Raw genomic sequence first — 528427 nt, forward strand, 5'->3', positions numbered from 1 at the left:
CCTTTAAAACAAAACCACATAATTAGCTAAGCAAAACACAGTGTTGTAACTGTTACTGCGCACGGTCTAATGAAAATTAAAAACAAAACTATTACTCTATGACACAGAGCAATGCTTCTCAAAGTTTAAAGCTATTTGCTTATTCATATTATTATATTTCAACACATTTAAAAAAATCTATTAGCTTTATTTGCGCCAAGAACTAATTTACTGTACCAGAAATTTGACTTAGTAGCTATGATGAAATTAATGAGATGGCATGTTCCAGTCTGAGACCGATTGTTCTTACATATGGTAAGAACAATTACATTAGCTGCTGATAGAACCTCAAAGATGGTGACAGAAATGCATTGCTTTCCTAAATGACCTTGTTTTCCATAAACATAAATTCTACCCTTCTATGTACAACAAGTTGATGAAACATAATGGAAATGAATAAATTGCCCTTCATTTGGGGGCAATTTATATGCTTTATGTTGCTGATACAGAAAGCTTTGTTTATCACCAAAACCCATTTCTCATCACTTTCAGTGCATTTATTTAAACTTCTGCCATTCCAAGCTTCAGGACTACGCTGACCTTTAAGGGTAGAGTGGGAGAAGGGCGTGTGCTTCTCTTACACATGAAGAAGGAAGAGAGAATGGTAACTCCGGTTCCCTATCTCCATTGTCAGACTAAAATAACATCAGGAAACCAACTAAAGCAGTGGTCGGCAAACTCCTTAGTCAACAGAGCCAAATATCAACAGTACAACGATTGAAAATTCTTTTGAGAGCTGAAAACCGACTTCTGCGCATGGGCCACGAAGTTTCAATTGCACTGTACCTGCACGCCCGCACGTGGTATTTTGTGGAAGAGCCACACTCAAGGGGCCAAAGAGCCGCGTGTGGCTTGCAAGCCGCAGTTTGCCGACCACTGAACTAAAGCCTTGCCTATGTATGCATCCTTTGATGCTGAAGTTTGTAAGCAACGTCCCCAGTGAAGACCCACGTGCCCTTTTAATGTAGCACCCAGTGGCTCAGAGACAGCTATTTTAGTCGTGTTTATTATTCCTAAACCATGTGATGATTAATTTTTAATTGAAGTGCCATTGTGTGTTACAGCAGCTGTGAGAAAAGTGTTGTATTTAGAGTGTGTGAAGGACTTGATATTTAAGTTAATGAATTTATCTTAATACCTTCATGCCTTTGAATAAAGTTGGGTTTATAGCAGATGAGGTAATACACAAAAACCTACACCTGATATTTATATTAGGTGTTATGATGACATAGCTATTTTAATGCTAAACAACTGTATTAAGACCACAGACAAGAAGCATCTGCAAAGAAAGCTGAGAGCCCGCATTTAAGCCCCAGGGATGGTAATAACCAGATCCCAGTGTCCTCTCCTGAGCAGGCGGTGTGTCATTTTGACAAGGCTGCAAGTTTGTCAGAAATAATTTATGAAAGCAAACACTTTGGAGTTAAGAGGACAAAGCTCATTGTGCTGAAAACATGTGACAAACACAGGAGTTTTCTTTCTCATTCAGAATTTTATTTATTCAATAACAGATACATTATCATATTTGATTTCTTGTTAGTACCATTTGTGACAAGCAGCATGTCAGCATCTTGACGTGTTTTATAAATTTGAGAAGCATTTAAATAATGAAAAATAACAAGGGCACTTCTCTTTTTTCTGGTAGTGAGTCACAGGAGAACTGCTATTGGCAACAATCCTGTCCTAGCCTTCTGTCCTTCACATGTACAGATACATATATATATTTTTTATAATATATATATATTTCATATATATATATTTATAAAATATATATATATATCTCATATATATATATTATACATATATATATATATTTCAGAGAGGAAGGAAGAGGGAGAGAGAGATAGAAACATCAATGATGAGAGAGAATAATTAATCAGCTGTCTCCTGCACGCCCCGCACTGGGGATAAAGCCTGCAACCTGGGCATGTGCCCTGACCAGGAATCGAACCATGACCTCCTGGTTCATAGGTCCATGCTCCACCATTGAGCCACACCAGCGGGGCTATAGAGTTCTTTATACAAAATATCTTTGGTGTGTATGAACCTAAATTGAGTGTATTATAAAGATTCTCTGGATAACACAGAAAAGCAGTTTAAATGAGTTTGAGAAATGTTCTAATTTATAATGTTAAATAACTTGTTGATTGTAGGAACAAAATGCAGTGCAGTAGGCTTGGTGTATTATAGTTAAAGTATTTAAGTCTTCTGAAACAAATAGAAGGACATCCATGACTCAGAAATTCTAATTCTTTATATCCACTTAGAGAATAACTTGTTTAAATGAGAGCATTTAAACATATTTCCTTATAGGACTGTTTATAAGAGGTAAATATGAGAATCCCTTACATACTCATTCATATAATGGAAATTAAAATGTTAAAAGGACTTTATGCAAAAATTATTATTGAGTGATATAAACAAATTAGAAAGATTTTCACAGTATGATATATAATTCTGTAAACATACTGGAATATATACCTACACTAATAAAAGAGAAACATGCAAAATGACCATCATTCCACTACACCCACCAGCCAATCAGGAGGGAATATGCAACTTAGAAGGACAAAGATGGTGGCTGCCCAGCTGTTCCAGGAGTGGAGTGGCAGGGCGGGGCAGGACCCCTGCCACAGCGAAGACGAAGACTGCAGACTCCAGAGTCTGCAGCAAAGACGAAGATGGCAGACTCCAGCCTGAGTCTGCAGTGAAGACGAAGGGGGCAGACTCTGGCCGGAGCCTGCAGCAAAGGCGTCAGACTCTGTCCAGAGCAAAGGCCTGCGTCCCGGGTGCCGGAGGAAAACCAGTGCTGGAAGCCAAGGGAAGGAAGGCCTATTGCACGAATCTCTTTGTGCAATGGGCCTCTAGTATATATATATATCTTATACATATTATTGCTGTCTTTACACTAATGGGACATACATGAAACTACTAAAGTCAGTTCCTTATGAGAAGGTCTTGTTCAAATGACATGAGTCATATCTAAATGGGTCCATGAGACATCTCATAGTAATAAGGAATTTGAATCTGGAACCAGATTACTTACATTTAAATCACAGCTCTGCAATTTACCAGACATATCACCTTTCTGTAGTTCACTTTCATCATCTTTAAGATGGGAGTAAAAACACTATCCTTTTTAGAAAGACGTTTAGACAATTATGTCAGTTGCCATATTGTACTGAACATAAGATGTCATCTGACATGCACTATTATGATACACCATCAACCTCAAAGATGTCAAAATTTATGTAAAGCATGTATAAGGAGCCGTTAACATATATTGCTTATTCTATTCTGAAATCTGTATTTATTGCTGTCATAATTAATAAAATATCAATGCACAAAATAAAGAAAAGGGAGCTGGACTCGACTGAGTCCACCTGTGACTTCAAAAAATAGATTTATTTTGGGAAACGATGAAATAGGCTCTAACCACCTCCCTTAGATATCTCCACCAGCAGGGACTCGGCTCTAAAACTCAGTGGCTCAGTGGATAGAGCATCGGCCTGCGGACTGAAAGGTCCCAGGTTCGATTCCAGTCAAGGGCATGTGCCTTGGTTGTGGGTACATCCCCAGTATGAGGTGTGCAGGAGGCAGCTGATCAATGTTTCTCTCTCATTGATGTTTCTAACTCTCTACCCCTCTCCCTTCCTCTCTGTAAAAAATCAATAATAAAAAATAAATAAATAAATAAATAAAAATAAATAAAACTCAGGCAGCAGCGCTGGCAGAGTTAATTTCCATAGGTTCATCCATTGCAAATCCCAATTCCAACAGCATGGCATCGCAGTTCATGCATTCCACTGCAGGTCCCTTAAGAAAATCACCTTTATGAACCGAGTACTAAAAATAGCTTAGAATCCAGAGCAAACAAGAAGGATTACATAGCACAGCTGTGTTTTCCTTGAACCATTTCAGAGGCTCTTCAGAACCAATTATCACTAGTCGTCTATCCTGTCTTATGGTTCCAGGGAAGGGTCAGGTTAAATTAATTAACTGTAAATGACTACCGACGGCTATGTGACACCCCTGTCATCTTTCTAATCGAACACCTTTCTGGGGATGCACGTGCTACCTGGGATCAGGCGTGGAGAATGGGTCATACATGGAGGGCATTTGCTCTTGAATTGATTTCCTCCGTGGATCAACCTTCCAGGCCACTGTACTTTTGAGACTCCACTCCAGGCTGCAATAGTTATTTGGGTACGGCATTTGCTGGGTTGATTCTCAGCTTCACGGAGAGTCAGAACCCAGTATTTATGATAAAGCTTGTTCCTAAGCAAACAGAGCATCCAGATGACCTTGCTCAGGGAATCTGAGTGGTTTGGAGTCCCACATAAAAAGTCTTGTCTTCTTGCTATACAGGTCACTTCGGGTAGCAGAACAAAGCTGATCTGATGGTACTTAAAACCCTCCAGGAGTCCACCGTCATGGTGTTTTACTGCAAATGGATCATAGAAATTAAACTGAGCTTTAATTGTGTTAACAGTTGCTCTTAATCCTTCCTGGGAGTGGGGAAAGGGTAAAAAAGAAATGACTCTGGTTAATGGGCAAAGGCATAATGTAAACAATGATTCTCTGGAAGATTAGTGATCCTAAAGAAAGCAATTACCGAAAGAAAGAACATTTAGACAGAAGCTAATGCTTAGTAGCTTGCAGCAGGGTGAAGCTGTGCAGAATTTTATGTCCACATTAGATAGAATCTTTTCAAAGCTTTTGTACGACAAAACAGGAAAATTGAATTTCCAATGATTCCAAATGATGCGCAAAATTACATGAAATATGAGAATAGTTATTTTCTACTATGAACTCACTGTAGAAAACCTGTATTGTTCATTATATACATCCAACCCAGAGCCCAAAGCCTGGGACATAGTAGCTGCTCAGTAAATGTAAGAAACGGTGTTAGTTGATTGAAAAGATAAATGAATGGGTGAGAAAGTAAGTCCTTAGAGTAATTCTTAGTATAAAGAATAAATATATGTTTTTATCTTTCATTTTTTAAGACAAATGTTTGATTAATTTGTATGATTAGATAAAACCTATTTAGGCATCCAGTGTCTAATGATTTGAGGTAAGTGACTGTCTATCCCATTTAGATTAGGCAGGTGGGGGGCTCTCTCTGTGTGGTTCCCCTAGTATATAATTAACAGGACAGAGAGGAAGATCACTAGATTTGGATTAAAAAATTCTACTACTAGCAAGATAGGTGTTTTTGGTACATCACATCTGTCCCTCAGTTTTGTTTTGGGTTTTTTGTTTTACATTTGTAAGATGAAAACAATATTTATTCTTGATATTTCAACATAAATGGAATGCTTATATTGTGAAAATGTTTTTGAAAGACTATAAAGCAATACTCTCAAACTGTCTATGATGAGGGACCAGCTTTTTCTTCTCGATTTTTAAATTTCTAATCCATTAAAAATTGATACTTTTATTTATTTTTAAAGAGTTCTTCACTTTAAAAAAACTATTTTACTGATTTTTAGAAAGAGAGGAAGGGAGAGGGAGAAGGAAGAGAGAAATAGAAACATCTATCTGTTGTGCTGTGAGAGCAGACCCCTACTGGAGATCAGGCTTGCAACCGAGTCATGTGCCCTGACCAGGAATAGAACCAGCGGCCTCTTGGTTCATGGGTTGCCACTCCATCACTGAGCCACACCAGCCAGACTTAACATATATGAGGTTCTGCTGGTAAAACACAGCATATGGTTTTACAGCAAACTTTTTTTACACGTCGAAAGAGTACACTCTAAAATGATGATTAAAAAATAAAATGGTAAAAACTATAGCATAGTCAACACATAAACTAGTAACATTGTTATTTATTACCACTATCAAGTATTATGTACTGTATGTAGTTGTTTGTGCTATGCTTGTATAGGACTGGCAGGTTTGTTTTTCCAGTTTGACCTCAAACACATGGGTAATGAGCTGTGCCACAATGTTACGATGGCTAGGATGTCACTATGTCATAGGAATTTTAATCTTACTGGACCACCATCATCTATGCAGTCCATCATCCACAGAAATGTTATGTAGTGCATGACTGTATACTTATTTTTTATGTTTTTTAGTTCTAGTATATGTTTATTCTGTCTTAGAGTTTTTATTTCTCTCATTACATTATTCATCTGTTCTTATATGCTGTCTACTCTCTCAATTATAACCCTGAACATGAGTCATAATTACTTAAATTTCTTATCTGATCATTGTAAAATGTATGTCCTGTCTGAATCTGGTTCTGACAATTGCTTTGTCTCTTTAGATATTTTATCCTGTAATATACTTTGTAATTTGTGTGAAAGCTAGACATTATGTTTCTGGTTGTAGGACGTGAGGAATTAATAAGCTTTTAGTGTGAGATTTTATATTTATTTGGCTAAGAAGCTGGGCTTTATTTAATATCTGTTCTAGTTATACGCTTCAGAGACTTCATTTCCTATAGTTGCCTTTTTTCCCCTTCTCTGTATATCTTTGGTTTTCCCTAAGAACTCCTACTTAAATAGAGTGTGTCTATTGCAGCTTATTCCATTGTAGCCCACTGTTATCCTGAAGCTCTGTTGATATATTGATATGATATGGAAAAGGGGAAACATTCTTTAATCTTCTGATTAAATCTCATATTTTTTATTGGTCTGAGTACCTTGATTGTGACCTTCAGAAAATTTCTTAGCCCTTTTTTTTCCCTTTGTTATTACACGGAACAGGAGGGCAGAATGGCCTAGAGTTGTCTTATTGTCCTTTTTGCAAGCCAGGTAAGGCTTTGATATAGTAATCTGAATGGTATTCCTTTTGCATGGAAAATGCCCTCGTCATATTTCAAAATTGTTACTTTTTACCTCCATCTGCCCAACGCAAGAGTAGATTATTCTCCAATATTTATTCTTGAGAATCTGATGGGATTCTTGGAAGTAAAACCCATGAGAATGTGGGGTCTCCCTCCTAAAATTCAGTCCTCAAGACTAATTTTCTAACTAGTTTACACTCAGCCAGCAGCAATGCATCAAGTGACCATTTAAATATTCCTATTAGTTTCTCACTTCAAGGGCTTCTCCTTCAGGTAAACTGACCTTAGGTATGATTTTCTGTGTTCACCTGTCTCTCCAGATTTGGAGGTGGGGTGGGGGTGGTTTGCCCTGTTACCTCAACTCTGAGATTGATTAAGAGAAGTCATTGAATATCAGTTTGCTCAGTTTTTTTTCTCTTTGTGAGGTTGGAAGTGGTGACTCATAGCATTTCACTAGGAGCAGAAGTCAATCTTTTAAGTTCTCTCTATATCTAAGTAAATAGTAATTCTTGATGTACAGCTTTTGGGTATAATTACCCATCATTAATAATGGTTAAACACCCATATCTCTTTTTGAATTTTCTCAATATTGTATCTTGAACAAGTCATTATAAACATTTTAGAAAAGGAGATTCGAGTCAGTTTATTAATGTTGCCTGCCATTTTGCTATTCCATCTTATGACAATAACAAGAATTTCATCAGTTTTAGAGAGTTCATTTGAAATAGTCTGAAATTAAATACAGGCTTTATTATGTGAATGAAATTCATTTGGATAGCCTTGCGACTCTTCAAAAAAAAAGATACTATATGTCTCCAATGCCATATACAGTCAACCTCCTGATAGACACCCTCTACTTCTGTTACTCGGCGAGTGTTCTATGGAACAGCAATAGCAGCATCACCTGTGGATTGTTAGAAATGCAGGCTAAGGGTCCTATGTCAGACCTGAATCACAGTCTCCAGGGGTGTGGTCCAAGGGTTTGTTCTTTTCAATGTTCCAAGTAATTCTGATGCACACTCAGTTTGATACCAGGAACAGTACATTTGAACAAGAGGTTCATGTGGCAGATGGTGCCCTACAAAATCAGATGCCCCAGAAAAAGGTATTAGTGATTGTAAATGTGAACCCCAAATTGAAAGTGACAAAGTCAGAAATCAAATTAAACAATAGAGCTTCTTTTAGCATGAATCATACATATGTACATGCTGTAGGTTTGTTTAGACACACTAGCAGTAAGAATTTTTTTGATGGTAAATTTATTTAGTTATTAGATATAAATGCATCCATATCTCTTTTTTAAATATACTTTTATTGATTTCAGAGGGGAAGGGAGGGGGAGCGAGAGATAGAAACATCAATGATGAGAGAAAATCATTGATAGGCGGCCTCCTACATGCCCCACATTGGGGATTGAGCCCACAACCCAGGGATGTGCCCTGACCGGGAATTGAACCATGACCTCCTGGTTCATAGGTCAACACTCAACCACTGAACCACATCAGTGGGGCAATGTATCCATATTGTGAATCCAGTTTTAGTGTTACCATGATGAAACCACAGCTAGGGCTTGCCCTTTACTTCAGGGGTCACATCTAAGTAAAAAGTCAAGTCAGAGAGGAATTGCTCAGTCTCAGTACAACCTGCCTGTCATGCATGGACGATTTAATTTATAGCTGATGAAAAAGAGGCCACAATGTCCAGTGATGCTTGCTGAAATTTGGGATCTTAGTCAAGAAGAATATAAACTTTCTGTGTGGGAAGAATTATTACCAATATATTTAGCTATCTGCCACTAAAATTTTCTTTAAATTTGCAGCTGCAATATATTTAGTAGGTATTTTTGGATAGACTGTTCAAGTTTAGAACTGGGAATATGAGTTCTGTATATTTGGGAGACTTTTATAAAATTCCTCAAGAGAATATAAAAGCATAGTATCCTTTTTTATCTTATCATCTTTACTTATAGGCCTTCTTTTACTAATTTTGATCTTATTAGTTTTCATCTAATCTAAAGAAAAATTTGCCCTAATGTTAAGTTGCTCTTCTCTCTTTAAGAGATCTACAACTGCTTTATTGAACTGCTTTTAATACTGCTCTGGGAAGAAATCTATTTACATAATATCTTATATTGCCTCTGGGCATAATTTTTTTTGTCTTTTGGGGCTAGAATCTAATGTGCACTCAAGTAGCTGACATTAACAAATTACTATAATGCATAAACTATTTTTCTTCTTATATAGTGTTAAGAGCTAAGAATACTATGCTTTTTTTTTTTCACTATGAGTACATCTTGAACTACATCATTTAGAACATGTAATACTTTGTAAGCCTGCCTTTGGCTTGTCAATTATTCATTATTGATCCCTCAGAATATAGTTTAATGGTGCTTATTCAATTTAATGGATTTTGCTGTCCTTCAACCTGACAGTATCAGGGTTGCTCTCTGAATGTAATATATATTTCCACTTCAGGAGGGCCACCTTTATGGGAGGTGAGGGTGCCACATGTTGAAGAGGGATTTGACTTGAAGGTTTGTGATAGTTTCTACTTTCCCAGGAATTTTCCTGAGCATTATAGTTAAAACAATAGCTATAATAATAAAAAACATACCTTGATGACTATGTGTTAGGATAAAATGTGTGCATGCCCTCTCTAAAGAGGGTTTCCAGGCTCATCTGAATGTTATACTGTTTGACACTGTACCTCTGCCCTGTCAACATGTACCAACCCATTGGCACTGGAATGATTGTCTTTAAGTGAAACCATAAAGTAATCTCTTTCTGTTGGCTAATCTATGTGCTAATGAGTTTGTATAATGTTGTTTCTGGGTCCCTCCTAGCATTGTTATGCAGCACACTACTTTTGTAGGAGGGAAAAAAGGCTCTTTAAATGTAAAATAATAATAATAGGTTCCAACTAAAATAGAGATCAAACGAATCCCATCTTTTCCATAATTTTTTTTGCCAGCTGATGCTGCATTTTAATATTTCTTATTTTAGGCAACCTATAGAATATGAGAGAGCCTAAAATTTTACTTCTGGAAATAGGTTCTTATTCAGGAAGGCACAGTTTTCTTTAAACATCCATGTAACAGATGGTTAACATGTCCATAATGAAATAAGAATGCAGTTAAAGAAAGTATTACTGTAATTGAGAATTCTATGTTCTGTTCAGGTAAAAGCGTACTCTCTTATACTAACTAACCTATTTAGATGCTGAGAACATAGTCTTTACTTCCCATCTGATTTACATGTGTGAAATAATGTGCTTTTTCTCACCACAATACTGTCAAATGTGCATTTGGGATTAATGGCAGTATATTAAGAATTCACTTAAAGGGTAAAAAAATAGGGTTGCCAAGCAATCCCTGAAAATGGCAACATGTTTCATTTACAAGAAATGCTAATAAGAAAAGTAAAGAGGAAGGGGGTGGAGAATGAGAAATAAGTATACCGTTAATACAGTGAAATAACAAAAATATACTGAAAGCCTTTACTTTGAAATATATTTGTATTGATTTCAGAGAGGAAGGGAGAGGGAGAGAAAGAGATGGAAACATCAATGATGAGAGAGAATCATTGATCAGCTGCCTCCTGCCAGCCCCACACTGGGGATTGAACCTGCAACCCAGGCATGTACCCTGACCAGCAAATCAAACTGTTTGTTACCTCCTGGTTCATAGGTTGACACCCAAACACTGAGCCATGCCAGCTGGGCTGAAAGACTTCTTTTTTTTAATGTGGATAAAAAATTAGTGTGTGCACTAAGGGATCCTCATTGTTACTGTTCCATTACTAGTAGTGGCTTATTTGTACTCTATTGAATCCTACGTGCTTTAGAGCAGATATATGCCAAATTGGCTTTTGTCCCTGTAATAATTACTTAAGTCTTTACCATCCTTCATCTATTCGGTTACCACAAAAGTCCCCATACATCATACAATTATATCTAAGATATTTATATCACCTGTACTCATTTTGACATTGCTTTATATCATCTATATATAAAAAAGCCTAATATGCAAAGTGTCCCTTTGGGAGTTCTATCGCTCGCTATAACATGCACTGACCACCAGGGGGTGGCACAGAACGAAGAAGGCCCCAGCCAGCAGCCGCTAGGGACCCCACCGTGCAAGAATATTGTGCACTGGGCATCTAGTACAATATAAAGACTTGAAAGTCTTTAATCCTAGTGATTGCTGGGTGATAGTTTTATCAGTCTGACCCAAAATTCTTTTTTATTGCAAACCACATTATCACATAATAAATTATGACACTGTTTCTTGTGTAGACATGGAACTTTTTAGCCCTATACATTGGTCTTCAGTAGGCTATGCATCTTTATAAGCTAATTACATTTTGCAGTGGTCTTTTTTTGTTTTTATTTTCTTGACTATCTATGTTATATAGTTTATAGCAGTGATGGCGAACCTATGACACGCGTGTCAGCACTGACACGCGTAGCCATTTCTGATGACATGCGGCCGCTGAGGCGGCCGCATGCCGAGGATAAAACATTTGCGAAATAATGTTTTTTCCTCAAAGTGACACACTACCCGAGTTATGCTCAGTTTTTTGGCAAAGTTTGACACACCAAGCTCAAAAGGTTGCCCATCACTGGTTTATAGAATACTTTTTAAACTAACCACTTGGAATTTCTATCAGTTGTTTGAGAAATGTATTTATGTGCTTCCTATTTAATCATATCTTTAAACTAAGAAACAAGAAACCTAATGTTTTTCTTCTTTTGTTTTCTGCCAGTAGCCTAGGAAAATTTCTGGGAAAGTAGACATTTAGTAGGTAAGCCTTAAATAGATTCAATTCTTGTGAAAAGTGATCCTTGGCTTCCCTGAACTCCTAACTACTTATCCTATACCCCTCTTAAGTCAACTTGTATTACAGTGATTGATGTACATTGCATCTCTCTACTCAGCCTCGAAGTTCCCTAGAATGAATCATGCTGTATTCTGTATTCCACTATAATACCCAGTGTTGACCTTGAACATAATGGGCACTTAATTACTGTTAGGTGAATTAATAAACATATGTGGCAGATCAGCTTCTTATAGCTGTATTGAACAATAATATGCATACATCTACATAATGAACATTGAATTACATTCAATGTTTAACTACTGTGTAATAACCCCTTTCTGTGTAGTAGTTGGAACCATGAATTGCACCATCATGTCCCAACTTACAAGTACATTATAATAGTGGGCCTAATAGCAGTTTGAGAACTTTTGTTTCTGAACAGATGACCAAGAAGAAAAATGGAGGCAGACATTCCTTATTATGGATAATTCATGTCAATAAATTCCTTCTTATGGTTCCAATAAAATGATAACCAGGAGGTGAATTTTGAAGCAAGTGTTTGTAGTAGAAATGAGACCCTTGCTTGGAGTGGCTATACCCTCACTTTCTGCTACTATATCCTCATCTATAAAAGTATAGGATGATCATGAACAGGGATCTACAAATTATGTCCCATGGGTGAAATCTTTCCCACTGCCTATTTTATAAGCAGTTATTAATACACAGCCATACACATTTAGGCTACATAGATTGCCTATGAATGCTTTCACTACAGCATTAGTGTTGGAAAGTTGTGTCATAGATTACATGGCCCAAAAGCTTAAAATACTCTCTGGCTCTACAGAAAATTTTTGACAATTGCTACCATGAGAATAAAATGAAATAATGCATGCCAATTCATAACACAGAGTCTAGCCAATGGAAAATCTTCAAGAATCATCATATATATTGCACATATGTATGTATTATTAGAAGTTTAGAAAATATTTATTACTTCATATTGCAGGCCAGTTTTGTGCTAGATTAAGTTTATTATTTAAGGCTATATGTCCAATATAATGGCCACTAGCCACATGTGACTATTAAAGTTAAAATTAATTAAAGTTACACAAAATTTAAAGCTCAATTTCTTCGGTACACTAGCTACATTTTAAATGTTCAGAAGTCACATGTGGCTAGTGGCTACTGTATTAAACAGAACAAATATAGAAAATTTCCATCTTCTCAGAAAGTTCTACTGGACAGCTCAGATCTAAGGTCTCAAAATTGATTAAAAAGTCTGTTGGTTTGTGTTGTTGTTTTTTCTAGTAAACTATATTTCCTCTTGGCATTAAGTGAGAGATTGAAAGACATTAAAATACACTGATACAATAGCATGTCTTATTTCAAAATAGGCATTGAAATATATGTAGTTAGTAGAAAAATTATACATACCTAACAATTAGACACTTAAGTGTAGTAATAGAGTGAATATAAATATGTGATCAAGATGCAGTTTGACAGAGAAAAGAGAGAGTGATGTTTCATGATTACTGTCGTCCTCATAGGAAGTGAGCAGTAGAGGACACTGGATTACAGACTCCTAATGCAGTGTTTCTCAGGCAAGCAGATTGGTTCTCGACTCTGGGTGCACACTGGAATCATGTCGAGATTTAGTGAGACCCAATTCCCACCCCCGGAGATGCTGACTTCATTGGCATGGGGTACAGCCTGGGTCTCATGAATTTAAAAGGTTTCTCAGTGGATACTGATGGATAGGCAGCAAAGTTTGAAAATACCTGGCGTCACCTTACGCCTAAAGATGGGATGGCAAGGTATTGGTTTATATTAAAATACTCAGATGATTCTAATAATTGATATAAACAATATGATGATAAAAGCACGCTAACAAATCCTGAATATCTTTGCTATATTGGGGGAAAATAAGTGTGAAAAGAGAATGAGCTACTGTGTATGCCAAATAAAAATAAGATATTCTAGAGCAGTGGCCCTCAAGGGGTGGGTGCCAGGACTGGCAGTGTCAGCTTCAGCTGGGGCACTTGTTAAAAATGCAAGTTCAAGGCCTACTGAACCAGAAACTCTTTTAAGAAGCCCTCCTTCCACTTGACCAAGTTTGAGAACTAATGTCATGAATACATAGTGACACGCTCATGAAATGTGGGCAGCAATTTTTTTTTAAAATTCTAGATTTATAAAATCAAAATGAACCTATTTCTCTATTTTGTTACTGTTTTAAACATGTATCCTATGTAATAAAAGCCTAATATGCTAAGTGTCTGGTTGTCCAGTTGTCCATTCAACCAATCAAAGTGTAATATGCTAATGATATGCTAAGGATTCTCAACCGCTTGCTATGATGTGCACTGACCACCAGGGGCAGACACTCTGACTGGTAGGTTAGCTTGCTGCTGGGGTCCGGCCCATGGGGACTGAGAAAGATGGGCTGGACATGCCCTGGAGCCCTTCCATGGTCCCTCCCTGGCTGGCCAGCCTCCCATGACCCCCCTGGCCCTACCATGCACCAGTGGGGTCCCTTAGCCTTGCCTGTGCTCTTTCACAAGCCAGGACCCCTCAGGGGATGTCAGAGAGCCAGTTTCAGCCTTATCCTGCAGGCCATGCCGAGGGACCCCACTGGTGCATGAACTCAAGCACCAGGCCTCTAGTATATTTATATATATGCATACTGATGATATAGATCAGTGGTTCTCAATCTTTCTAATGCCGTGACCCTTTAATACAGTTCCTCATGTTGTGGTGACCCCCAACCATAAAATTATTTTCGTTGCTACTTCATAACTGTAATTTTGCTACTGTTATGAATTGTAATGTAAATATCTGTGTTTTCCGATGGTCTTGAGCGACCCACAGGTTGAGAACCACTAGCAGGGTCACCTAAGACCATCGGAAAACACAGATAATTACATTACAATTCATTAACAGTAGCAAAATTATAGTTATGAAGTAGCAACGAAAATAATTTTGTGGTTGGGGGTCACCACAACATGAGGAACTGTATAAAGGGTCGCAGCATTAGAAAGGTTGAGAACCACTGATATAGACCAATGTGTATTGAAGTATGCCAGCATATAATTCTAAGTGATGATATCATTTAGTCTTATTTTTCAAACCAGTGTTTAGTTACTTAAAGCCCCATGATGTAAATTCTGTGAGCATCCTTTGCACTGTCACAGCTTCTGGTAACCCAAACAAGATAAATTATAGCTCTAAGCTGCAAATAAAATATTTATGTTTGCACTTAAAATCTCCTGTTTGTATTGAAGTGGTGAAGGGTACACATTTGAATAGAGTGACTAGATCAATTATGCAGTACTGTGCTTGAATTTTAGGTACCTTGGTTTTGAACAAGGTACACTTAATGTGAAAGACATTCAGTCTAAGTGAAAGCTCAGGTTCTTCCACAGAAAAAGTTCCTCAAGCTGCAAGACCTTGTAATTTAACACATTACCCAGCAGTGTTCACATTTCTACCAACCTTAGCAAGTTCTCAGTAAAGACATTCTGAAAGATTTTTAAAAATTCTTTATTGTTTAAACTATTACATATGTCCCCTTTTTCCCCCATTGACCTCTCCCCGGCTGCCCCTACGCCCCAGCACATGCCCTCACCCCCCAACTGTATGTGTCCATGGGTTATGCCTATATGCATACATACAAGTCCTTTGGTTGATCTCTCAACTCCCCTTCCCTGTCTTCCCTCTGAGGTTGGACAATCCTCACTTCTATGTCTCTGGATCTATTTTTACACATCAGTTTATGTTGTTCATTATATTCCACAAATGAGTGAGATCATGTGATATTTATCTTTTTCTGGCAGGCTTATTTCGCTTAGCATAATGCTCCCCAGATCCATCCATGCTGTTCCAAATGGTAAGAGTTCCTTCTTTTTTATAGCAGCATAATATTCCATTGTGTAGATATACCACAGTTTTCTAATCCACTCATCTGCTGATGGGCACTTAGGCTGTTTCCAAATCTTAGCTATTGTAAATTGTGCTGCTATGAGCATAGGGGTGCATATATATCCTTTGTGATTGGTGTTTCTGATTTCTTGGGATATATTCCTGGAAGTGGGATTACTGGGTCAAATGGGAGTTCCATTTTTAGTTTTTTGATGAAACTCCATACTGTCTTCCACAGTGGCTATACCAGTCTGCATTCCCACCAGCACTGCACAAGGGTTCATTTTTCTCTATATCCTCGCCAGCACTTGTCATTTGTTGATTTGTTGATGATAGCAATTCTGACAGGTGTGAGATGGTACCTCATTGTCATTTTGATTTGCATCTCATGGATGATTAGTGACTTTGAGCATGTTTTCATATGTCTCTTGGCCTTCTGTATGTCCTCTTTTGAAAAGTGCCTATTTAGGTCCTTTGCTCATTTTTTTTATTGGATTGTTTATCTACCTTTTGTTAAGTTATATGAGTTCCCTGTAAAATTTGGAGATTAAGCCCTTGTCAGATATAACATTGGCAAATATGTTCTCTGTGCCGAGCTAGCACAGCCAAGGATTCGGTGAGCCTGAGGGAGGGGGGTGAAGGATTAAAGAAGACAGACAGAAAGAATATAGCTGGGGCTCGGTGGATCTCCTGTGCCTGGATGAGGCCACAGAGAAAGATCCAGCCAGCAAGCCGAGGCTTTATTTTATAGTGAGATCAAAACAAGGTAGTGGTCAACATAGTTACAATGTTCTTGTGAGTTTCACTTATTTTGGCAGCACTTGCTGCATCTCCCACAGCCCATTAGCTACCTAGGAAGGATCCAGGGAGTGGTCATAAGGTCAAGCTTAATTATGCTAAGAGGGCTCTGCCCTCTAAGCTGGGACTTATTTATGGCTCTGCCACAGGTCAATCCGAGGCTTAACCCTATAGCCGCTCCCTACAGTTCCCCCATGCAGTGGGCTTTCTTGTTTTGTTGATGGTTTCTTTTGCTGCGCAGAAACTTTTTATTTTGATGTAGTCCCATTTGTTTATTTTCTCCTTAGTTTCCATTGTCCTAGGAGCTATTTCAGTATAGATATTGCTACAGCATATGTCTGATATTTTGTTGCTCATAGATTCTTAAAGATTTTTATTGTTTCCCATCTTATGTTTAAGTCCTTTATCAATTTTGAGTTTATTTTTGTGTATGGAGTAATTTGGTGGTCTAGTTTCATTTTTTTTTGCATATATCTGTCCAATTTTCCCAACACCATTTATTGAAGAGACTATCTTAACTCCATTGCATGCTCTTGCCTCCTTTGTCAAATATTTTTAAAATTTATTTGGCAATATTCAGGAAGGCATATTAAGATATTGTCAAAGAAGATTTGCAGATTCTGCTTTAATGAACTGAAAACAATGTTGGTTTTATCATACTCTATATCCTTGGACATGTTTAAAATGCCTTAATAATGTACAGCCATGCATCACTTAATGATGGGTATATGTTCTGCGAAATGCATGACGCGGAGATTTCATCGTTGTGTGAACATCACGGAGTGCACCTATACAAAGATGGATGGTATAGCCTACTATACACCTGGGCTATATGGTAAAGTCTACTGCTTCTAAGCTACAAACCTTCACAGCATGTTACTATACTGAATATTGTAGGCAATGATAACATGATATTAAGTATTAGTGTATCTAAACATAGAAAAGGTACAACAAAATACAATATAAAAATAGTACACCTGCATAGGGCACTTAACATGAATGGAGCTTGCAGGGCTGGAAGTTGGTCTTGGTAAGTCAGTGACTGAGCTGTGAGTAAATGTGAAGGCCTCGCACTGACTGTACACTACTGTAGACTTTATGAACACTGTATACTTAGTCTACACTAAATTTATACCACAGCATGAAATAAAATCAAGTACAGGAAAAATGATATAATCAGGAGAGACAGAAACCTTGAGATGCATCACATAGCAGGCATAATAGGCAATTATTTTTTAATAAGTGAAAAGAGTACATTCTAAAGTATTGATAGAAAGTATAGTGTAGTAAACACACATACCAGTAATATAGTCATGTATTATCACTACCAAGTATTCTGTACTGTACATAACCGCATGCACTATACTTTCCTATGATTGGCAGTGCAGTAGGTTTGCTTACACTAGTGTCACCAAAACCACATGACTAATGTGTTGCACTAGGACATAGTGTTATTTATGCGGTCACTAGGCCATAGGAATTTTTCAGCTTCATTTTAATCTTAGGAGCCCACCATCTCGTATGTGGTCCTTCGCTGGCTAACATGTTATGTGGCACATGACTGTATTCTTTAAGAAAAGTAAATGGCCTTGTTAAATTGCTTAACAAGGGTTTTTGTTCCTTCCATAGGGAATGCAAAAGCAAATTCAGTCAGACCTATGTTTGATAAACCCCAAATTCTCCATTAACATGGCATGAGTTTTTGAGGTTGCACTGTGTATTGATTCCATCTATTTATAAGTTTGGCAGATTCATGGTATTTCTTAAGGGCTCTGGTAACCCACAGTGTGTAGCAAATGCTCTAATTACTTGCACTGCCATCATAGGCTACTAGTTTAGAATGACTTACATAAAACAACTGTATTACACCAATGAAACTAGATATGGCAAGTGGTGGGCTCCCTCTAAAACACACACACACACACACACACACACACACACACACACACACACACACACGTCTTCTCTCCTCTCCTCCACCTCCCTCAGAGTATTTGCTGTAAAAGAAAAGAAAGGCTTCATGCTGAAGGTAGGGTGACTCCTCTGGGCCTTCATAATCACACGAACAATGTTTGACTATTTGGTCAGTAGCCCTATTAACTCTTAATGCTTCATTTCACACATCACTTGTATTTACTTGACCTACATTTCTGAGTTATTGGCATAATAAAGAATGCTATTTTATGAGGACATTTTTTGGCTCAGAATACTAAGCTTCTTAGCAAGAAGAGACAAGGACTAAGGACTAGAATTAAACAAGTTGATGAAAGGGGATAAATAATGGAATGGAAAGCATTATTGTTATTAAGACTATCTATAAAGTCTTAAAAATAATAATAAACCTAAATAGTACTTTAAAAAATGCGTAATAGTATTGTATTATTTTATTATAGTATCTATTACACTGTCATTTAATGAGAAATCATGATGTATCAAAGACTGTGCTAAACATTTATTAGCCTGTTTGATCTTCAAAAATATAGATTTTTATCAATAATTTAGAAATAGGGAAACAGGCTTATAAAGCTTAGGCCACGTCTCTAATCACTCAGCTAGAATTAAAGCAAAGACTCAGAGAGGCAAGGCAAACATCCCAAATGATAGTTGATGTAATTGATGCTCAGAGAATTTGTAAGTTCTCTAAGACTTCATCCAATACATTTCCTTCTTATCATAGATGGGGTTGATATGAAAAGAATGCTTACCGGGCTAACTAATGAGACTTCATGTTAAGGATTAAATATCTTGTAGCTTTAAGTGATCTGTGTTATTGAACTTGGATTTTTAGAATGGTAACAACAGAAGTAGTTGTGAATTAAACTATGAAATGAACTCGTGTGTGTGTGTGTGTGTGTGTGTGTGTGTGTGTGTGTGCATGCGCACAGGCAAATTATAGACACAACAGATGTGTTGTGAGGCATAATCCTTACCTGGATTTTCTTTATTAATTTTGAGGATGCAATTTCTTTCCAGTAGATGCATGGTCCAAGAACCAACAGCATGTGCATAACCTGGAAGTTTGTTAAAAATGTAGACTTTTTCCCAGACATAGTGAATCAGACTCTGCATTTTGAAAAACATCCCCAGGTGATTCATATGCACATTGATGTTTGAGAAACACTGTTAACTCACTATGTTCATATTCAATAGATGTCTGGATCTGGTGGCCACTTCCTTATGTCTGCACAGATACATTAATTGCTCTTTGTTTCTCTGCTGGCAACATGAGTCCAGTCTTTAAAATTCGGCTTTTCTGCATTAATTATACTGACATATATTGACTCTCTTTCTTTGCAAGTCTTTGTCCTTTTCTGAGTTAAATCCTTGTTGGACAACTCTCTTACAATATTCAGTAGATCCTTTATAGCTTCTTATCTTAGCACCCACTATTAATTATCCCCCAAACTCTTGATTTGAGTGCTGTTTGGTTAAATACTGATGTGCTCTGGGAAACACAGGTTTATTTTATTTTATTATTTTATTTTATTTTATTTTTTGTTAATCCTCATTTGAGGATATTTTTTCCATTGATTTTTAGAGAGAATGGAAGGGAAGGGGAGCGACACAGAGAGAGAAACATTGATGGGAGAGAGACATATTGATTGGTTGCCTCCTACACATGCCCAGACCAAGGTTCGAGCCTGCAACCAAGGTATGTGCCCTTGACTGGAATCGAACCTGGGGCCCTTAAGTCTACGGGATGATGCTCTATCCACTGAGCCAAACTGGCTAAGGCAGAAACATAGGTTTAAAGCCTATGATTTAATGACTATTCTGTGTATTAATAGTGAACACTACTTTTATTTCCAATAGTCAAGAAGGTTGCTCAAAGAATGAAGACAAATGTTTAATATGAGCATTTTGACATTTATTAATTTATTCATCCATCCATGCACTCAAAATATAATGAGTACCTACAATAACCTAGGAAAGAGAAGATACATTACAAATTATAATCAAATACTGACATTTATTTTAAAAAAGAATGCCAACATTTTTGAGCATTTAGTTTGACGAAATTGAAATTAATGGGGTAAATGATGAAATACAGAAAGAAAATAAATTAAACTATCAGTAAAGAGTTTTATTTTAAAAATGATACTTCTGTACCAATATCAGTAAGTTGTTTTGCTTAGATAGGAGCTCTAAAATATGATTTTCCAACATGATTTTATGCTACCGGCCTCTGGGATTTTGAAAACAGGGGACTCTATGAATATTTATATGTATATTTTCAAATATGTATACTCCTTTGCAAGCATATTATTTGCATATATTTTCACATATTTGTATACAAATTGAGGTAAAGTCAGGGAAGGAAGGGAAAGTGAGTTTTTTTAGATTAAACTAAGTAGAGGGATATAGGATGACCTAGTCTACCTTCATTAGGCTCCAGAAATCCTGGAAACAACCAAGACCAGGTGTAATTGAACTAATAGTTCAGTGTGTCTTCGTTCATTAGAGCTGTTGGCATGGCACTCTGAGATCTGCAGTGGCAGATACAACAGGGCCCATGCCAAGAGGGTAAGGACCTTTATACGGAGGCATAACTGCTTGCCTAGACAGCTTTATCTGGGCTGCGGAATGATGGCCTGCAAGATTCTTTGTTTCCTTCTACTTTAATTACCTCTCTTTAGCATAAGTCTTTATGCTTGAATCCCATACACACAGCATAATGAGGATTGAAGAGAAATCCTCACTCAGTGTGCCACGTGATGTGGTCATGGTGGCAGTTATGGTCTCCTTCTCAAAGTATTGGCGTATCTTTGATCAGGAATGATAAAGGAAAAGATTTTGTTTGTGTCTGTTGCTTATTTTCCATTCTTATGAACGTAGTGCGATATAAAAATCTCAAATTCATCTACATTTCATGGTGATTCTTATCACTGGGATCATGTCTTCAGAATCAAAGCTGTCAAACGGATTGCATTTATCTTAGGCTTTTAACATGAACTTGCTAAGTAGTAAAGTTGTCCTGCCTCTACTACACAGAACTAAGTCATCAATAATGCTTCCATGGTAGTTCTATTCCTATTCTTAATGACTTGGATGCAGAACTATGAGATAAAACGTTCGACAGCATTTTAACACTTAAAAAAAAAGGACTTGCTATCAATATAAAAAAAGTGTTGACATTTCCTAATATAAATGAAGTGCTTGGATACTTGTCCTAGCATTTACCTGCTTTTCTGTGTATATTTGAAATACTTTGTAATTTAAAAAATATAAACTATACTTATAAAATAGTGAAGGGATTATTTAGGTCAGATGACCAGATTGATTGATGGTCTAGCTTTAGGGTTGGTTTTATATAATTGTGCAACGCTGTCTTCAAGGCATGGTATGGCTTTTCTGACTTAAGAGTAACCTCTTTTTCATATAACTCCTAGAATTTTTATTCCTGCCTCACTGGCCATAATTATGTGTTCAATGTACCAAGGGAATAATATGTGCTACTTGGCATAGAGGAGGTTACCTCAACCAGCCACTGTGGCAAGAGGATGGGATTAACTTGATTGGTTTTAGACAAAGTGCATTCTATCCACAGATTCACACATTTAATCAAATGTGAGAAGGAAAGGCTCCTGGGGAGACAACCACGGTATTCACTATATTCTCCTATTATTTTGATGCCAATGCCATATCCACACGTGACTATTGGAAGGATTCTTCCACCATATGCCATCGGGCTTTCCCAACGAGAGTTTGCAAAACCAGGCTGCTTGGTCAAAGATTTTACCGTCAAGTTGTTTCCACTCTATTATACACTGGTCAACTTCTTCCCATACTCATTCTAATTAGTTGCATTTATCTACATTTTCACTCTGCACACAGAGTTTACCTGCTTTCAAGGTCATGTTAGAAATGGCATCGAGTACAGCACATTAAGTGACATGACTGAAGGCAATTAGATAAATGCATTTTCATGAGCAGCAAATGGTGCCCCTAAATGAAAATTCTCACTTACTTCTGAACACAGAAAAATTGTCATTATTCTGAACTTTTCAGTTTATGATGACAGACTGTATTGATATAGTTGAAACACCTGTGCTGTGGCATGTTAAAAAAATAAAATAGAGAGCTTATTTGAAAGCAGTTTGTTTCCTTGGGTTTGCCAGATGCACCAAAGATAGAGAGGTTCTCTCTAGAACAGACTCGTGAGTTTGCCAACCTCACTGGTTTGGCTACATGGATTAAAATATGTCAGTTTGACCTTGTACTGAAAGTTTAAACTCTGCTCTTTGCCTGGTCCATGCTGCATATCAAGCATGCAAGGTATGTAGGTATCTTAATCAACCCTTTGCCATAAATCAGCCATAAAAATAAGCACTGGCAGATGTGCCTAGAGACGGAAAGAAATCAGGGCAACTAAATGAGAATCAGGCAGTGAATCTAAAGGGACATCATTGCGTTCTGCCCCTTTCATTTGGTTTGACAGGAATCTCGACTAGAGACTCTGAGTGGAATGGCTACAGACATATGTTCAAATTTCCTTAGCCCAGTCCTCCCCAGAGCAGCAGAAAGCCACTGCCATAGAACCGCCTAGGGTACCCTGATTCTGCGGCCAAAGTTAAGAGAAAATGTTTGTGGGCCTGGCTTTGAAAACTATTAAGATTTTATTCAGCCTGACGATGGAAATGTTAAACCTAATACAGAAGGGATGCTTGATCTGTTCTCAGGAGCCCTTAGGTGAGGGCAGTGAAAATGTCTCCCTTCTTAATTAATGTTGATGTGGGGAAATCTGTACTTGTCCAGCTGATGAAGGAGGCTAGGAATCTCTAAGGGAATAATCAGCTTACAAGCACAGGCAATATTGTATCCTTTTACATATTTAACTTGCCTCGTAAAAATATTAATCACTCTGTAAAAGTATATATTTTACATCCGGGGTTGTTTTACTACAGCCTGCAGGCCAAATCGGTTTGACCACCTGTCCTTGTAAATACAGTTTAACTGGAAAACAGTCCCGTTGGTTTATATTTATCTGTTTTTGCACTGCAATGGCAGAGTTGAGTATTTAAATGGGGATCAGGTCACCACTAAAATAGTTAGTATCAGGTCCTTTACAGAAAACGTGTGCCAGACCTTGTTCAATAGTCCTCTTTCAGAAATAGTGTACCTTTATTTTTTTAAGAATGTAATTGTCCCTGTGCCATGTAAACATTCATCTTAATTTCATAATTATGTTTTTACTCAATAGAGAGCCTCTTTATTAGTAAAGTTTCTGAGCCCCCCCAAACTAGGTTCCAAGTTTTGTGTTTTGGTTTTTCTTTCCTTCTTTGCGTTTTGGTACTTTTTCAAGTCCAACTCTGTCTGAAATGATTTCCCCATTTCAGCAGGATGCGGAGCGTGACATCCTCGTGTCCCAGGGAAGTGCAGCATACATAATGCATGAATCTCAGGGAAGATCTGAGCCGTTGGATACACAATTATGCGTTGGGCTTAAAATGGAAAGTGCCACATTTGGAAGCAACATGAAGTTTCCCAAAATATTTGTTTGCAGTTCTAATTTCAATAATTAACCTATGGATTAAAGCACTTTTTCTTATCTTTCCATTCCAGCAGTGAGGTCAGCACCTCTAGCTCCAGAGGAGAAAAAAACAAACAAAACGCCCTGCCCTAACCAGTTTGGCTCAGTGGATAGAGCGTCGGCCTGCGGACTGAAAGGTCCCAGGTCCAATTCCGGTCAAGGGCATGTCAACCTTGGTTGCGGGCACATCCCCAGTAGGGGGTGTGCAGGAGGCAGCTGATGAATGTTTCTCTCTCATCGATGTTTCTAACTCTCTATCCCTCTCCCCTCCTCTCTTTAAAAAAAAATCAATAAAAAATATTACAAAGCAAAAACAAAATAAAACAAACAAACAAAAAAATGCCCTTAGCGCTTCCCCAGTCAAAGGCAGCAGTATTGCTGTGCCAGGGGCAGGCCCTTTGCAAGGGGACAACCAGATGGATGCCCTGCACCTTGACTGGGCCTGAGACAGGCTGTTTTGTCTCTTTTTTGCTTGATGCCCTATTTCGTGGACCCCTGATGAGAGCAAAAGGAAGGAAAGCAGAATCTCTTTTGTATCTCCATGACCATGAAAACGGGCCCCTGTATTTTCCCCTTTATTGTTTTCTGTCTTTTTCGATGTCTTTGTTCTCCAAACCTAACTACCTGAGAGGAAAGATAAATCCACACATGCATAGCCCTCCACTCATCCCCTTCTGGGCTTTCCATGGGCTGTTTTTGCCCCGAGCTTTCTTCCTGACGCAGAAGTAAACCTGCAGACGGAGTACAAAGTGCAGTCTGCTCAGGGGGGTTCTTTGAGCTTCAGGGATCCCTCAGAGCAGAAAGGCTCGGTAGCTGCCTTGTGGTTTTCATCTCTTTACCTGTGTTTTCTAACTATTTACAGAAATAATAAATTGTGGTTCTGGGTGGCATTGCTGCTTAAAAGAATCCCTTCCTCAAACCTCAGATACAAAAGTTTTGTTTTATATTTTCTTCCCCATTGTATGTAGGGGCAGATGCCTGTGGTGTCTGCTATTCTGGCTTCCTGATGTCAAATCAGTTCCTAGATCTCTTGGCAAAGCTGCGCTCTCCAAAAGTGGGGTACATAATTAAGGAAAAGAGGAGCCGGGTGGCCTTCGCAGATTGGCCCCGGTATCTGATCAGTTGTCACTGTGAAGGGTTTCTGCCTTGCCTGCATGCCCGGTGAATTGCAGAGAGCTGCGCCCATGGCAGGAAGATGAATTAAGGATACAAGCCATGAATGCCACCTAGTTAAACAGAAGAGTTCATGGTAGAACGTACACAGAACCATGAAGTTTAGACACATGTGTACGTATCTACTCACTCATATGAACATTTTAATTTGACCAAATGGTCTACTGTGCAAATAACCCATCCTCCATGGCTCCTGTTAGAAACCCCTTACATTAACCCCTCTCAGAATTGCATGTTGAGTTTCATTTTGATTTCATGCCCTTGACATTTTTCAAGGTCTCTGAGATAAACAGTCATTTGGATTGAATTTCTAAGTTTTCTTTGAAACCATATTTTAAGCACGTTGCCGTGCATTTGTTCTGTGGCTGTATATTAAGTACACATTGGCTATTTGGTCTCTGATTGCACCTCAGATCCATTCTCATCGTTGTCTCCCAGACCCCGGCCCTAAATTGCTGGGCTCCATTGACCTTGGCCTTCCATTGGCTTTGGCCAGTGGAGAGCATCAGCAGGAGATTCCAGGTTAGGAGACAACAGAGGTCTATCGCTATTTTAGGCTGTGGGGCTGGGGCCATTCTCTTCCCCTCTTGGACTGCTACTCCTATCAGGCAACCCCACACACAGCTTCAGTCAGTGCCAGGATTGCTTTAGCTTCCTCACTTCCTCATGGGGCCTCAGGATTATCCTCCATTTGCTAATTTTTGAGTGCTCAAATCCCTTATGATTTCTTTACACACCTCCCTATGTACTTTCTTTTTTAAAAATATATTTTTATTTATTTCAGAGAGAAAGGGAGAGGGGAAGAGAGATAGAAACATCAATGATGAGAGAGAATCATTGACTGGCTGCCTCCTGCATGCCCTACACTGGGGATCGAGCCCACAACCTGGGCATGTGTACTGACTGTGAATGGAACTGTGACCTCCTGGTTCATAGGTCCATGGGTGCTCAACAACTGAGTCACACCCACGAGACCTCCCTATGTACTTTGTACAAAAAAAAGAAAAAGAAAAGAAAAGGAAAAAAGAAAGAAAGAAACCCAGAAAAGAAAAAGAACTTTTAAAACATGAGAAGAATTCTATTTTTCCTTGGATGTAAATAATTCAACTTACTATATGCTAGGCACTGCTCTAAACCAAGGGAGTATAATGTGAACAAGACATCCAAAATACCTACCCTCGTGTCATTATACTCTAATAGGGGAAGCCAACAATTAAAACCATAGAAGTAAATAACTCAATATGTTCTATCTTGATTGTACTATGAAGTGGTATAAAAATATCAAATGGATAGGAAAAACTAGTAAGGGCTAAAATTAGATTGCAGTTTGTTACTTAGAGCCAAGGAGGTAGATGAGACTGGGGATGAAGAATGAATGTGGAGAAGTAGAGGGTCCATAGAAATAATTCTGGACACTCCAATGTCTAAACTTCAGCTATTAAAGCACACCCACTAAAAAGGCTGTGAAGAAATAATCAGGGAGTGAGGAAGAAAACTAGGAAAGTTGGGTGTCAACCTATGCTATAAAATACCTCATGTGAGTAATTCCTCTTGGAGATTATAGCAAGAAAACGACTCTCCTCTTAGAAAATAAGCATTTTATAATTTATATTCTTCTACTTACACTCAACTAGTAGAATTCATAGAGCCTGATTACATACATACAATACACACTGTATATGTGTATATATAAACATATGTATATACACACATATACCACATACTATACTCACATAGAATATTCCATGTATATTGTGTGATGATAGGTGATAGATTTCCTCCAGTCCTGTGTTTGGTGGTATATTTATTAGCTCCCTTATTTTAACACCTTTCAAAAGGTGCAAATAAACTTGATTAGCATCACACTATATTAAAGTTATTGCCATAAAGCATCATTATGAACATTCAAACATGATCTAATCAGCTCATAGCACTTAAAGCATATTTACATTCAATAGAGGTTTACATAAGCGATTAAAACAAGTTTTTATTCTGTATCTCTTAGCAGAAAAGGTTAAGAAAAATCTTGGGATTGACTGAATGGTGATTCTATAAGTCGAAGGGCTCCAGGTCTATATTAGCCTACATGTCATCTGGACAATGTTTTCTGATATGTGTGGGAAGAAAGAAAATGAGAAACTGCTTGCAAGTCTAACTTCCTGTGGAAATAGGAAGGAAATTAAATCCAGACTCACAGGATTAAAACATTAGAAAGAGATTGGTCATTGTGGCTCAGCAGTTGAGGTTCAACCTATGAGTTAGGAAGTCATGGTTCAATTTTGGTCAGAGCAATGACGATGTTGCAGGCTCAATCCCCAGTAGGGGCTGTGCAGGAGGCAGCCAATCAATGATACTCCTTTCTCATGGATGTTTCTATCTCTCTATCCCTCACCCTTCCTCTCTCTCTAAAAATCAATAAAAACATATTTAAAAAACAAAACACTAGAAAGACAAGGAAGGCCTTATTTCCACAGAGGGGAGATATTATGGAGTCTATTCTACCTTATCTTTATGAATAAATGCAACTCTGAGAATTCCGTGGAAAGTGCACATCTGTCACACACCACTCTGAGATTAATTCTGGTTGTCCAGGCACAATCTTGACTTAAGATGGCAGTTTGGGATGCCAAAGAGTGCAATTTTTATCACCCAAATTTTTTTTTAAGGGAAAACAAACATTATTTTGAGACAGTATGTAAATCCTAGATTGCTAGCAAATTCTTAAGAGAAAATAACACTATGCTAAATTACTCTGAAGGATGAGTGTGGGAATGGATTGAGGAGTGGTAATGTAGTTTTGATAACAACATTGCCTGTGTATTAAAATACCTAGTAGCCAGAAAGGCTCGGCGAGAACTCTGGTGGAATGTGGGCACATGGTAAAAATCATGATGATTCCAACAGTTGCTTTCTAGAGGGTTTCCCTCTGAAACAAAATAGATATTGCCGTCTCCATGCCACTCCCCTACCCCCCCTTTTTTTTTTCCTGTCCTCTGTATCTCACTTGATTGACAGGGAGTAAATTGCGTAGGAGTTGCTTGAAGAATGATTTTATGAGAATACTAGAGGCCCGGTACACGAAATTCATGCATAGGTAGGGTCCCTAGAACTGGCTGAAGATCAGAGTTGATCTGTGGGTCAACCAGCAGGGGGATCAGGGGATCCCCCTGGCACCTGCCTTGGCCAGCCTGGTGCCGTCAGCTCACCGGCCCTGCCCCTGCCGCCACTGCCGATCGCCTCCCTCTGAGGGGTGACCGGTGGAGTGATCAGGGGGTCCCCGCTGGCACCTGCCTTGGCTAGCCTTGGGCCTGTGGGCTGGGGGAAGCTACTGCATTGAGCATCTCTCTCTGGTGGTCAGTGCGCATCATAGCGACCAGTCATTCCACCGGTCATTCCACAGTTTGGTCGATTTGCATATTAGGCTTTTATTATATAGGATATGGTAAGTAGAGTTTAACATTTTAGAAAGTAGGCTTGAGGACAATATTGGCAGCAAACCTAAAACTCCCTAATTCTGCCCAGCTTTACCCTCAGTTCTTGCCATGGTCTTCAGGGGCGGATGTGCTACAGAGGCAGTGTTCTCTGTTGGCTTAGCTCAGGCATGTGGAGAGGCAGACAAGCAAATAAGGCTGTCAAGGACGGGAAATGATAAATGTGTTTGCCAGCTAATCAAGTATTCTGGCACAGAGTAGGTACTTAGTTTTGTTGAATAAATTTATAGATCTGATTAACAAGTGATTACAGTTTTCAGTTTACTGTTCAACTCTGTTATATTCCTTAATTTGCCATATCACTCTCTTTCCCAGTAACATTAATTAGCTTACTCTGTTATTAATCGGTTAATCCAATTAGTGGGTCAGTTAGTTAATCTATCAATCAACAAATACTCCTTCACTGCCAATTAAATGCTCAGAGATATTCTTTTTTTTTTTTTTTTTTTTTTAATTTCTTTATTGATTAAGGTGTCACATATTTGTCCTCATCCCCCCATTCCCATCCCACACCCCTCCCCTTGGATGCCCCAACCCTCTGTTGAACTTAAGCATTGGTTAGGCTCATATGCATGCACACAAGACCTTTGGTTGATCTCTCCCCCCTCCCCCCACCCTCCCCTATCCTCCCTCTGAGGCCCGATAGTCCGATCGATGCCTCCTTGTTTCTGGTTCTGTTCTTGTTCATCAGTCTATGTTGTTCATCATTTCCCCTAGATGAGCGAAATCATGTGTCACTATAGATATACTTATAAGAATTGAATGTGCGACGAGCAATAATAGTTATGCTGACAGGCAAATGAATCAGTCTGTAGTGAGTTTCTTTCTGGACCAACAGTTCTTTTGAGACCCAATATCAATGTCCACCGGTTCCCTATGAGTACATGTCGGCACTGACCCCTCAGCTCTGGATGGTGGACAAATGGTGGTAATGCAGGTCCGACTCCCTCTGGTTTGGTCTCGGCTGGACCCAGGGGCACTGCTTCACCCGGATCCAGGGGCCCACGGCCTCACCTGGACCCGGGGCCAGGCTCACCCGGATCCAGGGGCCCGCGGCCTCGCCCGGTCCCGGGGCCCAGGGCTCACCCGGATCCAGGGGCCCGCGGCCTCGCCCGGACCCGGGGCCCAGGGCTCACCTCAGAGATATTCTTGGGATACAAATGGAAAAGCCATTGTCATGATTCAAGAGATTCTTGGTAAGTTAAGAAGTCCAAGAAGTAAATAAAACATCCCACCAAAAAAAAAAAAAAGATGCTGGTACAGGTATAGTGAAAGGTCAGAAGAGCAGGGTCAGGTACAAAGTTTCAGGACCCAGTGCAAAGTGAAAGTGCATATGCTTTTGTTGAAAAGTCCAGAATGTCAGGGTGACTATAGCAGAGCGTTAACCAAGGGGCAGCCCTTCCTGAGCTACTGAACTGCTGCTGAGGTTGCCTCCCCATGAAGCTAGTAACCCTGCAAAGGAGGATCAGCTTATTCTCTCTCTCTCTCTCTCTCTAGACTATTTCTGGAAGGGTTTTTGAAGTAAATGGCATATAAGCCCTGATTTGAGAGAGAACTTGGAGTTCGATTGGCAAGGTTGGATGAGGATGTAAATAAGCAAAGAGGTGAACCTGTTAAAATTTCTTTTCAATTCCAAAAAGGCAAATGTTGTGGCCAGGAAATAATAATTGGTTCAAAAGTTGATTGAAGAAAGAGAATGGAGTGGCCAGACTTGAGAAAAGTAGTTAAGGAGCAGGTCATGACTGGCCTTGTGGCCATGCTAAGGAACATGGTATCACAGGTGTATCTTCCTTCTGTTTATTTTATTGATGTTTAATTTACACAAATGTAAAAATCTTAAATGTGCATCCCCGTGACTTTATATTATATCTAATCTTTCCACCACCACCTAAATAAATGTATATAATAATTTATCACTCTAGAATGTTCCCTTGTGTTCCTTTCTACTACATAGCCCAATCCCCTATAATCACTGGATTACTGTCACTACAGAAATTGTTTTGCCTTTCTTAAGCTTCCTATAAATGGAGTAATCCAGTTTATACTCTTCCTTTTGTTTGGTACTTTTTCATTTATTTACTTGTTTAATCCTCACCCGAGGATAAGTTTGTTTGTATTGATTTTTGAGAGAGAGGAAGGGAGAGAGGGAGAGAGAAAAGGAGAGAGAGAGAGAGAGAGAGAGAGAGAGAGAGAGAGAGAGAGAGAGAGAGAGAGAAACATAAATCAGTTGCCTCCCCTATATCCCTGACCAGGGATCAAACCTATAACTTATGTATGTGCCTTTACCTGGGATCAAACCACAACCTTTTGTTGTACTGGACAATGCTCAAACCAACTGGGCTGTACATTTTTTAATGAATGACATCACAGCCATATTTTAGTTAATTCTTATAGTAATACTGTGAGGAAATTATTTTTGGTCTTTTTTTGCAAATGAGGGGATTAATGCTCATAATTATGAAATAGCATATCACATCTTATGGTTAACAAATAATAAAAATCAAGGCTCAGAATCGATTCTTTCAACTCTAAGCTAAATGTCCTTTCTATTTTTCCCCTCATAAATGTCTCTTTGGGCATTTATAATCTGATAAAATGACACTGCAGAACATAAAATAAACAGGAATGCAAATTTTGAAATATTAAATTCTAAAAATTTTACCATTTTCATTACTAATTATAATGACCTTTATCATCATCATGCTATAAATATGAGAGTGGATTGATTTACCAAACATATTATTTCTGAGCTAATAAAGACAGCCACCTTTTTTTCTTCAAAACAACTGTTTTTAAATTCACCAAACAGAAAAATAAATAGTTGGGGGGAAAAAGTCAGTTCTATTTTTCTAGACATTTTACTCTCCTGTCACTGAAAATACCTGCAGGAATTTCTTACCAAGAATAAGAAAAAAGTTATGCCCTTACATGTCAGTGAGAATATGTAACTTCAATAACACCTCATTTTAACATATGTATTTTTAACTTCATTTTTATTGTTGATACTATTACAGATATTCTCATTTTCCCTCCCTTTGCTCACCTCCACCCAGTCCCCGCCCCCTTTCCCTCTGGGCTTCACCACACTGCTGTCTGTGTCTATGGGTTATTCATATACTAGTATGCTCTTTGGCTAATCCCTTCACCTTCTTTCATCCAGTCCCCCCTTCATCTCCCCTCTGACATCTCAGAGGGTATCTTTTTGTTGTTGTTTTAGTTTTATCACAAACACTTTCAATTTATTTACAAATTTCATTTTTGCAATGTATGTGGAACTTTAACTGACATTTACCACTGGGTAAGGAATTGTTAGAAATAGATAAAAATGAATTCATGTGTAGAGGGAACAAGTAGAATAAATTAAAACTGAATTCAGGTCTCCCACAATATTTGTGAACATGGATATTTAACTTACTGTTTTCATGCGATAATCCTGTTGTATTTCATGATGATCTTATCAGGGGCTTGAGTAGGATCATTGTCTCTTTGGATATAATTTCCTTCATGTCCCACTGTATTTCAATATCCTAACCCCTGCTCTGTTCCCTTCTCCATTAAGGTTCAATTATTTCTTACTGACCTTTAACCCTTGAAATAGTTCTTCATAATTTCTCATCTTGTCCACCATTTTATTCATAGTCAATTCTTAGTAATTACAGTGTCATCTTGTCCTAAATACCACTGCAGAAATAATGGAATCTACTGCTCAGCTTAGGGTAGTAATTACTGTCTAATCATTCTTTTTTAGAATTAGAACATTTGTCCAAAATTCTTTGGAGAAAATAATCCCCTTTATAATCAACCATTTAGTGTCATGTTCATTTTGTTTCTGACTTTGATGCCTTGAAAGTAAAAGCAATGTAGAAATCAATAGACGCAGGTCCATGGGTGACAGTTTTCAAACAAATGCTGTCTATTACAGTCACTTAGGGAAGCTCTTTTATGAATAAGACCTAGGAACACTGTTGGAAGTATCCTCAGGGAAACTGCTATGCAATTAATTGAACTTGTTGAAATTTCTACCTTCTCCAACTTGTCTCACACTCAAAGATTGTTTAGAGATGTACAGCCAAACAAGAGACATACCATGCATGCTTCCTGTAGCTTTAGGAAAAAGTAGTCATTAAAAAATAGAGCAATTTTCTAATTGTTCAACAATATCAAAATGTTTTCTGAAAATGAATGCTTATTAAAAACTACTTGGTATTAATTCATTGACTCATTCACCTATTTGAAAAGTATGTGTTGAGAGCCTGCCTGGCACAGTACTAGGTAATAGAGAGAAACAACAACAAAAGGCAAAAAGGTTTTAAGTTTGCTGTCAGGAAACATTGTTAGAAGAGGGAAATGAGCAATTACAGACAGTGATGAATGTTGGGAAGGTGAAACAGCCATAAGACAACAAGTGCCTACAGAGCTTCTGTAGTTGGAGTAACCAAGAATAAAGGTTGAAGTAGGTGTGAACTTCACATGTCCGAGAAACAGAAGAATGTCAGTATCTGGAACCCAGAAATGGGGAAGGAAGAAGTACAAAATGAGAAAGAAGAGACTGGTTGCAGAGTTGAGGAACTCACATGTGATTCTAATTGCAGTGAACAACCTAGAGAGAAGGGGTTTGAATGAATAGGAATGAAGCATAATTTTTTTAAATCTGATTTTCATTGCCAAAAAGATCAGGCTGCTGCTGTCAAGAGAGTGGTCTGCAGGAGGCAAGAGGCAAAACTGGAGATCTGTTAGAGCAGGGGTCTCTAGACCAGGAAGATGACCCTTCAGGGTAGTCACTCTAAAGGGTACTCTGTGACATGAATTTTTATAGGAATCAATTTACAACTCCTCACCTTTCACATGTACTCTTTTGAAAAATTGGTCTTCCTGACTTGGCCAGTGTGGCTAAGTTGGTCGAGCATCATCCCGTGCACCAAAAGGTCCATGGTCTGATTCCTAGTCAGGCCACATACCTGGGTTGTGTGCTTCATTTCTAGTAGGAGGTGTGCAGGAGGCAGCCGGTCAATGTTTCTCTCACTTCAGTGTTTCTCTCACTCCCTCCCTTCCTCCTTCCCTCTCTCCCTCCCATCCTCTCTCTTTCTTAAATCAATAAAAACATATTTTAAATAATAATAAAACAAAATTGGTCTCCCTGAAAATATTTTATGCATGTTCTATTTTCTGACCTCCTGTTTCATAATTTACAAAGAAATGTTTACCTCTTACCCATCTAGAATCTACCATGGTGTTTATTATCCTGGTAAAACCCTCTGGGAGACCAAACAAAGAGACGATTAGAAATACTGGTTTTGGTAATGGGAAACTGAATGGCTCTAGTTATGAGATAACATATCATTTTTTAAATCAGTTAATTTCCTATTCTTCACTTTAATACACTTTTTGAATATATATTTTGGTACATCACAATGTTGATTACTGGCATATAGAGAGAGCCGATAATACATTAATATTGCCATGATATAACTTCCATTGTCCACCTACCTATGTAAGTGAATATAATGCTTAGTGCTTACGTCTGTAAACATACAAAAAAAAAAAAAAAGAACTGATGCTGAAGTCTATATTATTAGTAATACTAGAAGCTTGGGCACAAAATTCATGCACTGGGGGAGGGGAATCCTTAGCCCAGCCTGCGCCCTCTCACAGTCCCAGGAGCCCTGCTATCTATCGCCCCCACAGAGGGAGGCCTCACCCACCTGCCCGTCAGTGACCTGGGCCTCCCTCTTTGGGGCGATCGCAGAGCCCCCCTCCCCCCTGATTGATCGCCCACTGGCCAGTAGCCTGGGCCACTCTCTGCGGGGCAATCATAGGGTGATGGCAGGGCCCCAGACCAATCGCATCACACCTGCCTTGGCTAGCCTGGCACCATTGTGTGTCATAGCGTGGTTGTCCGGACAGTCATTCTGCTGTTTGGCCATTTGGTTGATTTGCATATTATGCTTTTATTATTATAGATTGTGTAAAATGAATCTTATGTTTTTTTAATCACCTATTATTCATAATAATCACAAGAGTTTTAACACATGGAGTCTTATGATCACAGGAGTTTTTCTTTGTTATTTGTTGCTTTTTGTACTGCTTAGTATTCCTTTAAGAGTATATGCCACAATATTTTTAACTACTAGCTGTTTAAGGACACTTAAAACATTTCTAGTTTTTAGTATTTCAAGTAAAGGTTTTGTGAACATTCATGTAGTGATATATTTTCATTTCTCCATAAATACTTAGGAGTAGAATTGCTGAGTCATATGTTAAGTATATATTTAACTTTACAAGAAGCTGCCAAAATGAAGTGGTTGTACATTTTACACTTTCATCAGTACAGTGTTATATTCTGGTTGATCCACATCCTAATTAATACTTGTTATGCTTGAAAGTATTAATTTTAGCCATTCTAGAAGAGGGGTGCTCGTATCTCATTGCAGTTTTAATTTGTGTTTCCATGAGTAACTAGAGAATAAAGGCTGAAGTAGGTGAGTCTTTGTATGTGGTCATTTGTATACCTTCTCTTGTGAAGTCCATGTTAAAATCATTTGCCATTTTAAAAAATGGGTCATTTTTCTTTTTATCATTGAGTTGTAAGTTTCTTTATAAAGTTCCTTTATTATGTCCTTTTTATATATGCATTAGAACTAGTTCATTCCCCTCTGTGACTTGTTTTTTATTTCCTTAAGGAGAAATTTTGAAGACCAGATTATTTAAGCAAATAAAACCCAACTTATAATCTTTTTCTTTTATGGTTAATGGCTTTTGTGAACTAAGAAATATTTGCCTACCCCAAGAACATAAAGACTTCTTCCATGTTTTCTTCTAAAAATTGTGTGATTTTTCTTTTATGTGTAGGTCCTTGGTACATTTGAGTTTCATTTTCTATATGGTATAAGGTGAGCATCAAGGTACATTTTTTTCCATATCTTTTCCCATTAGGTAACATTGGCATATTGAAATTTAATTCACTATTCATGTGCAGGTCTATTTCTGGGCTCTCTATTTGGTCCCATTGAGTTATATGTCTTCTTTAAAGTCAAATATCATATATTCTTTATTAATGTAAATTTATAGTATATGTAAGGTCTTCAACTTTGTTCTTATTTTTCAAAAGTTTTCTTGTTAACATATGTTTTTTGCATTTCACATAACTTTTACAATTAGCTCATCACTTTCTCTAGGGAAACATGCATATATTTTGAATGAGGTGGCTTTGAATGTGCAGGTCACTTTGAGGAGAATTTCCATTTTAACAAAAGCGAGTCTTCTCATACATGAAAATGGTATATCTCGCTATTTTTTTTGTTGTTGTTTTCCGGATCAATATTTTGTTCTTTTCAGTATATAGGTATTGCAAATCATTTGTAAAATTGTCCCTGTATGTTTTAAGATTCTCAATGCCTGCAAACGATGTTTTCAAAATAAAATTGTTGACCATATACAGAAACATAATTACTTTTTATATTCTCTTATACCCTATAATATTACTAAACTGCCTGGTATTTTTTTTAGCTTTCTGTAAATTTATTAGATTTTTTTGACACAAGATGTGTCATATACAGATAAATATGGTTTTACTTCTTCCTTTCCAATTTGCGTCATTTTATTTTATCTATTTTATTTTATTGCTTTCTTCTTGCCTTTTACTGTCTGGGACTTGCAGTATAATGTTGAACAGAAGTTGTGTTTTAACCACTGATTTTAAATTTTGAGACTTATTTTATGACCCAGAATATTGTCAATCTTTGAGAATATTTCTGTTGAAATGCGCATATACTCTACACTTGTGAAGAGAGTCCTACAAATGTCATTAAGTAACTAGAGTTGTTTTAGTTTTATATATAATGTTTATCATCATTAATATTCATCTTTATTTCTGGTAATATTATTTGTCAGAAATACTTTGATATTAATATAGTCACTCCAACTGTTTTATGTTCTTCAGTATTTACACTTAAAGTGCATTTCTTGAAGACATTATAAAGTTGTTCCTTGCTTTTAAAAACTCTATTCTTATAGTATCTACACTTTTGTTTAGTATCCATAATAATAAAAGCGTAATATGCTAATTAGACCACAAGTCCTTCTGAACCAAGCCAGGGCTGCAAGGGAAGCCCGGGTCCCAGGTGCCAGAGGAAAGCTGGTGCCAGCAGGCGGGGAAGGAAGGCCTACTCCTGCACAGATTCCATGCATCGGGCCTCTAGTATTTAAAGAATTTGCATTTAATGTAATAATAGATGTACCTGGGTTTAAGTCTACTACTTTGCTCTTGGTATTTTATTTGTCTCATCTATTGTTTGATATTTTTTCCTATTTTTTATGTTTGTACTTTAATGATTGAGTATTTAGTAATATTTTACTTTATCTTTTTTGTTTGATTTTAGTATATGGAAGGCAAAGGACTTTTGTATGTTATATTCTGCCACTTTACTGAATTCTTTTATTACTTCTAACAGTATTTGGGGGTGAGGGGAACAGTCTTTAGGGTTTTCTATATACAAGGGCCTCTCACTTGCAAAAGGAAAACAGTTTTATTTCTTCCTTTCTGATTTGGATGCTTTTAATTTATTTTTCTTGCCCAATTGCTCTGGTTAGGACTTTTCAGTACTATTGAAGTGGCAACAGTGGGCATCCTTGCAATATTCCTGAGAATAGAACAATAGAAGAAAGGCTTTCAAGTTTTCATTTTAAGTACAGTAGTAGCTGTAGGCTTTTTACATATGGTCTTTATTATATTGAAGTAATTTTCCCCTATTTTTAGTTTGTTGAGAGTTTTTCATAAAAGGATGTTAAATTTTATTAAACAATTTTCTGCAACTGTTGAAATGATCATGTGATTTTTCATATCTCTATATTTTTTTCTATTCTAATATTTATTTTCTACCATATGCTTCATAAATCCCACTTCTGTGTATTTATCCAGAAGCATGGAAATCAGGGTCTTAAGAGATGTTAGCTCTGTCATATTCACTGAAGCACTGTTCAGACTAACCACCAGGAGAAACAATGTACATGCCCATCGACAGATGAATAGATCAAGAAAAGGTGGTACATACATGCACTAGAATATTATTCAGCTTTTATAAAAGGAAATCCTGCCATATGTGACAGCATGGATGAACCTTGAAGATATTATGTTAAGTGATTTCACAGAATAAAATATACTGCAAAACTCCACTTTTATGAAATATCAAAAAGAGTCAGACTCATAGAAACAGAGAATACAGTAATGGTTGCTAGGGGCTTGGAGGAGGGAAAATGGGAGCTGCTAATTACTCCCATTTCAGATAGGATGAATAAGAGATCTGCTGCACAGCATTGTGCTCACAGTTTGCAATACTGTATTATACACAAAAATATGTTGAGGATGCATCTTATGTTAAGTGTTCTTATCAAAGTGAAAGTTAAATAAGGAGAAGGAAAATAATCATTGGCTGCAAAAGCCATGGGTGAAAGAGGAGACTGACAGCAAAGGAACAAGATGAATTTTTTTGCAGGTGACAGAAATGTCCTATATTGTCACAGTATTGGTACTTATAAGACTACTAGTAACCCTGCACACGAATCTGTGCACCAGTAGCTATCTGTGGGGTCTGGCTGCTCCACGCCCGCTGCACAGAGGCTCTTTGCAGCCCAGAGGCCCATCCGCGGCCGGGTGTGGAATGCTTGCCTTGTCCCTGGGGTAATGACACAAGCATCCCCCCCCCCCCAGGCCACTCTGTGCCCACTGTCCAGAGGCCCTCCGCGGCCAGGGTGGAAGCTTGCCTCGTTGCCGCGGTGATAAAGCAAGCATTCCACCAGGCTGCTCACGCTGCCCGCTCTCAGTGGCTGTCCCCCTGGGACTGGGGGACTCCAACGGGGCTGAGAGGACTGGATGCCACCATCTTGTGGCTATGGGCACCACCGTCTTTGTGATGGAGTGATGGTCAATTTGCATATTACCCTTTTATTAGATAGGCTGCATTTATCAAAACTAATGACATCATACAATTAATATTAGTGAATTTCATTGTATGTAAATCATACTTCTGTGAAATTGACATGTAGGTTCCCAGATTAGGGAGAAATAAAAAGTATTATTCAATAAACCATGTTAATTATGTAATTGTTTTTTCTAGTAATCTAAAACATGTTAAGAGCTTAAGAAAGATTCTAAGCAGCGTGAAACAGTTGGATTATTTTGCGATGATCTCTTTCTAAAGCATAGAAATTCAATCTTCTACTTAACTTATGCAGCCTTATCAATGGATATATTTTTGAAATTTTGATAAGTCATCGACTCCTTCTTATTCTATTCTTAATACCCTTGAAACAAGGAAACCTCAGCAGCAACTGTTTTGAACACAGATGGTAGGATGCTTTCAAACAACTAAAAACGTATTTTGCTTAGACAAGCTTTTTATTCATTCAGGGTCTCTTGGAAATTGGTCATAAAAACATAAATTCTTCCGTAGTCCTTACTAGTGAGGAATAGCTTTAGTAGCTGGATTTCCAGAGGTAAATTCTCTTGGCAGCTGATGTGAAGTTAGAATTTAGAATTTGCCTCAACTGAAAAGTTGAGGTTGGAGCCCAGCCGCAGAAAGGAATCTGAATGGGGCATGAGAACATCTGGGTTCTTGCTTTTGCTTGACCTTTAACTAGAATGATCTTTGTTAAGTCATACATCCATAGGGTTGTGAAAATCAAGAACAGCAATCATAGACCACTCCTACTCCTTGATGGAAGCCAGGACAGTCACTGTGTCATTCTGCAAGTGTCCTCCGGCCCCAAGGGTCTGTGGCTTTGGGCTGTGATTTGTGTGAGGTTTAAGCTTCTGTAAGTGTACCACTCAGCCACTCCTTTGAACCTCTCCCATCCTCACTCCCCAAGCTTGAGGTATGTTTTGGAGATGTGGGTAATGCCTAGGAGCCAGACCCAGGGACCCAGAGAAATCAGAGCCACTTTCATTCTCTTAGATCTCCCCACATCACAAGGGAGGCTTCTAACCTTTCAGCAACATGCCATAGTCTTCTCAATAAATTCCTGTGTTTTTTTTTATCAGATGCTAGAGGAAAAGGCTGCTTCACCTCTTAGCCATAGCAAAAGCCCTAAAACAACACTGCTTGAATTTAAAGACAACGAAAAATAAATCAAGAGATGATAGATGTCAATAATTTCCCCACTATACTAGTTTATGGGAAAGTGCTTTTTCAATCTGTAAAACTCTACCACAATATTAAATACTTTTGAATTCTTTGGTTACCTGTTCCAGCATTGAGTAGAGATGTAAGGATAATAATGTGAAAGGCTATGGTATATATTGATCAGATTTGAGTACCTAATGAACCCACAATTGAGAATCACCTCTCAGATACTTTTTTCAAATCCTCCACTCTACCAACTCCGTTTCCCAGTTGTGCAATTGTAACTAGAAGCCCTTCCATGACAAAGACTAATGTGCGGTTCTTTTCTAAGCTCCCGCAGCCCGGGTTGGTACAACCTACATGTTCCTTCTGACTTTGGAGCAGAAGTGTCTCTGTGTGTAACCAGCAGGCTTCCCAGCAATCAGAACTGCAGTATACTTTTCAGCTTTAGGTACTGTATACATTGTGCGAAATTACTTCTTGGCCATTATCAATAAGATTCATTTATATTCACTCTAGGGGCCTCATTTTTGTGTAAATTTCCAAACAATTTCATATATTCAGGTATATTTTCTTAACCTGACATTGATGTAGAAATTGAAGCCAGCTCTCTCCTTGAAAAGCCAAAGATGTTGATTTTTAGGAGCTCTCATTAACCACAAAAATCCCATCTCGGATAATCAAGTCTTTTAAGCCCTCTCAGTGAACATCCTGATATTATAATACGGCAAATGTGGCTGAGGTTATTCAGGTGTTTTTTCAGAGGTGCATTTATACACCAGAAAGCACTTAGGGGACTGCAGAAATATTTCCTTCCTGGGAGAGAGTAGAACGCTGAAAGGTTTGCAGGATTAATGAAAACTGGCATGGTCTGCTCAGTTCATCTTTCTAAAATTTAACACTGAACAAATTTCTTTTTGCTTAGAAAGATCTCCATATCAGTTCTGAAATAGATTTTCTAACTGAAAAGGAATGTAATACAGAAGGAAAAAGAGCTGGACAAAGGGCAGGAGAATATATAATAGCTTTAGTTGTAAGAGCTACTGTGTACTTCTATGCGTGAATTCATGCCACAGCCAAAATCATTATCATTATTATACTCCATTACAGTAGAAGGCACATCTGTGCAGAAAAAATGTTACCACCAGGCAAATTTAAATCGCCACACTTTTTTTCCCCTTTCTTTTTAATCCCAGGAAGCTCTATTCTGTTACGGACTGCAAATTTGCAGCACAGATATTCAACCTGTGATCTGGAATTCATCAGCATGAGCTGGAGAGTAATGACTAAGAATAATGCCCACCCTGTGAAGTGATTCTCAGCAAGAAAGTTGCAAAGTAACATGAAGAGCGGTGTGTCAGAGATTAGCAAGGGCTGTTTCTTTGTTGTTGTTTTGCCTCTGTTCATGGTTTAGGAGTACATCAACACATGTCTTAAAGTGTCAGAAGTACCATAGAACTGCAATAAGTGAAACCAACCTCTATCAAATTCTAAAATCCATCGGGATCTCTTCAATTATCTCAGCGTTGCTGCCGCGGCGCTGTGCACGGATGTTTATCTGTTTGTGAGGCTGAACAAACAGCGCTGTAAAATTACAGTAAAAGTGATCTCTTTTGCCTTTCAAAGGCAACTGAAAGTACCAGCTCCAAGTGGAACGTGACAACTTTCTGATAGGGCAATATGGCTGATTGTGACAAACTCCTCATAGGTCTCAATAGTTCAGATTTTAAGCATCTGTAACTGAAATGAATCCTATAAGGGATGTCATGATGCTGACATTTGAATGTTCACCATGCAAAATGTCACGCCTTGTCTTGGTGTGGTGAATTATCATTTTAACTTTTGTAAGTAGGGCAGACTTTAATACCTCTGCTTGACACATGGGGAGACTGAGCTTCAGACAACTTCAGCATACAGGTTGCTAATCAAAAACGCCAGAAAAACATCATCCATAATGACCAGTCATCTAATTAGCTAGAATAAAGCAACTAACTATCTGGTCCCAACGCAGGGTGAATTCTCTTTAGCAAAAAGGACTCTTGTATAACTATAGTTGACCCTTGAATAATGCTGGGAGCTACAGGCACTGACCACCTGCACAGGTGAAGCTCCAGCCATAATTTAAGTTGGCCCCTAGCATATGCAGATACCCAATCACTAGTTGATGAACAACCAAGATTTGGACTGACTAGGTCAACTGCACTATAATCAATTGAAAAAAAAATCCACATGTAAGTGGGCCCATGCAATTCAAACCTACATTGTTCAGGGGTCAACTATACATGCTGAGGAGTGAAACAAAACTACAACAAAAATAATAACAAAGCCCTCCTCTTTTGACCTTCATTTCTTCATCTGTAAGACAGGAATAATAAATCTTAACTTGCCCTCTATTATCTATCTCTTGTGGTTCTTTAGAGATTAAAATTAAATAAAATAGTGAAAATGCTATAAGATGTGTGTGCCCCCAAATCCTGGTGTCTTGCTTCCTGTCCTGCCAAGTATCATCTTTCTAAATTCCAGCACACTTCCCAGAACAAGGATCTATTCTCCCCCTGTAATACCTTACTTTCTATCTCATATTATGTTTATTTATGAATGTATCTTATCTTCCTACTGGAGTTCCTTCTTGCACAGTCCATGTGTGTTTCAAATGTGTTCCCCAGCCTGGCTGGCGTGGCTCAGTGGTTGAGCATCCGCCCAGGAACTGTGGGAGGTCACAGTTCAGTTCCCTGTCAGGGTACATGCTGGGTTGCTGGCTCAATCCTCAGTGTGGGGTCATGCAGGAGGCAGCCAATCAATGATTCTCTCTCATCATTGATATTTCTATCTCTCTCTCCTTCTCCCTGTCCCTTCCTCTCTGAAATTAATAAAAATATATTAAAAAATATTTGTTCCCAAGTAGAAAACATGATGCTATGAATGGAGCTGATGTGCTTAGAGTGAAAATTGAATGGATGCTCTATTCCCATCTTGGAGGGACCAGTCCTCCTATTTCCACCTGGGACTCTTGGAATTGTTCCTGTCTGTCATAGTTCATATCGAATAACTCTTTCATTAAGAATTCAACATCTGTTGGGATATTTTTTCCTTTTTAACATTGGCAATGCCTTGATTACTCCTCTTTATCATATTCTGACTTTCATGAACACCCAATCCTACATAATAAAATGGTAATATGTAAATTACCATCACTCCGCTACGCCCACGATTGGACCAGCAGGAGGCGCAGGGGGCGGGACTCAGGGTGGCCGGGGTAGCTGATTGGGCCAGCAGGACGCTGAGCTCGCGGCGCCACTGGCGCCGCGAGCTCAGCGTCTGTGCCATGGCTGCCGGAGGCTTTCGGAAGGCCTGGGGCACGGGCGGACAGCCGGCCGGGTCCCCCGCGATCAAAGGCCAAAGCGGGGGACCCGGCCGGCTGTCTGCTCCGGCGCAAGGCCTTTCGAAAGCCTCCGCAGCGCCGGAGGCTTTCGGAAGGCCTGGGGCACCCGCGGACAGCCAGCCAGCTGGTGCACCAAGTGCATGATTGAATCATGCACTGGGCCTCTAGTTATTAGATAATGCCTTCATTTTTCCTGCAGTGCCTAGTGCAGCATTCTGTATATTTTAATGGCTCAATGAATTGTAGTGGAATTAACAAATAAATGTTGTCAATTGTTATCAACCTTGAATCTGGGTCTACCTCTTCTTTGCTTGGGCCACAGAGCATAAGAAATGTAAATGGCTTTGTATCCCTAGAGCCCACTTTCCTAAAATAGACAACAGGATTGCATTTCTCTTGGGCTCAAACATAGCCTTGGGGATAACCCAGATGGCCAGAATAACTCCTAGGCCACTAACACCACATTGGCTATGTTTTGATGATACCCATTTTAAGGTTCCCTCCCCCTGTCCGCCGGCAAAGAGCGAAGAGATAGAAGAGCTAAGATAAATCTTCTAGATCTTCCACCAGCTGGTCCTAAAACCTCTTCCCCGCACCTAAGAGCTCAGTGTCCTTACACCATCTTCAGAGTCTGCACGCAGGAGTGGTCCTGTTCAGCTTGTGCTGAAATAGGGCTAATCTCATTCTCTAGCAATTATGCAGGAACTACTCTGTAGGATAAACCACAGTTCTAAAAAAAGCTAACCCAGCTTCTAAAGAAACTGTTCTTAAAAGCTTTTACTCTAAACTATTTCAAACAGGGACCAAGCATTCTTCAGAAAATAAAATATAGTGCAATTTGAAAGAAAACAGATTTTCAGAAGTGTGCCCCAACAATGTCTGGCAGGATACCATGTATTTGACATTAATGGGGGAGACCAGAATGTTCTTGTTTTGAATTCTGTCTTTAGAAATAGCCTTATCAAAATAATCCCCCCACATCAGCTTAACTGCTCTCTGACAGCAGATGAAATGTGGAGGAAACCAGGGCTGAAAAGTACTGTATTTCTGCACCATTTTTGGCATTTGAAAGGTGACGGATTGACTGTGAAGCTGCATCAAGCAAGAAAAGGCTCATTCCATTTACAAAGTTGTGTAACTGTTCAACAACCCTTTGGATATGAATTAACATTCTCAGACCAGTACAGAAGCAACCAGGCCTAATTACAGCATCACTATGAGGAAACATCACCATGAGTCATCTACATGACTCCCAAGAACCTCCAGTCAGCCAAGTTGAGTTTGAAGTCATCTTTCATGTCTACCAATCACTGCCTAGCCTAGTGGTCAGCAAACTGCGGCTCGCAAGCCACATGTGGCTCTTTGGCCCCTTGAGTGTGGCTCTTCCACAAAAATACCACGGCCTGGGTGAGTCTATTTTGAAGAAGTGGCGTTAGAAGAAGTTTAAGTTTAAAAAATTTGGCTCTCAAAAGAAATTTCAATCGTTGTACTGTTGATATATGGCTCTGTTGACTAATGAGTTTGCCGACCACTGGCCTAGCCTTTCAAAACTGGATCAAATTAAATTCATTACTGGAAATAAGTGTGTGTTGGGGTGGGGGGAGAGAAATCCATATAAGCAATAGAAATCAAATTAAAAAAAAGAAGAAATGAAATCTTAAACAAATCAGCTTTTAGGATAAAATTTACTTGCCTTCCTACCTCCCCATTTTCACAACCATGCAAATTGAGAGGTATTACAAATTATATTCCTATTGTTTCAGAGAGGGGCTGTTATGTCAGCCTGGGCCTGGGAGCAGAGTGGTGTCAAGTCTCAGCTGACCTACACTGGGGAGAAAATATTATAGATTTAACTATCCTATATAATAAAAGGATAATATGTAAATCGACCAAGTGGCGGAACAACCAGTCACTATGACACGCACTGACCACAAGAGGACATACGCTCAATGCAGGAGCTGCCCCCTGGTGGTCATTGTGCTTCCACAGGGTGAGTGCTGGTCAACCAGAAGCACTGAGCTGGGCTCACGGCTGGCAAGCACAGCAGGGGTGGTGGGAGCCTCTCTTGCCTCTGCAGCAGTGCTAAGGATGTCAGTTGGACATCCCGCAAGGGCTCCCAGACTGTGAGAGGGCACAGGCCAGGCTGAGGGACCCCCCCGAGTGCACAAATTTTGTGTACCGGCCTCTAGTATTTATATGAAAAACATAGTTTTGCTATCTGAAGGATAAAGCAACCTCAAAATGATATATTTTTTTCAGTTGAACAGGAGATCTAAATTTTAGAAATGGCAAAAGAGCTGTTATTATTGTGCTCAGAAAATTAGCAAAATTTAATAAGATTTGTAATCTACACTTCTAGGTAAGAAGATAGATTGACACAGTAGTCTGTAATTTTTTTTAAAAAAATGAAATATTCTTTGATTCAACAGTGTGGAATTTGATTTTAGGAGAAATAAAAACACCTATACATACAATTATGTATAAAATAATGTTTATGGCAACATCATAGTAGCAAAACCCTGGTAATAATCTGAATGTCCACCAGTAGAGGAATAGTTGAATAAAAAAAGTGAATCTAGTTTTGGGGTTACTATGCAACTATTAAAAACAATAAGTTAGTTGTGTTACACTGATCTGGAGACATGCTCATGATATGCTGTTTAGTGAAAAACACAAGCTGCAGAGTAATATGAATAGCTATTCTTTAATATGCTTGCTCAGCCTATGCTTATTATTGCGTTCATGTTCTTTTTGTCATTATTGTTAGCAAATTCCATCTCCTCTAAAAAGCATGTTTTCTCTCAGCTTATCTCTGAAATTAATCAGGATGTGTCTTACAATCAGTGGCACCTCATAACTATAGTTGCTGAATGTTACATAAATCAGGATGCAACTTATAATAGGTGACATTTTAGATTTAAAGAAGCAGGTTATTATAAAACCATTGACAAGATTCTGGATGGAGCTGACTGGAGCATTAAGTCATGATGGCTGGGGTCAGTTTGTGGTCCTGCAGCAGTGCCACACCTTGCTGCATCTCCCCTCCCCATCACTTCAACTGTTGAAACTCAGAGCTCCAGGAGTTTCCTTGAGACATTTGAAAATGTGTTTTCTAATATCATAAAGAGCTAGTGTGATGTGTAGACAAACAGGTCTTAAATCTGAACTAAAAGCTCTCTAATGAGCCACCTTATTGTTGATTCATGCTTAAGCTCATATGGCAACAACTGGGAGCTCTTCCTTATCCACCATTCTGACTGTGACCATGATCAAAGCATTCTCATTACCTTTGTCTCAATATTCTCTACCATACATTTGGGCTTTCTTTCACCCAAACCCTTCAACTACCTATACTGAAGACTCTCCCAGACATATCTGAGGTTCTCACTTGCATTTTGCTCACGTTCATCCTCTGTGTCATCTCCAAGGGCATTTTCTTGAATTTTTTACATTACCAAAATGACAGGAGGCAACACAAATCAATCTTATGACAGCACCCTAGTCCTACAAACAGTGTTTATCTGGGTTGTTCTGAAAGTTTATCATCCATCTTTGTAACCATGCCATTAAGGTTGTTACTCTTCATTTGCAGTTATGAAAATCTAAATGCTTAGAAATAAAAGGGATAATATCGGCCTATAGGTCCTAAAAACCCTGAAATAAGTGTTATACGATAGGTTATTTGGTGGCTTCAAGTTCTCTGTTGAATCTAGGCTGTTATTATGACTTGATTTGAACAATGGAATGTGAAAGCAATGATGCCATTTGAATTCTGGAGCCTCTTAAAGAGGCTTTGCAGATTCCACCTATGTTCCCTTGGAGGGCTGCCCTGAGCTCACCATTCCATTAAGAAGCCCAGGATGGAAAGCTAGAGGCCTACCTACTCCACTTGTCCCTGATGAGTCCTGGTCTCTATCTGCCCACCTGCCGAACACAGCTACATGAGTGAGCCTGGGTGAGACCAGCAGAAGAACCCCACAGCCAACCCACCGTATTGTTAGACATCATAAATTGTTGTGGTTTGAAGACATTATTTGGAGTGGTTTTTATACACTAAAAAGTGACTTAAATAAGCCCAAGGCTTTCAGTAGTTAGAAAGCATTTCTCTGAATTAGAGACTAAAAGAAGAAAGCCTGTAGAAAGACATATAACAATGAAACATGAAAAAAACATTTTCAGGTAATTTTTTTAACTTTTGTTTATGTCACTTCAATGTTTGTGACATGTGAAGACATCTCTATATTTTATAGAGCTCTAAAGATAAACAGTTTGAATTTTTTACAACATTTCATAAAATCATCACAAAGTACTCTTTCAAACAAGTCACATGTTTTTACTTAATGAGATCTCATGCTGCAACAAATGGAAGTGAGATGATCAGCTCAAGGAGTGGGAAGATGAAGATGCCTAGAATAAGCTGGGTGATCCTTCCTGCTTTTCATTATTCTCAGCTATTTAAGACGTGGTAGATATAGAGCAGGGTCGGAAAACTATGGCCAAGTTGCCAAATCTGCCTACTATATGCTCTTGTATGTCTATGAGTTAAGAAGAGTTTTTACATTTTTTAAATGTTTGAAAGAGAGAATCAAAAGAATAATAATACTTCATGGGATGTGGAAATTATTTGAAACTAGAGGCCTGGTGCACGGATTCGTGCACCAGTGGGGTCCCTCGGTGGGACCTGCAGGGATCGGGCTGAAACTGGCAGTCCAGCACTGTGCCGCTCCTGCTCATCCCGGCCCTGCTGTACCTGACGCTGCCACTCGGTAGGCTTGCTGCTGCTCTGCTGCAGTCTCTGAGCCCAGCGTCAGGCGCCCATCGGTTAACTGAGTGGTGCTCCCACTGTGGGAGTGCACTGACCATCAGGGGGCAGCTCCTGCATTGAGCATCTGTCCCCTAGTGGTCAGTGCACGTCATAGCGACCGGTCAACCGGTCATTTGGTCAGCTGGTTGGTTAGACTTTTATATATATAGACTAGAGGCCCTGTGCCCTCTCATAGTCCCTCAGCCCAGCCTGTGCCCTCTCATAGTCCGGGCCTCCTTGCTTCTTACTGCTCACCTCCTTGCTGCTCCTTACCACTGAGCTTGCTGCTCCTTAGTGCTGCTGTGGAGGCAGGAGAGGCTTCTGCCACCACCACTGCACTCACCAGCTGTGAGCCTGGCTTCTGGCTAAGTGGCACTCCCCCTGTGGGAGTGCACTGACTACCGGGGGACAGCTCCTGTGTTGAGCATCTGCCCTCTGGCGGTCAGTGCGCATCATAGCAACCGGTCGTTCTGGTCATTCCACCGTAATGGTCTCTTAGGCTTTTATCATATCGATTATCTATAAGTAAAGTTTTGTGAGAACACAACAATGTTCCTTCCTTCACATAATCATCTATGGCTACTTTTTCACTCCAACGACAGAATCGAATAGTTATAATAGGATATATATGCAAAACCTAAAGTGTTTACTATCTAGCTGTTTATAGAAAATTATTATCAATTTTTGGTCTAAATGCAGACTTGAGCATTTTCTTTTTAGCTTTTTTTTAATGTGTTATATAGCATGGTAGTGTCTGTGACCTGAAAACAAACACACCTGGCTGACTTTCTCCACCCCATCCCCACCCCCACCCGATCCTTACACCTTGTTGAACAAATACAGGGAAGTGTAAATGTGTTTAAGTCCTAAATTTGGTTCAGGGAAGAGTTGAGGGAGAGAGAACAAGAGAGCTGTAGATCACCAATTAAGTGTTTGATGATAATAATTGAACAAGTGACTCTAAAAATTGCACATTTTTCTCTTGGTAGCTCTTCAGAATAACATTTTTGTTCATAAATCAAAGCTTTTTTTTTTTTTAAGAGCTGGGATACAAACCACTACTGGCATGAGCCCTAAAATATAACTTTTTTTTCTGTCTGCTTCTATCATCAGCCGTTAAAAGTTCTGCAAAAGATCTTCTTGTGACAGTGTCATTGACAATAGATAAGTAAATATATAAGTAAAAGAGCTAAGTGCAATTTTCTTACCTGTTTGTACTTCAGATTCCCAGGTATCTGCAGAAACTGCGCCCTTTCTATCATCAATTAAAAAGGTGCTTCTAAAAAACTCATGGGTTTTTCAAAAATAATAGTCAGAATCCATTAATATATTTTGCTTATAAAATAGTTGAGGGATTGTGGAATATAATCTCAGAAAAAATAATTATTAAGCCTATGAGAGTTTTTTTATTTTTTTTCTGGAAATGACACACTATTATTTATGAATGAAGGAAGGGAAAACAAGTCTTTTTTCTCTGTAACAAATTAATTTCAAGATAATTTCTGGTTTACTAAGAACCTCTCTAAATAATATAGAAAACCTTCCCTATTTTAGGCTTCAAGCCTCTTTCCACATATATTTTTAGTTTTTCCTTACTATACTACATACTGATATTTATTACTTGTGTCTTGAACATATGTATTTGGTTTAGGTATTTTAAAAAATAGTATCACATTGATCCACCTTCCAAAGCATATTGTCTGTCACATTCCTGAGAAGGCTAAATGTATTTCAGGTGGAACATCATCCTATTAGAGTTTTGGCGGAAACATGTGCTATTACAATGACCTTCTGGAGGGAAAACTTGTTCTAAGTAAGTTCACAATGGAAGGATCGTGAGCCGTTTGCTATATGGTCACACAGAATCTATTTAATACAAAGAACTGCTTTTTTCCCTTGAACCTATAAAAAAAAAGTACAAACTCTAAATATTCTCACTAATTTTATCTTTCTTTTCTAGCTGTTGAGAAGCCCTTGTTTTCTGGTCAGATCTCACATATGACACTACCTTCATTATATTTGCATTTCAATAATAACTAAATTGCAGTGATTAAGTGTTTAGTTAGGGCCATGATTACATGCCAGTGAATAAGTGGATTTATTATTTAGGGCCAGAACTGTGCCTAACAGTGCCAGGCCAGTCTAACCCCTCAGGACATGTGCAAGTTACAAAAACTATAATACAAAATTGCCTTTTGGAAAATGAAACTTTTTAATGGTTTGTTTAACTGAGAATACAAAGATAGGGCTGGGAATGCAAAGATAGGGTAAAGCTTGATGTTGGCTGATTCAAAAGATCAGTGATAGAATCATCAACCATCTCTCCATTCTGCAGTCCAAAGTGCCACCTCACCTTCATCCTAAAATGCCATAGGATGGTTGTAGTGACATTCTTCCTTATTGGTATTGTGTAGAATAAGGAGAAGCCTTCTAGACTCTTCCCCAGATAAGCAAAAAGAAACGTTCTAAGAAGTCCTCAATAAAAGGATCCTCTGGGTCTCATTGGTCAAATCGAAGCATATGTCAGTTCCTAAGCCAGTCCTTTGTCAAGAGGGTGGAGTTTGGGAGCTTAGACTTGGAGCTCAAGAGGAAGAGATGAGGTCAACTCTGGATCGCATGGGCTGTGTGACTATTTGAACATAACTAGGGTACTTCAGAAAAGAAAGACACAGAGATTGATAAGTAACCAAACAGCAGTATTCACTTCAGCCAACTCTGGTTTTAAAATACAATGAGACTTCGATGTTATAGAGCAACCGAATCATGCTTTCCTTTGTCTTTGTTGTTGTTTTGACTGCCAAATAGATAAAAGGTTTTGTGTGTATTTACTTCATTATCACCACAAAAGTAATTCTAAAATGACATTCATATTTTCAATTGAGCAACTCCTCTAAAATAACTTTATCCTCTCTAATAAAATGGTAATATGCAAATTAACCATCACTCTGCTACATAAGCCACACCCACCATCCAAGCCACACCCGCCAGCCAATCAGGGCGAGTATGCAAATTAACCCCATCCAAGGTTTCCCAGGTAACAGAGCAAGCCAAGCTTTCCATAGCCGTTGCAGGCCTAAGCCTCCACTCAAGCTACAAAGTTTCAATTATAGAAGGTAAACAAATTCAAACAAATGGCGGTAGAATGGAGCTTGAGAGAGCAGGCCAGGGTTGCCGGCGGCAACAGGGGAAGCAAAGCTTTCCGCACACCCTGGCCGGGCTCACCCGCTTAAGGATACAAAGTTTCAATTGTAGAAGGTGAATTAACTGCCACAGAAATGGCTGCTGCCCCGAGGGAGCAGCAGGCTTGGCTCCGCTCCAGGCTACAAAGTTTCAATTGTAGAAGGAAAATAAATTCCAGATACCTGGACCTCTGCTTGGGTTGCCAGGGGGCGTGGCTGGCCTGCAAACCACCACAGGCCCCTCACTCAGGCCACCCCACGCCCCAAGGGAACCCCACCCTGATCCGGGACACCCTTCAGGGCAAACCAGCTGGCCCCCACCCGTGCACCAGGCCTCTATCCTATCTAATAAAAGAGTAATATACAGATTGATCATCCCTGCAACACACAATATAGCTGCCCCCATGTGGTCAAAGATCCTGCCCCCATGTGGACACAAGATGGCCACTACAAGATGGCCAACAGGAGAGGGCAGTTGGGAGGCACCCGGCCTGCAAGGGAGGGCAGTTGTGAGGGACCAGGCCTGCAAGGGAGGGCAGTTGAGAGGGACCACTTGCAAGGGAGGGCAGTTGGAGGTGATCAACCCTGCAGGAGAGGGCAGTTAGGGGTGACTAGGCTGGCAGAGGAGGGAAGTTGGGGGCAAACAGGCTGGCAGGGGAGCAGTTAAGCATCAACCAGGCTGGCAGCGGAGTGGTTAGGGGGTGATCAGGCTGGCAGGCAGAAGCGGTTAGGGGCAATCAGGAAGGCAGGCAGGCAAGCAGTTGGGAGCCAGCAGTCCTGGATTGTGAGAGGGATGTCTGACTGCCCGTTTAGGCCCGATCCTGGTGGGTGTCCCAGATTGGAGAGGGTACAGGCTGGGCTGAGGGACAACCCCCCGCCATGCACGAATTTCGTGCACCGGGCTTCTAGTTTCTTATATAAATATTTAAATGACTACTGGCTAGCATATTGAAATGCCTACAATTTTTGTCTGCTTCCTATGGTCCAGTTTGTCACTCAAACATGTACCACTTTTTAAGCCAATGATAAAATAGGAGGTGGATAGTATTTTCTTATTTTACAGATTAGTCAACTAAGATGCAGAAAGCTTAAGTGATTTGCCTAAAGCCATCCGTTTACCAGTATTAGGTTGCAGAGCTCAGAGTTCCTAAATCTTTTGGTTTCTAAGTTCTTACTTTTTAATACTTTTTTGTTTCCCAGAGTTGCAACAAACTACTGCAAACTGAGTGGCTTAAATCAACAAAAATGTATTCTCCCACACTTCTGGAGACCAGAAACCCAAAGTCAAGGTGTCTACAGGGCCACACTCTCTCTGCAAGCTCTAGGGAGAATGTATTCCTTGCCTGTTCCAGCGTCTGGTGGTTGTTGGCATTCCTCAGCTTGTGGCCACGTTGCTCTCTGCTCCGTCTTCCTGTCACCTTCTCCACTGTGTATAGTGTTGAACTTATCCACTTTTATCTCTTACAAGGATAGATGTGATTGCATTCACAGCCCTCCTGGATAAGCTAGGATAAACTCCTCTCAAGAGCCTTAATTTAATCACATATTTTGCCATATAAATTAATATTCATTCTTTTGCCATGTACAATAATAATGACAGGTTCCAGAGCCTAGGATATGTACTTATTTTGGGAACCACCTTTCTGCCCATTAAACATACCAGCCTAGAAACCTGATTAATAGAATCCTCAATGATACAGGATTCCTGTCAACATCTCTGCTGTGTTCCTAGTTTCCAACACAACATGATGTCTTATAGAGTACTTATGTGCTCAATACATATTTATTAAATGGATAAAGGAACACTTAGGATATGGGAGTGGAAAGTATCCTGATAGTGGTAGGATGCTTCCTACTATTGAAAAAAAAAAAGTTGTGGGTTAAAAACATAGCTGAGGAAGTGAGAAGACTTTATTTATATAAGATATTCAGATGTTCTCATAAAAATGTTTTGACCACGCGGACTTAACAGAAGTCAGAGAAATATCTGAATATCCATTGCATGACTCTTTTCCCTGTTATGGGAAGGAAACAGAAGAAGATACAAAAGGGATCAGAGAAAACTCGTTGAATCTGATCATCTTTAAGTTGGAAAGGACTGGAAATGTTGTCTAGTCGAATTTCAGACCCAGTGACAAATGATCACATTTATGAAAGACTAATAGCTTCCACTTAAATACCCCAATTCTAAGGATCAAACCACCTGATCCTTGAACCCATTTTGTTATTGGGCTGATCCAGGAGGATGAAGGTGAATAACACAAAACTCCAAAGCTATGTGGCCAGTTACAAAAGGCAATGTATGAGCAGCTATAAGTTCTAGGTTTTAGGAGAGTCTCAGAGCAAAGGGAGAGCAACTTCCCATATTGTAAAGTTCTGTAATCATGAGAGCTTACTTGCTTTTCTGATCTATGAGAGTTCAAGGCAATCTATTCACTTGAAGGTAATTCCTACTCAGAAGTCTGGACCCAGCACCAGCGATTTTGAAATTATTTGTTGAAAACAATGTTTATTATTTATTATAAAACCCTGACAGAATGTGAATGAGTCTGACATATAATATGCTAAAAGGCAGGCAACATTAGAGAGATGAGTTGATTTACTGGAAGATTTGTTACATTAAGGAAAAATTCTATAATTATTTTTCATGTTTTTATTGAATAATTTTTAAATGAAAGTAGATGTGAAGAAAAAAGAATCAAATAAGACATGTGGTTTATTAACACATTCAGTATTGTCAAATTTAATAAAAAGAAAAAAATTTCAAAAATATGGGCTTGAAGGAGAAGATAAGACAGAAATAAGCTAAAGATAAATTATTTAATAACACTGGCTAAAAAATACTTTGGGTTGATTTTTAATGCTTTTATAAGTAAATCTGGAAATATGATATCCATGCAAATTAAAGGGATAGTGCATGTTAATGTCAAAATGTTTATATGCTAAAAGCACACTACCCCATTTCTCACAGCATGTTTAAGCATAAACATGTGCATGTAAGCTTCTTTTTTAAAGATTTAAAAATATATATTTATATTTATTGATTTCAGAGAGAAAGGGAGAGGGAGAGATAGAAACATCGATGAGAAAGAATCATTGATTGGCTGCTTCCTACACACTCCCTACTGGGGATTGAGCCTGCACCCAAGGCATGTGCCCTGACAGGGAATCGAACTGTGACCTCCTGGTTTGTAGGTCAATGTTCAACCACTGGGACCTCCCAGCTGGACTTAACATTTTTAATAGATTTTTTTAGAGAGAGAAAAACATCAATGTGAAAGAGGAACATCTCAATCCTACCGGGGATTGAGCCTGAAACCAGGCATGTGCTCTGATTGGGAATCAAACCAACAATCTTTCCGTGCATGGGACGAAGCCCAACCAACTGAGCCATATATGGGCTAGGAATAAGGTTCTTTTAATATTTTCAAACTGTACGTTATTTTGGTATGAGCACACAGTTACGCAATATTAAATATATTTCTAAGATAGCATGGTTGAAATTCTGTGAGGTGAAACCCACCATAAAAATACAGATTGGATCAGATCAGTGGTCTGATTCCAGTGTTGGATTTGTGGCTATAAAGGAGTCGCGTAGGTACTATTCACATCCCACAGGGAAGAAAGCAGTCTTCCTTCCCAATAGTTAGAATAAGAGACTCCCAGCTGTCTTTGTTCTGTGTTCACGGACAAAATAGGGTAAATTTGAACCAGATGGAAGCTTTGCAAATATTTATTAAATAAATTAGTAGCCCAGTGGGATGGATGACCTCTGAATTGAGTGTAGAAGGGTCTGGGTTTAAGTTCAAACACTATCACAAACTTGAGGTTTTCTTATTTCAGCCCAGGGCTCATCCATCGAGAATTAATTTGCCAATGAATCAAATAACTATAAAGGGCTACAGGAATATATCTTTAAATTAAAGATATAATACTTTTGAGGACATATTCTATCTCTGCCATGTGAATTTGTATAGATTTTCTATTTTCTCGTAGCATCCTGTGAAGTTCCATTCCCTTCCTCCCACTGCCCACAAGTGAGGGTAACCCTGCGAGCATCCTGGAACAGTTAAACTTTGGAGGAAATGATAGAACCTAAGAGAAAGGGCATTCCAGGTAGCAGAGGAGAGGGAATTTTTAAACAAAATATTTTTACAGTTACTGTGCCTCTGAAAACAACCTCAAGTGTGGATTTATTTTGAAAAGAAATGCCAAGAAAACATTTCTTTTCTTGCTTAGGTTCAGTCACCAATCTCACTATGTCCATAAATTCTGAAATCCTGCAATTTGACTCATTTTTGTTTTATAAAACTTTACTCTGCACACCCAAATACGAGTTCTTTAACAAAAGTTTCTACATACTAGCTTTTAAAACCAAGTTATGACATGACATCCTCCACATGAATTTGGGTGAATAAATTAGACCGATCGCATGAATATTTTCCTCCAGACACATTCCAGGATTTCTGTCTGTCCCAGGGCAGTGTCAAATATGGACATGCTCATTATTTCCCCCAGAAGTACAAGGTTTCTTTGTACACTGCAAGCAAAATTTTCCAGACACAAACATTTGCTAAGGTTAAGAAATCACAAACATGGAACACCTACTTAAAAATGTCAGGCATATTCCGCATTCCTGCTAATAAGATACTTTCAGCAAGATGTTGGCCAGAGTTTACCTCATTCTGGAAAGTGGCAGGGAAGTGAAGAAGTAAAGCAAACAAACACCGAATGGGAATGGCTAAGCAAATACAGTTTTGGCTACAGAATCAATTTGACACTAAATAACCATCAGTACAAATTATATGTAGAGGCTTTCCCCAACGTAGCCAAAACGGTGCCAACTAAGATGATTACAAGTAGCTTTATATAGAAGGAATATAAGTGTAGAGCCTGGGATGCCCTAGAGATGGTGACAGCTACCTCAACACTGCTAAAATAACAGATCAATCTAATCCATTCAGCCAAACAGCTGGTCAACTCAGTTAAACAAATATTAGTCAAATCAACTGCCAGATCAAATTAACTGGAAAACGATCCCAAAATACTCCTGCCTGTTATGTATGTACATTTTAGAGATGGTATCAGTGTGATGGAAATAAAGATTGCATGTTTGCTCAAGTAATTAGAGGCTTACAAGCAAATCTTTCTGAAGTTATTCTAAAATATATTTCCATCCTTTCTCAGCACCTCCCCCATGAAAACCCTGATCTGTGAAAAGTATCATATCCTACCTGGTCTATTGCAACTGCTCCTCCCAGCCTGATTCGCTGCCACCAGCTTGATCCCCTGTAGTCCACACTTCTGATCAACAGCCAAAGTGATCTTCTCAAAGGATAAACTATATCATGCCTTCTCATTCATTAAAATTCTCCTTTTAATTTGGATAAAAGTCAAGCTTTTCCCCATGATTTACAGAGACCTACCTGGTCAGGGAACAACCTTAATCTCTGACTGTGTCTCCTTTCACTGTCACTCTAAGCTACTACCATGCCCTTTTTCTGCCCTGAAACACCCAAGTTTGTTCCTTTGCACTTGCTGTTTCTTCCATCTGGAAAATTCTTTTCATCCTTCTCGTCATTTAGATCTCAAGTCTCATATCTCAGTGGCTTTCTATGACCAACCACTTCAGATAAAAGAGCCACTCCCCCATATCCAATTGTTTACTGACCTATTATCCCTTCAAAGTCTTTTCCTAGCATGCATTCATTCCTGAAATTATGTGTTTTATTGATTTGGTTACGTGTTTACTGTCTATCTCTAGAAAGTCAGCTTCATGAGAGCAGATACTTCTAGTGGACAGAATACTGTCCAACCCATATAGATGCTGGCATTCTGATCCTCAAAAATGGGAAATATGTTCCCTTACAAGGCAAATGGAGCTTTGACGATATGCTTACGTAAGGACTTGAGATGGTAAGATTTTTCTGGATAATCCAGATGGGCTGATAATCACAAGGGCCCTTATAAGAGGGATGTAAGAGGGTCAACATCAGTAAAAGGAGATGTAAGGTGAGAACCAGAGGTTGGAGTAATGTGCTAGGAAGATGAGAAAGAAACAATGAGCTGAAGTATTCAGGCGACCTCTAGAAGCTGGGAAAGGTAAGGGAATGATATTCTAGAGTCTCTAAAAGGAACCCATCTTGACAACACCTTGAATTAGGTCCAGTGAGTGTACTTTCAGACTTCTGACTTCCATAGCTGTGAGACAGTACATTTGTATTGTTGTAAGCCACTAAATGTGTGCTCATTTGTTAGGGCAGCAACAGGAAACTGATACTGATGTTTGCTTTGCTCCCTGCTGGATCCATCCTGTCCATGCCTGCCTGACAGTAAAAAGTCAATAAATATTTGTTAAACAAACATATGGTAAACCACTTGCCAAAGTTTCCTTATGGGAAGACATGAATGCCGAAGTGATTTAGACTGTAGATGATTAAGATTATGGGATTAGGACTATTTATTTTAAAAAGCCATTTAAAAAAAGCCATAAAATTCCCCCCATCCTCTTTTGCGGTTTCTCTAGTAGGTAGTACAATCTAGTAAAATGTATGTTGATTGTATCATTCAGAAGATGTTTAAAACATGACCCCTGCCAACCTCAAGCTTTCCGGAAAGCTGCCATTGAACACCTATCTGACTGTTTCTTTGGAATTGATGTTCAGAGGTAGCATATATGTGACCATCAGACCACAAAACTTCTCAATAAAGATGAACATATTGGTTTGAAGGGATTATTCTATGTATGGCATGTGGCTCTGGTTTTTAAAAATTATAGTCAACCTTTGTATGCATAGATTTGTCCCTTTGTAAAATACATAGTGTTTATTTATGGTTTATATCTGATTAGTTATTGACATGATATTCCCATTGGCTTGGTTGAAAGTATAGGTTAGGAAAGCAAAAAAAAAGTAATCAGAAGAAAATACATAAACTGTAAGTCAAGTTTTTCTTAATATTCAATACTACTGACTCATAATGGCACTTATCCAGGTAAATAAAATGAAGATTAATTGCTCTCAATATGTTCAGCCCTTGACCAATATTTTTTGAATACAGAGAGAAACATATGCTACAAATTCAGCATGTTCCTTTCTGCACTATACAGTATATGTACCAGTGAAAGGCAGACTTCAAAGGGATCAGAAATTGCATGTGAATGAAGAGCCAAATGTCACACACATTTGGAAGACTTCTTTCCTAGAGTTGTAACTCCTGGGAGAATTACTATTTTTGTAATTTGTCATTTTTCAGCATTCCAGTAATAGTTGTAATGCTTCAAAATTGAGGCATTCCAGTATATTAATATAAGGAGACTGTCGGTATGATTTCTGATCTCCTTCCTATATGAAATCTGGATGAAATATAAACTACTTAGTATGTGAATTTAGTCCAAGTGATTTTACTGGTCTAGTGTAGCATGTGGCATCTTGAGACAGGAGTAAACTTAAACTAGTCACCTATTATAAGGGTGCTGCTTGCCCACAAGTGCCAGCTGATCTCTTAGAAACTATTTGAAGGAGTCCTTATAAGTCAGACTCTGAAGCCTGTAAGAGGCTTATAATGATCCAATATACATATATGTGTATGTATATATGTATACATGTATGAGTTCATGCAAAGTTTGCCTAACAGCTGATTGACAGATACATTTTAGTGTAAAACAAACAATATTCAGAGAAGTTGTGGTATTAATTTCACATCTTTTCACAAGGGACTGCCAATCCCTCTCTGAGGCGTGGCTTAAAAGTGTGGATGGTGGTGACAGATGCTAACAAGAATTGAGTACTTACTGTGAGTCAATGTTCAAAGGGCGTTACATATACTACCTAATTTCATCCTCACAATAACTCTGTGAGAAGAGTATTATTTGAACCCTCACTTCAGAGAGGTGGGAACAGAGGCACTGAGAGCTTGAACTGATAAAAGCTGTACATTTGAGCAGGTGGCAGAGCCAAGCTCTCGGCGCAGGCACTTTGACCTTGACGCTCCTACTGGTCACTGTTTCCTTCAGGTACATGCAGTGGAGGACCTGAGGCCACCTCCACCCTTGTCCTGCAGGCGAGTTTTCTGTCAGTTTCCTGATTCTTAATAATCCTCCCACCTCATCTCTGTTCCTACTAATTGCAGGGACCCTTCTAGCTTTCTTTCTGCAGTTGTTTCATGATCGACAGTCTTCATTACACCATGAAACTTCCATCTATTTGTAAAATTCTGGAACTTAAGGAGTGTATCTCCCATCCCCATTATAGCTCATGTTCAGCAAAATAGTGGTTGTGTCTGACCCAAACCTTGCTCATTGTTCTGTCCAACTGAACAGTGACGGAAGTTACCTAGATCACCCACACTTTCTGAAGAAAGAAATAACTTCCAAGGGAACTGCTGAACCGCTCTCCTACCTACCAACCACTGTGCAGATGCCAATAATTACATGGCTCTCTGTGCATTTAATGAAATACTAGGGGCCTGATGCATGAATTTCATGCAAGAGTAGGCCTTCCTTTCCCTGACTGCCGGCACTGGCTTCCCTCTGGCACCCGGGACCCAGGCTTCCCTCCATCACCCGGGACCCAGGCTTCCTTCCATCACCCACGGGCTTCCCTCTGGCCCCAGGCAGGCACCAGGGACCCGGCATCATCCAGAAGGACATCTGGAAGAATTCTGGTCTATTTAGCATATTACACTTTTATTAATATAGATTTCTTCTGACTAGTGCTGCCTAGTCAGAATGGTAGTGAGGGTGTAAAGCTCCCAGCACTGAACAGGCCACCCTGCTGGACACATAAGTAATATAGTGCCTAGCCCAATCTTCGGGGACCTCAATCAGCTCGGGGATTGCTGTAGACACTTTTGGTTTCCTTCCCACCAGGCATTCTCCTCTCCCAGGTTCTTATTGGCAGAGTCAGCCATCCATGATAGACACTATAAAAGCCTGATATGTATTTTCCCAGCTTCATTTCCTCCCAGCAGTGATCACGTGTCCCACTTCTGCTCAAAGAAACAGGAGAGAAATTCTGCTGGAGAGTTTTGTTACTGGCAAACAATGGCAAATGTTTAGCCAGTTCTAGTTCCCTATTTTATTTCTTGAAACTAAAAGCAGTTTGACTGACATGAGGAGAGGCATCACAAACACTGTAAGTAATTTGAGAAGAATACAAAATAGTGTGTACTCAAGTGGCAAAATTGTTCTGGCAATAAATGCAGCAGGTGAGAAAGGCAGTGAGTTATACATGATTCTGCCGCAACGTCATGAAATTCATGCAGTTTTACTTGGGTCTCACGTTCCTTTTGTCATCCCCCTTAGGAGTGCGGGTCATTGTAGAACAGTCTGTAGGGGGGGAAATTGTGTTATTTTTCTTGTTTGCATTGATGTATGTATTTATTAAATATTGGTAGGGAAAAGTAGATGTAAATATTAGAAGAAAAAATTTTGGGGTGTGAATAACCTGTGTGGTGCTAATACTTACAAACTTTGAAAGATCTCAAGTAGTCAATGGGATCAATAGTTAAACAATATGGGAGTCTCTTTTACTTTCAATAATCTGAATATATTAACTTCCTAAAAAGCACTTATACATAAATAACATTGTTAATGAAAGCAACTTCTTTTTGAAATGTCACATTATCATATTTTTATGGTTACAATCAGCCTTATGGTACAGAAGGAGCAAGCAGGCATTTCTCCACCTTTTTCTTATATGGTAAAAACAGTCATCAAGTCTTTTTAGAACAATTTATGTCTTTCCCTTAAATTTTCTAAATTATTTTATGATATTAAACTATTCTAATATTTTTCACTTATTAGAACTCACACATTGACGTCACCACCACGTGGAATCATTTGTTTCTACTTAGTTTTACCAAAATTATGTATGAAGTTCTTAAAAAAACATCTTGGCTATATATATATAACTGCACTAGAGGACTGGTGCATGAAATTCGTGCACAGGTGTGGGCATTGTGTGTGTCCATCGTGGGCAGGGTGTGTGTCCCTCAGCCCAGCCTGCACCCTCTCCAATCTGGAACCCCTCAATGGATGTCCAACTGCCGACCGGGATCAGGCCTAAACAAGCAGTCGGACATCCCTCTCACAATCCAGGACTGCTGGCTCCCAACTGCTTGCCTGCCTGCCTTCCTTATTACACCTAACCGCTTCTACCTGCCAGCCTGATCACCCCCTAACCACTCTCCTGCCAGCCTGATTGATGCCTAACTGCTCCCCTGCCGGCCCGATTGCCCCTAACTGCCCTCCCCTGATGGCCTGGTCACCCCTAACTGCCCTCCCCTGCCGGCCTGGTCCCCTCCAACTGCCCTCCCCTGCAGGCCTGATTGCCCCTAACTGCCCTCCCTTGCAGGGCTGGTCCCTCCCAACTGCCCTCCCCTGCTAGCCTGATCGCCCACAACTGCCCTCCCCTGCTGGCCATCTTGTGTCTACATGGGGGAGGCCATCTTGTATATTGGAGTGATGGTCAATTTGTATATTACCTCTTTATTACATAGGATAACTATAACTATAAATAGTTATATGGAGGTAATAGGAAACTATACAGTTATAAAGGTATATATTCAAGTATATATATAAATAATCATGATATGTAAGATATATAAGATCAATTGAGGCATATATAGAGACATGTATACAAATGTATGTATATGTGTATACACGTACATGTCTGTGTATGATATTTTGGCTTAAAGAAGAAAAGTTTGTTTTTTATTGATTTTTGTATAACAATAATTTTTCTAATTATTCATATCCTTTGATTGTTGTACTCATGTATAAGGGCAAATATGTGCCCCAAAAGTTGTTTTTGTAAAGGCACCATTGCTATATAGTTAGTCTTTTAAATAAAACTTCTCAGAGGCATAGATATTTTGTTGTGAATATAAAGTTAATTTAAACAGTGTGAGGGGCGAGCCTTCCCGGTTTTGCTCAGAGGCCTCCAGGCCTCGGGTGGTGCACTGTACTGTGATATAATGAATTCTGAAAGAAGTCCTGTTTTAATTAGTCACCTTTTGTCATCTCCTTTCAGTTTCAGGTTTGCACAGATGGCCATGCTGTGTTTGGGGAACTGACAGAAATGCACCATTTTGCATTACTAAAATGCACAGTCTATACCCAAAATGCTTTTCTTCCCAATTGCATTTTGTTTTCATGCATCATTAAGTAGTGTAATAATTCAATGATTTCTCAATAAAGCGACAACTTCACCTCAGGTTTGATGTACAGCTCTGTGCAATCCATTAACATAAATTGACTCTCAGTAAACCTAAGCAACAAAGCCCTTGGGAGTTACGGAGGCAGAATTATTATTTTTCCTGTTGCAACCTTATCTGACAATGTGGCACAATCGGCTTCCATCAGATGTAGGTATTATGTGTTCCATTTACATTTACTGGTGTGTTCTTTGGAAAACATACCCTCTGTGGTTAAGGGGTTTTCTGCTCTGATATTGCTATTGAATTTTGTTTCACTGGTTGAGTTTTCTGGTTCACTTCTGTGATATTGCTATTGACTGAGCAAAATTATCTCCTTGGGCCAGAAAATTCATCTGAACATAGCAACGCTTGACTTCATCCCCAGAGAGAGCCTGAATGTCTGATGAAAAGAGAAGTGAATTAAAGTAAAATGTGTTTATGTACTATGTATGCATAGTCTTGTGTTTTGGGGGGGCTTACAAGGAGGCACATAGTGTTGAATATAATGAAAATAAGTCCAGTAAATCAATGTTTAGAATACAAATAGGAATTGCCAACACCCAGAAAGTTATCACAGTGAAGATTTGGCTACTATGCTGTAAGGCTTAAGTTGCCTAAATTAGTATGTTACTAATTTGTATAACATCAGGTTTGGTATGAATAAAAAATGTGATGTTGACATTTCTACCTACTTTCTAATTATGCAGTCTTCGAAGATTTTCATGCAGCATATCCTGTATGCAATATAAGCATGACAATATGTAGCTTGAAAAGTAGAGAATTACAATTTTTTTGAAGTCACTTGTGTTTACCCTTTTTTATGGCAACTCCCTTTCCTTGCTCCCTTCCCAGGTGGCTGCTATCCTGAATTTTGAGTGATCCATTTTCCTTCTTTTGTCTGTAGCTTTATGATACATGTACATATCTCAACACTATTTTATGCAGTTTTGCCTGCTTGCCTTTGATCTTTCCGTAAGTGTAAGATTCCACATGCATTCTTTTGTCACTCAGTGTTTTCACGCAGTGTTATGTTTTTGAGGTGAATCTGTTCTGATGCCTGTCCAAGTTCCTTCCCTTTCCTGCTCATTTGCAATCTGTAGGTACACCACAATTCATTAAGCTATTTTACTAGAGCTATACACTTGGCTTGCTTCCAGAGTTCGCTCTGATAATAATGCCCAATGTCAACTCTCTTGTACAGGTCATCCTTTGTAACTTTTCAAAAGATTGGATACCTAGGAATAGAATCATTGGGTTATAGGACACATGTATCTTTAACTTTTCTACATAATGACAAAGTGTTTTGCAAAATGGCTGTACAAACTTATGTTCCCACCAGCAAAGGATGAGGGTACCTGTCCATTCACCAACACTTATGTTCAGTCAACATTTTAATTTTGGACAACCTGGTGAGTGTGCAATGGCATCGCCTTGTGATTTTAATTTATATTTTTCTGATTACCTGTGCAGTTGAGCATCTTTTCACCAGCATGATGATGATGACTTTTATTTTCTTCTAGAAGCACATTCTAATCTTCTGCAGAATTTTCCATTGCATTATCAGCATTCTTATCTTATTTCTGATTTTAAATAAAATGATGTTTGATGCAGAATTTTTTAAAATTCTAAGTATCCTTTAATGGTTAAAAGAGTTCCTATCAACTTATAATAATGTTAGAGGGTTTTTTTTTTGTTTGTTTTATCATGAAAATCTTTTTTAAAAATTACCTAATGCTTAATAAATTTTCAATATTAGGATGATCGTATGCATTTTTTACTTGAGCTGACCTTGCACTATTGAGATAAAACCAATTTATTTATGATAGTTTACATTTTAAGTATGCTATTGAATTTGACTTGTTCATTTCTTGTTGAAGATTTTCCAACTAAATTTATAAGTGAGATTATCCTGTAATATAATCGCTTTCTACTATTCTTGTTTCATAAAGTTATTTAGAAATTTTTTTTCTGTAAGATTTTATGTAAGCCCTGACTGGTTTGGCTCAGTGGATAGAGCGTCGGCCTCTGGATTCAGGGGTCCCGTGTTCAATTCCGGTCAAGGGCTTGTACCTTGGTTGTGGACACATACCCAGTAGGGAGTGTGCAGGAGGCAGCTGATCGATGTATCTCTCTCATTGATGTTTCTAACTCTCTATCCTTCTCCCTTTCTCTCTGTAAAAAATCAATAAAAAAAAATATATATATTTTAAAAAAAGATTTTATGTAAGAATAGCATTTATAAAGATTGGAATTATATTTATTGAAGTTTGATAAAACATCTTAGAGAAACCATCTGTGCCTATTGAAATATTTTAAATTATTGATTCAATTTAGTTCATTCTTATTAGTTTATTAAGGTTTTTAATGTTTTTTGATTCATTCCTAATACTGTTCATTTTTACTATGCTTACAAAGGATATATATTCTATAATTTTGAAATGAAGTTTTATAAATATGTTCATTAGATAAAGCATATTAAATATGTTTATTCACATATTCTATTTCCTAATGGTTTTATATGATTAATCTATTATTACTAAAAGGGGTATTTATATAACACTAGAGGCATGGTGCATGCAATTTGTGAATGGGGGGTGTATCCCGCAGCCCAGCCTGCACCCTCTCCAATCTGGGACCCCTCAAGGGATGTCTGACTGCCCCTTTAGGCCAAATCTGGGTGGGATCGGGCCTAAAGGGGCAGTCGGACATCCCTCTTACAATCCAGGACTGCTGGCTCCCAACCGCTCACTGGCCAGCCTGCCTAATTGCCCCTAACCACTTCTTCCTGCCAGCCTGATTACACCCTAACCAATCCCCTGCCAGCCTGATTGACGCCTAACTGCTCCCCTGCTAGCCCGATTGCCCCTAACTGCCCTTCCCTGCCAGCCTGCTCACCCCTAACTGTTCTCCCCTGCAGGCCTGGTTGCCCCCAACTGTCCTCCCCTGCAGGCCTGGTCCCCTCCAACTGCCCTCCCCTGCAGGCCTGGTCCACCCAACTGCCCGCCTCTCCCGGCCTGGACCCCCCAACTGCCCTCCCTTGCAGGCTTGGTCCCCCCAAACTGCCCTCCCCTGCTGGCCTCAACTGCCCTCTCTTGCTGGCCATCTTGTGGCAGCCATCTTGTGTCCACATGGGGGTGGCCATCTTGTGTGTTGGAGTGAAAGTCAATTTGTGTATCACCTCTTTATTATATAGGATATCCCAGTGGTCGGCAAACTGCAGCTCGTGAGTCACATGCGGCTCTTTGACTCCTTGAGTTTTTAGCAAGGCCAGCTTAGGAGTACCCTAATTAAGTTAATAACAATGTACCTACCTATATAGTTTAAGTTTAAAAAATTTGGCTCTCAAAAGAAATTTCAATCATTGTACTGTTGATATTTGGCTCTGTTGACTAATGAGTTTGCCGACCACTGGGATAGCTCCATATTATGATGATTTATTATTTTTTTCTTATAGTTTCAAAATTTGCTTTCTAATTTTGAAATAATGTTATTTTATATTACATATAGACTTTGTGTGTATCTTAGGTTTGAGTTTTTGTTAAACAGCAAATGAAAAGTTTGCCTGACAATTTTTGTCTTTTAATTCCACAGTTTAGTCTATTAGCATTTATTGTGATCATTGATATATTTTCATTCATTTCTAGCATCTTATTTTGTGCTTTTAATTTATTCTGATTCATTTATGTTTTATTTTCTTTTTGCCTTTTCTCTTATTCTTTTTAAAAAATTTATAGCTATTTTTTTAGTGGCTACTCAAAAACATTTAATAGCAAATTCATTATAACAAGTATAAATTTAAATATCTTTTTCATTCCAGAGAAATATAAACTCCTAGAACTTGTTAATGTCAATTACCTCCAAATAGCTTATGGGCAATTCTCTATCATAACATTAGTTCTATTTCATTTTATTTTCAATTTGAAACATTAAATTGATTTGTTATTGCTTAATATAATAATAGTTTAGATTCATCCCAATGTTCTCAATCTTCTTCCTTCCTTTTGGGATTTTTTGAACCTGAAATTACTTTCTTCTATTAATATAGAAAAATTAAAAATACATACAGGAAAGAAGGGAATTGCATAATGAATGCTCATCACGGAGCTCCCACAATTATCAACTTAGAGCCTGATAGAGGCCATATATCTCATTTCAGTTTTACCTTTCTCCCATTTCCTCTCTATGTTCCATGCACAGATGAATTATTTCATGTGAATCCTAGTTATATTTTAATCTAAAAAAATGTCAAAATGTGACTATAAGAGATAACAAGTCTTTGTTTAAAAATTAACACATGATCATGAACACACCAAAATATGTTGGAAATGTTACTTAAAGACTACAATCTCAGTGATTAAAGCTATTACTCTTTACATTGCCTTCAAACTTCATTATGGTGTAAGCTAAGAAATAGAATTTATATTAAATAAAGAAAATAAGTTTCTACTGGTATTTTCAATTCAAATTTAGCATTTCAGGCCATTTTTATTAACTTTGGTTTTTGTTTTGCATTTGTATCTATGTTCTATCTCCTTTCTGCTACATGGAAAATGAGGTCACCCAATATCTCAACGTAATTATTTATTTTCTACTAATATATATAGTGATATGATTATCATTTATGTTATCTTTATAATTTATTTTATCCTTTAAATATATTCACCAGGAATGTATATTCAAAATCATTTGTTTAAATTCACTCAAAACAGTTCTTACCTGTGTATGTAAGTCTCCAAATAGATATACAGCTAGTTTCATTTGCTCCATTTTGTTTAATAATTATGTAAAACATTTATATAAATCAAGACCAAATTTAAAACAAGGTGTATTCAAAGAATCCAGCTTCAATCTCTTTTTTCTCTACCTTGTTCAATTCTTTCCCCATAGGTAACCAGCTTCTTTAGTTTTGCTTCATATTTTTATTTTTTAATATAAATATACTAGAGGCCCAATGCACGAAATTCATGCAAGGGGCTTGGCCCTCGCAGCCCTGGCCAGCCTTCGCAGGCCCTCGCAGGCCCTCGCAGCCCCTTGCAGCCCCAGCCAGCCCTCACAGCCCCTCGCATCCCTGGCTTTGTCCAGAAGGTTATCCAGAAGGACGTCTGGAAGGTCGTTCGGATGTTCGGTCTAATTAGCATGTTAGCTCTTTATTATGTAGGATGTGTGTATGTATATATGCATACACACATATACACTGAGTACCCAGGTTATTATGATCTCTGAACGCATAATAATCTGGCCACTCAGTGTATATCCTAGATAATAAAAGGCTAATTTGCAAATTGTCCCCTCAACCAGGAGTTCGACCAGCAAGCAGACCTGCCAACTGCCCAGGTCCCCTTCCCCTGGCCAGGGTGGCTGGACCCCACCCATGCACGAATTCATGCACCCGGCCTCCAATATGTGTGTGTGTGTGTGTGTGTGTGTGTGTGTATATATATATATATATATATATATATATATATATATATATATATATACTAGTAGCCCGTTTGCACGAAAATTCGTGCAATAGACCTTCATTCACCTGGCTGCCTGCACCAGTTTTCTGCCGGCACCAGGGACCCAGGCCTTGGCTGTGGCCACCGCCTTCTGCCTTTTTCAGGGTTGGGGCTTGGCCCCGGGCGTGGCCTTGGGCTCCGCGGCACCCAACATCCTTGCTAAGGATCACAGGAGCCGACCCCCAGTGGTTTCCTGTGATCCATGCAGGCTGCCCACTGGTGCCCAAGGCCCAGAAAGCCTCCGCCCCAGGCTTTCGGGCCTTGGGCTCGCCGCACCCAGTGTCCCTGCTACCAATCACAGGAGCCGACCCCCAGTGGTTTCCTGCGATCGGTGCAGGCTCCCCGCTGGTGCCCAAGGCCCAGAAAGCCTCGGCCCCTGGGACCCCCAGGAGCGGCGGGAGGGGCGGGATGGGCACGGCCAAGCCCCCCCAGGTGGCCGATCGACCCCCGGAACCCCCGGGAGGGGTGGGAGGGGCCCGGCCACGCCCCCCGGGGTGCCGATCGCCCCAGGCACCCCCGGGAGCGGAGGCATGGGCCTGGCCACGCCCCCCGGGGGTGCCAATGGGTCCGTCCACGCCCCCCCGGGGTGCCGATTGCCCCAGGCACCCCCGGGAGCGGCGGCATGGGTCCGGCCACGCCCCCCCGGGGTGCCGATGGCCCCAGGCACCCCCGGGAGCGGCGGCATGGGTCCGGCCACGCCCCCCGGGCTGCCAATGGGCCCGTCCACGCCCCCCCGGGGTGCCGATTGCCCCAGGCACCCCGGGGAGCAGCGCATGGGCCCGGCCACTGGGCACCGCCATCTTGATCTTCTCAACGGCGGATATGCCACCCGGAGTCCCGCCCCCAGCCTCCTGCCGGCCCAATCGTGGGCATAGCGGAGGTGCGGTCAATTTGCATGTTTTTCTATTATAAGGTAAGATATATTCAGAGATCATAATAATCTGGCCACTCAGTGTATAGCTTTATTAAAATAAATGGTAGCATCTTTTTTGTTATAAAGGGTAAATACTTTTTCCACATCAATTGATTCAATCATGTAGTTTCTGTCTTTAGATTATTTAGATTAATTGACTAATTAGATTGGCTTACTATTAAATATTATACCTGCCTTGCATTTTTAGAATACACCCCATCATGGTGTATTTTTCTTTTAAATACTGCTGAATTTGATTTGCTAATATTTTGTTGATGATTTTTTTGTCAATGTTCATTGGGGATATTGATCTCTAATTGTTTTTGGTACTATCTTTGTCTAGTTTTGTTATCACAGTAATGATGGTCTCATTAAATGAAGTGAGAAATGAATGATCCTTTCTCTTCTATTTTCTGGAAAAGATTGTGTAAAATGTTATTTTTTCCTGAAATGTTTGGGAGAATTCTCCAGCGAAACCATCTGTGCCTAGATATTTTGTTTCAAAGGGTGTTTTTTTTTATTATTATGAATTTAATTTCCTTTCTAGTTATAGCTGTATTCAGGTTATCTATTGTTTTTTTGTTTTTTTTAGTTTTTAGTTTTTATTCCCTCTGTGTTTGTTCTTCCCTGCCTTCTTATGCATTTTTCAGTATTCAATTTTAATTTATCTTTAGTGTTTTTGAGTACATATCTTTGCATAGTGATGTTAGTGGTTACCCTAGGGGTTTATGCATTCCTCAGTTATCACAATTTATGGTCATGTTTCAATATTTTATGACTTTCAGGGAAATGTAAAAATCTACTCTTTACATATTGCATCCACCCCCACCTAAATATTATCTGTATATGCATTGAAAAACACATTAAACAATGTTATGTTTTGCTTTCAATCACCAAACATAAATTTAAAAACTCAAGAGAATAAGAAGAGCATATTATATTCAGCCAGATATTTACCATCTCTGTTGCTCTTTATTTTTTCCTGAAAGTTTCCTGAATTTCTTTTTTTTCCTTTTGCTGAGACTTTTAATTTTCTTATGAATGTCTGTGATTACTTGCTGAACCATTCTATGGTAGGTGCTGTAAAGTCTTTGTAGATAATTCCAATATATGCATCATCTTGTCATTTGGCATCTTTTCATTACCTTTTTCCATTCCGTTAAGATTTTTTTAGTTCTAGTTATGATGAGCACTCTTACATTGTATTCTGGACATTTTATATTATGAGACTTTGGTTCCTATTTAAATCTTCTGTTATTGCATTCAGACCACCCCTTGAACTTTAGAATTCATGTCGTGGCTGTCTTTTTTAGGCTGTGGATCAACTGTTAATTTAGTTTTCAAAGTCTTTGGAGGACTATTTATTCTGGTCTGTCCCACTCTGTGCTACCCAGAGGCCCACCTGACACCTGGACAGTGTTCCACCCCCTACTCAGCTCTCAAGGCTTTCGCTGTGGTGATTCTGGTTGGTTTCACGCACAGGCTGCTCCAGGGTGTCCCCTGGGGCCTCATGCACTGATTTGAAGCATTGCATTATCCAACTCGTTCCTTTCCATAACCCTCCCTCCCACTCTCTGGTTGGGAGAGTGAGGTGATTTGCCCCCCTTGCTGTTCTTAGCTCCGGGCAGGAGTGGAATAGTTGACAGTGCTCCACCCAACATCTGCAAGGCCACCGCCCTGGCAAAGGAGAGGTGGTATGATGCTAACATCAGGGCAGAGCAGGGACACTCAGTTAACAGAGTTTTTCTCAGGCTCTGCAACTGCCATGCCCAGAGGTGAGGATGAGGGATGGCACCTCTGTTGGAATTCACTTAGCGTAGAGCAGGGATGGCCAAGGATAAGTTGTCACAGTCTCTGAGGCCATAGCGCTGAGCAGGGTGTTGGGAATCACAGCTTCTTGCGTTTGCCTAGAGTGGGGCAGGTATATGCAAAGTTTTATCTCCCAGGTCCTTTTGTAAGGAGAATGTGATTTTTTTTTAAGTTTGCCTACATTATTTATTTAGTTAAATCCTTCAAGCATCTTCACGTTTGCTTTTTAATATAGCTGAAAGAATTCCACTTCATTTGTTTATACTGTGTAACTTTTGTCTTACATACAAGCACAATGAGTTGATGAGCATTTTGTCCTTTTAAGCTAAAGAACTAAGCTCCTTAGTAAACTGAAGAGAAATTAATTACTAGAGAAGTACTTACTCTCAGGGGTTCTAGTACTTCAATATGCTTTACATATTTTTAAAGATTAATACTAATGATTACATATGTATATGTCACATTTTATGTAGAATACATATATATTAATCAAGTCACATTAAAATCAATTTATTAAAATATACATTCACTGCTTTATCTTTGGCCATCGGTATATCCAAGTGTTCATAAATATATTTTTGCATGTATCATAAATATTACATAAAATATATACTATAAGGTATTTAAATATATTATGCATTTTCACATTGTCATAATGTGTTCACTTTTTCTTTTTTTACTTCTAAAACTCTTGATTTTCTGTAAATATTTTGTCTCACACATGAAAATTATAGCATGAATTGTTTATTTTGGAAAGAAAACTTGTATGTTGTTGCAAAATCTACTTCAGAAAATGCATATTGAAATTGATGACTGACAATATCTCTCATCTTCCTGTGGAATCCAATATCTGATAAAACTTTTGCATCTGAAGCAGATGGACAATCTTACATTTTCTTATAAGTCAAGGGAAGACACAGGACTATGTGCTTGGCATGCAAGAGCCATCCCAAATGACTTTTGAGGCAATGAGAATATCAGGTTGAGTTATGGAACAGACAATTTGGAAAGAGCAGATTTAAAAATCAATTTAAAGAGTTTATATATTATATGTAAGAAATTACTTTCTATTTCTTATCAGCACGATGCAGCTCCTGTCTGTGGATACTGTAGGAAGTTTCTGACAGCATTTAGAGACATTTTGAGTCAAAGTGATCTGCTTTCTGGTTTTCTCAACTTAGTACCTTAGCAAAGTCAAGATGACCCTATTAATGTCTTTAATCCCTATGGGCACATTTTTCAAAACTTTCTTCCCATCGTTGCCTTCTACCCATAATTTCAGACTCAAGCCAATGTCCATGGGTAAGATTATACCAGTTAGAAAGATTCAGGAAATTAGGGGAACTTTTTAGTATTCTTACTATTTGAGACAACTGTAATGAAGAGAAGAAAATATCATTATCCTTGAGCTACCTTTTCCTTCTAAAAAAATGATAATATTGCTAATACATTCAGAAGAGATTCTCAACATTTTCCAAGACTTCCTTCAGGAAAAGTTACTAAGTGGACTATGTTCAGCTTGAGGTGAAAGAAGGCTAATAAACGATCAGCAATCCATGATATAACCAGGTCCTCAAGATTATTCTGACTTTTTGCTTCACCGTTATTAGGGTGAAGCAAAAGGTTAATTTATCTCCAGATATCAACTCTACAGTCTACGCAAAACAACAACAAAAATGTAAAGGTTAGTGAAAAAGGGAAGAACTAACTAGATCTTTTCTGTTGTAAAGGGCTTCACTAAATACCCCAAGCAGAACTTCTGCTTATATTTAATTGATTGTCACATGGGTAGTGCTAACTCCAAGGTAGTCTGGAAATAGTGAAACTCAATTTAATTAGGGTTCTATATTAGTAAAGGGAGCTAGAAGATTAAAGAAAAGAGTGTTAGTCAAAATATGTGTCACTGTGTTCAACATTAGATATTTGAATTTAGGACTTCAGGAGATTTGTAGCTACTTTTCATTATTACCAATATATGTTTGTGTATGAGTGTACATATAAGAAAAAGTAAGAAACACACATATGCAACAACACATATACGCAATGACAATAAAATGGAAAATATTAGCAGTATTATTATGCATAGACATTTTTGATTGGCAAATTATTTTTTACTCTTTTCTCCCTAATCCTGCTTTTGGCTTTTTTATCTCTACACATCTCACTACAGTATCAAGGAACAATGATAAAAATAAAATCCATACTAAGCTATTTTGTTTTCAAACACATTTGGCCATATGTAATGTTAGGCCTAATACAAAATTAACATTTGAGTTATTGGCACAATGCAAGTGTCCAGGAAATAATTTTTTTCTGTAAGTTTAGTTTATATCTGAAAAATAATGCAAATTCTGAATTTAGGGTAAGCGACTATGCAACTTTAACATTATAATGTTTATTAAGATTTTGTCTACCTCAGAGAGCAAATTTGTCTCCACATATTATCAAGGGGAAATGGGTTGACTTTCAAGTCATTGTCATGATATTTGACTTAGTTTATACTCTTACTGTATATTAATAAAATAACCATGAAAAATTTATTGGGGCCTTATTTTCAGAAATTACATATGAGAATTGAGTAAAGAAAGAGCTTTTGTAAAAACTGTGACAGCACCTCAGAGACTTAACTCAAATTTTCCTCAGAAGTGGGGACTTCTCAAAAACCAAGGTATTTAAAGATGCCATTCAAAAACGGAGGTTGGTATACTGAAAAACTTAATAAATAATATAAACTCTTGTTTTGTTAAAAATAGAAAAGAAGAAACTGAAAGACTATAGGAAACATTTTCCCCATGATTTCATTTCACTAACTTAATTATTAAATAAATTAATAATTAACTAAACTTAATTATTTAAATAAGTTTTAAATATAATGTATTATTGTCATGGTAAGAATTAATACCTAACACCTCCTAATGAGAATTAGAATATATTCTCTATTTTATTTCTTAACTCAATACCATATTTTATGCAATGAAAATATTATCTACAAGAAACTCCAAAGGCAGGCAATATTATTTTTGTAATCTGTGTCCTCTGGGTATAAATGTTCCAGGAATAACTGTTCCAGGTATAAACCATACTTATAAGACTTTGTTCTAAACAGAAATGCAAAATATCCCAATAATTTTATATTATTTACATGTTGAAATAATGCTTTAGCTATATTGTTATATAAAATATGCTATTAAAATTTGTTTAAACTATTTCTTTACTTTTTAAAATGTGGCTTCTAGGAAATTGAAAATTATGCATGTGAAAGCCATTATATTTTTATTGGACAGTGCTATTCTAAATCTCTTTCTTCTGTTTTCCCACAATAGTGTGGACTATGAAGTGGACTAGAGTGACAGCAGAGAAATAGGAGGGAGGTTGTCCTTGACTTCAGAAAAACCACACATGGACATTAAAATGTCCATTCTACATATAAATTAATGGTTTTCGAACTTGGCTCTCACTGTAAGAATTACTGTGGATGCATGGTGAACATACAGATGCTAAGGTTTCTATCCTTGAGATTCTTCTTCAGGTTCAGGGAGGCTTCCAGGGTTTGCATTTTTAACAAGAGCCTTGGTAAGCTTTCTGACTTGGACAGTTGGAAAACCACTAATAGAGGGGGAAGGACGGAAGGCAAGCCCCACTTGAGTACTAGACAAATAGGCGTGCTTTGCTGTTTGGCTGACTTTCATATCAATTGTTCAAGACAAATGAGAACAAGGATATAGGCAAGACTGTTCATTCAAATGTTGTCAGCTTATAGACATCATATTTGTATGGTTTCCAAAACATTTTGAAAGTGACCTCTTCCAGATTCCCAGCTGTGGTATATGGGAGGTAAGTAGAAGTGACATGTAGCAGGAATTTTAGCCAAATAGTAATTATCCAAGGAGACATGTTTCATCTTCTATGAGATCCCATACTCCAAGCAACTGTCCATTCTTTCCCTGGGTCTGCATTATGGCCATTTCACTGCTCATTAGCATCTCCACTTAATGGATGGGCGAGGAAAAAGTTGAATCCAGTCTTGCCATCTTTAGGTACTACTATACTCCTGGTATCTCTGAGGGAAGTTGTTAAGGGGGAGGAATTCAGAATGTCTGAAGTGGTATGGTCAAAGATTGCACAGCTTATTCAATTTATAAATGAAAAAACTGGTCTCCCGGGGAAGGTCATAGGGTCAGAATGGTCTTTGGTTTTTTCTCCCAATCACAAGTAGGCTGTTTGACTTGAATTGGATTGAGTGGACAATATTCATTTATGGATTTGTTACCTATGACCAGGAATCATTGAGAGTCAATAGTATTAATTTTCAGAGCCTGGTTTTTATTTTAGTCCACACAGTGAAAACTGCCAGTGACCTGTTTCCATACCTAAACACTCACATTACACCAAAATTTATGATAAACTCGCACATATCACTTATACAGGTATGCAGGTTCTCTCTCTCTCTCTCTCTCTCTCAAACACACATCATGCACCCCTAATTTGAATTAATCTAATTTAGGTATAGTCACCAAATTTTTCAATGCCACTCAACAAACAACCTTCTCTTATGCTATCTGCACCTGTTACTATTTCCCCACATCATTTCCCCGCAAATGAGAGGAGATGGTCTAAGGAGCAAAAGGCTGTGATTATAGTCTCTTCTCTGAACAGCTTAAAAATAGAAACCCTTTAGTGACATGAGCTGCCCTCACGATCATCAGATCAGTCTTTCCCATTCTACCTCCAAGGGTCGACAGGAGTTAAAATGTTGCTCCTGCCCAAGGTGGCACTTGCTTTGGCTACATGTTTATGCCTTAAATAAATAAATAAATAAATAAATAAATAAATAAATAGCAAACAAACAAAAAATACATAAGTAAATAAATGGCAAGAAAACCTAGTAGTTACAGAGTCTCTTAATGTCCAATGTTTTAGTCATTGGACTTGTTTTACATAAAGGATTCTAAACTGCATCTTACCTGAAGTTTGAGTTTTAGCACTGTCTTCCCAGCATCTCAAATAATGAGAGACAATGTCTTATTTTCAAACCACTTGCCTATCTGGTTTTTTTTTTTGCAATTTGATTTTATGCTAGCACATAACTGACTAAAGATTTGAAGATGAACACTGCCATATCTCTATATATAAAAGCCCAGCACCTGAACGGTAGAACAACCAGAATGAATGGTCGCTATGATAAGCACTGTGGCATCCAACCACCTGATCAGGTCCCCGATTGTCTCCTCCCAACCACTTGCGGCTCCTACCCCCTCCAGCTGGCCCCGCCCCTAATTGGCCCCACCCCCCATCAGGGGCAGGGCTGGCTGGCCAACTGCCTGCAGCCCCTCCCCTTGGCCGGCTGCCCCCCCACCCCCCAGCTGTCTCCTGATAGGCCTTGATCGCTGGTCAGGCTGAGGGGCCCCACCCATGCATGAATTTGTGCACCAGGCCTCTAGTATTGTTATAAAAGTAAGCTAAAGCACCATGCCTAGGAGTAAGAAAAAGAACACAGGTGTAACATTAGTGACTCCCTGGCCTATGTGGCTCAGGTTGTTGGTGTTGCCCTGTGCACTGAAAGGTTTCCTGTTTGATTCCTGATCATTTTTAAAAAATAAAATAAAACAAAGAAAGAAAATATTAGTGACTATAGGCAGTTGTGGATCTAGACTTTAGCCAGCGTTTTCCAATAGAAATTTCTGTGATGACGAAAATGTTCTTTATTTTTGCTCTCCAGTATGGTAGCCAGGAGCTGCATGTGGCTATTCAAACTGAGGAATTTGTAGTTGTTGTTTTAATTTGAATTTATTTAAATCTAAATGGCCACCTATAACTAGCTACCATAGTGGATGGCATGAAGTGGCTTAAATGAAGTAAATTATGAAGAATCTGAAGACAGGGCAGTCTAAAATGAATTGAACAGCTTTGAAGAAGAAGGAGGGATTCACACTCTTGACTTCTGATTGAACACGTACACTTTTCACGCACTAGGGGGCTCCCCTTGGGGCAAAGCATGACAAATGGACAAGAAATATCACTACCTCAACTTTTATTTTTTTAAGTCCTCACCTAAGGATGTTTTAGTTTGTTGTGTTGTTGTTTTTTAATTGATTTTTTAGAGAGGTGGAAAAGAGAGATAGAGATAGAGATAGATAGATAGATAGATAGAGAGAGAGAGAGAGAGAGAGAGAGAGAGAGAGAGAGAGAGAAACATCGATGTGAGAGAAACATTGACCTGCAGCTTCCCCTACACCCCCTGATTTGGATTGAACTCACAACCTCACAACCAGGCATGTGCCCTGACTGGGAATCAAACACACAACTATTCTGGTGCACAGGAAGGTGCTCCAACCACTGAGCAATCCAGCCAGGGCACTACCTCTATTTTTGAATCCTCTCTTATTCATAGTCATTCTGCATTCCCTGGAGAAATTGAATTACTTTATTTTTCATCTGATTGACTTCTTAAAACCTTACTCCCCACTAGTAACTGCTATCACCAAATGCCAGTTCATTTTCATTATGGCAGTTACATTTCATCTTGTAAAAAAAAACAAATTAAAAATTCATAGAGGACAATATTTGTGAACAATAGGCATGTAGCATAAAAAATACTATTCTGTTTACTGAAACAACCTCATCAGACACATCTTAATGTAGTCATAATTGCACCCAAATGTTTCATTGCGGGCAAAAATGAACAGTAGATTAAATTTGCCCTGTGACAGGGCATATTCTCAACTAAAATAATCTACACCTTTATAAAACCCCATAAATTTGTTTTCTGATGGGTCAAAATACTTCTAGCAAAAATTTCTTCATTGTCTAAACATGACAGGAAACGCTATAGAACTTGACAGTATTCCTGTTGAGGTTGGGAAATACTGAATTTCTTATTCTCAAATGGCAGTGCCACAGATGCTGAGTGCAATTCCAAAATGAGTTATGATTAATTATCCCACGGGGCCTGTTAAGTCATTTCCCCATCCACCAGTTTGCTCTCAAGACTCTTGGGATAAATGACTCCGTGCAAACTGTCTCATATGGAGATATTAAAAAACTACTTGAATTTGTTCAGTATCAGGAAGCCTGAAAAATGGTGAAGCCTGACAAAAATGCTTTTGTTTCTTGCTGTGCTATCTCGGGAAGTTGCATTTTATTTGAATTATGACAGCGATGGTACATGTATCTTTTATTTACTAGAACTTAGCATGGGCATTTTCTCCATTTTTTTTTTCACATCTATTCTGTAACGTTTTAAAGAAAAATGTTCTGTTATTGTAAAATTAAACTGAATTTTTGAACATTTGGAAAGGGTACTTTATTATGGAATGTTTAGGCTTTATGCTGAGCTCTGAAACCATAATTGATTCGCAACGTTTTTGAAACATCTTACTTTTAAATAGCAGTGACTCTATCTATAGTTACACAGAAAATAAATGCTGTGACTAGACAAATTTACTTTTAAAAATCTGCTAAAAAATGAAAATCTAGGAAGAAAATGAAATGTTAAAGGAAATGGTTATTGTGGACACTCCTGGTCCATCCAGATCCTGGCCGATCAGTGGTACCATTTAAGCACCCATTCCTCCCTCCTTCACACTTGGTACTTTACTTCTAAGGTGCCATCTATACCTCTACCTCTCTCCTGAGGACTGTCTTCAAGTTCCTGGAGCTGTTTTGCTCATCTGTACAGAGAATTTGAGTGCCTAAAGAGTTTTTATCTCACAGGGTGGTCCCTAAGCAATGACCTATAGCTTGCCTTGAAAGGAGACAAACTCTGACATAATTAAACTCCAAAGCTCCCAGCAGGATCAAGATTGCCTAAATCCCCACCCTTCCCTCTCTCTTGTCCCTTTTCTGTAGTTCTCCCCTGCCTCCTCCTTTCTCCTGGGAGCACTTGCCAATCAATCACTTGCACACAAAATCCTTGAAAACTTATCTTTGCTTCGGTCAGGTGGCTTACAAAGCATTTCATAAACATTATGTTATTAATCTGCCCCATGGGCAGGTGAGCACTTTTATCCTTAAATTAGAGGTGAGGAAATGAAGTGGCTCAGATTAAATCACTCTCCCAGGTTTAACACAGATGTTGAGATGGTAGTGTTCTATTGAGTATGACCCTGCCTCCAGAGTAGGTTCCTCCTCCTCCTCTGATGCAGTTGTCCCTATGACCTGATTGATTGTTACCCATGCAACATATTTTGGTTTATAAAATATGTTGCACCTACCATATTTTATAAACCAAAATGGATCCTCTCTGAAAATTAAGTTCATATTCTGCATGATAAAGTGCTGGTTCAATTGTTATATATAACTTATTTGAACTGTCTTGTTACATAAATATTGTTTTGACTCTGTGGTTTAGAAGAGGCTGAGAATCTTCTGCTTTAGGGGTCTTGAGCAAAACAAACAAATAAACAACAACCCCCCCCCCACCACAAAAGTTATTTTGGAAAAAGTAATGGAAAATCCTTTCCAAAGGAGTGAGCCCATTTCCCTATGGAAGCAGTAATTGGATTTATCAAAGAAATGACTCCATCTCTATAACCTACACTAAAAGCCTTTCTTATTCTTTACTCTGTTTGGAAACAATGTTTAATATATGCTACCCTCGTCATAACTCTGAACTCTGGGACAATATTGGAATTGCAATCTATATTAGCTAGCATATATCATTTTCATGAGAAATTACTAAGGAGGGGAGAATACTTACTAATTCAATCTATAAGGCCAGTATTAACCTGATACCAAAACCAGATAAAGACTGAAAGAAAACTATAACCCAAAAGTATTTTTAATCTTGATGGAAAAATCTTCAAGTAAAGAATAGCAAGCCAAAGCAAGCCAAATCTAACAGCCTATTAAGAGTATTGTACCCTTGGATCAAGTGGGACTCATACCAGGAATGCAAGGGTAATTCAACATGTGAAATCAATCAATGTAATACATGACGTTAATAGAATGAATGTGAATAAAAATGCATCGTCATTTCAACTGATGCAGAAAGATCATTTGACAAAATCCAATACTTGTCCATGATTAAACACAAAAACAAAACCTTCAAACTAGGAATAGATGCCAACTTTCTTAATGTGGAAAATTAGCTAATAGTATGCTCAATAGTGAAAAAAAAGTTTTCCCTCTATGATCACATATATGATAAGGATGTTATTACTAGAAATTCTAGACAGCAATTAGGCAAGAAAAAAAATAAAAGGTTTACAAGCTGAAAATGAAGAAGTAAAACTATCTCTACTTGCAGATGACATGACCTTATATAGAGAAATCCTAAAGAATCTAAAAAAAAACACCCAACTATTAGAGTTAATAAGCAAATTCAGCAAAGTTGCAGGATACAAGATCAATTATAAAAGTTGCAGGATACAAGATCAACAATAAAAATAACATATTTCTATGAAATAATAATAATGAACAATTTTAAAAAATGAAGAAAAAACAGTTTGATTTGCAATACTATAAAATATGTAGAAGTAAATTTAACTGAGGAGGTGCTTGACTTATATAGTGAAAACTATTAAACCTTAAAAAGCATCTAAATAAATGGAGAGACAGTCCATTTTCATGGATTGGAAGATTTAATATTCTTAAGATGAAAATACTACAGAAAGTAACCTCGAGATTTATTGTAAAATCTCTATCAAACTCTTAGTGGACATTTTTGCATAAATGGACAAGTTGATCCTAAAATTCATATGGAATTACAAGGCACCTCAAATAGCCAAGACAATCTGGAAAAATAAAAATAAAACTGGAATACTCACAATTTCCAATTTCAAAACTTACTACAAAACTACAATAATCAAGTCACTATGATACACGGAAGAGAAAGACAAGTATCACATGATCTCATTTATATGTTAAATCTAATGAACAAAATAAACTGACAAACAAAATAAATCCAGAGACACTGAAGCATGTAACAGGCTGACCAATCTCGGAGGAAAGGGAGGAAGAGGGCAGCTGGAAGAGATTAATCAAATAATTTACATGCATATATGAATAACCCATGGACAGACAATAGTGTGGTGAAGGCCTGGGGGGTGGAGGAGGCAGGAGCAGGGCCAATGTGGGGGGAGGGGACATCTGTAATACTTTCATCAATAAAGATAATTAAAAAAAAAAAAAAGAATAGAGCCCTTACTGGTTTGACTCAGTGGATAGAGCGTCAGCCTGCAGACTGAAGGGTCTCAGGTTCGATTCTGGTCAAGGGCATGTACCTTGGTTGCCGCTGATCGGTGTTTCTCATCAATGTTTCTAACTCTCTATCCCTCTCCCTTCCTCTCTGTAAAAAGTTAATAAAATATATTTAAAAAATAAAAAGAGAATAGACATATAGATAAGTGGATTAGAATAGAGAGTTTAGAGATAAACCCGTAAGTCACTGACTAGTTCATTTTCATCAAAGGAACTGTACTATTTTATAAGAAAATAACAGTCTCTTCAACAAATATTTCTGGGACAACTGATAAAGGTCTAGCATACAAAATATATAAAGAACTCTTATAGATCAATAACATAAAGAAAACCCACTTAAGAAATGGAAAATGGAATTGTTTCTTAGTAATTTTTCTAAAGATATAAAAGTGGCCAAAAAGCACATGAAGAGATGTTAATATTGCTAATCATCAGTGAAATGTATATCAAAATACAATGAGACATCCCTTTACACTCACTGAAATGGCTATAATTAAAAACAAAAAACAACAATCTGGAATAAGTGTTGGTGAGGATGTAAAGTAACTGGAATACTCACATATTGCTGATAGGAATGTAAAATGGTGCAGCCTCTGTGAAAAATAGTTCACCATTTCCTATATGATCCAGAAATTCCACTCCTAGGTATATACCCAAAAGAATTGATAACAGATGTTCAAAAACTTGTATAGAGATGTTTATGGCAGCACTATTCTCAATCACCAAAAGATGGAAACAATCCAAATGTCCAGCAACTGTTACAAGCCAGACACAAAAGATCACATACTTTATTATTCCATTTATATAAAAATATCCTGAATAAGTCAATCCACAAAGATAGAAAGCAGATTAGTGGTGGCCAGAGGCCAGGCGGAGAGGGTAATGGGGAGTGACTACTTAATGGGTATGAGGTTCCCCTAGGGATGATGAAAATATTTTCGAAGTAGATAGAGATGATAGTTGCACAACATTGCGACTGTAAATTCCACTGAATTGTACACTGTAAAATAGTTAATTTTATGTTTTGCAAATTTTGCCTCAGCTTAAAAAATAATGTATCACACAGAAATCAAAGGCCTAGCTGGTTTGGCTCAATGGATAGGGCGTCAGCTGGGTTCCATTCCAGTCAAGGGCACATGCCTGGGTTGCGGGCTTGATCCCCAGTAGGGGGCGTGCAGGAGGCAGCCGATCAATGATTCTCTCTCATCATTGATGTTTCTATCTCTCCCTCCCTCTCCCTTCCTCTCTGAAAAAAAAAAAAAAAATAGCCTCCAAGGTCCCAGCCCCTTATGTGCATGCCTTGTGTGATCTCCTTCCCTTGAGTGGTAGCAGAACCTGCGAATACAATGAATGAGATGCACACCCATGGGTAGGTTACATTAGGTGGCAAAGTTGAGTTTTACAGATGTAACTGAAGTCCCTGATTAATTGATTGGAGTCGATCAAAAAAGAGATGATCCTGGGTGGGCCTGACCTAATTAGTTGACCCATTCAACAAGTCAAGTTACTGTAGCAGCTTGCCCCCTGCTAGCTTTGAAGAAGTACTGGTAAGCTGCCATGTTGTAAGAGGAGGGGTCATGCATCAAGGACCCAAGGAGGGCCTCTAGGTGCTGAACGTGGCCCCTCATCTAGAGGCAGCAAGAAAATGGGGGCCTCAGCTGGACAGACCTAAGGTTATGAGTCCTGTTGGAAGCAGATCCAGAGCCTCCGAGGAGATAAGCAGGCCGAGGCATTGTCTCCATGGCAGCCTAGTGTGGCCATAATCAGAGGAAACAGCTCACCTGTGCCCGGAGTCCTACCCATGTAACTATGAGATAATGAATTTGCCTCGTTTTAAGCTGCTTATTGTGTGGTAATTTGTCAGCCAGCAATAGAAAACTAAGATGGATAGAGAGATTTCACTGCAGTGAAGTTCTCTAATACACTCTGACTCTGAGAGCTCCAACGAGCTAGGGAAATCTACTAGAACTTGATTAAAAAATAAAAGCTAAACAAAACAGCTGGTGACAGTATGTCCATCCGGATGCCCAGTGGGAGAAGAAGCTGAGTGCTATCCGGGCTTTGCAACGATGCTCGTGCTGCAAATCTACTTCTGCTTGAGAAGGTGACCATACATTCCTAGATCTTTTAAATACTTAAATACTTGTGTTCATAGCTAACTACCAGCTTTTGCTTTACTGGTTTTAAATATTTATATCCCTTTGTTTTGGTTTCAAAGAATATTGTATGTTTGCCATTGAAAATGGAGCATGTCTGCCCAGCCAGTGTGGCTCCGTGGTTGCGCATAGACCTATGAACCAGGAGGTTACAGTTCGATTCCCGGTCAGGACACATGCCTGGGTTGTGGGCTCTAACCCCAGTGTGGGGCATACAGGAGGCAGCCAATCAATGATTCTCTCTCATCATTGAGGTTTCTATCTCGCTCTCCCTCCCCCATCCTCTCTGAAATGAATAAATACCTATATTATTTTTTTAAAAGAAAAGAAAATGGATCATGTTTTTTTTCTTATGGCATGCTGTTTAATAGTCACCTACTCACCATATTTGAGTGCCTGTAATTGTGGAAAATGGTGGATGAAGAAAAGGTTCGTTTTGTTTTTATTGGTTTGCCAGCTAACCAGAGCCAGAATTTCTTCCCACAGATGCTCTGAGTGCTAGGTACCTGTGGACATCTTCTCCCCTGCTTCATTTTCCCCATGCTCGGAGACATCCCGCCCTTACTCTTCCATGGAAAGAACACCATTATTTGAGCTTATCCTTTCTGTTTTCGTAGCTCAAGGAAAGGACTGTTTCTCCCCATTGCAGTTCGTTTTCGCCCCAGGTGACATGGAGAGCACATTGTGTCCCTCGCTGTCAATTATTTTCGGGCCCAGCTTTCCTTGTGCTCCCGCTCCACCAAAGTGGAACAGAAGCTAATGGCTTGCGCTCCGCCCTCAGCCAAGTGTCTGGCAGTGGCCACTAATAAAACCATCTGTTACCGGGGTGAGTCCACAGCCTGCCACTGCTGTCATTTGGGAAGGCACAGACTTCCCAGACTCCTTCGTTATTAGCGGGCCAATGGGGCCCCTGAGGTCTACAGCAACTGTGTGCATAATTACATGAAAGCCTCCAATGGCTTTTCCATTCACACTGGGTGATCTCGGGGCAGGCTAATACTGTTGTTGGATAATTAAACCTGAAGGGTGAGCTGAGGACAACCAGGGCTGGAGCACTCACATTTAAGCGTTATTTTTCTTAACTTTGTCATTGTGTGTGTGTGTGTGTGTGTGTGTGTGTGTGTGTGTGTGTGTCTTTTAATAAATTTATCCAGGTGACCGTGGTTAATAAATATAAAGGTTTCAAGTGTGCAGTGCATCATCTGTATGTTGCATGGTGTGCCCACCACCCAAAGTCAAATCTCCTTCCATCTCCATATATTTGACCCCCTTTATCCTTTACTACTTCCCTACCCCCCCTTCCCTCTGGTAACCAACACACTGTTGTCTGTATCTGTGAGTTTTTGTTTGTTTGTTCATTTGTTGTTTGCAGTTTTATATCCCATATAGTGAAATCATTTGGCTCTTAACTTTATGGCTTATTTCGCTTAGAATGATATTCTCAAGATCCATCCGTGTTGTTGTAAATGGCAGTATTTCATCTCCTCTTATGGCTGAGTAGTATTCCATTGCATTTAGGGTGTGCCAAAAATGTATACACACATTTTGAATAATTATAAAGGCAGTGTTTATTAATGCATTTCATTTTCAAAATCGAACTATCAGCTGTTAAAATGTGTATATATTTGAGGAGGGAGGGGAATACCCTGTATATATAATACACCTGTTGTAACTGAGGATCCTAAGTGAATCACTTTATATAATAGCTCAGCACACAGTAGGTACTGACAGCAAGTATGGACTAACAAACTGAGCCTGAATACAAAAGGAGGAGGGAGAAATGAAAGCAGTTTGTCAAAACTTCATAATCATTATTTCATTAACTGTTATAATAACGTTTTGTGATATGTGACAATAATTTGTAGTCTTCAGATGAAGCTCAGAGAAGTTAATGGCATACATGACGTCACATAGTAGTGGTGAATAGCAGAATGGGGGTTCAAACCCAGGCTTCTTTTATTCCAAACTCTGCCCTTTCTATTATACCCCCAGAGTGAGCAGCAACAGCAGCTTCAAGGTTATCATTTTTTAAACTTTATCTTTATTTTTGAAAGTATTACAGATATCCCCTTTTTTCCCCATTGACACTCTACCCTGTTCCTATGCTAGCACCTATTGGCTTATTTTCTATCCCCATCCACCATGCTCAGGGTTCTAAGAGATGAAAGATAAGAGCAACTGTACCTCTAGATATGGGTTCTCCTCTGAACCCCTATTGTTCCTTCAATGTGGTGGTCTGAAGTAGACAATCTAGAACCTGCCTTTCTTTAAACTTGAGGCAAAACCTGCCAATCTACTCTTTGTTTCTACCCTCTGAGAGGCACTCTGGCACCTATAGTTCTCAAGAGGACAGTTGCCCCAGAACCCAGGTACCATTGAGAATGTCCCGTGATCTTACTAGATCAGAAGTTCCTAATTTATAAGCCCCATGCACTTTCCCTCTCAGTTTAAACTCTCCTTCCTTTAAAACTTTTTATTTCGTCTCCCTTCCTTCTCATCCCTACTACTGCCTTCCTAAGCTGGCAAGTTACACCTCAATGCAAAGAATGGAAAGGTGGAAATAGGGTGTCTTCCTCTATTGATACGGGATTTTTGGACTGGAAACATGCGGTGTTCCTCTGGGCAGGATGGTTCCCAGGCTCTTGTCTGGTGGAGTTGAAGAATGAAACCATGGATGAAAGGTGGTATAGCAAAGGTGGAGATTTATTGAGAAACAAGCACAGACTCCCCTCCCACGTGGGGAGGGGGAAAGAGTCCCATAGAACAGACTCCCAGGTGGGGAGGGAGAAAGAGTCCCTTTGAGTTCCTTCCCCACCTCTCCTCCCTCCCCACCCCCCCACCCCCGCCTTTATAAAGGCTGCAGTTTTTTGTGCCTTGATATCCCCTCTGATTGGTCACTATTCCCCTTTGATTTGGTCATAATAGTAACTCCTGAGCTCAAAGGTCAAAACCTCACAAGGGACATGTGAGGCCCTCCTCCCTCATTGTTCCCCTATTCCCTCTGGGCTTTCTTTCTCCTTCTTTATTTTGTAAATATAGACCTTTTGCTACCTCCAGTTCTTATGGAAATGTAACTGCTGCCTCTCCCAACTCCCTTGTCTTATGGACAGGTAACCCTTTGCAGCTCTGCAGCCTGCGCTTTATCCATGGACCCCCTTAATGTTAAAAATCCCTTAAACCTGCCTATTTCACCCCCAAAATTCCTATTTCACTATCATCCAAAGAGAGAAACCTCATTTCCCAGATATACTCCCTCAATTCGTTTTCTTCCTTATACTGTCAGTAGCAGGTTTGTTTTGTTCTTTTAAGTCTCCCCAGTCATTCTTTGTTCCTCTCTCCACATGCCCCTGATCCTATTATATTTTTCTAAAACTTCTCATTTAGAGGCAGAAGTGAAACGTGGTAGGGAGTGTAACCAAGAAAGCCTACGTAATTATCATTACTAATTTTACTCTATCAATGAGATAATACCGGGAAACATACGGGCTTCTTCCCATATGACAGTTTTGCAGATAAAAAGGAGTTATAGAAATCTACAACTTGCCCTGACAATGACTCCATGACCTCACAGTAACAGAGAGCAGCTCTTTGTGGATTCCAGCGACCTGGTCGAGCTGTTGGAGAGCATCCCGCCGCGTGTTGTGTTTCTGTGACGATGTGTCTTCGTTTCCCTAGGCCCCGAGCACCAGGAGCACAGACTTGTTTGGGAAATATTTCTAAAATCTAACATCCGTTTGCTTTCATCTCTTTGCATCTTGACTTTGCAAAGCCCCAGTTGCCTTTTCTGAAGGAGGTCAGCCTCACGTCTTGGTTGGTACGTAGAAAGATCTTTCCATGGTCATGTTCCTCAAGCTTGAACATCACACAGATCTCCCGGTGAGCTCGTTAAAATGCGGATTCTGGTTCGCTTAGTCTGAAGAGAGGCCTGGGAATCTGCATGTCTGACCAGCTTCTAGGCGATGCTGATGCTGCTGGTCTGAGGATCACGCTTCGAATTCAACGTACCTGTGGTCCTTTGTTCCCTCCTGTGAAATGGGTTGTCAGATTTCTCGCCACTCACATGGGAAGAGTTATGTGGTTTATTAAATTTTCCCTTACTCTTTATACCTCATTTGATTCTTATCACAGCCCATGGAGTAGGCAGGATATCAATTATTTCCACTAATTAATAAATGAGCATAAAAGCATGGAGTGCTTCAGTGGCCTGTTATTTCTAGTTAGTAGCAGAGACAAGGCATGAAATTGTTCTTTTGGTTCCTCACCTGACATTCTTTATGATGCATTCGATCCTATATAGTAGCATTGGCCTCTATGGTGAGGATATTGTACAAATTATTTCGTTTAGAAGCTATGGTGGCTCTTTGTTGTTAAGTCTTGTACTAATGTGAACCAACCCCCACCGAGAAAATTGGATGTAAAATGTTGTTTAAATTATGCAAGCACATTTTCCTGGGGCCCATAGCTTTTATCAGAGTCTCAAAAACATCAGTGACCAACCAAAACATTTGACTACTGGTCAGAGATGAAAATGTCCACAGCAAGGAGAATTGAGAACAATATTTTAAGATGATGAAAACAATCATTTGGCCCAGTGGTTCTCAACCTTTCTAATGCCGCGACCCTTTAATACAGCTCCTCATGTTGTGGTGACCCCAACCATAAAATTATTTTCGTTGCTACTTCATAACTATAACTTTGCTACTGTTATGAATCCTAATGTAAATATCTGTGTTTTCCGATGCTCTTAGGCGACCCTGCTAGCAGTTCTCAACCTGTGGGATATTGGTATTGCTTAATTGAAGGGGGTGGAGAGTGTCTATCCCTGAGGAGTGAGCAGGATGTGAAGTGGCTAAGAGAGCATGTATCTTTGTCTATGTGTGCCCATCTCTTGCATTCCAACCTAGACTTCTGTATCAGGTCCCAACTACACCTAGGGGTCAAGAAAGTCTTTTGGCCATTGAGAGAGCTTCTAAACTAGGGATTGTCTGACTCTGTAAAGAGCCAGCTAGTGAATATTTTCGACTTTGCATGCCAGATGATGGCTGGTTAAGTATGTTATCAATGTAGCCTGAAAGCAGCCATAGACAGTAAGCAAATAGGTGTGGCTGTGTTCTTATAAAATGTGATCCACAGCAACAGTGGCTGGCCAGATTTCACCTGAGGGCTGAAATATGTCAATCTCTTCTCCAAACAAACTTAGAGACAGAGAGTGGTTGCCATGGCTTTATAAATTTCTGGATTCTTTCAATGGAGGGTGCAAAGTGCTCTCCAGAGAAAATACGTCTTTATCATTGAACTAGTGGCCCTGTGCATGAATCCGTGCACGAGTAGCTTGCTGCCGCTTGCCTCAGCTGGCCGCCCCACCCACCGCTGTGCATGGCTCTCTGCCGCTCATAGCTCACTGCCCCACCCTCCTGTAGCTTTCTGCCCGCTGCCCCGCACTCCTGTGGCTCTTCAAAGCTCATAGTTTGCTGCCCCGTCCTCCTGCTGATCGGTCGTTAAGTGACCGCATCCCAGCTAATTTGCATATTACCCTATTATAAGTATAGATAGTAAAGTCAGGAGGGTCATCAGAGTTTATTTGCCCCATCATTTTATTTTACAGATATGAGACTTTAAGGCTCAGAGAAGCTAATTGCTCAAAACAATACAATTTTTAAAAAATCTTTATAGTTGAAAATATTACATATGTCCCCTTTTTTCTCCCATTGACCCCTTTATAGTTTGCCCCACTCCCCACCCCAGGCCTTCACCACCCTATTGTCTGTGTCCATGGGTTATGCATACATGCATATAAGAACTTCGGTTGATCTCTTCCCACCCACCCACAGCCACCCCCGCCTTTAAGCCTTTGAGCCCCCATCTTTTGATTGTAAAATGTTTTTTTTTGCAAAAAAGGAGAAAGAGAATATGAAAATGATTAAAGTCAGTCCCAATATGTAGACTGAGAGTTGTTAAGCTTTCTAAACTTTGCTTTAGCTATCATTCAGATACATAATGTTAGAAATCATTAAATAATGAAAACCATTAGAGTTGCTAATGTTTTGTAAAATATCCCCTGGGGGACCATAAGCACTAGCTGAGTTCCATATTTTTGTTGCCAAAGCAGGATGGGAAATTGAAGGGGCCAGATTTCTTTGGGGAAGAGAGTTTCTCCTAAAGCTTTGAGTGAAAACCCTAAATGTAAAGGCGCAATTATCTGTAGTGAAGACAATTCTGCAATACCTTTGGCATCTATCATTGTTTTTCCTGGGTAAATATTTGTCGTTCTCCTTTGTCTGCCTCACACTGTGCTGCACACCTCATGTCTGTTTCTTAGTTTGATCCACTGAAGGTATGTTTATTGTTAAAAATGGACCTACAGCTTATCCAAACAACTTACTGAGGTAAAGCAATTGCTCTATCTAGTCTTGTTGCAGAAAAGAGATTTAAAACACACACACACACACACACACACACACACACACACACACACACACACAAAACACTATTGTGTTCCTTTTACATACCCAAAGAAAGAACAGAAAAGATGCAATAAAGTTGACAAATTCTGCGTTGACCTTTATAAAGCCATTTACTTTCCATGAAAAGTACTTGTGATTTCTTGAGCTATATAACCTCTGATAAATTGAGAATGAAGTTGCTTGTTATTCTGAATTGGTGTTATGCCTGCTTGATGTTGTGAATATCTTCATATTGGCTTATAGTGCTTTTGTGTGTCTTTTGTTTTCCTTTGCCCTTGTTTAACATATCTGGCAACTTAGGGAGCAAAAGGGAAAAAAATGAATAGCCCTAAAGGAAAAGTTAAAAAATTACCCCCCCTTGACTATGCAAGCTATCAAAATTTCACCTTCTATAATATACAATATTTATAAAGAAGAAGAAGAATTTCAATAATGGGGGAACTCCTTAAGAAAATCTGAGCAGATGCCTAATACACATATTGGAAAGAAAAAAACTCAAGAATTAAAAAGCCCCAGTCTGCCGAGGTTTAAATAGCAACTTGTGCTTCTACAGCAACAATTTTCCTTGAGAAAATCTACCATATGCTTTGTATGAAGTCCATCTGCAAATATAATACCCAGATGCTCACTCTCTCCTTCCAGAAAAGCTACATTCTGCCTGCACATCTTCTGTGCCCCAGAGAACTGATAAAGGGATGCCATTTTCTCTTCTATTTTTTTTTCTTTTCAATCATATTTTTTTATTTTAAAAGTAATAAAAAATAACTATAGAAATTTTGTAAACTTCAAGAACTAGAATGAAGAAATAGCAATCACTCTAAATCATGTAACCAACAGATAACTCTGTGTTAGTTTTATATAAATATCACAATTTATTTTCTTCTTTGTAATTTTTAAAAATTATCTCCTGAGGACATGCTGTTATTGATTTTAGAGAGAGGAAGAGAGAGAAAAACATCGATTCAAGAGTGAAACATCTATTGGCTGCCACCTGCACTCACCCGAACCAAGATTGAACTCACAACCTGAACACGTGCCCTGACTGGAATCAAACCCATGACTTTTTGGTGTACCAGATGATGCTCCAACCAACTGAGCCATACTGGCCAGGGTCCTTTTCTCTTTTGCATAACTTGATTGTTTCATTTTTTTTTCAAAACCATCTATTTTAATGGCAGCATAAATATCAGCATTTTATCTTTATGATTCACTTTTTTATTGAAAATAAACCACATGTGCATAAGGTTAAAAAATCAGAGTATTAAATATTTTACAATGACATATGAATCTTTCCCCTGAGATTTCTTCCCAAGAGGCCAACACTGTTAGCACTGTAAGTGTCCTCCCAAAATTAGTCTGTGTATCCACAAACATAATTGTGTGTGTGTATGTATTGTGTGTACAAAAGTAATCACAGAATACATGCTGTTCTTTATGTTTAATCCTTTCATTTCATAACTAGAGGCCTGGTGCATGAAATTTGTGCATGGGGGGGGGGAGGGGGGTCCCTCAGCCTGGCCTGCACCCTCTCGTAATCCTCCGTGCCTGATCACCCCTATCCACTCGCCTGCTTGCCTCATGGCCCCTAACTGCTCACCTGCCTGCCTGATCACCCCTAACTGCCTCTGCCTGCCTGCCTCATCGCCTCTAACCATCTCTGCCTTGGCCCCTGCCACTGTGGCTTCATCTGGAAGAACGTCCAGAAGGTCGTTGGGCTGTCCAGTCTAATTAGCATATTACACTTTTATTGTTATAGATTGCTGGATATCTTTTCATATAGATCTATCTCAGCCTGGTAGTAGCTTCAAAATGTTTTATTTTAAGGTCTGACTATACTTAATCAATTTCCTGTTGAAGAGCTTGGAGTCACTTTACGGTACCCTTTTGCCATACTCTGACAACACTGACAAATTGAAGCCAAGAAGCCATATACATGAAGGTCATAGAATATTCATTAATTATATCCATACATTTGTCACAGTCCATGTAATTTAATTTACTATTGTATTTTATTCTTTTGTTTTTAAATAAGCAAGTAAATTCAGAAACTTTTACAGTCAGGTGAATGAGGCTGTTTTCTGACCTTGTAAATTAGTGATGTCTTCCTTTATTTTTCTGGAAAATGCATTTGCAGAAATCCAGTAAGAAGACATGTATTAACCTTTTGACCTTCTATTAACTTATGTATTTAACAAATGAACATATGCACGTAGGCTAAAAGTCAAATTGTGCTTTAAAATCTAGATCAACACCAACACCAACATTCTACCCCGACTGTCCCCACTTCGAAGTCCTACTTACCAGGTCTTACCACTTTCCATTCTCTGCATACTTCTTCCGGGTTTTATTTTATTTTTCTTATTTTACTAATAACTGGACTTTCTTGCTTTTGTTTGATTTATAATTTTAGACATTGTCTGGAATTCCAGTGTGTGTGGCTCACACACCCTCCCATCCTCCAAATATTATTATATTATGGTTTTAATTAAATCAGGATTTTGTATTTTATTTATTATGCCTGTGGACATACTGTTCATAGTGAAGCCAAGTAATGAACTATAATTACTTCTACTTAATTATATAATTTTTGTTTTGTTATTCTAGAACACCGTTCTCATTTTTTCACTTGCTTAGCACTATTGGGATATTTTCCCCCACACTTTTCAAGAGCATATGGTCTAGTCTGTCAGATTCTCTATCTGATTTATTATTTTTTAATTTCTTCTTCCTGATATCCTCTGACTTCTGGCCCTAATCTAGACCAAGCCTCCTTTGTGGCTGGTTTATCACACATCCCATCAACCATCACCTTGGAAATTGCCAGACTTGTAGCAGTTGTTGGATCCCATGATTCCTGTTCCCTGGATTCCGTGCCTCCTCTAGCATGATTATGGCCTCTCTATAGTGAAATCGCCTCCTACAGTGGATAGAAAAAGGAGAGAAGAGCTTATTCTTTGGAAATTTTATTGTCTCAAAAATGTGCTTTAGTGAGAATTCTTTTTAAATTTTACTTGGGCCTTAACAATCTAGGAACATGTCCTTCTATTTGTTATTTATTTTTTGTAATTTGCTATTCTTAATTTTATTTCTGCATCTCTTGTTAGGTAGATAGTAAATTGTGTAGATCGGTTCTCTAATTTTATCATTTCCCTCTTACTTCCCATCCAATTGTCTTTTTATTCCTATTCTTTGGAAGAATCCTTTACCTTTTAATGCTTCTCTTGAATATTTGATTACTCCTATCATAATTTTAATTTCTTCTTATCTGATTGCTCCTTTTTTGTGATACAATATTAACTCCTACTTCTCAAAGGTTATTAGGTTATTACCCACTGTTCTTTTAAAAAAATAAAAATGAAACCCTTCTGCTCTTAGCATTGATTGACTCTCTTTTTTTGAGTTTTATGCTCAATTATCTTGGTCTCTGGTTTTCATGATGGAGGCTTTCTTTCCTCAAATATGTGGTGATCTTTCTGTTCATGGGTATTTAAGAATGAGGTATTAGAAAGTTGACAGCACAACCTGTGGGGCTGGTTACTTTCACTATAGGGTGATTGGATAGAAGGCTGCTTTTTTTCTTGTCAGTTTCCAAAATGTTGGCATCTGAATGGCATTTCCTTGGGATCTTTCTGTTTCTCGTGAAAAGCAGCTTCTAGTATACCTTGCAGGGCAGGGTGTGTGTGGTCGGGGTGTGCTGGACACTGGTGTCTGCAGGATTAGCAGGAGCAGAGGGCTTGGGGTGCATGTTCCCATTTAGTTTTCAGACTTTCACTAAACACTTCTGTTACTATTTTACGAATAATAACTTCTCACTCCCTCCCTTCTCTGTGCATCATGCCTCTACTTGGTGTGTCTTTGAAGTCCCCTTTTTTTCTGCAAAAGTTAGAGGAGGAGCGCCCTCTGGTTATACTGATGCCTTTGGAGGAGATACCTCACCCTCCACTTCTGGAAGTTTCACAAGCTGATCTCTCATTAGTAACTCCTCTGCATATTTAGTTTCAGCTTCCACTACTTTGCTTGGTCACATTTTTCTTTCATTCTCTATCTTCCAAAAATGAGTTAACTTTCCTTATATATTATTGTTTGTATCATGTCTTTGTGGATTAATACTGTTCTCATTTTGTTGCTGTCATTTCAGTGTGGTTTCAGGCAAGAATAAAGATAAACACATGTTCAATCCGCTATGTTGTATCTTGTAAAATTCTCTTTTTCTTTTATTCTCCTTATAGCTTAATTCCTAAAATAACACAATGATCTACTTTGCATGGGCTTAGGAAAATATATTTGCAGATTGAGCTTGGGAATTTGTGTCTGGTTTAAAAGATATGATTCATTTACACACACACACACACACATACACACACCCTGTTCATTACATTTTTTAGCATATGTCCACAGACATGGCAAAGCTTAATGCTAAAAGAATTGCTCAGATGCAACTTGGTTTTATGAATTGCCAAACAGAAATGTACAAATGACCTGATTATTCTGTCACCATGGATGCTGTGCTGTTTCAGATCATAGTCTTTGCACAATGGGAGGTATTTGAAAGCTGTTTTTCTCGCCGATGGCCTAGCAGAGATTGAGTCAGAGATAATGTACTTCGGAAGCCAGGATACTTGGTTTCGGGGCACTGGGAATGAGAGCAAAATTTCTGATTAAAGCCTTTTGAATAATTCTTGCCAGAGGCGCTATATCCCATTTGCAGTGAATTTGTATATGTTTAAAACCTGAAATATGCCAAAGCAAACAATGAAGATTATAAAAAACCGTCTTCCCTAGCATAGTGCCATACTCTTAAGCAGTTCTTTGCTTTTTTGGCCTGAGACTAACAAAACCATGTCTGGTCAGGCCATTAACTAGCACAGCGTGCTCAGGGCACAGCGTCCCGGCCTTGCGCGGTCCAGTCAGCAGGGCCACACGTAGCATTTGGAGAAGCTTGTCAATTTCTGTGGGAGGAATCCTGGAAAAGGAGAGTTAGAGAAAGCTCACTGTGGGTCTCAGTCTTATCATTTATGTTTGTGATGTTGAGCAGATTGTAAACCTTTGCAAATCTCTTTGTTAGAATAATAAAGCCATCAGTATCACACAAGGATTTTATGAAGGTGAAATAAAGGTAAATAAAGTTATGGGTAAACAAATCCTAGCCCTTGCCAGGTAGCTTAGTTGGTTGGAGCTCCGTCCTGTACACCAAAAGGTTGCAGGTTAGATTCCTGGTTAGGGCACATAACGAGGTTTTGTGTTTGATCCCTGGTTGGGGCGTGCACGGGAGGCAACCACTCGATGTTTCTCTCTCTCTCTCTCTCTAAATATCAATTAAAAACATATCCTCCTGTGAGTATTAAAAGAACAAAATCCTAAAATACCAGCATTTGGGATAAATAGAATGCTCAGTGTTTCTTGCATTTTCCCTTCCCTTTCTCACATCAAGGGTAGGACCTCTATGGAAAGGAAGTATTATTTAGTATGATTTATGATGGTCACATTGAGGGCAGTTAGTCAAATAGGTTAATGTGTGCTTCCATAGGCCATGACTACACTGAAAAGAAACGTGTTCTTGTCTTAAGATTTCTAGCAAAGTGCCATAGAATATGGAGTAGGGACTTACTAGGTAGTTGTCTAATTGAATGTGTTATTATGTTGTGATAACCCTGGATAGACAGGGAGAGACAGTGTAGCAGAGGTTAAATGTGGGGCTCAGGTGTGACCTGGACCAGGGTTCACATGCCAGCTGCCCTCTTAAGCAGGTGATTTAGGGAAAGTTATTAAAGCGCTCTAACACTCAGTTTTCACAACTCGCCTCTCCTAGCTCCGTGGGGAGGACCAGATGTGTTGTCCTGAGTGAGGGCCATCGGACCGAGCTCACATGGACAGCTCTCTCAGGGACAGACCAGAGTGGGCGAGTAAGGCACTTGCTTCAGCCACAGAATTTAAGGGATCGCCAAAACCACCATAAAGAAGACAATTAATATGTCAACACAATATTTGGTAATGCAACAATGTCCATGACAAAATATGAAAGTTTTAAATAAAAGTCACAATCAGTAACAGTGCTGTGTGTGTGGAGCCATATTGGAGTCTAAAGCAGAAAGAGAAATCAGTGAGACTGATTCTGCCTTTATTTAAAACTAGAGGCCTAATGCACAAAATTCATGCAAGAGTAGGCCTTCCTTCCCCCGGCTGCTGGCACTGGCTTCCCTCTGGCACCCAGGACCTGGGCTTCCCTTCAGCACCCGGGACCTGGCTTTCCTCACAGCCCTGGCTTCTTCTGGAAGGATGTCTGGTCTAATTAGCATATTACGCTTTTATTACTTGCCGGAAACAAATCAGTTTCACTAAAAGAGAGATGTTGACAGGAAGCCAGGAAGGCTGGTCAACAACCTTAATTGCTCTAACCACTCACCCTTTAGTTGTTTACATTGTTAGCTGAAACAGCCTCTACCTTTGTTTGTCCCATGTAAGTTTCTGTTATTTCCTGCCTAAGGGCTACATGTAAGTTTCTGTTATTTCCTGCCTAAGGGATACATGTAAATTTCTGTTATTTTGCCTAAGATGTTTTTCCCCAAAACCTCAATAAAAGGGATGGTAGAGCCAGAGCAGTTGTCAGTTCTCCCACTAGAGGTGGACTACCGCCTGGCCCCCCATTTCGCCAAATTGAATTTCTTCAAGTCTCCATTCATTTGTGTGCGGCCCTTCTCCAGAACTTGAACCCTGAACCGGAACCCTGGACCACGCTGGACGTGGAAAGGGATTCCTACAATTACTATAGATGTTTAAATTTCCTTTATTATGTTGGGGTTGTTTTTGTTTTGTTTTATTTTTGTTTTGCACTACTTTAGATCTGTTTTAGAAAATATGTATTAAAATACTTTTTATATTGATTACTGAAATGTTCAGTGCCCTCTTAAATTTTGCTCCCAACGTGGATACTCACTTCCCCACTCTAGTTCATTCCCTGATTCTATATCTATGTGAGTGTGAACATTTACTTAGTACTGAAAAGTAGACTTAAAACTTCTTTATATATATACATATATATGTGTATACTACTATATACTACTGTGTATATATATTTGTGTTGTTTTTTATTGATTTCAGAGAGAGGAAGGGAAAGGAGAGAGAGAGATTGAAACCTCGATGATGAGAGATAATCATCGATCAGCTGCCTCCTGCACACCCGGGCATGTTCCCTGATCGGGAATCAAACCATGACCTCCTGGTTCATAGGTTGATGCTCAACAATTGAGCCACACAGGCTGGGCTAGACTGAAACTACTTGATAACCACTTTTAACCCCTGGAGCACAGAGGTGCCATTAGCCTTAGTAACCCCGAGTGCCAATAAAATGTGATTATGCTGCTATCTTGAAAGGTAACACCAAAAGATATAACTTTAGGGGAGTAAATAAATAGCTCACACTGAGAGCTGGGTAGTAAGTGACATTTCCATTTTTAAAAAGACCCATCCAATGGCTGAGTATAGTTTCCTTTTAAATATATAGATTCTTCTTCTTTATAGACTGAGTTTATTTTAGTTTTATTAATTTCTTTTTTTATGGTTTAAAGTATTACATGTCTCCTTTGTCCCGCATTTCCCCCTCCCCACCCTCCCCTGCCTTCCCTCTGAGGTTTGACAGTCCGTTCAGTGCTTCTCTGTCTCTGGATCCATTTTTGTTCATCAGTTTATGTTGTTCATCATATTCCACAAATGAGTGAGATCATGTGATATTTATCTTTCTCTGACTGGCTTATTTCACTTAGCATAATGCTCTCCAGGCCCATCCATGCTGTTGCAAATGGTAAAAGTTCCTTCTTTTTTTATAGCCGCATAGTATTCCACTATGTAGATGTACCACAGTTTTTTAATCCACTCATCTGCTGATGGGCACTTAGGCTGTTTCCAAATCTTAGCTATTGTAAATTGTGCTGCTATGAACATAGGGGTGCATAAATCTTTCTGATTGGTGTTTCTGGTTTCTTGGGATATATTCCTAGAAGTGGAATTACTGGTTCAAATGGAAGTTCCATTTTTAATTTTTTGAAGAAACTCCATACTGTTTTCCATAGTGGCTGCACCAGTCTGCATTCCCACCAGCAGTGCACGAGGGTTCCATTTTCTCCGAATCACCAGCACTTGTCATTTGTTGATGATAGCCATTTTGACAGGTGTGAGATGGTACCTCATTGTCGTTTTGATTTGCATCCCTCGGATGATTAGTGACTTTGAGCATGTTTTCATGTGCATCTTGGCCTTCTGTATGTCTTCCTTCAAAAAGTGTCTTTTTAGGTCCTTTGCCTATTTTTTTATTGGATTGATTATCTTCCTTTTGTTAAGTTGTATGAGTTCCCTGTAAATTTTGGAGATTAAACCCTTATGGGAGATAACATTGGCAAATATGTTCTCCCATGCAGTGGGCTTTCTTGTTGTTTTGTTGGTAGTTTCTTTTGCTGTGGAGAAGCTTTTTATTTTGATGTAGGCTGAACTTTAAAGTTTTATTATTGGCAGAATTTGCTCCCAGTGACTCAGTCCTAGTACCCATAGTACAGTAAATGGCAAACTTCTTACAGGAGATGGAGAAGCTCATATATGAGAGAACCTGACTGCTGCTGAATTAGTCTGGCAATGCTGATAATGCCATACTGAGTTCTGTGAGATAGGATAGATAAAAGAGAAAAAGAAAAAAAAAAGTTGGTGTCACACTTTTTGGAAGACTCGTCGCCTTCATGCTGTAATTTTAGTCTTGTCATGGGAAGTGCATCCATCAATACATGTTAGGAAAAGCTTAACTTTCCCCAAGTATAGTGTAAGCTTTTGAATGTTTCCTTAGTCAAATAAATATTCCCACATTTGTGCAGGAAAAGATCAGCTGGCTAGTTATTTAATTGTTTTTGTGAAGAACATCTTTTAGCTCGTGCTTTTGCATGTCTCTCTGGTGCTCCTCTTCAATTCAGAAAGGCTGGGTAAGGGTCCTGACACAGGGAATGAATGGACAAATTTTTAGTTCATAATGAAATGAGAGAGAGGGATTCTCCAAGGGCTACACTGTTAGAGCATCTGAGATGTTTGCAGATGGTATTTTAGGCTCATGCTCTATATGGACAGTCTATCCACAATTAGGCCTCTCTGGAAATGTTTTTGCTAAAGGGTAGCGGGTAATAATATCTAATTGTCTTCCTAAGAGAAGGTACTATTACCCCTCTCCTTGGAAGATTTTCAGGGATGGTGTATTCTCGGGCTCTTCTCTTTCCACTGGTCTGATGGAATGTTTGAGGCTCTGGGAGAGTTTAAATTCAAATGGAATTTAATGGAAGCTCTGATCAGAGTAAACCCTTTCCCCATAAAACTTTGAATTAATGGCTGTTCATTGCCTATCTAGGTCACCCATATGTCAGGTTGTTTCAGATATCTCTCTTTTACAACACCAGAAAATCACAATACATTAGGGTTCCTAAATATAATCTATGAAAGGACTATCTTGAAGTATTGATCCGAAGATCAGGAAGAATAGTGATCAGTTACTGATCGCATGAAGGTCATGCAAAACAGCAGGACTATGAGTAGGAATTGCAGTTGAGGCATGAATATTTTAGTGACCCTGCTTTTCCAAGTCTGAATGCAATTATAACTGCATAACAAATTTTCAAGAAGGTAAGCCTAATTATGCAGGATATGAAATGACCAGGTTCAATTAAGTTCCTGTTCCACTTTTCCTCTTAGCCTCTGTTCATATACATCATAACCCACATATTCATTATTTTAGTGCCTTTATCCTTCCCACCTAAACAGTAATGATAGGGAACTAATATTTATCAAATACCGATTACATAAGATAAGTAATAGGCCATGTTTTTTAAATGTGTTATCTAATTTAATTCTCCAAATAATCCTAAAAACAATAGTTATATTAATCATATATATTATGATGCATGTTTTTACATATAAGAAATAATCTCAGAGATGTTTAGCAACCTGCTCAGAGTCACACAGATAGCAAATCTGGAGAGGCTTTAAGATAAAGACAAGTTGGAAAAGGAGACATAAATTGATGATCTTCCCATAATATGAAAAATGAAAATGATCAGAGTCTAGATGAAAAGACCCTGAATTAGAGGCTTATTTGTCTTGAGTCAATGGATGACCTTGAACAAACCTGTTAATCTCTCGGAGCCTTAGGTTCCTCACTTAAAAAGGATGTATCTAAATTCTCGGATCCCTAAATTCCCTCTAGGTTACTGATCATGTCTCTCAGTTCCAAGCTTGGAAAGTTTATGTTGATGTTGCGTAAAGACGCAAGTGATCCTATTCTGCCCTCCACCTGGCAGGCACCACTGACTGCTGCCCAGGATACTGAATACCACCAACAGGCCTATATGCACAGCTCTTCCAGGAGAGCTGTTGACCTCCATGAAAAGCAGGGCAGCATCTTCTCCGAATGAATTATGCTAATGGTGCATTTGATGGTGAGAGAGTATCAGTTTTTTATCCAAGTCATAAAATGACTGCTTTATCATCCCAAAGCAGCAGAGAATGTAGGGTACATGGTGAGGATGAGTCTTCCCTCTGGTGGAGAGGAGAGAATGTCAGAAAAGTGAGGAGCTGATTTTATTGAGGGAGGCAATTTTCATCAGTTTGAGGAGTGATGAAAGTTGCTGGTTGTTCCATCCCCACTTAGCTTTTTCAGCTTTCTGTTGATTGCTAAAGCATTTTTCTTGGTCATGTGACATTGCCGGGGATGCCAAGTATTTGATTCATCTTGACCTGTGGGCTAGAGGTCTACTTATAAGAACTTTTCTCCGTCAGTATGGTAGAGGGATGAACCTCTAAAATCCATGCTGCTTAGATATTTACAACCTTTGATATTATGACTTTAGGAATCATAATAGTAACAAGACTTTAGTGTTTGTTCCAGGTGTCTGGCTCATCTCGTTAACACAGCAAGGAATCCTTAGTCATTCTCTGGCCTGAATTTATATGAGGTATTATTAGAGCTGAGAGTCATGAAACACTTGTCCCAAATGACTTGTAAAGGAGCCAATATTCAAAAAAAGGTTTTCTTTACAGAATTATTTGTTTTCTCAAAATATTGCATATCATATGGACACTCAAGACCTGACACTCCTTGGCAGAGCCTTCGATATATTTAATATGTGTTATACATGGTTGGCTTTCAGATGAGGTCTAGAGGGAGATGAAATAAATTAGGAATTTCTGGCATATTTTATGCAATGCCTCATTTTTAGATCTAGGGAGGCTTCCCATCTTACATAGGCAAGAGACCATTAGATTTCTACTTCCCATTCCTCCTGACAGTACTTTATCTGAAAATGCTGATATTTTAGTTTTTTTTATCTTGCTAAAGTCCATTTGTTTCCCTCTTCTCTCTTTATTTTTTAAAGAAAATGATAGCTACCCTATTCCTGAACTTCATATTTATCTGTACCCTTTACTATTCTGAAATATTAATATAGCTGACCTTACCTCCCTCTTCTGAGTTTTCTCTCTGTTATAATCTCCTAGCATCTCCATACAACTTGGGGAATTCTAGTAAATTCATTTCCTCAAAATTGCTCAGGTATAATGGGTCTAAAACAGGTTGCTTCAAATACTCATGTATTAAGTAATTGCTATGATAACTTTGGAACTACACAGCCAGTTGTCGTGATGGACGTCACAGGAAGTCCATGGTCTTGTTATTGTTAATCTATGAATATTGTTATTAGTCACCTGATGGAGATGGTTACAGAAAATGTTTTTTAAAGGTGAAAATTGGAAAAAAAAAAAAGGGGTGTATTTTAGGACAATATAGTAGCTCCCTGAAGGCCACGTGGATTACTCTAGGATGTAGTTAGAAGCGCTAATTCTGTACCTGTGGATGTTCTAAAGGTACTCTGTGGCACTTTCATGTGTGTACTACTATTGGCCCTCAACATACCTTAAGTATTTAAAGAGAAAGATGAAGTGAATACTCAATAAATTAATTCTTAATATAAAGAAAGGGAACATATTCATATTTTTCAGTAACTAAATCATAACAATCCTATCTAATAAAAGGGTAATATTCAAATTAACCATCACTCTGTCACAAAGATGGTGGCGCCCATAGCCACAAGATGGTGGTGCCCAGTCCTCTTAGTCCCGCCAGAGTCCCCCAGTCCACGGGGGGCGGCCACTGAGAGCGGGCAGCATGAGTGGCCTGGCAGAATGCTTGCTTCATCACCGCAACGACGAGGCAAGCATTCCACTCTGTCCTCAGAGGGCCTGTGGGCAGTGGGCACGGAGTGGCCAGGCCCTGCAGAGAGCTGCTAGTGCATGGATTCGTGCACAAGGCTACCAGTATATAATATAAAATTCATAAATGGAGAATATTAAGACAAGAATACACAGGCTGAGAAGTAGAAACAAAAGTAGGTGAGGAAGAGAGGGAAATGTCAGAGAAAAACTCAGTCAACTTTGACATGGCTCCCTTGATAGAAGTTGCAATGATTTTATGCCCTTCATCTCATATTCACTTTGGCCGTTAGCACTCTGTTAAGCTGTTACTTCCCTGTGAAATGTGTGAAACTTGTCTCACAGGATTGTTAGGAAGATTAAAATAGTTAATGGTAGTATTTAGAGCAGTGCCTGACACATGGTAAGTGCTACGTGTTTGTTGTTATTATTGTTGCTGTTGGCTCCCCAGCAGCATTTATTTCCTGCATAGATGCTTGTGTGCTCCTGGGTGTATGTGTACTATTCACTGATATACTAGTTAGGTCCCAAAAGTCACTTTCACATAGCCCAAGAGATAAGCGCATCGTTCTTTATGCTGAGTAAAAAATTATTTTGAATAATTGAGTTAGTAGATCCTTGTACTTTTCAACAGGCTATAGAGTTTTCTAAATAAGGCCATGCTCAGAAACCAATATAAACATGTCTAGGGAGCTGAGACCTTGATTTCTAAATGGGCATGTGCATCACACTCTCCTTACTCTTTTGTTATAGATCTTTTTTACTGTACCATATTGAATGAACTTACACATGTAAAGTAGGTACAATGTAGAAGATAGTGTTAATTCCCAACCCCTTTCCTTTTCTCCAAGATAGAAATTAAATCAGAAAAATAATCGTTGTTTCTAATGTTCAAAAATTGCTATTGTATAAACTCAACATGCTAAATTCTCTAATTACCATCAATATTCAATTACCTTTTTATTATATTTATGATATAACTAGAGGCCCAGTACACGAAATTCATGCACTTGAGGGGGGGGGCGTCCCTTAGCCTGGCTTGCACCCTTTGGCAGTCCCAGAGCCCTTGGGGGATGTCCGACTGCCAGCTTAGGCCCGCTCCCCTCAGAGGTGGGAGAGGCTCCTGCCACTGCCACTGCACTCGCCTGCAATGAGCCCAGGACTGACCACCAGAGGGCAGCTCCAACATTGAGCATCTGCCCTCTGGTGGTCAGTGCGTGTCATGGCTACTGATTGTTCAGCCATTCGGTTGATTTGCATATTAGCCTTTTATTATATAGGATAAACTAAATATTATGCTTTGGTCATATAATTTCTAGAAATGAAACAATAATCCTTTCTTTTTTAAAATATATTTTATTGATTCTAGAGAGGAAGAGAAAGGGAGAAGAGAGAGATAGAAACATCAATGATGAAAGAGAATCATTGATCAGTTGCCTCCTGCACATCCCTTGACCAGGAATTGAACCGTGACCTCTTGGTTCATAGGTCAACACTCAACCACTGAGCCATGCTGGCCGGGCAACAAAAATCCTTTCTAAATTTTTTCTTTCCTCACCTTTATAAAAAGCAGGAAAAAAGTACATTTCTTCATGTGAGCTATTCAGACATGTTCCTGAATGCAAACCTTTGTACCATTTTGGGGCTCGTGATCATGAAGATAGAAATCAATTTGACTTGAATAATCTGCTTACTTGTGTGTCGCAGAGCATGGAGTATTTGTCATGTTTCTATCCTGAAACACCCAATGATGCTTAAGGACACTGATGCCCGTGGCTTTTACACTGATGCTGACAAAGTCCTGTGTGAGGTGGCACTCCCTAGGCAGCTGTCTGTGCTCCAGCCAGGAGTGGGGTTGATTTCTTTTCTGCTCCAGGCTAAAAGTGGAATGCTCTGTCCATGTCAGCCACCAGATCACCGCTTCCTGAGTGTTGCTAAAAGAGTATCTCCTTGTCCAACCTGGTTTTCTGTGGGAAGTTTTAGTTCTGTCTAACAAACCAGGGTAGGTTTGTTGTTCTTAGGACAGCAGGGATATTAATAGGACCTGGTCCACATATAGTAATGTTCCAGACTACATGCCAGATGGTGATTTTTCTTTATTAAAATAGTCTTTTAAAAATATTTTTATTAATTTTTTAGAGAGAGAGAGAGAAAGGGAGAGGGAGAGAAAAAGAGAAAAACATGTGAGAGCAACACATTGATCAGACGCCTCCTTCATGCACCCACCCCGCTACCCCCACTGTCCTGGGCTAAAATGGTATTTTAATCACAATATTTTTCCTTCCGTTTTCTGACTGTTTATAAAACACTTAGTCACAGGTGGCTTATTGATTTTGGTAAAACTAAGTCTTAATTGATTTTGGTAAAACAATATGACTACTGAAGAATTTGGATTTTTTTAAAATGTATTTTTGCCCTCACCAGTGCGGTTCAGTTGGTTGATTTTTGACCCCTGTACCAAAACATAGCTGGTTTAATTCCTAGTCAGGGCACATGCCCTGGTAGTGGGTTCAATGCCCAGTAGGAGGTGTACAGTAGGCATTTAATCAGTGTGATATTTTCCTCTCTCATCAACGTTTCTCTTTCTCTTTTTCCTCCTCTCTTCCTCTCTCTTTAAAATAAATTTACTTTTAATGCTATTAAAAATTAACATGTTCCTCATTTCTATCATGAGAAATCAGAAATGATATAAAGCTATGGGAGGTGATTTTTCTGCCTCCTTTGGGACAGGTGTACATACATGTTTTTCTGTGATTGTAGATTTTATTTTTCATGAGCCATGCCCTGAAATCAGAATTGTTTCTCTGTATCTTTCAAGAGCTGCCTGGTTGACTAGGGAGAGTTTCATTGTTTAGATTATCCCTGCAAGATGAATAGGAAATGGAAAGGCTTGCTTTATTTCCGAACTCAACCATCACCACCTTTCGTTCAGGCTCTTGGCATCTCTGTGGGTAGGAAAAGAGTGAAGTAGCTGGGAGGAGCTTTGAAGAGAGATGGCGAGGTGCACTGAGGAGGGGGAATAAAAGGGTATTTGTTGTGAGATGTTGCTTTAAAAGACAATAAATAGATATGCTTCCAGTGGAAGGCACAAGTCTGGAGCTATACACAAGAACCTGAGAAAATGGAACATCCCCATTCCTGCATGAGGGGCACTGACTGGCTTTCTTGCTCACTGAGGATTTTTTAATTTTTGCATTGAGTGTGTAAGTTGAAAGTTGTAAAACTTCTAGGATACTGTGTCATTTTGTTATCTCTATTTAACAAACTATCCCAGAACTCATTGACTTAAAACAGCCGTCACCTATGGTCTTCCTTCTTGGACTCTCTCACTGCATATCGTGCATGTCGCCTGGGGTCCAACGGATCCACACTTGGCTCAGCTTCATGGGTTTGCTTCAGGCTATGATTTCTGGGCAGCTCTGCTTCTCAGCACAGGTTTTAAGCCTTCAGGGTTGTCTCTGTTCCTCATTCTCCTTGGACCAGCAAGCTTGCTCAGGGAGGTTCTTCTCATAGTGATACTGGAGGCCTAAGAGAGCTGGGCTCAGCCCAGCCGATGTGGCTCAGTGGTTGAGCATCGACCTAAGAACGAGAAGGTCATGGTTGGATTCCTGGTCAGGGCACATGCTCGGATTTTGGGCTCCATCCCGAGAGTGGGGTGAGTAGGGGGCAACCAATCGATCATTCTCTCTCATCATTGATGTTTCTATCTCTCTCTCCCTCTCTGAAATAAATGAAAATATATTTAAATAATATATATATGCTACACTCATTCTATTAATCAAAATCAAAAGTGATCACAAAACCAAGTCCCAAATAAGGCAGGGGTTGAAATATATGCCCACTAGAGGGAGGAACTAGAAGGTTACATGGCAAAAGGCGCATAGTTATGGGGAGGGGTGAAAATTGGGGGCCAGGGGTACAATCTACAGTATGAGCCACTTCACAAATGTCGTAATGATCTCAAGTGTAAATTCCTGTTAGTGTTTCCAATTTGAGCATTTTGAAAGCCTTTCTTCCCTTTGCACTCAAAATACTCTATTCAGAACTTGATTACTGCTTTCCAGTGTCTATGGTGCTGGAATAACTTGTGAAAGTGATGCTTGTCCATCTCCTCTTGCCATCCTGCCCCAGCAGGGTAAAGAGACAGGCATTTTGGGAAGGATGTAGAATAGAGGAAAGTAAGTTATGCAAAAATTTTTAAATATTTACCTTTTACAAAAAGTAAATTCAGGCCAATGTGATGAAAATGAGTTCCTGACAAAGATCAAAAAGGGGGTTGGAGTCAGAGTGGGTTTTTCAAAATGCAAATATTTTAAACAAAATAGGACATTGCCATTGCATACAGAAGCTATTCCCTCAAAGCCTGCTGGGGACATTTTCTAGTTTGCGTAATGTAATTAAATTCAAGCCTGATGAATTCAAATTTATCCCAAAGACACTATTGGCAACATGATCCCATGTGGTGAGAAGGCTGAGGAAGCAGCATGTTTGGGGGCCAAGGGAGAATTAGAAAATCATATCTAAAGCTCACAGCACATGTTTGCGAGGATTCCTGTGCAGCGCAGGTCAGCAGTGATGGGAAGGAGACTGGGAGCCCTTCTGAATCTAATCTTCACTCTGAAATCCAGCTGCATCCATGGACAGAAGGGAACGCCATCAGTCTCTGCCCAAAGGGGTAGCAAAAGTGCCTTTCTCCTGGGGTCCTAAAAGCTGTAAAGGGAACATGTTCCTTTTCCTTTATGTAATTATGATTTGTGAACATCACTTGCATAGACTAGCTTTATTTTCTCTGTTACGCTAATTGCTGATGCTCCATTTAGAAATTATATTTCCAGAAGCTCAAATAAAGTTTATTATTTTACTTCTAAATTACATCAAATTCGTTGGGTAACGTTAAACATCAATAAAAAAAATGAACAAGGGAGATGAAGAGAAATTCACAGAAACACAAAAATGTTTCTTCTATAAAAAGAAAAAATTAACCTATTGCCTGACCAGCATGGCTCACTGGTTGAATGTCAACTTATGAACCAGGAGGTCATGGTTTGATTCCTGGTCAAGGCACATGCTTGGGTTGTGGGCTCAATCCCCAGTGGGGAGCATGCAGGAGGCAGCCAATCAATTATTCTCTCTCATCATTGATGTTTTTCTCTCTCCCTCTCCCTCTCTCTCTGAAATCAATAAAAATATTTAAAAAACAATATTAACCTATCAGTAAAAGAAACATACATGCAAATAACAATGAAATGCCAGTCATTGGTTATCAAATGGGATACACACACACACACACACACACACACACAGTACACATATTCGTTTTCTTAAAAGTAATATTAATGCTGGTGATGGAGTGAAAACAGACACTCACACAGAGTGCTGATGTGATTGTAAATTGGTACAATTGGTTTGAGAGCACTTGTGAACATTGTACCAAGGTTCTTTGCAGCAATTTTGTCCTTAAACCCAGTAATTACATTTTTAGGACTTTATCCAAGGAAGCAATGGGTAATAAGCACATAAACTAATGGAAGAGAATGTCCATTGCCATTCCATTTATAACAATGAAGACTTGGAAACCATCTAAGTGTCCAAAAATAGAACATGTTTTAATGCATATGGTATACTCAGAGGATACTGATTAACACTTAAGGTTATATTTGACAGAATTTTAGTGGCATGGGGAAGATGATAGTATCGATGCCATTGTAATAGCCTGGTTATTATTTAACAGCAAAGGAAGAAAGGGAAAACTAGATGTAGGCATGGCATTGACACAGCTTTGCCAAAATCTGCATTTAACACTTTCTAAGTCTGTTCCCCACTGATCAGTGGGGGAAGGGACTCGACAAAGACAGTTTAAGCGCATGCCCAGTAAGGTGTAAGTACATGAAAAGGTGCTTACTTGTCTGCCAGTTATACCTGGGAACAAATTAGGTGCCCGGATGGGTGTGGCCACTGCAAGTGCAAGAAACCTGAATATTTAAACTTTTAAAGAAAGAAGTGAGCTCTCTTCTCTTTCTCATGCACTGGATCCCGACTCTCCTTTGGCAGGGGGATGGGCTCCCTTAGCCCACAGCATGCATGACCATGTTGGACTCCACTCAATAGACCAAAGGACTTGAATCTGACCTGAATGCTGAACCACAGTGGCTGCAGCATGGCATGGGAGCTCTGACACGGGCCCTGTTTCTGGCTCTGCTGGAGCCGCAGCTGCACCTTTTCCAGGGCTGGCTTAAGGGGCAGGGGTTTTGGAAGCCCAGAAATGTAACTTCACGCAAATAAGGCCTTTTTCCATATCCCATCCATTCTGATAATTCTTAATTCAGAGGCACCCAGGAACCTTGCTCCCTCAAATGACAGGGGAGTTTAATTCTCAGATAACAGTATAATATTAAAATTTTAGAACACAAATAAATATTGTGAAATATTTAATGTGTAAGCAGTATATGTCATCATGAATATATAGTTTACTGTCTGAAAGGAAATATATTAAAATATTTCTGTTTGGGGTTATGGGTTCTTATTTTTATTCCTTATATTCGTTCTGAATTTTCCCAATTCTTTAACAGGAATGTTTCATAATGTTATATCTAGTGAAAAGCATTATATTTAAAAATGAGCTCTATTTTTGGCTTAGATAATTTAAAATGTAGACTAGAGTCATATTCTTCTATTATTAAGAAAATAATTATTTTCCTGTTATTGAAAACTATAAGCATTTCAATATAAAATTTTAATTTCTGGAGATACAAAACAGCAAACATATATGGAGGAAGAAAAGATAAAGAAATAACCCAAACATTCATGAAAATTATAGAACATTTAAATTTGGGAATTAGCATAGAGGGTTTCCATATGCTGAAGGAAATAGCCAGAGAGAGTTTAACTTCAGATAGGTACAATTAGGTTCATTAAGGGTTGGATAATAGAGCCATAAAAGCAGTTTCCATTGCCCTTTTTCCTGCCTCCCCCGGACCCTTATATTTTTAGTAAGGAGAAGCTATTCTTTATTTACCCTTCAGATGACCTTGGGAAGGAGCAAGTAGTATAGGTGTGGACAATAAAAGCTCTAAGCTGATTGAAGGAGCAGATGCCAATTCTTCTGCTAATACTATGTAACCCTGTATGAAGGAGTTAATAAAAAAAGGAAACACATGTGAAACAAAAGCAAAATATATGCAAAAGGCAGCCATCATCCAGAGGAATTTATTCAGTTTTCCATGAATATTTTACGCGTTTGACTATATCCTACTTCTTAAATCACCCCTTATGCGATGGAGTTGGATTGCACCCCTTTGCAAGAGTCCGTTGTGCACATCTCTTCCAAAGCTATGCTGGTTGCGTTTATAACATGAAATTGGTATGTTGGTGGGAGTATTTAAACCATGGAAATTGGCTAGCACTACAAACCAGGGCTTTGTTTCCCCGGAGAACCAGTTGTCAAGCATTTACCAACATCAGCATACCACTGGCCTGGATCTGCCTGCTCAGTTTCAGACCCTTTGTTCAACTGCCCTGTCATTTCCATTTCCTTGTTTCCAAGGTACCACAACGTTCTTATCCAAATCTAACTTCCCGGACACACACACACACACACACACACACACACACACACACACACACGGCATTTTTGACGTCCCCCAAATTCCCATTATCGACGACAGGCACTGAATTGGAAAAGTCAAAACCCTCAGTGACTCTTTCTTAATTTTTTATATATTTTATTGATTTTTTACAGAGAGGAAGGGAGAGGGATAGAACGTTAGAAACATCGATGAGAGAGAGGCATCGATTAGCTGCCTCCTGGGGATGTGCCCGCAACCAAGGTACATGCCCTTGACTGGAATCGAACCTGGGACCTTTCAGTCCGCAGGCCGACGCTCTATCCACTGAGCCAAACTGGTGAGGGCCCTCAGTGGTTCTTAATCATATTCACTCCTTCATCAAACCCCTGTACCACCCATCATTACCTAACCAGTTAGTCAATGAAATCTCTTCAATATTTACTAGCAAATCAATCCATCCCTATATCTACCATAATATCCTCACTGGAGATTGTTTTCTGTTTAACTAGTCTCTGAGCTTTGTGATACCATGGGATTAAGACTCTTCTCTTTATTTTCCCCCTTTCTGTTTCCATCAGTGAACCATGGCCTTTCTTTTTAAAGGGTTTCCTTTATTTGACCCCTATTTTTAACAGAGAAACCCATGTTAGGGAGGAGATTTGTAGTAAAGCTTGAAGATGTCACACACGAAAGCACAAATTAGGAAATGTCTTTGGAATATTGTTATAACTATTTAATATGTATAGAAATTAATATGTCATCAACATGATGGGTAATAATGATGATAGCAGCTATTTATAAAACTTATATGAATCAGCTGTTCAAAACCACAGAACAATGTAGGGATTATTGTCCTTGTTTTACAGATGATGAGATGGAATCTCAAAAGGTTAAGTAACTTTCATAGGGTCACACAGCTTCTAGGCATCAATGCTTGGATTCAATCCTGGGTCAGTATTACTTTAAACCTACACTCTTTCTGCTATAACATTTTGCCTGTCTGCCAACCCAAGGGGCCCATTGTTTCTGATGTAAAAAAATTCATTCAAACCTGCTAAATATTTAAAGTTCATTTTGGTTTTTTAAAATTTTCTGATCATATCTTGTGTCTAATTCCAACTTTCAACTATTTTGTTTACCCAATCCAGTTATTTTGAGTATATCTGTGTGTTTTTAACATTTATTTTTTCCATTTCTCTCATTTGAAAAAATGTGATTTACCTTTAATAAAAAACATAGTTTTGAAGTTGTAAGTTTGACTAGTTTGACAAATGTACCCTCTGTAACCACTATCTTAATTGAGATATATAGAATTTCTTCAGTGGAACACTGTAAGACCAGGTTTGGGAGTAAAGCGGTTTCATAGGACTTTTGTGGTTAAATAATAATAAATAGATGCTTCAAATTTGTCAATATCTGTCAAACACTGTGCAGATAAGTGGGATGTTAAATTCTAATGGCATAATATCAAAGATATAAGATAGGCATTTTGCTGAGTGCCACCCCATGGCCTAGATCAGTGGTCGGCAAACTGCGGCTCACGAGCCATATGCCACTCGTGAGCCGCTGTTTGCTGCTCTGTTGACTAATGAGTTTGCCAACCACTATCATATAGTACCCTTTACCTCATTGCATACAATATGTCACAATTGCCTAATCCTCACAGCTTTCAACTACACGGTAACATTTAGTCTAGCAGTGGTCGGCAAACTCATTAGTCAACAGAACTGCAAACCGCGGCTCACGAGCGGCATATGGCTCGCGAGCCGCAGTTTGCCGACCACTGGCCTAGATAAACGTTGTGTTTCTATCTCCCTTTGGTCTGGTATTATGTTCCTAAGAACAACCAATCAACAAACTTATATTTGTATTCTTCAGATTAAGAGATATAAGGGAGGGAAGAAAGTCTTCAGGAATAGTGGCATATGTCATTGAATATAAAACTTTCCTATCTTAAAAAAATAAATGGTTATGTTTGGTATAAACAAAGCAAAACAACAAATTCTCATGGCAAAATTCCATCCTAAAATATTTCTTTGCCATCTCTTTGAGAGATTGGTCAGAGAAAATATACGTATTATCAGCCATATGGTCAATGCTGACTCTTATTTCTCATTCATTCATTCATTCATTCACTCTTCATACAGACATTTATTTGCTCATCTAGCAAACATCTATTGAGAGCTCACTATGTACCAGACACTATTGTGGATGTCAAAAGCACAGATAGAGCAAGATAAATCTATATATATAAAAGCCCAGCAGCCGGAAGACTGAATGACCAGAATGGCCGGTGGCTATGACGTGCACTGTGGCAGCCAATCAGCCTGATCTAGGCCCCAAAAGGCCCCCCAACCCAGCCGGCCTGGCCCCCAACATCACGATTGGGGGCGGGGCCAGCTGGCTAACTGCCCGCAGCCCCTCCCTCCTGCTGGCCTGGCCCAATGGGCCCCTATTGGGGCTGGCTGGCTGGACTCTACCCATGCACGAATTTGTGCACTGGGCCTCTAGTATAGATATAAATACTCTGCTCTCAGAGAATGCACAGTCCAGTGAAGGAAAAGGACACTCAAACCAAGGTGTCCCACATGCTGAAAGCTTCAGGAGAATTGTGTTTAGATTGAAATTGATGGAGAAAAAAGCAAGGCCTTATTGCTTCCTTGAGAAAAGAGTAGTCAAGGAAGACTTTCTTTAGTTTCATTCCTTAAGGTAACCTTGCCTAGCATTGGCACACCTGTTAATTGTACCTTGATTCTGATTCTTTAAATAAAAATAAAGAGAAAAGACAAGCTAGAAAGAAAAGAAAATGTAATATTTTAGTTTAAGAATACATTCTTATCCTATATAATAAAAGCCTAATATGCTAAGTGTCCAGTTGGCTGTTCAACCAATCAAAGCATAATATGCTAATGATATGCTAAGGCCGCTCAACTGCTCGCTATGATGTGCACTGACCACAAGGGCGCAGACAGTTGACCAGTCGACCAGTCGCTATGATGTGCACTGACCACCAGGGGCAGACGCTCTAACTGGCAGGTTAGCTTGCTGCTGGGGTTTGGCCGATCAGGACTGAGAGAGATGGGCTGGACATGCCCTGGAGCCCTCCTACAGTTTCTCCCCAGGTGGCCAATCTTCTGCGTCTCTCCCCAGCCCTGATCATGCACCAGTGGGGTCTCTCAGCCTGGCCTGCACCTTCTCACATTCCAGGACCCCTCGGGGGATGTCGGAGAGCTGGTTTCAGCTCGATCCTGCAGGCCAGGCCAAGGGACCTCACTGGTGCACGAGTTTGTGCACCGGGCCTCTAGTTAATTATAAGCTTCCTTTTTTGTATATTTAATCATTGTATATCACTCCTGTTTAAATGCTCTATTCTGGTTATGAAATGGGTCATAACTCTGACTTCAAGGAGATCCTTCATCTTTGCCCATATTAGAATGCAAGCATAGGTCACATGGCATGAATGACCTTGAGATTCTTTCATTTCCATATTCCACTAAGATTTCTCCCTGTAAGTGAGAGACAAGTACACATTTGTGAAATCCTCTCAGGCTTAGAATGTAATTATGTAAATAATGAAAACAAATTATAATAATGTAGAAATATAAGTAGTCTTAATTGTTGGTTAGAATTGGGTATGTGATGGGTATTTATAATATTTTAAACCTACAATATTTATTTTTGTGCTTTAACCTCATATTATAAAGAGTCCACTCCTTTAATTACCAAAATGCTCCAAAACAAAGATAATATTTGTCTGTTATACAAATATCTATAAGTATATACTCTCATCACAGTATATAATCCTCTTTCTTTCTTCTCTATCTCCCCGTATCCCATACTCCACCCAACTCTTTCCATTCACCATCCATTCATCCATTTAACAAGTATGCATTGGGTACTCACCGTTTATTATATACTAGACCCTGGAGATACAGTGGTGAGTCCACCATGGCATCTGTCTTCAAGAATCTTAAAGTCTTGTGAAGAAACAGGTGACTGTCAAGGCACCTATAACAAATGTATTATCACTCAGAAGAGTGTGCTGAGGAAGCACATAGGAGGTTTATCAGCAGTCATGAAATGTTCTGGAAGAAATGGCACCTAAGTTTGGAGGTGAAGAAATGTGTAAATTTGTCAGATACAAGAAGGAGTTGAGCTAAAAAGAGGAATATATTTTGTAGACTAATAACACAAACTTAAAAAAGCATATATAAGCTTCAGCCTTGTTTAAAGATGGCTGTCTCATGCTTAGCATTCCTCTAAGAACTGTGATTTCTTTAAGGCTCTCAACTGATAATCTTGCTACCAAATTCTATTTCAGTTTAGTCTTAGGTAGATATGGCTGGAGTGCACCTGTGTGAGGGGTGGTGGGGGTTGTACACACTTTCTTTAGCTACTTCTCATGAGCAAAATGAAAAGACTGGAGTGAAAAAGATCTTATGTTTGATAGCTACATTATATATGGTCATTGAGCCCACAACTTGAATCAAGTATTGGATTAGGCAAGATTTATATTAATAGAACCTCATTGGGCTATTTTCTTTACTCATAGCCACAAATCCTCTCAAGTACAAAGGTTCAACTGTAAACACTTTTTCTAGTAAATACAATATTAACTATGTGCTCTTGACTTCAAGGATCTCCATTTCTTTATCCTGCCTTCTAACTCGTTATATCCTTTCATTCCACTTTACTCCATTTAATATACCTTCTTTTAAATTTCATCTATCCTAACTTATTCTTGTCCTTACTACTTATTTCTCTGTTATCTTCCATTCAATAACTGGTTTCATAATGGTTTCATAAAGATTTCTGTGTTCTCCTACAAGATCTCCCCTGGCATTTTCATCTGATAGCATATCTGTTATGAACTAGCAGAAATTGAGATAAAGGAGAGAATCAGTGAAACCATGTTACTTAGCGCCAATGGTATGCCACACTCCTACTCTTCACTCAAACACAAACGCATCTCTTAAAAGCATGCTGACTGAGTCTAAATACATGGACCAAAGTCATGGTTTGATGTTCTAACACTTCAATAAGCATCCCCCCCCTCACCAATAACAAATAGAAAATCATCTAGTTGACATAGGTCAATGCTGTTCATCAATCTATTAATAAAAGAGGTTTGAATATTTGGAAAATAATACATAAAACAATGAATACAGGCTACATATCAACACTAAGAGTAAACAATGTTTACTTTTATTGTTTACATGTAGAAAATATTAGTGAAAAATAGGGGTCATAAGAGAATAAGTCTTTGACATGGAGAGCTAGAAATGACGATGTTTCCTTATAGAGCCCATTATTTATTCTGTAACTACACTTAGTTCACTTCCTGAATGCCTGGATACCTCCCATCCTCCCAGCATGACATTTCCTTTTGCCCTTGAGTCCCATCTTTCCCTGCTTCACATTGCTGCCACCTAGTGTTCTCTGGTTTAGAAGTAGTCAAAAGGCTAGTATGCTACACTTGACCATGACTCCTCCTAGTGTCAGTCTACCAAACCTCTTCCAATTAACTAAGTGTATAAAGAAAGATACTATTGAAGGAAGAGAGACTTACTGTACTTGCCTCAAGGGGAAAAATGAGATGATTGGAAAGGTGCATGTGAAAAGAAACTATTGAATATCCAAAGCCCACCAATAAAAATTTGCCTCTCTCACCCCGGCTGGGTGGTCCAGTTGGTTGGAGCATCGTTCTGTATTCTCCTGCAAGATCTCCCCTGGATCCAAATCAGTTGTGGGTTCAATTCCTGGTCAGGACACATACATACCTATAAGATCTCCCCTGGCACCAAAAGGGTTGTGGGTTCAACTCCTGGTCAGGACACATACATACCTGAATTGTGGGTTCTATCCCCGGTTGGTTGGGATGGGTATAGGAGGCAGCACGTCGATATTCATCTCTCACATCTAGGTCAGTCTCTCTCTCTCTCTCTCTCTCTCTCTCTCTCTCTCTCTCTCTCTCTCTCTCTCAGAAAAAACATATCCTCCTCAGTTAAGGATTAAATAAATAAGTGCCCCTCTCTTCATCCGGCACCCAGTGTATACACTCTTTCTTTGTCTTTACCATTTCCCCTCTATTCTACTTTCCTGGGCTTCACCATCACCGTTTTTGTACATGAATCCATATGACTTGAGTTTATATGACCTCCTAGGTCCATGGCCTTTCATTAATTGACAAGTTCCTTATCCATCTCTAAGTTTATGTTTTTGAGAACAAACATGATTGTTTCAGTTCATCTTTTCAAGCTAGGTCATGTAAGTCATAGGTCTCAGAAAATCCTATTCAGAGGCCACCCTAATCAAATCAGTCATGTCGAGGGGTGAGTAGGGCCTGCATATTTCATATGGACAAGAATTTTTCCAGAGAGGAGGATGGCTTGGCAGCCACCCTGAAACATGTCAAAGTTTCCTATATTTCCCTTCGAGATTGATGCATTTATGTTTCTAAAGAAGTAAGAGTGAAATCTCACATTCTCACATTATATACTGTGTGAATGCTATACATAAGCACAACCTTTTGGAAATGCCTGCTTTTACTTTTTTGAAATAAATGCAATAGCCAACTTTTTATGTGACAATATTACTGAGATTAGAAAGGCATTTATTTTTGAAGCCTTAGAGAAGAAACAAGGCATTTTTGACCACTGAAAATATCTAGTTCTTTATTTCCTTGAGGCAACTAAAAGTAAGGGCAGTCTAAGAATACTCTTCAGTGCTTGAGGATCTTCAAAAACAGGGCCACGCATAGTGTGACAGAAATTATTTAAGAAATTTGGAGGCAGGAAAAAAGTGAAAATTTGAAAAAAAGGGCTTGGGAGCTAAAAATGTAAAATTATACCACAGCTTGTATATAAATCTACAAACTTATGGTATATGACTAAGTGGTGTAATTTTCCCTATTTTCTTCTGTGATACACACACACACAGTATATATAGATAGATACATGGACACATAGATAGATACATATATCTATACATATATATATAACATTCTATATCTATATATCTCTATCTCTATCTCTATCTCTATCTCTATCTCTGTCTCTGTCTCTGTCTCTGTCTCTGTATCTGTATCTATATCTGTATCTGTATCTATATCTGTCTATATCTGTACTTCAGTGCCAATATGTGTGTGGCACAGAATCCAATCTAGCCAGCATACTGAGTCCATCATTTTAAGGCTAATCTGGGTCATTGTCAAACAATTAACTGTTCAATTTTCATTTGTATATTCAATGCTCAGCTCCCATGACAACTGGAAAAGCTGATTTATCCAGAAACTGGTTGAATTGGTGATTCTCAACTAGACAAGAACAGCTATGTGAGACATTTTTGTCCTTGCCTGCTGTGTTTCTTTTAATGGCATAGAGACCAAAAACCTGAGCCAGGAAAACTGGCTTATACCAGAGATTTACAGCATCACTGCATATGCTTATCTTAAAAGTCACATGGTCACATGAGAGCTTTTTTTCCACAGAATAGTTAGTAGTTAACTCTTTTAGTACCTTTTGAATCTATAACCATGCAGTCCCCAATTAAGCTCTTTGTGGTTTTATCTATCCCGTTGGAGGTTCATGATTGCCTCCCAGCTACCGGTCCTTCCTCATTCTATACTACTTTCCCTGCCTTTCCTAATTGAACATCTCTTAGCTCTTCCCACATACTCCTTTTCCTTCTGGGCCTTTGCCCATGCTGTTGACTATTCCTGGGATACTCTTCGCTATGTTTATCTGTTTAATTTCAAATTATACTCATCTTTCAACTTAGATGCCACATTCTCAAAAGTCTTCTCTAACTTCCCTGACTGCCCACATTTTTCTTACTTTCTGCATCTCAGCAGACTCTTGGAGCCATTGATTCACCTTTCATTACAATCCTCCATTCTCTGAAAAATTGTAAGTTCCATAAAACCAAGGACTATATCTATTTTGATCATTCCTGTATCCCTAGCCTAAAGAAGTGTGTTTGACAAATGGGTGCTCAGTGAATATTTGTTAAATCAGTAAAAAATGAAAACAATTAAATGACTTCCAGAGTAAGCTTTGATATGAAAATAGGTGAAAAGCCACTTGTTTTTAGTCCATGGTCTGTTGTTGGTGACATGTAGTTAGAGATTAAGAGGAACTTACTATTGATAGTTTATTTAGGGTGGACTCTTCATAAATATCTCTACATCATAGATATTTCCAAAGCAAAATTTGTTTATTCACTCCAGAAAGAATGGTTTTGTTGGGTAACTAAAGTAATGTAATTTAAAAAGATATATTTTATATATTGTAGGAACTAAAGAACATGATCAGTTACTCAATTTCAAAGGATTTCCCAAGACATTTTATTATTTATTTATTTTTTACCTTTTAATTTAAAAAAAGTTAAAATTTTTATTGAGGTTATTGTGGAGACATTGGTTAATAAAATATATAGGTTTCAGGTGTACAATTCTATAGTACATTATCTGTATACTAGAGGCCCGGTGCACGAAATTCGTGCACGGAGGGGGGTTGTCCCTCAGCCCAGCCTGTACCCTCTCCAACCTGGGACCCCTCGAGGGATGTCTGACTGCCCGTTTAGGCCCGATCGTGGTGGGATCGGGCCTAAACGGGCAGTTGGACATCCCTCTCACAATCCAGGACTGCTGGCTCCCAACTGCTTGCCTGCCTGCCTTCCTGATTGACCCTAACCGCTTCTGCCTGCCAGCCTGATCACCCCCTAACCACTCCGCTGCCAGCCTGGTTGATGCTTAACTGCTTCCCTGCCAGCCTGTTTGCCCCCAACTTCCCTCCTCTGCCAGCCTGGTCACCCCTAACTGCCCTCTCCTGCAGGGTTGATCACCTCCAACTGCCCTCCCTTGCAGGCCTGGTCCTTCTCAACTGCCCTCCCTTGCAGGCCGGGTGCCTCCCAACTGCCCTCTCCTGCTGGCCATCTTGTGGTGGCCATCTTGTGTCCATATGCAGGATCTTTGACCACATGGGGGCAGCTATATTGTGTGTTGCAGTGATGATCAATCTGCATAGTACTCTTTTATTAGATAGGATAAAGGCCTGGTACAGGGGTGGGGGCCAGCTGGTTTGCCCTGAAGGGCGTCCCAGATCAGGTGGGGGTTCCCTTGGGGTGTGGGGCAGCCTGAGCAAGGGGCCTGTGGTGGTTTGCAGGCGGGCCACGCCCCCTGGCAACGCAAGCGGAGGCCCTGGTATCTGGAATTTATTTTCCTTCTACAATTGAAACTTTGTAGCCTGGAGCGGAGCCAAGCCTGGGGCTCCCTCCGGGGCGGCAGCCATTTGTGTTGGGGTTATAATTGAAACTTTGTTGCCTTAAGTGGGTGGGCCCGGCCAGGGTGTGCAGAAAGCTTTGCTTCCCCTGTTGCCGGCGGCAACCCTGGCCTGCTCTCTCAAGCTCCATTCTGCCACCATTTGTTTGAATTTGTTTACCTTCTATAATTGAAACTTTGTAGCTTGAGTGGAGGCTTAGGCCTGGCAAGGGCAGGTGGAAAGCTTGGCTTCCTGTGTTACCTAGGAAACCTTGTTCTCTGTGGCTGTAGCCATCTTGGTTTGGGTTAATTTGCATACTTGCTCTGATTGGATGGTGGGCGTGGCTTGTGGGCATGGCTTTGTGCGTGTGTTGGATGTATGGTCAATTTGCATATTTGTCTATTATTAGTTAGATTATAGTGTGTGTTCAACACCCCAAGTCGAGTCTCCTTCCATCACCATTTATTCCCCCTTTCCCTCTGATAATCACCATACTGTTGTCTGTGTCTATAAGGTGTTGTTTTTTTCTCTGCTTAATAGGATTTCCCAAGACATGTTATACTTGAAAAGTATGGAAGTTCTTCAAAGGTAATGTGTTTCTTCACACTCAAACTAATTAGGGTCTTTTTCTCCCTTCGATTTTTCTTTTCTTGAAGGTGAAAACTTTCCACTACATAGAAACCCTTGTGAGACTTTTATTGTCTTTTCAAAGTAATGACACCTTCTAGAAAAGATAAAATGCTGAGTGATTACCTTCGTTGAAGAGAAAGAGGAGAGCATAATGATTGAATATCTCCTGGCAGACCTGACAGCTATGAGCCATCACTATTACTTGGATAGAGTACATGGACCAGGGCATTTATTTAGATTCTGGGCTTTTCTTTCTTTACATTAATTCCAAAATCAACAAGTCTCTGGAGAATAGATGGGCTTTTTTCCTAAGTTACCCAGCAATTTCAAGGGCTTCTGGCAGAAAAAAAAAAAAAAAACGCACTCGCCCTCTTCTTTGGGAAATTAGTCTTGCTTGTCTGTAAATACTTGGAACCTACATTTATAGCACCAAGCACCAAGCATTTATTGAGTCCTTACTCAATGACAATGTCACTGGATAGGTTCTCCAAGAAACAAACTCAGTTGAAGGTTAGCATGTAAGGTATTTACTAGGGAGTGCTCTGGGTCAGCACTGTGGAAGGGAGAAGAGGAATTAAAGTGGGGAGAGGAAGCAGTTGACCTGTGCTGCAGGTCCAAATACAGCATTGGATATTCTAGAACTTGAGTGGTCCAACTTTTTTTTCTTTCTCCCACTTTGATCATTTGATATGGTCCACCACAAAGGCCAGAAACCTTGGCCAGGCAGCTTCCAGCAGCTGAGACAATAACTAAAGGTCCTGGCAGCTGAAAGCTATCTGTCTACACCACTCCTAGAAGCTGAGCAACAAGTGTGTCATTTTAGGGAGATCTGAGCAGTGCATTATGGGCAGGTATTGTTTGTGTAATTCTGATCCTCATCTCAAACCATGGCCAATAAAAATATATGAGACATTAATTTTGCCTAATGAAATTTTACATTAAAAACAGGGAACTATACCTAATAGGGCACAAGTTATAAAGAAGTCTTGAGACGTAAGAAAAGTAGTCACTAATTATGACTGTGGCAATCAAGAAGAGCCTCCTAGAGGAGGTACCATGTGAGTGGAGGATCAAGAGAGAAATATGTGTTGGTAGACACATGGTAGAAGATAATGTAAATGTATTTTCTCTTCCTTATGATTTTCTTAATAACATTTTGTTTTCTCTAGATTACTTTATTATAAGAATATTAGAGGCCTGATGCACGAAATTCATGCAAGTGGCTCGGTCCTTGCAGCCCCAGCTGCCTCAGCCGGCCCTCAAAGCCCCGGCTTTGTCCAGAAGGTTGTCAGGACTGTTGTTCTGCTGTTTGGTCTAATTAGCATATTAGCTCTTTATTATATAGGATAGTATATAATACATATACAAAAGATGTGTTAATTGACTATTTGTGTTATTGGTAAGGCTGCCAGTCAACAGTAGGCTATTAGTAGTTAAGTTTTAGGGGAGTCAAAAATTATACATGGGCCCTAACTGGTTTGGCTCAGTGGATAGAGCGTTGGCCTGCAGACTCAGGGGTCCCAGGCTCGATTCCAATCAAGGGCATGTACCTTGGTTGCGGGCACATCCTCAGGAGGGGCAGGAGGCAGCTGATCAATGTTTCTCTCTCATCGATGTTTCAAACTCTCTATCCCTCTTCCTTCCTCTCTGTAAGAAAATCAATGAAATATATTTTTAAAAAATTATACATGGATTTTTATCTATGTGGGGGGGGGAGGGGGAGAGTAGTGTCCCTAACTCCACTGTTGTTCAAATATCAACTGTCTTTAAAATGTGATAACATTTTATAAAATCTTTTCAATTTTAAATACCTAAAACTATGGTCAGCATTGGAAAATAATGCAAAAGGGAATGCATATAAATAAATTTGTAGTATCAGCCTTCTTTGAGTCACATTTAAAACAAAATTTTCAGGCTGATACTATCATTGAATTATCACTTGCTTTGTTCTGTCAGTTAAATCCAACTTTTACCTAATCTATTTCTCCAGTGGTCAGTGAAAAGTTCTAGGTTTCTTATGAATTAAATTCTATATTTAGTCAGTCTAGTTCCTGATAGCATCACTATTCAGAACATATAAAGAAAAATATGACCTTTTACTTCAAATACATAATCTGCGTATAGGTTTTAAAATACTTTCTCAATTGAGGACAGAGTAGATATTTATGTTTTCTATGATGTTATCATCTTAAATATGAAATGTAAGGGTTAGCTCCATATTAGAGTAGCAGTAATAGTGTCTATCTGCATAAAAGCTCCCTACCACAAAGGTGAGTCTTTGTTTACCCTTTGAAAATGCTTTCCCAAGAGGCTCTGGGTAGCATTTCCAATACGGAGAAGGCCAGTTGATCAGATAGCAGCAAAACTAATGAAAAGCATCATGGAAGTGACAGGAAGATTAATTAAGTTCCTCCAGTTATATTCACGTGTGGCTGTGCAGAGTTCCTTTGGGTACTGCTGCAGTTAAATGGTATTCATGGTGACAAATACTGTAGATTTCCAGAACTGACACTTTTGAGTCAAGGGTAAAAATCACATTCGGTCATTTTATCCACCAAAAGGATCAGAGAGATGAGCCGTTAGGATTATTAATATGTTTGAGCAAAGCCAAGATTGGAATTGAAATATAATTAGAAGAATGTTGAAACTGTAATATTTTGTTTTTCATTTACTCATTTCTTTTATGTGTTTTAGACATTTTGACAGAGGAAGCCAAACAAATTTCTATCTACCACATTTGACTGGAGGCACAGCATTATGCACACTTGGAAACACTTTCAATTACTTTGTGGATTCTTGCAATATTGGGGCAGAGATGCATTGTCTCTCTGCTCACTCTATATGTTATTATCACAGTATATATAAAAATGGAATGTCCATGACCTAAAGCATCCAAATGTACTAGAGCTGTACTCAATTTATCTTGAAGGCTCTTTTTTTTTTTTAAAGCAAAAGAAGAAATTCAATATGTTTCTATTTTCTTCTTCCATTTTGTTTGCAAGCACATCTGTAGTGAGGCTGGGTGGGGACAGGGCTGATTTTCAAGTTGCTGCCCAGAAACCATAAATGAATTTTATTTTAAGAAAAATTGGAAACCTCTGGAGTGTATGAGATCTTTCAACCTGCTATACAAGATGTATTAACTCATGTTATTGTGTCACTGAATATCTTCAGAGCCATATTATTACATCTCTGTCTTTGGAAGCACTTAGAGGCTCATTTATGTATTCATTCAGCAAACACTTCCTCTATTAGCTGTCAAATAAAATTCAAATCCTTCAACCTGGTATATGAGATCACATCCCCTATGGCTTCTGTGTTTTCCTTTCCAACTTTACTTTGCATGACAGTCTTTTATGAAAATTGCTCTTAAATACTCTCATTTGTTCTTGATCTCCCAGACACGTCATTCACACCCCACCTTTGTTTTATGTTGTTTGGCAAGTTTTTCTGCAGTTTATCAATCTGGGCAAGTGTTAAAAGACCAAGCTTAAGTTCCAATTCTTTTCTGTAGTTTTTCCAGGTTTGCCTAAAGCCATCATAATTTTATTTTATTTTTTTTTACCAAGACTTTATATACATTTCCTAGATTATTCATTTGTTATTTACTTTATATTGCCTTTGTTTTTACTTATATTTTTGGATATGTGCCTCATCTTCTTAAATATGATACAAGTGCTCTGAGGAGCAGAGTGAGAGATTAGACATTAGAGTTCATTACCTTGTTATCTAGCATCACCTTTTCTTCTCTTCCCTTTCCCTCCCTCTCCTTCCCTCCCTCCTCCAACTCTTCCCCCTTTATTTTTATTTTTTTGTCAGTGATGATAACAGTTATAACAACTTGACTTCCTATGAATGAGGCACCAAAGTAGGTGGTCTGGGGCTAGGAGCAATAGGCCAGAGTTGACCTTATAAATCACTAGTAATATAGAAACAACTTCCTGAATGGCTTTGGGGGGAAAGAAAAGAAAGGGGAAAATGGCAGAGAGATAATCTGAAAGGCTTCGGGCAGGAAGCTTGTGATGCTTCGGGTTATAAGGAAATCAGGGCAAATGCATTAATGAATGCCACCTGTAAGAGAAGGTAGAGGTTTGATTAGCTTCCCCTAATCTTTCTGTTCTTGACTAAAATTTCTGTCTTGACTCTGGTACTTGGCTCCCTGAGCTGCTCCACCCACAAAATTTCTGATCTCTCTTTCTGGCCTAATGGTTGGTTCCTGGCTGGCCTTTCCTCAGAGCTTTGGGATTTCTCTCCGTACCCTAAGATTACTCTTGATGTCGCCTCCTTGTCTGTGTAATTCTGATTCTTGTCTCCAACCACAGCAGAGGTTGCTGCTTCCTAAATCACAGGCCATGTCTGATGTTAATGACTTACTCTAGTCACTAGCCCAATGAGCCATGTCCTTGGTCCTTGACATGCATTTCTGCTCTGTTCTGGAATATGTTAAAAAATTCAAGGAATTAACACTTATATAATTTTTTCATGACTCCAAAGGGCCTTCATTCTACTTGGGGGATATTGATAACTGAACAGGTCATTGAAATACAATCTGATAAATATTGTAATAGAGTTATACAAAGAGTATTTGGCAGCTCATTAAGGGAACATATGAGTCATACATAACCCCAGGGAGAACTTAATAGAAAACAAACTATCTGCGTAGTTTGGTGTGGTAAAAATAACTGTTTAGACAAATGAAGGGGAATAGTAAAAGGTATTTCAGACAGAATATAACTATATTCTCAGTAGGATCAGAATGGAGAATCATCTAGTGGTGGAAGACTTTTGAGCTATTTATTCAATCAACAGATATTTATTGCACACCTCCTATTGTTTAGACACTGTTTGAGACACTAGATATAGCATGAACATGGCAGATATGCCCCTGCCCTCATGCATATTCTATTGGGGGAAAAGAAGCAATAAACTGTAACTCATGAGCTGTAACTATGACCAAGGCCTAGGTCATAGCCAGATATAAGGTAAGAATTCTAATTGGACTCTCAATGCCAGTTATTAAATATTTTAAAAGAATGCCTATTAACTAATTATAGAATTGGTTGGATCACATATAGAAAGGATTTACTGGATGTCTCTGAAGTCATGGAAATTTAGATAAATATAATTTTGGAATACTATACTATTCATAAGATTTTATTTTTATCAAAATATTGGCATATCTTTCTTTTGGAAAATTAATTTTTCAGACTAAGGTCCCTAAGCATTCATTTCAATGGAAACTTCAAGTGAGAATCTGAAAATAAAAGTGATTTATGTGTTTATAGCAGTGTTTACACAATCTAAAAAAATTCTGATCAAAGCACTACACAGATCAATTGAATTAGGCATTTGTTCTCATATAAGACAAATGACTTATTTCTCCATTTTCAAAGTGTTTTTACAGTAGATTGTGGTATATCAGACAGAGGCAAACTCAGGCTTAAAATAAATAGCACTTCATCAAATGTCATTCACATGTCAACAGATATTTACTCAACAAGTTATTATTCTTTCAACAAATATTCAATCACCAAATACCCACATATTTGGCATTTTGCTTATAATGTCCTCAAGCTCAGTGTTAACCCTCTTGTTTCTCCATTTCCATCTATACTCCCTGAAAGTTATCGAACCTCATGGATTTAATTACCACCTACAAATTGATGACTTCAACATTTAAATATAAAGCCCGCAATTCTTCCTTGAACTTCAGATCCATAAAGTCAAAGTGCTGTAGAACATTCCCACTTGAATATGTGATAGGTATTTCAAACTAAGTATCTCCACATTGACTACCTCTTAACCCCCAACCAGGCATGTTCTTCTACTTTTCACTCCATATCAGTTAGTGACAATTCCATCCTTTCAACTGCTCAGTTCCCAATCTTAAATAATACATTACTCTTTTTTTTTTTTTGGTCTCTTCTAGTGCCTATCCAACCCATTAGGATATCCTATTGACCCATTTTAACCTACGTATAAACCCGAACCACCTTTTACCAATTCTACTGCTCCTATCTTCGTCCAAGCCACCAACTTTTTTCTAGGTTATTACAAAGGCTACCTAAATGGTCACCTTTCCTCTGTCCTTTTTCTCTTTAGTCCATTCTCCACACATCTATTAAAACATGAAAAGTCATGTTACTTCAAAGGCATCCTACACAAGTCAGAATAAAAGTCAAAGTCCTTACACGATGGCCTACAAAGTCCTACCGAATTAGGCTCCATGTGACCCATTTTACTTCAACTCGTCTATACTCTTCAGATCTACTCTGCTGTAGCACACTGGCCATGTTGCTCTTCCTGGTATCCCTCAGGTATTGCCCTTTGCACTTTCTGCAATGCTCTTTATCCAGCACCTACAACAGTGGATGGTACAAAGTGGGCATTCAAAAATATTCAATTTATTCAATAAATATTGAATGAATCAATAGGTTAATAATGGGTTCATTCATTAAGTACCAATTTGTATTAGGTCATGAAGATAAAAGAGCATCCTCTTTCACTTGGGAAACAAACAAGTACAGGGAAATTCCTACTATGTCAAAGTGCTAGAATAAGAAATGATGTTGTGTGCTATATGAAAAATAGGTGCTATGTGCTACATAAAAAAAAAGAGGATGAGGAGAAGGGGGCAGAAGACGAAGAGGAGGAGAAAGAGGAGAAGGAGAAGGAGGAGGAGGAGGAGGAGGAGGAGGAGGAGGAGGAGGAGGAGGAGGAGGAAGAGAAGGAGGAGGGGAAGAAGGAGAAGGAGAAGGAGGAGGAGGAGGAGGAGGAGGAGGAGGAGGAGGAGGAGGAGGAGGAGAAGAAGAAGAAGAAGAAGAAGAAGAAGAAGAAGAAGAAGAAGAAGAAGAAGAAGAAGAAGAAGAAGAAGAAGAAGAAGAAGAAGAAGGAGAAGAAGAATCTTATTCAGCCCTGAGGTTAGGAAAATGTACTCAAATAAATAATGCTTGAACAGAAAACCAAAGTTGAATAGGAACTGTCCAGGTAAAGAGAACAGGGAAGATAGAGTACAGTCTTTAAGGGAACTGGAATCATGCAATAGAATTGGAGTGAAGAGTGGTAAGGCTAAAGAATTCACAACTGGAGGAGTAATTAGAGACCTGATTATGAAAGGCCTTCTATATCCTGGTGAAATAGAGAGACACGTATGAGTGGAGTGAGGGAGTGACTTGATCATCTCTGCTTTAAAAAAGATAATGGATCTAATATGGAAAATGGATTAGACTTGAGCAAGCCTGGAATTGGGAACATTGGATAACATTTTTTTGCTGCAATATACGTAAGAGATGAGAGTCAACTAAATTGAGGCTCAGGGGAGGCAATGTAAGACAACTGGGCTGTGTTGACTCAATTTAAATTACTACGGCATATAGCTATGAGAACTTGAAAGGACAAGCAAGTTCAAAATCTGTGGCCCGCAGTCCCACCTGACATCTGTATTGCATGGAATTTAAGAACAGCTGCTGCTAAGCATGGACACATTCAATTTGTGTAAATACTTTGCATAAGACACCATCAACCTCAAAGAATTGACCGCAGGCACACAGCAAAGTATGATGTTTTGCACACAATCTGGTGGTACTCAGTATGTTCATTTATTCTTTCACAAATATTTATTCAGTAGCAACAAGTGCCAGATACTTTTGTTAAAAACTATGGATACAGCAGTGAACAGTTAACAAAAATGTCTGCCCTCATGGAGATTACTAGTATATTCCGGGGAAGAGAGACCAAAATCAATAGATGTGTACAGTAGTGTGTCAGATGGTGGTAACTTCTGTGGAGAATCCTAAGGGAAGGAGGGGTGGGGGGCGGGGGTAGGAAATGCCAGGAGAGGAGCCAGGCAGTATGACACTGTGAAAAGACAGAGCAGGACAAACCTTTGAGCAGGAACTGAGATAGATGAGGGAATCCAAGAAGGCAGCTATCTGTATATTTAAGCAGAGAAGAAAGTCTCATGTTACCATATTTTTTTCTTAAATATGTTTGGAATATTCTATTACCAGATACTCTCTGCCTGTATATTCGTGAGTGAGTGTGTGTGTGTGTATTTCCCCTAGAGCATGCAGTGACATAATTTGGGGAAGAAATTTACCTGAGTGATTATAAATGAGAAATTTATAATTTATTTCTTAGAATTTTTACTTTATATTTATTAAAGTTTTAACCCCAAATATGTAACTGGTTTTAGGGCATTCTTCCTTTTATTTTTATTTATTTTATTTTTTTTCCTGTGGCCTTTTTTTGCATTCTCCCTTTTAATAGTGAAAAATAATAGTTCTATCTGGCAAGCAATGACCTGATTCCTCTACAGAATCCCCCAGCATCTAAAACCTTCTTAGAGATGGATAAAGGCCAGAGGTGTGGACTACGTCCTTCCTTGAAGCTGCTGGGCCCTGACCCTGAGTTGACATATGGGAGCATCTGTCAGGCACAGCTGGCATGTCCAGAACACCTAGCTGTGTCATCATTTGGATGCTGTTTTGTTCTAAAAAGAAAATAGTTGTATTTTTTATTTTTAAAATATAATGCATACAAATAAATTTTAGTGACATAATAGAGTGTAAAACAAAAATAAAAAATAATTTTTTTTCCATCCAGAGATAACTAGTTTCCTTATCTGAGGCCTTGGCATTCCAAATAACCCTTAATTGGAGGGGGACGGGCATACACTTTCAAATACAGAGGCTCACCTTCCTTTTTTTGTTTGAACAGAAGTCCATTGTTCAGGTAAAACCCTCAGTTGTCTCTTGGATGCCCTACACTTTCAGAGGCTACATGCTGCTCTTTCAGACATAATCCTCTATAGAGTAGGTACAGGTTGGAATATTCTAGTACCAGATACTCTCTGCCTGAATATTCGTGAGTGTGTGTGTGTGTGTGTGTGTGTATTTCCCCTGGAGCATGCAGTGACATAATTTGGGGACGAAATTTACTTGAGTGATTATAAATGAGAAATTTATAATTTATTTCTTTGAGTAAAGAAAACTGTAACATAAATTCAATATACAAATATTAAGACAACAGTTCTTTACTGACCACATCATTGAGAACGTTGCTAGCACCTCAGAGCCTCACATTGCTCATTTGTGACATTGATCATATCCACATTTCTGTATCTCAGTTTGTCAGTAAGAAAGATGACGTAAGTGAATTTACCTTGTAAGTGCAAATGCAAGAGAGTTATTAATTATTAAGACAGTCCTTTAGGGTCTCAAATCTCCTGTTTTCAACTCCACTCTTAATGCTTGCATCTCCTAACTACAGGAACTCAAACAGACCAAAAATTCTAACATTACACTGCAGTGCCCCCTAGCCCATGTAGGAGGTCAAGGCAGCTGATGACTTTCATGAGTAAGCTCCACCACAGATGGTTTTTCTGCCTGAGGGAAGGGCCAGTAATTGGGCTTTTGGAGGATTTCCATCTGTCCAAAAGGAAAAGCACGTATGTGCTTTCTTCAATATTTTCCTATAACATTATTTTTTATTTTATAGGAGGAGTAAAAATGTAAATATTCTTTACTATTTAAATTTTATTCCATCAAATGGCTTTTCATAAGAATCTTCTAGATTTATTTTTATTGTTATTTTTTAATCTCCTCCCAAGGATATTTTTTCCATTGAATTTTTAGAGAGAGTGGGAAGGGAGTGGGGGGGGGGGGAGAAGAGGAAGAGAGAGAGAGAGAGAGAGAGAGAGAGAGAGAGAGAGAGAGAGAGAGAGAGAGAAGGAGAAGGGGTGGAGGGGAAAAAGGGGGATAGAGAGAAAGAGAGAGAAACATTGATGTGAGATAGACACATTGATTGATCGGGCTCCCACAAGCTGGGGATCAACCTGCAACCCTTCAGTGTACAGGAGGAGGCTCTAACCATTAGGCCCTCAGGCCAGGACAAAGAGTCTTATTTCTAAAAGAACCACTAGATTTATCCTAAGACTCATTGTGATATTTCTGATTTATATGTGATTACCTATTCTCATTCACCAAACTCTTTATAATTCATTGTGAGAGAGGGTATTTGTCATAGTGTTCCTTTCACAGAGAGGAAACAGGGGGTTGGTTAAGCTTTTTTGCAAGATTGTACAGCAAGCTGTTATTATGAGCTTCAGCCCCCTAGTCCCAAACTTGTGCATGAAATCTACCAACAGATACTAATTGTGCAAGGAAAGACCCTTCACTATTTCAACATCAAAAAGTAGAAATATTTGCTAACATGACTTACAAACACCCATATTAAAAATGTATCTACTGCTTCCTTTCATAAAGTTCTTTATCTTCAGCTCTTCATTTCATAAATTATATAGACATTTTGAAGTTTCAATGGTCCCCTAGGTAAGTTGGGTTGCATAGTGAGGAGTCCGTAGGAAACTGAACTTGCTCTGTGAGTTTATTTTCCATGCTGAGAATTTAAGCATTAATCAGCAAGCGTTCAGGGATTTCTTTCTAACATCCTTTTCTGTGTAAGATAAGAACTTCAATTCATTAGACCATTGGAGGAGCCAGAGGCTTTGCTATAAGCTTTGCCTTTCTTGACTGTTCCTTGCAAATGTAGTGGGAGTGCGTGCGCGCGGTGTCTATATTGTACTGGCGATTAGACTGCGATTTTGACACAGTCTGGTTGCCTTTCAGACTCAACTTCTCTCCGGTTTAGGGGTCAAAGGTCATCCCAGCCTCAGTGTCCTTTCTACTACTTACTAAGGGAAGCAGCAAATGTGATCTTGTGAAACTGGGAGGAGACCTTTTTATTTTTATTTTTTTGGTATCACTTTATTTTCCTTTACATTTCTCTATTAACCTAGCTCAGAAAAAAATTACGCAGGAAATAAAAATAAATCTTCACCCACTACTCGCTGCTTTCTATGATCTGATCACTCCTAAGTGAAAAACCTCTATTCCCCTAGCCAGGGCCCCTGGAGTCTTTTACTCCACTTTGGCATTAACATCACCAAACAAGAAACCCTCAAGCCCCAGGCAAAGAGAACGCCCTCCCCAAAGACAGCAATGCCTTTTTAACTTGGTGGGGAAGGCTCAGCTTGGGCGAGGAGGATGGTGACAGTCTCGGGAGGGGAGGGATAGAAGGGTGTCTAATTACACGCTCACGGTAGACCTCCCCTTCGCCACGGCCCCTCCCGCACACCGGTGAATATCCCCCGCGTGCTCCTCCGTGGACCCAGAGACCCTTCTCTCTTTAAGAGAGCCCCCCGCGCCCCCTCTCCCCGCCCCCCTCCGGGTCTCGGGGCTCGTCCAAAGCTTCCCGAGAGCCATGGCGGGTCCAGGCCGGCAATCGGAGCCCCTCGCGGAGCCGCGGCGCACCGGGGGTGGGGTGCGGCGGGGTGGGGGCGGGGGGGTCCGTGTGTAGTACTCGCAGCCCTGATGTCACAGGCGCGGCAAGGACATCGCAAGGAGGAGTCGGATTACAGTCAGGATGGGCAGTGCAGCAGGCAGCCCCGGCGCACGCTCCAGCCGCAGGGGATCGTAGCCTGGGAGCCTGGGAAAGGGGCCGGCCGCCTGCGAGGCGCTCAGCCCGCCGCCCGGGACGCACGCTGGGCGGGCGCTCGCCGCTCGCGGCTCCGGGGACGTCTCCGCCGACTGGAGCATGCAAGGGCTCTGCTCCGGGAGTCAGCCCTGGGTGCGAGCGGATGCTGAAGACGCCGCGGTGGGGTTCCAGCTGTCCGATTAATGAGACACATAATGTATTTTGGTGAGTGCTGACTTGTGAGGATGGAATTCTGGGGGCGACCAGCGCTTCATCGGTGCAGATAAGCCCCCCCTTTTAAAAAAAATTTAAAAAAAATCTTGAAACCGCAAGAAGCTGTTACATTAAAGCTGCCTCCCATGGGCACCCGGAGGACCAGGCTGGTGGTGCAGCCTTCCAAGCTTCCTTTGTGCTGTAGTTGGGGCTCTTAGTCCTGGATGAGTTTAAGTTGGAAAAGCAGAGAGACAGGCGTGGGGGGTGGATAAACTTTGCCTGCATGTGCCCGCATGAAGTTGGCTTTTTCAGTAGCTAGGTGAAGACGGAGAAATGGGGCGCCGTGTGGGAAGTCAGGGGCTAACTCACCGGGATGTAAAAGTTCCTAGGCTACGGATGCTGCGGACGCTTAGTCAGTGTCAGTGTTTCCCGAACCAGTTCGGCGTTTCCTTAATTCTGAGGCAGAAAGGGAAAACATTCCTGGGTGTGCGGCGCTCGAGCAGCTGAGAGCACTCCATCCCATCCCCGTTTTCCGTTTAGCTAGAGCAGCCCAGTACAACATGCATTTTATTTGAAACCTGTAGACGCCTCGGAGCGGTTCAAGACGTGTGCAGTGTAGTGGGGTGCCGCGGGGGAAGCCTCCCCGAGGTTGTCAGTGGAGCCGCCCGGATTTCCAGAAAACATGTTGAGGCTCACAGCTGGGCAGATCAGTGGAGCGCTGTGAGCAGGCGGGGAGCTGTACCATAGCACTGTAACGACTTGCTGCCAGGGAAGGAGGCAAAACCCCTTCGCTGCCTAAGAAGCCACGGATTAGAACTGAAATCTCCTCTCCTCCTCCCTGAAGTTATGCTTTCCCTCTGTGAGTTCCATCCGGTGTCATCATCTAAGGGCATCTATCTGATATTCAAAGGTTTGTGAGAGCCACTGGGGAGGGGTTGAGGAAGGATTGAAAGAGGCAAATGCTCTGTGTGATTTCTCAGTTAGCTTGAAGTATGTATGAAGTCCACAGTCATTTTTCAGATTAAAGAAATACTTTGATAAATGCATGTGGGGCCAGTACTAGGGTCTCGGGTATTTATTTCTGTGTGTACTATGTGCTTTTTTTTTTCTTTCTCTCTCTCTCTCTCGCCTTAGAAACATTTGTGAAAGTGTGGAAGGGACACACAAGTTGCGAAAGCTGAATGCCTTTAGTTGTCTTGACAGCAGTTTTGATGCCCCTATCATTTGTGTCATATTAGAAAAGAGGTATTAAAATAACTAAAATTGATTGGAAAGAAACAATCCCGATTTCATAGCAAATATAAGCAGAATCCAGAGCTGAACCTGGTACCACCCTTTTTCAGGGGTTAATGATGGAGGTAGTAAGCTTGTGTATTGGCAATGAATAAAATAGCAGGTAGTTACTGTTGATCATGAGTATATTTTTGATACATGGAAAAGTTTGTAAAGATAATATGTCTTTTGGACAAAAGAACATTTTGGCATCTGCATGATATTTGAGGGGTGGGAAGTAGGTTGTAATTTTACTTAAAGTTTTCAGCCTCTTGCAACAATTCATTGTGTGAGTGCCATGAGGACTTAGCATTAACTAGAGTACTGGCCGAGTCTAAAAGTGCCGGTCAGAGGCCCTCCATGCTGTACTTGGATTATCTTGTGGCTATTGGTGAAATGTTCCCCGGGCTAGCTCATGTTATTCACTGTACGCTAGCCCAGCCGTCTTGTGAAGCAGGGTGATTCACAGGGCAATTAGTTTCACTGTGCAATGCAAGTTTTTAATAGTACCCATTGAAATGCGATGTCCTACTTCGAATGAAATGATACTCTTTTAAAGGCAAGGCTAAAGTTGCCCTGTGTGTCATGAGCGTGGTTCAGTCTTACCATAATTCCGGCATGAGATATGTTTTTCTATTCCCGGAAGAAATCGTGTGGATTCAGGAATGCCGTTGCTTTCAGGTTATGCTCTGCAGCCCCTTGTTCAAGCTGATCCGAGATCAGAACTCTGAGAGCCCACCTGTCTCTACTGAAAGGCGGGGTACAAGAGCGAGGACAAGAGGCATTAAGCAATGCGACCCAGGCATGTGAAGATTCTATAGCATTCAGATGTTTGCACATCCCTACGACTGTGCTGATATGTACATGTGTGTGTGTGTGTGTGTGTGTGTGTGTGTGTGTGTGTGCATGTGTACAGTTATGTGTGTGCCCAACATTTTAGCCATTTCAGGTCATTTTTCAGAACCATGCTTTTACTTTGCCTATTGCTGTCCCTTCATTTTTGAAGTGCAAATGATTTATCAAGTCAGGGCGAACAGGGACAAAGGGGAAGCCAGAATGCATTCTTGAGCTTTTCTGGTGATTTGTGGGGATGGGGTAGAGGTGTCAGAATTCTTTTATCTGTGTCCTGAGCAGGGAGTGATGAAGATCATGACGATGCTGTAACATGGGGTGAATTGATTTTCAGGCGGGATATTTACTTCCCTTATAAATAATGTAGTTTGTCAGTGTTGCACAACCCCCACCCCCGATATAACTGTAGAATGATTGCCTGAGCAGACTCAGCTTCTCTGCCTCTCTCGTGCCTCCTCACCCTCAGGGACTGGACAGTTGAGCTCTGTCCTTGGTCAGTTGGAGTCAGTTGTTTGTATGCAAGTTGGTAGAATATTTCCAGTTCTGGAGAACAGCTCATGTTTGGAGTGTGCTGTCTCAGACTTACATGACTAATGGACTCTTTTAATGGCTTAAGCCTCACTCTTATCTCCGACTGAGATTGCAGTGCAGTGTTTTCAATAATTGTTCATTCGCACTTACTGCGCAGTGATTTAAGAGTTTGCTGTTCAGTCACCCTGGATACCTTTGTTACTTATTCTATCGATCTTGCTTGCATTCATTACTTAGAGTTAAAAGTCGGGTTCACATGGGAGACAGAAGCAAGGAAAATCCCAGTCAGCAACCTGATTGGGACTTACTGTAAATGCAAGGGAGAATAATAAATGCTTATGAAGTTACCCTCTCCACCCCCATAAATATTTTACCTAGTTAAAAATTACATGTGCCAAGGATGAATAGCCATTAAAAATGTATCCAGAAGTAAAAGCAAGGCAGTTGGGAGACTTTATCCCAGATTAAGGAAGAGTAGCCGTGGGTGGTTGTCAGTACAACAGACCAGAGCCACCGGATTACAGCTTGGTTAAAAGGAGTGTGGAGGTATGAAGGGCAGGCTCCTTGCTTGAGTGCACCCCGGTTATGTATCTCAGAGTCTGGCAGAAGGTGTACCTGTCTCCAGCTCTAAGCGCCCTATGTCTGAGTCATCTCCCCCTTTCCATCTGGCCCAACACATTTCTCCGCTGTTGGTGCTGTGAGTCGTCACCACTGGTCATATCCACCTCACACATTGCCCATGGTTGGCCAGAGGGGTGCCATGTCGAAACCCTCTGCCATCAGGAGAGAAAATGGGAGGCTGATGGCACGGAGGAAACTCTGTGTGGCTGGAAACCAGGATGCTATCAGACCCCAAGTGAACCACATGGAGAAACGGTACAAGAAAAGATACTCCTTCAACACATGCAGGGAACTGGGAGACAAACGTTAGCGCTCACCCTAAATGCTACTATTAATGGCATAATAAGTAAACCTGGAGAAAAGGGCGAGCAACATTTAGAAAGTGTGACTGAGCTCTTCAAGTTCAGCTTGGTGTTAATTGTGGGTCAGCTGCCTGCCTGAAAATGCCCAAGACAAATAGGAAAAATACTCAGTGGTGTGCCTGTCATAACAAGAAATGCGTAACTGGGGAAGCTTTGAATACAACAGCTAGAACAGATTTAGTAGGAAAATTCTGGACCAGAAACCTATTCCCCTGCCTATAATAAACACGGTTGTACATTGTCATAGAAGGACTTCTGTTTGTCCCTGGGATGTTTAGAACATTCTTAACTCAGCATTTACACTTTTGGTTTTGGCTGGCCCATCAAGTTTCACCTCTGAAACAGTGTGTTGGAAAAACAGTCAAGTGGCAAGGTTATGGGGAAGGAAATGAGCAGAAACCAGCAGGCAGCAGAAAAAAAAAAAATCCTCTTTTTTTGGTGTTTTCAGTGGAAACATTTAACTTGTCCTAATTAGTTTGTGCTAAGTGACCTGTTATGGAGAATTAGGCCCACTGGAGTCTTCTAAACACTCCTGAGGTGTTCCTGTCTTCCCAAGGTTCCCGGGCACAGAATCCTTCAGGAAGAAATCTCTTAGTTCAGGTTCCCCCCTTTTAAAGTTTGAAGTCATTACCATTATGTTTTATGAATGTAGAAAATATGCAATAAATTACTACACAACTGGGGTGGAGAATGTGACAGGTGAATACTGTTGGAAAGGATTATATGCAGGAACCTGAAATCTACAAGAATTAAAAAAATAATAAAGATTTTCCCCTCATGACTGTTCTCTATTAAATTCATGTGAAGTTCTTATTTTAAGGAACCAAATTCTGTATTTGATCAGTATGCCGGTAATATGGATTCCCTATTCATTTATACCCTTAAGTTTTGAGCTAAAATTTACCTTCTTGTTTTTTTAAAGAACCTTCTTAGTTGCTGTAATTATATGGAAATGAGATGGGTTTATTTAAGGGATAAGTTCCAAAATTCATGAGATAATGACAACTTGCAAAGTTACCCTTTTGTGGGTGGTATAATTGTTCCCAAAAAACAAATGAAAAATTTAAATTAGTGGTTTCTGACTTCCATTCCAGAAGATGTGGTCACAGCTGCTTTTGACTGAAACCTCCCTTGATAAGCCAAGATAGATGTGTTGGCTTATGTGTGTGTGTGTGTTTAACAGTGGATTGTTGAATAGCGCCATGTTATATAAGTACTCAAATATTATTCCTCATTCCCATCTTTTGTGTATTCCTAAATCTGTTCATATCATTTGAAAGATAAAACATAAAGTATTGATTTAATGAGATGGAAATTAAACTATTTTTTTTTTAGCAGAGCTGGCTTTTAAGTATAACAACCATTACATACATTAGAGGTTTTTAAAGTCAAGTCATAAGGATAATTTTCAAGGCTTTCCCTGCTTAACAAAGAGTGATGCTGGTATGCGAAGGAACCTATTTCTAGTTGACCTTAAGACAAAATAAGATGTTTCCATTTGTATTACACTATGAAAAACATGTCAAAAAAAACAAGGAAGGTCATAGTCGCTGCCCTCTCTCTCTCTCTCTCTTTAAAGCAACCATTACATCTCATTTCCCACAAAGATTAGTTTTGCAACAGAATTTCACACATGATTGGTGGCATTAAGAGAAAATACAGCATAAGAAGTGGCTAGAAATATCAGAGCTTAAAGTGGTTGAGATCACGCTTGAACCAAATTGCTAGGGTTGAAAATAGGAAGACGCTTTGCTCTGTCACAGCGTTCAAGTCGTTATGAAGCAGCTGCAAGTCGGCCTTCGTTGAATGTGAACTCCAGGTTTGCACAGCCTTGAAAATTGAGGATATTGCCATGAAACTCTTTCGATCCCCAAACCTGAAATGCATATGATCCTCCATCAGAGCACTGAGTGGAATGCATCGAACCCCTTCTCCTTATCAACCTTTTAGTGTTCTCTTTTCTCCCCCCACTTGCGGTATCACATTGCTGAAAGTGGGGAGGAAAGAGAAAAGTAACCTGGCCAAGGTCAGGAGGAAAGGCAGCAGCAGTGTCAGGATTCGTGCTGTCTGCCCCAAAGCATCATTGTGCCTGGTGGGAGATAGGCGTTGGTCAGCCAAGTTCTGTAATGTCTGTATCCTCAGCTCCTGGCTCAGCTCAGTGCCAGGCACATAGGCACTTAGAAAGAGGTGTTGAATGTGCAAAATCGGAAGGGTGTTTGGAGATCAGACAGCCGGGGAGTCCACTTCCTCAGCAGATCCTTTAAGGCTGATGTTCCCTGTGAAAGCCGGTGTGTGTGTGCATTGACTAGAGAAACCCTCCTCTTACTGGAGTAACATTCGCTGCCCTTTTTTACATCTGTAAAAGTAAGGACTAGACCTTAGAAATCAGATCTTACCATAAATGTAAGGAATTGCACCATCTTTTTCCTGCTTTTGTTTACTTCCTACTTCTTTCTTCTTAGGGCTCTGGCATATAAAAAGAGAGCCAAATCTTTTAGAATATTAAGACCACTGTACAAAAATGTCTGAAGAATACCTAAAATCTTACATAATAAAAAGGTAATATTTAAATTACCATCACTCTGCTACGCCCACAATTGGGCCAGTGGGTGACACAGGGGCGGGACTCGGGGTGGCTGGGGTGGTGATTGGGCCGGCAGGACGCTGAGCTGTCTGCGCAGAAGGGGCCTCTGGGGCAGCGAGCCGACGTTTTGGAGGTTTGGAGGGGGGTGGGGTGGGGGGGGGTGGGCAGGCGGCGCGGCTCCGCGGGGAGGGGTCTGGCGGCAGTTGGGCCGCAGGAGCAGCCTTCCTGGGCAGGAGGCAAAGGCAAGACCCCGGCTGCAGGAGGACCACGCCCCCGCCCCGCCTCGCCCTAGGGGCCCAGGGACTTCGGAGCTGCCGACCAGCAGACAGACAGCTTACACGTGCATGATTAAATCATGCACTGGGCTTCTAGTCATCATATAAAATGGTAGATTATATCTTGTATCAATTCCCCTTAATTTCATTTACTTCCCCTTAGTTCACAACTTAAGTTTTCAGTTTCACCTGGTTTCCGTGAATTTGTCCCAGATGTTGGCATAGCCAGGAGACTGGAAGAGGCAGGGAAACCTCCTGTGTATCAGTAGCCAAAAATGCCCAGAGGGCCACCCGTTTCAAAGACTGCCATTTGTGAAGGCCAAAGAAAATGGACATGACTTTGACACTATTTGCAAGGCTTTTTGTAAAATTGTTCTTCACCCTTAACCTTTTTCCCATTCATGCCTGTTGCTGATGAGGGAATGTGCTGGTGGCACATTGCTCTGAGGATAAAAACGCAATAATAAATGTAAACGTGCTTTGATAAACATGATCGCTTACACTTTTATAGCCATTTGTATTTATCAAAAAGGCATCAACATTCTGCGCTTTTTTTTAATGCTCAAAATGACCCATTGCAGGAGGTAGACGAAATATAATTATCACTATTTTTAGGAGAGGAATCTGAGCCAGGGATGACTGAAAGAACTGTCTCAAGGTCACAAGGCTAGTGCGTGTGAAAGCCAAGACTGATTCAGTACTTCTGGGGCTTCCTTCAGTGTCTCCACTCCTTGTAGCAGAACACAGGGGGATATCTTATGAATGGAAGATGATCTGTAATCATAATGCCAGAAAAAAAAATATATTCCAGCTAATAGGTAAAGAAATCCCAGACAAATGAGTAGGAACTCAAATATATCTGTGTCTGACTTTGTGGAATTCTCATTGATCAGAGGTCTGAACATATGTCATACTTCTATTTATTCTACCTTGATTTTTAAATCAAATAGTTAATTATAATCAGAAAATAACCCCCACACTAATTAGAAGGCACGAAGCTGCCTCAGGCAGGACTCAGGCTTTCTCCACTGCCTCAGTTTTTCCAAGGCAATGCCAGATATTGAGGCTTGTACTAATTATATGTTATGCATTCCTGCTGGCTTCACTATTTAATTCAATGCTTGTAAAAAAGAAATAAGTCATTTGTGCTCCAAACTCTGATATCTACAGTGACACCATCACCAGTGTTTTTTTCAAGATGGAGTCCCAGCCTGGTCTTTATTCCACGACTGATAAAGAGGGAAAAATGGCCTCCGTTAGAATTTTAGCTGTTCCACTTACCGGCTTTGTATCTTTGGGCAAGCCACCACACTTTTTTGATATCCAGACTTTTTTTTTGTAAAAGGAGAATAATGATAATATGTTTCCCACAGTTCTATTTTGAGGACTAAAATATACAAGGCATATAAAAGTGCCAAGCCCCAGGAAGTACATGTTAAGCCGTCAGTAAAATTTGATTCTTTTCTTGCTTTTTCACTCCCTAGCCAACCAAATATACAAATGTATAAAAATTGAAAAAAAGTGATTATTTCTGTTGGGGCAACCAGAAAACAGGAACCATACCAACTAACTCACGAAGAAGGACTTTAATGCAGATAATTTGCTATATGGGTGATGGAAGCGCTGAGAAGCCACACGAGAGACAATGAGGCAACCGAGATTAGCAGTAGCAAGAAGCTGGGAGCTGTAAGATAGATGAGATGTCATCCTGGAGGCCAGGCCCAGGGCCTTGTGGGAGGAGTTGGAACCATGGCAAGCCTAAGACATTGAAGGATGGAGGGATTCAGCTTTATGCACGCAGGGAGGCAGAGAAATATCCGGGCTTTTCCCTTTCACCCACCCTCCAATGAACTGCTTCTGTCCCCTCATTGGCGGAACCAAGCCAATGGCCAACTGACAAGGCAGCCTGGGCAGTGCATCCTGTAGGAATCGCCCCCTAGGCCATCTAGAGGAAGTTCAAGAAACAGATCTCAGGGCAAACTGACCAATGACCTGGAAGGAGATCTTACCCCGGGTTTAAGTAGCGCTTTAAATGAGTCAGTGTCTCCGTATAAACATCGCAGTTGATTGGAGAGAGGTTCTCTGGGGGGGGGGGGGATACAGGTAAGAGGAAAAGGAGTAGAGCTGAAGAGCTTTCAGCAATGCCTCGCCAGTCCTCCCAGTTCAAGTGCCTACTCTGTCACTTTCTGGTAGCGTGACATTGGGCAAGTGAGTGGCTCTCTCTGTGTGTCAACTATGCCCTCTGGACAATGGGTTTAAGAGTCTGTCTGACAGTGAGGGTCATGAGAAGTTGAAGGCAAGCTTCATAATCTGCAAAGCACCACATGAAAGGACCTTGTTAGGAGGATGTGAAAAACCAAGTGAATTAGAAGAGTGGATTTTGACAAAAATAACAACCATTTGGAGATAATATGTTCAGCTATGCAGCTTAGCATTCCAGCAGAGATTTCTAGTGCCCCGGGGAAGGGAGGGAGCATTTGATCACTTCCTCCAAAAGCCCCTTGCACTAGGGGGTTAGATGTACCTTTGAGGCCACTTCTAATCTGTTCTTTGTCGCTTTTCTATACTAAAGAAAAGGAAATTGCAGACGCAGAGGCTGTGGAGAGCAAGTGAGCTGGGCAGGAAACCCTCCACAAAGTCTCCGTGGTCCATATTCCTCCCTCTGCAGCGCTCTAATGGGGATCGACACCTTGAAAGCTGCAGGAGTTTATTAATAGTTGTTTGGAAGAAGAGAGGGATTTGGTATCGATTTTTCGCTATCCTTCCTTGTGTTGCTGGACTTCTAAACAGTTCTCCCCTTCCTGTATGGAATGATTAGCATCCCTCTTAAAGCCCGCTCCTGAAGCCCAGCGACACTGCATAACTTATGGTGCCCTGGTTTTGAGGCAAGGTTGCATTCACTCCTGGGCAGCATCACCCTTCCCTTGCACCATATGGAAGGCACTGCTTACCACCAGGTGTTTTAATTAGCTGCCCCAAGGAACGGCAGGCTATAACTGAGAGGGCTGTGCGGATCCTTAAGAGTTACATCTTAAGGCAACTTTATCAGTGAACAGTTGCATTAGAAGGCAGATTCTTGTGTGTGTGTGTGTGTGTGTGTGTGTGTGTGTGTGTGTGTGTGTGTCGGGGGGGGGGTGGTTCCCTTTAAATTTGTTGTGTAAAATCCTAAACACAAACCTTCTGGTAAATTACTTCTTTTTTTGGCACCATTGCCTGTTTTTTTCTTAACTTTAACATGCGTAATCACTAAGACAATTAGAGTGAGAAGCCCAAAGGCATGGAATTTACTGATCTCTTGGATTTTTCAGAAAATTTCTCACCTCCCGTTGGTGAAGAGCAGTCCTGGCAACCTCGGAGATGGGTAATTTAAGCGTTTTACAAAGTGCATCCTGTGCCCTAGGAGTTCCCAGCTTGCCCCCAGGTCACCCAGGCAGCAGGACCAGGTGCCAACCGGGGCACTGTGAATTGAAAGCCTGTGTTCTTTCCTCCCCAACACACTGTTTCCCCTTAGGGCAATCGGTCCATGACATTAAGTCCGGGCCTGATTACAAACTGCTTATGCTGCCCCACTCTGGAGTGGAAGTTCTAGCCATGGGCTCCCCTTCTCTGTACTTGGGACCCTGTATAGGGCTGGCACCAAAAGGAGCTTTATGCTACTCCAGTGGATTGAGGATCACCGTGGTATAGTTCTGGAAAAGATTTTTAGAACCTTTCTCAAAATTTAATGTTGGTACAAGTCACCCGAGGATCATGTTACAATGCAGCTCTTGAGTCCGTAGGTCTCCAGTGTGGCCTGGGATTCTGCCTTTCCAACACGCTCCCAGGTGACCTTAGTGCTGCTTGCTGACCGCACTTCAAGGAGTAAGGCTTTAGAGATTGCTTAGCTGAGGTCTGTGCACCGCTTTCTGCAGATATGGGAAATCAGGTCTAAGTGTCTAAACTAAATTGCTCTATTTATAATCTGCAACATACTGAATGGTCTCTGGTTAGAGTTCCACTTGGAGTGACAAACCATCCATTTTGCCTGATACTGAGGGGTTTCCAGGACATGGGACTTTCGGTGCGAAATGAAGGAAGCCTCATGCAGCCTGGGATGAATTGGTCACACTAGTTCCAATAGATCAAGTTTGAGTCCTAGATTCAACACTGAAGACGACCAAGTTCCCCATGGAGAACTTGGGCAAGTAACTTGATTTCTTTGAGCCTTGGTTTCCCTAGCTGTGGACAGGAACCATAAATGCAACTTCCTATGATAATTGCAAGGATTGAGTTAGAAGGCGAATACTAAGTATTCCACACGCTGTCACAATGGTGATTCACACTAAATGTTGGCAGTGGCTATTGCCATGAATTCAGAGACCTGACTCCGCATTCTTCTCCATGACTGAAAAGAAGAAATACCCCAAAGATCAAGTATAAGTGCTCATGGATCATCTTTATGGCACCATCACTGTACAGAGAGAACAGCTTATAAATCACCTCCTGCCCTGAGATATGATGGGTGAACCGGGGTGAAGTCCTTCTTGGTTCACTATACAGTCTGCCTACCCTGAATATCAATACTAATGGTTTTTGTGTGCTGTTTAGGGAAAGAAAGACCTGGCTAAAACTTAGCCACCTTGGGACATTTTGAATTGGCCCCTCGTGTTCCTGTCAGCCTTGTTTATCCATTAGCATTTCTCTGAGCTCTGTAACAACTTATGAGGGCAGCTGAAGCTAATGACTGTGCCTTCCATCTCCCGACCTGTCATCGTGTTAACAATCGATATCCTTAAAACAACGTGCACACGCAGACAAGGTAGCACTATCCTGAAGCCTCCACTAAATGTCTATGGGAGGGAAACTAGAAAGACTTTTAAACTCACACACTTCCTAGCACAGAGCCTGGCACATGGACACTGGAATCGTAAGTGTTTATTGAGTGGAATGCCAAGCCGTGGGCATCTCTCCTTGACGAACTTCCAATAGAGAGACCTGAGGTTCCACTTCCTCCTGCTCAATTGGCTGGTGTTGAGTGAATGGCCCTGGCTTTGCCAGGCCTTACCTAGCAGAGCCAATTCACTCACCTCCTGTCAAATGCCGTCCGCTCATCAGAGCACTTAGTCTGCCAAATATGTGACTTTTATGTGCAAAGCAAAGCGTTCCTTTTGTGTTTTTATTATGACCGGTAAGTAGGGCTGCTAGGAGCAGGAAATTATGCCACAGTGGGGGTTCCTGGGCCTGAACGGCTGCTGACTAGCATTTTTGACAAGGAAACAAATGAACAATGAAGTAGAAGCAGAAGCTACTTTTGCTCTCCTTGAGCATAAAACACAATTGCAGAGAGGGCCCGACACAATTGCACTTTCCTGAATGATGTCCATTTTAGAGGCAAAATTGGGAGACTTCTGTCTCTCTTCCCATCTTCTTGGCTATTGTCTTGGCCTGTGCCATCATTAAGCATAATGAAGCCAAAGTCTCCATTTCACAGACAGGAAAATGGAGGCCCAGTGATTTAGTAAGGGCATATATCTGGCTAGTACCAATACTCAAACTAAAAATTAAAACCAAGTCTTGATGGAGTGGTGTAAATTTGGATGAATTGCCCGCTGAGCCTCAGCTTCCAAATCAATAAATTAAGATAAGGGGAACTCACCCTATGTCACAAGGCTTGAGCAATGAGACTACAGTAAGCAGCCGAGCTGGGTCAGACCCAAGATGTGTGACCTTGAGTAAAGGTTCTGAAAGCCAAAGCTCAGGAGGCTATTCTCACTGTTCAAGTAGAGCAGTGGGGTGTTGGAGCAGGCAACACATGCAAAAGGAAAACAACACACAAGCCAAACTCCTCTCCACTTGCATGCCAAGCAATCACCTGGTGGTGGGACCTGAGACTGAGATCAGGGAAAGATTCCAGTTCCCATCCAGAAAAGCACAAGCGCAGGAGATGCAAAATCTTACTCATGGAACATGCAGCACCAACACCAGTGCCAGAGACGCTCCCAAATCCTAACTTACAAGTAATGCTGATCACAGTGACAGCTGGCTTCCCTGTGCTGGGCCATGTGCCTGATACCGGGACCTGTTCTTCCACATGGATTTCCTTTCTCACTGAGTTCTTTCTGGGCACAATGTGCCATGTGCCCCATGTGGGGTGATCTTTTCTTACCTGATAATGATCAGACTTCTTTTAGGTCCATGGGAGAGACCATGAAATCTTTCTATACCCTCAATAGAATACTTTCTATTTTTCAAAAAGATAATGTATGTTCAGATTTAAACATCGAATATTCTACATGGGTAAACGGTGAAAACGAAACCTCCTACTTGTAACCTAGTGCAGATTGTTACATTTGAGAGACTAAATTCTATGGAAAGCTAGGGAAGCGGGTGAGGGAAATGGTTGAAGATGGACAAGAGGCACAGACTTGCAGTTATAAAATAAACTAGTAGCCCTGCGCACAAATCTGTGCGCCAGTAGCTCTCTGAGGGGCCTGGACGCTCCACGCCTGCTGCCCAGAGGCTCTCCGAGGCCCAGAGGCCCATCCGCAGCCGGGCACGGAATGCTTGCCTCGTCACTGCAGCGACAAAGCAAGCATTCCACCAGGCCGCTAACACTGCCCACTCTCAACAGCGGCCCCTCCCACCCCCCACCCCCCACCCCCCGGGACTGGGGGACTTCGATGGGGCTGAGAGGACTGGGCGCCGCTATTTTGTGATTATGGTTGCCGCTGTTTTTTGTGATGGAGTGATGGTTAATTTGCATATTGCCCTTTTATTAGATAGGATAAGTCATAGAAATATGATGTGCACATGATGACTATAGTTAATAATGACGTATTGGATATTTGAGAGTTGCTAAGAGAGGAGGTCTTAAAAGCTCTCCTCACAAGAAAAAAAAATTGAAACTATGTATGATGATGGATATAAGCTAACTTACTGTGGTGATCATTTCTCATTATATACATATATCAATTATTATACTGTATACCTAAAACTTATACAATATTATATATCAACTAGAGGCCTGGTGCACAGATTCGTGCACAGGTCGGGTCTCTTGGCCTGGCCAGTGATCGGGGCCAATCGGGGCCATCTCTCCCAGTCAGAGGAGAGGGACCTCCCAAGGTTGGCTGGCTGGCGGGGGGAGGGACCGTGGGAGGTTGGCTGTGGGAGCGCACTGACCACCAGGGGGCAGCTCCTGCATTGAGTGTCTGCCCCCTGGTGGTCAGTGTGTCATAGAAAGAGGTTGACTGGTTGTTCGGTCGACCGGTCATAACAGTCGCTTAGGCTTTTATATATATAGATTATATCTCAATAAAGTTAGAAAAAATGATTTATAAGGAAGGGTATATGTATACCCCCCCCTTTCTTAGCACATCATATACCCTGCTTTGAATAGTGCTTTATTTAGCATATATTGGTGTTTATCATTCTTTTTTCTTTATAGCTATATAGTATTCTAATGCCAGTACATATTTTTGATTTATTTTACTGGCCCCTTTAAAAGAAAAATAAGTTCTTTCTATTATTTTACTAATAAAAAACAATGAATATCATTGTGCATACGTAATTCTTTGCGCACATGGACACACATATCCAAAGTATAAATTCTTAGACATGGAATTTATGGGGCAAAGGGTATTTAATTCTCATGGGTATTTCCAAAGTGCCCCATGGAAATTTTTTATTGATAAATTTCTGTCATTAAAATAGTGCCTTTCAAACTGGTGACAATTTATGTGAAAACTTCTTGGCAGACTTCTCAGAGACTTCTCTGGCTTCTCAGAGTGGAACAAAGTGCAGAGTGAAGCGGCTGCTTGCTTTTTTGTCTTTGCTCTCCCCTCCCCACTCTGTTTCTCTGTTTCACTTTTATTGTGCTCATTCCATGTGGATATTAGTTTCAATATTCAGAAAAAAAGGCAATGGTGCTGTAGAATTGAAAGAATTCCTATGCTTTAGAATGGGGATAAATACAACAGAAAGAATGCATCTTGTAAATGACATCATACCCTCCTGCCTCAAAACTAGAATGTTGATCCTTGAAAGATCTCTAAATCGGTTAGATCTAAAGCCAAATATGGTTGGCAGTTTCATTTTCTTTTGCAGCCAGTGGGCATTAAAAGGTAAAAGCACATTTGCATAATTACATATTTCAGTGTTTCTTCCTTCTATCCCTAACCCCATGACCTTCAGTTACTTTTTCAGAACACATTAGGCTTAAGAATAAGCTGCAATGTCTATAGCATGTCTCTGTGGTAAAAATGCCACATTTATTAAAGAAAAAAATCCCCAAGTCATAATAATGGTCACCATTTACTGAGCTCTTTATAGACATCAACTCATTTTTTCCCCTAAAGGGATGAGATTATTTAATGAACTAGATGTGATTCTCTATACTTTACAAAAGAGGAAAGATGTGACCAAAGGTTAAGTTTCTTGCCCAAACTTGAACATGGTAGGCAAAGGATTCAAACCCAAGACCTTCTGATTGGACATCTTTGTGGGCCAAAATGTTGACACCATCTTTTGGTGTTTTCTGTCTAGCACACCAACTACTCTTGGGCCACATCTGTGAATTTTTGGTAGTAGGGGGCATTTATATAAGGCGGAAATTCTCACTTTCATGGTCCTTGCTATTGAAGAGTCTGAAGGGCAATCACAGCAATTCCTGCTAAGGTATAAATAGTACAAAGAGCCCTACCCTACAGCAGTGGGCTGAGGAGGGAGGGCGACCAGTCATCTGTTCTCTCTTCTGTTGAAGAGATGGTCTCCCATGCTAACTGCTACCTCTTTGAACCATCTTAGCAGGCTCTAGTGCTTACAAAGCAGCAGAATTTAGGTGAAGGAAATCAGCAAATCGCTGTACTTTATAACATGCTAGTTAGGAATGCTGTGTAGAACTCACTGTCTAGTGTCCTAATTTACATCCCTTCTGTTCCTGAGCCATTGAAAGTTCTCCCCACCCTATTGAACATATACACTTTGTGTAATACACAGTAAAACTTTTTATACCTAGATGGTAGCTTGGGATCTCTTCTTACATCTGACATCCTTATATTTCCAGGTGAGAAAAAGGAAGATAATAGTTTAATTATTTAACCCCAATAAAGAGTCAATATGAGAGTGGAGGAACTAGGCTGCCTAGAATTCAGGTTTTTTGAATCCTTCCCAGTACCATTTGCCCTCCTTGGGATGCAAGAGGGATATTCATTGGCTCAGTCTTTCTTCCAACAAATCTAAGAGATAAGTATTATTCTTCCCATTTTATAGGTGAGAAAACTGGCATTATGTTACTTCCCCAAGGTTATACTGAGAGTGTGGGCGCCAGGGATTGGATTCAGGTTCCTACGCTGTCTATCCCACCTCTTTGCCTCCTGGATTCAAGGTTATGGGCTGCCATTGTGTGCTTTAGGGTTACTAGTAAAAGTGGGTGGATCCCTGTACTTTCCAGGGTCTAAATGAATTCAAAGATTTCTCCCAGCTCTAAAAATCTCTAATCCTACAATAGCTGTGGGGATAAAAGAGTGGAAATCATTGGAGCAATAAATCACTGCAGCCAACTTGAGTCCCAAAAGCATGATCCAGTCTCCCTCATACCATTCCTCACTGTCAGTAGTGTGCATCATTTATCTCTCACGTGAACTGCTATAATTGTTTCTAATGAATTTCCTGATTTTATTCTCTCATGCTTCCAACTCAGCCAGCACTTTGCCATCCCAAGGCATAGCTACAGACATGATAAGTACCTGCCAACACACACACACACACACACACACACACACACACACACACACACACAAACCTCTCTAGGGGTCCTTATTTTCCAATACAGAGCTTCCAAAACTCCTTTTTCAGGTGGTCAGTACCGTCCAGGTTTGGCTTCCGTTCACCTTGCAGTTTTATTTTTTACAAAATTCCCCTTATTTCACCCTAAGTTCTGCAACACCACTCCCTGTTTCTTAACCCTTCTGAAATGTTGTCTCACATTGTCCTTCTAACCTGATATGTAGCTTGTTTAGACCTCTGTGTCTCCAAAAAACTAAGCATTCATTACTTTTCACTCTTATTTTTTGTCTGACCTTTCAATGTTTTATGTAAAAACACAATCTTATGAATTCTTCAAGAAAGTCCACTGCAAAAGCCCCCTCTTTAAAAGGAAGACCATCTAATTCTTTACAAAAGAAATGAACACCTGTTATCTGAATTGCCCTGCATGGTCTTGTCAAAACCTGTCTCAGAAAACAAACAAACCTGGAGTCTTTAAAAAGTCTCTTGTTTGCATTTCCCCCTCTTGATTTACTGAATCAGTATCTCCAAGGATGGAGCCCCGGAATTAGTATTTTCAACACCCCCCAACTCCAAATTTAATATCTCAAGATTCTCATCTAGCTCTCCATAAATAAACCTATAAATGTAATGCTATCACACTTAAGGAACTAACGGTGAACTTGACAGAATTATGCTACAATATATCTGAAAGAAGAAGCATAAGCAAACTCTCCAGAAAATTATGATGAGGGAGTGTTCTGACAGGAGAGACTTACCCTAAATTAGATCATAAAACCATAATAATTAAATAATTTTGTCCTGAATGATAGGTAATAAAAAGAAGATTAGAATATCTAGCAGTAAACGTTAATATTTATGTATGTGGGGATCTAGTCTATGATAAAAATGACATGTCAGTTCATTGTTGGAACCAGGAAATATTAAATGATTTAGGTACAGCTGGATAAACAATTAGACAAATAAATACAGCGTATTTCTATTTCACTTCTTACACCAAAATAAATTCTAGATTGAACACAGATTCAAACATAAAAAATGACACCATTAATTTATAGGAGGAAGCCGGGTGAATAAATTTATACTCTTACCATGGAAAAGGCCTTTGTAATCAGGATACAAACCCCAAACTAGAAAGGGGACACGTAATAAATCAAACTGCATAAACTTAGTAACTTGTGTTAGGGAAAAATTAATTAAAAAAGTAAGTTAAAAAAGAAAAAATGTATCTGAAATTTGAAAAATAGTATTTAAACAGCAATGTCAGAGAAATGGCTAATTTCTTTAATTAAGAAAGAGCTCATAAGAATCAGTAAGAAAAGACAAACTGCTCAAAAGAAAAAAAATGAAGACTATGAGCAAATATTACAAATAAAGACATATTTTGCCAGTGAAAATATAAAACTACACTAATTTCACTCACAATTAACACAATATAAATGAAATAATGGAATTATATGTATATATAATTCCTTCATTTAGCAGATTGATATTTAAAAGTTGGACAAAATTTTGAGTTGGGCATTCATATACAGTCGTGTGTGAGAGGATAAATTTTTGCAAACTCTACACAGGTGATTTGATAATATTCATATATGCATATGTTATAGCAAGTACTTTTTACCCTAGAAAGCTTGTTACATACTGTATACTCCCCAAATGGTCATGCGTATGTAAGGATGTTAAATGCAGGGTTGCTTTTTAAAGCGTAAACTAGAAACAACAAACGTGGAACATCAGTAGGAGACACATTAAATAAAATTATGGTACATTCAACATGTTTGAATAGTGTGCGCCATGAAAAAATAAGCATGTCTTTATGTTGTGATGAGGGGAAAAAAATAGAATGCAGCAGCAGTAAAAGCAAGGCTCAGAAGGGTAAAGAGGCATCCCAAAAGAAATCCCCTTGGGAATAAACATTTAAGAAGGGTTTTTTGATTGCTATCCTGATATGTCCATTTCCAAAAAGAAACATAAGAAATAGTTAGCCGTTATTAGAGTTGGGCGGGACTTGTGCTTTTTAGGTCATTCTGTGCAGAAGGGATGGATGCTCCCCTAGGCCAGGTCCATGTCTGTTTCGCTCAGTGCTCGGTGCCCAGCATGGCAGAGTGCCTGGCACATCACAGGTGCTCAGTCACTGTAAGTGGAATCTGGCACTGGAATATGAGTCACTTTTTTGGTTCTCTTGTTTATATTACTCTGCATTAACACAGATAAGAAATAGATTAGTGAAAAGCGATTATGCATTGTAAGTAATAGCTTCCCAGGTGGTTCTGACGCTCAGCCAGAATTGGAGAGCACTGTTGGTGAACCATCTTTTTGTCTTTGGGGAAGTGCCTTGTTCAGAAAGCAGGACATATGTCTGTAGCCAGGGATCACTGATGTCTGTTTTTAGGTCGCAGGCATTTCTTGCCCAGGACTGACACATGGTTTAGGTCCCCTGTGTTGTTGTCGGGTTGCCTGGCTTTCGTCCCACTTCTTGTGACAATCAGCTGAGTGACCCTGGGCATATCCCCTGTCATTTGACATCTGTGTCTCAGTTTCCTCACAGGGTTTTTCTTGAGTGAGATAATGCAATTGTCTTAGTGTGAGATGGTAGCAATTTGTTATCTAGCACGAAGTGATCTAGTCATCAGTGATTACTGAATGAATGGAGAATGGATCCACGAATGAATGAAGCCCATGCATGTAACGGGAGGCCCGAGGCAGCCACTCTTCTTCATCTCAGAGCCCTGGAGGGATTTTTAATAGAAAAATCATCTGGTGGTTTATACCAAAGTGGATACACAGGCAGTCCCCTTCCATCTACAAGGGGATCCTTGTCTCCAGGTCTTGTTCCTTAGCCACGTCACTGACTGTTGCAGGTCTATTTCCTAGGAGGTATTCTGAGTGGTGTCATCTCTTGGGTTATTAAAGCATTTCCTCTTTATTGCCTGGGTTGTTGCTGTATTTTTAAGCCTTCCTTGTTTTCATTTTGTGCCAGATTTCCCACTTAGTCTGTTGACAGCCCAATCGAGGCCAAAGCACTGGCAGAGCCAAAGTCCTTATCTTTAAAATACGTGGTGGGGAGAGAGGAGTCCATCCCACCAGAGTCCCTCAGAGTTAACAAGATTGCCAAGGTCCTTGAGTCACACCATCTTCCTCTGCTTGTGGAATTAACAGTTTTATCTTCACACACAGCAGAGTGGAAGATAATCTTTTTTCACTGCTGGTTATAAAATAAGCATTGCCTCTTCCTAACACGTCTTTACTAAAAAGCTTGAATGAAGACCTTATAGCCAATGTCTAGCAAACCAGTCTTTAAATAAATATGCCTTAATGAGCAATTCATTTTTAGATGCTTTTAAATTCTCAGTGTTTATAAATTTTTATACCTACAGGTGTTACAGACTTGAATACTGATAACTTTATTTTTTTTTTGCCACCAGTGAGACCAGAATGGTTGGAGAAGTACCTCCTGTTCACCCTTACTGAATTATTAGTGGAGAGAGCAGCTCAGTGTGGAATGAAACAGAGTTTCTATTTCTACACTCAGAACAGAGACAGTATAGAGCAGTAGTTGGGAGCATAGGCAGTGAAGGCGTCCAGCCATTTTATTAGTAGCTTCCTCACATATATGCTGAGTGCTGCCATGTCCCAGGCACTGTTCTAGACACTAGAGGTACATCAGTGAACAAAACAAGGATCCTCGCTCTTGAAGAACTTACATTTTCATGGGAAGAGGCAGATATTAAACCACAAACATGATTGATAAATCAATGTTAGAATATAAGAGGCACTATGGATGGGAAATACAGTTCAGGAGCGATATGGCAAACCCCTGGAGGGATGGGTAGCTGGCTGGAGGGGGCCTCCTCATGAAGGTCAGCCAAGATTTGAATGAGTCAAATCCTTCCTCTGCCACTAACCAGCTGAGTAAGTCAGGCAGAACTTCTGACCACAGTTTCCTCACCTGTGAAGTGGGGAAAATATGTAACCTGTGTTATGGTGGGAATTAAATGGGCAAACCTCGGTAATGCACCTGACCTACAGTAGCTCCTGGGAAAGCTGTATGGTTTTTTGTTTCTTGTTTTATTTCACATCCTTGTGGTTTTAACTTTTGTTTTAAAAGGGCAAATCATTTTTAAATAAATATATTTTTAAGTGGACATGTGTCATAAGGTGGTGTCACACAGGTCTTGAGCTTCTATGACCTGGGAAAAGCTTGGCTTTGTTTTTTTTTTTGTTCTATTTATTTATTTTTGTTTTGTTTTTCTGTAAACTGATACTAGGAAAGAAAATGCCACCATACTGGTTGGGTGGAAATCTGAGCTTTTCTTCCTTTTACTGTTTATATTGGGGAAACCACCTGGGTCCTAACCTGAACAGGCTGGATGTGAGGCATCCCGACCAGAAGACAACACCTTACTGGGCAGGCAGAAGGGTGAGCCAGGACTGTACCGTCTTAGGAAACCAACCAAGGAAGCCAGGTTAGAGACCTACTGTCCAAAGGGTGTGCAAGCTCACAAAGGTTTGTGGGTGGCAGAGGAAGAGAGGGGAATCTGGTGAGTGAGACCAATGACACTGTAGATTTGGAGGCAGTTAGCATCACTTGCAGGATTTAGGACCTTTGTTCAGTTTAGCAGTCTTTGAAATGGGTTTGAAACCCGGGGAAAAAGGATCTAATCTCTTTGGTATGGGCGCTGGCAAGGGAATTTAGGTCCCATCAGGGGACAGGGGGCAAAAGGAGTTTGAAGTATGAGGCATGGAACCCTAACGGGCCCCAGGAGGTGGGGGTGGGATGAGGAAAATCAAAGCTGCATCTCACAGGTCACCGTGGCTTCCTTAGCCAGGAGCAAGTCAGAATTCTCAGTGCCTCCCGCTGGAGGGACCCAGGCTCCTGAAAATTCCGGGTCCGGCCCCTCGGGCAGCCTTGGGCCTGCCGAATGGGTACCAGGGCTTTTCCTAATGCAGAGAAACAGAAAAGGCCAGGCAAACAGAGAAGGCTTAAGCACCAGACAGCGGAAAGCATTGTTTTGCAAAGGTAAAGGGGAGAGGGAGAAAGAGGAAGAGGGCTGCATACACATATCATACAAAATATCAGTTGTACACACACTATGGTGTCTAAGGAAAGGTTTTATCCAGAGCCACTTGCTGGTTTGTGCAGTCACAGGGGAGGGAACGACTATTATTGTACCTCATGTCTGCAACAAACAGCGACTTATATTACTTGTCCCCTTTGGGGACCAGGCGCCACCCCTGCTGTCCTATTTGTTTGCAGATATCTCTGGAACACGGGACACTATTATAGTTCAGGCATGAAATGCCAGGCTGAGCTTTGGATGCTAGGCTGATCTTTGTAAAATGCAGTTGACAGGCTTTGTGTATTTATAAACACATCTTTTCCATAGAGTGTAACATTGCACTTGCATCACTTAAAATAGTCTGAATTAATATTATTATTATTGCCAAGGAATTGAAGGATCAAAAGCATTTCACATAAATTAGGTACTCCCAAAAATAGGATGTTCTTGTCCTTATTTTTGTTGTAAAACCTCAAAGAAACTCAACGTACAAGGAAATTATTTCTTCATATCTAATGAGAGGGATTTTTCTGTATCTATGGAGTCTTTTTTTAGGATACATCAACTTTTGGTACTCTCTTCTCTGGGTTATTTCTTTTTATAACCATGGGAAGGATGTTTTAGCCTGTCCAGAGGATTTCACTTGCCCTTTTTTTTTTTTAATTCTCAATGCAATGAAATATGCAGTCTTGTTCAGATCTCACCCATCGTGCTTCAGCTCTCTGCCTGAAGGTGGAAATCTTAAATTCTTTTATTGATCCTGGGTGTTGGATCAGGCAGAGGAAGGACCAACACCTGCTGAGATCTTGTAGGGGACTTCTAGGCAACCATTCCAGCAATGGAGAAGGAGAAGTGGACACTACCCTTTCCAGGAGTATAGATCATACGTAGTATTGTATTTACGTTTGAACTCACCTTATTAGAGACAATTCCACTACAATTTCCTCATGATAATGAGCGATATCTTAAAAAATAAGAGAAGGACTTCTCAGCAAAGCATGTCATTCAGCATATGGGCCTACGCTGTTCATGCCCCCTCCATGGTGAGGTTCATCTTACAGGAAGAAGGTACAAATAATTGCGTGGTTGCCATCTGGGATTGTTTGCTTCACCATCTGGAAGTCTTCCTGAGGCTCTCCTCTTCCTTCCTCACCAACTGCCCCCATAGAGCAGGTCTTCACATTAGATATCATGGGGCAAACATACTGTTAATATTTGTGATCGGAAACATGTTGCTTTTATAGTAGCTTTACAGCATGAAAGGGACCTTGATGATTTCTTCAGCTTGGTGTTCTCAAACTATAGTGCACAGCAGAGTCAGCCAGAGGACTTGTGAAATGCAGATCGCTGGGCTCCGTTCCCACAGCGTCTGATTCAGGAGGTCTGAGGCAGGACCTGAGCATTTGCATGTCTCAGGAGTTCCCAGGTGATGCTGACGCTGCTGGTCTAAGGGAAACACTTTAAGAACCACTATTCTAGGCCAGTGGTTCTCAACCTTGCCTGCACATGTGAATCTTCTGGGGGGAGTTTTAAAAAAACCCCACAATGCCCAGGCCACACCCCTGACTACTTTTAATTAGGCTCTCTAGGAGTGAAAAGGAGACAGTATTTACTTTGAGATCTCCAGATGCTCCTCCGTGCAGAAAAATTGGAAAACCACTATTCTAGGTCCATCTTTCTCCTTATTTTTCAATGAACAAATGCAACCAAGAGAAGTGAAAGCATTCAGGGTCGTACAGCTAGTTAGAGACATAGTTCTTCTGATATCTGCACCAGGGCACTTTCACTGCAAAACAGTTCTTTACCAGCATGCTGATATTTAAAATGTAGCAGCAATTGCATATCGTGACCTCTGCATGAGAGTCACCTGTGATCTTGTTAAAAATGTGGATTCTGTCTCAGAAGGTCTGAGAGTCTGCCTTTCTAATAAGCCCCTAGGTTTGATCCATGCAGCTGCTCACAGAACACACTTTCAGTGGTGAGGTTGAAATGTACCTTTACCTGGGCCTTATCAGTTTTTAAATGCAAATACAATAGACACTATGCCCTCAAATACAAGATCATAGTGACTACAAGGAAAATTGTCATGTTTAGGCAAATATGTTAGACCAATTTTTAGCCATTAAAAATTTTAGAAGCTTTTGAATAACTTTTTTTATTCCTTTAATCTTTGGGGAAAGAAATTTTAATAATTTTAATCTTGTTAACTTTCTGCTGAAAATAGAGTTTGAAAGTAAGAAGAAAGTAAAAATTGAGTGATTTGGAGACAACTACACTCCACAATACTAATTGTCTTTAAAATTTATTCAATTCAGTTTTTCCATTCTGTCTGAATATTCCTAAATCATGCTGGAAAGTAAACACTTTAATTGTCTTAGATTTTCTTTCCTGATTTCCTATTTAGGAGACGGTTTTATAGCATCCTGATTATGACTTTTGGCCTCTGGAATCAGAATATCTGGGCTCAAGTCCAGGCTTTGCCACTAACAAGCTGCTTCATTATGAGCACACTACTTAATCTTGATGAGGTTCAGTTTTTTCATCTATAAAGTGGAGATAGTAAAGGAACCTTCCTTGTAGGGTTGAGAGGACTTAATAAACCACTACATGGAAAGTTCCTAGCAAGTATTCAGGCACTAGTAAGCACTTCAATACTGGCTTTCATTGTTATCCTACCTCATTGGCTGGTGGCTACAGCTGAATGACTGCTGTGGACACCAGTGCTTCCCAGGACTTCATCCTCTGACCTGTCTGCCAGGAATGGCCCTGGAACGCTTTCTCAGGAGACCAAACCAGAACCATTTTTCACATAGTGGAGTAGCCTGAGTAGGAGTCCCCAGAAGGATTGATCAGGAGCAATCTGGGTGAGCATTCCAGAAAAAGCCCCAGTGAGTTGGCCTGGAGGGCCCAGACTGCCTATTTCTGTAGGTTCATGTGCTGGGGACAACTGATGTAAGCAAACCTGTTCACCTTTTAGCTCAGTGGTTCCCAAAGTGTGGTCCCAGCAACATTAGCACCTGAATCTCTTGAGAACATATTAGAAATGCAAAAATCTCCGCCTTCACCTGAGACAGACTGAATTTGAAACTACAGGGTGGGACTCAATAGTCTGTATCTTAAGGAGTCCTCTAGATGACTCTGGTGCAGGTGAACATTTGTAAAGCACTGCTATAGGCATAGGCGACCCTAATGGACTTTAACCAGAGGACCGATATGATGGGGCTTTATATTTTGGAACGATTACTTTGGTACAACAATGGAGCATAGGTCCAATTTCTGGATCAGGACTGCAGATAGACCTAGGCAGTTATCACAAAGCCTTTGAAAATCTTATGTGGCTCCAAATATTATCTGTAAGTTTGAAAATTCCAGAGGGGCTCAAGAACATTCTTTTGTCCATATCCATTCTACCCTTCCTTGAATGTATTAGGTGGTGTTATGATTTACATGGGTGAATCCATTTAAAAGCATAATTTTATTAAAATATTTTCATCATGTATTTTCTCAGTCAACTGATAGCTGGAGGTAAAACATTTATTCATTCAATATTTAGTAAGGGTTTCTATGTGCCAGAAACTTTTCTTGGAATTGAAGACAGAACAATGAACAAAAAGTAACAAAATTTCTTACCCTGATGGAACTTATATATTCTACTAGGGGTATTGAGATATACCAAGATAAATAAGTAAAACATTCTCTATGCTATCTAGGAACACAATTTTATATAGGAAAATAAAGGAAGGGTAAAGAGAAATATTGGGAATTCAGGGTAGATTTCAATGAAAAGGTGAATTTTGTGTAATATATTTCAGAAGCTCAGAAATCAAGCTTGGCATATATATGGGCAAAAATTGTCCCATGTACAGGGAACAGCGTATGTAGAAGGCTTGAGGGAGAACTGTCCCTGATGTGCTAGAGGAATGACATGGAAGCCAATGTGGCTGGAGTAGTGGGAGAGGGATTCAGAGTTGCAGAAGATGAACTTTAAGGTTAAGGGTGCTAGTGATGAATATTGCATAGGGAGATAATAGAGTATATAAGGACCTTAGGATATTATAAAACCTTTGACTTTACTCTGATTAAGATGGAAAAATATTGATAGTTTCAGTGGGGAGGACAAAAATGATCTGACATATATTAACCAGTATCATTCTGGCTGCTGTGTTGGGAATAGCTTGAGCATGGACAAAGGTGGGAGCAAGGAAACCCATTAGGAAGCTATCAAACTATTTCAGTGGCAACATGACAGTGTCAAGTTGACCAACCTTGGAGCCTCTAACAGAGAGAGTCAACAGAGAAAATTAAATTAAGATGGTTTCTCTATTTCTATGGTTAGAAGCTAAGGGCAAATCTGCACATCCTATATAATAAAAGCCTAATATGCTAAGTGTCCAGTCAACTGGTCAGCCGTTCAACCAATCAAAGAGTAATATGCTAATGATATGCTAAAGCCGCTCAACCGCTCGTTATGATGTGCACTGACCACCAGGGGGCAGACACTCCCTGGTAGGTTAGCTTGCTGCTGGAGTCCGGTCGATTGGGACTGAGCGAGATGGACTGGACACGCTCTGGAGCCCTCCTGTGGTCCCTCCCTGGCTGACCAACCTCCCGTGTCACTCCCCCACCCCCCTGCTCATGCACGGGTGGGGTCCCTCGGCCTGGCCTACACCCTCTCACAATCCAAGACTCCTCGGGGGATGTCGGAGAGCCGGTTTTGGCCCAATCCTGCAGGCTGGGCCGAGGGACCCCACTGGTGCACAAATTCGTGCACCGGGTCTCTAGTAGAATAATAATCCCTTTGCAAAGGCCCCAAAGACTCCACTAGGTCAGAATAAGCCAAGCCCCATTCTAGAGAAAAAATGGCCCCTTTTCTAGACCTTTGCTTGTCAAGTGGCAGCTCCCAAACCCTGGGTGCTCCTGCAAACCCTTTTCTGTGATTTTCCCTTCAGGGTCATCACTGAGTACACTGCTTCTCCTTTATTCCCCTCATGTGGTGCTGTTTCTCTTTCACTCTTCTTGTAGGGAATTACAAGAAAATTATTTTTGCATTGAAAAGTGATCCTTATACAGTTGACCCTTGAATAACATGGTAGTTAAGGGTACAGACCCTCATAGAGTCCAAAATTCCTGTATAATTTTGACTCCCCATAACCTAACTACATCACAGCCCTTCCTATTCATGGATTCAACCAGCTTGGTAACCACAAATAGTATTTTCCATTCAGGCTGGGAATCCATGGCTAGGAATCTGCAGTTGTGAAACTGCAATTGCGAATGTGAAAATACTGTTTTTCATTTGGTTGATTCCGAGGATGTGAAACCTGCAAATAGGAAGGACTGACTGTATTTATTAAAAAAAAAAAGTGCATATAAGTGGACTGCACAGTTCAAACCGCTATTGTTCAGGAGTCAACTGTACTTAAAAAAAAAACAAAAACCTAGCACCATTGGTAAGTTGAAAAGAGAGAGTGTACATGTATGTGTATTTGTGTGTGATGTGTTGAGACTGAAAGATTGAGAGCCATGTTGGAGTCCATTGCAATATTTCAGGAGATAAATAGAGAATGAATTAATTCACTGCCAGTAAAGACTGAAAGGATATGATATAATAATTTACTCTTGATTGAGTAGAAAAAACTATTTGCTCAGAGTTGGTAAAGGCAGCCAATAGGTCTTAGGTATTTACCCAACAGTAAAATCCAGGAATTCAAGAGCTTGCATATTTTCAAACCTGAATAATCTCGTTCTGAACTATTCTCATTTCTTTCAGCACGTGATTTTCACATGGGATACCAGTGTGTACAGAGTGAAATGTCTCAACATCACAGGTTTTAGTTAATAGAAATTTTCAAGGGTATACAAATTATTGAGAAATGTGTTTCTTACATCTCTACTTTTCTATTATTTAAATTATTATTTCATGATGGTTTAAACCGAGCAAGTATGAAGATGTTACAGGTTTTAGAAACATTCTGGGTTGAAAAATATGGCGATGAGAGTGACAGTTCACATAAAGAAGTAAGACAAGATGAGACCACGAGCACTACTAGCGCAGGTGGCTGAGCTGTTCACTGGAGAATAAGGATGGAGGCCACTTGGCTTTAAGGGGCAGAGATCCTGGGTCATAACGTAGGCATCACATTTCTGCAGAGTTGCCTCGGAAGCAGACACGTCCAAGGGCAGAGGGGAGGATTGAGGACCTCTGTAGTGGTTAACAGGAGGGAAAGATATTTTAGGTCCGAGAGAACACTGTGAATAGAGTTGCAGGATGTGAAAATACATGGCAAGTTCGGGGAGTCATTACTTGTCCATGGCCATAGAGCAGGGGTGGGGAACCTTTTTTCTGCCAATGGCCATTTGGATATTTATAACATCATTCAGTTAATATAATTCACTTAATATAAATTTATGTTGCTATGAAAAAAAGCTTCTAGATTTATTAAATTTCAAGTCCCACCTGCAGTTGCCTTGGCAGGGCCAGACCAAATGATTTCATGGATCTTATACGGCCTGCTGGCTGGACATTCCCTACTCCTGCCATAGAGGATCCTACCATAGGATCTTGGTGATAGGTGGTGACAGAAGAGACCAGAAATGCTAATGGGGCCTTTAGAAAATGCCTCAAATGCTCCATCAAATAAATGGTTAGATTATTATCATAGTAGGTTATAGGGAATGTGGAAGATTTTAATTAGCAAAATGACATTCATGTCATTGTATGTGTTTTTTTCTTCTTTATTCTCACCTGAATACATGCTTAGAGAGAGGAAGGGAGATATATAAAGAGACACATTGATCTGTTGCCTTCCCTATATGTCCCGACCGGGGATGGAACCTGCAACTCAGGTATGTGCCCTGACCTGAAATTGAATTGGCAACTCTTCAGTGCACAGTAGAATGCTCAATCAACTGAGCCACCCTGGCCAGGCTGTCATTGTATGTTTTTAAGACAGTAGTTACTTGGTCTATATCTCCATGCTCAGTGATAAGGGAAAGGTAGAACGGGTTTTCCAGGTGGAGTTCCAGCCCTGTGCTATGCTCTGTATCCTCGAGTCTCTGAATTCTCTCACCTTCTCTGGGAGGAGATAAGGATTGGCCTTGGATGTTGTTGTTCATTTTCCTTTCAATATCTTTGGAAATGCATATGTCGATAAAGCCAAATTTAAAACATAATGTACTTGGCTGTGCTTTAAAATTTGAAAAGGCAGTATGAATGCATGTATTGTAGGAAATATTCTGTCTATTTTCTTTTTATGATAGCTACAGACGGCATGCCAATGACATACAGGCTGTGGGGTTGTCAGAACCCGATTACTTATAACAGACTTGTCCCATAATTACTGTTGTAAAAAAGAAAGTGCTGAAATGAGATAGAGGTGAATCTTTCCTGAGTATCTTAACCATTTCTCCCAGCTTAACAAACTTAATAATAGAATATCAGAAATTCTGAACTCATTCTAGGGGATGCAGACACGAGCACACTTTGCCATGCACGGTGCTTGCTTAGTTCTAAAAGCAAAGACAATGCCAGGGAGCATGTAGGAATGTGAATCTGACCACCTGAGATGAGATACTAGAGGAGTCCAATACAGGATAGGGCAAACGCAGGTTTACAGTTGTTCCTATGAAAAGTAATGTAATAGTCAATACATAATAAAAGAATAAACTCTATGTTTTGCATACTCACAACTGTAAACCTAGATTTGTCCCACTTTGTATATTTTATTCTTAGAAAACCTTTGGAGGGATGGGAAAGATAGGCCCAGAGAGGTTTAAATTGCCCGAGGACAAGGGTCAGATAGCTATGGTAGAGGAGGGGATATGGGAAAATCAGGGAGGCATTAGATTAGCAAAAATAATTTGAGCATTTTGACTGAATTTTAGAGAGAACTACTTAACATCGGGGCTGTGAGAGAATTAACCAGCCTCGTTCCTATAGTGATGAGGTCCTCCACCCTGCAGGTGTTCAAGGACAGGCTAGACAACTCCTTGGAGGAAATATTACAGAGGAGATACTCAAGTTTCCCTGGCTCCCATACCTTATGTCACTTCCAACACTGAGATTCTGCAGAGTTAGCACCGATGTCTTCTTTTCTCCGGCTGTATGTAACTTAACGCATCCTGTCACAACATGCCAGAGTGTAGGTAGAAATGACGGAGGCACAAAATTGGGAAAATGAGAACTGTGAAATACTGATTTAAAAATTCAGCGAAAGTTAGGCACTGCCCACTAATAGGCATATGGAGTTGAAGGATCTAATCATTAGGTACTGCAGGTTTGGGATAATGATTAGGAGATAGAAGTCAGAGCACCTCATAGGACCTCAGAGCAAGTCATGCAGCTGGACCTTGTGAAGACAGAATGGGTTTCAGGAATCAGCCAGGTCATCTTGATGTCCCCTCAGCAGCAGGTCACGGGGCCTCATTCTAGCCCTTGTCCTGTGACTTGACGCAGCTACTGCATCTCTCACAATGCCTTCGCTCTCCACTACCCAATTTCCTCTCTTTTCCAGTTTAAAATCTCCAAAGCAGTTCGGAGAGCCCAAGCGAAAGCCTGCAGCGGAAAAATTTCAAAAGGTTGCCCTGGCATTGACTGCCACGTGGGGTCAGTGGCCAGGAAGAGCCGAGGCCAAATCATGAGATAGAGAACATGTTCCCCCTTCCTTCATCTTTTCTTACTGAAGGATACATTTCTAAGACAGAATTTTCTCCTTGCAGTCAGTCCTATGTCTGACATGTTATCACCTGTATCACCCTACACCTGTTTCACCAGGACAATGGGTCTGGCAGACCCAACTGATTTTTAAAAAGTATGTTCTATTTTTGTCAAGGCGTAACTTATCCCTTAGGCTATAGATCTGCAAGTGGTGACTGGTGCATATAGTCTCATAACTACCATCGCAATAAAGACTTAGAACTGTTCCATTTTTTCTCCCCAAATTTCTCCATGCTGTCTAATAGTAAATGCCTACTTCTAGCTCCAGATTCTGGAAGCACTTACCGATTTCTGTCTCTGTAGTCTTGTCTTTTCCAGAATATCATGTAAATAAAATCACAGAATATGTAGTCTTTAGGGTCAGGCTCCTTTCACTCATCCCAAAGCCTTTAAGATTTATTATTGTTTTGTGTATTAATAATTTGTTCTGATTTATTTGATTTTAAGTATTTACTATTTTACATATAGTATTCTATCTTTTGAGTGGCCAGATTATTATGATCTCTAAACGCATAATAATTTAGCCACTCAGTGTGTGTATGTGTGTGTGTGTGTGTGTGTGTGTGTGTGTGTGTGTGTGTATTAGAGGCCCGGTGCATGAATTCGTGCATGGGTGGGGTCCAGCCAGCCTGGCCAGGGGGAGGGAACATGGGTGTTTGGCCAGCCTGGACGAACTCCTGATCGAGGGGACAATTTGCATATTAGCCTTTTATTATATAGGATATACACTGAGTGGTCAGATTATTATGGGTTCAGAGATCATAATAATCTGGCCACTCAGTGTAGTTTGTCAATCCTTTCACTTGTTGAAGGACAGTTTCCTTGTTTTCAGTTTTTGGTGATTACAAAGAACTCTACTGTATACATTCAGAAGTGGTGAGAAAATACTGAGGAGTGGTTAAGCTGAGTCAACAGTCTGATACCCATCAACACTAATGTGAAATGTGCACTGTGTCACTGGCATGCATTGTATTTGTAGTCTATTCACTTTTTCTTTATTTTAAGAAATATGAAAGGGAGTATTGGATCTACAAGAGTTTTAATCACAACATGAATCCCAGTCTACCCATGTGGTCTCAAAGTATGCATTCTTCTACCACAGAAGCTTGAGGAGCAAACCCTGCCTTCGAGGAAAAGTGGCTTTATGATATTTGAGTCCTGGGAAGGACATCATGATCAATATATAACTCTGTGTCTACGTGTGCGCCTTTGTAACACACTCCAGATAGTTTAAATATTGGCTCAATGAAACAGGTTGGTGGTAAAAAGGAGAGCCAGTGGAAGCTTTTGCCACACATCCCTTGAAACTGTTAGACAATTAAATGTTATCTCTTTGTAATAGTGATGAAATATAAATAGTAGGATAGAAAGGACTCAAACTATACTTTAATAAAATAATTTTAACAATGCAAAAAAACAATGTGAAAACAAAACAAAGGAAGGCATAAAAGCATCTTTTTAATTCTAAGTAATCTAAATCATTAATATTGAACTCATTTCTGTACTCTTGGACTTGGAACAAACAATATTTAAAGAAAATTGGTAAAATATGAAGGTAGTTTAAATGTGCGTGGGAGGGAGACGGCTATGCAATAGGCCGGAACTTTAGGAATCCCAAATTCCATGAGGAGGTGATAGTGGTTAAGAATTGTGGTGCTGACCCAGAGTAACCTCAGTTTAAATCCTAGTTTTTCACTTATGAGCTGTGCCTTCTTGGGAGAGTCACTTTATCTTATCCCAGAGGACGTAGCAGCTTCCTCCTGAGGTGGTTGCAAGCATGACATGAACTTGCAAATGTCTTAGCTCAGTGCCTAGGGCATAGTAAGTGTTCCTTAGTTATTGCTGCTAATGCCAGGTGACTTTTTAATTTTATTTTTACTCACAATCGCCAGCTATGACCTAAGATTAGGACTTACCTTGTCATAGAGTTGAGGAGCTAAGAGGAAGTCCAGGTATAATTTCCAGCTGCTCCTTTCACAGATGCAGAAACGGAGTCAACAAGGGCTCTTGCTACTTTCCAAGGCCCCTCCTGCCTTTAGGTCCAGAGCCAGCACTAAAGCCCAGCTGTCTCTTCCCAGCCCAGAGCTCCTCCACTTCCCCAGGAAATAAATGACTTGAGGTCACTAAGCGCAGACTCACACAGATAATCCTGCTCACTCACTCCTCATCTGTTAACATTTTAAAAGAGCTGATGTGTTATCTTTTACAATTTGTATTTTTTTTCCAATCTCTGAGGGCTGATTAGGGGCTGGATACTACTCATTGGAAACAGTAACCAAGACAGTTAAAGAGACCAGTACATTCTCAAACGACCTCACCTTCAGAAAAAATGTATAGTGCTACTCAGATCAACCGCGCTGTTCCAGGGGAGCCTGTGTCAGATTTTGCCCCTATTAGCATGCACTTGTCTCATCTACAACCCTTTTTCTCCCTGGAGCATTTAGGAGTTTAAATGTTTTCTATATATAGAGGTCTTTCCTTTTCAAGGTTCTATCAAAAAAGCCCTTGCATTGTCTAAAGGAGAGACTATGATGATGGTTGAGTCTTAACGTTGATCTGCATGGACAATGGCTTCATATTTTAAGCCCCCTTGTAATGATGCTTACATTTCAGAGATAAACGGTAGTTACTGCACTGTGAAATATAAATGAAAGCTTGAGTTTCTACTGTACCAAAGGACTGTAAACAGTCCTACACCTGTGCACAATTTATAGCAAATCAAGCATTCAGAATTTCATTTCATGTTGAATATCTTAAGTGTCTTTAATAAAGATGATGTGATTTGTAAGTCACATAATGAAGCCAATCTAAATAGGAGGTATTTAAAAACAATAGTAGTTATTTAAACTAAGCATCTCTCTCCCCCAGCAGTGCGATTCAGATCATCAGCTCACTCAATTTTCCTTTAAATAATAACAAATAACTCTTGGCAAAGTAACACCCAGTTGAGTTTGAATTACATCTGGGTTTTATTAAAGGTAAGCTACTGAAAGCCTTTGAACTTAAACTTCATCAAGATTTGAAAATTGTCTCTGTGGATATGTCTACATGTACAGAGGAATGTGAGCTAAGGCAGCCACTTGAAGGAGGAAGAAAAATAAACTGTCAACTCTAGAAAACTGATTTTATCTCTGGGATAAAAATCTATCTATCTATCTATGTATCTATCTATCATCTATCTATCTATCTATCTATCTATCTATCTATCTTGCTAGCTATCATCATTTCTATATCATCAGCTATCTATCTATCTGAATAGCCTGTCCCCAGAAATGGATTATTAGGGGATGTGGCACTCTGTTTCCCTGACTGCTGCCTTCATGGTACATACAAAGCAATACGTTTCTGGGTGTTGGTCTTAATTATAATTGAATTTTTAACACCTAAAAAGATGACAAACTGGAATAAACCTTCCTAGTTCATGGTCACTTCTGATCATAAGATTACTAGTATAAAGCTAATGTAGACATGAATTTGAACACATGTCCCTGGAGCTCCAATTTCTGCCTCGATTCAAGAGGTCAGCTATAGCTTCGTAAAAGTCAAAAAATCTCCATTTTATCAGGTCATAAATATGCTATGACTAATGCACAATTAATCCCCAGCCTCATTGTCATTTCCACTTTTTTGAAGAGATGCACTAGTATGTTTTTCCTTCGACTCCAGTGTAAGAAGTTAGAGATGAGCTATCAAATGTCTATTTTTTTTCAATTATAGTTTACGTTCAATATTATTCTGTATTAGTTTCAGATATACAGTACAGTGGGTAGAAAATCAGGTACTTTACAGAGTGGCCCCCCTGATGTATTTCAGGTACCCACCTGGCCCCATACATAGTTATTATGAAAAGGATGAATTGTATATTATATGAAAAATATTTTAATAAAACAATTAGGAAAATATTTTTTAGCACTGATAAAATTCTCAAGAGGAGCTTTGCGATAAGTCAATGTGTAGTCATGCAATGCTTTGTGGCCTGTTTGAAGTCTATTCTATTTTGGTCCTGAGGAAAAGTAAGATTATTTTTTAGTTATTGTTAGCTCTGTGCCCAATGAGTAATTATTTTAAGGACAAGTCATTATAGGGATGTGAGTTAGACCCTCAGAGAGGCAAAGCAGTGCATCAGATGTTCCGCTGTGTACCGAGATGGTAAATTTCCACTTCCCACCCCCACATCCACCATCATTAGTCAGGTTATGCTTTCTCCCTGCTGACTGAGCTCATCTGGGCACATGTCCCAGGCTGAGGCTTTGGCAACCAGGGCTTGATGTGGCAGTGGCAGGAATCGAGCCATTGAGTGCTTCTGGGGCAGGAAGCAGAGGACAGTGGAGAGAGTCAAACCCAAACCTGTGAATAGAACAGCAAGGTTTGCACCTGATGCAAAGCGTCTGAACCACAGGAGAGGCATGGGAGCAAGTGGATGTTGGGGGTGATAGGAAGAGGTGGTGGAACACAAAGTGGGTTCTATTTCCAGCTCTGCCATGACATGGCCTCAGGCAAGTGTCTGATTCAACTACTTGAGTGTGACTCCACAAGGTTAGCTTTAGAATAAAGGAATGGAGATAAAAGCAAGTGAGTGCAAAGGGTTAATTTCCTTAGCGGTGGAAGGAAGAGATTAGCAAAATGAGTTTTGAGGAACCTTTCTTACTTTCATATTCTGTGGCCTTCCATGCTCATTGAGCATGAATGGAAGGTCATGGGATCCTTGGGATCATTGAATTCACTTTTGATTAAGTTTCAAATTAAGTTCTAATTAGTAGTTTTGTTTCATACCCTTTGGGTTATATGGGTTAATTTAGCCAACTCATCAGCCTAGTGGTCAAGCTCATGGACCAACATGAAAAAGATCTACAGTGGTGTCTTCACAAAGGAGGATGTATGTCCTCATTTTTGTTGTTGTTGTTGTTGTTGTTTTTGCAGGAGTATAAGGAGTATACACAGCATAAGCTACATTTATAAGGTTGGAATAACTGCTTTCTCACTGAAATAGTTTATTTTATGAACACTTACCATGGGAAGTCAGGGATCCAGAAAGAAAAAACATGGCACACTAAAACTGTGTAAACTCCTAGTAAAGGGGTCATTTTCAAAGGTCCAGTAGGATTTAAGGAAACCAACAGGATTGTAGAGAACCCTGGATAAGAAGTAAGGTGACCTTTGAATGGTGTGGGGAGGGCTGCTTCATAGGATGTTTGGTTGAGGGATGCAGATAATCAATGGAGACCCATCAGAGAATTCAACCCCCAAACTTATCCTCATCCTACCTTTAGGTCACAGCAAAGACTGGAGAAAGCTGGAGAGTACACATGGATGAGCAAAGAGCACATGTCCAGAACAGTTACTGAAACTATTTTCTTCTTTAAATATAAAGGAAATTCATTTCAGTATAAAGTCATATTGGCATCTGCAACACAGATGAATCCAAACTCTTTTGGACATATACCCTGTACATTTCAATTATGAAATTGACATATGCATAGCATTTGAGTATTCAAATGTGATTTTTCTTGGATTATATAATTTATACAACTTTCTAAAACTTCACAACAATTCTCTACAGAAGGCAGGACAGACATTCTTATTTATTTTTCCACTCCATTTCACATGGCAGTGAGTGAGGCTCAGAAAGGCTGAATGTGTTACTGAATGCCACAAGGTCACAAAACTTGTCAGAGCCAAGAGCACGGAGGTCTGCAGGTCTTCTATCGCATGATGGTTAGTCCTGGGTGTTCCTTCTCAGAAAAAGAAAATTCCAACCTAGTTTTTAAATTAATCATATGGTATAAATGCAGACCTATAATGATTGTCTAAGGTTTTGAGCCAGAATAATCATTAGAGCTAAAGTTTACCCTTTAACTAGGACACTTTTAAGTTGTGTAGGATACATTTTATTTCATTGATTTTGACTATCCCCTACTGGACCTTTAAAAATGATCCCTTTACTAGGAGTTTACACAGTTTTAATGTGCCATGTATTTCTTGCTAGAAATGCTTCTACCCCAGAAACCTACATGGCTTACTTCCTAACTTTTTTCTTGTCACTGCCCAAGTGTCATGCTATTAAGAGAGGTCTTCCCTAACCACTCTGTGCTCCAATCCCCACCACACCTGGCCCCTAGTAGAAACAGAAATGTAACATGGACCGATAAAGGCAATTCACATGCGTAATTTAATTACCCATGTAAACTCCTAGTAAAGGGGTCATTTTCAAAGGTCCAGTAGGGTAATTTAATTACCCATGTGAATTGCCTTTATCGGTCCTTGTTATATTTTTGCTAGTTACATTTTCAAAAGCAAAATGAAACAAGTAAAACTGAATCTAAATAATGCATTTTATTTAACTTAATATACCCCAAATATTATCATTTGAAATTGTAATTAATGTAAAAGGTTTTTGAGGTATTTTTTTTAATACTTAAGTCTTTAATATATGGCCCTGGCACTTAGTGCATATTTGATGAATACACTGTATTTATACTCAGAGCACACCATTTTGACCAACCGTGTTTTAAGTGCTCAGTAGCCACATGGGATTAGTGGTACCATAGTGGACAGTGCAGCTCTATGCCCTTTGCCCCGGTTTATTTTTTTTATTTTATTGAGGCTCAACAAGGCCAATGTATTGCTCAGAACAGATCATAAAAATTATTACTATCAGAGCTCAGCTTACCACTTTGGTACAAGTATTTATTGATTTATTGTGATTATAAACTTTTTGAGGGCAGTACAATTATTTGCTATTATATCTGCATCATGTGGAATAGTATCTTGCTGAAAGTAAGCACTCAATCTTTTGTTGGATGAATAGTGATCTTATGGAAAAGTTCAGCTTTGATCCCAGCACCTCCTATTGCAAGAGGAGGAAGCAGTGACATAGGAAGACAACCACCTCTCCTCAGGCCACACAACTAGTTAGCGGGGTTCCACCCAGGCAACCTGCTCTTTGAGAGCAAGTATGTGCTTAACCAATTCAAGCTGTTCTGCTGAACTAAGAAAATACACAAACACATGGATGAGAATGACAAACTCACTTTCTAATGGGTTCCTCATAATTTTCCCGTTTTAAGTAATATTAAAACAGAGAAATATTAATGAGACACAAACTGATAAAGTGATAACATCAGGTCGTTTATAGCCGGCCAGAGAGGACTGGCTTCGTGGCAATGCCCCGCTTCCTTCAGGTCCCAGTAATTGCAGGCTTTACTGATTTATGGGGAGGTTGGCTCATGAGCAGATTCCCCCCCACAATCAAGCATTGTTTGGTAGAAACTAAGTTCTCCTTATTTTGTTGGATAATTCACTGGAAATGCATTATATGGGCTTGATAGACAATGATCAATTGCTTAAAGGGCTGCTATTTGATGGATGTGGTAGGTTATGTGGACACACAGTTATGCTGATTAGATCAGAAAGCCTATTATTCATTGATCATGTGGTTTAAGAGAAACGTGTAAATTCTCTGGATGGTGGCTGAATGTACTATCTTGGTTTTAGTCATGGGCCGGCTTCTACATGACTGTGTATAATGGGCATATGCTGTCACAACACAATGACTGTTATCATAACAACCAATATTTGTCGCGTGTTTTATTTATGCCACGTTTGTAAGGGGCCAGAGGTGACCTCAGGAAGGTTTAGGCAGTCTCCATTCCAGAGAAAGTAACTGAGCATGGGACAATGAAGTAAATTCCTCAAGGTCACACACCTGCTGAGTGTCAGAGCTCTGATGTGAATGATCCAATTCTGAAGATCACGTTCAACCTTCCCACCCCCAACATCACCCTCTCACATTTAAAGCATTCTAACTCACCAGGCCTTTGCATACTCTGTGAAAACACTTCAAAGGAAATACACTCTGATGGCCTTGCAGCTGATAAAATGGGTTCCATCCAATTCTGACAATCAGTGACTGTAGGAAATTGGGCAAAATGACTTACCCACTGAGAGCCTCACTTCTCTAATTTGTAGAATGGGGCTGTAATACTACCGGCACTATTATATTGAGAAGGGCCATATAAAGTTGTTTAGCACAGGGTCTGGCGTTGAGGAAACACAATAACAAAAGCTATCTCTGTAACTGGACTTCAGGAGACTAAAATGCTGTTCTTATTTAAACTACATTTTTTCCCTCTCTTTATTGATTAAGGTATTACATATATGTCCTTATCCCCCCATTTCCTCCACCCCCCACTCATGCCCTCACCCCCCTGGTGTCTGTGTCCATTCGTTAGGCTTATATGCATGCATACAAGTCCTTTGGTTGATCTCCCCCACTTACCCCCACCCTCCCCTACCTCTTTTCCCCCTAACAAGAGAATAGCAATTAGAATGAAAAAGGGGAGTGGGAGGCATTTTAAAGGAATAAAATGAAATATCTCCATGGACTCTATATGTGTATAAATATTATTAATAGCATGTGCAGTTTGACTGCTAGGATAGAATTATTAGGAGGGTTGTAAGATCTCATGCTCCTGGGCATGGCTCTATGACTTGCTGAGGTCAAGACTGTATTATTTGATGGTTTTGTAGTGCATGGTGAGGAATATTGATGCATTTTGTACTTTTCATTGAAGCATCCGGTATTATTTGAGAAGAGGCCTTGTGTTAGCTGGCTGGGCTATTGGTCAGTTCTACTTAAACTATAATACGTACTGTGTCCTGCAGTGATCTTAAAACCACACGTGACTGCAACCTTTGAACTAAAAAGTGCTGCATGGGGCAGTATCTTGCTGATGATACACATTCTGCAAACCAGACCGTCTCCCCTAGGTATTACCTTCCACTATGGATTGGCTTCACTTTTGCTCAGCTCTTGAAAATTACCTGTCTCCAGAGGCATTCCAAGATTAATTTAAAAGAGAAAAGAAAGGTAATTTCTGACGGCTACTTTAGACGAGAAAAATAACTCCATTATACTGCTTTTCTTTTGATGTCCTTTTGAATGCCTGACTCTTGGCTTTTTGCATTGTACTTTTGTATGAAAGGTGGTATGATGATAATAATTGTGATGATGATGATGATGATGATGATGATGATGGTGGTGGCGGCGAAGATGACGTCCATTTATGCATAACTCCTATGTTTCAGCAACTTTGTATACCCCATATCTAATCTCTGAGATAATGCTCTCCTATTACAGAGAAGTTAAGTGATGTATTAAATCACAAAAGCAATCTTGTGGTAGAGCTAGGATCCAAGCCCAGGTTGGCCTCACTTCAAAAGCCAAGCTTATCCTTCCTTTTCCCTTCCTCCTTTTTTCCTCTTCTTCCCTTTCTCATTTTCTTTCCCTTTCCTTCAATCCCCTTTCTTTTCCTTTTAAATTTTTTCTCTCTTTCTTTTTCTTAATTGGGCTCAGTGAATTTAAATAACTGGCTTGACCCTCCACAGTGAATGAGTTGGATATTAATTGAAATTACAAAATTGATTAATTGAAATCCATCACAAGAAGTTTTCTTAGTTATCTCATTCATTATCATATGTTCAAATACCTAGGATTCCATCTTTTGATATACACAAATGAGTATTCAGCTTACTGTCCAGAAGATTAGTTCACCGTAGTTCAGATTTCTTTTTTCCCCCATATTGTCTTCCTCTGCCAAGTATGGGATCTTCCAAGACCCAAGATTCCTCCCGGAATGCCCACATGTGGCTGTAGAACCAGTTAGTGTTTTGGAAGGGCTGAGAGAAAGCAGATTCAGGCCCGTGGAGAAGTTGGTGCCTCCTAATCTCCTTCCACTTTGTTTAGGATGCTCCTGAATCTGTTTTCAAGGTGCAAGTTTTTCCCCATGAGCCTTTATGATATCAGAAGGCATGCCTTAAAAGACTCTACTGAAAGATTTCTTTAAGTTTTACAGTGTCAATAATTTTAAGGAAATGACCTGAAGGTTGGAAGATGAGGATAAGGAGGTTGTGGCATAAGCATGAAATTTCTGCTATGTTGATCCATTTACCATCCAATCAAGGCTTTACTTATTGTTCAAACTTTGGTGTGGTGAGCACTGAGTCAGCAGATTCAGATTCCCTAAGGACCACTAGGCAGGCTATATTGAGTTATACTACATAGCCCAGATGGTTTAATGATTTACTGCCCCTTCAAGTCATTTTTGTTATATTGATGTATATTTTTATTCTATATTAAAATTATGTTTATTTAGTGAAGAGAAGAAAAAATAGATCATCCTACTAAAACTAAATATTTCATATGAATAAAAAGTGTGTACAAATTTTATGTCTAGGCTAAAGGGTTGTTTACATGTACTTCATATATTTGATATTTTTAATTTTCAGTTTTTCCATCACTCAGAAATGTTTATTGGATCACACTTCTTAAGACAGTTGTCAAGTCTCATTCAAATATGTTTAAAAGTCTTCAATCTTCCTTACTGGCAAATGTTTTCCACTTAAAAAACAACAACACTCCCTTTATTTTTCATCTTCTTTTTTTATTTTGACCCAGCCAACATTTCAGAAGACACATTAGGAGTTCTACATTTAGATTTTCAAAATAATGAAAATGATTTCCTTGTTCCCAATAAGCAGCACTGTGTCACTCACTATTCAACCTTAGAATTTCAGCTGAAGTCTAGCAAGCATTTTCAGGCAACTGTGAGCTCATTGATCTCAGACTTAGTAGCAGGATCTGTCATATTAGAGTTGGATGGGGCTTCTGCTACCCCATGCATTGGAGATAAGTGGGTGAAAATGAGAAGGAAGGCAGCTAAATTCTCTCTTTTTCTCTCTCTCATGGACTACTCCAAGGTACAGTTTCTCAGAATAGTCTGTCTGGAGGTATCACATGTGGCTCAGCAGAATTGGCTGTGTCTCATCACAGATTGTGGGCAAGCAGTAGCCAATGTGGTGATACATTACCTTGTGTTGTTTGCTGTTTTTCCCTGCCTCTCATCCCTTTTTCTCACTCCTACTGCCCTGTCTGTCCCTGCACTTCCCAAATAAAGCATGAACACTTAAGTCTTGTCTTTGGCTCAGTTACCTAAGGAACCAGGTTTGACACCATTCAAGGGCACTATCTACTTTGGCAAGAGCAGAAGCACTTATATTTCACTGGATCTGTAAAGAGTCATATTTAGAAACCAATATAAAGTGCTGTAACATTCCCAATGTAATCCAAGGATATTTTAGGGCAGTGACTCTCAAGGCCACCAAGTCAGTAGCTTCAGCATCACCTGGGAAGTTTTGAGAAATGTAAATTCTCAATTGGTGGGGCTCAGAAATCTGTTTTTGTTGTTGTTTTGTTGTTGTTGTTTTAAAGTTTTCCAGGTGATAGTTAAACAATTTTGAGAATCACTGCTTTAGAGCTCCTTATAGATTGATGCCTCCGGTAGCTACTTGATGGCCTCCCCTATAATCTAACATTAACTAGAAGTCAGCAAGTTCTCAAAGATTGCCATCTATGAACTAAATGCACATGAAATCTCAACCTAAGTTTGTCTAATTACTAATATATAGGTGACTCTACATTGAATGTAGAGCCTCGCTTTTCAAGTCTACCTTTCCAGAGTGCTAAAAACACCCTATCAATATGCAAATCACTTGGTGAGCATGGGAAAAAAAGGAGGTTGATCATTTTGAGTGACAGTTCATTGAGACATTGTAAGTTTAATAGGGCTTATGTTACCCCACAACAGAGCACACCTCTCCAGTGATTAAATTCTAGTTGCTCATAAATTTGGTGGTGTTCTCCTCTGGACAGTATTAGATAAAAAAAGGCAACATTCTCTCTCCCCTCTACTTTTATAGTATTCTGTTGGAACACAGTCAGCTGGGCATTACTAATCTGAGATGTTTGTTGTTCAATCTTTAAATGTGATAGTAACTTTGTGCTTCAAGAAGGTAGAGCAGGCCAGATGATTTAAAATATTTGGACATCATAAAATTCTCTGGAGGTTGAAATTGCCCAGCCTCAGCCACAGGAGTATATAAGATTTGTAGCTTTCAGTTCCATTTCATTTTTCTTAGCTTATTTGTTTAACCAGACTTTAACTCACTGGCTAAGGACTATTTCTCTATACATATTGAAGCATGTTTTTGACAACACAAGTGCTTTATAATAATATCATAGTATTCACAAACTGTTTTCAGATACTCTGGTGGGCTCTTAATGATTTTCTAAACATATGGTACAGTACAAAGCTGTTGTGTGGGAACTGAGAAATTTTTCTCTGTCGTTTTTAACATTATTTAGCTTGGTACTTAGTTTTTATGTTGTATTTCTGGAGTTATTAATTTAATATTAGAATATTAATTGAATATCAGAATTTCATTAGATTATAATAGGACAGAGTTTATGAATTTTAAAAACAGTTTATAAATATACAAATACACATATTATGGGAACATTAGTAAAGATACTTAAAGTAGCTGAGACAGAAAAAATGCAGTGAATATCTAGCTGTGATAAAGACTTATTTTGCAACTTTTGTTATAAAAGGATGGTTAATGGATAATGTCACTATGTGTTTCATGGTATGTTTTACTGTCTCCCCCCAATTTATTGATTGCCTTATTTTGTTTTTAAATAACTTATTTAGGATTATAAAATTATTATATATCAGTTTTACTTATAATGGCAAAAATCAGACATATCTTAAATGCCCAAAGATGGGCACTGGTTACATAAGTTATGCTATATCTTTAAAATAAAGTACTTTTCATAATTTAAAATGATGTTTTAGAAGTATATTTACTAAGATATGCAATTATGCTCAATTGGACAAAGGCAGTAGCAAATGATTCTCTTATGGTAAACTAATACGTTTTTCCCCCTCAACTATTTTATAAAGGAACAAAGTAGTAGAGATGCCAAAAATAACAGAGGTGACTTCTAGAAGTGAGATTATAGTGAATTTTTTCCTGTTATTTGCCTATTTCTATTTTATAACATAACCATAAAGCTTCATTAGTCCATTTAGCTATTTCTCAAATGGAGCAAGTCAAAATTGTACATGATCATCATTGATAAACCATTGATTTTCCTTTTTGTGTTTATTCTCTGTGAATTAAGAAGTGCCTTTTGCTTTATTTAAAGAAAGAAGGCATATCATGGGTCATGGGAAATAGTTTTGTTAGCTATTGCTGCATAATACCAGCTCCCAAATTAACTGGCTTACAACAATAATAGTATATTATGTCTCATGATATTCTGGTTTTGGGCACTTCTCTGCTTGTTTTGCCTAGTTTATTCAGATAGGTGCATTTATTTAGAAGGTCTTCTGGGCATAAGATCCAAGATGACTTTAACTCACTTTTCTGGAAGTTGGTACTGGCTGTTGACTGTGGACCCTGGTTCTGGTTCTGGCCTCTCATGGTCTAGCAGGAAGCTCGACCTGCTTCCTTATCTAATGTGCTCCAGGCAGCATTACCAGAGAGCCAGGGCAGGAGTTCAAGGCCTCTTGAGGCCCAGGCTCTAGATTGCACACAGCATCGCTTCTGCCATGTTCTGTTGGGAAAACAGGTGATGAGTCCAATGATAACTCATGGGACAAGAAAGTAGGCTTCTCTTCATGATAGGAGGATTGGCAAAGTATTAGTGGCCACATTTAATTTCCTAGAAGGGATGGCCAAACTGTTAAAAGCAGAATCTCATAGTTATCAATAAAAGGTGTTTTGTAGCTCTTACATCTTGAAACTATAAGTAATGCCCTATTAAAATATTACTGAAAAAGAATAGAATGTTTATTAAATATCAAGTCAGTATTTATGTTATTTTATATGACATCTCATTTAACCAACAGAATAACACTAGATACTTTTTTTTTTAAATTTACAGATAAGAGAAATTAGGTTAAGAAATATTAACCATGTGGCCTAGTACCTGGCTAGTGAATGGTGGAGACAGGATTTACAATCAAAATCTGACTCCAAAACCTGATTTATTTCCTTCTGTGCCCACACTGTCAACTACAATAGCCACCAGCCACACGTGGCTATTGCAGACTTAAAAATGGTGGCTAGGGTCAGCTGAAGTGTGCTGTGTCAAGTACACTCTGGTTTCTGAAGACCTAATACAGAAAAAGGTGTGTAAAGTGGGGGTTTTTTAGCCTGCTTATATGTAGAAATTCTCTTTTATGTATATTGAGTTAAATACAACATAGTATTCAATTAACTTTACCACTTTTTTCTTTACCAAAAATAATTACAGCAACCTTAAAATCCAAACACAATAATTATTTGGTGTTATTTTTATGAAGAGAACAAGAATAAAACTACAAATAACTGATACACACGTCTCCTCACTATTACAATATTTACAACTAGCAGATGGTTTGCCATTTTTTAAAATTTACTCTCTTAATTTTCATTGTGTTTCTCTATCTTTTTTTCTATATTATTTATCTTGAACTTTTCTTATGTGGGTCACATGAAAGGCTATAATGTTTCAATCTGGCTTTGTCCCTTATCTATGTGGGAACCCAAGATGGACATCTGTGACAGCCCGGGATGCCTGCCTGCCCGTTCTCACCGTTGCTCTCTTTGTGCTTTATTGGTTGACCCACTGTTCCTACTCTGATTGTCTCAGTTGAGGAATTATTGCCCAGGAAATTCACCTGTCTTGATGTCAACTCTTGGCTTATTTCTTTACTGGTCCCTTAGCCAAAACCTCAGGGTAGCTGATCATTTGTATCTCCAGCACTTCATTTTCTAAATTAAGAGAGGCAGATGTGTTGTTCCATAAAAGAATGGTTTTCCAGAAATCTCATGTCATCAGTAATTCAGCCATGCCAATTGTACTAACTCCATCAAGCTCTAATGGATTTGTACGTTGTCTTCTTATGCACAGTGCTATTTAGAGCCCCTGCAATCTGGCTGGAGCCTTTGGTACAAACACCTCTCAGGTGAAGCAGCTCTTTGAAGCCAATACCTCCTCTCCTTGGAGCAAAATTGTGTGTGCCAGTTTGTCTGCTTGGTTTGTCAAGTTCATCACACACAAGGTTAGAGAGACTCATGTGGAAAAATGGAAGCAAGATACAGAGATTTGAAAATCAGATGCTTAACAGTCTGCCACTTCTGCCGTCTTTCAGGAACTGTGAGGCTGTGCCATATTGTTTGTTTCTCTCTGCTAAGCTTCAGTATTTTGAAAGTGTGCTTATATTTCAAGGGTAGGTTGAATTCCTGTCATCACAGCACATAATATTTTCAAAGAGATTGTAGCCAAAAAAAATATTTAAGGGCACTCCTTGGCATTTCTTGAACATTAAAAAAAAAAAGCATTTTTTTACATCAACAAGATCTATTCAATATCTCTTGCTAAGACAAAGTAGGAAGATATTGTGTTAAAAAATAAAGTTTAACACCTGTATGGACCAGGATTTTGTAGCATTTCTTGCAGCATGCAAATTAGAAAAGTGTATTGCTGATATAATACCCAATGGATTCCTTATGAAGCTCACAGACCCCATCGGTTTCCTTGCTAACTGGCAGTGTACCTGTTCTAAAGCATTAGCTTAAAAATTAGAATTTTGTAAATTGCCATGCAAGTTTGCTGAACTAGCAGAATACATCTGTGTCATTTATTTTCTTAAGCTGCACTCCCACTTCATTTAAAAGGAAGACATCCCTTTGAACAAAATTAATTGTTAATTTTTTTTCCCCAAGTAGGCTCTTGAAAAAGTGTGACATTCTTAAGTAGCTAATATGTTCAGAATAAAAATGGGAAATTCTTTGGAAATCTGTTTGCAGCCTAGCTTTGCTCTGATTAATAACCCTTGCAAATGTGTGCTTATTATACCATAAACATGACCTTTATAAGAACATTAGAAAAATCAAACTATGGATATGCCATGTCAGAAACTTTTTAAATGTCAGAAACGTAATGCTTTTAAATTAATGTGATTTTATAATACTTACCTGCTGAGGGTATTTTTGAACTTTTTTATGATTTGAGGGCTTATTAAACATCCTTAAAGGGGTCTGTCACTGAAAGAGTCAGAGTTGGCTTGAATTAGATAATGGAGATATAAAGCTACTTGGAAAGAAAGAACAGGTAACTGTATTTTAGGTTTAGTATCATTAAGTTTGCCAAACATATAAGCTACTTATTACCTCAATTATTTGAGCCCCGGACCAGAAGAGTGGTTGGAGGATGTTGTAATTCAAAGGGAGATGTTTCTAAATACAGTACTTGGGGGATTATTCATGCAATGAGGGCAATGGGTAGAGCAGAGCATGCGTGGAAGTTGTTGGAGTTAGTAATAGCAGTTGGCGGTGGATATATAACCATTTCCACTAGGGAGGCTTGGGTCTAAGGTGGAACACACACCACACACAGTGTTGGATTTCTATGACTGCGTGATATGTTTACCAGAAACTGGGTGGCTTAAAACAACACTCATGTATTAGTTCAGAGTTCTGCTGGTCTAAACTCCAGCCCTCATGTGTCTGTGTTTTCTGGTCAGGGCATCATAAGGCTGAAATCAAGATATTGGTTGGACTGAGTTCTGATCTGGAGACTCTGGGGGAAATCTGTTTCTGAACTTATTCTTGTTGGCAGAATTCAGTAGTCCCTGTGGTTGGAGGACTGAGGTCTATCTTTCATTGCTATTGTCATCCTGGGGTTACTCTTAATCTCTTAAACACACGTCCTCCATCTTCAAACCAGCAACAGTACATTGAATCCTTGGGTGTCTTTGTGACCAGCAGGAAAATGTTTACTTTTAAAGGTACATGTGACTAACTCAGACCTATTCTGATAATCTCCTAATTTTGAGTTCATGTCATGTGGCATGAACTAATCACAGGAGTAATATCTATAAATATCCACAGTCCTGGGATTATGCAGTGTACACACCGAGAGACAGGAACTTGTAGGGGCTATCTTAGAATGCTGCTCAACACACACAGATGCACCCCCTCACCTGGACCTTGGGCTTATCATTTCCATTCTCTGGCCTCAGGGTCCTCAATTATAGTCTGTGGACAAACAGCATTAGCATTACCTGGCAGTTAGTAACAAGTGCAAATTAGCAGACCTTACTCAAACTCAATCAACACTTTAGATGAGGGTTAGCAAACGGAGGCTGGTGTTAGAGAGCCGAATCTGGCATGATGACTGTTTGGGTCAATAAAATGTTATTGGAACTCAGTCATGCCCATTTGTTTACATATTGTCTATGGTTGCTTTCATACTATAGTGATGGAATTGTAGTATAGACCCTATGACTCATGTAGCCTAAAATATTTTTATTTGGCACTTCATAAAAATAAAAGTTTGCTACTTCTGCTCAGGAAGTAGATTCCTTGATTGCTTAAGTCCCATCCGGTTCTAACTTGTTCGGATTTTGCACATCATCCTGTATGAGTCCTCCAGAATTGCATATGATATACAGAGGCTTATTCTTCTGAAAAGGATGAACCCTTGACAGTCCCGAAAGTGTATTTTCTCCAGACATGTTTGCAACTACAGTAACTTTTTGTATCCCTCTTCTGCACTTTCAGTGCTCTGTCTGCTTTTTTTGTCTTCAGTGGAAATGGAGAACATCTGTTCACCATCCTTTCTACATTATTTTTCAAATAGTTGAAGGCAATTAAGTCACGCTGGGTCTCTTCTCTTCTGGCAAACACTGCCAATACAGTACCGTTAGCTTTCCCCCATTTTCCCTTCTTCTAGTTGCATACCCTTTAATTATATATTCTTCTCTGCTTTGGATATTTTATAGGCTGTGTGCATATTTCATAAGTTATTAGACTTTAACATACTTAGCCAATTTTTCTGCCTTCTGCAAGGCAAGGGAGGGATTAGAGGTGGGGGTAAGAAATCAATAATAAGACTTGTATGCATGCTTATAAGCATAACCAGTGGACACAGACAACAGGGGGATGAGGGCATGTGCCTGAGGGGTGGGGGGTTGGCCAGGGGGAGGTCAATGGGGGAAAAAGGAGACATATGTAATACTATATGTAATACTTTAAACAATAAAATAAAACTTAAAAGAATAAAACAAACAAACAAACCCTCCAATAGTCCAGGTTTCAGCTCTTCATTTTGTTGAGTTCTATGTAATTATATATCTTCTGAACTTACCTTTGCTTGAAGCTCACTAAATGTAACCTGCATCCCTTACTTGACATCCTTTTTTTCCAAAATGAGTCCAACAATAAACTTAATGTGGTTAATTCTTACTTTCTGAGGCTGGAGTCAATTATGTCAAATATTTGTCATAGTGAAGGTTTATACTGGCATATGTTTTTGTTAATTGGCCAACCCATTGGTTCAACATACTCTAGGTGCCCAACTCTAATTTTACAATCCTTTTCTCATTTTTGTCCATGTTTTCAATACTTGGCAAATCAATCAATCAATCAATCAATCAATGAAATCATTGAAGTCTCTGTTTTTTGTTCTTTTCCTTTCATCATGTTAAATTTGGTCCTTAGTCTTGATGTTTTATTTGTGACACTAAAAATATACATGATTGTTGTTTTAATTTTTTTTGGTATTCTTTTATTATTCTTAATCTAGAGTCTTCCAGAAAACATGAGTGTGTGTGTGTGGGGGTGTACTAGTATATGTGTGTGTGTCCCAAATACATGCAGAGCGATTGTTTTGTTCTCTTTGGTTTCCCTTCTACCCACTTTATCTGTGATGTACATTTGTGCTCTTGGTATTACAGATTTCTTTGAAGGACAGCCAGCTTTCCTAAGCTTGCCCCTTGAGGTACACCCTGCCATTTCCTTTAGTAGATTAAAGCCTGCTTATTTGAAATATCTCATTACTGAAATAATCACTTTTAATTTAGCAATTGTACAGCTTTTACCTTTTTCAGAAACAGAATGAATAACATAATTTGCTCTATGTCAATCAAATGTGCATCCCAATCCGCAGTGCCAAAAAATGTAGGTTTTTACTCCTACAATATATTCACATAGGGTTTCTGAGTGTATGACTTATTTAACATAAAAACGTTTCCTACAAAGATTTACCTGAGCACATTCTTTTGTTTTGAGAGAAGGACTTCAGATATTCTGTAGCAGTATTACACTCTGAAATGTGATGGGAGAGTATGAGTTCTTTGCAAACAGTTCTACTATGCTCATTTCTGTAATTGGAATTTATCAATCAGTTGAGACCCAACCCAAACTAGTCAAATGGAAATGTAGCCAAGAGCAATTCAAACTGCAACACAAAATTAAAAACAAAACTTCTAAAAAAAAAATCCCAAATGTCTACCTGGTTTTGTGGCAGTAGCCACCTAAGAAAGACTGTGTATACAGCAGTCTTGGGGGGAAGAGGGAATCTAAAATTATGAGCTTGTATATAAGGGTAGAGATGAATGGCTATTTCTTTGTAGAGCTGTGTAGCACTCATGATTTGGCTAGGATAGTACATTGAAAAAAAAAAAAAAAGAGCCAAATGAAATTTTGGGTGGACTAATTGAATTTTCCAACTACAGGCAAGACTGCCATAAAAATTATTATCAAGATTTCCTCAGTGCCAGTATGTCATTTAAACTTAGCCTGGAATAGTTGGTGAAAATGTAGCAAATGGACAAGAGAGCCACTCATAAAATTGAGTGGCCTTGATTCTAGTCCATGTGAATACTACAGCATGTCACATTCTGGTAAAAATAAAAGCCAGCCATCATATCTGATACTGGTAGTCAAACATCACATATGGCTCTTTGCTAAAGAAGTGGATTTCAAACTATTTTGCTTTTGTTAACATATGCTAATATTAGCAAATTGCATTTGTTTTACTCGGTTTTTCAGGAAAGGATTCCATTTTATTAAATAGGAGAAAACTATTATCCCAAAGGGGAAGCTGAAGAGAATAGAAGTGGGGAAAATTGTTTTGCTTATTCCCTGCTGTTGCTTTTGCCTTATCTTTATTTAAAGGTGTTAGGATCATATTTACTATTCTTGGCATTTATCAGTGCATTCAAGAAAGTGGGAAACCAATAAATATTTGATATATGTTTGTGAGAAAGAATGAATGAACCAAGACATAAATCTGAGAGGAAAGAGAAGTGAGGGGCAGTAAGAGAGATGACAGAGCAGGTTGCTGAGAACAAAGCTTAAAAAGGGGTGAATATGAATTAGTATGTGTTCATTTTTCCACTGACCAAAAATAATATTAGTAATACATCCATCCCAGATTCCCAGTCAGCTATCATGTTTGAACAGTGTAGTAGGCACTGAGGTAGTCTCTACCCTATATACTTTGTTATGCCCTCGATTGACTACTTCCCAGTTTAAGAAATGGAAATATTCTGTGGATTACGATGAGAGCTTTTGCTTGGGAATGTCCACAGAAGATATCTTTTGGGGCATTTGCCATACTGTTTAGAGGAGGTCATTTCAGTTACAGCTCTGTCTAGGTCAAGTGAGTCATCTGCATAACCATCTGATCTGGATATATGATCACTTCCCCGAATTATTGTTTTCCCAACCTCCCTTCCATTCTCCCTCGGTTCCTTTCTTACTTCTCTCCTTCCTTTTCATTTATCACTCTATTTTTAGTACTGTTTCCCATGCCTACATGGGACAAAAATGTTCATACATATTTTGGAAACAGGTATCAATGAATATTTCATGTTCTTACTAGGACCTAACCAAATAGTATTAATGAAATTAAGTATAGTTTGCCTTTCCATTTATTCTCTTTAGATATGCTTTCAAATAAACACTGTTTTATTTATTCAGTCACTTATTAATTCACTCACTCAAGAACACTTAAATGCCTATAATTTCAAAGCACTTTTTTAGATATCATGGAAAAAATATTAAGGTAATACAGACATGGGCACTGTTTTTTAAAAACTCTTAAACCAAATGTCTAGGCCCGTGATCGGCAAACTGCGGCTCGCGAGCCACATGCGGCTCTTTGGCCCCTTGCGTGTGGCTCTTCCACAAAATACCATGGCTTGGGCGAGTCTATTTTGAAGAAGTGGCATTAGAAGAAGTTTAAGTTTAAAAAATTTGGCTCTCAAAAGAAATTTCAATCGTTGTACTGTTGATATTTGGCTCTGTTGACTAATGAGTTTGTCGACCACTGGTCTAGGCTATTAAGCAAAAAAGTAAGACTCATAAGAGATGTAATGTTTAATGATTTAAACAATAGCATTAATACAATCAAATTTAATAAGATAATATGTCAATTTAATTTTTATAATTGTAATAAAATAATAATGAATAAAAAGGCAATAATTATAGTTACTATAATTTAATATTTACTCTTTTAAATATATCTTCATGGAATCCTTAAAGAATTCCTGTGATTTAGGTATTGTTTTTCTTAACTTAGAGAAGAAACTAAATAGCTGCCAAGTTCCTGAGGACATGAAAACGTTGAAATTTGGATTCAGGTTTCTGATGACAAAGCTTGTTCTCAAAACCACTTAAAATAGTCTGTGGACATTTACAAAAGAGAAAATTGATTATCATGCCAATGGATAGCTGGAGGCTGGGGCAGGAAGAAGTAGTTTTTTAGGTAAACCATGAAAGGCAGGGATGAGTTAAATGACTCCATTTTTTTTTAAATCTTAAAAAGTATTTTTATTGCCCTAGCTGGTTTGGCTCAGTGGATAGAGCATCAGACTGCAGACTGAAGGGTCCTGGGCTTGATTCTGGTCAAGGGCACATGCCTGGGTTGTGGGCTCGATCCTTAGTAGGGGGCATGTAGGAGGCAGCCAATCAATGATTCTTTGTCATCATTGATGTTTCTATCTCTCTCTCCCTCTTCCTTCCTCTCTGAAATCAATAAAAATATATTTAAACAAAGAAAAATATTTTTCTGATCTTAGTTATGTGAGGAGGCCACCAAATAGTATGAAGAAGAGGTCATAATGACATAGAAAACATTGGAGACAGATAGCTAGCACTTGCAAGGCATAATGACTTTTGAAAATGATATGCAGGACAGATCAGAATCATTCAGGAAAATGTGGGGCCAATTTCAGAAGAGACATTTCTTACAGAATTTCTCTCCTCTCTCAGCAGGCATTCCTGTTCAAAGCAATTTTGCTCATTCTGTTTTATTCTTCCTCTGGGATTAATGTTCTTCAAAAGCACAAAATAATCTTTGCAATTTAAGGCATACAGGCCCATGAATTTGAAAGGACTGACTCCAGGTCCTGGGGCCTTTGATTAGAGCCCCTTCTCAAGTGTCTTTTTGGGGTCAGTAGTTCTTTTGTTTTCCACAGAATTTTGTGGGTTTACATTGATCAGGTCAATCCACAGACTTCTACTATCTTAAGACAGATCAATAAGGAAGAATAACAGTGAGAGAGCTCTACATTCTCAGGACATTCAATCACATCTGAGTCAGGAGAGGTCTCAGAAAGTATGTTTACTGTGTCAACACCCACTTTTATCCAAAGCCAGGCAATGGAAGTCTCCTACTTATTGAGGAGCAAATGTAAACCTCCAGTTACCCTATAGCCTGGGCAAGCTTTGTCAGAAAAGTCAAATGCTCTTCTTAGTCCTCTCTCCAGATGCTAACCGAAAGAATGCTCAGCACTTTTCCAAATGGCTTAGTATAACAAAACCATGAGGATCAGTTCACTGTTCATCTTCCACTGGGTAAAAAGGAATTCTGTATATCTTTTAACCTGATTGATGAGCAAGCATGTAGCGTTCAGGATGCCCTAATGTTGCCATGTTTAAGACAATTTGGAGTATTTATGTTGGGGATAGCAAACCCTGATCAACTGGATTAGATACTTGTATGTTGAATTAGAAAGATTTTGAGGCCAACTAGAAAGAGGTTTGATTGGTAGCAAATGCCGTGAGTACTAGAAAGGAAAGCAGTCATATGGATTTCTGTCCTTGCCTCGTAGGGACAATGGATAGAGCATGATTTTTATAAAGACCAAGAGTATTGAAATCAGTCAAATATGTTCGCATCCTTACTTTGAATTCGCTTCCATACACTACTGATTCTCATGCATCTTATTTATTCAAACTAATTTTTTAAATTAAAAACTAAAATTTTTACTTATTAAAAACTTATTTTTAAGAACGAATGGAACTGTTGTGAAAATTAAAGTCATATATATATAATGAAGTTATAATTATTATTTTAGTGGTTATCATTTTTTAAGAAATTGGGACTGCTTTGAGTAATTCAGTCTATATGGTTCACCACATGCCAGCATAGTACAATTTTATTACTGGAATATTTTACTCTCATTGCTAAATTAAAATTTTCTCTTAGAAATTTATTTAGGCCTGTGCTATTCTGAATACCCAAATTTTAAGCAGAAATAAAAGGATGACTTTCTTGTAAACTTGGGTTAAAGGAAAATATAAGACAATTTCTCCGTGTGCCTACATCAGCCAGTCAATGGGAATTAGTAATACAAGTCAAGATACCTATGTGCCTCAGGGCAAGGCAAAAACTGTGTATTTTAGGCTGCAATTCACAAGGAGGTGAGAATTTTATTATGGCAACAAGAAAAACCTGTCTTCTCTTATTACCATGATCTCTGATCTTGAACTTTTGGTCAGTGCCTGGTATTCTCTGAGCTCAGGGCCTCTAGATTTAACCTTTAATGTTCATCACCTCTACCAACATGGCTTCCAGGAATGACAGTGCCCCCTGATTATCTGCTTCCCTTTCATTCTAGGTTAGCTTTAATCCTGTGTTTAGCTGTACTGCTTTATGATGTCTTTTATTTTATCACAATATAGATGTCCCTTTTCATTGTGGGTTGCATCTTGGTGATGACTCCATAACCTTGGTGTAATGACTTTCTCCTCCCTGAGGCTATAAGCGATTTCTGTTTTCTGGATTTGTAAATCCAATACCCACTGCCTCCTGACTATTTGAATGTGAAAACTTAGGTTCTTCCCTCAGAGGGAATTTCTGCTTCCATCAATTCCTCTTTTCAATTGGTGGGGAACCACAGTTTGGTAGATATTTGAGAGGCACAAGAATGATATAATATAGTCAAAGAATATGGGCTTCGGGATCAGACATCTTTGGTTTCTAATTCTTCTTGGCTCTACCATTTAACAAGGTGGTTTATCTTCAGTGAAATGATTTCACCCTGCCTCCATTTCTTCACCTGTGAAATGAGAACAAGGATAGCTTCATTGTTTACATAAATAATGTATGTGAGGCCATCTACCAAAGCTCCTGGAATAGAGTCAGTGCTCAGAAAGACAGTACTCCTTATAAAAATGAAATACGGTTATGAGTATCTTCTTGCTTGCAATCACTTACAAGCATTTTATTTCTCTTCCATTTAAAGCCAGTCATTTCCAGGAGACTGCAATTACTACAATTCCATTAGTAACTGCTTTTATATCTTTTCCAAGGACCAAATGTTTCAGAATTAAAAGAAAATAATAAAGTTAGGTTTGTTTTAAGCCAAAGCTGCCAGAAGAAACAATCACATTCAGGCTGAGACTAAACAGAGCACATGTCAGCTCCACAGGGAATGTTCTCGGGGAAACTGAAATCAGAATTTCTTTTTGCTATAAGAGAATTTGTGAGAATGTTCAACAGAATGGAACCCAGAACTAACAGTCCCTAAACCTTGGAAGCTAATGGATGCTTCAAATAGAATGTGCTAAATATAGGCCCCCTCAAGACAGCAACAATTCGATCTTCACGGTTCTTAACACATTGTATTTAATTTGATGATGTTGATAGTGACATAGTCCCGTCTTCCATGGTTCTTTCTAAATGTCACCCAGTGCTAACTCAAGTGGCATTTTCTAGGAATTTTGTGTCATGGCTACGAAAGAAAATTCAGTTGAAATATGGAAAAAAATTACAGTGAAACATTGAATGAAAACATTCACAATCAAGCAAATGCTCTAGGAGGTATTGCCATTAAATTCAATAAAATTAATTATGTTCTTCTGGATTATGTAGACAGAGTGAATGGTAGAGTTAAACCAAAATTAGGTTAATTCAAGTACAATAAAAATCTGATACTTGTAGATGAACATATATGTTCAGATACATATTAATCTATTTGGCTGCTATAACAGAGTATCATAGGCTAGGTGGCTTAAAATCATTGGCACTTATTTCTCACAGTTTTAGAGATTTGGAAGGTCAAGGTGTCAGCAAATATGATGTCCCATGAGACCTCACTTCTTGCTTCATAGATGGCCACCTCACATGATGGAAGGGGCGAGGGGTCTCTCTAGAGTCTCTTTAATAAGGGTTCTACTAGTCCCATTATTGAGGGTTCTGTCCTCATGACCTAAGTCATTCCCAAAGGCTTCACTTCCCAAATGCTATAACATTGGGGGTTAGGTTTCTCCATATTAATTTTGGGGGGACACATATATTGAGTCAATAGTATTATGGTATCTGATAGATACAATCCTATATAATAAAGACTATAATATGCAAATTGACCATCACTCCAACACATAAAATGGCCACCCCCATGTGGTCAAAGATGGCCACCACAAGATGGCCAGCAGGGGACAGCAGTTGGGAGGGACCAGGCCTGAAAGGGAGGGCAGTTAGGGGTGACCAGGTCAGCAGGGGAGGGCAGTTGGGGACGGACCAGTCTGGCAAGAGAGGGAAGTTAGGGATGACTGGGCCAGCAGGGGAGGGCGGTTGGGGGGCGACCAGGCCTGCAGGGAAGGGCAGTTAGGGGTAATCAGGCAGGCAGGCAGGTGAACGGTTGGGAGCCACTAGTCCTGGATTGTGAGAGGGATCCCAGATTGGAGAGGGTGCAGGCTGGGTTCAGGGACACCCCCCCCCCCCTCGTGCACGAACTTCATGCACCGGGCCTCTAGTATATGTATAATCTACTATAAATAGTATTCTATGCACCAATGGAAGCAAGAAAGGGGTGAAATTGCTTGATTAGACTGGTGCCTTACAAAGAGTGCCTCTTAGTATACATTGGTTTGATTTGCTTTGGGAAAGATTAATTGAAGCTTTATGTTTATAGAATTATTTTTATCTACCACCTGTTAGTGACAAATGACAATCCCTGAATAAAATTTAGATATAAGAGCTTACTAGGTGTACTGGTTAATAATGCAGATTTTTTTTCAATAGATGGAGTTACACATATGTTGATATATATGCAATTTGATATGTATGCTATTTTGTTGTACTGACAACAAGCTCCAAAACTTCATATGTCAAATTTTCTGAAGGTGTTAACATCATAGATATTTTTACGCTTAAAAATGTCGAATTTCTTGCCAAAAAAGAGCACTTGCAGGAAGTTTTAATTCATTATTTATTTTGAAGAAAAGTGCTGCTGAAAGTTATCATATACTTCGGAAAGCTTATGGTGAACGTGCTCCATCTCAAGACACTTGTGAACGCTGGTTTAAATGCTTTAAAAGTGATAATTTTTATGTGAAAGGCAAAGAATGTCCAGGTCAACTGAAAAAGTTTGAAGACCAACGATTATAACATATGAAGTTTTGAAGTTTGTAGTCAATACAACAAAATAACATACACATTAAAATGCATATATATCAACATATGTGTAACTCCATCTATTGAAAAAAATCCCCATTATTAACCGGTAAACCTAGTAAACTGTGGAAACAGAATATTTGGTGATGAATCCTGGCTTTGCGACTTACTAACTATATAGCCTTGAACAATTATCTTAACGTCACCATTGCACTATTTCCTTTTTCATAAGACTATGAAAGGACAAAGGAGATATACTACATAAAGTACCCAGCACAGCACCTAGTATACAGGAGCTGAAATGTTATTGCTTTTATTTCTGTAGAGGAAAAGGGAGTACTTATAAAGATGCAATCAATTTACACCTAAAATAAATCCAAGTTTAAGTAACTAATGTAGAAAAAAATGTTAATACAATTATAATATAAAAAGATTAGAGCTTTTTATGTTTGGACTATTTGTGTGTGTGGTTTTTTTTAAGAAAAAAATCAACAATGGAAGCTTAATTGAACTAAAAACCTATGATAAATTGTTTCTCACCTTTTATCAATGTACTCCAATGAACACTGACTGTTTAGTACCCATTTCTTTTCTAGTTCTTCAAGTTGCTGGCTTCTGAAATGGATAAAAAAATGTTAATTTGGGCACAATAGAAGAGAGGGTACAATATTCTCAGAAGGCTGTGATTCACTTTAATTCAGTCATTTGTTCGCTGATCAACTAGTCATTCATTCATCCATCCATTTCTAAAAAACCCCCACACAAATCACTAGGTAGGTACAAGGGCATTCTAATACATTGACGTCAAGGAGGAATACAATAGATAAACATATTCCTCAAGACACCGCATCCTTATGTGAATGCTGTAGGTCCAGCAATGTATGTTTAGACAGAAGCCTGTGCAGGGCAGACAGAGGAGGGCACCGAGAGAGTGATCCTTCCGCAGTGACATCTAGGAGATACTCACAGGGGATGTCATATTTGAGCTGCATTATGAACCAATAGTAGAAGATTGGTTATTTGCCACATTTTGATGTATGTTTAGAGAATATGTAGGCAGGGATGTACTGAGATAAATACAAATTACAATGCTTAATATAATGTCATGGGTTCACATTTTCCAGGCTTACTTGCTAGTTGAATCTTACCATTCCAAAAGTGAGTTATATTAGGTATTCTGGTTTGAATCAGTCTCTTTCCGTGCCTTTAAAAAATATCTGTGGTGTTGTACTCTACTTTTCCTTCCCAATCATAATTTTCAAAATAATTTTCTCTACTAGTCTCCATTCTGAATCCCTGATCCACCCCGATGCTTCTCAAAAATGGCTCTTCTTTGATGTTGTCAACTGAAATGACTGCACTTAGGTGACTCATAAAAGTCACCAAAAATCTCTAAGACATTAAATCTAACATATGTTGCTGTCTTATTTGATCCCTCTGCAGGCAGCCTTAGACAGTATTGACCACACCTTCCTTTTCTAAACAGTCTGTCCCTTTTTTCTCTGGGTGATCACATTCCTCCACCCTCCACCCTTTTTTTGCTCTTTGCCTGTTCTCAATCTTCTTCACTAGCTAAAGGTCCTTAACACTTAGGTTCTGGTCTCTTTGTTCTACACTTTCTCAAGGAAGTCTTTTTCTTGTCCTTGATTTTACTGGTTACCTGATGACTTTCCTCCAATGTTTACTCTGAATGTATTCCCACTTATTCAATAGGCACATTTCCACTTATAGCTTAAATTTTTTATCTTGAAGACTTAGCTTGCCTTCTTCTCTTAGAACTGCTCTACTTCTGGTGTTCTTGATCTCAACCAATAGCCTCACTATCTACACAATAAGGAAAATTAAGTGAGATAAATGAAGGTGTTCTTTAATTTGTGTGAGTCTTGCTTAAGTCATCTTGATGTACTAGGAAAACCACACTCAACTACTTAAGCTCAGGAAATGTTTCATGAATACCTTAGATCACATTTAGTACCTACACAGATTAGCAAGTGCTTAGAGATGAAGCAAAAAAAATAACACAGGCACTATGTGGAAGAAAGCATGGGAAAGGAAGATGGGTATCAGGCTATGGAGGAACCTCATGCCCAGCTCTACTGGCATAGAGAAGATCTTACAGGCAAATCCCAGTCAAAAGGCAGAGGTCATGTAAGAACAAGAATATGTAACAAGACTTCAGGATCTTTTTTTATCTTTAATGAGTGAGATGACGAAAGCCTAGATATTATGGCAAAATTACCCTGAGAGGCAGACACAGCTAGGCAGGTTTAACTGCCTGTATTAGCCGGAATTAAACACTTGGCTATTAGTTGAGTCTCGGTTGTGATACACTTTGGTGAAATGAAAGCTTTGGTATAGCAACTCTCAAGGAGTATCAGCTATTAATAAACACCCATTGACTCCACGACTGCCCCTTTTTACATCCTTCATTTGAAGATGTGGTATCATTGCTTTCGAAAACACTCGTTATTCATTAATATTGACTTCAGCATTAATAATTTTTAAAATTAGGTCGCCCTTTGCGTATCATTATCATTGATCACACACGAAGATTTGTAGGTTAGCCATTGTTTTCTCTAGGAAGGGATGACTAATCCTTTCTGCCTTGAGCCCAGCAGTGTCTGTCAGTGTCCAGTGTTGGCTCTGGGAAAGTCCCCCTCCTCAATTCCAAAAGGAAAACACCCCAGGAGATAGCAAGACTTCCTCTCCTGCCTGCAATGCACTCCGAAACAGACAGTATCAGGCACTTTATCTGCAAATTACGCATCACGTGAGAATTGGTTTTTCACCTGCGCTGTTGTGGCCAATGGCAGCTTCTACAATGAAGAACATGTTTTTTATAATTGTAGTAGCTTTTTCACATGGTAGCTTCCAGCCACATGTGGCTATTGAGCACATGAAATGTGACTAGTGTGACTGAGAAATTGCATTTTAAATTTTACTTAATTTAAAATAGATACATATGGCTAATGACTATCATATTGGGCAGCTTAGCACTAGAGCACCTTTTTTATTTGTTATAATTGATTTTGTGATTTATTAAATAATTAAACCTTGGGAAATTCCCCTTGAGGGAAATTTTACATTTTTGCATTCACTGATGCTGACTTGAGAGGATGTTTCCAGGCGAAATCTTTCGATTTCCTATGAAGAGGTACTTGTCCTGATTTATGCATTATTCAACAGAGAGGCTGAAGTACAGAGGGGTATTTTGGGTTAAATGACTAAAACTCCTTACTCTGGCATTCCTTCATGGAATCTTCCCCAGTGTCTCCCAGGCACCAGAAATTGTCTCAAAACTTGGTTACATAAGTGAGAGACTCCACTTTTCTTCAAGTGAAGACTTGACTCAGGATATTAACAACTAGATAACAGCAGTATTTTGATTTGGGTCATGGCCTTCAATGACAGTGACGGAGAAAACAATATTGGCTAGTCTAACTTTCTTAGCTGCCTTTAGAAATGAGTTTTGGGGTGACTTACTGGAATATGTAAATACCACAACTTAAAATGAATAAATAATAATTTGGACAATGGAAAACGTAGGTCATGACAAGTGTTTTCTTTCATGGGTGAAGATCAAGTCACTGACGGTTGATTCGGGCAAATGGTTTTGAATCAGTGTTTCCAGAATGGTGCTCCCGTTGCCCTGACTCATACTTCCATTCTTACCTCATTCCGCTCTGTGGTCAAGAGCAGGGCGTATGAGACAGCAGTCACCATCCTGTGTGGCTTCATGATGGCAGCTTGCCCCTGGTGATCAGACCTTCCTTTAACATTGGTATGGATCTGCCATGGGCAAGTCACTTTAAGCCAATGGGGACCTTCTTCCTGAGGTAGAAAGTGCTGGATCAACTTTCCAAAACCTATTTGGTGGATCAACACTCTTAAAAAGAGAGGAAACTTAACAACAACAAGGAAACTTGTGACCAAGTCACACAAAATTCAAATTTTATCTCAAAATAAGTTTCTGGTTTTATCAATCAGTAGGGAACAATATTTTCAACAAAGATAGGAACTGAATGGGAGTTTGGATCAATAAGGTTTAAAGAAACATGGTAAAGATATAGTTTTCCTAGTCAAGGAATGAAAAAATGACAACACACTGCCCATTGTAATTCCCAACCAACAATCTTGAGTATTTGAGAGGCAGCCACACAAAGGAATACTACAAACACACATTTGCTTTTCTGATTTGTCAAGTACATGTTAAAGAATGTAAAGTCAAGGGCTTTTGAGACATGTTTGATATGATATGCGTGTCTTTCTGGATTCTTTCTCAAATATAAGACAGTGCCAGCATGTTCCCATGGTAGATAAATATTGGTGATAAATACTGAATATTCTTTTGTCATCTCTTGTACAAGGAATGTGTCTCTTCTTTCTTTGAACCCTATTAAAAACTTCTCACAAGATTTATGATTTTAACACATTACTTTCTGGATGCAAGAAAGCTCTCTCGCCTAATATGACAAAACTGACTTCGTAGAGCAGTGGTTCTCAACCTTTCTAATGCCACGACCCTTTAATACAGTTCCTCATGTTGTGGTGACCCCCAACCATAAAATTATTTTCGTTGCTACTTCACAACTGTAATTTTGGTACTGTTATGAATCGTAATGTAAATATCTGTGTTTTCCGATGGTCTTAGGCGACCCACAGGTTGAGAACTGCTGCTGTAGAGCCTAAGACCACTGGAAAACACAGATATTTACATTACGATTCATAACAGTAGCAAAATTACAGTTGTGAAGTAGCAACAAAAATAATTTTATGGTTGGGCCTCACCACAACATGAGGAACTGTATTAAAGGGTCACGGCGTTAGAAAGGTTGAGAACCACTGTCATAGAGTGTCCTTTTTGTTGTTATACTGTTTATTTGTTCTTGTTGTTTTAATTTAAAAGCTATTTTCCTCAGTGCATTGAAAATTGTTAAGTTCGCTCGGTTCCCAGTGAATGCCATTTGGTACCTATATATTTTACTTCCTAGAGCCTTGGTTTTGAGTTTGTAAATTGGGTATTTAAATAGATACCTGGCAGAGTTATCGTACATTTAAATGAATGAAAGGGATATCAGTCCTAGTGCATGCAGGTTAATGAATAGATTCATAAAATTTAGCTGTTGTCTGTACAATCACTCCTACCCAGCCTGCTGACCAATTTTACTAACTATAGCACTGTATGGCCAGTGCTTTGTGCTAAATCAAGTTTTGCTTTCATGCCCTGAATCCATCATTATTTCTTTTCCCTTTTTGTAGCATCAGATCTAAATTTCTTACTTCCACTATCACATAGACCCTGGAACTGCTAGTGTGCCTCTCCCTCCCACAATGGACATGGCAAATTCTAACAAATAGTTGGGAGTGGATGTAAGCAGTTTTACTGTGTATGAAATTAGTTGCTTTGCAAGTAACTACTTAGGACTTGTTGGTATATAAATGCTTTCAATGTTTTTGTCAGGTGTGAATATTCTATGTTGTTCTGTAACTTAATAATAGCTCACTCTCTCATATATATATATATATATATATATATATATATATATATATATATATATATATAAAAATTAAACTAGAGGATTCATACACTGGTGGGGTCCCTTGGCCTGGCCTGCACCCTCTCGCAATCCAGGACCCCTCGAGCGATGTTGGACTGCCGGTTTCTGCCCAATCCACGCAGGCCAGGCCAAGGGACCCCACAGGTGCACAAATCTGTACACCAGGCCTCTAGTATGCTATAAGATCTTTGGTTAATCTCTTCCCGCCCTCCCCTCTCTCCCCTTCACTCTGAGATTCATCAGTCTGTTCCATGTTTCCATGCCTGTGCGTTGAGCATCTGCCCCCAGTGGTCAGTGCCTGTCATAGCTACTGGTCAAACGGTTGAACGGTCAAATGGTCGCTTAGGCTTTTATATATATAGATTGATGGTGAAAAGAAGAAGATACTATAGAAATTATCTCTCCCATCAGGAAGTCAGGGATTTCTGCTGCTTTCTGTAAATGTGGATTACACACACACACACACACACACACACACACACACACACAGATATGAGTCACAGTTCTGAAGCACACACTGGCATGAATACTTAACAGCGGCACCTCTGATTATTTTGAACTTTGGTTTTGTCATTTTTGAAAATGAAAGATTAAGTAGCAGGGTAAGCTCTCAGACAGAAAGTCTGTGGCTGCGTGACTGTTTGATGAACTCCACAGAACCACGTGCAGAAATTCAAGGTTAAAAGTGTTGTACTATGGAAAGAACATTATTCCACTCTCAAGGAGTACTGTATTTCAAAATAGTGATTTGCAAAGTAGCTTCTTCTTGTAAAGAGTCTCCTTCTGCAGGATTCAAAACAAAGTGAAGAATTTGAAGTTTCTATAAAAATTATCTTAATGATCTGCTTTCCAAGAGCCCAGATGTGAGTGCGGACGAACCTACACACCTCCTTTGGAATTTATTAGGTTCATTAAAAATATATGCCTAAGTTAGTGAGAACCAATTGGCTAGACACTGTGCTAGGCACTTTATATATATTATCTCTTATTCCATAAGCTTTAGCTGACAACCACTGATTTAGAAATCCTACTTATATGTATAAATTGATAAATGTTTCTAAGTTTACAATTTAATGTATCAAAAATCCAAACTTCTAAAGTCAATGTGTCTTACTTCCTCATTCTCTATGAACTATTTTAATAAATAGGTTACTCTAGTATATTTAAAAATTTGTACTTTTATGTATACTCAGCTACTTTGTAATATTTAATGTTAGTTCTATAATTTAATTCTAAGTTCTAAAGATAAACTTATGGTATCTATCTTCATTATTTAATACCTCATTCAGTACCTCATAACCACTCTGTACTCAGTGAATGTTTTTAATTTGTTGACTTGAATGACATATAAGAAATTTGTTACAAAGAAATATTAATTGCTCTGAAATCAGAATAATTTGTTAAAATTTAACTTGTTAAAACTGCATAAGTCAAAACTGCATAGGTATGCAATATGTAGTATTAAATATAGGCAGAATTTCATATATAAAGGGGGTGCATTTATATCTTTTTCAGCACCCCCCCATGGAGTCTTCAAAATGCTTTGCTCAAATTAAGAATATCAATATTCCAGAAGTGCAACATTCTAATGTATGAAGCAACACTGTTTGTAAATAGTAACCACAAAACAATTCTTTAACCTGTGGAAATGTCTATAAATTTTGTATGTATTTTGACATTTACTACTTTTAAGATAATTCTATAAAAAGGAAAATAGTAATAAGCATGTACTCATGTCTTAAATGCAATATTTTTATTAAGAAATGAAGGAATGGGACAGCTATTTCCTCAAGGAACATATTTTAATCTGCTTTACAGACGAAACATGTTATACTTGCTGGTTTTGATTCTGCACTATTTGCACATAATATTCTTACTGCTGAGCATGTACAGATTGGTACAAGTAAACTATTTCAGGACTTACCTAAATTGCAAAGGCAGAAATGTTAGTCACAGGTAATATTTAAGAGGTAGCCTCAATTCTGTGCTTCAATATCAGCACTGTAGTTTTCAAGTGATTCAACGTTTCCCTTAGACCCATAAATTGTTCTGCCCCGCTGTCACTGGTCATGTTCTTCGGGAAATGGTCTTGGGCTTTATTGGGAGTGCTCTTGGGAACACTATCAGGAGTGAGGGATGTAGGACTGAGCAGAGGGAGAAGTTGAGCTGAGATGCAATCTCAACAGAGACCCCTGTCTCTTCTATATGCTATGAGGAGCATTAAAGCTGAAATACAGTTTCAGAGTTGCTCAGCCTTGAGGCAAGAGGAGAAACCAATAAACCCACGCATTAATAAGTCATTGCATGGGGCTACCAAACCCTCCACTTGGCAGGCAGTTTGACCTTGGATGAGGCAGCTCCTCTTGGCCTAGGGCAATTTGTGAAGAGTATCTCAGGTGTGAGTCCTGGCTCCCAGCACTCCCAGCAGCAGGAGAATGAGTCCTCAGCCCTGAGGGGGTCTGTGGGAAACACACTACACTTGTATTTGCAGAGCAAGAGGCCAAAGAATATGTAGTCACATGTCTTCTGCTTTCCAATGATCTTTTAGGTCTCTCTCTTCAAATAGGTGGGAAGAGATGAACTCATAGTTTTTGTAGCTCCCCAAAGTTGGATGACTGTTCTTTGATTCCCCCCGCCCCACCGCACCCCAGGAAGAAAACACCAGTTGTAATATTGAGAAAGTGTGTGTGTGTGTGTGTGTGTGTGTGTAAATGAAATATATATATCTTGGAGGAAGAGAGAAAGTGGGACTCCACTTAGCAATCATATCAACATACATTTATTATTTGGGCTAAGCATTGTGCTGGATGAAAAAGTAAACTTGAGTTTTCTCTTAATCTCTTTGAACCAGAGAGCACTTTGTAAATGAAATAATTACAGAATATGTTCCTGCTGAATTGCATTCTTGTTTCTGTGGAAGCAACATAAATAGCTAAAGAGTTTTCTCTTCATGATACTATGTTAGCCTGAGATTTTAGGATCACATAAGATAATAAATACTTTTGCACAGCATTAGACCTGACTCAAATAAAAATTATTTTAAATGATTTATTAAAGCTCACCATTATTTGTGGACATGTTAAACCATACCACTGATTTCAACCAAAACTTATTTTTACTTGGAAGTTTTCTAAAGAGGCACCAGTCAAAATTTTATTTTGGTTCTTTTTAAAAAATATATATTTTTATTGTTTCAGAGAGGAAAGGAGAAGGAGATAGAAACATCAATGATGAGAAAGAATCATTGATCGGCTGCCTCCTGCACCCCTCACACTGGGGATTGAGCCCACAACCCAGGCATGTGCACTGATCCGGAATTGAACCGGTTCATAGGTCGGTGCTCAACCACTGAGCAACACCAGCCAGGCTATTTTGATTCTTGAACTTTTCATCAAAAGAGAAATTTTGAGCAACACTCAACTCATGACAGGTCTGTCACCAAAGTTTTATGGATGCCCTCTCTAAGAAAGTCTATACACCCACACTTAATGTACTACCAGGTGGACAATAAAAGAAGTTTATGATGTGGTCTGATAAATGTAGACTTGTCATATTTTGCTTTTTTCTCTGTTTGCTTTAATATCTGTCCTCTGTTTTCTGACTTGTACTACGTTTTATTTTAATTGGTTTGCTGATTCAAACGTGCTATTGTTGTCCTTGCTGTTGCTGAGAAACATTTCAAAAGGGAAGTTAAAGGAGTGAGGGAAATACTGTTTTTGTTAATTTGGTTCCTGCTGATTTTATACCTGGAAGCAGGAGAGCTGAGGATGTTTCGGTATGGTTAATTAAATCTTGTGCTGCTGGCTTCTGTTATGGGTATTAAGTCATCCCCCTTGTTAGCAGAGCCTCTGGTCCAGTAGGGTTGGATTCACCATTGGGGGATCATTTTTAAAATGTTCATCTCGAGTTCAGGTAACTGATGGGGACCGGGTGATGGTTGTGTGCGTGCAGCTGGCAGAGTTGATTGTGAGATTTGTCAAGGTGAATCGTAAGGAGTCTCACTCTACTCTGTTTTACAAACAAGATGACAGACAGGGGAGGAAGTGGCACGGGCATGAACCTCTCCTCTCTTTTCTGTCTCAGAATTCTCTGCTGTGGGAAAGGAAAAGAAATCCCACTGCATTTTGTTTCCCTAATGCCTCTTGGATTCTCACCAGCAGGTTTTTACAGTCTGCTGCTTGCCTCTCAGATTAGAAGAACGCTGGCATATTTTAAGTTTCCTAGGATTCAGCAGCCTTTAATTAACAGAAAATTGATGTTTTGGAATGTTACCAAAATATGGAGATGGAACGCTGAGGTGGGCTTCATCCTTCCAGCCTTTGAGTGCAGTGGAGTTATATAACGGTGCGGGGGGAGGGAGAGGGCTTGTGCAAAAGTGTGTGCTCTGTTGCAAACAGCTGGTTGCCTGCCTACTGTACGCAAAGAGGGTGTTTTGTTGGCATAATATTCCACTGCCTGCTCATTGGTGAACTTGTAAAGTCCACCTACTCATGACTGGGAAGAAAGCAGGTAGTCATTGACTTCTTAAACCTATGGGATTGCTGGATAGCTCAGGGATTGCTCTACTGGTAGCTGGATCCACTGCTTTTCATCTCCCAGTTGCCTCCCGGGCAGCGAGGTACCGCTGCCTGTACTTGCGGTTAAGTTTCTTTTCCGTGCCAGGTTCATGTCGCCTTGCTGCCAGAGTTTTGGATGTGATGGAAAAGAGCAGTTTTGTAAAATAACCACTGAGACTGGATACCTATTCTGAGCACAAGTTAGTTTGCAAAGAGGGATGGTGGAGCCATGGAGGGGTTTTCCTTTCGAATCCAGGGATTTGGGTGGCAGATTGGTCCTGATCCAATCCAAAGCTCTAGGCAGGAAAAGAAGGATAGATGGGGACATCTGACATGTTTGAAATGTCAACCGTTACTTACATAAGCAGATAGTTCTAATCCAAGGAGGAAAAAAAAAGCAGCTCAACCAGCTTTCTCTGCCTAATGGCCGATCTGCTCATTGGCCAGTTCCCAACTGAGGTCCGTACACTTTGTGTCTTGGTTTTTCCAATGACCCACAAAGCTGGCCTTTTGGTCTCAAAAGAGACCTATGTGTGTTTGTGTTTTTTGTTGTTGTTTTTTTTTGTGTGTGTGTGTAGTTTTTGTTTGTTTTGAATGTGCTGGACGTCCCTGATTGCTCCCTTTGCTCTCCTCTCTGCAGGTGGTACATGCCAGAGCCCTGCTCTCCCAGCCCTGGTCCGTCCACCAGCCCCACCTTTGCAACCGTCGCTGGATATTAAACCCTTCCTTCCTTTTCCTCTTGACACTGCAGCAGCAGTCAACCTCTTCCCCAATTTCAATGCGGTAAGTCCCACTGTCCAGTTTGCATATGCCAGAGTGGTAGGTACCGGAAAACCTTAAAGGCCAGGGGTGAGTCGGTCACTACCTCTGTTTTGCTCTGTTTTTGTATTCCATGAATGTCTGAAAGCCATGGGGTGAGTTGCCTGCCAGGTTATGTAAGGTCCCTGAAGCCAGACGCCTTCAAGGAAAAATGAAAAGAGATTCAATGGATTGGGTTCATCATGGGTTCATGTCTTCCTGTTAGTGTCTTTTTGGGTAACACTAATAATTTCATTATTTTGTTGGAATATATCTAAATCAAAATTGAATGAATTTGTTGGAGAACATTAGAATTCAAGTAGATGTCTAAAAATCTAAACATGTTTCTCCTGTATGGACTCTCTATTTTAATTTTTTAATCTGTTACTCCTTACCCAATTTAATGAAGAGGACCCTGACATATTCCATGTATAGAGCACTGTTTGCCTCCTTAATTTAAAACAACTCAGGGTTCTGGTAGCAAGGGTTTTCTTTTTCTATTTTTCCTGCTCAGCCACAGTTGTTGAAGTTGTCTTTCTTAAATTACCGTGTTTTGGGAAAGCTTTGTCAACAGCCTTCTCAACACAAGTTCAATTACTTCTGCCTCTATTTTTGCTCTAAAGGATGTCTTTTTAAGTTGGCAGATTCCTCATTCTCATCATCATCGTTCTTTTGTGTGAGCAATGACCATATTCTTAGGATGGAAATAGAAATGAGAGTTGAAAAGGTTAGAATCCAGTAAGTGACTTTTTTCCTAGCAGCATCTGATTCAGCTTTCAGCAGTTGTTATAATGCAGGTCTGAGCGTATCAATGACAGGACATGTCAACACAAGCAAAGCAGAGGATTAAGATGGGAGGTCACTGAATGCCCAGTGATCTGAATAATACACATTTCTTGTTGCAATTTTTTTGCATCCATGATGCACTTTTAAAAATCTACCCCAAATTAGATCATTCTCCTTCAGCAGACAGTACTGGGTCCAATATGTTTTAATAGAAGTTCATCATGGGTACTTCGGACACGCCAGTGAAATGGTACCCTTATGGGCTAGTCCTTACTTAAAGGCAAGGGAGAATCACAATGATTGCTTTGCTTTTTGGGGGGTGAGGAATTTTCCCATGGGAATCTTATTTTGAAATTGATGGAGCTTAAATAGAGTGGCATGAAGAAATCACATTTCCAAACTAAGGGTTTCTAATCTTAGGTGTTGAAAGTAGAGGACAAATTACATCCAATTCTCTGATTCTTAAATGACCACACTGAAGTCTCCTGGGTTGCCCTGTTCTGAGCATCTTGTCTGCTCTTCTGTTAAGTGGCTTCCCAGCAGTCTCCCTTCCCAGACCCCCCAGGAAGATCCATCAAGGTGCTTTGCCTGGCCTCTGAGACCTCTTGGCATCCTGTCACTCAGGTCCCGTGTCGGCTTTGGAGCAGTTGAAGTAAAATTTCTGGAAGGCTGTAAAATATTGAGTTTTAAACTTTAGATTTGCCGTTTGAGAAACATTGAAAGCAAAATGATTAATTTGACTGGATATTATTTGTCATAAAACAAAGATGAGTGATATGCTAAGTTATATGACAATGAGCAAATCTCTTTATTTTCTTTGCCACTGTGACCTTCTTCCTCTTTGAAATAAAGGGGGATGTGAGGAACTCTCCTTTTGGGGGTTATACCATTCAAATATTTGAGCTTTTGTGGGCAAAGGCAGCATTTTGTGGTGATCAAGCTGGATTTTGTAGCTTGACTGACTGGGTTCAAATCCCAGAGCTGCTGCTTACCATCATTATGACTTTGGGTAAGTCACATAACTCCCATGAATCTCAATACCTTCATCTGCAAAGTGGGGGCCGATATTTAACCTACCTTATAGGTATGTGATAATGCTTATGTGGGTTAAGTCTTTTCACCAGGGCTCAGCATATAACAAACACTATTGAGTGATAGGTACCATAGCCTTTAAACCCTTCTCATTTTGAATGTGGAAGTTCATTGACTAACTGATTGCAAAGGTGTAACTTGATTCCTTTTTTTCCCCCTTCTATGACGGATTTTGACTTGTGTTAGCATTTGTTCCATTTAAATCAAGAGACTCTCTGTTGCTACACCTATTGATCATTTCCTTCCAGTGCTAGTCAGGGTGCATCCAGCCATGGGTTAAGCCACTTCTTGCTTCCAGCTGGGGGGAATGGTTGCAAATCCATAATTAGGTGGCTTCAGACTCAGTATTAGGGCATAGAGCATGTTTCTAAGTAGCACCCTTAGGTCTTGTGTGAATTTGAATCTACAAATTCAGGGTGTATGCAACAATTTTTTTTTTAATTTCTGTGAGTTGATTTTATTTCCATCAGACTGGAGAGGAATGCAATTTAATTCTGTTTCGGGGTGTGCAGATTCAAGTAGCTATAGATTATTCATATAGCTTTTGGTAGGAGACTTCCTCTGGTCATCATCCACCTAGGCATTCATGTGATAGTCAATACAGGGCTAGTCCCCAGCTTTCACTTTTGGGCACAAAACTTTGTGAGACTTTCAGTGGTCTCTCCTGCCTCGATCAGCCATACTGCTTAACTCCTTTGCCAAGAAAATGATGACACACTCTGCCACCCAACACCCTTCCCCCATCTGACCTTTGTGAAACAATGTCTTTGACAATCAGAGACTGTCTGTCTATTCTGTTCCTCCTCTGAGGATGTAAGTATGGAATCATCTGTGCATTTGTGGTACGGTGAATCAGGATAGTGAAGGACATTTAAAAATATATGTACATGTAAAATAAAATACGCAAAACCATAAGTGAGTATCTCTGATTATCATCCATCCACAAGTATATAAGCCATTGGGTTTGGATGTGAGTCAGAAAGAACAACGAAACATCTGTAAAAACAAGCACAGTTCAGGGGAAAGAAAAACAGATGTGGGATCTGAGCTCGGATGTGGATATAAAAAGAGGACATTTGCTAAAACCATTAGGACCCCTTAGTCTCCCTAAAGTCAACTTTTAAGGAATAGCAACAGAAGTGTTCTCTTGACCCAGGGATTTTGTATCGGTGGATGTTCCAGTAGCTTTCAGACAAGAGACAGTTTTTCTTGAATTCTTTACGTACCCCTACCCTGGTCCTAAATTTCTTAAGTCATGGGAGTGTCAGTGCTTAGGACTGATCCCAGTGGTCCCTTCTGAGTCTGCATTTCTTGAAAGGAATCAATCCTATAAGTAAATAGACAATGTTTAGGAAACAAATGTTAAGAAATGGTGTGAACTTACTCCATTCAGTAACTTCTATTTTCTAAGCACCTACTATGTGGGAGGAATAGTGATAACAAAAATTATGTTATGACCTCTGCCACAAAATAATTCCATTTAGAAAGGAAAAGTTGGACAAATAAATATAAATTTGGAAATATGGGTGCTTTTATAGAGAAATATGTCTATAGGATAGGATGGCAGCTTAGGGCAGTAGTGGAAGGCTGTGTGGTTGGAAGGTACAGCTTTTGGAATATGTTCTTGGGGATGGTTGCAGGGCTGTGTTTCCTGTTGGCACAAAGATTAAATGAATAAACTGCCCTAATGCACCTGCATGTGTCTAATACCCAGTAAATATTGAGTCCTCCCTTCCAGGAGAGGCACAAGGATGAGTAAGGAGATTGCACACAGAGTTAGAAAGGAGGACAAATCTAGGAGAATGGCTATTGTGCTTTCAGTTAGCTTTGGCTAAGATTCTGTAGCATGAAAAATGTAAATTAGCAGTCCTAGCCGGTTTTGCTCAGTGGATATAGTGTCGGCCTGCACACTGAAGGGTCCCAGGTACGATTCTGGTCAAGGGCACATGCCTGGGTTGCAGGCTCGATCCCCAGTGTGGGGCATGCAAGAGGCCGCCGATCAATGATTCTCTCTCATCACTGATATTTCTATCTCTCTCTCCCTCTCCCTTCCTCTCTGAAATCAATAAAAATATACTTAAAAATAAATAAATAAATAACTGAACTTTAAAAAATGGTAAATTAGCATAGAATTCTGACTCTGTGCTGCTTCTCTACATAATAAGATTTCATTATGGGAGAGAGAGAGAGCAAAGAGGGAGGGAGGGAAAGAGGAAAGGGAAAAGAGAAAGACTGAGAGAGAAGAGATCATCAAATCCTAGAATGTGACTCTACTCTAGTTCTTTGTATTTCTCAAAAACACAAATTTTAAGTATGGTGTTAGTTTGAGTGCAAAAATTTTATCAGCTGCGGGGGCAGGAAAGTAAAGTTTATGTGAGCAATGCTAGTGCTTCTCGTACTCTGGGGTGCGTATGAATCACCAGGGAAATTATGTTGCAGTGCAGATTCCGATTAGGTAGTTCATAGGTGGAGCCTGAAATTTTGAGCATATGTGGGTGGAAGAAGAGGAAGCCAGGAGAATGATTCAATACATTGGACTCCATCAAAAGTATCTGTTATAAGGCTAGCACTTAGAAATATAATAGAGGATATGAGGAAGAGAGGTCATTAATCTCTTACTTCACCATTCACTCATTGGGCATTTATTAATCACCGACTACATGCCTGACACTATAGTAGATGATGGAAATACAAAGTGAACAAGGAGAAAGAGAAGGAGGAAGAAGAGAAGAAGAAAGAGGAGAAGTAGGACAATGGGAAGGAGCAGGGGGAAGAGGTGGTGGCGGGGAGCAATGATTCTTGTATCTATGGAATTGACATAGTTGATTATTCACTCCTTAAAACACTCTGCTGTCTGCCACTAGTAAAACATTTAGATGTCCAAACACTACATTAAATAATAAATGATTCAAGCAAGAACTCTGTCTATATCATTTTCTTCATTTATTAGAAAACAGGATGCAGTAGGAAAATCATTCCATAAATAACTCTGCAATTAAATGTTTAAATAAAATCTTATAACTTAAGTGCTACCTGAGTTTAAGAGAAGGATAAGTATCTTGGAGGCGATCAAAGGAATCTGTATGGTAAAGATTAAGATTTGATTTGGGAGCTGATATCATATTTATTTGTTAAGGTAACCACAGTAGAGAGCCTGAAATGTCTCAAAGACTCAACATACATTTATTGAATGAATGAGGGGAGGATAGTTAGATCCATGGATAGATAAATAGATAGCCACATAAATAGATAGATAGGAAAAATGCATGACATCATTAATAGAAGAGAAATAGCCATAATAGTTATATCATAACAAACATAATTGATGGAAATATCTTAATAAAAATTCTAAATAATCACTGCTTTTTTACATTAGATTATTTACATCAAACCAAAATTATTAATTTAAGCTATTAGTAGAAAACATAAGCAAGCATAGCATCAAGTCATCCCCTTAATTTGTATCCATAATTTTATGTTGGCTCATGTGTATAGCTTCTCTGGTCATATTAAAAAACAGCGATGTAAAAGTCCTAGTGGTTGCCTATAGAATGTACTCTAAAATCCATTCTTTATAATATTCTTCAGCAGCTATTTCATGTGAATCCAGAAGGTCTGTCACCATAAAATATTGGTGAGGCACTTTAGGACTCTAAAATGACATTTTTAAATATGCTTAATCTATAGAGATTATTCTACAACTGTAGCTTAAATATATATTTACAATAGTATAGATAAATGACAAAAATACAGAACCCCAAATAGAATATTTTAAATTTATGATTTTTTTATCCTTCAACATGTATTCTTCAGGATCTCCATTTTCTCTATATTTAAAATGGAAATACCACCATATTTATAATCACACTTTGTCTCCCTTTCTTTCAAAAATTGTTTTTAGCCCAGCTGGTGTGGCTTGAGTGGTTGAGTGTCAACCCATGAACCTAGAGGTTACCAGTTTGAACTCTGGTTAGGGCACATGCCCTGGTTGTGGCTTGATCCCCACTATGGGGCATGCAGGATGCAACTGATGGATGTTTCTCTCTCATCGATGTTACTATCTCTCTCCCTCTCTCTCCCTCTCTCTCTAAAATCAATTAAAAAGATGTTCTTGACATTGGTCTCCTCTGTGGCTCTGGATTTTGATACCTGCTCCAGGTATGGACATTCCTCTCAACCTCAGCCAACGATAGTTATAGAAACAGTGGTTTAAGCATTTGTTTGGTTCAAACAGATATTAATTAATTAAATTCAGTCTATATTTCGCTCACTGCTCTCAGTTTTTACAACTGCTGCTGCCACTAAAATAGGTAGGCAGCCAGGTTGAAATTATGGACGGAAAAATACCAACTGCTAGAGGGTGTGGATATTTTTCAGGTGAAAAATGCTGCAGTAAATTTGGCATTGATCGCTAAGTTCTGTGTCCTTTGAAGACAGATGTCACAGATTGCTAGCTCGTTCTGTGCACTGAGTGTATCATATTTGTAGAGCAAAAGCTTCTTCAGAAACATCTGTTTGTGAACTCTTCTCTCATTCTATGTTTTCATATTGAAACAAATATATCAGTGCTTTGGCCCCCAAACACAAAATGACTTCAATATAGAATATCAGGGCTTGAAAATGTAAAGCTAAACAAATGCACAATTACATGAATATTTTTCTGTTTTAATACTTGTTTACCCTAAACAGGTAGTACATTTTCCTATGATTCAAATGTAAAGAGAACAAATAATTTTCCCTTACTGCTCTTCCCCTGCCACTCAGTTCTCCTCTTTTAAGTGACAATCAAAGTGGTAAATTGCTTTTGTATCTGTCCTTCCAGACATGTTTTGATATATAAATTTCTTCTCACTAAAGAGTAAGGCATCCTGCACATTATATATTTATTTTCCTTTATCAGTCAATCTCATCATAATGCCTTGAGGCTTTGCTCTTCAGAAGAATACATTTGACCTGTTTCCTAGTCTGACTTGCTTACTAGCTGTGATTCTAGGCAAATAAGGGGCCTTGAATAAGAGAACAGCTAAATTCATAGCTTGTTTTGTGATCCAGCAGTTTTTCTTTCTTTTTTTTTTTTTTTTTTTGAAGATCCCTGCTCACACTTAGATGTAAACATATTAGAAACAGAAGGAGCTTTTTAGGCTTAAATTGTGTCTACTCCCACACACTTATTTTACTGATAAGCCTAGAACGATTGAGAGATTTCCAGGTTCATGGCTAGTACATTCAAAACTAAGAGAAAAATTATTCCTGACTTCTATTTCTCATGAGAATGCTAATCACTGAACCATAATGTTAGGGTTCAATTGTGTCTCTCCAAAATAAATAACCCACAGTGCCTTAGAATGTGGCCTTATTTATCAATAGGGTCATTGAAGATGTAACTATTTAAGATGAGATCATTGAGTGAGTCCTAACCGCTATGAATGGTAGACTTCTATAAAGGGGAAATAGCCACATGAGACACACATAGAGGGGAGGTGATGTGGGGAGACACAGGAAGAACATCATCTATAAGCCAAGGAGAGAGGTCTGGAATACATCCTTCCTCATAGCCTTCAAAAAGACCCTATCCTGCTGACACTTTGATTTTGGACTTCCAGCCTCCAGAACTCAGAGAAAATAAATTTCTGTTGTTTAAGCCACCCAGTTTGTAGCACTATGTTATGGCTGCCTTAACAAGGCAGGATTCTTAGAGCCATCTGATCTACCTACCTACATTTGCCAGACTCTACAATGTTTTTGACAACTTGCAACCCAGCTTTCTACTTATCTTCAGTGATGGTAAATAAGCCAACTCTGGGGGAAGAAAGACCTTACACCTTACGTTGCCTACACTATAAGGAAGTTCCTTATTTGGAGTCACTTCAGGCTCCCTGAAATCATAATAAACAAAGAAAGAAGACAATATACAACATACTGCTTTTTTAATTAAAAATATTGATCACAAATTATGAGATAAGGGTTATTTATTAAGGAAGGCACTTTTACACTCACTATTTTTAAAATCTAATTTTGTAAGAGCCTTGCATCTTGTAGGTATTACCTGAATTGCATGGATATGGAAACCTTCCTTAAGGTGAGACATAAAATAATTTGTCCCAAATCACAAAAATAGTGAATCACTGAATCATGGCTAGATTTTGAATCAGTGATCCAGGTCCAATGCAATTTCATCCAAACACAGGTAGCTAATCTCCTGCCTGTAAACAGTTGTAATTTCTTTAACCAGCTGTTATAGCCTTGGCACACTGTACTAGCTAATTAGTTAAATAATTTCTTAGAAGACCTAATTCCAAGAAAATAAGCTCTTTCTTGAATAATATTCTAGCTGCAATTGCACAGTTATGAAAAAGAACATCTAGAGCATCTGTAGATTGTGTAACTTTCAGAAATTTTCATATTATTATCGGCAATCATTATGAAGGAGAATAAATAATTTTAAGTGGTAGTAAATGAAAAAGTCCATTCCTATCACAGTAATAGTTAAGCCTGTTTAAGACTCAAGGTACATTTTGCACACATGAGATTATAAACACACACACACACACACACACACACACACACACACACACACCACTAAACTTAGAATCTTAGATTCTAAAAGGTTTGAGTTCTATGTTTAATACCTTATCTATGGCAAAATCATGAGTCCACATTTCCTTATTTGTGAAACTAAGAATAGTCATATTGACCACATAAGAATGCCTAAAGGTGCTTAAAGATTGAAAGTACTACAGCAACAGTAGGTATTAAGGAGGTCTATTGAATCAGTGTGTCTGGGATCAGTACCCAAATGAGCCTGTTTTCGCAACCTTCCCAAGGTGATATCTTTGCCTCTTAAATGTTGAAACTCACTGCATTCCCCCTGTGGCCAATAGTGGTGGGAAAAATCTATTTTCACAGCTAAGTACAGATGAAAGAATAACCTTCTCAGACTATTTTTTGGAGGAAAGTTGTCTTTTCCACACTCCCCCCTCAATACAAATGCAAAGAACGATGTTAATGCTATTTCTCATTACTCTTCGTCAAAGGAATGAGAACTTTTTGCCAGAGAGACTATTTTGTTTCATGGCTCAGTGCTTCTCAAAGTGTGGTTCATAAAGCTGTACTCATCCAAGAACCGGTTACAGAGCTGCAGTGAGATAAAGGCAGGCATTGTGAGGGAACAGTATTTAGACATTTTTATAGCCATTTAAGAGAACAATTTTACATCTCTTGAAGCAAATAAAGAATCGTGGCTTAGCCGGTTGGTGTAGCTCAGTGGGTTGAGTGTCAACCCATGAAAGAAGAGGTCACTGGTTTGATTCCCAGTCAGGGCATATGCCCAGGTTTCGGGCTCAATCCCTAGTGGGTGACATGCAGGAAGCAGCCTATCAACGATTCTCTCTCATTATTGATGCTTATCTCTCCTCCCATCTCCTTTCCTCTCTGAAATTAATAAAAATATAATTTAAAAAAAAAGAATTGTGTAGCTGAAACTGGTTTGGCTCAGTGGATAGAGCGTCGGCCTGCGGACTGAAAGGTCCCAGGTTCGATTCCAGTCAAGGGCATGTACCTTGGTTGCAGGCACATCCCCAGTGGAGGGTGTGCAGGAGGCAGCTGATCAATGTTTCTCTCTCATCGATGTTTCTAACTCTCTATCCCTCTCCCTTCCTCTCTGTAAAAAATCAATAAAATATATTAAAAAAAAAGAATTGTGGCTTATATTTTGTATGTCTTTTTTAATTCAAAATTTCCTGGTAATCCAGCTTTATTATATTTTAAAAAGTATCAATCCATGATTGATGGGGTAGGGCTGGTCCTTTAGCAAAGAGAGATGAAAAGCACTCTGCTGTTAGTGGTAAGGATTTCAGAGTTCCATCTATACTCAGAAGGTGAAGGAGACTTTGAAGCAGTTATTCAGGTAATTCGCATAATGTATGGTTGAGAAAGTCACAAATGCAATTCAGATTACTTTAGCTCTATCCAATTTCCCTTATCCTGGTGAGGTGTGGCAATGGCAAATGGCTCTCTCTGAAACTCCTAAGTCAAGACAGTAGTTGAATCCAAATAAGATAATTTATGTTTTGCCTCTCTCTGAAGCATAACCCCTTATGCCACATTTTTTGTTGAGCTTGGACACAGAATAAAGTGGTAAACTTAACAGTTAATTCTTGAGCTTCTTTTCTTGAACATTTTAAAGTGGAATTGACTTCAAGGATCTTGCTGATGATTTTTCAGAAACTAAACAAACAAACAAAAAGTAACTTTAAGTGAATATATGTGGGGAGAAGAAATGTTACCATGTTGATTTCTAATCCAAATTATTATTTTTTAAGTAGAAACTAGAGTAAATAATAGTCCAGTAGCACAATAGGTTGGGGACATTTTTTAAGGATTTTATTCAGGGAAATAACACAGAAAAAGAATCAATTTTAGTAAAACATCCCGGGTTCTTTAGAACACTTATGCATACTTCCTGTTTTAGTGCTTATTTGACTTTTGTTACCTACTACATTGAAATGTAACCGACTCTGTTTTCCTAAGAGATTGTAATAGGAAATAGAAACAAGAGAGGTAACCAGCACTTTTTTGCTCTTTCTACATATATAGAATATATACACTGAGATAAATGGTTCTTAGGTATGATGGACTATGGGGAACACTGCCCCCGCTTTTGTCCAGTAACCCTGGTTGTTGTTGTTATTTTTTTCAGTTACAGTTGACATTCAATATATTAGTTTCAGGTGTACCTGCTTATTTTTTAAGTAAAAAAAGTTCAGAAAATATTTGCCCTGGCCAGTGTGGCTCCTTTGGTTGGGCATTGTCCCATCTACTGAAGGGTTGCCAGTTCTATTCCTGGTCAAGGGCAATTACCTGGGTGTCCGGCCCTCACATCCATGTTTCACTCTCTCTCTCCCTCTCTTTTCCTCTCTCTCCAAAAATCAATAAAAATATTTTTTTAAATGTTCAGAAAATACTAATATGACTTTCAGAATCAACTTAATTAGCTCTTAAACTATCTGTAATGTCTAATTGACATACTCTAGTTTTGAAATCCTGGATCAGAATGAGGCAGAGAAATAAAGTAGAATGATTTCGAGCTTAGAGTTTATTTTTAATTCGACTTACCTCAAATCATAGTCAAAAGTTTAGAATTTTTAAGTAGAAAATACACACACACACACACACACACACACACACACACACACACACACGTTTATGCATGTATCTATGTCTCCTACTAAGGATCATGGTTTAAAATACTGAACCCACTTATGTATTCACACTCTTGCATATTTGTGTCAAGAGGCTTAATTCAAAGACGATTATTACAGCAATGATATATTAGCAGAAAAAGAAAAAATATACAACAACCAATATGATTATCAATGGGAAAATAGACATATAAATTGAGATCTATTTATGAAATGTACTTTAAGAGGCATTTGAAATGAAATAATTAGTTTTTTTTCATGGACATATCATAAAACCATAATATTGATGGGGAGGAAACAGTTTCAGATGTGTACAGAATTTTAGAATGTGTGTGTATTTTGAAATTACATGGCGATGAGAGAAAGAGAAAGGTTGAAAGAGAGAGAGGGACTGAAATTGTTTTATAGCAGGGGTGGGGAACCTTTCTTCTGCCAAGGGCAATTTGGATGTGTGTAACATCATTCACTTAATAAAAATTCACTTCATATGAATTTATATTGCTGTGAAAAAAGCTGCCTAGATTTATTGAATTTCGAGTCCCGCCTGCGATTGCCTTGGTAGGGCCAGACCAAATGATTCCTTGGGCCTTATATGGCCCAGGGACCAGACGTTTCCCACCCCTGGTTTACAGTAGATAACAACATGGATTGGAAGAACACACATCAAGTCCTTAGTTGCAGTGGTTCTGAGGAGTGAGTGAGAGTCAATAGGGTGGGGGAGGGGAACAGAGGAGATATCAATACTTCTATAATGTACAAATTTTGTTACTTTAAAAAAAGAAATAACTGCAACAGAAGTAAAGAGTTAATATTTAGTGTTTTAATCTAGGTGATCAGTACATTCTTATTTATAATTGCCTATGTACTTTATGTATTTAAAAAGTTTCCAATTTTGAAGTTGCAAATGTCTTCAGCAAAATATTTAATTGCAACATGTACTACCTATAATATGTTATTAGTTAAGGGCCTGGCTGATGTTAATAGTTAGATGTGCCAGCTTCAGGTACTGGTTTGTATTTTCTGATCAATATGCCCTCAACCCTGAGATTTCTGTGACACACATGATTTGGTTTGCTCTAGGAGCACTGTTTTAGATTAATATCCAGGTAGAAAGGTTAATGTATTGATTCTTGTAACCTACTATTTAGTTGAGATTGCAAAATCAATCAGAAAAAGTGTGGAGTAAGCTTGGCAACTTACTTCTAAAATCCAATTCAAATTTACTTATTAAGAACATTATCATTTAAACACTTGCACATTCAGGAGGACAAACCAAGTCAAAGAGATTAGCAAGATGTCTGGGTTTTATTATTAATATCAATTGTAATGGAATTTGATTGCTCTGGTACCCTAGCTTACATCAAGTTTCATAGAACAGTAAGGATGGTGTTTTAGATCTTGGTCAATGAGTAACACCTTTCAAACACCACCTTTGAATCATTTCTCAAGAGCAGACAACTTTATTTACACTTCTTTAAAAAGATTTGGTCCAGCCAGCAAATTTAAAATGTCAAGTCGATACTTAATTTTTTGTTGAACAGTCTGTATTTTTAAAGCATTAATGTAGTTTTTAAATAACTACTGGGTTTGAGTATTAGGAAGTTGTCATTTTGGAAGCAAGGATCATTGAGCCCACTATACCATATCTACCATACATCTTCTGAATGAGGTTAAACAGCCCAATTTATTTTTTTCTATTTTTTTAATTGATTAAGGTATTACATGTGTACATATCTTCCCATTGCCCGCCACTCCACTCCCATACATGCCCTCACCCCCCAGTGTTTTGTGTCCATTGGTTATGCTTATATGCATGCATAAAGTCCTTCGGTTGATCTCTTATCTCCCCCACCTCTCCCTAACCTTCCCCCTGTAATTTGACAGTCTGTTTGATGCTTTACTGCCTCTGTATCTATCTTTTTGTTCATCAGGTTATAATGTTCTTTATTATCTATAAATGAGTGAGATCATGTAGTATTTTTCTTTCATTGACTGGCTTATTTCACTTAGCATAATGCTCTCCAGTTCCATCCATGCTGTTGCAAAAACACCCCAATTTAAATTTAAAGTTGGTTGACTAGACTTGTCTATACATTCAACTTGCTATATAAATACTATTTGATAAATAGTTTTAGTAATAACTTGTAGGTACCTTTCCCCATCATCAAAAGAAAAAAGGTCAGTCTGCTATGCCTACTAATTCAAACAAAACCATGGAATCATTTTTTTTTAAAAACAATAGAATTTAGTGATCATAGATATACTGTGTGATACATCTGATAAATACATTCAGTTTTAACTGAATGAACATAATGAAAATAACATTATTTAAAGTCAGAACATAAATGGGATAATATTTTATAGGCCTTAGCCCCAGAATTTTTCCTCACTTTTTTTTTCTTTAAAATTTTTAAATTGTAAGAGCCTGAAAAACATATTTCTGGCAAAAAATAAAAATGTGAAAGCTAACATACTCCTTGAAAAGGAAAACAACCCACTTCAGCAAACTTCCAGTCAGATGGAAATTAAGTGTTGTGTGATGACTTTCAAAGTCCAATGCATTCTTCCCAGAAACTGCAAGCCCACAATGAGGAGGACAAACCCAATGCCTTGTGTTTACAATAGCTGATTTCCAAAGGCATTGAAAGGTTTTGGGAGTCAATGAGAGGAGAACATGCAGAACTGGAGAGCCCATGTTCCTCTCAGAATTCTTTTGAAAGTGTGATACATTGTGTATGTGTTATCCTCAATAGCATATCTTTTGCAGATGCCTGCAAGCTGTTTGGGGAATTTTTTAAAAAGTCATGTTTTAAAGATTTCATGGCCAATAAAGCAGCATAAGTGAATGAAGCCACTTCTTTCTCACCTGAGAATCGGGCTGCCTATTTTCAACTGGTTAAGAAGGTCCTTACAGTAGTGGCTGGGAGAGGACATTAGCTTTCCCCTTAACCTAAGTAAACCTTTAAGAACATCCTGAAGAAAAAGATTCACCCTGGGAGCAAAGGAAAATGTTCCAAGTTGACTTTTGGCTCCTGAAATCATTCCAGGGATTTGAAGTTGACAAAATCTAAAATTTGTTTACATTTAATATACAATTTCATAGGGTTTTGGAAATGTTGATTACATATGTAATTCCTTCTCATATTCTGCTTTTATTGTGGTCATCTTTCCCACACTTTTAGATTTTGAAATACTAGCACCCAGGATGCTTCCCTTATCACGTCTTCCAATCTTCTTGTCAACTTCAGTGTTTGACTATAAATATGGTAATTAGCTCTGTGATTACTATCTGATTCCATATTGAGTACATTGGCCTGCTTCTGTTGAGCTGTTTTCTTTCTTTCTATGAATATATAGGCTGGTTGATAGACATTATTTTTTTTTCTCTTTTTAAAAAAATATATTTTATTGATTTCAGAGAGGAAGGAAGAGAGAGAGAGAGAGAGAGAGAGAGAGAGAGAGACATCAATGATAAGAGAGGATCATTGATTGATTGCCTCCTGTACTCCCCCCAGCCTCCATTGGGGATTGAGCCCACTACCCGGGCATGTGCCCTGACCATGAATTGAACTGTAACCTCAAGGTTCATAGGTCAATGCTCAACTGCTGAGCCACATCAGCTGGGTGGTAGCCATTATGTTTAACTGGTATTGGCATCTTGTATTTTTGAGTAGGTGACATGGAAGAATAAATGGCTCTAGATTTCTTTCCTGTCCTCAGGGTATCTGCATTATTTTCTTCTTTTTCTTATTTTTTAAAGAATTACTTAAACAAAAATCTTATGGACATGAAGTGCTCTCAAAAAGATACCAGTTATAATAAAAATCTATATTTTCTCTATACCTTTTTTTAAATTGTCATTTTATGGATCATTGATGTTTAAAAGGACCCAACCTAAGGAATTCTGCTATTAAAATCATTAAAGTATGTTTCATAATTGTGAGCTTTGCTCTCATAAATTTTGGCTCTCGATAATGTGAATATTAAGTAGAAGTTAACTGGGAAATAAAAGAAGCATTTAGAAATATATGAATGTATTTATCAGCTTGATTGCTAGCAGATATTATTGAACCACAAATTATATGAACTCATAGAAAATGAGTATAAACTGAAAATTTTGGTAATAGCTAGTCTTATTTAATTAAACTAATAGGTATTTAAGATAGGGTTTCATTGTTAATTTATACTTTAAATGAGAAAATATTGACATTATTGCCATCAAAATGGGAGTTACTTGTTGGACTTAACTTATTTTATGGGACCCTTTAAGAGCATGATAACTTTCTACTTCTCTTCAATCTCTTCTTATTCATTAATTAATTTGATAAATACTCTGTTACTGTCAAAGTTCTAGTCCCAGGAGACACAGCAGTGACCAAGTCCCTGTCCTTTCCTGCAAGGAACTTACAATCTTGATCCAGGAAATCTGAATAAATTTTATTTTAATTTATGAATAAATAAGCATTTATTTACTATATGACTAATAAAGCTCCGCACCATACCAGGCACTCTCAGAGTTGCAAATAACAGACAGTTCATGTTGTGGAATATTGTAGAGTAAATAAAGAATAAAACGTATAATTTAACCGAGGAAGCATTCACAAGAAACCAACACATTTTAAATAATTCAGATAGTAAATACCATGCTACTAATTTGACAGATTGATTATTTTTAATGAATTGGCTCTTATTTGGACGTAGTTAAAGAATTGTAAAACATAAATCTATCCTCTCCCATGATTTTTTAGCTCACTTGTGTTTCTGATAAAAGAACTATATCCAGTTTTGCATTTGATATAAATTAATTACATATTTTTTGAGCTATTTAAACATTCAATAAAAGGGACTGGAGCCTTAAATACTTTCTGGCGCTGAAGAGTTTCTTGGCTGAGATTTCTCCTTGTATAAATGGAAACTCTCGTGAACTGAGTTTCTTTCATTATATCCTTAGAAAGGACATTCCATGTTGCTTTTGCTAAGATAGCTTTTTAATGTGGTTGGACAACCCTTCCTGGGCAAGTTTGGCAAATCTCCATGATGTCAGCCCACTAAGTAGTTTCTGGGGGCATGAACCCATGACCACTCCCCTCATAATCATGCAAGAGTACAGCATGTCCATGTTGTCATAAACCGCAGACAAAATACCCTCTGGTGACATCTTCTGGAACATTCTTCATATTTGCCTTTTAGCCTTGTCTCACCCACAGATAAGTAGGATATGTACACATATTTTTAAGTTATAAAGAAATATATAATTTAGCATATGGTATTATTATTTCTATTATTGTTATAGTATAGAGCAGTGCTCCCAAGCATCTCTATGCAATTAAATCATAGCATGCACTTATAACAAAGCCACAGGTAAAGCTGGTGTTGCCTGTCCAGGGACCACACATTGAGGAACAAGACTGCAGAGCTTCAGATGATGAGTTTTGTAATCAGGGTCTAAGGTTTATAGTCTAGATTCACGACTTGCTACCTATATAATGTTGGGGAAGTTACTTGGTCTACCTAGAGCTCAGTTTTTTCCATCTGCAAAATGGAAGTAACACTACAAACTGACTCAGGGGTTATTTGTGGATTAAGTGTGATATCACATATATCTCATTTCCAGGAACACACCTAATCTCAAGAATATAGTATGGGCTTTGGGTTGTGCGAATGTCAATGATTATTGTATCTTTGTTATTTCTTGGTAGACCTGCTATGGGCTATTTTATTCCAGTAATCATAAGAGGTGTGTAAAAATTGCAGATTTTAATTGTCAGTTGCTTCCTTCTACATTTGTTATTGATGTTCATAGAAAACTGAACCTACAAACAAGATTATGATTTCCTGCTCTTTCTTCCCACCTTGATTTGTGTAAAAAAGCAATTTGCACAGCAGATCTGCAAGAAATAACTGCCTACAGGTCCCAGTAACTCTAGACGGCCCAAGTCTCTAGAATCTCACAGTCCTTCAGCATGCAGAATATCCTCATAAAGGAGATTAAATGAAGAGCTCTTCAGATGTGTCAAGTCTTAATGAGAAAAATCACTTTAAAATGAATTTTAATAAACCATCTTAAGTAACATTTTAATCAGTTGAAGTTTACACTGTGTTTCTTAATAGCATTTATATGAAAAAGATCAATGATTATTTTGTTCTGGTAAACCTATAAAAGTGGTAATGGATAGCAATATTATAGCATATAAAATCTACAGTTCAATGTAGATAGTTGTTAACCTGTCTTTTAAAGGTACATGTCAAGTGAAAAATTATGTACTTTCCTTTAGAGTATAACTTTATTTATTTATTTATATATATTTTAACAGATTTAAAAATATATATATTTTATTGATTTTTCACAGAGAGGGATAGAGAGCTAGAAACATCGATGAGAGAGAGACATCGACCAGCTGCCTCCTGCACACCCCCCACCGGGGGATGTGCCTGCAACCAATGTACATGCCCTTGACTGGAATCGAACCTGGGACCTTCCAGTCCGCAGACCGACGCTCTATCCACTGAGCCAAACCGGTTTCGGCTTTAACAGATTTTTAATTGATTTTTTTAGAGAGGGCGGGGGAGAGAGAGAGAGAGAGAGAGAAGAGAAGAGAGAAATACTGATGTGAGAGCAAACATCAATCAGCTGCCTCCTGCAAGCACCTGACTAGGAATCGAGCCCAAAACCCTGGCATGTGCCCTGATTAGGAATTGAACCATCTCCTTCCCAACAACTGCTCATTTTATCAGCCACTCTAACAACCTTGGCTGCCATCAGATTTGGACAACTGGTCACTGACTGTGAATGTGAGAGCACAGCTGTCACCAGTTCTGGAGCTGCCACTGGCAGCAAGAACCTGGTACAGCCTACTGTTGGGAATTCACAAAACTTTCTCAGGGACGATTGTATCAGAGATGCGCTGAGTCAGTGCATGGGATGACATCCAACCAATTGAACTACACCTGCCGGGGCAATAGTAATGTATTTTAAGAAATTATTTTACTAAATAGATGGGAATACAAAGGAAGAAGCAAATTTTACCACCACAAGTAATTCCGTGGTTAAAAGAAACAGACTTACAGATAATGAATATGGAACAAACTCATTATTTTAGGAATTGAGCTGTGTTAATGGCTATTATTGAACTAGCTGTATTACCTGATATTCTACAGAACTTAAGTCACTCTTGAAAAATGAGCATGATTGTATTTGTAGTGGTAAGTAAATGGGAGGATAAAGGGAAAGAGAGAGGGAAGGAAGCAAGGAAGGATTGATTCATCATTGTCATTCTAGAATATTCTGCCAAAGAAATGTAAGTCTGGACATAATCTATAGCAAGACAGTAAGGAAACTCTCATATTGAGTTTTTGTGTTGTTTCTATTACATGTTATTTAGGCAATCTCTTTCAAAGAGTAGTACTTAGAAAATGACTATAATTTACTTAACAGCCATATCAGAATTTAGATAACAATTATTCTGGACATTTGAGTTATCTATAAATATAGTATAGAAGAAATTAGATCTGTCTATACCTGCTGTTTTCTTTGAGTATTCTGTTTTGCTTAGAAATGAGAAACTACTTATGTCACTAAGAAATTGATTACCAATAAAAAGATCACTGGTAGCATAGTATGAATGACAGATTACAGAATCACTGTGGACTGGCTCTCAATTCGGTCTTGCCTTGATTTCAGATGAAGTGGGGTTGAACAGTGCTACCATTAAGGCAACAACCAGTATTGCTTATTGCTTTCCATTTGTGACCCAGTGTGCTGAATCTGTTGGTTCTTAATGTTGGTTTAAAATATCCCCAGATAACATTGTGGAAGGAGAGTAAATGGAATGGCCTTCCCTCTGATGGTAAAAAAGGAGAAGATTGGTTTGTATCTTCCTCTGAGGTAGGTGGAGACTGTAGAGTTGTCGAAACTCAGCTTTTCTCTAGGTTTGACATGCTTCCAAAATTCACTATTAGCCATTTTCTCATAGCAGTGATTATCACACAGTAGACCCTCATTTCATATTGGCTGAATGAATTAGTCTCAGCTACCACTGAAAATAGTCTGTGGCTGATATGTCTTCTTTCAAATGTGTAGCTTACCTTTGAAGATAAAGATCTGGGTTCAAATCCAGGCATTGCCACTTAGCAGGTTTGGCTCTTGGTCCATGTACTTTCCCTGCCTGAGTGACTAAATTCCTCATCTATAACATAAGGATAATAATGTGTAACACCTTAGCACTCAATACCTCTAATCTGAAAACTTTATATGGTACTAAGTAAGTCCCGGATAAGTAGGTGCTCGGTAAATGCCACTTTCCTCCTTTATTTTCTTAAACATAACCAAATGCGCAATTGCGTTTACTTTCACGGCATATGCCCCTCTTTCTCAATGTTCAGAAAGAAAATCTATTTTCAAAAACTTCCTTGAATTTTCTCTTCCCAATAAAAGTAATTTCCCCCTGCCTGTGTGGCTCAGTGGTTGAGCATCGACCCATGAGCCAGGTCACAGTTTGATTCCTGGTCAGGGCACGTGCCCAGGTTGCAGGCTCAATCCCCAGTAGGGGGTGTGCAGGAGGTAGAGCCGATGGATGATTCTCACTCATCATTAATGTTGCTGTCTCTCTCTCCCTCTCCATTCCTCTCTCTGGAATCAGTAAAAATGTATTTTTTTTAAAGTAATTTGGCCCTGTGGGCTTTGGCAGCCTCTCTCCTTTAGGCCTTCTCTCAGTCTCTCTACACTAGGCTCATTGAGCTTTGCAAGGTGCTCCTTTAAACTCACTCCTTGGTGTGGGCTGCTCTTTTAGGTAGGAGACAAATTTGAGATCTGACTGTATTGAATTATAAATCACATGCAAAAACGAAAATCTTTCCTGGTGAGACATTTGCTAAGTTTTATTAATTTACAGAGTTTCTCTGTATCTAACACTGAGCATGGACGTAGAAAAGCTAAATTTAATGCAAGACCCAGCAGCTGTAACTTGGTAATGAGGGAGAAAAACAAAACCAAACACCTGCTAGTTCTAATGAAGTCACTTTACCGTTGTTCAGTTGCCCTTTTTTCTATATATTCTTCCTCCATGCAGGGTCTGTTGGCATTAAACTTGGCTGAGAGTGAGGGTTGGGGGCCACCTGGGGAGTAGGTGGGGAATTACAAGGAACTTCATCTTTTCCAGAAACTGTTAGGTCACACACACTTCTATAGCGGTTGTACCAACACCTAATTTAATAGCTTTTTTTTTTTTTCCCCTCAAACTCTCAGCCTAGCTTTAAATACCCAATTTGGCCTGCCACTGGATTCTGAGGTTTATTATTTATTTCTAAGCTCTGCTCTCACCCTCAAAACGGAGGCTGTATGTCAGGAATAATGCCCCTGAGATGTATTTGTCTATGTATACTTTCTTCCTCTGTCAGTTCCAACTGTAGCTAAGATTCCCACTATTAGGAAGGTTAGAGACAAAAGGGTTAGTAGGTGAGTTATACCAGAGTCTGCAAATGTGGAGGTGGCAGGATTCTCAACTGACTTCCTACTTCCTCTGCGTCTTCATTCACACCCCAAGCCCAGCTGCTAGCATGTTCTCACCAGCTTGCACCATCTCCTTCTCAACAACTGCTCATTTTATCAGCCACTCTATCAACCTTGGCTGCCATCGGATTTGGACAACTGGTCACTGACTGTGAATGTGAGAGCACAGCTGTCACCAGTTCTGGAGCTGCCAGTCGGGGCAAGAACCTGGTACAGCCTACCGTCGGGAATTCACAAAACTTTCTCAGGGAGCGTTGTCTCAGAGACACGCCGAGTTTTCTGACTTAGAAGACTTCAAGGTCTCTTGGCTCTCATCGGCTGCTTATCCTCCAAGGTAGTTTTGTCGTTTTTAGACACTGAGGTTTCGCTTCTTCTCAGATGCACACTTTTATTTTGTGTGTTTATAACAAGATGTGTTTAGAGAGTAATAAGTAGAAAAAAAAACTACCATTTTAGAAGAGCTATCTATAAACTAGGCCTATAACTTAGGCACTGCACTGGGCATTTCGTGTCGGGGTGATGATGAGAACATTATTTTATCTTTTAAAAGGTGCTGTGATCCCTTTCACATAATAGCTTGTCTGTTTCATTTCAGGGGAGTGCGATTTACATGTGATGAGATATCAAATTTAACCCATAAGGCTCTGTGTGCAGGAAATGTTCCTTCCCCCCCCCGCTCCAAAACTGAACATGGTATCTATGTTGAACTTCTAATTCATTCTGTGTTCAGTAAGAATACTATGTTAGTTCATTCAGAGTCTTTCTCCTTACTTTCCTGGATTATATTTATATCCTGGATGCTTTTACAATGTCAGGGAGCAGGAGGCGCCTGGTCCTTTGTCCTTTACTGTCTGTGTTGGCAAGACCTGGCATGCACTTTGGTCTATTCCACATTATTCTTGGCTGTCGAACCACATATATTGCTACTGTATCTCTTTGTTCCAAGCCAGCATTATGCAATGGAACTTTTTGTGGTGTTGGAGATGTTCTCTATCTGTTCTGTCTAATTGGGTAGCCACTAGGCAACATGTGGCTCTCGAGCACTTGAGATGTGGCTAATGCAGCTGAGTACCTGAACATTTACATTTAATTTATTGATACTTAAAGAGCCACACGTGGCTAGTGGCTACTGTTTTGGACAGCACACCTCTAAATCACAGGGTCTCTGCAGGTCCCTTCTCTCCCGCCATTTCTACACACCGTGAAGGATCTTAGGCTAAATTCAGTCATTTCTCCATGATACTAGATCCTTGGGAAATTGAAGGGACTCTCTAAGGCCAAAACAGTTTCAGTGCTACTCAGATGTGTAAGAGAAGTCATTCTATTCAACCAGACATCACTGGAGCATTCTGGAATTCTGTGAGATTGACCTTCTCGTTTGTTTAGATCTCCTCTACATCCTCCCGCCCCCCCACCCCCCCCCCCCCCACCCCGCTCTGTCCCTGACACAGACATACATTTTGCTCTGAATTATGGTTGGCACAAGGAATCTCTGGGATCTTGCTGTGTTACTGGCCCTATGCAGGTGGGGGATGAAGCTGAAACAGATTTCTTTTTCTCTACTTTCTAAAAAAAAAAAACAAAACAAAAAACACACTTAATATAGTACTCAGTTCGACTCTTATTATTTACCAACTGCCTCTAAGTTTTTTTTCTTCTCCCACTGTGCTGCCTTCCCCACCCCAGAGAATGGTGTTATCTTTTGAAGTCAGAATAATAGCTCTTAATGAGCATGCCTTTCTCTCAATCTGTCTTTTTATGGTGGAAACTCTATACACTGTGGCCTTTAGAGCTTATGCTTTTAAACTCAAAAGCCCAACTCTTAGAGTTCAAAAACATCGGCTTTTGAAAATCAAATGCTTTTTCTCTGCTTTGTCTTCTTTTGCTGTGTTAAAATATATGTAATATAAAATGTACCATTTTAACCATTTCTAAGAGTATACGGTTCAGTGGCATTAAGTATAGTCACATTGTTGTGTAGCCATCACAACCACCCACCTCCATAACTTTTTCATTTTGCAGATCTGAAACTGTTCCCATTAAATAGCAACTTCCAATTCCTCCCTCCCCCAGCCCCTGGCAACCACCATTCTACTTGCTATCTCTATGAGTTTGAATACGCTAGGTGTCCTTCTGTATATGACTTTATCACTTAGGAATTTTTCAGGGTTCATCTTTGGTGTAACTTGTGTCAGAAATTCCTGTGAAAGGCCAAATAATATTTCATTGTATGTATATACCACATTTTGTTCATCTATTCACCCTTCGATGGATATTTGGGTTACTTTAATCTTTGGGGGATTGTGAATACTGCTGCTATGAGCATAGGTGTACAAATATCTGTTCAAGTCCCTGCTTTCAAATTTTTTGAGTATTACCCAGGAGTCCATGCTTTCTCTTAACTAGTGAATACTGCTAACTAAATGGGGTTAGAGTAAAAATATCTCAAAGTGCTTCGTGACTTATAGGGAGAATTTAAAGATATGGCTTCAGAGGAGATCTGATTTGTTCTGCATAGTGAAGTGAGAAAAATTTTATATTGTCTAGTTGTAGAAAGTGGGAATAGAGACAATGGAGGAATGTAAGGATTTCACAAGAGAGAGGAGTCTGGGACATGGCATGAGGAATAGGCAATAGAGGGATGTAATACATGAATTTCCCAGTGATGATGATGATGATGATGATGATGATAAAACATTTTTTTCTCTCTTCATCCACCCCCCCTTTCTTTCCCCTCATCTTTCTCCTTCTCTCCTCCACCTTCTATTCCAGCTTGTTGGGTACTATGTTTCCTTCTTCATGCTAAAATTTATTCTAGATATCCCTTAATTGTATATAATACTCCACTAAACACAAAAGCTCTAGGAAAATTAAAGGTGAGCAGTAATCTCCAGTGTAGACAAAAGCAGAACTATGGGAAAGATGGTCACTGCAGGAGTGATTGAGGAAGCAGTTACAGCAAGGGCACTTATAGAAAACTGTAACTCCACTTGCAACTTTTAGAAATATTGCTGAGAATTGGGGGCATTCTACCACATTAAGATGGACATAAAGACACTCTTGCTTATGAATGAGTAGACTGAAAGATTCAGTTACTTGGGTCATCCAGATTTGAACATCTTGATGATAGTTAGAACAATTATGTATATTTAAATTATCCTTGTTTTATAAAAATACATGAGGCATACATTAATACTTTTTTAACCTATGTTTCGAAAGCTAGAAATTGTAGACCCATTCTTCAGACAACATTTTTCTGATTTGCTATTCAGGAAGGTATCCTTAGAACAGTGGTCGGCAAACTCATTAGTCAACAGAGCCAAATATCAACAATACAACAATTGACATTTCTTTTGAGAGCCAAATTTTTTAAACTTAAACTTCTTCTAACACCACTTCTTCAAAATAGACTCACCCAGGCCATGGTATTTTGTGGAAGAGCCACACTCAAGGGGCCAAAGAGCCGCATGTGGCTCGTGAGCCGCAGTTTGCCGACCACAGCCTTAGAGTAACTGAAGCACAGACATCAACTATGACTTCCACCTCTACATGTGTATTTATAGCAAAAGTATTTTCAGGTTAATGTGTGATTACCTTTTTTTTTCTGTGTAGACACACATGCCAGTATCCTTTAGTACATTAAGACTCTAGAATTCTATAAATATTGTTATACATGGTGCATTTAAGGGCCAGAGTAATTAGTTGATTTACCTGTGCTTAGTCATCAGGCCAAAATAGGAGCCAATAGAAGCTGAGTCAGTAAACTATGGGCCACCTATTTTTGTAAATGAAGTTTTATTGGAACACAGCCACATTCATTGGTTTACATATCATCTATGACTGCTTTCATGTTACCTCAGCAGAGTTGAGTAGTTGAGACAAAGACCTTCTGTATGGGCCACAAAGCCTAAAATATTTACTATCTGGCTCTTTACAGAAAAAGTTTGTCAACCTGTGGTCTAGACTCAGGCACATTCCAATTTTCTTTGCATGTTAATAGCATATATCAGGTATTACTTCACATAGTTCTCAGCTCTCTATATAGCCAATTTACAGACCACTGAATATAGCTGACACTGGTATAAAACACTCTCAGGAATGACATTTAGTGTGTTGGAGTGACTTTGACCCCATGGTAAAAAAAAAAAAACACAAAAAACACAGAGTGTCAGCTTATAATGGCCTTTGCCACAGAGAAGCTCTAACTTCCTGTAAGGTCTCTTCTCAGAGTTGGTAAAAAAGCAGTGAAATCTTTTAATTCTTAGAGTTATCATACCACCCCTTTTCCAGATTTCCTTGGAAGCAAAACTGTAGGTTCTTACATGTGCCATTGCACATACCAAAGAACACATTCGCAAAAAATTCTGGGCCATTATTATAAGCATTTAGTTGGTAGCTCCCAATTATGGAGGCACTTTCACCTTCATTAGCCATTGTAGTTCTTAGTATCTAGAAAAATATATATATATTTGGAAAATAGTAAGCATATGAGTTTCAGGAATGATGAACTTGAGATGGTCCATCGTTTGGGTATAGACACTAAGAGCATGCTTTGTGTAGACTGGGACACTTTCACACCTTCCCCCCTCCCCCATACACACACACACTGCCATCGCTCAGTTTTCAATCAGAAAAGCCAGAGAGGCAAAACTTTGATGATAAACTACCATGGTAATCTCAACAACTGTGTGCATGTGTGTATTTCAACTGGAAGGCCCACACTTTCCACCACATTAACTACAGCAAAATGTGTGCGTTAGAGACATTGGGAGGACCACTATAAGATCTGTAAAACTACCACCGTATAGAGAGGATCTCAAACTTCTTTCTTTCTCTAAGATTTGGAAAAATAAAATAAGTTAAAACTAAATAAAGGGGAGAAGAACTCTAATTTGAAAAGCCAAGATAATTTTGAGTTAATAATTTAAATGTTTAATTACATAAACTGTTGGGAAAGATAAGTAATAGAGAAAGATCATTAGAAAGCTTTAAAGTGTATTTGGACTATACATTACATATAGTAAAACTGTGTCTGAGATGTTTGCTCACAGTTTTTATTTTCTGAACTGTAATAGTGTGGTGAAGAAATTAATTTTAAGGAGACTCATATGATGAACAGTTTTTAAAATTAAAAAAATGTATAGCTAATACAAATAATCACACTTTATCTAAATGTTTTAAAGTAGGGAAGGTCTGTAAATAAATTATTCTCATGTAAAACTGTATATTTAGGAGTTTACTGAAATGAGAATATCATCTACTAGCAGTGTTGAGATAGCAAAATATTAATATTCATAGAAGTATGAGGCAATTTATTTATAATATGAAATACTGGATGCAAGCCAAGTGCTTACCAATGAGGAAATATTTAAGTTACATTAGATCTCTAAAATGGAATTTTATATTGCCATAAAAAGTAATGGTTTGAAAGAATATTTATTGACATAGAGAAAGACTCATAATATTTTCATTTATGAAGCAGAATATAAAACTTTTTTAGTAGTTTTCTAATTTTGTAAAGAAATTAAGTAGCATATCTATTTATTTAATGTATTTAGTAAATCATTCAGTGAACATCTATTGGATACCTCCTATCTGTCATATTCTGTGATAACTCTGGGGATCATACTGCTTGCATTTTAGTGAATAAAAGGGTAATATGCAAATCGACTGAACAGCGGAATGACTGGTCGCTATGACACGCACTACCCACCAGAGGGCAGACGCTCAACGCAGGAGCTACCCACAGCCCGCAGACCCTGATTGCGCAATTGGGGCCTGCAGGCCAACCTCTCGGTCCCATCCCCTGGCCAGCAGGCTCTGATCACCCAATGGGAAATGGGGAACGAGGGTGAGTGGTGGCGGATGTGGGCAGCGCCAGGCCAAGGCCCCTGCCCTGCTGGTAGCTACACACAGGGGCTACTGGTGTCAGGGGCCTGCGAGCAGGCAGAACGGCCAAGCTCTTGGTCCCTTCCCTTGGCCAGCAGGCTCTGATCTCCTGATGGCAAACAGGGAACTGGAGGTGGGTGGTGGGGCGGGGAGTGGGGCCAGCTGCTGGCAGCTGGGGAAGATGGCTCTGATCACAGGCAGGCCTAGGGACTGTACTTTTGCACGAATTTCATGCGCTGGGCCTCTACTTAGTTAATAAACAACATGATACATAACATATGTCAGATGGTGCTAAGAACTCTAGAAAAAAAGCAGAGGAGATGTAGGGAATGTGGAAGTGGTGGATTTATATTTCTAGGTAATTGAATAATTTGAGTATGAAAATGTTCTAAGTAACAATTATTTCAATTGTTCTTAAGTTAAAAAATTGTAATAGGTTGCTATCCATGTCCTGAAATTCTGACACATCAAAGAGAGATAGTTTGATTAGATGGGGATATGAGGTTAACTCTTTTTGAGGTTGGAGTGTGTAAGAGCTTGCACGTATGTGTGTGTTTATCTTTATCAGTAGTGGAGATTTTGGATTTGTGGAAATAATCACATTTTATTTCTCCTTTTAATAAAGAAACAATTTCCCCTGAGGATCACCCATTAAAGTCATATAAAATCTAGAATCTAGATTTTGTGGAGAGAGATATTAGGGAAGAAAAGCAGACAAATTGGAAGAGGAAACTAGATCTATTGGAGATAATGCATTCCATAAACTTCACGTTGAAGGTTACTTAGCAAATATGGACTGGTGTTAGTCTACTCAGAGTCACTACCGAAGTTTATGCATTGTTCAAGAGTGTAGACTCTGGAGCAAGTCTGCCTAAACTGGAATCCCATCCCAGCCACCTATTAGCTATGTAGTTGGGACTAAGTCACTTATTTCATTGTGCACCAATTCCCTCATCTATAGAGAAGGGATACTAACGAAACATAACTTGCAGAATTCTTGCAGTGATTAAATGAGTTGATACATATTAAGTGCTTGGAACAGAGCCAGGAATATGATGGGCATTCAATACATTTTAGTTATGAGATATCATCTAATAGTTTGCAAATAATGACATTTCTAAATCCATTTGATTTTACAAGTACAGGGACCTAGTCTAGCTTGATCATCGTTGTTTTTAGGCAATCACAATACCTCATACAAGGTAGATGCTTGATCAATATTTATTAAATAGGTGAATTAAAGAAATCATTGTATTTATAGGCATGTAAATAGTGGCTATGATAGTGTTCTGTACCTATGTGTAGAGGCTTATAGGTTTCTATTTGCATACGGATCAGCTTTGACTTTTAGAGAAGTGCCTCTTGATACCAAAATTAGACCTAAAGAGCAAAAGCATGGTTTGCTCCCATTGAAATTATAAACCAGTTGACACAAGTTACCCTGATGCATATGAATAAATTCATTTTCATGCCTCACATTATAAATTATACTTCATCTAAGTGACAGTTTTCTTCCCTCTATAAAATGAAATCTATAAGAAAAATATTGCAATCCAAAAAAAAGAGTAAGCCTTAAATTATAGAACATCGTGAAGGAAAATACCAGGATTAAAAACATTGATTGATTTATATGTAATTTGATTAGCTGGATATTTATGTACTTAAGAAGCTATCACAACAACATAATAGGCATGCAGTTTACCTAAAATGTTATGTAATTGGAAGATCTAGAAAGATGTGACTTAGCCTTTATGTCCTTCTTAACTAAATATATCATATATTCGCCATTTTATTGACTGGAAAATGAGAATTAAATTTTGATAAATACCTCTTAAATTTAATACTAAAAGTATAGTACTTCTTTAAATACAGAGATGTGTATCATACAATGCTATTTAGAGCTGGAAAATCATGGATTTTTTTATGGCTGATTTTTTGTTTTATATCATTGCAAAAAAGAAAAGCCATCTTTTCCTTTTTTATTTTCTTTGTTTAACCACCAATACTACTATTTTAAATCATTAACCAAGACAATTTTTAAGTATATGACCATTATGTTTATCAATATGTTATAAACAATGAAATATATATATTGTGGAGAGGTTAGGGTTGAAAGGAATATGCAATTTTATGAACTGTTTTTACTTCATTATAATTTTTCTGTTTACTAGAGTCATAAGTGCACAATGCTAAAAGCACCATCTTTTATAATCTTAATGGGTTTATTTATTATCTAAATAATAAGATACAATTTGAAGTTTTCTCAATGAAGTCAGGATACCCAGAACTAATATTCAGAATGGCCTGAAAATAATAATTTGGTGCAATAGCTGAATATAGATAAATATATATTAAAGTTTTTCCCCCATTTTCCCTCTTTACCTTTTGTTTCTTGTTTTATTGTTAGTTTGTTGTACTTTTCCTACATTTGCATACTACTCCAATTTGAAGATCCATCATTTTGACAGACACACTCATGTTACTTTGTATAATTCAAGTGTTATAACCAGCTCTTATCCAAGGTAATGAATAATCTCAATAGTAGAGTAAAATAAAGGTAAAATAATCGAGTAAAAAATGCTATACTTCTAATGATTTAACTTTAATTTAACTCTCACATAAGAGACCAAAATGAGTGAGTTTATTTTTTCCAGCTTTGAATACCAACTTATGATAACTATAAAATTATTTTCCTATTCACTCTCAGAAATATACTGATTTTTTTTATTTCTGTGTTCAAATTTCATCCAATTTTTTGAAAGTTCCACTCTAATGATATTACAGATTCTCCCATAATAAATATATTGAAGTAAACATATAAGAATAACTTTCCTATAAATTGATTCATCAAATAAATAAATCAAATAGGTATAATACAATTCTCCCATTATTGAGATTATATTTTACTAGATACATGAAAAAGTGTTTTTTTAGGACTCCAAATTGCTTGATGACAGTGTAACTTGATTCCAGCTTTCACAAAGAAGGATAGTTTTTATTTTGTTTCCCCAAATTTTGTCACATCCAACCCAACAGTGATAATGTATGTTTCCCTACAAATTAGGGAGAAGCAACAGTCCATGTCAACTGAATCTTGAAATAGATTTGTAATGTCTCTTCTCTGGTTTCTTTCATTAAAGAATACACTCCATGGTCTAATTCATATCACACATTATTGTTCAATCTCCCAGAGCAAAACACTATTATATTGCCTTTTCCCCTCTTAAGTACATTCTTTTGGAAATTAACTTAATGTATTTCATGCAAAATTGTTTTGAATTGACAAAAATCAGCATAAGAAGTAAGTAAAAGTTTAATTTATTTCCCAAGGGTTTAAACTAATGGTATAAACTCACTAAATGAACAAATTAAAAAAAAGTAGTCTCCAATTGGTCACTTTTAATTGAAATGTATTAGCTTCCATTACCTCCCCAGCATGCTTTGCCTCCTTCCCAGTATTGTTTTCCTACATAATACTTGCCAACATTTGACTTTAATTTACATATTTATTTGTTTAATATTTACCTCCCCACCAACAGATATAAGCTCTCTGAGGGTAGGAATGTTATAATTTCCCCCAATTTAAAATTGTATTATGTTTTATTGAGGCATAATTAACATTTTACATTATATTAGTTTCATATGTACAACATAATGACCCAATATTTGCATATATTGCAAAATGATCACCACAGCATACCTAGTTAATTTTTTAATTCTCTCTCCTACCATTGGATTATAATCTCTGTGACAGTGAGGATTTTGTTTTTGTTTTTGTTCCCCACCATGTCCCTGTACCCAGTATAGTGCCTGACACATATTTGGTTCCAAAAAATTGGTTAAATGAGGGAAATCTGTATTAGACATTCATAGACATATACATACTGTCAATACACTTATATACATTTGGGTTTTACATAAGACCCCAGTAAACAAGGATCCATCTCTGGGAATCTGAAGCCTTAAAGGAAAGGCTTGTATTTCTACTAAACTGATGAGAACAAACATCCTTGGCCCCAGTGCTTACCAGGAATACCTGCTGATTTTATACCCACATTTTGGTATTAGGAAGCTTTTCCTTCCTATCTCAAATCTTGACTTAGTTTTAAAAAGGAAGCCACAAATACAAAGATTTTGCCAGCTCAAAATGCCTTTTGATGCCTGTCTAAAACTGAAGCAACTGAGGCTGTTAGATTGCCCAAGGCAACATGGATATTTTGAAAAACTATGTACAAATACATTTTTTAAAAATAAGGACACACTCCTGGCCACAAAAAGAGAAGAAAAACTTACTCATGGTGATCTCCTTGGTATTAAAAGAGGTGTTTTCTCCAAAGAAATGGCTTTTTAAAAAGCTTTCTTTGCTTGGTTCTAGATATATCAACACCTTATATATAATAGTGCTAGAATTGGGAGAGAGGGAGATAAGAGATGGGTCTGCCGTTGTAATAATAGGGAATACAGGAAATTCTAGAGATGTGACTGCAAATGCAAATACTGACTGTCATAGGATAGTCTATGGCTTATCTGCCTTAGGTGAGTAGGGTTAATGTGGCATAGTCTTTGAGGGGGCAAATGAGGAGCCAGGGTGCTATTGCTGTCCAACCTGCCACTGAAGTCCAGCGTGGGAAAGGAAATGGTCACCAGAAAATTGCTCTTCAGTGTTTCCATGTGAGTGTTTAATGTCACATTGACATACCTCACTCTCCCCGCAAACCAAAACACAAACTCACACATGGGAAGTTTGTAAGTTATTGGTACAAACCATTAAATATAAATGTACATATTATGAATATCCTTTAAAATATCGCTTTGCATGAGTCGGAGGGCTGTTCTCTGCTATCTATCTATGAAGCTCAATAGACTATTTGGAATCTTTTACCTTTTCCTCATCACCTACTAATTATGTAGACTTGGAAAATTACTTCATGTCTTCAGTTCTCTCTTACTTCATCGTTCAAGTGGAGAAACCGATAGTACCTCCATCATAGGATGTGTTAGAGGAATAGAACTCTACACCTCTCCACAGTGATTAACACATAATATGTGCTCAATAGATATTAGTGACAGAGATTGTTATGATCATGATTATTAAGAGGAACTTGAGCTCATATTTCTGATGATAACAATGATAACAAAATCATCATAACGTCCAAACTCAAAGTTTGTTTAACCATGTCTTCCTATTTTATAGATGAGCAAAATGAGGTTTTAACAAGTGGAGTGACTTGCCTGTATGTACCAAGTGTGTTAGTGACACTGGACTATGGCTGGTGTGTTTTGGAAATTCAATTCAACTCGAAAGTAAAGGTTGTGGATTTGGAAAGTTTTGATTTTGAACATTGGATCCTGCATTTACTAGCTAAATAATTATGAGAAAATTTCTTATATTTTGTAATCTCCCCTTTTCCTGTCAAATGGTGATGATGATAAAAACCTACTTCATAGCATGATTGGATGGATGCAGTGAGGATGTTTATGTAGAGGGACACTTTCTCCATGGGTCCTCCCAGAGAATATTTCATCACATCCTTGTAGCAAATATTGTGATGCGTTTCCTCTCTTTCATTTGGCAGAGACCCATGAAATGATGTCAGAATACAATTCCATCAAAGCAAATTCTAGGGTAAGCCAGCACAGTGTGTTCCAGTTTTGAATCTTTCTGTTGAATCCATGACTAGGCTTTGAAAAGCTAGATGAGTTTGTATTATGTATTGCATCTTAGCTCTTCCTCTCTGCTAAATACTGGAAACAAGTTGCCTATGGTGCTTATAATAGTAGCTCACATTAAAGACTGCCCATCTTTTGGTGGAATTTGAGGCCACTTCACCTAGAAGGTTGGGGGGGGGGATAGAAATAAGAAATTCCACATGGGCAGTCATTGGCAGCAGTTTCCATTACCAGGTCAAGTGGTCATTTTCCATGTGTTTAATCCTTCCATTTTCAAAGGGAGCCTGGAATATGGAACATGTATATGTTCTTATCTTCTGAGCCTTCTTACCTGGTAAGAGAAGAATAGACCTGGCAAAAAGCAGTTGAAATTCAGAAGTAGATTTTCATAGGGTCTTGTATGGGGAAGAACGCCACCTGAATGAGCTTCTTATTCCATGCCAACTCAAGGCTGACCTGGCCAGAAGAGGCCCAAGGAAGAACCTTGCCTGCATTCTGGTTCTCCTTCCCAGAACGGATGGCTTTGACATACCACTACTTTTAGAAAATCTTTAGGAAAAGAAAAAGTACAGGTCCCCAATATGGTAGAGTCACTCTCCCCAGATTGAGTAGGAACAAATCACAAGACAAGGAGACTATAGTCTAATCTCTGCGTTTTAGCTAACACTGACCGTCTCTTAATTATATGGTATAGTACTGGATGGGTGACTTAAAAAAATTACTAGTCCTTCCCTTGCTAAATAATACCCAGGCAAAATATGAGTGGAAAGGTACATGGAGTTATAAAATCATGGAGTTAGAAAGGATGTTATAGATCATACTAGAGGCCTGATGCATGAAGATTAGTGCAAGAATGGGCCTTCCTTCCCCTGGCTGCCGGCACCACCTTTGCTCTGGCCAGAGCTGCCTTTCCACCTTCCCACACTGCCCAGTGGCCCGGAGCAGCTGGGGGCACTCAGCGCCTGCGTATGCAAATTAACCCACCATCTTTGTTGGGTTAATTTGCATACTCACTCCTGATGACTGGTGGGCATCGCAGAGGTACAGTCAATTTGCATCTTACTCTTTTATTAGTGTAGATTTGAGGAGATATAGGGATATATTGTTTTAATAGAGTCTCTTGCACATAGTAAGTGCTGTGAAGTTTAGCTATTATTTTTATCATTATTGTTACTACCTACAACTACTTGCACTTCAGATTCCATGTCTCCTTTCCATATTTCCTGTGGGAAAACTAGGAATGGTTCCAGAGAATCTGTATAATGAAGAAGGTCCAAAGTTACGCCAATGCTGGCAGCCAGTCACTAAGTGAAGGAATAGAATTCAGCAGCTACTTACAGACTCACTTGCCTTTCTTAGAAAATAGTACATAGGAACTTGGAGAAGTTAAACAACTTCCTTTCCTCTTCTTATTTTATTGACTTCTTTCCTTTATTTAGGTTGTTCATAAAAACTACCTTACATCCTTTCTCTCCAAGAGTACCCTTTAGGAAATGAATAAAAATGACTTGCCTAAGGTGACATAGTCAGTTGGTGGCAGCTTTGGGAATAAATCCTCTTTTTTCCCCCCACTGCCAGTTACTATTTTCTCTATTGAACCCCAAAGCCTTCCTTAGTTAATGTCACTTCCCCCTTACAGCAAAGCTGTAACTGGTGAGCAATTAAACTGGATCCCATCTGACAATGAAATGCCACCTAAAGCCCATGGTGTCAGAGTGAAGACTTTTTGCAACAGCCTGTTATTCATCTCCAGCTTCAGGTTCCCTAAATTCATTGCCACCTCACATGCTTCTCAAACTTTCAAGCACTCAACAAGCCTTTGTCCACAGTGTTAGGGCAGAATGGGGAAAGCGCTACTGGGTGGCAAGAGTGGCGTCTTTCAGATCATTGCTCAATTTTATCTTGAAAATTGCAGACAAAAGGATTATTAATATACCCACTCCTTGTTTTAGAATATATTTGCAAAGAAAACACTTGACATTTTTGGTCCATTCCGCTTGTCTGTACAACAAAATTTAAAATAAACTCTTTAGATCAGATTATAGTTGTGGCACACATCAAAATCTATTAAGATTGTTATACAATTCAAAGGCAGTCAGTTTCCACAGAAGCAACTGGGTCCATTCTTTAATAGAACATCTCCTTCTGCTCCTGAACAATAGATGCTTCATGGGTAATGCTTACTCCAATAGCACACATTTCTTAAATTTTAAGAATAGTTATTCTAAATGCATCTATAAACACATCACTTGCGTTTTACATGAGCAAAATGAAAGTTGCATGTTGAGTGGATTGTAGAAGTCAAGCCTTATTATAGTGAATAGCACATGATAGAGAATGCCTCTAATCACATGTTTTGATGTATTGTTTCATGGGAAAACCATGGGCTGCACATTGCCTCAGGCAGTGGTGGGTGTGTGTTTTGTGTTTTTTTTGTATTTATATTTTTATCTACTTCTATTCTTTTGTTTGTTATTTATACAGCTTAGAAGACCAAATAAACAAAGGAGGCATGTAGAATTTCAGTAATTGAGATGGGGATGGATGGTGAGAAAAAGACACTTGATCTACCCACCGGATTTTCACAGCATCTTGTAGTCTTGTAAACTCTCAGCTTCCCTCATAGTTTAGTTTCCTTACTAGTTGTTCCATAGCACAGTGGTTCCTAGACTTGGCCTTCACAAATCAGTAATAATTCTCTCCTTCTCCTCCTCTTCCCCTCTCTTCCTCTCTCTTAGTCACACACACTACTTAATTTTGCCAACAAAAGGCATTAAAACAAATAGCATAGCCTATTAATATAATTTCTTTTAAAAAAAGACATTTTGGCCTGGCTGGTTTGGCCTGTGGACTGAGGGGTCCCAGGTTCCATTCAGGTTGGGGTTGCAGGCTCGATCCGCAGTGGGGTGCGTGCAGGAGGCGGCCAATTGGTGATTCTCTCTGATCATTGATCTTTCTATCTCTCTCTCTCTCCCTTCCTCTCTGAAATCAATTAAAAAAAAAAAGACATTTTAACACCAAAAGAGATAACCTCTAAAAGGAAACAAAAGATAATCTTGTAATTGTAGTCATTTAGTTTTATTAAAAAAAGAAAGGAAATGTCCCTTAACTGTCCTAATTTTTAAATTGTATTTTATTACAAAGCACTGTAAAACTCCTCATTGATAGTCACCAAATCCCTAATTGACATTTGCATTTTCCCCCTAAGCCCCTGAATACCCATATCCTTTCAATGTGCCTGTCAGGGCCAATCCATGTGCAGTGAACCATGTAAGTAGCCCACCAGCCTTGGCCGCTGCCAACTGAGATCTATTTGGATCACGGCCCATTCACAAATTCTAAGGCACTTGTCTACGTTTCTTGCTCCCAGGTTCTCCATTCTTCCTCCAAATATTTGCCTTAGATTTTCTTCTATTGGCACCCATCTTGGACTCACTTTCCAGGTTCCATCTTGACACTTCCCTTTACATCCATGCACCTCAACCAAAGGTGAGAGGTACTTCCACTACCTACCTAGCCTTCCCTTCAGGGGAAGGAGCCCTGGCCAGGGCCAAGGTCGCCCAGGTGGTGGTAGTGATAAGCCTTCTCTGTACTTTATCCTGCCTTAGCCACTGAGAGTCTGACTCGAATCAGATAGGAACATCCCATTAGAATGGAAAGAGAATGCCACAGATCAGAACCAAATCTGACCTCCAGAGATGACATAAATAAGTCATTTTATTACTTAAGCTCAAAGACCATCACTTTGTATGTCAGTGTTATATGTGTACATTGTATGAGCTTTTTGTAAAAATTGAGACGTGTCTGGCATAGATTCTGGCACAGGTGGCTCTTAGACCATATTAATTCCTTTTCTACTTCCTCACCTTATCTCATTTTCTCACAAATGGACACATATGAAGGGCATTTGAGTGGGTTTGTTCTCGTTGGCTGTGTCTTTGCAATATTTTGGACCAGTGAGAATAAACTTCAGAAGACTCACAGCATTGGACATAGAGCAGGAGCTCTGAGCTAGGTAGACCTTTGGTTCAGTCCTAGGTATGTGACCTTGGTAATGTGTTTATCCCTTCTTCAATTCCCAAGTTTCCTCATCTGTGAAATGAGAATTGTATGACTTTTTTTCATAGGAAAGCTCTGAGAAATAAAGGGAGATAAAATGTGGAAAATGCCCGACCAATAGTATGATTTAAATGAAATGGAAACTTTAAGAAATCTGGAAGGAAAGAGGCCTTGAATGACAACCTTGGATTGTCCATTAGGGCTTTTTGTGATGATGGAAGGGTTTTATTTCTGTTCCATATGTTAGTCACCTACCACATGTAACTACTGAACACAGGAAATGTGGCTAGTGAGATCTGGGAACTGAATTTTTACATTTAACTAATTTAAATTTAAGTAGTCACATTTAACGATGTCCATAGTATTGGACTGCACAGGAATAGAAGCTATATGACTTTGTGTCTCAGTCATTCAGTCCTCAAAATGGACAAGAATGAGTTCTTAATACTTGGCTATTTTCCAAGGACTAAATTTGGGACCTTGTGAAGATTCTTTCTCTCATAGTAGTCAAATAACATTGTTGCATTGAATTGTTCAAATTTAGTGAGTATATCTGTGTTTTTATAGCAAACAGTGAAGAAAGAGAAAAAATGTTAAGTCTCCATGTTCAGGAGAACTAGATTCAGGAAAAAAAAAATCCTTTATTTTTATTTTTACTTTTTATTGTCCCTGAATTTCTGAAAGCTTTACCCCATGGCTGGTTTAGAAAATTTCTATTTGAGTATGCCCTACAAAGTTCTCAGGTAGTCCTTTCTGGTTTTTCTTCATTTGGATTATCTTATACTAGAGGCCTGGTGCATGGATTCGTGCACTTGTGGGGTCCCTCAGCCTAGCCTGCACCCTCTCGCAATCCAGGACCCCTTGGGGGATGTTGGACTGCTGGTTTCGGCCTGATCCCTGCAGGCCAGGCCAAGGGACCCCACCGGTGCATGAATCCATGCACCGGGCTTCTAGTATGCATATAAGATCTTTGGTTAATCTCTTCCCACCCTTCTCCTTTCCTCCCTTTCCCTTTCCTCTCCCCCCTTCCCTCTAAGATTCATCAGTCTGTTCCATGTTTCCATGCTTGTGTGTTGAGCGTCTACCCCCTGGTGGTCAGTGCACGTCATAGCTACCGGTCAAACGGTCAAATGGTCACCTAGGCTTTTATATATATAGATTCTGACTGTCAATAGGAAGAGCCAAAACATGTAAAATGCCTTATGAATCTTGGGAAGACTTAGAAAGTCCCTGGAATTATTAGGAAATGTTTCCTTTGCTTCTTATTTATGCAGCTAATTAGATTAGATCTTTACTACTTTGACTATTGGGGTCTGCCATTAAAATATTTCAAGTATTTTCTAAAAATCAATTCTGTTCTATCTTGTTGCATTATAATTTTTAGCTTATTGATCCTTAAAATTGGGTTAAAGAAAGTATGTAAGGGATAGACAAGAGACAGATGATGAAAGTATTTTGAGTGAGTAGACTATTACAAAGTCCAATTTTTATGGGATCTTAATTCTTCCTCTAAAAGCCTCATGTTTGGGGGTGGGAATGGGGTGGGTTTGGCAAGTCACTATAAGGAGAAGAATATTGTTACCTCTGGTCTTTAATAGATTGAAACTTGGCTTCATCTCAGAAGTAGGAAACAGTCTGGAGACCGCAGTGTGACTGCAGTTGAAATAAGATGCTCTTTCCTCACTGCCCTGGATTCAGGTTGCAGCGGGGCTCATGGTTTTCCTGGAATATTCAGCACTAAACCTGCATGATGCTTGACTTGGAAATTCAGAGGCTGGAGGGAGAGAGGTGAGGAGTGAACGCTTTTCTTCCTGAATTCTATCTATGTAGGTGCTCAAGGTTTCCCGGTAATGTTACTGAGCCAGCATTTTCCCAGCTGCCTGGATTCCATCATCCAGTTCTTTCCAGTAGTCATTATAAAGCCTCAGAGTATGATTGTTTTACAGATGCCTGTGTTTTTCTTTAAATAAATTAAATCTTTTCCAACTTCGGTAATGTATCTTTATCATTTATATGTCAGTTTGACTGGAAATAGCATTGTTATTTTTATTGCAGTACTTTTTGAAAGGAAAAAAAATTACTTCCTTTAATACCAGTTTTGTATTTTGGACTAATTTTGTAGATCACCCAGAAAGCAGATGTATGACAGGTAACCCTCCATGTAGGGGAAAGCAGGGCTTTATTTTATGGTTTGTGGCCAACCTGTGAAGCCCCAAAGGCAGACCAAACTGTAATTTCCAAAATTGTGTTTTGATGTTAAGAAAAGGCACTTTTATGAATAGAGGCATCTCTTTAAGTAGTGCTGTTCGTTTTCATTGAGTTAATAATGTCAATTGGTTGCATGTGAAGTGGGACTAAGAAGCAGAACCGAATACTTATAACATTTTCTTTTTATTATTTGTATTATTATTGTTTTTAATTCTCACCCAAGGATCTGCTTTTCATTGCAGTTTTAGAGAAGAAGGGGTGAGGAGAGAGAGAGAAGCATCCATCGATGTGAGAGAGAAACATCAGTAGGTTGCCTCCTTTACGTACCCCCACCAAGGATCAAACCTGCAACTTGGGAATGTGCACTGGCTGAAAATCCAAACCTGGTTCCTTCAGTACATAGGACCTTTACTCTAACTGAGCCACACCGGCTGGGCATTTTTCTTTACTGTATATTGTTCTATCTTGACTAGATACATGGTTCAATTCATTTATGTCTCTGAAAAAAACAAACAAATAAGCCACCATAAAATAGCTTTGGGCCATTTCCTCCATTTTCGTAATAGTTCCTGATGCTTTTAACCTATTTCAGCTTTTCACTTCAAACCCATTGACATGCGTAATTCAGTACTAATTTTTGTCAAAGTTTTATTGCTTTACTTTTACAAGAAAAATAATCTTCAGCTCAGATAATCATCACTAACTGAACAAATGAGGAAACTGAGTCACAATCCTGCAACTCACACAGCTAATGAAGACCAGCACTCTCATGTGAATGGCGGCAGTATTAAAGCCGAGCCGCTATTCTCAAACACTAGTTATACTGCTTCTAACTAGAAAAAATTGTCGTTCTTCTGGTTGGGAACATTATTTTATCATTGTTTCATTTCAGTGACAAGTTGAGAAAGAAAGGCTAATAATCATTTTCTTTTTCATTTGGGGGCAAGATTTTTAAATTATTTCCCTTTACCATTATATTTGGCCTGGAGCATCCACATAAATCATTTTGAAAGAACAAATGAATTATTTTAAAGACTTGAGTCTTAGTTAAAATGAGCCTGCCTATAGAAGCATGATAGCCATCATCAAGTAAAGTGAGGGTTAGGCAAACTACAATATCTAATTTACATGAAAAAGCAAAATAATAATCATGTCCAAGAGAACTTAAAAATAAGACCGTTTGAGCTATATAGATGGATTGAATTTAACACAGAAAATGAATTTTGACTGTATAACTGTATAGATTTATATACATATAAAGTTATAGATATAAAGATGTAGATATGTATAGATCTTCTTTTTGGAAAAAAATAAAGCAGAATGCCTCAGAGAATTGCCCCTAGCATCTGCAGAGTCTGAGCAAATATTGTTTGGTGGGGCTCCTGTCTATAGAACAAGTTGATTATGAAATCCTACATAATAAAATGGTAATATGTAAATTACCATCACTCCCCTACGCCCACGATTGGGCCAGCAGGAGGCGCAGGGGGCGGGACTCAGGGTGGCCGGGGTAGCTGATTGGGCCAGAAGGACGCTGAGCTCGCGGCGCCAGAGGCACCGCGAGCTGAGCGTCTGTACCATGGCTGCCGGAGGCTTTCGGAAGGCCTGGGGCGCCGGACAGGTCCCCCGCGATCAAAGGCCAAAGCGGGGGACCTGGCCGCCTGTCTGCTCCGGCGCAAGGCCTTTCGAAAGCCTCCGCAGCGCCGGAGGCAGCCGGACAGGTCCCCCGCGATCAAAGGCCAAAGTGGGGGACCTGGCCGCCTGTCTGCTCCGGCGCAAGGCCTTTCGAAAGCCTCCGCAGCGCCGGAGGCAGCCGGACAGGTCCCCCGCGATCAAAGGCCAAAGCGGGGGACCTGGCCGCCTGTCTGCTCCGGCGCAAGGCCTTTCGAAAGCCTCCGCAGCGCCGGAGGCAGCCGGACAGGTCCCCCGCGATCAAAGGCCAAAGCGGGGGACCTGGCCGCCTGTCTGCTCCGGCGCAAGGCCTTTCGAAAGCCTCCGCAGCGCCGGAGGCAGCCGGACAGGTCCCCCGCGATCAAAGGCCAAAGCGGGGGACCTGGCCGCCTGTCTGCTCCGGCGCAAGGCCTTTCGAAAGCCTCCGCAGCGCCGGAGGCTTTCGGAAGGCCTGGGGCGCCGGCGGACAGCCGGACAGGTCCCCCGCGATCAAAGGCCAAAGCGGGGGACCTGGCCGCCTGTCTGCTCCGGCGCAAGGCCTTTCGAAAGCCTCCGCAGCGCCGGAGGCAGCCGGACAGGTCCCCCGCGATCAAAGGCCAAAGTGGGGGACCTGGCCGCCTGTCTGCTCCGGCGCAAGGCCTTTCGAAAGCCTCCGCAGCGCCGGAGGCAGCCGGACAGGTCCCCCGCGATCAAAGGCCAAAGCGGGGGACCTGGCCGCCTGTCTGCTCCGGCGCAAGGCCTTTCGAAAGCCTCCGCAGCGCCGGAGGCTTTCGGAAGGCCTGGGGCACCGGCGGACAGCCCGCTGGTGCACCAGGTGCATGATTAAATCATGCACTGGGCCTCTAGTGGATAATAAAATTTATGGGCCCTTATAAGGTAAAGAGATCTACTGAAGAAAAATTAGAATAATGGGTAGAGAAGAGCTACTTATCTATTTCCTTATCATCTAGTCAGTGCACATGATTTTTTGTAGGGTCCACACACCTTCTCTTCCTGTCCTTTTTTGCCCAATACACCATTCCTAGTTGATTTTATATCTTTCACTGTAAGAAGGAGGGAGCACCATTGTAGTCAAATGCCAGGGCTCTTCAGAGCTGGTTTGTACTAAAGCAGAATAGATCTTGCTTCCACTTTTTCCTAACACCTTCCATTTAAGGGCTGTTGCATTGTTATTCATGAGCTGCCTCAGCCATCAGCTCCAGGTGAAGACTGACAACCAGTGACCCCACTCAGCGGTTGTTATTATGCTTCCCCCTTGATGAAGACAGGAGCTGCAAGTCTTGCAGAGTATATAAGAAAGTGTGAAGGAGAATTCTTTTTTGCTGGTGTTAAATTTACTGTTTGAACTTTCTAGCATCCATGTAGACTATCTCCCACTGTGTTCTGACCAATTGAGGCAGGAATAATTGCTTTTGTAGGATGTGCTCCCTTTCAATGGGGACCACACCCCTGCCACCAAAACAATACCACTGGCCTGCAGAGACAGGAGAGCAGTTCCATTCTGGCAAAAAAAAAAAAAAGATCCACACTCATGAGACTTGGCCTAAGAGAACAGGGACAGCATGAGGTGGGACATCGGTGGGAGATAAGAAAGGACATTGACCAGAAGGATTTGTTGGATTGAGGAGAAACAGCCTGGAAAGCCACTTAGGAAGACAGTGGAGCTGGTGGTGAGGGTGGGTAGCTGTCTTGAGTGTCAAGCATGGGGCTACACAGGGCCAAGGTCAGTGTCTACCCTATCAATGCTATGGACCTGGATGATCAGAACAGGAGGGGCAAGAACCATGCAGGGCCCATGTGTGTGACTCAAGCTGGGTCCATGTCAGCAGTTGGTAGAGCAGAGCCCCAAACATGCTTTCTGTTTGATGGATGTGAGTGATTGCCCCAGATCAGGTATCAGCAGCTTGGATAGCCTGACCTGTATATAGGTGCCCAGGTCACCCTCCTGGAACTATGTTTGGCCACAAGTGTCATAACGACCTCAAAGGCACAAGTCACCGAGATCTGTGGCCACCTGGTTCCTACTGAGGGCACCCCAGGGGATGACCCTGACAGCTCCTACAGATCCAGGCTCCCATATAGAAAGGCACATTTTTGAGAAAAGCCCCCAAAGTGCAGGATGGGGGCAGGCTGGCTCACTTCTCAAGTCTAAGGCCCCTATGAATGCCTGGGTCCCAGCCCTGGAGATTCTGATGGACTGGGCCTGCACTAAAGCTATATCCATCTCTTGATAGCTATGTAGGTGAACTAAATTTAACACAGAAAATTAATTTACATTTATGAACACTTTTCATAAGCTCACATGAAATTTTCAACATATTAATACCTCCTTAGGAAGAACAAAGTTCTTTGGATTTATCCCCTTTCAATGGATGAAAAAATCTAACTCAGTGTTTTGCTTCTAAAGTAAGTGACAAAGATACAATTTCAACCTTGACCTTTCCATTCAAAATTCAGGACTCAATTTATTCCCCCACATGACTTCTCAAAACATTTGCCTTTCCTCTGCTTTGTGAGGCTCGGCATGAATCTAGCTGGAAGAATCAAGACCTGCACATCTGGAAAGTTTACAAGCAAATGATCTCTTCAGACGAAGTGTTAACTGTTTGGTGTCAAGGCAAATGGGAGATATTGAAAATCTGAGGGTAAATTGGTCTTGACCTTATTTTCTTTTTAAAGCATTATTTTGGAATGCCTTCCTGCTCTGTCACTTGTTTTCTATTAAAATAGATTCATCCTTGATCTATGATAAGGCCTAAGGGAGATTTTATTGCATCAGAGTCTCAATTTGTGAGTAATAAAAAATGAGTGGAAACTCTTTGTGTCTCCTATAAAAGAAACTGCATCTTTTTATTAGCAAATTGAGTCTCCTCTGAACTGTAAAGCGATGGAGCACATGTTTCTGGCCAGGGAAATAAAAGCAAAACAAGGATATAAGAGAATTAAAGTTCAGAAAAGTAATATATTTCCCCTTGTGAGCTAAGGACCAAACACACACACACACACACACACACACACACACACACACACAGCTCACGGGTGGGAAAGAAGAGACACTCAAATTAGTACAGGGACAGAAAACAATTTAAAACTGATAATCAAACTGGCAGCTTTTTCTTGATGAGAGCAGCAAATGTGCTCGAGTATCTCCAAAGATAACAGGCTGCATTCATTTGTCCTCGGTAACTAATTTAACACACACACACACACACACACACACACACACACACACAGAGTTTATTATTTTTTAAACTGATTGATGACATGAGGAATTGGCAATTTCCAGTTGGCCATCCCTACCAGCCCCTGCTTTGGCCTGTCTTTAAGAATCTCCTTAAGCTTTTACCCTAGCTGATACTAAGGTATGCTTTATTTTTTCCCCACCACAAACTATTCTTTACAGGCGAATGTTAATTACTAACTGATAGATATAAAGATTGCCAGCGACAGCCCATTAATTCCATTTACTTTAATAGGACTTAGAACTTAGCTTGCAGTACAGCTGTATTCAGACTGGATTATAAATGTAATTTTTTGCATCATTAACTTCCCTGATTAATCTTAGACAGCAAATGCATAATTATCAAGGGAAAAGCCACCCAGTATTTGCAGTAAGCAGTCCAGCTTTCCAAGTTGTGCTTTTGCAGCCTTCTTATTAGCATCATGGTACGCAGTGCAGGTTTTTATAAGGAAATGATTGCTTTCCATTGCTTAATGCTTAACCCACACTAGGTATTTAATGCTTCAGAAGATAATTAATGTGCATATGGTTGTGTGTGTGTGTGTGTGTGTGTGTGTGTGTGTGTGTGTGTGTGCTGCAAACATAGGCACACACAGCCTTGCTCACCTACTCTGTTTGATTTATGATGAGTTCACCTACAAGGATTTGCATAACAATAACAGTTAGTTTGCATATGTAGCTTTCTAGTTTTGGACTTAGAGCCTCTTGCCAGTTCTGCCTCTTGAGGCCTTTGTGGAAAACTGCCTTCCACTACTGTGACATTTCAGGGGTGAAATGTACCAGCAAGCATTGTGTTACAGTCACCCGTGTTCCCGTTGGGTGTAGGACTCAAGATTCAGCATATTGGGTAAAACCAAAACACAGAATCAAGTAGGCAGAGAGCATTCAAATGAAAAAAGTAAGTGGGCTGACATTAAAATACCTTTGCTTGCAATTCTGTGCTACCTGAGGACGAAAGGAGAGACCTAGGTGCTCAAAAAAAAATGCGCCAGCATAAGGTTAGCCTGAATCCAAGCTTGTACTCATTGACTGCTTCGAATGAGACTAATTATTGGCTTGTTAGTATAAAATGGCACTTCATTAGCACTAAGCTTCCTGCTAAGGAAGCTAGAAAAAGGTCTCATCCCAATTGTGTGTCTATTCACCAAAATAGAGTCACTAAGTAGGGACTGAGGAGATGGGGGTTGTGGGGAGAGAAGGTGAAGGTTTTTAAATTTTGCAAAAAAAAGGAAACTCTTCTGTAATGAGTTATGTTTTGAACCCAAGAGTTGGGAGACCCAGTGCCTAGGTCTTCGGACCTCAATTTAAAATGCAGAATATTCAGAGATCTCTGACTACATTTGTTTTCAAACATAAACATGCTGTATTTCTGATGTACAGATCTCGGTGACTTGTGCCTTTGAGGTCGTCATGACACTTGTGGCCAAACATAGTTCCAGGAGGGCGACCTGGGCACCTTATATACAGGTCAGGCCATCCAAGCTGCTGATACCTGATCTGGGGCAACCACTCACATCCATCAAACAGAAAGCATGTTTGGGGCTGTATTTCATGCTGTATCCATTGCTTGCTAAAATAACTTCCCCTTACACTGAAATACGTGCAGATGTTTTGCTAACAGACTCACCTTGGGTACTTAAAATGATAATTCTGATGAGCTTGCAGTCAAGTGACATACATTTGCATTGCATTTGTTAATATCATGCATTAAAGAGAGTATCTGTTTGGTACCCAGGACAGTGCAGTCTCCAGACACAAGTAGTCAACACCCCCCTCATTCTTTCTCAGGTACAATGTGGGAAGATTCTAGGGATTACTGTTACTAGAATTCCAGTCTTCTCTTTATCTGATGGAGTTCTCAGAAGTACCTTATCAGTTAGATCTAGGAGATAGTAGGGTCTTACCCATCATTCCTTCAGTGGGTCTGGGTTGAGAACACTAACACTGCTTTAAGTTCGGCAACCCTTACCACCATTCTCCAGATAGAGACTTGTTCTCTTCAAGGAATTTTTAATGGAATAGAGTCTAACTTTTATAACATCACTAGAGGCCTGGTGCACGAAATTCATGCACTGGGGGGGGGGGGGGCGGGGGCAGGGAAGGGTGTCCCTCAGCCCAGCCTGCACCCTCTCCAATCTGGGACCCCTCGGGGGATGTCCAACTGTGGGATCAGGCCTAAACCGGCAGTCAAACATCCCTCTCACAATCCAGGACTGCTGGCTCCCAACCGCTTGCCTGTCTGCCAGCCTGATCACCCCCTAACCACTCCCCTGCCAGCCTGATTGATGCCTAACTGCTCCCCTGCTGGCCTGATTGCCACCAACTACCCTCCCCTGCAGGCCTGGTCCCCCCCAACTGCCCTCCACTGCCAGCCTGGTTGCCCCCAACTGCCCTCCCCTGCAGGCCTGGTCCCCCGTAACTGCCCTCCCCTGCTGGCCTGATTGCCCACAACTACCCTCCCCTGCCAGCCATCTTGTGGTGGCCATATTTGACCACATGGGGGCAGCCATCTTTGACCACATGGGGGTGGCCATCTTGTGCGAGGGTGTGAGGGACAATTTGCATATTACCTCTTTATTATATAGGATTAGTGTTAAGCAAAATAATGTGATAGTCAGATTTGGGTTTTATCACTGTTGTTTGGGCTAGATAATGGAGTATAAATTTAGAAAAGAAAAACTATAGGCATTCCTTGTTGAACCTAAATATGTATGTACTTATACATAGATACATACTAGTATATGCTCACACACACATAAATGTTGAAGCCAGAAGATGGTGAGTTTAAATTTCAAGTCTTCTTGACTCTATTGCTTTATATTAAGTAGACGTCTATTCTTTTCCTAATGGAATTTTTCCTTATTTAAGATTATCAATCCTTGCTAGTGTTTTCCAATTTATACCAAAAGGGCCTACAGTATACAAATTTCTATGAGATGATTTGATATTTAAAGGAATATATTCCTTGCTCACTTACTGTGCAGTCACCGGTTATAAATATATTTCCGATTCCACTCTTTGATTTACCCAATTCATTCTGAATAAGGTACTATAATAGTTTGATGGGGCTGCTGTAACATATTACCACACCATGGGAGTCTTAAAACAACAGAAATGCATTTTCTTACAGTTCTGGAAGTTAGCAATCCATAACCAGGTATAGGCAGGGTTGGTTTCTTTTGAAGGCTCCAGAAAAGAATCTTCTGTTGCCTCTTTCTAGCTCCTGCTGGCTCCCAGAAATCCTTACATTCTTGCATCTGCATCACTCCCATCTCTGCCTCTATCTTCACATCTTTCCTTCTCTGTGTGTTCATGTGTGAATCCCTCTCTCTCCCTCTAACTATTATGAACATTAATATGACCTGTTTTTCTATTTATTTTATGGTTAAAAAAAAAAGCTAGATTTACAGGATAGAGAACATTGTGGTTTGTAGTACTATTTTCTTTTCTGTAGAGGTCATTTTAGGAATGAAAGTGTGTTTTGTAAGGTTATTTTAGGAATGAAAATATGTTTTGCTATGACTGTTTATGTAACATTCAGGGTCCACCTGGATAATCCAGTGAAATCTATCTTAAGATCCTTAACATAATCACATAGCAAAGGCCCTTTTTCCCAAATAAGGTAACATTTACTCTCTTGCTATATAAAGAAACATTCACAGGTTCCAGGGATTAGGACAGGGACATATCTTTTGGGAGGCCACTGTTCATGGGAGGAAGGAACTCATTGTACCAGGAATCTAGGCATCCATTCACAACGATGGATGCACCATTTGTTAATCCAGAATTAAAATCCCACAAATGGAGGATTAGAAGGGAGTGTAATGATTTGTGAGTCACAGAAAGCTTATTGGTAACCTTCCTGGCTACACATGACTTCTTAAGAGGGCAAGAGAGAGAGAGAAGGCCAGCTGTGGTTCCTGTCTGGTCCAGGTTCTTTCCCTTCTGTCATGTTACTTGTCGCAAAACTCTTCCCGAGGACACTAGATCTGAGTGCTTTGTAGACGAGGTTGATGTACTATATCAGAGTGGATCAGTGCTAGAAAAGACCTTGCAGTAGGATGGGGCGGCTAAGCGCATTTACTCCTGACTTGAATCTGCTTCATATTCACTTGCTGTTTTGATGTTGGGCAAGATTCTTTACTTCATCATGACTTGGGTTTCTACATGTGTAGAGCAAAGGTTATAGCAATACTCTTCTCTTGCCCGGGCAGCATGGCTCAGTGGTTGAGCATCAACCTGTGAACCAGGAGGTCACAGTTTGATTCTTGGTCAGGGTACATGGCTGGGTTGCAGGCTTGATCCCAGTGTGGGGCGTGTAGGAGGCAGCCGATTGATGATTCTCTGATCATTGATGTTTCTATCTCTCTTGCCCTCTCCCTTCCTCTCTGAAATCAATAAAATGTATACAGTACCTTTCTCTTAGGGTGTTTCTGAGGACATAGTGAACTAATACAGTATATGTAAAGCATAAGGTGTACCAGGGCCACAATAATACTCTATAACATTAGCTGTCATTAGCATTTCATCCAAATACCCCGCTTTCTGGATGTGCACAGGAGGTCCTTAGAGTTGTGACTTGTTCGAGATCACACAGCTATTTAATAAGCCATCTCTCTGGAATCCAGCACCCATATTACATCCCTGGTTCTTTCCGGAAAACTTTCATGAAGGACTTAGCTGATTGTTCTGAGCACATGGGATCTCAACTGTATTAAATAGAAAATTGGTATCCTTAGTGGCTAGAGAAGCCAGAATTTTCTATTACTCAACACATTAAGGCTTGTAAATGTAGAAATGATTATTGATGGCACAGGTTTCAAGGACAGAGAGGAGATTGCTGAAATTCAGGCTCTTGCAAAGAAGGAAAATATCAGGTTTGTACTTTTAAAATATGTGGTAGGGGCAAAATCAGTGTGCTCTAGTGATGTAGTCAGATGTGATATCTTCTGACTTTCTTGAAGCCTTTCAAAAAATAATCAGCAAAGATGAAGTAATAATTTGGGTATTGGCTGCAATAAAGAACTCTATTACAGATTCATAAGTGATGGCAATGTACACATTCTATTTACAACAAATTGAAATTCCAGTTTCAAAGTGACCCGTGTTGGTAATTTCTGTCTTATTTATCAAAGGCATACAAATGTCATAAAAAGTATTTTCATGTGCATTTAAATCCCAGATACTGTAGTTAATGAGTGAGCCTCTCACACACACACACACACACACACACACTGAAGTTGTTCAGAATTGTTTGGAGACATTTTAATAAGCTAAGTGTAACAAGCAATAAAAAATGAGCTGGAGAACATGAGTTGCTTTGTAATTTTTTAAATGGCATAAGTAGTTTGACTTAAAGGATTGGGAAACATTTGTGATTTGCAAAACTAAAAGCACCCTGTATTGTAGGAGTCATTTTAGGAATGAAAGTGTGTTTCGCTACAACTAGTTATAGAAGGTCCCCAGGCCTCCTTCAGAAACTCGCCTGCGAGGAAATTGATTTTCTGATGGAAGGTGCTGAAGGGTATCTCCAGCATCAGCAGAGAAACAACTAATTTAGCACCATCAGTGAGTCAGATGTCTGTCTATTCCCAACAGTAAACAAGAATTAAGCCATCCCTTACCCTGTTTCTATTACCCGGATTTCCTTATAAGGAAATGGCATGGATTGTGGCCACCCCAGGTTCTCAAATTACCTGCTACTATGTGCCCCACCCTTCAAGTGACCTTGATTTGCATCACATTGTGCACGTTGTATGTTATATGATGACTATTAGATTTTCTTTTCTTTTTTTGTCTTAATTTTATTCAATTATTTTTTAAATATTTACAGAGAGGGAGGTCTTTTTTTTTTTTTTTTACAATAAATACATAACCATTTTTCTCTTATTTTTTTTGTTTTTCCTTTTCTTTAATGGAGTCATATCACATATACAATACAGTATACTACCTTAAGTGCTCTATCAGTTTTTACATATACAAACATTTACTTTAACTACAACCCAGATACAATTATAGAGCATTTTTAGCAACCCACAGGTTACATGAGGCCTGTTCCCATGCCATCATCCAAAGGTAATTAATATTTATTTTTTAATCTTAATGTAGAGGGACAGTGCATTGTTGCCCCATGTGGGCTATTATGAGTAAAGTTCCTTTAAATATCTTTCTATAGGGGTTGTTGTCATGGGGAGGGAAGCCTTAAGGTGGTTTTATTTTGTAAATTCTAATAGATTTCAGCTTATTTAAATAGAGCAAACTTGATGCCTGATTACGAATTTTCTTTTCCTGTTTTCCATGCATTAATTCTATTCCTTAATTTTTCTATTCATTCATTCTGATTAGACTTCCAGAAATTGGTCTGCTCTCATCCTAGGTAAATAAAATTGTTCAGATTCCTAAAGCCACACTTAGACTAGCTTTTATGCATTTTCCTCTTTTCCTCTGAATAATGAGGTCTTTAAAAAATGAGCAGTTTTGTGTGTTTTAATCATTCTCCCAACACACACACACACTCACACACACACACACACTCACACACACACACGAACAGACACACATAGATACACTTTCCCCCCCCCCCCCCCCCCACTTCTGTAGAGTTATTCCCTCCAGAGACAAGATAGAGGAGGCTTTATAAAATGGGTTGGCTACCTGAATCCCTGACCATAGAACGGGTTTTAAATGAAAAATGAAAGATACAACAAAAGCACAACTGCAACAACAACACAACTCTCGTTCTGTGAAACTGAAAAAAACATGGGTCAAGGACATGGTTAGAGGGCAAGATCAAGAATGTTAGGGGAGGAGAGCAAGACATAAATAAATATGTTAACATTGTATTTGTTGAGTTCTTGCTGTGTGAGACTCGGTGCTTCATTTTCCCAAAGAATTTGCAGATTTGAACCCAGTTTGCTATTGGAGATGGCCTACCTATCACTGTGTGAGCTTTTGTTGGGAGATGGTTCCGCAGGGGTCCTAAGTTTTCAAGCTTCCCTTGTGAGTACAGCCCTATTTTCTGAGTTCTAGCTAAAGGAAGGGGGCTGGAAGTGATTATCCTATATTTCAGGCCTGGCTGAAAAAAAAGTCACACTCTGCCATTTTCGTTCATATTCCTTTCTACCTCTGTGTAACTGGAATCAAGAGGATCCCCAGGATAGCTATTATGGACTGAATTGTGTATCACCCTCCCCCCCAAATTTGCATGTTGAAGCCTGATATTATAAGGAAGAGGGCATAGTATGTTTTCTAGATTGCTTTTATTAAAAGCCACATGCTTTTAAAGGAAACATGAAAATTTTAGAGGAAAGCCTGGCCTATGTTGCTCAGTGGTTGAGCTTCATGGTTTGATTTCCGGTGAGGGCCCATGCCCGGGTTGTGGACTCCATCCCCAGTAGGGGTTGTGCAGGAGGCAGCAGTATCTCTCATCACTGATGTTTCTATTTCTCTCTCCCTCATTTTTCCTCTCTGAAATCAATAAAAATATATTTTAAAAAAGATTTAGGGGAAAATATGTCTCTGTAAATAGAATGCCTGTACCTCTTTGTAGCTTATAAAATCATATTATTTTTTTTCTGAAATTGTCCATTTGTGGGTATGTAATGATTAGAAACCAGAGTTATTTAATTTAGTTCTTTCTTGAAAATATTTTACATTTATTATTAAATTTGAGAGGCTTCAGAGTTGTTGTCTGAAGTAGTGTGTTAAGTACTCTGGTGAAAGTAGATGTTGAATGAGGATGTTTGTTTTTGACCATGATTCAAAGCTAATGGGTGTAAGATCGGATTTGTTTACCCATGTATGTGATCATTTCTTGCATTTATAGTGCTTTATTTTTATAGCCATATTAATTAATTTGATTCCAATAATGTAAAAAAAAAAGATAAGGCGAGGGAATTGCCACATTTTTTACAGAGGAAAACCTGAGGCTTGGACTATAGAATCTAACCCAGTTGACTTGGACACGTGGCTAGTTAAAAGTACAGCCAGATATAAGACAGATGTCTTTTGAGTTCCAAGTGAATGGTTTCTCTTTCAAAATGCTGTGACATGAATCTGACTTCTCATTGCTTTTTTATATCTGTGACTGATGGAAGAGCTTAATTACTCCTTGGTGATTTGACAAGTGAATAAATGAAGGAATTCCACCATGATTTGCTACATATCAAGTACTCATATTTAAATATATACTTCTCCCTTTTGTCTAACTTGAAGAACTCTTGGATTTAAGTTCTACATTGAAAAAGTTACATGACCTCCCTGATTCTTAGTTTCTTAATATGAATGTAGGGTTAATAATGACTATTTCCTTATGCTTCCTTAAAGTTTAATTGAAATAACATCTATGAACTGCCTAGAACAATGGTAACTTTTAGTAGATACTCACTAGAAGTGAATTTACTTTATTTTCCTGCCCGTTGTTACCAAAGACATCTCTCTAAGTCTAGCCTTTTTAGAAGTTTTGTGGGGTCTGGCAAGCAAAAATATATGGGTTCTACTGTACAAACCCACCTATCTTTCTAGTCAAGGTTCTCAAGCCTCATGTCTGGGTGGTGGTGAAGCATCATGCCATCTTCAGATACTTTTATCTTCATCTCCCTCTGCCTTATATGACTGAGTTTGCTGTCATTGTTGCAGAAGGCAATGGATGATTTATTGGCCTTTGACTATGTGGGTACATAGAATTATAGCAACTCATAGTAAATACAGTACCTAATTATTTGAGGGAAATAAATTTAGAGCAATGTAGTTTATCTTTATTCTATATCATGTAGATATAGGGTGATATTTTTTAACACAACATTCTTTTACTTACATTGTGTATTTACATACAGTATGGCATTTGGGCATCACATAAAGCCAGACATTTTTATTTATTATTCTTGCTTTATAGAAAAACATTAAGTGAATATCAGACAGGATAAGACTTTTGTCTCAGCCCACACAGCTAGTGAACATCAGGTCTGGGACTGGAATTGAACTTGCCATATGTAGTTTGTTTTCCTTTTTCCCATAAAGAGTAGCATAGTAGAAACAGACTGCCTGGATTTGAGGCATAGCTATGCATTGTAGCTTCTCTGTAAAATGGGAAATAATATATACCTGCGCGGCAGACAGACCCTAGGGTGGCTCCCATCAGCCCCTCCTTTACAACCCTTGTGTAATTCCTCCTCTTACGTGTGGGAAGGACCTTTGATGTACTTCTAACCTATAGAATATGGCAAAGGTGACAGGAAAAAAAACATGATTATATGTACATGATTTTGTTACATATGATTGAGATACCAATCTTGCAAGGAGATTCTCTCTCTTGCTGGCTTTGAAGAAGCAGATTGCCATGTTGTGAGTTGCTTATAGAGAGATTTCCCATGACAAGAAACTTGGGGCAGCCTGAGGTTTACAGCCAGCAAGAAAATGAGTCCAAGTTCAACAGCAGACCGGGAGCTGAATGCAGCCAACAGCCAAGCGAGTGAAGAAGCAGATCCTTCCCAACTAAGCCCCAGATGGGATTGCATCCCAGGCTGGCCCCTTGATTACAGTCGTGAGAAGACCCAACTTAGCTGTAACTCCTGAGGAACAGAAACTGTTAGATAATAAACACATGTTGTTTTTTAGCCACTAAATTTGTAGTTAGATTGTCATACATTCGTAGATAATTAATTCACCCTAATAGAAAAAAAATGTGGGATTAAATCTGGTAATAGATGTAAAGTGCTTATATCTCTGGTAGGCACATTATCATAACTCAATAAAAGTTAGTATCATCATTATGCTTAACTCTTTAATCCAGTAATGTAATGAGAGTTTTAGAGTCAGATCCTGATAGATCTGTATTCTTGTACAGTTGGCTCTATGATGCCTGCCCTTTGTTATAATACAATCTCTTACCAGCTTACTATGAGGCCTTTATATAGACATATTCCTGCATTTATGCATATTTAATAATATATATATATATATATATATATATATATATATATATATATATATGACTACTGTCTAAATTGTCCCTATAGTTCTGAGGTATTTTGTAATGAAACAAGTCTCAACAATATTTAAAGAAAATAATCCTGGAGTAGTAGATTGGTTTTTTAAAAAACGGGGAATTTTATTACTCTGTGTAATTGGGAATGGTAAGAGTAAAGCTAGGGACAGATGGAAAGGGGATTCAAATGCCATCAGGCCTCTCTTTTCATCTTTCTCTGCATGCCATCCCTGTTTCTCTCTGCATGTGGGTTTCATTTGTCTTTGTGTAGCTTTGGAAATGGCTGCAAGCCAATCTTGTTTATACATTAACAGTTCAAAGACTATCATAGTGTCAAGAACATGTCCTTTCTTAGTTTCGTATTGAAAAGAATCCCAAAGATGAATATTATGGACTCCCTTTAGGTTCTGCACTGACACTTCAGACCAAGGAGTATGACCACTATGGGGCAAGGTATTCTAAGATGCTAAGAATAGTTCATGAGTAGAATTATCCCCAGAATAAGAATGGGAAGATATAGTTACTATACAAAACAGTGTTGTCTAGAATTTTTCTGAAGTGCCCTGAATTTAAATATTTTCTACTGTAAAACCTGGTTTGGATAGCATTCTCTATAAATGAGCCATTTGGCTTACTAATAAATGATTATGAAGCATAAATTGACTCTACACTTCTGAGCACTTTTCTGTTCCTTATTTTAATTAGTAATTCTGGAATGAAAGGCCCAGAGATTGAAATATGGAAACAATTAATGGTAATTCTATCTATAGCTGACCCTAATTATTTAGCTCAATTGGCTGAGCTGTGTGTTAATGAGCCTGATGTGGTGGGTAAATCCCTATGTGGACAAGTAAGTTTTGTTCATTCTGGAATATGAACTTTTCTCTAACTCTAACCTTCTTCTTCTGAAAGTACCTACTTTGGCATCTAGGACAGAGCAAGCAAAATTATTTAGCACAATTCTATATAGCACAGCTGGGTCAACAACTCCAGGGTAACTCCTCACAAAAGTGGATGGCAGTCAGTCCCATTTATGAATGATGGCACAATTATTTTCATATTAGGTACCTGATTATACCCCAAGGTTGTCTGACATCATTGACAAAAGGTTTAAAACAGATTTTTCTCCATGTATCGGCAAAGTCTCATCATCCCAACCCTATTCTTATGGGAATGAATTAAACTTATTTGAAATGTAAACAAGGATAAAGGAGGAACTATAAACGTTAATACTAATGGCTTAGTAGACCTTGATCTTATTTCACAGATGAATTTGAAACTACTCTCATTTGTAGATGGCTCTTTGACACTTCTACATGAACCCCAAAATGAAGCTTTAGCTAGATAGCAAGACAGGGAAAAGTAGCTGCGGGGATCATCGGAGTAAGAAGAACAAAAAGCCACAACTAACATTGTTTTGAGCTGTTCTTTGGGTCAGTTACCGTGGCAGCTGCTTTCCACATATCACTGTATTCTCATGACAGCCTTTTCAGGTAAATTCTTTTATTTTCCATAGTCTACAACAGAGAAACCAGCAGCATAGTGGGTAAAAATAACTTGTTTCATGTTATACTGATGCAAATGCTTGAAGCTAGGTAATCTGAATCCAAGGCCCACACTTTTAACCACTGTTGGTAGTTCTGCATTTTTAGTTACCCGGTATTCCATTAATGCTTAGGGTTTAATAACCAGCAACACTCAGAATTCATGTTCTTAATCACATGCTTAGAAGGCATCCATAATTCTCAGACAAAAAGTGTATTTCTGCATTATGAGTCACTTGGTTGTAAGTAGCACACAACTCTTTAAACTTGTTTATGTACATTAAAAGAAAGGGTAAATTACTAAAAGAATAAAGGAACATCTCATAGAACTCAAAGGCAGGACCCAACAATGAGGCCTCTTATAGAGACAAGACCAGGAAGCCATCAGGGACCTGGGTTACTTCCTCCCTTTCTCCAGGTGAAACTAAGTGCTCTCTCATCTATAGATGTTTCTCTTTGGAGATATGCATTTGTGTTCTGTCTTTAGAACTAGTTTCCTCTAGTCCCGTGGTTGGCAAACTGCGGCTCACGGGCCACATGCGGCTCTTTGGCCCCTTGAGTGTGGCTCTTCCACAAAAATACCACAGCCTGGGCGAGTCTATTTTGAAGAAGTGGCGTTAGAAGAAGTTTAAGTTTAAAAAATTTGGCTCTCAAAAGAAATTTCAATCATTGTACTGTTGATATTTGGCTCTGTTGACTAATGAGTTTGCCGACTACTGTTCTAGTCCAACATGACAACAATAATAAATATCACCTTCAGTCATTGGAGTAGACCAGTGGTCGGCAAACTGCGGCTCGCGAGCCACATGCGGCTCTTTGGCCCCTTGAGTTTTTAGCAGAGGCCAGCTTAGGAGTACCCTAATTAAGTTAATAACAATGTACCTACCTATATAGTTTAAGTTTAAAAAATTTGGCTCTCAAAAGAAATTTTAATTGTTGTAATGTTGATATTTGGCTCTGTTGACTAATGAGTTTGCCAATCACTGGAGTAGACTATTAACTCATGAATGCAAAATTTTCCCAACTAAACAATAGATGTTCATTATTTTTTATTGTAACTTAAACTGCTTGAATTTATATTAGTTTTAGAAACTACATTTGTGTATGTATGTCAGCATATACTTGTGTGTGTATGTTAGTATATACTTCTATATGTGTTTGTATGTGTGTTGTGTGTGTGTATATTTAAAAAGCCATCTATTATTGTGAAAACGATCAAGTTTAAGAATAATTTGGGGGAAAACAAAACACAGCTAGGAAAGTTCATTTTGATTAATGTAAATAAAATATCCGCTCTGTAATTCATCAGCATTGAGGAATTGTTTTAATTAAAGACTGTATTCCTTAACTTTGCCTAATGATACATGATTTGCTGTAAGTATGCGAGAGAGGCAGAGAGAACAGCTTACCCTACCACTCCCCAAACAAGAAGCACATATAAGAACTTCATCCATTTGCCGCAGAATTGATCAGGAGAAAATAGTTTTGACCCTTCGGTAACATCTCTTTTTGAAAGCTAGCAGCTTTCTGTCTCCATCGTGGAGGTTAAATCCTAATTATCTCCACAGAGAGAGATGGTAGGACTGCTCTGAAGATGGGGTGGAAAGGTCTGACAGTGGAATTTATTTAATAGAAGCCACAGTCACTGTCTTGCAGCAGCTTCCTATAATCAGAACCTTTTGTTTTCCAGTTCAGGTCCCTCTGTGAGGGAGACTGCACGATGGAGCACAAATCATCTGTTCTGGGAGTCAGCAGACCTGGCCCTTCTTCGCTTTGCTCTTTACTAGCTCAGCCCGGGAGCCAATTGAATTCTGCAGGCCCCCATTTCTCCTTCTATTTCAAATGCATTCTCAAGTCACCTATGGATCTAAACTGCATTATTGATGTTCCTTTTTATACATAAAATGTATGGTATTTCATTATACTCTGTGGACCAGTCAGGGTATGGATAGGGGGAAAATCTACTTAAAAGGCTTAATAGAAAAGAATGAAAAGGACACTGCTCAGAAATGAGGGCAGTGTTAAAGGAGTTCACACATTATATCAAGGTACCCTGAGGTGGCATCATGACCACCCCAGGGCTGAAGGGACCTGGGGAGGAAATGATGCTGCTCCAGTCCAGGAGAGCTGAGCTGCTGTGCTGGAGGGGCTGCTGGGCTTAAGCTGTGCCCTTAAAGAGAAGCAGTTACTGCGGATTTGGGGTGGGGGACGGCCGGGGAATGTGTATGTGTGGATATGTAGATGGCTCTGGGATAGATGTGCTCTGACCTCTCTCACCTTCATCCTTCAGTTCTCCTGTTGGTGAGATGGAAGGGATCCAGGTGATGGAGTCCACAGAGTGAGCCCCTCAGGGAACAGAGACAAGAGAACGCAGGGACTGGATGGAGGTGGCGAAAAGAGAATAACCAGTCCAGTCTGCACATTCTAAAGTTGGATCCTGTACATAGTACACAAGAATCATTTCATCCAGTGTTGGATCGTGTTGAGTAGAGCAGGCTGTTATTATGAAATGTTTATGTTCAAATATTTTAATGACATTATTCAAGATCAGAGTAAAAATCTTTCAATTTCTTCATCTATGACTTTGCAATTAATGGTAATACCTAACTCATCAGATGATAGTAACAATGAATGGAGACAAAAATAACAATTCATCATCACATTAACCCTGTGGGTGCTTGATATTACTACATCCATCTTACAGATGAAGAAACTGAGGCAGGGAGAGGTTATAAATGCAATAAGAGTTGGTTAGACAACAACGTTGAAAGACATCTGAAGAGGGAATGATTTCTTTAGTGTGACCAAGAAAAGCTTTATTGACTAGGTTGTATATTGCCATTCTACTCTCTCCTCTCTTTGGCCCATTACCTGAGATCAACACCCTAATCCCTACCCTGGCCACAGATGTGAGCCATTTGCATATAGAAAATTCAGTTCTAGACATGCTACCTTACTCTTCTCACCTCAATTTAAGCCCAGTAACACCCTAATTCTGTTTTCTCCACTCTGTTCCCAGGCTGCTGTACCTAATTGGAGGTATTTATCCAATCTATATTGGATCCAATGCAGATCGTCCTCTTTGTATATGAGCTTTCAGTGGGGCTCAGATATCCGTAACTAGTTTTCCCTTCTAACTCTCTCCCTCTGTCCCTGGAAATTAACTGTCCCCACCTCCCCACACCACTCACCTCCAATGATCTCACTTCTAAATTCTACTTAGAGCAGACTCTAATAAAAAGGGCATGGCTTTTGTTTTTTCTACTGATAAGTGTTAGAACTAAATTTAATTTTCATTTAAGTTTTTCATGGGTTTTACCCATGGCTAGCATGTGTGGGCCATGACATATTACCCTCTAGCATCCTTTCTATCCTCCTAACCTGAGTCCTCTTTGTCCACAAACATTTCATTATCCTTTCTCTCCAAACAAATAGCTAAATAAATAAACTTTCTTTAACTTTTAAGAGAATTTTCTTAACTTGTTTCTATCTCTCTTCTTCTCTTTGTATATTTCTTTAGAGAGCTTCCTACACCAAGTGACCCCATTTCCTTACCCACCTACTCACTGCTCAAATGCTTACAACCTAGTTTCTTTCCACCTTACTCTGCTAATTACTTTCTCTAAGTTTGTTAATCACCAGAATCACTTAATTCTCAGACCTTACCTTATTTCACCCCCTGGGGTTTCACATTGCAAACCACCTACTCCTTCCCTTGTCCTTGGATTCTAGAACATAAAGTGTTCTTACTTTTCTCTTGTTCTGCGCTGTCTTCTTTGCTGAGTACTCCTCTTCCATTCCTAAAACAAGATATCCCTCTTAGCACAGCGCTGCTAAGCTCATCTTCATAAGTAATTCAAATTCCTAAACTCTAATCATGTCACTTCTCAGCATAAAATTAAAACAAACCCTCTGTGCCTCTCTCTCCCCCCAAAAAAACAACACACACCAAACAAACAAAAAACTTTCAGGACTTTGTTAATCCAAATCCGTTGAATGTAACCTCTCATTTATGGCAGTCAATTTCATTTGCCTTCAACTCCAGGCTACATTCTGAACATCTCCCCTCTAACTCTACACACATAATAGATATTCTCTGTTATAAACATAGACCCCTATTTTTAAGACCTTTCCCTAGAATGTTATTGTCTGTTCTGATATTGTCTGTAACAGTCAGGCTAAGTTTGGCCATAGTAACAAACAACTTCAAATCGCATTGGTTTTACATAGTGAAACTTTATTTTTAATTTTGGATGATTCATGTGACAACAGTAGGACAGCTGTTCTTTTTAAACTTACTCAGCAATCTTGTCCCTGAGGGCCAGCCTTCTGCCTTATTCACAGGGAACACCCTTCCTTGTGGACAGGAACCTTCTTGGTGCCATCCAGAGCCTGGACCACAGGAAGGTGGGGCGTTTGCGTCCCCTTGTAACCCTCCTCCACATTCACGTGGCCCCACCTGCTTATCAACTCAACATGAGTCCTTGTCTATGATTGAATCAAGTTGTACAAGGGCTCTCACTGCCTAACCCAGGAGACGAGATATGCCACTTACTTCCACTCACATTTCATTGGCTGGAGCAAATCATATGGCCCTGTGCTGGGAAATGTAGTCCACTCTATACCCAGAATCCTTCCACACTCTCTGCTTATTGAAACACTATCTGCCTTCTAAAATATAAAATATCATTTACCAGTATAAAATATCATTTACCCCATTTAATATTTCCCCAATATTCACTCCACTTTCCCATTAACTTCTTAGAGACAATGGATCACTACTTGTACTCTTTCAACTATGCCTTCATCATTTTAATGCATAGGAAGACATATATGCATAGATATTTTTAAACAGATTGAATCATATTGGACATATTTTTCTGTACCTTTCTGTTTTCACTTTTTCTGTTTGAGGGTGTGTTTTATATATATATATTAGCTCATAGAGAAATAGCTCATTCTTTTATACACATAAAATATTATCACTATAGATATAACACAATTTATGTTTTCAGCATCCTATGAATGGACACTTACTTGTACCATTTTAGCCTCTTATAAAAACTCCTACAGCCATCTATAATAATAAAAGCATAATATGCAAATCGACCGAACGGCTGAACAGCCAAATGACTGTCCGGATGACCTTCCGGATGACCTTCTGGACGAAGCTGGGGCTGGGAGGGCCGAGGCAGCTAGGGCTGCGAAGGCCTACTCTTGCACCAATTTCATGCATCGGGACTCTAGTCATTAATGTAAAAAGAATTGAAGACATATTTTCATAAGTGAAATTGTTGAGGGAACATGTACTTCTCACTTGGAAGGACATTGTCAAATCATCTCCTCCCAAAATAAAAGTAAACAAAACCCTGGCACTGATCTGCACCCTGCCAATATTGTATACAGGTGTTTTTTCACGCCCTCTTATTAACTTTAGATATTATCTATCTCTTAATAATCTAATTAAGTGGTATGCTTCTGTAAGAGAGGCTATTTATTATCCACCATTTTTTCTCTTTTCTTGCTTGGTATGTAGAAAGTGTTCAGTGTTTTATTTCATATTAAGTTCTTTGTACTTTTTGAAATTGAACATGATTGTCTTTAAGCCGGAACCTGAATGATAGTAGGCTTGAGGTAGCTACAGATAAAGGCAGGAAGTTCCTGGTATCAACTGCAGCATCAGAGAAGGCAGTAGGGGGGAGTAGGCTAGCTCTGTCAAAACAGTAAACAGATCTTTTTATCTGGAGCTGTGAGAGTAGTGGAAGGTATGTAATGGAATATAAGGTTATAATCATTTTTGTGACTCTTTTTTTTTTTGAGTGTTTTTACTTCATTTAAGTTTGTGAAATACATGATCATATAAAATTAAAACATTATAGAACTATATGAAGCCAATCATGAAAGTTATCTCATAATTCCACTCCCTTAAAATGCCACTGATAGCAATTGTGGTATTCTCTGTTACTTGTAGATTATTAACAAATTATTTTCCAAAAAAAATGCTTGCATAACCTTTATAAAAATTGTTTTTCAATTATGTTTTCTTTTCTTCTCCCTATCACACTTACCCCCCGAATCCCCTTATCCCACATACTCCCACCCCTGTAATGAGCACAGTGTTGTCCGTGCCCATGAATTATTGCTCTATTTCTTTCTCAATATTTTTTTCAATTATTAGTGACATATTCAGCCAGTCATGGCTCTTAAATTTGGGCTAACAGATTCTGTTTTCATACTTATTTATTTATTTATTTATTTTTAAAATTTACAAATTGTTAGCATTAAATTTAGTTTAGTGCTTTAAAAGAGCAATGAGCAAGGGGGAAAAGACCTAAGTTCTGCTTCTTGTTTTTCTACCTGGGCTGGCATTTGCTTCCCTAGCACTGCATTTCCTCATCATAAAATGAAGAGTTCCATTTACTTATTCATTTTCCCCATCAATATTTGTACACCTGCCAAGGTGTGCTAGACAGTTTTTTAGTTGTTATGGGTACAACGATGGATAAGATAGCCTGGTTCCTAATTCTCTCTGAACATAAAGCATCATGGAGAAGAGGGCCCAAATGAAGAGATCATGACATTACTGTGAGGAGTGCTCCAAATGGACACATCAAAGAGTGGGTGCCTGCCATTGCTAGAGCGCCTCACCCACCACACTATGAGCTGATCTGTTCTTCCTGGAGGAAGGGTCATCTCAGGGGTCAACGGTGTCTTCCAGATCGTTAATGCAATACAGTGACCTGGCTTGGGAAGGAGCAGAGCATCTTGGGATGCTTGTGAGCCAAAGTGATATGATCATTCTTTTATAAAATAATGTCACATTTTACAAATAAGTGGCATTAGATTTTGCTTTCCTTAACTGACCGCACACTTAGTACCCGTATAAAAATGAAGCACTTACTCTAATCCAGTCTTATAAGTACTAGTAAATGTTGCATTTTATGAGACTCATTTGCAAAGGAGGCCAGATGCTTTTCTTAAACTCCCCAGTGCCTCATCCCCAGGGGTTTTCTCTGTCTGGGGGGAACAGCCTCCAGTGGTCTACGTTCCTTTTCACGCTTGAGGTTTCCTTGTAACACTTTGTGCTAATCAGTTGGAAGTATTCATGCTAATGAAATTGCACAAATGGCCTCATTAGCTGGAATTTTTATCTTTCTTGCGGTTTTGAATGTTTTACTTCATTCATGCAAATGAGTCAGCAGTAAGAATTCAGATCTATCTTGGCCTGTGGTTTATCTTCTGCTTTCTAAAGTAAAAAATCTTTTGGTTTCACCCTAAGGAACTGAAATCAAATATGCATTTTGTAAATAACTTGGTCATCCATCCAGTGGAATATATGGATTCAATTTGTTTTGTAAAATGGTTTGTGGGTTTTCAAATAGTAATTATTATGTTAATTTTATCAATACATTTAATCAATATTCCCTGGAATTTACTACAACTTCTATGCACATTTTCTCAGGATTTCTTTTTTTAACTCACATTAGTCAAATGTGGAATCTCTAGGATTAATCTTTAATTTTCATACTTTTTAATCTATTGTGCATATCTTTGGGTTTTTTTATTTTTAATTATGATGATATTCCCTCAAGTTTATCTTTAAAATTTTCCACTACTTTTAGCATGTATACTTACATATTCAGAATTTCTGTGGGCTTTTTTGCATTTGAATATTTATTTTTAATAGCATCTTCTCATTTTATTCGTGAATACATTCTGCTATCTTCCATGGGAAACATTTGTTTCTGTTCCTTGCACTGCTTCTGTTTCCTGTGCATTTTGTATGTGTGTGTGTGTGTGTGTGTGTGTGTTGTTTTTGTCTTTCTTTTTAGTCTCTGTCTTTCCTGTTGGAAGGTGTTCTCAAATGCCTCATGATCTACAGCTTTAAATTTATTTTCAAGAGTAAATTACGCCGAAACTGGTTTGGCTCAGTGGATAGAGCGTTGGTCTGCGGACTGAAAGGTCCCGGGTTCGATTCCAGTCAAGGGCATGTACATTGGTTGCGGGCACATCCCCGGTAGGGGGTGTGCAGGAGGCAGCTGGTCGATGTTTCTCTCTCATCGATGTTTCTAGCTCTCTATCCCTCTCCCTTCCTCTCTGTAAAAAAAAAATCAATAAAATATATTTTAAAAAAAGAGTAATCACAAAAAAGCTAATTTGATGCCCTGTGTGATGGTGGTAGGATCAGCAATACAGAAATAGATATATGACTGATAGCTATTTTTTATTGGAAGAGCCTAATATTAAGGATGGTAGGTCTTATTCTGGGGCTTTCAAATGTTATTGAGAAGCATCATTTAATCTCTCTGGTGGCTGTAACACAGATTGCTTATTTCTTCAGTGCTGTCCAATAGAAGAACTGTCTGTGCTATGATGCTGGGCGTGTCCTATACAGGTGCTGTCTAGGATAATAACCACTAGCCACATGTAGCTATTGAGCCCTTAGAAGGTGTCTAGTGCAATTGAGAAGTAGGTTTTAATTTAATTTCAGTAGCCAGATCTGACTAGTGGCTACCACAGTTCTAAGCATTGAGAGGAAAACGGTGCCTGGAAAATTTCACCATTTATTCTACTGACCTTTCTCACATTTAGTCAATTAATCCATCCCAAATGACTACTGTGTTTGATATCTTCTGGTTTTTAACATTTCCAAATTATATATCTTTTGCTTCTCAAATGATGTATCAAGAGTAAACATGAAATAGGAAATGGAGGTGGGAACTGCAGGTCTAACCACTCCTGATAGAGTGCCCACTATTTTTATAACCCTTGAGTTGCAAATTCCTGATCCCCACTATGAGTCTGAGGGGTAACTCAAATTGATTTTTTATTGTTGTTAGTTTCTCTCTCTCTTGAAGTCTTTAGACCTCACCTTTCTTCACTTCGTTTTATATTTGTGGAACAAGGACATGTTTCTTGCTATCATCTCACATAGAGATTTTGATTCTGGTACTTGTGTTCATTGATTTTTTTCAGATGATGAAGGAGAAAGGGACAGATGGGGGAAATTTATTTATCCCCCATCTAATGATAGAATTGCTTCACCTTCCATTTGAATTTGTTTTGATTCCATGGAATAATGCTTTGTTATTTGACTTTCTTCAAATAATTAATTTAGAAATTGTGCTAACCACCTTAGAAAATCATATTTCTTGAGACTTTGCTTGGGATGATGGTTACATGATGCAGTGTGCAGATGATATTTTGTTGAGTTGTACACTTGAAAACTGTATGATTTTGTGAACCAACATCACCCCAATACATTCAATAAAAAATACAAAAAGAAATAATATCATTATCATTTAGTAATGTGTTGCATAGAAATTCATAGTATTAGCCCAGATTTGTCTAAAATAGTAATTCATATTTGGTTAGAAAATTTTATTTGATTACCATGTTTTCATTTTTTCTTTAAAAAAATACAATAAATGATTGATATAACTTTATATTTTATAAGTAAATATAATTTAGTTTATTATGAAGTTGATAATGAAATATTTACATTAAAAATAAAAGAAAGCATATTAGAAGCAATAATATTATTTATTGAAAAATATTTTTATTGACTTCAGAGAGTGGAAGGGAGGGGAGAGAGAGATAGAAACATCAATGATGAGAGAGAATCATTCATCAGTTGCCTCCTGCATGCCCTACACTGGGTATAAAGCCTGCAACTTAGGCATTTGCCCTGACCTGGAATTGAACCACGACCTCCTGATTCATAGGTCCACACTCAATCACTGAGCCACTCTGGCTGGGCTAGATCTAATAATTTCTCCTTTTAAAATTGGTATCTTATATATGATTGATTTTATATCAATTTATTTTATATAACTGATGCTAATCAATATATAGATTATATCATCTTGAAGAAAAATAAATATCAGGTTAGAAGGCCTTATTTGTAGATTTTATAAAAGAAAAAAGGGATTGGGGATATAGCAAAATAGAAATGCTCTACTGATAGAGACAAAAGAATTCTCAGACTACAATTTTATTTCAACAAAAGTCCTTTTTGGTCAACCTTAAATATTGTTTGTCATTCCCTGAGATTTTACATAAATAACATCTTTGAGCATCATTTTCCTCATCTGTAAAACAAGAAAAACAACACCAAATTTCAAATTTATACAATAGCTCAGCATTAGAGTCAGCAAAAAGTGTAGCTTGTGGCAGATTCTCAATAAATAGTAGCTATTCTAGTTCACCTAGAGGAATCATCTCTTACATAAACCATGGTACAAGTGCTTGGCAGCTGAGAAAAAACTTTGACATTTAAAAGTATAAAATTCAAATACTTCATGTTTAATGTTTTTATCTTTTGATACCACACAACTCACCCATTCAATAAGTACGTGTTCAGTATCTTGTATTTGCAAGCACTGTACTTATCTCTTAAAATCCTTTCCAGAATCCTACTCAACTTTCTCCTCTTCACATATGCAGTAACAATATTTCAACCAAATCTATAAAACAGCTTGCCATTTGTTGCAAGTGGTCTGTCCATCTGTCTGTCTGTAAACAATAGAGCCAGTCTGCAGTGGGAACCAGCATTTACTTTTCAGTGACCTTCTGTAGAAAAGTTTATATGTGACCCCAGATTCACATTAAAAATAGTTGAAGTATATTTAGAAAGCACTACCTTTTTTTGAGTGGAATTCTCTTCGACTAATTTTATAAAGACAACATTGAAAATAGTTTTAAACATGGCGGATAGGATCAAGGACACCTTGTTCCATTGAGGTCAATCTAAGTAGATAATCCCCATTTAAGATTTTTATGAACATGAGAAAACATTGTGAATTTGTCTGGAATCATTAAAGAATTTGAATAAATAATATAGTTTTAAAATTGAACAGAACTCTATTTGCCTGCGAGGCTGGGGGAAACTTGGGTGACCCTGAGAGTCTTATACTAAAAATTTGCATTCACTTTTCAATTCCCCTCAAATTTATTTACTTTACCTAAGTCACAGTACCTAATTTATGTTTTAAACTAAAGCACATAAATTCGTGTAGTCATAATTCACTAAAAACATAAATTGATGCTTGAGTGTTTTTTTTCTTTCTTTCAAGATTCGAGTCAACAGAAATTATTTGAGACTATAGTCTCTTGTCTGCTGGGCAGAAATCCCACTTGGAGTTTTGGACGATGACTTTGCTCCACTGCCATTCAATCCAGCTATAGTCTTTGGTCCAATTATATTGTTTATTCACATATAAATGATCCAATTGGGAATATGTTATGTAGTGCTTGCCAGCTCTTTTTCCTAAATTTCCTCCTCACTGACCAAGCTTTAAATGCTTCTATGTTTACTCAAAATCTTATTGTGGATTTCTCTCCCATTAAGCTAAAAACTATGTGTATATGGTTCTCTACTGTGCCTATTCTTACCCTTGTGAAACACTATTTTAAATCTAGGAATCTTTGAAAATAATTTAGAAATAAGATGTGTGCATATCATTTTATTCATATAAATATTATGCTAATATATCTGTATTGATGTTAAGTTTTAAAAATATGAAAGAAAATGAGCACTTATTCCCAAGACTACCATTGTAAGACTCGCATGGTTATCTTCCATCATAATTCATGCAGGCCTTTGTGAATTATTATAAATGTATTTGCTAATAGTGTTCTATAAAGTAGTAGTGTTTTGAATCAGCGAATTCCATTGAATTCTTCCTGTTTGCAAGGTCCTTCATCTTTCCTGTTCACCTTTTGTTTTCCATCCTTCATTAAATGTTGCCTGGACCATTTTCAGACAGACCTTAGGTTTCCTTGTCTTCTCCTTTCTTCCCTATTCAGCCATCTCTTCACATGTATATTGGGATAAACTTTCTAAAGTCTGTCCATGATGCTATTTGCCACCCATTAAAAAACACATCCCAGGTCATTGGTAAGCTCATCTTAACACACCTTCCTAGGCTTATCACTTACTTCTACTCAGTATTCTAGATACATCACAAACTTTCAGTTGGCTGAAAAAAAGCTTTGTTACTGCCACGCCTTTTCCATGCCACGCATTTTCCTCTATAGTTGCCAGGTCTGAGTTGCCTCTCACCATTCCTTCCATTTTTATGATCCTACCTACCAATTCTAAGCTTTAAAGCTATTCTTCACTGAACTCTTTTTTTCTTTACCCTGTCAGAAATCACTCTCATTTTATCTCTTTCTTCCTTCTAAACTCCTATGTCATTTCATTTGCATGTGGTCTATTTACCGTGTACATTCTGTTTGTAAGTTTTATGAGAGTGTAGGTAACGTCTCATTTTTCTTTAGATCCTTTTTTTGCATAACACAGTCTAGTTCACATAAGCTGAATACAGCTGTAGGAATTTTGCTTATTCCACTTAGTAAATATTAAATGCAGCGTGAATTGCAAGACTTCTTGAGTCACATGATAGTACCACTTGAACGTAATCTGAGTGTTCCCACTAGAAAAGAAAATGAAGCCACTAATTAATTAGGCTATAAATTACAACGAGTTGATTAAACCTGGAACTGAACCATAGCTTCATTATTAAAGCAAATCCTATTTAATTAAAATGCCTTCTTTTTAGGTCAGTCCTCAATATATATATATTTCTAATATACAAATACACCAACTGTTATTTATAATATCATCCAAATCAAGTTGGCTGGCATAGCTGATAACCAGAAAAGCACAAAGAAAATAACGACTTTAGAAATAAAACTTGCAACTTCTTAGAGTACATTTGTAGGGGGCTATCTATTCTTAGGCTGAATTAGTTCATTTTAGGTCTGGAAATGGGAGGGGAGAGTGTGTCATAAAGTCATACTCCTTTTTTTCCCTTCATCATTAATCCTCTCTGTATCTCTTACAAAGACAAAGAAAAGATGAGGTCAGCAAGGACTCAACTTCTCAGAAGCATGGAGGGAAATTAAAGCTATGTGCAGAAGCGCCTCTGTGTATGTTGTAGACTATTTGAGGATGAGACAAGGAATCCTTGAAGAATAGTAAGTTTCCACTCTTACAAGACTCCCCAACTCTGTACACTGAATGGTGTGGTTTGTGACTTTCTATTCTTTGCTTTGTAATTCATTTGTCTTCTTTATTGTGTTAAAAAATGACTGAAGTGTTTGGCATTAAGTGACTCTCAAACTCTATTCTTCTTCCCTTCTTAACCTTTTGCACTCGGATGTCAAGTGTGACTCGACATGGTTAGCATTAGAATAAAGGAATCGAGAAAAAAGCAAGCGAGTGCAAAGGGTTAAGATTGTTAAAGCTGAAATTTAGAATCAAATGGCTGGTTAGTATGACCCGGAAAATAAAAAAAAATGCCTGTGCATTGTTAAATTGCATTGATACCTGTGCCTCTGGGTTTCTGGTGTTAGAGACTCCTCTACAATTAGATAGTGTGCATGTTTTTGGTGGAAAATTGTGAAAGAAGGAATGGAAGCTGATGTTAGATGTATACTGATACTCATGAGAGATCACTCTAAGACTTTCATGCTTATCCTCTTTTCTTGATCTAGAAGGTTTATGTCTAAAGACAGTTTTGATTTGCTTCACTAAGAGAGCTTTATCCTTATTTCTGCTGCTCAAACCTCACCTCAGTTGTGAAAACAGGATTCCACTGAGAACAATACGTCCCTTTATTGCACATAGAGTCCAGGATAGAGGAGAAAACTAATGAAGTTGGAAAGTGAGGATTAGTTCATTTTGATTTCTAAAAGTGGTCTGGTATTCAATATTGCTCATGTAGTAGGTACCCAATTTCCCTGCGTTATATATTGGGTTCCTCTCTCCAAGCTAGGCTAAAGTGAAGACTTGCACATGAATAATAGGGCTTGTGGAACAAGCAAAGACCTGAACAAAGGTTGAGAAGTCTCATTGCTAAGAGGGTCTGCAAATACCGAGGGCTACAGGCTCTTATAGGCCTAGAACAGTAAAGAACCCCCCATACGGAGATGCTGTATTTTTGTCCCTGGGAGAAATACTGGGTGGGGCCCAAGTACATGGCTGTCTGTTGGAATTCACAGTAAGACCCCTGGTGTATCTGAGCAGTGTTAAGTGTACTTTCCAGGGTTCTTTCTTTTGGTCTAATTCTAATAAGACAAATGTATCTTTTTAATCTGGGCTAGAGAGTGTCACAACTACTTAACTATTTAGCGCTGTTTATAAAAGGCTAGGACATTTAATTAACTATTGGTTTTACCTGTGGTAGCGAATGAACAATTTAATTTTCTACTTTATTGATTGACTATATACAGGATACATGGGTGTTTTATGATTATGGTTCAATATATAATTGTGAAGGGGAATTGTATCCTAGGTCATGGGTTTACTTTGCATCTTTTTACTGTGGGTCAGGGCTAGATTATCTAAATTATACATGAACATAGGATTAAACAGATCAAAACATTTAAAAATATTTTTTCTCCAATTATAATAAACTTGATGGTCTTTTTAGCTTTGCTGAATTCTTTTATTTTGAAACCTTTGCCAGGTATCTTTATTTTCTTGTTAAATGTGTTGGGATGACAATGGTTGATAAAAGTATATAGGTTTCACGTGTACAATTCCATGATACATATTTGACCACCCAAAGTCAGATCTTCTGCAAGGCAAGATGGGGGGAATCCTCCCATGTAGGATGGGCTTATGTTTCTATCCAATTCTTACTCATGTCAGAGCGATCACTAAGCTTAAAACGTGCAGTTACTCTGTCATCGCTACTGAAAGGGCCTGTTGTGGTGGATACTGCCTATTATGCACGCAGATCTCCTCGGCCTCCTGACTGGAGCTGTGTGCCCCTCCTGGCTTTGGCATGCTGCTTCTCCCAATGCTCTGCACCTAGCTCTTCACCATACAGCCATCGGGCTCCTAAAGCCACATTTCCAGTCCAGGCAGAGAACCAGAAATCTCAGGAAGTTGAAGACGCCTTTGGAGGTGCTCAGAGATGATTGACAAATATGGGAATACGCAAGCTGGACTCCCTTATCTCAGGTCAGGATAAACTGTGGCCTAGTCTACAACCTAGACACCCCTGTAGAATCAGGCTGACGTCATCCTCCACAGGCAGAGCTAGAAATCAGACCCGTAATTATCTTCTTCCCTCTCTCAGTGTTTCTTCCCCTGCATAGTTACGTTGGCCCTAGAAGGACCTGCCTAAGAGATCCACCTTTTCATTTTATTTAGATCAATGAATGGCTTTATGCTCTAGAATGCTTTTCCCTTGTGGATGTTTTATAGTGTGATTGACAGATTCTAACTGCTTTCTACTTAGAAGAAAATGGAATAGGTTTTATTCTTGAAAGGCACCTGTTGTTGGGATTTGAAATCTTAAAATAGAAGTTGCCATTCCTTTCACATCTAAAGGATCTGATTCGAGAACAGGAGTTTGAGCAAACCAAAGCTTTACTGCAGATACATTTTCTTTTAAGTTTTTTTCTTCTCACAGAGCAGAAAATTATATGTAATGCAATAACTGTGTTTTTTTTGCCATGAAGACAAAATTATGAAAGAGGGAAAACTTTATGAGAAAATATAAATAGATGAAACAGCGAGAAGAGGGAAATATAAGACACAATCTATTGCCACCTATTGCAGTCATTAACTTCTTTTACTGTTTGTTTATAATTTAAAAAATAGTATCTCATTACAAGGACGCTAAATCATATTAGGTAAATAAGTCATTAGATTGGAATACTGGGAATGGTCTTATTTAAGAGATGGGCAGAGAAACAGATCTTGTAAAAGAAGCAGCAAGAGTGTGGAAACCAAGCAGGAAATCTACATGAGGGTTTTATTTGTCTCAGGTAAATCATGAAAACTACTAATAATCATAAGTGATCATTATGAGAATTTCTTACATGCCAGAAAATATGCTAATTAAGTCATCTGCAAATATAATCTCACTTGATCTCCCACAATATATCCCTCACTTGATCTCCCAACATATATCCCTATGTTGTATGTTACATACAAATATTAAGTATTTATCTTAATCATAAATACTCAGGCATAAAGAGGTTAATTAACTTGTCAAATACTCACCACTAGTAAGAGTTAAGAGTTGATACTTGAAGGAGTATCAGGCTTGAGAAGCTGGTAACAAGTAAATAGTAATAATCAAAACGTCTAAGAATTCAAGTGTTTCGTTGATCTATGATGGGGATATTATTTTATTTTTTCTCTTTAATCCTCACCTGAGGATATGTTTAGTTATTTTAGAGAAAGAGGCAGAGAGAAAGAGAGAGAGAAAGAGAGAGAGAGAGAGAGAATGAAACAGTGATGGGAGAGAGAAATATCAATCGGTTGCCTTCGGTATCCACCTGACCAGAGATCAAACTGGCAACCTAGATACAGTAGGTCCTCGGGTTACGTCGGAGATCTGTTCCTATGGCGCGACTACTAATAATCGCTGTAAGTTGGAACCCACCTACATAAGCACCTACGTCCCTCACATGGAGCCCCTACACAGCAGCAATGAAGTGAAACAATAAAAGAAATTAAAAGAAAGATAACCATTCCTGACCTTTACTCATGGTAAATAAATAAGAAAAAACATAAAGCACATATGTACATTTGTTGAAATGACGGAACTTTTAAAATAAATAAATAAATGGGAGATGGCGACTTAACCACAAAACGACATATGTCGAGTCTGACATAACTCAAAGACTGCCTGTCTATGTGCCAACTGGTAATCTGCAATCATTTTGGTATAGGGGAGGATGCTCCAACCAACTGAGCCACTGGCTGGGGCTATGATGGGCATTTTAAATAAAAATAAATATGATGGAAGTATAGTGGAACCGTGAGGCATGAAAACCATTGGCATGTGAACTTTCTAGACTAGATATTAGGGAAAGAATTTTAAGTAGAAAGAACCAGTGTTTTGAAGAAAGTTAAAAACAGGATACAGGGACAAAAAAATGGAGTAGAACTTGAAGAAGGTTGTGGACAGAGTGAAGGATGCATTTAAGATTTCAGAGGAAGGGAAGTTCTTGGTAAATAAAGGTTTTGGGTGTGACCCTAACAATAGGTTAATGCATACTAAATTAATTGCATGTGTGTGTTTTCTCTATATGAGGACTGCATAGTAAACATTTATGAGTACCTCGTAAGTTAATTTATGTTTATATTGGACTTAATGTTGTTGTCTTTAAAACTAAACATTGCTTATCATAATAGTTAATCATGTGATCAACTCATTAAAGTCTGGGTAAATAATGATTTGGGGGATCTATTCAATTTCTTTCATTACCTTTTATTTCCATAACCATTCAATGATTCCCCTTCCCAACTTCCCCCAAGAGGGATTCAAGTAATATGGGAATGAATAGATTATTTCCTTTAGATTAGGTAAAAGTGAATACTGTAAAATAGTTTTGTTTATTAAGGAATCAAAGGGTCACTTGTGAAAAAAGAGAAATTTATAGTGTGGAATTTCAGTTTAATGCAATTTAATTTAAAGAAGATGTGAAGGAACTCCAAAACATACTTATTTTTCTGAGTGTTTTTTTAAGTTGCCATGGCTAACATGTGATTTTAAGATGTTGTATACATATTTAAAATTTTATTTTCTAAAAAGTATAATGGAGTTGAGATTCTTTTGGATTTTTTTCTCCTTAATTAGTTGGAGACTGATAACTATTATAGATTCCTGGGGTGGGGGGTGGTCTCTGGCAGACCACTGCAGCTACATCCCTTTTACTCCCTATTCCTCACCATCAAATGAAGAAAAGGAAATTATAAAGCATAATATAACGTTAAGTCATGAACTTCCTATCCAGCTTCAGAAATTGAACATTATCTTTCACTTTTAAAGTAATTTGCTTTTGTCTTCCTGCTGATTGTATCCTCTTGCCTGCCGATCAGAGGTAACCAGTATCCAAAATGTTTTATTTATCATTCCCATGTTTTTCTTTATTGTTTTAGCTCCTAATAATATAACCTTAAAAAAGGATTATTGCCCAAATGGCATGGCTCTGTGCTTGATTGTCAGCCTATGAACCAGGAGGTCGCAGTTCGATACCTGGTCAAGGCACATGCCCAGGTTATGGGCTCCATCCCTAGTTGGGGTCATGCAGGAGGCAGTCAATCAATGAGTCTCTCATTATCTCTCATCATTGATGTTTCTATCCCTCCCTTACTGTCTGAAATCAATACTAATTAAAAAAAAATTTTAAAGGATCATTTAATTCTGCTTGTTTTGGAGCATCATAGGTATATTATTACTAGTGGCCCAGTGCATGAAATCCATGCATGGGGGGTGTCCCTCAGCCTAGCCTGCACCCTCTCCAATCTGGGACCCCTCAGGGGATTTCCAACTGCCAGTTTAGGCCCAGGATCGGGCCTAAACCGGCAGTCAGACATGCCTCTCACAATCCGGGACCGCTGGCTCTTAACCACTTGCCTGCCTGCCGGCCTGATTGACGCCTAACTGCTCCCCTGCCGGCCTGATTGCCCCCAACTGCCCTCCCCTGCCTGCTTGATCACCCACAGCTGCCCTCTCCTGCCACAACCCACCTCCTCTACTGAGATCCACCTCCTCCACACTCTGCGGAGCTGTGGGACCCCCAGGCCTCACTGCGTGGAGTGGCCACCGGGCCCCGCCTCTGCTGTGTGTGTGTGGCCATCTTGTGATGACGTCACGCACGAGGGCCACCTGGGCTTTTATTAGTATAGATATATATCCTCTGTCACTTATTTTTCTACTTAAGACCATGTATCTGGGTTTCACCCATATTGACATATTTAGTGTAATTTGTTTCTTATTCTGCTTCATGGCTAATTCATTGTATGAACAGACCACAGGGTATAGATCTATTCTACTACAAGTGGTTATCTGGATCCAGGTTTTGGCTGTTACAAGTACTGATGCTATTAATATTTTTGCATATGCCTATTTGTGCACAACAGCATGAGTTTGTCTAGTCTATTGCCTAGGAATGGGATTGCTGGGCCTTACAAGATCAGGAACTCGATTTTAGTAGATATTACCAAAAAGTGGTACCAGTTTTTACTCCCACCTGGGTGTGTAAGAGTTCATTTTCTCCTACATCTTCACCAGTGGTTGGTGCTATTGTAGATTTTTACAATTTTATGTCAATTTGTTGGATGAAAATAGAATCCTGAAATTATGTTGTGTTTTCAAATTTTTCCCTGGTTACTAACAATGTTGATCAATTTTTCATATGTTTTCTGGCTAGTTATTTTTCTTATTCTGTGAAATGTCCATTTTTTAGTGAGTTATGATTTTTCTGACTGAATTATTAAAGTTCTTTATGTATTAATAATATTAATCCTTTGTAAGATTGGTGACTTGTCTTTTCACCCTCTTTACAGCGTCTTTTTGTTTTTAATCCTCAACCAAAGACATGTTTGTTTGTTTTTTGTTTATTTGTTTTGTTTTTTGTTAATTCTTGCCCAATGATTCCCCCCCCCCCTCATTACTTTTCAGAGAGAGTGGAAAGGAGGAAGGGATGGAGGGGGAGAGAGAGACAGATAGAGAAGCATCATTGATGTGATAGAGACTCATCAATTTGTTCCCTCCTGATTGCACCCTGATCAGGGCCAGGGATCAAACCAGCAACCTAGCTATGTGCCCAGACCAGGTATCAAACCCTTTGGGTGCACAGAATGACGCTCCAACGGACTGAGCCACACCAGCCAGGGCTTTATAGTGACTTTTGATGTACAAATATTCTTAGTTTCTCAGTTGTTTGAGCCTTTGTTTGTCTTAAATTTTTTTTTCCTACCTTAAGGCCATTAAATTATTCCACTTGTCTTCTAAAAGATAAAGTTTTGCCTCTCACATTTAAGTCTATAATCTGCTGGGAATTAGTTTTGTGTACAGTATGAGGTAAAAATCTAATTTCATTTTTTTGTCACAAGGGTAAACATATGTTCCCCCTCGTGCATTGATTTGTCATTTCTGTCTCCACCACATGACAATGACATATTTGCCTCAGGTATGCTCCCACTTCAGGGTCATCACACTTGCTTTGCCCTCTACCTGAAGTGCTCTTCCCAGGTGGCTACATGCTCCCTTCCTCACCTCCTTCAGGCTTTTCTCTAAAGCCACTTTTCAGCGAGGCCACATTTATTTATATTTAAAATTCAACACTTGCCCAAACTTACTCAATTTATTTTCCCTGCTTTCTTTTTCTCCCATCACTCTTGTGACTATTGGAATTTGTATCTGATTGTCTTATTGTGTATGTCCCCCACTATAATAACTTACGTGCAATGAAGAAAAAGGGTTTTTTGTGTGTTTTACTTGCCATTTGAACTCCAGCACCTAGAAGATTCCCACACATAATGAGCACTCAGTAGTACATTCTGAATAACTGGAAGAATGAGCATATTTCATTTTGAAAATGGATCTATTCATAAGCTTCAGGACTGTTTTTCATTGGTCAATTTCACTGATTTTCAACTATTTTCATCTCATGGCCTACATAAAATAATTACTAAAGTTCTGTAGCACACCAAAAATATATTTTTGGCTGATTTGACAAAAAAAAATAGGTGTAATTTTGATTCATTAAACACAGTATGGCTATTGTATTTGCGGTTGTCATTTTTTTTAATTTGGCAATCGAAGGGAAAAGAGACCAGTGACCCTAACGAAATAATCAGGTATTGCATGTTTTAACAATACTTGCAGCACACTCTTCTGTGGAAATTGCTGTTCTATTTCCTTTTCCCTGGGTGAGTACCATTGTCTTAATCCATAGCTTTACAATAAGATTTGACATCTGATCGAATATGGCCTCTTCATGTTCTCATTCTTTAAGGGTAATTTGTTTATTCTTGATAACTTCGTATCCCTTGTCAATTTTAGAATTATCCTATTAAGTCCTTTGAAAAAACCTCATGGATATTTGATTCCTATTGCATTGACTCTTTAGCTCAATTTGGGGGGGGGGGGACATAAACTTTTAAAAAAATTATTTTGAAGCTTTCTACCATAATAGGATATATCTCTCATTTATTTAGTTCTTTAATGTTGTTCTAAATATTTAAAAAATTATCTCTAAAAGGTTCTGCACTGTGATACATTATTATTCTTGCAGACAGGGTTAAATTATTCATATATTTTTTCAATTAAATCAGGACATCCTTTAACAAAATATTGACACTATACATTCTAAAAATTAAATCATAATATCATGGATTTTTAAAGAAAGGTCATATTTTGAGAGAAGCTAGTAATTATAAGTCACTAGAAGATTTCCATTTAGCTAGGAGATGAGAATCTAAAAAGAAGAACCTAATTAGAACTATTGAGAAGGCTTACGGAGAAAACCACTTTACTCTTAACTTTCATCTTTTCTCCCACTATGAAGCCTTATATGATCTATCTCCAACACAACTCATTAGTTTCTCACTTGTGTTTCTAACTATCTCCCTGTTTTACAGTAATTATACTAATACTAGAGGCCCGATGCACGAAATTCATGCAAGAGTAGGCCTTTCTTCCTCTGGCTGCTGGCACCAGCTTTCCTTCAGGCGTCGGCAGGCATCCGGGACCCGGGCTTCCCTAGCAGCCCAACTTCGTCGGAAGGTCATCCGGAAGGACATCCAGTCTAATTAGCATATTATGCTTTTATTATTATAGATTGTCTTGTGCTGTAATTATCTCTACACACATCTGTCTTCCCCACTGGACTGCACACTTATTGAGATCAGGGACTTTATCTTGTCATTGTATCACCAGGCTCGGTCACAGTGCCTACCAGGTAGAATGTGGGCACTCTAAGTTTTTAGGCATTAAAATTGGGCATCCAAAGGAGATACTAGAATCTGCTCTCAATAGAGTCTTCAAAAATCGCCCAGAAATTGGCTTGTATGGTAATCCCTATTCTCTCCTATTTCTCCTCCAACTCTCCTCTTCAGCTCCTTTGTTGTATCTTTTCCCTGTGACATCCCCAGAAACATCAGTGCCCCCCACCCAGGAATCTCTTTGTAGTCCCGTCTCATCTCATTTTACTCAAAAGTATATTCTACCCTTCATTTACACTAAGAATTATACAATTTGAAACTTCAACAGTGAACACACTTTTAAACTCTAGAGACTTATCTCTAATTTCCTATATATCTACTCGATTTCTCATATAAAGACAGCCATTAGCACATACAATTTAATATGTTCCTAATAATGAATTCATTAATCCCTCTACCCATGTATACACCTACAAACATATCTTTCTGAAATTTGCCATTCCTCCTTTACATATGTGATGGTTAATGTTGTCACTATGCATTCAATTACCCGAATGAGAAGAATCCATCTTTCTTGGGCCTTATTTCAAAAGGTAATGCTGCCCGACCAGCATGGCTCAGTGGTTGAACATCAACCTATGAACCAGGAGGTCACTGTTCGATTCCCGGTCAGGGCACATGACCAGGTTGCAGGCTCCGTCCCTGGTGGGGGGTGTGCAGGAGGCAGCCAATCAATGATTCTCTCACATCATTAATATTTCTATCTCTGTGTCTCTCTCCCTTCCTCTCTGAAACAAATAAAAATGTATATTTTTAAAAAGGTAATGCTGTCTTAAAAGCTTGTCCCCTAAAAATCTCCTCAGTCTCCTCCTCAACCTCCCAGTTGCTGCTGGCTGAATTATGACCTGCGCTTTTCAGGTGGGCTGCTGCTAACGCCTCCTGATTTGTCTTCCTGACTCCAGATTGATTTTCTCTCTTCAGTTTCTTGTTTAGATTATTCTTCTAAAAATACAACTGTTGTTATATATACTTTTGAGCTGAATGTTTTCTTATACCTTAACATTGCTCAAAGAACAGAAGTCCAAATTCATTGACAGAGCACACATGTTATGCATACGCCCCAATTGACCTGGCCATGTTTATATTTTTCCATTTATACTGTTCTCCATTCATACCTCAATTTTAAATGTTTACTGAAAATGTCACATTTTTTTTACTCCGTTGCATAGGATGTTCTGTTATAATTGCCATTTCCCCCTTTTAAAAATCTAAATAATTCCCATTCATGCAACCCAGATATGGTCATTTATTTGATGGCTTCCAGAACATCCCCAGACTGAGTAACTACTTCCTTCCCTCTGCTTCCATGGCACTGTGCTCATATCTTTATTCCAAGACTTGCAAATTTGAACTAAAATGTATATGTTTTTCTAACTGTAATTATTCTAAGTTCCTTTCTGGAGTTCAGAACCACGTGTTTTGCATTATTGTATCTGCCTCAGCAGTTCGAATGCATCCTTCCTCAGACAAAAGTCCATAGAGTTTCAGAAACATTTCTGTCTACCACACAGGGCATCCTTCCCTCTCAACACTGATCAAATGTTATCCTTCTTGCAAGCCTGCATGAGTGGTCTACGTGTTCAAGTTCTTCTTTAAAACCCCAACAAACTGATCAACACTCTCAATTTGTCTTTAATCATTGTTTTCATTTTGTAAAATCATCTTAATTAATCTCTCAGCAATCAATACAGAATATTTTTTCACTAGAAGCCCGGTGCACGAAATTCGTGCACGGGTAGGGTCCCCAGGCCTGGCTGGTGATCAGTGCCGATATCTGAGGTGACTGGCAGGGTGAATGGGAGGCCCCTGCTGGCACCCACCTTGACCAGTATAGTGCTGCCTGGTCACTGGCCCTGCCCCCTGCCGTCGCTGCTGATCGCCTCCCTCTGCGAGGTGACTTGTGGGGCGATCGGGGGCCCCACTGGCACCTACCTTGGCTGGCCTGGAGCCTGTGGGCTGGGGGCAGCTCCTGCATTGAGCATCTGCCCCGTGGTGGTCAGTGTGCATCATAGTGACCGGTCATTCCACTGGTGGTTTGGCCGTTCAATCGATTTGCATATTAGGCTTTTATTATATAGGATGATTGCATATTTCAGGTATGATCTTTAGCACAGGTAAAACAGCACAAGATTTATTATTTCTCCCACTTCTGTGGCCCTCAATATCTGAAGGATGGTATCTGAAAACCATAGTACCATTATGGATTCTGAACATGCCTGGCTCTGTTTCAGGTGCTTCCCGGGTATTACTTCATTTACTTCTCCCAGTACTCTTTTCCCAAGGTCAAAAAAATTGTAAGTGACCATTCCCAGATGTAAATCCAAGACCATACACCACAGGATTTGTATGCTAGGATACCTTATTTTCTTAGAATCAATTTTATCTCTCCATTTTCCAATTCTCAGCTGTCCCCTTTGCCATGTTTTTGAACCCTGCATTTTTTTTATTCCCGTGTGGATTTATATGATAAAGTGGAAATGGTTAGAGGAACTCTTGCCAATCTATGTCCTGCAGCACATGTCTTTTCCCGTTTAATATTTTGGAATTGTTTGAAATTTAGCTTAGCTAGCCTGACACTTAATCTGTGATGTGTTTTTCTTAAGTTAGCATTGACATCCCAGAGGTACTCAGGCAGCCAGATTATTTTGCCAGGTAATTAGCAGAAGTCTTTACTAACTACATTTTCTTCATTGTGATTGCCTTTTTTTGTGTTTGCTTTCCTTAGCCAAGGACTTTTTACAAAATGCAAATTACTATCCAGAAAGACCTAGGGAATTGCTTTGGAAATTTCATTTAAAACACAAAGTAAACTTAGCAACAGAGGAAGGAGGAAACTGTAGCTTTCAGCTGCCATGTATTATTTTCATGATGGAAAGAAATGCATATTCTAAAAAGTGGAGGGAATCAACTTTCACTAAAAGTTCCCAGAAGATTTCAGAAGAAGCAACATGATCCTAACTCATGTCCTTGATGTTAAAATGTTGTTTAGAATGGTGATTATTTAAATGGAGTAGTTTTTCTGATCAAATATGAGCAACAATAGCCTTTACCTGAAAACTGTAATTTATGGATGTCAGCTATCAGGCATTTTGGACCACTGCACATTTTTAATAGGCGTGCTTTTTCTTCAGATTTTTTATTTAAAATCATTTAGAAATAAACCTGTAGCTTTCTTTCAAAATGGGACAAAGATCATACAAATATAATAATAAAACTAAAGACATATAAAAAGGAGACATAGATGCAGAAGAACAAAGGTGTTTTGAGTAGCCAACAGGCAAGTGGATACCAAATGGATGGCCAGAAAAGTTCACAGAAAAAGAAAGTGAAGAAAAGTACAAAGTCAGAGCCCTGTAGAAGGTCTGGAATTAGGGTCTGCAGATGTAATGGTGAGTGAGTAAAATAGATCACATGACAAGTTGGGCTGAAAACAAGGGGATCTATGGAAAAAAGCAAGTTTTATTTTAAGATAACATATTATTTATAGAAAAAGACAAAAAAGAAACATCAGAAAATCATGATATACTGTATATGTCAGACTAGGACAGAATTTCAAGCAATGGATGGATAAGAAAGTAGAAGCTCCCTTGCTCAAAGCTATGAATAAGTTTCTTTTAATTGGCCTAACTTTGTAGCCATGAAGTCATAGAAAAAGAAATGGAATTCTACCACATTAGCAGACCAAAATTTTGACAAAATTAATAGCTATGTATAGTGCCCATTGAGTCCTGGAAATATCAGAAGAACACTTTGTAAAGTGTATGTTTGACTAAACACTATGTTGTACACCTGAAACTAATAAAAATAATATTGAATGTAAACTGTAATTAAAATTTGTAAAATATATTTTAATGATTTCAGAGAGGAAGGGAGAGGGAGAGAGAGATAGAAACATCAATGATGAGAGAGAATCATTGATTGGCTGCCTCCTGCAGGACCCCCACTGGGGACTGAGCCTCAACCCAGGCATGTGCCCTGACTAGGAATGGAATGGTGACCTCCTGGTTGACACTCAACCACAGAGCCACTACATCCAAGCTGTAATTAAATTTTTTAATAAAAATGTTTTTAAGTAAGTGTTTAAAATACAACCAAAATGTAATTGTGCCATGGCTAAGAGGTTCTTAGGTTTTGGGTTACCTCTGTGGGTTCAGGGGCTTTGAACTTTAGGATTTCTTGGAGTCCTTCATCCTTCCTTGATCTCCACAGTTGAAAACATCTTGCTGACCACTTGTCCTTCATTATATCAGATCCAAGCGTCTAACTGCAGTTCAACTTTACATTAGTTTCTTTAAGATCTTTAAAAAGGCCAGGAAGTGAAAAACATGCACAGTAGGAAAAAAATATATAGGCAGAAGTGAAACAGTGATTTAGCAGCACTTTAGGGATTAAAAACAGCCTCTGCTGTAATAAAAATAAGTCAGTTGTTGGAAACACTTTATAATAGTCCTTGTTTATTTCAAGTTGTTCTGGTTTACTTTTCTTCATAGTTCACTCTTTAAAAAAAATGTATACATGTTCCTGCCTATGGTTTACCAATTCCAAACATTCCCAAATTCAAATCCAGATTTTATGTTGCGTTCAGAAGTTTATTGAGCTGCTACCCATATCGGAAGGTCAGTGTGATATATAGGAAGAACACGGGATTTTCATAAACCTGGATCTCAATCTTGGGGCTGCCTGGTAAGAAATAGGTTGCCATGGCAAATTACTACTCCTGGTATTTCTCAGTTTCCATTTCTGTAAAACGAGGATAATATCACATCCTTTATAGGATTCTTTGTCAAGAAAGTATTTATTGGTGGAAAAGAAGACATTTGGTTTCCTGGGAACATCTGATGAAAACATTTTAATAACAGGAAGTTGATTCCAATACCAAGGTTTTAACCAGTACTTCTTAGCCTTTCCCATTGAGCCATTTATCTATCTATCTATCTATCTATCTATCTATCTATCTATCTATCTATGTTTTATTGAATTTAGTGAGGTGACACTGGTTAACAAAATTTCACAGGTTTCGGGTGCACAGTTCTACAACACATCATCTGTACACTGCATTGTGTGTTCACTAATACAAGTTTCTATCCATCACCATTTATCTCCCTATACCTTCCTCTACCTCTCCCACACACCCCCCTTGCAGTCACCACACTATTGTCTGCCTGTATAAATTCTTTCCTTCTTTTTCTCTTTTGCTCAATCCTTCCATCCCCAGTCCAGCCCCTTCCCCTCCCCAACAACTGTCAGCATGCTATCTGTGACTCTGTCTCTGTTTCCCATGGAGCCTTTTAACCATTGAATGGATTTGCCTTTTGTTGGGGCTCTGCCCTGTACCTTTCACAAGCTCCCTGGGTGATTCCCACTGTATAGCCAGGGTTGAGAATAATGGCCTTAACTATGTGGCAAGCATTTTAAGAGACAGATTATTATTTTGTACTTTAAAACATGCAGTTCATTTTGCATATTTACATCAAGGTTCCAAAACACAATCAGCTTCAGATGACAATGCAATTTGATGACAATGCAATTTTTCTATGAAATTGAACAAAGTGTCATCAGCCAAGAATTTTGTCTTGGGCCAGCCACATTTTTCTCCTTACAATGATTGACAGTTGGCGGGAGAGGCTGCTTTTGCATATCTAATTGCTTTCTTCAACAATAAAATGTTCTTGAGCATTTTCTGTGCTCATACACTTGTTTTACAAAGACAAACAAAACTTGTTGTCTGGACTGGGAGGAAGGGTATTCAGCCTTAACTATTGGAAGACTAGAAGGGATTCTCTTGGGGGAAAAATAGCATTTTGAAGGATAGATAGGAATTATACATGTAATATATAAGTAATAAATATTGAAAAAATAAAAGAGTCTTACAAAAGATAAGGAGACAATAAACCTTGCTGAATTATGCAAGGGATTGCCAGCAGATCTGTATTATAAGAGGAAAGCATCAGAGGTAAGGAGGAATGGAAATAAATCCAGAGATGTGGGCTGGCCAAGTTCATGGAAGGCAGTGTTTGCCAACACAAAATAGTCCTTGTGGCTTGAATTCCACATCACTGGCTAAGAGAAAGGGTATAGGGAGTGGGGGCAAGTGCATGTGTAAATTAGTGAATGAATACTTCAATGCCAGGAGAAGTAGAATATTTTAAGAAATTATTAAGTCTAGCACAAACACAGAAATTGAATTATGCCAAATTCCAAGCAGTGGGAGATTTTATGTAGGGAGTTGGTGGATAAATCTGCTATATAAATTGGTACATAAATGATATATGTATGCATGTGTATGTATGCATGTGTGTGTACATATATGCCTATTTGCATTTTTAAATAAAACATAAAAAGCAAAGATATCCTTATGTGCTTAATTCGTATTCATGCATTATCTTGGAATTTTCACTCTAGAAGAGACCAGATGGGTTACCTACAGAGACGGAAGTTGTATAAAAAGAGCCATTTCACCTATCATTATACTTTCTCAAAGCCCTTAATTGTGGTTCAAACAAAGAAACAAACAAGCAAAGGAGTGAAAGAAAATACAATGCAAAATATGTAGATTTACGTCTTTTCTAATTTAACCAAATAAGTAAATTAGAATAATCACTCACATAGCTCATTCCAATGTGCCATTGTCTAACTTTTCTATAGACTTTATAACTGTGACTTTGTGACATTTCAAAAGTACCGTACCTCATCTAAATTATTTGCAGGCTCACTAGTAATGATCTACACTCCTTTTTTCAATTCCATTGTCCTCATCTCCATGTACATTTCAATTCCCTGAACTTGTTTCTTCTTCCCAGACCCTTGGGGATCACAAAGCTCTTTGAGGCTAAAATTGAACATGTTAAGGAAAAGGTGGGGAAAGAATAGTCTCAGTGCTATGTGGGCTGTTCAGACTTTCCCTTTAGTTTTAGCCACTAAAACAAGTAAACTTATTTTAATTTGTATTTTTTTCTCTAAGCAAGAAATCCTAGAATTGCTGCCTAAGTGATATTTCCCAGTGGTTTCTAGGTTTTTATATTGTCCATTCCATTTATTATGGCTTGAATTGTGTCCCCCCCAAAAAATGGTTTGTTATAGTCCTAACCTCTAATACAGTAGAATGAGACCTTATTTGGAAATAGGCTCTTTACAGAGGTTGTCGAGTTAAAATGAATTCAGGAGAGCGGTCCATAATCCAATATGAGTGGTGTCCTTACAAAAATCAGAAATCTGGACAAGGAGACCAGCACACTTAGGAAGAATGCAACATAAAGATGGAAGATTGGGGTGGTGTGTTATCTATAAGCCAAGGATTGCCAACCATTTGCTGGTAAAACAGCAGAAGCCAGGGATGAGCAAGGATCATTCTCCTTAGAGTTGTCAGAGCATTGGGTTGCCAACAACTTGATTTCCAACTTCTCACCTCCCAAACAGTGAGGTAATGAATTTCTGTTGTTCTAACCCACCAAGTTTGAAATACTTTTTTACAGCAGCCCTAGGAAACTAATACAGGCTTAAAATATTAAAAGGGAAATGTTAAAAGGCCAATTAACATAGCCCTTTCACATTTTAATTGTTTCAATCTATTAACCCATCTAATAGCAACATGATTTTAAAAAGGAAAGGAGTTTAACAACAGAAAAGTGGAAAGGACAGTGAGTGATTTTAGAATAAGAGAAAATCCTTCATTTACCGTCAATGATTTATACACACAAATATTTTGTCCTTACCGTTCTTTTCATCCCACATTTCAGTGACCTGCTCAGGAACCAGATGTTTTTGTGGACTTCTGTTACAGCTGCTAATGGCATGGATTTTTGGAATTTATCCTTCTCCTCAGTCAATGCCATGCTCTCCATGTAAATGGAATCCCAGTTCTGGAGTTGTTGGGTTTAATTAGCGTACACCTTATTCAGAGAAGGGCCTGAAGAGAATTGAGAAACCTGTCTTCTTACACAGGCAGGTACCACACGCATTCATTGTCTTTGAAAGAGATTTTGCTGTTTAAGTCCCCAGAAACAAAATTCTGATCAAAACATTTGAGTCAAGTTGAGTCCCAGTAATGCTAATAAAAAGGTGTCTTAAGTGTCCATCCAAATTACATATTGGCATCTTCTCCACATGATGATATATATTAGTATGATCAGGGAACATTCATTCTTTTTAAGGAAACATATTACAGTATTATATTTTTGGCTATTGTTTCAGAAAAAGGAAGCTCATCAATAGAATGAATTCACCTCCTATCCTTTTATTCTGAACTTTATATTCACCTGGGGGTATAGATTTTCTCACTTATAAAGTGAGAAATTTCAATAAAATTTAAATATACAGTATATTTAGTGCTCACTGGATCAGGGGAAGGAATGAGAACCACTAGGGATATGAGCCAAGGTGAAACATAGTCCCTACCCACTGAAAATAATCACAAATAGATGATTTCTAAAAGTGTGTGTTTAGGGCAGGGGGGCAAAGGGGGCATAAGGATTAAATTTCCATGACTGAGAAATTGTGTTGGTGACAATTCTATCTATTCACACAAAAACTTGGAGTGTAGGTATCTGTGGGCAATCCCCGACAGGGCCTCAATACCTTGGTTACATGCACTTTCCTTGAATGCATAAATCATTCTAAGAAAATGCTGTCTTAAGATTCCCTCAAGCTTATCCATCCTTCACTTTGAACTTTCTGTGTTTCACTTGATTATCCACCTCATAGAACATTAGGGGAAATAGCCATGGCAGAAAGCTACCAGCAATGAAATGTCTCTTACACGTGGACACGTCCTGACTACTTGGTGAGCATTCAAATGCCTTTGCATATTTAAGCTCAAGCACTGGTTTTATGAACAAGATAGACTTCTCTTTAACTGATCAGGGGAACAGTGTGTCTGTTAGCCTTTGAGGGTGGGGGTAAAGGGGAGAGATCAACCAAAGGACTTGTATGTATGCTTATAAGCATAATCAATGGACACAGACAGCAGGAGGGTGAGGGCATGAGTTGGGGGACTGGGGTGGTGGGGGCAAAGAGGGTATAATGGCCCATATTGAATACCTTAATCAATAAAGGGGGGAAAAAAGAAGATACCTGGTGGAAAATGTTCTGATGTTGGCATATAAAGGGTAAGGAGAGTCCATCAACCATTTGCTTAGATGACCATAGATAATATGAAAATACTGCTTGGAGGCTTGCAGTTATAGATTTTACTCCCAGTCTCTATATTCTTTGTCCCATATTGGATCCTGGAGTCATTTCCTACTTGCCTTTGGTTCTAATAAGCTCTCTTCACCTCCTAGGCCTAAAGATTCCTTGTAGACCAGATTTTCCCACTGCTATTGTTAATACCACTCAGACACTATTAGGTTTTGATTTGGGGCTTTGATTTATTTAGCCGCTCAGCAAACATCTGTTAAGTCTTTGATATGTCTGAGCCATTATGCTAATTGCTGGGTAGAAAAAAAACAATGGGACCCAGGCCTGCCTCACACATCTAAGCACTCACCTGAAATTAGTTATTGTTTTCTGCCTCTGAAAAGGAATGGTGATGTTTACTATTATTGTTATGAAATAATAATAGCAGGCACACTTGCAGTTTTTAGTGCTCTCTATGTCAGACACAGTGCTGGGATCTTTGTACATTGTATATATTTCACTATTCACCACAACCCAACAGTGATTATCACTCCACTTTAGAGAGGCATAGAAACATGAAAATAAAACAGCTAGCAAAGAAAAGAAGACAGATTTTAGAGTAGATCTTAACCATTTGCTACTCTAATAAGAGAAGGGTCAGTCTTAGTGTCATATGTTATAGTGGCAAGAACCTAGAACTAGGAAGTGGTGAGTTGGTTTCTTGCCCATTTTTTTTTAGTAGAATAATTCATCTCTTTGGGCTTTCGTGGCCTTGTCAATAGAATGAGAGGGAAAATATGATCACTGGGATTTTTTTCCCAGCTGTAAGATGCTATGGTTCTTAGAAAAAAGTTACACCCAAAAAGATGATGTGTGCAGTGCAATTTAACATTGTGACAAGCTCAGTATGTAGTGACAGAGAAATGGCTCAGTAAATGGTGGTACAATCATTTTGTGAAGCAGTATGCTACCATTTAATTGGTAAATATAAACCTGAAGTTAAATAAAATATACTTCCAATACACTGTTAAATGGAAGAAAAGGAAAATATTCTGTTTTATGCTTAGAGCTATGTAAAATTATGCATTCAGAAGTATAAGTATACACAACTGTTGTATAATAAAGAATTTGACACTCTTCATTCTCAGTTTCTGGGAGGTAACCTCTGAAATCTTGGAGTTTCCTGAGAGATAAGAGTGTCTTTGTTGGATCATGGATCATGATCATGTCTTGGATTATGCCTGAGTTTATGCTAACGAATGCCTCAGGATGGGGGCCAGTCACTAGTGATTAGAGGGTAGGGCTTAGAGTAGAAAATGTCCTTATGACCTCCAGGGATGGGAAAGGAGCTGAAGATTGAGGTCAGTCATGTGGCCAATTAATCAATCAATCATGCCTATGTCATAAAACCCCTAATAGAAACTCTGGACAGCAAGGCTTGGGTGAACTTCTTGGTTGGGAAGATGTCGGGACTGTAATACATCCTGGTAAGATGTCTTGATTCTGTGGGGAAAGGATATGGAAGCTTCACATTCTGGATTTTTCCAGACCTCACCCTATTGGTCTCTTCATTTGTCTGGTTCTGATTTGTAGCCTTTATAATAAAACTGTAATTGTGCTTGGGTTCTGTTAGTCATTCTAGCAAGTTACTGAACCTTTAGGAGTCATGAAAACCCTCAAATTGGCAGTTTGTCTGAAGTACAGGTGACTTGGAGAATCTGAACTTGTGGCTAGATTCTAAAGTGAGGACAGTCTTGTTGGAGACTGTGGACGTGACCTGTGGAGACTGCACTAACTCCAGGTAGTTAATGCCAGAATTTCATTGCAGCATTATAACAACCATTTTGCAAAACTCTGTGATAGTATCTATTAAAGCATACCCTACCTAGACATTTAATTTAGTTATATACCTCAGAGAAATGACTGCTATGTCCAACAAAACCCATACTCAGAAATAGTTATAGTAATTTTACTCATAATAGATTCAAACGGAAAACCCAGATCTCCATCAACTGTAGAGTTGGCAAATAGTCCTGGTATGATCATGCAATAGAATACTATAGAGCACTGACAATGGACAAAAATACTCACAAACACAATGCTGAATGAAAGAAGCCATACACCCAAGAATGCATACTGTGCAAATTACATTTTATGATGTACAAAAGCAGAAAAAAAAATCCCTTTTGATATTCTTACAATGGTAGTGATCATTGGAGGGTATTGACTGGGCAAGAGCAGGACCAGGGAATATCTAGATTACAGAACATATCCTATATCTTTTTTGGGATGGTGATAACATGAGACTATGCACATGTTAAAATGCAACTAAGGATACACTTAAGTTGTGTATACTTTTTTGTATGTAAGTTACAAATCCATATAAAAAATTAAAAATGACAAAAATTCAAAATTTTTCAAATGGATAAATTTGCTGCAGGAATGAGATTATTTGGAGCGGGCCTAAGCTGTCAGTCGGACATCCTTAGTGCTGCAGCGGAGGCTGGAGAGGCTCCCGCTACCACCACTGCACTCACCAGCCCTGAGCCCGGTTTTTGGCTGAGCAGCGCTCCTCCTGTGGGAGAACACTGACCACCAGGGGGCAGCTCCTGCGTTGAGCATCTGCCCCCCTGCTAATCAGTGCTCATCATAGCTACAGGTCTTTCCACAATTCGGTCGATTTGCATATTAGCCTTTTATTATATAGGATGTTTCATTAGTGTTTTCTAATGTGTGCATGTAAATCATATAAACACAAATTTTCCTAATTAATAGTTGAAGTACTAAATCTACCAGGGTCTCTACTGAGTGCCACTTAATACTAACGGGTCACAAATATCACAGCACTTACTAGTATGATTTTAAGCAAGGGGCAATGAGAGCTCCTCAGTAAGTTTCTAAGATAGAAATGATGCTTATAAGCATTTAAAAAAAAAAACACACCAAAAAACTTTAAGTGCCCTCAAGTATAACCTTTAGAGTTGTTACTTGCCACTGTTACGTAGAAATGCCAGCTGGAAGAGATAACCTTTATATTTCTGGATTTCTAAACTTCTTGCCATTTAAGTTTTTATTATTGGAATTTAAAACTGAAAACCACAATAATAATAGGAACCTAAAGAGAGGAGTTCTTTTAGAGCGGGAAATGTGAACTCAGGGTTAAGCCAGGTCCTCTCTGATAATAAAGCAGACATCTTAGAGAAGGGAACCTTGAGCTGTGGCTGCTCTACCTGAGGCTGTGCCTTGCACACTTATTTACAAATCAATTTAGCAGAATGCCCAGAAGGGAGGGGAAGGAAAAGCAGGGCCTAGATAAAAATGCAAAGATCCTTAAGCCTGAAATCTAGAATAACATATTCATTTGGCTTTAAATAAGGCCATAGGCTGAGTTTGAAATTGATTTTTTGTCTGGGGTTTGGGTAAACATATTAATAGGTACAGAATCATTCTTTGCTTTTGTTTGTTTGTTTGCTTTGGGAGATTAGGTATTGTATTTAGAGAACTTAGCTTTCAAAATCTCCCACTTTAGAAATTACTTAAATATGGATTAAAATATCATGTATATTTCTGTCAGTTTTTAATTCAGTGCAGCATGGAACAGGTGAAATGTATCAAAGCTTTTATGGATCTGATTTCTATGTATTACATTTTTAGTTTAGTGCCTTTACTTTTCTACTGAAAAGTAAAGGCACTAAACTAATATAAGGCTGTACATTTTATTCTTATTTTTATAATGATTTCATTTTTCAGATTATCTATATTCTAAACTGCATGCATAGAACCAGTGATGCTAAATTTAAAAACAAAGAAAACAATGAGCGCTCTAGTTATATTACTTGAATTATTTACTTAAAACATTTTTTATTGTGAGGCATCTCAGATAACTTAATATTTTATTGTGCACTGTGAATGTTCAGGTTGTTATACGTAGGTTTCCTACAACTTATTTTGACACTCTCCCTTTATTCTTGTCTACAATTAGTATTGGCATATCTAGAGACTGGTTTTGTAGAAAAACTAATGATAATGTGCATACGCATAGTAAGGTATGATTGTTTTGACAGATGACTCCTATTTTGTTCATGGGGGGACCAACATATATGACTTTGTTTTTGAACAAAATATTTGATCATAATGATAAATAATGGTATGTTTAAACAAAATGATCAAAGTGGCTGTGTGTGTGTCCCTGAGTTGATAGTAGACATTATTTTTAGTTACATACCATATAGATTCATTTAATTAACTATTTAACAACAGAACTTATTATTTATATTTTGCCCCTTCAAAAATTTTAGTTGTAAATGGTTTTACATATATTTATAGAGAGGTGAATATGATATGATTTATGTTAATTAATGAAAGCATTAAACTTAACATTTTGTTGCACGAGATTCCTAAAATGATAAAAGATAAATACTTGTATTGGTGTAACTCTAGTTTGTGAATTTATCTTTAAAATATAACTTAGTTAGAAGCCTTTTTTTCCAGTACATTGGGAAATGAAATTGTCTCCGAAGAAGAATACAGGACTTTGCATTGTGAAATTTGCTTTTATAGTCACAGTGATCAGATCATCATTCAATTCAAACAAAAGAATTAAACCTGGAGAATATGCCACATTTGCATGGTGTCTAGTTCCAAAATGCCTCCCACACAAACTTGGAATGAATGTAGTCACTGCTTCCGCAGTGCTACTGAAAGATCAAAATAATATGCTGCTCGCCAATATATGATAAAAACTCTGTATTACATTTCAGAGAGCATATTTAATGTAAATGTGTAGTTCATTTTTATTTCATAGTATTATTATAAGTGGACTTCAGCATTCCCAAGTGGGTTATAGGCATAATTCACCTTATTCCCTGGTAGAAATGGGCCTCATTTATGTACAGAAAATGATGAGGTAACTACCTCTAAGTCAGTGACCTCTTTCTGCATTTTATTTTCTTTACCTGTTGGCTAAAAAGGGAAATTAGCCCCCAGTGGTCTCCATATTTGTTGTCATGGCAGCATTGTGATGGCATGTTTAAGGTAATATAGAGGGATCTTGAAAAGTAGAATGAAGACTATTGAAACAGCCTAGAGTCACACATCTGTGTGGCTGTTGGCTTTCTCAGGCTCTGCCCACTATCAATTTAGGGTCTGAAAAAATAGGGGTGATATGGGTTGACAGAGGTTTGGAAGCTTAGTTGGATGATGTGTGTGTGTGTGTGTGTGTGTGTGTGTGTGTGTGTGTGTGAATGGGGGGGTTGGGAGGAAGAAATCCTGTACCATTTCCTATTGGCTTTCAAACTACTATTTGACAATAGGTTCAATTTGTGGAAAAGAGACTATAACTTTGAATTAATTTTAATGTTTGTATTAAATTGATGAACTGAATTTAGGAATGAGCTTTAGATATGTATTGAGACTTGAAAAGATTGTGGAATTCACCGGAAACAATTCAAATGTTCATCAGCTGACAAATGGATAAGCACATTGTGGTATTTCCATATAAAGAAATACCACTCAGCAATAACAAGGAATAAGCTACTGATACATACAGCAACATGGTTGATTCTTGAAAGCATTATCCTTAATGAAAGATGCCAGACACAAAAGACGACTTATTGTACAATTCCCTTTATATGAACTTTGAGAAAAGGCAAAAATATAGTGACAGAAAGCAAAACAGTGGTTTCAAAGACTTGGGTGAGAGAAAGGGATTGACCACAGAGGAGCAGAAGGGAACCTTTCCAGGTAATGAAATTCCCTATGTGATAATTAGTATTACTGTACGTATTGGTAAAATCTCAGCCAATTCTACAAGTTAGCATTGGTGAATGTTATTGTATGTAAATTATATCTAAATAAAACTGGTTAAAAAGAAAATATGTTTGAAGTCACTAGTTAAGGGGTGGGAGAAGATGCTAGAATTTGTTCATACTGGAAGTGACCAGAAAAATCACATAGCTGAGTCTCATCCAGAATCTGGGCAAGGATTCACATCAGATAAAAACATTTAAAGTGACTGTGGAAGATAAATACGGTTACACCCATGGCTTTTTGTTTTGTTTTGTTTTTATCATTGTAACTATCTACACTAATAAAAGAGAAAGATGCAAATTGGCCATACCTCCGAGACACCCACCAGCCAATCAGGAGTGTGTATGCAAATTAACCCAACAAAGATGGTGGGTTATTTGCATACGCAGATGCAGAGTGAAGACTGAAGGTTCTGGCCAGAGTGAAGGCCTGGTTCCTGGGTTCCGGAGGAAAACCAGTGCCGGAAGCCAGGGGAAGGAAGGCCTATTGCACGAATCTTCGTGCAACAGGCCTCTAGTTTAATATATAAACTACCTTGCCTAGGACTTAGTATATAGAAGGCACTGAATAAATGCTGAGTGCTATTATTTCTATTGTTGCTATTTAGAAAAGTACAGTAAGAGTACCTAGATAACCTAATAGGAGTTGTAAATATAGACAGGAACTTCCTCCTACCTACCAGTGAGGAGAGCTGATGAGTCAACTGGTTCTGATGATTTGAAATACACAAGAGGAGGTGGGATTTGTCAATGACTTGTTTAGGGTAGTTAACAAACTGCAGTGTATCACAGGTGACTATTAGAGCATTATTTCACAGGCCCATTCTTCTTTTTTTTTTTTTAGCGGAGGGTCAGCTTTAATGGTCACTCTATGGATATCAGACATTGTTAGAGCCCGGCTACTCTCGCCCTTCCTCAGCCTCCGGCACAGCCAGGTGTCCTCAGACTCAGGCTCTGCAAAGGGGGACCTGCCCCCAGCGCCAGCTGTATATACAAGAGTGCCGCCCATGGCTCAAGCCAGGTGCCAGCCCGCCCACCAGCACTTGGCTCTTGGGCCTGGGGGTGGGGTCCAGGTCCCCAGTGCGGTGGTGGGTCTCACCCACGGGGACCCAGCCCTGGCTGGACACAGGCCCATTCTTAATTTTGATGTGTGTCTGTCAAGTCATGTCTGAAATATTTCAACCCATTGGGATCACTCTCATAAGAACTTTGTATCTGATGATAGTTAAGAGTTCCATCCCTGGCCGGTCTGGTTCAGTTGGCTGGAGTGTTATACTGTACATCGTCGGTTTGAGGTCACGGGTTCAATTCCCAGTCAAGGCACATACCTAGATTGTGGGTTTGGTCCACATCTGGGGTGGGTACTGTGGGCAACAGATCAATATTTCTCTATCCCTTCCCCTCTCTAAAAATAAATAAGCATATTTATTTTTTTTAAATGCCATTTTTAAAAAAGAGTTCCAAAGTTTACAAGCATTCACCAGAAGTCATGGCTACATATGTGACATTTTAATCATTTTGAAATTTTTTTTTTCCACATGAAATATGGATGGTATGCCAACAATGACTAAAGGAGTGTGAGGCTCATGTTAACCTTATCTCACATGAGCTGCAATGGAGAATCTGTAATAGCCAACATTTATGGACTTCTAAATGTGCCCAGCACTGACTGTGCTAAGTTAATTTCATGAATTATCACTTTTAAACCTCATAACAACCTTAATAAACACAGATTAGCAAAGAAGTTGTACATATATTAAGAAGCAGATCAGAAATTTTACCTGACTCTAACAGTTGAGAACAGTTGAGAACCACTAACGTGGACTGTAGGACAGAGCTTGATGAGGAGACATTATATTTTATTAAAGCTGGATTATTGATATTATGTATTTGGTATCACTTGTCCTGTCCTGGGAAATGGGGTGGAGAGAGATAACTGGTATGTGGCCAAACTCTTTGAACCTCAAATAATAAATCCATAGGATATCAGTATTTATTAGGGAATCAATAAATTGTTATTGAATGCATTGATAGTTCTATACATTTGAATTCTTAGAAAGCAGGAATTGTATACTATATTCTTAAAGTAGAAAAGATACAAAACATAGCATAAGGTTAATGTTGGATAATGGTGCATCATTTATTTTTAGAGCTGATCCTCTGACCAAGTCTATTTTGAAGTCCATTTAGGCCAAGGGTGCAGACACAATTCTGTGTAAGATTGGTGGCATTTATAATAACTTGAGTTTTGATAAACCTTTAATTATATTTTAGGATTATCAAACTGAGACAATTGTTGATCCTAAATGAGAAAAACAGTTAGTATGCATACTCTAATGGATGCATTTATTATTCCCTTATCATAGTGAGCTTTGAGTTTATTGTTTTCTATTTTTCGACAAAGTAGAAATGCCATTTCTTAAAAAAAAAATGCTTTTTATAATGTGAGCAGTAGATTGAAGCTGTACAGATTGGCTCTTTAATGAAGTAGGCAACATTCCAATGGAACTGACAAGCTTTATTTCTATTTGTTGTATTTTTTTTCTCATTACAGATGGACCCGATTCAGAAAGCTGTAATAAATCATACATTCGGGGTTCCTCTTCCTCATCGAAGAAAGCAAATCATATCATGCAACATTTGCCAGTTGAGATTTAATTCTGATGTAAGTTTATCATTTAGTGTGCAGTAAAAAAAAAATGTATTATGCTGTTCTGATCTTGCAGAAGAGATTTCTTAAACATTTTTCTCCAATAATAGAGCATGCCAAAATTCAGAGATAACATTTTAACTCCCTATATGCTTTAATTTTGGAGTTTATTATATTATGTTTGGTTGTTTACTTGGGAAAAAACTCACATATATAATCTTATATACTTCCTGTTTAATGATATTGATTTAGTCTCTTGAGAATGCTAAGTGTAGGTTATCAGCTTTCCTTTTGGGGAATAGTCAAATACAGAACCAGTGAGGTTTTCAATAAATTACACCTCTGAAGAGGTTTTCAATAAATTACACCTCTGAAATAAGATAGGTACCAAATTATATTTCAAGGTCAAGATTTTGGCTTTGTAAATTCTATTTGCCTGCCTTGGTGGTACCCAGTTCCAGATCAGTCTTGTGTCCTTAATTATTTTTGTGCTAGAGCCCTCAATTGACTGTCCTAGAAGTATTATCATCTTAACAGGGATTCTAAAGCCCTCAAAGTCCCTAATATATAAAACTGAAGTGGAGGACATGGGAGATGTTAGACAATTGTAGACTGACCAGTGCTTTGCAAATTATTCACAGAGTTATTCACACCGTTTCTAAGGATCAGGGAAGACTCTTGGTTCATCACCATGAAGTTAATTTCAGCTCGTGGCCAATGTGAGAAATAATTGCTCCTCACAACCTGCTTTGGTGTGGAGTTGGTTCTGAGAAATATAGAAAAGAGCAGGAATGTTGGTTTGGAAGGAATAGGATTTGACCACTTTGTGGGTACTCTAAGCAAATAGAGAACCTCATCCTATCAAAATGGCCCCTCCAAGGTGTCAGCATCTTGCCCCGCAGTTGATATGCATTGTGGACATGGACAACAGATCTGGGTTCTGAAGAATGTTTGGCCATCTAGTATTTAATCTCCTGGGCTACCAGGTCCCTTGGGTACTCTGTGGTGAGGATAGGAGATAATCAGGCATAGGAAATAAGATGGGACATAACTATAGTGGCTTTTTTCTTCTTTGAAAACATTTCATTTTGTATAAAGATCACTACTATCCTATGAACTCATACATACTAGTACAGTACAATCATCAGGTAATTTTATAACATTCCATCTGTTGCTTAAAAAAAGAGAAGGTAGGTTACTTGGGCAGCACCTGAAAGGTATTTGCTGCTACAAAAAAATACACTGAACATACTGCATTTGACTTGGAGGGATGGTTTTTGTTTTGTTTTGTTGTTTGTTTTTTTAATACTGAGCACTTTGGTTTGAATTTTGAGAAATTTACTATAGTTTAATTTGTTAATAGTATTTTCAAGGGACCAATATTACATAGTAATTTCTTCCAGCTATTGTAAAAAAAGGAAAAGGAGGAGTCTGACATATAAATAAGAGTTCTGAACTCAATGCTGTTGACCCTTGAATAACACAAGTTTGAACAATGTGGATCCACTTTACATGGATTTTTAAAATAAATATGTACATTACTGTATATACATTTTTCTCTGACTTATGATTTTATTTTTTATTGTTTAAAGTATTACAAATAGTAGTACATATGTCATGATTTTCTTATTTACATCTTTCTCTAGCTTACTTTATTATAAGGATACAGTATGTAATACATACAACATGTAAAATATGTATCAATCGACTGTCTATGTTATCAGTAAGGCTTCTGGTCATCAGTAGGCTATTAGTAGTTTTAGGGAAGTCAAAGTTATACACAAATTTCAACCCTGCAGGGAATTGGCTCCCCTAACCTCCGTGTTGTTCAAGGGTCAACTGTAATTGCAATTTTGATCAGTTTTTAAATAAATATTGATTTTTTTTTATTGATTTCAGAGAGGAAGGGTGAGGGAGAGAGAGATAGAAACATCAATGATGAAAGAGGCTCATTCATCAGCTGCCTCCTGCATGCCCCGCACTGGGGATCGAGCCCGCAACCTGGGCATGTGCCCTGACCTGGAATCCAATTGTGAACTCCTGTTTTATAGGTTGTTGCTCAACCATTGAGCCATGCCGGCCAGGCAGTTTTGATCATTTGTAAACACTCAGTGAACAATCATGTAGTTTTGTAATGATGATTTTAAGCAGCTTCTTATTGGTTCCCTTTCTTCTTAAATCATGCTGATATTTTACTCATCTGTTGAGGGCTACTTAAAAATACCCCCCTGCCAACACTTTCACTGTCAATATTTTCCTCTGTATTAGGAAGACCATGTGCCACATCCGGGCTAGCTCCTTTGGTTGATGATCCCCATTGGTGGATCACTCACCACTTTAAGACAGTTATTTCTTTTCTTTCTTTTTTATTGTTTCTTATTCAGTAGATATTAATCAAAGTCATGTTTAAAGACTTTAGAAATGTTCTCAGGTATGCTTTAGACCAGTGGTCGGCAAACCGCGGCTCGCGAGCCACATGCGGCTCTTTGGCCCCTTGAGTGTGGCTCTTCCACAAAATACCTCGGCCTGGGCGAGTCTATTTTGAAGAAGTGGCGTTAGAAGAAGTTTAAGTTTAAAAAATTTGGCTCTCAAAAAAAAATTTCAATCGTTGTACTGTTGATATTTGGCTCTATTGACTTATGAGTTTGCCGACCACTGCTTTAGACAATATATATATATATTTTTTCATATATGATTATTAACATAATGCAATACAAAGAACATTAACATACTTCTTTTCTAATATTTTATTTATTTCCTTTGTAAGAAAGAGTAGCAATTTATCTTGCTAATGAAGTTTCAAGGTGATAGAGGAATCAATATGTATTTATTAGGGACAATTGCTTCTCCTTCTCAATCTGGATCATAATTAAGCAAGTGCAGGCATGACCATTCACTACATGATTACTGTATTAATCTTCTATTGTTTATGTAAACAAGTTGCCACAAACCTAGTAGTTTAAAAAAGAACCCACACAGATGTATTATTGTATAGGTCTGGAGGTGAGAAGTCAGAAATGGGTCTCACTGAGCTAACGTCAAGGTGTAGGCAGGGATATATTCCTTCTGGAGACTGTAGAGGAGAAATCAGTTCCTTGCCTTTCTTTTCTAGTTTCTGGAGGCTGCCCTGTGTCCTTGGCTCATGACTCCCTTCAATCTTCAAAGCCAGCATGACGGACCGAGTCTTTTCTCTATTTCTCTTCTGCTTCCCTGTGCCATGATTAGGGACCGTTGTCATCACAGTAGGCCCACCTGTTTAATCTAGGGTCATTTTTCTATTTTAAACTCAACTGATTAGCAACCAAATGTCGTCTGCTAACTTAACCCCCTTTGCCATGTAATATATTCATCATTTCCAGGGATTAATGTCATTAATAAATACCATTGTTCTGCCTTGCACAGATAGTCATTCAGATGTCTGATTTAGGTTTGAGTTGAATTTCATAACCCCCAGAATTCATCAGATAATCATTCAGTCCAATTTTGTGAGTCTATATAAACTGAAGGAATATGAATTCACTGCCCTCACATTTTTCCTTATCTTGTACTTGAATGTAAATTCACTATGCAGTACTAATTTTTAAAACTGAAGTTTTTTAAAAATTGGAAGACCCAATATAATTGAGTTTATAAATGACATAGCAACATTTTAACTGTGATTTATAAGCAAAACATAATTCCCGCAAAATTGAAATACAGGAGTAGAAACCCCTTCAAAGACTTTAAAAATATCTCTGTAGCATTATTATTTCAATAAAGGGAACGAATGTGCTGGAACTATTAGTTTTATTTACTTATTGACCAGTCATAGCCATAACTATTCATTTTATATAATATTTAAAACTGAACACCAAGATCAATTGGATTGATTATCTGTTCATTCACATACAAGAAAATAATCTCTAAGTAAAGGGAAAATACATATATATCATACAAATATATATATATATACACACACACACACACACACACAGATATATATATATATATATATATATATATATATATATATATATATCTCATATTATATCATTTTAATATCAAGAAAAGGCATTATAATCCCAATACAACCACCTCTTTGCTCTTTTCTGGTAAATCTGGAATTTATCTTCCTGTTTCCATTCTTAAATCTGGAATCTTTTTGGAAAAGCAACATTGCAATTCCCTTGTGTGCTTGGTTGAATCCTCTATCATGTAGGAAAGTATTTTTGCCTTATGAACCTTTTTACATTTCAAAGCTTTTTCCCCTCCCGGTGAAAATAATAGTTTGTCGTTCTTTTCATCTCTGCATCATGAAAATTCAATTTCCTTTTCCTCTAAGCTTTTATTTATTTTTTAACCCTTTATATTATAAACTTTGTAGTTTGGTGTTATGCTGTACCTGTTTCCTGTGTAGTTCATTTTCCATTTTTGGCCTTGCAGATATCTTTTTAAAATTCTCCATTATTTTGTATGTACTTTGAATCAGAGTGCCTTCTCCTGGTGTAGGTTGTTTTTGAAAGAAAAAAAACAAACACTATTCTCAAGATTTATATGAAACACACATGGAGTTATGCAAAAAGCTGCCAATTAAAGGCTGAAAGGTTCTAATTTGCCCAGTTATGTTATCAGCATTCTAAAATAAGCATAAATTAGCATTGGCCTAGGCAAGTTATTAAGTATGCCTTTGAAAGACAACTTTTAGCAGGGCCGGCGTGGATGTAGGATTAAGTGAGGTAGAGAATGATTACTCAATGACTGTTTATAGAATGGAAAATAAGATCTCAGACCCTAAACCAAGGAATCATAACATAGTAGCATCTAAGAGTCACTATGGTTAACCTCCTAACAATAGCATTTCATAATATGTTAGAGACAGAGGAAAACTTCTGCCAATTTCACGTGTGGAAACTGAAGTGTGGAGGGTGGGGGAGGTTTACACAAGGCCTCACAGGGTCATTGTCCACTTCTCGGATGTCGCTGCCTCATCTGGTCCAAGTAGGCCAGCAGTCCATCCTGAAGTTCCAGCGGATCCTACAGCGATGGCATGAATGGAGATCTGTGTGTTTCCTGCCCAGTCAGGCTATCTCAGAGAGAGGGCATGAGGCCTCTTTCTCTGTGGAACTGACAGGATGCAGGCAGAGCTATTGTGGAAAGTCATTCACAGCCCACGCTGGGCCTCATCAAAGGACACAGGAGTGTTCTCCAATGGCTTCAGTCATATTCAGTCACACCCACAGTTAAGTCCTAAGCACCATGAAAATTTAAATATAAACTCAAATTACTGAACTATAATACAGTAGCCACATGTCCTTTAGGAGTCAGGACTGTCAAGCATTGATTAGTTCAGGGGACTGTGATAAACCAGGACAGCAATCTCATTAGGGGATCCCATTGCTTAGAGGCTTCCGACCCCTCCAAAGGGGATCCCTGGGATCAGCATCCATAGAATTGCTTCATTTCCAATGGTGTTATAACATAGACATCATTGCTCCTGTTCTGCATTTTAGAACCCAGAAATGTAGTGAAACTAAGCAATATATCTGACTGTAATTCACATCTCTGTCATAACTTCCATAACCAAATGTGGCAAGATAAGGATGAATATGAAGAATATTTTTTCCTACCAACTGACCAAATTAGATAATTAAAGTTTCTTAACTTCATGTCTTAAGACACATCCTTTACATGTTTAAATCAACATATATTTGGGGGTGGGGTTCTGATATATAAAGGAAATACTACTTAGATGGAGAGAAAAACAAAAACTAATGGTGATTGTATTGGAATGGGAGAACTCTTCTTTTACTTCTTTCTGCATTTTTTTAAATTTTCTTAATTCCCTTTATTATAAGCATGCTTAAATTTTATGAAGGGATTATTGCATCTTCTATCCTATTTATGTTTTTTAAACTGCATGTTTTGTACCAAATTATACATTCCATTTTCAAGGCCTCCATTGCAATTTTCTATTTCCTCATGTGTGTCTAGCAGTATCTACAGTCTCCAAACATGCGCAGGAGAGTTCATAGATATTATCATTGTCCAGATTTCAGCATTTTATTATATATCCGAGGAGAAAGGTTAATAAAAATCTATGCATGGGAGATAGGCATTTAACCCCAAACCTAAAGTAGCACATAGGGAAGCCAAGTGGGATGGTAGGAAAATCATTGGATCAGGAATTACACTACTTGTGGTCTAGATCTGTCATCTCTTGATTGACTGTGTGTCCTTGAGCCTTCATTGAACTTACCAGGTTCCACAATCATTCGTTCACTCGGCATTCAAAAGCACCAAAGAACAAGCAGGATGGTTATTGGCTGAAGTGTTTGTCTGGAAATATAACCACTGTCAGGTTATAAGAAACTTTGAAATGGAATGGCACAGACTCTGGAATTTGGCATTGGGGACTCATGTAACTAAATGCTAGTACAGTGTTAACTTTTCCCAAAGCCAACATCTCTTCTGATCATGAATCCATTTACAGCAAAATAACCGAGTCCATGTGCTGGGGCCCCAGGATTCTCTCTGGTCTTACCATGTTCCCCTATCCCAGAGGAGCTGATCTTCTGGATGGCGGAATGAATGGCCCATGGAAGGCAGAGGTATGGCACCAGCTGGGAGACACTTCCTGCTGATGTTGGAGTTCTGTCCTATAGGATGCCGTGTGTGCTCCAAGCCAGGGATGGTGCTGCCATGGGTCCAAGGCACCAAGTGAGGCTTCTCTGGCTGCTACACCTAAGGACCCCTCTCCTGGTGTTTGCTTCCCTTCTCCTTGACTTTGAACTAATTCCTCTTTAGCTTCAAGCAGCAAGAGTGACTTCTGTTACCTTCAATTGAGCCCAACTGGTGTGCTTACTGATCAGGATCTCAGGGAGTTGCCTAAGCTTCCGCTTAAAAAACAAACAAACAAACAAAAAACACAAAAAAACTCTTGGATGAATCTTAAGTTTGCAAAGTTTGAAATTCACTGAGAAACATTATTTGTAGTAGCTACAAGGTAGGATACTTCGGGTGAATAACTTTGAAGGACACTTCGCCCAGGCTATGGGGAAGGTGAACACCCCACCCCACGATAGAGAGCACCTCTCTAGTGACGGGAATTTGACTGTGGAATGCGGAGGGACTGGGTGAATGATGGTTCTAGATGAAATTACCTGGATTTAAATTCAGCCTCACTAGCTATATGGCCATGGGCAAGTTCCTTTAACTCCCTGTGCCTCGGTTTCCCATCTGTAACAGGGGGAGAAGAATAGTGTCTACCTTATATACTTGTTGAAGATTGAATGGATTAACACCCATAAAGGGCTTAGAAGAGCTATCTGGCGCATAGTGCATTAGACACACAGTAAGTGTGAGCTATTCATAATGCTTTATCTTTCATACTATGAAAACCTCTCTCTCTCTCTCTCTCTCTCTCTCACACACACACACACACACACACACACAATCTCATTTGCACTCTTTCAAAATAACTTTCATAAGGCAACCAAGGCCCAGAGAGGTTAAGTGACTTCCCCAAGGTCACACAGCAAGTTACAATCCAAAGCATGTCTGTAATGTGGACTAAGGACTCAAACCTGATTTTTCCTATATTCTGAGCATAGGAACTAGGTCACACCTGGCCCCAAGGAAGTCACACACAGCTCTGCACCCTGTGGGCCTTGAGGAGGAAGTGATTCATCCATGCCCCCTGGTCCTAGAAATGGTGTGTGTGTGTGTGTGTGTGTGTGTGTGTGAACAGTGTGACTGTATTTTTTGCCCCTCAATTTCTTTCCAATGTTCTTCCCTGAAATGGCTCTAAAACTCCAGGTCCCCATGGAAACGTCAGGAAAGACTGGCTATTGACTCTAAGTGAATTCTGCTAAGACTGCTCCCTTGATAACAAACGGATGTTAAAAGCCTGGCCCCAACAGACTCCTGCTGTAGCTCATGGCCAAAGCCACATTCTCCCAGGACGGAGAGGGTGAAAGAGATAGTTCAGTCTCTAGTGCTGGGCTGTGGTCAGCGTGGGCGAAAGGGATAAATGTAACCTGAGTCCCAACTGTCACCATCAGGAACAGGACAAGGTGTTTTCCAGATATGTTTATGACAGGGTGATTTAAAAAATAAAATAAAATAAAATAAAATAAAATAAAATAAAATAAAATAAAAAAATAAAAAATAGCCATTCCTTCCATGTTGTAAGGATTAAAAGACACAGCATAGCCGAAACCGGTTTGGCTCAGTGGATAGAGCATCGGTCTGCGGACTGAAAGGTCCCAGGTTCGATTCCGGTCAAGGGCATGTACCTTGGTTGCAGGCACATCCCCGGTAGGGGGTGTGCAGGAGGCAGCTGGTCGATGTTTCTCTCTCATCGATGTTTCCAGCTCTCTATCCCTCTCCCTTCCTCTCTGTAAATATATATATATATATATATATATATATATATATATATATATATATATATATATAGGCAATTGGAGTATAAACTGTATAGTGAATGAAATGGAGAAGTCATTTTTTATTTTATGGGATAAACAATGCAGTTAAAATTGGTGTGTGTTTTGTTTTTCCCTGAATGTTAAATTACTTCTTAAGAAATACAAACGTTTGAAGACTCTTTTCTATTTTTTAAGTATTTCAAGGAGTCTATTCAAGTTAAAGTGTCTGTATTTAGTGTTTTTGTTGTTGTTGTTTTTGTTGTTGATTTGAGGTTCTCATTCCTGGTAAATCTTTACCTTTTACCTCTTAATAGCTGCAGGGGCAGCCTGTCCCCAGCAAGCTGCATGTATTAAAAACTCTCAACCTCTTTAAGTCTGTGGCTGCTGCTGCTAAGTCTCAAAGGATCTGAGGGACCCAGTTATAAATGAAATCTTCGGGCAGCTTTGAACCATCTCTTTTCATAAGAGACTGTCCTCTGTGAGTCTCCAGGACTGACAGAGCTATTTAGAGCTTTGCCCTGTGCACCATGGTTTTCCCACCCGGGGCTTTTCTTCTTCAAAAGCAGGTCTATGACAGGGCCATTCGGCTTCTGGGACCCGATGAGGTTCAGTTGGGCCATAAGGTCACCCTATGAGGTACTAGCTCTGGAGTATGTGGTGATGGACTGCAGGCTGTGGCTGAGTTTGAAACAAATGGCTAGGATGTCTCTTTGGATTATACTCTGAGTGTGCATTGGGCACCATTTCATCTTTGAGCGTCACTAGCTTTTACTTCTTTAAATGGAACCTACATCACTGTCGGAAATCTCAGCAAGCAAAACTTGAACAGGAAGACCAAGCAAGAGATATTGGGTATGGCTGCTAGGTATTTCAGGAGAAAATAAGCCATTCAGGAGCACAAAGTTCTATTTAAGCACTGTACTTCTTTGGCAGGCTCTTAAAAATAAAACTTCAATGTTGGGACATTTTAGGACTCTTTGCATCTAGCTTTGATATTCCAGAATTTCATCTGTGGATGGAATGAAGAGTAAGACACTGAGAAAAGAGAAATGTTTATAAAAGAGTCCATATTTCTCTGGGCTTCTTTTCTTTTTTTAATTATGTTTTTATTGATTTCAGTGAGAGGAAGGGAGAGAGAGAAACATCAATGATGAGAATCATTGATCAGCTGCTTCCTGCACACCCACTACCGGGGATCAAGCCCACAACCCAGGCCTGTGCCCTGAACAGGAATCAAACTTTGATCTCTGATTCATGGGTCTATGGTCAACTACTGAGCCACACTCACTGGGCTCAGCTTCTTTTCTTTGTAAACAAAGAAAAACAGAATAATAAAATTCACCTTTCTATTGAATTCTCTTAGACGTGGAAAATTTGACCCTGAAAAACTAGAAAGAGAAATTTGGTTTTAGATAAGTAAATCTATAATAATAAAAGCGTAATATGCTAATTAGACCAGATGTCCTTCTGGACGACCTTCTGGACAAAGCCAGGGCTGCAAGGGAAACCCGGGTCCCAGGTGCCTGCTGGCGGCCAGAGGTAAGCCCGGGTCCTAGTGCCAGAGGGAAGCCAGTGCTGGCATCTGGGGGAAGGAAGACCTACTCTTGCACAAATTTCATGCATTGGCCTCTAGTCTATATATATATATATAAAAGCCTAAACGACTGTTCAGTTGCTATGATGTGCACTGACCACCAGTGGGCTGTCACTTAATGCAGGAGCTGCCCCCTGGTGGTCAGTGTACTCCCACAGCGGGAGTGCCGCTCAGCTGACTGACAGGTGCCAGACACCTGGCTCATGGCTGGCGAGCCTCTCTCACAGACACTCCCCCTGCACACCCCTCCGCCATCTGGATCAGGACCTGCATCGGGACTGACTGGGTGCAAGCCTGTGGCCGCTTCTTGGTCATGGACACACCGGTATCATCCTAGGATGGGCGCATGGAGACCGCAGCGGAGCAGCAGTGAGCCTACCAAGTGGTGGCGGCAGGCACAGCAGGGCCGTGATGAGCGGGAGTGACATGGCGCCTGGCCTGGGCTCAGGCTCCTCCCCAGCCTCCTGCCACTTCCTGCACTACTACATCCCTCAAGGGGATGTTGGACTGCAGGTTTCAGCCCAATCCCCACAGGCCACGCCGAGAGACCCCACCAGTGCACGAATCCGTGTACCAGGCCTCTAGTGTGTACATAACCTCCAGTAATCAAAGAGATATTTATATTTCTATGGAGTACTGTGAGCACCTCAGAGAACTGTTGTGTATTAGGACTAAGAGATGTCTAGGAAACCATTCTGTCCATTTTAAATACTAGATAGATGGAAAAATCAAAAGCCAGAATATTTAGTTGACTTTTTCAAGGTCTTTAAGCTGTTGAAACAGCTGGTAGGACTGGAAACCGGGCTCTTAAGTCCCAGCATAGCACTTCTATTTATCATCTAAAGTGACATACCCTCAGGGAAATTGATTTTGAGATTTGCATTGGCATCAGATGACAGTTTTCACTTAAGACAATTGATCACTTAAGTTCTATTCACAATACAAAAGTTAATCAAGGTTAGTACCAGTTTTACACTCCTAGCTAGATTGCCAGTAGTACAGATAGCTAAAATAGTGAAACACATTTCAGAACTGAGAACCACTTAAAGAGCAATAATATTTTAGTGTGTATTGAAGGGGGCATAAGAGAATCTGTTTCATCAAATGCTACCTCTTAACTGTGATGAATTTGTGGAGAGAGTTAAGCATGGGCAAAACATGAAAGGAAAGAATGTGATGGGGTGGGTACTGCTTGTTGAAGCAAGAGAGATGTTTCCAATTAAATGAATTAAATGTCATCCACATGTCCCCAAAAAATGAGGCAAGAAGCTTATGAATGTTGGGAAAGCTCTGCAAGACTTAGATGTCACTCAATAAATGTTGAGTAAGTAAATGCATGAAGTGCTCAGGACCAGAAACACTGTTCATGTAATAAGAAAAATTAAGGTGGAAACAGGAATCTCTGAGTTGGCATAAGTTTCAGTGGGGCCATTTAGAATAATAGCTACATTTTGATAAAAATGGAACTTGAGGTTGCCTTTCCCCCAGTGCCTGATTCCTCTGCAATGCAGTGGACATCCTAAGCAACTGGTTCCCTAAACCCTAAAAAGGAAAATGCACGTGAATGAAAAGGGAAATGAATAAGTGGAATTAGATTTTACTGCAGCCTGGAAACTGATTCTTACAATTTTGAAAGCTTGCCATGTAGCAACCTCTGAATTTTTAGTCATTAAAAACAAAATCACTATGGTCAAAAATCCCCTATTTTAACTTTATGATTATACCCTGAAGATTTTAGAGCATACCACTGTTTGACTAATGAAGTATTTATTAGCCATGGAATAAAATCCTTGATGTAATCTAGTCGCCCAGAAATGGCTTGATACACATAACTAATATAAATGCCATCAATTGTTTAATATCTCTTTTCACAGCTATCCTATCTAATAAAGAGGGAATATGCTAATTGACCATCATGCCCTCACAAAGATGGCAGCACCCACAGCCAATAAGGAGGGAATATGCTAATTGACTGTCACTCCCTCAAAGATGGTGGCACTCACAGCCACAAGATGACAGCACCCAGTCCCCTCAGCTCTGCACGCCTGCCTCTGGAGTCCCCAGTCCCTCAGCCCCCCAGGCTCCTAGGGCCAGCCTGAGGCACATGCAAGCCTCGGATGGCAGCTGCCCAGCTGCCCAGGGCCGGCCCAAGGCACAGGCAAGCCTCGAATGGCAGCAGCACAGCCACCCAGGGCCGCCCGAGGCTCAGGTAACCAGGGCCTGCCAAAGCTTGCTGCCGGCAGTGGCAGCAGCAGAGGTGTGATGGGGCATCACCTTCCCCTGATTGCCAGGTCACCTCCTGCCCCTGAGAGCTCCCGGACTGTGAGAGGGGGCCGGCCAGTCTGAGAGACACCCCCCCCCCCTCCAGTGCATGAGTTTTCATGCACCGGGCCCCGTGTGTGTGTGTGTGTGTGTGTGTGTGTGTGTGTATTTCTTAAAGTGTGGCTAAGCACCAACAATACAATGTCTACAAGTATTGTTAGAAACTGGATTAGTGATCACCAATACTTGGAAGCTTCAAAAATAAAATTTGTTCTTTCCTTTTTATTCATTGTAGTCACTGTCTATCAGACCCCTTGTCATTTTGTTCTGTTTCATTATAGTTTATTTCAGCATTTCATAAATCATCAGTTTCACTACAGTCCTGGGAATTAGGATACAATAGAGGGATTTGGTCTTAGGCAGAGGAGCAAAACAAATTGAGAAAAAGGTAATTCATATCAGTGGCTGTTATTGAGTCATTTTGGCTTTGTGACCCTTTGTATCCTGCCCTTCTTAACAGTTGTTATTTGATACTAGGGGCCCGGTGCACAAAATTTGTGCACTGGAGGGGGGTCCCTCAGCCCAGCCTGCCCCCTCTCACAGACTGGGAGCCCTCACAGACTGCGGGAGGCAACTGGGTTGATCAGGGGAAGGTGCCAACCCCATCACCCCGCTGCTGCAGCCACTGCCAGCCACCGCAACCGCCAAGGTATTTTGATCAACACGGTCTCCAGTCCCTTCACCATGAAAAAATGACAACTTTCTTTAGGCATTTTCAAGATGTGTCCTTCATAGGATATGACATTTCTTTCTTTTTTTTTTTTTTATTCTCACCCAAGGATATGTTTCCATTAATTTTTAGAGAGTGTGGAAGAGAGAGGGAAAGGCAGAGAGAAACATCAATGTGAGAGGGACACTTTGATTGGTTGCCTCCTGCATGAGCCCTGACCTGGGCCCCAGCCAGTGAGGAGCCTGCAACCTAGGTACATTCCCTTGATCAGAATTGAACCCGGACCCTGCGGTCGGCAGGCCAAGGCATTATCCACTGAGCCGTTAAACCTGCTAGGGCAGGATATGACATTTCTTAGCCCTCCAGCAGCGGACCTTTGTTTTTTCTTCCAGGAGTGGTAGAAAAACCCCAGATCACCTTTTTTGATTCTTATTACCCAAGTTACCAAGAACATTATCAGTGGCATACAGGTAGCTTAGCCAATGAGTGGTCAGAAAAGGTGTTTCCTCTGCAGCTCATGCACAGAGGCAGGACTGCTGACAAGCCAAGGCTGGCACACACCCCTGCCATCTCCCAGCCTGCTCAAGCCTCTGCGGCTTGGGCAGGGCCCTCCCCTCACCCCCAAACTTAGCTCTGCTCAAGCCTCTACCGTGGCTTGGGCAGGACCCCCAGGCTCCGCTCAGGCCCTGCTCAAGACTCTGCTGTGCTTGGGTAGGCCCCCCCCCCCCCAGCTCTGCTCAGGCCCTGCTCAAGCCTCTGCCATGGCTTGGGCAGGGCCCCCCGACTCTGATCAAGCCTCTGCCGCAGCTTGAGCAGGGGCCCCCACTCTGCTCAGGCCCTGCTGAAGTGTCCACCATGGCTTGGGCAGGGCCCCCGGGCTCCACTCAGGGCCGGCTCAAGCCTCTGCCGCCCCGTCCCTGGCCGATCTGTGCCAAGGCCTGTAGGCTAGGAGTGGCCTGATGTGTTCTGGGACCCTGGCAGCTCAGGGCCTACGCACAGGCCTACAGGCTCGGAGAGGCCTGGATCCAGAGGGTTGTTCCCAGGACCCAGGCCGCTGGGTGCCTGTGTATGCAAATTAACCCACCATCTTTGTCATGTTAATTTGCATACTCACTCCCGTTTGGCTGGTGGGCGTAGCAGAGGTATGGTCAATTTGCATCTTTCTCTTTTATTGGTGTAGATTGTCTCTTCTACTAAGTCATATATTCTCTATATTAATTAACTGGAGAATAGTTAATTAATGAAATACATTTACTTTGCTCAAGTGTCCATATGGTCAAAAATTTCTATATAGATGAAATAAACCTAACCATTCATTTGACCTCCTTTACCTTCAAAGTTTCTTATGATGACTGGATTAGGAGTGGCTATTTGGTTTCATCATGAGTTTAAGGAGAATGAATTTGTAGTGTGCATGCTGTAAATCACGTACTACATATGTATTACATTGCTGGACCTTCTTTTATGATGTTAGAACCAGAACTTGAAAAGATGGATGTATTCCTTCATATTCTATGATTCTCTGCATAATCTAGCTACTGCTTTAGAACACTGTACTTATACCCAAGATTCTGGCCCAGATTCACCTTTCTCAAGCCTGCCAAACCTCATTTTAAATGTAGAATACTGCCTCTGGGATCTGTTGGCTCAGTCCAAATCTATGCTTTGATGTAAATTGAATCTGATAGTGGTAAAGGTTGCAGTCATTTGGGGAACTCATTCTTTGTAAGGAAGGAGGGACTTGAGGAGGTGCAAATGGAGGCATAATATGGCATGAAAGTTTAATTTTCTGTGTCCATGCATGATTTTTCAGTGGTACATTGAGAAGTAGAGAGATAACTTTTAAGAATCACACATGTACTTGAGCATTATGTGGTTTTCCTTTTGCTAGGCCTAAATGAGCTTTGAAATCCCTTCCACAGGAAACCTGTGGAAATTGATATATGGCAAATTTATTCTTATCAGGTTTATTGGAATATTAGGTCTGCCTGTACAACTTTGAACCTTTTCTTAGATTCCTTTATAAATAAGGTTTCAGGAGGTAGTCTCTGAACAGGTTTTATCCATTTCCCAGACAGAGCTTATTTTCTCTGCATCAGTGAACTTGTCATGATAATCAACTTTTTTGTCCCAACCATCAATCACTCTTGATTACAGTTGGGGAGAAGTTCTGTTCTGTTGATCAGCTCATCAGTGCACATAATATTACACCTGGAGGCCAGTACAAATCATCCCTCCATGGGAAAAGTATTTTCCTTCAAGGCTTTTTGTGGATGGATTTATCATTTACATTTGGGTCTCATTGAGTTGTCACGTCTATCTTTGACTCTGTCTGTTCTTGCATAGAAAAGATTCTCCGGAAAAAGTCTGATTGATAATTTGTACTATGTTATTAGTATCATCCTTTTGCCTTCTTAATAAAAAAGAATAGCTTATGATCTGTTGTTTCCCTATTTTCATATGAATTTTTCCTCACTCTTACTGTTGTTATTGTATGATATTAAAATCATGTGAATTATAATTCAATGAATATTCAGTACTTCTGTAAAAAACAGTTTAGCATATGTTTTACTAGAATGTTTGCAAGTCTAATTTTGTTGATTTTTAATGGTTTCCTAAGTTAGGCTTTTTGTTTATGTTTTAACTTGGGCTAGGGAATATTTATCTTTAATTTTCATCTTATTTTAAGTAACACTAACTAGCTATATTCATGGTTTAAAAAGACATTGAGGAGTAAATGTTTTAGAATCAGTTGCTCAAAGTCAGCATTGCTCTTAGCTGTGTCTGTAATATATGTTATATGCAGTAAAAGTATTTTTTCCCTCTCTAAGCTAACTCATATTTCTTAAAATGGTAGCATTTTTAGAGCAGAACTAGAGTAATGATAGAACATTATTATGGTAAAATATTTATTGATTTCATAAAGTATTTAGAATAAATACCTGATTAAATAAACATTTAATATGTCCTTTGTATAAGCCACAAAGACACTCTTTTTCTTGTATTTTGTGGTATTTTTAATACTTTATAAAATACAGAACAATAATTTAGAGGTGTATAAAGCACAATTTTAACATTTAGAGTGCAAAGTATAAAGAAAACTGAGTAGAATATGAAATTATAAGATAACATGGATTTGATTACAAATCATGCCTTTCTATTAAAAGAATTAATTAGAAAAATTTAATATTTCTTCTATGAATGGACTTACCATACGAAGTCCATTCATTTTATCAAAGGCATGATAAAATAGTTCTATTTTATTGATATTTTTAGAGAGGGTGGAAGGACAATGCAAGAGAGACACATCAATTTGTTGTCTCCCATATGCACACAGACTGGGGATCAAACCCACAACCTAGCTAGGTATGTTCCTTGACCAGGAATTGAACTTGGCAACCTTTGGTGCATGGAACAATACTCTAACCAACTGAGCCATACCAGCCAGGGCTATATATTTCTATTTTTGAGTGAAGTAGGACAATAAAGAAAAGTTTCTGTTTTCATTTGATACCAATATTTAGATATTATTAGTTCTTGCTTTAACTGCTGAAACAAAACAAGGGTAAATGGCATCAATTGATGAGAAAGTGGCCCATGGAAAAACATTAACCATGCAACACTGAGTGAGTGAGATTTGGTTTTGAAAAGTTGAGCAAGGAGCTCAAACTAGTTCACTGATACATAGATAGTCTTGGATCTTCACCTGAGAGGAGCTGATCAGTTTTGTCAAGGGGCACTTTGCCATTATGTGGATTTAATAATTAATGTGAATATTCTACTGCACCTACTCTTGTCTCTTTTTATTAGCAGTCAGCAGACTGAAATTTGTCATGAAGAGTAGTCAAAATAGTTCATCTCTTCTTATCCAGAGAAGTTAGTCAAATGGTTTGCCGCAAGGAACTTGTTTTCTTAGCCTGCCATATGATTTTTATACTTTTAAACAGTAGCCACAGTGTATGACCTAATGCCTAATTTTGAAAATCAGACTTAGAAACCATGTTTGTATATTCATAAAACACTCAGATTGGTTGAAAATTCATTACACTTTATTAACGAGCAGTATGAAATGACAGATCTCTATTTTAAATGAATTATTCAGGAGAGTTTCCTCTCTCCATTTTCTTTCACTGTGGAGATGTTTAGTTATGTTGTAATTATATTAACACCTTACATGCTGGCAGAAAATTTGATGTAGATTTTGAGAAGTGACTAATTTGTCATGGAATCAGGTTATTAAAATGTTGACCATGCCATCTCCTCTAACTTGAAACATGTTGCCAATGTTTTAAATGAAAAAAACAAACAAACAAACAAAACACACACACACACACACACACACACACACACACAAAACTAAAATTAGAAACTCAGTGGAAATGAAGAGTCTTGGAAAGAGTGGGAGTTGACATCGTCCTGTCTCATGAAGAGATGTCTTCTCAATAAAAGGCTTCTTGGATGTGAGGACGATCTGGCTGCGACATCTGTCACCCCATTGATCGCCAGGGTTGATTCGGCTGATCTGGCTGGCTAGGCGGGTGTCCCCCTCCTCCCTCACCGATCCATGTGCGTGCCTCCCGAAGCTGCGCGCTCGGTCGAAGAGGACGACCTTCCCCCCAGAGGAGAGGACCGGTCTTCGGTCAAGGGTATACGAGTAGCTGCGCTCCCCTGCTAGAACCTCCAAACAAGCTCTCAATAAAAGGCTTCTTGATTTTAGTTCACAGAAGAATGGCTTCAGTATCTGGAGGTGGAAGAAAGGAATATGTTACCTGGATATACATATGACATCTATAGTTATACCTCCAGCTGAAATCACTTCCTCAACTTCATACTTGAGTAGCAACTACTCACTCAGTATCTTCACTTGTTTAGCTAATAGATACCTCAAACCTAAAATGTTCAAAACTTAAGGCCAAACCTACTCTACAGACAGCATTTCTCTGATAATAGCAACTCATCTTTCTATTTCATCGCGTAAAAATATTAGAATCATCCTTTCTTCCCATATCATACCCTATATCCAATACTACACGAATCATGTTAGTTATACCCCCAAAATATATCCAGTGTCTGCCCACTTTTCACTGTCTTCATGCTACTCCACTGGTCCAAGCCACCATCATCTCTCATCTGGATTTTTGCTCTCTCTTCTTCTACTTCTTTCACTTATCATTTAAAAACTGGGATTTGAGATCAGGTTGCTGGCTTTGATCGACAGGTGAAATCCTTAGAATGGCTACACAACCCTAAGAAATGTGGCCTCCAGTGCCTTTCTGACCTCATCTCCTACCACCACCACCACCACCACCACCACCACCACCACCACCACCACCACTCTCTCTCCTCTGTAGCCACATTGGCCTCCTTGGCCAGGCTCAGAATAAGGTGGTGAAGTGAGGCAATGGAGTTCAAAATTTAGATTTGCTAAAAAAATCAGTATGCAGGACAAGTAATAAATGCAATAAAAAGATAATATTGGCAAACTTTGACCCACAGGCTGGCTGCCTATTTTTGTATATAATGTTTTATTGGAATCAGGTGAGTGAGTCAGGGTTGTACAAGTGCAGGGTCAGATCCTGTCTTATTTTAAAATTTTGATATTTTATTCACCATGAATTTTGTTTATTGCTTTGACTAATTTTTTTAAAGTCCTGAATTAAAATAGCATTTATCTCGAATACTGAGTTTCTTAGTATCTCCTTAAATTTTTCTCTCAAGGCAAGTACTTCCCTCATCTCAACTAGTTCCAGGCCTGCCCTCACTATACCTTGAATGAACCAGGCTCATTCCTATCTCTGGGTCTTTGCTCTGACTCTCCTCTCCAACTGGAATCCTCTTCTCTCATATTTGTACATGATTTGTTTCTTGAGCTTTACTCAGATGTGACCACCTCGTGTTGCTTCCTACAAATATTATATTTAGGATTTTAATCTCTATCATTTCCACCCTTCTTACCTGATCATTTTTCTCCTAAGAAAGAATTATTTTCTAATATACTATATAACTTACTTATTTATTATCCACTGCCAATTAGTATATAAGCTCTATCAGGTCAAAGACTTTGGCCTAATGGTTCACTGTTTTATCCAAGTAATTGGAACAGTGTTTCATATATAGTGCTTAATATTGATGCACTTATTGAGTGCATATATTAATGACTAAATGAATATATATATGTGTGTGTGTGTGTGTATATATATGTATATATATATATATATATATATATATATATATATATATATAGTATATCCAAGCTTTATTTTACCTGAACATTATAATATTTTAGCTCTCCCCCAATTTGTCTTCCTTCTCTTTCCTACTCAAACCATAAAAGCCCCATGCCCCATGACGTGAAAAGGAGACATTCTTAGAAGAGATTGAAGAAACAGTCTTTGCCCCATTTGAGTCTTCCTCCCATGAGCTCACTTCATTTTCTACATCATAGTATTTGGTGGGATAGGGGCAGGGAAATGCAGGACCACATACAGGCATGATTAGTGGCACCATTTCAGTTTTTCCTTCATGCATGTTGGCTCATGTGGAACGTGAACACATGTGAAAGTGACTAGTTAGAGGCATATCATGGATTACGAGAGTTTCTAGTTTAATAATCAAAGTTCGCTATAAGTGTGTCTCTGTTGTATAAAAAGTCAAGCTGAAAGAAAAAAATGAAAGTGGATATATCTTTCCTTTTCTAATTTTCCCTTTATTCTTATTCAAATACTTTGAATTGTTTGAAGCTCCACAGTAATTATTCTCCATGCCTAACAAAATAGAACAGATACAGGCGTACTTTTTTTTTCTATTGCATTAACTCTGACAGTTGCCAAGTGATGAGATCTTCATACATATTGCACAAGACCAGGTTTCTTTAATAACTTAATGCAATAATAAGAAACTTCCTAATAACCAGAACTGAGTATTTTCTAAGATTTTGTTCAACTGAAGAGACGAGGATCAAAGCTGTGGAATGATGCAGAGAACTCTTCATCTATTAGGTATTCTAGAAGGTCACTGTTAGTAGTTAAATGAATAAAAAGAAAAAAAGACTATCAACTTTAACTGATAATTCATTCCTACAGAAACAGGATTTTTTTAGAAGCTGGATCAATGATAGGTGCTAACATTTCCACATTCTTGACATCACAAAGAATTCTAGGCAAATTGTTACATCCAAGTTGCCTTGTCCTTTAGGTGATTTAGCCTGAAGTAGTGGAGTCCTAGGTACTAAAAAGACATTGTTTGAAATTAGTCTACACATCCGTCTTCTGATCTCAATTTCCTTATGTGGAAAAGAGAGTTGAGGCTGATTTTAAATACCTGGACCCTCTTTCCATGGGACTCCAATCTCCCCTAAGGGGGCAGTTGCTCAAAAGTAAACAAATGGCACCTAAATATTTCTTCTTCCATAATATTAGAGGGCATCGGGGGTGTCTTTCATAAACTATGGCTTCAAAGGCCATCCATCACTGGAACAGTTTTCCCATAGATTAAAGACTAGATTTGCATTCTAAATTAGTTCTTCCAGCAGCTGCCGTTAGGTAACTTGGCTGTCAGTTAAGAGTTTGCATTTGATCATCTGCCAGTAAAAATCATAAAATTCAACTTGGCAACAGAATTTGGAGAAAGCAGTCTTTGCAGCCCAGCTGTGCTTATCTGAGGTGAGCATGCAAAAGCACCGCTCCAGCTCCCTCCTTCTCTGGTCAGGATGTGAGTGATTACCTGCTGAGTAAGTGGAGTTTGGTTCTCATTTCTTTGGGTATAGGAGGGTGGGGGAGGGGAGATTATATTTAGCCTAGTATAGTAAACATCTTAGAGTGTGGATGGAGCAAGCTGTTCGAATCTTTGGATGATCCCTTAATAAATCACCAAGACCACTGTTTCGGGTTCGCACCTAATCCACAGTGCAGGTTCACATGAGAAAGGAGTTCTTGTCCAGATTACTATTTGTTCCAGGTCATGATACAGAAAGACTTACATCAGGCTAATCCTGTCTCGACACTTATTAGTGGTGTGATATTGAGCAAGTTTTTCACCTGTGAATCTCAGATGTGACTTGTACAGTGAAGATGATGATACTACCATATAAAATGTCTGTGAGGATTAAAGGGAGTATTATAGCAAAACAGTAGGTTCATAGGTACTAGACTTAATTTTCGTTCCTTTTTGTATTCAATATTGGCACACAAATGCTAGTTTTTTCATGCTTGGTATCTTTCCAGAATCACCATTTACGTGTCTGTGTTAAGGATTGCTAGATGTGCAATGCTTCTATCTTTCTTTATCAATTAGATAATTGAGTGTTATTTTGGCACTTGCTAATATATTCCATTATTTTGGTCATTTCTTTCAGTAAATCTTTGGACATACATAATCATTCAGTTATTTTTTAAAATATAGACAAGTAATATAAGTTAATTCTGGGAACAATTTATACCTTGACCCCATAACTGACAGGTTGATTCTGGGTTTTCCCTCTCTCTAACTAAAACCACAACAACTTGTATAATATTAAATGCAGTTTTGACCTAACATTTTTAGAAAATAGTATCCAGTGAATTGCTGGTCAGATATCAGTCAGACCATTGGCATTCAGAGTCATATAGATGCATAATAAATGCACAGCTATGGTTATAAATAAATTTATGTACCATTGACAGATTCATGAAAGTTTTGTGTCTATAAGATTAGTAGAGAATGACAGGCGTTCAGATGCTTAGTGCACCAAACTGTTTCTCAAAGAGAACTGGCCTTTAGTCTCAAATATGAGACAGTTCAAAAAACAGGTATTTTCCAACTGATAAGCCATCGCGTAGTACTTGTGGTTTCCTAAGAGGGGGAAAAGTTTCTAGTGTCAGCAATTCATGCGACAGGCATGATGAAGTGACTTCCTGTGCTCCCTGTGAGTGGTGAAGTGCTTATTTGCCAGTCCATTGGGAAGATTTAGAGCTGCAGCCTCCTGGGCGAGGGCCACTGGAGGTTTGGTAGTACATCAGTAATGTCAGGGACCTGTGATGGCGTGTGGCCTTGTTTGTCACTGTAGCTTTATGCATAACTTACCAATTTACAGCAGTGATTATATCCATCTTCATGGAATACAGGCTCAGGCTCTGAGTCCCAAGATCTTTAACCCTGGCTTTTCTGGGTCTCTGTGAGGCCGTTGTACAACCTCTTCAAAATCAGAGGTTAGTGATATTGTGGAGTGGCAGATAATGAATTGTATAGGTTGTTTGTCTCTGTGAAATGCTTTGATTTACTGCCTTAAGTGTGTTTTTGAATACACAGTATGTAGAGGAGATTCTGGCCATCATAGGCATTCAACAAGCGTTGAATGAACTCAATATATGCTGAAATAAATGCATGCTGAAATGATTATATGCTGGTGAAAGATAAACAGAAATGTGAAGAAGAAAATGACCCTGGAAGTTGCTGAATATGTTTCTACTAGGAATATTTGTTCAGAATATTATACTATCAACAACAGACAGATATAATCTTTGTACAAACGTTTCCTGCATTTGTTTCAGATATGGGTGTAAATCATTTTATTTTACAAGTAATTTTCATTAGGCTTTCAAAATTCACATGGGAGCTATAGCCATAGGAAAGCCAAAAATGTTCCATTTTTTAAAATATCTTAAAATCCAATGATCAGAAATCCATACATAGTTAAATATGATGTTGAGCAGATTGAAATTTTTGCCACATGTGCTATTTATTACTCTGTTCTGCTTTCCACACACATCTTTTCATGCATCCCCTACTCTACTGCTGACATAGTAGATGAGCATATGAAATTGCTGGTTTTATAGGTCAAAAATGGTCAAATGCTGGCAATTTATTTTTAAATACTTTTGTTATTGATTTCAGAGAAGAAGGGAGAGGAAGAGAGAGAGAAACATCAATGAGGAAAGAGAATCATTGATTGGCTGCCTTCTGCACTCCCCCTATTAGGGATTGAGCCTGCAACCTGGGCATATGCCCTGACCAGGAATTGAACCCTTACCTCTGGTTCATAGGTTGATGTTCAACCACTAGGACACACTGGCCAGGCAAATGCTGGCAATTTAATATGATTTATACATAGGTGCATAGAAGTACATTTTGGTTAATCTAACAGCAAGCACATAGGAGAAATACCCTTCATCTCCCAAGGCAAATTGCTCTTCTTGGCTCTTTTAAAAAAATTATATATATATATATATATATATATATATATACATATATATATATATATGTATATATATATATATATATATATATATATATATATATATATATACACACACACACACACATGTCTTGAAATTGTCTAAAAGCTTCATAACCGGCACCAAGATGTTTGTTTGTGTCATAATAATAACAGTGTTCTGAGAAATAATAGATATATAATGAATTGATAACTTAATGTTGTTAAATTCACTCTCCTATAATCCTTATGGATGCCAAGTTCACCAAGGACAGAGTTTGAGTACATGGTATGGATTTTATCAACATTTGATGCGAGGATGATTGAACAAACAATCAAGCATTGTTACTTCTACTTTGCCAATGAGAAGCTCGAACTTTAAAAGGCTATATAAATCCCCCTTACCGGCAGGTGGGTGGAGCTAGGATTATAACCACATCTTCTGACCACGAAGTCCATGCATTTCATTAAATATAGTGCTTCCCGGTAGCCACTGCAACAAGGAAGATACATCTTTTGACAGTCTGAACTGTGATTTTGTTTTCTATTTTCTTGAGAGATTTTAGGAAAATGGGACACAGATCCGGATTATAGAGAAAATGAGAGGGTGAGAGTTGAAACTGTGATGGAAATCAAGTTGGCATTTAATTAACAAATAAAAACAAACAAAAAAGTTATTTGTGGTCCCACCAACCTCTAAAAAAATAAATCTCAAACACATCTTTTCAGGTAACTTTCACAGGAATTCGAATATTCCAGGAAGAAAGGGAATGTTTCTGAAACACAGCATCTCTTGCTTCCTGTTTCTTTAACATGTACTGCGATCGTGGCATGTAACATTTTAACTGAAAGGTACCTCGAGAACATCACTTTTCCCCATCCCTTCCCCTGGGTCTTAAGGGTCCCAGATAAAGTGCTCAGTAACCATCTGGAGAGGGAGCCACTAGGATCTGTGGAAAGGAAGACCAAGAAATTGAGGATGAAAAACTTTTCTCACCTCCTCCCCCTCCTAATTTACAGCAGAGCAGCTCCTCTTTATTCTGTATTTACATACAGATAAGAATGCTTTCACTGCAAGAATTTTCAAGAACATAGCTATGCCCATATTAGGTTAGGAAGAAGGAAATCATATGTTAGATGACTATGCATGTTCACAAATGTATCTATCCTATTTAATCTTCCATCAATCCACGAAGTCATCCATTAGTCCCTTTGGTTGGGAATTGAGGATTTCTTCCTTCCTGAGCCTCTCTCCATTTCCTCTTTTACTGTCCTTTGGGTCTGTGAACCCCTAGCAAGTTGCTCTCCTTGCACTTTCCCCAGAGCTGTCAGTCATCCCCTTCCCCTTTGTGTTCTTGTAGATGTCATTGTAGTAGAGGTGGGCAACTTTAGATCTTGCCTCCTCTGGGCTCTGGAGGGGTGCACTTAGACTTTCCAAGTTCCTTAGAATGTAATACCCATAAAACAATACCCCCCCACCCCCCACCCCCGCCAAACACTAAGGGTCCGTTTTAGCATAACTCTTATAGGTTATTCTGAAAACTTTCTTGACATTGTTCTTCTATCTTACTAAGACTGCTATTATTTTCTTTCCCTCCTTCGTGTAACTTAGATCTGATTGGGCACAGTTACCGAGGCTCCTGAAAGGGGATGAGTCTGATAGCTGAATGGAGAAAATGCTATTTCTTCCACAAGAGGCTTCTAATGTGATAAAGAGCAAGTAATTCATAGACCAGGATGGACACCCCAGAACTTCTCACTCAAATGTAGTCTTTGTTCAAGGCACTGAAATTTTGCTTCTCTAATTTGACCATCACAAAGTAAAAAAACAGCTTTTTTTCTATAATAATTTTGCAAATGAAAAAACTGAGGTTCAGAGAATAGTAAATTGTTTAAGGTCATACAGTCAATGATTGGAAAGTCAAAATTTAAACAGAGGACCATTAAATTCCATCTTAGTTTCATTCCATTTTATTTACAATAAGCCTTACACCTTAGCTCATAGACCTGGTGCCATGATCTTCTGGGTTGTATTAAGATTTGTACAAAGAGCCGAAACCGATTTGGCTCAGTGGATAGAGTGTCGGCCTGCGGACTGAAAGGTCCCAGGTTTGATTCCCATCAAGGGCATGTACCTTGGTTGCGGGCACATCCCCAGTAGGGGGTGTGCAAGAGGCAGCTGATTGATGTTTCTCTATCATCGATGTTTCTAACTCTCTATCCCTCTCTCTTCCTCTCTGTAAAAAATCAATAAAATATATTTTAAAAAAGATTTGTACAAAGATTTATTCACTTTCTGCACTTACACACCTATTTGCAAGGCAATGTTTCTTATCTTCTTCACTTGAAGATAGTGAAAAATGAATGAAAAAAAATGAATGAATGTTTACAAAAGGGACTTGAGATCTATAGATGTAAGATTGAAAAAAGAATCACAATATTACCTCTGTGTCTACTGAAAAGATTTTTTTTAAAGGCATAAGTAAATTATGTTATTTTTAAGCTTTCTAAGTGTGTGATGAGAAAGGACAGCTAGGAAAAATGAAGAAACATAAAGAGCTGTAGGTTCCAAGCGTTCCTAGAATAAAAGTAGTTCTTATTTTTGAAGTGCACGATGTTAAAAATCATGGGGAGTTTCATCAATCATTTGTAGGTCTCTTTAGGAAGGAGCAGGGTCTTTTGATTATTCTGTCAAAGTCAAATAGGATCTCAGAAACCAAAATCCTAGCATGTTGTAAGTAGACATTACTGGTTTTGATGAGAGACTGAAAAAGCCCTTCAGTCCTGGTCCCACCTTTGATTTCCAGTAGAGTTAACATTTGGGGAAACTATGCATGCCAACCATATTGATTTATTAAGAATTGACAAGGAGTCTGGCCATTGTGGCTTAGTGGTTGATATGAACCAAGAGGTCAAGGTTTGATTCCCAGTCAGGGCACATGCCTGGGTTGTGAGCTTAATGCCCAGTAGGGGTAATGGAGGAGGCAGCCGATCAGTGACTCTCATCATTGATGTTTTTCTCCCTCTCCCTCTCACTTCCTCTCTGAAAAAAATATTATATAAGAATTGACAAGAAATTATATAGAACAGGTGGTTTGGGTCTACCCAGATCTATGATTCAGACTCTTCCCAGATATTTCTTTACTCCAGGCAATACAAAGAAATACCCAAAGAGGCCCAAAGGAAGATACGTTGTGTTCTTGCTTCTCTTAAAATCGTGGAACATGGAGCTTTTCAGAGCACTTTGGTGCTTCATTTAGGCAAAGATTAGCTAAAAAATAATGTGGACTTAATTGTACCTATCTGCTCACACACCCTCTCTTTTTTCCCCTGGCTTGGAACTTTATATTTATCTAGATTTAAGGCATCGTAATATGGTCGATGCATTCATTAAGTTATGTAACCCTGGCTGTCCTGTAAACCAATCAAAAGGTGTATCATGACTCTAATAATATATATTTAAATTTTGCTTATATAATAGCCAAAATATGTGTCCTCCATTCATTGGCAGATCTCCTCCAAGTGGTGATTCAGGAATCCAGGCCTTCCCATCTTGTGGTCTTAACATCTTTAATGTGTAGCTTCCAAGTGGCTATGCTTACCAAATCAAACAGGTAGAGGGAAAAGAGCCAGGAAAACTATGCATGGGAAGTTTTAGTTAACCAAGGTGGACATGGTGAAGATCACTTCCTCTTACCCTCATTGTCTGTAATTCAGTCACATAACACTTACGTATAAGAGTAGTATAGTCCGGCTGTGTACCAAGGGGGAAAAAATAAGTTTCTTCTGTGAGTTCCTGATATTGTATCCCAGAAACTAGCTAGATTATTACAAAAGGTATTGTTTTCTTTATGTGGTAAAAGATAGAGGGTCATAAAAGAAGGTGGGGAAGCTGCTCTATGAGAAATATACTTCTCTTAATGTTTTCTCTCTCTCCTGGATCTTTTTTTTTTAATTTTGCTAAATATCTACATTGAAGACAGAAATGTTTGAAGAAGTATTCATGTTATTATGGGAGGATCATGAACTTTGGAGACAGGAAGACCTGGTTTCAAGTTTTTCCACTGTGGACCTTAAGCTAGTCTCTTAAACATTATGAACCTCAGTTTCCTCATCGTGAAATGGATATAAGAAAATCTTATTTTGAGAGAAACTATGAACTTTATATAAAATCCATTTTAAGTATGTATAGGAAAAAACATAACATATATAGGGTTTGGTAAAATTTGTGGTTTCAGGCATCTACTAGGGGTCTTGATACATAGCTTCTATGGATAAGGGGAGGGAGGCTACTGTATTATCATTATTAGGGCAACTCTAAGTTCTTTTTTCCTCATCTAAAAAATATATGGAAAGATGTGTATTACTAGTAGTTATGTTAACAATAAGCTGCTGTAACAAATAGACCTCGAATTTAGATGACATGGATGTCTATTTCTCTTATACATAATATTTTCTGCAGTTAGCATTTCTGATTTTAGCAAGTCATGCATTGCAGACATTGAGGGCATTGGAGGCAGAGAGTAGCCAATTCAAAATATTAATCGATGGAGGAAAGCCTAAAGTTAATATTTCTATGGATAATTAAAATGAAGTATTTACCTAAAAATTTACTTTCAAAGTAACTAATACATTCACTCAGTAACCTGCTTATAAACTTTTGTAACAGTGCTCTATTTTAGGAATGGGAAACATTTCACTGGAGGTGAAATGATTTATGTTGAGTATATGAATAAAGTTGGGAGACTAGTTGGGAGCTATGCCTTCCCATTTCTAGCTTGTTACTTACTGTAACAAGCTACATCACCTCTCTGTCATGAGGATGTGATCCAAAAAAAATCTCAATCAAACAAATAAATGTTGTATATATGTTAATAAGTAAATGAAGTATTTCATGTGACAGTAAAAAGTGTGATTTTACTTTTTGTATAATAATATATAATTATCGTTCAACAAATAGATATTGAACACCTACTATGCCCCTAGTGACAATAAAATCCCTGAAGGTCTGCAAGGATTAGTACTGGATGATTTGTTTATAGGTTATTTTACATGATTCCTTCTCTTTATTTAAACTTTCTATTTGATGCACTTTCTGAAAAGAGTGAAAATATTTTAAGATAACTCACTCATTTATTAAAAATAGTATCTCATTTTTCTGCTTTTATGAATGATAGAATCAAAATGCAGGTTTCTTTCCAGAATTCCATCTATAATATGGAAATGCATATTAGTAGAATTAAGTAAGGCAACAATGTTCAGTTCAAAATGACAGTGTCAGATGGAGGCCACCTGAATTGGCAACTCCATGTCCAAGCATTCAGATCTTTCATTTATGCCTACCTTTCCAAAGATCCATTGTTCCAATTCATTGATTAAGTATTAAATTATCATGTCCTGTATTACCATCACCAACAACATACATGTTGTAAAATCCAACGGACATTCTATGCTTTACTTTTACCTGATGTGGCAGCAGCAGTGAATAGTGAAGACCATTCCCTTCCACAAGCTATTATTTCGCTTGGCTTTCATGATACCAGATTCTTCAGGTTTTTATCTTATTTCCCATGTTCTATGTCTTCTTTCCTAGCGCCATTTCCTGCCATGCCAATCTGTTGGAATGCCCCACAGCATAAGTGTGTGTTGAACATTTCTATATTTAAATGAACAGATAAACACACAAGCAAATCTAATTTTTAACCTAAATGTGTGGCACTGATGGTGGGAGTTTCAGGAAATGGGAGCAGAATGACCAGAGGAAGCTGTGGAATCTTTGGAAAGATTGTTTGTAGGACTCGCCCTGCAAACGTGAAAGCACAGCTTTGAACAACCTCAAGGGTCTGTGAACAACCTCAAGGGTCTCCACAATTCCTTGTTGAAAACTAAATGTTGAAATCATTTTGCAAACTTTGTGCTTGATTTTTCTCTTCATTTCCATGAAGCTTGAATCACTGAATCATTCTTGAAGTTCTCTTGTTATCTTAATACATTAACTTAGCTCATTACAGCTGAGTATGTAGTGCAAAATAGCATCTGTTTACACTGTAATAATATAAAAAAATTACTTACCAGTAACAGAATAAAGAGCAATTTGCAAAAGCTAATCATATTTGTGCACTTGTCTGCAAAAAGTAAATTGTTAATATATGCCCAAGGGGGCAATCTCTTGCTGGTTTAAGCGGTGGAAGCAGTGATATTAACAAGCATAGCTTGGACAACTCCTGTACTTAAGATTGAATTCAAAATATTTTAACTTGTCATGAAAATATAGATGTTCATTAATTTCGTTAACTTACTTTGACCCTGGTAAATTCAAGCAATGTAGGGATTCAGATAATATCATGGAAAATCCTATGGTTAGAAACTTAATATTTACTAAGTCAAAGTTTTAATAATTCTTAGAGAAAACTTTCTTTAACTATTTTTTAGTGTTAATTGCAAAAACTATTGGGGAAACATTTCAAATGAAGCCCCTCTTTTGACACCATCCCCCAAAGCATTGACATTAAAAGTCTGTTTAAAATTTGAAAATTAACATTTGAAAATATGGAAAAATAAATGGATTGGAATCAGTAATCTCACTGAGTTGCAGCTTTTTACTTCTTCAGATAGGGAAGCCAGGGGATGCTTACATTTTATAGTCACTGAAACTTTTAAATTTTACACTTACAATTAAAAAAAATATATGTTGTTACTTATTGATTTTAAAGAGAGAGAAAGGGAGAGGGAGAAACATTGATTGGCTGCCTTCTGCACATTGAGCCTGCAACCCAGGCATGTGCCCTGACTGGGAATGGAACCAGTGACCTTTTGGTGCATGGGAGGACACTCTCAACCAACTGAGCCACATCAGCCAGGGATACACTTACAACATTTTTAAAAGATATTATTTACAAAATAAACCCTTTCTTCTTTGGTCATAATAGAGACAGGTGCCATTAGGTTTTTCTCCCCTCCTATATTTATCAAGAGGAGAGAAAGAAATCTATGTGACCTTAATCTTTAAATTCCCCTTTTTCTGGATGACAGGGTATAACCTATTCAACTAAGACAATCTTACGTCAGACATGTTAATAATATTCATTAAGCACAGTTCTCTTTTATATTTAGTCAGCCCTCGATTACTACTCTCATCCTGCTTTGTTGCTTTTGACCTACCCTATAATAAGTTTCCCGTAAATGGCTGATTCCATCCACTACAATTTTAGCTGAGAGAACAACCCCCTGCTAGGTTTGGAGGCCACCTCATTGTAGCCTCCAACGAAAAGAGTTTACCAATCCTGATGTCACTGCTCTGATGATAAAACCTTTATCCTTGTGAATTCAGCCTCCAGAGACCAAATGCTAAGATATGATAGTCTATGTCAGAAGAAATGGATCCTTTCTTTCCAGTTAACTTACTTTGGTGTGAGGATGAAAAGGGAATGATTCATTCTGTGGCTGAAACTTGGAGATTTTCAAGCACTTTAAGAAAATACTTTTTTTAAGGCTAAACTATGAAGTATACTTTAGCTCAATGAAGAATTGAAAAATATGTTGTCTCCTACACTGTCAGTGGGAGTCTTAGTTCATTCACTCAAATGTTGCAGCTGATTAAGAATTGTGTTTCAGTGGTAAAACAAGAAAAAAAATATTTTATTTGCCTTTCAAATGGCATTTCCCAGTAGCTTGGGTTTCCATCTGTTGCTGATAACTCCCCAATTTAGCTACAGCCTAGACTTCATCTCTAAGCTCCATATCAAATAATTAATGACAGAACCCATGTTTCTTTGATGTTTTAAAGAGTCCTTGAACTCAACATACCCTAACCCAACTCATGTTCTTCTACCCATACATATGGACCTCTTTGAATATCAAAAATTCTAGGAGACAGAACCTCCAATCATGCGTTTGGAAGAAGCAGAAATCTGTGAGGCATCTTTGAGGACACCCCTCAAAATTCACCATCAATTCTTGACATTTTTAATTCACCTATTAATCAAATGTGTGTACTATCCTCTCTCTGCTTTCTCTGTCGTCATCAGATTCTTAGCTGTGGACATCTCTTCTTTGGACCATTACGATAATAATCCAACCCTTTGCTCCATCCCCATTTTACCCCTCTCCTCCCATCTAGCCTTGTTGTCCCTGCCAGAGTGAGCTCATTAAGATGCAAACATAGTTATGTGTCTGTATTTCCTAAAAACCTCTGAGGAGCCTTCCATTTGAACAGATATTAAAGAACATAACCCTTATCCGAGGCTACAAGGCTCTCTGCTGGAACTGACTTGTGCCCAGTGATACTTCCTGGTGTCTAAAGGCTTCACATTTCAAGATAGAAACAAGCATCACATAGTTTCCCACACTTTATTTGGCACTTCACCATTAATTTATTGGAGCTTGTATTAAAATAACTTAAATGGGTGAACCCTCAGATAGAATGGTGCTAATAATGGTATCTACAGCATGGGCCCAAGATAGAGAAAAACTAGTAATGTGAAGTTTAACCCCTTTGCAATGGGGCTTGCAAATAGTTTTTTGCATTTTTCAAACCTTTTTCACTTTGCTTATAGTGGTTTTTTTTAATAGAACAAACTTGTAAATTTAGTTTAATTTATCAGTCTGACTTGTTCTCTCTCCCATAACTGCAATAGCATCTGGCCACAGGTCAGTCAGTACTTGGTGAATGAATGAAGAGAACAAGGATTGAAATAAAGGTGGATTCTGCCTGTTAGTCTAAGTTACTAAGGTTATTTGTGATCTCTTACTCCCAGTGCACCCAAAGTGCTTCAGAAAAGTGTTCTGGTGCTTAACACTGACAAAACATCTGGCTCAAATATAAACCATTATTTGTGGACCCAAAGACTCTACTAACAATTGCATATTTTAGAGGTGATCTTTGGGACAAGTTGACTAAGGCAACAATTGTAACAATTCTCATATGTATGAATTAGAAATTAGAAATGCTACAAACCTATAGAAAGAAGTTATTTCCTGACTTATGGAGAAATAAGGAATTTAATAATTTTCCCCTAATGTAAGGTGTTCTTCTTCAGCAAATACAAGATATATATATATAGTATTACATGGATTTGTAGGGAGGAAAATAGGCTAATGATGTCAGAATTAATTTTCCTATATTGTTTTAGGACATAAATATTCCATTGTGAGAGTTAAATGGTGTAAACAGAGAAATAGCACTCGAATACTGCACATTTCTATCTGTGTATTTAAAAGAATTCTGTGTTAAATAAATCTGAAGTGCAGAGTCATCACTGGAATTACTCATTGCATTTCCTGGATTTAAAAAAATCTTATTAATTATTCATCAGAATTTTTTAAAAAGTGAAACAATCTCCATATTATTCCTTTGCAAAGAGAGCTCCCTATAAATAGCACAATTTGCAGTTGGTGGTACATTTCTCCTGGAGAAAAAAAAAATAATAGTTTGTGTTTGTGCCAGATGCTTTTCCAGCATTAAGTGCCATAAAAATTCCCTGAAGTGTGTTCAACAGATAAGGCAAAGTGCCAGAGAATGGCAGGGAATTAAGTTGAACCCTGTTCACATGTAAAATTCTTTGAGACGCCATATGCATATTTCCATGTTGAAGTAAGAATGTGAAGCTAATTCAAGTGCATTTCATAGGCACTTGTTTAAAGATCTAGATTAGGACTTAGGGACACAATGACAAGGAACATTAAGTCTTTCCCTGTCTGTTGATAGATTCACTTTTTTTTTTTAGAAGAAACAGACATTTAACCCTTCTTATGGCAGTGACATCAGTGGTACCCAACACTGCATACCCCACACTACATGGAGTAGGTGACATGTGATAATAGACATCTGTCAGCAAAATAAGGTGTTATGCAGAGAGAACTAGTCATACAAAGGCTAAAAAAAATGATTTCTTCCCGGGGTATCTTTCTTAAGAGAATAAAAGGGATATACATCCATCCTTTATCTGCACTACAAGCAGATTCCCTTGCTAGAGAATGACATTGTGACTGTGACTGAGAGGTGGGGACTTGAGGTAGGTAGACTGCCTGGAGGAGGAAGTGGGGGTTACTTAGAGGAAGCATGCACTTCATGCCAGGAAATAAGACATTTTTCTCTGCTGCTGATACCAATACCTATGACAGCTTGACCCTCGGACATAATTAAATTCAACATTTCTAATTACCTCCAAACTTTTAAATGGTACATGACAATCACACACAGAGAAAAGTATTAAGCTATGGGCATTGTGCAAGGATGGATATTGAACACTGATTAAGTAGTTAGAAAATGTGTTGTTGTTTCTAATACATCTCGGTTTCATACAAGACATTTTTGTGATTATATCACTAGAGTTAAAACCCACGTGAGGTCCCAGGCTTACAAAAAGCCCCCCAAAATATTAAGCCTACTTAGCCAGATCCAAATATTCCTTTTAGCTCATTTGGACCATGCACACCGGCTTCAAGAGCCCACTGCCAGCCTGTGTCTCCCAGTCAGGGGCCCAACATTAGAGGTCAGTGAGGTAGCTGTTTTGATTCTAAATATACTGAAAAAGATGGTTTCACAACAGGAACCAGGCAAAACCTCTCAAATGAGCTTTCTTCACTCAAATGAGTACTCCCTACTTTATCATTCACATTAGATTCTTGAACACATTAAATGCTTAATGTTTAAAAATCGTGAATGTTTGTAGATGAGGTGAAGAGCTTTGAAAAGTTGAGTCCATCTAGATTATTTTTTTCCAACCACATAAGCACTTAGTAACAGGATATTTTCTTTGCTTATAAAATAAAAGTTAGAGTTACCTAATGTATCTGAGAAATTATGACATGCCTCTCCTTTGTTTATTTAGATTTTTTTTTTAGTTTCAGTGAGTAGTGGTAGTGTATAAAAATTACTTTACTCTTGGTGCTATTATCTTCTTTATTCTATTTTTTTTCCTATTCCTATGACTGTTATTGTTCATTTCTCTACTGAAGAGTGCAGAAGACAGGGACACATTACATTTAAAACAAGGCATCCATCACTTGAGCTCAGAGAGAACACTCATAATTGAATCATGTTTTTTACTTTGGGACTCAATGCCAGTGAATTTTCATTTTTATTCATAATGTAGCCATCTACTTCTGCATTAACTACACAATCACAAGTTAAAATAAATTAATAAATACTCTTTATGGGACATTTAATTAAGGAATAAAAATACCTATATTACATCATTTCCCCTATTATGTAAGAGAATTTGAAAGGAACATGTATTCACAGCAGTAAGGAAAATGTAAACAGTGGGCTCTTCTATCTGTAAATTTCTCCTTCAAATCGTTTAAGTGGAGTAACAGAAAAAGCACTCTTCTTGGCTTACTGGAGTGGTTTTTATTTGCCTGCTGGCGAGAAGTTTTCCTCAATAAAAAAGTCCCACATACATAATGAAAAAACCAGGATATGACTAACACTACAGTAGTTTAATGCAAATGAAAAATAGTGAATTAGATACTTGTTATAGTAATGCTATAAAAATTGTGATACAGGGCTTAGCTTTGCTTATATTCTCATAGAGTTGGGGATTCGCCCAGCACCACAGAATGGATTATGGCAAAGCATTCAGTAGAGAGGTAAAAAAAAAAAAAGGGGTCCAAGGGTCATGATGCAATAATAATTAGCTTGGAGAGAAAAAATAAAAATTCAAAAGAGAAAGTCACAAGGACTTGGAAAGCACTTATATGGGATTTGAGGATTGTATGGAGATTTTCAAGGTTGATTTGCTATTTTGCTTTAATCCGTCTTGGGTAGACATTTTCCAATTACATATGTATCTGAGTTATTTTTTACTTCTTTGTATGACTTGTTCTTAAGGAAAGAAACTTTTGATAATTTTTCTGGGTAATGCATATTGCTGACATTTAGACACATGCAGATGTTCCATCTTCAAATAATTATGCATTAATCTTAAAAAACAACAACTAGACTTTGGCTACTTATAGAAGAAGGGGTCATCTTTGTAAAAAGTCCACTAATATTAAGATGAGTGGCTCTGAAACTTTCGTTTGCATCAGAATCACCAGAAGAGCTTGTAAAACACAGATTGCTGAGCCCCATCTCCATAGTTTCTGATTCAGTAGGACTGGGATGGAGGTTGAGAATTTGTATCTCTAACAAGCTCCCGGCTTCTATTGCTGCTACTGCTCTGGAGACCACCCTTTGAGAACTAATGCTTCATAGGAATGTTCAATTAAGCTGAGTTGAGAAAAAGGGGATTAAGATGGAATCAGGACTTGGAAATCTTCTATTGGTATATACAAATGTGATATTCAAAATATTTCACTAGCCACTGACCAAACAGAATGCATATTGGTCTTAATCCATATGGCTAAGCCTTGTGCCCACTGCCTCCACATTAGACTTGAGTGAGTGTATGCCACCTAAGAATGACATACTGATTAATCAAAATTGTAAACTTTTTTTAAAAATAGTTCTTCAAATATAAATCTAAAGTAAGTGTTTTAGAGTTTAGGATACTATATCATGTTTTATCATTTCATTTTTGTCTTCATCTCCAAATAATAATCTCAGCTAAAATATTCAAAATCAGATAATTATAAAAAAGAATCCCTCTGACTCATGTGTTATCTCTGCCCTCTCCAAAGAACATGGCAACTTCCTTAATAACTACTGTTCATTTTTCTCATATTTTATTTCAATAAATTTAATATGTGGTAAAATTACGATATCAACTAACAAAGATCACGTTTTCCTTTTGGAATGATGTGTTCATGAAAATTAATTGGTTTTGGTAATCAGATACATATACTTACAATATACTTCCTAGTATAAAAAAAAACATATTAAGACACCTTTATATAAAAGAGATGTTGAGTAACAAACAGTATACCAGGTAGTGGTGCTAAAGGAATAAAATGATACATGAACATTAAATATCCTGTGAGTTTCACAGTAATAGTGTTTTAAAAAGAATCCTCTTACTTAGATAAGTAAAATAATGTGTGTGTGTGTGTGTGTTTCAGAAGGATGATACTTCTCCCAAATGTTAGCCACTCAACAGTTATTTTTATCTGCTTTGGAACTTCCACTGTTTTTAAACTGGAAGACATTTTGAAATTCTGAAGATACACTTTGATGACTGAACAGTCTGACTGGCTACTGATGCCTAGGGTGTGGTGATGACATTTAAAGTGGCATCATTCTTTTCTTCAGGAATGTGTGTGCATATCTTTAATGTCAGCTTGTTAGATTTGCTGGTATCATGTGCTATTTCAAAGTCGGTAATAGTGATTTTTATTACACAGTACCCCAATATTCCACTTGTTATTTAAAAGTAGGTTGTCAAAGTCCAATTTTTATTGTTCTGCTCACTTCTGTGTGTACTCTGATCATCTGATTCTGTTTTTAGTTTTCAAATACAAAACTCGGAAATGTGCCATAATGAAGTAGTACACGTCTTTAACCTTGGAATTATTCCTGTGAAGAAGTAATTGTTTGCTTGTGTCTGACGGTTCCCAGGTTTCTGGGAAAGACTTGACTCAGAAACTGGCTAATAAATAACAGGAAACAACCTTGGAGGGAATGTGGTGTGCTCCGTTACATCCAACGTCTCTCTGCCCAGATGAGGCCCACAGAGACATCTCTGGCCAACTGCTGCTTTAAAAAAATCTCCCAGCAGGATACTTACTTAGGTTACAGTCACAGAAAGATTAGATATGGCTGCATAATCTATCCAGTCCAGCAAAGTGGCAGAAAGGGGAGTAGTAAGAGTAAGAAGAGCTGGCTGAGTTGGTTTTTGTTTTGTTTCTTAGTTTTTTTGTGGTTTATGTTTTTATACAAGGAATACACTTTTATACAATACACCTGTATTCAGTTGGACCAAGAGTTATGGGGTTACTATACATAGAAAAAGTAATACTAACGTGACCTAAAAGTAGTCCAATAAATTCTACAAACAATAAATAAGGATGGATGACAAAGAAAATTTATAATACCCAGAAGGGTTATCTGTCTGCATTCGGTTTCCAACTGGTATGTCCATTTCCACCTCAAGACACACACCTGCACCATCACAATTACATTGATCTCCTCTAGTGCTATCTGCCTTCTGTACACCTTCATTCCCCGAAATTCTACACATCATGGGTTCTCCATAGCACTTTGGACCTTCATATCACTGGATTTTTTTTTCCCCAAATTTGAGGGAGGCTTAGTTGTCTTTCTTTGAATCAGATAATTTTTAATTAAGATGATTATTATCAGGGTGCTTTGGGACTGTTGTTCAATTAACAAATGAGTGTGCATTTTTTATTTTTTTGTTTTCTTTTGCTTTTTAATATATCCGGTGTCTCAATTGGGACACACCAACTATTAGTCATTTTGTTATCCCCTTCTTCCACAACTTCCTGAGCCATTTCACTGGTGGGAATCATTGGCTTAGTTGTATCTGTATGGAGAGTATTTGGGGGGTATAAGTATTCTTTTTTCTTGCTGGGTTCTTTTCGAGTGTTTCTTAATTTCCAAAATAGTGACACTCTCCTGGTCCTATGGTATTCTAAAACAAAGTGTTATTTGCTTGGAAATACCACTGAAAATGCAGATTTACTAGAAGCCTTAAAATGTCTATTTTAGAGATATACGTGTAGCTATTAATGTTAATTTAAACACTATCTTTAATAGGTATTGTATCTAAAACATTCACTACTATACCAGGGGTAGGAATGCTGACAGAGAGAAGAGAGGAACTTTGCTTTAAGGAAAAGTATGTAGCCAGTTGCCTAGAGAAGATGACGCACTATATTGTGGATTTAATTGAGTATAGCATATTGTCCTCAAAAGATATGTCTAAAGGACTTGATTTATTAATAAGAAAAACTAGGCAGAAAATAAAAAGGGACATACCGCTCTGTCCATCAAAGTTGCATTCTCCATGTAGAATCAAACCAGTCCAATCTATTGCTGGTTCGTCAATTAACTATAGCCAGTCTTAACTTCATATTTTGACTCACACTATGTCTTTTGATGTTACGTGTTGTTGGGAAACTTGTAACTGATGCATGAGTGTCCTTTCTGTTCAAACTGTTTCTAATATATAATTTCCTTGTCCAGTGTTCTTTCAATAAGGGTACCTAATCCTTTGAGGATACTTGTCAGAATGATGCAAATGAAGGTGTAGATTAATTGTTTATCATTTATAAAGATATATACTGCAACACCCTACCTACCACAGTTGCTGTGATGAAGAGGACAGTGTGATTATTATTTTTCTTGCAAAATGGAACCTTGAGTTTATTTATTTATTTAATATATTTTTATTGATTTCAGAGAGGAAGGGAGAGGGAGAGATAGAAACATCAATGATGAAAGAGAATCATTGATCAGCTGCCTCCTGCATGCCCCCTACTGGGAACCACGCCTGCAACCTGGGCATGTGCCCTTGACCGGAATCTGACCTGGGACCCTTCAGTCCTCAGGCCAACGCTCTATCCACTGAGCCAAACCAGCTGGGGCGAACCTTGGAAGTAATGGGTAGTCTAACAGGCAGAGGTCTCCACTGAGATGGCTTCTTTGCGAGGTGACATTTTGAAAGGTTTTTGAGCTGGGAATCCTTCTGATCTAAGAATTTCCCTGCTCACTCCCAGTCCACCCCAAGCCACCAAGGCTTTCCCCCAAATAAATAAACATTAATAAATATAGATATCTTTAAGATGATTATCTATCTCAATGAATGTGTCTCTCCAGTACCATAAAAAGATAGTTTTAAGAAAATATAAACTTGCAAAAATATATACTACTATTTTAAAATATATATATAAGAAGGCACAGACAAAAGAATTGCATTGGCCCTATTACATAGTCAAAACACACTGTAGCCTCCTGACAATGGACCGGGCATGAAAGACTCACATGTTGAAAGAATGCCTCTACCTTGAATTTCTAAGGCCACCCTCTATGGGAAGCAAGCAGAAAGAAAGAATCAGAAAATTACCCAGCTTCTGTGTACTCCATTTGGACTTAGGCAATGCATTTGATTTTGAACTCTCAAGCTTCAATCTCAGCCTCCTGAGTGCCACTTCCCTTGTTATATGTGAAGTTTTTCTTCTAGACACCTGTTGGGGGCTGTATTAATAAGACACATTGTAGAAAGAGGAACACATTTCCCAGGCCAAGAAGGTGAGAGCTATTTCTTTCTAGGGCCCTTGTTATTTGGGAGCCCAGCATCTTCTGTGGCAGAACAAAGGCAACACAGGTGTAAATTCTTATTTTTCTTCCACTCCGCAAAGAAAATGTTGTTGATGTGGTTAGTGTTCAGCTACATGTCTCTGAAGGGAAGCAATCGAATATTCCTTCCTCCTCCCAACCAGAGGTTTTAGAACTCGATTCCCATTGCTTTCTAGCATCATTCTAAATAGAACCCTACTGTTTGGCCACGGCCAAAATTAGCTTGAATGGTACCGATTATTGAAAGGGAGTCTGTATTTGCAATAATACAGAGAATGCTAGTTTAGAAATGAGCCTGATTGCATGGTTCATTTTGTTCTCCTTTGTAGAGCCAGGCTGCGGCCCACTACAAAGGCACGAAACATGCCAAGAAGCTCAAAGCACTGGAAGCCATGAAAAATAAGCAGAAATCTGTCACTGCCAAGGACAGCGCAAAGACTACCTTCACCTCCATCACTACCAATACCATCAACACCAGCTCTGACAAAACAGGTTAAACAATGATCTTTGTTGTTGTTGTTGTTGTTGTTGTTGTTGTTGTTGTTGTTCTTGCTGTCACCATCATTGTTCTTTGGGGCTTCTTCCCTTGTCTAACCCTGTGTCTGTTTACCTATGTTCCTGCCACATTGATTCATGCATGATCCATCTTTCTATGTGATGGTATTTGTTTCCCCTCATTTTTTTTAATACCCTTCAGACACTAAAATAATCACGTTATACTACAGAGTTTGCATTTGAAACAGTCCCGTGACTGTTTGAAAGCAACACCAGAGTCATAAAGGCATTTGAAGCCATGTCCCCAATAACCCTTGTTGAGAAGTGAACCTTGCTGACGCGCATTGTTTGCATCTAGTATGCAGCACTCCAGCCTGAGACTGCATGGCAGATTTGATTGAACGGTGCGTACACAACACGGTATGCCAAATGAATTGAGAAGGCCCCAGTAAGGGCATTATTACCGACAGGCCTTATTCTCATAAATCCCAAGCAGTGCAGTGTTTTAGGTAATCCTGGGCTTGTTACGGCTGGGTAACCTTTCCTCTGCATACACAGGTAAGTGTTATTGATACCAATTACTCTTTTTAACAGAGTCTTCTCATGAAATAATGGCCTCTGAATGGCCCCTTGGGATAGCTCCTGCAAACAGCTAGTTTATTTGCAGCAGGGGAAGTCCGTGGGGTTTCCCTAAGCTGACATGTGAAAATATAAGAACACTGGTCCTCAAATTTTACATGAAAGTCCTCTGTGATGTATGGATGTACATTTAATACACTACTGTCTAAAACAGAAGAGCTGGTACATGGTTTCCAGTCCCTTCCACTGGCAATGATCAGGAAGCATCCATATCATCATAGGTAGTCTTAACTAGAGGAAACTCTCCTGGCCCTGACTGATAAAAATATAAAGTGCTACAGTGAGCAAATAGAACAGATCATCGTGACTTTATGACACCTGCTTGCATCCATTAGACACATATAGGATCTGGGGATATGCCTGTTCCTATGTGAATCTGTAATGGGTGATGATATTCTCTCCAAGTTCCCATGACAACATCATTGTTCCTTACCCAGGTGTTATTGGTAGATGCATCATGCTGTCCTCCCTGAGAACCCTGTGTACTCCCTGAAGCTGAGTGCCTTTGTCATCTTTGTACACTGTCACCAGGTGTAGGTGCTGAGTAAAATGTCTATTGGATGCTGAATTTTCTCTCACCCCCTCGATTCTCTGATTCGTTTAATTTTGTGTAACAACATACTTACAGGTAAAAATGAAGTGCTTGTCATCTTCACTTCTTTGATATCCAGAGTAAGAGCTGGATTATGTTGTTTTATTAATTTAGATGTACAACTCCCAGGGAAAGCATTAATCTTTTCTCTATTAATTTAAAACATATTCCCTTCTTTTGGGGAGCTAACAGGGAGTGAGCAGTAATGAAGCAGGTGAGTTTAATTTTTGTTCCCAGATATTAGAGCACAGATTGGCATCCCTAAAGCCATAATTTCCATAAAGAAATGTGTTTCATTTGTAAAAAGAAAGTAGGTAGAGAGAACAAAGGCATGGGTTTGATTTAGAGAGATGAGCTTGTTGTAAAGAGTTTAATGTAAAGTTTTTGCTTGCCTCCAAATGTTTCTATTCTTAGACACTTTAATCAATAACGGCTATTTGGGTTTCCTTGACTCCTCTTTTTTTAAATTTAATTTTATTGGGGTGACATTGGCCAACATGAACACATAGGTTTATGTATGGATTTCTAAGTTACAAAATCTGTATGTAGCACTATGTTTCCACCACCCAAAGTCATCTTCTCCTGTCACCTCATATTAGGACTCCCTTCGCCCGCAACCCCCGCCAACTACCACACTGCTGTTTGTGTTCATAAATTTCAGTTTTTTATCCCACATATGGTTCTTAGCTTTTTCTCTCTGACTTATTTCACTTAGCATAATGTTCTCAAGGTCCATTCATGTTGTTGTAAATGATGTTATTTAATCCTTTCTTATGGCTGAGTAGTACTCCATTGTGTATATGTACCACATCTTCTTTATCCAGCCCTCTATCGCGGGACACTTTGGCTATTTCCATGTCTTGTCCACTGTGAAAAATGCTACAATGAACATAGGGGTGCATATATTTTTGCGTATAAATGAGTTTGAGTTTTTTTGTTATATACCTAGGAGTGGGGTTGTTGGTTCATATGGTAGCTCTATTCTTAATTTCTTGACTCCTCTTTAAAATGCAAAAGTCTCTGTTACATTGAGGATGCACATCATTTAACAATATATACTTACATGGTGGGTAGAGCTGCTAACTTGAGTTAGGGAAGGCTCCCACATGGGTTGTCTCTGTTTTGAATGCATTTTTCCATTTCTCAACTTAAAGACCAAAACATAAATGACGGCAGTCACCAAGACTCTGTCCTTTTAGAAGTGGAATGGATACATTTTTTTAGAAGTGGAATGGATTGGCCTGTGGGTGACAACCTACATACAATAAACCGATTCCCAGTGGGGATGCTGGAAGTTGCCCACTGGTTGGAATAGCATTGAAATGGTGAAACTCCCTTTCAAACTAGAGCTAGAGAAAATTCCAGAAAGGCAGAAGAGATAGTCAAATCTATAAAGTTGGTACAAATATGTTAAAGCCAAATGAAGAAAATTATGAGCATCAAGAAGGACATTGTTCTCCTAATCTATAGGAATCTGTACTCAACCCCCACACCCCCCAAAAACACACACACACACACACACATACAAAAACAACAGTCCCATAGGTTGAAAGACTAAGGTTTCTAGCACACTAACCTGGTATTTTAAGCCAAATTTTATCAAATGGGGATTTCCACAAAACTGTCTATAAGAAGTAGCCTAAGAAAGCTCCAGTCATGTCATAAATTGTTATCTCATTTCTATTGCAATATAAATCAGAGGTACCTATCCTAACCAATTAGAGTGTTGTTGTTGTTGTTTTTTTTTTTTTAAAAAAAAAAAACACAACACAATTTCTTGGCTTTTTTTTTTTTACTACTGTTTCCTCCTACAGATGAGGAAGGAACACAACCCAGAAAATAAGATGGGTCTCTGAGGCATTTCCCTAGAACAGTTAAATACTTGGAGGCAGACAGAGAGAGAGATAAGACTAAAGAATTAAAGTTCATGTATTTTTTAATAAAAAAAATATTAACCATTTTGATTAATGCACAAGGTTATTTTGTGATTTTGAGACTTATCTATACATAAAAGATATAGATGTGTATTAAATCACATTTTACTAATTTTACCAGATTACTCTTAATAAAAATAATCCAAATATATAAAAAACTATTTGCTTTTAAAAAGGCTAAATAGACAATGCTTTGGTAGATAAGAACCTTAAGAGAAAGCTGGGCAACAATAGTGAAAAGGGCAAGAAGTAATGTGGACTTGAATTATAAAATTGACTTGTAGTTTTTCCTGGGTTTCTCAAACATATAAGAAATAGAATACTCATAAAAAAACAAGTTTTCATCCCAGTTCTACTTAATAAAAAGAGAGCTGTGAAAACAATTCCTCTTAAATTCCTAAATCATATATTATGGGTTTTAATTGCTGCCTTGGGCTAACAAATATGTCTAAATGACACATTGGGTAAGCTTTTATTCACTAATTTTATGATCTTGGAATTCTCTTTTATTACTTAATGTCAGTCTGCATGCTGGAGTGGTGAGTAATAGAGAATGCTCAGTGATGAACTACCGACTGTTCACAGAAAGCCTAGCTCCCCTATCTCTAGGCAAGAAAGATGCTCCCTAACATTAAAACATAAGTTGAGTCTTTGTGGCCTAATGAGGAGTATTAGATTGATGAATTTACAAGAAACATTTACAAGACAAAAGTAATATTTTAAAAAATAATTTGAACACTCAAAAAAATTTTAGTACTTGAGGGTGGTTGCTATGTATTACAGAATATTTCATAGAATAAATATTTTCATTTTCAAAGTTGGCTAGAATAACTTTGTCTGATCTAGCAAGTTGTGTGTGTTTTTTAATACAAGAGTTTTATTTTAAAAAAATTAATGATAAAAAATAAGAAATTATGCTCAAAGTAACTTGGCAAATATAACTCAGTTGGTGTTTATTTTTTTCTTCTTTTTTTTTTCTATAAAATGACAACTTCAGAGGTGTTGGATTTAGTCTTATGCTAGGCCATCCTGTTATATATATATATATATATATATATATATATATATATATATGATTTCAGAAAGGAAGGGAGAGGGAGACAGAGATAGAAACATCAGTGATGATAGAGAATCATTGATTGGCTGCCTCCTGCATGCCCCCTACTGGGAATCGAGCCCACAACCCATGCAGGTGCCCTTGACCAGAATTGAACCTGGGATCCTTCAGTCCACAGGCCCACACTCTATTCACTGAACCAAACCAGCTAGGACCTCTGATCTTTCTTTACTTTCCCTTTTTGAGAAACCTTATTTATTCCAAGTGCTTATCAGTTAGTTAGGCTAGATTATACTGCAGTAATAAACAACTTCGAAATCCCAGGGGCTTTGGCAACAACTAATCCTTTCTCACTCACATAGCACATCAGCTCTGGTTTTCTTTCCATGTTCATTTAATTCCAGGCCCAGGCTAATGAAGCAGTCACTATTAATATTACCATTTCTATGGAAGACGGAAAAGAAAGTCATGAATCAATAGGCTTTTAAAGCTTTTTAATGGAAGTGAATTTATAACATATCTCTCACTTCCACTGCCAAGTCTCATGGTCAAGCCCGATTATAATGGGCAAGGAAGAATATCTCCTCCAGGGAGGGGGCACTGTGTGAGTGAACAATAAAATACAATAGTCCCCCATGGCTTCAACTGTCACTTGTGCCTAGATGTCTGAGCATCCCACATTTCTAATCTTGTTCTTTTCCTCAATTCTGACCTAAATTTCCATCAGAATTGAGTCACTCACTTGGATGGCTTGTCAGCACTTCTGTTATACAGGTTGGTAGACTCATCTTGACCATCATCCCCAACTTTCTGTTCATCCTGTTTTCCTAGTTTTATTTTTGGTCCTGCAGTTCAGAATTGAAACCTTCTCGTTGTCTTTGGCTCTTCTCACTATCTCAGTTCACATGTTGATTCAGTTGTTGGAATCCACTGCCCTCACAGTCCCAAGAAAACATCTTTTCTTCTTTTACACACGGTTACTACCCATTTCCTGGCATTGCAGGTGGGTGTCTTGCCCATACAATTGCCCTAGCCTCAATTCTTGCCCCTTGACAATCTTCTTCATCCTGCTGTCTGTTTATGCTAGACAGTACATAGGTCACAGTACTTAGAAACCTTCAGTTTATCTTTCTGCTGAACTTCATGGCCCTCTGTGATTTGACCACCACCTACCTTTTCAAACATTTCTTTCATGGTTCACCTGCAGTATTTTCCACTACAGACACACTTCTTTTGTCTTTGTTTCTTATACTGTCCTTTTAAATTTCTTAAAGGTATACACGTTCCTCTTTATCCTTCTGCCTGTGAATTCCCATAAAAACCCATACTTTTCTAGCTACCGTACCATATTCTTCTTAAAATACGATCTTTATGTCTTTACATCCTTTTATTGCTAGATGACATGTTTGTTAAGAATACATACTTACATAATCCTTTTATTTATTTTTTTCTTTACCAAGCACTTTTTATATAAAAGATAAAAAGTAGTTTTAAAACTTGAAGTCATGAGTTTGTTCTTGAGTTAAAGCATAGCAAAGCTTTAGATTTTTTTTTTTTTTTTTTTGTGAGTAGATGGTTCCATGAAAGAAAAATGGTCCTCATTAATCTAAGGAATTCTGAGATATTGCTCATCAAATTTCAGAGGTGAAAGTTTTCATAAAGGTCATCAAGTTTAACCCCTAAAGTTTGTTTGTTTTTTTCTTTGAGATTCTCTAGTTGTACAGGTAAAGAATGCTTGACATTTCTAATGCCCCTTAGTGACTAGCAATCGGGAGTTAATTAGCCTAATTGGCAAGATCTGAGAACATTTCTCCTGGACTCTATTACACAATTCTCTATCAACTCTCAGTGAATTGCCAATATATTCACTAGATAAAGGTACTACGTTACAATTTGAATTTGCGCTTTTCATTTATAATTTAGTCTTGTTGTATCTATTTACCCTCCCTTTTTAAAATATGAAATTATAATCCAGGGATGTTGCACTCAACCTCCCAAAGGTGCCAAGAGTGAAATACTTGTGAATCTATCATTGAGAAAGTCAGTGAATGCAAAGGAGCCTTTATTTGCTGTGGATTAATAATTGGCTCTAAATGTTTATTGGAATGCACATTATTTGTTCAGGGACTTGGAGCGATAAAGAGACTTTTCTAATGATAAAGAAGATATCTGATGTAAAATGATGGCCAGCGCCTGCAAGCAAGTACAACAGGAAACAAAGCCTCTTTGGGAAAGTCAGTCAATAATGAGGTCACAAAGTCTGAGCTCTTTCCTTTCCTGAGTATTATCTTATTTATATCAGGCCCCGTGCCAGGCAAAACTAGACACAGACCCTTTTTCCCTTTCCATTTAGCCAGGAGGAAAATCGTTAGAAAGGTGATCTGAAAATAAAGGTGGTAGATGAATAGTTTGTAAGGAAAAGCCAATGCCAATGTCATTTAGAAAACAGACAGTTTCCAGCAGGAGACAAGTAGGAATTTGCTTTGTTTCTGTTCTCAAAGGGAAGATGGGCAAAGTTTGCTTTTCTTGACATAGGCTTCAAATATCCCAAATGTATAATGAAAAGTGTAACCAAGTACAAGCTGGGCTTGACATCAGAAAGCTATGTATCTTTGGTATCGTAATACATATATGTTTAGTGTGGTGTATATTACATATAAATATTCTGTACACATATTTACATACAAGATTCTGTCTTTAATACCTGTCCTAAAAATGTCCCACTATACCAGGCCTTTATAATTAGTACTGTGCATTTTCTTTAAGAAGAAAAAAAAAGCTTTTGTGTCTTATGAATCCATAGCTCCTGTTGTACTCTATGAGGCAATAGAAAATCATTTGAAAAGGGACACATTTCTATCAGCACTTATAGATCTGGTGCAGCTGGGTATAAATGCCTCTTTGGCATCGTGGAAATTGTGCTAGTTTCTGGGGTCTTTCTTTTCTGACCCATTGTCCCAAACAAAGCCTCCCCGGGACAATCACTGCCGTGATAAAGGGCCCTATTGCATGCATCTTGGCACAGGAGTTCAAGCACCCATGTGAGACCATTGATTTGAAATGAAAGTGCTTTTTTCCTTTCTTAGCATTGGCTCATGTCATGCTTCAGATTGGTCCAAGAAAGAGACTTGATCAAGTGTCCCCTTCTCAAGATGTGTGATAAGTGCTAGCCGGGTGTGTGGTAGCAGATATCTAGAGAGATGGAAAAAGAGAAGGGACATTCAGAAGCGGGGCGGGGGGGCACCCAATGCTCAGTTGAATATTGTGGTTCCAGGCTCTTTGCATGTGAATCAGTGATGACACATTGCATATTAGGGGCGACGTGGAATAACAGAAAATCCCGTCACGTTCTTTTCGTGCATGAGGAAATCAAGATGCATGTTATTTTGCGGGTTCCATTAGGCTGATAAGAATTTTGAACTAGATACATTACATATGAACCCCTCCTTGAATCACAGAAGAATTCCACAGTGAATTTTCATGCGGACAAGAACATGGTATCTTCTTCAGCATAATGGATGAGGGAGGCAGTAAGGACCTAAAGTGCTTAACGAACCTGCCATGCAGCCTTGTTCAGGTTCTGGTGTATGGCCTGCACAATAAGAGGGGAATTAAAACTAAATTGATCATCTAGTGGTCATTTTATCTTATTGTCCAAAGCAACTGGTCCCTTACTTGTGTATACATGTGTGCATGCATGCACGTGTATGTGTATACACTGTGTATGTGACTTTCTTTACCATAGACCTCAAATCTCTAAAATAAATTATGAGCTAGCCACCTAATCAGCATCTGTGAAATACTAGACATCTGGATGAATTTTTAAAATTAAATTAAACTCCCAATGGTTTGGTCTACAGATGTCATACTTATGGAAACATCTGTGTCTATCTGTGCCTTTGTATGTATGTGGGTTTTTTTAATTTCTGAAGGGGTGTTTTTTCCCCCCTATTTTTGTGCTGTTCTTAGGAATTGAGTAGACATTAATGATAAAAATTTTCAACTGCAAAATAATTCTTAAAGGTAGAACCTTAATTATAAAAAAAATTTTGGACAATAAAATTGTCCAAAATGTGACAGAATGTGAAATGAGCACCTGTAAAATCATGGGAGAGTTAGAGAACTTTGTCTCCAAAGTGGGAAAGGGAAGGGTTTGATATCTACTAGTAGTATACACGGAGTATGAAACAAAACATGTTCACACCACATTTCTTGTAGTTTAAGTCTTAGTAAACCCAAACTGAATCCTATAGTTAAATTAAGAATTGCAATTGCATTTATGCTCTATGAATTCCAAACTCTTAACCTGGCATCAGAACATTTTTTGTGATCTAGCCCTTGCCTGCCATTTCTGGCAGGTTTTCACATCTCTCCTTAACTACCGCCCAACAAAATCACTTGAGGGTTGAAAGCAAGGCATATGCGTTCTTTTGCCTGGCAGAATCCTCCGTTATACCTCACCCCATTCCATGCATCATGTGCTTATGCACAGATGGTGCACATGTTGTATGCTAGTGCATACATGCATGGCTGTACACAAACATGTACAAATACATTCACACTCTTTGCCTGGCTGATTTCTACTTCCTGGCTTCTGTATATGCTCTGTGTCCCAGCACCTTTGAAATGGTATATCTCCCTACTTGTCAACCCCGCCAAGCCAAAGTTTCACTTCCTTGGTGGATCATACACCTCTGTCCTATATATCTTTATCCCAGCAATTCGAAGTTTTACATTAAAACAATCAATGAATAATAATAGATTACTTTTTTTAATACTCCCTCCAAGATATTTTTCCATTGATTTTTTGTTTGTTTGTTTGTTTGTTTTTGCTAGAGACAATGGAAAGGAGGGAGAGAGGGAGAGAGGGAGAGAGGGAGAGAGGGAGAGAGAGAGAGAGAGAGAGAGAGAGAGAGAGACCAATGTGAGAAAGACACATTGATTGGTTGCCTCCCACACGCCTCTGACAAGGGCTGAGGATCAAACCTGCAACCAAGATACCTGCCCTTGACTGGGAATGGAACCCGAGACCCAGGGCAATATATTACTGTTATTTTCTCGAAGACCATCCTAAGAATTCTTTTAACAGCAAAAACTAACACAGTCTAAAATATGTAGTAATAGTTTAAGGGCATATAGTCCATAAATTTGACTAATTGAACTTTATCACATTTACCAGTTTATAATACAAATCAAGGGCATTAACCAGTGTAACTCAGACTTTGAATATGCAACCCTTGGGTTGAGCATTTTTCAGAGACAGCATAAAATTAAGTTGCTATTTTAATTATCATAATTGCATTCAGATTCATCATTAAATTACTGTGCTACTTCAGTTTCTAATGAGAGTTAAGAACATTTTTAAAAGCTCTATTGAGTCAGATTGACTATGTACTAACTTCAACTTGTGACATTGGTATCGGGTTAAATTTGAGGGCAGCGAGCATGTTTAACTCCATGGGGCAGAGTCTGTGTCACCCGGACCCTGCACAGCCAGGGCTCTAGCTTGCTTTTGTTATGACTCAGTTTGGGGGCAGCCTTGACCACACTTGACACTTATGTGACTGCTCAAATCAATCACCCTCAGACTCACAGTTGGTACCTGGCCAAACTCCAAGGTGAAGGTCAAGATGCAGAATGTGTAGCAGTAATGATGCCCATTTAGACCTTATTTTACTCTTTTTCCCCCCAGTTTTCTGTTTCCCTGGGAGTTCTCTAGTAGAGTTAAATAAAACCAGAAAAAAAAAGCATTTCTTTCATGCTGCCCAGGAAGTATAAGAACTTGTAAAAAAGAATATATTTTCCATCCTTCTGAAATGGTCAGCGATTTAAGTCTGAATCATGAACTTTAGGTTATTTATTTATCCTTTTATCCATTTATTCATACTCATTTATCTATATGTACTTTTGCAATACATCAGATGCTGCAGAGATGAAAACTAAGAGGCAGAACACAAGTTCTATCCTCAAGATTGGAAGACAGGAAATAAACCCAATCTATAATCCAGGGTAGGAAATGATTTGTCAGAAGAAAATAGCAGATCTGGTGCCATGTAAATCTAGAGCAATTGGAATGACCCTCTCATATGGGAGGAAGAAGGAGGCACAGATATTACTAACCGGCATGTGCTAAGCTTAATGTCAAGGGTTCATAATCCCTAGATTAACTCCTTGGATGAAATGTTACTTTAATGAGTACTCAGTATTTGCTTGGTTTTAGATGTGGCTCCTGCCTTCCAGTGACTCACTTTCGTGGAGGAGACAGAGAACAAAAGGCTTTTATAACCAAGTGGTTTAGAAATTCTGTGCTAGAGGTTTGTGAAGGTTATGGGAGTACCTAACTCTGGGAAGAAGACATTCTTAATTTGCAGATAAAGAAACCTGGTTCTGAATTAAATAACTTGACTGAGGTCAACAGATTTCTAGGCGGCACAGCTAGGGTTTGAACTGAGTTTGGGTTCCTCCCAAGGCTTCTGCCTTTCTGTCTCCTCTTAGGCAGCAAAATGCTTAATCCTCCCATCGTCCTTGCTAGCACTAGCCCCTGGTTGCTAATTGATATCACCATATCTGTTGGATTATTCAGGGTAGCGCTCTTATTTCGCAAAAGCCTCTGATACCCAAAGGTGCTGCTGTAAATAGTTGCCTTTTCATATCAGCCCTTGGACTTGTCAAATGTGTGTCTGCCCACACTTATGCTCTTTATGTCTCTATTGTGCTTTTCGCCTGCATGGAAGCTGGTAAGAGAAGATAAGGTTAAGGGCCAAAGCTTTTTGCTAGTCTATATTTTGTTAATGAAAACTGTACTGTTATTTTTTATTATGTTGCCAGGCAGAAAAGCTTAATGCGTATTGGAAAGTAACATCTTCGATCTCTCTGTGTAAAATTTATAGCAGATAATTTAGGAGTTGCATGTGAAGCCATTTCACCTTAGTTTTTGTATGTATGTTGATTTTGTAATACTCTCTAGACAGTGAAAGAATTCTCTGGAAGAACAAGACTCAAGTCTTAAATACAAAAGAAAAGTCTGTTGTTGTTGTTTTTTTTTGGGGGGGGGGCATTAAATATATTTTTCTAAGTGAGCATACAAAAATTATCAAATAAAGGTAAAATATTAACTACACTAGAAGAGATTAAAGTCTTGCAGGATGTATATTAACTCCTAGGAATTTCTGCTTTGGAAAAGTGCTTTAATTCTTTCAGGCAACGAAGTCAATATTTAGTGCAGTTATTTTAGTAATTGAAAATCCAATAACCTAGAAAGGGTTGGTTCAGAGCTCATAAATGTAAGCTTCCTCCTATGTTAGAAGACATTTTAGATCAGTATACAGTGATATTTTAAAATAAGGTAATATAGCGTAGAGTTCAAGGTTATAAATCGTTTTTCCTATAAGGTTAACAATTTCCTAAACAGGAAAAAATAGTGTGGTTTTTATTTCTATAGCTTTTAAAATTTCAATATGTCATTATATAAGTTATTGCACTCCAGCCTCATACAGAACTTTTTTTAAATGTTGTAAAAGTATTATTTCTAAGTTATTGATATCCCCATTTTAAACAATATTTCCTGCAGAAGAATATGAGTATCAGAAATTGGACAGCAATAACAGTTATCTCCCTATTTGTAAAATCTCTCATTTGCAAATATTATGGAAAGATATATTTGTAATGTAGTATCCTTCTTTTAGTTATTTCCAGGTACCTGTATGTGTTAACTTTTGTTTCCAGGAAAGTGGGGGGATTACTCATCACCCTGAAGGATGAATGGATCTTAAAAAGGCTTTGGAAACAGTAGGTGAAGACCAATATCTTACTTCAAAATAATCCAAGATTCTATCCAGATTATGCATCTTTGTGTTGAAACCACTGATCTAAGAGCTATGGTTGGAGCAGTGATAGAATAATTTACTTGTCCTGGCTGTCAAACCATTGAGTGTTTCTGTCCACTAACATTCCCTTTACTCAAAAGGGTAAAGGTAGCATCTTTCCTCATACTTGCAATTAATGGGGGGAGGTAAGATAGTTTTCCTAAGTCGTATCCTGCAGAAATTTATTTATTAATTAATTTTAATATATTTTATTGATTTTTTACAGAGAGGAAGGGAGAGGGACAGAGAGTTAGAAACATCGATGAGAGAGAGACATCGATCAGCTGCCTCCTGCACACCCCCCACTGGGGATGTGCCTGCAACCAAGGTACATGCCCTTGACCAGAATCGAACCTGGGACCCCTCAGTCCGCAGGCCGACGCTCTATCCACTGAGCCAAACCGGTTTCGGCAGAAATTTATTTTTTTATAGTGCAAAAAGTAATGAAAAAATCAAGTGGGCCTTAATTGACAAAATGTTTTATTTTTTTAAAAAAAGAACACATTTATAATGCATAAAGCAAATGCATTCAATTTGTAGGTACTTTGTGGTCAGGTTAATGCATTTGAGATGTTACTTGTCTTTACTTAAAACAGTAAGAAATCTGCCTTTATTTTATCTTCATCAAAATCCCACCCAATGTAAATTTCTGAACTGTTAGGAGTTTCTGGTTTTCTCAGCTGTCTTCTTATTCCAGAAGGGAAAATAAAACATTCGCTATAATGTGTCACACTCCTTGGTTTGGGCAATGAACATATTGAATTTGTGGTACCTCAACTCACACTCAATTCAACAGTAACATTATGAAAATCACATAAATGGCTATTTAGGATATCTGTGGTATATTTCAGTTTAATGAAAGCTTTACACAAATACATGAGTGTATATGTGTAGCTTTATCTTTGGTGTGAAAATTAAAATAAAACTTTCCATAGCTGGGTAACATACACATATATCATGTGGCAATATGGTGAATATACACTGTCAAAAGTTATAATAAAAAAGTCAGCCATTTGTCAAGATTATAGTTCAGAAAAGGTATTTCTGTAAGGGAGCCTGGCATTAAATACTTTAGCTTTTATAAATGACACTGTCTCTGTCACAACTACTCAACTCTGACACTGTCACATGAAATCAGCCATTGGCGATATGTAAGCAAATAATCTGAGTTCCAATAAAACTTTATTAAAACCTGCAGCAGGCTGGATTTGGCCCCAGGGCCTTACTTTGCATATACCAGGTCTAGAGGCCTCCAGATATTCAGCTATTTAATTATTTTTCAATTATTTGCATATGAAAACCCAACCACTATGAGTGTGACAGTGGGAAAAAAATACTTATTTTAACATCACAATTATTTATTTTAATAATTTTTAGTATCTTAGTAGTATTATTACTACTATTAATATCTCTCATGATTCTGAGATTAAGCCAGGGTTTTTATTTGGGTGAGGGAGGAGGTGGACTGTCTTCCGTGTATTTACAGTGAAATGGCAGCTGTATTGGAGTCTTCACAAAACCTTCCTCACTCACATGTTAGGCTGTTGACTGTTGGCTGGAACCTCAGGTGGACTGTCTGCCAGAGCAGCTACTGGTGGCCTCTCTATGTCCTAGGCTTCTCACAGGATGGCATCAGGGTTCCAAAGAGACAGCCAGGCTGATGATGTATTTCCTTTTGACCTAAAGTCCTAATAATGGCCTACCATCTTATCGTACTGGTTGAGACAGGCACCAGAGCAGAGTGTCAGTTGCAATATAAGATGGTCATGTGAGATGGGAACTGTTGCTGTGGTCATCTTTGTAAAGTAAAATCTGCCACAGTGACCTTCCATTTTATTCTAATAGAAAAAGCAGGACAGCACGGTTTGGATAGCAAGGGAGAAATCAGGTCAGTAACAGGGAAAGACTACATTGATTGTGGTGGTGAAGACTAGCAGGAGCTGAATTCAGGTTAGTGTAAGGTTCAAAACCCCAGAGACATATATCCAAGAAAAGAATTTTAGGGATACTGTATAACTGTATATATAAGAGATGAATGTGTAGCCTCCACTTCTCAGAGGAAGATTTTGAATCCAAACTCAGACGAACAAGACAGGAAAGCAAAAAGAGGCCCCCATAACCAGAAGAGTGAGGTGTCTTTGGCATTGACGCCATGTTCTGAACAGGAACTTCAACATCGTCTAGAGGTCTGAAACCCACTGCAAGTCAAGGACAGCCCAGAGCATAGAGTGGGGCAGACAGATGAGTGTTCCTAGCTAGAAAGGAAGAAGCAAATGTTGACTGTGAAGCTGAAACCTGACAGGTGTCACAGAAGCAGAAATCTCACTGCAAGAGCTGCATCGACTGGTTGGTTTGACACCACGAATCCAAAAATAGATGAAACAGCCGATCTGGGAACTTAAAGAATAAGGAAAGTCTTTAAAACTCCATCCCCTAACTTCTCTCATTTTTGCGCTCAATAAACCATTATCTGCAGTAGAGCCCCCGGAAGAGCCCTTCCGAGCGTGCACCTTGATATGGGAGCCCTGAGACATCTGTGGTGTCATTTCAGTTCTCTCTCTGCTCTACCCAGCTCTCTCTGTCTGTGGACCAAATGTGCCTATTTTTTGCTCCACTGATTTAATAGCCCCAGGAAAAGTTGATAATGTGATCATAGAGTTCTGTCTGAGTGAAATGTCTCCAGTTTTATCTCCAGCCATTCTGTGGGGCTCCGTGGACCCTCAAGACTCTAGGTTTTGCTCCATTCCAGCTCCTTTTGATATAAAGCCTATTGGAATTAATCTTTCGTGTGTGTGTGTGTGTGTGTGTGTGTGTGTGTGTGTGTCTGTGTGTGTTCTTGTCCCTCTATCAACTGAAAGAAAAATTTGCCTTATTATTTAGCAGTGTTTTAACAGGTTTCAGTCCATTAAAAGCAAAAGAGAGCATTAAATAGCATTCTTTAGCTTTTAACTGGTGAGCTTTCATCAGTTTATTAATAGACTTTCACTGCAAATGTGCTTGTTACATGCTAGGGCTTTAGGCCGATTCTAGCAGCAACAGCCGTGTCCTCTGGGACTAGAAATCCAATTGTAAGTTCTACCTCCAGGTAATGCTTTTGGACTGCTTGGAAAGATTAAACAAATAAATGCTAAACTTTCCTTCCAGAGAGCTGGATTTATTCATCCTCTAAAACCCCTGGCCTAAGAAAACAGCTAAGACTTAGGTAGCAAACTGCCCAGTAGGCACAAGTCTTTTCCAATGCAATCTCCTTAATGTCATTTCTGTCCTGTTTCTATAGAGCTGTGACTTTAGATGGACAGGAGGTTGAGGACCAGGTAAATCAGAGCAATGCATTTCAGGTCTTTTACAGATGCCCTAGGATAAGATTATAAGCTTTACCTTGGTTGCAGTACCATAAAATATTCTATTCTAGATATGGAGATACATGCAGGCAACACAAGGCTAATTGATATTAGCCCTTTGTAGAACTGGAGTGCTGTCTCCTTTCTCATAATAAGAATTGTGTTCTTCTTGCCTTAACTGCGAGGTGGATTAGAACAAATGTTATGAACAATTAAAATTCTGAAGGGGAAGAAGAAGATCAAGCACAAGAAGAGAAAGAGGTCATCAAGGACAGGCAACCCTTCCCTTGAATGCCTGTCTTATATTTGTCTCCTATTTGTCCTACTGTCAAGTAGGACAAACAGGCCTCCTCATAGGTCTCTGCCTGGAATATAATTAACATGAAAAAAAGACTGTTACTAAGAAAAATCAAAAGGTCTTATGTCATTTTTTTAAAAGAATAAGAGAGACATTTTATCTCTGTGCCATGCCATGGAGTTAAAAAAAATGCAAAAGAGACTATTCAACCTGGAAAGATTGTGATGATGTTCATAAATTCAATGAGAAAGTTACATCTTCCCACCCACTTCCAACTTAGCGTGGTGAAAGCTGTTAAGGAAGAATGACTTGGTTTTAGCAAATAAGGACATTACATTTTCAGCTTTCACCAGGACCCACCAAGATGGGCTGTGTTCACACCAAGATCATGAAGGAGGCAGCCCAGGTCATCACTGAGAAATACTACAAGCGCACCTGAGCAACAACTTCCACACCAACAAGCACGTGTGTAAGGAAATTGCCATTATTCCCAGTGAGAAGCTCCGAGACAAGATAGCGAGCTATGTTACACATCTGACGAAGCAGATTCAGAGAGGCCCCATGAGAAGTGTCTCCATCTAGCTGCAGGAAGAAGAGAGAAAGGAGAGACAATTATGTTCCTGAGGGCTCAGCCTGGATCAGGAGATCTTTGAAGTTGATACTGACACTAAGGACATGCTGAAGCTCTTGGACTTTGGCATTCTGTCCAACCTGCAGGTCATTCAGTCTATATTTGGAATGAATTTCAAACACCACACAGAGCCATTAGAATCTTTCTGCTGTGCTATAATATTATCAATAAACCATGGACAACCAAAAAAATTACATTTTTATTGCACATTTTTTGTAATAATAGCAATAGTGCACACATCTATAACATATACTATGAATCACGCACGCTAATCCTATATAATAAAAGGCTAATATGCAAATGAATGGTGGATTGACTGGTCACTATGATGCACACTGACCACCAGGGGCAGATACTCAACACAGGAGCTGCCCCCTGGTGGTCAGTGTGCTCCCACAGAGGGAGTGTCGCTCAGCCAGAAGCCGGCTCATGGCTGGCGAGCACAGCGGCAGTGGTGGGTGCCTCTCCTGCCTCTGTGGCAATGCTAAGGATGTCTAAATGATGGCTTAGTGGGCCTAAGCCGTCAGTCGGACATCCCCCCAGGGCTTCCAGACTGCGAGAATGCACAGGCCAGGCTGAGGGACCCCCTCCAAAAGTGCACGAATTTTGTGCACCAGGCCTCTAGTATATTACATATATTGATTTACTTAATTTGCACAACAGGTCATCAAATGTCCTTATTGTTATAAGGAACAGAAAGGTTAAGTACTTGCCCAGAGCCACACAACTGGTAATGATGAAACCAGGAGTGGAACCCAGCAAATCTAGCTACAGAGGCCTGATCCTGGGCCATAATCTTGTTGCTCTATGATGCAAGGTTGGGATCTAGCTATTGTATATGTGTTATATTTTTAGTAAGCATTTTATTTTATTCTTGTTCCTCAATCAAGTTTCCTCCATTCTAATACTATGGTCATGTTATGTGTGTACATGTTATATATTATATGTGTAATTACAGTTGGAAATGATATAGTAAAGGTATTTAAAGTTTAGACAATGAGGATGATAATTGTGTTGTTAGATGTACTATCAAGATGTTAGGTAAAATGTAGAATTTGCAGTGTCTACCAAATATCCATGTACTCCTCTCCATGTTTAAGCCCTTCTTGCATATATATTGGAGCCTTGTAATTCATTTTAGCAAATGTGATTATTAGTAGATACGATAGATTGTTAACCACCACACTTATAGAAAAAAACACACACAAAACACCATCATGTAAGAACAGAGTTCTGAATTAAGGGCCTCACCTTTTTGTTAAATGGGAAAGATTTAAAATTTTTGGAAGAAATTGTCCTAGAGAACTGTTGAAGGTACGATACTAGCTTTCCTTAAATATCTGGTATGTAACCATGTAGAAGAATGAATGAAGCCTCATTCTGTATGGCACAAAAGTATACAACCTGGGCTATTTGGTGAAAAATGCAGAGGAGCTCACTAGGTTCAATGTAAAAAGGAACTTATTTTTGATACCACATATGGCCTCCCCATTACACATGTAAATAATTTATTGTATAATTTTGTTTGTCACCTCCAATCTCTAGAGAAGTTCCTTAAGATAAAAAATATGTCTGTCTTGGTCATGACTGTTTTCCTAGTGCCTTGCATACACTCTTAGCTTATTTTTAAAAAAGCATGATGTAAATAGTTATTAAATGAATGAATGAATGAATGAATGAGCAAATGAGCAAACAAAAGAACTCTCCATCAAATAGAGCACTCCAGATATTTTGCTTTCTGTGGAGAAATTCTGGTACAGAACATGTGACTAGTCGTTAAGAATTTTTGGAGCAAATGCTAGCTCTGGATTGTGGTTATGTTAGATGTAATGTAATGTCTATTCCAGCACCCAGATCCTCTGATTTTTATCTCTTTACATTTGAGCTTTCCTGAGAGTTGAAGCCTTTTGCTTTTTATTCCCCAACATATAAGAAATTTAGTCAAGATGTTTGCTGTTGCAAAACTACAGAGAAAGATTGCAAGCATATTTTCTAGCTACCTGTTTGTGAGGACATTTATCATCTTTTGATAGCATGTCATCATGTTCAGAGAAATGGACAGCATGTACTTTGTAATCAGGACAGGAGGCTGTGGCATGACTGATGGGAGCCTTCATCAGGTATCATCGTAAAGTACGTGTGTCTGAAATGTGCATTTGAAAGACTTGTACTTGCATTTATGACACTTTGCTCCATTTCTTCATATGTAGCTATAAATTAATGCCTACAGTGACTCCTCATCTCAAGTTGGGTGCTCATATGTATGCATGGTCCAATTTTGATCATTAGTCAGATTAGCCTCATTAATCACTGAGCATCCCATCCACTCAGCTGGTCATTGAATGGATTTGTGGCTCTAGATAAATTCTTTTAATAGCAGCTGTGAAAATCAGTAGCCACTCAGTGCCTAAAACAGGATTCTGTGTCAGGTAGGTATTCCAAGACTTATGATAATTTACTGCCACCAGGGAGCTTTTATTTGTATTTTATGGATAAAACCAAAATCTGAATATTACAATGTATGCCTAAAGGTATAGGCAAAAAGGGTAGTACATGTGAGAAGGTGTGTGACGGGGGTAAAGGTGAGGTATTACTTTGGGAAGTAGACAAGATTTGGAATCAGACTCTAGTTTTCTAATCTCTGTTGTACCATTTAACTTTTTTCATTTGTCAAATAATCAAGTGTAGTGAGGATGATCAATAATTCAGTTAAGGCACCTATCTTAATGACTGGCATATAGTAGGTACTATGAAATGATAGAGAGTTCACTGTTACTATTTACCATTGTGATCATTATCATGATCAGAATTACTCGATTCATGTGCAATTTTGAGATAGGAGTGGATTTTCCCACTCTTCTGAGGTCTACACCAATGGGGGGAAAAGGAAACCCCATGGAGGAAGCTGATATTTAGCAAGGTCAGATATGGTGGTAGAGTCGAAAGAGTGCCAAGGTATTCTGGGACCTTTGATATAACACAAAGGTGAGAATCAATGATGCCAAATGAGCATTTGTTACCACCAGCTGACAGTTTAGGACAATTTCAGTTCTTTCCTCACATCTACTCCAGTATTTAGTAGATCTTGCCCTTCTTAATGATGTGGGTGTGTCCATATTATGGCCCATCTCCATTTTTAGCCAATAAGGAAGCCTTGTGGGTCAGGATAAACATTTTTGGAAGGAATCTCCCTCAGCCAGACATGTGGAACAAGCCTTGGCGTGTGGTCTAAGGAAATAAATCATAGGCCCTGAGGGTATTGGTTCCAGAGAAGATGAAGAAAGCTCATTCCATCCTATCCTCCTCCAAATTACAAGTATAAACCCTGGACAGAACACCTAAGAAAATAATCGGAAGACTTTGAAGGTTGGGAAGACTAAGGACCTCAGGATGACCCAGTGAGAAGTACCCTATTTTTTGTCTGTTTCTTTATTTTGTTTATTTTTATTATTGTTGTTGTTGTTTTGCCTTTTTATATCCCAGCCTGGGTGCCAGAGCAGCCTGCAACCTGGAACTAGAAATGGTTGCAGACCCAATAGACCCAAGGAAAGTCTGCTGTTTCTAGTCCTCTTCTAGACCTAGAAGACAGTAGCCCTATAGTCAGAACCTTTGCGGCCACACACACCCTTCTCCAGGTGAACATCACTGGACACTTCAAAAACTGAGGGGAAGTGTCCTGTTGACCATCGAGCTCAGGCAGAGGCAGTGCCCCTCTCCAACAGGCCCTGTGGAAACTGTCCAGCAGAGCCCTGGGGACCAGTCCCAGCCTGTGAAAATGGATCCTTTTAATATTATCCCTTTACCAACTGGCATGATTTTAAGCTTTGTCAGTAGAGGGCACTGGAGAGACATTGCAGGAGGAAGAAGCGGTCTGTCTTCCTGGTCTTAATGGCCAGATTCTTGCAGTGTGGACAGCTTCTCCCATAAATACCCAATTCCTAGTGTAAATCTAGAGGCATCCACAAGTCAGCAGCTTCTCCCAACACACCCCTATGGCCATTCGGTCAGCTTTGTGCCTCCAGAGAGATACCTGCCCATGGACAGCTTTCGCTGGTACCTAGAGGACAGATTTCCAGTAACGTCCCATGGCAACCTCTCAATCATTCAATGAGCCATCGCCATACCCTCTACCACAAGCTCTTCTTCAGGCACAGGATCTCAGCCCTAGGAGTGATGTCTGCTCCTACATCTAGTAGTTCCATGTTACTTAGAGATCTCTTTACTTATTAGTAGACAATCATCATCAAGCAACCCCCTATTACAGTTAATAGTAAACTTTCCTTGTTCAAATTACTATGGAGCTTCTCTCTACTGATTGGACCCTGAGCGATAAAGAATGACACCAAAAGCATGATCCATAAAAGGAGGGAAAAAAAAGATAAATTGGACTTTATCAAAATCAAAACATTTGATGTGCCACAGTCTGGGAGAAAACATTTTCAATTCACATATCTGACAAGGATCTTGTACCCAGAACATATAAAGAACACATTAAACTCTAAGAAGACAAGACATTCTGATTAGAAAAATGGGCAAAGCCTTGACCAGATAGTTCACCAAAGAATGCAGGTATGGAAAGTGAGCACATGAGAAGATAGTCAACCTCATGAGCTTTTAGGGAAGTGCAAATTAAAGCCATGATAAGAGTCTACTGCACACCAACTAGAATGTCTAAAATAAGGTAAATAAATCCAATGCCAAGTACTGATCAGGATACTGAGCAGCTGGAACACATTGCTGGTGGGAATGCAAACTGGAACAGACACTGAGGAAAACACTTGGCAGTTTCTTGTAAAGGTAAATGTATACCTGCAATGTGACCCAGCAACCTTACTCCTGGGGATTTGCCCAAGAGAATTGAAAACTTATGTGCACTTGAAAACCTGGATACAAATTTTTATAGCAGTTCTGTTAATACTTAGCAAATACTGGAAACAGCCCAAACGACCTTCACTGGGCAAATGGATTAATAAACTGGGATATATCAATACAATGGATTGCTACTCAACAACAGAAAGGAATAAACTATTGTTACGTGTAACAACTTGGGCAGATCTCAAGGACATTGTGGTGAATGAACAAACCCAGTCTCAAAAGGTTCCATACTTCATTGTTCCATTATGTTACATTCTCCAAATTATAATGTGCAGTAGTTTTCAAGGTTTAAGAGTTGGAGAGAGCCTGCAGTGGGTAGCGCAAGCAAGTTTCTTTGGAGTGATTTAGCAGTCTGTTTCCTGGTGTGGTGGTGATTACAAGAATCTCTACATGAAAAAATTCAAAGAAATGTGTATCTTAAAATATTTAACATTTATCATGACAAAACTGATAAAAGCTGAATAAAATCTGTAGTTCAGTTAATAGTACTCTTCGGCATCGGTTTTCTGATCTTGATCACTTTGCTATGGTATATAAGATGTTAGCATGGCGGGGATCTGGATGAAAATTACAGGAGAACACTTTCTATGCTATTTTTACAACTTCTCTGTAAGTGTAAAATTATTTTAAAGTAATAATTAAGCAAGCAAACAACAATAACAACAAAAACAGAAGTAAGCTGAAGGGCACCATGGTAGAAGGATAGAACTAGGGCAGGGTTGCAGAGGCCAGGGATTAGTCAAAGCCACACCTTTGAGTTTCTGAGTCAGTTGACCTAGTTAGAGGCCCAGGAATTGGCACCTCAAAAAAGTTTCACAGATAATTCTACCGATTACAGAGGTTGGGGAAATTCTGATTTAAAGGAATTCTAAGGCAGAAGATAGCTTTTCCTTGAAGGGATTATTTTCCCAGGTTTCCTGCATTTATGGTGTTTGGTGACACTATTTATCTTGGCTTGAACTTTCATTGATTCCGGGAAAGAATGATTTACAGCAGGGTCAAAATTTATTTTTTCTCTGTAAAGTACGCAATGGGAATATTTTAGACTTTACTGGCCAAATAGTCCCTGCCATGCATACTCAGTTCTGCCATTGTAATGTGAAAGCAGCCATTGATAGTGCACAAATGAATGGATGTACCCATATCCCAATAAAATTTTATTTATAAAAAATAGACGTTGAAACAGAGTTGGCCTGCAGACTACAATTCATTGACCATTGATTTAAAGTAGAAGTCAACTAATGATGATCCTAGGCCATGAACTATTGCAATCCTACTTATAATTAATAAACAAATGAGTTCGGACTTTCAAAACCAATGGCTCTAGTTTGCTCTTCTCAACCCATCTTACTGCATTGAGCTTAGTATTGTCCTCCTCACTTCAAAAAAGTTAATGAAATTATTCAAGGCTAGTTCAAACTACTGAAGGCAGTGAAGGGTCTGGAAACCACACCATAGGGACGGTACTTGAAGCAACTAGGACTGAACTTGGAGAAACAGTTGAGAATAGTGTCCAAATACTTGGATATTTAGAAAAGAGATTATGACATTAAGGACTTTTAAAAAAATTAAAAGGAGGGTTGTTTGTTCACTCATTTATCCAATGACTCTGTACTGAACACAATGACTCTGTACTACATTCATGTGCTCTTCTAGGCCCCAGAGATACACTAGCAAACCAAACAGTGAAAGGAAGTTGTAGAAAGATGGATTTCGGTTCCATAAGAAAGGCTTCCCTAAAAATTAAAAGCTCTCTGGAAATGAACTGGGCTACCTTGGAAGACATGGAGTTCTGTCTTTGGAGTTGTACAAAAGCAATCTAACAAATAGAATAAGCTGTCCTGGGCACTTCAGTGGGGAAGAGGAATACATCTGCTCTCCCAACCCCAGGGCTTATGGTGAGCTCCACAGAGGTTTCGGGGTCAGAACTCTGGATTCCTCACTCCAACTTTAATCTCTGTATTTATTAATAGTTGAGCTTCTGCATAGTCTTTTTCCCTCAGCTAAAAATATATCTTAAAACCACTGAGATAATGATTTTATCAAATGCCCTGTGAAATACAGCTCTTCTAAATTTTGACTTTTTATTATTTTATAAAGTAGGCAGTAGCAAGTGGTGCACTTCAAAATTATAATACATGAGCTGAAACTATAGATTTGAATGGAATGTATAGGAATCCCAAGGTTATGTTCTCTGTTGGAAATAATACCTATTCCTGATAATATCTTCATTTTACTTTTTTATTTGGGGGGGGGGGATTGCCTTTTATTTCTAAATAAGTGGTTTACCTCATTTATTGCATCTCATCCCTTTTGTGTTCATTTTTTTTCCAGTCTGTACATTCTGATATATAATGTTACTTATGTTCCTATAATGCAACAAAGTCTATCTGGATCCCCATTTTTATGATGGTAGAAATCTTAATCGTATGCCTTCCAGGTAACTCAGTCACTCGGTGATTTCTCAGCCAGTGTCTTAGACAGCTTTGCGCTTCCTGTCACACTCACTCTGCCTAGCATTGGAGTCAGCCTCAATAAATCAATTCACAAATCTGGAAAGCTTAGAAGATTAAATAAGTAGTGAAGGATTGCCTTATGTGATAAGTAAACTTGAAATGTGCTTTTTGAAAATGACACTTAGTGATTTATGTACCTAATGAAATGGCAGTTAGTGATGCTGCTATTTGGTTAAAATCCTTGAGAACACCATATATGTCCAGAGAGCCATCTGAATACATTTGAATCGTGAGATAGCTTTAAATTAATTGCTACTTTGAAATGATTCATTCCCCTTGAAATAAGTTGAAATGATTCATAACCCCTGAAATAAGTTGACTAGGTTTGTGGGATGACCTTACAAAATTGAACAAGTCAAATGTAATTCCACCAGTCAAATAACTTACTAGTGAATCAGGTCATATGTGTTATGAATTTTAGTATCACTAAAGTGGAAAAGAAATCCTCTCCATCTTCTGGATCTTTGCTTACTGAAAGTTGCTGGTGACCTGGTTGCATGTGATGAGAATGAGGGAATTGTTAAAGAAAGGAGGATGAATTGATATTGAGTGATCAAAGGCTTAACCTTACTGTTATACCAAGTTACTCATCCTCCTGAGACCCCTTTTTTCTCTATACAAGTGAGAAGTTTATTCTTTTTTATTTTCTTCCCTTCTTCAAACAAATATATGCAGCCACCATGATTATGATATGCCACTACCTCTTTATATAGAAGTTTTAGGGGAGTTATATTAATATAAAGTACATTTTAAAAACAGATATTTCTAATTTCTGATGGCTGTAGATTTTATTTCCATTCCCTAAAGAAGACCAGAAGGAATAATCAGTGTGTTTAAATAGCAATAATTACCATAGATTCTGCTTGCATTAATACTGAGTACATTATGAAGCATTTGTCATAGCTAATGCATTTCTGTCAAATCAAGTAATATTGGAAGGGGGATTTTGTGATGAATATTAATGTAAGAGACAGCCATAAGTAAAGCAAATTATAGAGGCAGGTATAAATGTAGAATTAGCTGCAATTGCAATGTAGCCTTTCATTACAAATTAAGTTCTTAGGATGTTAATAAAAATGAAAGTTTCGAGGTAGTCATCAGGAGCTGCTAAACACTGATAGGAGGTAGGAAATACTTTTTGGTACTCTTCATTCTAAATCAAAAGCTTTAAATAGTCTGTCATGCAAACGAATATTTGCATGTCTTAATTTTTTATTCTTGCCTTTAAATAAATATTCTTTTGTAGAAATCTACTCTTTAGTGGAGTTAATTTATTTTAACTCCAAAGTTAGTTGCAGATGCATATGTTTAAAGAATAAATTAAGTAAATAGAGTACTTTGTGTTCATTGAAGCTGGATGCTGTATAAATAAGAGATCATTAACACATCATTACATGTGTTAATTACACATGTTAAATTATGGATCAGATCTGAGAAGGAAAATTTCCACAAAAGTTACATAAAGCAAAGATAAATTTCTCAAGTGGTATCCTAGATGAAATTATACAGAGAAATATGCATTTCCTGTCTGAATATTGAACTAAATTAACTTACAGTTCTAGAATCTTCCAAAGTTTTCCATACAGGGAATAATACCAATACTTCTAGGCTACCAGTTCAAATATAAAATTATTAACTTGATAATTTATGTTTTGGATCTGAAATAGTTAATATCTGTATTGAAGATATTCACAATTTTGAATAAAAGGGACTCTCATTTCTTTTAGAGACAATATAGCCAGTACTAGGAGATAATTATTCCACTGCAAATATTTTATTATCTCTGTATCAGAGAGTTTAGGCTAAGTTATGTTACGGTAATAAGTGATCACCAAATCTCAATGGCTTATAAAAACAAAGGTGTGTTGTTTGTTATGACTTGGCTGAATATGCCTTTAATTCTGGACATAGTCTGATGGAGCAGGTGTATCTGGGCATTGCTTATATTATGATACAGGTAAGCTATACATTACCTGTTAAACTATCTTCTAGGAAGTGGATGGATGGGTCACTTTCACTCATGTTATTGGGGGTTGGGGGACGGGCCAAGTCAGTCACTTGGTGAGTCCTAATGTCAGTGGGCCACAGGCATATACAACCCTCTGGTAGGGAAGGGCTCTGTAAAGAAGAGGTTTTGAACAATGATGCTATCATCCGCACATTCAATATCTATTTATATAATATATAATTTGGAATATCTAATATGCGCAAAGGTCTGTACTGGGGTTTACAGTGATGGGCAACCTTTTGAGCTTGGTGTGTCAAACTTCGCCAAAAAACTGAGCATAACTCGGGTCGTGTGTCACTTTGAGGAAAAAACATTATTTCGCGATATTTATAGTTTAAATAACATAAATGTTTCATCCTCGGCATGCGGCCACCTCAGCGGCCCCATGTCATCAGAAATGGCACTGACACGCATGTCATAGGTTCGCCATCATTGACTAGAGTAATGAATAACCTATACTTACTTTTTTCTCCCATGGGTATTGTCTTCATTGAAATGTTATGCTACTTTCATAGAGGCTGAAAATATTCCTTTCTGAAAGAAATTTCTTTAAGGTTTAGGGAGCAAGTAAGGAACCAAGGACATTTCGTACACATCCTTGGAGATCTGAGTAATTCTGGAAGATGCCTCCTCTAACTCTATTGTAACAGTAGTGAAAGTTACTATTACGCTTAGATTTATACCTTTAAATGTGGGTTGGTAGCATATAGGCCAGAAAATTGGTGGCCATTCATATGTGTTTACTGGTTTTAGTTTCTGGAAGTGAGGCTCCATGAGAGATGTAAAATTTAAAGGAAACTTTTGCTTGGGCATGGATATTGAGAATGTCAGAGATAAAGCAAGCCTGATGGAAGTAACCATGAACAGAAACACTGATGCAGGAAGGAGCACTGTGTTGGTTGATAGAGCGTTTGAGTGCTAGGATTGGAGAAGGAGAGTGGAACTCTAGGAAGAAAGGGCAGACACAGTAGGTTAAGGACTCAGAGCTTGACATTAGAGAGACCGATCTGACAGTTCGTAGGATATTGGGGAGCCAGCAGTGACATGAAGAAGAAGGTGTGTTGGGGAAATCTTTGCTGAATTGTAAATGTGATGCAATCACTACCCTGAATATGGGGGTGTTAATAGGACAGGAAAGGAAGAGGTGAGCAGGAGTGAAGTCTGGTGGGTTTGGTCTGTCAGACTCAGCAGAGGAGGAAATAACAGTGCCGGTAAGACTGTGAGTTTGACAGTCTTGGAAGAATTATGGGCAGTTACAAAAATGGCAGAGAATGATTCAGAAGAGTAACTGTGGCCCCTACAAGTTATGGAAACAGAGAGAAGAGTGTGAATATGAACGAGACTCTGCATCCCAGAATACCATCATCCTGATATCTCTTCTATGGGTGGGAATGAATGAGAGCATCCTGGGGCTAGATTTTGGGGAAGAATTGGGTCTGGCCAAAGTAAAAGATGAGAAGAGATAAGAAATAGATTTTGGGTAAGGGAAATTTTTCTTCAATACAAAAGAAGTCTTCTGTTTAATTATGCATTCATTCATTTATTTATCCTCATCCAAGAATGTGTTTTTTGTGGGTGTTTTTTTTTTTTTTTGAGAGAAAGGAAGAGAGAGAGAGAGAGAGAGAGAGAGAGAGAGAGAGAGAGAGAGAGAGAGTTAGAGAGAGAAAGGGAAACACTGATGTGGGAGATTACCTTCTGTACGTGCCCCAGTCGGGCATCAAACTTGCAAGCTAGATATGTGTCCTGACCAGGAATCAAACCTGCAACACTTTGGTGTATGAATGCTCCACAATGCTCCAACCAACTGAGCCACCCAGCCAGGAAAAGTCTTCTATTTTAATTCTGATCTATGTCCAGGTTCTGTAATCAGAAAAGGGTAGCCACTCTCAGCTAAAAACAGTTACAGTTAATATGTTACAAATGCAACATAAAAGAATATAAATCTCCTTCCAACACACACAAATGCACATGCACACACTCCCCACCTTGAGAATAAGTATCTTAAAGACATCATTTAAACAAATATATTGTGGGGCAAAAGTAGGTTCATACGGGAAAGAATACAATGATTAACAAATAACAGTACAAGAATAAATTCTGCGTTTCAAGTATTCATAACCATAAACCTACTTTTGCTCTACCATGTCTATATGTAAAAAGGAGAAAATTGAGTTCAGCATCATTAAAAATATTCTAATTTGTATGTGAGAGGAGTAGAGGGTCTGATTTTTAGAATTATTAGGTAAATAATAATTTGGCAATTATTCCTTTCAGCAGCCCCTTTTATGGTTACTTTGTCCAGTCTATTTTAGGAGCTGAGTGAATGGTGAAGTAAAAAAATTGCCTTCCTTCATGGAGACAATGTTTAATTCCAGCCTCAGACCACAAACGAAGTGGATTTAACTCTTGTTTAAAAGGCTATGGTTTAAAAGAATGAAGCTGCCACACGCACACCGTCATAGCTGCAGTTTCTCTGCCCAAACACATTTCAATTGTTTACATGTCTAACACTTACATTCTGAGTTGAGGAAGGTTCACAGAGCTATGTTCAAATAATCAGGAATATTAACTGTGCTCTTAATCCACATGACAAGTAATTGCTGAGAAAGCAACATGCTTTTCTGTCTGTTGATGATGAACTGGTTATGCAATACACATATACACACATGAGGTATATCTAAAAGATGAGGTCTTTTCCATACACAATACACTGGAAATGATTTCATATCAGGCCATAAAAAACAAGAGGAAAGAACGATTTTTCTAAAAGTGCCAATGGGGTCTACTATAAACTCAAAATTTAAGTATCTGTAAAATGTAATCTTTTTTCTTAAATTTGATTTGTACTAAACAGGTAGGCATGGGTTGTTTCTTTGGGAGATTGAAAGAGTTAATGGGCCTGGCATTTTAAATGTGTATCTTTTAAGCAGAATGGACCTCTTTGGCTAATAAGAAAAAGAGAGGTATATTGAAATGTCATAAAATTTCAGAATGTTGGACCTTGGGAGGTCTTTCTCATTGGATCTTTATATATGTTAATGAGATAAGTCTAAATAATGGCTTTAGATTTTTTAAGAAAAGAGACTGTTATAAGGAAAAGGATGATTTCTGTGTATCTGATGACCCTGGAGCTAGAGTCACCTCCAAACAATGTATTTGAAATTGAGAGAGTGATTTAACCTTCCCTGACCTTGTATTACTCTCAGATGAAAGGACTGAATAAAATCAGTTGATTTACCAAACAATTACTTCTTGAGCACCTATTCAAAGTCCAGAGACCTTGCTAGGTGCTAGGGAAATAGAACACAGCCCCACACCTGTGATCCTCACCCTCTGTGACAGTTGTAATGTGGTTTGCCTCCATGTTGTGCTCTGAGGAAACTTCCCCAGCCGCTCCGAATAGAGAGCCTCCCCCGCCCCGCTTCTTGGTTTCTATGGCTAAGCCATGGTCAATGAAAAGCAATGAAAGAAGAAGAGGCTGGTTGAAAAGTTGGAAAACTCCTAGAAGCAACTTAGATTTATTCTAAAAGTGGTTGTACCAGGCAGTCTCCAAGGTATTGGATATACATTGCTGAGCAAGTGGAAGAACTTACAATTTAGTGGCTGAACATGATAAACAAGTTTATATACAAGGGTGGGCAAAAGTAAGTTCACAGTTGTGAGTACATGAACCAATTTATTTCTGTATTATTATTTGTATTATTATTGTATCATTTTCCATATGAACAACTGTAACCCTACTTTTGCCCACCCCGGCACATAAATATAGATCACATATAGATAGATATATGGATATATCTTATATACAGGATACAAAATATCAGGTATTTGATGATATATGTTTACATATTGTAGCTTATATAACTATTATTAAATTACAAAGCAGAGAATTCAATAGGAAAACACTGGGAAGTATTTAAATTGTGTTCATTAACCAAGCAAAATATTTCCGAGGTGATAAAATTTACACTAAGAAGCGAAATGTGAGAAGAAGCCCAGAGAAGGCCAGCCCAGGCAAGGAAGAAAGTACATGTCAAGACCTTAAATTAACAGCAAAAGTAGTTTGGTAAATTAGTGAAACTGAAAGTAAACATATCATTCAGGGTTGAACAGCGGGATTTAGGATTCCCCTGAGCTAGTTTCAGTAGGAAGGATGAAATGGATCACAGAGTCATTAAGAACACTAAGGAAAGAAACCAACTCTAAACCAAGCTGTGGAATTGGGCCAGCAAGGGGCCACATCCAGCTTCAGGCAGACACTATAATTGGGAAACAGCCACACATGGAACAGATCCCCAGAAAAACAGGACTCTTCCTTCACAGAGCTTGCCAGAGAAAAAGGGGAGAAAACAGAGACAGAAATGTAGTCTCAATCTCGTCTTCTAATCTCATGCAATCAAATTGGCAGACTCCAAATTATGGCCAGGGTCTTGGTGGGAATGAATCTGGGATGTGGAGTCTGTCGCTCTCCACCTCTGGGGTGGATGCCCAGCTACCACATCCACCACAGAAGCAAAGAGGAGACTGTGCCATCAGGCAGGAACTGTCATGCTAAGATCCTGGAAGCTGCGGCTCGCAATTGGACTTGTAAGAACAGTGGGAAGCTATTCGAGGGTTTTAAGTAGGCACCATCTTTTCCATGTTCTGGAAATGGTTACTTTCATCATAGTGCAGAGAGTGGATTCAAAATTAGGAGTGGAATCAGGGAGACTGATTGAAGGTGATAGACCAGTCTAGGCAAGAAGTGACGGTAACTGGGAACATTATGACCCCAGAAATGGTGGATGGGTTTAAAGTACATTTTAATACAGAACAAGAGGACTGCTTGATGGATCAGAGGTGAGACGTAAGAGACAAGGACAAAGAAGGTTCAGGTGCAGCAGTTGGCTGCATGGTGGTGCCATTTGTGGCTAAGGATCATATTTTCTAAATGGGAGGCATCACTTCCTCTTCAGAGTCCCATAATGCATTGCTGGCTCCTGGGCTGCAGCCCTCCTCTTATGTCCCTTTCACGTGCCATTGGACAAAGTTCTTGTCTGCCCCCTTTTCTTACTTTTAAGCTCTTCAAGAGTAGAGATTTCTTGTCCTATTTTTTAAAAACATATTTTGGTATCCCGCTGAAATGCCTAGCACAATTCCTTATGTCAAGAAATGCTAAAATGGAATTAAATGTTTTCTTCCTTTGACACCTGCAAACCTTTGCAAAATGGCTTGATTATAACATAAGGAGTTATCACTTTAAAGGCTTATGGGACACGTTGAATCTTGAGAATTCACCGGAGTGAGATAAGGTTTAAATACTCAGGTCAGGCTGTCTTGAACAAATTTCAAGATGACAATAGTACTAACCAGTGATCACATAAACACAGTTTTACCCTAAATTAAGCAAATTAATTTAGCAAATTTAGCATTTTATTTTTCTGAACCTTCCAACAGGGAGGAGGAAAAACTTAACCAGCAAATAATAATTGATTTCCTGTGTCACTGAGTTTTTCATGCACAAAGATATTCAGAAAGACCCTGTAAATATACTCAGAAAGAAATCATTATTCCAATTGTGTCAAAACTAAAGAATCTTTAGAGAAAATGTAACCCTACACACCGCAGGCTATTTTCAATAAAGCAAAACTAATGATAATAAAAATATTTTGATGTTTTAACTGGAGGGGGTTGAGCACTGTTCTCTGTTCTCCATCCTCTGGGAATTTTCAATCGTTCACAGACTTGTTATAATAGATTAATTAGCGGGGAAATATTTTCACCAAATATAAGAGGCTGGCACTTTATTACAGAGAATTGAGTTTGCTTATTTGCTTTGGGGTCTTTAGTGTGAGTTTTCAGAGCTGCTTTAGGGTTTATGTGTTAGTGGGACCCTTGCATGCTCAGCAGACGATGGCTTTGAACATTGTTCCTGAAAATAATGTCCTTGTATGACTAGATCCTACCAAGTAATGATAAGAAAACAACTCAGGAAATTGGGCAGTAAGAAAAAGCCCATGCTCAGAACTCAGGAGAATTTGGCAATGACCTTGCCTATGACGTGTGTTATCTCTGGCAAGTCGTCCATCTTTTTCTGGACACCTATTTTTTTTTCCATATTAAATAGAAAGAGTTATAACATGAGACCCACTCTCTGTCTCTAAAATTCAATAAATTTATGAATCACTAGCTTATACTGCCTTTAAAAATTGGATATAGAATATGAATTTGGAGTCCCATAACTTGCTTTAGTTTACCGTCTGATGCTGAGAGCTGCATTGTGTTGGAAAGGAATTGCAAACTTTCTCAAAGTGCGTTCCATGTAGATGAACGTATCTGGGCCCCATGATGGCTGAAGGTTAGGAACAACCTTTCAAGAGCAATTGCATTACCAAAAGGTAGTTGTCTGCAGGCCCTTTCCTGAGCGTTTTGCTGTGTCCTGTATTTTCTCTCCTCCCTCGTCAGTCCCAGAGGACATGTCTTCTGTCTGCAGGAGCACTTTCCAAATTGTAGGTCTGGATCAGTTAGGATCTGTGATGTGACAGCAAAGAACAGTCACTGCTTCAATGTTAGTAAAACAATTTAACGTTGTTTCCCCCCCCCCAAAAAAATTAAAGCTATAAATCATATTATATACATATCACACTTAATTTGTCCTTTTAAAAATATATTTTCATGACATCAATTTGTTTTGAATGATGTCTTTTTGATGCTAATTCGAGAAACAATATTTCAAAAATTTAGAAAGGTTTACATGGAAATGTCTATTGTGTTTTCTCAGTCATTTTATCCTCTGACAGCTTTATAGAAATTTGAAGATAATGTAGGCAGAATTCACCCACCCCCATCACATTTCAGAATAATACTAGTGGCTCTGTGCTGAGAACCCAAAAGCTGGGTAGATGCCTACTTTCCTCAAACTATCTTGAGAATGACTTAGTATCCAGGACTTTTTAAAGATAAAGGCCTTTCATCATTTTCTGTTAGTTATTTAGTTCTATTGGCATATGTTTATCGAAGAGTTGGTCTGTGCAGCACTGTACAAGGCAAAGCAAGAAAGTAGAAAAGAAGCGCATGATACGTTTCCTTACCGCGATTATGCAGTGAACTTGTATCTTCAAGGAGGGAAACGTGCTGTAAGTGCCTAATATGACATGCGGCAAGCAACGTGCGGAGAGAAAAGCCGTTATACGAGGTTGATATGACTTCCATTTTATCCATCTTTAAAATCAACACATTCCATTAGTAGCTATATTCCCAGTCCTCTCACCCATCAATTTTGTCTTAATGCACCTGCTTTGTGGAGTACTTTGCAAGAGAAGAGAGATTGCTTTGGATATCCAGTATTAAACTGCTAAACCACAAAACAATTACTGACTTTCTTCTTCTCTCTTTAAGTCTTCTTTGTGTGGTTGTTTAATACCTTGAGTTCCATTTTAATAATTCTTTCCTGAGCTTTAAGTGGCCATGCCTATGCCAAATTATTCATTGCAATAAAACGAGGAAAAGAAAACTTTAAAACTCTTCTCAAATATTTGAACTTCCATCAGTCTGTGTAGTTATTTTTTTAAGAGATAGAAAATAACTTGAACATCATGGAATAACTTGTAAGACAAATAAATTTAAAATTTTCCCATTATGTAAACCCAAGTCTACTCTTTTATCGGATATTTGTCCAACGTAGATTAATTATTATAATGGAAAAAAAATTCCACTCATTTACAAACTCCCTTATTTCTTAAGTTTCCTTTAAAAGAAAAAGCTGTTTTAAAAGGACTAGTATAATGTGTTGCTATTTTGTCCTCAAAAAGAGAGCAACATGTACTCAACTGTTCTCTGTGAAACATGATGGGGTCAGCCGGAGGTGAACTCAAATTTGGCAGTTTATGGGGGAGGGCTGCGGTTGGCATATACCTTGGTGAGATCACAGTGTGACTGTGATTATTTTCCAAGTTCACAGCACAAAAGACTGCAGCTTTATTCTGTCTGCAATGCTAAAGAATCAGTCTGGGTGAACAAATTTCAGGTACTTTACTGTTTTCTTGAGGCATATCTTATATACTATCAAATGCACAGATTTTTTATGAGTTTAGACAGTTCTGTTCAGCAGTAGAACCATCACTCTAGTTAAGAAATAGGACCTTCCCATGGCCCCAGAAAGTTCACTAATACTCCAGTCCCATCAATCCCCCCCAGACTCAGAGGCAAGCACAGAGCAGGTTTCTACCATGGGAGACTACTTTCTAGAATGTGATAGAAATGGAATCATACTGTGTATTCTTATGTGCTTAGTGTCATTTGCACCACAGGGTTTTTGAGGTTCATTCATTTTTTCCCCCTGTCTTAGGAGTTCTTTTTCCTTTATTTTATTTTATTTTATTTTATTTTTTTCTATCACTGTTTATTCCCCCATACCCTCTTCCACCCGTTGTTTTTATATCAAATAATTTGGTTTTTATTGCTGAATAGTATCACATTTTTAAAATACAACACAAGTTATCTGTGTACCTGGTGATGGCTGTTTGAGTTGTTATAATGCTTTTATGTACAAAGCTGCTCTGAACATTTGTGTATACTTTTTTGGTGAGTTATTTTAATTTTTCTTTGTAAATACAAAGAAAATAGAAATGCTATATTCTAAGACTGGAGTATGTTTCACTTTGTGAAAAAAAAACACACAACACCTGTCAAATTTTTTATCCACAGCAATCGTGCCATTTTACATTTCATCGGCAAGAGGCAAATCTTGTTTGGCCCATATCTTTGCCAACATATGGGAGTGCTTGGTCTTTTAAACTTTAGGTTTTCTAAGTGGGTGTAAGGTAATAGATATCATATTGTGGTTAATACCCCCACTCTATAGACACTGAAACTGTAGTTTAGAAATGTTAACTTGTTCAGATTCACACCACGTACAAGTGACAGAAGCAGCATGTCCAATGTGCGCTTTTATTGCTGTGCATATTCTCACACGTGGAATTTCTGAGTGCTGAGGAATGTGGCACCCAAGTGAGCCTCAAGTGGTCATTGAGGGGAAGCGTGGGTTTGCTGGGACAGAAGCAGGGCTTTATGAATGACTAGGGAACTCTCACAGAAACATGTCATTGACACCAGGCATCTAAGGCCAGGGCGAAGCTCCAGCTGTGGAAAGGAGCTGGAATCAGCATGCCTGCTATCATCGCCCTTCCTCCTTGTTCCCCAGATTAGACTCAATGCGACATGCTTACTATTGGCCCAAAGTGCCTTAAACTATTTTGAAAACTGTTTTCTGCCCCAAATACTATAAAGTCTGCACGCACCAATAATGTCCCAAATACACTGTCTTACTTAATCTTTCTATTTATGTTCATTTAGAAGCAGATTATTCTTTGGGGAAAAATACTTAATACCTGTGATAATTTGTAAACCTCTAAAGATAAGAATCATGACATCCGATAAACAAAACTGTCCGTGGTTTTCATATTCTGAAAAAGCTGTCAAGTTCATGCAATAGGAAAGTAAGTGTAACATGTTCAAGTTTTGATGCAGAATTCCACTGTTTCCTTCTTAATGTTGCTTTCACATATTCCTGATGAGCACATTGATGAAGAGACATTGCTGAAATGAGCTACCAAACCCCATCAGTATTTGGTGTGGATAAGAGAGTCAATGCTAGGCCCCTGGCACGAGAACCTGTGGAGGGAGTTGATGAGAAATTCTTGATTATTGCAAGTGTAGTTGAGAGAACATAAACCAGGGATTTAGGAGATTTGGATTCAGATCCAGAGTCTGCATCTCTCCAGCTCAGTGTCTGGGCAGGCTCTCTAATCTCTTTGGGCTCATATGCTTTCACTTTTCAAATGGTGCAGCATTAGTAGATACTCTCCTAAGTTTCCAGCCTCCTGAGATTTTCTGTATTTACTTATCAAGGCCAATAACTCCTGGAGACCTAAGGCAGGGAGAAAGAGTGCATGTGTAATTGGAAGAGAACATGAAGTTCAAGGATATGCAAACAGTTTTTCATTCATTGAACAACTTTTTGTGCCTAATAAATGCCTTCAGAAGGCATCACCAGTCATAATGGAAAACAAGATGAGTATGTTGCCATTTCTTACAGAGCTTTCAGACTAGTAAGGAATGCAACCAGGAGACAGGATATTGAGGTAGAGAAGTTGAAAACCATGATGTTAGTCACAGTTTGCAGGACGGGATCCTTGAAGGCTTCCTGGGAAATGAACTCTCTTTGCTGAGGGATAAGCAGGCAGTTCCCAGATGGTGAGGAGGGATGATGTTAAAGGCACGGTTACATAATGTTTGCAGCATTGAGGTAAGAGTGGTTTCCTAGGAAATGAGAGAAGTTCGATATGACTAGAGCAGGGGTCCTCAAACTTTTTAAACGGGGCCAGTTCACTGTCCCTCAGACCGTTGGAGGGCCAGACTATAGTTTAAAAAAAAACTACGAACAAATTCCTATGCACACTGCACATATCTTATTTTGAAGTAAAAACAAAACAAAACAGCAAAACACCCGCATGTGGCCCGTGGGCCGTAGTTTGAGGATGCCTGGACTAGAGCAAAGTGGATACATGGAGAAGCAGGCAAGGTGAAAGATGGGCCTAGAGCATTCAGCAGGGACCGGATCCTTAAGGACCTTATAAGTCATATTAAGGTCAGGTTGTTGTATTTTGAGCCCCTAATTGTTGAACAAATGACCAGAGTATAAGGTAAAATTATAATAGACTAGAGGCCCGGTGCACAAAATTTGTGCACGGAGAGGTGTTCCTCAGCCTGGCCTGCACCCTCTCCAATCTGGGACCCCTCAGGGGATGTCTGATGACTGGCAGTCAGATATCCCTCTTGCAATCCAGGATGACTAGCTCCTAACCACTCGCCTGCCTGCCTGCCAGATTGCCCCTAATCCCTCTGCCTGCTGGCCTGATTGCCCCTAACCCCTCTGCCTGCTGGCCTGATCGCCCCTACCCTGCACCCCTGCTGGCTTAATCGCCCCTACCTTACCCCCCTGCTGGCCTGATCGCCTCTATCTTGCCCCCTGCCTGCCTGATCGCCCGTAACTACCGTCCCCTGCCAGCCTGAACTTGCCCCTAACTGCTCTCCCCTGCTGGCCTGATCACCCCTAACTGCCTCTGCCTGCCTGATCACCCCAAACTGCCTGCCCCTACCGGCCTGATCTCGCCCCAACTGCCCTCCCCTGCTGGGCTGATATCGCTCCCAACTGCCTTCCCCTGCTGGCCTGATCGCCCCTAACTGCCTCTGCCTCGGCCTCCACCACCATGGCTTTGTCTGGAAGGAAGTCAGACGTCTGGAAGATGGCTGGTCGACCCGGTCTAATTAGCATATTACCCTTTTATTAGTATAGATTTGCCTATGAGAGTGGATTGGGGCAGTGTAATAGAAGATGTGCAGGCATCATTTAGAGAGCTATTTCACTGGCCTAGGTGAGAAATAATAGTACTCTGATCTTTGTTATGGAAACAGAGACACCTTTCCGAGATCCTTGCAAACAGTAGCAGAGGCGGCTGGCACGGATTCACGCAGAAGAGCATCTCTCTTCTTGCTCACAGCAGTCTCTGTGGCCTGCAGTCTGGTGGAGCATGAGTGTCATACAGCCTGAGAGAGTGGGTCAGCCTGCAGGCCATGAGTCTGCTTACGTGCCAGATCCTGTCCCCGCTGCCCCGTTTAGGCCTCCTGTGCGATTAATCGGAAACACAAAATGGGTGATAAAGAAACAGATGCTAGAAATGTTATAAAATTCACCCAGGTGGGCGCTGAATGGCTTACTTTTCACAGTAAAAGAAGAGGCAGGGTTAGGACAGACAATAAGATACATTGAGACTCACACAGATGTGCGACAAGAGTGCCAAGAAAAAGAAATGATTCTAATTCATTCTCGGAGGAATTCTTTGAGAATTTAGGCTTAAGCCCTGGTGATCATTGACAGGTTTGGTTTCTGATTTATTCTTATTTTATGGCTTTTCCTGGACTTTAAAGTGTTTTGCCTTGTGTTATCTACCCTTGCCAGGTGTTGAGAGGGTATGGCCCCCTTGTTGTGTTGGGGTGTGGGGAAGAGTGGGCCTGCAGACATATGGATCGGACAAGATAAGCCCATTAGATCTAAGCTCTGCATGAACTATTTCAATACGTCATTCTTCCCAGTAAGAGAGAAAGTACTTCAAAGTAACTGGGATTATATATGGCATTGCTAGACCCATTTATAGCACCTGCATAACCACGTTTCTGAAGAAAAATATTCAGTAAAGAGAACAAGCTTTAAAAAGTAGTGTGTTTTTAAACACTTAATGGGTTGCAGAAAGACATAATCTAAAAGCAAAAGAAATTGGGGAGACTCTAGATATATTTGTAGTTGATTACATGGAATAAAATTTAGGTTTTCCAAGTGGTCATGGGAACAGTAAAAACATGCGTGCAAAGCAATATTTAACAGAAAATGTCCCGTACAGAGAGAGATGGATGGAAATCTTTTAAGCACAGGATGTGAAGTACTTGGATATACAATCTTCCTGTGAAGATGACTAAGTATTGAATGAGAAAGAAATTTATAGCATCTTACTTTGAAGTAGAGACTTTGGCCGGCAGTGGCATCACATGACGGCCTCATAAATTAGCTTGGATGCCTCTGCTTGGGCCCACTGAGAAGCAGGGAGTAGCGAGTAATGTGTGGTAAGCAGGGTCCTGGCTCATTTTCCCATGGGTTGTATCTCTGTAATCATTTTACTGTGTTACACATCTGCTGTGATTATTGTTCCTCTTAATTCAGAAATTACTATAGAAATGGTGTCCATGAGCTTTGTGTGGTGTGGTGTGTGTGTGTGTGTGTGTGTGTGTGTGTATGTGTGTGCGCGCACACACGCGTGCATGCACGGGTGTGTTATTTTCCAGTGGCTGTAAATAATTGAGTATCTATATTTTTTCACAAAAAGGGATGTTTGGAGACTATGAGTTGAAAACACAGCATAAACATATAAACTTTGGACTGCCGCTCCTAACAGCTGTGGTTTTACAACTGCAATTCTAGATAGAGCCTACTCTATTTGGAGAGGAGTTGACTGCTGCTGTTTGTGAAACTAATATAATGTTACAGAGAGAACAAAAAACAGTAAGCTTTTGAGGAGGGTCTCTGAGCAGGCATGCATGGGCAGTGTGGTATGTGCCTGTGCCAAAGAGAGGGAGAGACAGACAGACGGGAAGACAGAGAGACAGCATGGGAATATATTCTTGGTTTACTTTTTAATATAAAAATGCATTTATTAGCATTAAGATTTATTAGTTTCAAATTAGTAGATCCTTTGGAAAGAAGGCTTTTGGTTTTCCATTTAAGAGCACACAATTACACAGTTAGCAAAAGAGTGTATGTATATAATGTGTCCTTCAACAGCAAACTTGCAGTCAGTGACTATAATGTTATTTTGAAATCTCTTACAAAAGTCTGCTGTATGGGTTTGATGCATTGCTTTATCACATAGCCTGAGAATATTATAATCTAAAATATTGGCTTTAGGTAGAGATTTAAATGAGTATAAGTCTTATTATAACCTTCGCTTTCTGTGGTTAAGCCAGGAGTTGTATGAAGCATGTACCTCAGCTGAACTGCATTCAGTTCTTTGCTATGTTTCCATAGTTTCCATTCTATGGGTGCTGTTCCTCCCATAAGTAAGGTAGTTAAGGGACATATATTCTTATTCCTGTTGCATATGAAGAAACTTAGGCTAAGGGGGTCTCCCAAGAGAGCACTATCTGATAGTCCCAATCTAGGAAGAAAAAATGTGCCCTCTAAAACTTGTAAACATTTAACCCTATGCACAATTTTTCATTTCATCGGGTCAATTCTGTCACTGACAAAATGAGGGACCTCAGATCTGAAGAGGTTTCTCCCGATTCTCAGATAGTTGGGCTGGAATGGAACCATCTATAAATAAGTATAAATAAGTATCTTTTCATATCTGTAGGTATCAGTGGAGAAGGCTAGTGAGTCTGGAATCCCGAGAGACAGAAAACTAAGGAGCTGCTGTAGAGAGATCTCTATAAGGTCATATCTAAAAGAGACTTAGTTGCTCTTCACCCGGCCCCCCCCACCCCCCCCACTCCCTCTTCATGGCATTCAGCTTTGAGGAGGCCTCAAGACTGCTCAGGCTCCGGGGTGGGATTCTGTGTGGGTCTCAGTGGCCCTGCCATATGACTGGCTATGCTGCTGCCTTACTCTGTCTCTGAATTATTTTAAGTAATTGGTGTTTTTTTTAGTTGTGAAACAATAAATTGTATATATATTTTAATACAGAAAAGTAGATTCTAGCAATCACTTGTCTATCCTACCAGTCTCCCTTTAAAAATATCTGGGATGTAACTTTTATAAAAATAGGATCCCATTGCACGAAATGTTTTGTGATCTTAGGTTGCTGAATATTTTCTGTTCTACCTTATTTTTCCTCTTAAAGTATGTTATTTTGGGATACTTACTACTTAAATTACCTAGATTAATAAAAGTATATGTATTACCCTTAATATCATTGTAGCTATCTACTTTTTAAATATTTCAAGTCTGTATACTATTTTCATCAAATGATATTTTAAACATTGTTTTACTTGGTGCTTCCTGCTTAGCTTTTGAAAGGCTTATCAAGGAAAGCATCTACCTAATAAAAGAGTAACATGCTAATTGACTGTACCTTCGCAATGCCCACCAGCCAATCAGGAGTGAATATGTAAATTAACCCAACAAAGATGGTGGTTTAATTTGCATACACGGGTGCCGAGCAGCCGGGGGCAGGGTGGGATGCTTGTGTCATCGCCATGGCGAAAACGCAGGCATTCCACACCACTCCAGCTGCTCCGGGCCTCTGGGCAGCGTGGGAAGGCGGAAAGGTGGCTCCGGCCAGAGCGAAGGTGGTGCCAGTAGCCAGGGGAAGGAAAGCCCATTCTTGCATGAATCTTTGTGCATGGGGCCTCTAGTCTATATAATAAAAAACTAATATGCAAATCGACCAAATGGCAGAATGACTGGTCGCTATGATGTGCACTGACCACCAGGGGGCAGACGCTCAACGCAGGAGCTGCCTTCTGCTGGTCATTGCGCTCCCATAGGGGGAGTGCCGCTCAGCCAGAAGCCAGGCTCATGGCTGGCGAGCCCAGCGGTCATGGCAGGAGCCTCTCCCACCTCCCCGGCAGTGCTGCAGGGAGCAGGCCTAAGCTGTCAGTTGGATATCCCCAAGGGCTCCCGGACTGCAAGAGGGCGCAGGCCGAGCTGAGGGACCACCCCCGCCCCTGAGTGCATGAATTTCATGCACTGGGCCTCTAGTTATATAATAATTATTATATATTGCATATGCAATTATATGTAGTTACATACAATATATAAATTACATAATATTTTATAAAATATAATTATTGTAATTGTAATATGTAACTATTAGTTAGCTTTATATAATTCAAACTTTGTAGCATTTAAACTTTATTTGAATTCATTTTGCCTCTATTTTTTTTTAAATTTATTTTAGAGAGAAAGGAAGGAAAGAAGAGGGAGAAATAGAGAGAGAGAAACAGTGATTTGTTGTTCCACTTATTTATGCACTCATTGGCTGGTTCTTATATGAGCCCAGACTGGGGATGGAACCTGCAATTTTGCCTTATTGGGATGATGCTCTAACCAACTATGGTACCTGGCCAGGGCCTATTTTATCTTTTATTTCCATTATGTTTTATCCTTAGCCTCCTAAAAATTGCTATTTACTTCTAGCATAGTGTTACACATATTTTAATGTCTACTTTTACCTTAATAAAATATTTAAAAGAAAAATTAAAACTATTTTGCTACTTATCTACATATCTTTATCTCTCCGCTTATGACATATTTCTTCTCTTGGCTTAATTAAGCAAGCATCACTGGTGTCAGGATCAGTTCTGAATGATCTCTCTCTCTCTCTCTTCCAGTTAATGCCATCAGAGTTGCTCTGGGTACTCATTATATAACTTTTCTTCTAAAGAGTAAATCCTGGCTCAACATTATAGTCTGAGAAATCTTATGTACCTGAGAATTCTTGCATCCTCTCTCTTGAGGGAGGGGTGGAACAAGAATAGAAGGAGATTAAATTAAAAGGAGAAAAGATTATGTTTAGATTTTAACATAATAATTCTTATACTTGATGAAAGGGAGGGGGGGTTCTTTTCCCAACTCGATGCTGCTGGGAATGGAGTCCTTGCGATATCCCGAGAAAAGGAAATTTCTGAGACTCACACAGGGATTTGTAATTGCGTAGAATTAAACCCCTGCATTTCCAAAGTCCTATTTCCCTTAGTCCATTTATAGAAGAAGTGTAGCTGGGGTTTCAGTAGCGCTAAAATCAGAGCCAGTGCCCAGAGTTTCTGTTCCATGTTGGAGCAGGGTCCACTACAGCATTAGGCTAGGTGCAGTCCATTCGTCCATTGTGGCGATGGGGGTAGGGGGGTGGGAGTTGTCCACATGGCGGTGGCCACACAGGAGAACGCAAGGAAGCAGGAACCAAAGGGCCCTGCAAGCCCAAAGTTAAGCACAACAGGAGTTAAGCACAATGCACCAAGAGGAGCCAAGAGAGAAAGAGAGAGAATTCTACATATTCCAAATCTTCACGCCCTTACAGTGGCCACCCCTATTCTGGCCAATGACCTCTGTTCCCATGTGTGATTGACAGGCAAGTATCTTCCCTGTGTCATCCCAACTTTACTGGGCATGCGTCTATCTTCCCTTTGTCCAGCCCCCTTCCCCCAGTGTTTTGCATGGAACATGCTTATAATGTCTGGCCTTCCCTTTGCTCCTTTCCCATTATTATTAACAGCTAGTTCATTACAGTGGTATCATTTCCACCCACCAAGCCACTGTGGGGCGCCTGGAGTTTCTAGTCGAAGGGGTTTGCTGTTGATTGTTGTTGCCATTATACATGCAAATAGCGTGCAAGACTGTCAAATTTCAGCCATGAAAATGTTATAAGGACCCCCAAAATTAGCTCACTTATAAAATATTTATTAAGCAACTACTATATGCCAGGCACCTACTTTTATCTATTACGCTAAGAGCTAGAGAGTCACAGGGAGTAATCTAAGCCAGATAATAAAGTGCTCAGAAGTTAAAAATACTTTAATATGGCTGCAGATGTATTTTTGTCCCAGTTTGCACCAGCAAGCAGTTTTACTGGACATTTGCAGCTATTCAGGGAGCATGCTCTCAGAAGCGTATCCAACTCCGTTCTGTGAACATTTGAAATGTACAGCTACAAGCTGATAGTGTGTGATTTCAACTGGCTAGAGGCCTAATTAGTTGCTGTGCAAATTTGAAGGCAATTAAGTTACTATTTAACATTTGGCCCAACATGAATAATTTGAATTTATAACATCTGTACTAGACTTGCTCTCTTAAATTGTCTCCTTCAAAATTAAAACTTCATTTCAAAGAGGAATTTTTAAATTTAAAAAAAAATGGCATATTTTAAATGCAAAGACCAAAGAGGAAACACTAAACAGCGAAAATGGTTTTAGAGAATGAAAGGCAGAGAGTCTTCTTTCACTGGGCACCCTTCCCTCACCGTAACTCCCTAAGACACCCTGTGGGGCCGCAGAAGGGCACCCCGGTCTGGGCGCCGCCATGCAGTGTGTGTCTTTAAGTGAGTTATTCCAGTCTCCCAACTTTTGTGCCTGCATTTTAGTTTTAGTTTTTTGACTTCAGTTTTATTGAGATATAATTGTCATATAAAGTTGTAAGATATTTAAAGAGTACAGGGTGGTGCTTTGATATATACATAGTGAAAGGATTCCCCCATAAAGTTGATTAACATATCCATCACTTTGTTTGTTTGTTTGTTTTGGTGAGATCACTTATGTTCTACTCTTTTACCAATTTTAAATTATATAATACGGTGTTTTGCACTATAGTCACATTTATTTTTAAGTTGCAAAAATAGCTCCCACTCTGATTTCAAAGAATTCTGTGAGAAAGAATGGGTGTAAAGCATTTTGCTAATTGTACAGTGCTAAACAAATCCTTGATGTCCTTTAAGCCAATCAACTTAATATTTTTTTTTCATGACAGAAAGGTGAGTCTTGAGTCTTTTGGGAACTAGATCAGAAATGCAGTTGCTCTAATGAATAGCTCTTAACACTTTTTTCTACATCATGACTGTATATCAAGTTAGAAAAGTGAAACCTTCAGTTTTAGAGGTTACAATTGCCTTAATAAGTAACTTTGTAGTCAATAGAAAATAATATTTTCTTACACACACACACAGCACAAAGACCACACATGTGTGTCTATTAAAAGACCAATTTGTTTTTGTAGCTTCACCATAAGATGACATACCAAGATTTAATTTCGAAATTAAATGCAAGGTAGTATTTAAAGAAAACGCAATTGCTTTATTCCTTTATCCCCATTGAAGTACACAATTGAAAAGCATGTTGTTAAAGCTTTATATAGAATATAATCAGATATCATCAGCGTTAAATGATAAATACCCAATATCCACCAACTGCTTTATGCCTTTCAACACTATTTCTCACATGATCGGAGGCCTATGAAATAGTTACACAGAGCATTAGGCATTAGCCTCTGAATTTCAGGCAGATGTAGAAACCAAAGGCATTCAGGTCCAGATCTGTATCAGTCCTTCATGCAAGCTAGTATTTGAATTTAATTTTGTCCAGCGCTGGAGAGGAAGCAGATGATCTTACTGACAGAGCCTCTGAGCGTGAAACTGAGGTCAAGCCTGTGTCTCTTAGGAATCCTTATGTAAACAGCATCAACAGGAATATGGACACAAAAGATCAAGCTTAACATCCAGAGTAAATTGGCTGGGAATTCAGAAAATTTGACAGGTGATTGAGCAGCAGCCAATAGTTCCTAGCAGTGTAGTTCTGTGCTTTTGGGAACTAGATCAAAAGTCCAATTTCTAATTAATAGCTCTTTTTTAAAAAAAAAAAAATTGTACATCATGACTGCAGCCTAGGTTGTAAAGCGCCACTGTGGGTGGTTGTAAGCTGTTGGTCTGGGACTTGGGACAGAATGTTATATTCCCAGACTTAGGGAGTAGAGTTCCATCTTACATGGGAGATGGATTCTCATCTTCATCTAAGGTGAAAATTGGGCATTATCATAGTTACCTTTGCACATACCTTAGAAAGGTAGCAGTTTGGTGGAGACATTTCATGTGTCTTAAATGCCTAATCTCTTCCATTTTCATCCGGCCATACAATAGAGTATGGTACATTGGGTGAGCACTACATGAGGTACTTGGCTTGTGTTTATGGAACATGTTGTTTAAAAATATATGCTCTAACTGGTTTGGCTCAGTGGATAGAGCGTCCGCCTGCGGACTCAAGAGTCCCAGGTTCGATTCCGGTCAAGGGCATATACCTTGGTTGCAGACACATCCCCAGTAGGAGGTGTGCAAGAGGCAGCTGATCAATGTTTCTCTCTCATCGATGTTTCTAACTCTCTATCCCTCTCCCTTCCTCTCTGTAAAAAAAAATCAATAAAATATATTTTAAAAATATATAATATACAACCAACTCTGACTGGTTTGACTCAGTGATTGGAGCGTTGGCCTGAGCTCTGAAGGTTAGAGGGTTCAATTCCTGGACAAGGGCACTTAGCTCAGTTGCAGGCTAGATCACTGGCCTGGTGGGGGGGGTGGGGGGTGGGAGGCAGCCAATCAATGTGTCTCTCTCACATGGATGTTTCTCTGTTTCTCCCCTGCCCTACCCCCCTTCCCTTCTAGTCTATCTAAAAGCAATGGAAAAAATATCCTTGGGTGAGGATTTAAATTATGTAATACTAATAATAATAATATACTTAGCATGGTGGAATGCTCTCTTGTCAGGGATTGAGAACTCATTAGGATTAAAACATACCCTAACTGTAAATCTTGTGCTTATTCCACACTATTGCCCACCCCTTAAATTTGTGATTGCTCATACCATTTAAAATAATTTTAAACTTACACTTTTATTTATAAAGTATTGTTTGACTCCACCCTCCCCCTCCTTTCCTGTAGAGCAGAGATGACAAGCAGAGAAAGTTAACTGCAACACTAGATTCAATCATCCGGCCAGCCAGCCAAGTAATAAGTATTTCACTTAAGCACTTACCATGTGCCAGATATTGGCCTTGGGAGACTCATAGTCTGGGGAAAAGATTACTAATTTAAGAAGTCATTACAGTAAAATGATTAGTACCCAAATAGGAATACGGACAAGATGCATAAGCACATGGAGAGGGAATCACCGAATTTCTATGGTGACATCTGTGCTAAGATATAGCCAAGGGGTGCAAACAAAGTTAGGAAAGGTCATAGTATTTGGGGCAACTTGGATAGTATGACAAGATTAAAATGTTCTGTGTGGGTGAGGAGCTGGCATTGAAGCTCAAAAACTGGCAAGGGCCAGACAGGTGTATTAGACACAGTAGCTTAGATTTTGTTCTACAAGGTTTTTAGCAGAGGAGTGGTTATAGTTGTCTTTTAGGAGGACCTTTTTTGGTCTGAGGTATATGATAACCACCATCCCATTTGCATATAAATTAATATAAGGCTCAACTCCCCCACAGAGTAACCTGAAGTCATTAGCAGCACAGAGGCCCTGCCCCCCTCTTGGTGCTTCTGAAGTCCACCACTGCACCAGCCTAACAGTCCATATAACCTGCACTCCCTCCCTTCTTGTCCACCCTTGGGACAGGATGGTCAGCAGGTGGTCCTGTTTTTTCATAGTCAACCAGAAATGAAGGAGCTAGACTTTAAGAGGTGCTTTCACAGCTTATTACTTACTTAAAAGAACTGCTTCATTGACATATAAGTCATACACCATACAATGTGCCTGTTTAAAGTATACAATTCAGTGATGTTTAGTATATTCACACTTTTGCATTCATCACCACAATCAATGCTAGAACCCCCAAAATAAACCTCATACCCATTAAATTGGTCACTCTCCCTTATCCCTGTAACCCTCTCTCTCTTGGCAACCACTAATACACTTTCTATAGATTTGCCTATGCTGGAATAAAAATGGAATCACGTAATATCTGGCATTTTGCAATGGAATAAAAATGGAATCACGTAATATCTGGCATTTTGCAACTGATTTATTTTATTTACTGTATTTTCTGGCGTATAAGACGACTGGGCGTATAGAAGATTTTCCTGGGTTAAAAAGTCATCTTATACGCCGGAAAATACGGTAACACTAGAGGCCCAGTGCATGGATTCGTGCACTGGTGGGGTCCCTCGGCCTGGCCTGCTGCAACCGGGTCTCTGACATCCCCCAAGGAATCCCAGATTGCGAGAGGGCAGTTCTCAGGTGACGCACCCTGGAATTGGGCTTCCTCCTCTCTGGTCCCGGGTATGTCACCCAAGAACCACAACTGCCAAGTCACAGCAGCTCGGCAGCTCCTGTGTTGAGTGTCTTCCACCTGGCGGTCAGTACGCATCATAGCTACTGGTCAGACGGTCAAATAGTCAGACAGCCACTTGGGCTTTTAAATATATAGATAATGTTTTCCAAGTTCATTCACAGCGTGTCCTGTATCATCACTTCATTTCTCTTCAGGGCAAAATATTCATTGTTTGGCTATGCCAGATTTAATGTTTTCCCTTTCATCAGTTGATGGACTTTTGGATTTTCCACTTTAGGGATAATATAAATAATGTTGCTGTGAACATTTGTGTGTGAGTTTTTGTGTGGACATATGTTTTGCTTTCTTTTAGGTGTGTTTGAAATTGGATAGGATGAGAATTGCTGGGTCATGTGGTAATCCTAGGCTTAAACTTTAGAGGAGCTGTGTCAAAATGTTTTCCAAAGTGGCTGCCCCAGCTTGTTGGCTATTAGGTTTGAGAATATTTATTCTCAGCTACCAGGTAAAAAATTGCTTGTAAAGTTTCCAGAGGTTGATACTCTTAGCATGTAGCCTCCTCGTAGAAATAACTAATTAAAAAAATATATCAGTGTTTGTTTTTACTCAATAATGGTGTTCCTGTTTGAAAAAAAATGAAATGGATAAACAAAGTATGCCAGGGGTCTTAATCCAGCATCTTGAAGGGTTTCTGGAATCTGGAGAAGGTGCTGTGTGTAAATCAATAAAGAGTCCAAAGATAAAACATAATTTTGGAAGGCATTTTGGGGGTCCAGAGGAGACTTAGCTAAGGAAACCAAGTTCTCTTGTCTCCCTGGACCCCTTGCTTTTTATTAACACAAATTGTCCTAAAGCAAGGTATATACACATATCAAAAGGCAAGGTTTAGTATACAGAATCCATTGTCAGATTGGAGGAACTGCCTTTGGCTGTTCAGGTGTTTGGCCAGTAGGAAGCAATAACACGTAGATTGAAATGCCCTCAGCTGTCTGGCAGCAAGCAATCATTTATGCATCCTTTTCAGGTTTGGGGAAATGCCCTTAGCCATTTCCAACAGGCAATAACATATGTCAGTGGTCGGCAAACCGCGGCTCGGGAGCCACATGCAGCTCTTTGGCCCCTTGAGTGCTCTAATGCCACTTCTTCAAAATAGACTCGCCCAGGCCGAAAACCGACTTCTGCGCATGGGCCACGAAGTTTCAATCGCACTGTACGTGCGTGCCCGCACGTGGTATTTTGTGGAAAAGCCACACTCAAGAGGCCAAAGAGCTGCATGTGGCTCGCGAGCCACGGTTTGCCGACCACTGACATATGTGATTCAGCCCTTGCTAAGTCCCCAAGTTCCATCAACCTTTTGATGAAACTCTTGCATTTATGACATGCTGGAATTAGCTTCTGGCAAAAGTATAACTATTAACTAGTCCTAATAACATGAATACAATTTATTTAGGTTTAGAACAAGATTTAAAGAACCATTATATTTAGTAAAAGTAACCTTTTTACGTATTTTTACCTTTGTTTTGAAGAGAGAACCTAAATCTTTTTCTTAATGTTGAGTCACATTTTCTAAGTTTTACACAGCTACTTGACGCTTGAGAGTTCAAATTTTCTTACGGTCTTTGTTCTTGCATTACTAGATTTTAGCTTAATCTTTTTTTTCAGCTGCTTAAAGTTTAGTCGTTTGGTTTTTTTCCCCCCAAGTGTCTCAGAAACTTTTCTTTTCTAAACTGTATCATCTCTTTCTCCCTGACCTAGCAGAATGGGAAAGGAAAAAATAAAGCATGGTGATAATGCCTTGATATGATTCATGGCATAACTTCCCAAGTGCAGAAAATAATTTTCCACATATACCCTATCTAATTTACCTATTGGCCTTGGGTAATGGAAGGGCTAGTGAAGAATTACTTGTGTGTAATTGTCAAATTAACTTATTAAGCACTCTTTTAGAAGCTCTATGAATCTTAGAGATGAGTTTTTATAAACATGCTGGTTTTCAGAGCATCCTTTTATTGTAGAGCCAGGAGGGACTTCAGAAATCATGTAACACGATTCCTCATTTTAAAAAAAATCGTAACCACTTTTCTTAAATCACCTAATTAAATCACACTTGAACAAAAGACAGCAGACAAAGAGGGGGAATAAGATTTCTACATAAATGCAATCACCCTGATGTTGTGTCCTCCTCTGTCTCCTCCTGCTATTCCTTCTTCTTTTCCAAGCATCATTTTATTTTGGGATTGTTTTGTTTGTTTATTAATTCATTAAGAAATACTTCTTGGGAATCTGTTGTGTTTCAGGCACAATTCTAGATGCTGAAGATCAGCAGAGAACAAAACAGCTAAAACCCCTGCCCTTATAGGGTGTACCTCCCACTCTGTGGGAGACTGATGATCAACACCCTTCGGTTATTAATTATTTCATAGCATATTTGAATGTGATACATTTTATGGAGAAAAAGGAAGTGGGGGAGAGAAAGAGGAATTACACGCATGGGTGGGGGGTAAATTTTTACCCAGCGTGGTAAGGTAAAGCCTCACTGAATAAGTGAGACAGACTAACAGGTGGAGAGGGGTGAGTGACGTGACTGTCTGGGGAAGAGGCCTCCTCTTTGATGGAACAGCAAACTCAACGTTTCTACGGTGGGAGCATGCGCGGAGGCCTGAAGAAGAGCAAGAAGGCCAGCAGTGCAGTGTGGTCGTTACAGGGGGAATAAAAGGGAGAGTAGGAAATGATAAAGTCAGCTAACTAATGGAGGACCAGACCACACGGGGCCTTCCGGCCATTGCAGGACATCAGCTTCAAAAACAAAAACAAAAACAGAAGATTCTTTAGGGTTTTCTATATATGAGATCATGTCATCTGTGAATAGAGATAGTTTTGCTTCTTCCTTTCCAATTGGTATAACTTTTATTTTTATTTTATTACTTAATAGTCCTGGCTAAAACTTTCAGTATAATGTTGCATAGCAATGACAAGAGGGGCATCCTTGTCTTGTTCCTGATTTGAGGGGGGAGACTTTCCGTTAGACGTTGGCTTTCACTAGGGATGAAATAAAGAGCCAAATAGTTTGAGGAAAAGAGTAATGTGAGTTAACCCCTATTTTAAAAGGAAACCTTTATATTTTTTATTTGTTTGTTTTAAATTATTGCAATTTCTAAGGGTAAAGCTAGAAACCTTAGTAAATAATATAGGTATTAAAAATCTGGCATGAAATTTAAATAACATAGTAATATTAATACATATGTCTTCATTATAAGTGCTATAAAATTACTTCAAAACTAAATATAGGATGTGTTCTAGTCGTATAGCTTGTGTTAGCAATACTACAGGGTGAGGCAAAAGTACATTTATAGTTGTTAGTATGGAAAATAATACAATAATTAATAAATAATGATACAAAAATAAACTGTATTTCATATTTTCAGAACTGTAAACCCATGTTTTCCCCATCCTGCATTTTTGTAGAAATATAAATTAACATATGAGTCTGCAATGTCCTATTGATATTATGTGACTTACTTTTACACTTAATGATTAAGTATTTCTGCCAGCCAGCAACAATAAACTCTAAAAAAATCTTGGTACTTGTAATGGCTTTCTTAATTAATAGCTATATGGTTCTAGCAAGTGACTTTATATTAATAAGCCAATTTTCTCTTTTATAAAATAAGAACTCTAGTATCTATCTCGAGAGAAATATCCACAAAATTTATTTGAAAACTAAAAAGGACTGTCACTTGCATCTTTTAAAATTTCTTTGTTACACATGTGCTTAATTTTATACTTATTTCGATTTATCTTTAAAGGGAGTGCATTGTTGTACCCTACAGCTGCTTCATATAACAATAATGACAGTTAGAATAAGGACCTATAAAACTAGACAGCAGCTAGGTTGTTGGACTAACTAGTGAGCCTCTCTGTATCATGCAAAATTCAAAATTTAAAGAAAACGAGACAGAAAAGTAGTTGAAGAATCAGTCTTTATCTCATTTGAGTGATGCCTTATCTGTCATTTTGAGTATATTGCATGCCATGTATCTTGCAAAATCAGCTGCAGACTGGTTTGGCATTTCCTTTGGTGTGTCAGGGATACTCACATCAGCACTCATAAATCATCATATCCGTGGCACCTTAACGGGACATATCCCTCAATAGAAACGGAGCATCTGTGATGATGGGATCTTCAGAGATCGAAAGAGAAGAAATGTATCCAAATTCTGTGGATGGTTCATCACATTGACCCATCTGGGCCGGCTGATAAAATGCCCTTTAAAAGGAGTTCTCTTCCTGTGAAGTCTGGAATTTAGAAGGGCAAATAAGACAGACACATTTCTCGCTAACGCTTCCCTCTTCTCTTTTTTCCAGTTCTCTCCTATCTTGCAAAAAGCAGAGCTAATAAGCAAACACAAATAATTTGTATCTCATTCAGATCTATTCAATTTTAATTAGACTTCAAGTCTGAGGAGACGTTTATTAATCTGGACTGACAAGTCAGACAGAGAAGAGATTTCTACTGATTTTGAAGTTGTATTTTGAAGGTTAAGCTACAATGGAATTTTTCTGGAGTGTGAAGTAAAAGCAAATGACACTGAAACTGTGGCATCACAATGCTAAAGATGCATATATCCCATGTTGGGTGAAAATAAAATGCATTATTTTTTTTCAATGGCTAAGCGTTTTTCAAGAATTCCCCAACACTTAGAATTATTTGAGTACTTAAATTATCCAAGTGAATTTACTTTTTGCTTCAATTTTGATTTTTTTAAAAGAAGTGTTGTATTTTTACAAAGCTAGGCCTAAGCATCAATATTCTCTAGATGAACTTCTGAGAAAAGATGATTTCATTGAACCAGATCATGCAACTCCACTCTATCAGCTGACCTGCCCAATCCTTGGCCACTCATTTTTTTTTTCTCCCTTTCTACCTCCCCTCCTCCGCCCCCCCCCCCCCCCCCCCGCAACCCCCTACCCCCAGCCAATCTGGAAAGTTTTAAATTTGTTTTATCTAGAAATGTCCTCAATGAGAGGTGGCTTATGGGAGCAAATTGAAATCTCCAAAGGAGAATGCATCTACATATTTCTTTATATTGTGATTTTATTTTTGGTGAGGTAGGGAGCAGCCAAGTTGAACAGAGAGGAGGAAAGAAAGGAGCATGAGCCCTGTGCTGGCCTTGCCTGCCTCTTAGCCCAGTTTCCTATAGTGGAACCCAGGGGCAGAAAGCCCGAAGTCTCTAGACACACAGCGACCATCTCTTCCATTGCCTCCTCTCCCCTTCTGTGGGAGGTGCAGATAGTGGCCAGAATATTTTTTTTTCTCAATAAAACCATGACAGGGCTGTCCAAGAGGTGAGGCCTTCCTGCTAAAAATACCCTGTCAAGGTCAGCAGCCTGCCTGCCTGCCACGTCCTCAAGTACCCCAGGGTCTGCTCTTCTCGCCCAGCTTGCTTTCTGGCTCTGACGTCTCTCCCCAGCCCTGTGAATTGGCTGTCATGATCTGGCTGTGATCTTGGCAATAGCCTTCCAAGTGCCAGGCTTGGATGTGGTCTGCCTTGCATACTCCCTGTCCACTCAGACTATTAACTGCACACAAGCAGGGCTGGGCTGCTAGCAGGTTAGGCCTGGCTTCCTCCCCGAGCCAGAGGCGCCCGCCAGTAAGGACATGAACAAAACTAGTCACACATTGCAGGATGGCTTCTCCATTTCCAGAGAAGCATCATCAGAAGAACTGAATGTTGATGTAAACCAGGTTTACCGAAAACAGGATACATAAAAATTCCAAGAATATTAAACTTTCTAAAGTGACCTGTAAGCAAAGTGCTTTACCCAAAGTGCTGGCTCTTCATTGTAGTTTCACAGTTGGGTTTTGGTTAAAAGTAGAAATGGTGCTAATTAAAAACAGCTATCCAGATACAGGGTGGGACAAAATTAGGTTTACACTTGTAAGTACGGAAAACACAATTTATTCTTGTGTTATTATTTATTAATTATTGTATTATTTTCCATAAGAACTGCCAACCTAATTTTGCCCCACTCTGTATGTGTCCTAAAAATGATTGTTTTCTACAGCTTAACTAAACATTACTTTTTAATTATTTTAACTAAAATAGTAATACAATTTCAGAACTTCTATTCATATCAAATGGTCTCTAGAATAGTGTTATGATTTGACTCATGAAATAATATCCCACAGGGTGACATGGAATAGAAATGCCCATCATCCTTTGGTAGGTCTGGTCATGGGACTAGATATATATCCTTTTGTAGCCATAAAAATATTTGGCATTCTACAGGAATAGAATGTTCAGTATTAACCATCGGAGATAATACAAATTTATTTTTAAATTAATTCTTAGATGGTTTATTCTTTTTTCTTTCTTTCTTTATTGATTAAGGTATTATATATGTGTCCTTATTCCCCCATTAATCCCCCACTCATGCCCTCACCCCCCTGGTGTCTGTGTCCATTGGTTAGGCTTATATGCATGCATACAAGTCCTTTGGTTGATCTCTCCCCCTTACCCTCCCCCTCCCCTACCTTCCCTCTGAGGTTTGGTGGTCTGATCGATGCTTCTCTGTCTCTGGATCTGTTTTTGTTCAGCAGTTTATGTTGTTCATTATATTCCACAAATGAGTGAGATCATGTGATATTTATCTTTCTCTGACTGGCTTATTTCGCTTAGCATAATGCTCTCCCGTTCCATCCATGCTGTTGCAAATGGTAAGAATTCCTTCTTTTGTACCACAGTGTGGTATTCCATTGTGTAAATGTACCACAGTTTTTTAATCCACTCATCTGCTGATGGGCACTTAGGCTGTTTCCAAATCTTAGCTATGGTAAATTGTGCTGCTATGAACATAGGAGTGCATATATCCTTTCTGATTGGTGTTTCTTGTTTCTTGGGATATATTCCTAGAAGTTAAAGTATGTTTTTATTGATGTCAGAGAGAGGAAGGGAGAAGGAGAGAGAGATAGAAACATCAGGGAGAGAGAAACATCAATCAGCTGCCTCGTGCATGCTTCTTACTGGGGATTGAGCTCATAACCCAGGCATGTGCTCTGACCTGGAATCAACAGAGACCTCCTGGTAAAGGGGCAAAGCCCAGCCAACTGAACCACACCAGCCGGGCACAGATGATTTATTCTTCAGCATAGCTCTATCTTGAAAGATACATATCTTCAAGTATTGAGTTAAATTGTGGGTGGTAGAGCTAACCAAGATGTTTTTTATTTTCCTGAGTATATACACAGAACAAATAATCAGATTTAAAGTTTTTAAAATAACGTCAAAATAACTAGTCTCTTAAATGAGGCCAAAGGAAAATAAAAATGCTTATTCTGCATCATTTACATAAAAGAGAGATTGACATTATTTTTAATGTTTCAATTCATATTTTGATGAAATGGTGATACACTTACAATTAATATATTCTCAAGAGGAAAAAGAAAAATACGCAGTGTGGTGACTTTGTGCAGGAGGCAGTCTACTGTGGCTTGGAATTTCTGGAGGTGTGATGATTCATGGAAAAATCAGAGAGATCATTTTAAATCTGGAATTTCATGGAAATCTGGTTTACATGGTTGCTGCATATAAGAAGGGAATCCTACCATTTTAGAAATTGGTCTTTTGGTTTCACTGGGAGTCATCTGCTCCAGAATTTTTTTAGTTTCCAAGCAATTCTATTAATTTTTCAGCAGCCAGCTTTTCAGTAAATAATGAGTAGAATTCTGATTTCTCCTGTTCTATTTTTGATGTGCACATTCTTCCTTAGTTTTATGTGTCCTCCAACTCTTAATCTTCTTGGTTGGAGTAAATTAACATTATATGGAAGCAACCAGTTTGAGGAGAAAATTTTTATCAAAAATGATTATATGATGACTTGCCTCTTGTTCTCCATTCTGCAGAGGGAAAAATAATAATAAATTGCTGTTTGGGGTAGTTGGATTCTTGAGACTATGCAGTTTATAGTTTAAATGGAATACTTAGAAGTTGTTGACAGGTTATCATTTAAAAATATATATTATATGTTTTTTCACTTTTTAAGAGCCCTTGCTTTTTTATTATTTCTCTTGTCTTTGCCAACCATTTCACATAATTTGTCCAGTGGAATTAACTCCTTGAAAATACCTTTCTTGGTCACCTGAAATTTTTTTTAACTCTAGAGGTCTGAATGTGACAAGGGCCTGTCAGTTACATCATGGTACCTTTCTATTGCTTTAAAAATTCTCTGCATAGATAATCTGTGGAACACCAACGTTGTAATGAAAATTGCTAAGTAACTCTTACACATACAATAAAATGCCTGGGACCAGATGAAATAATGCTTTATACTATATCCACAATAAATATTTTATCCTTCTGCCATCTATTATGGAAGCTTGTTTTCTTATCTTCAAGACAGCTCTAAGGTACAACAAAATTGAAGAACTGACAATTATTACTTTTTTTTAAATTTGTTATATGGGCTGCTTCACAGGCTACTACAGTAAGGATTTGTATTCTAAATGGCGTAGCATGACTACCTCCACCTTCTTAATTCTCTACACATAATCTAAATTCACTATTATTCAGAAGGCATGTTCCATCTCACTTTGTGCTCAAGTTCAATTAGATTAGTAAAAGCTTTCAAGATTCATGATCTATCATGGCATAAATGTTAGTAGATAGATATTATGGAAGTTCAGGGCACAAGCCAAACCCTTACTTAAACACACAGCCAAAAGGAAGGAGACTGTTACTATAAATAGATAAACTACCAAAGGCAATCACTGAAAAACTGTGCCATGACTTTTTGCCAGATTTCAAATCTAGCTTTCAATACACAGGTCTTCTCATTGATGAAATGACAGCTGTTACTGTGGCATGCAACACTTTGTTTCCTCTGAAAGCTCTTGGAACAGAGGAACTACCATTTATAGATTTGAATAGACTTTTTTTTCTTCTGCCTTACTAAAAAAAAAAAAAAAAAAAAAAAAATCCTATTAGCTGCCTAAAAAGGCAGTTTCCTAATCTAGGGGCATCCAAGTCACTTAAAATAGCTTTGGAATACACTGATTTTCTTTTTGTCTTCCCCTTTTCTCCCATTTTGTACAGTTTATCAGCAAGTTCTCAAATTCTGACAAAACTAACCCCTTGGTACTTCTCAATGGTATGTCCAGGGGCCAGACCCACTCAGTTAACTCTCAAAGCCTAGTGGTCTGGCCTTCTGATTAACTTAGTTTTGAACTAATCTGCTTTGAATTAATTTACGTTCAGCGGGGATAAAGAATACATTCTTTGAGTGATGTAGGAAACAAATTCTCTTAGAAACATGGACTCCAAGATACAGAGAGAAGACTATATTCTCACAATAGAACTCCTGGTTTAACTGCTAAATGGAACATTAAATAAGTAGCTATTTACTTCAGTTTTTAGGATCTGAATGTGTCTTCATCCTTCCTCATTTATTATTACATATATCTCAAAAATGCATCTCTCAATAGAAATGGTTCATTGCATACTTGGGTAGCATTGAAAATATTTTTTAGAGAGTTGTTTTCTCACTTATTCCAAACTCCTATCAATGGTAAGCAACTTGACCTGCCTTGCCGGGCACTTCCTCTGTTTTAGTACTGAAAGTCCCATGTCTCAGGAAGTCGCTCAGTTACGGGAAAAACAAGAGCCCCTCATTTCCCATTTTGACTTTCCTGACTTTCTCTCTGAGTGACATTATAGCTGTAAAGCTGAGACCTGTTACGGTAAACCAGAAATGAATAGGCAGACCTGCCAATGGTGGTTTTTAGCACAGCAGCAGAAGCAACAACTGAGCACTTGTTGGAAATGCATATATGCAGGTCCCCACCCAGACCTAGGAATCACAAACTCTACAGGCAGGAATCAACAATCAGTGTTTCGTAAACCCCAACGTGATTGTGAAGTGTACAGTAATAGCGGTATTTCTGATTCACAAACTTTTCCAACGTCTTGGCCCCACATCAGTGTTGAGTATTGTGAAAGCCAAAAGATCACAGTGAGATTAGAGGGAGAGAAGCAGAGTTTTCTAAAAATTATGAGACTAAAATGAGTAAGGTTGAAAACTTAGGGTAGCAGGTCAGAGATTTGCTATTTATATAGCCATGGCCAATTTTCAGCTCGCGGTCTTATGGGGATATAATCTTGACTTTGCAAAGGAAGGCAAATGCCTAAAAGAACAAATGTGTTGACAGCAGCCTCAGTATTTACCAGTTAGCAAATAACTAGCAAGGTCGGTTCTAGTTGTGTTATGGAGGATACGTATGCTGTAGGAGTAGGGAGCATAATCCCTATTGACTTTCAGGAACTAAAGCTCCCACGGGGTAAGGTATTAAAGATTGCTGAGGTGACTGTTACCAACCAAGAACACCACTGGGATATGAAGTATGAACCCTTATGCATAGCTGTCAAGACTTCTGCCCTAGAGTGAGGCCCTTCTTGTGGACTTTAAAGAAAGTAACAAGGGCAAGTTATCTGCTATAAGAAAAAAAGAAGACTAGCTGTGATCATCATATTTCTCCTTAAAATAGAAACCTGGCCTTCTGAGGGAGAAGCTCAGTCAAGTCATGTGACCCGAGTCCGTGAACCATGGTGGAAAGGAGCAGTGTTTGGGAGCACAGGCACGGTGTCCCTAGAGAACCTTTCAAAACTGGCCGCCCACAGCCCATGCAGAACACAGAGATTGTGCCCCACCCAGGATTTCATACACACACACACACATATACGCAGATGCTAAAACTTAACATTTGGAAAGTTTCTATAAAACTTTGTGGCTTTTCTCAAGATGATAATCAAAACATATGGCAAAGCCAGACCTGCATGTCTACAAGGACAGGTACTGTCCTGACTTTTTCAAATCACATGATCCTCCTAAAAATGGCCAGTCCCAATGAAACTAATCGATCCTGGCTTCAAGAGGGAATTCCAAAAGTTGAATCTCCCTTTTTAAAAAAATAGGCTCTGTCTCAAATATTTTTCATTACAATAATTTGTTTTTTAATCTGTATGTGGTATACATGGCAAAAGTGAACGCCGGAGATAACTGTTATCACTGTGTATGAATCCACACCTGACATAATTACCTCGAACAAACCATGGATTGGGCAGCTTTAGAAAGCATCTCAAAAGTTGCAGTTCGATATTTTTGTTTTCTACGTTTTTTGCAATCTCTTGCCTTTCTATAAATTCTAATATATGCGAGATGTGAGAAATCTAGTTCACATGATGTAAAAGAAGAAAGAATTACTCACCTGATCCCTTAGGACATTAACAGTTTTATTCAGGTCACTGTAGTACAGAATATGCCAACCTGATTTAAAAAGTATAGTGGTTCACTTTTGCATGGTTCAGAGATGTGATAAATCAGTTTGAAGTACAATTATTTTTCTTTTTTTAAAATATATTTTTATTGATTTCAGAGAGGAAGGAAGAGGGAGAGAGAGATAGAAACATACACGATGAGAGAGAATCATGGATCAGCTGCCTCCTGCAAGTCCCCCACTGGGGATCAAGCCCACTACCCGGGCATGTGCCCTTGACCAGAATCGAACCTGGGACCTTTCAGTTTGCAGGCCGAGGCTCTATCCACTGAGCCAAACTGGCTAAGGCTACAATTATTTTTCTAATATTTTCTAGTGACACCTCTTGCTGCTCATCCTCCTCAAAGAAATAAAATCCATATCCCCTCCATTCTTATTATGTGAGAGAGCCTTATCACTCTTCAGTATACAAATTATAGCATGTTTATTTCTTCACCTCCTGTGATTAGCACAGGGTCTGACACATGAGGGTTCAATAAGGACCACCCCAAAAGTTTTAGGACTAAGACAAGGGTACAAATGGATATCATATGCCATATAGCTAAGTATTTACAAGGGATACCTCAAGCTTCACCTAGCAGCCCCACAGACTGGGGATTGCCTTTGTGACCTGGATGATAAGGAATCTACCCCACTGAGTCAGTCCTGAGTCCTACAAAGTGGTAACACAGATCAACAGAGACCCTGCAGAAGTTATTTGAAAAGCAAGGGCATTTGGGTGGTAACTAGACCCAACAAAATTGGGTAGCCTGCTGGGGGAGGTATTCATTCTCCCCCACCTCATTTTGTGGGTTCAGGATTACCAGGCAGTGTGAAGAACTTCCCATACCATTGCAGTATATGGAGGGAAGAAATACTCGGGGGACTTTGTTCCTTAGAGAGGATGCAGCCAAGTATGAAAAAACAAACCTCCTTCTCTGGTGTCCATCTAGAACAGTGGTTCTCAACCTTTTTAATGCCACAACCCTTTAATACAGTTCCTCATGTTGTGGTGACCCCCAACCATAAAATTATTTTCGTTGCTACTTCATAACTGTAATTTTGCTACTGTTAATGAATCATAATGTAAATATCTGTATTTTCCGATGGTCTTAGGCTCTACAGCAGGGTCGGAAAACACAGATATTTACATTACGATTCATTAACAGTAGTACAATTACAGTTATGAAGTAGCAACGAAAATAATTTTATGGTTGGGGGTCACCACAACATGAGGAACTGTATTAAAGGGTCGCGGCATTAGAAAGGTTGAGCACCACTGATCTAGAAGCTGTGACTCCTCCCACCTCTCAATACACACAAAGCCAGACAGGCACACACCCTATCAAAAACATATGCATACAAACACTCTCAAATATGTGAACTCTGGCCTTTGGGGCACCCGGCTCAGCCCTCACTTTCCTTTCCTATAATTCCCATTTCCTCAGTTAGTTATTGAACTTTCTAAAAACCTTTTACAAGACTAAAAAAAAACACCATAGATTTTTGTTTCAGTGACTTGTGATTGATAGGTGGAGCCCTCATAAGTACAGAGCCCAAAGCAGGGGTCACTTCAGCCTGAGCCTAGTGTGTTGTTACTGTGCTGAATAAATGTTGGTTAAATTAAATGAAATCCATAGGAAAGAAACCACCAGTAATAATTTCTAAAAGTTTGTGATTTTTTGTGGTCAAAAAAACACCTTTTTATTCTTCAGAATGTCAGCATATTCAAGAGGAATCAGCTGTTTTGCTCACTTTCTAGCAAACATGGGTGAGACTTCAATTCACCCAGGGGAGAAGGACATAAATCATATATAATTCTGAATCTTCAATCTATAGGAAAACATGATGAGCATCTTGGGGCTATAATATTAATTCTTATTAAATAGGAGAAAACTTAACTCATCCCCGGTTCTCCCACTTAGGTTGTGAGGCCTGTAACTAGGAGAGTGCATTTCTTATCCAGACCATGTCACTTGGCTGATCTGTTTTATTATCTGGAATTCAAGTTGTTGGTAATTTCTGGAATCTTGTCCTATGCTTTGTGTGTGTTTTGAAGGTAATTACAGTATTTTCTTATAAAGATGAGAACTACAACTGGGCCACTCTGCATACAGTCAAGTTCCCTTTTATTCTCAACTAAGGCCCCGTTCCACAAAGTATTAGCTGTCTGTTTTCATGCCAAAGCCAGATTGCGACAGTTGCAATAATGAGTATTTGCTCCTGGGCACTGGCAGAAAAATAACCCAGAAATGCAAACCCAAATCATCTTAAACCTTTCTCTTCCCCCTGAACTGCACCCATTAATTTCAACTCCCTGTCACATAGATTATTCCTAGAGCCTCACTGGTTGAATAGTGCAAAGAAATCTGAATCAGCCTTTAGGAAACATTAAGAAAAGTTAATTATTTTTCTGCTTTCTGATCTTAAAAGGAAAGGAAAGAAAAGAAAAGAAAAGAAAAGAAAAGAAAAGAAAAGAAAAGAAAAGAAAAGAAAAGAAAAGGAAAGAAAAAGGTTCAATAAGGAAGGCCTGTGGTTTGCACTTTATCATTTCTCACAAGAGGTTTTTTGAGGACTGTAGGTTTTTCTTCTCTTTCCTCTTCCAGCAACTTAAATACTTTAATATAAATGGGTGTTTGGACATATGTGATCGACTCCAGCTGACCATGTTTAGTTTCTTTTAAAGTCACATTTTGTCTTCAAACATGCATAATAAGTCATGACCAATGTGAATTAACTGAAGGGAAGATAGTTTATACTTTTTACGATAAAAATAAAAAATTTAGCAATAAAAATAAATGAAGACCATGTGATTCTGAGCCAGACTGTCTGAGTTGGTATCATTGTGCTATAGATGGGAGCTCTGGCATTGGGAACTTCCCAAATCTCTCTGTACCTCAATCTCTTCTCTCAGGTCAGGATACAAATGGCATGCCCCTCTTAGGTGTTTGTGAGGACTGAATGAGTAAATAACTATAAATGCTTTAAAATTTCTTCCACAAATATTCTCTATAAGTCATTTACTGTTTTCTTTCAATACATATGTATTGAGTTCCTTTTCATGCTGATTAAGTTTATTGTTATTATTTAAATTCATAATGAGATGTCTCATAAACCCCTTTAGTATGGGATGGCCATTTATTGGCCTTCTCATTCTTAATGACTTAATATAGAACCTAGCACAAAATACCTGCTTAATAAATGTTTATGGAGTGAAGTTTGAATACATAAGTCATTGCAGTGTAGGATAACAGGCACTAGGAACTAGAAGATGCAGTGTCAAATCCCATTTTCTCCCCCAGAGCACTATGTGACCTTGAGAAATTTACTAATCCAAAAACCAAGAAACCTATACTACAGCTTCTGACTATGATCTAAGATCCCTTCTGACTGTGATTCTACAAAATAACAATGATACATTATTGACTGGCTGTAATTTCATTTTCTTAAATTTAATAAACCACTTAATAGTTTTAGTTTTATAGAAAATATGCAAGAATAATACAGAGGTTCCAGTATTCCCTGCACCCAGTTTCCCTTCATGATAATATGTCACATTACTATGGTGAATTTGTCAATGAGATTAGGATTATTAATAATTGTTAATTTAACATACCATATTAAGGAAAATCTCTGTGCTATATGTAGTTATTCTATTCAATTTATAAAATATGTAGTTGGTTCTCTTTGAATTCAGCATAATCTTAAAATATATTTACCTTAATTTCTTTTTGGTTATTAAAAAAGTCCCCCTCACCACTTATAAATGAAAAGTAAGTGAAAAATCCGTCTTGTTATAACTGTTCGTGTTTCTTTCCAATTTATTGCAAACTGATAGTAACAGATCTAGGCTCAGCTATGTGGTCTAAAGGATGCAACAAAGTAAAAATGCCAGAAGTTAAGCGTTTTGATACTAATTCCCCTAAGCCTGTCTCAAGCAAGGGACTTGCCTTAGGAAATGTTAATGCTTCACTAAGCCCTAGGCATAGAGAATCTGGTGTCTCTATTTTATGGGGTCTTTGATATAAATGTACATTATCCTCTGGCGTTAGGCAAGACAATAGTGTAGCTGTCACAAGGGTTGGAAGATCCATGGTTTTGTTTATTCTATACTTCTGTTATGAATTTCACTCTGCATAGGGAAGTCGGCTTAGGATTGCTATGACCTATGCTGTGTACAATTTCAGGTCAAGAGTAAAATAAACTTGGTCAAGTCAAAGGAAAATTTATTAGAAGTAGGATATTAATAGGAATATCTTTACTTAGATTTAAATGAAATAAATAACCATAGTATCTTATTCTGGCTCCAACATGTGGCCACACCAAGTTTAAATATCTCTGCATTTACAATTATCACTCCCTATAGAGCTGAACATAAGAAAAAGTTGGCGTTTGTGACCTTACTATGGAGAATCACTATCATAGCCAAGGTTATCTATCACTCACATTTTCTTTTTTCAAAATCCCCGATTTCTTTGTTTCTTGAAACACTTTGCCCTGGTTTCACCATATACTACTGCGTGACCCTGGGAAATTTCCTTAACTTCCAGATTTCCTTGCTTGCACAAGTTTGTTTGAAGATTAAGTGAAATTATGTATAGAAAACACTTAGCAAATTAACTGGCCATTTGTTACTTATTTACAGACATATGCATATGCTGTCCAACAATCATTTCTGGTTTATTGGAAGCAATGAACAGCTACTCGGCTATCTTCAAGTAGTCATTGTATTTTATGCCATATCTAGGTCCTCAGAATGATTTTCTGGCTGTTACCTGATATTGTAATTTTAATCAGGTACCTTATTAGGCAAGTAAAAGCTAATCAGGAAATTGACCTCTTCACGTTCAAAGGAATAAATGAATTCTGGTGGCAAAATGTGGTGTCATAGTAATTTTATTTCTTTTTCTCTAGCCATGGGAGACTGATTTTTTCACATGGTTGGTGGATAATCCTCATGACACTGAAGGAGGCTTGCCTGATGATCTTAGCAGCTAAAATAAGTGATTCAAAGTATGTGAAGCGTCAGGCAAAGGAAATAAGATCCAGATGAATTGTTTTATAAAACAGCCCTCAACAAGACCTCATTTATCTTCTTATTGACTACTGTTTCTGATGCCAAGAAGCCATAATTAATCTCACCTATATTCCCACCTCTGTATCTGGATCAAAGAGGTCTCTAAGTTAAAATGCATCCCGTAGCTAATCAACTCTTGATGGTGTGAGCTAACAAGAAGTAAGCATTTCTGAGGACATTTCATTGCAGGCAGGTCACTGTCCTTTATAGCCACCACCCAACCCATTTATCGTGGACTTCTCAGCTTGGCATTAGGTAGTGACCACAGCAGCATATGGAATGAGAAACAGTTGCAAGAGCAGCTGCAACTGGAGAGACAGCCTGGGAATGTTGGAGGTTAAGAACCAGCCAGCAGGGAAGCAGAATAAGTAGTATACGCATAGAAAGGCTATGAGCATAGAGCTCATTTGCAGTGTGTTGTTGGATATGCAAATGTTGCTAACACCATGGTACTTGACATATTTGGGATGAGAGCTGTGTGTACCCAATGGAAGTTAGAACAAGCTAGTTTCATGTTAGAGCTTGATCTCTTGGGGATTAAGAATCAACCTTTGAAGCCACAGGGTTGTAGGGTTACAGTCGTCATCAAACTCGGGAAACTATTTGATATTAACATGGTGTGACCAGTCTGTGAATTCCTTATAAATAGTGGCCATTAATGTTTGAATGCTATGCCACAAACTTCCCAAGCAAAGCCTGGTACAGGGTCTGAGTTTCATAAAGAGGCCATACTAGAATCCCTCTTACTTGTATGTTGATGATTTTTGTACTTGGTGTTAACTCTTTGTAAATAGGGCAATGATTTTTCTAAACTATTGTTCCTGACAAAGAATATATCATCAAGGTTCCATTTTTTAAATTTTTCTTTTGCACAAGCATGTACGAAAGGATCAGTGCTTATTTTTAATTAAAGAAATAAATGTGAAAGGAAAATAGAAAGACAAATAGTAAATCAAAATACAAATATATTTTAAATATTGATCCCCTTTTTTTAAAAAAAAAAGCCATCTGTGTAGAAATATATGTATACAAAGTATAATACATTGTAAAGATTATTTTACTAAGGCTATGTGGGAACCACAGAAAGTTGTGGGTATATTTATTTACACCCTAGGAAAAATGTAAAGTGTATTTGTATATATTGAAGAATCGTCAGAATGTTGTATAGCAATGTACAAAACGACATGTGGTCGTCTATGTAAATTTCCCGATGAGGTGACAGACGCACAGCTGACAAGCAGCACTTGCTAGCTACTCTTATCAGTATTAGCAGAATGTAATATTAGCGATACATTTCCAAATAGGGAAAGATAATACCACTGTTTTTTCCCTCTTTTTTTTCTCTGTGCTATTTTGAATGCAGACAGTACCACAGGGACACCAGCAATATCAACGACGACAACTGTGGAAATTCCCAAAAACAGTGTTATGACAACTGAGATAACCTCTAAAGTGGAAAAGAGCCCCACAACCGCCACTGGCAATAGCTCATGTCCTTCTACGGAGACCGAGGAAGAAAAGGCAAAACGGCTTCTTTACTGTTCGCTATGCAAGGTTGCTGTCAACTCTGCCTCACAGCTGGAGGCGCACAACAGTGGTGAGATACAGCTATTCTTTTTCTGTCTCCACAGCTTGGCAATTACCTTCCTCTGAACAGATGAGATCTTTTGCAGCAGGGGATGGAGAGGTGGCAGAAAACTGACAATTACTACATGCAATTCAATAACCATTAAAAAATAAACATGACACAGAACGTGTCATGTACATGGGGTCAAGGGAGGGTTTCCAAGGCTCCTGTGCTGTGTTGTACATGCGTTTGTGTGTATGGTGTGTGTGTGTGTGTGTGTGTGTGTGTGTGTGTGTGAGTAAACATAAGGGGATAAAGTAAAATATAATTCTAAAGTACAAGTTTTGCATTTATTTGATTTCTAGATTGCTAAGTACTTCCACGCATTTGCTTCCAAATGAGGTTTTCTAAGGTTGTACCATTAACATAGTTGCAAATTTGGGTTGGATAACTTCATGTCTGTATTTTTGGTTATTACAGTTTTATGGCAAGTAATGTTGCTTGGGATAAATCTATATGACCTGGGCAATTAAACTTAAGAAATTGTCTATTATGGGCAACCATTGAGGCATGATCTTTACATGCAATATTTTATTTACTCTTTCTGACAACCTAGAGATACTAATCATCTTATTTGAGGCTCAGAAAAGGTACATGATGACTTAAGTGATGGAACCATGATTTAAACCCAGGCAGGTCTCACTAACATAAACTCTCTCATATATCATAATAGAAAATATTGATAAGTCAGGATGAAATGCTTTCTTAATATACTTTTATCTCATCCATCTGTAATATATCCATATCAAGATATTATATATCTATATCTATACTTATCTATCTAGATATATATTTATGTAGGATCTATCTATCTAGATATAGATAATAGTGTGTTTATTTATTTAGTTACTTAGTTATGTCCTGCCTGAGATTTTAGCCAGCCCTTTGGCCCAAGATCAACTTTTCTCTAAAAGACTGGGTTCATTGCCAGGACTCTGTCAGCAATTACAGTAGAAAAAGAATCACTTGTGAATTATACCCTGAGTTAATATTGCAGCTGTATTTGACTGAGTCATTGACCAGTCATTGTGCTGCACTGGTAATAGTCAAGTATTGACTTCAAGACTCTAAGGGAGTAATTGCAGATGGAGAACAATTCCTTCAGCACTTCCCTTCCTCCTGCATACCACATCAGCTGTAGTCAAGGAGAGTTCATGAGTTCAAGGGCTGAGAAACACAGGAAAGCATCTGTCCTCTGCCAAGCTGGAATCTATACCATTAGATTTATCACCTGTTTACACATACAAATACATTCTTCCTGGATGCAAGGTAATTGGGAGAGCATAAACCTCAGTGGAAGACCATGCATTACTCAATTGCTTTTGATCATTTTGCATAGTAACAGGGGAGCATTCATTTTGAGGAGGGGCACAAACCATATTCTTTGAGTCTGGAGTTAATTCATCAAGAATTTGGATATCCTTTCTGAATTCTTCTCAGAAACATCTGATTAAGAAGTAAACAGGAATTATTTATTTGATTATATCACATTAGGTCAACATTTTTCATATTACAATTCTATGGCCATTATCTCTGCTTTGTGTGTCAGAATTACATATTGAGCTTTTAAAACACGTTCACTTGTGGTGCTTTAAATATATGTAGACTAGAGGCCCAGTGCACAAAATTGGTGCATGGGGGTGTGTGTCCCTCAACCCCACCTGCACCCTTTCCAATCTGGGACCCCTCAGGGGATGTCCCACTGCCAGCCTAAACCGGTATCCCTCTCACAATCCGGGACCACTGGCTCCTAACCACTCGCCTGCCTGACTGCTTGATTGCCCCTGCCTGCTTCTGCCTGCCAGCCTGATTGCCCCCTAACCGCTGCCATGCTGGCCCCATCGCCCACAACTGCCCTCCCCTGCTGCAATCCGCCTCCTCAGCCAGGATCCATCTCCTCCATGCCGCGCAGAGCTGCGGGACCCCCAGGCCTCACTACATGGAGGGGCTGCTGGGCCCCGCCTCCACTGTGTGTGTAGCCATCTTGTGACGACGTCACATGAGGGTGTCACGCAAGGGTGACACTCATATATACAATCTATGAGTGTATATGTCCTAGTCTTTTATTATATAGGATATATACACTCATAGATTTTATATGAATATTAAATATGTTCATATAATATATAAATGTATTTACATATGTTTAAATATATAAAATATAAATATATTTATATATAAAAATATATTTTCTATATGTAGGGATTCTGATCTATTATATATCCAGGGCCTGAAAGGTATAGTGTTTGGAAAAGAAAAAAAAATGTTGTGTAATTGGAGCTGAGAAGCACCAAAATGATCTCATCTGAAAATTTAAGGTGGTGAATGTGGTTGTTGCCCCTACCTGACTCCCTTTATTGGGGTGTCTCCTCCAAACCTTCAGCCTAGTCAGGGAACTATAGCCACTTCCCTTTCCTCCAGGCTCAGCATGAGTTTTTGTACCCCGGAATTTCCTTTTCTCGGTCAGGGAGCTTCTTCCAGGGTCCAGGCCTAAAGTTCACCCTAGACTTGGATGAGCCAGCTGCGACAGTCTGGACTTGGCAAAGAAAGAAAGGACATACTATTAGATGCTCTTTGACCCTTTTTTGGGTACCATTTTTGAGCTCCAGATTCAGCTCTGTTATTTGTACCTGCAACAGTGTAGGGAGGCTCTGGGAATTCCGCTAAATGAAGACAAAGGTGAATGTAGTCTTTCTTGTATTCAGAAAAGTGCTACTATCATCCTGGTGTCCTGCATGTTTCCCATGAGGTCTGATATGGGGAACCCATTGAGTGAGTGGAAAGGAGAGAGGTTCTATGAGTGGCATTCTCCTGTTAGGAATGGGAATAGTAGTTGTAGGACTTAGTTTAGGATTATTGTGATGTATGTCAATTTGGGTTCCATCAGACTCTGAGACAAGGACTTGAGGGCAGATAGTTTTTAGGGGAGGTGAAGGAAGCAGGTTAGGAGAGTGGGAAAAGGATCCAGGGAAAGGAAGGTGGCCAGTGCAGGGCCCATCACATTGGCAGCTATCAATATGGGCAACTGGAGCTGGGCAACCAAAATCCATACACTGCACAGCTGTTTTAAATATAAAAACTTGAAGTAGTCACATAGAATGACATAACTGGAGTAATTCAAATATTATTTCTTCATCTTCACAATCATGGTGCTATCATTGTTTATTCATAATCTATTGTTTTCATAAAAAAGATATATAGGCCTGGCCCGCATGGCTCCATGGTTGAGTGTCAACCCATGAACCAGGAGCTCATGGTTCTAATTTATTGAGCATATAGTAGTGCCAAAAATAGTCTTTAGAACAATAAATGCACTTAAGACACGTCAGGAGAGCATATAATGCCTTTTTCTTTTTTTAGAGCTGAGTACATTGAGGCACAAAGAAATGTAACCACACAGCTAATGATTTATACCATTCCACAGCCTGAGCTCACAACTCTCTTTAAAAATATTTGTTCGTTGAACTTTATTAATATCTAATACTTTAGCTCACCTTCACTGATCATCTACTATGTGCCAGGCACTGAGAATAAGAATATGAGCAAAACCAGGCTTTCAAGAAGCTCATGTCTAGTTTATGCCTCTGTATTCAGAATAAAATATGGAAAGACTCCTTTCATCAAGAGATCTATCATTTCATGTTTCAAGTAAAAAAATTCATTTAAGCTAGTCATCTGTGGCCAATGTTCATGTCATTATTAATAAGTACCAAAGAGCACCTTCCAGTCCTATTCAGCATCTTCTACGATACTGGTAGGACTTCTGTTTGATTGAAAATAAAGATAGAAACTCTCCTATCACAATTCTGTCTTCTTTTACCTTTATACAAATGATAAAAAAAGAAACAACAACAACAATTCAGCCTCATACCTCCTACATGTTCCATATCCATGTAGGGCATATTTTGAGTACTAAAGCTGTACTATCTAATATTGTAACCACCATCCTCAGATGGCTATTTCAATTAAAATTAATTGCAAATTCACTTTCACAGTGCCTCATTTCAAGTGTTCAAGAGCCACAGATGACTAATGGCCACCATATAGGACTGTACAGATATGGAATATTTCCATTACCACAGAATTTCAATCAGACAGTGCACTAGCTATAAGTCACAAATAGTATGTTTGGGGGATTATGATATGCAGTATATTGCCTAATAAAAATAATTTTTTTGCATACCTGTGAGTATCCAGGGTTTAATTATTACAACCTGGTGACATCTCGCTGATTAAGAACCAGAAGGGGTGAGTTCAGAGTTGTGTCAAGATGAACTGTCTTGTGCAAACCAGGTGGAATGTTCGACCCATATTCTTTTTGCTACTCATGCCTAATGTAAAGTCATTGATGTTTAGAACATTTCAGGAAAATGTGCCACACCTGAGGACATGCAGCTTGCAGATGAGAGGTGGGCAGGCTTTTGCTTTTCACTTTAAATGCTCTTTGAATTTCCTACTGAGTTTTACTTCCATAGAAACTAATTTTAAAAATTAAAAACAAGACTAGTTTACTCAGCCGGTGTGGGTCAGTGTTTGAGCATTGACCGATGCACCAGGAGGTCACCAGTTGGATTCCTGGTCAGGGAACAAGCTTGGTCCCCAGGTGGGAGTTGTGCAGGAAGCAGCCAATTGATGATTCTCTCTCATCATTCATGTTTTCTCTCTCTCCCTCTCCCTTCTTCTCTGAAATCAATACAAATATATTTAAAAAAATAAAAATAAGACTATTTTACACACAAAAATAAATAAAACATTGCTTTTATAAATATCTAATACAATCTCATATCTGTTTTACTAAGTAAGTGAGTCTAATTTGTCCACCTCAGTGTTTATTGTATGAAGACTTTTTTCCTAGGCTCTCTTGGGTAATGGCTATAAAAGCAATGTGGCATTTTTCCACGCTCTGAAGGGCATTGTTTTAAGGAGATGAGACTGATGCACATAAAGTGTGTTAAATGCATGTCTCAGGAAGCAGGGGGAATCCTCAGCTGTAGTCAGTGATTATGGACAAAAGAGTGTTTCTGGATGCCTGACATTTCTCCTCACATGCTGTGATCTCAAGAGGTATTGCTATATCGATTCTGCGCATTTATCTTCCCCACACATCCAGCCAGTGCTGAGCCCACTGGGTCTCTGGCCTAGTGCTCTTCTCTGGGGTTTAGTTGTTTACCAAGTCTATCCCTCTGGTAATACTGTGTGTGGCTTGTCTCTCATCTCATCTCACCTTTATGGCTCTTCATCTCATGCTGAAAGCAAAGTTCTCCTTCCCTCTGTCTTAGACTTCTTGTTTCCCTTGTCCCTTCTTTCACCTCTGCAAATCAGACTTCAGATAAATTACTGGTGAATAATCACATTATTTTCAACCACAAAACTAACAAAACTGATACAATTTTGTACTCATTGGGGCATTACTTGGTTACTTGATACCCTGGATGTTATTCTGGGTGCTTACTGTTTGTTGATAAAGTAAACCGAAGTTTTTATCTCTAAGACAAAGTGCAAATATGAAAAGTACACGTTATGTAGGAGGTCAGGGTGAGAAAAGGCTAATTTTACATTTATAGGATAAAAAGAAACAGAACATGGAGGTTTTTGATACTGATTAAACAGTTCAGGTGTATAGATTCAAGAGAATTTTTCTTTCTTGAGACATAAAAGAGTTGGACTATAATGCCATTACACCTAATGTCATAAATAAGCACATCAGAAAAACACCTTTGCACTCACTGTTCTTATGGAGATGGATCACTTTCCCGCCCATTTACCTATAAGCTGAATCATCTGAATTTGTCAATGAGAAGGTAACTAAATTATCACTGGCATGGGTTTGTTAAGAGTCTAGTCCAACGATTTTCAACTGTAGTGGCACAATAATTTTCATTTTTATTATGTTAGAGAGAGATGACTGGAGAGGGAGGGAAAGACAGAAACATGGATGTGAGAGAGGAACATCAATCTTCTGCCTCCTGCACACCCTCTACTGGGGATCAAGCCTACAACCTGGGCATGTGCCCTGACCTGGAGTCCACCAGCAACCACTTGGCCCAGTCAACTGAGCAATACCAGACAGGATGCAAGAATTTTTAAAACATGCAATACCTTACTATTTAGTCAGGGGCACTGACCTCTTTTAATAAAAAAAGTAAAAAAAAAAATAACAGCCAACACAACAGTAGCTATATGATGTGAATAAATAAAAACAATACCTAGTTTTTTCTGTCAGATTGGCAAAAAATATTTTTGTGTGTGTATGTCACAGAATTTAAGTAATTAGTTTATGTGTACCATAAGATGAAAAGGGTTGAAAATCGCTAGTCTAGCCTTACACTACTAAATATCATTTCATGGGCACTCTGGAACATTGAATTGTAAAGAATTGAAATTTATTTTTTACAGGGGCAAATTTTTCAAACTATACCAAGATATGTTTTTCTATAAAATGAATCCCTCTGAAACATCTTTTGTACTGTTTAGAAAGTTGTTTGGTAGCTTGAATCAAGACTTGAAAATAGTCATATTCTTTTTCCCTATAATATTCCTTATGAGAATCTGTTCTAAGGAAAACAATCAAATATGGGATAAAAGATTTAATGAGTAGGATGTTCAGTACAACCTAATTATATAGGGGAAAATAGAAGCAATACAAATGTCTAAGATTAGTGAGCAAATACATCACATTGTCATTAAAAATTGTGTGCATTTCTAAAAGTATATATAATTCCATGGACAATTCTAAAGTCACATTAACTAAGTTACCCAAACTTTTTTGAAATAAATATATGCAAATCCTACCTACCTAATAACAGACAAATATGCAAATTGACCATACCTCCGATACACCACAAGCCATGCCCACAAGCCACGCCCACCATCCAATCAGAGTGAGCATGCAAATTAACCCAACCAAGATGGCTACAGCCACAGAGAGCAAGGTTTCCTAGGTAACTTAGGAAGCCAAGCTTTCTGCCTGCCCTTGCCAGGCCTAAGCCTCCACTTAAGCTACAAAGTTTCAATTATAGAAGGTAAACACATTCAAACAGAAATGGCGGCAGAATGGAGCTTGAGAGAGCAGGCCAGGGTTGCCACCGGCAACAGGGGAAGCAAAGCTTTCCGCACACCCTGGCCGGGCCCACCCGCTTAAGCTACAAAGTTTTAATTATAATCCCAACAGAAATGGCTGCCGGCCTCAGAGGGAGCCCCAGGCTTGGCTCCGCTCCAGGCTACAAAGTTTCAATTGTAGAAGGAAAATAAATTCCAGATACCAGGGCCTCCGCTTGGGTTGCCAGGCGGCGTGGCTGGCCTGCAAACCACCACAGGCTCCTCGCTCAGGCTGCCCCACACCCCAAGGGAACCCCACCCTGATCACGGACACCCTTCAGGGCAAACCAGCTGGCCCCCACCCCTGTACCAGGCCTCTATCCTATCTAATAAAAGAGTAATATGCAGATTGATCATCACTGCAACACACAATATAGCTGCCCCCATGTGGACAAAAGATGGCCACCACAATATGGCCAGCAGGAGAGGGCAGTTAGGAGGCACCCGGCCTGCAAGGGAGGGCAGTTGAGAAGGACCAGGCCTGCAAGGGAGGGCAGTTGAGAGGGAACAGGCCTGCAAGGGAGGGCAGTTGGAGGTGATCAACCCTGCAGGAGAGGGCAGTTAGGAGTGACCAGGCCGGCAGAGGAGGGAAGTTGAGGGCAAATAGGCTGGCAGCGGAGTGGTTAGGGGGTGATCAGGCTGGCAGGCAGAAGCGGTTAGGGGCAATCAGGAAGGCAGGCAGGCAAGCAGTTGGGAGCCAGCAGTCCTGGATTGTGAGAGGGCAGTCGGACATCCCTCAAGGGGTCCCAGATTGGAGAGGGTACAGGCTAGGCTGAGGGACAACCCCCCTCCGTGCACAAATTTTGTGCACCGGGCCTCTAGTAGAAAATAAGACTGGAACATGATAACCACTGTTAATATTTTTGATATACCTATACTTATGGAATCATGTATCTTATTCATTTTAATTTTTTTTCCTCAAGTGTTCTATGACCTAATTAATTATTTATTTAATTTTAAAAGTTATTTGCCAGTTTTCTTGCTCGACTGCCTTTCCTTTGTACCTAACTTGAGAGCCATCTAAAAAAGGGTAGTTGTGAAGATGATAGGGAATCAAGGGGAAATCTAGCCCTTTTTCACCTCCCCTCCACATGTGATGTTTTTTTACAGATATAAGATAAGTAAATATCTTGACCCCATGTCATCAAAAACAAACAATAAAAATAGTATTAACTGGAGCATTACGACTTGCTGAATTTAAACTGTGGCTGGAATATTGTTTCCCATTTCAGGCATCATGAAGTTTCCAGTGAAGGTCAGAGCCAGTGTCAGCCTTTTAAAAGTGATGGGGAGAAAATAGTCCATGTAGCTTCTTGCAGATTCTGTCCGAGGAAGGAATAACCTACAGAAGCAGATTGGTGACTGCCCTGCTGGGCAATCACAGAGGAAGGCACAAGCCTTGCAGGATGTTTACACAATGTTGAACCAAAGTGATCAAAGAGGCGATCAAACTGGCCCTCACGGAGCCACAGCCCTTTTGAAGCATCGTGTTTCATGGTGCTGTGCTGAGCAGAAAGGAATCTTGCAAGAAGAAGAAGAAAAAAAAAAGCCGAGGGATTAGGATTTGAAAGATTCAAATCCAAGTTTAGAGAAGACTCTATGAACAAAGGAGAAAATTAAAGGTGCTGTGACATTTGGGTGTAACTGGCTCAGAAATTCTTAGTGGATTCCTAGCTAAGTGCCTGCAACTGTAGGGACGTAGAAATCCACTTTCTGCTGGTCAGAAGTCAAGTATTGCGTGCTTTGGGAGCCAGGCAAACAACCTTTCTGAATCACAGGTTGTGATCTCTAAAATGGATGGAGTAATAGCAGCTAACTCACAGGGCAGCTGTGAGCAGGTGAATAATTTAGCACAATATATGCAATGTTTCCGAAATAAAATGAGTATGAAGTCTCCTAAGAATCACTATTTTTATATTAATACACATTCAATCTCTCAAAAATGTAAGTGCTTTAAAATTAAGAGGACACCTTTCCTTAATTTTAGCTCTATTCAGAGGAAAATACAGCTACCCTTACAGCTTATTCAAGCTTTAAAGTCTTATAGAACTATCTAATAGCTATTTAATTATGATTGACAATCTGCTACAAAATGCAGGAGGTTATATGTCACAAAAGTTTCACTCTACTAACAGTGAATAGTAAGCCCAGAGTCAAAGCTATTATTTGAATTTTCTTACCCCATCTTGCCACATTTTTAACTGTGTGTGTGTGTGTGTGTGTGTGTGTGTGCGCTGCGCGCGCGTGCGCATATGTGCTAGTGCATGCATGGGTAGGTATATTTAACTTCTTATCTTTGCTAGCTTCTGTGGAGAAACTAATGCTGGAATGATCCTAAAAATCCAATGATTTTCTGAGAGAATGAGTATTTCTCAAATGTTAACATATATCCCATTTCTCCTCTTTCTCTAGAGGCATGACATAGGTGGGGCTTAACTTGCCAAAGATATTATGGGGAGAATTTTATTTTTTGGACCTTAACCTACTGTTTCTGATCCCCTACTATTGAGGCCAAATCCTTTAAATGTTCTCTTGTCTCCCTAACTCACCTGACACTCAATCCAGAGGCAAACCACCTACATCTAACCAGATAAACTACTGAATATTGTTGAACAGGTTAAAACACTTTTCTGATACATTAGGTTCCCCCCCCCCAACCCCCAAACACCAGCTCCTGTCACAAGTACATCAAGAGTCCCCCAAGAAAGTCAGGATAAGAGTGACTCCTACTGACTACTTTAAAGCATGCATAAGCCAAACCAGCCTCAGGAATACTTCTCAGTTTGACTGTAAAAGCTGCGTGGAAAAGAAATATTTTGATAAAATCACCTGTTTAAAGAAAGAAGATTACACAACCAACAACTTTCTACACATAAACACACACACACACACACACACACACACACACACACACACACTATCCTATATAATAAAAGGCTAATATGCAAATTGCCCCCTCGACCAGGAGTTCGACCAGGAGTTTGACCAGCTGCCCATGGCCCCTCCCCCTGGCTGGCCTGGCCCAATCAGCCCAGATCAGGGTGGACTGGCTGGACCCCACCCATGCAAAAATTTGTGCACTGGGCCTCTAGTCTATAATAATAAAAGTGTAATATGCTAATTAGACTGGACAGCCAAACGACCTTCTGGATGTCCTTCCAGACAACCTTCCAGATGAAGCCGGGGCTGCAAGGGCTGAGCCCCTTGCATGAATTTCATGCATCGAGCCTATAGTGTGTGTATATATATATATATATATATATATATATATATATATACTGTATATACATATGTATATACAGTATATGCATATATATCTATACACTGATACACTGAGTGGCCAGATTATTATGATCTCTGAACGCATAATAATCTTTCCACTCAGCATATATGTGTGTGTGTGTGTGTGTGTGTGTGTGTATGTGTATATATATATATATATATATATATATATATATATATATATATATTAGAGGCCTGGTGCATGAATTCGTGCATGGGTGGGGTCCGGCCAGCCTGGCCAGGGGGAGGGGACATGGGCGGTTGGCCAGCCTGCCTGCTGGTCGAACTCCTGGTCAAGGGGACAATTTGCATCTTAGCCTTTTATTATATAGGATATACACTGAGTGGCCAGATTATTATGCGTTCAGAGATCATAATAATCTGGCCACTCAGTGTATATACACACACATATACATATATGTATATACATATTTCTTGCTCCCTAGAAGAACACCACTCTCACTTATGCTCTCTTCATACAAAGGAAGAAGTGTTTGAGCCACTGCATCACAATGGAGATGGGTGAGAGCCAGCCTCAGTGGGGCCCTGCAGCCACCACCGCGGCACAGTTCTGTGGTCCATGTTCCCATTCCTCTGGTCTTCTCACTAGATGTTGACGTTCGTCTCTTTTCTTACAGGTTGAGATATGAGCATTTCCATAGCTATGCATAGCAATATGGCATTCAAAGTGGGGAATCTAAGTTGTAAAAAATATACATTTTTATATTAAACTTGGTAAAGTTTTAATCATTTTGAAAAAGAGAAGCATGTGACTCTAAACTTGTTCCATGTATTCCTTGCCTCTTATTTAAGACAATGGTGATCAGCCAATCAGTGTGGGCTTTACTATCCTAATAAGGTGGGTGTGTGTGTTTCATAGTCATTAAGAGTTTGGTACTATTACTCTTCCTCTTTGAACCTAAAACACATAGCCAGGATGCCTGTTTGTATTCTGTTTAGAAAGTATTTAATTAGTGCCATTTCTGTAAATACACCTTGCTTAAAGCTGTTACATAAGTTACATATCACCTTCAACTATACCTTTAGCAAGTAAATCACTCTTCCTCATCAGCTATCATTTATGTCTTATTAGCATCAAAAAGAAATGAAATGAAGTCACACCCCTTTAATTTCATCTTAGGACTCTGGAGTTAACTACATTGATGGTGCTTATTTATAATGTGGAACATTTTTAAAACACACACACACAACCACCACCAAGAAGTAATTAAATAATGTTGTATAAGGTGGTACAAACACATCCTTATAGTCTCCTGCGTCATACTCATGGTTCAACCACACTAGAGAACTGCACTAAAACTAGGTATCACATTTTATTATTGTATTTGTTTCTTGAAGGGATATACCAGTGAGATTTTTCTCCTTTTCTCTCTTTCTTTCTAAATGTTCTTGGCAGGTACAAAGCACAAAACCATGCTAGAAGCCCGGAATGGAAGCGGGACTATCAAAGCCTTTCCTAGGGCAGGTGTGAAAGGCAAAGGACCAGTTAATAAGGGAAACACAGGCCTGCAAAACAAAACGTTTCACTGTGAAATCTGTGATGTGCACGTCAACTCGGAAACACAACTTAAACAGGTAGGCTTCACATATTCTAGAAATGAAGACGGGTAGGGGACATGTTCATGAGCAGGATGTCTGTGCTTGCATTACTCCTTTTTTAATATATATGTTTTTATTATTTCAGAGAGGAAGGGAGAGATAGAAAAATCAATGATGAGAGAGAATCATTGATCGGCTGCCTCCTGCACGCCCCCCCACTGGGGATCAAGCCCACAACCCAGGCATGTGCCCTTGACCAAAATTGAACCTGAGACCCTTCAGTCCACAGGACAATGCTCTATCCACTGAGCCAAACCAACTAGGGCACTCCCTTTCTATGTTTTTCTACCATCTGTTCCTTTATCTGTCCATCCATCCATCCATCCATCCGTCCGCCCATCTGTCTGTCCATCCATCCATCCATCCACTTATCTTCTATTCACTGTTCTTATTTATGTAGGTTTATTTTATTTAGTTGCTGAAGGAATACTAAAATGCAGTGGCTTCTTGGACCTTTTAGAAATTATCTGAAGTGAGTTTGCACTATTTTTATATAAGAAGAGTGGCAGGAAAGGTATATTAGATCTTTTTCTACCAGTTTACCCACTAAAGAAATGTTGATTTTATTTAAAGTTCACATTACAATGTTCCCTTTTTGCTTGCTTTGATAATTACCGGATAACTTTATCCTGTGCTATTCTTGACTTTATGTGCTTTATTACATGGTGTTGTACTGTATTCTAAATCCTGCAGCCACTACTAAAGAGATGACTTATCCTGTTGTATTTACTTTCACTCTGAGTAGCCTTACAAAGACATCAGTTATGTTTCCAATTGAGGGGCCAGCCCTTGTATTGTGCTGTGTTTTACATGCATATGTATAATATTCATCTGATTTATGCACCTTAGTTTATTTATCTTTAGAATTGAAGGGGATGACACTTGGCTGTACAAATATGAGGATGAATATTAGTATGGAGATAAATCCATGCCTACCTGGGCATCTTTTGTTTATCTGCACACAAAATTCTTTCAGACATTCCTTTCCTTTGTAAACTTCTTTAAAAAAGGAGATCTATGCAATGAAAAGGAAAAAGGCTGGGAGAAAGAAGATCTTTCTACTTGTTAAAATATGTAGTAGAATGGATAGCATAAAAATATATATCCTCCAGGCTTCAGAATCCAAGGACAAAAGTACATGCTTTGTGGGTTGTTGTTTTTTTTTTGTTTTGTTTTGTGTGTTGTTTTTTTTTTTTTTGTGTGTGTGTGTGTGTGTTTTGTTTGTTTGTTTGTTTGTTTAGTTGTCTTTTGGAAACTTGCATGAAATAATTAACATTCTTCCCCAGGTTAAACAATATTTGTAAAGTGTGTTTTTTTTTTCCTATGAATTTTTAAGCTGTCATTTTTAATTGCTTTTAATAGCACATTAGCAGTAGAAGGCACAAAGACAGAGCTGCTGGGAAGCCCCCGAAACCCAAATACAGTCCTTACAACAAACTCCAGAAGGCAGCACATCCACTGGGGGTGAGTGTCATCGCTGCTTCCAGTTTCACGAACTTGAATTTTTTTGTCACTTACTAAATGAAATCAAGGGGAGCTACCTCAGTAATGACAAACAGTTGATTTAAGAGTCTTACCCCTACGTCACCAACAGAATTATTGGTTTCATGTGTTGTTGGGTTGTTTTGCCCCCTTTAGCCATAGGATCTTATCTTCTTGAGTTGGGCTCAGGTTTATGACAGAGCATGGGGAAGGGAGAAAACTCTTTTGAGTCAGATAAGTAATCACCAAACATCTGCTCTTGATCTTAGTGGATACTTTTAGGAAAAAGAGTCAGTGAAAATCAAGTTTTTGTGTAGCATCTTCAAGAGCCAAAGCATTGGTGTTATTGATACTCTCAAAATAGTTTGGATTTGGATGACACAGTATCAAAGGCATGGCTTATTGTATGTTATTATTCACCCAAGGTCACCATATAATGCCTGGGAAATACTACTGGGAAATGCTCACTGCCCATTACTCTAAAAGTGCCTTTTAGATAAGTAAACATACTAATACTGATGTCTTGACCTGGAATTTTGGTAAGATTTTAAGGGAAATCTATGAACTTTCTGACATCTTAGGCTAATATTTATGAGCATGTACCCTTTTTTTCTGGTTAATTTGCCATAGTTTTTATCAGGGAGACCCAGGGCACAATGAAGAGTGAAGAACAACTGGTACATAATATATACTGAATTGTGCATTTTGAAGTCTGTTTTCTTTAAAAATAGATCTCATTAATACAGTTGGTCCTTACACAACAAGGGGTTTGAACTGTGCAGGTCCACTTATATGCAAATTTCAATCAATACAGTTGGCTTTCCATATCCAAGGGTTTTGCATTTATGGATTCAACCAACCTCAGTTCAAAATAGTAATTTTGAACCACAGTTGGGAATCCTTCAGATGTAAAGGGCAGGGCCCACTGTGGGTAACTTTTGGGGGAGTCAAAAGTTCCACAGAGATTTTCAACAGTGCTGTGGGAGGTTGGCAACCCTAACCCACGCACCCTCATTGTTCAAGGGTCAACTATAATTGGTGCTATTGTGTGCTGCTGACACATCAAAATATAGTTAAAAGAAAATTTCATCTATTGTGAGACCTAAGCATGAGTTGACCCAATTAATTTGGTAGCATCACCCATTTTTATGAAAATGAAGTCACTTTACTCTTTTGTACAAAAGCAATTTAATCTGCCTTTCCATATAAAATTCTGCTCAGAGCTAATGTTTCAGCATCACTAGTCATAACCTTGAGAGCTATCTCTCTGACCAGCATAGATGCAACCTTCAATAATCAAGTGAATAGTTCTTAAATAGCCAAGTGAAATTGTGATCATGTTAGCATACAAAGCATCCTTAGCTATCATTGTGTTACTCTTTCCATAAATAGAAATAGGAATACAATCCTTAGCTATCATTGTGTTACACTTTCCATTTCCTTCATGAGAACAGCCATCTTACTGGTGCGACTAGCTAGAAAATGAACTAGATTGAGATATGTTACCATTGTACAAAGACAAAGAAAATCATGTCAAACTTTTGAGGAGTTAAGTTTTTCTTTACTTCTTTATGGAAGGTGGAATTTTGTAATTAGTACCTCTATGCTGCTCAGTTACACACTTGAGTAACTGACAACATTAATGAATCTCTCTTAAAATGTTTGTTCCATGATACTAAGTGTGTACATAAAAGGTGGAATAAAAATTCCCTATTTTTCCTCAAGATGAATACTTTCCTCAGGAGGTCTATGTATCAAGAATAATAAAATATGGTTGCTGAGTACTTTTCTAAAGGACTTTTCAAAACCCTGGGTGGGCCATTTTCAGGGATCTTCCAGCTCTTCTAAAGGAAAGACTCTCTACACTTTCCATTACCTTTATTGTCAGTTCACAACTGGGAATTTATCTTTGTCATTGTTTATTGCTATATTTGAAAAGCTGCCCATCATTTTGGATTCTAAGTGTAGGCTGCAAAAAGTTTGTTCTTGTACTCTTCTTTTCCTCTCTCTCCCTTGCAGGTAAAATTAGTATTTTCAAAAGAACCGTCAAAGCCATTGGCTCCACGAATTCTACCCAACCCGCTGGCAGCTGCTGCAGCTGCTGCTGCTGTGGCGGTGAATTCCCCCTTCAGTCTCCGAACTGCCCCTGCAGCAACGCTGTTCCAGACTTCTGCACTCCCACCTGCGCTCCTGCGGCCCGCCCCAGGGCCCATTCGGACCACCCACACTCCTGTACTGTTTGCTCCTTACTGAATTCCACAAGGGAGTCATTGTACTGCAATAATTTTTCAAAAAACAGAAAACAAAACAAACAAAAGAGAACTATGCAGTGTTTATTTATCGTTTAAAGTCTATCTGAAGAGCCAGGACTTTTGATAGTGAATTGAAAAGATTATTAAAAAACAAAATGAGGGAGGTTTTGGGGGTGGGAAGGGAGGGGTGGTATTTTCTCCAAATTCAAGCATTCCTCTTGAACACCGGTTATTTCAGAAGTCATCTCCAGCATTGACTTGTGGTGGTACCTAGAACTTATGAAGCCCATGTGACTATGCTTTTGGGCACCTGTTTCCCTCTGCATTGTCTTTCCTGCTTTATGAAACAACTATATATTGTCTAAGGGCATTAATGGTTCCAATGTATATATAATAATTTACTCTATAGATTAAAATAATACAAAAAAGAAAACAAAAGAAAAAACAAAAGCAACACTGTGAATAGTAGTACCCGTACTGGTCCTCTTCCTATGACAGCAAATAGTGGGCATTTATCCCAACAAACTAGATACAGTAGATGTCTTGTAAAACATTAGTGCTGTGTCTCAATCTATGCCACTAGGTTTTAAAGAACTGCAAAAGATAGAACGAATAACTATTTCATGCCAGTAAGCAGTCAAAAAATAAACAAGCACCTGACGGTGTTTGTGGAGGAATCCCTAGTTCACATTCTTCCCCTTCTATCCAGCTCAGATATGACTTTGAGTTCAGAACAATAGAACAGAGCCAAGCAGAGCGGTGGGAAGAGATCTCAATGAAGATGATTTCTTACAAAGTACCATTTTCCCACCCTGAAGCAGTATCGCTGGAAATAGAGAAGTGTTTACAATGAAGCTATATCTGAGAACAAGTAAAACCATGCATCATGGGAGTTTAAAAAGAAATCAGTGCAACTCTTCTGCTTCATGGATAAGGGACAATCATAACCTAGGATGATAACACAAAGTAAAGATTTTCCAATAAAAAAAAAACAGAATATTGTACCTCTGCAATATCCCTTTATATCATACCAGTAGGGTTGTCTCTTAGGCAAAGATTTCTGCTTCGGATATGATGATAGACATTAGCTATTGTTGTGGGGTTTATGTTTTTTGTTTCCTAGCTTTCCTACTGACATGATATAAACAATTAATATATATTTAAATGTTAGTAAAACAAGAAAAGTGAATCGGAGTTTATTGCAGACCAAGGATATAATGTTAAACAAAATACTGGTAAGATGCACTTGACCATCATTTCTCTAGTGGAGTTGTAAAATGCCGACGGCCTTTGATATTCACCATAAGGCGGAAAGGAGTTGATGTTTTACCTTTAAAACAAGATTTATCAGGGGTATATATAAATATATGTATATTGTATATATGTTAGAAAGATTAAGAGAATAACTTATAAAAAGAAAATCTATATAAAATAAATATATAACCATCCCATGTTACATGTTATCATTAAGTTGGTAACAAATGGCATAAAAATAGCTGTGCCTTTAATTTGTGATAAAGGCTATTTGCTTTTTCCCATAGAAAGCTAACATATTCCTATCACTATGGTGGGGTTTGATGCAGCCAGTCTGTTGCGTTGATAAGAACAATGGCAGTCAATCTTACATCAATGATTTAAAAAAAATGTACAAAACAACCCTACATGATTTAAGTTTAAAGAAAAAATATTTTTGAAAAGGTTTTGTAAAGACTATTTAAAAACACATGGAAGGGCTAGTATGGCCTTCCTGAAACTGCTCTTATCTAAACTGTAGTAGCCTTTTGAGAGGTATAAAGATTCAAGATGAAACGCTTTGAGAGAGAGGTATTTAGCATTTGTCATTTTATATTTAAGAAACACCCATAGCGTGCTTGGTGCTCAACACTTAAACATGGTCTTTGGAGTTCTTGTCTACCATCTAGCTATAGACATTTGTCATATAAACATATCATTAAAGCAGTTGGCTTTATATATCTTTTGTTAAACAAACCAAAAAGAAAAGGAAAAAGTAAAGAAGGTAGAAGGGCAGGCAGGAAGGAAAGAAACTATTTCATCAGCCTTTGCTAAAAAGAATTTTAAACTGTACACTATACATCCTGGTTAAACATGTTGGTTAGCATTTAAATTTGTATTTGAGAATATTTGGTGATTGTTTGGCATTTACCAATATCTCTCCTCTTCGGTCTTAGCAGGTGTTGGTTTGTTTCACCCACAAACTCTGAAGTACAGCAGGTGGAGAGTTCCTCGTGAGTTTGTTGTTTGGGATTTTGTCTATATCTCGTGTGACCATCTTCTCACCATTGGAACTTTAGTTTCCTTTTTCTGCTTTGTCAAGTATTTCGGTTTTTCACTGTAAGTCAGCTTGAATTCTTATCCAACCACCTACACCTGATAAAGCCTCTCTTTCTGTTGGAGGACTTAGCGTTCATTGACGCAATCTGGCTACAACGTGCTTTAGCTGTTCCTCCCCGTTTCATCCTAGCGAAGGAGCCAGTCCACGAAAAGTCAGGGCCTGTTGCAAGAGTCCTGGATCACAAGGTGTTACTAACTGTCATGATTTGCTGGGAACAAACAAATCAGCCATATTTTCTCCATCAGCCATATGAGAACACTCAGAAATACGTGAATCCCTTCTGCCTCACTTCGCTACGGAACCATTTTTTGTTAAAAATGGTCTCTTACATTGGCGTTGTAATCATCAGTTGTCTTTTACTCACTACCTAATAAAGGATGAAGCCTAACCTTAGAACTCAAAGTGGATTCTCTGTGAATTGTTTCCCCCACACCCCAACTCCACGTATTTATCAACATCTATTGCGGTTCCTCTGCTATAAAGCTATACCCTTCCCCTGAGGGAACTTTCTCCATGAATAAAGATCAATAATTCAGATTGATCAGCAGCGGTGCTCGGAAAATCCCCAAGGGTGGTCTCAACTTTATGGTTATATATATGTATCCCTTCCCATGCATCACACCCGTGACAAGGAAGGGACAGAGAAAGCATCTCTGATTCCATTTGAAACAAATATAAATGCATTGCGAGAGTCACATTGCCTCTGGAAGGAGCGTGGTTGCACCTCATCCAGATCATCCAGACAAATGGGAAACAGTTGTTGGGGAGGTTCGCTCTTTCTCTTTTAAGAAAACAGGTGATTACACATGACAAATTGCTCCTCTCACTTGTTCTAAATGTTGAAGAGTGGTTGCTCTATTCACATAAGCAAACACAGTTGGCTTTTGGCAATTTATATCATCACTGCCTCATCTGAAAGGATGGTGATCTTCAGGCACTCTTGGGCTCTCCCTAGTCTGTTGTAATAACTCCCTGCTGTTATCATATATATATATATATATATATATATATATATATATATATATATTTGGTTTTTGAAGGGGGCTACATATTTGCTGCCAAGGAACTATTTAGCCAAGAGAGTGTTTATACTCAAAAAATTCAAAGAGCTGTAAATCACAAAACAAAGGATTAAAAATTAAAAGACAATACAGTTTTAAAAATGGGATTATTCAAAGTTTTTTTTTTTTTTGGTAGATATTCCAATGTAAGTTTCTAAGGAACAGAACTAATACATAGTAGAGATGGGAATTAAATTTCACTTACAATTACATTTTAAACTCAGACCTTTGTTTACATACCCATGTCATGTTTCAACTTTCCTGAAGAAATCAGATCACAAAACTAAAAGATGACTCTGGTAGTTTCCTTCAAATCTGAATTGGTGCATAGAACTCCCTTTCTGTTCATAAGCTTGGATGGCATTGTATTAATACAGTAAGGCATTAGAAAGTGGTGGGGAAAACAGTGAGCCTGGAAGAAGTCAACTTCGTCTCTGACCTGCAGGGGAACAAAGAGTCAACTAATGCTTTATCCTTAATTTCTTCATCAGTAATATAGGCGAGGTGAATAAAGGCTGAGCTGGCTTACTATTTCTGCATTTAAAGGATCACGTCTCTCCTCCTCCCAGGAGTAAAACTGCTTTCTTGTAGCGAACCATACAGCTCTTCACATATTTGCATGTGTCCAGAAAAGTTTCCTGTATTCCTTTCCATCCTGAGTGTAAACCACACCGTAGGCCATTGGTCTGATTCGTCAGAATGTAGGCTTCACCAACAATTATTAGAGGAGGGGCTAACTCACATTGGACTTACAACCAAGTCATGAAGCCTGCACTGCAGCTCTTTTCTCGGTCTAGAACAGAATGAATTCTGAACAAAACAAACCCCAAGGAAAGCAATAGAAAGTTGGCTGTGGGTGTACGGAAGGCAACAACAGATTTAAATGCCTCCTCCTTATTCCTTTCTTTATGCTTTCCCCCTACAGTACAAATGGACACCCCCCCCTGGCCCCCGCACTAATTCTGACCTGGCTTTGCAGGTGCTTTAGCTAATGGCCACATTGTTAAGACCACATGCTCCCCGGCCAAAGGGATTGCCCTCTCCTCAAGGTTAACAGCGAGAATTCCAGGCCTGCCTCCTTTTGTTTGCACTGAGCTTTCTTGAGCTTCACAGGTGTTGGGTGTTTTTAGTTTGAAAAATTGAAGCCAAGACCCTCCCCCAGCAACAGGATAAAGGCTTGCATTATCACGAGACTTGCTTTATTACGGTGGTCTGGTACCGAACTCCAACTCCGAGGTGTTCCTACAAGCGCTTCTTTGAGGTGGTCTGGAACCAAACCTGCCATATCTCTGAGGTAGGCCTGTGTTTGAATTCAGCACTGACAGTGGATGTTTTACATATTGATTGCTGCTGGTTTTCATTAAAAGGGCAGGCTTATTTTTGGAGCGTCTCTGCTGATCTTCCTAAGGTATGCTTCAGTAACTACAGAGGCTACTATCAGGCAGTGAAATGGATCATTTATATGGCAAATCTCCATTGTCTACTTACTGTTTCTGAGAATGATATTAGGGCTTCCAGTGAAAGACAGATATGTTGATGTATCATCCTCAGGAGGCCTATAAGGTTTTTATTTCCAGAAATGGATTTATAACTTGCCAGAATTATGAATGGCCATGGAAGGCAGGTCTGCACTGGAAAAACCTATGTGTAACTTGATTAGAAGTTCGTGCAGGTTACAAAGGTCACAGAGTTTAAAGAATCCACTGGTTGGTTCATCCCGCTCAGGGGTGAAAGAAGCAAGCATTGCCTTCAGTCTGAGTGTCTTCTTTTCCCTTTTCTCCGTGATGGAAAGCCATCCTTCTTGCATACTGAGTTGACTCTAAAAACTGCCGAAGTGCACTTGAAGTCAAATCTGTCCCTGCATGCGCTTAATTAATGAGTATGAGCAGGTGGAGTATTGTAGAGTTTGGTGATGTTTACTAAAACCGTAGAAAATGGGATCATGTTCTTTTCATGACTGACAGGTTAGCTCTAAAAGCAATTTCCAAAATAGAGCTAAAATGATTTGTGAGCAGAAAAGGTATAACTAAATATAAGTACTTGTACAGTGACCAGTTTTAAGGAATCTTGATCACTGTAGGAATTGGAGAGGTTGATAAATAGATAAAATACCAAAATGCTATGCTCTCTGCTAACATTATTATGCTAGCAGTTTGAGTTGGGTAATGCTTTGTACTTTTCCCACAAACTACTGACTTCCAATAAAGAAGTTGAATTCTTATCAAATCTTCAAATTCAGGTAGTATGTAGGACATGGTAAAACAGGACTAAAGAAAATTAGCAAAGAGAGAATCCTTTGTTGGGGACCCTGATTGCATCTCTTCCAGGAAATGAGGTTTTGTGTGTGTGTGTGTGTGTGTGTGTGTGTGTGTGTGTGTTTAAGTCACCCCCCTATTTGTCCAACTCTCTTGAGAGATAAATCCATTGAGAAGCAATGCTGTTATGGAGTTTTTAATCCATGGTGAGAATGTATGGAATTTTATAACCAACAATAACAACGTGGGTATATTGGTTGGACACTTGTCAATTAAATTGAAAATACATTATTGTATAATTTCAGCCGAGGACCCTAGGGCTGGGGAGATTAATATTGGGTAAAGACCCTCCATTAATTAATAGTTTGTGTCTATTGTGCCTGTGCACTAATATTAAGGATAGAAAAGAAATCAAGTTCTTGATATTATGGAAAATTTAACTTTCATGAAAGAGTCCAGAAGACTTCGTGGGATGATATCTGTTTCTTAAAGGAATTATTGGAAAATGTACGGTAGTGATAAATATTGGGGAAAAGCCTTGTGGCCAAGGGATCTGGCTGGGCAAAGGATTGATCGTCAGAAAACAAGGGCATTATTTCTGGTTTTAACACAAATTATCTGTGAGGAACCCGGGCCAACTCACTAGTTATTTTGATGATCTCTTCTAAAAACAAAACAAAACACAAAAAACAACAAAAACAAAGAAGGGAGTGGGTGGTTAATAATGAGGTTACTTTACAAAGACATGCTATTTAAAATGCTGAGTGTAATAAAAACAAGACATTTGTGTCTCAAAATTGGTTCCAAAATCTTAAGCCTAAAGTTTTCTATAAAGAGTTTCAATAAAATTGTTTAAAAAATGCATCTTATATTTACAGTGTTCATATTCCCACGTATTTGAAATTAGACTGTTCTGATGCCAATGCAATGTTATATGTAGCATTATTAGACACTCAATTTGTTCTGGAGGGGAAAAAAAAACACCTTGATTTTTTAAAAGGAAACCTTTCCTTATACACATGGAACTAAATAAGATGTGGAGAGTGACTACAGTGTTCGGAGGTTCAAGCTTACAACTACAGCTGTTAGCTATAATTGTGCTGGGAGGGCCCTGCCCTCCAAGCTGGGACTTGCACGTGGCAATGAGAGAACTGCGCCCTCTCATTAGGCCAAGGCTTGAACCTGTCCAAACACTGTAGCTGCTCTCCACATAAGAACATTTTTTTTTCTTTGAAAAAATTTGTCATATTTTTAAAAATTTACTTTATCAGTTGAAATCATATGTCAATTCAACTAAATTTTTCTTATCTGTAAGCAATCATTTCTGCTACTAATATTTAACTTAGTGGAATTTCAATGGAAAATGCAATATTTGCCAATGTATGATGAAATATTCAACTCTCATGAGTTTTGGCTATTTTTCAATGGTTATTTTGAACTACAAATGGGCCCTATCAAAGAATTGAGTGGCTTATACTTATTTACTGACTTGAGCCAATTTGAGCCTTAGTCTCAAGATGAAAAAATAGCTTAATCTCAATGCATTTAGTGATCACAAATTGAAGACAGTATTTGTTTTTGACAACCAAGCTTCTGGTTAGAAACTTTGGCATTTACATTATAAAACATTGAATACTATTTTAAAATTTAGACTAAGGTCTGCCCCACATTTTTGTAACCCTGCAAAAACTACTTAAGGAGGAGAAATGTGATTTTTTTTTTCTTTTTCTCTCATTAAAATCTCATAGCTTAGAAAATACTAGCAGGGCTTTGCCCAATATCAACCACTTAGCCAAAGGTTTTATAAGGTTTTACCTGATAACAATAATACATATTTGGCCAAACATTACTACAGACAGTGAAGAGGTGCAGTAGACATGACTTTCTTGATTTAAAAAGAAAGAAGAAAAAGAAACGGAGGATTAAAGAAATTGACTTTTTTGTAGCCATATACATATGGATCTCTGTTTCATTGGTCAGCTACAGCGATGCTACATTATGGTAGAACTAGCATGGTCTATCCTTATCTGAACAGTTGGGAGCTTGACTTGAGTAGCAGAAGCCGAAATGCTTGGGATGCAAATTTGTTCCACCTTATAAGACCCTGTGTTCAGTAACTGACTTTGTGCTTTTTGGCTTGCCAGATTATGCTGAATAACCTTTAGTCAGAGGTTTTAATTGTCCCCAGGTAGACTTGAATTATGATGATTTGTGTTGTTATTATTTATTTTAATTGCAGACCCAAAGAACTGCCCTTTGTCAGTAAGGCTCAAAATGTAAAATATTAATTAGGACTATTTGGATTATTTGCATCATGTTATTCTTCTGTTTTAAGTCATGTAATAAAAGTCCCCCATATGCCAATAATTTCCCAAATGTGAAATGAAGCTGCTATCAATTTTATTAGCTCAGACATGTAAAATAATAGCACATTTTATCCTGCCTCTGGCTCTGTACTGAGTTAAACTTACAGCTGTAAACAAATTAATCTTTATTTTTATTAGACAATTTTTTAAGAAGAAATTTTCAGTTTCAGTGAAAGAAAGACACTATTGATGTTTCTATGCGGTAAAGTTCCTTAGTTCTTTCAGCAGCTCGAGAAACACCTGTAGCCATCATCATCTCTCTGACAGTATCAAAATTACCCAGATAAATGTAGCATTACTGGTGATTTCAGGAAATTGGTACATTTATGTCCTTATTCTTCACTTGGGTCATGAAATAAAAGTGGCTGCTTATTTTCCTTTCATCCATAAATAATTTGTAGGCAATGTATCCAATTTGGGAAACAGTTTCCTTATTTTTATGTGTTTTTTAGCATTTTAATAAATGTATTTGGTTGACATTGGTTAATAAAATTATAGGTTTCAGGTATACAATTCTACAATACATCATCTGTATATTGTATTGTGTGTTTACCACCCCAAGTCAAGTCTCCTTCCATCTCCATTTACCCCCCTTTACCTTTTTAGTTTAAGTTTTAAGGCTCTTTGGAAGGGAACTATTAGAACAAATTAAGTGTGTATTCTATATGTCCTTCTCTACTTGTTTGCAATATTTTACCACTTAGCAAAGTACAGAAAATCAACATAAAATGATTGTTCCAAGTGCCAACTAAGATTTTCAGTGACTCACAGAATGTGTCTCATGACTGTTTCTGAAAAGAAATGTGTTTGAAGAGGGAAAAATATATAAAATACTTTTATTCATCTCCAAATGATGCCTGTTCCATTGTCCCTTCTTTCTCCCTTGGTAGAAAAGACTTCTCATTTTTAAACTGACCACTTAGTGTTAATAGAGTGGAGAGGTCCTCTTCTCCCCTGGTTGCTAGTCCATTTCAATTCAATGTAAAGCAGAACAGTTACTTTATTTATAACTTTAAAATCTTGTGGCTGGGCCCTGGATGGTGTAGCTTAAGTGGTTAGACCGTCCTCCCTGCACACTGAAGGGTCTTGGGTTTGATTCCCGGTGTGGGAGGCAACCAATGGATGTGTCTCTCTCACATCGATGATTCCCTACCGCCCACCCTCCCTCCCTGATTCTGTCACTTTTCTTTCTCAAAAAAAATCAGTGGAAAAATATCCTCTGGTATTAACAAAAAACTAAAATAAAAATAAATAAAACCTTGTGGTTAGTCCTGTCTGAAATAAAATTTCAGTACAGATAAGAGGTTTTAAGGTCAGAGCCCATGTTTTCATAGGACTGAAAAAGGTGAGTTTGTTTTTTTTCCTGAACAGTGTTTTTTAAACAAATTCTAATCAGCTCCCCAAATCTAAAATTTGATTATTTTTTAATTGAAAAATCTGATTTCTCTTGAAAAATTGGAAAAAATCTGAGAGCCCTGGTGTTGCATTCCTAAGCAACTATTAGCTGCAGTTGAACTGTGACTGCCCCCTTTGGACAAAGCAAAGTTTTGCAATTTATTATGAACTATATATACTCTGGCTCCAATTACTGTTTCCTGCCAGGCCCCTGTAATCACTTGGTTTGCAAACCCCAGCATGGAATATTGGTTCTCATCCACCACATTCTCTTTCTTCCAGCTAGCTTTCAGGGCTCTTGTCCTTCCTCTTCCTTCTCCCTCAATTCATTATTGCTGGGTTCATTTTGTAATGCTTTTGATTTTCATTTTGAATAGATGGTTTATAAGGGGCAATGTTTTGCAAACATCAATTTTATTAAGGCTCCCTTCACCAGACTATGACCTGTGACAGACCAATGACTAGAATGTGTGTGGGGTTTCTTAGAGTTGACATCCAAGAAATATTTGATTCATGCAGTGGGGGACGAAATTCAAGAAAGGGATTCTGGCATTTTCTCAGTATTTCCCTACAGGAGCATTTGGCTTCAGCTATTAGCAGAAATTGGATTTTAGGAAGAAACACAAAGCATATTTCAAATGGAAACAATACCTAATTTCTTCTCCCTTTAAGTAAAATCTGAAGAAAATTTCAGAAATAAAATGGTTCTGAGCATACCTTTGCTGAATATATTTGGTTATTTTTTTAGGTCCACAGACAACTTTTCTGCAAATACATGTAAGCTGTCAGATTATTAGTTTAAAAAAATTCATACAAAAGTATCTTTGTTAACTTTTGAAATAATTCCTTTTCCTTCCCACATTTGTAGGAATAGTATATAAAATGTTGAATTAGCCATAGCTTGCAAAATAGCTACCCTTCACTGCCTGGGCAATAGAGGGACACGTTGATGTGTGTGTGTGTGTGTGTATGTATGTGTGTGTGTGTGTGTGTGTGTGTATATGTGTATATATATATATTTTTTTTTTTTTAATTTAAGAGAGGAAGAAAGAGAGAGAGAGAGAGATAGAAACATCAAAGGTGAGAGAGTGTCATTGATCAGCTGCCTCACACTGGGGACAGAGCCACACACTGGGGAACGCCCGCAACCAGGATATGTGTCCTGACTGGGAATCAAACCGTGACCTCCTAGTTCATAGGTCGATGCTCAACCACTAGAGCCACACTGGCTGGTCAATTTTTAAATTGCTAATTATCTACTAGCAAAGGTCTCTTTCATGTTGTTTTGCTTGGAAATATTTTTTAAAAATACACAATAAAGTAGATCATAAGTTTCTGTTGAGTATTCCAAGCCACGAGCCTAAGCCAAAGCTAGTTTTGGAATCTAGAATCTGGACTAACACAATTTCACATTTTTCAAAGTGTGTAATCCAGGCCTTGTGAATAATTTCTGGCCAAGTCCTAGGAAATTGTGCATGGTCTTTCTAATCATAGCCTGGGAATTATTATGCTGAAGCTAAAACCAAATGTCAGCTAAGGTCTGATGCTGTGGAAAACAATTAGGGCATTACTGAATTACCCTCCTGTTAAAGAGTTCACCTGCAAAAGCTAATTATCAGTTTATAATGTTTTATTCATTAATTGGGATTATTTTCAAGAGTGTCAAGCTTTTCAGGTGAGTTGGCTTATGATGGTAAAGACAACATCAACATACCCTCTGCAAGTGTGTGATTTATTTAGCCCCAAATGCAGAATTTAACAGAAGCAAAATGCTATACAGAGTAGGAGAAAATGAAGTCTACTGTGGCCACTGTTTCCTTTTCCCTGGATCCCTCTAGCTGAGGAGTAGGAGAGACAGAGGGCAGGACTGCAAGCAACACCTGGTATAGATACGGTTCTGCCAGATTTATGAAGAAAAGCCCAGGTTAAGTTAATTCACTTCCATTGTATACTAAGGTATATTCTTTTCTTAAGGCTACTGAAACAAATAACCATATACTCTGATGGCTGAAAACAACTGAAATCCATTCTCTCCCAGTTCTGGAGGCTAAAAGTCCAAAATGAAGGCGTTGGTGGGTTGGTCACTTCTTAGGGCCTCAGGGAGAATCTGTTCCAAGCCTTCTAGTTTCTGGTGGTTACAGCAGCCCTTGACTCTTCTATGAACACTCCCACTTCTGCTTTTGTTTTCACATTGGGTTTTTCTCTGTGTCTTCGCATCACCTTCTGTATAAGACGGTGTCTCCTATTCTTATAAGGATGCCAGTCATAATAGATGTGGAACCTACCCTCCTCGCATATGACCTCATCTTATGCAATTACATCTGCAAATATCCTATCTCCAGATAAGGTCATGTTCTCATATTCCCAGGTAGGACTTCAACATATATTTTTGGGGAAGATAGTAAACCCACTGTAGGCTTAGTTCACTTTTCCCAAGAACTTACACCAACAATTTGTACCCTTCCCTTTAAGGGGTTATTTTAATCTTAGGACTTGCTGAATTCTTGAGACAAACCAATACCACCAAGGCTTCCAAATTTATCATTGAAGTTTGAGGTGATAGGCAAGAAAAAGCAGGGCCCTGAAAACTATTCCTCTATTTTCATTTTTTTAAAAAAATAACTTTATATGTTTTTATTGATTTCAGAGAGAAAGGGAGAGGGAGAAAAATATAGTAACATCAATGATGAGAGAGGGTCATTTATTGACTGCCTCCTGCACATCCCCTACTGGGGACCGAACCCCAATCCTGGAATGTGCCCTGATGGGGAATCTAACAGTGACGATTAATGCTCAACCACAAGCCACAATGGCCAGGCAGAGACGATGGTTGTTTGGAGATGCTGGGGAATAAACCTCTGTTTTTCTATTTCTCAAACATTTTGTTCCTTGCTATCCACAATCAATTCTGTTGTCTTAGGTTGGTCCCCTGGAGGCAGAACCTGAAATGAAATACTAATGAAATTTGGTTTTTACTAGGGGTGTACTCTCAGGGGAGAGAAATAAGGGAAGTAGGATAGAGCCTGAGAAGAAACTAAGGACTAGCTTCACCCTGCTCTCATAGGAAGCTCTAAATATTTTCAATGATTTTTTAATATATTATTTGATCATTAATGTAATTCAAGGATAAGATATTAAAAGAGATATGTAGTCAGAAAAAGTACTGAACTGAGAAAAAAGGATGGTTCAAAGGATCATTGGCAAGTCATGGGCCCTGGGTAAGCTTATTAATAATCCTACCTTGCTTGGAATACTTCCAATTTATACCTGTTGCACTAATGTAATAATCAATAGGGCTTTGTTTCAAGCTCACAATGTCCTGGCTTGGTTGATATATTGTATGAGACTTTATTATTTACTCTCCTTTTCCCCAATTATAAAATGATTGGTTTGAAATAGTTTATATATAGACCCTTCTAATAATAGTTTCTGCATTTGTATTTAATAAAACATGTTGCTTTTTGAAGGCATCCACTTGGAAAAGAGATAGAATTGTGTCTCCTGGAGAAGTAGTTGATAAATTATAAATGAAGTTATTGAATTTCCTATTTGTCTATCCTTCCATACCCCCTCCATCAATTCATGCATCCTTTATTAACTGGTGTGCAGTTATAACATACCTTATACTACATTGGATAAGTGAGGGGGAGGTAACTAAGACATATCCAGTGCCAGGTTCTATACCAAATCCTATGCTTCTGGGTTTTTTAAAATACCTTTTCAATGACCACATGGACAAATATTATCATTTCCATATTAAAAATGAAAGATCAGAGAAGTCAAGCAGCTGCCCAAGATAAATAATAAGTGAGCTTTGGAGACAATATTTAGATCAAGAACTCCAATGCCTTTTTTTTTTCTACTGTGCAGTGCAAAACTTTTAATCAGACTCTTTCATTGAGAGAATAAGAAAATGTCATAGACTCCACCTAGAGAATAGATAACTAGACACCGTTGGTAGTACAGGCTAAAGGACACCACTTTTAATTAAATTTGTTGAGGAATAATAATGTTGGCAATGATCGTAATGATAATGATTATATTGGTGCTGATGACTCGGAGCTCATTTCAGATTCAGACCACCTCACTTTTGCCATCTTTGCTTTTGCACTAGAGGGATCTAAGACATTCAGTCCAAAGGGTGGATTCTATGCCCCGTCATCAACCCTTTTACGGCTTTTGGCAGTACCTGTTATATTCAATTTCAAATTTATTTGCTGTAGTCTTCAGTGTGTCATAGTCACCTTAATACAATAATAAGATTGATGTGAGACAGATCATCAATTACACAGCAGCAAGGAGAGGCCCTGCTGAACCTAATGAATTCTTGAACAGCAGCCTGAAATCACAGAACCCTAAGACTTCTGGTCATGGCATTCTGCCTTCCCCCACTGTCTATGCACAAGGGCTCTGACCAATGCAGATGAAACATATGACAGGTAATGGACCTTTTAAATAAGTTAGAAAAAGTACAAGGCCAAATTTCCCTTCCTGAGGGCATGCTGAAAGCTCTGAGGACTAAAATATCTCAATCACCTAATGGAGGATCTTGTTATAATCTATGACGTGTCTTGAGATTAATTGCCTTCCAGTTTCTGATATTAAAAATGCCTGTGTATCTTAGGATCTAGGGTAATGACATAAGGGTCAAGAGAGAATTTTTGTAATTCTCTACAATTTATGAAGCATTTAGAGCAAATGATATTAACTATTTAAAAAAAACTAAAGATGCCCTCTAGCGGTGTTTGTTTTGGTACATAGGCCCCCTCCATCAGAATCCTCTGGAAAACTTGTTATGCACATTCTCGGGTCCCAACTTGAGAGAGAATCAGAATCTTTGCAGATGATGTTTGTCCTGTTTCCAACTCTTTTGGTAATTCTTTTCTTCACTAAACCTCACTGTCTAAAGAGCTACTCGTTCTGACATTCTTTAGTGGCCTTCGTTCTTCATCTTTGGCATGATGCACAACAATGAAATACTGTCACCCCTATGAGTAGGCTTTTCTACCAAAGGTATAAATCCATTTTGGTATAAATCTTCTGTAGTGGATCAATATGTTATTTAGGTGATAGTTATATTAAGTTGTGATTTTTTGTATTAATTATACTACATCTCTTCCATAGGTAGAACAACAAATAACTTGGATACACATACACACACACACACACACACACACACACACACACACACACACACGGTGGGGCAAAAGTAGGTTTAGTTATTTTCCGTGATAACTCCATAAGACTTCTATAAAACATGACAGGAAAATTTTTGTTTCATAGATATAAGCACTGTGCAGACAGACCAGAATAAAAATAGGAGGGTTTAGATGACTCCATAGATGAAGCAGCTTCTAGCTAGCTGACATGTCCCAGATATCACTGTACAAACGGCACACAAACTATTATTGCAAGCTCCAAACTCAAATGGTGCCCTGGGATTCCTGCCTCCACCCACCAAGCCTTGGAGTCTTGCAACATTTAGGGGCCAGTAAATAGCAAACAATAAAAGGGCACCGTTCACTTGTGTAGGAACATGAGACTCTGTTCCAACCATGCATATCTTGGGCCAGCATAGTACGCTTCATGTGCTTCCATAAGTCAGTCTTCCTTTCCATGATGATTAGCTTGATATGGTTGGCTATATTCTGTTCTGCAAATATTGAGAAGCTCCTGTCCAGCCACCTGTTTCATAATGGAGTAACTTCATGTCACTGCTACCTGAATAAACTTGCCCAGTTGGCTCATACTATGACATTCACAAATTGTATGTGCTTGTGTTAGTTATTCAATTACTCTGTGCTTAAGTTTCCCCATCTGTTAAAATGGAATGCTAATAGTATATCTACCTTATAGTGTTCGTGTGTCTATTAGCTAACAATATATGTAAAGTGCTTAAAACAGCACCTGACACATAATAAATGCTGTATAAATATTCCTAGTATATATTTATTATTCCTCTGTTGTCTTGTACAAAAAAGTTTCTAAGCCAACTGGTAGTTTTAAGGAACAATAGACATTTTTTATTCATGATTGTCTAAGTGGCACTTGTGTGCTCAGTAAACAATCTATTCGTTTGAGCATGAGTGCTCAGGAGGGAATGTCTATGCATGTATTTGGTGTGCTGGGAAGTCTTCAATAATTTTTATTTAGAAACAAAGGTATGTTTTAAGGTGTAGAGAGGTTCTTAGTTTATAAGTAATAATAGTTACCACTTATTAAGTACTTATAATTGACCAGACTCTTTATAATTTTACTTAATTTGTACAAAAAGCCTTTGAGGTAAGTTTTATTAGGCCTAATTTATGAAAGAAATAGTTCATAGTCTAAGAAGTTAAGCAATCCAAAAAGCAATAGTTCAAATTGCTCTTCTCATTCTATTTAGTCGTTTCCTAAATTAATGAATGTGTAATTAGTGAGCCTTAAAGGTAGTGGTGTGAAGAGTTCCAGTATTAGGTCTTATCATTTAATTCATTCATCCAGCCATCCAACAAACATTTCTTGAAGCAACAATTTGCTAAGCAATTGGGATTTTTTTAAAGCCTAAGGCATATCATTTGTCTTGAAGTTCACACTTTAGAAAGTAGATGAACATGCAGACAAACAAATGTAGAGTATACTAGGGAAATACACAAAATGCTATGAGAACCAAAGAGAGAGTACCTAATTTCTAGGTGGAAGAGGAGAAGGGAAGTCAGGGGAGACTTTCAGGTGAGAGAGCATTTCAGAATGAGCTGAATTTTATTTAGAGCCACACAGGAAGACATACCATGGTCTTTCTAAATGATGACATTCAGGTCTATAGAGGCTCAGCAAATATTTTTCAGATAGCTAGAGACATTTTTATAGCTAGAGTTTTTGGCCTATGTTAGATCTACTCACTATAGACCATGGAAAACAGAAGTGGGGTGAGATGAGGTGTAAGTGAAAATAGGGATAAATGGCATTTCAATAGAGATTACTTGAAACTTTGCCTGGCTTCATTGGTTCAGTTGCATAATTCCTCACATAATTATGTGTTGAAATTTGTTTAATGTTCTCTCTTGTGTCATATTTTTTGTCTGTCATCCACTCACACCACCATTCCTCCCTCCCACTAAATTTCAAGATCTTTGAGAGGAGCACTCAAAGTACAAGTTTACTGGAAACGAAATCAGAATAGTTCCTTAGCCAAGTCAGATTCAGAAATGACATCTAACAGATATTCATCTTTTTAAATAAAACTCTCATCCCTGACATTGTTTCTGAAATAACTCTGGAGAATTTTAAAAAACAATGTTTTACCATCCCCTGAAAACCAAGACATTTTCCATTTGTGATAATAATTTACAGAGGGGAAGAAAGTTTGTGTGGTTTTTACATTCAACACAGGAAGCACAGAACATCAAGTACTACTTAGACTGAGAGACAAGAACCTGAAATCTCTCCTCGGTGAATAAAGTTATTTGGAGAACAATTTATTTATTAAAATTGTGTATGTTGCTATGATACAAATTTGCCACAGGCACATAACTTCTCTAAAATTGCTGATTCCTGAAAGTCAGTCCCTGTGCATTGTGGGTGTGGACTGTCAAACAGAACCTGGGTCGCTTTGGGGGCAGAGTGAAATCTGGACATGATGTCTTTCTTCTTGGTGGTGAAGAAGGATACACAACTGACTCTCAGAGAACTGGCTGAGAAATTCACAGATTCAATGGATTGGCTCTATTATTTCCCATCATAAGAAAAGCAATGGTGCCTAAGTAAATCTGTATTTAAGGCTTTTGGTCAAACATGAAAATTCAGTTTTCTTCCTTTGGGTTACACATATTTGTTTTGTACATTTCCTTAACAGATCATTAGCAAATTGCTTGTGATGGAAAGTTAGTGAAGCAGAACTGTTGGTGTGGGACAAGTGGATATGGAGCATTAGATGAGAGGAAGAAGAAAGAAATTCTTATGGTTCAGTAATGTATGTAAACTAATATCAAACACTAAGATCATGGATATGGTTTGGCTTCAAATAGAAACATGCTTTCTAACCAAGAGTATTGTTCAACAGTGAAGAATTGGGGTACCAGCTATTGAGAAGGCAGGCTTGGAAATAATGCCTAACTTAGAATCCTGGATCTGCCACTACTTGCTCTGAATCCTTAGGAATAGTATATTGTCTTTCTTAATTGTAAAATAAGGATAACCATAATACATAATTCATAGAATTACTAAGAGGAACAAGAGAAACCCTATATAATAAAAGGCTAATATGCAAATTAACCAAATGGTAGAACGACCAGTCACTATGACATGCACTGACTACCAGGGGGCAAACGCTTAATGCAGGAGCTGCCCCCTGATGGTCAGTGCGCTCCCACAGGGGGAGCACTGCTGAGCCAGAAGCCGGGCTCACAGCTGTCTCCTCAGCAGTACTAAGGATGTCCCAGGGAGTGGGCCTAAGCCGTCAGTCGGACATCCCCAGAGGGCTCCCAAACTGCGATAGGGTGCAGACTGGGCTGAGAGACCCCCCCCACCCCCCAGTGCACGAATTTCATGCACTGGGCCTCTAGTTATGTATATAAATTGCTAAGCACATTGCCTTACATACAACAATAAACCAAATATAATCTAGTTAACTCTTACTGAGTGCTTTCTAAGTGCAGCCATAGTCCCAAGAGTTCTGTGTATTACCTCATTTGCATGATAACCCTATATTAATGAAAATTTTATTCTTCACATTATAAATGAGAAAACTGAGGTGTTAAGTGAGATACAGAAGTCCCAAGTTTTCACAATGGTGGAATAAGGATTCAACTCAGGAAGTCAAACTCCAGAACCCACAGTTATAATCAGTGATCATGCTTTGGGTTAGGAATGTGCCTGGCACATTGAAAGCATTACATTAGTAGTAGCTATTCCTCCTCGTATTATTAATAGTGGAGTAGATGCCTTGGAAGGCAGGGACCTGGAACTATTCAGAGTTTAGTTAATCATCTTCTAAGAATTCTGGATGAAAGATGACTACAATTTGTAGAAAATTATTCATTGGCCTTGAATGACCCTTTCAACTCTGCATTGGCTTGGAAACAAGCTGATGTAGATTAAAATACTGACTATGCCACTTTCTAGTTATGTGACCCTGGACAACATGTTTACCATCTGTGGAAAGCCCAAGTTGCCTGTATAATTAACGTAGAAATGTCCACATTGTCAGGATTCAATGATAATAATGTACATAGAATTTAGCCCACTGACTGACATATGGTCAATACTTGGCAGATCATAGAAATAATTTCTATTAGAATATTTATGTTTATGTAGGTTTTTTACCTCTTCAATCTGTTTCCTTCTCTAGTCTCACCTTTTAATGTTGGACTACTTAGTGTTTTAGAGGAGGAACTTTTTTTTTTTTCAGATGGCTTTTTCAAGGGAAAAGACAGAACTGGGTACCCTAGGTTAAGGGAAGATGGAAAAGTCTAGAGGAAACCATTGGAACTGGATAAAGTGAATAAAGAAGGGAGGGTGGTTCAGTTGGTTGGAGCGTCATCCCATACACTGAAAGTTGTGGGTTCGATTCCCTGTCAGGGCACATACCTAGTTTGCAGGTTCAATCTTTGGTTGGGATGCATATGGGAGGCAACAGATTGATGTTTCTCTCTCTCTCTCTCTCTCTATATATATATATATATATATATATACTAGAGGCCCGGTGCACAAAATTCGTGCAAGGGGAGGGGGTCCCTCAGCCTGGCCTGCACCCTCTCTAATCTGGGACCACTGGCTCCTAACTGCTCGCCTGCCTGCCTGATCGCCCCTAATTGCCTCTGCTTGCTGGCCTGATTGCTCCCTAACAGGTCCCCTGCCGTTCTGGTCGCCCCCTAACTGCCCCTCTGCCTCGGCCCCCGCCACCATGGCTTTGTCTGGAAGAAAGTCGGACATCCGGAAGATGTCCAATCGACCTGGTCTAATTAGCATATTACCCTTTTATTAGTATAGATGTCTTCCTTCTCTTTATAAAGTCAATAAACATACCCACGGGTAAGTATTAAAAATTTTTAAAAGAAGGGAAGTGATGGCCGAAACCGGTTTGGCTCAGTGGATAGAGCGTCGGCCTGCGGACTCAAGGCTCCTGGGTTCGATTCCGGTCAAGGGCATGTACCTTGGTTGCGGGCACATCCCCAGTAGGGGGTGTGCAAGAGGCAGCTGATCAATGTTTCTCTCTGATCGATGTTTCTAACTCTCTATCCCTCTCTCTTCCTCTCTGTAAAAAAATCAATAAAATATATTTAAAAAAAAAAAAAAAGAAGAAGGGAAGTGATGTAAGTGACCTGTGTGACTGGTTCCTCATTTTGGCCTAAATCTGGTGCCACTTTAAGCACAGTTAATTCTTGGGATGAATTGAAGCAATGGTTGTCCATTGGCCATTGCAAATGCCCATATATGCCCAGCAAGCATGAGAAGAGGCAATGGCCCCCGTGGTTCAAGCAGGGTCACAGTACCTCATTATACCTTCAGAGGCAGGGATTCAAGCCCACCCCAGCTATCCCTGGCTCCACTGTGCAAGGACCATGGTGAGTTCTGCACTGGACTTTATTTCAGAGCCCTGATACTTAATCAGAGAGAAGAAAGATTATTTAGTGGAGATTAGTGACCTTGATTGGAACAAGTCAAGGTGAATTGCCAAAAATGTAATCTGTTTAGGTAAACATACAGGGTTCAAATTAATACATTTAACTTTTTTATAATGACCTCAAAGTCATTTTTTTAAATATATTTTATTGATTTTTTACAGAGAGGAAGAGAGAGGGATAGAGAGTTAGAAACATCGATCAGCCGCCTCCTGCACACCCCCTACTGGGGCTGTGCCCACAACCAAGGTACATGCCCTTGACCGGAATCGAACCTGGGACCCTTGAGTCCGCAGGCCGACGCTCTATCCACTGAGCCAAACCGGTTTCGGCCAAAGTCATATTTTTAATAAAAATATTTAGCTGGACTCAGATAAATTTAGCATCCTTTCTTACGGGAGAAAGAAAGAAATTATTAACAGGTCTATTTTAGTTTTAAAGGGTTTTTTATCCCTTCACAGGTTTGTTGGCTCTGCAAAGGGAGGAGAGAAAGAGGGAGGAATGGAGGAGGGCAATCTAGGGAGAATTGAGTATCACAAAAACAATGAAATGGAAGCTGAATATTCAGGCTTCGTGTGCTTCTTGCACTATAGTTAGGCTGTCACTAATGTGGCTATTAACTTTTCATGTTCAGATTTATTACACTGTCATTACAGCACTTTTCTTTGCTGATGTATCAAACCACTATTACATATTTGTTGGCATCTCATCTATTTAAGGGAAACAAGTGATTACCCGTTGCTAAGGAGACTAATAAGGAGTGTGCAAGCAAAGGACTGCAGAGTTCTTGTTGGAAGATAACAAGTCACTGGTGTTTTGCTTTTGATTAAATCATAAACTTTCATTGTTTGAAGAAAGATCATCTTTTCCCTCCTATAAAAATCCCACGGCACTTATTCAAGGGATAAGCCTGCAGACTTTTTAGAGACAAAATAGATGCATGTGCTAGATCTAAACTATTTTGGTAAATAATAACTTCTAATAAGCTTTCATAAAATGGAAAGTTATTCTTGGGGTTTTTAAAGTGTTCATCAATATCAGAGAACTATGGAACCAAATATGGCCAACGTTTTCTGATAAAGAAAAGATAGAAGGTTATAGATATGAATTTCAGATTCCCACAAACTCTGTGACACATGTTTCAAAGAAGTAATGTGGGCTTTGAGATAGTCTGATCTGGGTATTATTTCTCATTCTCACTATGTTGACTATCAACCTTGCCCAAATTACTTGCCTTCTTATAATATACTTCCCCTGCTTATAATATAAAGAAAACGATATATACCACAAGAAATGTTGAGATAATTAAGTAACTCTTACAAATTGCCTAAAACATGTGATTTCTACGAATATATAACTTCAGGTCATCATCCATTGAATTCAAGCATTCATTCACTATATGCATTTACTTAGGGATACAAATAAGTATAAGACACAGCACAGTCTGGAAACTTTGAATTGTTAAAGCAGTCTAGTAAGAGATTCATATATATAAAATTTTATTCTAATACAATGTTTTAAGTATGGTTGCAGAGTGGAATGGTTGAGTAATGCTAACTGCTGTAATAGATAAGTCCCTAAATCACAACAATTGAACACTTTTTATTAATTATTTCAACATGGATTCCTGATGGTTAGATCTGTGGGCTTCCCACCTTCATCTTATGACTCCATCCTCTTCTGAAAACATTGGCTTAATCTTCAGTGTAGTGGACAGAGAGGATGGAGGATTGGACTAGAGAGTTTCTCCAAGGCCAGAAATGAAAGAGTCACATGTCACTTCTGCTTGAATTCCATTGGCTAGAAATCAATTGCATAGTCACACTTGACTGGAAGGGAGACTGGGAAATGGCATTTAGCTGTGAGCCCAGGGAGAAGGAAATGGTTTATGAGCAACCGAAAGTGTCTGCAACCCAGAGTGAGGCTCAGATACAAAGGAAACACAAAGCAGGACCACAAACTCTAGCCTGGGGTGAAGAGGATGTGAGAGAGAACTTTCTGGAAGAAATAATGTTAATTTTGTTGAAAAATGAATAAGCATTATCTAGGCAACAAAGGACTTGTCTAGGGCATTTGAGGCAGTAACTAATTTTTTAAAAATTTCTGGGCAGTCTTCCATTGTTTTGGCATTGGCATTGACACAGACATACCATAGATTGTTTTTTCATTTATCTGTTGATTGACATTTTGGTTGCTTCCAGTTTTTGGCCACTACAAATACAGCTAGTCTGAGTATTTATGCACTGGTCATAGTAATGACATGTGGTTTCATTTCTCTTGGGTAAATACTTAAGAGTAAAATGGTTGGTCATATGGTGGGAGTATGATTTACTTTTTAAGAAAGAATGCCAAACTCCTTCCAAAGTAATTGTACAACCAGCAGTTTATGAGAATTTCCAATTGCTCTATATTCTTACCACTGTATGCTCAGTCCTCTTAATTCTAGCCATTTCAATAGATGTGGTGTCTTATTGTGGTTTAATTGGCTGTTCTAAGGATTGATGATGTAAAAATTCTGTGTATTTTTTCATCCATATATCTTCTTTAGTGAAGTGTGTCTTCAAATATTTTACCTCATTTCCTCCTTTTAACTGGGTTGCTTATTTTCTTATTATTGAAGTCTGAAGAATACTTACATATCCTCATATTGAGCCCTTTATTAGACATACTAGAGTCCCAGTGCACGGATTCGTGCACATTGAAAGTTAATTAGAAGGTGGCCGGCAGGGCAGAACTAGGTGAAATGGGCCAGACACGCCCTAGAGCCAACCTTCCATGGTCCCTCCTGGCCTGGCTGCACCTGGGGCAGTGCCTGGGGCTCAAAGGGCATCTGCAGAGTGAGTGGGGTCCCTCCAGCAGGTGAGTTTCCTTGGCTTGGCCTGCGGGGATTGGGTCAAAACTGGCAGTCCGATATCCCCAGGGGTCCCGGAGTGCAAGAGGGCAATCTGCAAAGTTGCTGTTGCTCAGCAGCTCCTGCATTGAGCATTTGCCCCCTGGTGGTCATTGTGCATCATAGCTACTGAACAGTTGGTGGTCATTGGTTGGCTGGTTAGTGGTCACTTAGGCTTTTATATATATATAGATACCTTATGAAGATTGGCTTTTTCCCAATACCAATATGTGGCTTTTCCCAATCTATAGGTCTATTTCTGAGTTACATATTCTGTTCTGTTAGTCTGTTCATCTACTTTATTATTATTATTATTGATTTCAGAGAGGAAGGGAGAGGGAGAGATAGAAACACCAATGATGAGAGAGAATCATTGATCAGCTGTCTCCTGCACACCCTACACTGGGGATGGAGCTCACAACCCGGGCATGTGCCCTGGCCGGAATCGAACCATGACCTTCTGGTTCAATCACTGAGCCATACTGGCCAGGCTATTCATCTATCTTGGTGTCAAATTCAAACAGTCTTTCATATTATAGTTTGATAATGTCTTAAATCATGTAGTTTTAGTTCTCTAATTCTGAGATTTTTAAAAAGACTCTGCATTTCTATATGGATTTTCAGTTTAGCTTTCCCATTTCAACAAAATAGTCTTTTGGAATTTTGATTAGAATTATGTTGGACCTTTACATAAATTTGGGGAGAATTTATATGAAGCTAGTGTATCACCCCATTTATTTTGGTTTTCTTCCATTTCTCTTAGCAGTGTTTAAAAGTTTTCAGCTATAGTCTTTCACATATTTATCAGATTTATCAGCATGGACAAATTTCATATTTTTATGATACTCTAAATGATATCTTTAAAGTTTCCATATCTGATTATGTGTTATAAATACATAGAATTATAATTGTTTTTAATACTAACCGGTGTAGATGCCATCAGACTTCCTACAAAGAAAATCATGCCATCTATGAATTTTAACCATTTTGCTTCTATCTTTCCTGTCTGAATGCTTTTTTTTTTTTTTTTTTTTTTTTGCCTCATTGCACTAGTAACAACTCTAAATAGAAGGGTTGCTTTCCTTTAAGTTTTGGGTATTACAAATAAAGCTTCCTAATTTCTTATCATGGAAGAAAATAATTTAGTATTTCATTGTTAAGTATGTTGACTGAAGGTCTTTCATAGATGCTTTTATCAGGTTGAGGAAGTTCCCTTCTCTCCCTAGTTTGGGCAGAGCCTTTATAGTAAATAGATGTTGGATTTTGTCAAAAGCTTTTTCTGAATCCATTGAAATGATAATGTTGTTTTTCTTTTATAGTATGGCAATATGATGAATTACATTCATTGATTTTTGAATGTTAAGCCAATTTTGCATTTTTGGGATAAATCTTATTTGGTAATAATATATCATCTTTTTAATGTATGGTTTGACTTGCTAAAATTTAGTTAAGAATTTTTGTATATATGTTAATGAGATATTTGGCTCTGTTGTTTACTTTTCTTTCAGCATCTTTATCTTTCTTTGTATCAGACTAATTCCTATCTCATAGAATGCAGTGCAATGTATGTTCTCCTCTTCAATTATCTGGACATTTTGTGTAAAATTGGTATTGTTTATTTTTTAAGTGTTTGGTAGAATTCTGAAGTGAAGCCATCTGGTCCTGGAGTTTTCTTTGTGGGGGAAATTTTAACTACAAGTTCAATTTTATTAATAGATAAAGGGTTATACATCTCATCTAATTCTTTTTCAATGAGTCTTACAAGTTTATTTAAAGAATATGCTAATTTCACCTAATTATCAAATATAACAAAATTATAATATTCCTTTATCATTTTAATATCTGAGAATCTATATTGATGTCATCTCATACTTTATATATATAAAATATATTTTGCTTTTTCATGAACAATTTGGCCTTATTTATCAAGTTTATTGGTGTCAAAGAACCTACCTTTTTTTTCTTTATTGTTAAAGATGTCCCCTTTCTTTCTTTGTGTCTTTCTTTCTTTGTGTCTTTCTTTCTTTGTGTCTTTCTTTCTTTGTGTCTTTCTTTCTTTGTGTCTTTCTTTCTTTCTTTCTTTCTTTCTTTCTTTCTTTCTTTCTCCTTTCTTTTTTTCCATTGCCCCCCTCCACCCTGAATCCGCCCCTTTCAGGCTTTCAGTACTCTACTGTCTGTGTCTGGGGCTATGCATAACCTATATAATAAAGAGATAATATGCAAATTGACCCTCATGCCCTCACACAAGATGGCCACCCCCATGTGGTCACAAGATGGCTGCCCCCATGTGGTCACAAGATGGCCGGCAGGGGTGGGTAGTTGTGGGTGATCAGGCCAGCAGGGGTGGGTAGTTGTGGGTGATCAGGCCAACAGGGCAGGGCAGTTAGGTGCAACCAGGCCAGCAGGGGAGGGCAGTTGGGGGCGACTAGGCCAGCAGGGGAGGCAGTTGGGGGCTACCTGGCTGGCAGGGGAGGGCAGTTGGGGGTTACCTGGCCAGCAGGGGAGGGCAGTTGGGGGCGAACGGACATGGCAGGGGAGGGCAGTTGGAGGCAAATGGACATGCAGGGGAGGGCAGTTAGGGGTGACCAGGCTGGGAGAGGAGGGCAGTTGAAGGGGAACAGGCCTGAAGGAGAGGGCAGTTGGGGGCAACCAGGCCTGCAGGGGAGGGCAGTTGGGGGAAGCCAGGCTGGCAGGGGAGGGCAGTTGGGGGCAATCGGGCAAGCACGGGAGGGCAGTTGGGGGCAACTGGGCTGGCAGGGGAGCAGTTAGGCATCGATCAGGCTGGCAGGGCAGTGGTTAGGGGGTGATCAGGCTGGCAGGCAGGCAGGCAAGTGGTTGGGAGCCAGCAGTCCCAGATTGTGAGAGGGATTTCTGACTGCTAGTTTAGGCCCATCCCTGTGGGATCTGGCCTAAACTGGCACTTGGACATGCCCCGAGGGGTCCTAGATTGGAAGATTGGAGAGCGTACAGGCTGGGCTGAGGGTGACCCCCCACCACCACCAGTGCACGAATTTCATGCACCAGGCCTCTAGTTTGCATATAAGTTCCCCAGTTAATCACGCCCCACCCACCCTGATCACTTCCTCCTTCCCTCTGAAATTCATCAGTCTGTTCAATGCTTCTATGTCTCTGGATCTATTTTGTTCATTGGTTTATTTTCAAAAACCCACTTTTTATTTTTTAATTTTTAAAATTCCTTTTGATTTCTGCTCTAACCTTTATTATTTCCCTTTTTGTTTACTTTGTGCTCTCTTTTCATTTCTAAATGTGAAAGCCCAGCTCTTTGATTTTGAGATCTGTCTTTTTTTTCTTTCCTCTTTTCTTTCAATTCAGAGATCTAGCTCCCTCCCTCTCCCTCTCCCTCTTGCTCTCCTTGTCCCTCTTGCTTTCCTTCTCTCTCCTCCTCCCCTCCATTAAGCTGCATCCTATACATTATTATATGTTGTATTTTTATTTAGTTCAAAACACTTTCTAAATTTCCTTATAATTTCTTCTTAGACCCATATAGTATTTAAGTGCCTGTTTTTTACTTATAAAATATATGTGGATTTCCCAAATACCCTTTCATTTGTATCTAAATGAAATCTATTTTGATTGGAGAATATACTTTGTATTATTAGAAAATTTAAAATGCATTAATATTTGTTTTATGAGCAATGATATGGTCTATTTTGGTAAAAGTCCTGTGTCTGCTTGAGAAGAATATGTATTCTGTTGTTTTTGATTGGACTATTCAATAAATGTCAATTATGAAAAGTTGATTGATAGTTTGGTTCAAGTATTCTATATCTTTACTAAGTTTCTGTTTACTTTCTTCTATTAATTATTAAGAGAGACTTGTTAAAATCTCTGATTTATAATGATGGATATGCCCATTTCTTTTTTCAGTTCAATCAGTTTTTGCTTCATCTATTTGTAAGCTCTGTTATAATGTGAAAGACACATGATATTGTTACATCCACTGGGAGAACTGAACCCTTTGTCATTATGAAATGGCTCTTTTTACCCATTGGGTTCTTTATTCTAAGGATCTACTTTGATTGTTATTAATATAACCACTCACTTTTTTATTATCATGGTACATTTTTTTCTATTCTTTATTTTTACTGTATGTTTTTATTTTAAAAGTAAATTTATTCTAGGCAGCATATACTTGAGATTTGTTTTTCCACCCAATCTCACAATTCCTGCTTTTTGAGTGTTTGGACTACTTATATTTAATGTGATTACAATATTGTTCTCTTTACATTTATTTGTACTTGTTTTAAAAGTTCGTACTTGTTTTCCATCCATTTCATGTTTTTGTACTTGTTTTCCATCCATTTCATGTTTTTCTTCTTTTGCTCTCTGTATCTGCCTTGTGAAATTTGAACATAGAAGGGATATTTGTAATATTAAAGAATTACAGTGAATTTGTTATTAGGGGAGAGTACAATTGTGGTTATATTACAAAGATTTCTCATGTTTTAATGATACACAGTGAAATATTACAGTTAAAAGAATAGACTATTTGAAATTTCCTTTAAAATAATCTAAGTTTAATTGTGTGGGTCTATGGATGAATAAAAGATAGGCTATAAAATAAAAGTGATGGGTAACTGGGAGTTCATTATTCTACTTTATCTTATTTGCATTTGACATTTTCCACAATATTTTTTTTAAGAAAGCCCATTTTAATAGCTAGGACTTGGGGGAATGTTGAACTAAAACATTTTGCCAATCCTTTGCCCAACTATCACCTTTCAGTAATTGGCAAAAGAATTAAAAAAAAATAGTTGGGGAGAATTCATTTGATAATTATCCAAAGAATGGTCCAAACTTCTTATCACAAATCTAGAGAAATTAGTGCTATATATAGTGCTGATTAGATTGTTTTGAAAGTAGATATCAAGGGCCAAGACGTGTTTTTTCCTCCAAGAGAATGATGTGATTGCCATAATTGCATAGTTTGAGGCAAACATAATAAGATCTAGTTCAAATACTTGTGTTAAAAGATTTTAGAGAATAAAGAAGGCAATTACTCTGAATCCCTTTTCTGGTCACAATCTGACAAATATTTGTTAAGTGTCTCTTATGTGTCAAGCACTGTTTTAAGGCCCTGGTAACATTGTATGATCAAGCCAGGTCTTGATCATACAATCTCACAGATCTTATATTCTAGAAGGGAGACAGGAAAAGGATACATAAACAAATCTATATCTATAAAAGGCTAAGTGACCATCTGACTGGTAGCTATGACATGCAATGACCACCAGGGGGCAGACACTCAGTGCAGGAGCTGCAGTGACTTGACAATGGCGGGTCTCGGGTGACACACCCCAGAAGCAGAGGAGGGAGCACAATTCCAGGGTGCATCACCTGAGAACCACCCTCTTGCAATCCAAGACCCTTCGGGGATTTTGGAGAGCTGGTTTCAGCCCAATCCCCATAGGCCAGGACGAGGGACCCCCACCTGCTGGAAGGACCCCCGCTCACTCCACAGACAACCTTCAAGCCCCAGCACCGCCCCAGGGTGTGTCCAGCCCGTCTTGCTCATTTTCGCCCTGCTGGCCAGCTTCTAATTAATTTCCTTTCAATGTGCATGAATCCATGCACCGGGGCACTAATAGATTTATAAGCTAGAATTCCAGGTAGTGGTTAGCGCAATGAATAAAAGTGAAATAGTCCAGGAAGGTAAAAAGGGAGAGAAAAATCTTACAGAAGGAGATACTGGGAAAGGAGCCTCTGAGGAAGTGACATTTCGGCATGGCTCTCAATAAAAGGAGTCCCTTTATATATAAACCTCGTAAATATTAAAAGGGAGAAAATTCTAGGTAGTATGTACAGCAAGTGCAAAGACCTTGAAGCTGAAATAAGACTGACATAGTTACAGAGAGATAATTTGAATTTATGAAATAAAAATTAGATTCCAAATAAGTTACTGTTTTAGTAAAGATACTGAGAAAGTCCTATTAAAATTGGATTCCCTTTTCTATAGACATACTTTTGGATTCTGAAGCCAGTCTTATTTCCAAAAAATGAGTCATGTTGTTTTTTACTGTATGAGATTTTGTTGCAACCCACATATAACATCAAATAATTCAGGCAGTCAGTTCATACTTTTCTCAACTCATTATGGTCCTTCAAAGATCATCAAACAGTTTTGGAGAAACAGAATACAAGTTTCTATTAAGTAATCCTTTTTCTGTTTCTCATCTTCAATGTATTTCTAAATTGGAAAGCATTCTTCTTGTCCCAATCTTTGAAAATACAATTTCATAATAGGCCAACGTTTTAATATCTTTCCTACGGCTGAAATCAATGTGATCCATCCTGCATACACGTGAAAGGCTATCTCCTTTTTATTTCAGTAAGGTCTGAAATACCATTAAGTGTTTCTGCACATTTTGAGGAAACTGTAAAGTGATAAAAAAATTTTCATTACAAAATCCTCAATATCGCAGATAAGCAAATCACATCCCGGTTTAGCACTGTTGTGGATGAGATTTGCAGGAAATTTAACAGATTCAATCTTTTTATTTTCTTTCGTAAGAAGTTTATAAACTAAATAGAATTTTCCAAAATTTACCTTTGCCCTAATTGGCCAAATATGCAGGTGAAGTAGCAGAGTCTAGAGGGTATTTGGACAAAGTGGCAACCATCTTTTTTTTTTTTTTACATTTACTGATGCTTCATTACAATCTTCATAGAAATTTTAGAAAATGATTTCAAACTATATATATATATATATATATATATATATATATGTATGTATGTATTTTAAATCAAAGTACCTAGTATCTAGGGATAACATTTTTTTTGTTTGGTTGGGTTGTTTGTTTTGTTTTTTGTTTTGTTGTTTTTTTTGCCGTGATTTAGCTCATTACTTGATATACTGTAAAAAGTATGATCACTGATAAGACCTGACAGAAAAAGCTGTACACTGTAAGGAGCCAACATATCTATTTTCAGAATTTCCCCTCTTGTTTACTCACATGGCAGTTTAGTTGCAGTCTCTGAACCAAGAAATGTAACTACTCATTGTCACCGCACAATAAAGGGGTCTCTATTGGCATTGTCAGGAGGTGGCTAACAGCATTGTTGTCTCAGCATCCAGTTGTTGGGTCAAGTGGAGGCCTTAAACTGACAATAGACCCTCATGCAAGTGCACACCCTTGTCAAACCTAAGCAAAGAGGCAAGGTCCAATGACCAGAAGTTGCTTTATTCAGGAACAACTGGAAAATTACAACTCAGGAAAGGCTGAAGGTTTAGGGTGCGCTCCATTTATGAGCAAGAAGCCCGAAGAGGGGGAAGGGAGGAGGAGCCCAGCCAGAGTTCAAGCACCAAGTTCATTGCCTTGAGAATGGGGAGCGATTCTTGGGGGGTGTTCATTGGTAAGGAGGTACATCCCGGTTTTCTGAAAGTCAGGCATTTATGGGAAATAAATCGCTCAGTTTTTAAGTTTTGTTTTTTTCTGAGAGCAAATGTGTGAGATTTTCCATTTCATATCCTCTGGTTCCATTTTAGATTGAAATCCTTTCCTACCCTAGATAACAGCCTATAGGGTCACAAGGAAATGTACGGTTCCCAATGGTCCTGTGACAAAAGTATCTGTAGCCTCCCAGGGCCCTCCCTAGTGTGCGCCTTAGATAAGAACCCGTGGAGCTTACTAAACCCCACTCTTTTGGTTCCAATTGACCAATCCATCCTTAGCCTGGGAACGCGAAAGCATCCTACCCATTAATCCTAATACGTGCATGTGCACCAAGTTCTGTACTTCTCTCTGCCTTGACCTCCCCATGTGTCCCTTTGAAGCCTGTCATGTACTTCTTCCCAGCACCTGAGGTATTAAACTTCTCTATTTCAATTTCCCTTGTGGTTTTTGCTGTTGTTGTTGTTGTTGTTGTGCTGAGGCTCACCATTCAACAACCCCGGGCTCTACTTACCAGATGTTAATTTAACAAGGTCACATTATATTTGTGTTCATTTGTGAGGAATGCCCACATGAATTCAGTGGCTGCTATTTTTGATCAAGCATTGATACATTTTTGGCAGATAAGAGAAACATTCAATTGAGAAGTTCTTGCCTATCTCATCACAAACGTGAGATTGTCTCCATATGTGCTTTCATCGCTCCTTCTCCACCTTGTCCAGTCCCAAATTCTTTCTACCACATTATTTAATACACTCTGTTTAGAGCCCTTACCTCCCTCGTCCAGTTCCAGTTGGGCTTCCATTTGTTATTAAAATAATACAGACATGTAGCCGTTGTTCAATGATATCTGGGTCATGTTTGCATTGGCATTGCAATCATTCTCCTTTTCATTATCTATCTAAACTCTTAGAAAAACATGGTCAGAGTATTTGCAGTGTTAAAAGTTTTACCTTGGTACAAAGCCTAACAGTTCATTCACAGGCAAAATTAAAGATGGACTGTCAAAACTCATGATGACAGCACACTTAAGTTGTATTTTTGTCATCCCATGGTGCAGGCCTTACAGCCACTACTACCCCAGTGTTATCATTTATATTATGAGCTTTGCTCTACGTTTGCCTAAATAAATGGAGCATCCAGGCGGTTTTGTAGTGTGTGAAAAACTATTTGCCTAAAGTTGTCTCCAGATCTTCAATACTAGCAAAATGAAAAGAGCTTGCACTTCAGAATGTCAGTTCTCTCAGACTCGACTATTCCACCGAATAGTTCCAATTTTCAGTCAGGGCTGAGGTCCCCAATTCTCCATTTACTCTGCAAACTGAAAATATACTTGGAAATTCTGAGGTGGCGAACTATTAGATATAGCATCGATTTTCAACGGGTGTGCCACGGCCCACTGATGTGCTGCGAGAGTTTTTAAAACATGCAATGCCTGACTATTTAGTCCAGGGGCACTGACCTCTTTTCCCTTAGATTGTCAAATAAAAAAAAAATGACAACAGCCAACACAACAATAGCTGTCCAGTGTGAATGAATCAAATTATACCTATTTTTTGTGTCAGATCAGCAAAAAATATATTTGTTTTTTGTATGTGTGCCACTGAATTTTAGTAATTAGTTTATGTGTGCCATGAAATGAAAAAAGGTTGAAAATCACTGAGGTATAGTATAGCTGGGATTAAACTGATCATACTAATGCATTTAAGTTTAAATGATGGCACAACAAAATGGGAACACAGGACCCAAAGGCATTAATGAAATATAATAACTGTGGCATAATTTCATGTCAATTAATCAGATGGCAAGAAAGAGAAAAGAGGCATACAGTTAGGTTCAGATCTAATAATTAAATTGCAGAGGATCTCCGACAACTCTGGGTATGTATGAGAAGGAATAAGTTTATATTTTTTCCTCATGGAATAGTAATGAGAATTTCAAAGGCTCCTCCTGGCTAAATGTATTTTACATAAATACATAATGCAAAAGCTGAAGTCAAAGACAGGTACATTCTAGCAATATTCAAATGCCAAATTATGTGGCATTTGAAAACTATAAATATATACAAGGTGCTCTTTCTCTCTGCTTTCTTTCCCCCCTTCCTTTTTTAAAAGAATTTCCAGTCTCCCTTCCTTTCTTCTTTCTTCCTTCCATTTTTTCCCTTTCTGAGTGCTTTAATGAAAAATGTCTTGCTTCTGTGGCTGCAGGGAATAGCTCTCTGATTTTGCCTAGTGGACATTGATAGAAACACAACCCAGTCTGAAAGTCCAGCTGGGGTTTTCCTTATTGGCCCACATTGGACCATCCTTTTGTGTGCCTGCTTCAGCTACCTCCACATGCCAATGTTGAAAGGTCCTCCAGCCTAATTTGCAGATTTCTAATCATATCCAGAATCTATAGGAGTACAGGGACTCCTTAGAATACGGAGATGGGAAACCCAGGCTTCCCTAGGAGGTCACTCCCTGGGAACGGTGACTCTCTGTTTCTATCTGCAGCCCCGACAGCACTTAGTGTGTTTTGTGAAATGGAGATAAATCACAATACAAGACAGTGGGCCACGTGTGCCCAGTACATAGTAGGATTCTTTAAACACAGGTGGATTCCAAAGGAGAAAAAAAGCAATGGGTTTTGACAAAGCCTGGATGGGCTGTTGTCAGCTCTGTTTCTGTGTGTTTACCACAGGGGACTGTGGGAGACTTCCTCTGGAAACCCACAGCCAAAATATGTCGCAGTCATCTTGGAAGTCCAAAAGGAAGTTCTTAGTTTTAAATTACACACACACACACACACACACACACACACATGTGTATATATATATGTATATATATGTATGTATGTATATATATGTATATATATGTATGTGTGTATGTGTATATATATATATATATATATATATATATATATATATATATGTGTGTGTGTGTGTGTGTGTGTGTGTGTACTAGAGGCCCGGTGCACGAAATTTGTGCACGGGTGTGTGTGTGTCCCTCAACCCAGCCTGCACCCTCTCCAATCTGGGACCCCTCGAGGGATGTCCGACTGCCCGTTTAGGCCCGATCCTACCGGGATCGGGCCTAAACGGGCAGTCGGACATCCCTCTCACAATCCAGGACTGCTGGCTTCCAACTGCTTGCCTGCCTGCCTTCCTGATTACCCCTAACTGCTTCTGCCTGCCAGCCTGATCACCCCCTAACCACTCCCCTGCCAGCCTGATTGATGCCTAACTGCTCCCCTGCCAGCCTGATTGCCCCTAACTGCCCTCCCCTGCAGGCCTGGTCACCCCTAACTGCCCTCCCTGTAGGCCTGGTCCCCCCCAACTGTTCTCCCCTACAGGCCTGCCCCCCCAACTTCCCTCCCCTGCAGGCTTAATCGCCCACAACTGCCCTCCCTTGCAGACCTGGTCCCTCCCAACTGCCCTCCCCTGCTGTCCATCTTGTGGTGGCCATCTTGTGTCCACACAGGGGCAGCCATCTTGTGTTGGAGTGATGGTCAATTTGAGTATTACTCTTTTATTAGATAGGATAGAGGCCTGGTGCATGGGTGGGGGCCGGCTGGTTTGCCCTGAAGGGTGTCCCGGATCAGGGTGGGGGTTCCCTTGGGGAATGGGGTGGCCTGGGCAAGGGACCTGTGGTGGTTTGCAGGCTGGCCATGCCCCCCAGCAACCCAAGTGAAGGCCCTGGTATCTGGGATTTATTTACCTTCTATAATTGAAACTTTGTAGCCTTGAGCAGAGGCCAAGGCAGGCCAGGGTGGGCGGAAAGCTTGGCTTCCTCCATTGCCGGGGAAACCCAAGCCTCCTGCTCGCTCTGTGGCTGCAACCATCTTGGTTGGGTTAATTTGCATACTCATTCCTGATTGGCTGATGGGTGTGGCTTGTTGGTGTAGTGGAAGTATGGTCAATTTGCATATTCTTTTATTAGATAGGATACACACACACACACACACACACACACACACACTCACACTCACACTGAGTGGCCAGATTATTATGATCTCTGAATGCATGAATTCGTGCATGGGTGGGGTCCGGCCAGCCTGGACAGGGGGAGAGGACATGGGCAGTTGGCCGGCCTGCCCGCTGTTCGAACTCCTGGTTGAGGGGACAATTTGCATATTAGCCTTTTATTATATAGGATATACACTGGCCAGATTATTATGCATTCAGAGATCATAATAATCTGGCCACTCAGTGTATATACTTAATTTATTGGTGTGATATTGGTTGATAAGATTTATAGGTTTCAAATGTACATTTCTATGATAAAGAATCTGTATATTACATTGTATGCCTACCACCCAAAGTCAAATCATCTTCCAACACCATATATTTGGCCCCTTTGCCCTTCCCCATCCCTTTTTACACATAGCAGGACTAGAGGCTCAGGAATGCTCAGTGGCCTGCACAAATGCATCTTGGGGAAGTGGGGGGGAGCCTGTCTTCTGGGCTTCAGTCCAGTGCATTTTTTTATTACACATGGGATTCACTATTGGAGTTCACCTTGGCCCCTAGGGGGCTTGGAAGGTTCTTACAATCAGGGCCCTTCACAGCACAAGAAAATTGTGTCAAAAGCCTCCTGCTGTGTGTGGTCTTGCATAGCCACCACATAAACAAATAGAAACAATGCAGAACAGGAAGTTGGGAAGGTACAGCTGTCAGGTAATAGCAGAATAAAATGAGTGAAATGAATTTGACATAAGCATGGAAATTCCCCAGTTTCTTCTCTTCTCAGCACCATCGTGTCCATTCATTGTCCTCCTGCACTCAAAGCCAGCTACCTCTTTCTTCTAATACTGCCCCAGATGCTCATTTAAATTAAAAAGGTACAGTGGTTTCTGGCTTCTTATCTTAAGATTCTCTTTGGCAGTCTGCAAGTTATGGCTACATTTTTCCATCTATGATTTCCTCTTCTAAAGAACCCTGGAAATCTTTGAAATGTGATAACCTCCTATTGGATTAAGTCACAAATGAAGAAATGGGGGAAATAAGTTTTACACCACAAGTGTGTAGTTGAAAATAAAACAAAAACACTTTTTCTTAAGTTTATTCTATAAAAGCACTGTATGAAAGCTTGAGGGTAAAATACTTTGTCTGTTTAAGCATGTGTCTTTGAGATGTAGCCATCTGTATATATTTTATTTGTCTTGGAAATTAATTTTACTGTAAGAACAACTTAACGGAAAATTTAAGGTTTTTCTTCCCAAATGGGGAATCTACCCAATGCCTACTGAAACTACTAAAAACAAAACAAAATCAAAACAGACAAAAAAAACAAAACAAACATGCCTGTACCTTTCCTGATTTTTAAAAACATATTCAGTTATTCATTCTGAATCTTATCTTGTACCCACCCTCTCCCCACACCACACATACACACAAACATTCACACACACACATTCTATTACCACCATTATTAGCAAAGTGCCCTAAAGCAGTACATTTTATTTCATCATTGAAATACATTAGCCTGCTAGTCTATCCTCTAAGCAAAAATCAATTCTGGTCTAATTATTTTTTTATTATATTATTACTATTCATTGATTTAAAGATGAAGAATTTTTGAAAATTGAATTAGTCAATGTTCTTTCACTTACAAATGACAGATATTCTATTAAAACTACTTGAAACACAACAGAAATGCACTTTTCAGAAGTCCATCATATACGTTGCCCCTAAGAGCCCCATCCCATATTTCGTTGTTTCAGAAAAATTCCTTACAAAATTGCTACTACTTGTCTTGGCCTTGGTTTTGTCATCTACAAAATGAAAGTTTGCATCTCCAAGATTCTCCCCCTTCTGTCTGTGACACTGGGACTGACACCTTCTCCTTCCCCTTTAACAATGGGGTGGAAGGCTGTGCACTTGTTAAACTGTGTTTATTCTGTGGCAAAGTAGTTAGGGAGAAGTATTTCGAAGGGTTATAAGTAACTCTCAATTCTCATAAAAAAAGGCAGCTATTCATCCAGCTATTCTTTCCGTGGTCGAGAGCAGATTTTGTTCAAGTCCTGAGTCAGTCTGGTTCTTAGAAAGTCTTCCTATCTTTCATTATCATGGTGACAGTGGATTCCTCTCCTTCTATTTAATTATCGCATCATTCAAAATGCCAGGCATTTCCCCTCATTCATCACACTGAGGGCCATAAACGTCATGTAGAACCTGGTGTGTATTAATTATCGTTTCCTTTATTTGTGTTAATTAGGTTAAACATCAGGGCTTAAAACAAACGTACAAACATTATTTTGGGGGAGTATTCTGTATTTCATGAGCAGGATGCAATAATACATTCTTTATATCAGAAGCCAAAGACAAACCAATCATCACCTACTTCTGCTTCATTCTTCATTTATGTTTCAATGCATTTGTTTTAAATACTGTGTAGTATTTAGCCACTTATTTCCAGAAAGCTGCTTAAGAGATACATATATTTGAGGTGTACTTGAAATAAATAAAAATCAAACTTTAAAAACATGTACAGAGCATGCATTTGGTTTGTATGATTGCAATTTGGACAATATGTAATTGTTTATAAAGCCATGGCTTTTTCACATGGGGTTTTTCTACTTTTCAATTGTCATTGTAGTAGGATGTACACCTTATATTTTGTTGATGATTTTTCTAATGGCCTCATCACCTATGAATGCCAACAGGCCATGGATGAGATAAATAGTCCTCGTTGGTATTTCTCTTTTACTAGTAACTATCAGGTCATAGATCTCCAAAGGCAAAAGCACCAAGTAGTTGATCCTTACTGATATTGCTTTCTGAGATCTCTATTAGCTTTTGCTCTTATTTAAATCCTATTATGATTTCAGTTTTTTTAAATATATTTTATTGATTTTTTTACAGAGAGGAAGGGAGAGCGAGAGAGAGTTAGAAACATCGATGAGAGAGAAACATTGATCAGCTGCCTCCTGCACACTCCCTACTGGGGATGTGCCTACAACCAAGGTACATGCCCTTGACTGGAATCGAACCTGGGACCCTTGAAGCACAGGCCGACGCTCTATCCACTGAGTCAAACTGGTTAGGGCAATTTCAGTTTTTATGTAGGTAAAAATTTTCTGTGGATTAGAAGCTAATTTCTATAACATTTTCTGAGATGATAGTCAAAGCCAAATTGGACCCCTGATAAAACATAGTTTCTGATCAATCAAAATAGAACTCACTGTATTCCAGCAGTAAGACTGTGCCACAGTCTTGCAGGCCCGGGGAACATCTTCCATGCACACCCCTATTATGTGCTGGCAGTTTTACAGATATTAAACCTTTTAATTGACAATTCTACAAAACTATTGTTACATTAAAGCTGAAAAGAAGGAGCCTCAGAGAGAATAGGGACTCACTGAGATTACACATTTTATCAATTAGGAATTGTTGTTAATTAACTGTTCCCTTAAACATAATAGAAATTAATTCCACTCACACATTAAAAATATTTAAAAGTAGGCAGTTTGTGATTGGAATAGAACCTCAAATAAGTTATCATAGACTCATGCTCTTTCTCTTCCTGCTCTGCCAATCTATGTACTTGACATTCATTCTCAAGTTTTCCTCTCTCCCAAAAATGGCTGCTCGGGTTAGACAAATCACATTTATATTCCACATAAGAGGCAGAAGAAACTATAGGGGAGAACAGAACAAATCCATTAAAGCTGTGTGTCACCCTCTTAAGGACTTTTCTTGGATCCTCTCCTCTCCAATCCTACACAAAGACACAAGAACTCCCTCTTAATGGGAATTGGTCCTTAATAGCATGACTGCTGGTGGGGAAGGGAGAGGAAGATAAACTTTATCTATTTCCAAAGCAACGTCGATGATGGATTTGGGATAGACAACTAATAATCTCTACCACCCATAGCTAGAAAGTGGCATAGTCAGGATCTTAACCCAGATCTCACAGATGTACTTATTCCCACACCATGCAGTCCATCTATCATGTATGGTATAAGCACTAGAATTCAGAAACCAAATTTTAGATCTATTTCCTTCTGTATATATCACAATTTCAGCATAATGTTTGGAATGATGAATGTTTGTTAAATGGATGAATGAATGAGTGCAAGAAAAGAAAGAAGAATGAGTAGAGTTGTATCTGCTGGTATGACAGGTGACATATATTTATATATCCTATTGTTTTCATTTTATAAATAATTAAGTTAGAGCTTAGAATGGATTGGTGGTGATGGTGAGAAATAAGGAAACCAAGTGAATTCTCAAATTTGAATTTTGTCTGATTGTTAATAATGAATACTTAAGTCATATGTAAAAATCTTTGAAACCTAGCAGGCACTGAAAGCTACTAGCTTCATTAATTTACATTCATTTTTTTATTCATTTGTGTGAGTTTTTAGAAATTAAATTCACTTATAGGAAGAAGTCAATTTCTCCTTTTAATGACTATGATTTGTTACGTTTTGGATAGCTGAGGCCTCAAAATCTCTATTTTGAAGTACAGAATGAGATGGATAAGTGAAACAGCTATTTGAATGTTTCAGTAGCATGTTTGTCTCAATTGCTATGAACACAATTATCAAGATAGTTCCCTTGATTTCCATTTCCAACATTGTGTTTGTCAATAAAATTAAATCAACCATTCAGCTCTTGATTATTTCTCTTTTTAAGTTAAACACACACACACACACACACACACACACACACACACACACACACACATTCTGCCATGTAGTTAACCTAATCTGATTATTTTATGAACTTTTTATTATCTAGTAAGTTCAATTACTCTTAATGAAGATGCTGAGTGTGGCCACCTTGGCAAGCAATAATTAGATGCGTGGTGAATCTGTTACTTTTTATGTGGGGCAAATTGCTTATGTGTGAAGGTACACCTAAATTTGGCATAGAGGAGAAAGCAGTAAACTGTTTCAAGCATACTCAGCTCTAAATTGCTTGCACTTGAAGCAAAGATTCTAGAATAAACCCAACCCTTCTTTTGCTAGTTAACCCCATCCCAGTGAAGAATGCCATAAGACTACCCACATGCCTCTGATGCAGGAACATTATGCTGTGTCAAATATTTCTGAAAATAGGTGAACTGCTGATTAGGCCTTGGAAAATGTTATAATGTGGAATCTCACATTTTAGTGACATTTATTGGGTAATAATCTGCCTTCCTGGTTTGTTGGCAGACTTTGTCCAAAGATTCAGGTTTCGATAATAGCTATATATGCCATGAAAGATATTAGGCCAGTTTGAAAAGTTCAAGTTTGTTCAAAATAGTAACTGAAACGAACTGTGGTTATACAAAAGCAGAAATGAATTACCAAAAGCAAGGCGAGAGTACGTCTTTTCATTTCTGATAACAAATGTCACATGCCTCATTTTCTATTTGCTGGGAAAAAATTGATTTTTCTGGGAGAGAATATAAAAAGAGAAATGAACAAAGGGAGTGGAATGAATGTCAATGATTCTGGGTAGCATGACACTTGCAGAAATCATGAGTTTTAGGAAACATGTAACAGAAGTGAGATTTCCCTCCAAAATGCAGAGCCATCTCGTCTTAAAGTGGTAACAAGAACGGAAAGCTAGTTAATGCCTCTATCTCACTGCTGCTGTTACTGCTGTGTTGCTGTATTCTCATTCTGGGAACCCCAGTTGGACATTTTAATCCTTTTCTTTCCTTGCTGCATTTAACAACAGTTGGCAGTAGATGCCTATTTTGGTTACCTGGGCCTGTCAGCCTGTATCAGTGACTCGTGCCAGCACACAGGAGGCAATCACTTAACCAGACCTCACATCAGCCAGTCATTCAAAATAAAGGATCTTTCTAATTCAGAAGAAATCACCTCTTGAGGGAATTGGGTTTTTGTTGTTTTTGTTTGTTTGTTTTTTAATATATTTTTATTGATTTCAGAGAGGAAGGGACAAGGAAGAGAGAGATAAAAACATCAATGGTGAGAGAGAATCATTGATTGGCTGCCTCCTGCACACTCCCCACTGGAGATCAAGCCAGCAACTTGGGCATGTGCCCTGACCGGGAATAGAACGGTGATCTCCTGGTTCATAGGTAGATGCTTAACCACGAAACCACGGAGGCCACCAGGCAAGGGAATTGGTTGTTTTAAAAAAGCTCCTTGCTACACACACACACACACACACACACACACACACACACACACACACACCATCACACACCATCACACCATCACTACTGCATTTCAGTTGCCTCTAAGCTCTTGGGCCCAAGGTTAAAGGTTAGTGTTGGAGGAGAGAGAGGGGATCATACATTTATAAGAAAAATGAATCATGAGGAGGCTGCAGGTGGTATGAAGGAGTGTAACTTGAAATGGAAAACTAGATAGGATTCCTGGTTACCATCTTTAGAGAGCCTGGGTCCTAATGACTGGGGAGTTGATGCCGGTGGATTGGATGCTTTGTCACAGTCCAAGCACAGCAGCCAATGGCACCTCCTTATCTCGGTACTTGAGCCCTGTGAGAGGTGTGGTGTGCATAGCTGGTGTCTTGTCCTAAAGGAAGACAGACAAGTCAGTTAGGGTGGGAAACTGTCATGGGGAAGAGGGTACATTTGAAATTAATAATTATTCAATAGTTCATCTCAAAGGAAGACAGAAAATGTAGCTTAACCATCAAAAATTACTACACTGGCTAAAACAAAGAAGCCCATCCTATATAACAAAACCCTAATATGCAAATCAACTGAACAGTGGAACGACTGGTCACTATGACATGCACTGACCACCAGGGGGAAGACGCTCAACGCAGGAGCTGACCCCTGGTGGTCAGTGCACTCCCACAGGGGAAGCGCTGCTCAGCCAGAAGCCAGGCTCATGGCTGGCAAGCAGAGCGGCGATGGCAGGAGCCTTTCCCGCCTCCGCTGCAGGTGGGCGGTAAGGAACCAGGGGTCCCGGACTGGGAGAGCCCCGGACTGCGAGAGGGATGCCTGACTGCCAGCGGATATCTCCCAAGGGGTCCCAGACTGCGAGAGGGCGCAGGCTGTGCTGAGGGACCTCCATGCACGAATTTTCGTGCATCGGGCCTCTAGTAACTCCTATAAAATGATAAATGAAAGTCACCCTAGTTATGTGTGAAAATTACATTGACATCAAAATTCCCAAAAATGTGCACTGCTATCAGACCAAGAATTGAAATGCTAATTAAAAAGCAGTATATATTAATTGTGGAGTGTTAAGAAACGCAGAAAAGCACAAAGGTAAAAATCACTATTTTTCTTATGTCTGGATATCCTATATAAACATCTTGGGGAATTTTCTTTTATATCTTTCTCTCTCTCTTTGCTTCTCTCTCATGTTTTTATCATGATATCTCATGCCTTCTTTTCCACTCAGCATTACATTAGGAACTTTTATATACATTATCAAACATTGTTCAAAAGTTTATGGTTATATTCATTCTGTCATGAAGGATGGAACCACTCAGTTAATCATCTTATTTTTGAACAATGTTGCAGATTGGATTTCCCAGAAAACCAACCTAGGGACAGATATTAGCCTTTGGGAAGGTAATTTGGAAATGCTCTCTGCATTGACACTAGTGTGGGGAGAAAGATGAAGCAGGATGGGCAGAGCAAGTTCATGATGCAGCCCCAGCAAAGGCCTCAGGTGACCCACAGAGTACTGTGAAATTAGGACTAAACTTTCATAGTTATCCCAAGGTTAGCCAAAGGGGCTAGGCCTTTATATTCCACACTAGAGGCCTGGTGCACAAATTCGTGCACCAGTGGGGTCCCTCAGCCTGGCCTGTGGGATCCGAGCCAAAACCGGCTCTCTGACATCCCTTGAGGGGTCCCAGATTGTGAGAGGGTGCAGGCCAGGCCGAGGAATCCCACCAGTGCACAATCGGGCTGGGGAGAGACGCGGGAAATTGGCCAGCTGGGGAGGGATCGCGGGAGGGCTGCAGGGCATGCCCGACCCATCTCCCTCAGTCCCAATTGGTCGGACCCCAGCAGTAAGCTAACCTACTGGTCGGAGTGTCTGCCCCCTGGTGGTCAGTGCATATCATAGCGAGCAGTTGAACAGACTTAGTATATCATTAGCATATTGCGCTTTGATTGGTTGAACGGATGACTGGACGACCAGACACTTAGCATATTAGGTTTTTATTATATATGATTTCATCAGCTGCAGGCTACCCAAAAGAGAGGTAAGATTTTTGAGAGAAGCAATTCTCTTCAGCTGAGGGCAACTAGATAGCATCTGTGATAGCCAACTTCACAGATGTTATAATGTTCAGATCGATCATGCCACCCAGCCAGGGCTACCCACTTCCTTTTTTAATAATTCTTTTATTTCTTTTTTTCTTCTTTTGTCCATATTGAAATAAACTTCTTGAAAAATGACTCTGAGGCTTTCAGAGATCCAAAATGACAAAAATCTTTATCACCAATGAATATAAATTATCCTCTTAGTATTTTAGTTACAATGATTAATCGTCCTCTTTTGCAGAAGTAGCCTCCAAGCTGGAACATGTAATGGAAGACTTTCCTCCACATCATAATTCTCAAATGCTCGCATCACTGCAACCATGATTACATGCAAGAAAACGCATTGCATGTCAGGGAAAGCAGTGCTTGCCAGCAGTCAGGCTGTGCTTGTGAAGTGTGATCGCATATCTCTTTGGGACATACAATGTGCCGTGTGCTTTGGGTTGTAATGGCAGGTGTAAATATCAATCGGGTCTTGCAGTTTGGCATCTGAAACATGCAATTTGCCATTTTATGATTCTGAGTGTGTTTGTGTTCAGGTGCAGTTGTAAATGTGCCTGCAGGAGGCAGGCACTGGGTCTCATCCTGTTTTCACTATCCCCTGGACTGCAGATTCAAACTAGGAGAACGGGGAGACTCAGCAAGGCTGATAAATCTCTAGTATTAAATTTACTTCTGATGATTATTTAAAGATAAAACAGGATGCATTGGGTATTAAAACTATTTATAGCTTGGTTTTAGCCACTTCTTTTTTAATGTGTTGTTAAAAGTTAATCTAGCAAATTGGTTCATTTTAAGAGGAATCATTTTGAGCCCAATCCACATTTGTCAGAACAAACAGGTAACCTCCCCCCCAAAAAAAAAGAGTAATTAAAATCGTTTACATCTTTCTAAAGACGTTAGAGAGCTTTAACAAAACAAATTTGGAATGACCAATTTTTACAATAATAACAGAGGGCTCTATAATATTTATGTTGTCATGAACATAGGAAGTTATAGATAATATATACAGAGACTGATAAAGAGAAAAATGAGGTGTAGAGGAGTCAGTGGAAAGTAAGGCTTTTTGTAGATACAACCTTCTGACAAGGGATAGACCATCTACTTTTGAATCACAAGAACTTGACAAATGTTACACAGTCTATGCAAGTTTTTAAAATCAACTTTTTATTTTAGAATAGTTTTAGATTTACAAAAACATTATAAAGTACAGCATTTTCCTAAAATCTCTACCCAGTTTCTTCTATAATTAATATCTTATTGTAGTATAGTCTATTTGTGACAATTAGTGATATAATATTATTAACTAACGGCAACACTTTATTTAGATTTCCTTAGTTTTTTACAAAATACCCTTTTTTTCTGTTCCGGGCTCTCATGTAGGAGACCACATCATATTCAGGTATAGTGTCTCCGTAGGCGCTTCTTGGCCGTGACAGCTTCTCAGACGTACCTTGTTTTGATAATCTAGAAAGTTTTGAGGAGTGCTGGTCAGATATTTCGTAAGTTATTCCTCAGTTGGGATTTGTCTGGTGTTTTCTCATGATGAGATTGGATTGGTGGGCTTTTGGAAGGAAAGCCACAGAGATATTCACTTTTAATCTACCTCATGCCAAGGGTACAACACATCACATGACTTATCACCACCGATGTTGACCGTGATCACCTGGCTGACGTGGGGTTCACCAGACTTCTTTATCATAAGTCACTCTTCTTTCCTGTTGTCCACACTGTACTTTTTGGAAGAAAGTCACCGTGTGCATCTCATACTGAGAGAGAATTGTGTGTCAGTATCTTGTAAGTGGAGCATCTGTGAAGGAGTTAGTCTATTATTTATTACTAGAGGCCTGGTGTGCAAACTTGTGCACAGGTGCTCAGACTGGCTGGTGATCAGGGCGGATCAGGGCCTTCTCGCACAGTCCCGATTGGGGCCAATCAGGGCTGGCTGGCCAGGGCGGGGATGGACCACGGGAGGTGGGCCGGCCATGGGGGATTGACTATGAGAGAGCACTGACCACTAGCGGGCAGCTCCTGCATTGAGCGTCTGCTCCCTGGTGGTCAGTGCACGTCATAGTGACCGGTCAACCAGTGGTTCGGTTGACCGGTTATAATGGGCACTTAGGCTTTTATATATATAGATTTATTATTTACTCAAATATGTGTTGTTTTTTTGTATCAGTATGAACTCCTATATTTAGTTTGTACTTTGGGTGATAATCCAATACTGCTTTATCTGTTTTGTTGCTCAAATGGCTCCCGCTTTGGCTGTAGGGAGTTTTTCAGCTGATTCCTGCATCCCTTTGACATATCAAAATGGTATTTTTGTTTTGTTTATCTCTTCCTCGCTTTCCCTCGCTACCAAATGCCCCGGGCTCATTTTAAATGTTTCCTGCTCAGTCCTAGAATCAGCCACTCCAGTAGTTCTGTGCATTTGACAAATTTAGTGTCATGCATCCACCATTACAGAATCATACAGAATAGTTAACCGCCCCTAAAAAATATCCCTGTACTTCACCTATTCAACCCCACTCCCAATCTGAACTGTTGATCTGTTTACTATCTAATTACTCTTTGTAGATTGTCATATAATTGGAATCATAAATGTGTAGCTTTTTCAGACATTTTTTTCACTTGGAAATATCATTTAATATTCGTCCATATTTGTGTCACTAGATAGTTCATTTCTTTTTTATTTGCTAAAGAGTCTTCTATTGTATGGAACTACTACAGTTTGCTTATATAGCCATCTTCTGAATAACATCTTGCTCACTTACAGTTTTGGGCAATTATAAAGAAAGTGGCTATAAATATTTTCATGTAAGTATTTTAGTGCACATAAGTTTTCACATCAATCCTATCTAATAATAGACAAATATGCAAATTGACCATACCTCCGACACACCACAAGCCACGCCCACAAGCCACGCCCACCACCCAATCAGAACGAGTATGCAAATTAACCCAAACCAAGATGGCTACAGCCACAGAGAGCAAGGTTTCCTAGGTAACAGAGGAAGCCAAGCTTTCCGCCTGCCCTGGCCAGGCCTAAGCCTCCACTCAAGCTACAAAGTTTCAATTATAGAAGGTAAACAAATTCAAACAAATGGCGGCAGAATGGAGCTTGAGAGAGCAAGCCAGGGTTGCCGCCGGCAACAGGGGAAGCAAAGCTTTCCGCACACCCTGGCCGGGCCCACCCGCTTAAGGCAACAAAGTTTCAATTATAACCCCAACACAAATGGCTGCCGGCCTCGGAGGGAGCCCCAGGCTTGGCTCCACTCCAGGCTACAAAGTTTCAATTGTAGAAGGAAAATAAATTCCAGATACCAGGGCCTCTGCTTGGGTTGCCAGGGCCTCTGCTTGGGTTGCCTTGGGTGTGGCTGGCCTGCAAACCACCACAGGCCCCTCGCTCAGGCCGCCCCACACCCCAAGGGAACCCCCACCTGATCCGGGACGCCCTTCAGGGCAAACCAGCTGGCCCCCACCCCTGTACCAGGCCTCTATCCTATCTAATAAAAGAGTACTATGCAGATTGATCATCACTGCAACACACAATATAGCTGCCCCCATGTGGCCAAAGATCCTGCCCCCATGTGGACACAAGATGGCCACCACAAGATGGCCAGCAGGAGAGGGCAGTTGGGAGGCACCCGGCCTGCAAGGGAGGGCAGTTGAGAGGGACCAAGCCTGCAAGGGAGGGCAGTTGGAGGTGATCAACCCTGCAGGAGAGGGCAGTTAGGGGTGACCAGGCCAGCAGAGGAGGGAAGTTGGGGGCAAACAGGCTGGCAGCAGAGTAGTTAGAGGGTGATCAGGCTGGCAGGCAGAAGCGGTTAGGGGCAATCAGGAAGGCAGGCAGGCAAGCAGTTGGGAACCAGCAGTCCTGGATTGTGAGAGGGATGTCCGACTGCCCGTTTAGGCCCGATCCGGGCAGTCGGACATCCCTCAAGGGGTCCCATATTGGAGAGAGTACAGGCTGGGCTGAGGGACAACCCCCCTCCGTGCACAAATTTCATGCACCGGGCCTCTAGTTGAGTAAATAACTAGAAGGATGACTGCTATGTTCATCCTTTCTTGTTTGTAAGAAACTGCCAGACTGCTCATAAGCAATGAACTTGAGTCCTTTTGCTCCAAATTTCCATCAGAAATTGATACTGCCAGTTTCTATGGATATGTCTTAAAGCTCACTGATTCTTTTCTCAGTAGGTCCAGCCTACTGATGAACATTTCAAAGGCATTTTATTCATTTCTATTATAGTCCTTCTGATTTTTACCACTTTTTATTCTTTCTTAGAGTTCATATCTCCCTGCCTACATAACCCTATATCCATTCTTGCATATTTTTATATCTTAAGGTCCTTTACATATTAATCATAGTTATTTTATATTTTCTGGCTGACAATTCCAACAGCGCTCATATCTGAGTCTGGTTCTACCTATTGCTTTGTCTCTTCAGACTGTGGCTTTAGTTTTTGGGTTGCCTTTTGTCATGCTTTGTCATTTTCTTGTTGAAACCCATTCATGTTGTTTTGGGGAATAGGACCTGATGTAACAATGTCCTATTTAGTGTGAGCATTTATATGAATCTCTCTCAGAGTGGGGCTGTGTTTAATGTTTGTGCAGCTAGATATCTGGGCTAGGGGCTTCAAATTCCTCTTGTTTTCTCATGTTTGTGTCCCCTCATGACTTCAGGCTTCCTTGTGTATTCCTCTTCAAAGAGTATCATTGTCTTGCCTCTCTTTCAAGTTATAACCCACTGCTGTTATACTGGAGCTCTGTTGGTGTGGTGTTAAAGTGTTGGGTGGAAAACATTCTGTAATCTAATTACATCTCAGTGTTTTAGTGGGTCTGTGACTTGGGGCGGTGAACTTCACAAATACTTCTTCGCTGGTAGCGTCTTTTCTCTCCCTGTCTCCCTACACCACTCTCTAGCTATAGTATTCCTATTCTATGTCCTTAAAGCTTGACCCTTGTTGATTGTTTTTTCCTCCTGCGGTGATACAGAAGAGCTGTAATGGGAGAGATTCCCTTCTTCCAGCTGGGATAAAATTCTGGCAAAGTCTTTACCCCTGGAGAGGAGGCCTTTGTTATACAGAAGGTTCTGGGCACAGCTCACAGTGATTTCTGTACTCTTCCCCTGAGCATAGCCACGAGAGAATTTTCTTAGATTTGTACTGCGAGATTCTAGTAGGTTTCTACAGGTAGCATTCACAAAAGTATGAGAGGTCCCCTAAGACTGTGGTCCCCAGGCATTTCTCACTTCACTCTCATGCTAGGGCCCCAATCCAACTCCAGCCGTTCATAAAAATCCCCATGTGATCCTTCTTACTAGTTCATGCCTCCAATAGCTTCTGTTCTAAGCAGATGAGTTGCTGTATCTCAGATGTGCCTATCTCTCTAGATTTGGGTGAGAGTTTGCCCTGCAACATTAATTCTCTGGTGTGTCCAAGAATAGCCATTGATTTTCAGTTGTCAAACTTCCTTGTAAAGACTGAGGTGACAAATTTCCAAGCTCTTTACATGTCAGAGCTGAAACCAGAAGTCACCTTTGTGCTATTTTTAATGCTGAGCTCTGAAATTTTAAACCTTCCCAATGAGTTATGGTGAAGATCAAACACTAAGATTTGTGACAACTTAGGGTGATTTGAAAGTATATCTTAAAATGGGTAGAATAACCATGCTAAATTAAATTCAGTACATACATCTATAATAATAAAAGTGTAATATGCTAATTAGACTGGACATCCTTCCAGACGACCTACTAGATGAAGCTGGGGCTGCGAAGGCCTAGGCGGCCAGGGGTGGGGGCTGAGGCTGAGACAGCCACCATGGTGGCAGGAGCTGAGGCAGGGGCCTAGGCAGCCACCACAGCAGAGGCCACGCCCCTTGCAGAATTTCGTGCATCAGGCCTCTAGTATATATATAAATGCATGAAATTCATGCAAGGGGCTCGTCCCTCACAGCCTTGGCCAGCCCTCACAGCCCCGGCTTCGTCCAGAAGGTCATCCAGACAGTCATTCTGCTGTTCAGTCTAATTAGCATATTAGCTCATTATTATATAGGATATATATATATATATATATATATATATATATATATGTATGTATGTGTATATATATAAATTATTATTAATTCTACAAAACCTAGCTGTTAGCTTACTCTGTTAATAAATATCAGTGGTCAGTTGATTCTTGTTCTGTATTTAAAATATTGGCAAAAAGCCTAAAGAGGAAATAAGCAATCTCTTAAATCTTACTATATATACAGTGATAAAGGCATGGCCGGAAGTCACTCTTTAAAGAAGAAAGTTCTGCATTAAAGAATAATGATTTCACTTAAAGTCTCCTTGTCTGAAATGACTCTTTTAAAATGGATTACTTTGTATCAGTTGAATTCTTATACTCATTTACTTGAGCACAGTTCTTATCTAAGAGCTGAGAGTCTGTGAATTTCTCAAAATTGTATTTAAAATGTTGTGATGATGGGCAGTTTTTCTAAAGAGAACTTCTGTAGCTTGTATTAATTTCTCTAGGAGGCCCATAATGTAAAATTATTTAAGAATCAGTACATAGAGTTAAGTACATAATTCTGTGATCTTAATTTCTAAATTATGACCCTTAGAAATAGCATCAGTGACAAAGTATATCTCTCAGAATACTAACATTCTTATGACATGTTTATCAAAATATTCTCTAAGATACTTTGGAAAGGTACCGTTCTACCAGGGAAAGGATATGTTAGTTTAGATTAAGGAAATATGTTTTGATTTTTGGCTCCATTATTTTGTAGATTTGTAGCCTTGGGCAAGTCATTTCATATCACCAAGCCTTATTTTCCTCTTCTATAAAATGGGCTTAGTAATTGTTTTTTATATCATTTTGCTGTCATTGTGACCAAGCCTTATTTTCATATCACCAAGCCTTATTTTCCTCTTCTATAAAATGGGCTTAGTAATTGTTTTTTTATATCATTTTGCTGTCATTGTGACTATAACAAAAGTACATTTATACTTACGAATATATGGGATATATATGTATATATAAAATACATAATTTGTATTTGTAAATTACATATTATGTTTAATACTAGAGGCCCAGTGCATGAAAATTCATGCACTGGAGTGGGGGGGTCCCTCAGCCCAGCCTGCCCCCTCTCACAGTCCGGGAGTCCTCAGGGGCAAGAGGTGACCCAGCGGTCAGGGTAAGGCGATGCCCCATCACACCTCTACTGCTGCCACTGCCGGCAGCACAAGGCTCGGCCTGTCCTCGTTACCTGTGCCTCGGGCTGGCCCTGGGAGGGTTGGGGGATGAGGGGACTGGGAAACTCTGGAGGCAGGTGCGCAGAGCAGCCGGACCTGCCTGGGGGCAGGCCCGGCCTTGCCACACACCTGCTGCCTGGGGTGTGGCGGGGCGGAGGGGACTGGGCGCTGCCATTTTGTGGCTGTGAGCACCGCCATCTTTGAGAGCGGGCCTTCAATTAGCATATTCCCTCCTTATTGGCTGTGGGTGCCGCCATCTTTTAGGGTGGGGCAGTCAGCATATTCCCTCCTTATTGGCTATGGGCACTGCCATCTTTTGTGACAGTGTGAGGGTCAATTAGCATATCCCCTCTTTATTATATAGGATTGTCTACTGAATAAAAAATTGGTAGTAGCATTTCAATAATCTCTCTTCTATTGACTTTGATAACTGCTTAAATAAATAATTTTTAAAAGTAATAGTAAAGTTCAAAACTTAAGCATTATCAAAGGTCCTCCATGTTTTTACCCCACAGCTTTATTGAGACATAATCTATGCTAATAATAGAGAATTATGCAAATTGTCCAGGACTCCGTCACAGTAACGACCGAACAGCAGGCTGCGTGGGGCGACCAGACTGGCAAGGGGGGCAGTTGGGGGCAACCAGGCCAGTGGGAGGGGCAGTTGGGGGTGACCAGGCCGGCAGGGGGACAGTTGGGGGCGACCATGCTGGCAGGGGGGGCAGTGAGGGGCGACCAGGCTGGCAGAGGGGGGAAGTTGGCGTGACCAGGCTGGCGGGGGGGAGGCAGTTAGGGGTGACCAGGCCAGTGGGGGGAGGGCAGTTGGCAACCAGGACAGCAAGAGGGGGGCAATTGGGGGCAACCAGGACAGCAAGAGGGGGGCAATTGGGGGCAACCAGGCCGGCAGCAGGGGCAGTTAGAGGCTATCAGGTCGGCAGGCAGGTGAGCAGTTAGGAGCCAGCAGTACTGGATTGTAAGAGGTTTAAACTGACTGCTGGTTTAAACGAGCAGTCAGACATCCCCCGAGGGGTCCCAGATTGGAGAGGGTGCAGGCTGGGCTCACAGGACCCCCCCCCATGCATGAATTTCGTGCACCGGGCTTCTAGTTGATATATTAACATTGTGTAAGGTTAATGTGTACAATGTGATAATTTGATATATTTATACATTGCAAAATGTTTACAGTAAGATTAGTTAACACATTCTTCACCTCACATAATTACCTTTTTTCTTATTGTTATTGTGGTGAGAACATTCAAGACTTACTCTTTTAGTAACTTTTAATACATAAAATACAATATTATTAACTATAGTTCCCATACTGTTCATTTAGATCTTCAGAACTTATTCCTCTTAAAATTGGACATTTATACCTTTTGACCTTCATGGTTTGAGTGTTCTTACCTAAATCAACTTTCTTTGAGAGGATTGCAAGCTAAAATATAACTTGTTGCTGATATTCAAAATTTATTTATGTTTAGAAACTGAATGAGCCATCAAATATTTTCAATAACTCCCAGTTGAGCTTTTGCTTCTAAAAATGAAAATGTGATTTCAATGGTGCTTGAAGACATTGATATATTGATACAGAAAGACAAACTATGGGTCCTGTTCATACTTTAATGGTAACAGGGATTTTCCAAAACCAACATCAATTTAAACTCAAATGCCTGCATTTATGAGACAATTGAACATGATTGGGGACCTCGTATCTGAGAATTAGGGCTCTGAATTCTGGTTGCCCATTGCAATCTTCTTGAGAACTTTTAAATATCCTGATAACCAAGCCTAAACCCAGAACATGTAAATCAAATCTCTGGGAAAAGGCTTCATCTGTCTTAAAGTTCCACGGTCATTCCAGTGGGCAGCAAAATTTGAGAAACACTATGTTCAGCCCAGAAATAAGAATTGATCATTACCTAGCTGACTGGAAACACTACTGCAAACACATTTGTAACACTTTCTAGATTTCTCCCTTCATAATCTGCAACCAAACCAATAGGCATACAACCACTGGCTTAAATAATTGACCACACAACTAGAAGGTTGTAAAATAATCTGACTCTTTTTAAAAATTCATCCTTTAACTTTGCCTTCTGATATCATATTGCTTTCTGGGGTGGATTTGTTTGTTTTTAAGCCAGTGTTGGCAAAACAACTTTTGAAAAAAGCCTACCATGTATGTTTGAGTCACTAGGTATTTCGTATTGAGTACAGAATTTTAAACTTGTTGTGTTTTTTTTTTAAATTGTTCTGAAGGACAATATAAGCACTCTTAATCTATAACATCTCTTTCTAGTTAATACCATAATAAACAACAAAAGTCACATACTCGAAGATAGATAATAGTAATGATACCAGACCCTAAAAAATCCTCCATCTTTCCATCACATGATACATTCTATTCAAGCATGAAAGAACAACAGACTTTGATAAGTGTCTCTCTTTCCTTCCAGCTAGTATGACTCTTAGAAGCCATTAGAGCAAGCACACAACCCAGGAACTCCCTCACCCAGGAAGCAAGTAGTAATGTTTGTCAACTGAGCTGAGTACGTCACCTCATCATTGGGTCAGACACAGACACTGACAAGCTGGGCACCTTCTATTTCGTTCACTTACCCACACTGAGAGCAAATTTATGTTCCCAGCCATTAGAAGGGAGAGATGATAAACCACCTCCATTTTTTTCCTTTTTAAATCGAGAGTGATATAATGGCTACAACAGAATCAATTGCTTTGAAAGTAATGGGGTGAGGCTATCCACACCATTACTTTCAGCTCCGGCTTCTTGCCAATTCCATGCAACAGACACTGTAACGGAGTTCACTGATTTGCTCATTCGGTAATTTGCAAGTTTACAAAGTTATTTGGGTTCTTCTCTTTCCAGTGCCGATGCACACATACGCACACACACACACCAGGGAAACAAGGGCCAGATTTCAGCAGTTTCCAGAGAGAAACGCAGGCTCACCTTACCTTTTGGCGCTTAGGAGTGCTGGTTCTAATATTACACAGTCCTGGTGCCTTTGCACAGAAATCGCATTTCACAAACCGCCACCTATCAGAAGGCTGGTGAAGAGCTGTTTCTCAGAAAATGGCTTTCCTGGGGTGCCAGTGGGTCCCTCATCATGGCCGAGATATAATTACCACTCCCCAAAAATGCCATCAATGCGGGGAGGGTGGGGGGTGGGAATAACACCCTACTAGTTTGCTTTCATCAGGATTGGGTCTGAAGAATGCAAATAAGGAGGATAGTGTCTAATTATTTTTCCATTTTTATCTCGATCAAAGCACATTAATTCTAAAAAGGATTTTAAAAAGCGAACCCTGGTTTCAAGTTCAGACCTGGGATGTGCATGGGCCTTTTTTTCCCCTTCAGGAAAAGGGAGCTGCTGTATTGTGGGAAAACAGGTGTTCATGCTTTTATCTAAATTAAATGTATATCTAGATTGAATTTTATCCATATTTAATAATGAAATATAACAAAATAAAATGCTTCCTGTTATTTATCCATTTAGAGGAAAATTCTGTGTGGCAAACTTTTCAAACGTGCAGAAATGGCGAGGTGGCAGAGAACCCTGAGGCAGGAGGGATATGGGAAGAAGTGTCACTGCCAGTTGTGTGTGATAGATCAGATTAAGAAAGCAAAATTTTGGCCTGGCCACTGTGGCTCATGCACCAGGTCACCGGTTCAATTCCTACCTAGTCAGGGCACATGCCCAGGTTGTGGGCTGGGTCCCCAGTGTAGGGAGGTGCTTGAGGGTCGGATTGAGGGTTATGCAGGAGGCAGCCAATCAATGTTGATGTTTCTATCTCTCTTCCCCTCTCCCTTCCTCTCTCTCTAAAATCAACAAACACATATATTTTAAAAAAAGAAAGCAAATTTTTGCAGAAGAAAATATTGATTGCCCCAGAGCTTATTCCAAAGTGACTTCAAAATCTATTTAGGTTCACTCAATGAAAATTCAAAGGCAATTACTATATTTTATTTCTATTTTGACTTTCTTTTAATTTTTCAGTGCTTAAAGCATTTCCATTTTTGCACATCCTTAAAATCTCCTAAGATATGAGCTTTGAGGCAATCAACATTTTCCTTCTTTCTTCTAGTTCTAAGAATATCTTTGCAAAAATAAATACACTATAACAAAACAATAAAAAGGGTGAGTGAAGCAAGGGAAAAGTGGCTCTCAGAGTATCAGACAAAAATAGACCCTTAACACTCAGTCCAGGGTATACAGATAGAAGACCTTGAATTAATCTTTTCTAAAGATACTTGAAAGGTTAGGAGAAACCCTTACTACTGAGCCACTCAACAGAAAGTCAACTAAGTCAGCATTTCCCCCTTCCTTGGATGTGGGAAAGGTCTCAGCAAAATTCTTCATTCATAGCTTTTCATCATCTGGAATTCATACTTTTCAAAGAATAGGGCAAGTTGCATTCAACAATGAGTAATAATTCATGACAATGATTAATTTTATGTGCCAACTTGGCTGGGTCACAGTAACCAGGCATTTGATTAAACACTAGACTGGAGAACCCTGGCTAATATATGCATTTTATTATTTTTATTTATCAAATGACATCCATTATTATTCCTGAAAGATATCTATATGTGAAGAGATAGAGAAAATGTACTCATTTGAAAGGTAAAAACCTTAAGCTACATTGCATAGAAAATGAGAACTTAAGGACATAAAGTTTTAAAAAGTGATATCTAAATGGCAAATGGCTTTAAATCAGAGAGAGAGGGGGGGGGAGTGATTTAGGAGAAAGTGAGCTGCTTGGAGATGGCAGAACATGTTATCATCATTCATAAACCATTTGGTATGGAGGAATTATGGACCATGTGAAATCATGTTCAAAATGACGGGAGGGTGCTAGGGCTATGGGATTGCCCCAGGTGTGGGAGGGCATGGTCTAGATGGGGCTGATTTTTTTACAGCTCTCAACAAGTCAAGGGCTTCAAGCTGATCTTTGCCTTCTGCCCAGCAAATAATTATCACAGTTAACCTTTTAGAATAGATTTAAATCCAGAGAAAAGCAAAAGAAGGGTCATATACAGATAGACATCTTTATTTCAGATATAAAGATAATTTTCATGAGGCTTTTGAAACTGGGCGTTTCCCTAGAAATTTAGAGAGTACAGTTTGGGAACCAATTGTCCCATCCAGCATCTCTCATCTTACAGATGAGGAAATGGAGGCCCTAGAGAATGTTCATGTCTTTCACCAGTTCCTGAGAAGTGGAAGCAGGTACACACATTTCAGATTTGACTTGTTCCCAGATTCTCCATTCACTTTATCATCATTGCTTAAGAGATTTTTTTAATAGAAAATGTCTTTTACTTTGAAGTATTTACCTGAGTAAAATCGTGTCTGTGGCTAGCATAGACTCCTACATCATGGCTACCTGCCCCATCAGCTAGTATGGTAGCGTGGTCCTCTCTTTTTCTGACCCTCCTTTCTGTTCCATATGGGAATTGCTAACCAGGAAACAATTCTTGGTAAGCAGGTTATGAGGATGTACCACAAATTGAACCTGGCAACTGAAACAAAGAACTGACAGCCCCAGAGTGTGCTATTTGTCCCTGATATCAAAAGTAAAAAAGTTGGACCTGGCCGGATAGCTCAGTTAGTGAGAGCATTGTCTGATACACCAAGGTTATGGGTTCAATTCCTGGTCAGGGCACATATAAGAATCAACCAGTGAATGCTTAAATGCTTAAATAAGTAGAACAACAGATCGATGTACTTCTCTCTCCCTTTATTTCTCTCTCTGTATCTCAAAATGCTTTTTCTTGCTTTCTCCTCTTGAAAAGCAGCCACTAAGCCAATGCACTCATTTCAGAATTAGAAGCCAGGCTGTAAGACAATGAGTTAATCACGCAGGGAAGGCTGGCCAGAATATTTATTGGTGTTCAGTGCACTGAGATAATTTTACCCCTCTTTCTAGATCTCCTAGAAAAAGATTTTTCAGGGCCATTCAAAAATGGAATGCCTTTAACACTCACCCTTTATTTTAAGGACCTACAAGGAAAGTTTGAGTCACCCTAATTTCACAGAAATTTTCCTGAAAGGGGAGGGATGTGTCTCTTTGCATTGCATGTCCTTGGCCTTAAATGTACTGAGTGGACGGGGTGATTTGACAGCTTTTGTTCTAAAGTTAGCCCTCATTCTCTATTTCAGACTCAATAGGGGAAGGACTGAACTTTGTAATTAATACTCAGGAAATTAGCAATCAGCAGAGGGATAAAACGGGCATGTGGAGGGATGTCAACCGCCCTTGACAAGCAAAGGCCAGTGAGGGGCTCATGACAGCACAGAATCCAAGGGCAGCAGCAGAACCTCCTTTTAGCTGGTTCTGATTCTTTTAAATGCACTTTATTCAGCATCCCTGAGGTAATAAAAGCAGGGCTCACTGGACTTTTTTTAAAGGAGATGGTCGTTTCTGCTGCATTTACAAGTACTTCGATGAGTTCTCTTTTTCAGAATTCAAGAATATTTTCCTTTGTCCTCTTGCATAGAATAAGAGTATCTGAGAATCGGCTTTTGATCCAGCAGGCCTTAAGAGCGCAAGCTGTTTATTTTTGTAATAAGGGGCCATTGAAAAACTTAAAGTGACAATTTCTTGAGAGGGCAGTCTGTTAGTTGGAGGGGTCCTGAGAAAGGTCAGCAGGATCCTGCTCCATGGGGACCACTGATGTTGACCTTTTGGAGAACTTCTACCTCTTGGGGAAAACAAACTCTTGATTCTGTTATATAAAGAAGTAACAAAAGAGTGCTCACAGAATTATAAATACTAAAGGAATTGTTTCTGCATAATAAAGGTCATAAAGGCTTTTATTGGTATAAGCACGTATGTTTGATTGTATATACGTGTGTGTGTGTGTGTGTGTGTACTTGAAGAGAGAACACACTGAATGTTCATCTACCTTAAAATTTAGGGCCAACAAATCAGTGTGCATCATTTGTTCAATTTCAGCTACTTCCCAAAGACCCTGAAATCGGACTTCTCTTATCCAATCCTACTTTTTATTCAGTGAATATTCAGAAAACATCCTTGCCCACCAAGTGTGAGGCACTTGAACCAAAGGCATCTTGTGACCTCCCATGAGATCTTGCATTTCTCCATTGTGTAACATTTTTATTGTAGTGGCAATCTCCTTTGCCTGTTTCCCAGGCCAAGCAACCTGGGTCCGGAATAAAACCTTACTGTCCCCTGGGTTTTTGATCATTCAAACTGTTTCCAGTTCATGACCTTTTCCTGGATTCCTGTTTTATCTTGTCTTTTATCAGGTCCATCTCATTTATATCACCTCCTTGCGTCATAGGATTTGAGTGTACAATGATCTTCCCTGCCCTTTCTCTTTATTGTCTTTATGATAGCCATCATAAAGAACCTTGCTCTTAATAACTCAGTAGCAACGCACTCCTGAAAGGAGGCTGAAAATACCAAAGTTAACTCTGTGTTCTTGGAAATGTCTTTTAACCTCCCTAGCTCTACTGTCTGTTTCCTTCAAATGAGAGATAAGGGCTAGGTAAGTGGTTCTCAAATTTTGGGATGCATAAAAACCACCCAAATAACTTGTTTAAACAGTGCATTCCTAGGCCTGGATCTCAAAGTTTTAAACTGCATATTTTTTAACAGGAACCTAGGAACCACTCTATGTCCATCAGGTCATTTTGTTGGGATGGTCTTTATATACTGACCAAACTTTGAGAAACAATATTAGAGATGATTTCTATGGTAGATAGTATTTTTTTTTAAAGATGGCTCCCACATTATATTCCATCTCAGTCGTTCTCTTTGTAATGAGGCATTGATACACCTCCCTCGGAGAGGTAGGTTTATATCAGTAACTCCCCTCGAATCTGGGAGAGTTGTGACCACGCTACATAACTTTTGGTGCTGGGTTATAAAGATCAGATCGCTTCCAGCTGGGACTTCTGGGGGCTTGCTATTGGAACCCAGCTGCTTGCTGTCTATGTGAGGAAACCACAGCTAGGCTGTTTTAAAGGGGCCACTGGGAGAGGCCATGGGTAGCTATCTCAGCCAACAACCCGAGCTAACTCTCAGCTGACAGCTAGAACCAATTTGCCCGCCATGTGACGGAGCAGTTTTAAAAGTGGATCCTTCAGTCCAACCGCCCCGTCCGATGCTGTGTGCAGTAGGGAAGCCTTTCCCGCTGAACCCTGCCCAAACAGCAGGCTTGTGAGTGAAAGAAATAATTGTTAGGTCCAGAAGCTTTGGGGTTGGTTTGTTACCCAATAACAGATAATGCAAATCATTTCTAAAATGTATAGTCGGGAATAGCCGAGGGTAACTTGAAAGGAGACCTGGGTGTGGTGTCTCCAAAAGTGGTTGCTGGGTAACTATTGTCAAGTTCTTAATGCTCTAGTTCTCAAAGACTTCCATTTATAAAATGACAATAACACTACCACTTATTACTTGGAGCTGTTTTGAGAAGTATATGAGGTCATGGAGGAAAAAAATATTTTTCTGCCTTATTTTTATTCCTAAGAATTTTGTTGATACAGACAACCAATATCCATATAACTTGCATTTGGGGGGAAATATGTGACTTATTTTTGTGACTCCTCTTCCTTTAAATATTTGGTATATGGATGTTTAAATACTCTTAAACATTGTCCCTGTTATGAGATTTTATTTCTTGATATCTAATAAGAAATGGAACTAGATTAAATTTTGCTCATGGAAGGAGTTTATGAATCTTTTGGCATTCAGTACAAAGCACACATTATTTTTATAGTGGTGCTGTGGTAAACAACTATAATACAGGCATAAGAATTGGAATAGTAAATATCTCTATTTGTGATTATATGATATGGCATACTCAGATAATCCATGATAGAGGTAAACACAGGGGATATGACATTTAAGAAAATATAAAATTAAAATAACCAAATCCATGACCTCCTCCTCCTCCTCCTCTTCCTCTTCCTCTTCCTTCTTCTTCTTCTTCTTGTTTGTTAATCCTCATCCAAGGTCCATAATCTTCTTATATTTAAAAAATAACTAGTTAAAAGATGTATTTATATATACCTATTCTGGGACTTAAATGTGTTATTTGGGACTGTTTTGAGAAGTACATGAGGTTACATTCACTTCTTTACCTGTTTTTCTCTGTTTTATGCCTTACTAATTTATTCTAGTATATGATGAAAGATACAGAGATAGAGGTAAAACCACTCTGGAATATATACATTTCAGGAATGTTTTAGCCATGAATTTAATTTTGCTTATTTCTTAACAGCTTTATTAAGGTACTAGAGGCCCGGTGCATGAAATTTGTGCATGGGTTGTGGGGGGTGGTCCCTCAGCCTGGCCTGTACCCTCTCGCAATCCGGGACCGCTTGCTCCTAACCGATCACCTGCCTGCCTGCCTGATCACCCCTAACCATTCTGCATGCCTGCCTGATTGCCCCTAACCACCTCTGCTTGCCTGCCTGCTCACCTCTAACCACTCTGCCTGCCTGATTGCCCCTAACCACTCTGCCTGCCTGTCTGATCACCCCTAACCGCCTCTGCCTCACCCCTATTGTTGCGCTTCATCCAGAAGGTCATCTGAAAGGACGTCTGGAAGGTCGTTTGGCTGTCAGGTCTAATTAGCATATTATGTTTTTATTATTATAGGTAATAAACATTAAATGAATTGTACATATTTAAAATGTACAACTGAATAAGTTTTGACTATTATTCTAGGTTAGTTTGTTATTTCTAGAATTATATATCAATGGAATAAGGTATATATTCTTTTTTTCCCTGGCTTATTTCACTCAGCATAATTACGTGGAGATTTATTTATGTTGTATGTGTTCATAGTTTTTCTTCTTATTGCTGAGTATGTAGGTATTACAACAATTTATTTGTCCATTCAGTTGTTAATTACATTTGCTTCTGGCTTTTGACTGTAACAAATAATGCTGCTATGAAAACTTATGTATTAAGCTTTTATGAATATGTGAACTTACTTCTCTAGGAATGGAGTTGATAAATCACATGGGAGGAATATGTTTAAGTTTTTAAGAAACTGCCAAGCTGTTTAACAAAATGAATGTGTCACCAGCAGTTTATGCAAGTTCCAATTTTTCCACATTCTTGCCAATGGTTTGTATGGTCAGTCTTGTAAATTTCCCTAGTATCATCCTATTCTTCATTTCTAATTTAATTTTATTGTGATCAGAGAAGTATTTCATCTTTTGTAATCTATTGAGAGTTGATTTATGGCTCAGAATATAATCTATCTGTGTAAATGTTCCAAGAATGCATTAAAAAGTTGTTCTATTGTTGGGTGGGGCGCTCTAAAAATGTCAGTTAGGTCAAGTAAGTTGATAGGATTTTTCAAGTTGGTGATGCCCCTGATGACTTTCTTCCTATTGTCCTGTCATTTATTGAGAACAGCATTGCGATTTGTCACTGTAATTGTAGATTTGTTTTTTTCTCCTGGCAGTTCTATCAGTGCTTTCCTTCTGTATTTTGAAACTGTTATCTTCAAAATATTTAGGATTGCTATGTTATATTAATAAATTGATTCCTTTATAATTATGAAGCCACCTTTACCTCACTAATATTCTTCACTATGAAATCTACCTTGTCTGATATCAATTAATATAGCACTCCAATATTTTTATTTATTTATTTTAAAATCTTTATTGTAGAAAATATTACATTTGACCTGTTTTTTTCTTTCCCATTGACCCCTTCTAGACCACCCCACCAATATTCTTTTGTTTACTGTTAGCATTGCATATCTTTCCCATCCTTTTATGTTTAGACCATTTGTGTCTTTATATTTGAATATCTTTCTTGTATGCAGCATATAGTTGAATGTTGTGAGTTTATCCAACATGACCATCTCTGTCGTTTAACTGGAGTGTTTTTTTCACATTAAATTTTATTACTGATTGATTTGGTTTAAATCTATCATCTTTTTATTTGGTTTACATTTTTGCCATTTCACATTAAATTTTATTACTGATATGATTTGGTTTAAATCTCTCCTCTTTTTATTTGGTTTACATTTTTGCCATTTCTACATTCTTATTGATATATAACTGACACATTACATTATATTGGTTTCAGGGGTACAACATGGTGATTAAATATTTGTATACATTGTGAAATGATCACCACAATAAATCTAGTTGTCATTTATAGTTACAAAATTTTCTTCTTGTGATGAGGACTTTAAAAATCTATTCTCTCAGCAACCTTTAACACATGCAATAATGTGTTATTCACCATTGTTACCATGTTATACATTACATCCCCATGACTTACTTATTTTATAACTGGGAGTTTGTACCTTTTGACCTCCTTCACCCATTTCGCCCATCCCACGCCCCTACCAATCAGTTCTCTGTATCTATGACCTTGTTTTTTTTTATTGTTGCTGCTGCTGTTGTTTGGATTTCACATATAAGTGAAATAATATGCTACTTGTCTTTCTATGTCTGACAATTCTCTTAGCATAGTGCTCTCAAGATCCATTCATGTTGTCTTCAAATGGCAAGATTTTATTCATTTTAATGGCGGAATAGTATTCCATTCTATATGTAAACACCATAGATTATTTTATTTTCATCCATCAAAGGACAGTTAGGTTGTTTTTATTTCTCGGCTACTTTACCTAATGCTGCAATGAACATGGGGTTGCATATCTTTTTTGGAATTAGTGTTTTGGGTTTTTTTTTATAAATACCCAAAAGTGGAATTGCTGAACTGTATGGTGGTTCCATTTGTACTTTTTAGAGAATCTCCATACTGTTTTCCACAGTGACTGAACCAATTTACATTCCCACCAACAATACACAATGCCTCTCTTTTCTCCATATCCTTGCCAACACTTGTTATTCCTTGTCTTTTTTTATAATAGCCATTGTAACAGGTGTGAGGCAATAACACACTGTGGTTTTGATTTGCATTTGATTAGTGAGGTTGAGCATCTCTTCATGTGCTTGTTAGCCATTTTATATCTTTTTTAGAAAAATTTCTATTTAGATCCTGCGCCCATTTTTAAGTTGTAATGTTTGTGTGGTGTGTTTTTTTTTCCATTGAGTTGTATGACTTCTTTTATAATTTAGATTTAACCCTAATCATATATATGATCTGCAAATATTTTCTCCCATAGGGTAAGTTGTCTTTTCGTTTTGTTGATGGTTTCCTTTGCTTTGTAGAAGATCTTTTTTTAACATTTTGTTTTACTTTTTTTTTGTTTTTGCTTTTGCTTTTGCTGCTTTTGGTTTCAGATCCAAAATATCATCACCAAGACCAAATGTCAAGGAGCTTACCATTTGTTTCATTCTAGTAATTTATGGATTCAGATCTTACATTCAAGTTTTCAATCTATTTTGAGTTAATTTTGGTATAAAGTGTAAGGTAGTGATCTAGTTTCATTATTTTGCATGTGGCTGTCTCGTTTTCTCAATACCATTTAATGAAGAGACTGTCCTTTCCCCATTGTATATTTTTGCCTCTTTTATCATAAATCAATATATGCATGGATTTATTTCTGGGATCTCTATTCTTTTCCATTGATCTATGTGTCTGTTTTTGTGCTAATGCCATAATGTTTTGATTAATGTAGCTTTGTAATATAGTTTGAACACTGGAGCATAATGCTCTAGCTTTGCCCTTCTTTCTTAAGATTACTTTGGCTAGTTGGGGTCTTTTGTGGTTTCATACAAATTTTAGGATTGTGTGTGCTATTTCTGTGAAAAATACCACTGGGCAGTTGAGGCTTAGATGCCATTCTGGACAAAGGTGAGAGAGACAGGGGAAAATAAGCACTTAGATTAAAAAGAGAAAACATGTGGTTAACAAATTGTTGCTGGGTCACCCAGAAACTATGGGAAACAGAGAGGATTTTAAATAAGGGCTTTGCTAGATTTCCTCTCTATTGGCCACACTTAATATAAAAATGTGAAGATGAATATGCAAGCAGGATTTTCTATCTGAATTCCTTTAGGCAAGTAAAGGGAGAGAGTCAGATGCTATTCCTGAGTCTTTTTTTTTTAATAACCAATTTAAAATCAATATCCCAAGAAGCATATTTTGGTGTGGCAAAACTCTGTCCATCTTAGTAGTTTCCTGTCCTCAGGACACTTTAGGTCAAAGTATAGGTTCATGTGGATGTAGCACCCTCTCGGCCACTGCAGAATTCATTGATTACTTTGAAGCTTGATTCACTTCTTTACCTAACATGAACTTCTAATCCAGTTCCCTGCCTCCACTGGGTTCCTGGTGCATTTATATCAATAGCACAATAGAATTGGTCTGTTTTTGAAGTTTACCCATCTCTGTAGTTTTCATGCATAGGTCAGTGTTTTTTGGTTAATTAATATTTTAGGCTCAAAGAATTGTGAAGTCTGGGGAAGTGTGTCAGCATCTTACCTTTCCCAAAACTATCAGATCTTTATTGGGATACCTGAAAGTGCCCTAGTTTTTTAGTCTAATGAGCATCTACTGAAGCCTAGAAAATCTTCTGATCTCAAGCATAGACCGTGAAAGGAAATGAAAAGGAAAGCAAAGCAAAAAAAAGTCATTTATCAATATACTTGTCATCTTTTTCTGTGCCTTAATTAAAATTAATCTCTGTTTTGGGCTCACTTTAAGGCTTCTTTTTTTCTAACCATTTTCTCTTTGATGAAGAAAAATGTGCTCATGGATGTTCAACTAGAATATTTCATTTCTTTTCCCCGAGTCTATTTTGGAAAACTTTTCTTCTATTTAGAAACCTTGCCACAGAAAACAATTATCACCTTTAATTTAGCACTGTGAATACAGAAACTTCACCAACAACAGCATTTCATCACCAAGTTCGTCAAAAGTAAATGAACAAAAAAGAGAGAAACTAAAACGAAAATGTTAACTTACTCTCTTTTTAGCTTTCACAGAGTAAGAATAAGAATCCACAGCGCTCCAGAGAAGTCCACAACATCGGACTGAAGTTGTTTAAGAAACTTATATACAAGCAGAAACATAAATCACATGGAAGACACATAAAACTCTAAATATCTATTCAGTCTTTTCAAGGTTGAATCTACAGTCATGGAACTACTTCCAGAAATAATTATAGCTTTAGATTGGAGACACAACCATAATAACTACATTTCAACTAATTTTTCTATATATTTTGGCTCTAAACAGGCCCAATAAACATAATGCCACATTGAATTCGAACATGGCTTTGTTTCTGAATAGAGGTGGAACACCTCAGTCCCTTGAGGCTTGACCTTAAGCTTTCTCATGCACATGAAAAAAGCAGCAATGATTAAGGGCTTGTTTGCTGCCATTGCTGATTCAAAGGTCAAAAGTAATAGTGATGAAAAAACAACAACTTATCCCATGTTGCCAATGTGGGAATAGAGTGCCAAGGATGGCCCTAACAGAACTGCCAAAAACACACTACACATAACTCATATTCCCATTTCACCCTGGACTCAGGGCTGTACCGGGTAAGATTCAATACAATAATTTATCAACTTAATGGCAACAAACTTGAACAGGAAGAATTTATGCCTAATGAGAGCTTGTAAGGATGAGTGATTATCTCCTTCACTGGACCTGGATTATAGTCCAATGTCACCACTTGGTTGTGTGTGCATTAGGTCTTCCTCTTCAACAGAGGAATTTAGAGATAAATAGTGTACACAGCCACCTTCAAAGTCTGGTTGGCCTGCATCCTGCTACCTACTATTTCTCAAACAAACTACTATTACTCCACTTTTTTTCTAGTTAAAATGCCAATTACCAGAGCAGAAGGTAATGCCGATTACTTTCAACTCATTTCATGGTGGCTGTGCCACCTCCAGCATGCCAGTTCCATGAATGGGAGCCTGATTTCAGTTCTTTCAAAGTGATTTTTTGACAGCTATTCAGAGGCATTCTGTCAAAAAGAACCAAGATACAGCCCAGAGAGGAATCATATTAGCTATTTTGCCTTCCAAATTATGAAATTAAGCTAAGTTTAATTTGTGAATAGATGGTTTTTTAATGTCATAGTTGAAGGTTTCATGTATAAGTCTCTTCGCATGTCTTACCAAATACTGAGTTTTGGTCCAATAACCTGAGTTATTCCTGGGATTCGCCTTGTGAATGCAAATTTGGAATTGACGTGAGTTGTGAGAAGCCAAGGACAAAAAGCTGTCATATTGCAAACAAAATTCTTTAGTGATTTATGTGTGTGGCTTCACCTTTGGATATCATTATTAAAATATTTGAGCTACAATGAGATAGCTGAACCTTAATGTCTTATCAAAGAATTTAAATTATTAAATAGGCTTTTAGCTAACTGGCCAAATCACAAAATATTATCTGGAAGAAGGGGGCACAGGTAGTGGGGGAATCTTTGAATCATTAAATCATCTTATCAAAGATGATAATGATACAAATACATTATCATCTCTCAGAAATAGACTGTATAGTAGGGTCAATGCATCCATTATATTGCCTTATGCAAGCAAAAATATGTGACTGAGCAATCCTGGTGATACAAAAACCTGCAGACAAACTTTTAAAAATTCAGAGAATAAGGGTATGAGTAACATGATCCTAAAGAATATACATAGCTTGAACATGCCAAAGTTACCATTAATATATTATACCATTTATTTACACACACACACACACACACACACGCACACGCACACGCACAAGCACACACACAAGACATAGGAAAGCCCCTCAGTGGTAGAAAAGAGCTTTATCTTTGGTAGAAAAGACACATACAGAAAGAAGATTAACAAAATAGGAAAGCATATGTGCCAAGTAAATATTATGAAAGCAATAGATCTCAATGTGGATGGGTAGTGAGGGAGAATAAAAAAAGAAAGTACAGAAATAAGTCCTTCAAAGAGGAATAACTTGAGCTAAGCTCTGAGAGAGGGATGCCTTTTTTAGAAGCAAAGAGAAAAAGTAAACATTGTAGGTTGTAGTGAGTTCAGGGACAAGAGTATAGATGATATTCATTTAAGTAAAAGAGTAGTCTGGACTAAAAAATATTTTTAGGAGAGTTGTACACATTATTCACAATTTGAATTTGGGGTAGGTTAGTATATATCTATATATCTGTCTATATCTATCTATATATATCTACACTAATACAAGAGTAACATGCTAATTGACCGTACCTTTGTGACTCCCACCAGCCAATCAGGAGTGAGTATGCAAATTAACCCAACAAATATGGCGGGTTTATTTGCATACACAGGCACCAAGCAGCCATGGCGATGATGCAGGCATTCCGCGCCACCCCAGCTGCTCCGGGCCTCTGGGCAGTGTGGGAAGGCAGAAAGGTGGCTCCGGGCTGGAGCAAAAAGGCGGCTCCAGCAGAGCGAAGGTGGTGCAGGCAGCCAGGGGAAGGAAGGCCCATTCTTGCACGAATCTTTGTGCATCGGGCCTCTAGTATATATATACAAGGCTAATATGCAGTATCCCTGTGGGAGTTCAACTGGGAGACGGGGAGTTCTCTCGCTATGACGTGCACTGACCACCAGGGGGCAGCGCGGAATGAAGGAAGGCCCCAGCTGGCAGCCAGAAAGAAGGCCCAGCCAGCAGCTGGAAGGCCCTGATCAGCCCTGATCGCCGGCCAGGCCTAGGGACCCTACCCATGCACAAATTTTGTGCACTGGGCCTCTAGTACATATATAAAGGCTTGTATACATATACAAATGAAATCTATATATATAAAAGCCTAAGCAACCGTTACAACTGGTCAACTGGTCGCTATGACATGCACTGACCACCAGGAAGAAGACACTCAACACAGGAGCTGCCCCCTGGTGGTCAGTGCGCTCCCATAGCCAACCTTCCAAGGTCCCTCCCCCCTACTGGCCGGCCCCGATCAGCCCCAATTGGGACTTGGTGAGATGGCTCCAATTGCCGACCAGGCCAAGGGACCCCGCCTGTGCACAAATTTGTGCACCGGGCCTCTAGTTAGACATAAAATAGTTCAGCCCAGCCAGTGTTGCTCAGTGGTTGAGTGTTGATCTATGAACCAGAAGGTCATAGCACATGCCCTGACTGATTTCTGGTCAGGGCACATACCCAGGTTGCGGGCTGGATCCCCAGGTATAGGGTGTGAAGGAGGCAGCCAATAGATGATTCTCATCATTGATGTTTCTTTCTATCTATCTATCTATCTATCTATCTATCTATCTATCTATCTATCATCTCTCCATCTCTCCTTTCCTCTCTGAAATGAATAAAAATATATTTTAAAATATAGTTCAATATTTGATCACTAACTCAGGGAAAAGTAAGGAAGTAGGAGCAAATGAAAAAAATTCTGAATGTTAGGTCCCTAATTATTTTTTCCCGTTATAATTGACATACATTATGGTATAAGTTTAAAGTATATAGAATTATGGTTTGATTTACATATGTTGTGAAATGATTACCGCAATAAGTTAACATCCATCATATAGATACAATGGAAAGAAAATTTCTGCTTATGATGAGAGCTCTTAGGACATGCTCTTTTAACAACTTTCCTCTTTCCACACAGCAGTGCTGACCATAGTCATCAGGTTGTACATTATATCTCTAGCATTTATTTATTTTATAACTGGAAGTTTCTACCTTTTACCTCTCCTTTTCCCTCCTCCCACCCCTCAACTGTACTAACTGCAAATCTGATCTTTTTCTATGAGTTCAGTGTTAGTTTTTCGTTTTGTTTTTTTAGATTCCACATATCAGTGATGACATCAGTATTTGTCTTCTTCTGCCTGACTTATTACACTTAGCATAATGCCTCAAACGTCCATCCATGTTGTTGCAAATGGCGGAATTTACTTGTTTTATTATGGCTGAATAATATTGCACTGTAGGTATATACAACTTTTTTATCCATTCATCCATCAATAGATGCTTGGATTGTTTCCATATCTTGGTTATTGCAAATAATGCTGCTATGAACATGGGCATGCAGATACTTTTTTCCAGTTAGTGTTTATATTTCCTTTGGATATATTCCCAGAAGTTGAATTGCTGGCTCTTAAGGTGTTTTTAAAAAAATTTTTTGAGGAAACTCCATACTGTCCTCCATAGTGCCTGCACCAATTTACAATCCCATCAAGACTGCACAAAGAGTTCTTATCTCCACTTCCATGCCGGCATTTGTTACTCATGGCATTTTGATGATGCCCATTCTAACAGTGAGGTGGCATCTCATTGTGGCATCTCATTTCCCTAATGACTAGATGTGTAGCATCTTTTTATGTACCTGTGGCCATTCCTATATCTTATTTAGAAAATATCTAATGAGGTCCTTTGCCCATTTTTTAAATTGGATTGTTTGTTTTGCTATTGAGTTTTGGGAGTCTTTGTATATTTTGGATATTATCCCCTTATCAGATATATGATTTGCAAATTTTTTCCCCCCATGCCATAGGAAAATCCATTCACGTGTTGATGGTTTCTTTTGCTATACAGAAACTTTTTAGTTTGATGTCATACCACTTGTTTATTTTTTACTTTGTTGCTTGTGATTTAGTTGTGATTTCCATAAAATCATTTCCAAGGCCCAGGTCAAGAAGCTTTCTTTCTTTTATTTCTTCCAGGAGTTTCATGGTTTTACTTCTTAGATTTAAGCCTCTACTCTATTTTGAGTTAATCTAATCTGTGAATGGTGCAAAATAAGGGTCAAGTTTTATTCTTTTACATGTGATTATCCAACTTTCCCAGCACCATTTATTGAAGATATTATCTTCATTGACTATTTTGGCTTTCTTTTCAAATATTAGTTGACCATGCTTTATTTCTGGGCTCTATTATTCCTTTGTTCTGTGTCTCTTTTTTATGCCAATACCACAAAAATAATTTTGATTCTTGTAGCTTGATAGTATAGCTTGAAATTAGAAAGTGTGGTGTCTCCTGCTTTGTTCTTTCTCAGTTTTTCTTTTGTCCAGTTGGGATTTATTTTTTTGTGTGGTTCCATAAAAATTTTAGGAGTGTTTTTTCTTTCTACTTCTGTAAACAGAAACACCATTGGAATCTTGATATGGATTGCATTGAGTCTATAGATGACTTTTGAGTATGGACATTTTAAAAATAATAATTTTACAGTACATGAATACAGGATACCTTTCCATTTATTTGTGTCTTCTTTGATTTTCTTTCATGAATTTATTATACTTTATAGAGTAGAGATTTTTTCCTCTTTGGTTAAATTTATTTCTAAGTATTTTATTGCCTTTGGTGCTATTGTGAATGAAATCAGTTTCCTTATTTCCTTTTCAGAAAATTTGATTCACTGTATAGAAACACAACTTATTTTTGTATGTTAATTTTGTGTCCTCCAAAATTACTGGATTCTTTGATTAGTTCTAACAGTTTTTGGTTCCATCTTTAGTAGGATTTTTAAAATGTCTGTATTTTATAAAATAACCTTTTTATAAGACTTAATGTTATATGCCTTGTCATTGCCTCTTGCCTCATCACATTCCAATGTGTCCTAAATAGTTCTTCGGGTTTCAGTTTCATAAAGCATTGTTCTGAGCACCTAATTTTTTTAATTAAAATCCTTCAGTAGCTCCCTCTGTCTTGATGATTAAAGAATATCCCTAACTTGCCTTTCTAGGTGTATCTCCCTTAGACTGTGGGTTCAGTGAGGAAAAGAATTATATCACACAGTCACACTTTTTTTCCATCTTACTTGTCTGGTGACTAACTGCTTTCTATTTTCTTCAGTATATACTTTGGTTTCTGATCTAATGCTGCTTTTTTCTATTGAAATACCTTCTTCACCAGGTGCCAAGTTCTATCCCAAATGCTATCTCCTCTACATATTATGGTTGGTCCATTGCATTGCTTTATTTAAGTACCTCAGTTTTCAGTTCAAAGCTTTGCATTCTGGAGATCTATAGAATAATTAGTCACAGTAAATAGTACAATGGCCAAAAGCAAATAAATATATTTTTAGGCAGAGACTGGCAATACAACAAATTCCATGAATGCTTTCATACATGCTTCATGAAGTTTTTATTTTCCTGACCTTTTCAGCTATCTACAGTTGAAACAGAACACACAATCATTGGTGGTTCCGAAGTAATTTGAACTTAATTCTGAGGCACACTATCAGGTCAAATTTCCCATGAGTTTAGTGACAGATTAGCATGAGTAAGAACTTTAGAATCTTAATTAAAATGACTAATTAGGAAATGCTGTGTGGAAACATGCCTTTACAATGACCCAGAAAAGGGCACTGTTCAAATCTAAATATACCATCTATTACCTACATTAGAGATTCCATTGGTAAAGCCAAACTAAAGCTTACTCATTGTCATTCATGCATTCATTCATCATTAATAAGCTTTAATCCTTGGGAATAAAAGGAAAATATGACCCTGAGGAACATGACAATCTAGTGATGATGATAGAGAACTATACTATACAAAAATCCCATACTTCCTCCTGGAAATCTTTCCTCCTCCTCTCCCCATGGCTCATAATCCCCAATCAGTGTCATCTCAGTGCTCCTACAGGGCTTCAATCCATAAACTTTGCAAATGGATTTCTGATGTGCATACATGCACATCAACCCCACTAATATGTTAATGTGTTGATTTTCTTTCATGTCTTTCTTCTTAGTATGCAGAATGAATACTTAGCATAAATGTGGATCTGATAAATATTTGTCAAAATGAATTAAGAAAGAACAAAAATACGTGGTTCAAGAAAGCAAACAGAGAAAGGGATATGAGTTGATACAAAAGGCCTGGGGGTGGAATGAGGAGAACATCCCATGAAAACATTGTCTTTTCAATGCCTAACAGACTGTTCACTAATAGTTGTCCTTCCAAATAGAAACAGAACTTTGGGAAGAGTATCAAAAGACAGGAGTCTGAATATAATCCTACTATGATTTTACTGAATTAGCAGATTAAATCTCTAGTTTGTCCTACCTACAACTCCTGGAGAGTTTGTATTTAGTTTATAAAACTAAATAAGATTACATAGGTAAAGATACTTGGTCAGTAAAATTACTGTTGGAATAAATTTATGAATTGCTTCAAGTCACATTGAGTCTGCAGAGATTTGGCTGTTGATAAATTGGGGGCTTATTTCATTATATACAAATCCTATATAATAAAAGCTTAATATGCTAAGTGTCCAGTCGTTAGGTCATCTGTTCAACCAATAAAAGTGTAATATGCTAATGATATGCTAAGGCCATTCAACCTTAGCACTGACGTGCACTCACCACTAGGGGGCAGATGCTCTAACTGGTAGGTTAGCTTGCTGCTGAGGTCCGGCCAATCGGGACTGAGCAAGACAGGCTGGACATGCCCTGGAGCCCTCCCATGTCCCTCCCCAGCCCCGATCATGCACCAGTGGGGTCCCTCAGCCTGGCCTGCACCCTCCCGCAATCTGGCAATCTGGGCTAAGAGACACCCCCCACTCCCGAAGTGCACAAATTTTGTGCACTGGGCCTCTAATTGGATATAACAGCTTATTGGGCTAAAGAAAGTCATTGGAAGTTGGAACTGGCTAAATGAGTTATTTCTTCCGTTGGCACCTACTATGCACCTGGCTTTTAGTCATAGTGAAAAACAGTTTCTCAAAGAATTAGAAACCATATGACCCCAAACCAAACATCCTTCCCAAATGGAAAGTATTTCAGAACACACTAAAAAGGACAAAATGTTGTTTTTATAAATCAGGGAATAAAACATACTGTGATGGAGTTACTGCATTCTTGAAGGAGATAAAGATTATCTTATCATTTAATTAAGTGCTCAGAGATTATTCGCCCCTTGGTGGTTCTTTGCTAAATGCCACCACTTAGCTTAGAAAGACTGCCTCAAAACAACGGCCTCAAACAAAATGCACAAACCCTATTGGTGTGAAGAATTTTGCAAAGAAGTTTTGTTTCACTTTGTGACTTTCAAACTTTTCCATTCTGCATTATCTTTAGAATTGCAGAAGAATTGCAAAAATAGTGCAGAGACTTTCTCTGTTCTCTTCATCCTGGTTCCCATAATATAACTACTGCAATTATCCAAACTAACAAATGCCGTTTTAACTAAACTATAGACCATTCTGAACTAAACTATTGACCTTTTTTCATATTTCATTAGGTCCTAGTATCTCAACCAGGAAATAATCTAGTATCACACATTGCTTTTACTTTTCATTATCACCTTTTTCTCCTCTAATCATGGTAGTTCCTTCGTTTTTCCTTGTGCCTTGATACTTTTGAAGAGTACTGAGTGTTTATTTTGTAGAATGTCCCTTGTAAGTTTTTCTGATGTTTTCTCATGACTACATGGGAGTTATGCATTATTGGAAATACCACAGAGCTGTTGTGATTTTCTCAGTGTACTTTATAAGGGTACAGGAGGTCAAAATATCTAGTTACTGATTATATTAACCTTTATGCTTGGTTAAAGTGGTGTCCGCAAAACTTTCTCCACTATAAAGTTATTCTTTTTCCCCTTTGCTCTTATTTAGAGTAAATGCTTTGAGACTATGCAAATATCATTTTTCCCTTAAACTCTTTTCACTAATTTCAACATCTATCAGTGGTTCATGCCTCCAGCAACTATTATTGTGGTATTCAAATAAGAACTTTCTTTTTTCACCATTGTTTCTACATTTATATTTTTGTTTGTTTTCATCAGTGTGGACTCAAGAATATTTATTTTATTCTTAGGATTACAATCCAATACTGTCATTTATTTTGTTGCTAAAACTATTCCAGCTAAAGCCATTAGGTGCTTTGATATTTGTTGTTGTTTTATGTAAGACTAGAGACCTGGTGCACAAATTCGTGCACAGGTGGGGTCCCTTGGCCTGGCTGGCAATTGGGGCTGATTGGGGCCATCTCACTCAGTCCCTATCAGACAAGCTGGCGGGGAGGGACCGCGGGAGTTTGGCCAGTTGTGGAAGATTGGCTGTGGGAGTGCACTGACCACCAGGGGGCAGCTTTTGCATTGAGCATTTGGCCTCTGGTGGTCAGTGTGTGTCATAGCAACTGGTAGCTTAGGCTTTTATGTATAGAGACTAGAGGCCCAGTGCACGAAATTCATGCATGGGGGGGGGGTGTCCCTCAGCCCAGCCTGCACCCTCTCCAATCTGGGACCCCTCCAGGGATGTCCAACTGCCCGTTTAGGCCCGATCCCAGTAGGATCGGGCCTAAACGGGCAGTTGGACATCCCTCTCACAATCTAGGACTCCTGGCTCCCAACTGCTCGCCTGCCTGCCTTCCTGATTGCCCTTAACTGCTTCTGCCTGCCAGCCTGATCACCACCAAATAACTCCCCTGCCAGCTTGATTGATGCCTAACTGCTCCCCTGCTGGCCAGATGCCCCTAACTGCCCTCTCCTGACAGCCAGGTCACCCCTAACTGCCCTCCCCTGCCAGCCTGGTCCCTGCCAACTGCCCTCCCCTGCCGACCCAGTCACCCCTAACAGCCCTCTCCTGCCAGCCTCATCGCCCCTAACCACTCTCCCCTGCTTGTCTGGTCCCCCCCCCCAACTGCCCTCCCCTGCAGGCCTGGGTCCCCCCAAACTGTCCTCCCCTAAAGGCCTAGCCCCCCCCTAAACTGCTCTCCCCTGCAGGCATGGGTCCCTCCCCAACTGCCCTTCCCTGAAGGCCTGGTTGCCCCCAACTTCCCTCCTCTGCCAGCCTGGTCACCCCCAACTGCACTCCCTTGCAGGCCTGTTTCCCTCAACTGCTCTCCCCTGCAGGCCTGGGTTCCCCCCCAACCTCCCTTCCCTGCAGGCCCAGTTGCCCCCAACTTCCCTCCCCTGCAGTCCTGATCACCCCTAACTTCCCTCCCCTGCAGGCCTGTTCCCCCCCAACTGCCCTCCCTGCAGGTCTGGTCCCCCACAACTGCTCTCCCCTGCAGGCCTGGGTCCCCCCCCAACTGCATTTCCCTGCAGGCCCAGTCGCCCACAACTGCCCTCCCTGGCAGGCCTGGTCCCTCCCAACTCCCCTCCCCTGCTGGCCATCTTGTGGCAGCCCATCTTGTGTCCACATGGGGGCAGCCATCTTGTGTGTTGGAGTGATGGTCAATTTGCATATTACTCTTTTATTAGATAGGATTTATTCTTTAGAGTAGTTTCAGATTCACAAAAGAATTTAAGAAAATAGTGCATGGAGTTCTCATATGCCCCCAGTTTCCCCTATTATTAACTTTCTATATTAGTATAGTACAGTTGTTACAATTAATGAATCAATATTGATATATTATTAGCTAACATGTATAGTTCATTCAGATGTCTTTAGTAGTATTTGCCTAATGCCCTTTTTCTGTTTCAGGATCCCATTGAAGCTGCCACATTACATTGATTTGTTGTCTTCTTAGGCTTCACTTGGCTGTGATAGTTTCTCAGACTTTCCTTCATTTTGATGACCCTGACATTTTTTTAAGGGGTACTTATCTGTCATTTTGTAGGACACCCTTCTATTGGAATTTTCCTGATGTAGTTTTGGTTTTTTTTTTAATGTATGTTTGATTTCAGAGAAGAAGGGAGAGGGAGAGAGAGAGATAGAAACATCAATGCTGAGAATCCTTGATTGGCTGCCTCCTGCACAACCCCTACAGGGGATCAAGCCCACAAGCCAGGCATTTGCCCTGACCAGGAATTGAACCATGACCTCTTGGTGCATGGGCTAATGCTCAACCACTGAGCCACACAGGCCTGGGCTGATGTGTTTTTTATAATTCAACTGTAGTTATGAAATTTGGGGAGATATATTGGCCATTTTAATCATATCACATCAAGAGTACACATCATCAACCTGGTTTATCACTGTTCATGCTAACCTTAATTACTTGGCTGACGTCATGTTTCAGCTTTTTCCATTGTAAAGCTACTCTTTTTTTCCCCGTCCCTTTGAATACTTCACTTTTGGGAAGGAAGTCATCATACACAGTGCACACTTAAGGAATGGGTACTTATGCTTCTTCTTCTAGTGGGTAGAGTATATACATAAGTTGTTTGGATTTCTTCTGTGTAGGAGATTTGTCTATTCTTCCCAATTTATTTATTTATTTTGGATATTTATATCAGTAAAGAATCATGGACATTTATTTTATATTTTGGGTGGCATAGCAATACTATCTTATTGGGCTCAAACTGTTTTGTCTTTGGTCATTTGAAGCTTAGAAAGAGTTAAAACTAAAAGTCAGCATTTGTGTCCCTTTGACATATCCTCTCAATGCGTTTGTTTTTATTTTAGTACTTTCTTACTTTCTGGCACAATAAGAAGCTCTACAGTCTTATATATTTCCTGTCCTAGTCCTAGAATTAGTCACTTCCCCAAGGAGTAGACTTGGTTCTTTTGAGAAGAAACAGTGATATGGGTTAGATGTGCTGTTGTTCCTGAAGTGTCATTGCTTTTAGACCCTTCCATCTAACAGAGCAAGAACTCCACATAGCTCTACAGACAGCTGTGTGTATGCACATATCCATAAATGTTTCTATATGTAGCCATCTGTATCTATTTTAAGCTAAACATAAATTCATATGGATTCCTTGAACTCTGATCTATTTCTACATGGATTACTTTAGCTTCCTCCACTTGCTTATCTGTAATTGCACACTCCTATAGGGAGAAATCTGGCTCCCAGCATCTCCCATTCATTTACTTAACTGTCCATCTCCAGTTTATCTATACCTCCACTGAAAACCACTGTATTAATGAGAAAACAGTGCTAATGTACAGAGCTTTGGCCTTTATTTTATACACTGAACTAATTTCTAAAAGTACTTAGGTCAGCCCATCCCCCCCCACCCACCTTTTAATAAGGTTGTTTTATACATTTTCTTAGCTGAGGTATAATTGATATGTAACATTAGGTATACAACATAATAATTTGATATTTGTATATATTACAAAATGACCACCACATAAGTCTACTTACTACCCATTAAAGTTTAGTTAACATATATTTTAATACATGTTATAATTTTTATTCCTTTGGTTTCCTGACTCCTCTAAGTAATTTTTTTTTAAATTTGAATATATTAAGGCTTACTTTTTAGGTAATAAAAGTTTCATGGGTTTTGACAAATGCATAATGTCATGGATGCACCATTAGGCATCATACAAAGTAGGGTCACTGCCTAAAAATTCCCTGTGATTTACCTGTTTAATTCTTCATCCCTTACCCCTCCTCCTGGTAGCCACTAATTTTATACCATCTCTATAGTTTGCCTTTTCCAGAATGTCATATAGTTGAAATCATAAAATGTTGCCTTTTTCAGGATGGCTTCGTTTTTTTTAGCAATATGCATTTAAGATTCATCCATATCTCTTTGTGACTTGACATCTCATTTCATTTTATCACTGAATAATATCCCATTGTAAGCGTGCACCATAGTTTGTTATCATTAACCTATTGGAAGGCATTTGGGTTGCTTCCATTTTGGGTGATAATTAGTAAAATTGCTATAGGTATTTTTTTTTTTTTGTGAACATAATTTTAAAATTGGTTGGTTAATTGCTTGGAGCAGGTTGATGCATTGCCAGTATGACTATGTTAGCTTTAATTTTTCCTTTTTATTGAATTTATTAGGGTGACACTAATGAACAAAAATATACAGGTTTCAGGTGCACAATTTTACAACACATCATCTGTACACTGTAGTGTGTGTTTGCAACCCCAAGTCAAGTCTGTCCATCACCATTTATTCCCCCTATACCCTACTCCACCTCTCCCCAACCCTCTCCTCCCAGCAATAACCACACTGTTGAGTCCATGAGGATTTTTTTCTAGTCTTTATAAATTTTTTTGTTCAATCCCTCAACTCACCAAACCCAGCTCCCACCCCCAACAGCTGTCAGTTTCTATTTTGCTTGTTAATTCATTTTGGTCAGTAGATTCCACATATGAGTGAAATCGTGTGGTACTGGTCTTTCTCTGACTGGCTTATTTCACTTAGCACATAATCCTCTCCAGGTCTATCCCATGCTGTCGCTAAGGCTATTATTTCCTTGTTTTGTTGGTGGTGTGTGTGTGTGTGTGTGTGTGTGTTTATGACAGAGTAGTATTCCATTGTGTAAATGTACCACATATTTTTTATCCACTCATTTGTTGATGGGTACTTGGGTTGCTTCTATATCATGGCTGTTGTAAATAGCACTGCAATGAACATAGGGGTGCATATATTATTTTGAATTAGTGTTTTGGGTCTTTGGATATGTACCCAGAAGTGGAATCACTGGCTCATACGGCAGTTCCATTTTTAATATTTTGCGGAAACTATATATTATTTTGCATAGTGGCTGCACCAATCTGCACTCCCACCAACCGTGCAAGAGAGTTTCCTTTCTCCACATTCTCACTAACATTTGCTGTTTGTTGATTTATTAATGATAGACATCCTGACAGGTGTGAGGTGATATCTCATTAAGGTTTTCATTTGCATCTCTCTGATGATAAGTGATGTTGAGCATCTTTTCATATGTCTATCGGCCATCTGTATGTCTTCTTTGGAGAAGTGTCTTTCAGGTCTTTTGCCCATTTTTAAAGTGGATTGCTTGTTTCCTTAGTGTTGCATTTTATAAATTCTTTACAAATGTTGGATATTAACCCCTTATGAGATGTATCATTGGTGAATATGTTTTCCCATTCAGTACCTATTGTCCTTTCATTTTGTTGGCAGTTTTCTTTGCTGTGCAAAATCTTTAGTCGGATGTAGTCCCATTTGTTTACTTTTTCTTTTGTTTTCCTTGCCTGAGGCAAAATATCAGAAAAAAATATTACTGCAACAAATGTCTGAGATTTAGGTTTGTAAGAAACTGCCAGATTCTTCCAACATGGCTGTACCGTTTTTGCATCCCCAGCAGCAATGAATAAGTGTTTCTGCCACATTGCATCCTCAACAACATTATGTAGTGTCACTTTTTTGGATTTTAGCCTGTTTATTAGGTATCCAGCAGGATCTCTGTTGTTTTAATGTGCAATTTCCTGATGGCAAATCATGTGAGCATCTTTTCACATGCATATTTTCCATATGCTCATTCTCTGTTCAGATCTTGTGCCCATTTTTTAATTGGGTTCTGTTTTATTGTTTCTTCTTAAGAGTTCTTTGTAGATTTTGGACACAAAGCTTTTATCAGATACGGTTTTGCAAATATTCTCTCCAAGTCTGTGGCTTGTCTTTTTCTTCTCTCAACAGTGTCTTTTTCAGGATATTTTTTTATTTTAATGAAGTCTAATATTTACGACTACAATTTGCTCTGAGTTCATTTTTGAGAAAAATGCAAAGTCTGTGTTTTGTTTCATATTTTTGCATATGGAAATGAGATTATTCCAGCACCATTTGTTGGAAAAGTCTATTGTTCCTGCATTGAATTGTCTTTGCTCCTTTGTAAAAGGCCAGTTAACTATATTTGTGTGAGCTTATTTCTGGGGTCTCTCTTTTCCTCCCTTGATCTGTGTGTCTATATTTTCACCAACACTACATAGTCTTGATTAGTCATGCTTTATACTAAATTTTGAAGTTGATTAATGTCTGTCCTCTAACTTTATTCTTTTTCTTCAGTACCACTGATTATTCTATTTTTACTTTCCGTATAAATTTCAGAATCAGTTTGTTGAGATCTACAAAACAGCTTTCTGGGATTTTGATTGAGGCTGCATAGAATCTACAGATCAAATTTGGAAAAACTGACATGTTAAAAATGTTTAGCCTTCCAATTAATGAACATAGAATATTTCTCTATTTATTCCTATATTCTTTGATTTCTTTCATTAGGGTTTTACAGTTGTCTGCAGGATGATCTGGTTTATATTTTGTTAGGTTTATACCTATTTCATTTTTGGAGCTATTATAAATGGTACGTCTCTTTAATTTCAAATTATAATTGTTAGTTGCTGGCATATTGAAAAGCAATTGATTTTTGCTTATTAATCTTGTGTCCTTCACCCTTCCTATAATTGCTTTTTAGTTCCAGGAATATTTTTATTCTTTGGGCCTTTCTACATAGACAATTGTGTTAACTGTGGGGGAAAAAAAGGACAGTTTTATGTATTCCTTCCCAATATGTGTACCTTCTATTTGCTTTTCTTATTGCATTAGGACTTCCAGCCCATTGATTGATGAATAGCAGGGGCTCTCCCATTACCTCATTCCCAATATTAAGGGGAAATGATCTAGTTTCTAACACTTAGTATAATGGTAGTTCCAGGTTTTTTGTAGATGATCTTGAACAAATTGAGGAAGTTCTTTTTTAGGTGTTTTGTGGATTTTTTGCATTGTTGTTTGTTTTGTTTTAATGATGAGTAAAGAGAACACTGAATGAAATTATACTCTATTCTTAGGAGAAAGAAAAAAGTTCCAAAACTATATATAGTTATAGATATAGATATAGGCATAAATATAGATATATATCTTCAGACCTAGCTAATTGCTCTCTTTGTTCATATAGCTCTTATAAAATGATGAGCTGCCTGGCTGACAGCTCCTCCGGTTTCTGTTAGATCAGATTTCCACATGTAGTATAGTCAAGTTTGGTTTTCATGAAGGAGGTTCTTTTTTAGCCTCTCCTCTTTATTCTCTCTTGCAAAGCCCACATGTATCTTGTAGGCCCAATCCTATTTCAGCACCATGCTCCTTAAATATACCTTCTCTTTCTTGCTTCCTCCTGAGATGCCAAGATAGGCACAGAATCCTAGTTTTTAAATTTAATACTTATCAGTTATGTCGCTGTGGTTATTTATTCTTTTTGATCTTCAGTTTCCTATGAGACACTAATTCTCTTTGACTAATACATTATTTTTACCTATTACTAGTTTTGGATACTAAAATAAAACTTATGTAAAATATCTGATACTAGTAAGCTTTTAATAAATGTTAGTTTCCCCCTCTATTTTAAAGCTTTCAAATCTAATTAAATTTAATTAACCAAAAGTGTAATGATGGAAATTTTAGATTCTGTGGCAACTTTGTACGTAAGTTATTTTTAAGTTATTTCATCTCTCATCCCTGATTGAATAATTCACTCAAATAGATATGAGTATCCTATACATAAAGATATGTTTTAAAAATAAGGTTATATTGCTCTGAAAACATATATATACAGAAATAACTATAATACAGTTTGATAAATATATATTATATTAAAGTAATGAGGTCAGTGTATGGGGCAGTAAATTTTTCATAGAGAGATTGAAACACAGGAAAACAAAACTGTCCTCTTTGAACTTGAAAATAAACACATTATATATTAATGCACAGATCTATAAAATCATCTTAAAGAAATGCACTCACAGATCAGTGATACTAAAATGCAATAATATGAATGATGGTGTAATATAACTGAAGAGAGTAGGTGTTGGTCAGCTATGGAGGTGGGGACATGAGAATTTAAAGAGGAATTGCCGGAGCTCCTGAAATCTCTGCCAAAGAAGAGGTGTGGAACACAGGGATTTCCCCTGTGACTTCCTATCGTGAAGAAGGATGAATCTGGCTGAGTTGACATGGTAACATTAAACTCATGAATGTCCTAACACCCGGTTTCTAATCTCACTCTGCCTAAATCGCCTTCCGATTGTTAGCAAGCTTTCCAGAGATTCTGCCTACAGGGGTAACTTTTGATAGATAGAGAAATGAATTAGGAGTTTCCTTCAAAATTAAAAAAAAGAGAGAGATTTTGGTATTCTAAGTTTATTATTAACTTGAGGGTTTTTTTTTTAAATATGAATCTGTTCTTAAGAGGTAGAAATGGTCTTAGAATGCCAGAAACAAGACTTAAGCTCTCAAAGACTAAGAAAGTTTTATAAAAATGTTTTATGGTATAGCTATTCTTTGAGCTTGTTTGATGCTTTTTCTTTTCAAAGAGCTGGACCAGGAGACAATAATTTTCAGACAGAAAGAATGGATGAACAGTGTGAGATATGTTCAGGGAGGGGATGTTGGTATTCCTGGGAAAACGAGTGTGAGAGTTTAATTGTACTGAAGTGGGTAGGGAAGCAGGAATAGAAAAAGTAAAATACTGAAAGAAAATGAGGCTGGAAAGATAGATTAGGGACAGAGAATGAATGAACTTCTGCCAGGTAAAGGACTATGAACAATAATGGAAAATTTCCAAGGCAGTTTATGCTAAGGAATGATATGACCAATGTTTTAGTTATATATTGATAAATAACAACAGCATTAAAATGTATTGGCTTTAAAGAACCATGAACACTGGGAGATACAATTCATTGGGAACACCAAAGTCTATCATTATGACCAGACCTCTGGTTTGGAAAAAAAAAAAATCTGGTGGTAGGGTGGAGAATGTACTGGATCAGAGAGAGACCAGAGAATAGAAGGCCAATTAAACGACATACTTGTCATAGGCAGGAATCTGCACAAAAATTCTAAGCCTGGACTGACAACTATAGTTCTCAAGAGTAATATCTTATGAGATGAGGAAAGCAATAGCAGGAGTATATTTCTTTTGACCCATAGTAATCAAGTACCTCTTTTTTTCCTATCCCTTAGAAGTATAGGAATCCACAATTTGAAAGAGAACTGGATAAAATTGAACTATACATTTTATTTATTATTTATTTTATTTTTATGTATATATTTATTGTTGTAAGTATTATTTATTGTTGTAAGTATTATTAATTTTATCCAGTTTTCTTTCAAATTGTGGATTCCTATACTTCTAAGGGATAGGAAAAAAAGAGGTACTTTTACCCCCTTTTACCCCCCTTTACCGCTGTTCTCCCAGCCCCTACCCACCCACCCCAGGTCTTCACCATGCTATTGCCATGTCCATGGGCTATGCATATAAGTATATAAGTTCTTTGGTTTGTCTCTTCTGGTTCCCCCAACCCCACATTAAGGTATGTCAGTCTGTTTCATGCCTCCATGCTTCGGGTCTCATTTTGTTCATTAGCTCCACAAATAAGTGAAGTCATGTGTTATTTGTCTTTCTCTGATTGGCTTATTTCACTTAGCATAATATTCTCCATACATTTTACATAAAAATGTTCCAATTTCTCCAAAATATTATTGGCTGTGTTTATTGTTTGTTACTTTGCTTTGCCCTTGCCACATTTTTATTCCTCTTCATAGTCTAACCCACAAAATTGTCCCCCTCACTCCCACCTGGGCCAAATTTGAGAAACTCTTTAAAGTAGACAGGACATATGAAGATGGTCACAATGGTATTTTCTTCAACACTTTCACAGCCAGTGTCATCTGTGAATCTTCCTTAGTAATAAATCACTAGCCTAGGTGAAAATAAATATATAGTCCTGTAAAGTTTTATGTAAAGGTTCTAAGCCATATGAGTAAGCAGAAAGTGCTCAGGATTGGACAAATTCAAACCCAACTCTGCTAATAAGTAGCTTGGTAATCTGTGGCCAGTTACCTACCATCTTTGGCTAAATAGTAGCTCTCTTCCTCTACAAGAATGAATGGGTTGGTCTTGGTGATATTTAAAATCTCTTCCAGCTCCTATATTATATCTGTTATAAGCTTTGGCACTCCTTGGAAACTTAACCTCTTTCCCATATGTTCATTTCATGTATTTTGATTTTGTTGGTATTAGAATCAATAAAATCCAGATTTCACAGGCTAATCAGACTAGAAGCCAGAAATCAGGAAGAACTGAAAAATCTCATAAAATGCTCAAATTAATGTCAAAGATGCTGTGGTTACCCACAGTCAGGGAAGGTTTTGGATAAATAGCCAAGAGACAAATACAGGACTTGGAATCCTCGCTATTATTCCAAATAAAAATGTCTATAATAAATCGGTTGTATTAAAAAGTGGTAATGCTCTGCATTTATATCACATACATTGTATATAGCTGTTTCTTAATTTAGAAGTTTAAAATTTCTCTTATTTATACTTACGTAGACTAGAGAAAACCATCATAAGAGGTCTTAAATCAGGTGTGGCTAGATTCAAGTTTTGACATAGGTGAAACACAAGCTATGGGTAAGGGATATATATATTCATATATTCATTCCTTTATTCCAACACAAATTCCTTGAATGTTTACTATGTGTCAGACAATGTGCTAATTGCTATGAATAGAAAGGTAATTAAGTTCTTGCTCTCAGAGTAATAAAGTTTTAGGAGAAGATAGAGCAAATACAAAATAACGTGATAAGTATAACAGGTATTATGGGGTACCAAGAAAGAGAACATCTGATTGGAACCTGGTATGTTAAGAGAGCTGCCTAGGAAAGCTGCATTCTAGCTAAGGCAAATTGGAGGTTAATAGAGTGGTCCATGTAGACAGGAAATCATACAAAAGTCCAAAGACCAAGGAGAAGATGATGCGAGGGAACTGGGCAGATTTCAGCCTAAGCTGAGTATAGAGTGCAGTGTGGAGAGTGATGTAGCATTAGACTGGAGCTATCAGCAAAGAAGACCCTGAAGGGTATGGTTAGCTGTGATAAGAACATCTAATTTAATTCTGAAGGCAATGGGAAGCCACAAGACATCTTTAGATGGACATTGACATGATTTAGAATGTTTACTATGGCTAAAGTGAAGAGTATAGAATCGAAATGGGATAATACTTGAAAGAGTCACAGGCAGCATATCTAGAAAGGAAGAAATATAACAAGTTGATGTGGTTTGATATATAGGATTGTGACAAGTGGCACTCAAGAGATACGAAAGAATTTGAGTCATTGGTGTACATTGATCCAATAGGATTTGGTGATGGATCTAATATGGAGAGATTTAGAACTCAGTTTTGCTCAACTTTCCCTCTTAAGCACCTGAATGAGTGCTAGTTAGGTGAGCTACATATTTTAATAAAAAAGAGCCAGGCCGGCATGGTTCAGTGGCTGAGCATCGACCTATGAACCAGAAGGTCACAGTTCGATTCCCAGCACATGCCCGGGTTTCTGGCTCAATCCCCAGTGTGGGGTGTGCAGGAGGCAGCTGATCAGTGATCCTTTCTCATCATTGATGTTTCTCTCTATTTCTCCCTTCCTCTCTGAAATCAAACAAACAAAAAAATAAAAAGAGCAAACTGTGACTGGTAGATGAGAACAGGGACTCAATTTTAGGAGAATTACATCTTTGGAGTCCGTGTAACCTCTCAGGGTAAATGTCAAGCAGGCAGTTGGATGTGGTAACTGAGGACTTAGGAGAGAGGTTTGAGCAGAAGCAATAAGGTAGTAAGATCACCAGCATAAACACAATCATGACAAAGACACGAAATGCTTATTTAGAGCTTACTATATCCTACTTGCTACTTTAAATACTTTACTCGTATTAGTTCCTTAAATCCTTACAAAAACCCTGTGCTATAGGTATCATTTTTATTCCCATTTTACAGATGAGAAAACAAAGATTCAGAGAATTTAGTGACAGCGCCAGGATCAAATCCAGACAACCTGGTCCCAAGGTCCATGCTCTTAACCACCAAAGTAATTATAGTCATAGGAGGATTAATATATGGCCCAGGGACAATACGTATAGAGACAATAGAAGCAGCATCAGAGGGGACCTGGGACTCTCCAAAAGCGCGCCAAGATTTCAGAGATTGGAACAAAAGGAAAAAGAGATTACCGAGAGAGAGAGAGAGAGAGAGAGAGAGAGAGAGAGAGAGAGAGAGAGGAAAGATTGTCTATATTACCATAATGCAAAGCGAAAAGCATATTCTAAGTCACTGCCATCAAATTCTGCCCAGAAGTCGATGAAGATCACTCCTAAAATGCTCTCATTGGGCTTGAAACATAGTGAACCCAGCTGTGAAGACTTTCACACCCTGCTGAAGGGTTTGGCTCTTGTTCTATGGTCCGCTGGTTGTCTGCCTGGGCTTGGTGCACCAGAATCCCCTGGATGCTTTTTAAATATGCGGGTGCCTATAGCTGCAACCCAGACCCAATGACCTAGAAATGTTTGGGATGGAGAGGAGCACACACACTTTTAAAACTCTGCAGGAGATTTTGATGCCCATCCAAAGTTCATCACCAGCTCTCTTAGTCCCTGGGAGTAACTGATCACATGGGGGCAGTGACATTGTTACATCCGTGCTTTACAAAGAATTCTTTCATGGTTGTGCACCAGCATGGGGGAATCCTAGAGGCCAAATAGTAGCAAGAGATCTGGATAGCCCAATATTTTGGATAAACTCCTAAACCTGGACCGAGAGTGGTAGCTACTGTTTGATTTTTCTCATGCCTTTTACTGTCTCGGGGACGATTCTACCTTGTCTAGTCCCTGACACGCTGTTGTGTTTGCAGCATGAAAAAAGCTTTCATGTTGGGTTTGAAATGACTGAGTTTGGCAGTTATGAAGTTCAAAAAGGAACTAACATAGTCGGACATAGTTGGAAATAAAGGGCTTCTCTACACTAGGCTATTTAGTTAAAAGTGTGCTATTTTTTTTCTGCTGCTTAGCGTTGATACTATAATGTGTCTATAATTCTAAAAGCATTGAGGGAGGGGTTCTATTTGGAAGTGCTGGGTGGGTTTATTTATTACAAAGAGTTGAGGGAAAAAGGCATTGTTTTCTTCCCTGTCTGTTGCTTTTCAAAAAAGCCTTAATTGAGCACAGCTGTGATATGGCAGGGAGCTAAAACAGGAAAGGAGTGCTTGGGTAATTCTACATTTCCAAAGCACTTCTTAAGTGTCCTGGTGAAAAAGACCAACGACAGTACCTTTTGAGATGAACTGTGAAGGAATGGATTTAACTCACTCTTTCAGAAGACCCCAGTTTCAAAAAGATCCTGAAAAGGAGCCCTTTTCGCTCAGCTGTCAGGAGACACCAGCCTTAAAAGTCAAACGCGAGAGAAAAGAAGACAAAAAAGTGAGTGTACAAAGTAGAGGATAAGGCTGTTGTTCCAAGCAGGCTTTTTCTTCCCTGCACGTGGCTGCCAAGTACAGTTTCACATTTCGTGATTTCAGAACAGTCTTCTTTAGATAATTTCTTCAGTGGGAACGTGGCCAGTGATGAAGTGCTTGGGCTCTTGGACCAGGTTCTTAAGCACTCTGCAGGGATGCAGCTCAGGAAGAGTGGCTTTGAAGATGTACAGTGTCAATAAGTGTTAAAGCGAAAAAGCAGCCCTATGTCACACACCCCTTCTCCCTCCCCCACCCCTACTCCCACCCCGGATTTTTTGGGGGGTTTCTGACCCAGTGGCCTTGTTGCTGGCACCATAAGAAAATCTTGGCTTGAGGTCATTTGACTACACAGTAGTCCCCCCTTATCGGTGGTTTTGCTTGGGGCAGTTTCCATGATCTAGGTCCACCATGGTACAAAAACATTAAATGGAAAATTCAAAAATGAAGAATTCATAAGGTTTAAATTGAGCGCCATTCTGAGTTGCATGATGAAATCTTGACCTTCCCCACCCACGCAGCAGATGTTCCATTTGTCCAGCATCTCCACGCTGTATATGCCCCCTCCCCCTTAGTCCTGTAGCAGCCCTCTGGGTTATCAGATCAGCTGTCATGGTGTCCCAGTGCTTGTGGTCCAGTAGCCATATTTCACTTAATAATGGCCCCCAAGTGCAAGGTTAGTGATGCTGGCAATTCAGGTACGTGAGAGAGGCTGTAAAGTGCTTTCTTGAAGTGAAAGGATGAGTCCAGTACAGTAAGATATTTTGAGAGAGAGACAAGAGAGACCACATTCACATAACTATGTTGTTATAATTGTTCTATTTTATTGGTTATTGATAATCTCTTACTGTGTCTAATTTATAAATTAAACTTTATCATAGATATGTAGGTATACAATAAAATATATGGTTGCTACTGTCCATGGTTTAAGGTATAACTGGGGGTCTTGGAAGGTATCTTCTGTAGATAAGGAGGGGGGACTGCTCTGATGTACTTGGTCACAGATTCTTGGGTTTGGCTGAAGTGCAAAGTATGTTCAAAATAGTAAAATTTGTGTCTCCTATTTTTCAAACGGGCTTCACTGAGAAAACAAAAATATTAAGACCATTTTCATATTTTTTCTTGGAAAATTCATGTCATTTAGTTCAGTTAGAATAGCATTTCTTGAGCACATAGTTTCAAGCACTGTGCTATTATGTTGACAACACAAAGATCTATACCCAGTTGGACAATGCTTTAGTGCAAAAGTCTGTAAACTTACCTGTATACAATCCAGATATCAATATGTAGGCTTCGTTGGCTACATACAGTGTCTGCCATATGCTCTTTCTTATTGTTTTATAACTGTGTAAAGAGTAAACACCATTCTAGGGTCGTGGTCATACAAAAACAGTTCCCTGGTTTAATGGATAAGTAAATAATATTAATATATAAAAGATGGTTTCATTTGCAAATGAAAAACAATAGTTTGAGCCATATAAAAATGCCAATCATTGACCATTTTTTAAATATGTTTTCAGTGTTTTTTAGGGAGAGAGAGAAACATCCATAAGAGAGAAACATGGATCGGCTGCCTCCTGCACGTCCCCAACTGGGGATAAGGCCCAACACTGGGGCATGTGCCCTGACCAGGAATTAGAACCAGTGACCTCTTGGTGCATGGGACACGCTCAACCAACTGAACCACACCAGCCAGGGTGACCATTTTTAAGAAAATATATTTTATTGATTTTTTACAGAGTGGAAGGGAGAGGGAGAGAGAGTTAGAAACTTTGATGAGAGAGAAACCTAGAACAGCTGCCTCCTGCACACCTCCTACTGGGGATGTGCCCACAACCAAGGTACATGCCCTTGACCAGAATCGAACCTGGGACCTTTCAGTCCACAGCCCGACGCTCTATCCACTGAACCAAACCAGTTAGGGCAGGGCGACCAGTTTTTGATGGTAATTTTATATGATCCAACCTATGTGTTAAGTCCAGTGTACTACATAATTAAATTCTGGACAGTTACTAAATGTCAATAATAAATGCATAGGTGAAGAAATTAATCCATGCTCCTTGGGAGTATCTCATGAGAAAGACACATTTTGTGTTAGATTTGTTAAGCAGATAGAGAAGAGAAGGGAGGGGTAGAGAGAATCCAAGTGGGTCAAACAGAGTTATGACACCAAATCTCACAATGGGGCTAAAGCACGAGGTGAATGATATACCAGTACTTGAGTAAAGTTGGGCCACAGGGTCCAGGGCCTCGTACAACTTGCTAAGGAGGTTAGAGTCCAGCATACATGCAACAGGAATTGAAGACCTCACCAGAGAAATGTCATAGTTCAAACTATGTTCAAGAAAGCTAACTTTACTCAGGGCTGGTTATTATTCCACATAGTAACTGCATTTAAACTAGTAAAAGACATTCACCTTCTTTCCTAAGTCACTTTCCTTCCATACATCAGAAAAACTGTTTTAAGATATTGATTATGTTAGAACAAAGCACTGTCATCTGCTGGAAATTGGCAATAATATGAAAATCTATACTGTCCGCCACGTAAGCGGTGCTTGTGAGGTGTGGCATTTTGTGTGTGAATTATATGTGTGGCAGCCGTGTCTCTGGAGTAGTATAAGGTTAATAATAGTGATGAGAAGAATCAGCTGAAATAAGTTAGGAATTTTTTAATGATCCAGGGCCCAGGCAATAGACTGGGAAATGGAAGTGATGAATGTGACATAGAAGCTACATGAGTATAAAGATTAGAAAGAGAATTTATACGTGACTCTAAGAATTGTATTAGAGAGAATTGGCTGAACAACTCTGCCTTTAACTGAGAGGAAATGATGCGAGTGGCAGGTTGAGGGAGAATGTGCAGTTACGTTTTGGAGATGTTAAGTGTGAAACATCCAGATAATTTACAGATGACATCTAGAACTCTAGACAGGGGCCATTGGCATATATGTAATTGCTCAGCGTGTAAAAAGGTGAGAGAACCTGAAAGCAAAGAGAGGCCTCTAGCTAACAGACAGAAACCAGCACAGAACAAAATAGACAAAGTTGAACTAACACTTTCGCAGGAAAACGATGGAAGTGATGCCACAGATTGAAAAAGGAGGAGGACCGTCCCAGAAGGTGGAAGTATAAAAGCAATACTCACCCTTCTGAGGGTAAGTGTGATGCTAAGGAGCCAGGAGGCTCTTGGTTACCTTTGTAAGAGCTGTTTGAAGGTATGGTGAAATAGCAATCAGATTTCTGGATGCTGAGGAGAGATAAAAATTGAAGGTTAGAATGTAATGACTATCAAATACATTTTCTCTCTACTTAGAAAAGTCTGGTAACAGTGTCAAGGAGAGATAAATAAGAGTTGGTGCGAGAAGAAAACCTTTTTTTTGTAAGGATCAGAAGGAAAAGATGATAAAAGAATATTGAATACGCAATAGATAATTAGCATCATACAGAAAGCCTTGTGAAAAAGAAAAAGAGATACTAACTTTAAAAGTTTAAGGAGTTCTTACCATTTGCAACAGCATGGATGGAACTGGAGAGCATTATGCTAAGTGAAATAAGCCAGTCAGAGAAAGATAAATATCACAAGATCTCACTCATTTATGGAATATAATGAACAACATAATCTGAACAAAAACTGATCCAGAGACAGAGAAGCATTGATCAGACCGTCAAACCTCAGAGGGAAGGTAGGGGAGGATGGGGGTAAGAGGGAGAGATCAACCAAAGGACTTGTATGCATGCATATAAGCCTAACCAATGGGCACAGACAACAGGGGGGTGAGAGCATGAGTGGGGGGTAATGGGGAGCTGAGGGGAAGAAAAGTTTAAGGACCAAGAGAGGATGTGCAAAGGTACATAACAGTATATGACCAACTGCCGATGGGCAGCCTGGACAACAGGTGCTATGGATTTCGGTATTATTAGTACTTGCCTCAGTTTCTGCATCTGAGCATCTCTTGCCACCTTCCGTCGGGATTTGGAAAGTCAGAGGATGAGGTCACATTTTCCAGGGCTTGGCTGAACGGAGGGCCTGCTGCAATTTGACCTTCCTAAACTACCTCCGTAAGAGGGAAAAATACCTCTGCTGCTTTTCAAGCAGCTTACCTTGTGTCCGAGGGTTAAAGCAAACAGAGTTAAAGCAAACCTGGAAATGAAAGCACGCATCCTAAATGTAAAAGCTTTCCGCACACATGAATTCCAGAACTCGGTGTATTAACGTTTAATGTCTTTTTAAAAATTGTCAGTCCGTCCTCCTCTCCCTTCCTCCCTCCCCCTTCTAATCCCCCCATTAACATTGCAGTCATCAGGATCAACTTGGTGTGTTTAGATTTTCCAAGGCAGTGGATTTATTGTGAGGACAGGTGTGTACGCACATTTCTCTCTGTGATTAAATGGAACCGGCATTCCTCCTGACACCCAAGAATGCAAGCGCCCTTCTTCTGAGATGGATCGATAAGCATAATCTCCAGCATGGAGTGTCACTCCTGGCTACTCCTCATTTGTGCACCGCCGACAATCTCCCTCTGCATCTCAGAGTGGGCACCTCCATACATTATTCTCCGCAAACAGAGAGCGGAGTCATTTAGAGTTCGCCTGGGCTCCGATTAGACACAATGATACATTCAGGAGGAACACACCGGGGACCAGACAGCATATATCATCACAGGACAATTGAATGTATGTACCTTTAGAAGTAAGTAAGGCGTCTCTGAATCTGGCTAGACCACCGAAATGCTCTTTGCCCTTCCCGGTTGGTAAAGAACCTGGCAGGAACATAGAAAAGTCCAGGTCCCCAGGGCGGGAATTCCTAAGATTTAATCAGGTAGGCTGAGGGAGAGAAGTGCGTGTGTTTTATTGTTGGTGAGAGATGAAGGGTTGAAACTGAAGCTTGAAATTTCCAAAATCAATCTATCTGAGCTGAGGGTCCCTCGGGTTTGAATTGTCTGGGCTTAAGACCATCAATAAGGGAACTGGGAGATTCATGACTTCATGATTATGATAACCACCACAAAAAAAACCAACTTTGAACATAAAATGCAAGTGGTGCTAAGAATTAATTGGCAGCCTGCTCCAAATGTGCGAGGAAGCAAAGACGATGGACTTGTAGTTTTCAGCCAGTAGAGTGTTTTTTGTCCTGAAAATTCTTAAAACTTCCTTAAAACTGAAAATGTTTCACAAAGGTAAATATTTTGCAAATTTCTTAATCCAGCAACACAGGTGTATCTGATACTGTGAGAAACTACACAGATGGCTGTCTGCCTAGAAGGGATTAGAGAGGCTGGGAGAATTAGTTTTTCGTGTGTTTGGGTGGAGGTTTGTGAAATCTGAATTGGGATAACAGTCCGCTCTCACTTATTTTGTTACTCTATTGCGATTACTTCTTTTAGAAACCGATTAACAGAAATTTTTAAAACTTTGATGTAGGCTCAGATGGTCCAAAAATATACTTATGAGCCTCTCTATTACGTCTGATACCTATTTTACCTATGACTCTTTCAACACTGAGGCTGTCTGCTGCCCTGGCTGGGTAGTTCAGTGGTTAGAACAGCATCCTGCTATGCCAAGGTTGTGGGTTTGATCCTCAGTCAGGGCACATACAAGAATCAACCAATATGAGTGTATAAATAAGTGGAACAACAAGTAGATGTTTCTCTCTCCCTCCCTCACTTTTTCTCTCCCTCTAAACACTGAGCGTGTCCGTGGATATGGAAAGGAGCTGATATTTTTCTTTGACAATTTCAGATTTTTCAGAACAAATATTGTTTAGGGCTTCACCCCAGGGATCCTCAAGCCTCTCCTCCCTCCAGTCTTGGCCTCAGTTAAACTATTTGCTCATCTGCATTCTTATAGGAAGTGCAAATGAAGGAGAAGGGAAACAAAAGTCTCTTTAGGTTGCATGACATCAGATCTGGAGCAAGGTTTGGCAAGGGTGGAATTTGAAAAATGGTCCATTAAGCTGAGTGCCAGGCTTGTGTTCGGATTTCACCGTCTATCATGTTAAAGGATCAGAGGTGGCTCTGTGGGTGAGACACAAGGGGCAGACGCTACGCGTACCAATGAACAGGTAAGCGGCCTTCCTTTGTGGATGGAGATGACTCAGTTAAGTCCCCAACTTGTAAACTATGTAATTCAGTTGCTAGTAAGATGGCAGTGGAGCGAGGAGGAAGGGAAATAATGCATCAAGAGTTGTTGAGTGCGACCTGCCAGATTTTACTGATGGGAGTTGAGGAGCAGCAATGCATACAAAGTCGACGCTTTAGAGAGTGGCTTACATGATTTCAGGGCCTGTTCTCTGAAAAGAGCTTTCAAAATATTATCATTTTTAAAAAATCAAAATGAGAGAAAGGGTTTTAAATAATGTAACTGCAGCGAAGATGTAATCTTGGCAATAAACATTGATATCCCCCAACTGGCTTAAATTTGATTGTGCCGAATGAGTAATGCTCATGAATTAATGTAAATTATTGATGGAACTCATGCCTCCCCTTCAGCTGCCCCTTGTCAGGGAAGAATGGATCCCCACAGAACTCTACCCTGAGCGTTCTGTCAGGAGCATTTTAAATTACTCATATAATGACGCTTATGCATCTCCTAGTAGGAACAATTGGAGCCTCAAAATGCCCCATCGTGAATAAATGCCATCCGTGCATCTCTCCCTCTGATGGGCATTTGCTCTCACTGGTGCCTTGACTGGACATTTGCCCTAGAAGGCAGGGAGTGCAGCATTTGGGGTGGGAGGGGTATGTTTATCATTGAGCATAATTTTTTTTCTTTTTCGCTCTCTCTTGCTTTTCCTCAAGTTAGAGTTTTATGTAGGAGGGTGACATTAGGACTAACTGGCTTTCTGAATGTATCTGCATCACTGATGTTTTAAGCAAACTGTGAAGGTCTTCCTAATTATTTTTATTATTTTTAGCATCAACTGGATAATTCCACTATTTGGTATGACATGGAGTTTATGTATGCACTGACACCTTAAAGTAAGTGAAGGAAAATAAAGATACACAGCTTGAAATTACTCACCAATCTTTTAAATATAATTCATATTTTAAATGATGAAATGAATTTTCAAAATATAACTTTGAAAAAAGTCTGCATTGCAAGACCCAAACAGAACAAAATGCAAAGCGTAATAAAAATTTTAAAAATCCAAATAGAATGAGTAATAAAGTGAAATTTCTATCTATTTCAGTAAATCCTTTTTCAAAACTCTGGTCCCATTTATCAGTTTATTTGGGTCTTAAACAGTAAATTTCAGCTTTAATGGCTGCATTAAATTTGTTTGCTAATGAGTTGCTAGAAGAAGCATATTTACTTGGTGAGAGTGTTGTCTTATGTAAGGTTACTTAGCTTATGTGTCCCCTGCTAAAACACCTCGCTATACCCTGAGACAACCTTATCTTTGAGGTTAGTCTGCCTCTTATAGATGTAACTTATTGCATTGTGTCTGTCCCAGATGTTTCTCATTACTTTTCAAAGAGTGAAGTTAACTATAAAACAGATTTCTTTATATTCACAGCATTGTGCACTATAAGTTTCTTGTTAAACGAAGTGAGAACCAAATGGAATAAACAATGAGAAATACTTATTTTCTCTCCCCATTTTCAACTTCTATTGAATAGAAATAATCCCAAACAAGAAAGATGTTGGAAGCAAACAGACACTATGAATAGCATTAGTTACTTCACATTTATTAGAGATAAAGTGAGGATAACAACAAATTACATATACTTCAGGTGTTAAATGTATTGCATATGTAATATACGGCTATGTATACATGGAAGTCGAAAAACATTTTCAGTATAGACCTTTAAGTCAGAAAAACAAATTTTAAAATCTCAGTCCTAATGTAAAGAAGTCTCATAACCTTGGAAGATCCTTTGCTCTTCTGAGTTTCAGGGGCTTCCTATGCAAAGAAAGGAGACAAAAATTGTCTGTTCCACAGAGTTGTGGGGAACAGTACATGAGAAGGCATGTGGAGAATCTGGCACCTGATACATTCTCAATGAACATTCCTCAATTAACACTTCAGAACCTTATTGCCAAAACAGTTTCTGAAAAGGAAATGCCTTCAAATGATATAAATTAGTATTTTGTAATATATTTTATGATACATTTCTATGAACTTGTTTTCTTTCCCTGGGATTTCCATTTTGTTCTTGGCACCAATAATGGACAGGTGAGAGGAGTTAGAGTTTGAATTGAGTTAGACACATTTAAAATTAACATGTGTCTAGTGCTACTGTGTCATTATTTTAAGTAGTATTTAAAGAAAAACCTGATGTATTATTTTACTTTTCATTCCAAGAGCTATGAGGTTACTCCTTCTTTATAAATAAAACTGAGTTGTCTTGGAGTTTCTGCTTAAGAAAAGCTTTGCTTCCCTTCAATATCTGATAAGCTTCTCTCTCTCTCATTTATGTATTATAATAAGAATACTTAAACTGATTGTGATTTCCCCCCCTCTTAGGGTTAATTTTCAAAATAGAGAGCAAGCACAAGACCTGGCTGACCGGATTCAGGAAACTGGACCTAACTTTTGCTGTGGCCTCAGGATATCACTGACTTGCTATAAAGTAAGTGAGACATTCACGTCTGGAGATTTTTGTAGCAATACGTTCAGACGGTTTCATGTCTTTGTAACAATGTAAGCATATCAGGTTAAATCTTTACCAGGAGATGAATATCACATTTTCAGAATTGTTATTCTCTATAAGATATGTTGGTTTTAATACAAAAAAGTGGGGGGATAGGGGAGAGGAATTACCTTTAAGGATTCCCACGTGCTAAGGCAGAGGAATAGAGCAGGAAAGGAAGGTGGTTTATTTTAATATTAATGGACATACACCTGACCAGCTGCTATGGCCCAGCTACACTCGAGCAGTCTTCAAGGTAAGGAGTGAAATGGTGCAACACCGAATGTTCCGGGGGGGGGACAGTTTCAAACAAACCAGTCTATAGATATTCCAGGGTCACATGTGCTTTAATGCTTATATCATCGGATTTGAAAAGAGAATGAATTGGCATAATTTCTCCTCACCAAGTGATTTTTCCTGGACTGTGGTTTCTTAATTATATTTACAGCTAAGCAACGTTATATAATTGAGAGGTGCAAGTATTTTTTAAAGGGATAGAGAGATGTTATGTAGAGGACTAAAAGAGAAAACAATTAAGGAGTGAGTAAGCCAGCAAAGGCACAGCTGCAACATTAGTGGGGGAAAATCACAAGAAACAGTTTGACTCCTACCTTGCCACTCTAGCTGTGAGGACTTGAGCAAGGAAGTCATTTAACCTTCCTGATCAGTGCTGTCCAATCAAAATATATTGAAAAGAAATAGGTGGTTAATTTAAAAATACATTTTACTTATGTGGACATGTAACCCATTACAAAATTATTGAGATATTTTACATTTTTTTCACACTAAATGTGCAAAATCCAGTATGTATTTTGCACTTACAACACATTTCCATTAAAACTAGCCACAGTTCAAGGGCTCATTAGCCACAGGCGGCTCAGGGCAATGCAGTTTCAGACTCTCAGGGCCTCATTTGTAAAATAAAGGAGTTTAGTAGGCCATCTCTCCATGTCTAAGAATATTTAACTCAGTGGTGCTGCTTTTTGCATAAAATGGCCTTGCATGCAATAACTTCAAGCATGGACTAGATGCTTCTTTCTAACGTGAAACACATTGCATAAATATGCCGAGGTGCAGTTTTCAGGGTCAGTCTTAGTTCTATGACTATGAAACGGGCAATTGTCAAACTGCCATTTCACATGTCAGCACTAAAGCAGACATATCCCGGCTTCTCTAAGCAAGGAAAGAGGAAGCCAGTCCCCTGGAGTCATAGAACTAAGATCGACCCTGAACTGTCTAAATCTCATGACCTGAAGTGTGCAAATCCTTATCCACTTTCCTTAGCAACTGAGGAATTCACATCATTTTTTTCAGGGGCATTTGGGTTAGGTTAAGGATCTTTAGAGCTAAAATCAAGTTGAATAAGAAGGAAAATCCTATATGATCAAAGCCTAATAAGCACATTGTCCCCTCGCGCAGTCGTTCGACTGGAAGTTTGACCCAGAGACCAGGAGTTTGACCACTCGCTATGACGTGTGCTGACCACCAGGGGGCAGCATGGAACATGGCGGACATCAGCAACGAGACGCTGGCAGCGTGTGGCAGTGGAGGTGCTGCTGGCCCCAATGGCCCTGATGAGAGCGGGACCGCGGCAGGATAGTGGAGCAGGTGAGCGGGCTGCGCTCGCCCAAGGTGGGTGCGAGTGGGGGCCCGAACGTCCTGCTGACAGCAACCGGCAGGGAGCAGGGCTGCTGCCCGGCCCCAATCAATCGCCCCACAGGCAGGATGGTGAAGCAGGTGAGGGGCTGGTGCCAAGCCAAGGTGGGGTGCCAGGCAGGGCTACGAGGCTGGGGGCTCGATCTCTGCAGGCCACCCTGAGGGACTCCACCCATGCACGAATTCGTGTACTGGGCCTCTAGTGTATATATATTTGTAGAATTATTTATGATATATATTTCAAACCAGAGAAGGCATGTCCTAATATTTCTATGAAATGTTTATGTGAGAAAGAACAAAATTGTCAAGAATGTAAACCTGTGTTAAGTTAGGTCAGTTTCCAAGAGTCATATGCATGCATACAGGAGTGAGTACATACTTTTGTTCTTGGGCCTACATCTGCCAGGTGCTGAGTTCCGGGACTTACTCAGGACATTCTTAAACTTTACATTTCCTTGAGCGGTTTAGTATCGGCTTGGCCAGTCTCCCTGCCTGCCTGCCAAGTCTCCCTGTCTGCTACACACTTGATGGCTTCCTTCTGGGGGCTGCTAACTTGCTGTCTGACAAATGAATTAACAAGAGGATATCATCTGAATGGTTCTGAGATACTTAATGTATATTTGATATTTCAGCGAGTTTATACATTGAAAAACATTTGCTGTAAATGTATACTCCTATCCTTAACATCGCTTGAGGGTTTTTTTTCCAGCTATTCTTTATAAACTTTTTGGATGAGTAATCATGTGGGTTCTACCTGTCTAAATCAAATTCCATGTACTTTGCTTGCTTTCTCTCACAATTCTTTTTCTCCTTTCCTGACGTTTTCATTGATCCCAAACTCGATCATCACTGGCCTTAATCCCCCACCGGCCCACTCAATGTTACTTCCCTGAGTAGTTTAAGATGGGGCTCTGTACTGGGAGTGGGAGTCATTCCATAGAAGGCTCAGATCTGAACTTTGAGAGAAGCATATTACAGGGATAATTTACCTTCTGAGGAACAGAACATACTCTTCAGATTCTCTTCACCACCTCTTCACAGGAGAAGCCAGCCTAACAAAAACAAAAGAAAGTGTGTAATTCACTTGTAAATACTTTTTAAAAATGCAAATATTTATATTCCTGGACCTTCAAGCATGGGTTTTGAGATGTTTCTTAACAATCAACCTTAAGATCTATTTAGTCTGGATGCAGTAATCATTTTATTTCCCAAAAATAAGGCTTTTTCTGCTGTCCTTGGGATATACTTGATATAGCAGAAGAATAGAGAGTGGTATTTAGAAGCCCAGAATATTAACATTGCTTCGGTTCTAAACCCAAGTGTTACTTTCTGCTTTAAATTCCTCAACTGTAAAATAGAAATAATAATAGTATGTACTTTATAGAATGTTGTAAGGACTTACAAAGACATTATAAAGAAAGCTTAGAAATGATCATTAAATATTTTATTATGAAATATATAGTTTATTATGATAAATGTGATGTCTATCCTTGGTAACCATGTCCAGTAATCTAAAATAATTGATACCATTTTTTTTTCTGTCTTCCTAGGATCCAAGAGGCTAAAAGGATGAAGACCTCTGCCAGTGTTGGGTCTGGAAAGCCTAGAGAACTTGAAGTCCATTTACAACTATTTACCTGATTGAAGACAAGAAGGTGAAAGAGGTGATGTATGTGTTTACAGAAGCTCAAATTCATAAGTGTATGCAAATCTGCTTTTATTATTTCTTAGGATACTAGATAAGTAGCCAACACAAAGGCTCAGATAAAAATGGTTTAAAAGATAGAGATTTACTCCTCTTTTCTTTAACATTCCAGTCATAAGGAGTCCAGGTCTGGTCTGTTCAGATCTCACTATCACAAGCACATTCTAGCTGCAGGGAAGAGACATCCATTTTCCTGGAGGGCATACACTGAAAATTGAATTTATTCTCTCTGTCAACATACCTTTGGTCAGAACTTACATGGCTACACCTATCTGCAAAGCAGGTTGGGGAATGTCTTTAGCACACTAAATCCACATCCCAGCAAAATTTAGGGGTTCTATTACTAAAGGTAGAAGCCTGGAAGGAGAATAACTATGTATGGAAAACTATCTTCCACAGTCCACTTATAACCACTTGAATTACAAAGTTTGTCTCAGTTCCAAAACATAACCAATGATAATTTAATCAAAAGGCTTGTCCTGAAATCACAAGGTCACAGTTTTCCAGCCTGCAATGTTGCTGTGCTCACTGCGAACCAGCTACTAACCCAAAGCAGCCACATCTAATTCTAAATATCAGTCTGGATTAATAGAAGATTTGCCTTAACCTAACATAGTTAATAATTTTTTATTACATTGAATTAGGGTGCATAAAAACCAGATATAATATGTTGGCCTGCCTTTGACAATTACTTTCTGGATAATGGGAGATTCTTGAATAAGTTTTTTATTATTATTAAATGAGATTAAAGTTTTCTGAAATGGAAGGGTAGAGCTAATTGCTGACAAAAGCAGATTACAAATGCAGATTAACATGAAATATTCAAAAATATATGAACCACAACTTTAACAGTGGTTACCACAGGTTGTAAAAAATCTATTGTTTCCTTTTTTTTTTTTTACTGTTTTTATACCTTAATTTTTACAAGGTACTTGGTGCTCCTTATGTAAGCATTATTTTTTTGATAAAGGTAATTATTTGCAAACACAAAATGTAGTAAATATTAAGCCTCAAGTTTGAAAAAAGATTACTATATTTATTACTTTAAAAGAGTTTGAAAAATCAGCATAACAGAGGCAGCTGATCGATGTTTCTAACTATCCCTCTCCCTTCCTCTCTGTAAAAAAATCAATAAAAAATAATCACCCATTTAAATAGGTAAATAAAAATATTCCAACAAAGAACATTTAAACTCATTCATATGAAAAAAATTATCTGTACAGATAATGTTCATTTCCTTTGTCACAGTAAGTCTACATTTAGAAATTTGTTTTAGGGAGGTAATCAAATATACAATTGAAAATTTCTGCATGAAAATGAGCAGACTATGCCTCTTTGGCATAATAATTATTTTCAACAGATTCTTTTTAAGAAGTAGAAGTTACCTTTTGGAAGTTACCTTTTGGTAAGAGACTTTTACGCTTACGAGGGGAATCTCTGTGTGTAAGGGTGTCTCCTTACTCTACCAGGAAAAGAATGACCAACTATCTAGAAATTCTTTTCAATGAAAAGGTACTGACTTAAATCATCATAACGATCACACCCTCATTTACTGTGCTTGGCCTGATAACTGGCTGCCTTCATGCCCAACATCTTTTGTCTTTAGCTGAAGATAATATTTAAGGTAGTGGCTTGGACCATTTCAGGGAGATAAAATAGTTTTCATGGGTATGTTTCATGTGCTTTGGAGGTACACATGTTTGTCTTTCTCCTGCTAACCTGCTTTTTATTAAGGGGGTAGAGGGGTGAAGTGGGTCTCAGGCGGGAACCCATAAGAATAAAGGGAAAATTATTTTTCCTTCCCTACAGTTTGGCAACGAATGAGCCACTGTACTTACTCCAGGCCTGTAGCTGGGATCTTGGAAAACTGGCAGAAGCCGAGGAAGGGTAAGAATTGTTGCCAAAGCCAGATCTCCTGGACTAGAAAGGGAGGGAAAAATTTTGTTTTTCTCCACTACAGAGATGTTTACCTCAGTATTGTTTACAATAGCGTTATATTGGTAATAACCTAATTTGCTACTATATGGCATTAGATAAATGTGTTGTCATATACAAAGATTAAGTTCCTGAGAGCATTATTAATTTGCAAAATACATATCTATATTTATGTAATGGCCCAAATACAATACAGTACTCTCAACAATAAAGATAAAAAGAATAGTTATCTTCTGAGACCTAAAAACTGATGAAAGTAATATATTTTGGATTTTAAGTAAAATAATTATATTAAGAATATATTGAGGGTGTCCCCTGAAAATGTACACACACACTCTGGATAAATTTGAAGGTAGTGTTTATCAAAATTGAGCTATCAGCTGTTACAGTGTGCACACAGTTCTGGGAGGGCACCCTGTCTACACTTGCTACTATCCTCTCTATCAGCCCTAGTTCTAAATGCCCCACCCATTCAACTCTAAAGAAGATACTTGTTTATTTCCCAGAGTTTTTAAAATACCTATTCAATCATACAAGTATAGATATCTATTTTTCTTCATTTCACATGCCACATGTGCCATAGCATTTGCATCCTTTATACTGTGTTTTATTACTTAATGATGTATCTACATAATAACTACATGAAAAGATTCTTCACTTTTTTTTAACATGTTTTAATTTTACCAGACTTCGGTTAATAAACATTTGGGTTATTTTCATCTTTTGCTGCTACATAGATTTCTGCATAAAAAAAAAACTAGTACATAAATAATTTTGCACCTGTGTAAATGTATCTGTAGAAGAATTCTATAGAAATGTGACTGTCGGGTGGAAAAGAATAAGTTTTTGAAATGTTAGTAGATATTGCCAAATTGCCTTCCACAAAGCACATATCAATTTATGCTCCCACCAGCAGTGTATGACAGTGTATGTTTTCCTCATAGCTTACTGCTAATGGGAATTGTGAAATACTTAATCTCTACAAATTCCATAAGTGAGAACAGTATCTTAGTGTAATGATTATCTATACAAATTCCATAAGTGAGAACAGTATCTTAGTGTAATGATTATCTATTGGTGAATGACAACCCACCACCACCATCATCAAAAAAACAAAACCCACAAGATTTATCATTTGTCACCATTCTATGTGTTGGCTATGCAGTCCTGTTGCTTTTTCCTGGCTGTCCTCACTGGGCCAGCCTCAAAAGCTGATCATGTATCACTGTGTAGTCTTCAATCCTCAAGAAGGTCCTACTGTGCATTCTCACAGAGTAGCAGCAGTTTCAGGAATTTCCTTCTTTATTATAGTTGACATACAAAAGTGCCTCACATTTTCAGTTGACCTGGCCCAATGTCAAAATGGAGGGAACCGCACAAGAGCATTATCACCTGGAGGCATGATTCATTGAGGGCGGCTGTTGTGGTAAGTCTACCAAATTTCACGTGGTTTTAATTAGAATTTCTCTTATTAGTAATGAGTTTGAGAAATTTTAATGTATTTTCAAATGTCAAGCAGCATATTTCTTTTTCTATCAAATGTCTAACATTAGCTTTAACCAATCTTAATTATTTATATATTGGTCTTTTTCTTCTAGAGTTTCAGGAATTTATTATAGTTGACATACAATATTATATTAGTACAACAACATAGTGGTATAAGTTTTAAATACCTTATAAAGTAGTAACCATCTGTTACCGTAGAAAGTTATTACAATATTACTGAGTAGATGTTCTGTACTAACTTATTTTGTAACTGGAAGTTTGTACTTCTTAATCCTCTTTCCCACCCATCTGTTTTTTGTATCTATAGTGTGTTTGTTTCATTTTGTTTAGTTTTATAGATTCCACATGTAATTGAAATCATATGGTATTTGTCTTTTTCTGCCCAATTTATTTCACTTAGCATAATACTCTTAGTCCATCCAGGTTGTGGCAAATGGCAAGAGTGTATTCTTTTTCTTATGGTCAAGTAATAATTCATTGTATAGATATACAACAACTTCATCTTTTGATGGATACCTAGGTTGCTTCCATATCTTCAGTATATAAATAATGCTGCAACTAACATAGGGCACATATATCTGTTCAAATTAATGTTTTTGTTTTCTTTGGATGAATACCCAGAAATGAAATTGCTGGGTCATAGGACAGCTCTTTTAAAAATTTGTTGTGGAACATCCATTCTGTTTTTCCATACTGGCTTCACTAGTTTATAATCCCTCCTCTTCAGTCTCACCACCACTTGTTCTTGGTTGTCTTTTTGATAATACCCATTCCGACAGGTGTGAGGTGATACCTCTTGTGGTTTTGATTTGTATATCCCTGATAATTAGTATCTTTTCATGTGTCTGCTGGACATTTGTATATGCTTTATAGAAAAATGTCAAATCAGGTCATTTGCCCATTTTTAAATTGAATAGTTTGGTGTGTTTGATGTTGAGTTGTATGAGTTCTTTACATATTGTGGATATTAAACTCCTTGTGAGATATATCTTGTTCTTTACATATTGTGGATATTAAACTCCTTGTGAGATATATCTTCTTTCATCCAGTAGTTCGCCTTTTCGCTTTGTTGATGGTTTCCTTTGCTTTACAGAAACTTTTTAGTTTGATGTCTTCCCACATGTTTATTTTAAATTTTGTTGCTTGTGTTAGGTGTGCTTTCTGTATGTCCCATTCATCCTTTCTGTCCTGAGAACAGGTTGGTCTAGTTCAACAGTGTGTGTCTCATTTCAGGAGGTGGTCTTTTAAATTTAGCTATGTGGTGTAAGTCATCAGGTACTTTAGACAGAAATGCTTCTTACTCTTAAGAAAAACAAAGGTTAATGTTGGAGTAGACTATAACCTTCGTCTGGGTGCTGAGGACAGCCGTTCTAGACTTCTAGATGTTGCGCTCTAAGCATTTTTGCAGTTTGAATGTCTAATTGATGTCCTTGGGTACTGAGGCAAACTTTCTGAGTAGCCACATAATAGGCAGAATGGTTGTCTGAATGTGAGCTATTGTGGTGATTATCTCTGAGGTTTACATCAAGTCATTCCCATCAGTTTGCAGGGCTTCTGGGAAACTTTCTTTTTCTTAGCGATTGAAACTCAAAAGTTTGGGAGGAAATTAGAAATGTTAGTTTGGAAATTCACAGCCAGATACTTGTGGAAACAAAGAATTTAGGATACAGTCCTGTTTATAGGCAGAATTTAAAACCACATAGACACTGAACAGCACTAGAATCTAATCTAAAAAAGTACAAGCATAACTTTTCTCTCCACAATCACTTCCATTTCTACCAGAGATATACAGCAGGAAAATGAATTCGTTTGCAAGGTAAGTCTGGTTTCAATAAATTTAGCTTACATATTATTTATATAATTGCAGCAAGAACTATTGACCATAAAGTTTCTTTAAATCTGCTTTACTGGTACTTTTCATAAGGAATCTCAGATTGGACTCTTAAAAGATTTTCATGCCAAGTACTTACCATTAGCCTTGTTGGCCTGCAGTGCCTATCAATTTGGATTAATTCATCTCTTCTCAAGGTCCCAAAATATCTTGAGGTTCCTGGGAATGCCAGGAAGTGATATTCTGGACTCACCTGGTAGGGTTGCTGGAATCCATATAAGCAAGGTACCAGGCTGTTTTCCCAAGGGGCTTTCTTTGCTCCATAAAGTCAACCTTAGTTCCTTAAAGCTGTCTGGTCATATCTGAGTCTATGCACATAACTTTCCAATATAACATACCAGCCAAAGTCTTAGTTATGGCTTGGCTGAAATTGGATGGATTATAACCAATACTTCCAATTGTGTCCTGTTTACATGAAGAATTGATTCTTAGTGAATTTAGGATCTTCTGTTGGCAATTTTACAAATTCGATTTTTTCTATTAGTTTTGTGAATTTTATGATCTTAAAGTTATCAGAAACCTGTACTACACTATTTGTCAGAATCCTTTCCATGAATCTCTGAAAATGAAATATAACTGTCTATAAATGACAAAAAGACTTGTCATGACTAAAGATCTGATTTTATTTCTTACAATTCAATGGTCTAAGAAATTTGGTTATTTCTGTGATGTACAACATTTCAAGGTATTAGAATTGTGATGAATACCTTACATCAGTATTTCATACAATTTTTGTATACTGATAACATATACCTATAAAATACAATATTAAAAAGACTTAGAATTACTTCTTAGTGACTGCTTCCCATATAATTTAACATATGTCACATAAGCCTAATTAGTGTAAGGTTTCTATTTTTATAAGGAGATGTTCTATGGGCTTTCTATAAAATCCCAAGTTAATTCAAGGTCAAGAAGAAGACTTCATTTAGAATTTGATTTTGGGGAATTTGTTAAAAATATCAAGTTTTGGACACTTGACTAAAAAGCATCACAGATCATTGTGAAACAATACTTCATTATCCATTTAGCCCAAGTGAAAATACAAGATTTTCCAAAAGGCTACATAGTTGTGAGCAAAACTTAGATATTAAGACTAAATTTCCCCAAGTAAGCAAAGCCCTGATATTAAAGACAACATGAAGCACAGGAGATTATTTTGATAAAGCAGAAAATCTTTGCTTTCTAGGTAGATTATTTAAAAAATAAAAACCTTTTATAATCTTATAAAGAGCCAAACAATAGTCCCATAAAAGTTTGTCCTTTTATCATGTGAAATATTATTTTATTTCTGTTTTACCTAAGTACAATGTAGCTATTAAGGGTTGTTTTTAAAATGCTTATAATAATTCATTCAATTTCAGCCAACTGAGTCACAAAAGGTAAGGTTTCCTCTCCAACTTTTTCTGTATCCACTTAGTTTGTCCTTTTCCCATTCTGAAATAAACAGTTTTATTTCCCTTTAAAAATGCATTTCCATATTTTCTTACTCCATAACAGTTTTCTCATTATTTCTAGTAGTTATAATGGCAATCTTTAATTTTTAGTGAAAACTAAGAAATAAGCAATTGTGACTGTTATACCAGCATTCTTTATATTGGCAAATTTATATTGGCAAATTTACTAATATATTTTACTAGAGGCCCAGTGCATGATTGAATCATGCACGTGTAGGGTCCCCTACACGCTTTCCCTTTTGATTACAGGGAGCTGGGTGCCTGTCCGCTGGTGCACCAGGCGCCGGAGGCTTCTGAAAGGCCTGGTGCCTGAGTGGACAGGCACCCAGCTCCCATGCTTTTGCTTTTGATTGCAGGGAGCTGGGTGCCTGTCCGCTCAGGCACCAGGCCTTTCAGAGACCTCCGGTGTGGCGGAGGCTTCTGAAAGGCCTGGTGCCTGAGCGGACAGGCACCCAGCTCCCATGCTGTCCTTTCGATCGCTGGTGCACCAGGCCTTTCAGAAGCCTCTGGCGTGGCGGAGGCTTCTGAAAGGCCTGCTGCCTGAGCGGACAGGCACGCTTTTGATTGTCCGCGCGGTGGGATGTCAGCTCGCTGCCCCAGAGGCCCCTTCTGTGCCGCAGCACAGCCATGGCGCAGACGCTGAGCTCGTGCCGCTGCTGGCGAAGCAGCTCAGCGTCCCGCCGGCCCAATCAGCTACCCTGGCCACCCCGAGTCCTGCCCCCCCGGCCAATCATGGGCATAGCGAAGGTACGGTCAATTTGCATATTTGTCTATTATTAGGTAGGATAATTTCTAGAAACATACTTCTTCTCAGTTCAATATTTCAGTGTGGCACAGGACATATTTACAAACAGACCCATGTGTCTTTAGTTCCTCTCTAATAAAAAGCCAAAAATCAATCTTCAGTAATTAATTATCAGCATTTTATCTGACTTGAAAATCATCTAGATATCCAATGAATTTCCTTCATTTAACTTACCTTTGCAAAACTAAACTTTCAAGTTCCCAAAGAAATTTGGAAAATGACCTTTAAGTGGACATACCATAAAACAATCATTGCTGAAAAGTTTACTCTTATCCCGCTTGTATTTTTATCCCACTTATATCTGTCTAAATCACTTGCTCAACAATTATGTTTACACTACTCACAAAAACTTTGAGGCAAAGTCAGCCATCATTCCAAGCAATTTTTCTTGGCTGACAAATTTTGTAAAAGACATAACATGAACTTACTTGACTAGAAAACCCAGATAGAATAAAAGATGCATGTCTGTGTTATATTTAATGCTAATAATCCAACAAACTTAAACTAGCTTTAATTACCAAAGATTAGCTCAGATGATGTGAACTTGAAAAACATTTGAGTTTTTATATTTCTGAGTTTGGAAATACTTAATCTGATAAGCCCTTTTTATAAGACAATTAAATAGTGTATTTTACAAATTAATTTTGGCAATAACATCAAAGGCAGAAACATAGTGCATATGTATAAAATACATATAAACAGATACACACACAGCTGATGCAGAGATCTTATAGCTATTAATGTAACATTTTAGCCATGTATAATCCTAGGAACTTTTGGATTATATTTGCTTATTATCAGAGATTTAGAGTAAATTTTGAATTTCTTTCCTTCTTTTTCTTAAGTGCAGAACCATTCTGCTTCCAATGTTCTGATCCTTTATAATAGCTACAAGCTCTAAAAGAAATAGGGAGGCTTTGGAATTGGTAATAGGATAAATGGGCTTTGAATTGCTTATAGCTATGCTTCTAACTTTAAGATTTGTAATTCCTCAAATAATTGGGTTGCAGCCTGAATGGTATCAAAAAACAGACTTGCCCATCCAACTATATTATCTCAGGGAGAAGACTTCCACCTGAAAAAGAACTTAAAAAAAAATTTCTATGTTCTAGAGCTTCAAGGCCTGCTATAGTATGGCTTTGTAAAGTCTGTATTAAGCATCAACAAAGGATTTTAAGTTCTCTCCTTTTTTCTGAGTGCGCAATTCAACTAAGACGAATTCACCACAGGGAGTAATCGCCTCTACTTTTGCTGCTTTCAGCCCTAAATATAGGACTCTAGATGATCCATTTCTTGATCACTTGTAGGTGGGCCTGGGAGAAACTCTGTTCTCTCTGTGAGGGGTTTTCCCCAGGGGGCCATCTGATAACTACCAGGTAATCATGAGGAGGAAGAATCCTCCTGTTAGCAGGCTATCAAGGTGCCTTTGAGGTAGTTGTTAATGACCACTGATCATCTAACTCTTCTCTGAATTTGGTAGGATCTTCACTAAGTGGAGACAAAAAAAAAAAAAGGTCTAATTTTATCCTGTTAAGGGAATCCCTAAGACTGGTGGCTATATGCTTTTCATGTCCTATTTTCAATTTAGTCTTATCATAGGTACCAATAAGACAGTTGTTTAGGACAAGAGCTCTCTAATTTTTTTCCCAAAAGATAGAACTGTTTCCAATTCAAAGGATCCTCATCTGGCCATTGTCAAATAGGATCTTTTATTAACCTCAAGCATGACTCAAAACACTAAGCCTTTTAATGTCTTAGCCACGGATACATGAGGCATCTCAAAAGAGGATGCACAGATGCAGCCCTCATATAAGATCCACAAAGTTCACTTCCAGAGTTAGCCTAACAAGTAAAAGACCTCCTTGTCCCAGGCAGGAAGAAGATTGTAGTGAAAACGGTGTCTCTGGTTCCCTATGAGAACATGAAACACAGGTCTCAGGTCACAGACCCACTAATCTGTGATGCCAGAGAGGTGTTACTGAAATGGAACATTTCCAGCACCAACAAGACAATGAAGGTTGAGCTGACATTGAGAAACAAAAAGAAAATGCTGCTTCCAAGTCCCCCAGCCTCTTCAGATGTCCACCAGATGAATGCATCTGGATGGCAGAGACCAGAGAAAGTATTCTCACTGGTCACGAAGCCAAGCTCTCAAGCTGTAAAACAGGACAAAAGAAAGTGTCATCTGGCCTATGGTTCTCCTCCTTAGGACAAATGACATAAAGACAGAAAAAAACAATGATCATCTCTGGGAGAAAAAAAAATCAATATGGGGATTAAAAAAGGGGGGGAGGGTGGCAGGGGTTCTATGGAAAGTAATCTCACAGTGTGATCTAATTATAAATTCCTAACTGGGCAGGTCATGATGGCTAGTCATGCCCCAGGCATAAAACTTCTCAGTAAAAGGTTTGTCTTTTCTATAAGCAAGCCCTGTCCATTATTTTGGAGCAGCTAGGTTAGCATGCTTTGAAATAAGCTGTAAAAGGAATCGCCCTCAAGAAAGCATATAATCGTTTTTCATTCAATCCCCACCTTGCTTTTTCCCGATTCTACATAATGTTCCTTACCTCACTCCTTGATTTCAAATGCATAAAAGCTGCTGCAAAAAAAATGTTATTCTTTGGAGCATCTAAGATCTTGCTTCTTGGCATATTCGACAAGTGTTGTTCAAATAACCTCTTATAAAACTTCTCTACGGGTTTGGACGTTTCTTATGTCAAATAGAAAACAAGGGACCTCATAATAAATCTTTACGAGAGCAGCTAGACTCACAGAACTAGTTTACACAAATATTTTCTCCTGATAATCTCTAAATTTGGAAAGGAAGGGTAAAGATTAATTTGTTCCCCTCCTCTCTCAACAGGCACTGCAGAGTGAAATCTGAGAGAGCTGATTTTGGGAAGAATGCTTACCCTTTGTTGGCTTCTGCCAGTTTTCCAGGATCCCATGTACAGGCTCTGGAGTGAGTAGGTTGTCCTAACAGGTCTCATCATAAGTCGCCAAACTGTAGGAGAGGAAAAAAACATTTTTTATTCTGTCTTTCTTGGTTCTTAGCTGAGACCCTTCCCTACCCCTTGCCCTGTAATAAAAGGCAGATAAACAGAAGTTTAATAATATGTATGCCTCCTGTATACTTGAGTAACTCACCCACATGGCCCAAGCCATCACCTTAAATACTATCTTCCGCTAAAGACAAAATAAAATGTGGGGAGGGGAGAACCAGTTATGGGAGTCTATCAGGCAAAGCACAGTAAATGAGAGTATGGTTGCTATGCAGATTGAAGTTGATGCTTTCTCCATTGATGAGAGTCTCTAGAGATTTGGTCAACCTCTTCCTGGTATAGAGTGGGAGATACCTATAACTGCATGAGCCAAATCCTTAAAAATCAAGCTCTTTTTGCTTCTCTGGAGAACCCTAATGCAGATAGAAATTCAAATATTAAAAGAATTAGTCCATGGAAGGAACTCATCATTTAAAACATAGTTTAGAGATAAGGTCTGTCAAGAAATATGGGGATGACTATTCCGAAAAATATGTAAGTTTAAAAAAAAATGGCTCTAACCGGTTTGGCTCAGGGGATAGAGCATCGGCCTGAGGACTGAAGGGTCCCAGGTTCGATTCTGGTCAAGGGCTGGTACCTTGGTTGCAGGCACATCCCCAGCAGGAGGTGTGCAGGAGGCAGCTGATCGATGTTTCTCTCTCATCGATGTTTCTAACTCTATCCCCCCCTCTCTCTCTGTAAAAAAAATGTAGATATATTTGACTTAAAGCATCTGTAATTCCCTTGATTCCCCCTACAAAATAAATTGGCAAACCACATTCAAACCTAATTACTATAAATATGACAAACATAAGACAATATTTTATTACGTAAAATATTTATAATATTGATGTGAGCAAAAAAGGGGACATATGCTAACCCTGACAAGCTCACTAGGAACCCCAAGATCAGGCCTCACAAACCCAGTGATTGAAAGTACTAACGCTTGCTGCCATGCCATCAATAGCTTTAAAAAATAAGTTACAGCACTGGATGGTCTGAACATAAAAGTTCGTAACTAAGTGGGTCGTGGTGGGTAGTCACAATATAAGGTTGTAACTTCCTTGATAAAGGTCAGTCTTTACCTTAAGTGAGCACTGTCTATTGCCTTGTACTTCTAGGATAACATATCTTTAAAATGTCAACATAGTTTTCTTTTCCAGACTCTTTGAAGGCATGGCACCAGAGCACAAGACCACAGAACCTCACTGTCATCTTATTGCCCACATTCTATCTCCATGGACTATAAGTATTAACTATTCTGTCCCTACCAATGTAAAAGTATGTTTCTCCATTTTGCTCTTTATCCAATCTTAGAGATTTTCCTACTTTGCTTTCTCCTGCCCCTTTAATCTACAGACAATGAATTTCATGTAATCCTCTTTGTTTTCTCATGTATAAAAAGCTTTAGAAATGCCATTCTTTAGAGCATTTTTTCAATCTATTGACATTTTGTTTCTGGGCAAGTCCACAAAATTTTGGCTCAAATAAACTCTTGTAAAGCTTTTCTCTATGCTGGACATTCTTTCATCAATATTAATAAGAAAAACATTAAGCTCTCAATCAATAGAAGAGATAAGTAAGTACTCGTAACTAGTAAAACATTGTATAAAGAAAGGAAAATCTAATCAAGGAACTGATCAAAACAATTAGACATTTTAATCTGTTAATTAAAATAACAATGATATTGTTAATATTAGCTTTTGTCTGATGAATGTGGTAAAGCACTGAACATTAGAATAAAGTTTTCCTTATGATATTATTATGGCCTGCAGCTTTTTCTCTGAAGCAATTTGACAATGTATACCAAGTGTTATAAAAATGTTTATATCTTCCCATCCTGTAGTAAAGCTCTGAACACTAAGAAGGTAATGAAAAAATATCAGTATACAAAAATAAATAATGTACATAATTAATTATGGGAAAATAAGTAATTATGATACCATCATCTATTGGAACATAGCATAGAAATTAAAAGTATTATGAAAATATATAATTCGAGATTAAATTTTTATATTAGGAATAAAAAGAGGTACACTTTTACATATAGTCTTATTGCCACTTATATAAAGCATATACATGTGACAAATGACTGGGGAAAGTAATTTAAACTGATAATCTTAGCTTAATGGTGGTGCAAATATTCAGATGAACTTGGATATTTTCATTTTTGTCATTTGTAAATTTTCTGTACAATATATTTTTCATTTTAAAATCATAATACCAAAAAATAAATTTTCTTTCAAAACTTTTTCCTTTAACTGTTTCTAGTTAATGTTCATTTATTTTAATTCTATATTTGTGATTATGGAAAAATAATCATCTTATTTTTGGTAAAAATACTCATAATTTATGTCTATTTTTTAGCATACAGGGCTATAATCAAGTTACTTAAAAAGAACCACAAAAACATGAAAATTATAACTAGATGAAATATAAACAAAACTGGTAGAGTGTCTCAATTAAATTATGCACTGAAATAGTTAATGAAAAATATACTATATGATCAACTACATAGATAGCAAAGGTAATTTCCTTCCTGTATATAACCTTGAATTTATTCCAATCAATTTTTTGGGAAGTCTGCAATGAAAGCATATACTAATCAACCTCACTTTGGGTGATGGTGTTCCCTAAGTGGGCAACATTCATAGTCAATTAATGCAAAATAGATAAAGTTTGGACCAAGGGCAGAAATATATGAATCTCCATAGGGCAACCTAGGTGTGAGCTTCTGAGGAATTAATTATACCTGAATTTGAGAAGATGAAGGTCAATCACTATTTTAGTTATTTAACCTCAGAGAATTATATCTGTCTCAGATAATTCAAGAAACTCATTAAAAGACCTAGTGGATTAGTCTCTTCTCTGAAACTTAAGGCTAGAAATAATGGACTAACAAACAGATGCTGTGACGTGGCAAAGCCTAATTAAAGGGAATTGTTTCTGTGCCGAGGACTGGAGAATTGATTTTAACACTGTTTGGTTTTGTTAACATAAGGAGGTGATTAAGCTTTTTTTCTCTCCTAACTGGGGAACTAGCAGATAATATTCTGGGTTGTTTTCAATGTCTCTAACAAGAGTAGATTCTGGGATGAAAATACTTAAAAAAGAAAATGGAACATATAGAGCTGCTTATTAGAGGCATTATATTAAACTAAAAATTATATAATATATATATATATATATATATATTATATATATATATATATAATATATATATATAAACTTGTTAAGTATAGAGTCCTTAATAATCCCCACTTTCCAAATCCATGAATTCTAGGATTGCACTTTCTTCTTTATGAAGAACTAAATCTAAGGTACAAAACAATTCTGTGATTTTTACAGATAAAATACTAAGAATCTGGATAATTATAGAACCAAAACCAGTTTTGGTTGTAGCCCCTCCCAGCATTTAACCTTGCACAATGACATCTATTTCCCTTCCAAACATATTACTATTTTGTTAAGGAACCTACCTGGTCATCCTGACGTCTCACTAAGAGATTGTTTTATGGAGAAGTCACTAAGTATACAATCACTAGAAGCCTTTTCAGTCTTATGGACAATATATAGTTCTATATTTGCTACAAAAACCTTAGTGTCCCAGATGGGGTACATGTGTAACTCCGGTTCCATTAGCAATAGGAGGGAGCCAAGACAAATAGTGTTGACACAGTTTCTGATATGAAGGGGTCATTCCTAGAGCAGTAGTCTTTTCTAATAGTGACATTCATGCTGAGAGTTGCTGACTTCAGACTTGGAAGATAAGAAATATGTGAATAGGAAGGCACTATGAAATAAGAGGGGGAACACATTTCATGGGCAGAATTTATGGGGCAGCAAAAGGAAGACATTAGTGAACAGAAAGCTAATATTGAAAATTTGTGTTTAGTGCAGTAATTGGAAAAGTAGTAAGGAACTAGATTGTGGAAATTATTCAATATCATGACACTAATTTACCCTTATCTATTAGACTGTAGACATGGAAATGGGTAATTCTGAAAGAAGAAAATCCATAAAGAAAACTTTGGTTAGGAGAATTAACCTCTTGTCTTTATGCTAATCAAGGAAAAGACTGGCTACTAAATCCATTGAATATGGGTTGTGCTAGCTCAATTATCCATGTTCTTCCACGTCCTCCTTATAAATATGAGTAACCACATGACAAATTCTGGCCAATGAACTGTGAGTGGAAATGTGTTTACTTCCAAGTTGGTTCATGAATAGACTAACTCTCCCGCTCTCTCTTCCTTTGTATTGATCCTGGAAGCCTCCTGCTTAAATGGTGAAAAGGCACATGATGAAAACAGTTTGAATTTCTGAATAACTATTTGGAGAGGTACTATACTGAAAAGGCCCCCTAATAGGCTTTGAATAAGTGATTAAAACAATATATGGTATGTTATGCCTCTGAGATTTAGGAGGTTATTATTACTATAGAATAAACCAGTTTAGTGGTTCTCAAACTTGGGTATGCCTCAAATTTAGTGGAACTGAAAGTAATACAGTTCTATTAAGTTCTCAGGACATGGCTGATTCTGATCTTCAGGGGAATATACTTTGAAAATCACTGGCCTAGGCAAGCTAGAAAAATCAAGCACCTTCTGCCAAAAAAACAAACAACAACAAAAACAAACACCAGCTTAATAACAATGGGAAATTTTTTAAAAGGATGAACATAAGGAATGTTAAAGTTATACATTTTATTCAAAATTTATATTATTTGGGGGTTAAGTGAAGAAAAACACACTCTCTTGATGACATATTTTGAGCCTACATGACACTGAATATTCTTTCTCTCTTTTTGACTTAGTGACTACTATATGTCTTTTTTGTCTTTCCATTTTGGGAAACTCATTTTCCTGTTTTCCAGTATTCCCTCTTAGCTACAACCTATATAGCCACTATATTAATCATCTTTCTAAACTACAGTGACATTATCTGTTGAGCTAATTCCATAGTTTGTTCAAGATTTTATTGTTTATTGTCAGGAACAAACAGATATATCTTGTTGGCCAGATTATTCTAACTGGTATTCTTGCCCTTTTCCTTTTTTTTTTTTTTAATATATTTTTATTGATTTCAGAGAGGAAAGGAGAAGGAGATAGAAACATCAATGATGAGAGAGAATCATTGATTGGCTGCCTCCTGCATGCCCCCTACTGAGGATCAGGCCCACAACCTGGGCATGTGCCCTTGACCGGAATCAAACCCGGGACCCTTCAGTCCCCAGGCCGATGCTTTATCCACTGAGCCAAACCAGCCAGGGCCCCTTTTACTTTTAATACCTTATACCTAGCAAGGGGAACATGAAGAAATAGTCACCTCTACAGAAGATTTGGGAATCCTGGGTCTCCTATGCTTTCTGCCTGAAACTGAGATGTAGCTGCTGCCTTCACTTGAAGCAGTGCAGTGTCAGCAGACTCTAGTTCTGCCAAACAGCACTGCTTATCAACATGTGGATGTGTCAGTCCCCGTGAGCAGCCACTCTTGACATATGAACATGTCCCAATTTCACATAATTAATTATAGTCACAGCTGTCTACCTGGCTGATTCCTTGGATTAGAAGGTTGCAGGTGGGAAACTGTGATAAAGGTTAATGGCAAAGTCAGGAGAAGTCACTCAAGATACAATCTTAACATTGGGATGAATACAATAGCACTTTTCAAACAGCAGCTCTAGCTATAGGGAAAGTTTCATCTTGGTAAATGGCAAGGAACCCTCTAAAGAAGCATCTTTTGCCCTCTAATATGCCCTTGAGTGTGGAGCCACAAGCTACAGACCCTGCCTTCTTGCACTACAGACCACCTGTGGGGAGGATGGGAGTCTTTCCTGTACATGGATGAGCATCATTCAGCACTCAAACACAGAGATTGGACCTGGACCCAAAGAGTTGATGGCCTGCTTCTTCCAGAGTTTCCTATAAGCTGTCTTAATCAAAGTTAACCCAATGGGAATTTCTGGGTTGGTGAACATGTGGAGAGAGTGGCCTGCTTGGAGAGGGAATGGAAGTTCCATGCTCTTTCCCATATACCTTGCCCTGTGATCTCTCTGGCTATTCCTAAGCCAGTGGTCGGCAAACTCATTAGTCAACAGAGCCAAATATCAACAGTACAACGATTGAAATTTCTTTTGAGAGCCAAATATTTTAAACTTTAAACTTCTTCTAATGCCACTTCTTCAAAATAGACTCGCCCAGGCCATGGTATTTTGTGAAGAGCCACACTCAAGGGACCAAAAGAGCCGCAGGTGGCTCACAAGCCGCAGTTTTCCGACCACTGTCCTAAGCTATTACCTCTTTATTACAAACTGATCTAGCTTCTAAATAAAAATGTTACATAGGGGTCATATCCCTAAGATGGTTACCTAAGTTGTTCCTGATTTTGCTCCCCCTCATAAGAACAACTATTCATGAGCAAGACACCATGGCACAAATCCTAGAACACAGAGGTGAGGGGGAAGGCGGCTGTTGACACAGGCATCCTCTTAAAGTGCCTCAGCACAGACTCACTCAAACACTTGCCCTAAGTTCCAACAAAGGGCTGGCAGCTCTATAAAGCACCAGGAACATATGGAGAGAAACGGAATTATGTGGCTTCAGGGCAATGGGTGGAGTGGTAACTCTTTCTAGGACAGAAGTGCCAGCAGGTGCCACTGTTTTATTTGTTTTTTTTTAGTCTCCCTCACCCCCCAGCTGGCAGGTACAGATTGAAGTTCTGGCAAGTACCATTGTTCCTTGGTTAAGCCTTCCTCCCATAGAGCTTGCAAATGCAGGAGGGTGCCAAATCTGAGTCATCATCAAACTGGCTATCAATGCCTCAGCCCGGTGAATCCCTGAGACATTGACTCCAACCAACTTGCTCACCAGCTCAAAAATCTTTCAGTGGCTTTTCCTCATAAGAGGTCAACTTCAGCCATGTTGTAGATTTTCCTAAAATCTCTCAAAGGTCCACAAATGGCAAACAAGAACTACAAGGTCTCAGGGTGCCCCATATTTCTTGCTAAGAAAGATCAAAACCTGGTACTACTGGCAGCCAGCCTATTTTGTACCATAGACACCCTTAGACACCTCCAAACCCAGCCCAGGCAGCTACCACTGGCAGAGGACTTTGTAGCTCATATCATGTGGCCCTGGACCAGCCACAGGCAGCAGCTTACGTTAACCTGCAGCAGAGCTCATCCCAGAAGCTCCAGAACCAACAGACCCAGTGGCCGACTTCAGACCATATTAGAGCACCACAAATTTAGCTCCACAAATAACACACCACTGTGTGGACTTGCAGACACCATAGTCCCACTAAAGCTAATCCCCCTTTGTGGGGTCAGCCTCC

General features: G+C 38.8%; 1 protein-coding gene and 1 pseudogene across 2 annotated transcripts; both read left to right on the forward strand.

Moving 5' to 3' along the window:
• Positions 1-131504: 131504 nt before the first annotated feature.
• Positions 131505-413006, forward strand: ZNF385D (zinc finger protein 385D; the record flags this gene model as incomplete). Its single annotated transcript, XM_079795585.1, has 8 exons — positions 131505-131568; positions 197813-197955; positions 292062-292172; positions 331868-332030; positions 396899-397132; positions 408960-409138; positions 410525-410626; positions 412664-413006. The coding sequence occupies 8 exons, from the start codon at positions 131505-131507 to the stop codon at positions 412895-412897; spliced, it is 1230 nt and encodes a 409-aa protein (XP_079651711.1). The 3' UTR covers positions 412898-413006.
• LOC307113389 (small ribosomal subunit protein eS17-like) lies at positions 348124-348662 on the forward strand (annotated as a pseudogene). The gene has a single exon. The product of its transcript is annotated as a small ribosomal subunit protein eS17-like (transcript).
• Positions 413007-528427: the final 115421 nt, after the last annotated feature.

This window comes from Cnephaeus nilssonii, assembly GCF_951640355.1.
Source record: "Cnephaeus nilssonii genome assembly, chromosome: 17".
Classification (NCBI taxonomy): Eukaryota; Metazoa; Chordata; class Mammalia; order Chiroptera; family Vespertilionidae; genus Cnephaeus; species Cnephaeus nilssonii.